We start from the raw sequence: 525,050 nt of genomic DNA on the forward strand, positions 1-525,050 counted from the left end.
CAGACATAGAAGAGAAGAGCCTCCAGATAAAGGGGACAGTTCACTAACCAATAGGTCTTTCGTGTAGCAGAAGCACTGCTAATTAGAGGTAGGCCCACATTTAGAGCCATGTTCGGTCTACAACGAAGACCTCAGTGCCCATCGGGAGCCTACCTGCAGCCACATAGTCAGTTCAGGCCTAAACGGCTGTAAGAACCACGGCGCACAGTGACTGACCCCGTAGGCCACTGTCCAGCACACGCAGGTTTCCGTGGAATGCTGTGCTACAAGGACTCACCGCTTGTTGCTTCCTCCGTGTTTACATCCGCCGCCACACAACAGATGTTAGCCAGGGTTTCAGGTGACCTCTGAGGAGATGGGTAATCCCGTGGGCATAAGCACACTTTGCCCTGTGCCTTCCCAGGGTTACAGCTGACATCCCTGAACAGAATGAAGCATTTTCCCAGCACTCTGAAAAGTAAATAGCAGCAGGCAGATCGGGACTGCGGGACTAAAACTGTAGAAGAACCAGTATGGTGATGATTTTCCCGTATTTTCCTCTCTCGTTATCTCCCGGGCAGCCTGAATACAGAACTGTACTTAGGAGCAAACACCACGGACCCGGGAGACACCTCCTCCCTCTCTACCTGGAGAGTGCTGGGAAGGGCCCGTGGACACCGGGGAGATCTGCTCGGACAGCTCTGGACACACTGAGGGCTCAGAGACGGGAGACTAGAAAAAGGGACACCTGTATACTCCAAAGAGGAGTGTGTCTGTGGGGGGGGTCCTTGTGAGATCTTTTTTCTCGCCACTTTGGCCCCAAGCTGGACCCAATCAGAGAGAGTACAACACCATAGGGAGGTGAAACCTAAAATTTTTTTAGCCAAAAACCAGGCAAAGGGGTATCTGGAAGATGGAAGTATAGAAGAGCTCCTCCCTCCTCCCATGTGATACCCTGAATTCACCCTAAGCTGTGTACACCTGGAGCTGTGGCGGCAGAGACTTCACGAACCGAGCTACCACGCAGACTGGCCCTGGTGCTGCACACAGACGTAGGCCCAGCTAGCACCGTGCGCTTGGAGAACAGCGGGCTCGAACCAAGGCCCATCCAGGGGAGGAAAGCGTGTGTGGTCGGAACCTAGTTAGACTGTTTGTCTGCTTCCAAAAACAAAAACCCAAAAACATACCAACGTTTTCTAGAGGATTTTAATACTCAGAGTCAACATACAAAGAGCCAGGAAAGTCTAAAAGGAAAAGAAAGTCAACAGATGTCAACTTAAATGTGTTGGTGGAATGCTCAGAAAAAGATATATTAGAGCCTTTGAAGACTCTAGTCATTATAACCATACTCCCATGAAAGAAGGGCAAATGCTGTCGAAATAAACCAGAAGTTACAAACTTTAAAGTGAAAATTTAGTGGATAAACATTTGGAAACAAACCAAGCCTTGGGGACTTGTGGGACAATATAAAAAGATCTGATGTGTGCATTAATGGATTCCCAGCAAAAAGAGACAGACATTGGTGTAAAAATACTGTTTTTTACCAAAATGGTTGGAAGTATCCCAAAACTGGCAAAAGACAAATTTAAGGATTCACAAAGCTCAGTACACCCCAAAAAGTTAAAACTATGTCAAAACACCACTGACTAATGAACCTGAAGACTTTTTATCTTGAAAGCAGCCCAAAAAAAGTGACTAATTTTATACAGAGTAACGACAATGTGAACAGATTTCTCATCAGAAACCAGAGCCCATGTGACTGGACAGTTTATTTAAAGACTGAAAGTAACCATCTAGAATACTGTACCCATAGAAATACCAGGAATACAGATGAAATAGATATCCCCACATGAAGGTGAACTAAGAGTCCTGAACCAGCAGAGCTGCTCAGAAAGCAATGCTAAGGGAAGTTCTTCAGGCAAAAAGTAAACGACAGAACGAAACTTGGAACTTCAGGAATGAGACCGGGGTGCCTGGGTGGCTCAGTTGGCTAAATGTCCGACTTCAGCTCAGGTCATCTCACGGTTTGTGGGGTTGAGCCCTGCATCAGGCCTGCTTCAGTTCTCTCTTCCCCTCTCTCTACCTCCCCCCTGCTCGTGTTGTCTCTCTCTCAAAAATCAATAAACATTGGTATGCCTGGGTGGCTCAGTTGGTTAAGCCTCCGACTCCGGCTCAGGTCATGATCTCACAATTCGTGAGTTCGAGCCCCATATCAGGCTCTGTGCTGACAACTGAGGGCCTGGAGCCTGCTTCAGATTCTGTGTCTCCCTCTTTCTTTGCACCCCCCCTGCTCATGGTCTCTCTCACTCAAAAATACGATAAAAAAATTTTTTTTTAATCAACAGAAATGGAAAGATCTGGGCAAATACACTAATGTTTCCTCTTAAATTCCTTTTAAAAAAAAATTTTTTTTTTAATGTTTATTTATTTTTGAGACAGGGGGAGACAGAGCATGAGTGGGGGAGGGGCAGAGACAGAGGGAGACACAGAATCTGAAACAGGCTCCAGGCTCCGAGCTGTCAGCACAGAGCCCGATGCAGGGCTCTAACCCACGAACCGTGAGATCACGACCTGAGCCAAAGTCTGATGCTTAACTGACTGAGCCACCCAGGCGCCCCTAAGAGTAAGTTTTTAATTTTTGTTAATGTTCATTCATTTTGAGAGAGCAAGCACGAGTGCATGTGCATGATCAGGGAAGGGCAGAGACAGGGAGACACAGAGTCCGACGCAGGCTCTAGGCTCTGGGCTGTCAGCACAGAGCCTGATACAGGGGTCGAACTCACGAACCGTGAGATCATGACCTGAGCAGAAACCAAGAGTCAGACTCTCAACCAACTGAGCCACCCAGGTACCCCTGAATCAATATTGTTAAAATGGCCCTACTACCAAAAGCAGTCTCCAGATTTAGTGTAATCCCCCTACAAAATACAAATTTTTCACAGAACTAGAACAAAACAAACTAAAATTTGTATTGTTCTACAGAAGACCACAAATAGCCAAAGCAATCTTGAGAAAACGACAAAGCTGAAGGTATCCCAATCCCAGATTTCAAGATACTCTACAAAGCTAAAATGAAATCGTACGGTACTGGCCCCAAAATAGACACGTAGATCAATGGAACAAAACAGAGTGCCCAGAAATAAACCCAAGTTAATTCTATCACAAAGGAGGCAAAAATACATAACGGGAAAGACAACAAATGGTGTTGGGAAAACTGGACCACTTTCTTGTACCACACAATAAAAAATAAATAAACTCGAAAGGGATTTAAGACCTGAATGTAAAATCTGGAACCATTAAACTCCTAGAAGAAAACAGGCAGTAAATATTTGTGAATATGTCTCCTCAGGCAAGAAAAACAAAAGCAAAAATAAACTACAACAAAATAAAAGTCTACACAGCCAAGGAAGCCAACAAAAGAAAGTGGCAGCCTACTGAGTGGGGGAAGTCCTTTTTTTTTTTTTTTTTAAGTTTTTTAACATTTATTTATTTTTGAGACAGAGAGAGACAGATCATGAACAGGGGAGGGGCAAAGAGAGAGGGAGACACAGAATCGGAAGCAGGCTCCAGGCTCTGAGCCGTCAGCCCAGAGCCCGATGCGGGGCTCGAACTCACGGACCGTGAGATCGTGACCTGAGCCGAAGTCGGACGCTTAACCGACTGAGCCACCCAGGCTCCCCGGGGGATGTCCTTTGTAAATGATATATCTACACGGGGTTAATATCCAAAATACACAAAGGACTTCTTTTGGACAAATGGACATTTCTCCAAAGAAGACCTACAGATGGCCAACAGAGATTCTCTCTCTCCCTCTGTCCTTCCCGCACTCGTGCGTGCACGGGCGCACTCTCTCACAAAATAATAAACTTAGAAGAAAAAACTACAAAGCGAGATCACCTGACATTTGTCAGAATAGCTATTCTCAAAAAGGCAAGTGGGGCACCTGGGGGGCTCAGTCAGGCATCCAACTTCAGCTCAGGTAATGATTCGAGTTTCATGGGTTCAGACCCCACGTCCTGCTCTGTGCTGACAGCTCAGAGCCTGGAGCCTGTTCACATTCTCCCACTCTTGCTCTGACTCTCTGCCCCTCCTCTGCTCACACTCTGCCTCTCAAAAATAAACATTTAAAAACATTTTTTAAAAGACAAGAAAGAAGTGTTGGTGAGGATGTGGAGAAAACTTTCATGCGCTACTGTGGGAGTGTACAGTGTGCAGCCGCTGTGGAAAACAGTATGAAGTTCCTCAAAAAATTAGAAGGATTTTACCATATGACCTCGTAAATTCCATTACGGTATCTGCCCAAAGAAGACAAAACTAACTTGAAAAAGTACACGCACCCTTATGTTTCCTGCAGCGTTATTTACCGTAGCTGAGGTGTGGGAGCAGCCCCAGTGCGCGGATAGATGAACGGATAAAGGAGATGTGGTACGTGTGCGACGGACTATGACTGTCGTGAAAAGGATTCGACTTTGCCATCTGCAACGACGTGGGTAGATCTAGAGAGCATTATGCTACACGAAACAAGACAGAAAGACAAACACCGTATGATTTCACTCGAGTGGAATCTACAAATAAAACAAGTGGACAAAGTAGAAACGAGCCCGTAAATACAGAAGACAGACTGGTGGTTGCCAGAGGGGTGGGGAAGTGGGTGAAACAGGTGAAGGGGGTTACAAGGTACAAACCTCCAGCTGTACACTAAAGTCACGCAGATGAAAACAGAGCATAGGGAATGTAGTCGACAGTACTGTAATAGTGACAGATGGCGTGACACACGGTGAGTGCTGAGTAACGTATAGAAGTGTTGAGTCCCTGTGTTGTGCACCTGCAGCTAACACTGTATGTCAACTCTAATAAATGTTCTAATTAAAAAAGATGGTCAGGTTGGATGGAAAACAAGGCCCAACTTTAAATGACACAGGTGGGCTAAAAGTAAAAGGATGGGAAGGAGACAGCACGGGAACACATCAAAAACAAGATCGGAGCGGCTATATTCACGTCAAAGCAGACCTCAGAACGAGGAAAGTTACCAGGCATAAACAAGGACGTGACATGATGATACAGGTCAACTCACCAAACACATAACATGCCTAAGGGTTTAAGCACCTAACAAGAGCCTCAAAATAAAGGAATCAAGGACTTTGGTTTTCCACATGTAAGGAGCCTAGAAGTTGCCACTAGCCCCAGCAAGTAAACCGCTGAACAGTCTGAAAAAGCAAGGGCACTTGCATCGGCAAGAGAGGGGCGGACCTGGGCCACACTGCTTCCCCAGGAACAGAGAGACACGGCAGGTGCAGGGACCGTCCCGTGGGGAGCCAGTGCTGGGCTAGGAAAACCTTACCGTGGGTTCACAAAGTGCTGGAGGCTCTGTGTGGACGGTTCCAAATTAAACGCTCTAGGGGACACAGAAGGGTTTGGGGGCTTTACCTGCAGGAGCTCATCCAGATTCTCCTAGGAAACACAGGACAAGCAGCAGGGGGAGGGAGGAAAGCTATTCTGGAATTCTCCAGAGGGCTCTTCTGAACAGGCCTTTGGGAGGAAACCAGCTACCCAGAGCCTAACCTGCTGGAGTATTAGCATATTATTATGATCAACAGCCCAACTGACCTGGGGGAAGGGAGACAGCCCCCTGTAGCTGTGAGTCCCACCCGAGGGGAGAGAAAACGGAGAAACAGAACCAGTGAGAAGTTACTAAAGACTGAGCCCTGACCCTGGGAGTGCAGACCACCGCCCTCCCCTACCCCCCACATCACTAAAGGCCTGTTGACAGCAGTTCCTTTACACAGTACAGCAGGACTAGCTGTCAAGAAAAAACTGCAAGTCAGAATAACTAAAAGGAAAAACACAATTTGAAGAGAGCGCCACATCGGAGCCCACAGGGTCAGGAGGTTGGTGTTACCGGACTGGGGACGTAGAACTGGATTACTACGCCAGGGGCTCTGATGCATAAAGGAGACCGCACACGAGGGTAGGTGGGCGATGTCGGCAGAGAGACGGGAACCCTAACAACTAAAAAGAAAGGTTGGTGATTAAAAACACAACACTGCCACAAATAAATGTCTTGAGGGGCTTATCAGTAGACTGGACATAGCTAAGGGAAGAGTCCCCTGGACTTCAGGAAATAGGAGTAGAAACTTCCAGTACCGAAAGGAGCAAAGACTGAAAAAATAAAGCCAGAGCAGAATGTCCAGAACTGCAGGACAAGTACACGAGGTGTGGATGCCTGTAATGTGAACACCGGAAGGAATTCTGGAGCTGTTTGAAGGGACGGGAAATATTGAAACAATCAGGACGGAGAGTTTCCCCAAGTTAATGTCAGACATGAAACCACAGACCCAGAAGCAGGAACAAGCAGGATAAATGCCAGAAAAACCCATACCTACGCATATAGTTTTCAAAGAATGAGGGCAACACATAGAAAACAGTGATGACTATGGTGGGTTTTAATCCAACTCTATCAGTAATCACTTTGAACACCAATGGTTTAAATGCACCAATTAAAACACATCAAAAAAAAAAATTGTCAAAGCAAATCAAAAATCATAACCCTACCTGTATGTATATTCTCTGCAAGAAACTCACTTTATTTCTTTTTATTTTTTTTTAATGTTTATTTTTGAGAGAGAGAACATGAGCAGGGGAGGGGCAGAAAGAAGGAGACACAGAATCCGAAGCAGGCTCCAGGCTCCAAGCTGTCAGCACAGGGCCCGACATGGGGCTTGAACTCACAGACTGTGAGATCATGACCTGAGCCAAAGTTGGACGCCCCAGAAACCCACTTTAAATATAAAGACACATACAGACTGGGGTGCCTGGGTGGCTCGTTTGAGCATCCAACTCTTGATTTCAGCTCAGGTTACGATCCCAGGGTCATGGGATCAAGCCCCATGTCCGGCTCTGTGCTGAGTGGGGCGTCTGCTTGGGATTCTCTTCCCCTCTCTCTGCCCCTCCCCTACTTGCTTGTGTGCACATGCACTCTCTCTCCCTCTCTCTCTCTAAAAATAAATAAATGAAACTTAAAAAACAATCTTATTAGGTCCAGGAATTTAAGGAAATCTCTGATGAAACATCAACGGAACACAAGCTAAAGGAACAAAGTCGAGTGACCGCACAGGACAAGACATACACTCAGCGACCGCACAGGACAAGATATACAGTCTTTACCAAATAGTTTGGAAAAGTTATCAAATAAATGGACAACTACAGCTTTTGTCAAGCAACAACAGTCCTTGGGGAAGGGGGAGAATCTGATTTCCAGAGTTACAGTGCTGTGGTATTCAAGTTGCGCGGTTGTCAACAAAAACATTACAAAACATAAAGGACCAGGAAACTATGGGCCATTCACAGGGGGAAAAATTGACAAGCCGTCTGTGAGGAAGTGCAGAAATTGCACTTACTGGACAAAAGACTTTAAATTAATTGTCTTAAATATGCACAAAGAGAGAAGGGAAGCCATGGACAAAAAACTAAAAGAAATCAGAGAAATCAAAAAAGAGAAATTATAAAAAGGAGCAAAATAGAAATTTTTGTGGAGCTGAAAAGTATAGTAGCTAAAATAAAAATTTCACGTTAGGTGTTCAAAAGCAGATTTGGGCAGGCATCAGAAAGAATCAGTGAACTTGAAGGTCGGGTAATGGACACAATCTAATCAGCAGGGGAAGAAAAACAAATGAGGAGCACCTGAGTAGCTGAGTCCGGCTCAGGCCGTGACCTCAGGGTTGTGGGATCGACTCAATGTGCCGAGTGTGGAGCCGAGTGTGGAGCCTGCTTAAGATTTTCTCTGTCTACCCCCTCCCCCGCTCACATGTGTGTGCACTCGCTCGCTCTCTCTCAAAAAAAGAAAAGATACCCTTGGGACACCATCAGGCACGCCGTCACGTGTACTGTTGGAACTCCAGCGGGAGAACAGAGAGAGGAAAGGACAGGAAAATATATGAAGATACTGTGGTTGAAAACTCCCCAAGTTTGATGTACGCAGCCAAGAAACTCAACAAAACTCAAGCGGGAAAAACTCAAGAGATCCACGGCTTCCATCATGCCCAGTGGTAACGGACTGAAAGCTTTTCTTCTACGTTCAAGACAAGAATGCCTGTTCTCACCACTGCTGCTCAACACCCCTGGAAGTCCTAGCCAGAGCAATTAGCCGAGCCAAAGGAAAGGCATCTAAATAGGAAAGGAGGAAGTAAAACTACCTCTGTTTGCAGATGACACGATTGTATCAATAGAAACTCACACAGAACCCACACACACAAACTACGAGAGCAAAGAGACAAATTCAAGGAGGATGCAGTGTACAAGGCCAACACACAGAAATCAGCTGTGTTTGTGCACCAGCGGTGAACAACACAAAAGGAAGTTAAGAAAACAATTCCATTTATCAGAGCACCAAAAGAATAAAATCCCCTAGGAGTAAATTTAACCAAAGAGGTGGAAGATTTGTAGATTCAAAACTACAAACCACTGCTGAAAGAAATTACAAAGACCTGAATAAATGAAATATCCTGTCCTCCCGTGTTCCCGAGGAGGAGCTTCTATTGTTAAGATGCCAGTGCTCCCCAATACAATCCCTATTATAAATCCAGGGGCCTTTTGCAGAACTAGAAAAGCCAATCCTCAAGTTCATAAGGATATAAGGGGTCCTAATAGTCACAACCATGTTGGAAAAGAACAAGAAAAACAAAGCTGGAGGACTCATACTTGCTAATTTCAAATTTTCCTACAAAGCTACAGTAATCAAAACAGTATGACTTGGGTGTAAGGGTAGACACGTGGGCCAACGGAATAGAACAGTCCAGAAATCTACCCAAGCATCTATGGCCAGTGGATTTTCAACAAGGGCTCCAAGAACATTCAAGAAGAGAGAACACCATCTTCAACAAATGAATAACCACATGCAAAAAGAACGGAACCTTACCCCATTTCATATACAAAAATTACTTCAAAATAGATCAGCGACCCAACTGTCAGAACTAAAACTATAAAACTCTTACAGGGGAAAACACAGGGATAAACATTCATGACCACAGATTTGGCAACAGATTCTCAGGGTTGACACCAGAAGTAAATGAGCAACCAAAGAAAAAATTTTTTAAAAAACCAGTTATGCTTCATAACAAATTAAAACTTAAAAATTTTTTTTTGAAGTTTATTTATTTTGAGAGACAGAACGAGCAGGGGAGGGGCAAAGAGACAGGGAGAGAGAGAGAATCCCAAGTACTGATAGTTCAATGCAGTTTGAACTCATGCACCATGAGACCATGACCTAAGTCAAAACCAAGAGTCGGATGCTTAACTGACTGAGCCACCCAGATGCCCCAGAAATTAAAACTTTTATACATCAAAGAATATTATCAAGAATGTGAAAAGACAACCTACAGAATGGGAGAAAATATTTGCATATCATGTATTCCAAGTATATTTACATATTCCTGCAACTCAACAAAAAGACAACCCAATTTAAAAATGAGCAAATGCAGTCCTGACACGTGCTATGGGTGAACCCTGAAGACCTACTAAGTGAATAAGCAGACACAGAAGGACAAATAGTGTGGAGTCGCTCCCATGAGCCACGAGGCCCCCGGAGCAGCGGACTCCCTGAGACAGTAGGTGACACAGAGGCTACCAAAGGCTGAGGGGACAGACAGGGGAAGATTCTGGTCAGTGGGAACACGTTTAGTTTGGGATAATTAACAGTTCTGGAGACGGAGGTGGTGGCCGCAGTGTCAATATACTCATTGTCACTGAACAGTGCGCAAAAAGGGTTAAAATTGTAAACTGTGTTACATACGTTTTAACTGTGGGGGCTTCTGGGTGGCTCAGTCGATGGTTGAGCATCGACTTTTGATTTTGGCTCAGATCATGATCTCACGGCGTGTGGGATCGAGCCCCAGGTCGGCCTCTGTGCTGAGCGTGACACCTGCTTAAGACTCTCTCTCCCTCTGCTTCTCTCCCCCACTCACGTGCATTCATGCTCTAAAAAAAAAAAAAAGAAGAAGAAGAAAAAATTGTGCCAAGGACTAGAACATTTTCCCAAAGATACACAAACAGTCAACAAGCACATGAAGAAGCTGGACGTAATGATCCTGACGGAAATGCAAACCATTTCACACCCACTAGCATGGCTCTCACATAGAAAATGGAAACATCAAATGCCAGCGAGTTTGTGTGGAGATACAGGAACCCTGGTGCGGTGCTGGTGGGGACGGGACACGGTGCAGCTGCCATGGAAAAGCGGCGGCTTCTCCAGTGAGTACAGAATCACCCTGCATACCAGCAATGCCACTCCTGGGTCTGTGCCTGAGAAAAATGAAAGCAGGTGCCCACACAGAAACTTGTAGAGGTACGTCACCAGCACGTGCTCCTACGAGCGAGAGGTGGAAATGACTCCAGTGCCCAACAACAGAGGAGGACAGGCCTGCGTGGCCGGCACACAACAGATGTCCTGCAGCCATACAGAGGACTGAGGTTCTGACGAAGGCTGCACCCTGGTAAAACGCTCAGACAACATGCAAAGTTTGAGGAGCGAGACACAAAAGGTCCCCTATGATGAGGTTCATAGGACAACAGGCAGACCAGAGGCATAAAACAGATTAGTGGCTCCCAAGAGACGTGGAGGTGGAGGAGACGGGAGGGAGTCCTTCGTGCGTGCAAGGTATTGTGGGTAAAGAAGGTAGAGACAGATGGCTGGCGGCCGCCTGGTGCTGCGAGGACATTGTGCCCGCTCGTCCGCCTTGTCGCGGCCACCTGTGCGCCACGGGGATTTTGCCTAACAATAAAGACAACGTGAGGACACATGACATCACTAACAAGCTCTGCCAAACGCAGAAGAAAAAAGCCTTAGGGAGGCCGGAGGAGAGCCCCTCCCAGCGGGAAGGCAGGGCACCCGCCCGGGACACCCCGCGATCTCGCCCTGGGCCATTGATCCGTCCACCCACAGCCTCCCTCTGGGTCTTTGCAGCAGCGCCTACGACCTTCCCAAGCCAGAAACGGGGGTCTAGTGGTCAGAAGGGCACACGACTGATACCTTCACAACCACCAACACACACAAGCCGACTCGAGGGCTGGGTGCACCGTGTGCCAGGTGAACCACGTCCCCTCACCCACGCCGAAGCCCTGCCCCCGGCGCCTGTGAACCTCTGCAGTTGGAGCCAATTTAAGATGAGGCCGTCGGGGGGCCCTGACCCAGCGGCAGGCATCGCGCTGAGAGGAGGGACAGACGCGCACAGGGGAGACAGTCGCGCGACAAGAGGCGGAGGCTGGCGGGACCCACCTCCCAGCCACGGGTGGCCGGCACCGCCAGCAGCTAGAGAGGGGCCCGGGGCAGCCTGCCCCGCTGACGCCCAGACTCGGACCCGCAGCCTCCCAAACCGCGAAAGGATAACCAGGCTGGCTGCACAGCCACGGGAATCACACACTGTAAGATGCCCCAAAAAAACCCAAAGTCGAGAGGGGAAGTCAGCGGGTACTGCAGCCAGGGGTGGAAACGGTGGGAAGCGGGGGTGCGTAGCGGGGCGCCCATGCGCGGACTGTGGCGGTGGCATCTGTCAAAACTCACAAAACCGTGCACGCCCTCAAAAGTGGGTGCGGGCAAATCTTTACACGATTTAAAAAGCTAAGATGATCCCTCTGCGCCACGAGTTACGGCTGGCGAGCAGGCGTGTGTCGGCGGCAGCGCCAGCCTGAGCTGCTCACGGCGGGGTGTCCTCCGGGCCCTCCTCTCCCTGGAGACCCTGCGCAAGAACAAAGAGCAGCGTTTACAACAGGCATAAACTTGGAAACACGAGAGCGAAAGCAGGGGTCACCGAGGTCACACATGGTGATCCCAGTTCTGAAACGTCCACGGGGACAAAGAGGCGGCCTGCGCTCGCCAGGGGCTGGGGAGGGAGCAGTGGGGACTGCCCGAGGGCACAAGGCCTCTGTTCTGGGGAGACGGGATGTTCTGGAATGGAGGTAGAGGTGATGACGGCCACAGGACAGTGGGAGTGCACTTAGAGCTGTGAATTGTATTCTAAAATGGTCAATTTTGTGTGTATTTTACCAGGAAAAAAAAGTTTCACCTGGAAGAAGGTGGGGGGAAACACGATTGACAGGGAGCTGGAGGCCTGCACGGATCTGACCCTGTGGACGAGTCCGAGCAGTGCTGGGGCTGGAGCGCGTGCTGCCGCCTTGGGTGGCTCCCTCCGTGTCCCATCAGGGGTGGAAGGCACGCGCACCCCACCCTTGTTTCCAGGGTTTAGACGCCTTGCTGTCCACCCCTCGGCCCAGGGGGAGCTTCCTCCCTTGGTTTCCTCTGCCAGGTGGGCCCCCCAAACACCAGGCACACCGAGACTGAGGCCGTCGCGAGAGAGTGGACCTCCAGGGGCTCTGTGTCTCAGTCCCTTCGCGGCCACGGCTGCGGCAACTTGTGGCAGAGTTTGAGCAGGGCTCTGGAACCTTGTTCTGTGGACGCCAACGACGGCGCTATATTCAAACACTAACATGGCTGAAATCTCACTGGAGCTTTCCCTGCATGCCACCACCCCCCAAAGCAGACTGTGGGGCTGTCTGATGTCCTCTCGAATCACGGTGTCCACCGTTTTGTGGGGTGTGACGAAGTGGTCTCCGTGAGGCGATAGCGCTTCCGGCTGACTCCGGCCAAAGGTGCCTGCGTCTCGGAGGGCCGCTTGCAGAGAACTTTGCATAGTGTCTCTGGGACACGTGCACTGACTTTCAAAAGACGGCATGATGTTCAATGAGAAAGTTATTTTAACATGGAGTAAAAGCAGACAATTCTGAGAATTAGACAAGCAACTCATTTCTGGTCTTAATTTTGAGAACAGAAGTCTTGTACTTTCTTATATTCAAATAAATGAGTCTCACTGGCACCTCGTTTCTGCTTACAGGATAAGATGGCCTTATACCATCTAATGGTAGCGAGCTCCCAGAACAGAGCAGTCTTCTGGGTGTATCCCAGCCACTGAAAGAACAGGCCATCATCAGCATCAAAGCTGACAGCTGGACGCACTGGCCCCTCTTGGAGGCATCTGGACAGGTAGGAAATGCTGTGGTTCTCTGTAGCCACTTGTCTGCTTTGAAGGTCACCAAGACACCATCTGCCATGGTATCTGGACTGTCATCATCTCCATCTGCCCTCGAGAGGCTCTGAGATAATCTGTCCTCATTGGCTCACACACCCCAGAGGACTGAAACTCACCACCATGAAGACCTCACACGGACGCTGGGCACTTCCGCGGCTGGCCGGGATCGACTTGTGAATATGGCGTGGCAGGTGTCTGGCAGGCTCTTGGACAGAGCTTTAAAATCATCCCACCTCAAGGCTATCGCCCCCGCCCCTCAGGACCGCTTTCGCTTTGGTTAGAATCCGGTGTATGTTTTGGTGGCTGTGGCATAAAGCAAACGGTTTTAAAATTAATGCCCAAACCACAAAATTACTAACCTGAAATCCACAATCCCAAAACATGGCAAGGACGGTGCGAGAAAATTAAGTTACAGCCAAGTATCTCCTACACAGACAACTAATCTTCAAATACAAACAAGCTGAATTCAGCAGTAACTACACAGTAACTAACAGTCACGTGCGGTTTATCTCAGGATCATGATCTTGAACATTCAGAGATCAATGAGATTCACGTTGATCACTGGAACAGATGCAGAAAACCACTTGACAAAACTGCACACCCACCCGAGGTGAGCGCCTCAGGGCCCTGCCACCTGCCCCCGGGGGCACTGAGCCTGCCGTACGGTTTCTGCATGATTAAGTGCTTAAAACGAAAAAAGGATCTGTGTTCCTCAGAGAAACCTAACAATACATAGTATCTACAGGGTACCAGTTGCAGTGCCTCAGACACAACCAAAAAGTGCTAGACACACATAAGACGTGTCAATGTGACTCCTACTCAGGATTAAAAAAAAAAAAAAAAAAAGCAGACGTTAGAATCACCAAAGATGTCAACATATGCACAATAAGTATGCACAAGGATGTAAAAAAATGCTCAAGGGGCGCCGGGGTGGCTCAGTTGGTTAAGCGTCTGTCTGACGCCTGGTTTCGGCTCAGTTCAACTCACGGTTTCTCGTGCTTCGTGAGATTGAGCCCCATCTCTGGGCTGACAGTGTGGGGCCTGCTTGGGAGTCCCTGTCTCCCTCTCTTTCTGCGCCTCCCCCGTCTGCTCTCTGTCAAAATAAATAAACTTTTAAAAAAATGCTCAGATGAGCAAACAAAGGTTTCCTATGAATCAGAAACTAATTTGAGAACTGACAAATACATCTGAAATGAAAAAGACACGGTGACAGGCTTGAAAGCGGGATGGGCAGTGATAGTGTCAATGATAAGTAAGAATTAATTTGAGGAAATAATGGCTGAAATTTTCACCAATTTGATGAAAGCCATAAATTTACAGTCAGAAAGTTCAACAGGCCCCATGCATGATAAATAGAAAAACCACAGTGTAGAAACATCAGTTTTCCAAGTTGTAATTTTGTAAAGAATTATTTTAAAACCAAACAGAACACAGGAAGGACACAAGAAAAACTCAGCTGCTTCCCACACAAGCTGAATAGCTTAACATCATCTGCAAATAAGCAAATATGAACGACTGCACATTCATGGTACCACTTGAGAGATACGAGCACACTGGGGTCGGGGAGAAAATGCCGATTAAATCCTGACAGGACACGTTCTGTCCCTTAGCCCTTGAGAATCATTTTTGTATCTTTGTAATTCCACAAAAATATTTTTATTTTAAGCTATTATTCCGGATACTTTAAAGCCCACTTGGAAGAAAAAAAGCTTAAGGTCAGCAGAGCCACATAACCAGACTTTGTTCTCCATAAAGTAGTATTCTAAGTCAGCGGATAAATAGATCAATTGATAAATGGCATTAAACAGGGCAACTGCATCATTTTTCTTTCGAACCGGAACACTTTGAAGAGTGCTAAAAGGCTAAGCCAAATGAGGTACCAGGGCAGTGGTGTCAGCCAGGACCAGGGTCGCCCTGTGGGTGTGGGCGACACCTAAGTGTCTGCGGTGCGGGAAGACCAGACCCTCACCTCATTACAAGCTTTGACGTCACTTTCAGTGAGCGTGAACTGCGAAAACAAAATCCGTGGAAGCGCCCAACGAAAAGCGCTTTGTTTTAATCACGAGCCAACGCCAGAAACCATAAAGCGAAAAGAGAGACCTACGTAAACATTCAAGATGTGGAGACAGCTAAGCAAAAACCCTCGAACTGAACACCAAGTAGAAAAAGCGACAAGCGGTAGTTACTGAAAAAGTCCTTACAAACAAAAAAGACAAAATACACCAGTGGAGAAACAGGCAAAGACACAAATAAGCAATTTACCAAAATACTCTCAGGTGGCCAGCAAGGTGTCCAAAACGTTCAGCCTGCCCGGAGACCGGAGACCTCTCTTCTCCACTGAAGATGAACAAGGTGGTGCCCGGAGCCCAGTCCTGGTGAAGGTGAGGCGGCCAGTGCCGGGCACAGCCAGCGACAAAAGCGCGGCAGGGACAGTGGCAAACGTAGGCGGAGAGGTGTGCAAACGTGTGCACGAGGATGTGTTTCCAGAACGTTTATAATCGCAAACAAGGCCGGTAAGCCTAAGTCTTCAGGCAAGCGAAGGACAGTCGTTTTGATGCTGACAACTATGAACTTCACCATAGAAGGTGGGCACTTTCCAAGAGCGGCCTCTGCAGCTGGCACCCCGGGGCACTCCCGCTTCAGTTTCAGGCTCCCCCGACCGTTCTCTCCTATTTTATCATTGGTTTGATCGTAAGCATTTTCTGATCCATTTTGAGGACCAAAATTTTGGCCCAAGTTCCCAAAGTCTGTCATCAATGCGATGCCCGTCACAGAAAGAACCGAGGAGAGGTCGGGGGCCAAATCTTGTGAAACCGTGTCTGGCACCTGAACGACGTCCGGTCACAGGAGCCACAGAGGGCTGGTGACATGTGGCGGCGAGAAGGGGAGGGGGCCCCAGGTATCCAGTGCCACCCTGCAGGCCCAGGGAACTCAAGGGCTCCTGAGGACGCCACACCCTAACACGATGGCCGAGCCTGCAGAGGGGGGCGGTCGCAGGGCGCTGAGGCGACTCTCCCCACCTGAGACGTTAGGAGCCCATGGCACGGAGGGAACGAACTGTCCCCTCGGTGTCGACCTGGACACTTGGTGACCAGCCAACCACTAGCTATCCAGCCTGGCCCCCCAGTGGGGGCTTCTGGAGGCCCCCGGAGGGAGGACTTTTGTGTGTGTGTCCCTCTGACACTCACGCTGAAGGGCCAACAGGACTCAGCCAAGGAAGGAGGTGGGGGTAGCCCCGGCCTACAGAATCCCGCTCTCTCTACGCAGAGCTTCACAGCGACGGCCGTTTGCTCTTCTTCGTGAGCCCACAGGTCCACCTGACCGCTCGCTTGTGCTGGGGACACTGCTCCTCCCAAGCCTCCACAGGGGGTGAATTGGCCACAAGCACGGGCCTGGGCGGGTGGACAGCACCTGGCTGCCTCGGCCTTCCAGGGCATTTCCCAGGTAAGTGGGGCCTTCACCCTCCCAAGGGGTAACTCCAGGAGGCACACCAGGGCCCCTTGCAGGATAGCCTGGCCCTGTGGCTGCAACTCCGGTGCCCCCTTGGCAAGGGCTCCCTCACACGTGGCCCAAACGTCCCTATCGTGTCACCGTATGGAGGAGGCAAGGTCATACCCGGAGTGGCAGAGCCAGGACTGTGATCTCACACTGGACCCTAACACGGCATGCCAGAACATTCCTGGGTTGTCTGGGGTACGGCCTCTACGCTGCCTCCCCCCAGCTCGGGAGCTGTCTCCGTGCACCGTGGCAGGTACAGTTGGATACACTGGAGTGACTGTGTCTAGGAAAAACGCAAACCAGTAATTGTGCTAGTGTGCAGGACGCGTCCCTCGCCCCCACGCAAGGTTCGGGCTCGAGCGTCAGATGAGTCAACACCACAGTGACCAGGCACCCGACGGGACGCGGGCGCCTCCCCGAGAGGAAGTCCTGCTCACCACCGCCACGGTGGGCTCAGCTTGCCTACCAGACGATAAAAACCGCTAATGAACACCTCCCTTCCCCTCTGCTCCCCAGGCGGGAACTCACACCCAGGGCCGCCCCGCGACAGGCAGCGGAGACCGATTCTAAAACTATGGTTCTGGGTTGGTAACATACAGTTCTTTTCCCTTGACGGATACAGAGTACGACAAAATTAGTCACTTTTATTTAAAAGAAACATTACAAATAAGTGCAAAATTAAATTTCATGATTAAATACACACAAAAGTATAACATGCATACTTTACACTGAAACCCACATACAAAGTTAGTTGATTACATGACAGTAAAAGAACAGGCAGAACAGAGAGCTGCTCCCGCAGACGTTTGCTACCTGAAATCAAAACCGTGAAGTTAGGTTTCTTGAAAGGGAATTTCAGCAAATTAAATACATACTTCTGGGAGTACTAACAACGTAGAGCCCGTAACCTGTGTTAGTTACCACGTTAGAAAACGGTACCGCGTGCCTTTCCTTCCCGTTAGTGTACTGCTACTCTCCCCAACGACCGACCGACCCGAGGCGACGGCCAGGGTCTCCTGCTCCTGCCCAGACGAGGCCTGCTTTGCCCAGATGCCCAACGCTTCCCTCCACCTCCTCCGGATTCCGTGACGCTTTTCTCGGGGACTGATTCTGAAAGTCTACACGTTACTGCTCCCGACACACAAGAGGGACACTCAGGAGACCGCAGGGCACACAGAGCGTGCTGCTCCTGCCTCCATCCCGAGAGAAAGACAGGGACGCGGGCACAAGCACGCGCACAGCCACGCCACAGGCTCACGACAGGCACGGAGACCAGGACGCGGGCTCACAGGGAGATGCCCACCCTGTGTTCTCCAACACGGCTGTGTCTCTTCGTGTTCAGACAGGAGAAGGAATGCCCTTCTCCTTTTCTAAGGCAAGCTGCTGGTATTATTATTCTATTGAAAAATCTGGTTGTAATGTAAGAACTAACATTTACACAGTTGCTCATTTCCCCACTACAGACTCAGTAAAAATGATGGAATCTGTTGCCAAAACAAATTTCGATTTGTCCACCGTTTTCTCAACCCAGTCCCTATGTGTGTATGGAGCCCCCAGGTGCACGGGGGGAAGAGGCGGGGGGCGCGGCGGAAGCACGAAAGCATCACAGCTGAACTAAAGGAAACAGGCCAGCAGCCGGGCCCGGGCTGCTCACAGCCACGTGAGTGTCTACGCTGCCTCGATGATTATTCCTTCTTTAATACTGGAAATGGGAAGCCCTGCTCAGGAAAACAGACAACCACAGAATGGCTTCAGGACCAAGGTCCCCGGGCAGTCCTGCCGCCGGCACCAGCCCCGGGAGTCTGAAGGGCACACTCAGCGCTTTGGCGGCGGTCGGCCGTGGCTGTTGATTGCACTCCTGACGGAGAGTCACAGCTTGTCATCGGTCATTTCTAGAAACTGCGCGTAGACGTCCCGGATGCACTCCCCCTTGGGGTTGAATAGGAATTTGTAGTAGCTGCCGTCTGCACAAATCGCTGAGACAGAAGGAGACCGTTTTACTCATGTGTTTCTTCCCTCAAAGTTCAAAGCAAACAGACCTCACTGAGAGGAACTGTGAACGGCCCTGCTCTGAGCAGCCGCTCAGGGTGACTGTGGGCGACAAGGGACCTCGTTCCTGGCTGAGCACACACGTGGCCAGGAACCCAACCTGCTCTAGGGTGCTTTGTGTTTCCCACTTACGTGCGGAGAGGGAAAACCTTGCCCCCACGTCTTCCTGGGAAACCCTAGAGGGCAGGGGGCTGGTGTCCCCCTACACAGCTGTGCAGACCCTGAGTGGGACCCCTGCGCCCCAGGAGAGCGAGCACGGGCCGGCCAGCGCCAAGGACCACTTACCGATGACAGCATTTGGCTCTGTTCCAAAGGCACAGATGCACGGAGAGCCTGAGGGAACCTGAAACTTGGAAAAACTCCACTTGGAACTGAAGTACTTTGGGAGGAAACTGGCTGAGGCCAGACTAGGAGGTGAGGGGACACAGAAAAGGGAGGAGAGAAAAGGCAGTTATGTTTCCATGACGAAGGTGAAACATGGCTCCCATACAGCCCGAACCCAGATACTTTAAATTCTACTTTTCCTTTTAGTTTTACTTCTCGCATGAAAAAGCTAAGCGCTTCCCAACGGCTTAAGATACACCCGGAAACCATCAGCACCAGAAGGTGCAGGTGTCTGCGGCCACTAAACGGATTTGCCGAACGTGACAATAGCCGCCAGGGCTCAGGTCCGAGTTCTAAACCACGGGAAAGGTGACTGGATCCTGGTCACACACTAAGCACCTAAAGACAAGCAAGCAGCGATGTCCCTTTTAGCATCAGGTACTGCGGACACTTGAACAGTGAGCGGGTTAGGGACACCAGCCCCCGGCAGTCAGAATCCCGGGTATAACTTCTGACTCCCACAAAACTTAACTCAGAGCCTACTGGCGACCAGAAGCCTTACCGATAACAAGTCAGTCAATTAACACGATTTGTACGTTGTGTGTATTACTGGATTCTCACAATAAAGTAAGCCAGAGAAAAGAAAATCCTCCAGAAAAACGCACTTACGGCCCTCTGCTGTACCCGTGTGCACGTGGCCCGCACCGACTCTCAGGGCGTCAGGTGGGTGGGTGGATCGGGGCTTCGTTCCGAATGTGCCTGAGGGAGGGACCAGTCCTTTCCGCTCTGGGAAACCTACCTGGACTGTTTATTCCTTTTTGGATCTTCGGCAGCAAAAATGTGCACTGTGCCGTGGTCACTGGACACGCAGATGAGGGACGCATCCGGATTGAAGTTGATGCTGCAGAGGAATCAGATGAAGCTCTGGTTTCGTGTGGATGCAGCAGAGCCCGGCCCCAACCACAGCGCCACAGCACGCGAGCCGGTGCCTTGAGCCTTCCGGAATGAATTCCGGAGAGCAATGTGAAGCACCAGCACCCCCACCCGCCACCCCCGCCCCGGTGCTGTCCGTGGGACCACCCAGCGTGCCACAGCAGGGCCCCTCTTTGGGTGCCAGGGAGGGGAAGGGGCTTCCCGTAAACCCACCCTGAGGCCCTGCCCTGCCGCCCCCCCCCCCCCCCCCCAGCCGGGCTGGAAGGGCCGTGAGAGCAGACAGGAGGGCCCGCCACTGCGGGGCTGCATGGACACACGCCCTGAGTTCATGTAAGAAGTCCATGTTTATCTCACAAACCCGAATGCTGCTCAGCACCTGCCAAGGCCACAAATGCAAAGAAAGAACCACCCACGTGGGGAACTGCCACCGCAGTGCCACCAACACCACAGGGCGCCCAAGTGACTACAGGGGAGCTAACAAGGGCTCCAGTGTTTGCCTTAAAAGACCACAGCTTATCCTAGAGAGAAGCCGGAGCAGTGATGGGCTTTAGTCCTGACTCCCTCAGCCACACAGGCCCCGTATCGATGAGGTCGACCCCGGGCAGTGATGGGCCTTCTTACCAATAAATATTAGCTGCTTGGGATCCTCTTCGCAGTTCCTGGATCAAATGCCCTGATGAAGTATCAAATATTCTTATAAGGGTCCCCTTTGAAAAACAGCGAAGCGTTTTATTGTCATTCACCACTTTTTAGTTTTTTGAGACGAGTATCATACTCACAAACCCATCAGCCCATACAAGCCCTTCCCAAACCCCCCCACATGTAAAACTCAACCGGCTCCCTCTGTCCTGCTGGAGAATTCGTTGATAGCTGTCCAGCCCGAGAGCACCGGGTAGGAGCCAGCCCCCTGGGCACCAGCCCTCCACTAACCCCCTGCATCTCCCGCCCTGGCAGATGCCTAAGCGACTGCCGCAGCCAGGCTAACCTGCTCCTGGAGCGGTCAGTTCTGTGCCTACAGGTGCCATTCTCACCAGGACGCCCGTGGCCAGCTGGAAAAACTAACGCTAACTGCTGCCAAACAGAGGAGGCTTCACCAAGTAAAAGGCTTTTCAACTGCAACGTGATTCCTGAGAGAAGGTGGCCGAGAACCCACAGGGAAGGGCCAGTTTTCTGCCGGGCCCCAAGTCAAGTCCCCGGAGTGCCAGGGCCGCTGCGGCAGGCACTCGGCTCCATCAAGGAAGGGACAGGACACACGCTTACTTTCTCAGATGCGGTTGCAATTCTTGTTCCCTGCAGGTTGAGAGCAATGCAGCTCAGGACGCCCTCGTGGGCAGGAATGTCCACGGGTGGCTTCTCGGTGCTGGCCAGATCCACGAGCTGCACGTGGCCCGTGTGGGTGCCCGGGAAGGCCAGGAGGGAGTTGTTACTGTTGGGGCACAGGACGCAGAGGCCTGATCGGAGATGGAGAAAACCCATCAGGGACTCATGACTCTAAAAGCCACCACTTTCCCCAAATAAAACTTGCTCTCTGCCCTGTAGCTCTCAAGAAAAAACAGTAAGACTTCTCTATGGGTTTCCATTTATATCAGAATCACGAAATCTTTTCACTGTAAAGAGTATCAGAAGACAAAGCTAACTCCTGTGAGGCCGCCTCTTAACTGGAAACATCTGCTGAACTTGTTCTTGAATAAACTCTGTCAAATGTCTGTCTTCCGTGGTGCCAGCTACTGACAATACAAAACTGTGAAATCTAAAAACTCCATTAACAATTGCGTAAAACAACCAAAAAACTTGGGGATAAGTTTAACAGTGCCTGTATGAGACACTGCAACACGTTGTAAAAGAAAACCAAAGGTCTGACAGACGGAGAGAGCCTGATCTGATCTACTGCGGTCACAGCCACAACCTACGTCCCCCTGCAGGGTCGCGTGGTCACAATTACAGCCTCTGCAGGCTTCCTGAAGAAAGGTGATACTGAAAGTTATAAGGAACAGCAAAGCCAAAGAGTAGCCAAATTTTCTTGTAAAACAAGAACAAAATCGGAAGACTTACACTACCTTATTTTAAGAATTATTTTAGAGCTGCAGAAATCAAAGCAGTATGGTACTGGCTTAAAGACATACCACTGGAACAGAATAAAGAATCCAGAAAAATCTTACACTTACGTGAGTAACAAAAAAAAAGTCTTCTTAACAAATGGCACTAGAAACTGGATATTCACATCGCAAAATACAAATCTGGGCCTGTGCCTCATGCCATACACAAAAAATGGATTAAAGATGTAACTTAAGATCTAAAGTTCCTAGAAGAACATGTAAATGAAAACCTTTGTTTTGCACAAAACCACAGACATACTGAAGTTATCTGCAGAAGTGGTAACAAAGAGCCTTATCTAGAACGTACAGAGAACTACAACTCAGAAGATGAGGAAAGGAAGTGAAGACCCCTCATAAAAGATACCAGAATGGCGATAAGCCACATCACCGTCCTCAGAGAAATGTAGAGGACACCGCGGGAGACACTATTACCAGCCCCAGGTTACAAAGAGGGACACAGACACGTGCCGAGGCAAGGCCTGCTCCAGCTGGAGCTCTCCTGGATCACCAATGGGGACACCAGAAGACACAGCCAGACCGTAACTACAGCGGGACCCCGCCACAGTGCTCTTCAGTATTTAGCCAAGAGAAATAAAACTCTACCTCCACGCAAAGACTCGTACGTGAATACTCACAGCAACTTCCGTCCGTAACAGCCAAGACACTGGTGTGGATAAACAATCTGGTATGTCCACACTATGGAATGTTACTTAGCAAGGAAAACAAGCATATCTACTGAACACATGGAGAAATCCAAAAAGTACCGTAAGACACCAAGCACATCTGAAAAGGCACAATTGGAAGGACAGGTGGGCAAGGGGACCGCCTGAAGAAAAGCTTTTGGGTGACGGTACCGGTTTGTCTGCACTCTGGTGGTAGTTACACAAGTGATTGCAATGACTAAATATTACCAAATAATAAACTTGAAATGAGTGAGCTTTAGGGGCGACCATGTGGTTCAGTCGGTTATGCACCTGACTCTTGATTTCGTCTCAGGTCATGATCCCCTGGTTTGTGAGATCGAACCCCATGTCAGGCTCTGTGCTGATGGCGCGGAGCCTGCTTGCAATTCTCTGTCTCCCTCCGCACCTTCCCCTCTCAAAAATAAATAAACGTTAAAAAAAATGAATGAGTTTTATGTGTATTAGACCTCAATAAAGCTAGAATTTAAAAAAACTAAAAACTTTAAAAAGAAATTAAGATGCTATAAGGAATAGCAAAGTCAGTCACCTGTAATCCCTGCTCCAAAACAAAGGAGGGAAGAAAGTCCCTCAGAACTCAGTAAAACCCCAAAACCGCGGCCCACCAAGGAGCTCCTGAATGGCTGACAAAGACCGTGAAAAAATCCCTCAACCTCCACTCCCCCCACTCCCCTGCCCCATGACTGTGATACAAGAGGGTCTCAGAGGCACTGCCTACCAAGCCAGTCTCTGGAGTGAGCACGTGGCCGGGAGAGCTCTCCCAGGAGGAGGTGGCGTGGACCGAGGGAAAGGGTGAAGAAGGAAAAAAAGAGGAGCCTGTGTCCGTCAGGGTTCGCCTGATGTGCCTCAGGACCCATCTCACCAGAGCAATGCCACTCAAATAAAGACCGGCCGGAGGACAGGGCACCAAGCACGGTCTGCGTCCACCTGGACGGAACGTGAAGAAGCCAATTCCCATCGCTGACTCTGAATTTCTTACCTTTAGGGTTATAGCAGGTTTCAAAGACATGCAACTGATGGGGATTATGTGTAAATGTAAACACCTTAATCATGGAGTCCAAGACAACCACAATTCTGGAAAGAAAAAAACAATCAAGATTCCTATTCCCCAAAGTGAAACTCAAGCATTCTGTGACTTCTGTTCTTATCATTTTGAAGCTTAGAACAAACACCACATACAAAAGTATCCCTCTTGAATCAGAACCCCTTGCAGGTGTGATCTTTGGAGGTCACCAGTGAGCACCGAGGGGTGTGGCAGGCGCTGACGAACGAGAACCTCCTACCTGGCTGCAGGCTGCCCAACGGACCTTTCTGAGATTTAAAGACATTTTTGCATAATATTTCACCCAGAGTAAGAACCAAGTAGCAATCACAGGGCAGAAATCATTTCTCTATACGCTCTTAGATATGTCTTGACAATTTAAAATGTTGGAAAGATCCCTATTTGGCTCCAGTATTTGCATTATTAAAGGGCCCTAGAGACCGACATTCCTGGAGGTCACAAACCTAAGAGTGCAGGTCTGACAGTCGCTATTGCATTCACTTTGTTCAGCACCTCTGCCCTCCCACACTGAGGATATGAATCATACCACATTAAGATCCAAATTAATGAAACTCCAGTAAGAACTTCTCTGTTCTCCTGAGGGCCACGAGGACAACAGCTCAGAGAAGCGACTTCCAACAGGTAAGATCAACGTCACCTTCTCACTGGGGAGTCTCCCAATTTTCCTTTACCTTCAAAGGGGACATTTACTGAGGCAGCCTTTGGAAAAGCTGGACTCAGAAGGGGGCAAGTCCAGGCTCCCCCTGGTTCCCAGTGGGAACATGCTGGACGGGGACAGGTCTCTGAAGGCCTGAGCGCCACCGGGGGCTGCCGGCCTTGTCCACTGACAAACCGCTTCTATGCCAGCCCTGGAAGCCCATAAAACTCACACCTTCTTCGCAGCAATACAAATAACCCTACGTCCTTTGGTCATGAACTACCATCATCACATCTGAAGACGACGTTTTCCTAAACACACTTTTTCCTTCAGTATGAAGCATTTTAGACGTTTCCAGAGAAAGCAACTAATCCACTTTTAAAACTTAGCAAACCTACCGATCTCGCCGCAGTTTGACTGCTTTGACTTCTGTAGAAAACTCTATTTCAATAACAGTCTTCTTTTTCAGGTCATCCCAGATCATCACTGAAATTTCAGAGAGAACTTATGGATACACCAATAAAGGAAGGGCACTCTGAAGGGGTCCTTCCCCCTCATTCATCTCCGAGCAGGTGGACGTGCCGCTCTCCTGGTGCCCGGTCACACACGGCCGGACGCCTGCGCTCCACCACTCGCCACGCTGTCTCTGGTAGCAGGGTGTTCACGCACCCCCCCCCCCCCCTTCCCTTCCAGTACCCGGCCGGCTCCACACCACCCCCTGCAGCCAATCTCCCTCCCCCGCCCTCGTGTACACGTACGCACACAGACACGCACGCACACACGCACGTGCACGCACAGACACGCACACACACCTCCTCTGCCAACCTCGCCTAGTTTTCAGGCGAACCTCCCCCACCCTCGGTTCCACTGGACTGAGCCAAAAGCAAGCCCACCCACAGTTACTGCTCACGTGCTAGACACACCTGAATCAAGAAAAGAAAGGCTTCAGTTTGAACGGATAAAAAAGCAGGGCCAGGGATTTCTCTCACCCCCACCCCACCGTGCCTGCTCTTCTCACACCGCGGTGCTTTATGATGTACTAGCCGTCTGCATCCCCAGGGCCAAGGACACGTCCAGACCTCTAAGGAGACAGAGAGCGGCCAGCCCTGTGCCGGGGAAGAGGTGGGGGTACACAGACAGTCTCCATCTCCTCCATCGGTCTCTTGCAAAGCTGTCTAGGAAGGGTGTGAGGTGAGGGAAAGTAAGCTTTCTCAGTAGGTCACGGGCCAGGTGGCCAAGAGTGGAAGGGAAGGAATGTCTCCCCCGAGGTCCTGACACCATGGCCAGCTCGAGTCCTGGAGGTGGAATTCACACGGAAGTTTTGCCAGAGGGACTCAGTAACCTCAATTTCAAATCAAGAGATAACACGTAGAACAACCAAACTTTCGTCAAATTATTCACTAATGAAGAGGTTAAAACTAACCCTTCAAAACTGAAGCAGATTTCTGTTCTTACTCCTTTCAAATACCATCTTGGATTGGTAAATCCCTTCATTTAACAAATCCTGACAGTGGGCTCCTCCTCAAAGGGCAACGAAGCACCAGCACGTTAAGTGGGACAGAAGCTCAGTCAATGGACTCACCTCACTGAAAGAACAGCCTTCTGGAAAAAGGGCACGTCTACTCTTGAACTCATAAAGCAGGTCAAAAGTAAACTTTCCCTGGTCTGCAACCTAACACCAAAAAGCCTCTGGCCCAAACCAGACAGAACCCAAAGATGAGCCACATCAAGGGTGTCACAAATCCACATGAACTCTATTTTCAGAAATTTCTCAGGGTGCCTCAGCGGCTTCATCAGTTGAGTGTTTGACTCTTGATTTCGGCTCAGGTCACGATCTCGAGGTTCGTGGGTTGAGCCCCACATTGGGCTCTGTGCTGACGGTGCAGAGCCTGCTTGGGGTTCTCTCTCTCTCTCTCTCTCTCTGCCCCTCCCCTGCTTGTGCTCTCTATCAAAAATAAATAAATAAAACAAAGTTAAAACAAAATTTCTGGAAACAGCATGAGAAAGGCCTAGGGCCAGCAGCTTGATTTCTCACTCACAAAAGGAAAGTGACCAGACCCAACGCCCTGAGCAGTGAGAAAAATCCAAAGACCTGAGTTGACGTTCAATTCCCCACGGCCTCCAAGGGTTGTGAGCTGCCTTCCTGGTGTGCCGGAAATCTGAAATGTTCTGTGCAGGATTTTGCATGTCTGTCTTTTAATATAGTTCCCAACAGCAAAAGGTACATCCACTAATTCTGAAGTTCTTCTTCTGTCCTCCAAGCTCCTGACTCAAAAAAGCAAAAAAAGCCTCCCTGATCTGCCTGAACAGCACCGTGCGGTCTCAGCTAGAACTCTCCCGGTCACATTGTGGCCACCAGTCTGCTCCAGTCCTGTCTTACTGTGTTTCACAAACATCCTTCACGTTTTTGTTTTGTTTTTTTTTTGTTTTTTTTTTTTGGGGGGACAGAGAGAGACAGAGCATGAACGGGGGAGGGGCAGAGAGAGAGGGAGACACACAGAATCGGAAACAGGCTCCAGGCTCCGAGCCATCAGCCCAGAGCCTGACGCGGGGCTCGAACTCACGGACCGCGAGATCCGCGAGATCGTGACCTGGCTGAAGTCGGATGCTTAACCGACTGCGCCACCCAGGCGCCCCAACATCCTTCACGTTTTAACACCATGTGTCTTAATGTGTAACTATGAAAGTATTAAGAGTAAATTCAGGAAGTAATTTTGACATTATTGACAAAAAATTCTTAATCTTACAAAAGCTTAAACAGACCAAGTTCTTTTTTTAAAAAATGCCTTCATGGGGCGCCTGGGTGGCTCAGTCGGTTGAGCGTCCGACTTCGGCTCAGGTCACGATCTCGCGGTCCGTGAGTTCGAGCCCCGCATCGGGCTCTGGGCTGATGGCTCAGAGCCTGGAGCCTGCTTCCGATTCTGTGTCTCCCTCTCTCTCTGCCCCTCCCCTGTTCATGTTCTGTCTCTCTCTGTCTCAAAAATAAATAAAATGTTAAAAAAAAAAAAAAAAAAAATGCCTTCAGCACTCTACAAAAAGCAAATTTAAATTTTACTCAAAATTTCACAGGGCGCCTGGGTGGCTCAGTCGGTTGGACGTCCGACTTCGGCTCAGGTCAGGTTCTCATCACCTATGCTGACTGCTCAGAGCCTGGAGGCTGCTTCGGATTCTGTGTCTCCCTCTCTCTCTGCCCCTCCCCCACTTGTGCTCTGTCTCTGTCTCTCTCTCTCAAAAATAAACTTTAAAGCCAGACTTTTACACTCCCATTTCTTTGCGCACACGTGCACACACACACAGGTTTACATACACACACAGACTTACATATACACACAGGTTTACACACACATCAAAACAACACCCTTCAACCTAGAGCCAAGGGCCAAGGTGGTTTTGGCAACAAAATCAATGTTTCTGTGACTCAATGGCTCTTTTAGGAAAAATAACCTTACTACACCTTGCTTTAAAAAGAACTCGTAACATTCAGGATACCAACCCACAGCTGAATGCTCTGAACAAAATGGGGTCCAGAGGCATAGCACGACCATACATATTTAGCCGACGTTAATCAACAAGCATGTGCTTTTTGTTGATAAGCACAAGTGACCCTTGTCACACACTTCTCCTGGGAGTGGCGGGAGACAAGACTCACTCTTTCTAGATGCTTCTTGTTAGCGACCAGTCCTTCCTACTTCATAGGCTACCAGGGAAGAGCAAACGTAGCCACAAACACAAAGACGTTCTAGACAGTTCCAGACATCACTACACGTGAGGCATGGTTAGGAAGCACACAACCACTTTACCTTTGTTAGGAGGGTATTTTGGCTTTTTCCCACCACCGACTAAGGCTAAATAGTTGCAGCGAAACAACATTTCAACATGGCCGACTCCTCCTTCTAGAAATTCTGAAATGATAGTAAAAACAAGTTAGTACGTGGATCTTACAATTTAAAAAGAGACAAGTAAACAGTGCAGATGTAGCAGTCGGCATTTACATATCTGACTGTATGTGTCTGTACAGAGATCTCTGACTGCTGTCAGCGACCAGACGGGTGGCTGGTGGGGACAGGGAGCGAGCCGGGGGCTTTGGACTCCTCTCCGCAGCCGGTCCCCATGAGCCATGCTTCTGCTCTAAGTGCGGAGCACACAGCACCCTAACAAGCCAATGCACCAAAATGTATGAAAGGTCTAAACTCGTATTTTAAGGGGCAGCAAGACGTCTAAGCTCTAAGAAAACACACTAATTGCTTTCATACAAAAGCAGTTTACCACTTTAAACACCTCTTCCACTGAAGTCTCAAATGCTCAAAAATGTCTGTGAATTACATGAAGAGGAAACTGCCAGCAGATTTTCAGAACTCCTCCACAACAGAAGAGGACGAACAACGCTCGCTCAGGGAAGGCGATGGGGACCTGCTGAGAGTCTGGGGCTCACAGAAGCAAACCCCACTCTGGACCATTTTTTTTTTTTTTTTTTTTTTTACATTTATTTATTTTTGATAAACAGAGATAGAGCACTAGTGGGGGAGGGACAGAGAGAGAGGGAGACATGGAATCCGAAGCAGGCTCCAGGTTCTGAGCTGTTAGCACAGAGCCCGACACGGGTCTGCACTCACAAACTGCGAGATCATGACCTGAGCTGAAGTCAGACGCTCAACCGACTGAGCCACCCAGGCGCCCCTGCACCGTTTCTATTACAGAACACAACCAGCCCATCCAGTTCTCTCCAGCTCTCCACTCTGGTCAGCAAGGACCGGAGCTCCTGGCACCGTGAGGGCACAGCAAAGGGCAAGTGAGGAATCAGAGCCTCTGAAAGTCAGAAGTTAACACAAGATCAACTTCTACCTGCTCAGTCATGGCTTTTCAAGATGATTCCTAAGCTCGTCAGCTCACTCTTGTAAAGTTCAAGGGCTCGTAGAAACCCTAGAAAGGACGAACTATCTACTTGATGCTGAGCAACATGGGATTGAACTGCATGGGTCCACTCATATGCAGATTTTTTTTTTTTTTTTATGCAGTCAGATACTGTAAATGTATTTTCTCTCATGATTTTCTTTTTTTAAGTTTTATTTATTTAAGTGATGTCTACAGCCAATGTGGGGATCAAACTCATGATCATGAGATCAAGAGTTGGGTGCTCTACTGACTGAGCCCTTCTTACGATTTTCTCAGTTAACGTTTTCTTTTCTCTAGCTTTACTGTATGAATACAGTACAGGATGCATATAATGTACAAAATATGTGTTAAATTGACTTTATGTTATCAGTAAGGCTCCTGGTCAACAGTAGACTATTATCAGTTAAGTTTTTTGGGGGGTCAAAAGTCACAAACAAATTTTCGATTATAGGGGGGAGTGGGGTGTGTGTGTGTCATCACCCCTAACCGTGTTGTTCAGGGTTAACTATACAAGCATCTGGTGTCTTTTTTCTAATTTTTCCCCTTCAGATAAAATCCTTTAGGTATCATTAATGAGTCAAATATGTGAAATGAACACATTTTGCTAAATTTCCCTACAAAAAGATCCTACCAACTTAAACTGTACCGTTAAGGTTATGAAGCAAGGTCATGGAAAGGTCTGCTTCTCCACGCCTTCAGCAAAGCTACACGCTAACTTGCTAACACCCCCTCATGGTAATCGGTTCACCCCCCTCCACTTCCCGTGCCTCCCGTTTCCCTCTAGGCCCTTCATCTCGGACGTGCTGGGGTGACCACATGAGCACGAAGTCCATGTGAACTTCTGTGACATTAGACAAAAGCAAGGATTAAGGCCCCAACCCACTGTCAGGTCAGGCAGGCTGCTGGACTGGGTAACGTCGGGAACTGTGCACAATAGGTCACCTCTTATTTCCAGATACTTGGTGGGTCACACTCCTATTCACGACTGTACCCCCAGCCCCAGCGTAGCACCAGACACTGGAAGGCATCTGACCACCACCCACGGGGCCCAAACACAAGCAGCCCTCACCTGCACTCCACCTCAGGCAGGTGGTGTTCTTTCTAGGTCTCTGTCTCCTCTCTACTTCCCCACTTATGGCTGCCAACATCACACGTGTGAACACTGGTCACAGGGAGGGAACAGCGGGTGGCACTGCAGACGGGAAATCCTCTGAGCCCTCTGCCCACCTTGCAGACTGTGCAAGCTCGCTAAGCATGAGCTGTACAGGTTCCAATCATTTCCACATTGCGGGACAGTTGTGTTTCCAAATGAATAGTGAAGGTAACTTTTCACTAGTACTCCGTGTCTCTATAAATCACTCACTGGGTACCATATTTTATCCAAATTTATCATTCTTGAACCTTCTTTCTAGCATACGCTCAGATGTGAATCCGAGTCCTACACTGGGACCCCACAGCATTATTATGAACACCCTCCCCGGGGCCCCACGGCCTTCGTGGAATGAAGCAGAGCCGCAAACCCGCCACTCCAGGTGTGAGACGCAGCACCTACAACACACGCCTGGGAGGGACGGAGGGAGGGGAAAGCTCCCAGGCCCTGCCAGCGGTGGGCACACCTGGAAGGGACAGGGCAGGGCCAGTCTCACCTAGTCAGTGCCAGTCACACTGGAGGTAAAGCTGACAGCCCCAATTGGGGGGGTGGGGGGGGTGTGACCACTAAAATGCAGGCACGCTTCCTTCCTCCTCACTGAGGAAAGGAAACCACCAAGATAAAACAGGAACAAGGTCCAGCCTGTCTTCTGTTGAGTTGTAAGTTGCCAGAAATGTAACAGCAGACCAACCGGCAAGTGCACAGGGGTGGGGTGGCTTCATTAAAATACACCTTGAAGGGGAGCCTGGGTGGCTCAGTTGGTGAAGCATCAGACTCTTGATTTCAGCTCAGGTCATAATCTCACAGTTCGTGAGTTCGAGCCCCACATCGGGCTCTGCATTGACAGCATGGAGTCTGCTTGGGTTTCTCTCTTCCTCTCCCTCATGCTTGCACTCTCTCTCTCAAAACAAACAAACATTAAAAATAAATAATAGGGGCACCTGGGTGGCTCAGTCAGTTAAGTGTCTGACTTTGGCTCAGGTCATGATCTCGCGGTTTATGGGTTCAAGCCCTGCATCGGGCTCTGTGCTGACAGCTCGGAATCTGGAGCCTGCTTCAGATTCTGTGTCTTCCCCTCTCTCTGCCCCTCCCATGCTCATGCTATCTCTCTTAATAAATAAACGCTAAAAAAGTTTTTTTTTTAATTTTTTTTTTATTAGCGTTTTATTTATTTTTGAGACAGAGAGAGACAAGAGCATGAACGGGGCAGGGTCAGAGAGAGAGGGAGACACAGAATCCGAAACAGGCTCCAGGCTCTGAGCTGTCAGCATGGAGCCCGACGCGGGGCTCAAACTCACAGACTGTGAGATCATGACCTGAGCCAAAGTCGGACGCTCAACCGACTGAGCCACCCAGGCGCCCCAAAAAAGTTTTTTAAATAAATAAATAAATAAATAAATAAAGATGCACCATCCAAAAGCTGTCCCATAGTTCAGCAGAGCAGCAAGAGGGAATGATACATGCCGTCAGCACGAACGACAACAGCAAACCCTTCTAGAACTCAGACTCTTAGATGGTTCCTGTCTACCTTTTTATAAGAAATCCTGAATTTGCTATAAAAGTTTCACCAATTAGGAGACAGCTGTCAATATACTGCTAATGATTCAACTTTGAAACTTTGAACTCCAAGTTTCTGGGTCACTCTAAGTAAAAAGTATCCTGAGATGTGCAAGTCAAACTGTTTCAAAGTACTTTGTAACTATTTATCCATACAAAGGAGAGTTGTCTTAATTCACTAAGCAACCAAAAGTAAGTAAAAGTCAGAGACTTAGAAGGCTGCCAGGAGACTCCCATCACCGGCCTGGACCTCTCGCGGATTCATTCTCTAAGAGCACAATACTGCTGGGCTGAGAAATTATGAGCACAAGCTTACACAGCAATAAATATGTGTGCGAGGCACTCCTCTGTGTATCTTAAGCATTCTAATTCAGTGATCTTCACAATAACCTTAGAAAGTAGGGGCGCCTGGGTGGCGCAGTCGGTTAAGCGTCCGACTTCAGCCAGGTCACGATCTCGCGGTCCGAGAGTTCGAGCCCCGCGTCAGGCTCTGGGCTGACGGCTCGGAGCCTGGAGCCTGTTTCCGATTCTGTGTCTCCCTCTCTCTCTGCCCCTCCCCCGTTCATGCTCTGTCTCTCTCTGTCCCAAAAATAAATAAAAAAACGTTGAAAAAAAAAAAAAAAAAAAAAAAAAGAAAGTAGACAGTTACCACCTTAATTTCACACAAAGAAAGTGAAGCCAGGAGAAGGTGAGGCACCTACCCAAGGCCACACAGCCGCCTAGTAAGGGGGGCAGAGCCAGATTCCACCTCAACAAGGAGGGTCCGGTATCTAAGCCCTTACCTACCAGCCACACTGTCTTTCTCTAATAAATTAAAGTCATAGACCTCCACTTATAAAATAAACTCCTAGATAATAAAGCACCACTTATTGTCTTACATGGCAGCGTAGTCGTACAAAGACTGTACTTGACAAAGGGATTCCACTGCCGGAAAGATTTCTGGAAATCCTTGATGTTGGGTTACTAGTTGTGAAAATGGAAGGGGGGCTATCTCGTGGAGCACCAGGATACAGGAACTTCCTCTTACAAATAAGAAACAGTTCTAGCGACAAAAAAATCTAGCATCTGCAATGAACGAAAACCAAAACCCGAACTGCAGGGAAAAAAAGGGATGTTTCTCATTTTCTATGATTTGTCCAAGATCTGTTCATCTGTCAGCAGTGTTTGATTCTCCCAGCAAGTAAAGACCAGGAGACACCAAAAGCTTAAGAAAAATACATTGGGGAAAGAAAAACTGAAAAAAAACTCTACCTGTAAAATTAACATTTTTTCCTGTCAAACAGTAAGACCATTATCTTAATATTACCAATAGAAGTCCTGATTCTATTTAAGTTCACTTGGAAGCTTCTGAAAACTTGTATTCCACAAAAACATAATTTAAGGCACTGAAATAAGTAAACAGAAGCAACTATAATTTATTGCTACAGATAATATTTCCTAAGTGGTCATTTAGCAAGAGTTAGGCATCGGGGCGCCTGGGTGGCTCAGTCGGTTAAGTGCCAGACTTCAGCTCAGGTCATGATCTCATGGTTCGTGGATTCCAGCCCCACATCGGGTTCTGTGCTAACAGCTCGGAGCCTGTAGCCTGCTTTGGACTCTGTGCCTCCCTCTCTCTCTGCCCCTCCTCTGCTCGCGCTCTGTCTCTCTCTCTCTCAAAAATAAACATTTTAAAAAATTAAAAAAAAAAATTTTAAAAACAAAGAGTTGGGCATCCCATGTGCTGAATTCAACCATCGTGTGAGCTGTCTGCAATTTCACGCTCAGCAGGACGAGTGAAGACAGCCTGCCTCAACCACACTGTGCTCTTCAGGACAGCCAGCAAGAACTGAAGACAGGGCAGACACATGTGAGTTTCAAAGTTCACATTCACCAGAGAAACCAGCGTCGGGCCACGCCCGGTGCATCACCGCTGGATCCTGGCCCCACAGAGCCGGGCACCAGTGGCAACTTGAAGAAAGAAGAGGACAGCCCCATCCAGGCTGACGCAGGGCCAAGAACCTCCTATCTACCTCCCAAACCAGCCCCTCCCCCATCGGTAAGGGAAAATGTCGATTCTTTGAAGGTTAGGAAACAGGAGAAACCAGGAAATGTCAGTCACTCCTTACCTTGCTTCTCTTTTTCCTTCAGTGGATCAGTGTTATAGACCCGGAATCCGTTTTCCATCCCACACGCAAAGCATCCTGAAGTGTGAGAAAGGCCGGTTAATCATCTCAAAGGGGTCCCAGCTAAGCGCCCTGGGACTGGGACCGAACTGGCACAAGCAAGGGGTCCAGAGAGAGCAGCCGTTCCTAAGAGCTCCCACAGATGCTCTGACCTCACGGGCGCAGTCTGCACACGCCACAACTATCTTCCTCAGGGCCGTGCGCACACGCGCGTGCGCACACACACGACGTGCACAACCTAGCACGTTTCCAGTCTCTCATCTCACACGGTAAAGAGCCTCCGGAATCCCTCCAACCTCCTGCTGCAGGGCTTTCTTCCCGAAGGCCAGCTCCGCCTGAACTCCTGGTTCCATGACAAGTCGGCCAGCTGCCGCCACGGCACATTTCCAACACCTGCCTCTCGCTAACACTCACCGCTGGCCTCCCCACCCTGCACACCCGTCTCCAGTGCTGTAGACCTGGAGAGGCGAGGACAGAACAATAAAGGCCACGCCTCCCGGAGGACAGCTGCAAGCGGGAATCCCAGCAAGCGTGGACACTCCAGACTGGAGCAGGGGCGCGGGCTTCCAGAAGGTGGCCTGAGGTCTCCCACGACCTCCTCCCACCTGTAGACAAGCTGAACCCTTAAAATCCTGTCAAGGTCACTGTGAGTCCAAATCACACACCAGGTTGTTAATGGTCCAATTAACCCCAATAAAACAGCCAACATGGTAGAAAACACCAAGTAGCAAGTGGGTGTAAGGGCATGGGAACTCTCAACCTGGTGGATGGCAAACCAGCAGAACCGCTCTGGAAAGCTGTTTGTGCCAGGTACTACAGTTGTCAACTCTGCTCCTTGGCGGATATACCTTGCAGAAATGACAACATATGCTCACCAAAGGCATGCATTCGACTGTTCACAGCAGTGCGATCATACACCATTAATAGCCAAAAACCGGGAACCTACCTAAATGCCCCCCTCAATGGTGGACTGAATTAATTGTGATATATTCACACACACAAAAACACTATGCATCAATGAGGATGATCTATAGCGATACTCAGCAATGTGGAAAATATCTCACAAACATCATGTTGAATAAAAAAAAGTCAGGAATAAGGGGAGTTTGGGTGGCTTAGTCGCTTAAGCATCCGACTTTGGCTCAGGTCATGATCTCCCGACTCATATGTTTGAGGCCTGCGTCGGGCTCTGTGCTGACAGCTCAGAGTCTGGAGCTGCTTCAGATTGTGTGTCTCCCTCTCTCTCTCTCTGCCCCTTCCCCGCTTGCACTGCCCCTCTCTCCCCCAAAAATAAACAAACGTTAAAAAAAGTGTTTTTAAACAAATCAGCAAGAATGATGTACAGAGACAAAACTAATCTAAGTGGCTGGAAGGATGGCCAGGCGTTAATGGTCCAATTATGTTCAGGTATGTTCAGTTTCTTAACCTGGGTGCTAGGTTCAGTTTGGAAAGTCATCAGGTGAAGACAGGGCACGTGCACTTTTCTGTCAGTACGGCATACTTCAGTAAAAAGTTAGAAGGAAAAGTATTACAAACACCAAAAGTTGGAAACCCTCTCGGAGAAGGCCAGGCATCATCCTTGCTGTCTTCATAGGCCTCTTTCCCAGAGAGGAACCATCAGCCCAACAGCTGGTGACCCCACACACCCTTGGGTTAGCTCTAGTGGTGCAGAAACAGGGCGTCGGGATCCCTGAAAGGCATTCTTCTATAGACAGGCGCGCCTTGTTTCATTTTGCTGCACAGACATTACGCTTCTCACAAATCCATGATCTGTGGTGACCGTGCCTCAAGCAAGTCTGTCAGCACCATTTTTCCACAACCTTTGCTGGCTCAGGTCTCGGTTTCACATTCTACTAATTCTAGCAATATTTTGAACTTCTCCATTATTATATTTGTGATGGTGACCTGTGACCAGTGATTGTAAATCACCAAAACTCAGATGATGGCTAGCATTTTTTAGCAGTGAAATACTTTTGAATTAAGGCATGTACGTTGGTTTTTTAAGACATAATGCTACTGCACGCTGAACAGTAAACATGTATATGGTGTAAACGTAACTTTTAGAAGCACTAGGAAATCAAATATTCATCTGACTCACTTTATTGTAACAGTCCCTCTACTGCGGTGGTCTGGGACCAAACCTGTAATGTCTCGGAGGTGTGTCTGCACAGGCTACTTACGTACAGCCCACATGCAAACACACCCCTATTTCCTGTAACCACAGTGAAGTAGCCCAAGGAAGTCAATCTGTGGCCTCAGGTCTAGGTCCAGGCAGGAGAAGCAAGTGCTATCTGTAGACAAGGGTACATACTCAAACATTTGTGTTTCCCAAAGGAATAGAGAGAAAAATAGCCAGCCAACTTAAAGAAATGTACATCTCGACACTTTAAGAGTCTTGAAGAACGCAGTGCAAATTATCTTTAGAAGTTCGAATATTTAAAATCATGAATGCCCTTTTAAAAATGTTTTCTGGTTCACCTGAAATGAATGTAACATTGTGTGTCAACTATATTTCACATAAGAAAATTAAACAAACAAACAATGATTTCTAAGCCAAAAGTTGCAATGAGAGTTTAAAATGCTTAATGAAAATTAGGGGTAACTGTACGGATCAGTCGGTTAAGCATCGGACTCTTAGTTTCGGCTAAGGTCACCACCCTGGGTTCCAGCCCTTATACGGCTCTGTGCTGACATCGGCTCTGTGCTGACATCGCAGAGCCTGCTTGGGATTCTCTCTCCTTCTGCCCCTCCCCCATTTGTATTTGAGCTCGCTCACTCTCTCTCTCTCTCCCTCCCTCAAAATGCATAAACTTTCAAAAAAATCGTGGGGGCGCCTGGGTGGCTCAACCAGTTGGATGACCCACTCTTGATTTTGGTTCAGGTCAAGATCTCGCAGTTCATGAGATCGAGCCCCACATCAAGCTCTGAACTGGCAGTACAGAGCCTGCTTGGTATTCTCGCTCTAAATAAATAAATAAACGTAGGGGCGCCTGGGTGGCTCAGTCAGTTGAGCGCCTGACTTCGGCTCAGGTCATGATCTCACAGTTCATGGGTTCGAGCCCCACACTGGGCTCTGTGCTGACAGCTCAGAGCCTGGAGCCTGCTTCGGATTCTGTGTCTGCTTCTCTCCTGCTTGCTCACTCTCTCTCTCTCTAAAATAAAATAAACATTAATAAATAAACATTAAAAAGATAGATATTGAAACAAAAATACTCAGGGGCACGGGGGGTGCTCAGTTGGTTAAACATCCAACTTCAGCTCAGGTCACGATCTCACAGTTTGTAGGTTCGAGCCCCCCATCGGGCTCTGTGATGACAGTTCGGAGCCTGTTTCGGATTCTGTGTCTCCCTCTCGCTCTGCCCCTCCCCTGTTCACATTCTGTCTCTCAAAAACAAACATAGATTAAAAAAATTTTTTTAAGCTATGCAAAAGTTAAAAACCAGCGTAAGTAAAAACAAAATGTAATAAACTCAATTATCTGGCATAAATTTATATCATAGAGAATTAATCCGAAGATAACCAGAAGTTTAAGTGTAAGGCTTTTATTTTTTTCAAAAACACTAACTTTACTTACAAACTGTTACAATGAAATGAGCTGGGTTTACGCAAGGGTATTTTTTAGGCAACTGAAATAGATCCTTTTAAGAGCCACAATTGTATTTTAAAAACAATCTTTGGGGCACTTGGGTGGCTGAGTTAGTTAAGTGACTTTTTTGGCTCCGGTTATGATCTCATGGTTGGTGAGCTCCAGCCCCACATCGGCTCTGCTCTCTCACTGCAGAGCCTGCTTAGGATCCTCGGTCTCCCTCTTTCTGCCTCTTGTGCGCGCGCGATCTCTCTCTCAAAAATAAATAAACGTTAAAAAAAACTTTGATGAAATCTTTATAAAAATACTATAAACTTCACTGGTTCCTTAAATAGTCAGTATCACGAGTCTCAATTACTATACTGAAACGTAACACACAAACTCCTCACCCCACAGCAAGGCAAGTGGGCAAGAACGATCCTCTTGCACTAAATGACCTCAAGTCACCCAGCCTTTTTGCTTCTGTAAACAGGAAAGGCGTGGCCCAAGTGTTTACAGTCACCTCTCCCCTCCCTCACTGCTGGAGGACCACTCTTTCCACTGAAGACGGTTTTGAAGAGTTGTTGTATCACTGTTGATTCCGTACAGAGCTCTCGGTGGTTATCCAAACCCATTAAAACCCTACTGGCCTCGTCTGGTAATCAAACCCCAAAGCGTCCGACACCTGACCATAACTCTGTCCAACGTCCGACACCTGACCACAAACTCACGCCTCGTTCCTCGGGAACACGTTCTTCCACAATCCGTGCAGTCCTGCCCGCTGGAAACCAGAACTCGGCCCACAGCACACACGCCCCCACCATCCACCTGCCACCTCCCCCAAGAACCCCTCCACGAGCTCAGAGCCAGCTCCCCCCTCAAGAACCCCTCCATGAGCTCAGAGGCTGGCTCCCCCCCCAAAAAAACCCCTCCACGAGCTCAGATACCAGCTCCCCCCCACCAAAGAACCCCTCCACAAGCTCAGAGGCCGGCTCCCCCCTCAAGAACCCCTCCACAAGCTCACAGGCCGGCCCCCCCCAAAAAAAACTCTCCATGAGCTCACAGGCCAGCTCCCCCCCCAAGAACCCCTCCACAAGCTCAGAGGCCAGCTCCCCCCTCAAGAACCCCTCCACAAGCTCACAGGCCGGCCCCCCCCCAAAAAAACCCTCCATGAGCTCACAGGCCAGCTCCCCCCCCCAAGAACCCCTCCACAAGCTCAGAGGCCGGCTCCCCCCTCAAGAACCCTTCCACAAGCTCACAGGCCGGCCCCCTCCAAAAAAAACCCTCCATGAGCTCACAGGCCAGCTCCCCCCCCCCCCAAGAACCCCTCCACAAGCTCAGAGGCCGGCTCCCCCCTCAAGAACCCCTCCACGAGCTCAAAGCCGGCTCCCCCCACCAAGAACCCCTCCACGAGCTCACAGGCCGGCCCCCCCCTCAAGAACCCCTCCACGAGCTCAAAGCCGGCTCCCCCCACCCAGAACCCCTCCACAAGCTCACAGGCCGGCCCCCCCCCCCAAAAAAAACCCTCCATGAGCTCACAGGCCAGCTCCCCCCCCAAGAACCCCTCCACAAGCTCAGAGGCCGGCTCCCTCCTCAAGAACCCCTCCACGAGCTCAAAGCCGGCTCCCCCCACCAAGAACCCCTCCACGAGCTCACAGGCCGGCCCCCCCCCTCAAGAACCCCTCCACGAGCTCAAAGCCGGCTCCCCCCACCCAGAACCCCTCCACAAGCTCACAGGCCGGCCCCCCCCCCAAAAAAAACCCTCCATGAGCTCACAGGCCAGCTCCCCCACCAAGAACCCCTCCACGAGCTCACAGGCCGGCCCCCCCCCCAAGAACCCCTCCACGAGCTCAAAGCCGGCTCCCCCCACCCAGAACCCCTCCACAAGCTCACAGGCCGGCCCCCCCCCCAAAAAAAACCCTCCATGAGCTCACAGGCCAGCTCCCCCCCCAAGAACCCCTCCACAAGCTCAGAGGCCGGCTCCCCCCTCAAGAACCCCTCCACGAGCTCAAAGCCGGCTCCCCCCAAGAACCCCTCCACGAGCTCACAGGCCGGCCCCCCCCTCAAGAACCCCTACACGAGCTCAAAGCCGGCTCCCCCCACCCAGAACCCCTCCACAAGCTCACAGGCCGGCCCCCCCCCCAAAAAAAAACCCTCCATGAGCTCACAGGCCAGCTCCCCCCCCCCAAGAACCCCTCCAGGAGCTCAGAGCCTGCTCCCCCCTCCCCACCAAGAACCCCTCCACGAGCTCAGAGACCGGCTCCCCCCCCCCCCACCAAGAACCCCTCCAGAGCTCACAGGCCGGATTCCCACCAACCCCCCCCCCCCCCCCGCCGCCAAGAACACCTCGACAAGCTCAGAGGCCGCAAGCAAGCTCGCCCTCCTCCCACACACATCTCGGGCCTACTTCCACCGCCCACCTGTGACACCACAGTCCACACCTGTGGACAGGTCGGACCTGACCCTCAGCGCCGGGCAGGGCGGGGGCGCAAGGTAAACACGCGCCGGCCGCAGCGAGGCAGCACCGACCACTTAAATCGAGTTTCGCAAAAACGGGGCCTAGGGCACTTTCTCGGGTTCCCCTCAGAGACAAAACTTGCGAAGCTGGCACGCAAAAGCCCTCAGGAGTGTGTCCCCGGGCGGCCGCTGTCACCCGGCTCCTCCCGGAGGCAAAACCCTGGCTCCGCAGCGGGGGCAGCTCCTCGGATCCGAGTTCCTCCCCGCCCCTCCCGCCCGCACCCTGCGGGCCTTCCCGGACGCGGCTGCAGGGCTGGCTTAAACCACCCAGGGGGCCTCAGCTGGAGTCAAAACCGGGAGGAAAGCGCGTTTCCCCCCCCCCCCCCCAAGGCTTCCCCGACAACCAAGTCCTTTGATTCCACTCGGCAAGACACGCCGGGGTAGCTCACGGGCACGCTCCCGGTAATCCGGCCGGAAAGGCGAGGGCGACCTCAGCCCGACCGGGTCGCTGGGCCGCGAGAATCGTCGAGAGGCCCAAGCCCGCAGCGGACAAGAAAGCAGGTGTTGTCAAGCCACCACCGCTTACGTGGAGACCCTAAACGAGGGCGGGAAAAAGCGCGGAGTTCCGAAGCAGACCCCAGTGTGCGCCGTGAGAAAAGCCCCGGGTAGCCGAAGCCGGTGGGAGCCCGCAGGGCCCTGAGCGAGTGGGTGCGGCCGCCGCCCGGAGCTCCACGGAAGTCCGGAGGGGAGCGACCCCCCCCCCCCCCCCGCCCGGGGTGCCGCCTCGGGGAGGGGGCCAGTGGGGACGGGGACTTCAGGGGAGGCCAGGTCAAGGAGGGGGGGGGGGCGGGGGACGTGAGGGAAGGGGACCGGCCGGGTCGGAGGGTGTCGGGGGAGGGGTCAGACCCGGTGAGGAGCGTCCGGGGTGGGAACGTGCCGAGCTGGCCGGTGTTCGGGGAGGGCCGGTTGGGCCTGGAGGGGGGGGCCTCGGGGGAGGGGCCCGGCTGAGTCGGGGGGGGGGGTCGTCGGGAAGGGACCTGGCCGGGTGAGGCGCGTGGGGGAGGGGCCGGCCCGATCCGGGGACTCCGGGAAGAGGCCGGGTTGGGGCCCGGACGCGCGCAGGGGCGCCCTCACCGTGGTCCTGGTTGAAGCCGGCGTAGAGCAGCCCGTTGCCGTGAGGGTTACACGGCAGGAGGTTCATGGCGCCGCCGCGAAGGGTCCGCCGCTCCTCAGCGCCGCATGTCCTCGGGGAGGCCGGGCGCTGGGGTCCGGTCTGTCCGGCGGAGGCCACCGCGCCGGAAGCGAGGGGCGGCCGTGCGTGCGTGCGCAGCCAGGGAGCCGCGGAGCGCCGAGCGCATCCACCTGGGCCGGGCCAGGGCGGTGAGGGAGCACCGAGTGCGTCACGTGCGAGGGGGCGGAGACCGCGTCGGGGGCGGGGCCTGAGCGGAGGGAGGCGGGCCGAGGCGGCGGAGAAACAGGTGCCGGCTTGGAGGAGATCCGAGGGCAACCCGCCTAGGAGGGAAGGGCGATTCACAGAGGCACCCGCGCCCCTCGCCGGCCTCGAGCAGGCGGGGCCCACCCCACAGGAATCATATAAATTAAGTGGAAGAGACTTTCTTTTAACTGAAAATATAAGTAAGTAAAAATAGTTAACAATGCATTGTAGCAGAGAAGGGAGGGCGAAAAGACCGAAGGATGGCCACTTGATGAGAAGGCTGAAATCAGAGCCATATGGCCACAAGCCAGCCGGTGCTGAGAACTGCCACCCACACCCAGGAGCCAGAAGAGTCCTGGAAAGGGTTCTCCCCAGACCCCCCAGATCACGAGAATGTGCCAGCTTCTTGCTGGAGCCATCTGTTTATGGCAGCCCTAGGGAATCAGCCCGTTGGTAGCTTACAAGTCTTCAGGCAGAAGATGGGAGATGTGGGCCAAAATGAGTGCCGGGACCCTCACTGACTCCCCCTCTTAAGTGGCGGCGGGGGTGGGGGGGCACGTTCTCACCTCTGGGGCACAGACTGGGGTTTGAACCAGGGATGGAGGGCCTAGGCATTACATGTGTTAAGGGGAAAATTACATTTAATGTTTTAACAACACAGGCCACAGAGAGAAATGCAAAGAACCTCGGAATACTCTGCGTGTCCCTGTGAGCCAGGGAGGGTCTCCACTGGGGATGGGGTACTCTGCGAGGGGTCTGGGTCTATTACGGGTTATTAAAGGGTTTTTTTTTTAAAAAGGTGGAAATACTGTGCGAGGCCAGGGGGTTAGACACCTGTGGAGAAACAAGCACAGGGCGTCGGCACGCAGGGACAGACGGCGGCGAGCACACCACGTGGCGGCACAGAGGCACGAAGGCGAGCAGACAGAGCCATTTGTGTTGAGCATGAAAAGCAAGTTGCAGAAGCACGCCTGTGGTGTGAAACAATTTACACAAAGCTTAAAATAGCAAGGTGATTAGCCCGTTGTTTAGGGGCAAGTACCTACGTGGGTGCTGGAGAATAGAGAAAACCAAGGGCATGGTTTACCCAGAACTGGAGGTACTGGTGGGCAACAGAGTGATCTGCAATGGGTCCGGGTGTGTGTGGCTGGCTGAGTAACGGCTCCTCACAATGACGATGCCCACACCCTGATCTCTGCAGCCCATGAATGTGTCGCCTTATATGGCAGAAGAGATTTTGCAGGACCTTCAGATGGATTGTCCAGGTGGGCCTCAAATGTAATCACATTTGAAGAGAGCACAGGAGTGTCGATGTCCCTGTGGAGACAGACATTGGAGTGGTGCAGCCAGGAGCCAAGGAATGTTGGCAGCTTCTAAAAGCTGGAAGAGTCGTGGAACTGATTCTCTCCTGGAGCTTCCAGAAGGAACTGGTCCTGGCTGGTTATGGCAGGCACAAGACACCCAAACACAACAGCAATAGGAAACTATTACAACATGCAGAGAGCTTTTGGGGTAAGGTTATTTCATGATAGGGGTGCCTGGGTGGCTCAGTCAGTTAAGTGTCCAACTTCGGCTCAGGTCATGATCTCATGGTTCAGAAGCTGGAGACCTATGTCAGGCTCTGTGCAGACAGCTCAGAGCCTGGAGCCTGCTTCAGATTCTGTCTCCTTCTGTCTCTGCCCCTCCCCCACTCACATTCTGTCTGTCTCTCTCTCAAAGATAAATAAACATTAAACGTTTTTTTAAAAAGGTTATTTCACGATATATTTCACAATAAAATGATTAGAGAGCCTTCAAAAAAAGTCACCACCCATCATCCCCATTTCTGAAGTGTAATATGAAGTAATGATGAAATTCCAGAATAAGAACTCAAGACCAGCAGACCATGCTGATGGGATTGGAGCTTTGAGGCACCCCCCCCCCCCAGCCCCCATGCAGAATCAGGAAGTGAGCCTCTACCAGGCAGAGACTGTGCCTCTCTTCCTGTCACTTCAAAGGGCACGGGGAAGAGTGCCAGAGACACTGGCACACACAGCGGGCACAGTGGGCTCCATGGGACACGACACCACTCTGGTTGATGGGGGCAGGATGGAAGTAAGGGCCACAGGAACAGAACAGACTGGAAAGGGGCAGTGTCTGAGGCACCCAGAGACCAGACAGCCCGTCCTGCTTGCCGATGACAGTGTTAACCTTGCCCTGTTTTCCCACCTTCTAGATGGAAATTACTAAAATAGGCCTCTCAGAATCACCCCTGCTCCCTGAGAACACCCAACACAGAACAAAGTGGGTTTCCTCCGATGCCCCCCAGTCACCTCACACAAGGGAGGATGTGAAGGGAAAAGACCCCCGTTTGGCCTGGTGTGGCCCTGCCACCAGGGAGCCCATTCCAGTGTCCCACCACCTTCCACTGCCTCAGGGACACACACCTTTCGTTCGCAAGCTCGCTCTTCAGAGGGGAGAGGGGCTTCATTCAGCCTGGACCTCTCCCTACACCCCTCCTGGCCGCCAGCATGGGGAGGAGATGCCCGCCTCAGTCCACCTGTGCTAGGACACTAAGTCCCCTCCGGCACTGCTTGTGAAGATGCCCGGCTCCCTCCTTGCAGAGTCAGTGCATTCCTGGCGGCCTTTGTCTTCCTCTCCACGAAGACTCGGACGCTTCCCCCAATTGTTATCATGGGGAAACAGAGGGAAAGAAGCAATATTTTACTCTTGAGTTCCAGACCGATGCAGGGAGGGGACAGTAGTATTAAAAGCCAAAACTTTATTGTCAGGAGCCAGCTTTTTTTGAGAAGAGAGGCGTGTGAGAACCCAAAGATTTAAAGAAAGCGGCACAGACCCAAATTTTCCATCAAAGCTAGAACGCATGGGGCCAGGCAGGTTGGGGAAAGAGAGTCCGAGGTGAGGGGAGGCAGGGCCAGCCCAGGATACAGTTCAACCTCTGCACAGGGGGCTCCAGACTCACACCAGGGTAGGGAACCTCGTCAGGCACCTGCCAGCCTGCTTACAGGAAGCTGCTCCGTTACCTACCACTGACCCGTCTGCCCACCGCCTGGTAGACGTGCCCCACGCCCCACAGCCATCCTGCTCTGAGAGCTTTGTCCAATTACTCTGGCCAACAGCCCTCAATAGCTCGACGGCCTCCCTCCACCACCACCACCACCACCCCTGCCCCGCTCCCCTAGCACAGGCAGCTTCAATGCTGCTTCTTGAATTCACACTTGTTTAATGAAGCGGTTCTCCAGCAAAGGGTGCTGTCTCCGTCTCCTCGGCAGACCCATGTGATCAGGCCTGTAATTGACATTTTTTCCACATTCAGTATTTGCTTGGATAGTTCCTCGTCAAAGCCGTGAGTTCTCGGTCTGGGAAATTAGTCTGCATTGCAATGGTTCTCACAGGGCAATTGAAGACATAATTGTGCATAATATATTTTGAATCTAGATGCTTAAAAAGAGAATTACAAACATCTGGGGCATCATTTGGCATTCCTGTTTATACTTTGGGTGGATTTTGCCAGCGATGGGGCCATGGGAGAAAATGACAATGTTTGAGAGCAGTTTTTCTAGGGTTCAGTTTACATTTGATTATGTTTTCGGCACATTCCCACCAAAACATGCATGTTTTACTTACATTCCATACTTCAGTTTATTTGTTTCTCTTTCATAGAAATGCCACTTCGATTTGCTATAGCACTTTCTGCAGTGAAGTATAACTTGTGTAAGTGTCCTGGGGCCACCATAACAAAGTGTCCCACAACGGGGGAGCTTCACACAGCAGAGATTTGTCCTCTCTCAGTTCTGGGGCCAGAGTCTGAGATCCAGGTGTGGGCGCTCCTGCAGGGGCTCTGGGGGCTCCTTCCTGCCTCTGCCAGCTTCTGGGAACTCCAGGCGTCCTTTGTCCCCCCCAGGAGGCCTGTGTGCTTTGGAAACCCCTTGGAAGAGCTCGGGGTCACCGAGGCTTCAGGACCTTCGTTATATTCCTTCTAGGACATTAGTGGTGGTCCTAAGGAGTGCTTCGATTGAATGGAGGAGAAAAGAGCCCTGTTTGGCCTGGTGTGGCCCTATCACCAGGGGACCCATTCCAGCATCCTACCACCTTCCACTGCCTCCAGGACATGCACATTTCGTTCTCAAGAAGCACTGTCTTCAGAAGGGAGAGGGGCTTCATTCAGCCTGGACCTCTCCCTACACCCCTCCTGGCTGCCAGCGTGGGGAGGAGATGCCCACCTTGGCCCACCACAGGTCAGATGACACCCACCCCGGACCGCCCAGCCATCCCTGCGCTCCTGGTCGGTGGGTCAGCCCTTCTGTCTCCATCCACTGCCTGGCAGAGAGAAGGTGTTGTGGCCCCAGCAGGATGTCCTCCCAGGCAGCCCCTGCGGGTTTACCAGCTGTCCACTAGACCACTCCCTGTGGACATGTGTCCCTGTCATGCTCTGGGGGCTGCACGACCCCCAGCCTGGCTCTGGGCCTTCAGTGACTGGAGGGGGCTGGGCTCATTTCTCCTCTCTGGGCCTCACTTGCACATCTCCGAATAGAGATGTTGCTTCTGATTCTAGGGTCACTTCAGTGTCTCAAAATCTGTAAATCATTAACAGAAACTGAGAACACCTGAGCGTTTTCTCATTTCTAGTTATTTTTTAAAAATTCCTCGTTGCGGGGGCCTGGGTGGCTCAGTCGGTTAAACATCTGACTCTTGATCTCAGCTCAGGTCATGATCTCAGGGTTTTGTGAGTTCAAGCCCCGCATCGGGCTAAACGGTCTACAGCCTGCTGGGATTTTCTTTCTCCCTCTCTCTGCTTCTCCACTCGCACTGTCCCTGTCAAAATAAATATATCAACAAAAGAATATCTTTTACAATAAAAAAATAAAAATTCCTCATTGTGGAAAGCCTGGGTGGCAGTCGGTTAAGTGTCCAACGTTTGATCTTGGTTCAGGTCATGATCTTATGGGTTTGTGAGTTCAAGCCCCACATGGGTCTGTGCACTGATGGCGTGGAGCCTGCTTAGGGTTGGGTCTCTCCTTCTCGCTGCCCCTCCCCTGCTTGTGTGCGCTAGCTCTCTAAACAAACAAACAAACAAACTTAAAATTTTAAAAAAATTTTACAAAGATTTTTATGTAAAAAAATAAAATACATAAAATAAAATAAAATAAAATAAAATAAAATAAAATAGGGGCCCCTAGGTGGCTCAGTCGGTTAAGTGTCTGACTCTTGGTTTCAGCTCAGGTCATGATCTCACAGGTTCATGAGTTCAAGCCCCACATCGGCTCTGTGCTGACTGTGCAGAGCCTGCTTGGGATTCTCTATCTCCCTCTGTCTCTGCTCCTCCCCCACTTGCACTCTCTCTTAAAATAAATTAAATAAACTTAAAAAATAAAATAAAATTAAATTAAATTAAAATTAAAAATTCCTCATTGTAACCTCCAGCTGCTGCAGAGAGATGTGAAGCAGGTACAGCCAGGAAGGCAAGACCCTGCCCAGGGCCTTTGCACAGTCCACATGTCCTGTATGAGTCACTTGTGATTGGTGGTTAGGACCTCATCCGTTGGGGGGGTGTGGGGAGACACGTCCCAGAGGGATTCAAGAGTACCTCTCTGCTTTTACCAGACAGGCACACACTTGAGGGCCTCTCATTAATACTTCCCACTTGTTTTGGGAATGCGAGCTGGTGCAGTCAGTCTGGAAAACAGTATGGAGGTTCCTCAAAAAACTAAAAATAGAACTACCCTATGACCCAGCAATTGCACTACTAGGTATTTATCCACGGGATACAGGTGTGCTGTTTCGAAGGGGCACATGCACCCCAATGTTTATAGCAGCCCTATCAACAATAGCCAAAGTATGGAAAGAGCCCAAATGTCCATCGATGGATGAATGGATAAAGAAGATGTGGTATATACATACAATGGAATATTACTCAGCAATCAAAAACAATGAAATCTTGCCATTTGCAACTACGCGGATGAAACTGGAGGGTATTATGCTAAGTGAAATTAGTCAGTCAGAGAAAGACAAAAATCATATGACTTCACTCATATGAGGACTTTAAGAGACAAAACAGATGAACATAAGGGAAGGAAACAAAAAGACCATAAAAACAGGGAGGGGGACAAAACAGAAGAGACTCATAAATATGGAGAGCAAACTGAGGGTTACAGGATGGGTTTGGGGGTGCTAAATGGGGAAGGGGCACTAAGGAATCTACTCCTGAAATCACCGTTGCACTAGATGCTAATTTGGATGTAAATTTTAAAAAATAAAAAATAAAAAATAAAAATATATACTTCCCACTTGTTTTTAGGGAGTGAGTGAGCATGACCGGGGGCGGGTACAGAGAGAGAGGGAGAGAGTCCCAAGCAGGTTCCATGCTCAGTGCAGAGGCCATGACCCTGGGATCGTGGCCTGAGCCAAAATCAACAGTTGGACACTTAACTCACTGAGCCACCCTGATGCCCCCAAGACTTCCCATTTTCTGCCTCTACATGTCTTTCTAGGGAAAGGAAGCTTTTTCAACACATGCCACGGTTCAGGAACAAAGCCTTGCTGCCAGCTCCATGTACTGGCACGAATTTGTGGCGCTTGAAACACTTGATAAAGCAAATGAAATGAAGGGCTATGTGAATACACAAAATCAGAAGGAACCAGCCGACGACCCTACCAAGAAACAAGTGTACATTTTATTGTCAGGAAACATTTTCTTAAATAATGGTGGCCACTTCATTCCTTACCGACACGGCTCTGAACGATATCTTCCTTGCCGATCTGGATCTGTTGTAACTATGTTGTGGCCTTTTGGCACAACTGGAGATATCTTTGGCATTTTCTTCCCTTAGCTTTGTAACTTGTGGAACATCTTGTACAAAAAAATGTAGATTTACAGAAAAATATGCATATAAATCACTTATTAATCCCAAAACATGGTAAATAACATAGCAAAAACTTTATCAAATCCGTGTCAGACCCGAGCCGGACAGAGCGGCCGTGCCAACTCGGATTCTCCACAGCACTTCATAAACTCGTGCTCCGATGTGACGAGGAGACTTACAAAAAGGCCCTCTTGTGAGGTCAAAGACTAATTTCTCTCCCCCGTTGCTTTCCAGGGTCCCTGGAATTTGCACTCACGACACACGTCACCGCTCTTATAAAAGCAGTCCTATTAAGCAAAGGCCGTGCTGCAGCCACGACGTAAGTGACGTCTGAAATCTCACGTTATCAGGAGCCGAGCAGAGTGCTGACCCCCTTTATAAACACACATCTAAAGCAAGAGCTTCATGCACATCCATGTAGAAACACCAACGTCGAGCTGTGCGGGGTGTTTTCAATGCGCGGGGCGGCACGATCACCACGAGAGACCGGCAGGTGCTTTCCCGCGCCTGGAACGGGCTCCCGCGTCCCACATGTGACGGCTCAGAGCCTCTCGCAGAGGGGCCAGTGTCTGTGTCCCGGCGCCTCCCTCAGGAGACTTTACAGCTGTTCCGGGGGCAGCGCTTGGGCGGGCTCTGGGGGGGGCGGGTGGCTTTCACTTTTCGGAGGCTGCTCCTCTTGTGGGTGGAGCTGGTGGTGAGAGAGTAGGAGCGGCCGTGCATCATCCTGGCATTGAGACCACTGGCCATCGAGAAGGATTTGAGGTGACTCCTCAAGGCCATCGGCAGCGGGAGCTTGTCCACCAGGTGCACGGGTGTGCAGGACACCACAGCCCGGCAGCAGAGGTCCTGCAGGGTCAGCACTGGGAGAGGAGAGGAAAGGAAACGGGTTTAGTGTAGGACACAGACTGACCACCTTCCTTCCCTGGGGTGTTGGGGCTGAGGGCTCCACCCGCCGGACCCACACGTGCCACTGAGCAGGGCTGGAGACCAGTCTGCCTGCTTTAGTGGCCTCGGACTGCAGACCCCTGCCGTCTTTCCCTCCAGGTCCAAGAGGTGGGCAGACCTGGAGGGGAGACAATGGCACTCACGCTCCCATGGTTGGGGTGAGAGACCAAGGGCATCAGGGATGACCTCCTTCCCGACTGCACAGCTGACCTTGGCAACACGTGTGACCAGCTGTATAATGACATGTCCAAGGGAGCACCTGAGGAGACAATGCTGTCTTCAATCTCCTCTACACTGCCCCTTATGCGAGTTGGGCTCCCTGCCCGGTGGGACGGGCTCTTGGGGACCTGCTGAGGAGGGGCATTCCCAGTGTGCCCCCTCCCCCACCGCAGCCCCCAAAGGGGTCAGGCCCAGGGTTGCTCAGCAAACAGCTCTTTCGGCTCAGTGGTTCGTAACTGGGGGTGATTTTGACTTCCCGGCACGCTTGTGGTTTCCACAGCTGGGGGAGAGGGGGTGTGGTGCACTGGAGGCCCCGCCCGAGTGGCAGCAGTGCTGAGGGGGAGGATCCCTGATTCAGAAGAACCCTATTTTGCTCTGTCAACCCTAGGCCACCCAGTTCAATGACTACAGATTTTGTCTTTTTGTCTTTAACAGGAATATGTGGACAGATTACTCAGTGGAAAATGGTGACAGCGACTATGTCACCACAAAGCAGATGAAATAAGAACACAGGTCTGGGGCGCCTGGGTGGCACAGTCGGTTAAGCGTCCGGCTCTTGATCTCGGCTCAGGTCACGATCGCACAATTCGTGGGATCGAGCCCCGCGTCGGGCTCTGCACTGATGGCTCAGAGCCTGCTTGGGATTCTGTCTCTCCTTCTCTCTGCTCCTCCCCTGCTTGTGCACAGTCTCTGTCTCTCTTGCTCTCTCTCAAAGTAAATAAATAAACAAACTAAAATTTAAAAAAAACAGCACGGGTCTTTGGACGAATTAACACGGAGGGATCTGGTGTTGACAACACTCTGTGCACTTCTCTGTCTCAAGCTCCCCTCGTTGAAAGCGGATCACTCCTAACATGATAAGCTCTTCCCAAAACCACCAGGGGTGAGGGGCCAGGGGGAAGGGTGTGGGCAAAGCCTGGCGTCTGAGCGCCTGGCAAACGTGGCCCTCGGGTGCTGCGTCCCTGCAGGCTCAGGGGCCCCGCTCCGCGTGGGGAGGTGCTGGCTCCTTCTCATCACACACGCCTCTGCCTACGCACACACTTCAGAAGTGCCTCTCATGAACTTTCCGACAAAACTGTTCACGGTGACTTCTAATTAACTGCATCCACTCCCTGGGAATGGATGCGGCCGCCTCGGGTGGGTCCTGGGAGGCGGGCCGGGGGCTGGAGGACGGCCTGGCGGGTGCCTACCCTTGCTGGGCCTCCAGAGTCGGTCCATCCCGTGCCGCAGCAGCACGGTCCTGGCCAGCTCCGTGAAGGACTCGGTGATGTTGAAGTTGCACAGAGGGCTGACCTCGAAGAAGGTGACACCCAGGCGCGCTGCGTAGGCCTGGGCCTGCTCCGTGGGGACTTGCCGCTTGAAGGCCAGATGCAGGCGGTTTCCCACCAGGATTTTAGGGACACCAGGGGCATGCTGAAGGGTGACAGAAAGGCAAGGAACAGGGGTTACTTGTGCTTCTGTTCCTGGCACCGCTGGTGTGCGGGGTACATGGCGTCCTCCCCAAATTCACGCCCACCCAGAACCTCAGAACGTGTCCTTATTGGAGAAGGACGCTTGCAGATGTATTTGGTTAAGATGAGGCCACTGGGAAGGGCCGTCAATCCAGGCACTGATGTCCTTGTGAGAAGAGGAGAGGACCCGGGACACACAGGGGAAAAGCCACGTGGGGGCAGAGTTACGGGACCACAGGCCAGGAGCTGTCGGCAGCCACCGGGAACTGGAAGAGGCAGGAAGGACCCTCCTCTGGAGGCTTCAGAGGGAGCCCAGCCCCGATGACCCTGGAGTTCAGGCTCCTGGCCTCCAAAGTGTGAAAGAACACATTTCTGTTGTTTATGGCGATGTGTTCCGGCAGCTGCAGGAAACAATATGACGAGTGCGGGGCTGCTCTGTACCCACATCGGCAGTTGGCCAGGTCAGCGTGCCAGCAGGCAGCTCGCGGCTCTGGCTCCTGGGCGTGGTGGGGCTCCAGATCAGGGCCCGGTCCTGTCCAGGGAGGGGATTGGTGTCCTTGCTGGTGAAGCCTCGTGCCCCGGCCCTCAAGCCCACTCGGATGGCGCTCTGGCACAGTGCTCATACCTCATCTATCTCCTTAATCCACCGGTCGATGCCATCAAAGGACCAGCGGTTTGCGATGTCATAGACCAGGATCACACCCTGCGGAGAGAGGCACCAGGCTTACCTTACAGGACAGAGGTGGGCGCAGCTCTGGGCCATGCTGGCCAGTGTGCAGGCTACTCAGTCACAGACTCACAGCCAGCTAAATGACCACTTTACTAATTTTAATGGAAGACACAGTATTTTTATTTGTCTACCAAAAGCAGTAGTTAAATATTTACTTCTAATGGTGCTTCATGAGCTCGTTAATCCACTCTCAAATGTCAAGGTAAGTTGGGGACTAGCATTCAAATCCCCCGATCCACATGCTGCTCTAGGGACATGGAAGGTGGAGGGACTGCAAGGGTGACCACCTTCCTAGGGGCAGAGCCCACCCACCTGGACAGAGTGCTCTCCTACATGCGCACAGACATACACACACAGTCACGCGAACACAGGTGCACACATACAGATGTGCACACACACACGCATACGTACACACACACACACACACACACACACACCCCTGCGGCCACACAGAGCTCGCGTGCACATGTGTGTGCAAACATAACACATGCACACATACATCCCTGATGCTGATGGTTTGCAAGCCACCAAACATTCCTTGCCACACTTTCAGACTCTTTTTTTTTTTAAACACTTTGAGATTCTTTCATCAAATCATATTAAACACTTTGAGATTCTTGCATCAACAAACATTCCAATGCCATTATTCAGTCAGTCTGACTTCCTGGCTCAGGGGACGTTACCTGTGCGCCCCGCGAGTAGGAGCGGAATATGGTACAAAATCTTCCCTGCCCGGATGTATCCCTGGAAAAGATGTTGGAGGCCAGTGAGAAGAAATCACTGCTTCTTCCTGACAATAAGGTTTTGAACTTGGGAGCCATAGCAAACATATTTTACAATGGTCAGTCAGTGGCCATCCCACTGCAGACACGTCCCTAAGTTTGTCAATACGAGGAATGGACGTGGGGGCCCCTGACACCTGGAATGGAGCTCCAGAAGCCATAAATCAGGACAAAGAGAAGTAACGTTCCCTGGGATAGATTCCAGCAGCCTGCTCTCATGGTTGTGGCTCTCGGGCCCAGCGGGTGGTGATTCCCCGCAGGTTACAGAAGGGCAACACTCATCTGCATGTGCAATCAACAGTCCCACATCAACACGCGATCCCCTAGAGATGAGGGTGGGAGGGCAGGCCTCCCCTGCACGCCAGGCGCGTCCTCATATACAAACAGCGAGACCCAGCATGGCTTTTCTTTGGTGACCCACCTCTGCCTTCTGAGTCCTAGATGAGGCTCAGCTGAGGAGAGCAGGGCCTGGGGTTCAGAAGTGTCAGAGGTGCTGACCGCGGCCAAAGACGTGGGAGGAACACCTCACGTGCTGGGAGCAAATGCACGGAGAACTCCCAGATCAGTCCCTACAGAGTTTAGGCTTTGCCCGCAGACGGGGTGGCTACAAGTCTAGGGGTGAGGAGACGCAGGAGGAGGGCAAACTTGGGAGGTAGCCACCGGCTCCGCATGGGAGATGGGTGGCTCTCGTGAAATGGGAATGCTCCCTGGTGTGGGGGTGCCGCGGAAAACCGTGGGGTCTGGCCAGAGCAACTGGGGGCGCAGGGACATGAAGGCATTTACTAAGACAGGCCACTCAGATGAAAAACAGAATCGGGAAATGTCGAGAGGGTGCCTAGGAGACGTGGAGCAGCCTTCGGCATCCAGGGCAAGTATGGGCTGAGGGTGGGGCCCTGGATGGTCCCTGGGGAGGAGAAAGATGAGGCAGGGTAAGCCCAGGGCCCTGCAGCTGCTCAGGCCTGTGCCAAGGGTGCGTGCAAGGTAGGAATGAGAACACTGCAGGTGAGAGCAGGGTGCCTGAGCCTCACTGACCCACAGGCTGCTGGTGGGGCAGGCCTTACCCACAACCCAAACGTCATGGGGTGGGTGGCGGGAAGGGACAGGTGCTGAGGGGACATTGCGGAGAGGCTCCCGGCTGGACTTTGGGGCTGACTGCTCCTGGGAAAGAGGGAGTGAGGGAGCAGGAGAGGCTTCCAGGGCTTGGAGGCTCAAGGGCATGTGTGGGGTTGGGGGGGCGGCGAAGAGGGCCAGCAGGTGGCCCAGGAGAAGGGGTGACACAGGCGGGGACAGAACTTGGGCAAGTCACACAGGGAGGCGGGCAACCCAGGGATTGGTCAAAGCAGGAACGCTCAGTTCTCCCACCCCCATCCCACCTGAAGCTGAGGGGCAGAGGCAGGGGTTTGTGACCCGAACCTCAGAGCCTGGGGGTGGGTGGGGGAGGGGGCACTGAAAAGACACCCAGTCCAGACCTGGGCAGGGGGGGGTCTCTTGCCTCCCAACCTCCCCACACCTGCCAGGGGTCTGTCTCCATTGCACTCACGGGCCCCTCCTGGCACTGGGGAGGCAGAAGCAGAGGCAGGTGTCAGCAAGGCCACATCCTGGACAGACTCCCAGGGACCCACAAAGGCCCTGCGGTTCCCTCCCGTGGATGAGGCCTCAGTGGACGCAGATCCCCACCTCCACGGGGTCTGCTCACGGGCGCACCGCTCCCCCCTCCCAGAGCTGGGGTTGGGACCCACTCACCAGAGTTGCAGCTTCACCCGCCGCCCGTCCAGCAGGATGGTGGTGGTCTTGTAGTCGATGCCTGTGGAAGGAGGTGGGGGCAGCTTGAATGCTGCTGGCCTCAAAGTCCTTCCTCACACTTCCTCCCCAACAAAAGGGCACCGGCGAAGAGAGCTCTCCGGGGGAGGGAAAGGACGTCTCACCAGGGCAGATTCACAGGGCAGGTGGACCGGACCCCGCTTTGGGTCTTGCCGGATTCGTTTGGCCCGTGTCCACCAGCCCCGTTGCTCACCCCACGGGGCCTCCAGTTCTCCCCTCCTCACCAGGCACCGCTGCCTCGGCCCCCCCGGCCACCCCAAGGCCGTCCCACTACACGAGGGGAAGGCGGCTGCAGCCAGCGGGCTCGGACTTGGATTCCAGCCCCCGAACCGTTTGGCAGCAGGGTGGCCTGTGGGGCTCGGGGCTCGCTGGCCCCCCGCTTTGCAAGCAGCTGGTTGCAGCCAGACTCTGCCCCTCATCTCTGGGCCCTCCCTCCCGCCCTGTCTCCTGTCCTGGGACCGTTCCTCCTAGGCTCCACTCCCAGGCAAAACACTGAGATCCCTTCCCCAAATTTTTAATTTAATTTAATTAATTTACTAAGAATGTAAAGTAAAAAAGTATCGCATGTGAAATGAAATACGAAGCATTATCTCAGCTGTGTAAAGAGAAAACGTGTGTGCGCGCGCGCGCACAGTGAGGCTACCGTGAGGGCCTGCCCCATGTTGTCCCTGGAAGTTTCTGGGTGGTGGAATCTGGGTCGTTTTTACCTTTTTTTTTTTTACCCCAGCCTTTCCCTACTTTCAAGTTTCTTCAATGGGCATGTATTTTTACCCCCTAAAATCAGGAAAAGCAATAAACATTTTTTAAAAAGAAAAATATTCCTTCCCATTCTACGAGAAACCAATTTTCTCCTTCATTGAGAAACCACTCTTGTGTTCACAGAGCAAGTCGCAGGAACGCTTCTGCCAGGCCTGTGGAGGAGAAGACACACTGGGCTGGACTGGAGGAGGGACAGCCCGGGAGAGACAGGGCTTGCATCAGGTACCAAAGAAAGCCAGAGAGCAGTTCTCCCTTCCAAAAAACAGACGCAACACAGTGTATGATCGCAAGAATCCAAACTGCTTAGTAACCCACCCACCAGGCTTTGCGTCGCTCCATTTGCTTCATTTTCCACTTCCTCAGGAATCTCTCTCACAACACACAAACCTAGAGAAGACCAGCCTTGAAAACGTTCCGGGATGTGGCCAGACTTCGGATGTCTTGACAAGGAAAGCTGGATTAAGAGTTATAAATCTAAAGGGGAATGTGCTCTTGGGGGATAGATAGGAGAGAGAGAAGCCCTACAAGACGGACTTGATGAGGCAACAGGAGGGGGCGCTGAGGGCAAAGTACAAGCTGCACCCCCCCCCCCCCCCTTTAAGACACTCTCTTGGGACACTTCAAAACAAAAACTGGAAGGGACAAAAAACAAAAAACAAAACAAAACAAAAAAAAAACCACACAAACAAATGGTTAAAATGATAAGAGTCTCCACCCTTTTATAAGAAAAAGGCAATCTCATCAATAGCCTGAAGTCCAGGAACTCCCTACTGTCTTGATGTTAATGCTTTGCTAGAGGGAAAAACCACCTTAGCTAGGTCTCCAGAAATAGCTAGGCCTCCAGCAATCTGTGAGTCTTTAGCACATGAAAATCCCTTTTAAAAACTTCCTCTTGGGGCCCCTGGGTGGCTCAGTCGGTTAAGCAGCAGATTTCGGCTCAGGTCATGATCTCGCGGTCCGTGAGTTCAAGCCCCGTGTCGGACTCTGTGCTGACAGCTCGGAGCCTGGAGCCTGTTTCAGATTCTGTGTCTCCCTCTCTCTGACCCTCCCCTGTTCATGCTCTCTCTCTGCCTGTCTCAAAAATAAATAAAACGTTAAAAAAAAAAAACTTCCTCTCGACTTTACCTCCCCCAGCCCCATAGTATATAAGGAGTCATTCTTCACAGCTCCAGTGCAGCTCTTTCTGACCCTGGGTCCTGTCCCCAGCTTTAATAAAATCAATCACCTTTTTGCACTAAAGGCGTCTTCAAAAATTCTTTCTTGGCCAGCAACTCTGAACCCCACCACCACCCCAAAACTTCATCAGGCCTCACCCTGAGAACGTCCTGGGATGGGTGTGAAATCTTAGCAGCTCTCCACCAAAAAACCCCAGCGCCCAAAGCTCAGAGAGCAAGGTCCTCAGACGCAGCTAGAGAAGTGTCAGGTGCAAGCAGCTTAGCTGTGGTCCCTGACAGACCTACAGACCTACCTTATACTTGGCTACCCCTCCCCCGCCAAAAAGCCCCAAGAGAAAGAGCATCACATTCATAAACCCTCCTGTCTTACAGCAGGATGAGGGCAATACAGTATGCATGGCATGGCAGAAGCGGAGGACAGATTGCTTCGCATTCTGTGGACACGTTGCCCGGGGTTTTAAGGCAGAGTGTAGATATTCCCGAAACTGCATAGGTCAGTAGCTTCAGGCTCTGTGAAATTACTCTTTGGAGTGACCCACCAAGGGCCTTTTCACAGCCCTTTAATTTTTTTTTTTTTTTAACGTTTATTTATTATTGAGAGACAGAGAGAGACCATGAGCAGGGGAGGGGCAGGGAGAGAGGGAGACACAGAATCCAAAGCAGGCTCCAGGCTCCAAGCTGTCGGCACAGAGCCCGCCGAGGGGCTCGAACCCACAAACCGAGAGATCATGACCTGAGCTGACGAAGGAGCTTAACTGACTGAGCCATCCAGGCGTCCCTCTTCACAACCCTTTAAAATCCCATTATCTCCCGAAGGCAATTTCAAATGCCTACACCCTTCCTTTTGCAGCAGTCAGCATTGGGTGTGTGTGGCGTGAAACACACACACGCACAATAAATACATTATATATATATATACATATACACACACACAAATAGATATATACAAATAGATATGTACAAATATATATACGTATATATACAAATAATAGAATATATACATACATATGTTAAATATAATATATACATATATAACAAATAGAATGGACAATCACATAATAAATAAGAATATATACATATATAATTAAATGTTTATAAACACAAACATATATACAGAGAGTAACTTCAAAGTTAATTTTGGAAATATTTAATTTTTCCCCTGGAATGTACCATTTACCATTTACATGAAGCAACAAATAAGTACTTTTCAGTTTAGAGAGAACCTTGGCTTTGGATGTCTGTTTCGAGACACTAAGAGAGAGCTCTCACCATTCACAGCCCAGAAAGGTAATTTCATTGTTAACCTTTAGGAGATTAACCCACCGCTTGAGCTGGGTTGGTTCCTTTGATTTACAAAGTGTCCTTATGTACTTATTTTTTTTGATGCACAATTAAAAAAGATTTCATAAATGTAAAAGAATTCATTCCTGATGGTCTTTTTAAGCACCCCAAATAAAACTATACTTGTTTTTTTTTTTTTTTCATCAGTCATAGATGTACGTAGTTTCAAGTGTCAGAGACTTAGTATGGACAGGCTATACTAAGTATGACAGGCCCTGATTCACACCCCACCACAGTGTTCTATTACCCATCTTTTTAATTTCCTTTGCTATGTATTTCCAAGTTTGTAAACACACTTGTATTCCTACTTCCTGTCTTTTCACACTTAGGCCTTAATAAACTTCCCACTGTGGAAGCTGAAAATGTAGTCCTCTCACTGACACACTCCACATGCCTCTCTCTCTCTCTCTCACACACACACACAGTATAGTTATCTGCCATTTAACTAGATCAATATCTAATTTTACATCAATGTGACCAAGTAAACACTATCCACAGCTGGATCATGTGGTATATACTGTGTTTGTTCTTCATGTATAACTTTTTGTTTTTACTGGAGTTAAAAATTGCTTTTTTGTTTAGTTTTCTCTGCATTTATCACTAACACATCCCTAAAATCTCCTCCAGTTATCTAGATCTCCTCTCAGTACTTCCAAACTTTCAGGTGTTTCACCTTCTTGGGGATATCTTTCCAGAGCTTCTGTCCAGCTCCCATGCGAACTGGGAGCATGGCTGTCTTCCTGGGCCCTCCTTTCTCCTACTGCGAAATCACATCTCCCTGTCTGTTGGTTTACTTCTCCCTTTTTCTTCCTGAGAAGGGTTGTGGAAGATAGTTTTCGAGACTTGGCATGTCTGTAGTCTGCATTCACTCTTCCTTGAGATTGGATGGGCACACAATTGAGGTAGGAAATAATTTTCATTCAGAAGTGTGCAGGTCTACTTTCTAGAGTTCTTGTTGAGAAGTCTGATGTCAAACTGATTGTTGACCCTTTGAAATGTATTTTGGTCTTTCTGCTTGTAAGGCCTTGCCCCAGCACTCTGCAATTTCATGCATTGTTATGGGGCATCTTCATTGTTATGCTGACCACTTGACATGCTCTTTCAATCTGGAGACGCAATCTTTAGATTCTGGAAAATGTTCTTGAATTATTCACTTGTTTCCTCCTGCTGGCATAGTTTACTAAGACATTGGGCCTCCTGAACCTACTCTCTGATTTTCTTATTGTGTCTTATTTTGCATCTCTTTTTCTCAACATTCTGGAAAATGGTCTCAATGTTATCTTTTATTCTTTCTTTGAAATTTTTATTTGTCATCACATTAAAAAATTATCTTTTAACATTTAACATTTATTTATTTTTGAGAGACAGAGAGAGACAGAGCATGAGCAGGGGTGGAGCAGAGAGAGAGAGAGACAGAGTCTGAAGCAGGCTCCAGGCTCTGAGCTGTCAGCACAGAGCGTGATGCGGAGTTCAAACTCACAGAACCACGAGATCATGACATGAGCTGAAGTCAGACGCTTAACTGACTGAGCTACCAGGCACCCCTGCCATCATATTTTAAATTTCCAGGATCTTTATTGTTTTTGGATTGCTCCCTTTTGAGTTTCTCCTTTGGCCATGGCTGCACGGCTCCTCCTGGGACAGTACTGCAGACAACTCTCAGGGATGGACAAAATATAAAAACCAGTGACCCCAAAGCATTGGAGAGTGACTCCAAGGGAGTCTTCACAAGGGAGGGACTCTTCACCACTTTCTCCACTTTGGCGTCAGACCTGGCAGTGATCACGTTGCCACGGTTCGGGGCTGCCCGTGGCCACCTTCCTCACCAGGTAGGAGAGGAGCTGGGAAGTCAGCTGGAAGTAAGCTACAGACAGAAGCGTAGATGGGGAGAAAGCAGTAGAGAATCCTGACAGGCTCAGGCATCAGGACCAGACAGTCCTCAAAGGAGGCCTGTCCTTCAACTTGTCAGTCATGTGAGCCTGTAAACTCTCTGCTTGAGCTGACTTTTTTATTTCCATCAAAAATGTCCAGTCAGGGAGGGGGGGGGGGGCACCTGGGTGGCTCAGGTGGTTAAGCATAGGACTCTTGGTTTCGGCTCAGGTCATGATCTCACAGTTTGTGGGTTCAAGTCCCACATCAGGCTCTGTGCTGACAGCACAGAGCCTGTTTGGGGTTCTCTCTCTCCCCCTCTCTTCCCTTCCCCTGCTTCCCCTCTCTCTTTCTCAAAGTAAATAACCTTTTTTTTTTTTTCTTAACGTCCAGTATGATAGAAAACATACAAAGCACAGTGACTGGAGAGAGGAACAGAGAATGTCTGACCTACAAATCCTAGAAAAACCTGCAAAAGATACATTTTAACATCTTCCCAAAAGAGAAGTACAATGACCTGTGTCTCAGAATTTCACTAACGGTAAATAGCACTTACGAGGGACTCTGGCTCAACAATAATGATTTAATCGTTAGCTGCCAGGCCCAAAATTGCACTCCATGACTATAGGTGGCGGTTCCCATTAGAACAGCCCTGCTGAATAAGCTGACCCCTGACCCTTGGGACCACGCAGCCCAGTGCTCCACCAGCACCTGCCCCTTCCGGGCTTGGGCTCCCAAACGTCTCTGGGTCCATGTGCTCAGCTGTGTGCCACTCACTCTGCCCCTGTAGTGGGGACTTGGGGACAGCGTGGAGCCAGCTGGGGTGGGGCCAGAGATAAAGCTTGAAAATGCGCTGCTTCCCCATGTGATAGTGCCTTGGTTTCTCCAGGTGGGGAAGGTGAGAGTGGAGATGGGCCAAACCCACTGGGGCCCCACAGGGAGGAGGTCTGTGTGGCCTGGGATCAAATCCCAGTCCTGACAACCAGCGATTTCCTCATGCTCCCCTGCCTCAGTTTCCCCTACCACTTGGTAGAACGCACTTGCCCCAGCTACTTACAGCCTAACCCTAACCTTAACCCTAACCCTAACCCAGCCTGTGTACCTACCGCCTGTAGGCACCTCGCCTCGGCAAAAGCTTTTTCCCCCGGACCCCTGGGCCCCCGAAGATACACCCCTAACACCGCTGTGCTGCCACAGACGCATCCCCAAATCACCTCTCTTCACGGCCTAACCCTCCTCTCCTCAACTTACTCACTGAACCGTTCTCTCACTCCCGCAATGTTTTCTTTTATCTCCTATTTACGTGTTTGCTCTTTTTATTATGTTTCCTCTTCCCTGACTCTGTGGCATGCTACCTTCAACGTCGGTCCAGGAGAACCCAGTATTCTGACATGAGTGGGGTCAAGCTGAGGACCAACAGGTATAATTCGTGTTTGCTGCACTTAACTAATTCTTCGAAAACTCTGTCCATCAAAATGAGATAAAAACACACAAAAACTTCTAGAACAAAGCCTGTGGGAATGCTCATTGAGTGAGTCAGAATAACAGAGAAGAGATATAATTTTAGCCTTCTTAAAAAAAAAAAGAAAAAGGAAGCGTCAAATGCCAAGCCATTCACTCCACTTTTAGCTCCGCAGGATGAATAAATAATTTAGCGATCTATTTCAGTTCGCGCACCACCTGCTTCTCTCTCTTCTAGTGAGCACGCAGGCATAGATGTGAGCCGTCAGGGAGGAGAATTCTCTGCTGGCGTAAATATCGGTTAAATATCACTTACAAACATATTCATCTCTGAGAGGATGACTTTTGAGAAATGTACCTAACGTTGAGGGAAAAGATCAGAAAGCAGCCCTGTGACCACCAGAGGCTGGGAGGAGGGGCTTCCTTTTGAGAGGCGAGGAAGATGTTCTGAAACTGGAAAGTGCTGGCAGTTGTATAAAATGTCACTTCATTGTTCACTTTAAAACGGTTTGTTTTAGGGGCGCCTGGGTGGCTTAGTTGGTAAGTGTCCGACTCTTGGTTTCGTATGGGATCATGATCTCATGGTCTGTGAGTTTGAGCCTCACATCAGGTTTGCTGCTGTCAGTGTGGAGCCTGCTTGGGATCTTCTGTCCCCCTCTCTCTGCCCCGCCCCTGTTTGTGTGCTCTCTCTCTCTCAAAAATAAACATTTAAAAATAAAATATAAAATAAAATATAAAATAAATAAAATAAAATAAAATAAAATAAAATAAAATAAAATAAAATAAAATAAAATAAAATGGTTTGTTTTACATTATGTGAACTTCACCTCAAAGAAAACGTATGCACATACGTCCTTCTCAGAGTTGGCTTGCATGGCTCTTTGGATCAGAAGGGCCCTCCGCTGGAAGATGCTGGGGTGCCTCACAGAACCAAGTGGTGGGAAGGACTCAGGGTGGTGACAAGTTTGACCCACAGCTAAGGCCAGTGCCAGCCCCTCAGTGGGCCCCCTTGCATTTCTAAACAGTTCTAAAAGCAAGTCACATTCAAGACAGGGACTTGATGTGTGCTCATCACGTTTACACAGAGGTCAGTGACTAAAATTAACATCAGTGATCTCTCTGCAGAACTCCTTTTTGAAAAGTATGTTCCTAGGGCGCCTGGGTGGCTCAGCTGGTTAAGCATCCGACTCTTGGTTTCAGCTCAGGTCATGATCTCACGGTTCATGGGATCGAGCCCTGTGTATTTTTTTAAATATATGTAAATATATATATATATATATATATATATAGAGAGAGAGAGAGAGAGAGAGAGAGAGAGAGAGAGAGGGAGAGAGAGGGGGAGAGAGAGAGATAGTGAGTGGGGGAGGGACAGAGAGAAAGAGAGAGAGAGAGAGGCAGGGCATGAGCAGGGGAGGGGCAGAGAGAGGGAGACACAGAATCCCAAGCAGGCTCCAGGTTCTGAGCTGTCAGCACAGAGCATAATACGGAGCTCGAACCCACAAGCCGTGAGATCATGACCTGAGCTAAAGTCGGACGCTCAACCGACTGAGCCCCCCAGGCGACCCTAAAGTGCTCAGTTCTTGATGATATTGGCACCCTTCCTGCAAAGCCCACTTTAGCCAGGGGCTGCCCACCTGGCCCCTGGGGCACTGTGGGCTCCAGGCCCCCTGATAACTCCTGGCTGGGACACTCTGCTCACTTAGATGGTCACTTCATCCAGCCAGCGGTGCTGTATTCTAGCAAGTTCCTATGTCAACTGAACCCACCCACTGAGGCTGCGTGTGTCTTCAGAAGGAGCTCCGAGCCTTCTGGTTCAGCCTCCCACTTCTGGAGTTGCAGGAGCTGAGACAGTATGATGTCTTGGGGGAAGGATATGCCCTCATCACTGGTCATGGCCATAACCAGCTAAGTGACCGTCCCAAAGCCGGAAAGTAAACCGAGCACCTGTCTGCGCCCCAGAAGACAGTTTGGGATGAACCACCCTGAACAAGGAGTCATCTCCACTCACCTGAAAGATGCCAGGGGCCTCATAAATAACCGTGGTCCCAGGCACTAAGTGTCAGAGAGGCGAGAGGCTGGACCCTGCTGGCAGCACGTGGATCACCTGTATGTCACTATGGACAGAGGGAGAGTAAGTGGGGGGCCAGCCGGGGATGTGCTAGGCACATGCGGGCCCCTGTGCTGAGCCGCTGTCACCATAGCACAACTGGGAAGCACAGTGGCTCCCTGAGAAGCCCACAGAAGTGGCAGGTACCCAGGCAGACGGTGGCAGCGGGGGCCTCATCTCTGGGAAGGGGGCTGGGGGCGGGAGGGCTGCCGGAGACAGAGTGCCCAGAGCTGCCTCCTAGGGTCATGCATGGCCAGGTCCTCACAGCCCGTGGGTGTGGTGGGGCCCTGAGGTGGGTCACCAAGCTGGACACCTTTGTGACCACAGTTTCCTGTCTGACAGAAGAGGGCGGACCATCCCTGATGCTGCTCCTGTTCAGACAGGAGGCACGGTGTGGGCTCAGTTCAGCCTCGGCCAATGTCACCACCAGCTGGGCCCTGAGCTCCAGACCCAGGCGGTTTTTCTCAGAGTCCGTGGCTGCCTCCAGACACCACAGCAGGGCCTGGTCTCTCCCAGGCTTCCCCACCCAGCGGCACATCCTTTGGGCCAAGTGTGATAACCCCAAGACAGAGTGGGAGGGAAGGATAGAGTCCCTGTGTCACCTGCAGCAGGACCAGGGGCCAGCTCCTGGCAGGCCCCTCCCCTCCCCTGACTGTCACCTGTCAGGAGAGAGCAGAGCCAGAGGGTGCTTGGCCACACAGGAGACAGAGGTCAATTGCAAAGTCCATTCCCTCCCACATTTAAACTGCACACAGAGATTCCAGGAAGGACTTTCTCCTGCAACCTTCCTGCGGAGTGGGGCCCTGCCCACACCTCAACTTCAGAGTCATGAGCAGATACATGTCCATTGTTGTAAGCCCCCCATCTGTGGTGGTTTGATACAGCAGCCCCAGGACATGGACACACTGTCCAACTGCACTCCCACACTGTGCCCCCACTGCCCACCCTGCCCAGTGCTCATGGAGAGGGCGCTCAGGGCCAAGGACAGGCTCCTGGCCTCGCAGGATGGACCCCTGGTCTCATGCCTCTGGCCTTCCCTCTCTGGACATCAAGCCGCCGTGACACTCTTTAAACCCACAAGGCAGTGGGTCTGCCTTCTGGAATGCGCACATCACTCTAAACTGAAATAGGTTTTACTTCCAAATGGGTTTTCTCAGTCTAAGAGAGAAGCTAATGTTCTACACATCTATCAATTTATTTTGCCCGTTAAGATACTTTCCAGCCTTCTGATTAGGGTCCGCTAGAATTTAATGCATGTATTTACTATTCTGCCTCCGTAAATTTCTTTTTCAACCAAACAAAATGCCATCTGTATCACAAGTGACAATATGGTTCAAATACATGAGCAAACTCAGCTGAGTCCCACTTGGGGTGGGCAATTCATTAATTATTGGCTACAGGGCGCCCGATGGCTCAGTCGGTTGAGCATTCAACTCTTGATTTCAGCTCAGGTCATGATCTCATGGTTGTTGTTTTTTTTTTTTTAATTTTTTTTTAATGTTTATTTTTGAGAGAGAGAGAGAGAGAGAGACAGAGCATGAACAGGAGTGGAGCAGAGAGACAGGCAGACACAGAATCAGAAGCAGGTTCCAGGCTCCAAGCACAGAGCCCAACGCGGGGCTCGAACTCACAAACCGCAAGATCGTGACCTGGGCTGAAGTCAGATGCTCGATCGACTGAGCCACCCAGGCGCCCCTATCATGGTTTGTGAGATTGAGCCCCGCGTCGGGCTCTCACGGAGCTTGCTTGGGCTTCTCTCTCTCCTTCTCCCTCTGACCCACCCTGTGTGCACGCACACACTCCCTCTCAGAATAAATACACATTTAAAATAAAGTGAAATAACCTGTAACTCTGTGTGCGCCTAATCTCAGTCGGTTGGCCAGAGAGAGACAAGCTGGGAGAAGCTGTTGCGAACCAGAAGAAATGCACTAAACCGCAGGCACTGTGCGCACTGGAGGGAGGGGGCTGCAGGCAGAGGAAGAAGGTGACTCTAGAACAGCATCTGCAGAGGGCAAAATCCTCAGTTCAGAGGAAGGGGCGGGCGGCATCACTGGAACCGAGGTGCCTTGTTTACAGACAAAGAGGCAGTGACCCGCTCACAGAACCCCAAAGTCCGGCATCTCTGGCAGCAGGCCACGCGAGGTGGGGGGAGCTGACCCACACACTGGCGGCCTCTGGGGCCAAAATGGTGCAGGCGTGGGGCCAGCTTCAGGAGGTGCGGGAGCTGCCCCACAACCTGGAGCCCAGGCAGAGGGCGGTCCAGGTCTAGTGGGGAGACTGGTCGAGACCTCCAAGGAGGAAAGCTGAAGAGAGGTACTTCTTTTTTTTCTTTTAAGTTTATTTATTTATTTTGAGAGCGGGAGCGAGAGAGAGAAAGAGAGAGAGTGTGCTTGTGTGTGCGTGAGTCGGGGAGGGGCAGAGAGAGAGGGAGAGAGAATCCCAAGCAGACTCTGCACTGTCAGCCAAGAGCCCGATGTGGGGCTCAATCTCATGAACTGTGAGATCGTGACCTGAGCCTAAATTGAGAGTCTGACAGTTGACCGACTGAACCGCCCTGAGAGGCACTTGCGAAGAAGGCAAACCCCGATGACATCATCGGGAGCCGCTATCTTCTGTGGTGACTGCCTTTTGCGTGGTTTTGTTTGTGGGTCTGATAAAGTCTACATCTGTGATGTTTTAAGCCCAACCCCTTGGACATTGCAGCTCTTTTCGGTTTTTGCTTATACATCATCCCTTCCTTGTAGCCAATTAAGCTGAAGCAGCCTGGGAAGAAAGCCCCAAACGTTTGAGTCTCTTAATGGGAAGTGAGCCGATAGCCTGCAAATTCAAGCAACAGGTTCCATTGCTTCCGATATACCTTGCCCCTTCTCTTCACCCCAGAAGGCCCAAGCGAGGAGTGAGCAGGTGCAGCCAGCAGGGCCAAGGCAGAGCCATGTGGCCGTCAGCTGGGAGCACCCAGTGCTAGTGGCAGAGGACACAGCAGGGGGTGGGTGGCTGGGGGGGGTCTCCGTCCAGAAGCTGACCCTCTGCACAGGAGGAACCTGGGCCAGCCGGTGGGATACGAGCCCCTCCTTGTCCATCACCCAAAGTCAGGGTTACCTGGGCTGGGGTTCAAGGCTAGACTAAAGGGGCAGTCCCCACTGTAGGAAGGAGGCGCCACAGGACATGGGGACGTGGGGCTGAATGACTGGCTTTGAGGAAGAGAAAATCTGATACAAATGCAGTTTTATTCTTCTCAAATGCATGGAAGCACTTACGACCTAATTTTAAAACAACAGCGTTGAAGAAACTCACCGTGTGCTCGTGGCGGCACCGCGGGAGGTAAGGAGGTGGGAGATCATCTCCTTCTCAAGGAAATAACTTGGGAGTCTCAGTTCAAACATGCACGAGATGGCTTTATAAACCGGGCTTCAAATCCTGCAGTGGTTGCCACGGGAAACCGGCAGAGTAGCTCTGACATCGGCAGACCCACCGGGGTCTGCAGCACTGCAGAAGGCAGCAGGGGTGTGTGACCACCTCCTGGTGCAACACTTGTCCAAGGCGAATAGAAAGGAGAAGAACCCCACAACAGGATCACTCAGCAAAAACGTTCTGATGGTCCTCCCAGGGAATAAAAGCCACTTCTCTGAGCCTCTTCTGAACCAGAGGGGCCACAGAGGGGCCCCGAGCCAGCCACCCCATCTACATTCCTGCTCTCACTCATGCTGTGTGACCTTGAGGGAGTACTCACCCTCTCTGGGCCTAATTTATCTCATGAGATGATTCTTCTACACTCTCAGTAAGGGGGGTTGTTATTACAGCTGCTGGCAAAAATGAAGCAGAAAAAGAAAGACAGGATTTTCCTGTGGGCAAAAGGAAGCTGGTGAAACAGCCAGGAGAAAGCAGTGAGAGAAAATAAGTCTCTTTGGGGAAAAAGCCGGGAGGCAAGAGATTGTAGAATTTCGTGTCAGTTTAATCTACTTGCCTCTCCCAACTAGAAACTCAGCAATCAGAGGAGGAAAGGTAACAGCTGGGGCCAAGGGGAGACACTGTCAGCAGGCAACAGGGGAAGAAGGGCCCAGCTGTGGCCTTGACTTCACTCCCCCAGCCAGGGCCAGGCTGTCCAGGTCTTTTCTCCCCACTTCTGCCTGGAAGAAGAGGCTGAACGAAGATCCCCCGGAGGCTCCAGGGTCAGCAGGCCCCAAAGTGAGAGGTGGGCCCCTTAGCTCTTCTACGTGTGTATCACACTTCAACAAAACATTATAAAAGGAGAGAGAGAGAGAGACAAAGAACCCAACCTAAAATGAAACCTGACCCAAGGAACAGAAGGACATTCATCCTAGTTACTTCATGCAAAAGAGCAATTTAACGAAAGCATTAAGTTGGAAAAAAAGAGATTTTTTAAATGAAATAAATTATTTAAGGAAAAAAGTTTAAATGTTTATTTATTTATTTAAAGTTTATTTGTCTTGGGAGAGAGAGACTGCAAGCAGGGGAGGGGCAGAGAGAAACAGAGAATCCCAACCAGGGTCCACGCTGCCAGTGCAAAGCCCAACGCAGGGCTCCATCTCATGAACTGTGAGATCATGACCCGGGCCGAAATCAATAGTCAGACACTCAACCCACAGCGCCACCCAGGCGCCCCTATTTAAAGAAAAATTTTTTTAAATTTTAAATTAAAGGGGTGCCTGGGTGGCTCAGTGGGTTGAGCGTCCAACTTCAGCTCAGGTCATGATCTCACGGCTCGTGAGTTCAAGCCCCGCATTGGGCTCTGTGCTGACAGCTGAGCCTGGAGCCTGCTTTGGATTCTGTGTCTCCCTCTTTCTCTGCCCCTAACTCACTCGCATTCTGTCTCTGTCTCTCCCAAAAATAAATAAACATTAAAAAAAATTTTTTTAATTTTAAATTAAAATTGTAAAAGAAAGAAAATGCAGATCAAAGCATTATCACTGAAATAATAAAAAAGAAACAGCCAGAAACAATTTTCTAAAGTAAAAATTACCGACAAATAGGAAAGGCTTGAGATGCTCACAGAAATTCAGAAGAGACAGAAAGATGAAAGCAATTAGAAGCGAATGGATGGGGAAGGCAAGAAAACACGACCCAACATCAGGATAATGGGTGCAGAAGGCAGAATCATCTCACCCACCCCCACAAGGTACCCACACTGTGATGTTCACAATACGTGACTCCATTAGGTTACATGGCAAAGGGGCATTAAGGCTGCCGAAGGAATTAGGTTTGCTGATCAGGTGACCTTAAAATACAGAGATTATCCTGGATTATCAAATGGGCCCCAGCACCATCATAAGGGCTCTTACAAGCAGAAGAGAGAGACTGAGTCAGGCTGCAGCGGTGCGGCTAGAGAAAGGAGGCAGTGCGGAAGGCGAGAATGGGGCTTGGAGCCAGGGAGTGCAGAAGGTTCTAGAAGCTGGAAAAGGCAAGCCAACAGACTCACCGCCAGCACCTCCAGAAAGGACGCAGCCCCTGTCGACACACCTTGACCTTAGCACAGGGACACTGGGCCCACCCAGGATTGTCAGGTAAGAAATCTGTGTTTTACCTAAGTTTGCGGCAATTTGCTCAGCAGCCATAGAAAACCAAAACAATTGGTGTCTCTGAAGCAGAAACACCAATCAATGTAACAGAAGATGTTTTAGGAACATAAAGTAAATTTCCCCGAAATTAAAAAAAAAAAAAAAAAAAAAAAGCCTGCAAATTCAAAGAGTACACAGTGTATCAGAAAGTTCAACACCAAGCATTCAACTTTGAGACACTCCAACTGAGAAGAAAAGGCTAATTTACCCCCACCCCACCCCCACCCCGGGGGGAAGGGAGGCAGGGGAGCCAGCTGACCTCAGGCTCCAGCACCCACATCCAACCCCAGGGCCATCCAACCCCAGGGCCATCCAACCCCGGGGCCCTGGAACAATGGCTACAAAGTGTGGCAGGAAAGAGAATACCACCTGAGAATCTATTGTAACCTGACGGAGATACTGTTCACAGATAAAGACAACAGACATCCTCAACCATGAAAGCTCTCAGGAAATACCAGCCCTTCCTAAAAAATGAAATGTGGCTAATTAGAGGGGCAGCAAAATAAAGAAGTCACACACACAGTGGTGGTGAAGACTCATGGTCAGCACCCAAGACACTTGAACATCTAACTAGTACCAAGCAGCTATGGACACGGCAGCCCAGGTTCAGAAACCCGGGCAAAGTAAGAGCCACACAGGCTGCAAGCACAGGTTGGGGGTGGGGTGGGGATGGAGAGACTTGCTGAAAAGCGCTGTCCTTCCAATGCCCAGAAGGGATGCAGAATGACCCATGGACACACAGCGTTAACAATAATAACATAATTGATGCCAACTTCTTGCAATTTTGTGGAAAGTGTCTTTTTCACCTAAATCCTCCCCTCTGTGTTGAGGAAAAACCTTTATTTTTTTATTAAAAGAATTTTTTCAATGTTTATTTTTTTATTTTTGAGAGAGAGAAAGAGAGAGAGAGAGAGAGAGTGCGAGCAGGGCAGGGGCAGAGAGAGAGGGAGACAGAATCTGAAGCAGGCTCCAGGCTCTGAGCTGTCTGTCAGCACAGAGCCCCATGCGGGGCTGGGACCCACAAACTGTGAGATCATGACCTGAGCTGAAGTCAGACCCTTAACCAACTGAGCCACCCAGGTGCCCCTGAGGAAAAACCTTTAGAATAAAGTGTTAACCAGTTGCTTCTACAAGTCCTTGGCTGGGCTTGTGACACAAAGTGGTGCGTCAGAGCAGCCCCAAGGCGCTGTTCAAACCAACCAGAAGGGAGCTCTGCCCACATTCCTGCTAAGTGCCCCACATCACTCACCCACTATAGAACTCAAAGCCACAGCTGCCCCCCCACCCCCAGGCACACAGATTTATAAGAACCGTGCATCTCTTCTGTGCTCATCCATCCATGGAGCCCCAGGCCCTGCGGACCCCCACCCTTTGCCGGCTTAAGCCCCAGAGCTGGGCTGTCCAGCAGGGCTCTACCACATCTGTCACAAGCCAAGCGTCGTGCTGAGCGTGTGAAATGTGGCTAATATGAACCTTTAATTGTATTTCATTTTAACTACCCTAAATTTAAAAAGTCACACGTGGCTGATGGCATCACCTTGGAGAACACAGTTCTGGAATCAGTGGCCAAATGTGCATTTTCACAAGGCCCTGGGGTGAAGAGTCCGTGGTTCTCCAAAACCATCCCAAGCTCTCCCCCACCCCTCCAACCTCCTAGGCCTGCCCCAGGCCACCCCAGCAGCTGCTCTGTTCCTTGCTCTGGAGCCACAGACTCCCTCCCTCAGCCAACCCTGCAGGCCACTTTTTCTCTTTACATCCCTCACCCCCACCTTGTGCCCTACCACAACCTTTGCCCTGTACTCCCTGCCCCTCTTGCCTCAAGTCAAGTTCATCTCGGGATCCAGGACTTCCTCTTGTGCACTGTCTTCTCAATTCTGCCCTGCCTGGTCAGGGCAGGAAGCAAACCTAGGCTGGCTTGAACATCAAGACTCCACTCCCTGGGCTGCCCTCCTCTGTTCCTGGAGAACAGACTGCAAGGCCAGGAGATGGGGGGGGGGGGGGGGGGATAGGACCCTGAGCAACCAGGTATGGCTGCAACTGTGCCTTCTGTCCCTGGAATGTCCTCCGAAAGTGATGGCAGGAGGTGCCCTTCACAGCCACCCAACCTGCGCCATCAGAGCAGACTGCTGGGTGAAGACCTTGGCTCTCCTGCCTCCCTGCCCAGGTTTCTGCCCACTTCACCTTCCTCTCCTCTCCCCTGCCCTGCTTTCCCGCCTAATGTCTACCCGGCCTTGGGGGCTGCGGCCCTCAAACCTCAAACTTTGGGAACCCTCCGCCCACTACGCTCAGCTCTGAGTCCTGCGCTTCCCTGGACCTGGAACCCACTCTCCTTCATTTCACACCAGTGTTTGCCTTCCTCGGCCCCGAGGGTCATTTGGGTTTCCTGCCCTCCTGGGCTTGTTCACCAGGGCGAGGAGCCCCTCAGACTCTCCAAGAGCCCTGGAGAAGCCTCCAGACTAGTTCTCCCGCTTCCTCCCCGCTTCCACCCCACCCACGCGCAGAGCCACCACCTGGGAGCCTCCGCCCCGCTGCGCTCTGATCCCGCTCCCAACCCCGCCCGCCTGTTCCATAACCCCCACGCATCCTTTCCAAACGCGTCTCACGCACTGGCGGTCTCCCGGATGGGCCCACTCACAGCAGCCCAGCCGACCTCCTCCCCAAACCCCACCTGCGAGATCCGCTCCCTTCCGCCTCGTAGACATCCCGGGCCGAAAGGACCCCAGCGTCCAGTGCAGCCGCTAGCTCCCGCCGGGAAGCAGACTTTGATGAGGCTATGGAGGACGCGCTGTGTTCCCCACGTGCGGAAACGGGGGTGTAGCCAGGGCAGCCCGAGTAGCGCGCGCCCGACCCAGGCAGAGAGGCGGGTGGGGAGCCCCGCGCTCCCCAATCGCCGGCCCCTCGCGCACTCCACACCCTCGGCCCCGCTCGCGGTCCCTGGCTCTGCGCCCCCGGTTCCTCGGTGCGCTACTCCGGTGCCTGGGCCCGGCTTCCCCCGTCCGCAGCGCGCTCTCCAGACCCGCTCCGCTCGGTCCCCTTGCGCTTCTTGGCCCGCCGCTCGTTCCCAGGCCCCCTGCGCACTCCCCGGGCCCCGCTCCTCCCGGCCGGCCCCCCGTTCGCTCCTCGGCCCCCCGTTGGCTCCCCTGGCCCCCGCGCGTTCTCCGGGTCTTGCTCCTCCCGGCACGCCGCGCGCTCCCCCGCTCTGCTCCCCTCCAACCTGGCCCCACGCTCACCCGCCGGGTGGCCGTAAGGGGACTCGGCCGCGCCATCCTGCAGGCTCGCCAGGATCTCGCCTTTGCCCACGTCGCTGTCGCCCACCAGCAAGAACTTGAGCAGGAAGTCGTAGGCGCGGACAGGGCTGCCCAGGGTGCTGCTCATCGTGCCGCCGCCGGCGCCGGCGCCCATGCCCGGGCCACGGGACGGCGCAGAGGCGGCGACCGGGCACCGAGGCGCTGAGCGGGCCCAGCCGTCCGCAGATCGCCGCGCGCCCCCGGCCCCCGCAGCTGACAGCGCGCGGCCCCGCCCCGCCACGCCACGCCATTGGCGAGACTCAGTTGCTAGGGGTGCTGCGCGCGCTCATTGGCTGGGATGCCCGTCCATCTCTCTTTCGTCTCCGCCTCCAGGCCGACGTCCACCCGCCCCTCCTGGGAGGATGAGGTCGTCGCTGCCAATGCAGGCTGATGGGCGGGGCGGGGGCGGGGCTGAGGACAAGGTTGTTACGGCCACAGCCAATGAGGTCCCGAGGCGGGGTGGGGCGGAGCCAGGGGCGGGGAGGCAGCGGGCGGAGCCGGGCCTCGCACTCCCAAGGAGCCGGGAGGGCGGTGCTGGGCCCGGGGCGGGGCGGGGCGGGGCAGCAGCGGAGGGCTACCCTGCTGCTGCGGCCTCCACGCCCTGTCACCCACCTGCAGACGTCGCCAGGCCGGGTGGGGGAGCCACAAGGGCGAGTTCTGTTTTCGGACGTGCGGTCGGGAGGCCAGGGCCAGGTCGCCTTGTGTCAAAGGTCCCTGTCCTGGTGACCCCGGGCTCGCCGTGGCCCCACCGCTCCTCCAGAGCCTCGTCTTTGTCCCGGAGTGCGTGGGTGCACGTGCCTATGTGCTTATCGATGTGCATCTATGTGCCTCCGCTTGTGTGCGTGTTTGTGTGCGCGCGCAAGTGTCTATGCACGTGCGTCTGTGTGCGTTTACAGGTGCTGTGTGAGTGTGTCTGTGCAGGTGCTGGGGGAGAGGACAAGGTAGGGACTCTGCAGTCCCCAGACTTCTCTCACCATCCAGGGCCCTGGGGAGAGATTGGCCTGAATTGCTCTCAGGCCCAATCCCAGAACTCCCATGTAGGGATTGGCGCTGGTGGGAATCAATCCATGCCTATCTTGGGATCAATCAACTGTAGTAGGGGGCTCTGGTCCGCAACCCACAGGAAAGGTCCTGTACGCTTGGCAACCCTGTATCCATTCATTAGAATGTATCTTAATATGCGTAACCAAGGTCCCCACCTGACGACCCCCAGGGTCCTACCTCGAGGTGTGGTTGGGTCTGGCGGTCCACCCTGTGCAGGGCAGAGGGGGGTCTGCATGCCATCTAATTAAAATGGCCCGCTTTCACGCCCTACATCTCCACATGCTGGGCTAACTATCTCCAGCGCCAGGAAGGGTGCAGTGACTCCCTTGGCGCAATGGACTCCCTTGGTGCAAGCAGCAGGTGCAGATTCACAAACACACACAAACGCTGAGAAGCCTCTATCTGGGCCAGTTGCAAGCAGAAGGGGCCTGTCTTCACCAGCTTGGGCTGCTGTGACAAAATGCCCTAGGTTAGGGGCTTAAACAAGCAGACATTTACTTCTCACCATTCTGCAGGTTAGAAGTCCTGACCAAGGTGCCAGCTGTTTTGGTTCCTGGTGAGACCCTCCTCCTGACTTGCAGACAGCTCTTTCCTACTATATGTCCTCACACAGTGGGGAGAGAGAGAGAGAGAGAGAGAGAGAGAGAGAGAGGGAGGGAGGGAAAGAGAGTGCAAGCTTTCTGGTTTCTCTCTTCTAAGGGCACTAATGCCATCACAAGGGCCCCACTCTGATGGTCTTATCTAGCTCTAATTACCTCCCAAAGGTCCCCATGTCCATGTATTATTACATTGGGATTTAGGGCTTCAATATATGGATTTTTGGCAGGGACATGTTCAGTCCACAACTGGGCCCATGGTGGTTAGGGGCCCTAGAACCACCCAGAGCAAGAATGAGTTCTGGAGTGTGGAGTTCTGCCCACTGGAGAGTTGTGCCCACCCATCCCTCAGCTAGCCTTTCCCTGAGTTGTTAGATGGTCTTGGGGTCTAGAGTAGGGTATCTGAACCAGCCTCCAGGGGCTGCTCTGTGGTGGGTAGTTCTGTGCATTGCTGGATGCTGATGACCCCTATCCATTAGATGCCAGTGAACTCCTCTCCCAGTTGTAACCACTAAAAATGTCTCCAGAATCGCACATGGCAATCCCTCACCCTGAGATGAGAACAGGTGGGGCTTCTACGGTAGCTCCCATGAGCACCTCCTGGCTGATCATGACTGATCTGTTTCCTCCAACTGTGACATTAAATGGTAAGTTAAGGTCAGGTGTGACTCCAGGGGAAAGGAGAGGAGAATCTTCCCAAGCTGCACCTGGGGCTAGGAGCAAACGGTCTATTTAGAGTGGTCCAGGCCTATAGTGAGAGTCCTGGGACACCTGTGGTGGCCCACTTTAACCTCATGGTGACCCTGACAGGTGGGGATTGTCATCCCCACTATACTAAGAAAAGGAGGGCTCGGAGAAACCATGAGGACCAGAGGCCCTGACTGTAGCTTCCACTGCTGGAGTCAGTACAGCAACACAGACCTGGTTTTGTGTTTATTTTTAAATTGTAGTAATATATACATACATATATGTATGTATATATATATATTACATATAATTTACCATTTCACCCATGTTTAAATGTACAGTTCAGTGGCACTAAGCACATTCACGTTGTACAATCATCTCCACCACCCATCTGCAGAGCATTTTCGTTGTCCTCAAGCTGAAACACTGTTCCCATTAAACACTAACTCCCTCCTGAGGGGCGCCTGTGTGGCTCAGTCTGTTGAACATCTGACTCTTGATTGATTTTGGCTCGGGTCATGATCCCAGAGTGGTGAGATTGAGCCCTGCGCTGACAATGTGGAAACTCCTTGGGATTCTCTCTCTCTCTCTCTCTCTCTCTCTCTCTCTCTCTGCCCCTCTCCCCTGCTCTCTTTCTCTCTCTAAAACAAAACAAAACAGGGGCGCCTGCGTGGCTCAGTCGGTTGAGCGGCCGACTTCGGCTCAGGTCATGATCTCACAGTTCGTGGGTTCGAGCCCCGCGTCGGGCTCTGTGCTGACAGCTCGGAGCCTGGAACCTATTTCAGATTCTGTGTCTCCCTCTCTCTGACCCTCCCCCGTTCATGCTCTGTCTCTCTGTCTCAAAAATAAATAAACGTTAAAAAAAAATAAAAAAAATAAAACAAAATAAAATAGGGGCACCTCAGTGGCTTAGTTAAGCGTCTGACTTCTGCGCAGGTCATGATCTCGCTGTTTGCGGGTTCGAGCCCCATGTCAGACTCTTTAATGACAGAGCCTGGAGAGACTGCTTTGGATTCTGTGTCTCCCTGTCTCTCTCTGCCCCTCCCTCACTCACACTCTGTCTCTCTCTCTAACATAAACATTTAATTTTTTTTTAATGCTTATTTATTTTTGACAGAGAGAGAGACAGAACATGAGCAGGGGAGGGGCAGAGAGAGAGAGAGAGAGAGAGAGAGAGAGAGGGAGGGAGACACAGAATCTGAAGCAGGCTCCAGGCTCCCGACTCCCAGCTGTCAGCACAGAACCCGACGCGGGGCTTGAACTCATGGACCGTGAGATCATGACCTGAGCTGAAGTTGGATGCTCAGCCGACTGAGCCACCCAGGCGCCCCTCTAACATAAACATTTAAAAATAAAATAAAATAATTAAACACTAACTCCCCATCCACCTCCCCCAGCCCCTGGTAACCACCATTCTACTTTCCGTCTATGAACATGACTTCTCTGGGGACTTCATATAAATAGAATCATATAATATTCACTCTTGTGACTGAATTATTTCACGAACATGTCTTCACTGTTCACCTATGTTGTAGCATCTGTCAGAATTCCCTTCCTTTTTAAAGCCTAATAATATTCCATTGTACGGATGGACCACATTTTGCTTATTAATCTGTTGATGAACATTTGGGTTGTTTACATCTTTTAGCTCTGAGAATAGAGCTGCTTTGAACATTTGTATCCAGTGTCTGTGTGGATGTATGTTTTCGTGTCCCTTGGGCACGTGTGTGGGCCTGGAATTGATGGATCGGGTAGTAACTGTTTAATCGTGGAACTGCCAGTCACCTGTTTGGAAGCACAGAGCTCATGGCACACGGTGTGTGTGCAGCACTGTGCAGTGGCTTCTGGCCTAGAGCACCATCGAGGGGTCCTTTATTACAGAAGGTGGGAGAGAAGGAATATCTGCCATCTCTGGATGGTATGAAAGGAATCTCTCTACATAATGTGAAATTTTTATCCCATTTGACTATGGAAAAGCATTTATTAAGTATCTTTCTCTGATGCTCAAACAAAAATAGACTGAAGAACTAAAAAGGGACTGACCATATTTTCTCCAGAGCCAGGCACTTGCACACTCCAATTAACTCTCCTTACTTCTCTCCCCTGCTGACAAGAAGTAAATAGCAACTAACAGCTGAGCGCAGTTTCACTCTGGGTGCCTGTTTGCTGATGACTCACCAAGAATTCACAGCCAAGGTGCCAGTTGTTCTTCCGCCACAGAAAGAAAACCTATTTTAGGCAAAACTGTAACCTCACGGATGCCCCAGAAAGTACAGACAGAAAGTACAGCCCCAGAGTCGCTAGACAGAATCCATTTACTGTAGGTTTCCTGTCTGACATTTGCTCCGCTCAGGCCCCGCCCTTTGCCCCGCCCATCCGCTGCGGCGCTCAGGTCCTGCCCCCACTGGCCAGCAGGCCCCGCCCTCTGCCCCGCCCCAACATGCCCCGCCCACCAACTGCTCCGCCCGGACCCGCCCACCCTGCCCGGCCTTCTGCTGCCCCGCCTGCTCCGACCCCTCCCACCCGCCCAGACCCCGCCCTCTCCCCGCCCACCCGCTTTCCCGCCCCTTGCTCCTCTCAGGCCTTGCCCCGCCCACCCACTGCCCAACAGGTCCCACCCACCCATTGCTCCGCCCAGACGCCCACCTGCCCCGCCCCCCGCTGTCGCGCCTAGGTCCCGCCCGCCCACCGCTCGGCCCCCCACGGCCAGGGAGGGACATGGGGTGGGAAGCCCCCCGGCCAGCCCGAAGCGCTGGGGACCGAAGGCTGAAGCCCCGCGATCCTCCATTCCCGGCCGCGCGCAGCCCCCCACCTGGCCCGACCCCTACCTGCCCGGGCGAGAGTGTCCCTGCGACGGGGGTCTGACGGAGGCCCGCAAGAAGGGCTGCGTGACGGGGCAGCCACTTGTCAGAGGTTGGCGGCCGTCGTCCCCGGGAATGCTCAGGCGGGACCCCACACGACGAGCGCGACCTTGATGACCAGCGAGGTAGCCGTGAGAGCCGCCCCGCTCTTGGGACGTTGGCAGGGGCGGACGCAGTTCTCCTCTGTGTCACCGTTAGAGTCGCGCGAATCCGTAGACCCAGCTGGGGAGTGCGGTGAGCTTGCTTTTGCAGACTTTGAGGTCAGAGGGAGTCAGAGATTTGCCCGAGGCAGGATCCTGACTCCAGTGTTCCCCACCTGGGTGACTTTGGGCAAGCAACCGCACTCCCTGGGCCTCGGTTTCCCCGTTTCTTAAGAGAGAAGGGTTCCTTGTGCGAAGTCCCGGAGTAGCACACGTCACAAGTGTTGGGGAAGCTGCTGGTACACAGTAAGTGCTCAGTTAGGCCATCTGCTGGTATCCCGGTGGAGACCCTAGGAGGCCTCCACTGGGCGCCCTTCACCCTTCCACACACCCTGTGGTCCAACAGGGATCTGTCCCCTCCTTTCAGTGTCATTAGTGCATCACGGGCTGTCGCAGGGAGAGGTGAGGCGCATGTTGGCTGTGCAACAGGAGTGGGCCTGGGGCTTGCCAACCAGGGTGGGGACAGTTGGGTGGAGGTACCAGTGTGCACACGTATGCAAGCACAAGGCAGGCCATGGACAAAGAATCAGACAGGAAGGAAAAGGAGGCTGCAGCCTTCCTCAGGAGGATGGCCTCAGGACACAGGAGAGCAAACCCTGCTGCAGAGAGGAAGAGGTCCGAGGGAAGGCCGACCTGAGAGGGGGCAACAGCAGATTGCTGAAAAGCAGGAGTTCTGCCCAAAGGCCACAGAGTATCTAGAGAGGTATGAAAGCATCCAGTTTGCAAAGCTGGAGCCCCATCTTCCTCTATGGAACCAACGGGGAACATTTTCTCATGGTTGAATAAACACACGTGATTGGTCTTTTCTCTAATACATAATTAATATCCCTGCTGCAAATAATCAACACAGATTTATAAAGATTGGCTAAAACAATGCCTGATGAAATTTAGATCTTTTTACTTGGTTCAGGAAAATTAGACCCAACAGAAATCCTGAGCTGGAGAGAGCATTTGTAAGGGCAGGTACAGAGTCTGCAAAATCTTGTGTGGATGAAACTGGTATTGACGTGGAAACAAAGGCAAAAGAAAAAATGACATTTCCTTACAACTTACAGCCCATTGACAAATCCTTGAGACTGGCAGAGTGACCTCCCTCTAGGAGCTCAGCTGCCTCCATGATGACACTTAGCTAAGGGCAAAAGGCAATCTTAGCCCAGCCCCCCAGGATCCTGTAAGTCTCCTTTAACATGTAAACATCCCTTTGGAAACTTCCTTTATCTCCACCCCCAAGATACATGTTAGCGATCATCCTCCAAGCATATGGTCCCTTGACATACATCGGAAGGGTCTCCCGCTGAGGTTTTATTCGATAGTAATAAATGACCTTTTCCTAACATAGGGCTTGAACTTGCAACCCTGAGATTGATAGTTGCACTCTCCACTGACCGAGCCAGCCAGGTGCCCCTCCTTTACCTTTACTCTTGAACAAACAACACGAACACCTTACAACAATTTACTCTTTTTTTTAATGTTTATTCATTTTTGACAGAGAGAGAGACACAGAGCACGAGCAGGAGAGGGGCAGAGAGAGAGGGAGACACAGAATCAGAAGCGGACTCCAGGCTCTGAGCTGTCAGCACAGACATGCTCAACCGCCTGAGCCACCCAGGTGCCCCGAACCTTTTAAATGAAAATGTAAAATTCAACTGTTTTAAAAATTCTCTCATTTTGTCATACAAGACTTACTGTTATTTTGTACAATTAGATTTTCTCACTTATGTACCACTTTATTTGCTCTGTGCTCCTTCTTAGATTTTGGCTTTACAACCTGTGATCACTTTTTTTTTGGCTGAAAAGCATCCTTTTGGCTTTCCTTTGGGAGGGTCCTCCTGGTAGAAAATTGCGTCACTAGAAATAAAAGCAAATGGTCTTCAGTCTGAGTAATGTCTTTTTCTTTGCTTTTATTGGGGGGGAGGGGCAGTAGGAGAGAGAGAGAGAGAGAGAGAGAGAGAGAGAGAGAGAATCCCAAGCAGGCTCCATGCTCAGCACAGAGCACAACGACCCTGAGATCATGACCTGAGCCGAAATCAAGAGTCGGAAGGTCAGCTGCCTGAGCCACCCAGGAGCCCCAGTCTGAATCATATCTTAAAGTTCTAAGTGTTAAGTCCCACAGGCTTGTAAGCTTGTGAAATTATGCCCCTCTGTTTTTCATGTGTGTTTCCCATGACTGCATGGCTGGTGTGAGAGTCTTGTCCTCTCCCCTTTCCATGCACCTGTGTCTCTCCCTCCTGAGGACAGTCCCTAGTTCCAAAGGGCTCCCAACTGTGTCTCCTTCCTTCCTACCCTCTTCCATGTGGCCTCTTCTCTACATTTAGCTATGGAGAGTCTGTTCTGCCATCTTCGGGTCATCTTCTGGGTTTTTTACACTGATGTGGGTGTTATTTAGCTGTCTCTGTGGGACAAGGTGAGTCTAACGTCTTCCTACTCTGCCATCTTCCCGAGCAATGTCTTTATTTCATTTTCATTCTTGAAAACTTATTTTCCCTGGGCAGTTATACTCTTTTGGTGACAACTATTCCACTACCTTTTTGGCTTCCAGTATTAGTGTTGGGAAACCAAACATTAATCATTTCATAGCAATCTGGGGGCACCTGGGTGGCTCAGTGCGTTAAGTGTCCGACTTCGGCTCAGGTCATAATCTCACAGCTTGTGAGTTCCAGCCCCCCACGTCCGGCTCTGTGCTGACAACTCAGAGCCTGGAGCCTGCTTCAGATTCTGTGTCTCCCTCTCTCTCTGCCCCTCCCCCGCTTGCACTCTCTGTCTCTGTCTCAAAAATAAATAAACATTAAAAATAAAAGCAATCTGACATTTCTTGCTGGCTACACTGGAGACTTCCCATGCCTTTGGTGGCCTGCAATTTCCCTGTTACTTGCCTATATGTGAACTTTTAGTTTATCCAGGTTAAGATTTGGGGGGAACTTGCATCTGAGGGTTGGTGTATTTTATCAGTTCTAGAAAATTCTCAGCCATTTTCTGTTCAGTTATAGCCTGTTTCTTTCCCTTTTTCTGGAACTCCAGTTAAATGTCTACCTTTTTCCATGTCTCTTATCTTGCCTGTAATTTCCCTGTTTGTCTCCTTGTGACACATTCTTCATGACTTCTGACATCTTCCAGTTTACCAATTCTCTCATCTAAGCTGCTAAATCGGCCCAGGAGCCTTTAACATTTTAATTTAATGTAGTTGATGTAATTAATAAATTGATAGGGGGGTGCGGGGGGGGGGGGTGCAGGGGAGCTGTGGCACCTGGCACTACTTATCAACTGCAGACCCAGCATGAGGAGAGGCAGGTGGACAGTACTTACCCAGCAACAAGAAGGTTTCCTGCTGCTCCAGCAACAGCCCAGCCAATGAGAGAGCATCACACTTCCCCCTTTCCTCTATTTATTTATATTTTACAAGACCAATGCTCTAACCCCTGAGCTATGGAGCCTCATCCTCTATTTATTTATATTTTAATAATAAAGCCTATAACATGGGCATAGAACATAAATACATACAAATTAAATGGATTATGTGCATCAGTTAAGTTGATTAGCATTTAGTTGACCAACAAATAAGAGACTAAACTGGACTAGTTCTTAGTTTGATAGCCTCAAGTAGAAAACTATTTAAGATACAAGGGAATACACACAGTAACGTACCCAGTCTTGTCGTTCCCGCAGAGGCATCACATGTTGACAAACTATTGTAGACTTTGGAGCCACTTCTACTGCAAATATATCAGGTCCTCTATTGTTTATGCAGTTTTTACTTAATTTATTGTTGCTGCGAATAATGACTTCACCGTCTGACTTGTGTCCAGCACGTGGTGTCACCAGCACCTGGTGTCACCCATGTGTCTCGCTTACAGCTCCCTCTCCTCTCCCCGTTCTCCAGACTTGCCCCTGGTTCTGGCAAGTCTACTTACCCTGCCAAGCAAGTCTCTGCTATTCCCAAATAATCCCATCTTTGCTGGTAAAATAACTGTTTTATTATTTTTTATTACTTTTAAGGTTAACAGAGCCCACCCTTAAAACTAACCTCTCTTTCCGGGTACATATCCTGTCCCCTCTCCTCTGGAGAACCTCAACTAACACAGGAAGCAGAGCTGACTGCGATCGCTCTTCTAGCTGGGTAGACCAACAATCACGTGTTTGAGCAGGAATAGAAGACAATCTCTCCTAAAATGGACACGGCGGCCGGAAGGGGGAGCTCTCTCGCCTACCACCAGTTATCAACTTCACAACCGCCGGAAGAGACCCGCTGCTCCTCAGCGTTCTAGAGGCCCGGTCCCGCCCCTCAGCGTCTCACCCAATTGCCGGGTGTCCTGGCGGCCCGGTCCCGCCCCTCAGCACTCACCCCGGTCCCGTGGTGTCTCACCCAATCCCTGGGAGCTCTTGCGGCTCGATCCCGCCCCTCCCACACCTCACCCAATCACTCTGCGTCTCCGCCGCTAGCTTTCCCCCAGCCTGAGGCAGTCCGCCACCGCGCTTCGTGGAACATGGAGGCTCTGCTGAGGCGGGAGCTGGGCTGCGACTTCGTCAAGGCTACGGGTCACTCGGGGGGCGGGTGCATTAGCCAGGGCCAGAGTTACGACACGGACAGAGGACGCGTGTTTGTGAAAGTGAACTCCAAGGCGGAGGTCAGGGCCGCCGTGGGCGGGGCCGGGGTGGGTGGGTGGTGGTCGGCGATTGGGGTCTGGGTGGGGCTGCAGGCCCGGGGCGGGATCTGGGGTCCTGGTCCCGAGTCTAGGGGGTCGGAGGTCCGCGATTCGGGGTCTGGCGTGGGGGTGGGGGCCGCACAGGAGGGCCACAGGGTGGTGGTCCTTGATGAAGCCCTTGCCCGTCATGGCTGCGTCTGGGCGATCCTGGGGTCGTGCACCCGGAATCCGTCCTGTCAGCCCTGGGCAGGTTAGCGGACCCTGTAGGCAGCCCTCTGGGGACCCCTGCGACCAGGTTTGCTCCCTGCTGTGGTGTGGGTGGTGGGTGCTGGGGATGGTTTTCCAGTGATGCCTGCGGCCGCTCCTTTGAGAAAGTCCCCTGTTTGGGGAGTTTTGAACAAGGGCTGGTAGTAGAAGCCTCTCTCGTCCTGGGACCTTTCCGAATTACCGAAGATAACGTAGCCACCGCCTCGGTCATTGGGGCGCGCGGGGTAACGGAGAGCACAGAGCGGACAGCTTGAGAGCAGACGGCTCTTCTCCCCTCTGGGCGCTGGAAGGTGTCTGGTGACAGCCCACTTCGTGATGGGGAAGGGGACTTCTCCCTGTGTCCGCACCTGTCACATGGGCAAGGGAGCCCTCTGGGGCCTCTTTCCTAAGAGCCCTGGTCCCAGTATGAGGGCTCCAGCCACATGGAGCCTGATCGCCTTCCAACACCGTCACATTGCGGGTGTCAACATAGGCCTGGGGGGACGGGCCACCCACTCCGAAAACTTCTGTTCCTGCAGAAACGTGGAGAGGGCCCTGTGGAAAGTAGGTGAACCTCACTGCTGCTGACCTTGTGCTTCCCCCTGGGTGTTGGTGTCACCTCGCTGCCCAGTCTGGGTGGGTCACCCCAGGACTCTCCTCTGGAAGGCCCAGGCTGGCTCCCCTAGGCAACGGGCGGGATCAGGCAATGCCTTGTTGCAAACAGGGCTGCGGGGACTGACCCCAGGACCAGGGCCGCGTATCGCACACCTGGCTTGCTTTCGTTCACTCCTGCAGGTGTTTTCATTTTCTTCCCGGGTGCGCGCCGCACCCTCCGTGGTTGGGGATGAGCTCTCTCTGACGCACTGCTCTCCTAGACCAGCCTTCAGCCCTGTGTTGTGGGGAGATCAGCTGCGCTCAGTGCTGCGTCCTTTCAGGGATTTGTCAGCATTTGTGTTTGGAGTGCCTTCACGCGGTCCTAGTGTGGGTGCTGTCCCTCCCCACGTCCTGCTGTGGGGGCTTCTCCGGTGTGTGTTCTTCCCGTTTATAAGGCATGTTTGTGTTTGGACCTTGCTGGCATTTGTTACAATTCAAGACTGTGTTTGTTAGAGGGGAAGCAAATACTTTCTGATGATGACAGTAGGTCCACTTAGTGACACTTTTCAAGCCTTGTTCTTCTGGTGCTATTTCTTCAGGTTCTTCTTTTGTCATCAAAGTCCATCTCCTTTCTTTTTTTATTTTTATATTAAGATTTTAGAAGTCCAAGGCGCTATCCATTGCGCGACGGAGCCACCTACATTAAGATTTTATATTTAAGTAATCTCTACGCCCAACGTGGGGCTCGAACTCACAACCCCAAGGTCGAGTCACACGCTCCACTGACCAAGCCAGCTGTGAGCACCCCAAGTCCGTTTTCTTTTTGCCAATCTTCCTCACATAAGTTCCTTCTTGTCCTTTGGTAGATAGTTCCAAATTTCTAGCTTGCTTTGAAAATACTATGTGAGTTATGCAGATGTGTTGGCCCTAGCATACACATCTGCCGGTCGTATGGGAAACAGGACTTTGTACTGCTTTACCTTGTAGGAGGTGAAAACACCTTCCAACCCTTCCGGGAGGAGACTGCACCATTGCTCTTCTCTTTTCCTTCTCACCCCGCTTGAATTGACCGCTCTAAATAAGATTATTCGTCTCTGTCTTGCCTAATTGCGTGCTGCTGGGTTCCTCCCCTCCTCCTAAGGAGCTCCAGATCTTTTGTGTAGGCCTACCCACACCTGCTGCCTACTTCTCCCTCCTCTCGAGGAGCAGCAGACACTTCTGTGAGGGAGGCTTCACCTCTGGCTATGTTCACAGATCCCCCTGCACCTCTCCCCAGGTGATTATTGTTTTTATTCTACGCCTTACTCTCCTTTTCACGACCAGTGCTCTAGTACGAAGTGCAGCCGGGACCCAGTCGTTTTCCCTTTATTTCCTAAAGAGAACGTTTGGAAAATTCTCAAGGCACAGCTCTTATCTTCCTCCTCGGTAGAAGGTAGTATGATAATAGCACCGTTTATAAAGTGTTTGGAATGGGCCTAGTAAGTGTTGGCTGCCAACTCAGTTACTTATGGCAGCGAGCCTGTGAGATTGGTACTGTTTTTGACCCCGTTTTTACACGTGCGGAAACAGGCACAGAGACTTTAAGTAACTTGCCTGAGGTCACAGAGTCAGTCCTGACAACGAGTAGCCCCATGCTGGAAGCCCAGCTGTCTGTCCCCAGTATGCTGGGTGAGCCCATTCCGGAATGTTCGCGCTGTGGAGCTCTGTGCGGCAGTGAGAATAACCTCTGTTGATGCAGCAGCATAACAAAGGCAGTGGGACATAGAAGCCAGACTGTCTGCCTCTGCATGTAGAAGGACAAAGCAGAGGAGGCAAATCTGTGTGGAGCAGGCGGCTGGGGGCTGTGGAGCCTCCGGGCCGCGGTCACACCATGTCTGGACTTACTGAGAATTGGAATCAGATGCTCCCGCTTGTGCCCTTTTCTGCTCCTGCTTGTGTACATTTTGACTTAAAATAAAGGCAACTTTAAGGGGAGTGGTGGGCGCCTAGGTGGCTCAGTCAGTCACACGTCCGACTCGACTTTGGCGCAGGTCATGATCTCACGGTTTGTGAGTTCGAGCCCCGCATCCGGCTCTGTGCTGATAGTGTGGAACCTGCTTGGGATTCTCTCTCTCCCTCTCTTTCTGCCCCTCCCCTACTTGTGCTCGCATGCTCTAGCAAAATAAATAAATTAAAAAAAAAAAACTTTTGAAGGGAATAGTTACCTAGTGTGGGAAGTTAGGGCAGATTTTTCTGAGAGGTCAGAACATGTTAAGATCTGAAGTGTGGTGATGAAGGGTCTGACCTGGCAAAAGGTGGGAGTGGTGTCCCAAGCAGACGTGCCCCTGCACATTGAAGCCTCGATCTTTGGGCAACTAAAAGAAGGCTGTAACCCAGGGCACAGGGATGTGTGTGCATGTGCGGTGTGTGCACAGCGGTACATGGAGGTATGGGGTGGGGCCTGGGGAAGGGGCCCCAAATGAGCATAGGAAAGCGGCCGGGGCCAGACCCCTGCTGCTGTGGCGCAAGTTGCTAGCTCAGAGTGTGTTCCAGGGTGGGATTTGCCTTCGGTAAGGGCCCCTGCCGTGGTCAGCAAGAAGAGGAAGTAAGGATGGTTGCTGCAGTCTGGGGGAGAGGATGGACGTGGTGCTCTAGTTGGGATGTCTTCCTGGGCGAGGTGGGAGGTGCCCTCAGACCCAGTGAGAGGTGGCCCCTGGTTCCTGGCCCGTGCAGGCGGAGGGTCTGGTGGGACAGAACTGCGGGTGAGGTGCTGTCTGACGATGGCCCACGTACACAGTCTGGCTCCACACTAGGCGCTCAGTGGAATGTGAGAGGCCTTTTACTTCCCTCCCAGGAGAGACTCACGAGAGTGCAGATGAGGGTCCAGAACGAGGAAGTATCGTCGCTCTTACCCCCGTGCAGCTTCAGAGCGTGTAATCCACTCTGCCGAAAAGCTAGAAAAGCTGCCTGTGTCTGCTGAGTCTGCAGTCAGGACAGCCTTGGACTGAAATTGTAATGCTCATGGGGTGCCGGCGCCAGTGGGGCTCGGTCGGTTAAGTGTCTGCCTTCCGCTCAGGTCATGATCTCACTGTTTGTGAGTTCAAGCCCTGCATGGGGCTCTGTACTGACAGCTTGGAGCCTGGAGCCTGCGTGGGATTCTGCGTCCCTCTCTCTCTGCCCCTCCCCTGCTCATACGTGCATGTGCACCAACGTGTTCTCTTGCTCGCCCGCTCTCAAAAATAAGTAAATGTTAAAAAAACGTTAAAAAGAAATTGTGATGCTCAAGAAAACATGTCCAAGTAGAACCTTTCCGGAAGTAATCTTGCTCTCCCTTCTCTTCTCCATCTCCGTTGTTTTTCGGAAAGGCCAAGAGAATGTTTGAAGGTGAGATGGCAAGTCTAATGGCCATCCTGAGAACGGGCACAGTGAAAGCGCCCAAGCCCATCAAGGTCCTCGACGCCCCGGGAGGCGGCAGCATGCTGGTGATGGAGCATTTGGACATGCGCTACCTGAGCAGGTCTGTCTCGGCACCTTCTCCTTTGGTTGTCTTTGTTTTCTTTCCGAGGGGTTCCTTACCTGAAAGCTTGCATCTGGGGGTGTAATTTTGAGGAACCCATGACCTCACACATCATGGGTTCTGCAGAGAGTGACACTACTCCGCACGCCAAAGGCAAACGGGAAAGGGATCTCCCCAGGTGAGACGCTGACAACCCAGCAGCCACGGAAAGGCTGGGAGAGACGATCAAACAGCCAGGGTCCTTCTTGTCCCCTTTGCTCCACCAAAGCAGACGTCCTGTCCCCTGACCTGCTTTATGTGGCCTGAGACCACGGGTGGCTGTGTCCCCGTGTTTTGTGTGCCACACACTTAGCTGATGCTGTTTGTTTCACAGTCATGCTGCAAAGCTTGGAGCCCAGCTCGCAGACCTGCATCTAGAGAACAAGAGGCTTGGGGAGACGCTCCAGAAGGAGGCCGGCACCGTGGGTATGGGGCTGTGCGAGTGCAAGGGCCCCTTGAGGACATTTGGCCAGCGTGGGTGCGTGGGTGGGGTCCTGCCACGGCTGAAGGAGGGTCAGGTCTGTGTTGATGGCACAGGAAAGGAGCGTCAACCCCAGGGCCACGTGTGTGGGGTGCCTGTCCTGTGTCACAGTGGATTTGGAAGGGAAGCATGTCCTGGACTTGAAACCCCGTCATGTTTGGTTCCTTTCACCCTCATTCCCCAGAAGAAAGCCCGTCAAGGTTGCCCTGGCTTTCTGTGTGGTGCCTCTTGTAAGAATAGCCACACGTGAGGCACAGCATGGCAGCCCTCACATCGACATTTCTACAGCTTAATGTTAGCACTGAGAGTGTCTTCCAGTATTTTTATCCTTTGGCACGTGATAATCCATGTGCAGCCCACGGGGTCACTGTGCTAACAGAGTGTCTGACACACCAGGGACAGGTGGCCGAGAATCTGCTGTGTTAGACAGACCCTGTCAGATTCCACCCACCCCTTCCAAGCCACACGTAGTTCAGGCCTTTGGGGTTTGCTCTGAGTTTGGGGGAGACGCAGAGGATGCAAAGGAGGCCAGTTCAGATCCCCGCAGTTTATTCTTCTCACGTGCAAGAGCTGGGCTGACCCCTGAGAGCCCTCCTCTCCTGCTGGGTCCAGGCGGGTGGTTTTCCTCCTTTTCAGGCAGGGTTGTGCCTGTGCTTAGCGCTCAGCGCCCTCTGGTGCCTCTCCTGGCCGTAGTTGAGTGTATTGGAGCAGGCTCTGTTCCTGGGTCCTGGGGGTCTGTGCAGACCCAGGCCCTGCTCTGTCTCTAGACGGGGCGTGGGGGAAGGGCACACCCAGGACAGGCCTCAATGCCCTGAGCCCCTCGAGCAGCCCGAGGGAGCGTGGGAACTATTCATCCTTCTTGTTTTCCTTTTGCAAGGGAAAGGAGGCGGGCGGGCAGAACGGCCCTTCGTGGACCAGTTCGGGTTTGACGTGGTGACATGCTGTGGGTACCTTCCCCAGGTGAGCGACACCGGCCCTTTGCTCCATGTGCCAGGCAGGTCAGCCGCTCAGGAAAAGAACACCCTCCCCCTTCCTTATGAAGTTTGGTTTAAAGTCTTTGCTCCCTTTTTTCTTTGCTAATTTTTAAGAGGCTGGCATGAGGTTTACACACCTCATGTGCTAGATAAGCTGAGAGAAACAGGACCAGCAAGTCAGGATGCTGGGTGTCAAGGTGGGTAAAACTTAGGAATTAAGGAAAATTTCCTTGATACTAAACCCTCAACGATAGCACGATGCACAGGGATTGTACCTTCCGGTTTTATGATTTTGTGGTTGACTCCCCGGGAATTTCAGTCCAGGGGCTCCACTTGATGCCCAGCACATGCTGGGTGCGGAGGACAGTGGCTGTGCTCTTGGAGGAAGCTGCGGCTTCTCTGAAGAGGAATACTGAGTGACCTGGAAGACTTTCAGGGGCTCCCTGGTGCGCGCGGGGGCACAGGAGACACTGTTCGGGTTTTGAAATGTCGTGAGAGGTTGTCCAGGAACCTGCTTGGGGTGGTGAGTGGCTGACAGCTGGGGTTCCCCGGTCCCACCTGCCCCATGGGGCTCCGGGGGTGTTTCAGCTGGCTCTGCCCCTTCCTCGCCTGCCTGTAGCTTGCCCTGTGTGCGTACGGACACGTACACGTGTGAGTGCTTTTCTGTGCTCTGCGCTCTCGTGTGCGTCTGTTGCTTCCCTTCTGATGGTCAGCGTTGGGAGGGGAGGAAGAGGGGTCCTTGGGGCCAAGTGGATGGTCAGCAATGAGCTATGGTCGGGGAAGGCTAGCCGGCTCTGGCTGCTGTGCTCCCACGTGAGTCCAGATGGAAAGAAAGCATCCTAGAGCTCCTTGGAGTGGCCTCTGTTGCTCTGCACTGGGAGAGTCCCCGCTTCTGGGACGGGGTCTGGGGTCCCAATCCCATCTGCGAGGCACCGTCTGCCGGTCGGCCGGCACGCCTTTCCACAGCCTGCCCTCGCACTGGTGCCTCTCCACTTTGGGCTTCCTCGTCCTGCTCTGGCATCTTCTTTGTCCACGCAGGTGAATGTCTGGCAGGAGGACTGGGTCACCTTCTACGCCCGGCAGCGCATTCAGCCCCAGATGGACATGGTGGAGAAGGGGTCTGGGGACAGGGAGGCCCTGGAGCTCTGGTCTGCCCTGCAGGTGAGGGGAGCCTTGCCCTGCAAACCCGACAGGGGTGGCCCTGAGGCAGGTGGGGTGAGGCTGGCCGGTGCCTGAGCTCTGTGTGTGTCCCTGTGCGTCTGGGCCGCGCTCTGCTTGGGCGGTTGAACCACACTCAGAAACGCATCTGCGTCCCTCCGACACGTGTTGGTCTCTTTGCTGAGGACGCATTTCCTCCGCAGCTGAAGATCCCTGACCTGTTTCGTGACCTGGACATCGTCCCAGCCCTGCTGCATGGAGATCTCTGGGGAGGAAACGTGGCGGAGGACTCCTCTGGGCCCATCATTTTTGATCCGGCTTCTTTCTATGGCCACTCAGAATACGAGCTGGCGATAGCTGGCATGTTTGGGGGCTTCAGCCGCTCCTTCTACTCTGCCTACCACAGTGCAATCCCCAAGGCCCCAGGGTTTGAGGCGCGCCTGCAGTTGTATCAACTCTTCCACTATTTGAACCACTGGAACCACTTCGGATCAGGGTATAGAGGGTCCTCCCTGAGTATCATGAGGAATCTCATCAAATGAGATTGATTCAGGTCCTAGCCACACACCTGTGGCCGGCGCCTCCTGTCCCCACAGCCCTCTTCCTCAGGCCTTCCTCCCCGAATCTTCAGACTAACTTCCCAAGCCTTGTAGAGTACGAGGGAGAAAGGTTTTGTCCTCTGGAGGTTGTACATTCCGTTAGACTTCATTGCTGGATGAAACCTCACCGGAGATTCGCTGTGACCAGAGGGACTCGTGGAGCATGGGCCGAGTTGAAAACACTGCTGTCCTGAAGGCCGAGAAAGGAAGCGGCCAGGCGTGCCAGGCGCTGCTGAGGACGCTTCCCCGGCTCCTTCTGTCTCAGCTCCAGGAATGACTCTGATGTTCTGAAAGATGCTTCTCGATGAGTTAGACTTGGGTGTAGACATGAAACCCTACTGAGGACGTCTTCTAACAACCAGTTTCAAAGCTAGCACATTCACTTTCTTTCTGTGCCACCTCTGCGCCCTGCCGCAGGCTGACAGGTCTGGAAGCTGATTCTGGGAGCGACCAAGCTGCTGGTCTTAGGTAATTTAGGAACCTTTGAATCGCCTGTGATAGCACCCCATCATGTCTGCGTTTTAAAGTGTGTAGGGTCGTTTGCATAAGAAAGTGCTAAACCAGTGGTTCTTCCTTCCTCAGTCTTTCAGTGATGGGAAATATTCATGAATGACATTGATGCCAATAAATCCTTTTGCATAAAAATTTGAATAAACTTTCAGTGGTTTCCTTTATTTGCATCGTAAGTCAGTGTTTGTCTTAGCTGTTTACCAAGAAACCTTTGTAATGTATTGTGATTATAAATAGGCACAACTGTTTTTGGTTTTTTTTAGTGTTTATTTTTAAGAGAGAGAAACAGAGCTTGAGCGAGGCAGGGCAAAGAGAGAGGGAGACACAAAATCAGAAGCAGGCTCCAGGCTCCGAGCTGTCAGTACAGAGCCCGATGCGGGGCTCGAACCCACGAACCGTGAGATCACGACCTGAGCCAAAGTTGGACACTCAACCGACTGAGCCACCCAGGCGCCCATATTTTGTTTTAAGGTTTATTTATTTATTTTTGAGAGAGAGAGAGAGCAGGGGAGGTGCAGAGAGGGAGAGAGAATCCCAAGCAGGCTCTGTGCTGTCAGGGCAGAGCCCGATGTGGGGCTCGAACTCACGAACCATGAGATCACAACCTGAACTGAAGTTAAAAGTTGGATGCTTAACTGACTGAGCCACCCAGGTGCCCCCAAATGTTGTTTCTTAAAAAAGCAGTTTTTTTTTTCTTGATTTTGTTCAATAGAGAATAGCACAGAGCTTCCAAATAAAGGCAGGAGTAGCTGGAGGTCCGCTTCTCTCTGACAGGTGCTGTGTGACAGCTGTTCTCAGTCTCTCCGCAAAGTCTGGTGGACAGTGACCACCAGAGCTGTCCTGAGAGGGTGGGGCAGCCTCCCTGGCTGCCGGTCACTGCAAGAGTCTCGGGGCAAGGAGGGTGGCCATCCCGAGAGGCTACTCCTGGGAGCGTGTGGCCAGGGCTGACCCGCAGGATGCATGTTGCAGAGGTGTGGTGGGTGCTTAGCGCACACACAGTATTTCAATGTCTCCTGGCTTTAGTGTAGGACTTGCAGCTTTTTAAACTCTGTTCCTGTTGCTTTCTATAATATCTGCTTTTCTGGGGTGCCTGGGGGGCTCAGTGAGCTGAGCGTCTAACTCTTGACTTCGGCTAAGGTCATGATCCCAGGGTTGTGGGATCGAGCCCTGTGTCGGGTTCTGTGCTGAGTAGGGCGTCTGCTTGGGATTCTCTCCCCCTCTCTCTGCCCCTCCCCTGTTTGCTCCTTCTCTCTCTCAAGATAAAAAAATAAATAAAATACCTACTTTTGTACTTAATTTTGTACTCATGTTTTTTCTTTTTTTTTAATGTTTACTTATTTTGAGAGAGAATGTGAGCAGGGGAGGGGCAGAGAGAAAGAGAATCCCAAGCAGGCTCTGCACTGTCAGTGAAGAGACTGACATGGGGCTCCATCTCACAAACTTCAAGGTCATGACCTGAGCCAAAACCAAGAGTCGGACGTTCAATTGACTGAGCCACCCAGATGCCCCTGTATTCATAATTTTTTATACATTTTTTTTTATAAAGAGTTGTCAAAATTGTATAAACATCAGACCCAAGGGCCTGTGAACCTCCTCAGAGCCATCCATGAAAGCCCCTGTCTACGTGTCATCTGAGGATGAATTGCCCAATATGGAAATCACACTGTTTTCTGGGTTCAGGGCAGGTCGAGCTGGCAGAAACAGGGGAGGAGTGCTAATTTCCAGGCATGCTTTCGGAGGGCAGCTGTGTGACAGTGTCCCAGCGGCAGCCTGCCTCCCACCCTTGTGGAGCAGCCTGCTGGCACCCGGATTATCGGGAAGATTCCACTAGACCCATAGGATGAGCTCTGGTCTGGGCTCCTGGACCCCTTGGCCGCAAGAGGTCTCTATCCTTCAGGGCGGGGCGGGGCGGACACCTCGAGGCAGCAGAGCAGAGGTCCGGCCTATCGGGCCACATCTCTGGGGGGGTTGGGTCCTGCTTCTTCCTCAGATGGGCTCTTGTGTCAGAATGCCTCACGGTCTGCCCTATGGGGCAGCACCCTGTCCGCCAAAGAGACCTCAGGGAGCTGATCTTTACCTCCTGCCCCAAAGCTTTTGTGCATCCTTTTGACGAGAGCGGGGCTGAGACCTTGGTGTCTAGATGAACCAGGATGCCAGTGCACAGCCAGAGTCCCCACAGCACCATCCGCGCCGACAAGGTTTCAGGCCGCGTTTCCACATCCAGGGGCCACAGCTGGCTGTGCCCTCCCAGGGTTCACCCTTCACAGGATCTTGAGTGCAGGGGCTGAGTGACCCCCTCCTCAGTTTATCATCACTACGATTTCATGTGCCTCAGGCATTCATCTCCCTTTGTCCCCACATCCTGTTCACTTTCCGTCTGTCAAGTCTAACTGAAGCGCCAGGAGATCCTATAACCAGTGGAATCAAGTGTGTGTCTCCAGGGCTTGGGTTTTGAGAGCTCTTTTAGGTTTATTCTTTTTTTTTGTCCAACACCCTGACAGTGTTTTATTTCAAATTCTGATCCCTGCCTTGTAATTAAAAAGAAAATTCTGCCAGTCTCTTCCTGATGGTCTCTGCTGCAGGAAAAACAGGTATCCAAACATACTCTCGTTGAGACTCAGCTGCTAGACACACAGTTTAAAAAGGAAGAAGAAGGTTCGTGGCTGTGCATATCAGCCACCCACCTGGGCCCAGCCATCAGCCGTGGTTGCCAAGGAGACAGCTGAAAACACCCAAGCAGGACAGCAGGGGACAAAGGTAGATCTTTCTACAGCATGATGAAGAGATGACTGACTGCACATTCCCAGACTCCACAGCTTCTGGCCGTGTCATCAGCCACGTTTCACCCCAGGAGTCATTTTTGCCATCAGGGTTGCTGAAGTTTTGGGCCTCTCCTTGTGGCTCCTCACGGTCTTCTCCGGGTTTCAGCTGGGGCCCCGGGATCATCACCATCTAAAGGATGGGCTGCTTAGGGGGTGCCCATGGGGGCACGACCTTGCCATGCATTCTCTAGCTCCCATAGGGATTTACCAGGTGCTTTTCAAACACAACATACTCCAGGACATCCCTGGGCACACCTTCCAGTCCATACATCAACCAGCCAAACTGGTCATAGATGGCCAGAGTCTGCTGGGTGTGCGTGCAGATGGTGAGCTGACCATATATGTTGCCCTGGTTCATCAGACTTGAACAGTGAACCTGAACCACCTGAGGTGGTTCTAAAGACTCCATGAAGCTCCGGTGGACGTTCTTATATCTGATGTGCCAGACCATGTCCAAGGTATGAAGTCAGTCATGGTCTGAGTTGTTTAGACAAAAGTGGGCTTCAATAAAAATATCCTTAGCTTTTTCAGGGAAGTCCTTTATTTTGAAATTCGGATCATGTTCTCTTATCTTCTGGACTGACAATTGTGATGTCACCTTCTTCTTCAACCACTCACTTCTCTGTGCCAGTCCTTCCTTCAAGAGAGAGGACAAGTGAGCATCACCCTCTAGAGGAACATAGGCATCAAAGATGCCAGCTGTACAGCCCAGGTGTAGGGGATGCTCCAAACGTTCCGGAGGAATGACCAGTCCTGCTTTCCAGGCATGTTCTATAAACTCCTTTTCTGATTTGTATTTGGGTTCATAAGTAGGTGGTGTGAAACGTTGTTTAGATCTCAGTGGAACTACAACTGTGGACTGAGTTACCAGGACTGGCTGCCCAGACCACCATCCTAAAGCTCTGGATAAACAAGACAAACCCCACAGCGTGGGGGCTGCCATTTTGTTCCCACACAGGCCGCTGGGATGGGGACCTCTTTTAGGTTTATTCTAGGCTCCAACTGCTGGTGGTGGCAGGGGGTGGGGGGCAGACGGGAGGGGACCGCTGTGGACAAGGGTCTGACCCTGGGCTGCCCCATGTCTGTGGGTCCAGGCGGCTGTGGGGGCTTCCTGTTTACTCTGCAGGGCGGTGCTGGAGGGACATCTGTAAACCGGAGGTATGTTATGGGGGGTATTTGGCTCACTCTGGGATTCAGAGGGAACCGGAATCACAGCCAAAATAAGGGCGGAAAAGGCAAGTTTGGAAAGAAGTTCAAGTTGCTGCAGAGCAGTGCACGCAGCCCTGGCAGAGGGTGGCACTTCGTTCCAGACTGACTCACGTGTCCCTGGACAGTTCTAGTGTAGGGTTGGGAACTGGAAAGGTCCTCTTGGAAGACTCTGGGCCCTCCACCTCTGGCATGACGGGAACCACACTGCACTTGGAGTTGAGGGCCAGCACGGGGGGCTCCTAGGTGAGTCACCCCTAGGGGCTCCTAGGTGAGTCACTCCTTCATAAAGGGGGCTGATAATGACACCCCCCCGGCCACCCAGCTGAGCTTCCCGGCCGGAGTGCCTGCCTGTACGCGGTGCATGTCTCCCCTCTTGCGGGGACACTTTCTCTGTCCTCCCTGTTCTCCCAGTGAAATTTGCTTCCAAAGACATATTGTGTGAGACTAGCCTCTCTGCCTGGGTTTCCTCCTGGGCAGAAGTATGTGGCTGTGCTGGAATATGTTTGGAAGCAGCAATCAGAGTGATTGCAGCTATCTGAGTTCTCAGGAGGTGGCAGAACCCCTTCCTTTCTGCAAACACTCCTCTTCCTGAGGGCATGGCCCCAGCCCAGTTCCTGGTGGAGGCCAGGGTGAGGGACTGGCAGTGACACCTCGACAGCGTCCCTGCTGGCTCAGGCTGCAGCCAGAGGCTTGGGACACCCCCCCCTGCTGCCTGCCTGGTGCCCCTTTTCTGAGCACCATTGCAAATGCCCCCACTCAGCTGTGGGCTGCATTTCCCTTCTTGGTACCACTGGACTCCATGTCAAGTGAGGGATCTGAACAAGCAGGGGAGTCCCTCCAGTGCACACGGCCCCATCATTACCTCAGTCTGTCCTCCCCCTAGATCCACACTCGTGACATGTCTGAGCCCCAAGAACTGTCACAGTTGTCTGTGTTTGTGTTCCAGTTGGGTGCCTTCCGCACCTTAGCAGCCATAATTCTGGTTCTTGGAGAGTCAGGAGAACCAGGAGACTGGCTGTAGGGAGAAAGGGGACTCAGCTCCTGGGGCTGTTTGCATGTACCCGAGTCACATCTCCCTACTGAGCTTCTGACCAAACCCAAAGTCAAATGCGGCTTTGAGAGGAGGGTGAGACCAGTTTGCAAAGTCAAAGTACTCTCCTTGGCATGTGTCTTCTCACTGAGGATTCGGTTGCTCAGACAGGAGCTGGGAGGTCTGGGGAGGGACCCCAAGTGCCTGGGTTTCGGGGCCAGTAAGATGTGTGCCGCTGCCACCTGCCACGTTCAGGCCCTGCTTGGGCAAACCATGCCTGTGGCGTGCAATGAGCATCTCCCCCAGGGTGCCTGGAGGCTCACGGGTGCCTAACCCTGGCAGTTTGGGGACCAACTTTAGAGCAAATATTTGTAATTCTGGAAAAGAGAACAGAGGAAACAGGGAGGGAATCATAAAGAGCTGAAGACAACCTCAGAGAGTGTCCATCCTGAAACAGCTCATGTGTCCTGCCTTGGGGATGGCAGGAAACTCACCCCAACCACCTCCCTGGGAAATTGTCAGATATTGGTGACACAGAGAAGACCCTAAAAGCCTCCAGAGAACAGTTTCCACACAAACAGAATCAAAATGGCTTTACAACAATCAAAATAGCTTCAAATTTCTCAACACCAAATGAGCTGGAAAGCGCTAGAGCAGGAGCTTCTCCGTTGTGAAAGAACAGGACCTCATATCCAGCCTGGAATTCCATACCCTGCCAAACTATCAGTCAAGAATAAAAGACATTTGCAGATAGATGTGCAAGTGCCCAAATCTACAGGAATCCTGCCTCAAGGTGCAATGGGAAGGGCTTCACCAACTCAGAGAAAAAAGCTAGGAGGAGGGAGACGTGGAGGGGCAGATGCTTCTCCCAAGATGGCCACACAATCTCTCCCACCCCCTGCTCTTCTTCAATGACCTTGTGCATGCGTGTGCATAGGTGTGTGTGTGTGTGCCTGTGTGCACATGGCCACGTGTGTTTTGAAGTTCCCTCTCCAGGGCAGCAGGTCTCTTAACAGGGCTCGGGTTCTGGGTGGGGTTGGCCACGTTATCAGAACCCCCAGAGCAGTCTCTATCTCTGATGGCCACCAGGTGCCCTGATGAACAAGCCCAACAGGAGCAACGAGTATCGCTGGGTAGTGCCTGGGGCTGGATAGGATGTGGTCAAGACCCCTAGCCTTGTTTGGACAGTGTGAGACCTAGCCAGGACTGTGACCTGTGACCTGGGTCCCAGGGACAGTGGGCTCTACCCTAGACTATGTCCTCTAAGTCTCCTGCTGGGGCCTGGGCAGAGGGCCAGCGAGGGCTCCTGGAACCTCTGGCCGGGGGTGGGGGGGGGGGGTGGTGTCAGGCTCTACAGGGTGGGCCGCACCCCGGATTGTCGGGGCACCCTGACTGTGTGGACACATGCAGAGGGGCACCGCCCCCACTTTAGTCCCCCTCGGGAAGCTCTCTGTCTGCCCTCGCCCTCGGGCTGGGTCCGTTCCCCAACCGCTCGCTCGCGCGGACCTGACCGCACCCGCCACCCGCGCGCAAGGGTTGGACAGCCCGGGGCCCCGCAGGCCGCGAGAACCCGGCGCCGCCCCCGCGGAGAGCGAGCTCCGCCCCGGCTGGCGTCTGCGCTGTCCCCGTGCCTCCCGGCCCGAGTCCCCCCGCCCCATGGAGCAGCTGCTGCGAGCCGAGCTGCGTACCGCGACCCTGCGGGCCTTCGGGAGCCCCGGGGCCGGCTGCATCAGTGAGGGACGAGCCTACGACACGGATGCGGGCCCCGTTTTCGTCAAGGTCAACCACCGGACGCAGGTGCGGCCCCCCAGAAACCCCCTCCCCCGCGGCCTGAGCTGGAGCCTGGAGAGGGGAAGGGGTGGGGGTGGAGGGGCGCAGGTGCGGCCTGGCGTCACTGCGGGGGTCAGGAGCTGGCACCTGCCGGCAAGGAGGACTCAAGCGTTTTCTGCGGGACCCAGGGTTTTGTCAGCTGCAGGATTAATAATCCTGCGCCTGGAGGCACAGGAGTGTTGGTTTTAATTTCTCTACCATCAAGAATGGGGGAGGTGAGGCTTGGAGTCCTGGGATGCTTCTGCCTCTACCCTGGGTCCCAGCGCTGGGTTCCCTCTTCCACAGCCCGTGGGTCCAGCTCAACAGGTGGGAGGAGGCAGAGAGGAGGAGGCCAAGACTCGGTGAGGGACCGAGCGAGAGGCTCATGCTGTCTGCTCAGGGGCCTGTGCTTGTGTTGGGCCTGGTTAGTGCCTGCTTAAAGTGTTGCTGTTAAATAGACCGTATATGGAAAATAGTGACACTTTACAAATGGAGAAAGTTGGCCGTAGTCAGTGCCCCCAGCTGCTAAGGATGGCACTCCCTTGGCCCTAGTGGGGGCCTTCACTGAGGCCCCCAGTGCTCTGTGGGCCAGGCCCCTTTGAGGTGCAGCAGTGGTGGTGGGGGTAGGGGCTGTGGGTGGAAGGAATCCTCCCAGCCCCCCTGCAGCAGGGCCCACCTGGGATGGGTGAGAGGTCGGGATTGGTCCAGCAGCCCGGCTCTGTTAGCACAGGGAATTGTTAGGGAATTTCGTTTCAGAACCAATCGCTCTCAGAATAAGCCCCATGTACCGGGAAGCAGTTTTGGGTTCAGGGTTCATGTGGGGTCTGGAACCCTCCTACTGAAAGCTTCCCCATTTGCCCTTGAAACCCTCGGTGCTGGCACACAGTAGGCGAGCAGGTGACAGGTGAGGCCCTCAGGACACGGGCAGAATGCAGCCCAGGTATTCCCTGCCCCTGTATGTTTGGGGACTGCTGGATGCCCCCTGCGGGGCGCTAGCAACCCCTGCTTCACAATTCCAGGGCTGGGCTGACAGTTTGGAGGATGCCTTGCCTCGTTTTCCCCTCAGAGACTTTGAATTGAAGGATGGGGTTCTTTTCCTGCGTGGCATTAGATGCTTTGGCCTCATGAGGAATAATTCTATAGGCAGAGGTGTTCAGAAGCATGCTTTCTGTCGCGTACCCGGGGTGAGTGTTCACCTCGTTTAAAATTGGGGCATTTGTGGGAAATATTTTAGAAGTAGGACAGCCCTTGGGTCCCAATGGAGGCTGTTCTGCTGCTCCTGGGGCGGCCTGTCTTCTTCCTCGGTGGGGTGTGAGCCTCCTTCCTGCCCCCCCAGGCCCCGCTGGGTGCTTATCTCTGGGGAGAGGCCCTGGACCCAAGCCAGGTCCAGCTGACCTCTCTGCCCCGAATTCTTGCCCAAAATGTGTGTCCCAGTCCCTTTGGCATGCCACCCCACCCTGCCCTTGCGGTTCCTCCTCTCCTGTGATCGCTGGAGGCAGTGAGGTGGGCAGGAAACTTGGAAGGGCACCCATGCCCAGCTCCAGACGCTCCACTGATCCACACTCCAAGGCACCCTACAGATAACCCCTAGCACCCCACTGCATCTCACAGCACCACCCAGACCCTCTGCAGCACCCCCACAGTCCCCTGAGGTACCTTACAACCTCTGTGGCACCTGGCAGCATCCTGCAGTACCCCACTGTGCCCCCAGGCACCCCCGACACTCCCACCGTGCCTCTACAGCCACCCCGACACTCCTACTGTACTCCCCAGGCACCCCCAACACTCCCACTGTACCCCCTGGCCCCCCGACACTCCCACCATGCCCCTACAGCCCCCCCAACACTCCTACTGTACTCCCCAGTCACCCCAACACTCCCACTGTACCCCGAGGCACCCCCGACACTCCCACTGTACTCCCCACGCACCCCCGACACTCCCATCGTGTCCCAAACACCCCTGACACCCCCACCGTGCCCCCAGGCACCCCGATACTCCCACCGTACCCCCAGGCACCCCCGACACTCCCACTGTACCTCCATAGCACCTCCAACACTCCCACTGTACCCCCCAGACACCCCCAGCATTCCTACTGTACCCTCACAGCACTCCTGTCACTCCCACTGTACCCCCAGGCACCTCTGACACTCCCAGCATGCCCCCCATACCCTGATACTCCCACCGTATCCCCAGGCACCCCAACATTCCCACCATGCTCTCACACACTCCCAACACTCCCAGCGTGCCCCCAGGTACCCCGACACTCACACTGTGCTCCCACAGCACCCCTGACACTCCCACTGTACTCCCCAGGCACCCCGACATTCCCATCGTACCCCGGGCATCCCTGACACTCCCACCATGACCCCGGGCACCCCCGACACTCCCACTGTACCTCCACAGCACCCCCGACACTCCCACTGTGACCCCACAGCACACCCTGGCCCCCAGTAGCACCCCCAGCACCTCCAGAACCTCCCCTGCACCTGTGCTTCCTCACCTCTGGGAGCAAGCACCCAGGGCAGGGGCACCAGCATCCTGTCCGCCCCAAGCCCCAGGCACAGCCTCACCCTTGGATCCCATTTCTATCTGAAGGGGGCCATGTTGCACCCCATTCTCTGAGGGGCTGATGTCTTGCTCTCCAGCTAGCTTTCAGTAACTGTAGGTCCTGGGTGCTTGTGACCCCACTTGGTGGCTTCTGTCCAGGGCTGCAGGGGCCCCTCGGAGCTCATGGCAGTGTTCTGGATGCAGGCCCGGCAGATGTTCCAGGGAGAGATGGCCAGCCTGGAGGCCCTCCAGGCCACAGGCCTGGTTCGGGTACCACGGCCAATCAAGGTGATTGACCTGCCGGGAGGAGGGGCTGCCTTTGTGATGGAGCATCTGAAGATGAGGAGCTTGAGCAGGTGAGTGTGCATGTGTGTGCGCGTGTGCATGTGTGCGTGTGCGTGTGTGAGTGCGTGAGATTGTGAGATCACGAGATGGAGGGAGAGGGAGTGAGGGAGAGAGGGAGGGGGAGGACAGAGGGATGGGGAGGGAGAGAGGGGGAGGACAGAGGGCAAGGGAGGGAGAGGGGGGAAGGGAGAGAAAGAGAAAAGGAGAGGGAGGGAAAGGGAAAGAGGGAGAGGGAGATGGAGAGAGGAAAAGAGGGAGGGAGAGAGTGAGACAGAGAGAGGGAGGAGGAGAAAGAGGGAGAGAGGAAAAGGGGGAGGGAGAGGGAGAGAGGGAGGGAGGGAGGGGGACGAGAGAGGGAAGGGGAACAGGCTCTTGCTGAGCTGCCAGTGTGGCTCATCAGAGGCAGGGCCAGGAATCCTACCCCTGCCCCCGGGTTCTTGACAGAGACAAGGAGTTCTTGCTTTCTGTGTGTTTTGGCTCCAATGAATCAGCATCAAATTAGCGTGTTGGAACCATCCCTGGCCTCATGCTTTAGAATGCACTCATGTTAGCTCAAACCGGGCCCAGTGAGGTTGATCTAGTAATTATCCGAAGTCCTGAAATTTTTTTCTAATTACTAGAGTTACGTGTATTTTGCGGTGCCTGGGTGGCTCAGTTGGTTAAGTGTCCAACTTTGGCTCAGGTCATGATCTCACTGTAAGTGGGTTTGAGCCCTATGTTGGGCTCTGTGCTGACAGCTCAGAGCTTGGAACCTGCTTCAGATTCTGTGTCTCCCCCTCTCTCTGCCCCTCCTCCCCCAAAATAAATAAACATAAAAAATAAAAGTTATGCAGAGGCGCCTGAGTGGCTCAGCCGGTTAAGTGTTCAACTTAGGCTCAGGTCACGATCTCACCATTCCCGAGTTTGAGCCCCGTGTCGGGCTCTGTGCTGACAGCTTGGAGCCTGGAGCCTGCTTCGGATTCTGTGTCTCCCCCTTTCTCTGCCCCTCCCCTGCTTGTGCTCTATCTCTGTCTCTTAAAAATAAATAAATGTTAAAAAAAAGTTGTGTGTATTTTGTTTAAAAAAGGTGGAAAACAAGAACTCACATAAAGAAGACATAAAACCACCTGCAGCTCCATCAGCAAAGAATGGCCCATGCCCATCATGGTGCATGAATAGCATCTCAGTCTGTTTTTTTTAAGTTTATTTATTTATTTTGAGAGAGAGATAGCTTGCACTTGAGTGAGGGAGGGGCAGAGAAAGAATCCCAAGCAGGCTCCACACTGTCAGTGCAGAGCCTGATGTGGGGCTCGATCCCATGAACTGTGAAATTATGACCTGAGCCAAAATCAAGAGTTGGACGTTTAATGGACTGAGCCACCCAGGTGCCCCTCAACCTGTCTTTTTTTTTTTTTTTTTTTTTTAACGTTTATTTATTTTTGAGACAGAGAGAGACACAGCATGAACGGGGGAGGGGCAGAGAGAGAGGGAGACACAGAATCGGAAGCAAGCTCCAGGCTCTGAGCCATCAGCCCAGAGCCCGACGCGGGGCCCGAACTCGCGGACCGCGAGATCGTGACCTGAGCTGAAGTCGGACGCTCAACCGCTCAACCGACTGAGCCACCCAGGCGCCCCTCAACCTGTCTTTTATATGTGATTTACGTTTGTTTTTTTACAAACCTTCCGAGCTGGTCTTTCCTTAATGTAAGTTTTTAAAAATTTTTTTTTTTCAACGTTTTTTATTTATTTTTGGGACAGAGAGAGACAGAGCATGAACGGGGGAGGGGCAGAGAGAGAGGGAGACACAGAATCAGAAACAGGCTCCAGGCTCCGAGCCATCAGCCCAGAGCCTGACGCGGGGCTCGAACTCACGGACCGCGAGATCGTGACCTGGCTGAAGTCGGACGCTTAACCGACTGCGCCACCCAGGCGCCCCTTTTTTTATTTTTTATTTTTTTTAAAATTTTTTTTTTTTTTTTTTTTTTTTTTTTAATGTAAGTTTTTAAACCTTTGCTCCTGTTCCCAGCGCCTCCTAAGGCTTCTGTTGACAGACAGACACACACACACACACACACACACACACACACACACGCCCCCTGCGCTTGTGATTTTATACTATCCTGTTTTTCAGAAAAGGTCATGGCCTACAGTTCATTTTTCCCTTTTTAAAGAATGGAGAGTAGTTTTTAAGGTATTTAAAACATTTCTCAGAGTGGAGCCTTCTAACTGGTTGTGGTTATTTCTTGTTTTAATTGCTTGCATTTCCTGTATCCTCAGTCAGGCATCAAAACTCGGAGACCAGATGGCAGATTTGCACCTTTACAACCAGAAGCTCAGGGATAAGTCGAAGGAGGAGGAGAACACAGTGGGTACGTTGTGGCCCCTGACGCAGGTGTATCTACCCCGGGGTGGCGCTTGTGGCGATGCGTACCGACTTCCCTTGTGCTGCGTGTGAAGATGAGATTGTTAAATGGGGACTCTGATGGCACTGACGAGTGGGTGGGGTTGGACCCCGGTTACTCCCAGCCCTGTTGTCCAGCACGCCTGAGGCAGGAGGGCCCTGGCGCTCCTCAGACTGTCCCCGTTTGAGCAGTGCAGCCCAGGCCTCTCCCTCTGCTGAGGGGGCTCTGCTGAGGTCTGGCATTGAAGGGGAGGACAACAGCTCTTTCTGTTGACAGGCCGGAGGACTGAGCGTGCTGAGCCCCAGTATGTGAGCAAGTTTGGCTTCCACACGGTGACATGCTGTGGCTTCATCCCTCAGGTGAGAGCCTGGGGGAGGACGTCCCTGCTTAGCTGATGACCATTCCCAGTGCCCCAGTGCTGGTTGCCTTGTCCCTTGTAGGTGACAGGGTGGAAGATGATTGTCTGATTTCTGAACGCGGGGTGTGAACTGGGGTGTCTGGGAGAGGAGGGCAGACCCCTGAGCTGAGCTTGGCGGAGGTGGGAAGCTGTGGGCTGGGTGGAAGAGCATCTAAGCAGAGGGAACAGCAGGTGCAAAGGCCTTTCTGCAGAGGGTTGTGTGATGAGTGTGGGGACTGGAGTGGGTGGCAGTGAGGCAGCAGGTGAGGTCAGGGATTAAGTCCTGGCCTTTGTAATTCTCATGACATAAACTCCATTATTTTAAAATGTACGATTTAGTGGTTGTTAGTATATTGACAATGTTGTGCAGCCATCACCACTGTCTCATTACAGAATATTTTCATCGCCCCCAAAATAAATCACATGCTAATTAGCAGTCACCCCCATTCCCCCTGCCCTTGGCCTCTGATAACCACTCACCTCCTTCTGTCTCAGTGGCTTTGCTCATTCTGGACATTTCATGTAGTGGAATCATCCAGTAGGTAGCCGTTTGTCCCTCTCTGTCTCTCCCGTGTGGGCAGACGGCGAGCCTCCCAGGTGGATGTCATGTGGGTAAGATCATTATGAAGCCTGAGCCAGATTTTGCGATCCCAGACAGGGGGAAGCCCTCACATCTGGGGTCCCTAGAACTCCACACACACAGTGCTTTACCAGGCTGGTTGGGACTCCCTGGATCTCTGGTGAAGCCAGCTCCCCTGGGGCCTACACATCTGCCTGGGGCTGGTGGCCCACACAGTTGTACTGGTCCCAGGCAGGTGTGGCTGAATGTGGTCTGGTGTCCTGCTTCAGATGCTGAGTTTAAGAGCTGTTGTGGGCTCTCCAAAGACTCAGTTGACCTTGCCCAGTGACTTTTCAAGAACCAAGGAGGGTCGCCTGGGTGGCTCAGTCGGTTAAGCGTCTGACTTAGGCTCAGGTCATGATCTCACCGCTCCTGAGTGAGTTCGAGCCCCACGTGGGGCTCTGTGCTGACAGCTCAGAGCTTGTTGCTGCTTCGGATTCTGTGACTCCCTCTCTCTCTCTCTGCCCTTCCCCTGCTCATGCTCTGTCTCTCAAAAAATGAATAAATGTTAAAAAAAATAAAAATTAAAAAAAAAAAAAGAACCAAGGAATGAAATCATACACAGAGCCCCAGTCTGTGAAGTCAATGAGAATGGGGCTGGTCTCTTAGGGACACACGCGGCCCCTATGTCCCCCTTTAGACTCCAGGATCAGTGAACCTATTTAGCTCAGCTGCTACTGGCCAGGAAGGGGCCAGGGGCCTGGGAGGGGCCAGGGAGGGGCCTGGGAGGGGGTAAGGGGTGGGCAACAGGCCAGGGAGGGGGAAGGGGCCTGTGAGGAGCAAGGGGCGGGAAAGGGGCGGGCAAGGAGCTAGGGAGGGGCAAGGGGACTGGGAGGGGGAAGGGGCCTGGGAGGGGCAAGGGGCCGGGGAGGGGCCGGGGAGGGGCTGGAGAGGGGCAAGGGGCCAGGGAGGGGGAAGAGGCCTGGGAGGGGCTGGGGAGGGGCCAGGGAGGGGCAAGGGGCCTGGGAAGGGCCAGGGAGCGTCAAGGGGTCAGGAGAACACTTAGTCCACCTCTTCCTTCTGTGACAGATGGTCCTGGATGGAGCATCTGTCCCAGCCCAGAAATTGCAGGAGGGTCCTACTCCTTGGGAGGATGAGTGGGCCCTTAACTGCCCTTAACCAGACGCTTAACCAACGGAGCCACCAAGGCGCCCCAATATTTACCTAGTTTTGAGAGAGAGAGAGAGAGAGAGAGAGAGAGAGAGAGAGACAGTGTGTGAACAGGGGAGAGAGGCAGAGAGAGGGAGACAGAATCAGAAGCAGGCTCCAGGCCCTGAGCTGTCAGAACAGAGATTGACATGGGGCTCGAACTCACCAACCGTGAGATCATGACCTGAGCCAAAGTTGGACGCTTAACCAACTGAGCCACCCAGGTGCCTCAAACCACACACTTAAAGTGTACAAAGTGATAAGTTTTGGCATGCAGAGGTACCTGTGAACCAGTTCCCATGGTTGGGGTGCGTATATGCATCACCTGAAGCGTCCTCCTACCCTTCCCTGACCCTGGGCGCCATGGATCTGCTTTCTGTCACTGTAGGTAAATTTGTATTTCATAGAACTTAGTATAAATGGAATCATACACTACGTGCCTTTTTCTGGCTTCTTTCACTCAGTTTAATCATTTCATGATATTCATCTATGGTGTTGCAAGTGTTCAGAGTCCGTTCCTTCCTACCATGAACCAGTCTGTTTACCCATTTACCTGCTGACGGGCATCTGAGTAGTTTCCAGGTTTCGCTTCCACAAATAAAGCTGCTGAACCTTTGTGTACAAGAGTTTGTGTAGACACATGCTTCCATTTATCCTAGGTAATTGCCTAGGAGGGAAATGGCCAGGTCATATAGTAGGTTCACATTTAACTTTTTAAGAAAAATACTGCAGAAATACTTTCCCAAGTGATTGTACCATGTTACATTCCCACCAGCAGGGGGTGAGGGTTCCAGTTCCTCCACATCCTTGCCACTCTTGGTGGTTTCTGTTTAAAATTCAAGCTCTCCTGGTGAGTGTGCAGTGGTGTCTCACTGACGTTTTATTTCCCCTGATGGTTAATGATGTGGAACATCTGTTCATGAGCCTATTTGCCATATATTAGGGGTACAGAAATTTAGGATTATTACGTCCTCTTTATCAGTTAACTTGCTTTCCATTGTGAAATGACCTCCTTTATATTCTTTCCTCTGAAATCTACTCTGATATTAACATAGCCATTCCGGCTTTTCTTTTGACTAGTGTTAGCATGTATAAAGTGCATTTCTTGTACACAGCTTGGAATCAAGTCTTGCTTTATTTTTCCAACCTGTCTCTGCCCTTTAACTAGGGTATTTAGACCCTTTGCATTTAATGTACTTATTGATGTGGCTAGGGGTGAATCTGTCATTTTGCTGTTTGTTTTCTATTTGTCCTATCTGTTCTATGTTTCCCCTTTTCCTGTTCATCTGCCTTCTTTTGGACTATTTTTTTTTTTTAAATTTTTTTTTTTTCAACGTTTTTTATTTTTATTTTTGGGACAGAGAGAGACAGAGCATGAACGGGGGAGGGGCAGAGAGAGAGGGAGACACAGAATCGGAAACAGGCTCCAGGCTCCGAGCCATCAGCCCAGAGCCCGACGCGGGGCTCGAACTCACGGACCGTGAGATCGTGACCTGGCTGAAGTCGGACGCCCAACCGACTGCGCCACCCAGGCGCCCCTTTTTGGACTATTTTTAATGACTCCATCCTATCTCCTCTGTTGGCTAGCTGTAATATTTGTTGTGTTCTGTTAGTGGTTGTCCCGGGGTTTGGGCAGTCTCCATGTATAGCTGTCCTGTGAGCACCAGCTGCAGCAGCATCAGCCTTGGCCCCTTGTCGCCCAGGTGAATGAGTGGCAGGATGACTGGTCGACCTTCTTTGCCCGGCACCGTCTCCAAGCACAGCTGGACCTCATTGAAAAGGACTATGCTGACCGAGAGGCACGAGAACTGTGGTCACAACTACAGGTGGGTGCAGAGGCTATTCTCTGGGACAGGGGCTGTTCTTTTATGGGCTATCCTCCATATTTGTGTGGAGCCCTCTGGTAGAATGGAGCCATGGAGCAGAGCTGGTCAAGTGTGGACACATAAGTGCCTGACTATTGGCCTGATGGGGAAACTGGGAAGGGGAAGGTACCTGAGGGCATACTTGGCCCCTGAGTACAACTTTCACTGGCTAGGTCACCAAATACTTAACCTCAAACATAGATGCCTGGCCCATAAATTGTGGCATTTACTATTGCTTTCTTATCCACTCTTACCCTGTCCTTTTCTTCTTTTCCAAAGCACGAATGTCTCACCTCTTGGAGATGTGGCCAGCAGATGCCCCAGAGTGACTAGTTTAAAATATAACTCTCAAAATGTTAAAAACAGAATTTGTGTGTCATTCCAGGGTGAAATTTAACTCATTAATGAAATAACCCATAGCACTCGTAGTATACAGAACAGGTGCAGACATATGTGTTCTGTGAAATTAAAGAATGGTGGAGAAAGTTTGCTAAATTACCCCCCCCCCCCCAAAAAAAAACCCCTCCATTCAGGTTATACGGTTCACAGTCTACACGACCACATCCACTGAGGTCGCTATTGTATGGAAGTCATTAGGGCTGTGGAATTTCCAAACCTAAATTAGTAAATAGTACAATGATGTTGCATTCTCTTGGACTCAGTCGATCCCCTCATCTCTGGGCTTGGTAGACTGGGCTATGGTTGGACCCTGAACAAACATGAGGTCATCTCTGCCTTATTTCCAAGTATTGGGTGAAGAGGCTGTGGCTCATAGGCCCATGATGACTCTGTGTGCAATAATTATTTTCTTAGGTGAAGATCCCGGATCTGTTTTGTGGTCTAGAGATCGTCCCTGCCCTTCTTCATGGGGATCTCTGGTCAGGAAACGTGGCTGAGGATGACTCAGGGCCTATTGTTTATGACCCAGCTTCCTTCTATGGACATTCTGAATTTGAACTGGCAATTGCTTTGATGTTCGGGGGGTTTCCCAGATCTTTCTTCACTGCCTACCACCGGAAGATTCCCAAGGCTCCGGGGTTTGACAGGCGGCTCCTGCTCTATCAGCTCTTTAACTACCTGAACCACTGGAACCACTTTGGGCGGCAGTACAGGAGCCCGTCCCTGGGCACCATGAGGAAGCTTCTCAAGTAGCAGCCAGCCTGCATCCCCTGCCTCCCTGCTTAGTGAGTAACTCTGGGTGGCAACACCAGAGGTGGTTTCCGGGACTAATAAAGTCTGGCTGGGCTTCAGGGATGGAAGTGTGTGTGTGTTTGTTCACCTGTGTCTCCATCCTCCATGCAGTTGGGCTAGTTTGCAGAGGACCCGGAGCACCTGACAGATTTCCAACAGCCTCGTTATGTGTCATGATCCAGGGGGAATTTGGGTATTTTCATGATGTTATAGAAACACATCTGGGATGCGTTTAGGTGGATTTGCTTAGGTGGAAGTTGGAGAGTCCACATCTCCCTGTGGACTCAGGGCTCCTGTTTGTGCCTTAGGCAGAGTTGGAGACCAGGAGATGGGTCTCACCTCTTGAGCAGCACCTCTGGGGCTGAGTGGGGCTCTGAGTGCCCTCCCTACTGAGGCGGGGCAGATGGAAGGAAAGGCCCTGGATATCGTGGGGACCAGGCATTTGGACCGCAGCCACTGCCCAGCGCTGCTCCCACACTCCATTTTCCAGCTGGAGTGTTTTCTGTTGGATAAAAAGGGGGCGAGGGCAGGGGGAGAGCCTTGGTCAGTGGGTGTCCACTGTGGTCAGGTGGCTGGGGTGGCCAGTTGGTTGGAGATGCCGGGGCTGTCATCCGTGAAGGGAGGGCCCAGGGCAAGCTACATCAGGGTAGGGTCTGCGGGGCACTGGCCATTCACAGTGCGGGGCTGGAGACGAGACCACGCCTTTATTACTCCTTGCAAAATTACCAATTTCCCAGTGATAAGGGCGCCCAAATTTCTCTTTTCTGAGACTGTTTGTCCAGCGGGCCTCGCGGTCAGGAGACTGGTCCCATTGACAGGTGTGAGCCTGTTAAGACTTTCTAGAAAGAACACCCCGGAGGCATCCTTCCAGACAATTGACATTTCAAAACAGAAACTGCCTTTGTCGCAAAACTCAGGTTTGTGGGATGTGACAGTGCGACGGGGGGAGAGGGGGAGCCGGGCCCCACGTGGGGGATGGGGCCTGGTTCTCCTCCGGCTACTGGGGCCGCGACACCGCCGCCAAGCGCAGGCCACTGCGCCCACCCCCACTGCCACGGGTAGAGATTTTCCCTAACCAACGAGCTCAGACCCCGCCTTTGCGTTCGGACTCACCCCCCCCCCCGCCCCCACCCCGACCACACCCACAGGCTCCGTCCCCACCCCACCCACGGGCTCAGAGGCTTTCCCCCGACCCCACCTCGATCCCACCCACAGGCCCAGTCCCCATTCCCCCCGAGCTCAGATTTCCACCCCCTCCGCCCAACCTCACGAGCGAGCTCAGGCCCGGTTCCCCGCCCCGACCCCACCCCGCCCCGAGCTCAGACTGCCCCCACACCTCCCACCCACCCCACCCCACACCTCCCACCCACCCCACCCCACACCTCCCACCCACCCCACCCCACCCCACCCCAATCGAAGCACCACCTCAGACCCCGCCCTGCCTTCTCTCTGGCCCCGCCCCCAGGCCGCGCATCAGGCTCCGGTCCCCGGACTTCCCGGCTTCGCGGGATCCAGGCTCTCTTTCACGCGGGCCCCGCCCCACAAGGCCCGGCCCCGCCTCCTTGCGCACTATTTTGGCGGCCGGCGCGTCCCGTAGCGGGTCCGAGGCGCGAGGTCGGAGGTCGTGGGGCGGGGCCAGCGTCGGTAGCCGCCCCCTCTGCCTCAGCAGTAGTACCTCCGTCTGCATCAGCCGGCATCCCCCGTCCCGGTGCTCGGGCGGGGCCGAGCTTCCAGTCCACAGGCGCGGTCCGGAACAGCGAGGATGGCTCTGGGCGAGGAGCCGGCCGCGGGCGCGCCGGAGGACGGGGCGGAGGACGAGGCGCTGGCCCGCGGCGGCTTCCTCGAGTCGTTCTGCGAGAGCGCGGAGACGCGCGCGCTGCTCGCCCGCCTGCCGGCGGTGCTCGGCGACCGTGCGGCCCGGGAGGGCGCCCTGGAGCGGTTCCGAGGTGCGCGTGCGGCCCGGGGCCGGTGGCCTTCTGTACGCGCTCTCGGGCCGCAGCTGCTGCTTTCCCCGTGCGATGGTTGCCCCCTGCCGCGCACCTGTGGGAGCCGGGCGTGTGTGCTAGGGCGGCCTCACCTGGAGGCGCCGGGGCCGCGGGCCCTGCCTTTCCCGCCTGTCATCGGAGGGCGGGGTTGTGCAGGGTCCCGCGTGAGGACACCGGCGTGGACCTCGCCAGGGCGGCCCCGGCTCTCGGGGACGGCCGTGCGGACCGGGAGGGAGGGACAGGAGAAGCAGACGGGGACCAGCGCGCCGCAGACCACGGGATCTCCGACCCCACCCGGCGGGGTAGCGGCGGGCGGCGCAGCCCAGGCTCGGGGCACGGTGGGCGGTGGGTCGCGCGCGCGGTAGTTCCCCTTAAGGTGTCAGCTCTCCCAGCTTGCACCTTTGCAGCCGTCTCTCGGGAGCAGCTCGTGAGGGCTCCCTGGGCCCCACCGCTGGGCGGTCAGGCTTTTGTCGTCCAGGAAACCCACCTTCGCGGGCCCTTCTTGCTCACGAAGTTTCGGCGTGGGTTTGTGCTCTTGCTTTGTCAGGACGGCCCTCTGACTTTGAGAGAGGGGCAGCGTGGCGGCTGCCCTGACAAAGCATATGCTCTGGTGACACACCCCAGGGTTTTTACGTCCCGCTTGCCGCTCGGGCGTCTTGCCTCCTTGCTCTGAGGCTGTTTCTTTGGCCGTGAACCGGGGGTTCAAAAACAAGACCTTGTGCACACGACTGCCGAGGGGGTGAGGGCACGTCGGGGGGCCAGCGAAGGCCCTTTTTCCCCTCCTGGGAAGTTGTCACAGGTGCAGGTGTGTGGCAGGTGGCCGCGGGATCTGACAGCTGTGCCAGAGGCCGCTGGGGTCTGCGGGGTCGGGCGGGGGGGGGAGAAGTGGGTGCGGGGAGGTGTCTTGTCTGGTGAAGGGGAGGACTTGTGACTCGAGGAGGGAGCAAAGAAAGGTTCAGAGGAGGTGGGGGAACGGGCTCCAGAGGAAGGCGCTCCGCGCACGCGGGGAGGAGGGGCCGGCGGGTGGTGGTGGGGAGCCACCTAGGTGGCCTGTGCCCCAGGGGCTGCGCCGCGCGAGGCGGCGAGGGAAAGCGGGCATGTCTGCCCCAGCGAAGCTAACCCCCGTGTTTTCCTTCCTAGTGATCATGGACAAGTACCAGGAGCAGCCTCACCTGCTGGACCCACACCTCGGTGAGAACAGAGGCCGCTCCTCCTGCGGTGGGTCCTTCGGTCACACGTGTGTGCCCGCCGCCGCGGCGCCAGGACGCATTGCCCCAGTCTTGTTTGTTCTTCTCGGGGTCTCTGCACCCCTTGCTCGTAGTGTGAATTTTAATGTCTTCCAGGCACATTTTGTTAGCGCCCAGCCCTCTACGGGGATCACCGTCGAAGGGTGATGAGTTATCTGTGTAGATGCAGACACGGAGGCTCCGGCTTCCTTAACTCAATTTAAGGGCACTGACTTTTGTGTTTCTTTTGTTTTTCATTGTTTGTTTATTGCCATTTTATGTTTGTTTATTTTTGAGAGAGAGAGAAGGAGAGAGAGCGGGCATGAGTGGGGGAGGGAGGGAGAAAGGGAGACAGAGGGTCCAGGCAGGCGGTGCACTGTCAGCACAGAGCCTGACCTGGGGCTCGAAGTCGAGAACTGTGAGATCGCTCAGAGCCTGACCTGGGGCTCCAAGTCGAGAACTGTGAGATCCTGACCTGAGCGGGTGCCCCTTATTTTTGACTTGTTTCATCCTGATAACACTTTTTTTTATATGCAAAAGTAACACTTCTGGTGGTGAACTTAGGAAGGAGGAAGGTAGGAAAGGCAGCACGGGGTGGGGGCTGGGTGCCGGAGCCCCAGGCCAGGCTGCCTGGGTGTGCATCTCAGTGCAGCCCCTCAGCGGCTGTGGCCTGAGTTTCCCCACCTGTGGAATGGGGATTATTAGCACTACCTGTCCCACAGGGCTGTTGAAACTTTACACGTTACCGTGGGAGGCCTTGAGCGTCAGCTTTAGTGTACACATACGTGCCTTTGAAAAAGTGGGCTGGTGGTGTGCGTGCTGCTTTCCTCTTCAGGTAACCTTGAAGGTTTTGTGCAAGGTAAGCTTTCTGAGCGGTCCCCTGTCTCAGGCAGAAGAAATACGTTTCATCCTGGCTCGGTGAAGACAGAAGGCACGGTTCCCTCACCCACTGTTACCAAGTCCAAGTTTCTTTTTCAGGAGTCGTTTTTGCTGCTGAAAGTTTCTAGAACTTGATATTTCAGAGGTGTGTGACGTGCTCTGGGTCTTTTCTCTCATGCTGGTCAGCCTTAGGCTGAAGACTTGCATCCTTTGGCACAGGGGACTTCTGGTGTGGCGCTGGTCATTTGTCCGCTTCCGCTTTCTCTTTCTGGGGAGCCTGTGGACTGCATGTTGAGTTTCCAGGAGTGACCTTCTGGCCCCTTAGCTTTTCCCACATAGTTTTGCTTTTTAATCTTTGTTTTGCACGTGAAGATGTTCTTGAATTTATTTTGTCCACAGTTTTTACCATCTAAGGGCTCTTGTCCTTGGTTTGGTATTTTTGACAGTTGTCTTCTGGGTCGTGTTTTCTCTCTGGGGACTACATGGCTGGCTGCTGGGTGCTGTCGCACTGTGGGGGAGGGTCCCACTGTGGGCCTCCTAGCCCAGAGTGCCAACTCCCAGTTGAGTCAGGCTCTGACTGGCTGTTGTCAGCTGCTTCCTGGCTTCCTCTCTGACCTACTCTCTTCAGAGCATCTCTGTCCAGTAGAGAATTGGGTGATGATGGAATGTTCTAGATCTGTGCTATCTGGTAAAGTCACCAGTAGCCAGATGTGATTGCTGAGCACTTGACTGACATATGACTGAAGAACGTAATTTTATTTTATTTTTTGTTTATTTAAAAAATGTTTGTTTATTTTGAGAGAGCACGCAAGCTGTGAGGCAGAGGGGCAGAGGAGGGAGGGAGAGAGAATCCCGGGCAGGCTCTGTCCCATCAGCTCAGGGTCTGATGCAGGGCTTGATCTCAGGAACTGAACTGTGAGATCATGACCTGAGCCAAAATCAAGAGTCAGACGCTTAACCAACTGAGCTACCCAAGCACACCCCCTGAAGAACTGAATTTTAAATTTTATTTGACTTAGGGGCGCCCGGGTGGCTCAGTCTGTTAAGCGTCCAACTTCTGCTCAGGTCATGATCTCATGGTTCGTGGGTTCGAGCCCTGTGTCGGGCTCTCTGCTGACAGCTCAGAGCCTGGAGCCTCCTTTGGATTCTGCGTGTCCCTCTCTCTTTGCCCCTCCCCTGCTTGTGCACGCAACGCATGCGCGTTCTCTCTCTCTCGCTCTCTCTCTCTAATATAAACATTAAGAAAAAGTTTTTAAAAATTTTATTTGACAAAAAAGCAAACCCAAATGTGGCTAAATGGCTGTGGGGCCCATCACTCTAGGGAGGTAGACCTCTGGTCTTCTGCCCACGAGGGCAAGGGCTGGGGGACCTTAGAGCACTCATCCTGTTTGCGACCCTTCCTGCGTCCTGCGCTGGCCGGTTCCCGGCACCTCGGCTCTGCCTGCCGGGCTGCTTCGGTTACCACAGGTTTCCCTGCCACCGTCCAGTTTCCAAGTCACAGCTGACATCTCTTGGCTGTTGTTTCTTTTTCTTTTTTTCTTTGTGGGCTTGTATCTCTTTATTTCGTTTTCCCGGGACTTTGGGGGTGAGGGTTGCTGAGATAAGCATGTGGAATAATCTGCTTTTCTGGTTTCTGTTCTTGTGGAATGGCTGTGCTGGCTTTCAGAATCTCTGCGAGTCCAGTTCTGACTGTTCTCTGCCATTCTCTCCAGTTCACCTCTTTCCTCAGGCGTCAGCTTTTGTGCGTATTTTGGTCTTTTCATGTTACTATTTCTGTCCGTATTTAAGACCAAACGGATGTAGATGAGGGCTCCTCTGCTTCTTTTTTGTAAGTTGGAGTGTTTCCGGCTAGACCCATCCTGAATGAATTCTGTCAGGCAGCCCCATTTGGGGCAGTGTGGTGAGTGAATGAGCAGATTTTTTGTGGGAGCAGGTGAGTTGGTTGAGTTTTCTACTAATTGGGGATGTTCCAGATGCTGGGATGAAGCCTTTCCTTTATCTGGGGTGCTCACGTTTCCTCCGGAGAACGCTTCACTTGCCCTAAGTGGGTTGTTGAGTTTTGCTCTGGGATGAAAGCTGCTTGTGCTCATGAGGTGTAGCTCACACGCCGTCGAGTTCAGCCTCGTGTGCGCATACTTTGTTGGTTTTATTTTTTTATTTTTATTTTTATTAAAAAAATTTTTAATGTTTATTTACTTTTGAGAGAGACAGAGACAGAATGCAAGTGGGTTAGGGGCAGAGAGAGAGGGAGACCCAGAATCCAAAGCAGCCTCCAGGCTCCGAGCTGTCAGCACAGAGGCCGACGTGGGGCTCGAACCCACGAACCATGAGATCATGACCTGAGCCGAAGTCAGACTCTCAACGGACTGAGCCACCCAGGCGCCCCTACTTCATTGGTTTTAGTACATCACAGAGTCATGTAGCCATCACTACTAACTCCCTAATGTTTCATCACCCCCAGGAGAAGCCCATATCCATCAACGGTCCCCCCCACCCTCACTCTCCTGCCAGCCCCTGGCAACTGCTAATCTGTTTTCTGTCTGAATTTCTTATAAATGTTCATTGTGAGCATTTCATATAATGGAGTCAGACAATATGTCTTTTGTTGTTTCTTTTTATTTATTTATTTATTTATATTTATTTATTTATTTATTATTATTTTTTTCAATATATGAATTTTGTTTCTTTTTAAAGATTTTATTTTTAATTTAAAAATTTTTAATTTTATTTTTTTAATATTTCTTTTTTTAAATGTATGTTTATTTTTGAGAGAATGAGTGTGTGAGCAGGGGAGGGAGACACAGAATCTGAAGCAGGATCCATGCTCCCAGCTATCAGAGCAGATCCTAAAGTGGGGCTTAAACTCACAAACCATGAGATCATGATCTGAACAGAAGTGGACGCTTGACCAACTGAGCCACCCAAGTGCCCCTGATTTTTTTTTTTTGAATGTTTATTTATTCTTGAGAGAGAGAGAAAGACACAGAGTGTGAGTGGGGGAGGGTCAGAGAGAGAGAGAGAGAGAGAGAGAGAGGGAGACACAATCCGAAGCAGGCTCCAGGCTCTGAGCTGTCAGCACAGAGCCTGATGTGGGGCTCGAACTCACGAACCGTGAGATCATGGCCTGAGCTGAAGTTGGACGCTTACCCAACTGAGCCACCCAGGCGCCCCTGATTTTTTTTTTTTTTTAATGTTTTTATTTTTGAGAGACAGAGAGTGCATAGGTGCGAGAGGAGGTGGGGCAGAGAGAGGGGGACAGACGATCTGAAGCGGGCTCTGTGCTGACAGCAGAGAGCCCCATGTGGGGCTTGAACTCACAAGCCATGAGATCATGACCTGAGCCAAAGTCAGATGCTTAACCTCTTAACCGACTGAGCCACCCAGGCACCCTAGACAATAGGTCTTATGTGACTGGCTTCTTTAACTGGGTGTAATGTTTAAAGTTCGCTGTGCAATGAAATACTTTACTAGTTTTTCAGTTTCTTTGGGTTTTCTAAGCAGGTAAATAATTATATAGTCTGTAAGTAATGCTAGCTTGATCTCTTTATCTGTCGATATACACTTTCATTCTTCCTTTAAAGTGTTCAAAGTTACCTTTGATGAGATATAATTTACATGCAATAAAATGCACCCATCCTGGGGCGCCTGGGTGGCGCAGTCGGTTAAGCGTCCGACTTCAGCCAGGTCATGATCTCGCGGTGCGTGAGTTCGAGCCCCGCGTCAGGCTCTGGGCTGATGGCTCGGAGCCTGGAGCCTGTTTCCGATTCTGTGTTTCCCTCTCTCTCTGCCCCTCCCCCGTTCATGCTCTGTCTCTCTCTGTCCCAAAAATAAATAAAAAACGTTGAAAAAAAAAAAAAATGCACCCATCCTAAGTATACAGTTTGAGTTTTGACAAACGTATGTATCTCCACCACCATCAAGGTGTAGAACATTTCTGTCCTCCCATGAGGTTAAGTGAACTGTGTCCCTTTGCAGTTAGTTGCCCTCATCTTGGCCCTGGGCAACCACTGACCTACTTTACTCTCTGGCTTCTTTATGTTAAAATAGTATTCTTAAGGCTTCTCCATATTACATGTTTTAGTACTTTGCTCATTTTCTGTTGAACCACAATTTGTTTATCCTTTCACCCTGTTGATGGACATTTGGGTTGTCTCCAGTTTGGGGCTGTTATTAATGCTACTGTGACATTTGCAGACAGTCCTTTGGGCTGACATGTGTTTCCATTTCTATTGGATAAATCTGTAAGAGTGGAATTGTTGGGTGGTATAGTAAATATGTGTTTTTTATGATAAACTTTTATGATGAATTGCCATACTGTTTTCATAAAGGTGGTGCCATTTTACATTTCAACCAACAACCTATGAGAATTTCAGTTGCCCTACATCCTCATCATCACTTAGTATTGCCAGTCTTTCTGATTGTACCCTACGTTTTTGTGGGAATGTGGTGGTATATCACTACAGTTTTACTCTGCATTCCCTAGATGTGAGTTGCAGTCTTTTTTTTTTTTTTTTTTTTTTTTTTTTTAATTTTTTTTTCCAACGTTTTTTATTTATTTTTGGGACAGAGAGAGACAGAGCATGAACGGGGGAGGGGCAGAGAGAGAGAGGGAGACACAGAATCGGAAACAGGCTCCAGGCTCCGAGCCATCAGCCCAGCGCCTGACGCGGGGCTCAGAGCCTGACGCGGGGCTCGAACTCACGGACCGTGAGATCGTGACCTGGCTGAAGTCGGATGCTTAACCGACTGCGCCACCCAGGCGCCCCGAGTTGCAGTCTTTTATGTTGAGTAAGACTCACAGCCCAGCACAGGGTCTGTTTTGTTGAAAGTTCTTTGTGCACTTGAGAGGAATGTCTATTCAGCTGATGTTGGGTAGAGTGCCCTATAAGTGTCATTTAGGTAGGGTGATTCATACTGTTATATAGGCCTTTTATGTCCATATTGATTTTTTTTCACTTGTTCTGTCAGTTCCTGAGAGTACCGAAATCTCTAACTACGATGATAAATTTGTCTTTTTCCTTTCCGCTCTCTCAATTTGGCTCTGTAATTTGGCGTATGTGGTTATAGGAGTCTTGAGTCTTCATGACTAATTGATCCTTACATCATTATGAAATGTTCTGTTTATCTCTGTAATATTACATGTTTCAAAATATGCTTTGTCTGATACTGATATGGCTGCTCTGGCTTTTTTTTTTTAAGTTGAAAGAGAGAGCGTGCGCGCACATGCCAGCAGGGGAAGACGCAGAGAGAGAGAGGGCAAGAGAGAATCCCAGGCAGGCTCTATGCTGTCAGTGCCGAGCCCGATGTGGGGCTCGAAGTCATGAACTGTGTGATCATGACCTGAGCCAAAATCCCTGAGCCGAAATCAAGAGTCGGATGCTTAACCGACTGAGCCACCCAGGCACCCCTGCTCGGGCTTTCTTATAATTCGTGATTGTTTGGCATGGCTTTTCTTCCTATTAACATTTAAAAAAAAAATTAAAAAATTTTTTTTTAGAGAGAAGTGGGGGAGAGAGGCAAAGGGGCAGGATGGGGGGTGGAGAGAGAAAGAGAATCTTTTTTTTTTTGAGAAAGAGAGAGCGAGTGAGCAGGCAGTGGGGAAGGACAGAGAGAGGAGACACAAAATTGGAAGCAGGCTCCAGGCTCTGAGCTGTCAGCACAGAGCTCTATGGGGGGCTCAAACTCACAAGCTGTGAGATCATGACCTGAGCTGAAGTCAGGCACTTAACCCACTGAGCCACCCAGGTGCCCTGGGAGAGAGAATCTTAAGCAGGCTCCATGCTCAGTGCAGAGCCTGACACAGGGCTCACTTCCACGACCCTGGGATCATGACCTGACCCAAAATCAAGAGTTGGACACTTAAACGACTGAGCTACCAGGCACCCCATCCCCCTTTAACTCAGTGCTTCTTGGTAGTTGTTCTTACCTGGCCTTGTGGAAGACTTGAGGGGACCTCTGTAGATGACTGGAGCTCATTCTCTGCATTCCTTTCTCTTCGTTACCCTGTCCTGTGGATGTTAGCGGGCTTAGCCTCCTTGAACCTCTGTCTCTGCTCTGCGTCCCCACTCCCTGTACTGAGTTCTGCATGTCACCTCCTGGCAGACAGCCTGGGCAGCTGTGGATCCCAGTCCGTTTGTTTCCTTGAACTGCCTGTTCCAGTATCGCTGAATGTATATTTGTCATATATTTGTCTAGTTTTCTAATTTTTGGTGGTAGAGCAATTCTGTATGAGTTATTCCTTTATAACTGGAAGCAGAAATCTTTTATTCTGCCTTATTACATTGGCTAGAATGTGATTATCACTAAATCATAGTAGTTGTAGGAGGTATCTTCTATAAAACACAATAGTAGATGTTGGTTTGACATAGAATAATTCTTAAATATAAGAATATTTCTCTTGCATTAAAATTCAGAAATTTTTAAAAATGTTTACTTAATTTACTTTTGAAAGAGAGCTTACGCGCATGCTTGTGTGTACTCGTACAAGTTGGGGAGGGGCAGGGAGGGAGACATAGAATCTGAATCAGGCTCCAGGCTCTCAGCTGTCAGCACATGGCCTGACATGGGGCCCAAACCCACTAATCGTGAGATCATGACCTGAGCTGAACTTGGATGCTTAACCAACTGAACCACCCAGGCACTCCTCTAATCTTATTTTAAGTAGACTTTACATCCAGTGTGGAGCCCTTCTGCATTTTAAAAGCAAGGATGAATGTTGTGAATATTGTATTCATTCTGTGCCCTTTTAGAAACTGTTAAGATAAAAATGTTTTTCAGGGCTCCTGGGTGGCTCAGTTGAGCATCTGACTCTTGATTTTGGCTCAGGTCATGATCCCAGGGTCATGGGATTGAGCCCCACGGCAGGCTCTGTGCTGATCCTGGAGTCTCCTTAAGATTCTCTCTCTTCCTCTCACTCCCTTTCTCCCTCACCGCCACCCATGCTTGCCTGTGTGCTGTCTCTCTAAAAAAAAAAATAAAAAATTAAAAAAAAATGTTTTTCTTCTTTTGCTCTATTGATACTCGGATTACACAAGTTTACTAATACTGAACCACTCTTACATTTGTAAATCTGTTTTTTCTTCTGGCATTTTATTTCAATATCATACTAATGTTTAATTTTGTGGTAAATATTTTACGTATATTTTTTTCCTAGAATGGATGATGAACTTGTTGTTGGATATAGTACAAGATAAGACATCTCCAGCTGACCTCATACATCTGGCTTTTAAATTTCTTTACATCATCACCAAGGTAACATTTACGTAGCACTTTATAGCGGACAGAATACTTATGTACTTGGTTCAGAAATTACCTTCCAAATGTTATTTTTCAGGAAAGATGGTTCTCACACATAAATTTTGGGTTTCATTTTTTTTTTTTTTTTACCACATCTGGGGAATCAGATGTTAGTGATAGTGGTTCTGGGGTCCTTTGGCTGAAACCACGTCTGAGATATTTAGCGTCTCGCAGTTGAATAGATCAAGCACTACCTAGGTAGAAAGGACATGGAGGGGCAGAGAGGAGGGGGAAGGGGAGAGAGAGCCAACTAATTCAGAAAGTTTCTTACAAGGAGAAAGCGGGCAAGCGTGGTGAAAATGGAAGTGCTTCTCAAACTTTAATGTGCAGATGAATTTCTGGGCATTTTGTTAAGAATGCAGATTCTGAGTAAGCAGGTCTGAGGTGGGGCCTGATCATCGGTATTCTTGCAGACTCCCAGGTGATGTGTGGGTGCTGGCCTACAGACTTAACCAGTTGCAGTTTTGACCACGGGAGTGACTCAGAGCCATCTGGGGGTGGGTTTTGGGGGGCCACTCGGTGGAGCAGTGCCCGCTGTGTGGTGGAAAGAGGCCCTTGGCCAGTGAGAGAGCTCCATGGGGGGGCTGCCCTGTGCGTACTCGTCTGTGGTCTGCCGGCCCAACGGGTAGAGTGCAGGGTCTCTCCTGAACGCGGAGCACCAGTGCATTTATGGAAGCCATAATGAACTTGGGGACCTTGGAGGTTTTCGAGGACTTATTCCTCATAAGTGTCACAGGGCGATTGTATAAACAATGTAGAGGGAAAACTTTTTAGTTTGTAGCCTATCTGTGTTTCTGGTGAAGCACATTTGATATTTGTTAGTCAAGGGGGACCAGAACATGTGAATGGATGATGTAAGAAGCAAAGATAGCCGTGTTTACTTACCAAGTTGTATCACTGTGATGTGACACAATTCTCTGATCACTGGGTGGAGTAGGTGGTGATCTTTGATGATAGAAGAAAAAGATAATTTTGTTACTTTCTGTGTTTTCTAATCATGTAGTAATTCAATGTCTTTTTATCTGGTAGGTTCGAGGATATAAAACATTTCTTCGTTTATTTCCTCATGAAGTGGCTGATGTACAACCTGTTTTAGATATGTTTACAAATCAAAATCCTAGAGACCATGAAGTGAGTGTCATTTTCTCCTCCTTTTCATTCCCACCCCTCTCCCTCCTCTCTTCCCTGTTTGCTCCACTCCTTACTGGCAGCTTTATCCTCCTGTTTCCTTCAGTTTTATGTTATGCTGTTTTGTGTCCCTCTCTCTCTTTTCTTTATTCTTTTGGCTTTCTCTTTTTTTATATGTTACTTTAAATTATTTCCTTAAAAAAAAAAAATGTTTATTTTGAGAGAGAGTGAGTAAGGGAGAGGGGAGAGAGAGAGAGGGTGAGAGAATCCAAAGCAGGTTCCACGCTCAGCAGGAAGCCAGACATGGGGCTCAATCCCATGACTGTGCGATCATGACCTGAGCCAGCGTCAAGAGTCAGATGCTTCACTGACTGAGCCACCCAGGTGCCCTCAATTATTTCCTTTTATTTTTTTATTTTACTATTTTATTTATTTATTTATTTTTAAAAAAGTTTTACTTATTTTTGAGAGATAGGGAAAGAGAGAATCCCAAGTAGGCTCCATGCTCACCATGGAGCCCGATGCGGGGCTCGATCTCACAACTGTGAGATCACGACCTGAGCCGATAGCAAGAATCGGACACTTAACCAACTGAGCCACTCAGGCACCCCAAATTATTTCCTTTTAAAATATGTCTTTATTGGGGCGCCTGGGTGGCGCAGTCGGTTAAGCGTCCGACTTCAGCCAGGTCACGATCTCACGGTCCGTGAGTTCGAGCCCCGCGTCAGGCTCTGGGCTGATGGCTCAGAGCCTGGAGCCTGTTTCCGATTCTGTGTCTCCCTCTCTCTCTGTCCCTCCCCCGTTCATGCTCTGTCTCTCTCTGTCCCAAAAATAAATAAACGTTGAAAAAAAAAAAAAAAAAAATAAAATATGTCTTTATAAAGAAAAAAAAATATGCTTATATTCAGTGTGGTGAAAAGTGTGTCAACCATCTAGATTTTTAAACTTGAAATATAATTATGTTGGGGGTCCCTAGAACCACCCTCAGGTTTGATGATTCCCTAAGACCACTGTAGGACTCCACAGGTAGTTGTTCGTATGGTTGTGACTGGTTCGTAGCAAACCCAGCAAAGGGAAAAGGCACATGGGGTGAAGTCTGGAGGAAACCAGGAGCAAGCTTCTAGAGTCTTCTCTCAGGTCACACAGGGCACTTGTCATTGCCCCAGCACTGAGTTGTGTGTTGCCCACGTGAATGTCATAGAGACCAGTGTGCAGGAATTTTCTTGGGGTTGGTTACGTGGGTACTCTGCCAAACATGGACTGAAATTCCAAACTCCCAAAAGGAAAGCGGGTTTCACCATAAACCACATGGTTTGTACAGATAGTCCAAGCACAGAGAGTCCCCCTTCTCTGGGAATGCTGGGAAGCCTCCTGAAGTTCAGCTTCCTAGCTGCCCAAGGATGGCCAGCCTTGTTCGCAGGTCCCTCCAGGGAATCAGGTTGCTGTGGGAGTGTCCTTACTCACGGAGCACACGTTCACAACTGCATCACCCAGGGAGCTGTTTCTGAACGTGCCCAATCTCAGCTTAGATGTAGGAGAGCATTTCCCCAGCTCCCCGAAGGGATTGTTCCAGGACCAAAGTGGAATCTTGTTTTATTGACTACCGAAAATAAGGGCACTCCTATTTATTTATTTATTTTAATTTAATTTTTTATTTTTTTAAATTTACATCCAAATTAGTTAGCACATAGTGCAACAATGATTTCAGGAGTAGATTCCTTAGTGCCCCTGACCCATTTATCCCATCCCCCCTCCCACAACCCCTCCTGTAACCCTCAGTTTGTTCTCCATATTTATGAGTCTCTTCTGTTTTGTCCCCTTCCCTGTTTTTATATTATTTTTGTTTCCCTTCCCTTATGTTCGTCTGTTTTGTCTCTTAAAGTCCTCATATGAGTGAAGTCATAAGATTTTTGTCTTTCTCTGACTGACTAATTTCACTTAGCATAATACCCTCCAGTTCCATCCACGTAGTTGCAAATGGCAAGATTTCATTGTTTTTGATTGCTGAGTAATATTCCATTGTATGTATATACCACATCTTCTTTATCCATTCATCCGTGGACGGACATTTGGGCTCTTTCCATACTTTGGCTATTGTCGATAGTGCTGCTATAAACATGGGGGTGCATGTGCCCCTTCGAAACAGCACACCTGTATCCCGTGGATAAATGCCTAGTAGTGCAATTGCTGGGTCGTAGGGTAGTTCTATTTTTAGATTTTTGAGGAACCTCCATACTGTTTTCCAGACTGGCTGCACCAGCTTGCATTTCCACCAACAATGCAAAAGAGATCCTTTTTCTCTGCATCCTCGCCAACGTCTGTTGTTGTCTGAGTTAATGTTAGCCATTCTGACAGGTGTAAGGTGGTATCTCATTGTGGTTTTGATTTGTATTTCCCTGATGATGAGTGATGTTGAGCATTTTTTTCAGGGGCACTCCTCTTTAAACTGGAATTTGAGAATAGTTTTCTTTATTCTTAAGTGTTTTGTTTTTTTATCTGTTTACACTTTCTCAAAAGGCTGAATGTGTGCTGAAGGGTGCCAGTGATGAGAAGCCATCGTACTGATGTATCATGATTTTTCTTTGTTCATTTTGCTATTTCTTTTGTCTGCTGAAGTAGCCAGCTAAGTTTGTATGACAGAGGGTGTGTGTGGTGGGGTGGGGTATGGGAGGGGCTCACGATGGGGTGCGCTCCAGGCTCTGGGGTGACAGCATCTGAAGGGACTGTGGTTGCATTGTGTGGGCAGGGAGGGCAGTAGGACTGTGAGTGGGGCATGCGGGTTACCTCTGTGCTTGAAACAGGAGTCATTTTACTTTGATTTAACTTCTTAGACTTGGGAGACTCGCTACATGCTTTTACTGTGGCTCTCCGTGACCTGCCTGATCCCTTTTGATTTTTCTCGCCTCGATGGGAACCTCGTCGCTCCACCTGGGCAGATTCGAATGTCCACAATGGACCGTATTCTCGAAGTAGCAGAGGTAAGCGTGATCCTGCAAATAGCTAGCTGCTAATTAGCATTCTTTTCCATTCTCATGCTGTCTTGATATTAGAGTTTAACTAGGTACACTTTTGACATTAATATTTCTTCAAGTGCTGTTACTCTTGCAGTGAGGTAAAATTCCATTTCGTAATTTATTTAGAAAGTATAATTCACATAGGAGTAAGGATGAATTAGAGCGAATTTCATTGTTTTGTAGGTAGTGCAAATACTACTCCGTTAAGCATAGTAATGACGTACAAGAGATTTCAGAGGGCAGTTGTAAGAAAATGAAGGTCAATTTTAGATATAATTTTTAATTTTTAACATTATATAAATAATACATGATCAATCTAGAAAAACTAGAAAATAAAGCAAAGCAAGAAAGGTGTTAAAGCAGAATCCCTCAAATTCTGGTACCAACAGATAATGACGCTTGTATATGTTTTCAGACTTTTTCTGAAACAAATGTTATGCGTATAGATAAATTATCGCATTACCCTGAATTTGAGTGGTTATAGACAAATTATTGCATTACCCTGAATTTGAGTGGTTTAGCACAACACACATTTGTCATCTCACAGTTTGTGTGGGTCAGGAATATGGACGTGACTATGCAGGGCAATCTGCGTCAGGGTTCAGCAAGGCTCACCTGAGCAGGGTCTGCGTCCGTGCTCTCGGGACTGTTGGCAGAAGCCAGACCATCGAGGGTGTTGGACCAAGGGCTTTAGTGCTTTGTTGGCTGTTTCTTGCCATGTGACATCACCCCCCCCCCCCCCCCCGCCCCCCAAAATGGCAAAAATGGCAGCATGTTCTCCAAGCTGGCAAGGGGCAGGGTCTGCTAGCGAGACGGAAGTCACGATAACGTGTCACCAAGTCACAAAAGTGACGTCCCACCCCTTTCCAACTTCTCTTGTTGGAGACATGTCAGTGTGTTACAGTTCACACAGGAAGGATTATACTGGGTGTGAGCACCAGCGGGCGAGCTTGTTGAGCACCTGCTGTGTGCCAGACACTGTTCTAATCATCTTTAGTATACTGATCCATGTAATCCTAGTTGATGAGATAGTTGACTCTTTTTTTTTAATTCTATTTTAAAGATTTAAAATTTTTTTTTTATTTTTAAGTAATCTTTACACCCAGCATGGGCTTGAACCCACAACCTTGAGATCCAGAGTCACACGCTACACTGACTGAGCCAGCCAGGCGCCCCAGCAGTTAACTCGTTTTATCCTCGTTTTATCCTCGTTTTACTGAGTGGGCATCAGTCGAGAAAAATAAGTAACTTAGCTGGTTCAATTTCTCATAAACGGTGGGTCCAAATGGGAAGTCAGGCAGTTTGGCTCCTCCCCGTGCTCCACGCCCCCACTCTGCAGAGTGCCCTTGCTGTCTGTGCTTAGCGAGCCGCTGCTTCCCTGGGAGTGTGTGCTCAGTGTCCCATCAGTGAGCAGACGTTTTCTCGTAACCTCTAAGGGGAAAGGTGCTCTGCCATGCCCTGGCTTTTAGCCTGTTCTCGTACAGACGGACATTTAGGTGGTCTCCAGCTGTGCTCTGTGAGAGGTGGGGTGATGAGGAGCCACTTCACACACCTCCGTGTACCCGTCTCGTATGTGGCGCTGCCGGGTGAGCAGCAGTCCACTTCTAGAGGTTTGGCCCTGGGTATGCGATTGTCCCCCAGAAAAAAGGTCTTTTGTGTATCATTTGGGACAAAGTTAGTTGAGATGAGAACTGGAAACTTTTTAAGGCAGGCCTCCAAAGAACAGGTCGTCGCTTGTTTTAACCCTGGGTGCTCTTCTGTCTGAGCGGGGCCTCCTGGTTCTGCATGTAACACACCTGCAGGTCCCGAGTGTGCTTCCTGGACTGTGTGATTCTTTGTTACAGTCGGGTGACACGTATGGGTTTCATTTTTGTGCTGTTTTTGCACGTGTGTGTTTGAAGGAGCGTGGCCACACGCCGTGTGCGTTTGAAGGAGCGTGGCCACACGCCGTGTGCAGTGGGGTGCCTGCCTGTTGGGCTCCTGGCAGCTGCTGGCAACTGTGGTTTGAGTTTAGGGGGGGCTTGTGCAGCTTCGGAATTTGGCCTCTGCCTAGAAGCTTCGCCAGCCTGGGTTCTCTGGAGGCTGCTGCGTGTGGGACTGGCTGGTGAGCGGGTCCCGGAGATTTGTATTTTGTGTGTAACGGTGCCCGTCCTTGATCCTTTCTTTAGACCTACTTGGTTGTCAGCGACAAGGCCCGAGATGCGGCTGCTGTCCTCGTGTCCAAGTAAGTACCTGTTGGCCCCTCCCAGCTGTGTTGTTGATGTGTGGCTGGTGTGTTCAGAGAGGTTTTGTCTTACGTACTCTTCTGTGTTCCCTGTGTGTCTGTGTTACCTGGGAGGAGGTCACTGGGCTGATGGGCCTGGGGAAGTCTTTCCTACTGCCCAATACTTGTCTCTTTCTTTGAGGGAGCATTGACACTGTTTGGGCGGAGGAGACCTCTGAACCTGATGGTGCTGGCTAGGGGCTCACGGAGGTCAGCTGATGGGCCCGTCCACAGAGCGCAGATTCACAACAGGTGGGGCAGGGCTCACCTTTGGGGTGGTGGCCGTTAGGTGAGTCTTTAAAGGTCACCCGGCAGTTAACAACGTTGTGGTTTATGGAGATCGTGATATTGATTGGATCATTGTGTCTTAGGGTAAAAATCCCCAAATGTTCTCTGTTGACTAAAAAAATCAGGCTGTGCCTGAGGCAGGTAAAGATGAGTTGTGATGAGCTGGGTGAGATGACCCTAACAACAGGCCTGGCTGCTCTGAAGATCCCCAGCGATGTGCATGAGGGCTGTGTAAACTTGTGTCACGAGATGTGAGAACCGAAGGAAGCAGTTTTTCTAAATTGATCTTTTGTGGCCTAAAATAAGTGCATGGAGTAAATAAATTAGAAAATTTGGCTTTCCCCTTTCTACATTTGTGAAAGTTGAAAATGGGTCTAAAACCTTCTGGCTGTTTTGATTGGGAAAACGGGCAACACCTCACTCAGGGTCCCCTTACGCTTAGGTGTATGCCATGACCTTCTTCCCCAAAGTGGGAGGAGAAACCCTTAGTCTTTAGGGCAGTGGGATGTGGGATGAGGGATTTGTGCAGGTGCCTGGCGCACTGTAGGGCAGGGCTTGAAGAGAACAGCTGACTGCAGGAGTGAGGGGCAAACATGTGAGCCCCCGGTGTCGCTTCACCTGGGGGAGGGTGATACTCACTGGACAGCGGTTTCTCGTTAAAAAACAGTTTCTTTTTAATTGTAAGAATAATCCTGTGTCTTGGAAAATAAAAGTATAAGGCATAAAATCCACATGTACCTTCATCTCCCAGAGATGTGACTGCTTTTGCCTGTTGTCCTGTCGTCTGTCTGTGTGTCCTGTCCAGGGGCATGTGGGCGCCCACGCTTGTTGTACCGGGTGCCAGCAGCTGGGCCTGGAGCTTCATCCCGTCTTCTTCCAAAACGCAATTATGATGTGAACACATTGCTGTTTCTGCAGTCCCCGGTTGGACACGTAGACTTACTATTTTTTATTACCAGCAATATTGAGGGTTTGGTAGAGATTTTTTTTAAAGTTTATTTATTTTGAGAGAGAGAGAGAGAGAGCGCACAGGAGCATCAGTGTGAGGGAGGTGGGGAGAACAGAGAGAGAGGATCCCACGCAGGCTCTGCACTGTCCGCACAGAGCCCGACGCGGGGCCCGAACCCACGAACCATGAGATTATAACTCCAGCCAAAATCAAAAGTCAGGTGCTCAACCAGCTGAGCTGCCCAGGTGCCCTGAGGGTCTGGTAGAGTTATGTTGCCCTTGACTCTGTGGAGCATTGTGTTTGTAGGGGCTGGGGAGGTGAAACCCTCAACCTTTGTTCCCTCCCTGATGTCCTCCAGAAAAGGTGACCTGGGGACAGATCCAACCACTTGGTGGGACTCTGCTGCACCATCTAGTGGTTAGGATGAGTACATGTTTCACCTAGTGGAGGCTGGTTTTCAGCACATTAAAAATGCTCTGGCCATTTTGCCAGGTGGTGGCTACATCCTGGTGCTGTGTAGCCAGCTTCTCAAGAGTGTTCTAGAATGGGCGGTGCTGTAACTGCATGGCTGAGCATCTTCTCATACACCCGGCAGTGGCTCTTCTGAGGGAAGAGAGGGCTCTGAGGCGGGAGGGCTTCTAGTTGGGACAGGAGCTTCCTGCAGGGATGCTGAGGTAGGTGCCGGGACCACACTGAGCGCTGCTCTGAGGTGAGCCGTGACCCGGTGTGACATGAGGAAGAAATGGGCCAGAACGTCGCAAAGCAGGTTTGCACAGCATAAGTGCAGAGCCCCCCTAGTGTGTTCTGCGGGGGGCATCTGGAGGGACTGTGAAGTCCTACCTCCTGATGCTTTCTGGTCCCTTGTCTCCTTGAGAGGCTGCTCATCTCCAGCTGTCTCTTCATGTTTTCTGCTTGTTTCCTGTGTTCTGCCCCCAGAGTGGAAGCTGCCCTCGCAGAGTGTGGGCTCAGCCTGAGCCCCTTTTCAGATAGCTGAGGGCCTGGCATGTGGACTGGCTAGAGAGGAGTAAAGGGGGCCCAGGCTTTGGTGTGGGGCTTGGGGCTGGCTGCCAGCTCAGACCAGGTGTGTTAGCGGCAGGTCCAGTATGTGCTGTCTGAGCAGATGTGGGCTCTGCATGGGGCTGTGCGGTATTGGGTGGAGGGGTGGGGAAGGAAGACCCGTGGCAGATGCAGGGAGAGAGGGCCTTGGGCCTGCTGCTGGGCCAGACCTCGCCGTATGGGAGTACTGTGTCCCGAGGTGAAGGGATGGAGTTGGGCCAAGGAAAGGGAAGGGCTGAGTAGTAGGTGTTGGGGGGGTTCCTGGGCAGTGATGGTGACAGGTCAAGGTGGTCCTGTAGTGTATGGGGCCTCAGGATGAGTGGGGACCCAGGAGGGACGAGATGGGGGTGGTAGGGCCTGTGTCTGACCTCAGAGAGGTCATGTTGGGGAATGACGTCCTAAGGGCCATGGTCTGGGAGGTGTCTTGGTGTTTTAGATTCGAGAGTGTCCTAGAGTGTGTGTCTTGAAAGGAGGACATAATGCACATTACAGATGACACATGTCCTGGCTTGGAGGGCCATCTCAGTGAGAGGATGTGGTGGGCCAGAAAGAGGTGAGCTCTCTTCAGTTGGGGCCTTGGTTGAACTGTCTGTTTCCTTCTGGCAGGTTCGTTACACGGCCTGATGTCAAGCAGAAGAAGATGGCAGGTTTCCTGGACTGGAGCCTGCACACTTTGACTCGCTCCTCCTTCCAGACCATCGAGGGGGTCATTGCCATGGATGGCACGCTGCAGGCCCTGGTAAACACTGCCCCAGGGGAGGGGACAAGTTCTCTTCACTTTTGATTCTGTTCTGAAGTAGCTTGAACATAGTAAGAGATAGTGAACCCCCATGGACAGTACTGCCCTTTATAACCTGGGGTTGTCCTTGCATTGTCAGCAAAGGGCTTTCTGTTCCAGTGAAGGAGATGGCCTGAGCCAGCCTGCTGCATCACCACCAGGGGGCAGCAGTGTCCACAGAGCTGGGCCAGGGAGGTGGGCAGGGAGGTGGGCAGGGCGTGCCCTCCTTGGGTTTCCTGCTGTGTAATTGTGTTGTGGAGTATAATTATCGAATCAGCTCTGATGAAATAAGGCAGGTGATTTCACGTTTGGTTTTGTTCAGATACTCAGGGTGTTTGTGACAAGCGTGTTATATACAAAACCTGGCCCCCACCCCCAGTGCCCTGGTTGGTGCCCTCCCTGCCACCCTTCTCCACTTCCTGCTTCACCTGTCTATAACGTTGCCTTTTCTAGTGCTAGTGAGGAGGACAGTCCCCAGAAAAGGGGAGGCCGCCCAGGCCCTGGAGCTATCCTCCTGTCCTCATGGTCCTTGGGCGTTGCTGGGCCCGTGCCCGCTCTCTGCTCTTTACCTGCCGTGGGTGAGACTTGGTTCTTGGCCTCGTTTCTGAAGCTGTAGAACCCTGTGGCCCACTTTCCCGAGAGCAGGGCATTTTGGATTGTGTTTAAATGGAGGTGTTTGGACCCATGACTCAGTGTGATGTCATTTTCTTGGGTGTTGTCCTGTGTGCTTTCCTTGGCTGTCTCAGGTTGGGACAAGGTGTAGGGAGCCATGAGGGCCGGTGGAAAGTGGGGCTGATGGTGTTATCACCCAAGGGCGTGGGCACAGGATGTTGGAGGAGAGGAGATAACAGTGGGGTCTGCCTCGGGGGCCCAGGGAAGGCCCTTTTCTCACTGCACACCCTGCCCTGGGCACACAGGGCATGGACTGCCTGGCCTCTCTCAGGAATTTCGTTGGCATCTGTTTCTGTCCACATTGCTGTTGTCTTCACGAAGGACAGCCTTTCAAATGATGAGACTATTTCAAGACATTTTATAAAGAAACCTGGAAAAAGAAAACATTTTCCAAATTCCTGTAGTCTGTTGAGGTGCTTTTTTTTTTTTTTTTTTTTTTTTTTTAATGTTTATTGGGACCCCTGGGTGAGTCAGTTAAGTGTCCCACTTTGGCTCAGGTCATGATCTCACAGTTTGTGAGTTTGAGCTCTACATTGGACACGCCCACATCTGGTCCCCCTTCCCCCCCCCCCACTCGTTTTTTCTCTCTCTCTCTCTCAAAAATAAACATTAAAAGTTTATTTATTTTGAGAGAGAGAGAGAAATGTGAGAAGGGCAGAGAGAGAGAGGGAGAGAGAGAATCCCAAGCAGGTTCCATGCTGTCAGCGCAGAGCGGGATGTGGGGCTCGAACCCACGAACTGTGAGATCATGACCTGAGCTGAAACCAAGAGTTGGACGCTCAATCAAGTGAGCCACCCAAGCGCCCCTACTTTTTTTTTTTTTTTTTTTTTTTTGAGTGACGTGTTGTTTTTTAAGTTTTCTTTCAGTCTATAAATGAATGTGATATGTTGTATGATACTTTTTAAAAAAAATATTGAGATATAAAGCACATAAGTACTTTGCTTTTTTAAAGTGTATATTCAGTGATTATTTTGTGTATGCACAAGGTCGGACACCCATCACAACTACCCAATTCCAGAATATTCTCATCACCCTTAAAGGAAAACTCACACCCATTAGCAGTCACTCCCCATTCATCTCTGCAACCATTAATCTAGTTTCTATTCCTGGATTTGCTCATTCTGGATATTTTATATAAGTGGAGTTGTACATGTGACCTTCTGTCACTGGCTTCTTTGATTTAGCATCATGTTTTCAAGGTTTACCCACGTTGTACCTGGTGTCACTAATTCATTCTCTTTATGGCCAGATAATACTCCATCGTATGGGTGTTCTTAGTTATTATGGATAATGCTAACCTGAACTTTTGTAAAAGTTTTTGTTTAAGCATGTGTTTTCAGTTCCCTTGGGTACATAGTTTTTTTTTTTTTTTTTTTTTTTTCTAGTTTAACAATTTTAGTATTTTTCTGTGTTTTTGAAGTCTTACTTTTTCTCATGGCCGTATACTTATGTTGCTGAGACATGGGGTATCAGCCTGTGCCCTCAGGTGGCACTCACTCCAGCTGTGTGTGGAGGTGGTACTTAAAAAGGGTTTTATTGGGATTTTCGGTGTAATTGCTATGAAGGGAGTCTGTGCAGGGAGAAGCTGGCCTGCAGGGTCCCGGGTGGGGAAGGGGATCGGAGGGGGAGGTGCAGGGCTCACTTGTGTGTCTGTGAGGCTTTTGTTGCCTGAATCCTGGGGTGGGGGGCAGTGTGCATTTATGTTTTAGGTAATTTTGGTGGAGGAGGAGTGATGGGGCAGAGATGGTTTATTTGAAGGTTTAGGTGTAAGTGGGTTCCTTAATTTTTTGCCGTGAGTCATGTTGAGAAGTCTTAGGCCACGAGAAACAATTGGAAGGTCTGACAGAATGTAGCTGGAACCTGTCAGTCCACTGTGGCCTGCAGGGCAAATGCTAGACCCGCCTGCGTGTGGGCGCTGGAGGGGCAGGCACATTCGACTTAGCTTGCTTTTGTGGTTACCGTCCTCTGTTAGATCTTCTTAGCCCAGAAAGGAATTTGCATTTGGGCTGGGCTCCCGGGGTCTCCTGTAGCCCTTGCCCAGCAGCTGCCCACCCCCCCCCCCCCCCCCCAGGAGCCACAGCTATGTTCACATGCATGGGGGCAGCTGGACCATCAGGATACCTAGGCTGTGGGCTGGAGCCTGCTGTGACCTCCCTAGGGACCTGCAGGCGGGTGAGGCCCAAGTGGCCCCTGTCTGGGCTGGCAGCCGGGAGGCAGGTCCCCCTTACGAGACCACGGTGGGTCTGTGCTTTCATGCCACCCTCGAGAGTTCCTGCTGGCTCCCTTGTCCCCAGACTAAAGTTCTTGGGGCTCTGTTGCTCTTCCTGGAGGCTTGAGAAGGGCATGGGGACCCCTTTACGTCCAGTTCTGCAGCTGCTTTGCCCATAAGACCTTTTATTTATTTTTTAAAATGTTTTTGATCATTTTGTTGCTTGTCTCTAGGCTGTCCCCAGGTTTTCTGTTTCTTCTTCCTAAGCGGGACTCATACGCCTTTAACAGCAAAACCTGGTGCTGGGTGGGAGAGGCTGTTGGTGTGTCCTCGCTGTGGGTCAGCGTCCCTCTCAGTGGAGAGGGCCAGCCGGGAGAAGGGTGGTGCTGTGGATTCTCTAGGCCACACTGGAAGTTCTCTTTCTCTCTTCTTCCTGAGGAACGAGGAGATTTTCTCAAAGGCTTTTCCTGCCCCGTCTCCTAGCTGGGCTCTGTGGCAGTGGCACGTCTGCTGTCTGGAGAGGCGCCCTCGGCGAGGTGGGCAGCTGCCTGATGGGGCAGCCCAAGTCCCTGGCAAGTGAGTAAATGGAGCTGCTGGGAAACAATGGCCTGCAGGGCCCAGCACACCCTTTTAGGAGCCTTCTGAAGCCCCTGTGTTTCTTCTGGAAAACCTAGGGTCTTTTTGGAATCTCATGTCTCGTTTCCTTTCTCTTTTTCCTTTTCAAAGCAGTGATTAGGTCTAATTGCTGCTGCTGCCTCCTGGGCAGGAGGAAGTGGTGTGGGGTGCTGGGCTCTCCCAAGCGGGGAGCGGGTTTCGCCATGAGCTCGTCAGACCTGAACAGCAGAGGCCGGGCGTCCGCGGTGCATGATGAAACTTGCAGGTGTATTGTGCTTTCGGATTTCGTCTGTCTCCTTTGATGCACTTGGCTTCATTTCTATCCACCTGTTCATTAGGGCGAGTTAGGCAAGACAGGTGAACTTGTAACGAGCACCATCGAAACTAGGGTTTGATTTTATTTTCCTGGAAGCATGTTCCTCTTGCAGTGACGAATTCTAACTCTTCTGTGGTGGGGAGTGGGAGGCTGGCAGCTTCTTCACATCACTGGAAGGCCCCTCTTGTTTAGTCCTGTTTTATAAATTTTTTTTTAATGTTTATTTTTGAGAGAGAGCGAGCGAGAAAGAGGCAGAGTGCTAGCTGAGGAGGGGCAGAGAGAGTGGGAGACACAGTCTGAAGCAGGCTCCAGGCTCTGAGCTGTCCGTGCAGAGCCCGATACGGGGCTCGAACTCACAAACTGTGAGATCATGCCCTGAGCCGAAGTCAGACGCTTAACCAGCTGCGCCATCCAGGTGCCCCGAGTCCAGCTTTAATAAGCATTAGGATTATTGCAAATTGAGGAAATTCAGAGAAGGAAAACGCAGTGTTAACAATTGAAAATGGTCATCATTTGTATATGCTGTACCTCTGCTTCCTTATTGGTGGTTGTGCCCTGCTGGCTTTCACTGCTCAGACTGAAGAGTGTAAGGACTGACTCATGATGTGGGGTTTCTCTTCATGCAGTCCCTGTGATGGCTGGGACGTGGGTGTGGACTTTTAGCGCTGAAGACAGAGTTCTTACATAAAAATATGGCTGGTGTGATGAGTCGTAACAAAACACTCTCCTCTGCCATTTGTTACGATTGCATCCTTCCTTCACAATGAGGGTTGTTTTACTTAGTTTATCATTGATGAAAGCATACCTCTCCTTAAAGGATAAAAGGTTTCATTGCTAACAGCCTTACAAACCAGGTAATCCCATCTGCAGCACCAGAGTGTGTGAGGAGAGATACTGAAGCCGCTCTGGTTTTGCATATAGTTTGAGTAAACAAGAGGAGTGTCTAGCCCAGAGTAGAGTGACTGTCGATCCAGCCAGGGCAGGATGTACCAGAAATGTACGTCCCGGGCTCCAGGGTGTGTTGGCTCTGCCCTTGGGTGCTTTTCTGCCCTGAGGGAGGCTGATCTGCTGTGGGCTGGTCCTGAGCCTCGGGACTCCCTGCAGCAACAGCCCTGACCCGCGGCAGAGGCAAAGTGCCTTGCTCCTTGCTCCCCACCTGCAGAAGGGAAATAACAACCCTCTACCTCAGAGGGTGGCGTGGAGGCTAATTAGTGCGTGTCACGCTCTTTGAAGAGGAAGAGAAGCCACTTGATTATCCAAGACACTTCTCACGTAGGCTTTGATTTCTTGTAGGCTTCTTTGGAGAGTAGTGCCCCGTGGTTTCATTTAGGGTTTAGTTTGGCCGGAGGACAAATGATCCAGATTGGGCTTTTTAGTCCTGGCCCTTGCTGGGGCAGGGCTTTGGGTGGAGGAAGATATGGGAAGAACCATCTGACTGTATGTTTTCCTGTGTTGTGTGTGTGCGTGCGCACGCATTTATGTCCTGTTCACGTGCCCCTGTGAATCTGAGTGAAACGGGTACCTGCACTTTCCTTGTGGGTTTAAATCCATGGAGCAGCCAACTCTGATACTGTTTTAATTTCACATGACTCAGCATTTCACGTGGGGCAGCCAGTATGGTGGCATGAGTCTTGTTGCAACATGCATGGTGTGTGGCGGGCCTGGTTTGTACACCTGTTGTGTGAGGAGGCGACGTGTCCTGCTGGACAGGTGCACGCTCCGAGGCAGCCCAGCAGAGCCCACGCTTGGAGGGGAGGGGCCTTGTCTGTCATAGGGTCTCCCTGCCTCTTAGGTGTGGAGCTGGCCGAGAGCTGCAGGTCTCCTGGCCAGTGCCCTCTGTCCAGCCTGGCCTGTGGCCTCCAGTGCAGGCTGTCCGAGGGCCTCACAGCTACCACTGCTGTGGTGGTTGGGTTCTCAGGTGAATGGGACTTGGCCACCCTCACCCTTCCTTCTAAGCAGGTGTTCCTCATTCTGTGTCCTTGCCGTCTGTGGATGGCTGGTGTTGCTCCCTGATTTACCCTTGACCTTCCTTTCCATGGTCCCAGAGCCCTAGTTCTGTGCACCTGCTGTGCTTCAGAAGCCATGAGTCCGAGATCGTGCCTGTTATTCTGTCTCTTTTCCTTCTTCCTGCCAGCCTGTGTCATGAGGCCCAGCAATGAACAAGAATTCGAGGGCAGGCCTGGGTCTCGTCTCATCTGGCCATGTGGCTGAGGCGCTTAGAAGTGTCCCTGACCTGGCCCTGCCTTCCTGGCACAGTGCTTGCCAGGTGTACTGGCTGCCCCTTCCGTGGCCCATCCTCCGTCCTGTGCCAACGGTCCGTCCTTGGCCTAGCGCGCGGCTCTCTGCTCCTGTGCGCTCTCTAGACGGGAGCTGGCCCGGTCTGTGGAGGCACCGGTTCCTGGGTCCTTGGCCATAGCTGTGCTTTGTCTCCACAACCTTCAGTGGTGCCATTCGGGAGAACCAGTGGCGAAAGGGCCCAGGTATGCGGTGGGGGAGCCAAAGCCAGAGAGTAGACAGCCTGTGGAGGTCTGTCCTCCAGGTCTCTCCAGTCAGAGGGCCGGGCACTGGGTAGAGTCAGGAGGAGGAGGCTGGTTGTGTGGGTTCCCCCAGGGTTTTGGGCTCTGGGCTGGCGCCTCCTCAGGGGTACCCTGGGTCAGGAGAGGGGCGGAGCATGGAGGTGCGGGCCAGAAACGCAGAGGCTCTTCTTAGTAGTTTCTGCCAGGGGCGTTGTTGCTCAAGTCTCTGGCCCTGTCGAAGCCCGTCTAGTTGTGCTTTTCATCCTCCTCTTTGGAACTCCTCTCCTCACTTCCCCTTGGAGGGGTGGGGGTCTCCTGTGGGCCTCCTGGCCGGGGAGCCCTCTCCTCCTGCTGGGCTCGGGGCTGGAGCGCAAGAGACCCAGGCCCCCTCCCTGCCTGGATGCCAGCACGACTGGGGACATCGCTCCTCTTCTGAGCCTGTGGCCACACTGCTCCGGCCCCACCGGTTTCTAAGTTCTCTGAGACAGCTGTGTCTTTGGCATGGTTTATACGTCCTGCCTTAGGCAGGTTAGGCGACGTGTGATCAGTATTCTTGGTACTTGTCAATTGAGGACCAGTTATTTTTATCTAAAATTATCAGCTGTTGAAGCCAGTGGGAATAACAAAGACCTGCTTGGGAGGGACTGAAGTCCTGATTCTGGGCCTGTCTCTAAGAGCCTCTTGTGGGTCTCTTGCCTCGTGAGGCTGCAGGATGGTGTCTGCTGCTGTTACGGGTGGATTCCAGCCCCTTAATGGACAGCGTTCAGAGCTTTCAGCTTTTGTGTTTGAACTTCTGTTAAGGGCGCTTGAAGGCCTTTGCGTGGCAGTTCAGGTTATGAAGTCTGACGAGGCTCCTGTGAGGTGGGCACAGGGGAGGTCCAAGGGGTGGTCACACTTGAGAGAAGAGAGAGATGTCATGCATCTTCCGGGGGCTGGAGGTGCCTCTGGTCTGGCTGGCTTGTCCCCTTTGCCCGGTGGGCCTCCCCCTGGCCAGGGCCTGCTCGTGGAGGTCGGCCCGGGTGGGCACTGCCCTCGGGACACTCTGCTTTTGTGTTTCGTAGTGCTCCTCCGACCGGTTCCATCAGCTTGCTGTTAATTTTGGGCGAGGTGGCAGGCCTCCTTCAAGTGCCACTCGCTTGTACTGTTGTAAGCCAGCAGGTGCAGGGGGCTCTAGTTGGTGGTGGTACGAGGGTATTTTCCTCCAAACTACTGCGTGTGTTAGGGTTCCTCTACGAAGGGCCTGTGGCTGTTAACTAAAGATATGGAGCCATTTTGACGTGGCCGCCTTCCATGAAAGATGTGGCCCTGGGTGGGCTTGCTGTGGCACAAGTGAGGATCGTGGGCTAAGCTCTGTCCGGTGACCCTCCTGGAACTGGTTGTGCCAGTTTTGATCGTGTTTACATTTTGTCCCAGTTGTGTGAGGCAGGACAGCTGTGAGGGGGCACGGTGCTTCTCCGTAGCACTGGGACAAGAGTCAGGCGCTCACAGAGGGATGGGCCCCTCCTGCCTGAGTTCTGGCCTGACTGCTTTTTGGTGTGTCTATGTTGTCACGCCTTCTGGGGGACTGGGGACAGGACCCCACATAGAGGTTCCCAGCAGGTGCCGGGCTTGTTGAGAGTGCGCCCACTCGTGCACAGGAGAACTCCCAGGTGCTTGTAAGCGGCACCCCTGAGCCGGTGTGGTGTGGGGGACTTTCCTCCCGGGTCCTGGGTGGAGCTGCTTTTCTTGGCCTTGACTCGGTGGTGGCTGCAGGGAGCCCTAGACCAGTGTGTCCTGCTTAGCAGCAGGGCGGACTGGCTCCCAAGCAGCTGACAGCCTGTGATTCACAGGCTTGGAGAACATGCCCCGCGGGGGGGAAGCTGGTTTGCAAGCTGGGGAAAAGCAGGCCTGGGTGGGTAGCAATCGAAAGGTGTGGTAGTTTAGAAGATTACTGAGAGACTCCTTTTGTTTGCACCTTGCCGCTGTGGTGGTTTCTAGAACAACAGAAACAGACCTGATGGTCATTGTTCCTGGGCTGCAAGGCTGCCTTCTCTCCAATCTTGAATGCAAAGTATGTGCTCTCACCGGGGGTTTCACCTGGCTCCTGTTTCCTGCCTCCATGAGCACAGGAGCGCACCTCCTGCTTGGTGGCCTGGCTGGCGAGTGCTCAAGCCCCTCCGGACGAGAGTGTTCTCCCGTGGCCGCTCCCTCCCGTCGTGGAGCCTCACTGTCTCCTGTGTCTTGCGTGGCTGCACGCCCCCCGAGTGAATGGTGGTGAAGATGCCCCATTTTTATGTGTAAAACAGGCCAATGAACAAAAACAAAGCCCTTTGTAGATTTTTTTCTGGTGCTCCCTTTCCACCCCTCTGCCCTCGAGTCTGTTCATGAGGGAGTCGGGACTCCATGACCGTTCATGTGTCCAGACTGCTCGCGTTATCCTGTGGGGTTCAGGGCTGGGAAGAGCAGAGGAATAGAGCTCCTTGCACCCATGACAGCTGGGGCGTGGCTTCCTCCTCGTCCAGACAGTGGCCGTGGCCTGCCTCGGTGCCGATCCCCTTCTGTGTGGGGCCGCGTGCCGGCACTCCTGGGAACTTGTCACCACTTTTATTCTGTTCTCTCGTTGAGACTGAGTAAGGAATTTGGCAAATAAAGAACGATGGGAGATACTTTTGGTATTTCATAATATTTTAAATTCTTATTAGTTTAGTTGGTGAGCCCAAAGGACACTTTAACCAACTGCTGAGTGTGTCAGCTGTGCTCCGGGCTGCTTACCGTGCATCCCAGCAGACCCTCTGCACAGACGGGTCCTCTTCATGGTCCTGCCGTGTGTCCCCGTCCCACCTCCAGTGTGGCATCTGCCGTCCAGGTTAGACAGGAGCACCCTTGCCTACAGGGTGAACTTCCTGAGCAGGGAGTTTGTTTTCTGTCGTGTAACAGCCCACCCCAAAGCCTGTGGCTTAAAACTGCAGCCGCTGTTGTGTGTGTGGATTCTGTGGGTTCTGACAGGCCGGGCACGGGGTACCTTGTCTGTCCCTTGGTGCTGACGGGGTGGGCGCAGTGCTCAGCTGGAAGCCCACACAGTGGGGGCACTCGAAGGGCTGAGCACTTCCTTGATGTCAGGACCTAGTGTTGGGGGGCCGGGGAGTCTAGTGTTCCTGGGTCCACATAGCAGTTCTCGTTTTGCTGGTTAAATACTGTTTCTGAAGGAGAAGAAACCCTAAGAAATTCTTAGACGTGCTCAGTGTAGGATTCTTTGTTTAAGGGGCTTGGATGCCTGTATGAATTACCATTTTTCTTTCAGACCCGAAAGTGGAGGGTAAAATTCTAGGTTGAGCATTCTGGAGGTTGTGAGGCCTGTGCACTTGGAGGTGGTCCCTGGTTATGGGAGATGGGATGGGGGACACCATGCCAGGGCCCCCCAGGACGAGGCTTCTCACGTATGTGAGAAGCATGGGGAACCTGTCTCACTTGCTGACTGAGAATGACAGACACTCTAGGAGTGAGCGTGTGGGCTCCTCACCTTCGTGAGGGCTGCTTGGGCCCGTAACTTCTACCCTCGGATGTCTTTTCGTATACACAAGTTAATTAGAAAAATACCCAGTGAGATTCTCCACTCTCCTGTTAAGGCTCATGCCCTTAATGGCAGCTGGGGCACATGTCAGAGGTGACACCTTGCCCTCCCTAAATGAAAGGCCTTCTCGTTGTTTCACTCCTTGGCAATGTCCTTTCAGAAGATTGCCTCTCCCGCCTCCCGTCACCCCTTTTCATGACAGAGACTGTTCTGTTCTTTTGTGATGTTTAAAATAAAACTATGGAAGATGCAGTGAACTATTCTGAAAATTTATGTTCTAAATTTGTATTTGCAACATTTAATATAATTTTTTTTTTTTTTTTAGGCGCAAATATTTAAGCATGGAAAACGTGAGGATTGTTTACCCTATGGTAAGGTTCACTTGTAACAAGGTGTGTTTGTGATGTGAGTCTCTGTACGTGATCAAGTGTGTCTCTTTCAAACTGTATTCATAGTTACAAAGTCTGTAACTTGCTGTATTTGGACGCTGTCATAGTTCTTTGGCTTTTTGTTTTAGGTGTGCATGTGTGCTTTAATTGGATTTTTTAGGCCTGGTGTGGGAGATCTGGGTTCTTTTTTTTTTTTTTTTTTTTTTTTTTTTTCAACGTTTTTTTATTTATTTTTGGGACAGAGAGAGACAGAGCATGAACGGGGGAGGGGCAGAGAGAGAGGGAGACACAGAATCGGAAACAGGCTCCAGGCTCCGAGCCGTCAGCACAGAGCCTGACGCGGGGCTCGAACTGGGAGATCTGGGTTCTTGATGCCCCGTCTGCCAGGTGTTGATTCTGGGAGACTTGGTGATGTGGAGACAGCCTGAGGTCACAGCTGAATTCTCCCTGTAGCCACGGTCACAGTCTCTGACCCTTTGCCCCCTTCTGTTAATTTTAGACAACCTCAATTTATGATAATAAGTTCTCTGATTCTTGCTGCAGAGAGGTTTACTACTTGGACCAAGAGAAATTTCTTGGAGTTATAGGTTTTAGAAGATGTGTGAACAACTTTTGAATAGTAACGCCTATTTTTTAAAAACATCTTCAGTATGGAAAATTTCATACATGCGTGAAGGGAGAGAGAGTGTGTAACGACCCCCACATTCTATCACAGGCTTCACAGTTTTTTTAAAAAAAAAATTTTTTTTTTTTTAACGTTTATTTATTTTTGAGACAGAGAGAGACAGAGCATGAACGGGGGAGGGTCAGAGAGAGAGGGAGACACAGAATCTGAAACAGGCTCCAGGCTCTGAGCTGTCAGCACAGAGCCCGACGCGGGGCTCGAACTCACGGACCGCGAGATCGTGACCTGAGCCGAAGTCGGATGCTCAACCGACTGAGCCACCCAGGCGCCCCAAGGCTTCACAGTTTTAATTCATGGGTACCTTGTTTCCCGTGCTCCTCCTCAGCCCATCCAGACCCCTGCTATTTTACCTGTTTCAGTGTGTATCCCCCAAAGATAGGACATTTTTGAAACATCCCTTGATGTTACTGTCACATCTGAAAAAATGAGCAGTAGTTGCCCGATGTCTTCACACACCCTCCTCAGCAGACTTGTACACACAGACCCGGGGTTTGCTCTGTGTTACCGTCATTCATGCCCAGGTCAGTCACTGCACGTCATTTGGGTCTTTGGGGAAATTTTTCAGATGCTGTAACAACTTGTCCTGAAACCCTGCCCTCCTTGTTTCTCACATGAAATGCCATCTTGTGTGCTCTCCTGGCCCTTGCTCCACCCCCCCCCCCCCCCCCCCCCCACCGGCGCCCACCTCATTCCCCCCAACAGCCTTGGCAGCGTAGGGGCCTGACCACCCATTTCCCTGTTTGTAGGGACCCTGCCCCATCAGGCCCGTCATGCCTGCACGTCTCCTGTAATCCATGGCGTGTTCTTTCGCCCGCCACGTTTTGCATAAGCTCTTGTTTGCTCGGCGTGGTCTCCCCTCTCTCTGGGGATCCTCTTCTGCCAGCCTACACGCTACTGCTCACAGCCAGAAAGTTGAGCAGGGTTGACTTGAGCTACACTCGATAAATGACGTGCGATCAGGTCGGGGTTCTTCATGGAACTCTGGTGTGGTCCAGCCCAGGCCATCACACTGAACCTGGGGGAACCTGAGGATCACCTGTGGTTTTCATGTCGTGGATGCCAAACACAGAGTATGTTTGGGAGACCGTGGGGGACCCTTCCCACCAAACTGAGCCACATGTGCTGTTGTTCGCAGCCGCAACGGTTCTCGAGCGCCTGGCGGGTTGCAGGCTCCCCTGCAGCAACCAGACCCTGCTCCGGAAACTTGGAGTGAAGCTCGTCCAGCGGCTGGGACTGACCTTCCTGAAGCCCCGGGTGGCAGAGTGGAGGTTGGTAGGCCAAGCCCGAGCGGCCCGAGCGGCCTGAGCGCCTGTGGGTGAGGCTCGTGTGGTGACTGCCTGGGTTTGGGCGGCCGGGGAAGGAAGACTGCGTCCCTTCTGCTTTCGTTTCATTGCTTCCATCACAACAGTGTTGCTGATTTTGAAAAGAAAAGTTTTTCCCTTTTTTTTCCTGTCCCTACATCTCCTTTTCTTTTTTTCTGTCCCTACATCTCGTGGTTAGAATAACTGAAGGTGGAGTGGTGACAAGAAAAGTTTGCTGCTGCATTTCATGTGACGTTCAGGTGCAAGATGACTACCGGTTTGGGCTCACTGTCGGGAAAGCTCCAGTAACGATAAGACTGAACACAAGGTTCTTTCACAGAGAGCAGGCTCTCTCTCAGGGCCGGTTCAGAAAACCACACTGCCTCTGCCTGGGGGTGGGAACTTCACAGTCTGAGGTGGCCTGCTTCAGTGGACAGATGGCTTGTGACAGTGCCTCCCGTGGAAGGAGGCCCTTCTGTGTTCCCCATACTGTGTGCTTCACGGTCTTCAGTTCCCTTGTTTTGTTTCGTTTTGTTTTTGAGTAACAAGAAGCAAGTTTTCTCTTTGTTCGTTTTTTGCATTTGAAGTATTGGTCAGTGACCTCCTTGCCTGAGGCTCGGCTGCAGGCCTCCACCACCATGCAGCTGCAGCCCGCTGCATCCGGGCCGTCCCCACTGTCGGGTTCGCAGAGGCCAACCCCTTCCCCTCGTCTCTGGTCGTCAGCCCTGATTAGGTTGACTGGGTGTTCCGCACACAGAGCTCCCACCAACTCCACGTTCCCAGGCTCTCACGGCTGATGCAGGCATGCAAAGGTGTGTGGCTCAGGGTGGGCGGCTTCATGAGTCCACCTGTTGGGCCCGTCACGCAGCCTCCTGGGAGGCTGGCAGCAGTGCCTTCCTTGGCCGGGGTGGTGGGGGACAGGTGGAGTGGGGTCTCCAGTGCACGTGAGCCTCTGTGCGACTCCACGGTGGCTGGAGAGAGCTAACAGTGTTCAGTTTATTTCAAGTATTGATATGACTGGTTTGGGAAGAATTGCTTGGCAAGGTTCAGCTCAGCCTTTGTCTCAGATTACAGTAAATTCCAGAGAACTGTGGTATGTCTTAGTGATGTTTTACTGAAATTAACTTTTGGGTCATAGAGCTTGTTCTGTGAGAAGTTGTTTGTGAGTCTAAATGTTGGTGGTTAGTTTCTGAAACTGTAGAGAAAACATTCAGTAATACGTTAGGGTTTTCCAGGGAGAGAGAACCAACAGGGTGAGAGGGTATGTGTGTGCATACACATAGACTTGTAAAGAATGGGCTCATGTGATTGTGGAGGCTGAAGTCCCAAGATCTGTAGGGTGAGTCAGAAAGCTGGAGGCCCAGGAGAGCTGATGGCATTTGAGTCTAAAGACAGGAAGAATTCCTTTTGACTAAGGGGAGGGTCGGCCTCTTTGCTCTGTTCGGGTCTTCAACTGATTTGGTGAGGCCCACCCACACTGGGGAGGGCAGTCTGTTTTATTCAGTTTACTAGTTTAAATGTGAACTCTCATCCAGACACACTGTCACAGGCATACACAGAATAATGGTTGACCGAGTAGCTGGGAACTCTGTATCCCACTTGAGTTGACACATAAAATTGACCATCACAGGTACGACAAATTTATTGATTTATTTTTTAAGAGAGACAAAGAGGGAGTGCAAGTGGGAGAGGAGCAGAGAGAAAGGGAAACCCAGAATCCACAGCAGGCTCTGTCCTGACAGCACAGAGCCTAATGTGGGGCTTGAATTCACTAACCATGAGATCATGACCTGAGCTGAAGCCTGCACCTAGCCGACTGACCCACCCAGGTGCCCCTTATTTATTTATTTCTGAAAACAAATTTTTTATTTATTTTTATTTTTTATTTTATTTATTAAAAAAAATTTTTTTTTAACGTTTATTTATTTTTGAGGCAGAGAGAGACAGAGCATGAACGGGGGAGGGTCAGAGAGCGAGGGAGACACAGAATCTGAAACAGGCTCCAGGCTCTGAGTGGTCAGCACAGAACCTGACGTGGGGCTCGAACTCACGGGCTGTGAGATCATGACCTGAGCCAAAGTCGGACGCCCAAAGACTGAGCCACCCAGGCGCACCAAAACAAATTTTTTAAACGTTTATTTATTTTTGAGAGAGAGAGAGAAAGAGACAGAGCATGAGCAGGGGAGGGGCAGAGAGAGAGGGAGACACAGAATCCGAAGCAGGTTCCGGGCTCCGAGCTGTCAGCACAGAGCCCGACGCAGGGCTCGAACTCATGAGCCGTGAGATCATGACCCGAGCCGAAGTCAGATGCTCAATTGACTGAGCCACCCAGTCACCCCTGTACTTTTTTTTTTTTTTCATTTCATTTTTTTTTTTTTTTTTTTAACCTTCAGTACACTTCTGCTGTTGGCTGTCTTCCCTTGATGAGGAGCAAGCCTGTTGGCAGGCTGGTAACTCACTGGTCCTGCACCCTCCTCCTGAGTCCTTGTTAGGTTGGACTTTTTTCCGTTCCTTCTCCCTGGAGCATAGCTCTTGCTCCTACAGTGTGCTCCTCACTTCCAGTGCACGGCTGTTTGGTCCCCCTTGCTGGGCCCACATCTCAGTGACTCCCCAGCATTATATGACCTCCGAACTCCGCTCAGCTCTCAGCCTCCCGGCTGTTCTCAGGTGGTGCTTCTGGGTCTTGCCGTGCTCTTGCACATCTTAGAGGTTGTCCAGGGATCCAAGGAGACTTCTGTGCAGAATTGTGTCTTCCTTCTCAGTAGCTACTTTTTCTCCAACATCTGTCCCCAAATACTAGCCATCTCTGTAGTCATGAATATTTTTTATTCAACCCAGCAAAACTGCTGCTCTCTGCTTGGACCCTCCTTTCTTGTGCTGGGGTTTAGAAAGTACCTTTGGGGGTGCCTGGGTGACTCAGTCAGTGCAGCGTCCAACTTCAGCTCAGGTCATGATCTCATGGTTTAGGAATTCGAGCCTCTTGTCAGGCTCTGTGCTGACAGCTCAGAGCCTGGAGCCTGCTTTCAGATTCTGTGTCTCCCTCTCTCTCTCTGCCCCTCCCCCACTCACTCTGTCTCCTTCTCTTAAAAATAAAGAAACGTTGGAAAAAAAAAAAGTACTTTTTGGGATGGGGGCATCTGGGTGGCTCAGTCTGTTGAGCATTATTTGACTTTTGATTTTGGTTCAGGTCATGAAACCAGGGTCAAGGGGTTGAGCCCCATGTTGGGCTCTGAACTGAGTGTGGAGCCCGCTTAGATCCTCTGTCTCTTCCTCTGTCCCTCTCCCCTGCTTGTGCATGTGTGTGCTCGCTCTCTCTCTCTCTCTCTCTCTCTCTCTCAGAAAACAAAGAAGTACTGCTGGGGACGAAGCAGGGGTGTGAAGGTGGGGTGCACCTGGGCACCTGCTTGCTGTGCACAATTGTAGCCTGTACTTGGTTGACTTCTCGTGGGTGCCAGTGGCTGACTTTTGTCCAGGTTTTGTAGTTGTTTGTGGCGGAAGGGTAGGTCCGATTGGCACCTGACGCGTCTGTCATCTTTAGAGTTTCTGGTTACTGAGGGTTAAGGTGAGTACTTTTCCTACCGAGTAATCGGCATGTGTACTCATTTGAGGAGAACAGGGACAAGGACAGCAGCCACTGTGTGTGATCTGTCACCGTGAGCGTGTTCTGTGGTGGCTGCTGGCTACTCTCCCTGGATTAGCTACCTGCCGCTCCTCTGGTTCTGACCCCCAACTCTGAGGTGTTTTTTTTCCCCACACTAGTCTGTTCTTGGACTCCAGCTGGGTGTCCCGCAGTTAAACTCCATTCTGACCCTGTCCACCTGGAAATCTTGTCTGATCCCTCAGGTTAAGAGGTCAGTCCTACAAAGTCTGCCCCCCTCCCCACTTCCTTCATTACTTCAGATTCCAGTAGTGGGTCCAGGTTGTCACCTGTGACTCAACTGACCCACATCTCCCTTCTCAGGCTTGATCAATGTGCCAGAGCAGCTCACAGAGCTCAGAGAAACGTTTTGTTTACCGCTCACCAGTTTATTATAAAAGGATATAACTCAGGACCAGCCAGATGGAAGAGGTGCAGAGGGTGAGGTGTTGGGGCACAGCCACCCTCCCTGGGTCTCCATGTGCTCACCAATCCAGAAGCTCTCCAAACCCCATCCTTTTGGGTTTTTATGGAGCCTTTGTCACAGAGGCACAATTGATTAAATCATTGGCCATGGGTGATTGACTCAGCCTTTGGCTCCCCTCCTTCCTTGTGGTGGTGGGACTGAGAGTTCCAACCCTCCAGTCGCGTGGTTGGTTCCCTCAGTTAGCAGTCCCCATCCTTAGGTGACCTAGGGGCTTTCTAGAAGTCACTTCATTGACATAACGGAAGACACCTTCATCCAAAAATGGTCAAAGATCAAATATATGTCTCTTATTATAAATGACAACATCACAGTTATGTGAAAGAATACTCCAAAGTTTAGTAGCTTAAAATGTATTTTTTAAAAAAAAACTTATTTGAGAGAGAGAGCAAGCGAGTAGATGAGGGGCAGAGAGAAGGAGAGAGAGAGAATCTTAAGCAGGCTCCACGCCAAGCACAGAGTCCAGTGCGGGGCTGGATCCCATGACCCTGCGTTCATGACCTGAGCCGAAATCAAGAGTTGGATGCTCAACCAACTGAGCCCTCCAGTCGCCCTGCGATGATGCATCTTTATCGTCACCATTTCTGTGGATTGGGAATCTGGGTGTAACTTAGCAGGGTCCTGTGGTCAGAGTCTGTCTGAGGCTTCACGAAGGTGTTGGCCAGGCCCGCTGCCATCTCCAGGCTTGACTTGGCGGGGGCCCTGCAGCCAGGCAGGCTCCTAGCGTTGCCGGTAAGACTCTGTTCCTCGTGGGCTATCTGCTGGCGACCTTCCAGAGCTCTTGGCGCCAGGCAGTGCACAGTGCAGTGGCCAGCTTCTGTCAGCGAGAGGGGGGGCGGCAAGACGGAAGCCACAGTCTCCCTGAGCCGCCTTGGGAAGGACGTCTCCTCACCGCTGCGCTCTCCCAGCAGGAGTCACTGGGTCTGGGCTGTACCCAGAGGAGAGGATTGCATGAACGTCAGAAGGTGGGCCGCCTGCCACTGTCCTCGTTCTCGGTTGGAAACCGGTCCAGAGAGTTAACCAGCTGCTCAGGGCCACAGTTATCAGTGCTCGAGCTGGTGTTCAGGTTTCGGGCTCTGCCTGTGAAGCTCTAGCTGTCTGCGCTCAGGAGTCCGCCTCAGGCTGCCGCCCCCAGATGCAGTCTGTGCCTTGACTCAGGCACCTTTTGTGCTCCAGGCTGTGTGCCGATCCAGGGCCACCCGCCAGGCTGGCCGTGTGTACTTACCTCAGCACCACGCACTGGTGCCCGCCTTCCAGGAGGAAGGGCAGCAGCGATGGCCTTTCGTGCACATCCTTGCATCTGACTTGTCACAGGCCTCTAGGTAAGGGCCTCCTCTGACAGATGGGGACACCGTGGCAGCCGGACGCTCAGGAGCTGTGCAGAGTTGGACGGTGGATCTGGCCTGTGCTGATGCCCTCGCAGCACACGGATGATGCCAGTGGCCTCGGCTGGGGGGAGGAGGGCTGTGGCTGGTGGGGCCTGAGAGGGAGGCTCCAGAGACAGCATCCGCAGGGGCTGGCCGTGTGAGCTGCAAGGTCCGGGGTCGCTGGGGGCCTGAGGGGCAGTAGGGGTAAGAGGCAGAGCGCCTTGTGAAGAAGGCCAACGCCCACGGGCTGGTGAGTGCCCTGGCGCCCTCCTGCAGTCCTGCTCTGTCCCCTGCCTTTCTGCCTGGACACCGCACAGTACTCGGGGGCTTCTGAGTAGTGCAGGATCCTGTGGCTGACCTTGCGGATGCCAGCCGCTAGCCGCTCCATTTGTTTTCTGTCCTGTCTCTGAAAAACACATGGAATTGTCACAGACATCCTTTAAGATTCTAGGGGACACCAGATTCTTGATTTCTGTCGAGATAATTTGTCCTCAAAGCTCCGGCAGGCATGGCCGCTGGTCTGAGGTCACGTGTGTTTGTGCAGGTACCAGCGCGGCTGCCGCTCGCTGGCCGCTAACCTGCAGCTCTGCACCCAGAGTCCGCGGGAGCCGACAGTGCATGCCGAGACTCCCGCTGGTGACGGAGACTGTGATGTCCCCGAGGAGGTGGAGAGCGTGATAGGTGGGTGCAGTCCCTGTGGGCTCTGGTCTCTGGGTGGCGGCGAGGCTCCTCCCAGGTACATTTATTGGCCATGCACCTTTGCCACCTCTGTGCTGGCAGCACGTGGCCTTCCGTGACCTTCCCCACCCTCACCTTTCATGGAGTTCGTGGCTGCTGGTCTGTAGTCTGGGGGCCCACGACCCTTTGGCTCCTGGACCCTGTCTTTCTGTTCGCTGTTTGCTCCCCTGTGTGAGCCCTCCTATTTCCACCTCACTCCCTAGGCACCTCAGGACAGCTCCATGCCTTCAGCCTTCCCCCAAGCCTGGCCTGGGTGTATTGCGCTGGTGGCCTCAGGCCTTCTCCTGAGGGGATGGAGGCGTGGCTGTCTTGGGCCCTGCCCCGCTCTCACTCTGTGACAGCTCCTGGCCCCGCACACCCTGCCTGCTCCCCGACTCCCGCCAGGTGTACCCGGCAGGGCCAGCCTCCCTGTCCATGAAGGACAGCCCTGTGCCTCCCCTGTTTTCCTCCCCTTCCCAGAGCTGTCTGCCCCCACGCCCTCAGGGGCCCTATACTGCCCTGGTCACAGTGGACTCGACCCATTCACAGGCTCCCATCTTTCCTCTGTGTCAGCCTTTCGCAGGCTGCCTGGTGCCCTTGGTCAAGGTTTCTGCTGACTGAGGATTGCCAGGCTCTTTTCTGAGCAGCCTCTGGGCTCTCCCGACTTCCTTCGGGCCCCTGTGTGGCTGTTCTGGAATTTGGCCTGTGCCCGAGACCCCAGCAGAGCCCCTTTCCTGCACCCTCTTGCAGAACTGGCCTCTGGGAAGTCTTCCTCACTTGGTGCTTTCTGCCCAGTGTCGGCTCTGGTGGGCGGATCTACTTTGTAGCAACGATGGCAGGAGTAGGTTTTTAAAAACGAAGAATTAGAATAATTAGAATTAACATTCTTGATGTGAGTCCCTTCACGGTGCTCGAGTGCTCTGCAGGGTGGGTTATGTTCAGGCTCGGAAATGAACTTCCCCAGCACTCGGGCGAGCGCGTAGAGCTCAGACCTGGCTTTCCCGTGTTCTTGCAGAGCAGCTGCTGATCGGGCTGAAGGACCAGGACACGATTGTGCGGTGGTCTGCGGCCAAAGGGTAGGTGCCTGCTGTCCCTCCGCAGGGGGGACATCCTGTCATTCAGCGCGTCTTGTGCAGTTGAAAGCTGGGAACAGCTTCGAGATTTTTATAAGGTGGAACAGTTTTTCTCATTTACATTTATTGTTTTATGTTCTCATTTTAAAGGTAATTACTGGGGAATGAGGGGGCTTCATTTCCTTGCCTGTCTGGCTAGAGTGGGCGGAGTTATGAGCATATCCGCTTGCCTTTCTTGCCTTTCAGAGGTTCCTTTTCTTTCAGTTCTCTGTCCTCAGCAGCACAGTACCTGTCCCTTTCACAGGCAGGCGCGGTCACTGTATAGCGAGCGGAGGCCGGCACGGCCTTATCTAATCCCAGAGCCCCTGAGAGGGAGACTGGTGTTGGTCCTCTGTTTGCCTGAGGAACGGCGTACAGAGAGGTGCCCTCATGGGGGAGGTGTTCGCTTCAGCAGCAGGCAGCCTCTGAGCCCCAAGTCATGTGTGGGTGGGGTGGGGTGGGCCGGGCCCGGAGGGATGCTGATCCATGTCAGGGGGTGTCTGGTGTGGATGTGCGGCAGCCTGCCATGCGGGGAGGTGGCCTGGAGGGGTCAGGCCGACAGGGGTGCCATTGACCATTGGTAGCATGGGGCTGTCCTGTGGGCACTCCCACCCCTTTGTCTCCCTCCCTCAGGAGATGCCTGTGTCTGTCTGTTTATGTCACCAGGATGGGGCTCCCTACCAGGCAGGTGGCCTTGTGTAGAGCAGAGTGTGTGTGAGGCTTGCCCTGGGTCTACCTGTCTTTCCTGCTCTCTGGGGGGAGGGCAAATTGCCGGGGACAGGTCCTGGTGGCTCGGGCCCCCTCACGACGGGCCCGTGATGCTGACAGAGTGCTGCTTCTCTCTTTCAGAATTGGTAGGATGGCTGCGAGGCTCCCCAAAGAGCTGGCGGATGATGTGGTTGGGTCCGTGTTGGATTGTTTCAGGTATGTGAGAAGATCAAAGGGAGACGTGTTTCTGGTTGAAAGCAGTGGCTTTTCTTCTATCCTTTTACATTTTCTTTCAATTGAGCTGTTTGTCAGAGCCTCCGCAGCCTTTTTTTCTTTTTTTTGAAGTTAAATTCGAGAACTCTAGTTATTTCTGTTATCTTTCTTTTTAGAACAGAATTTTTTTTAACGTTTATTTATTTTTGAGAGAGAGAGAGTGTGAGCAGGGGAGGGGCAGAGAGAGAGGGAGACACAGAATCTGAAGCAGGCTCCAGACTCTGAGCTGTCAGCACAGAGCCCGAAATGGGGCTCGAACCCACGAACTGTGAGATCATGACCTGAGCCGACATTGGACACCCAACCGACTGAGGCACCCAGACACCCCTAATTTTACTGGATTTGAATTTAAATAGCCACATGTGGTAATGGTCATGTTGTGTCTAGGTAGCCCGTGGTGCAGGTGTGGGCTGGGATGCACAAATGGCAGGTCCTTGGGGTCTGGGCCTGGGGCCTGCAGGCCAGGGGGCAGAGCAGAGACTCTGGCACCAAGGGTGCACTGTTAGGTGCACAGTCCCAGAGGACTGTTAACTTTGCTCGTGGAAACCTCTCTGGGGGTTTCAGAAGCAGGTGCTTCTACGAAGGGTGTTGGTTGGGCCCAGCCTCACTCCTGCCCTCGTTAGCCGGCTGCTGATCTTCTGGGGCTGTTGCTGTGGGTGTAGGAGAGGGTCTGTCTACCCTCCTGGGCTCAGCTATGCACACTAACTGCCGAGGGTGCTCTGTGAGCACCTGCAGGACGTGCCCTCCCCCCGGAGCAGCCTTCTTCTGGAGCTTGTCTCGAGCCTGCTCAGCCACAATTGGAGGAGTGCAGGGGAACAAGATGTCACATGGGGGTCACCTTTTGCAGAACAATGCTGTGTGTCTGGCCAGTGCGTCTTCCAGTGGAAACATTTCACCGTTGTCTGCCTAGCGGAAAACGTGCACTCCTTACTGTCACTCTGAAACGCCCGAGTTAGGGAAAAGAGAGTGCTCCCTGTCCATGTGATGATTCTGCTGGCTTGTTTATTTATTTTTATTTACTTTTTATTTATTAAAAAAAATGTTAATGTTTATTCTTGAGAGACAGCGCACACGCTTATGAGCAGGGGAGGGTCAGAGAGAGAGGGAGACAGAGTCTGAAGCAGGCTTCAGGTTCCGAGCTGTCAGCACAGGGCCCGACGCGGGGCTCAAACTCACCAACTGTGAGATCGTGACCTGAGCTGAAGTCGGCCGCTTAACCGACTGATCCACCCAGGTACCCTTCTGCTGGCTTGTTTTAGGGTGTCCTCTTGGGTTTCTTTTCTGGGGGTGTGGTGTTGGGTATGCTGATGACGCTGGATGTCGCTGGTCCAGGGCGGCTCTGAGAGGTGGCTCTTGTGTGACCACGGGGGAGCCTCCTGCTCTCCGGAGAGGGCAGCACTTTGAGCCAGAGCTCTGGAGCCTTTCCTCCCTGGCCCCTTTGCCCAGGGCACAGCAGGTCTATCTCAAGTCTTTTTCTCTATTTCCTTCTTAGCGCATTTCTGCACCTGCCCTCTGGGGGTAATGCTGTCTCTTTACCCAGCCCTCCCTCGGGCTCTTCCTTGCCCAGCCTCCTTCCTTCCCTTTGCACCAGTCCCCTCCTGCCCCTGCCGGTGGCGTCCCTGGTGCTGGCTTTTCCTGGCGGTGGCTGCTCCAGTGTTCCTGAGCCTCCCTCACTCCTCCGGGCCACTGTGTCTCTGCCTGGAAGCCTGGGGCCCTTCACCCTAGTGCATCTTGACCACACTCCTGGCATACATTTCCTCTTGGCCAGACATCTGGCCTTCTGGCCTGGACCCGTGGTCTCCTTTAGTCATCTTCATTGGTTTAATCCCCAGACACTTCTTTGCCGTTGTCTTGTCATTGCAGTAAGCTCCTCTGAGTTCTGTAGTGAGGTCGTGCAGGGTGGAAACTGTCTCACTGCTCTTGATTCCCAGAGCTGGCAGCCTGGAGCCGCAAGCAGGCCGTTGAGGGAAAGGGCCCGTGTGCAGAGGCATGAAATTACCTGACTGCAGAGCCTGGCTCACAGAGGGGTCCCCCCCAGCCCAGAATGCTTGAAGACCCTGAGAGGCAGGAGCTTGTTGGGTGGAAGATGTGTGTGGGGTGGGGGCCACAGGACTGGCTGGTCACCTGGCATAGCTGGGATCTTGTCCCTTGTTTTGTGGGACATACAGTGACATACGGTGAGCTGCCAGCTTTTTCTGAAAGGGTCAGAACAGGACATTAATGTCATTAACTGTGAGCATACGCCTCTCCTCTCCCTGCTCTGTTTCTAGGCCAGGTTATGTAGCACGAAGCCACACACGTCCCCAGGTGGCTTTACATTGAGCCCCATAGGACCAGTGTGAGCAACATGGCCATTGTCCCCTTCTCCGTGTCTTGTCCCCTGGATGTGCAGGTGTCCTTTGGTACCTGTGCACCTCCCCTCCCTGGCCCTGGCGGCGTTACCTCGGGGCAGGACTCCACAGACAGGCGCCACCCACTGCCCCAAAGCATCTCTTTCTAGTTAAAATTCTGAAGTACACAAAAGTGCCAATGTTAAAATTTGAAATGGTCGTAAAATCTTTGGGACAGGTATTTAATAAAACATCTGGAACTTGGGGCACCTGGGTGGCTCAGTCGGTTGAGCATCTGACTTCAGCTCAGGTCATGATCTCACAGTTGGTGAGTTCGAGCCCTGCCCTGCGTCAGACTCTGTGATGATAGCTCGGAGCCTGGAGCCTGCTTCAGATTCTGTGTCTCCCTCTCTTTCTGCCCCTCCTCCACTCACGCTCTGTCTCTGTCTCTCTCAAAAATAAAATGAAACATTAAAGAAATTTTTAAAAACATTTGGAACTTAAAAATTTGTAATTGGAATTGTAAGTTGGTGCTGGTTGATGGTGAGGTTCAAGGGAACTTGGTGAGTCTGCCTCCACAGGCCCTGACATGAGGGAGGGACCTGCCGAGTGAACGCATGAGACTCGCTCTCTCCTGTCTGAATGTTCTTGTGCTTGTTGCTTGTGAGGCATGCAATCTAGTTGGTTTTCCTGAACATTCCAACATCAAACTGTTGCGTTTAGGGTAGGAAAGAGCCCTGCAAAGTCTCTTGCTTTTTGGGGAAGCGTATTTCACTGTTTATGTTGGCCGCCAAATGTAGAAGCTCTCAGGACAGCCCTTGTGAGTCTAAGAAACCCCTCTCACTGGTCCTAATGTCAGAGGTGTACCTTAAACAAGAGGGCTTCCAGACCACTTCAGGGACAATTTTATTAGATATAAAATTTTACCTGTTGGTTCATTGGCATAATCATGTATTAAAAGCCTGTGTTTCAAATAGTGTGAAACAATTCTCTAGAAGACTTTCCATTCTAATTTTTTAATCTCTACTCTGAGCCAGGAAGGGAGATCTCCCCACCTCTTTCTGTGAACGCTTCAAGTTACCGGGGTTTTGGTGACTTGAACAGGCTGAGTCCTTGGCTGTGTAGTCAGCTGGCACACGCGGCCGTGGCAGGAATGGTGTGTAGAGCCTGGGCGTCCTGCTGACGCATATCTGCAGACTGCTTTCTCTGTGGTCCCATGTGGGGCCCTCAGGACCTCTCCTTGTCATCGGGAGATCTGAAGAAAAGTACTGAGCACAGCACTTACCTACCATTAAGTTGCAGGAGTTTCTTTTTTATTTTTAATGTTTATCTATTTTTGAGGGAGGAAGAGAGATAAAGCACAAATGGGGAAGGGGCAGAGAGAGAGGGAGACACAGAACCCAAAGCAGGTTCCAGGTTCTGAGTTAACAGCAGAGACCCTGACGCGGGGCTCACACTCACGAGCCCTGAAATTGTGACCTGAGCGGAAGTCAGATGCTTAACCAACTGGGCCACCCAGGTGCTTCACAATTTTATTTCTTTAGCCAGCAGATGCTTTAAAAACTCACTAACGGTGTGAGGGGTGGAGGGCGCCTGGTGGCTCAGTCGGTTAAGTGTCTGACTCTTGACTTCGGCTTAGGTCACGATCTCGCGGTTTGTGGGATTGAGCAGCATGTCGGGCTGTGTGCTGACAGTGTGGATCCTGCTTGGGGTGTTCTCTCTCTGTCTCTCTGTCTCTCCCCCCTCCCCCTCCCTCCCTCCCTCCCTCCCTCCCTCCCTTCCCCCCTTCCCCTCTCCCCCTCTGTCTCTGCCTTTTACCTGCTTGCATGCACTCTGTTCTCAAAAATAGTAACTGTTAAAAAAGTAAAAAGTTACAACTCACTGGTGGGTCTCCGCGAGGCTCCCAGGCACAGCGTGGACACCTGCAGCGTGTGCACGTCGGGGGATGAGCGGACGCGGGCAGCCCGGTCTCAGGCCTTGTGTGTGTGTCAGCTTTCAGGAGACGGACGGTGCCTGGCACGGTGGCTGTCTGGCGTTGGCAGAACTGGGCAGAAGAGGCCTGTTGCTCCCTTCACGGCTGGAAGACGGTGAGTTCCGCGCTCGCTTGCTCTGCGCTCTCAGTGCCGCGTGTAGCTCGTTGGGTGCTTCGTGTCACTCCGCGTCTCCGGCTGTGAGCGCGAGCACACCGGGCCTCTGCCCTCGCTGACAACATTGTTTGCAGGACAGAGCGGACTAGGCCTGTTTCTCTCAGCCTGCCTTCTGGTATCGACCGTTCTGATTTTCTGACTCCCCTTCTCCCTGCTGCAAAATGTTGGTACCACAGATACAATGTTGGTGTCTGGATTTGGAGGGCCAGGAACCATTGTGATGTCTGAGATCTTCTTGTCCCTCAGAACTGGTTTTCACCCCTGTGGGGGTGCTGTTCCCTGTTGAGAAGTTGTGTCCTGCCTCTGTTTATCACCTGGAGTGCATCATGGTCCCCTAGGAATCAGGCTCACACCAGCAAGGGGTGGGGGCGGAGGGCTGGAGGAAACTTGGCAGTGAGCCTGTGCAGGGGGACAGGGGCACAGTGCAGCAGACGCAGAGAGGACCGCCGAACTCTAAGCGAGTGTGTCCCAGCTGTCGGGTCTGGACGCGTGCAAGTGCGGCCCTGTCTGGTTGGTGGGAATCATCTCTGGGTGTGGCTGGTGGTGCCTCTGGGCAGAAGGGAAGGATGCCTGCAAAGGAGGGAGAAGGTCACATCCTGGGGTGTTCACCATAGGTGCTCTGTGCACTGGGGGGTTGACTTCCGTCCAGAATAAAGATGTCTGTGCACAGATGGCTGGGACCCTGCATCTTACTCCGCGGCACCTGAGCTGTGGGATGTCAGAAGTGATGGCTTTGCGTTTGGCATCGTGAAGCGGGAGGAGGGCTCTTAGACCCTCAGAATTCTATTTACTCTTACTATTTATTTTTGGGAGCTTTATTGAGATATAATTTATGTACCATGAAGTTCACCCACGTAGAGGGTACAGTTCAGTGGTTTATAGTATATTTTACAGAGCTGTGCGACCGTCATCATCATCTAATTTCAGAACATTTATGCTGCCCCCAAAGGAAACCCCTGTACTCAGGGGCAGTCACTCCCCATTTCCCCTCAACACACCCACCCCAGGCAACCAGTAATCTGCTTTCTGTTTCTTTAAATTTGCCTTTTCTGGTCATTTTTCATAAATGGAACCTATGATCGCGGTCTTGTGCCTGACTTCTTTCACTTAGAGTGATGTTTTCAAGGTTCATCCATGTTGTAGCATGTAACTCTGTTCCTTTTTATGGCCGAATAATATTCCGTTGTGTGGATATACCACATTCATCAGTTGATGGACATTTGGGTTTGTCACATTTTGGCTATTACGGAAAATGCTGCTGTGAACATTTGTGTGCAAAAACGTTTTTTAAATTTTATTTTGAGACAGAGCAAGAGCATGAGTGGGGGAGAGGGGCAGAGGGAGAGAGAGACAGAGAGAGAGAGAGAGAGAGAGAGAGAGAGAGAGAGAGAGAATCCCAAGCAGGCCCACATTCAGCATAGAGTCTGACGTGGGGCTCACTCTCACGACCGTGAGATCAACCGTGTTGTTACGTGTAGCATGTAGTCTCTGTTCTTTTTTTTTTTTCTGTTTTTAAAAAACTTTTTTTTTTTTTTTTTAAATGTTTACTCTTGAGAGAGACAGAGACAGAACGTGAGTGGGTTAGGGGCAGAGAGAGAGGGAGACACAGAATCCGAAGCAGGTTCCAGGCTCTGAGCTGTCAGCACAGAGCCCGATGCGGGGCTCGAACTCACGAGCTGTGAGATCATGACCTGAGCCGAAGTCAGACGGCCAACCGACTGAGCCACCCAGGCGCCCCATCTTTGTTCTTTTTTTATGGATGAATAATATTCCATTGTGGATACACCACACTGTTTATCCAGTCATCAGCTGATGGACATTTGGATTTTTTACCTCTTGGCTAGTATGAATAATGCTGCTGTGAACATTTGTGTGCAGGTTTTTTTTTTAAGTTAATTAAAAAAAAAATTTTTTTTTTATGTTTATTTATTATTGAAAGACAGAGAGACACAGAGCGTGAGCAGGGGAGGGTTAGACAGAGGGGAGAGACACAGAATCTGAAGCAGGCTCCAGGCTCTGAGCTGTCAGCACAGAGCCGGACGCGGGGCTTGAACTCACAAACTGCGAGATCGTGACCTGAGCCGAAGTCGATTGCCCAACCGACTGAGCCACCCAGGCGCCCCTTAAGTTAATTTTTTTTAACGTTTTTTATTTTTTTTTAATTTATTTTTTGAGACAGAGAGAGACAGAGCATGAACGGGGGAGGGGCAGAGAGAGAGGGAGACACAGAATCGGAAACAGGCTCCAGGCTCCGAGCCATCAGCCCAGAGCCTGACGCGGGGCTCGAACTCACGGACCGCAAGATCGTGACCTGGCTGAAGTCGGACGCTTAACCGACTGCGCCACCCAGGCGCCCCAGTTAATTTTTTTTATGTTTATTTGTGAGAGAGAGATAGAGCGTGAGGAGGGGAGGGGCAGAGAGAGAGGGAGACATAGAATCTGAAGCAGGCTCCAGGCTCTGAGCTGTCAGCACAGAGCCCCATGTGGGGCTCAAACTCACGAACCAGGAGATCATGACCTGAGCCAATTTAACCAACTGAGCCACCCAGGCACCCCCTTTTAAATTTTATTTGAGAGAGAGAGAGAGAGAGAGAGAATGAACGAATGAGGTGGGGAGAGGGGTAGAGAGAGAGAATTGCAAGCAGGCTGCATGTTCAGTGCAGGACCTGACCTGGGGCTTCCTCTCATGACTGAGATCATGACCTGAGCCGGAATCAAGAGTCGGACGCTTAACTGACTGAGGCACCCAGGCGCCCCGTGTACAAGTTTTTGTGTGGACATAAGATTCTAGTTCTCTTGGGTATGCATATAGGAGTGGGATTGCTGGGTCTTCTGGTAACTCCATTTTTAACTTTTTGAGGAAAAGTTTTTTTCTAAAATGGTAGTACCATTTTATATTTCCACCAGCATGAAGGTTCCAGTTTCTCCACACCCTCCCAAACGCTTGGTTTTGTCTTAGTGGATGTGGAGTGGTATCTCATTGTGGCTCACATTTGTGTTTCCGTGACTCATTAATGACGCTGAGCCGGCTTAATTAATGCCGACTGTGGATATCTTTGTTGGAGAAATGTCTGTTCAAATCCTTTGCTCATTTGAAAAATCAGGCTTTTTGTTGTTACCATGAGTTCTTTATGTATTCTGGGAGCCTCTCACCAGATAGAGGACCTGTGGTATTTTCCCCCATCCCATGGTTGTTTTCACTTTCTGGTTGGTGTCATTTGCGCCAAAGCCCTGCATTTTGGTTGATTTCAGCTCACAAGTCTTCTGTGTGCGAGTGTGCCACAGACAAGGTGAAATCCCTCCCTGGGTAGTTTCGACTCCAGTAGAGCCTTTTCTCTGCTTTTCGTGCCCGAGAGTGGCTGGCGTGTGCGTGCCCATCATATTTTACAATGTTGTGGTGCCCACTGGTCACTAGCCGCTGGAGTGAGAGACTATGAGCGTTGGTGTTACGAGTGAGGAGTGTCTCGCTGTTGCTTAAAATAGAGAAGATGTCCCGTGTGGTCTTTACTTGACTGGCCGGTCGCCTCTAGCCTGGCGGCCCCCCACAACGTGTGCTGAACCCTCCTGTGGGCCCTTGCCGTGCCTGGCGGGGCCTGAGGGAGCTGTGCTGTCTCCTGCCTGGGAAGGATGGTGCCAGGCCTGGCAGACAGAGGTCTTGTCGAGGCGTAGGCTCCACAGGCACCAGGCCCAACACTTGTTCATTTTTCTTCTTTTTCTCTTGCTCCTCAGACTGGATGATGCCACTTGCCTGCCCTGTCTTCAAGTTCATGGATTCTTGCTTGCACGTGTTCAGATCTGTTATTGTACAGCTCGACTGAAGTTTTCATTTCAGTGATGGTGTTTTTTCAGTTTCAGAATTTTTATATGGTCTCTTTTTACAGTTTCTATCTCTTTTTTGACATTCCATATTTTTTTCGATATTGTTCTCTTGGTTTCCTTTAGCTCTTTGAGCATATCTGAGGAATCTGTTTAACGTCTTTGTCTGGTTTTAGTACAGTGTCTGGGCTTCCTCAGGGATGACGATTTCTCTGCTTTTCTTTTTTCCTTTGAACAGGCTATTCATTTCTGTTTCTTTGTATGCTTTGTGCTTTTTTTTTTTTTTCTTTGAAACTGGACATTTTGAAAACTATAATACTGTAATATGGTAACTCTGGAAATCAGGTTCTCCCCCATCCCCAGGGGTTTGCAGCTGTTGCTTGTTGAAGGTGATTGTTGTCCATTTGTTGACCCCCCCCCCCCCCCCCCCCCCCGTCTGTTTGCAACAACTGTGTTCCTTGTTGTGTCTGGTCACTGAAGTCTTGGTTCTGTAATGTCTGCAGATAGCCAGTGACCTAACAGATTTCCTTAAATGCTGAAATTTTGTAGACTCTTTCTTCACAACATACCCTCCTGATTTCTGCAAATTTCTGATGAGATGTTTGAGTTCTGAACAAGTTGAGTCTGTCAGTTTTTGCTGGCTTAATGGTTGTTGTTGTGGTGGAGGGACTGATTTGTGATGTCATCCGAAAACTAGCATTTGACTGGGTCTTCTGAGTGGAAACAGATGTCAAGACAGTATAAAACGTGTAGAGATTCTATTGGGGAGATGCCCATGAGAGAAAGCAAGAAGGCTGGCGGAACTCCTGTCTGACCCCGAGGGCTGTGGGGGTGGGGTGGGGCTGGGGTCCTCGAGCCAAAGTCAGCCGTAGAGGCAGGCGGTCCCGTGTCCCCAGAAGGGGCCATGCTGGTATCGCTGCCACACTCTCTCCCTGGCAGAGGCACCTTGGGGCCTGGGGTGCAGCCTGTGGCGGATGGGGCCTGGCTGTTACCGCAGCTCTTCCGTTGCAGAGTGCTGACCTCTCCTGAGGTCCTGCTCCCCACAGGCCTGTGGTGTGTACCTCAGTTCCCAGGGGAGTGGCTGGGCCCTGGGTGGAGTTACACTCTCTGGTGCTCCTGACACAGTCCTGGCACCTTCCTGTTTGGAGGACCAAGTCCTTACTGATTTTTTTTTTTTAAAGTTTTATTTATTTTTGAGAGAGAGCACGAGCAGGAGTGGGGGAGGGACAAGGAGAGAGGGGGACAGAAGGTCTGAAGCAGGCTCCAAGCTCTTTGCTGACAGCAGCAAGTCTGATTTGGGGCTTGAACCCACAAACAGGGAGATCAGGACCTGAGCCAAAGTCGACACTCACCTGACTGAGTCACCCAGGCGCCCCAAGTCCTTACTGATTTTTAACCTTTTGTACATTTTGCACTGTTGGATGTTCCAGTTTTGTGAGAAAAGTGAATACCGTGACGAGATATCTTTGACTTCGCATGTGAAGTAATTGTTCTGTGCTACTGAATTAAAATGCTTTTCTCCTTGATGAGTGTGTGTGTGCTTCATTTCACGCCTACCGTGTCTTCCTGCCCCATGGAGTGTTGTGTCGTGCTGAAGACTGGAGCTGGTGATGGGGGCAGACTGCACGGGCCCCCGATAAGACTTCAGGAAGGTTGTGGTCAGCATTTTGTTCCCTCTTTGCTGTGAGTTCAAGGACCCCTTTAGAATCTTTTTTCAGCTTTGTTGAGATATAGTTCACCTAACCATACAGTTTTCCTATCAAATACCTGATTCAATGGTTTTGGTATATTATTTAAAAAAAAATTATAGAATATACGTAATATAAACATTTGCCATGCTGTTTTTAAGTGTGTAATTTGGTGGTATTTACAGTTTGTACAACCATTGTCACTATTGCTGAAAACTTTTCACCAGCCTGAACTGAGACTGTTTCCCCGCTAGACTCCCCTCTCCTATCCCCTGCAGCCCCTGGTAACCACTCCTCTGTCTGCCTCTGTGAACCTGCCTGTTGTCAGTGTTTCATCTATGTGCACTCGTGTAAGATTTGTGCTTTTCTGTCAGGCTCATTTCACTGAGCATAATGTCTTCAAGGTTAGTCCATGTGGTAGCAGGTGGCAGAGTTTCATCCCTTTTTATGGCTGAATGACACTCTGCTGTGTGGTTTTCCACATCTCATTTACCTGCTCCCCTGTCAGTGCAGGCTTGTGTCCTTTCATCTTTTTTTAAAAAATGTTTTTGTGTTTTGAGATAGAGTGCATGCGGGGGGAGGGGTGGTGGTGGGCAGAGAGAGAGCGGGAGAGAGAATCCCAAGCAGGCTCTGTGCTGTCAACGCAGAGCCCACCTTGATGTCGCGGATTGTGGTATGATGACCTGAGCCGAAATCAACAGTCAAACACTTAACCCACGAGCCACTCAGGCGCCCCTTGCTTTCATTTTTTGAGTGTTGTGAACAAAGTTTCTATGAACATTGGTGCACACTTAACCCGTTTGAGTCCTTGTTTTTACTTCTTTTAGGTGTATACCTAGGAGTAAAATTGATGGGCCACAGGGAAATAATTTTATATTTAACTTTTTTGGGGTTTATTGCTTTTTATATATAAAGGTTAAACCCTTACAGCTCTGAGGCTGGGTCACAGGTGACTATAGGCAGGTGGCATAGTCAAAACATCAGGAAGACCATTTTCTTGTTACAAAGATCTAGGACCGCATTGTGCTTTTAGAGACAGATACGAAGGGCCTGCTGGGGTCGCCGTGTCTGTCGCATGTGACCTTAGGGGGGGATTGCAGTAGGAGGGGTCAGTCGTCATGCTGCAGATGCACGCAGTTCCACGGCAAAATCTGCAGGTGGTGAGGGCCTCTGCCCTCCCTGAGAGCCCTGAGGCCTGCATCTGTGCCCACCCCGCACTGTCCCAGGAGGACTGGACAGTCTTAACTGTCCCTGGTTCCTCTTATCACTTAAGGTGAAGCCTGACACTTTTGGGTGAGCTGTAAAACATGGTGTTCTCAGAATCTTTGGGCCCTTGATATGCGAGGTCTGCGTTCTGTGTGTAAAGCGAGAGGCGAGAGCTTGTCTGTAGGGTGCTGGGCTCTGGGTCCTGAGTCTGGAACACAGCTTGTGACGTATGGTTTTGCTTCCTGCAGGCTGTTGACTTGCTGGAAAGCAGGGGCACCCTGTTTTGCTCTTTGCCAAAACGTTCTGGTATCTGGAGGCGAGAGAGCCCTGGCGCGCTGGTGAGCGGAGTGCATGTGTGCTCGGCCTCGAGTCCCAACAGCGTGCGTTTTGGGTTCACGGCATGGGGTCGTCTGAGGGCACACCTCAGCACCGCACTGCCATGTGCGGCTGCCCTTTGTTGATACCCCAGGAGGTGTGTCGGAGGACAGGGGCCCTCTTGAAAAGCGGGAGGAGGGGGTCCTGTGAAGGGCCGTGGGGTGGGGCCCGCGGGGGCAGACGGCCTTTCCTCAGGCGGCAGTCAGAGAGGCCGAGGCTCAGGGAGCCCGAGGTCTGGGGAGCCCCAGGGGGGTGTGCGTGCCCGGACTCAGTGGCCACCAGTCTCACAGCACGCACAGGTGCGCTCACACGCTCACGCAGGCAGGCGCTCTTTTTTCCGTTTAACAGCCGCCTCAGCTCATTCCCTTTTGCATTGAGTTTATTATGGCAGATTGAAGCATAACACAGAGTATGTATTCTTAAAGTCACCTATGAGTTTATTGGAAAATTAGCAATATGTACATCATTTTGGAAAATGGAAAAGGAGGCTGAACGAGTCAGGAAGTTCACTGTAACATCATACAGAAGTAGAGTACGTTAGCAATAGCTTCACCAGCAATACATTTTCCTACTGGAAATAAATTATTTGTATAAATAGCGTCTTGATGTTTGTGTATCTTCACTCATAACAAATCACATAATTTTTACATACAGCACTTTAATGACAGAACCGGAAATGTTTTTTTCATGGCACTTTTTCCCAGTAATTGGTATTTACTTCAAAACACACAGTAGATTTGATAGCAAAACAGTTAAAAGCAGTTTATTCTAGTGCTAAGATATTTATAAGAAGAGTATTTTTAATAGTTTTCCTGTAAGATGGATTACACTTAGAAGCTGTCTTTCCATTTGACATTTTACAAAAATGAAAGTCAATGTTGAACTCATCAGTCTTGAGTATGAGTCATTTAAATATTTTTACAACCAAAAGTAGAAGCACCTTTGAATATTCTTGCTCGATATTTTCAAAACCTGAATTGCAGCTTCTTTCTTTTCTCCTTTCTTCCTTCCTTCTCTCTCTCTCCCCCCTCTCTCCCCCCTCCCTCCCTCCCTTCTTCCTTTCTCTCTCCCCCTCTCCCCGTCCGTCCGTCCTTCCTTCCTTCCTTCCTTCCTTCCTTCCTTCCTTCCTTCCTTCCTTCCTCTCTGTCTCCCCCTCCCCACTCCCCCTTCCTTCCTGAGAAGCAGGAAGCTGTATTGTAAAAACTGACCAGGGAAAGCTGTGGTGCCAGTCAAGAGTTGCTGCCGTCGTAACCTACTTTGGAAGGTGTGTCTGCATCCGGCGAGAGCGGCACTAAGACACCCGTGTTCTCTTACGGAGGGTGAATACTCTGGCTGTGTCACTCGGCTTCGTCTTCTTTGTTCCTTGCTGGGACTTCCCTGCATCCCTGGGGCTTGTCCTCTTTTGCCCTCTGGGTCTGAGGTCACACTGAGCCTCCGGGTTTTCCGTGGCGCTGAGGGTGGGTGCGTCTTGTGGGCAGGCGGACTCCGGGGCCGTGGGCTCCCCATCGCCCATCCGGACGTTCCCTGGGCTGTAGGCCGCCAGCTGGCAGAGGGCCACGGCCGCTGTCTGCTTCTGCTCATCACTGCTGTCCAGCGCTCTCGCGTCCTGGGCCTTCACAGCGGGCGTTGTTGGTGGCGCCTCCACGGCATCAGGGCTGCTTTGGTTCGTCTGGGCGTGTTCTGGCCCATCTTTGGAAGTTTCCGTGTCAGTGTTTTGAGCAGCGGTGCTGGCAGGTTCTGCCTCTTGCGGTGGGCTGTGGAAGGGAGGTCTCGGCGTCAGGGCGTTACAGGGGTCCTTCACCGAGAGGTTGAGAGGCATGTCCTGCACCTCTGCAAAGTCCTTGTACACGGGGCTGTGAGTGGCTGGTCTGGCCTCTGGTTTCTTGGAGAGGTTCAGCGGGGCTGTCCTGGAGCCATCTTCTGGGCTGGAAGGTGTGGCCTCTGGGTCGTGAGATGCGCTTCTGGTCTCGCCTGGAGCATCGCCGTTCATGGCATCAAGGCTGAAAGAGGTAAAGAGAGGCCTTAATAGGACCCTTGCTTAAAAAAGCTACTGTCTAAAAAGCATTTTGAGCAAGCATGAGCTTGGCTAATGGAGCACAATCAGAGATATGTTTTGGAGATCTCGAAATGAAATTTTCTTACCTTTTTGGGGACTCTTCTCTGTTTTCCAGAGCCTGGGAATTTGGGTGCTCTGTGCTTTTCTTGACAGGCTTGAAGGCTGTGAGACTGTGTTCAGGCTGATGGAGCCTTCCCAGGGTGCTGGCAGCTGGCTTGTCCGAGAGGCCGCACAGCCCGGCACACGGCTGACTTGTCTGCGTGAAGTTGGTGGGACTTGGCCTTCCGGGGGAGCCTGTGGCTGCGCTGCCCGCGCGAGGGCTCATTTTGGTTCCCTCTGTGTCTCTCTGCCCATCTTGGGAGGGGTCTTTACTCTCGGGAGTTGGGCTCCCCTTCTCAAACTCTGTGTTTTTTCTGTGGGTGTTGGAAGGACTTGACTTGGACGGACTCAGGGCCGGGTAGAGCAGGGCGGTTTCTTCCAGTAGGTGAGAGCTGTGATCTCTGGAAATGCCCGTGACGGGTGGGAGTCTGAGCCCGTAGGAGGAGAATGCAGACTCTGGTCTGTAAAATCCATAAGGAATTGGCAGGTTGGAGTGATACTGCTGGAAGAACCTGTAATGGTCATATGCCGAGGGGGGGTTCAAGTGCTTGGGGACCGGCCCTGGGGGAGGCAGCAAGTGCCTCTGGTCTTGGGCCCCGTAGACGGACAGCAGGGGGGCATCACACTCAGGTGAGTTCCCAGCAAGTAGGTAGGGTGAGTAGATGGTGGCCAGTCCGTGCTCTGTGTAAAAGTGTGGCTGGTACTCTGGGATTGCGGGGTGCACGTAAGGGGAAATGGCACTAAACCCCTTTGTAGACGGGATTTTGTGTGGGAACTCTGGCGGGAGGAAAGGCGTGCCAGCTTTCCACGGATAGCCAGGAGCATGGAACGCAGACTTGGTGTGGAAGGAGGTGGCTTTGGCCGTGGGGCCGGGCAGGGCCAGCAGTTCAGGAGCCTCAGCGTGCTCTGGCCCTTTGAGTCTGTGCTCTCCCACTGGGACAAAGGCTGAAGGCCGCACAATGCCTTCCAGAACGGGCTGGGTGCCCCTGGTGGCTTCCGGAGCTGGACTCAGGGGTGCTGCTTCCTCGTGGAGAGCAGACTTCTGTCCTGGGCACCTGTGGGGCCCACGTGTGTGCAGTTCCACGTTTTCCTTGGCATCGTCCTTGGCGAGGCTTTGCTGAAGCTTGGTGTCAAAGTGTGGGAGCCCATTGACAACAGGCTTGGCAGAGGTGGGTTTTGCTGCCGTGTCTGGCTGATTTGTCTGCTTGGGGTCCAGAGAGTTGGATTTGGGGCACTTGGGGACGCGGTCCTGCTCTGACACTAAAGTGATGGAGTTTTTGCAGAGACCATACTTCATGTGGTTGAAAAGGTGTGACTTTTCATTGCAAGTGAAAGGGCACTGGAAACACTTATACTTGAAGGGTTTTCCTGGAGGTCTCGGGATGTAATGCGGCTTTTTTGGTTTTCGCTCTTTGAGAAGACTCATGTTCCTTCTTGTGGTGTGGGTGCTGGTCCCCTCGCTGGTCCGGTCGCTGCCGGCTCCTGTGCGATTATGATCTGGCGGCTGCTGCTGCTTCTCCTTGGCTTTCTTTCCAGGTGCTTCTATTTGCAGCCTCCTCCATGTGCTGTGGGTCTGATGGGGGAGGTCTCGCTCATTGGGGTGGGGGCTGCAACGGAGGAGCAGAGCCTTAGCCTCACAGTAGGTTACCTGAAGGTATGGAGGGGTCACCACCCTCGTCAGTGTGAGGACGAGATGAGCACCAGCTGCCCGCTACTTGTAACCTGGCCGCCAGCCCCCCACGCTGTTCCTGTTTGCTCAAGTCTAACCTGAAAGAGCTGGCCTGGGGCCAAGAGTGCGGTGTGTTAGTGTCGGCTCTGAGAACACCTGTAATTCTGTGAGTTTTGGGAATCTTTGTCCTGTGACCTGAGGCCTTGGATGCCAAGGAGGTTGTAGACCGAGGCCAAGTGACCGTTGGGACCCCCTCCCCCATCCACATTCGTGGCATCTGTGGTGCGCTGACCGAGACCACAGGGGCCTGGCCTGTGTGTGGCTCCTTGGCTGTTCTGTCCTGTTTAATCATGTAGTGTTCTATGTGTGGAACTTAGGAAGGAAGGAAAGAAGAATATTTAAATATGCAGTCCCACTCTACTGCTTCCAAAATCAAATGAACAAGTCTGCTTTATTGGTGAGTAGCATTTATGCTGTCTCACATACAAATGTAAATGCTGTCTTTATGCTGACTCAGATGGTTCTAAGATGCCATCAAGGTGAGTTTCTGAGCTGTGTGAGTGACCGAATGTTCTCCTTCACTGCCCTGTTATCACCGCCCACCTCGTGAGCAGCGTGGAGTAAGTTCTTGCCCCGTCCCTGCCTGCTGTGTGGACAGCTGAGAATACTTCCAGCCCAGGGCGCTTGCCTGCCTTTCCTGGCCTTACCTCCAAATGGCGGTGCCTATGTGAGAGGATTGTGGTAGCACACCATCCCAGCCTTTACCCTTTAGGAAGTGGGCCTTGGCCCATTCTTGGCAAAGTCTTTGGCATGTGATGGGCATGGATACGGTGGCCAGTGGGGGCCGTCACCTGCCTTAGGCCCTGGCGGGGGCTGCAGGTGTCCCTGGCTTTCCGTACCTTCCCTGAGTGCCCTCCTCTCCCTGACCCTTGCTCTCCCAGGCTTACCCAGAGGCCTCAGCCCGCCTTCCTTCACAGGCTGCTCCCCACACCCCTGGGGCCCTCTCGGCCTCAGAACCCGAAACTGAGGACAAAGACACGAGGTCTGGGGGGATCTTGCATGGCCCCAGTGGTGCAGCAAGGTGCCCCAGACCAGCCCATGGTGTGACTGTGTCTAGGAGCAAGCGTGTGGGTGGGGAGGCTGCAGGGCAGCGGGAGGGGTCAGGGCCCGCTGTTTCACATAAGACCTGCAGCTTCTAAATGTTTTCAGACAGCTTCAAAATAAAGTTAAAAAGGAAGGAAATGATTTGAGAAAACTGTTTTCAGGGGCAGTTTTGCTAATGAGCAGCTAAGGTCGGTCCTAAGCCTTGTGAGATTTCGTGGATAAAGCATCCCTTTCTAGACATTGGGGTGGCGAGAACATTCAGCTGGAAAGCAGCCTTTTAAAAGTAGAGAAATACATATGGGAAATTGAAGAGACTTGTTTTCACAAAATAAAATGTAGTTTCTCTGCAATGCCTTTCCTTGCCGTCCCACACACTGTGATGAGGTAATCGGCAGTGTCAGGATCGCGGAGGCAGGTGTAGTTGGGTTTTCACTTGGATACTGTACATTTCTGAGAAAGCTTGCTCTGATTTTATTCTCCGCAAACTGGTTTCGCTACTCATTTATTCCTATTCCTTAAAAACACAAAGAAGCACCCCCCCCCCCCCCCCGCCCCGAAACCGCCTCTGTTAACCTGCTTTGTCATCATTCAGTGCTTTCAAAGCTGTGTATTTACTAAGAAGTGGTTTCTGCCGATGCCTGTGGCCCTTCTCTTGTGAGGAGTTTCTGCAGAGCAAGAGTGGCGAGGCACGTGTATTTTGGGTGAGAAACGAGATTTTTGGCTGCCCCATGACCGTGACCGGGGAGAGGGAGGTCCCAGGGCCCTCCAGGGCATTCACTGGCTCACCCTGCCCCCGACCTCCCCTTCCACGGTGCGGCTGCAGGAGCTGCGGCTGCAGGAGCCGAGCCTGTTAAACATGTAAGCATAGCTTTATGTCTTTCTAACTTTCCCTCTTATTAAAGGGAAAAACGTGAAGTAACTCTTTATGAGTTCAGTCCATACCTTGGGGGGAAGGTACGCTCTGGGCTATAAAAGCACAATTTCCTTGCCGCCCGTCAGGAAGCGATTCCAGCCAACCCGGGCCAGCTAGATAAGTCAGCGGGCGTGTGCCGGCACGTCTCCCCGTGCTCCCTGGTTCTGAAGGCGTGAGAACCTCTGCAAGTCAGGTTCCCATGATTGTATAGGATGTGTTATGGCAAAGATCCGAAAAGTGATTTCATCACTAGCTGGAAGCATCATGATCAAAATGATGACAGTTGCAAAACTTTATCAAGTGTGAGCCCAGAGTCTAGTGATGCCCAGAGTGGACACACATACAGCCCCCTGGCATCCAGAACCCGGGAGCTCATATGAAGGAAAAATTCCCTCAGGATTTAAGAGAATGATTCAGATGCACTATATAACGATGTGTTAGTTTCAGAAGCAGTGTTATTTAACGCTGCTCATACTTTCAGGCAAACCTATAGATAAATCTGTGTTAAAGGTTATCAAACGTTTATAAGAGGCAAGTTATATTTCAGTTATCCTAGTGTTACCCAGAAGAATAATTTAGGTAATAATTCCTTTTATGTTAATATTAATTAGTATGTACTTGTTTCCGTCAAGTGATGTCATGTCTAAAGTTCTGGTCTGAATTTTTGTTCTTTGTTCAGTTAGCGTACAAGGACAGTAACCAGGTTCTCCGGGGATCATGCTGGTGCCCCGGGAAGTGAGGGTATTCCGGGGCTGGCCTGTGGGAACGGAAACCTGGGATGTCACAGGTGCAGTTGTGTCCCTCACTTTGGGTAAACTGACCTCTCAGTGTTGCACAATTTGCTAATTAAAACAAGGGCACACAGCTGCCTCCTAGGCTGACGGAGACGGGCGTATTCACTTGGCCATAAAAACGCGGTAACGTCAGAGAAATAAGTGGGTTAAAACTGAGGCTATTGAAAGCTTTCGAAGGGGACAGCCTGTAGAATGAGGTCGGTCTGAGAGTTCTGGCCGGGTGAGGTGCACCAAGGTGCAGCGACTCCACCTGACTGCCCGGGACCTCATTGGTCTTGCCCTCTGTAGGGACACCGTTTGTGACCGTCTCTGCCAGGCCAGTTTCTATCCGCTGGGCTTGGTGCTGCCAGCAGCTGCTGGTGTTAAATATTCCGAAAAAGGGTATTGTTGCCAAAACAACACAATCCAGAACTTTAACTGTTAGTAGTAAGTTTGGATTTGCATTGGGAGGTGAGGTTTTTCTGAATGTGCTGAGGGGTGTTTCCCATAGGCTTTTCCTGGGGATGGCTTGTGCCTTTCTCAGTTAACTCATAGCTGGGGAGCTGCTCATAATGCAAGACCCCTTGGATTTGATTTTCCTTAGCTGCAGTGTTAGCACCTTTTGAAGCCCAGATGTTAGCCTGGTCCTGAAAGGTCTATGTGTCACAATGCTGTTTACTCTCGACCAGCAGGAAGTGCCGGGAGCTGCCTCCTCACGCACCTTGCCTCCGGTCAGGGTCAGAGTGGCTGTCACTTAGATGTCGTCTGTCCTCTGCCACCTCCCTCTCCGAATCCTCTTGACCATGCGGCCCCTGCACACGGTGTCCACACTGAGGGGGAGAGACCATGGGGGTGGTGACATAAAGCCACACAAGGGGCCCGGCGTGAACATTGAGAGGTTTTCCCATTTAAAAATGTCCCTTTTGTAACCTCAAGTATTTTAAACATCTGCTTGTGTCTAGCTGATGTACTTCTTAGCCTGGAAGGTGCCGCAAGCTGGCTCTGGCCTCCACATCTCTCCTCCCGCAGGGCCCCTGCTCGCAGGCCCGCTGGGCGTCTGGGCCGAGCTGCCCACACAGCACTTTGAGCAGCCTGTGGTTTCGGTTGGCCACAGGGTTTTGTTTGCTTGTTTTTGAAGTACTAAATTGCCAGTGCCCCGTCTCTCCATAGGTTCCTAAGTGTGGACAGTTAATGTCCTTGCCAGTTGTTAGGATGATGGTGAGTGGCTGGCATGTTTGAGAAGTTTCTAAGGAGTTAGAAATCCAAAAAAGAGACAAGAGAAAAAGATTTTTTTTTGAACTTTGATAGGACACAGGAGAGGTAATTATAGCTCAGCTTTATAGGACATTGCTGTGATGGGCTGGGTAACTATGCTTGTCGCGCATGTTAACCTATGAACTGAAATAATGCTGTAATGGTCCCTTGGGTGCTGTCCGGCTGTCTGGCAGGGAGCCTCGTTAGGTAGAGCGTTTTGAAGGGCATGCTATAATTACAATATTGTGATGTGGCGTTATTGCATAACCCAAGGACACGCCATTGTCGCCTACCCACTGGGGTGTCGCAAGAACGAGATTTGTGAGTTTTACTCCAATTGAGCTTTTCCAGTGATTAACCGCCACTCCCTCCCAGTCTCTTGGTTCTTTAAAATGAAGGATAAACTTCAGGTTAACCATGACCTGGGAGAGAGACAGTTTTCTAGAATGTAGTCAGGAAGAATGATCTGGAAAACCAACCAGGGCTGTTTTGAGTTTCAGCCAGAGATCCTGACTTCACAGACGTCTGCCCTTACCAGTAACGTACACAGCTTTAACGCTGGACAACCTGTCACCAGAGCCGGTCCCCTCAACGTGCCCGCCTTCTTTATCCTTAAAAATACCAGGTTAAAGCTTTGGAAGGAGTTTGTTAATGCAAAATAAAGATCATAAATGTAGACAGACTTTGCTTACATGAAGTCTGACTTTGGTCAGACCTGGCCATTTGGTCAGTAATTGTTCTCATAGCTGGTTTATGAGAAACTTTATAAGGGGGAAAAAACTCCTTTTTGTATATTTAGGGATCCTCTTTGGTTAACTTTTGTTCTTTCAGCTTTGGTAAGCATATGTCAAAACAGTACTTATTTTAAACTTGAAAAGGTCTTAAAGTTAAACTGTAAGTTCAGCAGTTTTCTAAACATGTATATGTGTATGTTTACATTTGTATATATATGATGTTTTAATGTTGAAATTTATTGGTAGTTTATTTTTAAGGTGAGGAACAAAGAAGCACTTACTACATACATTTGAGTTTTAGTTTAAATTTTATGTAGAAATGAGGTCTTAATTTCTAAATAAACTTGTTTGTATTCTTAGAATAAAGTGTAAGCGTTATTAAAAGTTTTGTAATTATGGTCTCCTTTCCAGCGATGCACCTGCTGGGTCCTGAGTAATCCGCAGAGAATAGAGCAAGGCAGAGCCGGCACCGGGCAGGTGGTTCCCTGAGCCAGATGGTTAGTTCAAGATGCGTTCTGAGAGTAGTTTTGAAAGGAAAGTTGAATTTGAGAAGAAATGGGTACTTACCGGAGCCAGGCAGTGCTGGGAGCGGTCGGGTCAGGAGCCGTGGCTGACGGTGCCCGAGAGCAGGACCTGTTCTCACGCTCGCTCGCTGGCTGAAACTGGAGCCGGCTGTCCCAGTGGGAGGGGTTTAAGTGTAGGAGTCGAGCCCTCGGGGCGTAGAGATGCACCTGATATTCCTCCCGCCCGCAGCTACGATTCATGTGTTTGCACCCACCTAGCTGCTTAGGAGCAGCGTCACCAATGGGCTGGCACTCTGAGCGCCACTTCTGAGCCTCTTGGAAGCTCCCTGCTTCGGTCTTGAGAGTGCCCTTTTTGTGCTGCCCGGACGCTCCTGGGCTGCAGGGTTCTATGTGTTCGCAGTCAGGATAGACACTGGTGGCGTGTCGGTGGGGCTCTGACCAGTGTGTGATGGTGTAACAAAGACACCGTGTGGGGGACCTTCTTCCGTGCCCGGGTGTATGTAGTAGCAGCAGGCAGACCCCGAGAGTTAGTCATAAGTACGTCTCCCTGAGGAGGCCATGCTCGCAGGATCCTTGCTCCCAAAGGTCTGAGCGAGCTTTTTCCCCTGTTGCCGTTCTCTCTCCCTTGTGCCTGGGAGTCAGCCTGCTGCCCTCCCCGTTGGGCGGGGGGCGGGGGGACCTCGGCCGCCTCACCACAGGGGCCTGTCGCCGCATGCCCTGGACGGGCACCAGGCTCTGGGCTCGCTGCAGGGCTGCTGCCGGGACGGGCACCGGGCTCCGGGCTCGCTGCAGGGCTGCTGCCGGGACGTGGCTCTGCTCCTCTCGCCGCCCCCGTTCTGATAACTAACGCAGAGTCTGTGTCTCCCTCCCTGCTTAGGTTGCTTGCTGCTCAGTCTGTGGCTGTTAGTGAGGCGGGAACGAGGTGTTGGTTTGGGGACAGAAAAGGGAGGTGGTGCCAGCCGGGGTCACGCATGGCACGTCTGGCACCATGGTTGGGGTCAGGCTTGCCAGGCCTGATGCTGTGGTTTTTTGTTTTAATTTTATTTTAAGGCTTAAGATTTTACTTGGCTTTACCTTTGTATTGGGTTCTTTAAAAAAAAAAAAAAGTTTTTAGTTATTTTTGTCCAAATTAGACATCCATAAAACTTAAAGTTCTATAAAAAATAGTTCTATAGATGTCATCATGAAACAGTAATTCATTGCTGTTCCTCTTACCTGTGGCTGGGTGGCGAGGCACCCCAAAACTTGGAGGCATAAAGAACCGCCATTTTATTACGTCTCATGATGGTGGTTCAGGAGTGCGGGCCTGCCTCCGAGGGTATGGCAGGCCCCACTGGTGGGGCCCTGGTGGTATTGAGCTGGACTGGAGGGTCCACCTCATGTCCCCAAGGGCACGGCCGAGCTGTCTTCTCCGTGTGGTCTCACTTCGGAGGCCTCCCCAGGAGGGTGGTTGGTGAGGCACCTCCCATGTCCTGCTTCACCTGTCCAGACTTGAGGGGAGGGCAGCAAGCCCATGTCTCAGTGGGACACTGTCAGACGGCTGTCCCTCCCATCTCTGTCCAGGAGCAGCACTGGGACCTTTTCTTAGCTGAGTATTTTGGTGTTTACCTCCTTGATCCCAAATAACATTACTCTGTTGCTACTTGTGTTCCCTCCACCTACGTCTTACTCCCAGTTTTGGGTGTTGTCTGCTGACTTTCCTTTGTGGAAAGTGAGAGTTTTGCTGTCTGCTCTGCCCCCATGCTTGCCTCCCCGTCATCCCAAGGTCGCCTTTCCCTCTCTCCTGTATCGAAAGCCTGCTTCCTGGATCCCGTGTCTTCTCCCTTGGGTTGATCCTTTGTGTCGATAGGAAGCACATCCTGTCTGTAGGCTCCTGAGAAAGAGTGCAGGAGAGGTGGACTTGTGGAGACCTTGAATGGTTGATAGTGTCTTTATTCTTCATGGTTGATAGTCTGGCTGGGGATAGAACCCCGGGCCAGAGACGTTAACTCCCAGGTTAGAAAGGGCTCTCCTCTGCATGTAGCTTTCGGGACTGCTGTGCAGAAGTGCCTGCCCGTTCTGATTTCCTGATTCTTTCCTCCAGAGTTTGAACATGAACGATTTCAAACAAACAGGTGAGTCATAAGAACCTGACACCCGGGTCCTTGATGGATGTTCGACTATATTTGCTTCGTCACAGAGGTCTGCCCTCCCACCGTCCCCCCCCTCCCCCCCCGCCCACGTCCCAGCACCAGCCCTGCTGCACTGCAGAGTCCGCTGTGTTTGACCCCCAAACAAGTCAGCAAGCATGTCGTTAACTATTTGCCCACAGTTCCTCTTTTAAAGCCACTCCGCAGAGGGCACAGGTCTTCAGAGTTTTGAGAGGCATTTTCTCTGCCACGATCACCCCACCCAGACTGAGGCAGCACTGGTGGGATTCTTCTGTCCCAGCCGAGTGTATCCTATTGTAGAATTTCACAGAGGCGGTCACTCCTGACCCTCCTATTCTCATTTCCCTCAATGTTCTCTGCCAGCCCTCTGGTGAGCGCTCCTTCAGTCTCCAGCGCCTCTTGTGTTCTCTGGCACAACTTCCATAGTGTCTGGTGAGTAGTTGCAGTGGCTTCTCTTGTTTCTCTGAGGGTCTTAATGACGGTTTGGGCGGGCGGTGGGCGATTCCCGCCCTCTCTGCACACCAGCCCATCCTTTACCTCTCTCCATGCCCAGAGAATTAACTGTCTTCAGTGGCCCTCATAGCGCCCTGTGTTTTAGGCCCCCAGAGTTATCTCGGGCCTTTCAAGGATCCTGCGTGTAGACCAGACAGGTTCTGGGTTCCCCACTTGTGCTCAGGCTTGGTTTCCAGCCTGCTGAGTGCCATCTGCATTGTGGCTTCCCTGCCTTCCTTGACCCTGTCGCTTACACCTTGAAAAGGGAAAGCAGTCTCTGTAGTCGCTAGTGGGATTCCAGCTGTTGTGTGTGTTCAGTCTCCTCCGTTACCCAGAAATCTTGTGGCTACGTTTCTGACTGAGGTCAAATCTTTGGGAAGAGCATGGGGATGGTAGCTGGCAGGTACTGAGCATTCACTAGGTGTGAGGCCCTGCACTGGGCACTCTGCCTGCGTTAACGCCTTTAATCGCACCGACAACTCTGTGCAAGCAGTCAGCACAGAGAGGGTAAGTTATCCGGCTGAGGTCACCCAGCCTGAAGCGCGACAGAGCAGAGTCCTAGTGGACAGTGGAAGGGCTGTACAGGCAGGGGAGGAAATGCCTCCCTGTGAGGTGCTGTGGCTGGGAGCCGGCTCGGGGACCCACTCAGCACAGAAGTGCTTGGAACTTCAGTGGGGTGGCTGGCGGCCAGGCTCCCGGCCTCGCCGGGCCTTGATGGGTCTGAGCGTGGGGAGGGACGGGTGCCATGGCTGCGGCTGCTCTTATGGGGAGTGGGCATCATGGCTGGGCTCAGACAGGTGCTGCTGGGCCTCTGCTCAGCCACAGCATCAGGACTTCACCCTTGTGGGTGTGGGTCTCACTGTCCTGCTCGGAGGGTGAGGCGTGGTGAGGACGCAGCCGCTATGGCTCGGCTCCTGCTTGCTCCCCCGCCTCTCGGCTTCAGGCAGCACGTTTTAACCGGGCAACGTCCCTGTCCCTGTCCCGTGTCCCTCCCACTCCCCGTCCAGCAGCGCTCTCTGCACGTCTACACTCTGTCTGCGGGCAGTTATGTGACCTGGGCCTCAGTCCTCCCTTCTGTAGGAAGGCGTGCGGGAGGCTGCTGTTCGTGGGCTGCTGGGGGATCCCACGAGGTAGACAGGGCAGCCCACTGCCACTGCATGTGTCCTGCGGGAATGGCACGTGCCACAGGTAAAACCTCTCTGCTGGAGGAAACACATCACGTCTGTTTTTGACCTTGTGAGAAGTAGGAGATAGTTTTGATTTTTGCACTTCTCTCGGGGTGCTGTGTCTGGGGGAAAGGTAAAGGGAAAACACGAGCTCTGTGAAGGTGTGAGTCCGTTTCTCTAATTTGGGTTGTTGTTGGAGGAAGTAAGTCCTGACCTGCTGCCAAGATGACATTTGTTAGATCTCGAGCTTAGCAAATGCTTCCTAATGTCCTGTCCTCGTGGCCCATCTCTGGGGAGGTCCTATGACCTCTGGGGACTGGGGATGGTTCCTGGGCCGGAGCGCCTCACCGTGGGGGCTGCGTCTCAGGGCCTCAGGCTGGCAGGGCGGGATGCGGCCCCTCTGGGGGACCTGGTGGTGAGGCCGTGGGGGCCTTCCAGGCAGACTCCAGGCTCCTGAAGCCTTAGCTCTGCTGGCCCTGTGGGGCTGCCCATGGGCGCCCCTGTGGACAGGCACCTGCGGGACACTTGGGGGACCCTCTGCCCCTCCTTTCAGGTCTCCTCTCTATGGGACTGATGTCTCCTCCCTTGCCGCCAGAGTCTCGGTGCTGGGGAGACTCTTCCCCTGCGTGGCTGAGTTCTGCTGCCAGCATCCCACCCCCACTTCTAGGTCTGTAGACTGAGGGGCAGGTCTGGCATCTTTCCTAAGCTCTCGTGGGGTGGCGGGGGGGGGGGGTCTCTGAAAGTCTGTCAGCCTGGGGTAGGACTCTAGGCCCTGCTGTCCTGCTCGGAAGCCACTGGCTAGGCCTGGACCCTGTCTTCTAGGATCAGGAACCCGGGAGAACGTTGTTGCCATTCGCGGATGCTCCTGGCCTGGCACCCTGGCCCAGGCCTGTGCGTGCCAGGATACGCCCCTGTGAGCTGAGCAGGTAGTGGGTGCGGGACCTTGCCAGGAGCCCAGCAGCCCTGAGGGTCCTTGCCTGCCCCAGGCATGAAGACTTGGCTCCTCGAAGCTGAGTGCTGGGGAGCTCGGAGCGCACGCTGGCCGAGGCGAGGGCTCCTACTGTGATTGTCTTTTGCAGGCACTTGGTTTCTCCCTATAACAAATACTGACAATGTCAGTGCAGTTTTACTCTGTCAGACGGTTGGCTAATAGAGGAAACGAAAGTCAAGTTAGTTTGGCCATCTCATGACGTAGGCCAGGGCTTCTGGGAGTGTCGGGAAAGTTCTCTTGTCAGACTTCAATTTTCCTTTGATGAGTAAGTCTGAGATGTGTAATCTGCTCGAATTTTAATTTGCTGCTTATTCTGGTAACCCCACGTTGACTTTTATGGATCTGGGGCTACTTTGGCTTTGGAGGAGAGCACACAGGCCCCCTTTCCTGCCGGGCTGCCTGGCAAATGGTGGGCAGTGCCCTCTGCCTGGGGCAGGGCCAGGGCCTGCCCCAGAGAGACGCTCAGCAGAGACGGCTGCCCGGCCTCAGCTGCGGGGCACACAGCTCCCCAGGCTCCTCCCTTCCGGTGCCTTCCCCCTAGCAGTGTGGGAAGCGGGATAGAAACGGATGTGGAATGATCCTGAGCCAGGGTGGAGGTGGGAGACACTTGTGCTTCTTTGGTTGATGGGGTCTCGGAGCCAGCACTGCATGGCTCTGCCCTCTCCTCCTTCCTCCCCTGGTGTGACCCGTGCTGTGGCTTCCGTGTCTGCAGTGAAACTTGAAACCGTGGGCTGTGGGCTTGTTGTGTCTTGGGCTGGGAAACTGTGAACGTGGGCCAAGTTTTGAGGATCCACACGGTTTTCTTCACCTCCTGCCCTCTCCCCACCCCGGCAGTGAGCAGCGTTTCACCACTCTCTGTGAGGCTCGTACAGGTGGCCAGGAGCAGGCGTGAGGCTCTTTACTGCCGTTGTCCAGCTGGCGTTCCCAGGCTTGCTTTTTGTGTGCTGGTCTCTGGGTGTGTTGACAGCCACATACAAAGTCTCGTAGTTCAGCTGAGCAGGGATGAGTAGAAAGAAACGCACAGGTTTCCTTTCTCTTTTTTCTCTCCTGCTACAAACGGCGTCCGTGAACGACAGCGGACGAGTGAGGGAAGTGCTCCCAGGGTCTCGTGGTCTCTGCCTCTGTCCCACCCACATGTGCCCTGACTCCTGACCCTGTCACATGTGACTTCTCTGCCTGGGCTCGGCCCTCGTGGCCACGCCTCCTCTGGGCTGAGTCCTGAATCGGTCCGGTTTCAAACGCGGCAGTGAGTCTTTTTCTCTTTTATTTCCAGACGTTTGTTCGGGTTCTTTTTTTTTTTTTTTTTTTTATGAGCTTCCCGCTCCTTCTCTCCAGCTTACACTCCTGCTTTTATGTCACCAGTACAGCAAACCTGTGTTCCTGGTAGTGTCTGTCAGGACCTGTTGCCTCAGGTGCTTGGGCTTCTGGTGCTTTGTCGTATCTGCAGGCTTCCCTTGCGTGCTAGAGGATGAACATGAGGGTTTCTTCTTATTGGCTCGTTTTCAGCAGGCCAGCGCCGCTCCACACCCTGTGGGGTGTGGCACAGTTCCGTGCTGCTTCTCCAGGGCATCCTGGTGGACAGCCTGGATCGGGCTTTGTGCCTGCGCCTCAGCCTGGGCTTCCCCCACTCCAGGCAGTGTGCATGGACGGCCCAGGCTGGGGGCTTTGGTTTCTCATGGAGGCCTCCCCGCCTCTTCCAGACCCCCCGGAAGGAACAGGCCCCCCGTCAGCAGCCCGGCCAGTCCTTCCTTCCACCAGGAGTCCCCGTGTGAGAGGCCCTGGAGTTGCCAGGGTCTCCGCAGGCCCAAAGGCCCCCTGTCCCGAATCCACCAGTAGGGTTGGTACTATTCCCAGGCACTCTGTACGGTGTCCTTGCCAGCAGTAACCAAAATAATAACAATTACGGGAAGAATCAGTCTTCACTGGGCACTTGACTGTGTACTAGACATTGCTCTAAGTACTTAGCTGAGTTAAGGACCCCACATTCACCTTGGGGAACTGCAGTGTTTGGAGGACAAGATGTGACGTGAGCACTTCCTCTTGCAGGGCGCCACCGCCTGCTGCCGTGGTTTTGCATCGTGTTGGCTTAATGAAGCTGAGACCCTCTGCCAGAGTCCCCTTCCTGCTGGTTCTGTGAGAGGATGTGCGTGACTTGGAAAGCAGAGGCAAGGCAGTACCACGTGTGTGCCTGTGAGGCCGGTCCTGGGTGGTGCAGATAGCCACGTGGGTTAGGTGGTGGCCCTGCTCCCACAGGACCCTCTCCGTGGTCCTCTGGACCCAGGCTGGTTTGTGGGCAGCCTGCCCACACCCTCCAGGCTCCACCGCTCCTCACTTGTGTTCAGGCGTCCCTCCACCTTGCTGCCCCTCACTGTGCCCAGGTCCTGCTGACACACAGGCCCCACACAGAGGCAGAGGGAACAGGCGTGTGTAGACTGGTCACTCGGCCCCTGTAGCCACATCAGCTCTGATCGCTGCATGAATTTGTACGTAACTTGGTGTTATCCTTGGCTGACCTGAGTAAATTGTGCTTAAAACTATGAAAAGCAGAACTGAGACTACAGAAATAAATGGACAAATCTGGTATGTTTCTAAGAGCTGAAAATCCTCTCTCACTTATCGGCAGGTCAGTTAGGAACCACAATAGTTGGAAGCATGTCTGTGTGATTTGGACAACACAAATAACCAGCTTGATTCCCCGGATTTACACAGAGCTCTGCAGTCATGTCCCCCGGGGAGTACACAGCTCTTAGACACACAAGGAACACTTACCAATGTTGCACAGTTCCTGGGTCATAAAACGAGTCTCAGGAAATCTCAAAGAAACTCTAGTGCACAGACAGCATTCTTTGACCACAAAACAGTGAAGTTAAAATTCAGATACAGAAGATTAAGGTTAGATGTGAATGTTTAGTTTTTAGATTTCTAAATAACACACAAAGAAGAAATCTCAATAGTAATTTTACAGTAGAAACTTAAAGAGAGAAATGACAGTAAAGAAATTATTACATATCAAAACTTTCGAGATGCAGCTGCTGTGTGTTTGAAGGGGAGTTTAGAACCTTGGGCAGAGTTGTGAAAGTGTGGCCTGAGGCCTGGTCTGGCCTTGGCCTTGAGCCAAGAATAAGGTCTCCCCCCCCCCCCCCCCCTTTCTTTTTTGAAGGGGAAGCTTTTTGTTTGTTTTTTGAGCGAGAGAGTGCAAGTTGGGGAGAGGGGCAGAAAGGGAGAGAGAGAGAATCCCAAGTAGGCTCCATGCTCTGCACAGAGCCTGACGAAGGAGCTGAGATCATGACTTGAGCTGAAATCAGGAGTCAGACACTCAACTGACTGAGCCACCCAGACGCCCCCTGGGTTTTCCTTTTTAGAAGAAACAAAGAAAGAAAGAGACAGAGACAGAGATGGCCTGTGGCCCCAGAGCTGGAATAGCCACGCTCTGGCTGACCCTGCCTAAAGTGCTCTGGCCAAAGGACTGGACGGGAGCAGGCAGCCGGGCAGTGCTGGAGACGCAGAGAGAAGGCAGGACCTTGCCGCTTGCTGAGGGGTGAGAAGCAGAGTGACCGGACCCTGTGAGACAGTGAGGCAGAACCATGCTGTGTGCACCGTGGGGACTAGGAATGGTTGGTAAGAATACCTCTGCTGGTAAGTTTGGTAGACAGTCCTAGAGAAATACAGTTTATCAAAACTGACCCCAGTGGAGGTAGAAAGGTAACTTGTCTGTGCTTCACTACCCTTATTTAAAAATCTGGATGATGGGTACCCGCCTTTAGGGGGTCTTTTTAAATAGTTTTGTTGAGATATAACTTATCCATACTCTTCACCCATTCACAGCGTACACATGAGTGACATTTAGTCTGTCACCATCCATTGCCACCATCCATTCTAGAATTTTCATCGCCTCAGAAAGAAGCCTCACACAACACTGATCTATTTCCTGTCTTTCTGGACGTGCCTGCTCTAGGTTTTTCTTGTATGTAGAGTTGTACTGTGTGTGGCCCTTTTAGTGAAAGACTGGCTGCTTTCACTCAGTCTGATGTTTTTTAGTGCTGAATACCGTCCCCTCGTTTGGTGTGTTTGTTTGCTCAGGCGGCCACGGCAGAATACCCAGACTGGGGTATATCTCTCAAGTCCTGGAGGCTGGAAATCTGGGATCAGGATGCTGGTGGGGCTGGTTCCTCCTGAGGCCTCTCCTCAGCTGGCAGACGGCCACCTTCTCCCCCCGTTGTTCCATGGCCACCCTTCAGTCTGTGTGTCCCTGTCTTCATCTCTTCTTCTTGAGGACACCAGTCCTAATGGATTAGGTTCTGCTCATACAACCTAATCTAACCTTAATTACCTCTTTAAAGGCTTTGTCTCTAAATATGATCCCATCCTAAGATGCTGGGGGTGAGGACTTCAACTTACGAATTTTGGAGGGGACAGTTCACACAGCAGATGGATGGACCACATTTTGTTTATCTGCATATCAGCTGATGGACATTTGGGCTTTTCCACTGTTTGGCTATTGTGACTAGTGCTGCCGTGAATATTTGTGTGCAAATTTTTTTTTTAATTAAAAAAACCTTTTTTTAAACGTTCATTCATTTTTGAGAGATAGAGAGTGTGAGTGGGGGAGGGACAGAGAGAGAGGGAAACAAAGAATCCAAAGCAGGCTCCAGGCTCTGAGCTGTCAGCACAGAGCCCAACACAAGGCTTGAACTCAAGAGCCGTGAATCATGACTTGAGCCGATATTGGACGCTTAACCAACTGAGCCACACAGGCACCCCTTTAATTAAAAAAAAATAAAATAAAAAAAATTTTTTAAAACATTTATTTATTTTTGAGAGACACCGAGCACGTGGGGGAGGGGCAGAGAGAGAGGGAGACACAGACTGTGAAACAGGCTCCGGGCTCTGATCTGTCAGCACAGAGCCCGACACAGGGCTCGAACTTCCAGACTGGGAAATCATGACCTAAGCTGAAGTTGGACGCTTAACCGACTGAGCCCCCCAGGCCTTCTATTTTTTTTTTTTTTTAATTTTAAATGTTTATTTTTGAGAGACAGAGAGAGCGTGGGAGCAGGGGAGGGGCAGAGAGAGAGGGAGACACAGAATCCAAGGCAGGCTCCAGGCTCTGACCTGTCAGCACAGAGCCTGACGTGGGGCTTGAACCCACAAACTGTGAGATCATGACCTGAGTGAAAACAAGAGTCTGACATTTAACTGACTGAGCCACCCAGGTGCCCCTTGTGTACAAATTTTTGTGTGGACATAACTTTTCATCTCTCTCGGGTCTAGACCTGGGTATGGGACATAGGGCCATTTTAAAGATTAAAGAAATGAACTCATATCAAGAGTTGGAACAGTGTTTGGCATGTGATGAATTCTGTTTATTTGTTAGTGATGACGGTGGTGATGATGTGTGGCGCCTCTTTAAGACGAAAAGGATTATTGGGGTCCAGGCTATTTCTGCCTCATGCTAACATAGCTACCCCCGCTTTCTTTTGATGAACATTGTCTTGGTACGTTTTTTTCTTTCTTTTATTTAATCGTTTTATATTCCTACATTTTAGATCTGTGTCAGACCAAAAATCCACTCATTGATTTTTAACTGGTGAGTGTACTCTGCTGACATTTCATCTCAGTATCGACATGCTGGGATTTGGGTCTGCTGTCTTACTTTTTCCGTTGCTTGTTGTATATTTAAAAAGGTTGTGTCTTTGCTTTTTTCGGGATATGGTTTCTCTTACATCTTCCCCCCATCCTATCCCACATCTTCCTCCTCTGTTGATTTAGAAGTTATATATTGTATTTCCTTTCTTAAAAGATTCTTTAATAATCTTTAGACTTATATCATGAATATTTAAAATCAAAAATTAGTTTCTTAACCCACCGTAATACACAGCATACCCCAGTGTTGGTCACTTCTCACCTGATGTGTCGTAATTGTCAGGTTATCCATTCTGTCTTTTTGTTGAACTAACATTATACATTATTATCTTTCTTAAAAAAGTGTTTATTTATTTTGAGAGAGAGCACATGCGCGTGCAGGCACGAGCCAAAGTCAAGAGTTGGATGCTTAACCAACTGAGCCACCCAGGCGCCACTATACATTCTTATCTTAAAAAATGTTTGTTTAGATGTTCCTATATGTACATAGAATTTCTATAGTAATTTAATAGTAATTGCTAACTATTACTTTTTACATCTCAGATCCCTCCCCTTTGGGATAATTTTACTTCTTTTTTTTTTTTTTTTAATATTTTTTAAAATGTTTGTTTATTTTGGAGAGAGGGAGGGAGGGAGGGAGGGATACAGAATGCGAGCAGGGGAGGGGCAGAGAGAGAGAGGGAGACACAGAATCCGAAGCAGGCTCCAGGCTCTGAGCTGTCAGCACAGAGCCAGATGCGGGACTTAAACTCACAAACTGTGAGATCATGACCTGAGCCAAAGTTGGATGCTTAATTTACTGAGCCACCCAGGTGACCCTGGGATAATTTTATTTCTTTTGTTTTTGTTTGTTTTTAGAAGTTCCTTCCTAAGGGTTTCTTAGTAGTGATATATTTCAGTTATTATTTGCCTGAAATTTCTTTCTTTCTTTTTTTTTTTTAATTTACCATTTTTTAAGTTTGTTTTGAGAATGAGCACAAGTAGGGGAGGGGCAGAGAGAGAGAGGGAGGGAGAGAGAGCCAGCCAAGATGGCTCCACACTCCCAGTGAGGAGCCTGATGTGGGTCTTGAACTCACAAACCGCGAGACCGTGACCCAAGCTGAAGTTGGACACTTAACTGACTGAGTCACCCAGGTGCCCCTGAAATTTCTTTTTACCCCTCATTCTTGATGATGATGTAGTTGTATGCCATCCCAGACGGAGTGTAGCTTTGCCTTCTCTGGCCTCTGTGCTCTCAGTCGCCTGGGGCCAGTCAAGTGGTGGTTCCTTTAGGTAAGGTCCTTCTTTTCTGTGGCTACTTTTAGGATTTTTCTCTTTGTGGTTCTGGAAAGTTCTCAGTTCTTCCTTGGAATTCTCTTTTTCAATTTTTTCCTTCCAGACTCCAGTTAGACCTTTGTCAACCTCATTCTGTCTTTCTCTTTTATCTTACATATTTTCTATGTCTTTTTCTCTGGGTTGTGTTATTGGTTATGTCTTCAGATTTTTGCATCATCAGAGTCATCTCTGTCAGAGACAGACCTTGTGTCTTTCATTCCAGCAATCATCCATGTATTATGTACGTTAGATTTATAGATAGCACAGTATGCGTATGATGTATATTTAAACTATCTAAAATTGCCTCGTCGTTTCTGATAATATCTTATTTGTAACTCCCTTCTCATTTCATCTTTTATTTTGTTATTATTTTTTTAATGTTTATTTTTGAGAGAGACAGCATGAGCAGGGGAGGGGCAGAGAGAGAGGAGATACAGGATCCGAAGCAGGCTTCAGGCTCTAAGCTGTCAGCACAGAGCCCGATGCGGGGCTCGAACCCACAAACTGTGAGATCATGACCTGAGCCAAAGTTGGACACTTACCGACTGAACCACCCAGGCGCCTCTTGTTTCATCTTTTATTTAAAAGTTTATGTGGAATTTTATAAATTATTATGTGAAAGGTCCAAATGTCTAAGCTCCTTTTGATTTAAATCAGATGATTTTTTTTGTTTGTTTGTTTTTAACTGACACTGCCGGCTGGGCTGCTCATGTGTGGACACCGTCTGCCATGCTTGGCCCCTGACACCCCTGCCAGGCCGCCTTCTACTGCGTGCCCTTCCACTGGATGCCCTTCTGGCCTGCATGGGCAGTGACACCCGCTTCGGGGACCCCCCTCCCCCAGTTCCACTCAGGTTCCTAATTCTCACACTCAGCTCCCCCTCTGCAGGGGTGCCCTTCGTCCTGGCCCCTCTGTCAGGCTGCCTGCCTGCCTCATGGACCCCTCCTCGCCCCATGTGGGCTCTGACAGCGTCCCCGCCCGCAGGGGTTGCCCTTGCCTATTCTGCCTGATGGTTCAGGACTGAATTATCAGGGGAGGAAGGCAAAGGTGTTTGCTCTTAAAAAAACCTGTGTGTTTTAATTGAGGTAAAATTCAATTCATAAAATTAACCACTAACCGTTTTAAAGTGAACAATTCGGTAGCATTTGGGACATTCACAGTGTTGGACACCTGTCATTCTCTTTCCAAGATGTTTTCATCGCCCTGTGAAGAATCCTGCCCATTCCTCTCTCCTTGTGCCTCCCCAGCCCCTGGCAGCTGCTCATCTGCATTCCTCTTTGTGATTTGCCTATTCTGGAAATTTCATATCCTTGGGATCATACGATTTGTGGCCTTTTGTGTCTGCTGCTTTCACTGAGCGTATCTTTGAGGTTCATCCGTGATGGCGCATGTGTCAGAACGTCCTTCCTTTTTATGACTGAATAATATTCCGTGGTGTGGATCCATCACTTTTTGCTGGCTATTCAGGCATCCATAGGCATGGTTTGTTTCCACCTTCTGGCCGTCGTGAACAGAGCTGCTGTGAACAATCGTGTACAAGTAGTTGTTTGAACACACATTCTCCTGTGTTTAGGGTATATATCTTGGAGTGGAATTGTTGGATCATATGACAAGTCTATATATAACCTACCAGGGAGCCACCAAACTGTCTCCCCCGGCAGCTGCCCCATTGTACATTCCCGCCAGCCGTGCCGGTGTCCACGCCAACACCTGTTCTTTTCCATGTTCTTATAGCCAACTCAGTGGGTGTCTCTTTATGGCTTTGATTTATATTTCCCTAATGACGGACAAAACGGAGCGTCATTTCGTGTACTTATTGGCCATTCGTGTATCTTTGTTGGAGGAATGTCTATGTAAGTCTTTCACCCGTTTTAAAATTGGGTTGTCTTTTTATTGCTGAGTTATAAGAGTTCTTGGTATATTCTAGATTATAGACCCTTTAAAGATAAACAATTTTTACAAGTGTTTTCTCCCATTCTGTGGTTTGTCTTTTTATTCTCTTGATAGTGTTTTTGTATCCTATCATTTCTTTATTGTAAAAATGTCACCATTGTTTTCATTCTTTTTAGTTCTCTTTCTCTCCTATGTGTTCACAGTGTTTGGGGTGTGTGTGTGTGTGTCTGTGTACATGCACACACACACGTGCATTTATACAGATTTTTAAAAAGTATCTTTAATTTTTTTGTTTTTAAGCACTTAATATTTCTTTACTTAGAATTGGGATTCTTTATGAGAGAATTTATAGTTTAATGAAGGAAAGCAGAAAGCCCAGCAGAATAGACTGTGCTAGAATTTGTATGTGATACAGGTGCAGGAGCCATGCAGATTATGAAGTCTGCGTATCACCTAGTTGTACCTGTTACTTATAAGCATTGAAATTCAGGGGTGTCTGGGTGGCTCAGTCAGTTGAGTGTCCGACTTTGGCTCAGGTCACGATCTCACGGTTCATGTTCAAGCCCTGCATCGGGCTCTGTGCTGACAGCACAGGGCCCACTTCGGATTCTCTGTTCCTCTCTCTCTCTACCCCTCCCCTACTCACTCTCTTTCAAAAATGAATAAAGATTTTAAAAACATTGAAATTCGTGGTATAGGTCAGAACTAAGATCGTGACTTTTATGGACACGAAGTGGTGTGGGTGTGTGTCATTTATATACAGTGTACTCAGAAAGTCACGTCTGTGTAATTTATATTAGCCACTTCTATAACATTTGTGCTATTTTAACGGAAAATATTTTTATGAGTCTTCTAAGAAGAAGTTTTGCTATCTGAGGAAAAATCCTCACCTACTAAATCGATTTCCACATCTTCCAGATTTTGTTGTCTATTTCTGCTAGTTGTGGCCCATTTGATGTTTAAAATACAACACAGGCTGGCTGCTTTGATATGGGGCTGTACTGGTAAGGTGGCTGGACGGTCCCAGTTGACGGGAATTTCAGATTTGCTTGTGAGAGTAGTGCACCAGCCTTGTTCCCGTGACGCTGCCCTAATGACTGGTTAGTAAGGGCACCACGTGGGTGCAGGGCACGACCTAGGCTGTTTTTTTTTTTTAATGTTTATTTATTTTTGAGAGAGAGAGGGAGGGAAGGAGAGACAGACAGACAGACAGACAGACAACATGAGCAGGGGAGGGGCAGAGAGAGAGGGGGACACAGGATCTGAAGCAGGCTCCGGGCTCCAAGCTGTCAGCACAGAGCCCAAAGCGGGGCTCGAACTCAAGAATCACGAGATCATGACCTGAGCCGAAGTCGGACAGCCAACTGAGCCAGCCAGGCGCCCCTAGGGTGGTCTTTAACGTGCCTGGGCTGAGAGTACTGTGCTTTCTTTGTGCCTATTTTCACACTTCCTGTCCCCTCTGTGGATGGAGATTGTCCAGCATGTGATGCAATTGTGAGGCTCTTGCTCTCTCGGGAGCCTCCTTGGGCCTGGGCGGGCGGTGCGGTGCGATGCCCAGCTGCCCTGTGGCCACCCCGTGTTGCAGGCACTTCCCTGCCTCGGCCTCCCAGTGGGCTTGCGGGAATCCCTGCTTATGTCCTATGGAAGCCGCGGATGGCCGGAGGTCTCTTGGGGCCTTGGGACTGGTGGTGGCCATGCTGCCTTTTGCTTGTAGCAGGTGGGTGGCCTGCAGTCCCCCAGCACTGGCTCGCTGGCTCTCCCGGGAAGCGCATCTTGTGGTGGCGTCCTGAGAAGTGGCCCCAGTGGTCGTGCCACATAAGGAAATGCAAAGGCGAAGGCTTTGGTTTTTCTCTTGCAGGCACGGCTGCTGTTTCAGGGTTATGAGCTGGTCTGGGTGTGGAGTCCGTATGAGCCCTGAAGTGGGAGGGCACAACACAAATCCGAGGAGAGAGAGTCGGTAGCAACTAGTGTCTTGTCAGTGGCAGTGGGGAAGTGCTTTGGGGCTAATTTTGTGTTGTATTTTGTGGAGATGTAGTGAGTTTGCAGCCCTCCTCACCATACTTAACTGTCTCTGTGTTACCCTGGGGAGGTCACGGGAGCAGGGGCAGGTCACAGGGAGGGGAACTGGTGGGGTGGGGTCATGGGGAGGGGAGGTCACAGGGGAGGTGGCTGTTGACCTCCAGGCAGTGTCATTGGAAGGGTGCTGTCCACGTCCACCTGGCACTGCTGCCCATGGTGGGGATTGAGACAGAAAGAGAGAACGCTTCTGGCAGCTCAGTTCAAGACGGTGGCAGGCTTGCCGTTGACCAAAACTCTGATGGCCTTCACATTCGTCCTTCTCCCCAGTGCTGGCCATGTGACCTTGGGCAGTGTGCCTTCTTTCTGGCTGTGTACATCTGTGTGTCAGGGCAGAGGGCTCTCGGCCCGGTAGGTCCACCAGCTCAGAAATGCTGTGCCGTAGGCATCTTGGGGCCCTTGGAGGTCTGGGCTCTGTGGCTGGGAACCTCGGTCTGTGACTCAGCGGCAGAACTGGTCTCTGACTTCCGGGTTAAGCCTTTAATTCTCCTGAATGCTTGTTTTTGCTTCTTTCAAGTTGATGTACTAGGGCCACTGTGTCATCAGCTGTGGGCGTTTCATCTGCCAGTGCAGTGCTCATGTCCCCTCCCCCGTGCCCCCTGCGGCCTTTGGCAAAGGGACAGGTGGACAGATGGGCGGTTGTCCCTGTGCTGATAGCCAGGCAGCAGAGGGAGGAGGAGCCTTTTTTACCTCTCATTGAGAAGGAGGATTGTTAGTCGGTCATGACAGTATTGTTGCTTTTGGTCACGACAGTGTTTAATTTGCAGAGAACAATTACTTAGATTGCTTGAAAAGAAACAGCTTTTTAAAAAAATGTTTCAGGGGTGCCTGGGTGGCTCAGTCGGTTAAGCGGCCGACTTTGGCTCGGGTCATTATCTCGCGGTCCGTGAGTTCGAGCCCCGCGTTGGGCTCTGTGCTGACAGCTCAGAGCCTGGAGCCTGTTTCAGATTCTGTGTCTCCCTCTCTCTGACCCTCCCCCGTTCATGCTCTGTCTCTCTCTGTCTCAAAAATAAATAAACGTTAAAAAAAAAATTAAAAAAAAAAGTTTCATTTATTTTGAGAGAGAGAGAGTGAGTGGGGGAGGGGCAGAGGGAGAGAAAGAGAGAGAATCCCAAACAGGCTCCGCGATGTCAGCACAGAGCCCAATGTGGGGCTCGAATTTGTGAACCATGAGGTCATGACCTGAGCTGAAATCAAAAGTCTGACGTTCAACCGACTAAGCCACCCACGTGCCCCTGAAAAGAAATAGTTTTAACACAGAATCTGGGTTCAGGCTGGGCCGGTCTCATTGGGAAGCTAACACCCCAGTGTGGCAGCCCAGAGCTGGGAGATGCCACTGGCTTTGAAGGCCCTGACAGGTGCCTAGGCTCCCTCCTGAGGGTGCAGTCTGTCCACCTCAGGGACCTCCTTCTGCTGTGGCCTTCACACACTTGGGTGGTGCTGTGATAAGCACATCCCTTTGTCCGTTTCGTGGGGTCTGTGTGGTCGCTGAGTCCCTGGGCTCTGACACGAGAGGTGGGTGTGCCCCTGAACCTGGGTGCCAGGATGCGGTGTCGGTGACCTCGGTGGGGGAGCATCTCCCACCTAGGGGCTTCGTACCCGTGACTTCTTCCGTGTGACAGCTTCCCCTGGGTACTGTTGGCGTTCTGCTGTGTGAATTTAATAAACCAGGGCTGTGTGGGGACAGTGTGGCTGTTCGGTGGTGTCGCTCCAGGCACTGCGGCTCAGCTCATCACCTGCTGCTGACAAGGTGACAGCTACTCACGGACAGCCCTGACTCAGCGGAAATGTGTGCCGCGGGCCCCTGGCTGCTCTGTGGAGCAGGGCCACCTCTGGTCCGTCGGGGCTCCTGCTCTTTCCTTCTGGGAGGCTGGCCGCGGGTGCAGCTGTCACATCCCCCTGGCGGCCTGCATGAGGCCTTCGAGGACACTCTCAAGGAGCGGGGCATTTGATCTTACAGAAGACATCTGCAAGTATGGGTGTTCAGGGCTGAACACGTTAAAAGGAGTATGCAACTAGAAGGTTGTATTTTCTATTTGAGGATTGTTTCTAAGCAGACATTTCAGTTTTACTTTCAATGCGGCAAGGTGAGCCGAGAGTTAGATTAACTTCTACAAGTGCCATCTAAAACCAGCTGGTTCGCACTGTGGCAGAGGAACCAGTCACCTGTGGAGCTTTCTGAACGTCCAGGTGGCTGCTCCAGACCTGGGACCCTTATTCGGTGGGAGGGCTGGGGTGGCCCGGCCACTTGTGGAGGGACAGGCAGCTGGGAGTGTCTGGTGAGGCTCTTTCTGCTTCTCCGTGTGGCTGGGGGAGGGGAGGGTTACCCGGACGGAAAATAGCTGCCCACTTTATGTCCATCCCTCCTTGGGACACTTGTTAACGTGGCGACTTAAAGATTTGGGGACTAGATCTTAATTTCTTAAAAAGAATTTTTTTTTTTAATGTTTCTTTACTTTTGAGAGGGGCAGAGAGAGAGGGAGACACAGGATCCGAAGCAGGCTCCAGGCTCTGAGCTGTCAGCACAGAGCCCCACGCGGGGCTCGAACCCACGAGCTGTGAGATTGTGACCTGAGCCGAAGTCGGACACCCAACCAACTGAGCCACCCAGGCGCTCCAGATCTTCTTAATTTCCAGTAGCCCAGGGTCTAGTGGTGAGAGCCAGACTGAGGTCGTGTCCATCCCTTTCCTTCTTGTGGCATCCCCCAAGTAAGTATTCAGGGCACTGGCCTTGGTCCAGACCAAGTCCTAGGTCACATTTTCCTTCGGCTGGATGACCTGTAGGCAAGGGAGGAAGAAGGTTTGTCTTCACTGCTGTAGACTCTGTGTTATCTGTAAGGATAAATTTGGGGAGCTGAGGCATTGCAGACGTTAGGTGTGTTTTAAAGGGAGGTAAAGAGGTGCCTCTCTGTCGTCCTCAGTTACACGGAAATGTGCAAGGCAGTTAGGCTTGAGCGAAGCATTGGGGAAATCTTTCCAAGAGGAATGGCTTAAGCAGGTTTAGAAAATTGCAGAGGAGAATTTTGGGGGAAGAATGAGAGAGACACTCAAAGCAGTTTTGTACCTACTGTGTGCAAGGTGGTGTGCTTTGATGGTGTGGTGCATCCGTGAGCCAGCAGAAGGGAGCCCTCGCCCGTCACTGCCTGTCACGTGGTCGGGACGCTGCCTGTGGCTCGTCTCTGCTCCAGGAAACAACGCACGGCTGCCTGAGCACAGCCAACTCCAGGTCCTGTCTGGAGAGACGGTTGGCAAGGATCCGGGGGAGAGGTGCTTCCTGATGCCCGAGGTGGGGGATGCAGGGTGGAGGAGGGGCAGTAGGTCACTAGGGTCCCCCATCCACCTTTTCACGCCACTGCTCTTTCAGAGGTGCGGCTCTCAAGCCTTTTACTGCTTGACAAAGTGCCGCGTGCGGTGCGCATTCGGTGACGACTCCCAGGTGAGTTCACTGTCACACTGTCAGGATTCAACCTACAGACGTGTTCCTCACGCAGGGTTTTCACAGTTCCTCACGCTGACGGTTTCCCATGAATCTGTTCTTGAACATGAGGCCAGCGCCTCTTACCTGGGCGAGGGGCCTTCCACTGCCGCTGCCCCTCCCCCACCCTTCCAGGGTTCTGGAAGCCATCTGACGTCGTGGGTTCCCTACAGGGGAGGCTCATCCCTCGAGCACCCGCGTGAGATGCTGACACCTCTGCTGGCGTCTGTCACCCGGCCTGGCACTCAGCAGGCCTCGTGCTCTTACAGCAGGTACACTTCACACTCTCTTTTAAGAATTGTGCAAACGCCCAAGTACGGTGAGCGGGGCAGCCCGGCCCTGTGCTTCCGCATTGGCCTCCCCGCTGTGTGTGTGATGTGGCCCATGGCCCTCTTGACTCTTCCTGAGGGGGTCCAGTTAGTGGTTCCTGTTCTGGCCTGACTGAAGTCCCCTTAAGCAGGACTGCAGGCCGTGTGGCGGGTCTTCGGCTCCGGAACCCACTGGTCCTGGCTGGTCGCTACTGGGAAGTTTCGACCGTTCTTTGCTTATTCCTCAGCTGGTGGTGGTGTGGGGTTCAAGTCCTCCCGTTTCTGGGGCGGTTGGGCTGGTGCAGGGGGAGCAGGGCCTGGTGGAAGAGTATTTCCCTGCTCTTCCGGGAGGCCCTCCCGTCACCGGACTCGTCCCTGTAGTGCTCGTGTTCCCTGCGGCCGGACAGCCAGTACTGTGGAAGTAGTTTCTTTATTCTGAGCCGGCCTCACCACTTGGCCAAGAGGGCCAGCCCGTAGGTTACCCTGTTCATCTGCACGGCGTGCAAGTCTGTCGTGCTGTGCTTTGGCGATGACCACAGCCGGCTGTCAAGGGGGTGAGGCTCGGTGTGGGAGGTGGGAGCTCCTGCGGAGCCCTGGGGGGCTGGCGCACAGCCTGGGCTGGGAGGAAGGCCACTGCTAGGCCCCAGGGGGTGGTCAGAACGGGAGCCGGAGTCCTCAGTTATGGCAAATTGGGGATGTTAGCGCCTCTCAGCAGGGCGCTCTCAGCTTCTCTGAAGTAGAACACGGCGCCTCAGGCCAGTAGGATGTGGCGTCCTCTTCTTTGGATTTCCATCCTTTACACTGAACCCTTTTTCTGCCCATGGCCTTTGGACATGTGGGCCTTCAATGTTTAGACTCTAAGCTCTAAATGATGCACGGACATCTCCTCCTCATGACGGCCGCAGCCCCATCAACAGGGCAGTTGTGGACGTTCTTCTCATGGTTGTGGATGTGGCCGTGGTGGTCTTGGGCACCCTTACTTTTGCTCTCAGGTGTTGTGCTGTCTCACGTATTCTTGGCATTTAGAAATCGAAATCCTCAGGTCATCCAGTTGCTTTGTGAGAAATGCTTCCTTGGTAGAGCTCACAGTTCCCTAATTTGGAACTTGTGGAGCTGGGTGTGGTCCCTCCAGGACGGACATGATGGCGCACTGACAGCAGAGTGTGTGGGGAGAGGCCGGGCGTGTGCACATGCAGGGGCCTGGGATCAGAGAACGGGGCCCCAGGGCTGCAGACAGCTGTGGGATGGTCACCTGTCGTTCTTGAGACACCCGAGGATTGGGCTCTTGGGCAGGTGCTGGGTCTAAATGCTAACCAGAGACGTGAAGCCTTAAAAAGATGGCTACAAGTGGGCCCTGAGCAAAGAGGGACCTCTCTTGGTGGGGAGCTAGAAAACCCAGGGTGCCCGCACCGGTGTCGGGGTCCCAGCCACGGTTCTGTTGGACTGGAGGGTCTTGTTGCTTGTATGCACACTGGGCCCAGAGTGACATCGTGACTCAGAGATGGTATCACCTGTATTCACGTTTGTACGTGGATGTGTGCAGGTGTGAACACTGCAATTGGTACTAACACCTTTCCCAACTGCCAGGTTAGTCTTTGATGTATCTTTTTTTCTTAAAATTTTTTTAACGTTTATTTTTGAGGCAGGGAGACAGAGCATGAATGGGGGAGGGTCGGAGAGAGAGGGAGACACAGAATCCGAAACAGGCTCCGGGCTCCGAGCTGTCAGCACAGAGCCTGACGCGGGGCTCGAACTCACGGACCGCGAGATCGTGACCTGAGCCGAAGTCGGCCGCTCAACCGACTGAGCCACCCAGGCACCCCTCTTTGGTGTGTCTTAAAGGATCTCTGCATTATAAAGAATAAGGCTCGTTTCTGGTTCTTATTTATTTTACTGTTAATAATCTGAGTGCAGATTCCATATATGTGTTTTTGACTTTAGGTGGTTTAACTCAAAGTTATGGGTATTAAGGCTCTGGAAGGTTCTGCCAGTGGTGGATGTGAGCCACTAACATCCCAGACTGATGTTAGGAGGTGGAGGGCTACCTGGTGAGCCAGACTTCTTGCCACAGTGCGATCTGTCCTCCTAGACCAGTGTCTCCAGGAGGGGCCTGAGCAGCCGTGCTCTACATTCTGGAGCATCAGAGGTGGTTCTCGTCGCCAGAGCCAGGACTGCTGCCTGAGAACCTGCTGGTGGTGTGAAGTTGAAGAATGACACGTGGTCTTTGTAGGGAGAGAGGAGTGCAGGCAGCCCAGTCAGCATAGAAAGCTGTGCTCCTAAAGGTGATGTTTTCTGACCCTGAGGTTATAGGGTGCGCAGCGCCCTGCTCTGAAATCGCACCCAATCTGGGGAGAAGGCTGGGCCCGCCCGTGCGAGACCTCTGGACCCTACCGGGCTTGGATGGCACAGACTCACCCAGCCTGCAACTGGGGACCCCCTCAGCACGTGACACGTCCTTCTAGTGTGAACCTCAGAGGGCAAGTGGGAGGTGGCTGTGGTGGAGGGTGGGGCGGATGTGTGGGGAGGCGCAGCCTGGCACCAGAAGGCCACTGGGCACAGTTCTGCGTACTCTGGGCCCTGGGCACTAAAGCCTCTGTGTGTGTTGGCGGGCAGCCCTGGTCCCCTCTCTCACAACTCCCTGCCGGGGGAAGTGGCCAGGCTGTGCCACTGGTGGGGCCCGACTGGTGGGAACTCTCAGGGTCAGTGTGCAGAAGCAAAGAGGGGTTTTTGCTTATGTTCTGTCTGAATGTCTTGGTGTATTTCAGTTGAAGTTTTTAAAAAGAAAAACAAGGGATTATTTATTAAAATAGGAAAAAGACATTTAGGTTATTTTACAGTACAGTCCTTAAAAAGTGACATTTGAAAATTCTTTTTTTAAAAAAAAATTTTTTTTTTTTTAACGTTTATTTATTTTTGAGATAGAGAGAGAGACAGAGCATGAACGGGGGAGGAGCAGAGAGAGAGAGGGAGACACAGAATCGGAAGCAGGCTCCAGGCTCTGAGCCATCAGCCCAGAGCCCGACGCGGGGCTCGAACTCATGGACCGCGAGATCGTGACCTTAGCTGAAGTCGGACGCTCAACCGACTGAGCCACCCAGGCGCCCCTGAAAATTCTTTAAACAAACAAACAAAAAAAAGCACCCTTCTGGGGCGCCTGGGGGGCTCAGTCAGTTAAGCATCCAACTTCAGCTCAGGTCATGGTCTCACGGTTCGTGGGTTCGAGCCCTGTGTCGGGCTCTGTGCTGACAGCCCGGAGCCTGGAGCCTGTTTTGGATTCTGTGTCTCCCTCTCTCTCAGCCCCTCCCCTACTCGTGCTTTCAAAAAAAAAATAAACACTAAAAAAATTAACAAAACAAAACAAAACTACTCTTCTGATGTCTTCAGTTAAGTCTAGAAAGTTTGTATTTTCTTTTTTTAAAAATTTTTTTTTTTTTAACGTTTTATTTTATTTTTGAGACAGAGAGAGACAGAGCATGAACGGGGGAGGAGCAGAGAGAGAGGGAAACACAGAATCTGAAACAGGCTCCAGGCTCTGAGCTGTCAGCACAGAGCCCGACGCGGGGCTCGAACTCACAGACGGTGAGATCACGACCTGAGCTGAAGTCGGAAGCTTAACCGACCAAGCCACCCAGGCGCCCCTAGAAAGTTTGTATTTTCAACGTCACGATGGTAGAATCTAGGCCATGTTGAGCCCGGGGTTACTTGAGGAGTTCTTTGGAAGCAAGCAGATGTTCATGACAGTCTAGGTAGGTGTTCCCATGGAAGGTGCACCCTCTTGCCCTGCCTCATGGGAACCACCGCAGTGATCCAGGTGGCATTTACTCTGCAGCCACTTTGTCAAGCCTCCTGGCAACCAGGGGACCACAGGGGGAAGAAAGAGGTGCACAGGTGATGAGAGGCCCATGGCCCTAAAGGATGTCAGGGATCCAGTCTTCATGGTGTTTTCTCGGTCATGGCCATACCTCCCTAGTGCCTGCCTCTACCCCAAGGGCTAGAAGTCAGCACTGTTGGTATTTGGGCTCATAGGGGCCCTGAGCAAGCTGTGGTCCCTCAGTGTGATGCTTGCAGTCCAGTCACGGACTCACTAGGGGCTGTCACTCTGTGTCTTGTGGCGGATGCAGTGTCCTGACCTCCCATTAGGTGGAGAAGGGCCTGGCGCAGAGAGTCCCGATCGTCATCAGGATTGGAGTCACAGTACGGTGTTTGGCTGGGCTTCCAAGTGTTCTCCTGTGGCGACGGCATATTTTGGATGGCAGCGTGTTGTCTCCGTTGTGGTTCAACCCTCCATTCCCATCACCAGGGGTTTATTTCTGTTGTTACAAACAGTGGTTGCACCAGTGCAGGTGCTCAGGATACCTTGGGGACACCTGCCAGGAGGCACCAAGTGGGGGGCGGCCCCCACTACTTGGTCACATCCTGAGTCCACATGAAGGGCTTTGCACACAGAGTGGTGCCTGCATCATGTCCTCAGGGACAAAGGCCCCGCAGCCGACTTGCCAGTTCAAGGGTCAGCCTGTAGACGCTCTGCCTGCGACCCCCACCCGCTGTGTCAGTACGCGTGTTGGGATTCCTGTTGGTCATCGGGTGTGCTCACCGTGTTTTCTGCTGAGTTGGGGTGTTCCTAGTTTTGGGTGTGTGTGGGCTCTCCACGTGTAAGTGCCGTCGCAGCACACTCACTCACGTTTGCTACTTGCTTTGGTGTGTTGGTGTGCTGAGATCACGACACTTCACGACATCCTCCGTCACTCCCTTCGGATTTCTTGCACCGTTGGAAATTGGTTCCCTGGCCTGGGAGTAGGCCACATTTGCTGGCCTTTTCTTTCAGCCGTTTTATGGTTTCATCTTAGAAACATTTTGAGCTCTCTCACCCTTTGGGTTTCTTTGGTGACTTGTATTGGTTGGTGGGTCCTGTGTGTCGTGTGCGTGTCTTGAGGAACACAGGTCCACGCATGAAGAGCGTGGCTCCCTTTCGTGGCTCCCCATTCTTGCCTCCGCCCTCTCACCCCATGGTTCCCTTCCAGCTTGAACTTAGGCTAAAACACATGCCTGGGCCTGCCCCCTTGCTGCTGCCTTGTCGGGGCTCTCGTGATTTGTGGGGGATGGGCACCGAGGCCTTTCTGCTGGAAGGCGCCGTGCTGCTCTCAAGTCCCCTCAATTCTGTGCGTGAAATTCTGGCGTCGCCGTGTGTGGGCATTTCATACGTTCCCCAGGCATGTTTGGTGTCCCGGTGCCTCCCTGAGCCCGGCTGCGGCGTCACGGGCAGAACTGCCGTGCCCGCCGCCACCCCCGGAGCCGCCAGATGCCGCACTTCCATAGCGTGTCGGCTCGGCGGTGTCGCCCACAGGGAGCCTGCCGTCTGCCTCGTGTGAGGTTGGCTTTCTTAGGCAGGATTTCCTGAGGTGCATCAGGTGTGGCGAGTATCGCCGGTCTGTTCCTGTCCCCTGGTGCGTGGTAGTCCTCGGCAGGCTGTGCCCGGTGGTGAAACATTCACCTGCTGAAGGACACGAGCATGGTTTCCCGGGCTGGTATCGTGAGCAAGGTGCCGTGCGCGTCTGTGTGCAGGGAAGTCTTCACATCTCGGATAAATGCTGAAGAGTGCACTCGCTGGGTCATGGGGTACATCCACCTCTTGCAGTTTATTTATTTTTGTGATTATTGGAATATAGTTGACATACGGTGTTACATTATGCAACTTGATTCTGATGGAGCAGATAAAGAGGCATTCAGGGAGTTGAGAGAGTATTTTGTTTTAATGTTTTCAGATTTTGAGACAAGTCATTACCCCCACTTTCTGAGGAACGATTCTGCAGGTGGTTTGGATGGTTTGGGGACAGTACAGACCTGGGCTGTCAGTGTCCTGGAGAGCAGCCCCGGTACCGCCCCCCCCCCCCCCCCCCCCAGCCCAGATTCTTTATTACCTGCCACCTAGATTTAATCTGAATCTCTGGCTGTTTGATATGGTAAGTGGTTTTCACTGGCTTACTGTCCCTGTTCTCAGGGGAAGCCGCTGAATGAAGTGGAGGGTGAGCCCAGCTCTGCGAGTCGGGCAGGTGGTGTGGCGGGAGCTGCCCTCGACACCAAGGGGCCATGTCCAGTGGAAGGGTAGATGCCACTTGTCCTTTGCCTCAGTCTTGCTTTGTAGTCACATTAGGCGTTTCAGGAGTCCTTGCCCCCAGGTATGACCGTGGCTCCTTCCCTCTCTCCTGCGATCCATTTCTCTTGTGGCTGATGTGTGTTGTAGTAGTGGTGTCCACCCAGCCTGGACTGTGAACCTGCAGAGGTAGAAACATTAGTCCAAAAATAAACCATGATACAACCAGTGCAGAAGCTACCTCTTTTGGTAGTCACGAATTATTCTGATTTAAAAAACACGTATGGTGGGAACTCACACGCACCTTGGCTCTCGGCCACAGCACCGAGGGCAGTGGTAGGCGGGGTCTTGTCCATAGGGAAGGCGCTTGGGAGGGTTTTAAGGGCCTTCATGGCTGTGCGACTTCTCCGTGGAAAGGGAGTCCCCTGGGGCAGGGGACAGTGGGTCCAGGTGCTGCACGGGCCAGAGACCCACCCCAGCAGCTCGGGATGATACAGGTCTCCCAGTGTTGGTGGGGTCCCTCACCCTCTAAGGGAAGGCCAGCACAGAAGCCTGTACTTCTCCTCTGTCTGGAGTGGCCACTGCTGCCTGCAGGCCAGCTTTGGGACACTTTTCAAAATGTCCTATGGGAACTGGAAATGAAAATGTCTATAGAACTAGATATTCTGTCCATCATTTCCTCTTGCCCCCTAGCAAATTCAACACTGTTTTTTCTTTTTTTTTTTTTCCCTGAGCAAGTTGGGCCACATTTTTGAGGGAGGTATGATGGCTATTTGTACTGGTGACTGAAATGGCGGTTCTGTGGTGGTGGCCACACCCGCTCCTGGGAAGCCAGTGCTGTCCCTGGGTCTGAGTGTGGCTCCACGTGCAGCCCTGTTGTGTGCTCTGGGGCATCCTGGGTGACTCCGCCCCTGCGTCCCTGGAGGTGCAGCCCCACACCACCGGGCGGGGGCGGGGAGGGGGGTGTGTTGTCCCAGTGCCTCCTGGAGACTCCATCCATACCATGAATGCCTTCAGTGACAACTTTGTTCTTTAAATTAGAATAATTGGTGACTTACCAAAAGACATAGCTTCTATGCTGGCTGTATCATGGTTTCTTTTATGGACTAACTGTTTCTACCTCTGCAAAGAATGCCCGGGTCCCTCCCGCCCCTGGGTGCGCACCTCGCAAGCTGGGTGGCGGAGCTGTGGCACTCTGGGGGTTAAGTCATTTCTCTCACCTGGAGGCTGCTTTGTCCTTAGGCACTTGGCGTTAGACAAATGACATGCTGTCTAGAGAGAAGGGTATTTAAATTACATTTCTGGACTCTGGGTTGCCAAAAGGAAGCCCTCTGGGGAATCTTATATATTTGACATGCATTTGCAGTGTGTAATTGGAACCATGAGAAAGGTTTTTGTTCAAAGCTAGTGAAGAGTTTCCTTATTTTAAACCTGTTGAATCTGGAAAGAGTCGTTAGTTTTTGAACTGTTTCTCTGATAATGACTTCTTATACAGGTTTGGGGTTAACAGCTGTTTCTACTCCATAGGTACTACCCCCCACCCCAGGCTTTGTGGTCGTTCCCGGTGGCCTGCACGGCTGCTGTGTCTCGTCCTCCAGGCCCTCCTACAGCAGAGGCTGGAGAGGGCCAGGCCTGGTGGCCGCGGTGGTCCCGCCAGCCCCTTTCCCCCTCAGGTTGCTGTCGACATGGCGTGAATCAGAGCTGACAGGCCCAGGTTTCAGTTTTCTTGTTAAATCCACCGTGTCCCTTTTCCTCCTCTGAGCTGCTTTACTTTCTGTAAGTCGGATTCCCTTGTGGCGCCCGTGAGGGGAGCATCCCCACTGTCTTCTCTGGGACCCTGTCCAGTAGTGAGGCCTGTGTCGGTCCAGGCAGCCACTTCTTCACCTGCCCTGGAGGGTCAGCTGCTGATGTCTGTTGCCGGTGTCAGCGGAGGGGTCATCCGAGGCCTCCGAGGAAAATGACAGGTTTAAGACATCGAGGGCATTTGTGCCAAGGACTTGGGTGGAGCTTGGCCAGGCGGCCATGTGGGTGGGTGTGGCTGGTGGGCGGCGTGGGCCTCTCCTTCTCTGACCTGTTTCTGTGGGAGGACAAAGACTAGCGCCTGCCCGTTGTCAGACCCAGCACATGGGCATGCGTGGGTGCTGGGGATAAAGTCAGGGTGTGTGTCCGGGGGTCACCATGGCCCGTGTTCCCCACTGGTCTGGTGTCCTTGTCCTGAAGGGCTCAGCCTGCAGGCTAGTGCTCAGAGGCTGACCTTTTTTCCACTCCTGGAGACAGTGGGCCACATGGACAAAGGTTGGACCCACTAGGCTGTCAATTTGCCCAACAATAAATGTTGGTCAGACTGTGGCAAGGTCTGTGTGTGAGTGGTGGTGGAGGTCCGTTAGTGGAATACAAACCAGCAATTTGTGTGTCCTTTTCCTCATGGCTGACTGACTTCACTGGCCAACAAAGCAACACTTTGGAAAACCGTCTCCCTCTTGGGAACAGACCACTGGGTTCCCTGACCCGGAGTCCGGTTCTGCGGGTATGATGGGAGTGACCTCAAGGGCGAGTAGGCCTGGGGTGGGGGCTGTGTACATATGGAAGCAGGCCTCTCACCGGTTGCACTGAGCATTCTCAGTGTGGTTGGTGGTGGGTGTGATGCCTGCCTGAAGTCGACATCCGCAGCACTGGCCGCTGTCACTCATGGTTGTCTGTCTTGAAATTGATTTTGTCCAGTGGACCGATAAATTGGGACTCAGCAGTTAGCATCCAGATTCCCCTCAGGCTATAGAATTGCTGAACGATCTTACCCAGAGCTGTCTGGGCAGCTGAGTTACAGTAACGGTCTTAGGGGCCCTGGCGTAGCAGTGATACTGTGTTTATATGATGCTTTCCTCCTAAAGGTGCCATAGCCTATTAGTTGTGACATCCATTGGGCTGCGAATGGGCTGTCCTGTGAGTGTGGAAAGTGATATGAACGACACTGGAAGATGAGGAGTAGTTCCAGGTGGTGTGGAATTTCCAGTAGAACTGCTGATGACCAGTCTGAAGCATTGCAGAGTTGGTTTAGTTCAAGTTCAGACAAAAAGTAAAAAATCACCACTTAGATTTAACCCCTTCATGTACAGCAGCTATGATGGCGCCTTCTCGCTTGCTGTGGCATTTGTATCTGCCCTGTGAGTCTTACTGGAGGTCTCATTAGACATTCACGAGGACTGATAGGTGTTCTTCCGGAAAATGGAGCTTAGTTTCTGGTGTGCTGGATGACGAAGGCAGACCGTTGTCACCTTCAGAGGCTCCCGCCCAGCGAAGTTTGCCTGGCATGGAGAAGGCTCCAGGGCCGCTGCAGCACTGTGGTGTGGCCTGGAGAGATGCAACGTGTGGGGGTGCTGGGGCCTCTCGAGAGGGAACCCCAGGAGCCACTTGGGTGGGAGTCGTCGGACAGACCCGCCCTGAGAGCCAGGGGCGGTGCGGCAGTGACGGAGGGGCTGGGCGAGAAGAAGCTGGGGTGAGGGGTGGCAGTGGTGGGGAGAGCAGGCCTTAGCTCGATGGGGAGGCAAGGGTGGGTGACCCTGGGGTGACCACCGTGCTGTAAACTGTGCCCCAGAAAATGGTGTGTGTGGCCTCTGGCCCAGTTTCAGACGCTGTGGCATGTGGGGCATGTCCCAGGAAGGGTGTCCTGCTGCTGCTCAGTTGAGGAAACGAGAACTTGGCAAGAGGGTGGGCTCCAAGGTTTGGGGTCCTCGGCATGCACAGAGGAGGGGAGGCCCGTCCCAGCTGCGGTTTCCTCCGTGTGCTGGGCGTGGGTGCCCCGGAACACCCTGTGCTCCATGGGACGGTGGGTGGAGGCGCCTGGCTTGGTCCCATCCTGGGAGGAAATGTGTGACCTAGAGCACCGTGTCTTTGAGCTTTCTATGTTTTGATAACTTATTTTGGAGTCTGCTTACGTAACTTTAAGTAAATTTATCTTAACATTTTACAATCTGATTAAAAATAATCATATGTATATAAAAATTGTACAAAGGGGCACCTGGGTGGCTCAGTCGGTTAAGCGTCCGACTTCGGCTCAGGTCATGATCTCGTGGTCCGTGAGTTCGAGCCCTGCGTCGGGCTCTGTGCTGTCAGTTCAGAGCCTGGAGCTTGCTATGGGTTCTGTGTCTCCCTCTCTCTCTGACCCTCCCCCGTTCATGCTCTGTCTCTCTGTCTCAAAAATAAATAAAAAGTTAAACAAAAATTTTTTTAAAAATTGTACACAATCAAATCTACTTTTTGTTGCTATTTATATGGAATCAAAGTCCTTAGATGCAAAAAGGCAGAGGGGAGATTTGTGTTTGATATTCACAGTCCTTCTGTTGTTTCTTTTGATTTTTTTTTTTTTTTTTGCCCAAGGCTATTTCTAGGTATGTTTTCCTGGAAGATAATTTCTAGGATGATAGTTGCACATTTGGGTAATTGCTGCTTCATTTTTCTTGAATCCTACCTGGAATGTCTTCTCAGACCGCGTGCATGTAACGGTGCTCGTCTGGCTAAACAGACCAGAGGGTGTGAAGTGCACGGTGAGGTGCTCGTGACGGGCGCTCGCGTCCTGGGGCGGCCCTGGCACACACATGCACGGGGGGCTGAGGCTGGCCCCTCTTGTCCTGCCTTCCGGTCACTTGGTGTGCTGGCTTTTAGCTTTGTTCTTTGTTGTGTCAGTGGTTGATCGTCGTCGTCGTCCTGGTCGGCCGTTCCTGTGTTGGGCAAACGCGTGGTGCTTGTCTGCGGCAGACACCTGCCCGGTGTGGGAAGCTGCCGTGTCCGCGCCGTGCGGCCGGGGGTGTCAGGCTGCTGGAGCGCGGGAGGCCCTGGCCGCGGGCGCGCTCCCCACGGCAACCTGCAGCTGATGTGTCCCTCGAGGGTGTGGGCCGTGGCCTCTGGCCTTCCCCTGCCCGTCCTACGGCGTCAGGCGCTGGGAAGCGGTTCTGCCCGAGCGCCACCAGTGCTGGGGGCGGGGACACATGGTCACTCCGTCTTCTCTGAGAACAGATGTTCACTTGTTTCCACTTTTCATACTTTCTAAACACCAGGGTGAGCTGTCCGCGTGCTTTATGGCAGCATCGTTGTTGGTTTTAGATTAGTAAATTGGGACTTTCAGAGTATCTTTCGAAAATCGCATTTATAGCGACTTCTAAAAAAAACTTATATCGTCTGAATTGCAAATTAAACATTTTTTTAGTTTTTTTCTATCATATTTTCCTGTTTAAGAGTTTTGTTTTTGTTTTTGTTTTTTTAGTAGGGGGCATGAGAGTAGGGAGGGGGCAGAGGGAGGGAGAGAGAAGAGAATCCTAGGCAGGCTCCACGTTCAGCGTAGAGCCTGACGTGGGGCTCCATCCCACAACCCCGGGATCATGACCTGAACTGAAATCAAGAATCAGATGCTTAACCCACTGAGCCACCTAGGTGCCCCTAAGAGGCTTATAAAAAATTAGTTCATTTATAACAATCAGATTCTCATATTTTTTAAAGCCCTGTACATGACTATAACATATAGTACTTTATTTTCTGTTTAAATAGTTTACGTGTCTTAATAAGTGAACTCTTCCCCAAGTACTTGAAATACATGAATCTGGTAAATTTAACAGATAAAGATGCTAAAATTTTAGCTCCTTTAAACATTCTAATACTCTTACCATGTATCTTAAAATTCTCTCATATTTTACATCAAAAATCACATGAGCAGTATTATTAAATTACTCGTTTTCAAATGGAACCAGAAGGATAATCTGTTATGTACTTCAGATTACTTTGTACAGTGCAGATATTTTAGATAATTAAACGTATCTTGGTTATCCCTAAAATTAACACAGAAGTAACCCTGGGCTTGGTTTCCTTTGTCATCCTGGTTCTTGATTCTGAAACTGAGCGACTTAAGGCTCCCTGCGCCCCAGGTTCTCCTCCCTAGGGTGGGATGTCGGGCGCTACCTTCTGGCCCGAAGGTGAGGCGGTCTCATGTCTGTGGTCCCTGTGGCCAGCAGACCCCAGGCATCTCCATGCCTTCCGGTACCCACTTTCATCTCTTCCTGTCATTTGGGGGCAGCTTTTTAAAAAACGTGTCCACCGACTTCTATCTTCCTTCTAAACACGTGCTTTCTGCAAAAGTGAATTACTGGGACCTTATGAAGATAAAAAGCTTCTGCACAGCAAAGGAAACAACCAACAAAACTAAAAGGCAACCAACGGAATGGGAAAAGATATTTGCAAATGACACATCGGACAAAGGGCTAGTATCCAAAATCTATAAAGAGCTCATCAAACTCCACACCCGAAAAACAAATAACCCAGTGAAGAAATGGGCAGAAAACATGAATAGACACTTCTCTAAAGAAGACATCCGGATGGCCAACAGGCACATGAAAAGATGTTCAACGTCGCTCCTTATCAGGGAAATACAAATCAAAACCACACTCAGATACCACCTCACGCCAGTCAGAGTGGCCAAAATGAAGAAATCAGGAGACTATAGATGCTGGAGAGGATGTGGAGAAACAGGAACCCTCTTGCACTGTTGGTGGGAATGCAAATTGGTGCAGCCGCTCTGGAAAGCAGTGTGGAGGTTCCTCAGAAAATTAAAAATAGACCTACCCTATGACCCAGCAATAGCACTGCTAGGAATTTATCCAAGGGATACAGGAGTACTGATGCATAGGGGCACCTGTACCCCAATGTTTATAGCGGCACTCTCAACAATAGCCAAATTATGGAAAGAGCCTAAATGTCCATCAACTGATGAATGGATAAAGAAATTGTGATTTATATACACAATGGAATACTACGTGGCAATGAGAAAAAATGAAATATGGCCTTTTGTAGCAACGTGGATGGAACTGGAGAGTGTGATGCTAAGTGAAATAAGCCATACAGAGAAAGACAGATACCATATGGTTTCACTCTTATGTGGATCCTGAGAAACTTAACAGAAACCCATGGGGGAGGGGAAGGAAAAAAAAAAAAAAGAGGTTAGAGTGGGAGAGAGCCAAAGCATTAGAGACTGTTAAAAACTGAGAACAAACTGAGGGTTGATGGGGGGTGGGAGGGAGGGCAGGGTGGGAGGGAGGGCAGGGTGGGTGATGGGTATTGAGGAGGGCACCTTTTGGGATGAGCACTGGGTGTTGTATGGAAACCAATTTGACAGTAAATTTCATATATTAAAAAATAAAAAATAAAAAAAAAAAAAAAAAAAAAAAAAAACAAAAAAAAAAAAACACGTGCTTTCTGACCAGGTGGCTTTAGGTTGGGCTGGGGAGCCGGCAGGCGTGCTGCTGCCGAAAAGCCGCGCGTGCCGCCCCCTGGCCCCGTGCTCACAGTCTTTGTTTCCTGTGCCCAGTTGTTCCCGTGATCCTGAAGGCGCTGACCTATGAGGAGAAGCGGGGCTCCTGCAGTGTAGGTACCAACGTCAGGGACGCCGCCTGCTACGTGTGCTGGGCCTTCGCACGTGCCTATGAGCCCCGGGAGCTGCAGCCCTTCGTGGCCGCCATCTCCAGGTAAAGTCCGCAGCGGGGTCGGATGCGCCCTGAGGTTGTCCCCGGGATCACGTCCTCCCGACAGCAGTGTGCGTGGGAAGCAGCTGACATGGCCCCTTTCCCACAAGAAATAGGTATTAATGAGCAGATAATATGACTTTAAGGGTGGTCTGTAGAAAAGAAACAGCTAGAGTGGAATTCCTTTTTTGTGGGTAAACAGTTCAAGCCGGAAGTGTTTAGGAGGAATGTTCTAGAGGCTTTGGCCTCTGGCTAGCAGATCCTTAGATGAAGGGGATCGGTGTGAAAGAAGTGCAGGTGGGGAGCACGTGAGTCGGTCAGGCGGTTTGTCTGTCTGAGCGTCTGTGCTGTGAGAAATTCTGTCACCTTGGCCAGAGTTCCTGGAAATGCTCAGGAGAGCTGGAGAAGGAAGCTGCTTTTGTTGAGGAGGCTGTGTTTTGTACCGCCTTAAGTTTCTAGTTTTTATGGACTTGCGCTTGAAATTCACCTGAGGCAACACTTACCAGCATCCTCAGTACCTTTGAAACGAAAATCAACACTCTTCAGGACAGGTTTGTGAGGTAGAAAAATAGATTTCTCTGGTTTCCTAGTGAAAGAATGGAGGCCAGCAGGCTCGTGGCCCCACCAGAACGCTCCCTGGACTGTGGCACTTCCGGGCTATTGGCCCTCTGACTTGGCCGTGAGAGCCCAGCCGAGCCCACCCTGCCCCCACCCCCACCCCCTCCGCCCCCCAACCAGGCCATCTGGACACCTGTGACGTCATGCCCCACTTTTAGGCTCTGATATTTTGTTGCTTGGGAAAAGTGCAAAACAAGTGTTGTTCCCAGTAGAGTGAGTTTTTAATTTAATTTTTGTACTCTGATTTGTTACTCTGTTTTTTGGACTGAAATCAGTTCCTTTCATTTGAAGAATGTCTGGTCTCTACTTCTTGTGGCTTAAGTGGCCAGGGAGGGCCTCTGAGCTCGGTGGCAGCCTCAGTGTTAGTCATGCACAAAATCCTTACCTGACAGCTTTTACTAGCAAACAGATTTCAGGATGGTGCTCAGGTCACAGGTCGTGGCAGCTGCCTCGACCTGGGGAGGTGGGGGTGGGGGGCGTGCTACCCCCAAGGTCTGTGCGCGAGACCCTTCAGGGTCCTGGAGGCCAGGTCCTCCTCCTCAGGTGTCCCTGGGCGCCCGTGGGAGCTGCCAGTCCACTTGGCCCGCAGCATGCTCAGAGGGCAGCCAGGGCCTCGGCTCCTGTGGCTCCTCTGTGTGGGAGCAGAGGGCTTGGGGACTGGAGTGTCCCTCCCATCTTACTGGTGTCCCATGTCCCCAGGATTTGAGGGCTGAGAGAGGGACCTCAGGCCTGTTTACCACCGGAGACGCGTGGCTGAGGCCTCTATCACTCAATCTTGACTCTCACATCAAAGCAAAGCCTCCAGAGGAACCTGAGGATTGTGATCCTGGCTCAAGGAGATAAAGTGTTTCCGAGGAAGTCATAAAGAGGCCTGGCTCTCCCTAGCCGTGTCCACTTGGGGAGGTGTGGGGCGGAGCCAGAGGGCAGTGGTCTGGCGAGATGCTGTCCTGCAGAGGAGCTGGCCCAGGGGGGCAGAAGGCAGCGTGTGCCACGTCCCATACTCGTCCATGGCTGTGGCTGCTGGTTACCCTCGGGAGCAACGAGGGCCAGGCTGCCCCAGGGAGACTGCCAGATCCTGGGCCCTACCTGCGGCCCTTTCCCCCTCTCGCTGCCTCTGCACTTGCCCTCCACTGTGCTGTAAACCGGCTTGAGGGAAGTCCCTGCCTGCTTTCTTGTCCTGCCTCTCAACTCTTTGGAAGTTGCTTCTGTAACTAGAGAATGAAGGCAGAAAATGTGCTTACTGTTGACGTCAGTCACAGGACGATGCCGTGAGGTGTGGGTAGGGGCTATGGTTCTTCCCGTTCCATTGAGGATGAGCAAGGGACAGTGCTCAGGACACTCAGCCAGAGTCTCCCAGCAGACGGGTGCTGGGGCAGGCCCAGCTCTGCATGAGGGCACGGCCTGCCTCTGTGCTGAGAAGCCCGGACAGCCTGCTGTGCAGCAGACGCGACACGTGGCGGTTCAGGGGAATCCGGCTCTCACACGGTCGTTCCCATTGCACAGTGCAAATGACCCCAACACACTTGCTTTTCAGTTTGACATTTGTCTGAGAGCCTCAAGCTTCACAGGAATCTGTGCCCCTCCTTTCTCCAGGGACCCTCTTTGGTCCAGCCTGATAGGAGAAGTGGGGCCCGAGGATGAAAGGTCGCCAGAGGAAATGGGATCGGAGTGAGACTTCGCTCACCTGGACAGCAGGAGCCCTGCATGTGCAGAGCCTCACAGAAGGGAGAGCGGCCAGCATTCACACTGTTCTGTACTTTGAGGACAACTTCTTTCGGCACCTCAGGGTCGCAACCCTAATGTCCCCACTGATGTGTGCGGGCCCAGGGTTCCTCCCCAGACCTCTGGGCTTTCAGGAGGGAGGGTTTTAGGGAGGGAGGCTCTGGGCTTCCTGCATTTTCAGAGCTTACTGTCACACCCCGATCTCAGTGGTGACTATCAAAGTGAAGTATCAATGAATGGAGAGACTTGCTGGTAAATGTTAAGCCTGGCCTTAGCATGACATGGGTGTGGAAGTTGGGGGTTGGCTTGAGTGTGTGGGTCCCAGGCATAAGCAGGTCATAGACCCTTGGACTTTTGGACCAGCCTGCACAATAACCGGTAAGCTCCCTTCTCTGGAGCGTGCTTCCTGCACAACGTGGGGCTGAGTTTTTGGAGGCCGAGGGGCACCAGCACATCTTACTGCAGGGTCACCACCATTATCCAGAGAAGCAAAGACAGACTTGGGGCCCAGGGAGCTGGCTCTGTACTTTGAGAGGATCCTGACTTCTTGACTCACTTCTTGGTGTGTGGCACTTGGCAAGAGGTCTTCCAAGGGACCGGCGACCACCGGGTTAGTCCGCCTGGGTTGGTCTGCCCTCGGAGTGAGCATGCCTTTGCAGACTGCTTATGGCAGAGAGGGTGGGGCTGAGCCCGCTCCTTGGGGGTCTCAGGGAGTCTTTCAGGGCCCTACCGTGTTTCTGGAATGCACAGGGAGGGTGTGGAGGTGGGCGTTCAGAACACTGACCTTTCTGAGCCAGGACTCATTTTGAGCAACTCGCTGAGCATGAGGGAGCAGAGAGCATTGACTATGGGGGACGCCAGCGTCCTTCCACGGAGATCCCCTGGGTTCCAGTGGGTCCTTCGATCTCAGGGAGATTGGCTTTCCAGACTCCTGGGCATGCCCGAGTGATTGCTGGGATCACAGCACGGAGACCAGTAGTCGGCAGGGGAGTCTGGAGACTCCTGGTTCATTGCCTTCCTAATTTCACCTAACTTACCCAGGAGTTTCTGTGAAAAAGGCCCGTCTTGTCCCCTCTCCCTGTGCCCATCCCAGGATTGTATCAGCCAGTGCCCTTTGGAGCCACGCCCCGCAGGCTCTCGGGCCAGTTTAGCAGGTTCTGAGGGAGCCTGTGCCCCAGCTCTTCCCGTCCATCTGGACTGTGGGCATCCGGGGGCGGGAGGGCGGGTGGGAGGTGACTCATGGTGCCGGGGAGCCTGGCGGACGCTGCCCGCGCGCGCCTCCCTGCCCCAGGAGTATCGGTTGGGGTGTGGCCTTCGAGATCTGCCTCCGTTGGTTTGTAATAAGTGACCACATTTTAATTGTCAGCCTTTAAACCCATTCATCCTGGCTCATGATAAAACCATGATATCTTTAATTGTACTTTCACAAACTCTCCAGTGGATCCTGCAAAAGTAGGTAGTTGAGATCAGAACGAAATTCTGGAAATGAAATAGAAATATCTGATGAAAGGAACCGGGGTGGGAGTAACAGCAAGGAGGCAGGCCTGGGCTCGGTGCAGGTGCCCAGGGGGGTGTCACTCTGTGGCCTCACCTCCTCAGTTGGCCACGAGAGGTGGGGCTCAGCTCCGGGGTTAGCTGCTCACCTTCCTGCAGGAACATGGTTCTCTCCCTCCCGGTGAGTATACATGGACCTTCTTTGTCTTAGAAATGTCAGAGAAAGGAGGTTTTTAGGTAGATTCAATCACATTTTGAAATCGTGTCGGTCTGTTTTAAAAACTCATCTTCTTCCCTCCCTCCTTCCTCTATTTTGGGAGAGAGCGTGCAAGCACAAGCGATGGAGGGACAGAGAGAGAGGGAGAGAGAATACCAAGCAGGCTCCACAGTGTGAGTGTAGAGCCTGACTTGGGGCTCAATCCTATGACCTTGGGACATTGACCTGAGCCTAAATCAAGAGTTAGATGCTCAACTGACTGAGCCACCCGGGTGCCCCTAAAAACCTGTAAATCTTAAGCATTATATATAATAATTATTTTGTGGAAAAGTAAGTAGGCCTTCCTGAAAAGCCACACATAATTTAGGAACAATGAAACACAAAGTTAAAATCGTCCCAAATGGTTGTGCGTGCTCCACACCAGTAATCAGAAGCTAATTTGCAAGAAGAAGAAAAAAGGAGCCGGCTGTTGCCAGCATATGCGTTGGTTGTCACCTTCCAGTGATTTCCTCACCTGAAACTCTTTGGTAAGCCAAGCCCCTGTTGACATCAGCGCCGTAGGGCCCTCCCTCACCAGCGCAGCCCACTCAGCCTGTGGAGCAAGCCCGGCCAGCAGCGTGCAGCGTGGGCAGTGCCTGGGGATCGAGAGTCCCAGATCTCTTCCTCGAGGGCAAGATTGTCCTGAAAAATCAGGAAATGGCAAGCATTGCTCAAAGCTATGTCTTGTTCTCACTCAGCGTTTCTTAATGGCAGACTTCCAGAGGGAAGATAAACCTTTTGTTTTTCAAGAAAAGTTAAATGGCGGTTAGTGACCAGGGTGCCCTTACCTGTCCACGCGGTAAACACTCTGCCTCGCTCTGGCTCTGCTGGGACACAAAAGTGCTTTAAAAGTTTCTTGTGTTTTACCATAGTATTAACTGGTGTGAGCTTTGGTTCTCACGACTTAGAGAAGGAAGGTTCGGCCATGGGCAGGTCCTGTGTTTTACTCAGAAAGTGATGTGATTTGCGCTTTTCAGACAGTGTGGATGGATAATGAGTTATTATCCTGGTAGCTACTTGAAAAGTTCCTTTACTTGTGTTTTGCTATAAAATATTGTACAGGCTAACAGAAATTGAGTTTGGGGTGAGATCTGCTCTTTGCTGTTCCTCCTGAAAACCAGGTGCCTGGAGCTTGGGGCAGGTGGAGGCGTGCAGCTTCCCCCTGGCGCGGACAAGAAAGAAAGTCCCTTTCTGTTTAACATAGACCATTTCTGCATGTTGGGAAATCCTGGTAAAGTATCACTCAGACTTCTGCAGCGAAAGCAAACGGGAAGACACCAGAGACGCGTTCCAGCCCGACTGAGGCCTGGCAGGCAGTGTGCGGGGCTAGCCTGGGGCCATGCTTCATGTCCCCTTGCTGAGTGTGGAACGAGAGCTGGTGACTCACGCACTGGGCTCCGGCCCGCTGTGGAGAGGGGCCCTCAGGAGAGCACAAGGACCCCGGGCCTGTGGGAGCTTCCACATTTATAATATTCCTGGACCTGTGTTTGTTTGAAACATGCTAGTATTTCTAGATAAGTCAGTTTTGTTCTGAAAGTGTGAAATTAGAGTAGTTTAAAAGATTTAATCAGATCAAAAAATATTTGGGGCTTCTGGGTGGCTCAGTTCACGAGGAAATCACTGGAGTTTGAGCCCTGCGTCGGTTCTGTGCTGACAGCTTAGAGTCTGGAGCCTGTTTGGGAGTCTGTCTCCCTCTCTCTCTGCCCCTCCCCCACTCATGTTCTGTCTCTCTCAAAAATAAATAAGTAAACATTAAAAAAAAAAAAAAAAAAACACCCAGCAATTGCACTAGTAGGCATTTGTCCACTGGATACAGGTGTGCTGTTTCAAAGGGACACATGCACCCCAGTGTTTATAGCAGCACTATCAAAATAGCCAAAGTATGGAAGGAGCCCAAATGTCCATCGATGGATGAATGGATAAAGAAGATGTATATACATACAATGGAGTATTACTCGGCAATCAAAAAGAATGAAATCTTGCCATTTGGAGCTGTGTGGATGGAACTGGAGGGTATTATGCTAAGTGAAATTAGAGAAAGACAGAAATCATATGACTTCACTCATAGGACTTTAAGAGACAAAACAGATGAACATAAGGGAAGGGAAACAACAAGAATATAAAAACAGGGAGGGGGACAAAACAGAAGAGACTCATAAATATGGAGAATAAACTGAGGGTTATGGGAGGGGTTGTGGGAGGGGGGATGGGATAAATGAGTAAGGGGCACTAAGGAATCTACTCCTGAAATCATTGTTGCACTATATGCTAACTAATTTGGATGTAAATTAAAAAAATAATAAAAAAACCAAAATATTCAGTCAGAACAGTATTAAAAACCATATACAGGTACATGCACAGTTGATTTCTTGAACTAACCTCAGAGTCTGTGTTTAAAAAGTAAAACGGTGTTTGGCTAAACGCTAAAAACTGTGTTTTTAAGGGGCATTGCTATATTTGTCCTACTCTGTTTTGTGAAGTTTGGTTGAACGTCAATAAAGCAGGGAACATTTTCAGCCACTAACATGTGAGTACAGGAGCTAACCTGTCTGAGGGTGAGGCGGCCCAAGACCCTCGGTCAGGTTCCCCGGCCGCAGCTAATGTGGCCCCTCAGAGGCCCCTGTGTGGGAGGCCCGCTTCCTGTGACACTGCATGCTGCACTTGGTTCATTCTGCTCGGGGTTACGTAGACATAGAACCTTCTGGGGCTCCCGAGGTGTGTGGTCTTGACGAGCCGTAGCTCTGTGGCAAGTAAGTGCAGGAGCTGAGTGGTGTGCGCTGGGCCCTGTGTAGCTCGACTCCCAGCTAGAGCTGCTGGGGTCCCAGCGAGTCACCTGAAGCCAAGCACGGACGAGTGTGAGCACACATCTTGTTCCACAAGGCTCCCTCAGGTAACTGCGTGGCACCCCACCCTGCCGAGTGGCCGTAGTTGGCAGGGGAGCTGGAAGGAAGGGTGGCTAACACACAAGAACCGGAAGCTGCTTCCACGGTCATCCGGAATACTGTGCCTCCGTCGCAGAATGAGCCTGAAGGCAGGCCTGCAGTGAAGCCTGTCAGCTCTTAGCGGCCTTGGTCGCGTCAAGAAGAGCTTGGTAGGAAGTGGGCTCAGTCCGCCCCGAGTGGGGCCAGCACGTCCACGGACGGGCAGGCAGGGCCCGGTGCTGTGTAAATGCGTGGTCACTTAGCAGTCCCCGGGTCATGGCTGGCCTGTGGCGGCTGCCTCTCTGCACTCGCTCCTCTCTCCTCGGTGATCATTTAAAAGTTATAATGTAGGACAAATAGATTGTAGGACGTTTAAGAACTCAGTGTAAAATATTAATATTGAAGTATGAACTTTTGGCAGTATTGACTGGACCCAGAGTCAGGAAGTTATAAGTCTGCCTTTTTCTTGTGTCAGATGTTGGAGGAAAGCAGAAGTTCTTGGTGATTCTCTTCCTAGAAGGCGTGCCATCTTACGGATTATGAAGCAGCGGCTCTTATTAAATGTAAATGTAGTACTAAAATTTCCACTAATTCTCAGAATATTTGTGGGATGATATACCACACGTGTTTTTGTTGAGAACCGTAGTTAATGTAATTTTTAGTTATTGAAAGATCACACTAACGTGTCTCAATCGGTTTAACGATTTCTACGATTTTATTAACAAAACCCATTATGTTGACGTAGAATTAATTAATGTTCCTACTAAATCAGGTGACTTCTCCTTAGTTGTAAGCCCAGTTATTATTTAAAACTCATTTTGGCGATAGTTTATGGTGAAGAGAGTTTAGAGGAGAGAGGGAGTGAGCTCTGGTGATAGGATTTTGCTGAAGTGACTTTCAGCTTCACCTGTGAAAGGACCTCAGACACAAATCTTCAGATGCTTAATTGCTTTTCAGAATTTTAATTTTAAACCAACTTGAGACTTAGAGGAGAGTTCCCAGAAGAGTAGGAAGGGCTCCCATAGGCCCTGCACCACCTCCCCCCATGTTAACCCCGCTTGCGCCCACACAGGGAAATGAGTGTCATGCCGTTTCTCATCTGCAGCCAGTGCGTGGTGCTGGCGTCATGGCTGGGCCCACCCCAGACTCAGTGTGTGAGATGCTGGTTGGTCTCCTGGTTGAGGTGCGGTCTGTCAAGCTACTGGGATCGTCTTCCTTCGTGTGTGATGCATGTTGTCGGGGCTCCTGGAGATCGCGTCCTACCCCGTTTCTCCCCGCTCTGGCCACTAGTGTCTGCGCCCGTCTGTGGGTCTTGCCTGTGGCAGGTGCACAGTGACTCTTATAAAGAAAGGCATCCCCTGTCCCCTTTTTACCCACCATGTCATTTACCCTCAGACCTATGGTTGACCCTTGTCGAAGGGGCCGCTCACATGGCTCCACTTTTGGCCGTTGGAAGTGGTTCCATGTTGGCTGCTGTGTCCTTTCAGTAGGACTCAGACTTTTCTCATGTTTTGGAATACTTTCTCGCTTTCTAGCATTACAGTCTGGGCAAACTTTTGTTCCCTTGCCCCAGCCCTGGAATCAGCTGTGTCCCGGGGGTTGTGTTTAGATCCAAGACCTGGACTCTGCTCACACTCCCTGATACATGAGTACCAACCAAGTGCGCCTCCGCCCGGAGTCCCCTCCGTCTGTCCCTGTGGACCCTGCAAAGCCAGGCCATCACCCTGCCGTCGTAGCTTTCTCCTGTGCCCTTTCGCTTCCTCCTCCTGGCTCTCCTCGGCCTTGTGTTTTCTCGTCTGCGTGTGGTGGCTCCAGAGTCTCCCACAGCCTGTGAGAAGCACGTCTCCTCACCTGCCCTGTCAAGGGTCACACAGCTGGCCTGTATGATGCAGGCGCATTCCCTTGGCTATTGGTGTCCCCCACTTCCTGATGGTTTCTTTTACGTTTGGTGGCTTTTGACAGATTCAGAGTTGGGTACCACAACTATAGTCCCAAACAGTAGTTCTGTTTTTCCCAGGTCCCCCACTCTGCCCTCCGCACTCAGCCATCCGACCCCTGGCCACCACCAGACTGGGCTTTGGGCCTTTTAATATTGCCATTTCTAGAATGTGTTCTGTCTAGACACATACGCCACGTGGACTTTCTGCTTAGCAAAATGATGTAGCTTCATGAGTTGATGCCTCATTCATTCTTACTATGCGGGAGGATTTCATAGTTTGGGCGTGGAGGCAACTAGTCTGACTCGGGTCTCATTGGGCTTGGAAGCAAGGTGTCTTGGGGCGGGTTCCCTCTGGGGGTTCTGGGGGAGAATCCATTCCTCTCCCGGCTTCCAGAGGCTGCCGTGTTCCTTGGCTTGTGGCCCTTCCTCTACCTTCACTGTTGGTAGCTTTGGGCCACGTCCTTCTCGGGCTCTCTGCCTCCTGCTTCCATCCCCGAGGGCTTTGTGACTGCATGGGTCTGTCAGCGTGGCCTCCCTCACTAGCTTCTGTGACTGCACCTGCAGCCGTAAATGCCCCCTGCCGGCCAGCGTCACATGCTTACAGGTGCCGGGGCCAGTGCCTGGACATTTGTGCAAGGGGGCGTTAATCTGCTGTCATGCAGTATTGACAGACGTGGTGTAGCTGGAGGGGCTGGCTGGATTCAGGGGGTGGCTGTTTAGGCTGGGCTTGCTGGACGATGCGGATGTGCCAATGAAGGAGGAGGATTGAGGTACGGCAGTAGGAGCGGGGTTGGGGCAGACAGGTGGTGTGGCATTGAGGAGGCTTCCGTGTGTCCGAGATACCCCTTTTTAAAGGCGTTTTCTCCAGACTGACGTGAGATGGAAATTCTCGAGTCACCCTTAGAAACGGCACTGTTTCCAGTCCTGCCCCAGATCCTTTGTTTTCTGTTACTAAAGCCACACAAAGTCAGACAGGTGCTTTCTGCCTCATCAGTAACAGTTGAGTGTGGTGGCCTGAGAAAGAGGGGTTTAAATGGAGTCTGTCCAAGTGTGGTTGGGGGTGGCAGGGCCATCTGGAGGGTGCTGAGTGCTCCCAATAGCTGTTCTTGGCACTAGGTCACGTTTCTGACGAGGGGCAGGGCCCCTAGGCTCCCCTGGCTGCCCGTGCACGTCCCCATGGCACGTGCTCGCCGTCCATCGTGGGGAGCTCTGGCCGGGTGCTCCAGGCGCTCCTGGTTCTCGTCCTCTGGGTACCCCCGGAGCGGGCCGAGCGCATTCTGCCCCTGGGCCCCTGTGCATGGCAGCTCCTCTCCCTGGGAGTTTGCTGGCACTCGGATGTGTGCCCCTCATGTGGCTCTCAGGGACCCGGGGTCGGCCACCTGTGGTGCTGGGAACTCGCTGCATGCGGCACGCACTGAGCAAATGAAAGAGGCTCCTGAGTCCTGCCACAGGGTCTGTGTCCTTTCGCAGACTTCCTTCTAATTAGTCCTCTTCACTCTCTTTCACAGCGCTCTGGTGATTGCCACGGTGTTTGACCGAAACATCAACTGCAGGAGAGCAGCCTCTGTGAGTGGTCTCGTCTCGTTCCTCGTCCCGGTGGTGTGGGCGGGCTCTGCTACGCAGGCCGAGTGCTCCTGGACGCTGCCTGAGCGTGGTGTCCGGGAGGCCAGGCGGTGGCGAGCAGTTGGCATTTCCTCCCGGTTTCGGGAGGCCTTTATCCTGGGAAGGGGGGCCGGGATTAAGTGGCCACTCCCAGCCATGTCGACCCTCGTTGGGTGGATGGGATGGTGCCTGACGACCGGACACGGCTCAGGACGGCCTGTGCTCTGGAGAAGGAGGAGAAGGTGGGCTCTGTGGCTGTGACCTGGGTTTGATGGCAGAGCAGGTGGCTTTGAGCCTCACCAGGAGCTCCTTCAAGCAGGGGTCAGCTCAGCTTCACATGGTCACGCTGGGCCTGGGGCCTCGCTGGCCGTGCCTGGCGGCCCCAGCAGGGCTTCATGGGTTTGGGTGCTGGGCCCGGGCCCCCCAGAGCCACCTCACCTTTGGGTGGGCTTTGTGTGCAGGAACTTTGGGCAGGCTACACGGTTGCTTCTGAAGGGCACTGACCAGGAGCCTCTGCACAGACATCTCGTGCTCCCCCCGACAGCCGGGCTGTGGCCTTGAGCTCTGCGTTGGGGTTTCCATGGATGCTAGTAGAGGTGATGACTGCCAGGCCTGGTCCCGGGAACTCTCGCTGGCAGTGTCAGTGGCTGTGTCCTGGCTTTATACAGGGGTATCTAACTGGTGGCAAGTCCCTTAGGTCAGGCTCAGACATGGGCTGGTGGAGGTGCTGAGGGACCAGAAGCAGGGCCGAGAGTACCTGGTAGCTGAGGCGACAGACTTTCTGGAGATGAGAGCCTTAGCTTCAGCTACAGACCAGCAGCTGCCCAAGCTTTTAGAGGCGGAGAATGGACATAAAGGCAGTGCTTTGAGAAAGATGTGGGGTGCAGATGGCTGGGTGGGGGTGAAGCCAGGAGGGCCCTGGTGCTGGCCGAGGGTTGGTCTCCGTGTGGTTGGGGTTAGAGGGAGACCTGCAGGAGGAGTGGCCGAGCTGCGAGGCGCTGGGAGTTGGGAGGGTTTTCTGTGGGCCCTGGGTGTTGTCAGAAATGGGGGTTCTCCGCTGTGGGGACATGAATGTGTTTTGTGGATGGTTGGGCTGAGGGGTTGGATTGAGGGCCCCATGCTGGGGAGAGGAGAGAGCTGCCCACCTTACCCTGGGGCCCCCGCTGCATCATGGGAAGATAGGTCTTCCTGGCTCAGAAATGGGCATGCGCCAGTGGGACAGGTAGGCGAGTTGGGAGGGCCTTGCTCGGGAGCGCTCTGCCTCCAGACGCGGAGGCTGAAGCTGACTTCAGGTGTCCTGAGTGGAGTGAATGCGTGCTTTTGGGGGTGGGTGGTAGAGAGAGGATGGATGGAGCATCTGTGCCCTGTGGCCCGGTCCAGATGGAGGCCACACAGGCTTATGAGAACGAGGAGGATGCAGCGTCTGCTAGAAGAAACTGAGAGATCGTCACCGTGTGGCCGCTTGTCAAAATGCACGTTTGTGATTTGAGCACTCACTTCAGCAAGGTTATTACACATTGATGGAGAAAGATACTGTGGAGGAGCCTCTGACTAGTGACAGAAGACACAGGTTAGCAGGCAGGTTTGTTCGATGGCAGAACACACAGGTGCGCTCAGGCCACCTTCAGCAGGCGAGGCACTGCTGTAAACGTGGGGTTTGGGAGATCAGCACCTGCTGGGCTCGCTCTCATGTGCTCTGGGGACACGTTTTGGGATTGTTAGTGTATTACACTCAAGCTGGCATCATGCAGGCTAGAGTGGCTGGGACCCGGGGAAGTACCGGGCTTACGTGGGAGAGGACGGAGGTGGGCGGTGGCATGGCATGGCCACTCGGGTGAGGTGCCCACGTGCACGGTTCCTGAGAGGGGCGGGGCCTGCTGCTTCTTTCCCACGAGAGGAAAGCCCAGGCCGGGCAGCCCTCGGCCACATCTCTCTTTCTGCTCTGCCATTCCCCAGGGCCTGCTTTCCTGGGTCCCTGACACCACGTGCTGCCCCTGGGGTGTGGACCCAGTTCCTGGGTCTTTTCTCGGGGTTCCTGTAGGGCCGGCAGCTCCAAGGTGGGGATGGTCCGCGGGGCCTGCACCCGCGGCTGGCTCTGTGGGCGGAAGGCGTGGATGTGGTTGGACCTTCCCCTCACTCTGTGTGTGAGCTCACTTGTTGGGTCTGGGGAGCACGTGCTCCCCACGGCTCTGCACGCAAGATCTCCTCCTCTGTGAGGAAGAGAAAACCTTACTGTTTCCTTTCTGGTTTTGATGCCTTTTCTTTCTTTCTTTTGTCTAAGAGGCTGGTAGGAGGGGCTGCGGTTACCCTGCTGAGCAGTGGGGGCCAGAGGGGACAACCGCCTCACTCTCAGTCTTGGGGACGCGCCAGCTCTCACTGTTGAGTGCGCTGTTTGCTCTCAGGCTCTTGTGAATGCACGTCAACAGGGTGAGGAAGTCCTGCTAGTTTGTTGTGGGTTTTTTTTTTTTTTTTTTTTTTTTTTTTAAATCATGAAAGGATGTTGGATGGTGAGATGGTTGTGTGGTTTCTGTCCTTAGTTCTCTTAATGTGATGGGCCCTCTGAATTGATTTGCAGGTATTAAACCAACCTTGTATTTCTACTTCTCTTGGTATAATCCTTTTTTATTTGCTGAATCAGTGAACTGCTGAGATTTTTGAGTCGGTATTAGTAAGGGGTATTGGTCTGTAGTTCCCAGTTCTTGGGTATTTTTGTCTGGCTTTGGAATTAAGATGATCTGGCCCCGTGAAAGGAGTGGGGAGCATTTCTTCCTCTTGTGTTTTGTAGAAGAAATTGGAAAAGATTGATGTCGCTCTGTTTGTTTCTATTCTCAGTGTTTGGTAGAAATCACCAGTGAACCCATCTGAGCCTGTTTGGTCTTTGGTTTCTTTGCAAGTATTTTAAGTCATTAATTCAGTTTGTTTAGCATGTCTGTTTTTCCTAGTGAAGGAACTTGTCTGTCCATCTGTCAGGTACAGCGACATAGCATTGGGGACAGCCCGTCTGCCACTTGTCATGGCACTTGTCATGCCACTGTCACTGTGCTCTCTGTCTCGTGTCACCAGGAGGACGGTTGGTGCCTGGCCCTGGCTCGCACATGCCCACCTGCTGGCAACGTGTGGTGGGTGCTCCACAGACCTGTGTCTCATGAATAGGTGAGCATGGCCCGTGGCACCGCTCCCTTTGGTTGGGTGATGGAGGCAGAGCATGGGCCTCCTTCGCATGTGGGAGCTTGGCTGGTGGGTCTCCCATGACCCCTGACAGTGCCTGCCTGCGTACCCCGAAATAGGCCTGGTAGAAGAGGCAATTGGCTTCCAGCCCTTAAAACTTTGTTTCAAGAGAAAGTTCGCCAGCAAAGCTGGTCTCTTCTGTGTTCACACAGTTCTGTTTCTTCTGTCTGAGCATCAGGAAGCCTGTGATTCCCTGAGAAGCCTTCACATTCTGCCCTGATGTTCACCCACAGGCAGTAATCCTGACACTCTTTTAGACACAGTGATGACTCTTCGTTAAATGAAAGTAGCCTTTACATTTTCTGTTTATTGTGAAGTCAAACATTTTAATGGGGAGCAGTAGTAAAATCATAGCACTGATATCTTTATAAACCCGAGGAAGAGGTGAAACAAACCAGAAATCTTTTTTTTTTTTCTTTTTTGGTTTGTTTTTCAAGTTAGAATTAAAATCCTTTAATGTTTATTTATTTTTGAGAGACAGAGAGAGACAAAGCATGAGTAGGGAAGGGGCAGAGAGAGAGGGAGACACTGAATTCAAAGCAGGCTCCAGGCTCTGAGCTGTCAGCACAGAGCCCGTCGCGGGGCTTGAACCCACGAACCGTGAGATCATGACCTGGGCTGAAGTCAGACGCCCGACCGACTGAGCCACCAGGCGTCCCTGAATTACAGTCCTTTAAAGTGAGCAGGACATTCTTTGCATTGGACATCACCTGTGTACACCTGCCTACCTAGCAGATGCAAAGTTAGGGTGGTAGGGGTAAAAGACGCATTTGTGTGAAGCTTTTGCAACAGGGTTGATACTTGGTAACTGGGAGTAAGAGTTCTCCCACTGCAGAGCTGCTTCCTCAGGTGAAGGCGTGTCTTCCCCTTCCTGGCCTGTCTGTGCTCACGCTTCATGCTTTCTGTGCTGGGTCCCTCCTGCTCGTGGGCAATGTTTACCGCGGTTACAGGGGCTTGGGCCTGTGCGCTGGCCTGAGGACAAGTTCACCCTGCCCACCCAGGGACCACAGGGCATGGGCGCATGGAAGGTTTGAGTGCTGTGTCTCTTTGGACCCTTTCTCTCTCCCCCTGTGGTTCATGTACCATCGCTTCCCACCTGTGCTCCAGCGACATGCCTCCTGGTCAGTGATGGTGATGGTAGAAGGGCCATTGTGCCAGGCGCTGTGGGGCCTCGATGCCTGTTGTTTTCAGCCTTCATGCCGGGCCCGTGAGGATCTGGGTAGGGTGGCAGAATGGAGACCAGCCTGGTTAATTAGGGCAAACGCATTTGTGAATCTGTGAAACACTTACAGTCACATAGCGGTTCTGTTCAGTGTTAGTTGCTTTGCACGTTGGAAGGTGCTCAGCAGCCCCCAAACACGTCAGTGTTTTGAGAGAACTTGTCCCTCTGCCAGGAAGGAGGGAGCAGTGCAGACGGGCGGCCCAGTGTTTGCCCCTAGGAGGTTCAGGTGAGGAGAGAGAGGGGGCCTGGGAGCCTTGCTTCATCCATAGTTACACTGACTGTCCTGAAAGTCCACATGTAGCTAAAAGTTCTGCAGTCTTGGGTTCAACACTGTATCTGGTGTTTGGCCTCTTAAGTCCCTGTGTTGTGACTCTCCAACTTTTTGCTTCCATGTCGCATGGATGGAGTCACCCAGAGTGTGACCCCTGCAGGTCCCTCTGGGCTCCGGCTGGGCCGACAGCCCCCTCCTGCTCCTTGCTGGTCGGCCCTGGTGCCAGCAGAGCCACAGCTGTGCGAATCATTTGCATGTCGTAGGACTCTGGGTTGCATCTGGTTTTACATTGTTTCCAGAACTAAGCTGCTGTGAGCAGTGTTCAGCTTTTTGTGTGAACGTGACTTCTCTTTCTCCTGGATAAACACCAGGAGCACCACGGCAGGTTGATGGTAGTTGCATGTTTAGCCCTGTGTCCCCCAGGGGACGGGCTGTCTCACTTTCCCGCTGGCGATCTGTCGGGGATCCAGTTCTCCCACAGCCTCGCCGGCCTTCGGGGTTGCCGTCCGATGGCTGGTCCCATGGCGTGTGTGGTGATGCCGCACTGTGGTTTTATGTGCCCCCCGCCCCCGTTGTTTTTGCCCCTGTGTCTCTTCTGTGGTGAAACCATCTGGGCATCTTTCAGATTGTTTCCTCATTGGCTGGTGTGTGTCTTGTTGTGTGGACTTTGTTAAGCTCCAGATGCGAGGGCTGCCCTCGTTGGCTTGTGGCTCGTGGGCCTTCCTCCAGCTGGTGGCTTCTGTCCTCCTGACCACGCAGGGCATAGACCAGGAGTTTTAAAGTTTGATGCGATTAATTTGTCACTTTTTTTCTGTATGGAATGTGTTTTTGGTGTCCAGTCTCAGAATTCATGGCCTGGCCCCGGTCCTAACGGTGTTCTCTGTTTTTCTGTTCTGTTGCACCCTTCTGTGTGTCTGTCTGTGTCCACGTGCTCACTCAACCCTCAGGTTCCTCACCACTCTTGTTCAAGACTGCTTTACCTGTTCCAGGGCTGTGCTTTTCCACGCAAATCTTCTATGATTTTTTACCTTTTTGATGAAGTCATCAGAATGGTAAATGTGTTCCTAAATTCTGCATGTTATGTAAATTGATGTTATATCTTACTTCCATTGTTTTTTGTTTTTTTTTTTTTTTGGTTGATTTCATTTTTCTTATTTTCTTTTTTTTAATTTTTTTTAATGTTTATGTATTTTTGAGAGAGAGAGAATGAATGAATGCCCACACGAGTAGGGGAGGGACAGAGAGAGGGGGACAGAGGATCTGAAGCAGATTCTGCACTGATAGCACAGAGCCTGTTACAAGGCTAGAATTCACAAACTGTGAGATCATGACCTGAGCCGCAGTCGGATGCTCACCCAGGCGCCCCTCAAATATTTTCTTTAATAAATTTATTGCAAAAGTTTCAAAATAGTACATAGCAAACACCGAGTCTCCCTCCTCGCAGTGTAAAAGCTGCAGGAGGGCCTGGAGACGACCGGTTCTGGATTTCTGGGAGACCTGCCAGAGGTGCTGGTTTGGGGCAGACTTGGGTCTCTGTGCTGCGGTCTCTCGAGTTCCTTTCTGCACACCTGCATGTGTGCCCTCCCAGGGCCACCCTAACTTCTGTCCTCCGACCTGTCACGTGCTGACGGTTGCTCCCCACTTGAATCCTGCTCTGGCAGGGAACTCTGGGGAGAGCACAGTCGGGGGTACCCACTGGGTGGTGGACAGGGAGGCACAGGCCTTGCTGTTGTCACTACTCAGACGGCCTGGCTGTCACACCTCTGCAGAGCAGGTGGAGGTACGGGAGGGGGAGCCACCAGGGACGCGAACAGGCATTTTAAAGAAAGCACGTAAAGACACTTCATTCTGTTTAAGTATTTTGACCTCTGGGCCTGTGTTCGAGGCTGGGCTTATCTGTAGCAGGGGTGGTTGGGTGGGGTGCGGAGGGGGGAGGTGAGCCATTTCTGTTCACCATTGCCAGCTTCTGTCACAGAGTTCCCAGGAGGAGGATTGTGTGTTGGGCTTTGATTTAACCGACTGATTTGACTCTGTCCTCACACCCCTATCTAGGGCCTTGAAGTAGGCATCAGTGAGAAGCTGGCATTCACGCCTAAAAGACGTTTTTCAGGATGTGTCTGATTTTATAAGCTTGAATTCCTGAATGATGGTTTAAAAAAGCACTGGGACTTAGAGACAGAATGACAAGTACCCTTGAGGCTCTGATCCGCCAACAATGAGGACTTTTACTGAAAAAAAATAAAGCCATGGGTCATTTGTGCTGTACCGAGTTTGTTTTGAGTTTCTCTCCTGATAAACGCAAACTAACTCACCTGCTCTGTTTGTTCTTCTTTTCCTTAGGCCGCTTTCCAGGAGAATGTGGGAAGACAGGTATGGTTACTTTGTGAGGTCTTAATTCCTAAAACTGCCTGTAGATTTAGCAGTAGGAACATTGGAGCTGCAAACCAGGTAGCTTCTTGTGTTGCTGGATGTGGGTAAAGAATTTACCTAAAATAAGCTAATATTTAACTCAGTGATGTCTGGTCACAGACCCGCTCATGAGGTTATCCAGAGCAGAGTTGACGCAAGTTTTAAATAGTAGTGTGTCTTATGGGAACCTCGAATGTGTAAGTAATTTCACACATACACAGACATCAGTGATCAGAGATCAGTGCCTATGCACTGCCACCTGATTTCAGCAGTTGCCTGTGAATGTGAGAGGCATCTGGGTGGAGGAACCAGGCTTCTCAGGGACAGACATGTGATCACTGCCCATCCCGTGTGTGGTAGGAGCCAGCTTCTGGAAGCCATTGACCCTGTGGCCTCTCTCTGTGTAAACCAGCACCATTGTGCCCCCTGGTCCTGAACCTCTCGTGACTGGTCAGCCTCGGATGGGTGGTGTGGCCTTATCATTGAGTCATTCACGCTGCGTGTGCCAATGGCCACCCTGGGACGTGTGCTGGCCTGGGGGAGAATGGGCAGGAGGTGGGTCCTGTTGCAGGAGACACTGAACTGAACTCTGGTCAAAGCCCCAGGAGGGGGTCTGGGCTGAAGGAGGAATGTATTGTAGGTGAGGGCATCAGTGGATGGTGTTGGGGGGACAGACAGAGACAGACATCCGGGACTTGGGGGGGCGGGAGTCAGGCTGCAGGGCCTGAGGGGAGCCCCATGCAGAAGGCTCGCTCAGGAGCTGGAAAGGCAGTCCTTCCTCGGGGAGGGAAGCCTCAGGGAAAAGACAAGCATTCCAAGGCTCACTGTCAGATGTCTGAGAGGAAAGCGCCCTCACAGGTGCCCCCACGTCCATGAGGATCCTTGTTGCAGAACCAGGGGGGCCTGGGTTCTGCACCCTGGGTCCGCGGTATCTGGTTTAGTCAGTGTTCTCTGGGGCCGCCAGGGGACCAGGGTGGGGGCTGACCCTTCTGCTTCCACAGGGGAGGTGACGTTTGGTTCTAGGTGGGAAGTTCTCCTTGGAATCCATCCAGGGAGGCAGCGCGGTCTCGCTTTCGCAGCTGGTTTGTGCTTCACTCTCGAGCATCTCTGCCACCTCAGGGCCTCTCCCTTTCCTCCCCGGCTTGAAGGCGGCTGAGACCAGTGTGCTAGGGAGTCACTTAATGCACATCCACCTGGGGCCCTGGAAACTTAGAAGGAAGCGGTTCCCTAGGGAGAGCTGGCCGGCTGAGGGGTACGCTTTGGTGTGTTGGGGCAGCAGGTAGGGAGAGCTCCAGAAGGCTCTCTGCCTGGCGAAGTGTCAGGGGTGGGTGGGAGGACCGCTGTAGTCAAGGAGCCTGCTGGAAGCTGAACTGGGGGGGCTCTGGGCACCCCAATGTCAGCACCCAGGAGAGAGTGGCTTCTCCCTGCGCCTGGCTTCCAGCCTGCCGTGGGCAGAGCCCCGGCCCAGACACAGGGTGGTCTGGAGCATGGCCGTTGCCATGTCTTTTTCTGTGGGGACACTCGGGTTGGGTGGACCGTCAGGGAGAGGAAAGGCCTTAATCATGGTATAAGTTTAGGGGATCAGCCAGGAGCCAGTACTCCAGGGAGGGGGTTCCCTCTCCCTCTCCACGTCCACCGAGAAAGCAGCGTGCCCATAGCACAGGGGTGGGGGAGCCACAGACTTCAAAAGAAGCAGAGTCTGGTGTGGGCCCAGGGCGCCCCAGCTCTGCACACAGCAGTGTCCTGCTGTTTGGTGGGAACGTCGGAGAGAGAGGGTGTGGCCTTGCCGACATGGAAACTCCCCGAACTGGGATGAGGTTTTTAGTGATGTGTTTGTGAGAACTGCCAGAGTGTAACACACAGACCCAAAGTGAGCAGACGGTGCTGGCAGACCTTCGGCACAGGGTGGCCACACACCTTCCATTTGTAAAAAACGTGGTAGCCGTAAAGCGCATTAAATGAGGTGTGCCTGGACTGTTGAAACCTGATGATTTTTGTGGTGTGCGGTTCAGAGAAGGTCTTAAACATTTTAAAGTTGAAAATGTTTGAGTTGTTTGAGAAAAAATTAAATATTTTTGAGTGGTTCACAAAGCATTAGCACAGCGCCTAGCCCGAGACGGTTAGCTTTCTGCCGTCTGTCCCCAGTGTACCCTCTCTACCTAAGCATGAGTGTGTGTGAATATGACGGTTGGCCTCCTGGAAGAGCACCTCCTCACTCACGTCATTTCTGTCCCCTTCTCCCGCCTGATCTGTAGGGCACTTTCCCTCACGGGATCGATATTTTGACTGCAGCCGACTACTTTGCTGTTGGCAACAGAGCTAACTGCTTCCTGGTTATAAGGTAAGTTATTAATGTTCATCACAAATATAATACTCCCTTTGATTTAGACGTCACATTTTTCCTTCCCCATCCTGGAAGTTTCGCTAAGAGTGATGTAATTTGTGTATGGGTTGGAAGTGCTCCCAAAACTTTTGTTTCCCTGTTGATCGGACCGGGTGCCTGGGGTGGGATTCTATTTATGTAAAACTCTAGAAAGTGCAAACTAATCCAAAGGGACAGTGGCGGGCCTGGGTGGCCTGGGAGGGGTGCGGGATCTGCTTGTGAGAGGTTTTATTTGCTTTTTAAAGGGGTGCTAACAGTTTCAAGGATGACAGTTGGAGCGAGCCCTGTCCCTGGCCATTCTTTCCTCCTGGCTGCCCCATTGTGTGCGTGTGCTGCCTCTGTGTTGCCTTCGTGGAGCACGTTTTCTGCCGGCTGCCACAGACACACTGAGTTTCTCAGGATGAAATCTTGGGTTAGAAGGGACTGTTTCTCCTGAGACCTGTTGCTTAGTCTCAAATCCAGATTCCCAAGACTTGTCCTGATTGGTTTAGCCTGACTCTGCCCATCCCTAATCTAATTCACTTGGGGAGGGGGAGACTGGGGGAGGGTGGGATTATATAGTCCAGACACCCAAAAAGCGTTCACCTCTGTGAATATAGCTGGGGGAAATAAACTCACTTATACTAGATTTTGGCTTGGACCCAATTCAAAGAGAATAAATCAGGCTTGTTTCTTGTTTGTTTCTGTTTTTTCTTTCCAGCAAAATGTGTTTCCCAAGGTAAAGGTATATCTGGGTTGTTTATGAGATGTGAGTAGAAAGGTGTTTGAGAGATCAGGTCAAGGAGTGAATATTTAACATCCCCACGCAGACTTGCACCTGTGGTCTCTGTGCTGTGAGGCACCTCACTTGTCTTGGTTCCTCAATGCAGCGCCTGCACGGGAAGGGCCTGGCTTGTCAGTGGTTTGTTGCCTTGAACACGAGTTGGCCACTCTGCACCCTAAGGGTGGGCTCTTGAGCACCCTTGCTGTACAGACCATGCAGAAGTTCCATTTCTCCATGACCTGCATGCACAGATGTTCTTTTAAAAATGTAGCATTTGGCCTCTTTCTCAAAGAGAGTCTTTGACCAGGGGTGCCTGGTGGCGCAGTCCGTTGAGCATCTGACTTGGGCTCAGGTCATGATCTTGTGGTTTGGGAGTTTGAGCCCCGTGTTGGGCTCTGTGCTGACAGCTTGGAGCCTGGGGCCTCCTTCAGATTCTCTCTCTCTCTCTCTCTCTCCCTCTCTCTCTCTCTCTCTCTCTTAGAAATAAACATTTGAAAAAAATAAGTCTTTGAGCAAACACACTATATTTTTTAGCATCGTTTTCATCTTTTCTCAACATTTGATGGTCTTTGGCACCCTATCAATTCTTTCCTGCTTTTGTTCCGTTTTCCTTGTTAATATTTGAATATATATTTTATGTAGAGAATTTACCACTTTTCCCTGAGCTTCCTGGATAAAATAATCAGTTTTTAGCCTTGGCATATTTTTCTTGTTGTTAAGGTTTCTAAGCTGGTCTGAGACTTACATGTTTTAATTATAGTTGTCTGCATGTCATAGAGATGTTTGGCAAAACTTAATCCTGATCAGGGCGTGTTCTTTAATGGTGCGTCTGATACTCAAACGTGTGTTTGGATGAGAAGCAGTCAGTGAGGACAGCGTCCTGCTGTCGGCCTGGGTGGTGTCGGGGAGGGGTATGGGGTGTGTGGCAGAGGGCCTGGTGTCAGGGGGACAGCCCAGTAGGGATGGTGAGGGGTCAGTAGGGCCCAGCGTGGGTGTAGTGGGGGGCTTCGAGCCACAGGGAGGGTTCTCATCGTCTTGAGTCCTGGAGCGCAGTTTGACAGGTCACTCACAGGATGGGGTCAGTCAGGACCCCTCAGAAATTGATTCTCCTGGAGGTGAGGAATGGAAGGAAGTTGAAGGTGGCAGTGAAGATCGTCAGATGGGGCACAGCAGCAAGCACCACCCCCCCCTTTATTTTTACTTCGGCAGCTTTGTTAAAGTGTCGAGGCACAAGGACACTGCACGCCTCGCACGTACACTCTGACTCTGTCGCCACACCCAGAGTTTCCCTGGGCTCCTTCCCCACGTAGGTCTGCTCGTCACTGGGTTAGTTTGCATTTTCTTAAGTGATGGGGATGGAGTTTGTGCTGCCTCCTTTACTCGGGTACTGGCGACTCGGTCATTCCTTTGTTACCGACCCGTGTTCCGTCGCATGGACATACCACATCTGCTCCCGCTGAGGGACATCGCGGTGGGGGGGGGGGGGGGGTCTCCGGTTTGGGGCTGCTACAGATGAAGCAGCAGTGGACGCCCGTGTGCCCGCCTGTCTGTGGACGAGTGCTTTTGCTGCTTTGGGTTGAATGCCTAGGTGTGGAACAGCTGGACCCTAACTTTCTAAGAAACTGCCAGCTTTCTGAGGTGGTGGCCCCTTTTCACATGCCCCCCACCCTGCAGCCGCCCTCAGTGTGGCCCGGCTTCCTCATTGCAGCCGTCTTCGTGCATGTGCCAGAGCAACAGCTTATCAATCTGTGTTTTCCTGATGACTTTGAGGGTCTTTCAGGGGCTTATTTGACAAATCTTTTGCCTATTTATCGGGTTTCCTTCCTACTGAGAATTTGAGAATTCTTTGTATACCCTGGATACAAGTCCTTTTTCAGATAAATAATCTACAAATGATTTCCTACCTGTGACTTGTTCTTCTAGTATCCTGTGTATTCCTGAGATAAACCTTTTTTTTTTTTTTTTAAAGTCACATTTATTTTTGTACACCTATTTCATTACATACAATTTCCATATAGGAATACTCACCTCCATAAAATGTGGGTTTTGGCTGGTGATGGTCCCCTCTGCAGTCGACGCAGGGTGTGTCTCCATCACTCTAGGAAGTTGCTGGCGCCCCGGTCCTGGCAGCTCTGAGTTGCCTCCTGTGCCCACCCAGCCTGCCTTTTCTGGAATCGGTGCAAATGGAGTCATGTGGTGTGTTCACTTTTGCATCTGGCTTCACCATGTATGGAGTTCTGCTGTCCCTTGTCCCCTACTCACTGGCGGGTGGCCACTCGAGCCCCTTTGATGTTGATGTGTGAACACAGGGCTGTTTCTGTCGGGACACAACCAGCGGTTGCTAGCACTTCCTGTTGTGTGTGTTTTGCTGCTGGAAGTTTCCATAGCAGATTTCTGACATCTGTGGTTCTGTGCATCCTTCTTGAGATACATTTTGTCATATTTTGCTTTCCAGTAATTTGCACATTCCTGTCATACAAGTTCTTCACACTAAGGAGCCCTCAGAGCAAACCATCTCCTTCTCTGCTTCCTAGCTCAGTGGACGGCACGCCACCCACACAGCTGTGCTTCTCCTCCTGTGTCCTTCCCCGCATCCGCTTGGTGACCTACTTCTGTCACTTCTGTGTCCCTAATAGTCCTCAAATGCTCCTCGTCCTGCCGATCCCCTCAGCCACCCCTTTGGCCCAGCTCTTACTGTCCCGACACCGGCCAAGCCCCTGCTGTCCACCCTCTACCGATGCCCCCCCTGCAGACCCCGGGTGCTCAGGGAGTGCTGGGCACCGGGGGGTGGCTCCAGTCGTGTGTGCTCCCCACGCTCAGCCATTACCTGGTCCCGGGGCTCGGCCAGAACTTAGGTGGCCAGCCTCTGTCTGTTTCTTCCCGTGAGGCCACTGATCATGGATGTTGGCCTGTCTGGCAGTCCCAGGGGCCCCTTTGGTGATGGGGGTCCAGGGGTTGCATCTTGGCTCCTTTCTCTGACCGCTTTTCCACTGTCCTGATTTTTCTGTTTTTCCTCCTGACATTATCTGTTTTCTCACCGTTAGAGGGTCTCTCAATCCCTCTCACCTCTGGAGAAGCCCTCACTTTTCTTTCTTTCACATCCAGAGCAAACATGTTCCTGACCCCACCCTCTCCAGTCTGGCACCTTGTAGCACACACATGTCCACACGGCACCTGTGTTCACCTCGCACATGTGCACACACGTGCCTACACAGCTAACATCTACGTATTTCCCCCTCTAGGCCCGCTGTGCCATCCACTTTGTCTCTCAGCCACCATGTAGCACGTGGCCGATGGCTATGTCCATGGCGGGGTTGTGTGGATGGCGTGGCAGATTTAGACAGTATGCATAATTGATCGGGGGTCCCAGAGGCATGACGTGTAAAGTGCATTTTGGAGTAGGTGATGCAAGGGCGTGGCCTACAGTTCATAAGGTGCAGGTGACTGTTCTTGCGGCATCCTAGTTCCATCCCTGCGGCCCCATCAGTCTCTGGTGTCTCCTAGAGAGGTTCCGTTTGTGTCACACACGTGGGTGTGTGGACTTCCTTCTGTGCACGCTGAACAGCGGCACAGCTTTCGTGCTCGTCAGCGGAGCACTGGTCAGAAGGTGACGTGCGGCTGTGAGGAATCGGGCAGCGTCTGGGTTTACCGTCCCGCACAGCAGATTATGCACGCCCCGGGCCGACGTGCTGCACGTACACCACGCATCGTCTCCTCGTCCTGTGTCACGGGAGCGTCCCGTACGTGCACGTAGGGTGTAAACTGCATGCTGTCCCCTCCTGGCCACTGGCTTCTGTCTAGTCTTTCACTGTTAGAAACGATGTGAAGTGAGCATCTCTGTGCTCGGGATCTCTCACCTGTGTGATTATATCTGAATGAATTGACACAAGTGGAGTTGCTGGATCTTTATGTTTCAAGTTTCCTGGATGATGCCCGTCGTGGTCCATAGAAGCTGCATCAGAATGGTGCTCACAGCAATGTTTCTAGGTCCTTCTAGATCCTTCCAACAACAGCTACACTCCCCCACCCCCCTGCCCCTGACTTGGGCAGTCTGACAGATGGACGGAAGTTTTCTTTCTGTCTCCCATGGAAGGAGGCTGAACGTGGGCTGTGTCGATTTTCTTCTCTGTAAATGGTCTGAGGATTTTCCTACCAGGTGATGGTGTTTTCTTATGGATTTGAAAGAAGTTTATTTTAAAGAAGTCTCATGTTTGTGATAACAGTTGCTGGTATTTTTTCTGAGTCCATTTTTATCTTTTGACTTTGTTTATGGTATGTTTTTCTCGGCAGACACTTTTGCTTTTTGGTTTTGCTTTTGAATGTACCAGTCTTCATGGCTGCTGGGTTTTGAGTCAGAACTAGAGAGGCCTGTCCCACTTGGAGATTCTTGTTTTTAATTCTCCTACGGTGTTTTCACTAGATGTAACTTTTATTTGTGAGGCATAACTTACACCCCATCTGCTATCCATGGATGAAGTGTACTTCCCAGTGAGAGCTGACAGTGCAGGTGCCTGGGTGACTGGTGCCTCCGTCAAGTCGTGGAGGGTGAGCCGCCTCGGCCCAGTGCCCCTCTGCCTGTCACTGGGCTGCTGATGCCTTTTGTAGAAGGTCTCACGAGCGGGATCAGGAAGGACGGACGCTCACGTCTTTACGTGTGTGTGTGTGCCAGTAGCTTGCTCCTCTCTCTTGCTGGTGTCTTCTGTCTCGTGGTTCTTCTGCAGCTCACTATTAGCTCACCCGGTCTAGACATCTAGGCTGTTCTGAGGTGTTGGCTGTGATGACTACAGCTGCCGTGAACCTTTGTTTGGACATCTTCGTGTGGACGTGTAGCCTTGTTTCCCCTGGGCAAATACTTGGCAAGGGGATTTCTGTACATTTAACTTGAAAAGAAACTGCCAAATTGTTGAAGTGGCTGCACGGCTTCCCACACGCGTGCATGGGGGCTCCCACCCCTTCCCGCCTCACCCCTCTGATCTCTCTTTTCAGCACGTTTATTGCCGGCTTTCCTGAGTACACTCAGCCAATGATAGACCACCTGGTGACCATGAAGATCAACCACTGGGATGGGTAAGTTTTGTGTCTTTGTGTTTGTGTAATTTCGTGGTGCATTGTACCAGATCATCTGTCAAATAAGAACTATTTTCTTCCAGAGAGGAAGTTAAATTGAGGTAGGCCTTTAGTACATTTTCTCATTGTAGAGTTTGTATTTTAAGATAACTTCTGAGGAGTGATAGGAGTTCGGTCTTCATGCCTGACGTGTTGGTTAATGGTCTGTGTCCAGTTTTCCCTCCGGAGGCCTCCGTCACTTGTGTCAGGTGTGTCAAGGCCCCCGTGGGGACGCTGCCGTATTGCTGTGTGACGGAGGGCAGGCTGCCTCCTGCGGATGTGAGGAGCCCTTCCCCAAGCGCTCCCTGGACGGCCCCTCCTGCCTGATGCCGCTCCGTGTGGCCGTCTCGGCTGCCTCCTGGAGGCGAGCAGGCTTTTGCGGCTCTTTCCTGACTGCGTAGCCATTTCTAGGCATCTTAGCATTTCACAGGCAGTTAAGTGTCTCTTCGGAGGGAGGGCTCCCAGCGCAGTCCAGAAAACAAGAGAGCCCATGCTCCCCACAGCTGTTACTGCCCCTGGGAAGACGAGATTGATTTTGTCACGAGAAGGCTTGGTACGGCCGTACAGACCGTAGAGCTGAAGGATGGCAGGTGACCGTTGTATGTCTAGAACCCTCTTTTAGTGTGGGTGTTACTTGCAGAAAGCTCTTTCTGATCTGCTGGGGAATGTGGTCCAACCTCTGCCCCGAGGACCACGGCCACGTGCGGGGAAGCAGCCTTGGTGTCTGCCGCTTTCCTGGTGAGGTGGGGCCGTCCTCGGGAGATGGGAGATGGGTGCGTCTGTGTGCCGCTGGAGTAGGTGTGGCCTCTCTCCCGGGTCCCTTGCAGGCGATCTTCCTGAGTTGTGTGGGTTTCTGACACTTGAGGCCTAGCTGCAATACCTCTCACAGAGCACAAATCCTGTGCACTGAGCCTGGGGGAAATTGGTTAATTAACCTGTTAGTCCTCGGGTATTTAAAGCCAGAGTTGCAAATGTGTTACCTGTGGTTTCAGACTCAACTCCTGAGCTGTTGTCAGGACGCTCATTTCTTCTTTCAGTCCTGTTGGTGAAATGATGAAGTGGGGTTCGAGAGCGAATGGCTAAGAAAGAATTCTCGAGATGGTTTTAGTGCAAAAAGGTGGTTTTACTAAATAAAGCACGGGGACAGGGCCCGTAGACAGAGCTGCACTAGGTTGTAAAGAGTGACTGATTCTATACTTTTTCATCAGTGGGGGGTAGGGATAGCATCTGCCTCCAAAGAATTTGGAGCGAGGCTTTCAGGACCTTGCGGGGCTACTGTTAAGGTTACTTTTAGTGTTTGGGGCGCCTGGGTGGCTCAGTTGGTTAAGTGTCCGACTTCGGCTCAGGTCATGATCTCACAGTGCGTGGGTTCGAGCCCTGTGTCGGGCTCTGTGCTAACAGCTCAGATCCTGGAGCCTGCTTCGGATTCTGTGTCTCCCTCTCTCTCTCTGCTCCTTCCTCGCTCATGCTCTGTCTCTCTCTGTCTCAAAAATAAAATAGTGAAACGTTTTTAAAAAAATAAAAAAAAAAGGTTATTTTTGGTGTTTAATGGAACATGAATGTTAAGGTACTAGGGCAGCCACGAGCTGGGTGGCTGTGGCCCCATGCGGGCTTGGGTTCATTTGGTAAAGTCTCCAGTCCTCATTTGTTACAGTCAGGGGGTCTTTTTTGTTCATTTGTGTTTATTTTTATTGGTGGTTTTGACGAAATGGGTAGTTGACACTTCTGTATTGTCTGTCCCCTCTCCATGAGTTGGATAAAGCTGGAATCATCACAAGGAAGGAACTAACCGTTTTCTCCGTCGTGTCCCCCAGAGTCATCAGAGAGCTGTCTGCGAAAGCTCTGCACAACCTGGCCCAGCGAGCGCCTGAGTACAGCGCCACTCACGGTAGGTAGGCTCAGACCCCCCTGCTGGTGCCACACACGAACATGTGTGTGTGCGTGGCAGATGCGCAGGTGCACACAGCAGGCAGGAGCTGAGGACAGGCCACTGTAGGGTGTGGAGGGCTGAGAACGACGTTGCGTTTCTTTCTTGCTGAGAAGTGTGTGAGTGAGGAACTGGGCTGTGCTTAATCAGGGGACAGAACAGAACCAGCTGCCGTGGCCTCTCTGAGGACGGGTGCTGTGTGCACGGCAGTCTGTGTGCCCTGGGTGCAAGGCCCATTACCGCAGGGAACCGATGGATTGTGTTATATATCTTACGTATTTCGGATGGCAGCTCCTGGCTGTGGGAATAGCGTGCTGTGCTGTTTCCCGACCTCTGGGAGAGGCCTGAGCTTAGGCCCCCTGCGGGTGGTGTAGCTGCAGAGTAGAGCAGCCAGGTCCAAAGGGACTACACCCGTTACCATTAAGGAAAGAACCCATATTCCAGAATAAAAGTAACATTTGGTTTCAGTGTGGGGAGGCATGTGCAAATTTCTTTAAATCATGCTTCTTCCTGCTGACTTTTGTTGGGGTAACTAGTGGTTGAATTGTGGCTTTTCATTTGGAGTTAGCGACTTGACTTCTGCGTGCCTCTCACAGGCCCTGGGGCTTAAGATGGAGCTTTGGGGCTGTTAGTTCCTGAGGGGCTTTCAGCTTCACAGTCCGTGGGGTAAATGTGCTGTCAGGAGTCTGTTATTTACCTGTAATCGATAATCCTCATGGCCTGAATGAAGGGGTGCTCAGCCTTGTCCTTTCTTCCCAGTCAAAGAGCATTAACAGGGTGAGGGATTTCCCTGACTCTTGAACCCTGACTGCTGCCAGCTGCCTCGTCTGAGCGCCTATGTGGGATGCCTCTGGCTTGGATGCTGTTTGCTTTTCCAGCCTCCACAGCAGTGCGTTTGTGCGTCAGGGAAGCTGAGGCTCAGGGGCACGTGATTTCCCAGGCTGGTGTGGACGTGGCCCCTTGTCTGCACTCCACCAGGCTCTAGGGGTCTTGGGACACTGCTTTCTGTCCCCAGAGCACCAAAGGCATAGACGCTTCCTTTGCTCTGGGCAGGGGAGGCAGGGCTCCCGCCTGAGTGGGGTTGTGCACGACTGTAGGCTCCTGCCGCTTGGCCTCTGTCCTGCACTGTGCCCAGGCGGAGCCACTGCCGGCCACTTAGCCACGGGAGAGACCTGGTTCTCTCTTTTCACATGCGTCCCTGCTCTGTGTCTGGGGGACCCGGGGATTGGGAGGCCCCCCCGCCCCGTCCCTCCTCACTTCTCTGGGTGTCTAGGAGGGTTTGGCATATTGCTCCAGTGGCCCTTACAAAGGTAACTTTCCATGGGTACATCTCCCCCTTTGGATCCTGTCTGTGAGTTCAACATGTCCTCCTAATGCGCGCTCATTGACGTGTCCTCCTGCCCCTGTCCTTTGCAGTTCTCCCGCGTCTGCTGTCGATGACACAGAGTCTGGATCTGCATACACGGCACGGGGCTGTGCTCGCCTGTGCGGAGGTCACCCGTGGCCTGTACAGACTCGCGGTGCAGGAGGACAGGTAGGGGAAGCACTGCGGTCCCATGGAACCACTGTGGTCGCGAGCCTGGAACCCCATCCACCTCCACCTGTGTTTATTTGTGACAGTGTCACTGAATCTTTGGGTCCTCCCATGTTTTATCTGACGAAGTCTGTCGTGTCTTCTCTCTGATGAGCTGTGTCTGTCTCTAGTGGGAGCCGGCAAGCGCCTGGGTGTTCAGTAGCTGTTTTCTTTGTTTCCTCATTGCTCTGGGGGTCTTGAGGCGGTGACAGGAGCAGATGCGTTGTCAGAGACGGCGCCCAGTAGGCCATATGCTTAGTGGTCTTTGCTCACCTCACTTTTCATCGTTTAAAATATCAGAGAGTGTAGGGGCGCCTGGGTGGCTCAGTCGGTTAAGCGGCCGACTTCGGCTCAGGTCACGATCTCACGGTCCGTGAGTTCGAGCCCCGCGTCGGGCTCTGTGCTGACAGCTCGGAGCCTGGAGCCTGTTTCGGATTCTGTGTCTCCCTCTCTCTGACCCTCCCCCGTTCATGCTCTGTCTCTCTCTGTCTCAAAAATAAATAAACATTAAAAAAAAATTAAAAAAAAAAAAATCAGAGAGTGTAAATGTAGACGTTTCCCCCCGAGGACGTCTCCAGTTGGCCGGTTCTAACAGAACGGGAGAGCACGTGGAGTCGGGTCAGTGGGGGAGCTCCCCGCATGCCACGCTTTGTGAGTTGGCAGGGCCGCTACGTGGATTTCTGCTTTTCTTTCTTGCATACAAGTAAAAACTCCCAACAACTGCAGTGTCTGTGATCTGGTTCCTGGACACTGTTGTAATCCCATCGGCTCGCTCTGCGTGATCCCCTGGGGTCCGCCGGGGCAGGTGCTGGCGGCAAGCACCGGGGTTTGGGTCCTATTCGCCCCACTGTGCGCCATGGCTCAGATACACAATGTCACACAGCCTTCCTGACATCCACGTCGGGGTGAAATGGCACCTGTGGGCCAGGCCGAGGACTCGGTGTCTATGGCAGTGCTCTCTGTGGTCGAGCAGAGACCAGGTGCGAGCTGGAGCCCTGCCCCGTGCGGCCGCAGGGGATGCATGGGGTGTGACGGCGTGGTGAGGTGTCCACCAGGGCAGGTCAGGTCAGGGAGACCAGTGCGCGGGGTTTTCTTGGGGGTGGGATGTGGGTGGCCACTGCCTGGTGTGGACTAACGTCCCAGACTCGCGGAAGAGAGCAGGCTTCAGTGTTCAGCGCCTGTTCGTACAGTCGGTCTAGGCACAGAGTCCCCCTCGCGGTTAGGGAGTGGCGGGAAGCCCGCCTACAGTCGGGTTCTTGGATGCTGGCCGAGTGCCCGCAGTCCTTTCCAGGGCAGCAGTGAGCCTGCCGTGTGAGTTCTCGTCTGGCCACGGAGCCCTCACCTCAGCTTTGGTGGGCCGAGTCTCCGATGGGCGTCCTGGCTGCTCTGCGGCAGGCCTGGCTGCGTCCCCGTCCCAGGCCCACCTCCATCGTCGGCAAGCTGCTGCTCGGGAAGGTCCTGATGCCCGCCCTCCTTGAGGTGGACACTGCTGTAGGCGCGTAGCCCCTGCAGGTGTTCGGGGAGGGAGGCGCTGGGGCACCTGAACACGATGCAGGCCTTTCTGAGCCCTGGGCTGCCCTAGTGCTTGTTGTGCTCAGGATCTCAGCTGTTGTGTTTGAACCCACGCAGGCCCATCACAGACTACCTGGACGACGCGGCAGTGCGGGGCCTGAAGCACATTCACCAGCAGGTCTGTGGGCAGCCCATCGGAGCGTCCCTTTCTCCAGGTTTCCTGGCGCCCGCAAGCGTCTGCTGCCCTTTTGAGCTGTCTCCACCCTCCTCAGCCCTGTTTGAAGCCCAGAGTCTGATGACTAGGAAGATCAGTGCTGGGGCCCCTTGGTTGGAAGCAGCTCTCTTCCTTTGGCCTCCCTGGTGGCCAGCACCTGGGGGTTGGTCTGGGGTGGGAGGGGCCTGCTGGGGCTCATGCATGCGCTCTCCTCCTGCGTGGCCAGCACCTCAGGCGGCACAGGAGGCCGCTAATCAGGCCCGTGCAGGTGACATGGCCTCTCCTATCTGGGCCTCGTCCTCCTGTGCTGCCCAGCTGAACCTGTGCCTGGGTGTCTAGCCATTCAGGCGCGTTCCATGCCTTCCTGGACGTGGCCTGTGCTCACCGAGACGACACATAGAATAAGCACGAAGGCTTTGATTCCCAGCTGTGTCTCCACAGTGGGACTCGAGTCTGAAATGACACTCCTGTGTGTGACGTCTCTGGGGGAAGGTGTGTCTGTTTTTGTGGGGCTTTGAGATCTTCAAGGTCCTGTGATTCAAAAGAGGTAAAGTATGAACTAAGGCCTTAATGCTACTGGATAACATCAGAGTCACTCACGAGGACGTAGACAGGTTTAGCGTTTGTTGTTCAGAATAGAGTTTGGTATTCATTCTGGGTTCTCTCTTTATAGAACAATATACTGTCTTGGTATCAGACTCCCTCCCGGTGTAAGCCATTGACTATGATTTTGGCAAATCCCTTCAGTCTACTTGGGGTGGTGAAGCACCGCGAGGCGGTGCTGGGAGGGGTGCGGCGTGGAGACTCGGGGCCTCTGAGCCAGGGTCCTCTGCGAGTGCAGGAACCCGTAGTGTCTGCTCCCTCGAGTTTTTGTGGGAAACAGAGACGGCATTTGCCTAGCTCAGTGCCGTCTGGTGCAAGCGTGACAGTGTGAGGTGGGATGCCTCTCTCATAAGGGGGACATAGGAAAGCGGGCTGTCACCAGGTGCTCGCTGGGAGTAGAGTGGGCTCTGTGCTCAGGACCTGGGTCAGCTCTCCGGGGACACCAGCCTGAGAAATGCTTGCTGCGTGTCCTCGTCCTTCCCATCCGGTGCCCAGTAGCGTTGTACATCTGCTGCGTGATTTTAAAAATCAATTAATTTTAATACCTAACTTTTACTTCTTTTAGCTTTACGATCGTCAGTTGTACAGGTAAGTGTCACCTACCCTACGTTCTCCTGTCTTATAGAGAAGATTCCTTATCAGTAAAGGTTGGGGTGGCCTGTCGGGTCTTCTGCGAGTTGCCCCCTCAATGCCTGCCCTATGTTTACTTGATTTGAAGGGCGTCACAGTCACAGGACATGGCTGGTCCTGGTAAGCTTTGGTGAGGTTTTCGTGTCCTATAAAGAAATGTGTGGTCCTATGGGCGCTGGGCGCTGCAGACTGCCACGTGGCTGCAGCCACAATGCCGAGCAGCTGGCCGGTCTTGTCTGTCTCCCCACCTGCGCAGACGGGGTCTCACCATGATGTCCTTGCTTGAAGGTCTGGCTTCCTTCACTTAGTGTGAAGTTGCAGAGAGTTGTCTGTGTTGCAGTGTGTGCCGTGGTGTTGCCTTGTGTTACCGTGTGCGGCTCAGTGGTGCACACGTGCTTGCTGTGTTGATCTGCCCGTCCGGTGTGGGCATTTGGGCTCTTCCAGCTTTTCTACTCAGAGTAAACCTGCTGTGAACATTGGCGCTCAGGTCCTGGTGTAGCCGTGTGTTCCCACCTTTCTTGGGTACGCACCTGGGAGGCTGTTGCTGGGCAGGACAGCGCGGGTGTGTTTTTAAGGCCCGACAGACTCATCCCAAGGGCTGTGCCCCTTTGTCTCCAGCAGTAGCCGGTCGGGAGCTACCCCCGCGAGAGTTGCGTTTCCCTGTGGACTGGTGACTGTGGCACCTTCTCCTGTGCTGACTGGTTGTCTTTTGTCGTCTTCCGTAAACTGACCGTTCGAGTCTTTGGCTTGTTAAAAACATTCTGCGATGGGGCGCCTGGGTGGCGCAGTCGGTTAAGCGTCCGACTTCAGCCAGGTCACGATCTCGCGGTCCGTGAGTTCGAGCCCCGCGTCAGGCTCTGGGCTGATGGCTCGGAGCCTGGAGCCTGCTTCCGATTCTGTGTCTCCCTCTCTCTCTGCCCCTCCCCCGTTCATGCTCTGTCTCTCTCTGTCCCAAAAATAAATAAAAAAAAAAACGTTGAAAAAAAAAAAAAACAAAAACATTCTGCGATCTGTCTGCTCCCTGAGCTGTCAGCACTCTACTATTCTAGATGTGAGCTCTTTATACACCTGCTCTCCCAGAGTTTCCCCCGGACTGAGGCTTGTCTGCATTTTTCTTAGTGGCTTTTTAACATAACCGTGTGGAGTAGTGAGTATGGGCTGTTCTCCTTTGTCCTTGACATGTTTCCCTCTTCCTGAGAATGCGGGGCCTGCTCTGACCCCTGGCTGGGGGCCCCCCTTCCAGAGCTTCCTGTGCAGAGAAACTTCTTTCAGAACTACTCAGGTGACCTTCCCACAGTTGGCTGGCATTGCCCTCAGCTGATTTGGCAGCTGTCCTAAATTACTTTAAGGTTGATCTTCTGTGCCTCTTTCTTACTTCAGAATCCCCTTTTCTGGGCAGCTCTGTCCATGACAGTCCATGGACTGTTCCCATTAACAGACCCCTCTTCCCCCCACAGACAGCCCTGTGCTTGAGCCAGTGCATAAATGTGAGTGGGGCTCATCCGTGTCCCATGAGCGCCTGTGGGATGTGGCTGGGTCTGTGCCGGGACCTTCCTTGGCTCCGTGGGCCCCATGGTTGGTGGAGAGATGCATCTGCGGTCCCAGGACGGTTCCGTAGTGTTGTCCCCTGTAGGTGTCCTTCTACTCTGGTTGGGGCAGGATCTTTGTGTTGCCCTGCAGATGATGCGCCTCCTGAGTGACTCACGGGTTCTGCGCCCTTCCCCAGTACGGGTTAGTGGACATTTCACCAGCAGGACCTGGTGGAGCCTTGTGTATACCTTGATGGGCTGCAGCTGCACAGTGTGGCCTGATCCCAGGGAAGGGGGCAGCCTGGCCGTGTGTCCTGCTGTGGACATGACTGCTCCAGGTTCAGGCTTTCCATGATAACAGGCGCGTAGGGGTCAGCCCCTGGGCTGCTCCCCTTGGGCTCTCGACTGTTACACCTCCGCTGTCCACACCTGTCACAGCTGGCTTTCCACCTGTTCTCACAGCAAAGAGAACGCTGGCCCTCAAGCCTCGAGTAGAGAGCATGCCCAGTTCTTTCTGGTGAAATGCATGAGCCCCCAGAAGGCTAAGCCGCGGCGTTGAGGCCGACGCACGGCACAAGGGAGTGCCGCGCACAGCTCTGCCGGGTAGCCAGTGGCTGATGATGGTGTCCGTTCGCATCTTACAGGTTCTAAGCGTACACCTGTGCCTTGTTTTAAATTTTGCTTTTAGCGATGAGTCTCCAGAACAAATAGAAAATGACACCCTTCAGTGAGGTCAGTGCACAGAGAAAAAGCATGTGGCCTCCTACCGCCACGGCAGCCCCCTGGGTGGGAGAGGCCTGTGTGCCTGCAGTGTTTACTCACCATGTGTGACTCAAGTACACGCCTCAGCCAGAGGCCCTGGCCAGTGACCACAGCGGTGAGGTCACATTGCCCCGCGTCGCTCCTGGGCCTGAGGGTTCCCGCCGGGGCTTGAACCTGAGTGGGAAACGCGGTGGCCACCACCAGGGCCCTGCGCTGTGTTCTGATACTATCCGGCCTCTTCCCTTTTTGTTTGCATGACACCGCCCTTTGTTTTGTTTTGTTTTGTCGCGGGTAACGTTCCACATTGTGGGTTTACAGGCTGTTCCCTCGTGGCTGGGTCTGGCTCACTCACCGTGTGGCTGGTGTGGCTGGCCTAGACACTCGTGTTGCCCACAAAGGAGGCATGCCAGTGTGGTTGCCCACTAGCGGGAACACCAAGTTAACCTCTGGGTTCAGGGGAGACCTTCAGAAGGTCACATGTGCCGCACGCCCCTCACACGCCGCGGGTGAGTGACCTGGGGGCTGGCAGTTTCATGACGTGTGGACCCCCGTTTTCTAGCGCCTGCTCCCTTGCCCGAGTCAGTCACATGGTTGCCAAAGCATGCTGGTCTGATCCACTCTTGCTCCTATGCTTGCTGTCCAGGACTTGTGTGGAAAACCAGCTTTTCTTTTCATCCTCATGTTGCTGCTGCTGGCACCCACGCTCTCACCAGCGTGCCGAAACCCATGGGCATTGTTTTCATTCTCTGCTCAGATCGTCCCAGATTTGGCCCACGGGAGCTTGTTTGAGCGGACTGCTGTCATTTTTACAAGATTCCCTTAGTCTGAGCATTTCTTTGTAGCAGGAACTTTTTAAACCTTTCTCAAAAAAATTATTTTGGTTTTTGTTCCCACTGCCATCGATGGTGTTGAGTGCAGCTCTTCTCAGGTTGGGTATTTTACCTTTTAGGTTCCATTTGCGTCTTATGCCTTCAGTGTCCTCCTTGAGCTTATGTCTCCCTCTGCCTCCGTGGTGCATGTGACCCCAGTAGCCACCAAAACGGCCTCGTGCGCTGCCGAGTCCTTCTTGGTGTTTGTGGGTCGTGTTTTCCAGCTGATTCTTGTGTAGATGCCAGAGGTGTGAGATTTTGTCGCTGGGTACAGGGTGTGGCTGCTGGCCGCTCACTGCCTTCTGGTGGGTCTGTGACTGGTCACCATTAGTTGGCTCCTTTCTGGCCGACACTGAAGGGCCTGTGGTGGGTCCAGAACCAGCTCACGGATGGGCCTTGTGCACGACCAGGTTCTGCCACTCTTGCTGCCAAGGCCCCTCCTGCTGTGCAGGCTCCCGTGAGTATCTTGCCTTCTTGCAAGCATTTCTTTCCTCTTGGGCTCAGGTAGTTCCTTTTCTTGCACGTGTGGCTCATGACACCCCCTCCCCCCACCCCTCCCGTTTGAGGATGCCCCCTCAGGGCTCTGGGCCCCCACCCTCTGCCTCCACCTCCTTGACTCTGCTGACGGGAGGCTCCTCGGCTTGGCCGTCATCCTGAACCTGGGAGTGTCCTAGGCTTTGCCTGCTTCCCTCCCCCCACAGACTCTGTGCTCAGTGTCAGAGCTTTCCTTTCCTAGAGTTCATCCAGTTGCCTAATTGTTTAAGGCAAGAGGGCGAGTCTTGTTACTGTCTGGGCCAGAAGCAGGAGTCTCCTAAACTGCCCTGTAGTCTTCTCATGGAGTGCTCTTACGCTCACACCCACCTCTTTTCCCAAGGTCAGCGTCAGGCATTGGGTGTCCGGAACCGGCAGTGCTTCTTCCCCGAGGGAACATCAGCAGATGGCTTCCTTGGGCTGGATGCTGGTAGCTTCCTGGCATCCCTTGTTCTTATAGACTAAGAGCCGAGCAGTATTTGGAACTTGTTCTGTGTGACCGTATAGTGTGGTTAATGCTTGTGAGGATTATAGTGCCCGGTGGAGCCCAAGAATCAGAATGACCCCATCTGGAAGGCGGTGGTTATAGCACGTTTTCCATTTCTCACTGTAAGAGCCGTTTCCTGGCGGTAACAAATGTGGCTCAGCAGCCTCTTACTGGTGTTTGCAGCCTGAAGTTTCACGTGTTACTTAGGATATTTCGTGTTCTGTGTGGTAAAAGATGTTAACTCTGAATGTTTTCATTGATTTTCAGGGGTCTAGGAGGAGAACTCATGAGACAAGCAGGTAGGTCTGAGCCCCAGGCTTGTGTGAGACTAAGTCCTAAGGGCGTTTGCTTCGTTCTCCAGTGCTGCGTGTTCTTTGTACCCTCAAGCCCTTGCTTGCTTGCTTGCTTGCTGGCGTGGTGCACCCCAGAGTCCACGCCGTGTGGCATGCATGTCCTGGGCAGCGTGTGGTGCCAGGCCTGCCCCCCAGGTCGGCCTAGCCGTGATAGACGGGGGAGCAGGGAGTCCCCGCCTGGCTCACTTGTGTCCCGGTGGTGTTACTTGGAAAGACTTGAGGAGAGGTGGCCTTTCCCCGCATCCTCCTCCTCCTCCTTCAGCACCCATGGCTCCCCTGTGCCAGAGTAATTACCATGTAGAAAAACTGCTTTGTTTTGTCCAAAGATGAAAAAAAAGCAACTGCTATTTTAGTGTTTTCATAGCACCCCAGATTCTTGAGGGCTTTGCCCTGGGGGATAGCTGTGCTCTGTGGTTTGTTGCAGGGGTGCTGAGGGGGGGGGGGCCCTCCATCCTCCCCTCCCTGTCTCCCCCTGCTGTCTGTGCCGGGAGGCTGCCTAGAAGGGGCGCCTTGGGGGGTGTTGCTGCTCAGAGGGCCCCTGGCTTCCAGCCTGTTTGGTCAGTGGGTGCTGCTGCCAGGTCAGTACAGGACAGAGGATGGTGAGGCCAGCCAAGGCATATGGAAGATCGTCACTTAGTCACCAGGAGGAAGTGAGCCCTAGCATTTTCTCTTTTAAAAAAAACGTTTATTTTTGAGAGAGAGAGAGTGAGAGAGTCCTAAGCAGGCTCCATGCTGTCAGCACAGATCCTGACATGGGGCTCAAACTCACAGACTGTGAGATCGTTACCTGATCTGAAGCCGGATGCTTAACCAACTGAGCCCCCCAGGTGCCCCAGGCCCCAGCATTTTCTTGAACACATATTATTAATTTGCTTCCTAGTGTGGGAGGTGAGGACCCACATACTACTCTCCTAATGTCTCCCAATCTCTTGTGGATTTAAGTCACATAGAAGAGGACTGTTTTATCCAGTTAAAATTCATTTAAACATATCCTTGTACCTGCCTTAAAAAAAAAATCTCTTTATTCCTTTGCGTTTCTGAACTTCCAAGGGGATCCTTTCCTTTGCCTGAACACCAAATGCTCTTTAGTGTTTTCCGTGATGTGTGTCTGCTGGCAATAAACTCTGATTTGTCTGCAAGTGTCTTTCTACGTTTTCTATACCTTCATTCCTAAAGGGTATCTTTGCTGGGTATAGAACTGATGGTCCTCATTTATTTATGCACATATTTATCTGCACTTTAAAGACAACATTGTATTATTCTGTCAGCTTCTTTTCCTGTTTTGTGGAGAAGTTTCCTGGCAGTCTATTTTCTCTGGCCTCTTTGAGGTTGTGTCTTTGTGTCTGGTTTTCATGGCTCACACAGCAAACCTAGAGCGGGGGTAACAGGTTCCATAATCTATAGTGTCGGTGGCTTGTTTGGGGTCACTTTTGGAAAAACTCAGCCATCATGTCTTCAAATTTTGCTCTTCTACTCTTTCTCCCGCTGCTTCTGGGGCTCTAGACTCCGCAGGGTAGACCTACTTCTCCACTCTGCACGTCTTGTCCGTATCCTGCTTTTCTGTCCTTTTCAGTTTGGATATTTGCCCCATATTCCATGTCACAGATTCTCTCTTCAGTTTATTTATTATTAAACTCATCCGTTGGATTTTTAATTCTTGTGTTTTTGTGTTTCAGAGTTTATTTTTTAATAGTTTCTATATCATTGTCATAGTTTTTAATAATTTACCTTTTTGAACAAAATAAACATTTATTTTTTAAAGTTTATTTTACTTATTTTGAGAGAGAGAGAGAGAGCGTGCGCGTGTGTGTGTGCAGGGGAGGGGCAGGGAGAGGGAGAAAGAGAATCTCAAGCAGGCTCTATGCTGACAGCAGAGAGCCTGACATGGGGCTCGAACTCCAGAACCATGAGATTGTGACCTGAGCTGAAGTCGGAACCTTAACCGACTGAGCCACCCAGGTGCCCCTGAGCAAAATAAGCATTTAGAATCGATGTCTAATAACACCATTGTCCAGAGCTTGTGTAGGCCTGGATATTGGGTCTGAGAAGTTAGAGAGGTACTTTGTTTCCTACCCCAGAGGGTCTTTACATCAGCTTCTGGCTGGAGGCGAGGGGTGCGAGCAGTCTGGGGCACCTCCAACCCTTTCGGGCCTTGAGAGGTTCCGTGCTGGCTGAAGCCAGCATACCTGTGTTTTGTGTCTGGGGTGTGGTCCTTTGGATTCAAGGCCGTGTGAAGATTTCTCAGTTTCCCCTCAGTCGCTCTGGACTCAACACTCTGTCCCAGTGGCCCTTGGAGGCTCATGGATGCTTTGGCCATCTTCCTGGGCTTTGAGGGTGAGCCTCCTCTGGCAGAAGCCGCTCGGGCCAGGGGTGTGGCCCCCATCTGTGCTCCCCTGGAAGCTCCCCAGTGACTTCAAGCACGTAGAGTTTGTTTCTACTTTTGTCCAGCTTTTTAAAAATGTTGTCTTAGCTGGTGGGTTGGTCTGAGTGACCTGGCCTGTAACCTTTCTTTTAAAGTTTTATTTTGAAATAATTGTAGACTCACAGGAAATTATAAAGCTCTTTTCTGTTTTTGTTTTTAACTTAAAAGAATGCATTTAAAGTTCCCGTGTAGGGCAAATCTTTAAGAAAATTATTTTTTTAAATATTGAGGACTCGGATTTACTAGTCTGAAAACATACTATGTAAAACGATTCGAAGCAGAGTGGCATTTTCTCAGGAGCAGGCAGGCAGAATGGTAGAACAGAAGACAGGATCCAGAAACAGACTCTGATGTAATAACACCTATGGGATTTGACACATGACACACAGGTACCTCCAGCGTTGGTGGGGAAGGTGGCTTACTGAGGAGTGAGGAGGTCATGGATGGCCGTGTGGGAGAAATGAAAATCGTATCCCCACCTCATGCATATCCAAAACGAAATTTCTGATTAAAAACTTAAATACAAAAAACACAACTTAAAAAACTTCCAGGAAATTTTAGGAGACATTGTAGGGATAGCATCGGTCACTAAAAAACTTAACCTGGCAAATTTCAAAGCTACACAGAAGCACAGAGAAAGAGCTTGCAGAGCCTCACGTGTTGTGCTTCTGTTGCAACGAGCCTGGGAAGCAGACCCAGACATACTCCCTCAGGTGGTCCTCACTGGGGCACAGGTTTGTCCTGTGTTCTGATGTTGGCTTCTGGCACGTAGACGCCCCACAGGATGAGCAGTAGCTCCACAACTGGAAACAGTAGAAAATCATGCGCTTGTCTACGTAAGTTGTGAAAACCGTTGGACGGGCAACACAGAGAAAGTACCTGGACTACAGTGAAAGATCTCTTCAAAATTGCCGGAGCAGATACACGGACGCTCCCCGTGAGCGCACCTGTGGCGGCCCCCATGCTGCTGACAGGTGCCTAGAGGACAGCGGAATTCTTTTTCCAGGTGGCGCTAGCCCCTGGAGTGTGAGCTGTCACAGGCTTTCCACTCTGCCCTCGGGCGGTGTCTCTTGCCATTAGAAGTGTGTACGTTCCTGCGACCCGGGTGCCACCACGGGGGCTCCGCACGCAGAGCTGTGTAAGGGCAGGTGGGCAGTCCGTGTCCACAGGCGTGTGTGGCGACCTCGTGTGCAGTGGCCGAGAACCGGAGGGAGCACTCAGCCCGTCGGGAGAGATCCTGAACGACTAATTTCGTGTCCCGAGTACAGAGCACCACACGTCTGCTCACAGTGGTGTGAGGTCTCCGGCCGTTGGTTGCCTCGTTAGAGAGAAAAGCAGGGTGGTGGCTGGAGTCTGTGCTGGTGGCCAGGGAGCCCCCGTAGCTGGGTGGGACCTCGTTCCTGGTCACGGGTAGTGGGAGTCAGGAGCTGTGAGGAGGGGGACAGGCTCACCTTTGGTCTGGGGCACCCCGTGTGGCTGCTCTGGCTGGCGGTATGTGGCACGACCGTGTGGGCCTTGTGTCCCCGAGTGAGGGTGGCAGGCCCCCCCAGCACGCTGTGCACCGGGCGGGAGCCGTTGTCGTCAGCAGCAGGGTCAGGCGGCCCTGTCCCGAGTCCAGCCGGGCTGCCCGACTGCTGTCACATTCCAGTGCGGGCCGGGTGCCTGGGGTCAAGGTGGGAGGTGGGGTGGGGGATGTAGAGAGACCCCCGGAAAGGGAGTGTGTGTGTGGCAGCAGTGCTATTCCTTCCTGTGTCTGTAGAAGCGTGAGGGCGGCTGTGGTCCTGTCAGGCACCCAGGAGTGATGGCCGGAATGCCAGTGGCAGTGTCTTCTCTGACTTCTTTCTGTGGTGTTGGGATTTTTTAGCACCTACAGATTATTTATGCCATCGAGAAAAAAACCACTGGAGCTGGATCGAGTGAGGTGTGCCTGACATGGGGGGTGCAGGGTCACCCTCTCTCATGTGGGCCACTGAGGAGAGGAGTCAGGGTGCTCGTGTTGGGGGCGTGTGGCGTGCTGGGGTGCACGGCTTGCCAGGAGGTTGGGCCTGTCAGAAGTTGTGCAGTGGGAGAGGGCAGCCCGCAGGAGGGCTGCCAGGTGGACGCTCGTAGCTCATGGATTTGATCCCGTACTTCTGGTCGTTTTCTGTGCAGTGGGTGGTCTCTTTAACCTGTTGATTATATTGGACCAGATTTCTGCCCGTGGGTGTAGTCATCATTTCTTTATTTAAGAAACTGATGCTAATCATTCACAGAGGTTAGGGATTTACTCAAGCTTTTAACACCATGGTCTGTCTGGGAACTCACAGGCTCAGCTGTCCTCACCCCTCAGTGGACTCCCCCCCCCCCCCATATGCTGTCATGTCCTCACCCCTCAGTGGACCCCTGGTGCTCACGTGTCCTGCCCTAGGTGGACTGGGAGTGCTCACCTGTGACAGGAGTGCTTGCTCCGTCCTTGGGGCCCCCTTCCTCCTGTGGGAGCTGCGTCTCAGATGCCACAGCTCCTGGTAACTCGTAGGTTATCGATGGCCCCGTTAGCACATGCGTCCTCTGAACTGAGAGTTGGCCCTGGGGTTTTGGGTTGGGGTCAGGCCTGTAAGCTGTGGGCTTGTCGGCTGCAGTGCCTTGTGCAGGCCTGACCACGTCTGGAGCAGGTTCTCCGAGGCCGTACAGGTGAGGAGGCACCAGGCCCCCCCCCGGGCCAGCCGGACGCCAGCACTGATGTGTCCAGAGCGTCTGGGCATTCAGGGCCAGGCGGGCACTGCGATGGGCATTTCTGGAGAAATGACGTTGTATCTGTCCTTTTTCTTCCTAGTGTGCGTTCTGATTGAGAACTTGTCCCTTTCTAAGATGCCTTTTAGAGGTGACGCCATCATTGGTAAGTGCTTTTCTTCTTCATTGACTCACATGGTAGCACTTTCGGCCAGAACTATTCCACATTAAAAGGTAGAAGTGAGCCGGCTAGGATGTTTCATGATCTCAGAATGCCCATTTTCGAAATCGCTGTGAGGACCCATTGTAAGAAATGAGAACCCCCGCACGCTGTCCCCTCAGAAAGAGGGAGAATCTCTCCCTTGTCTTCTGAGAGATCAGTGGGCCTCCTTCCCCTGAGCCGGGACTCGGCAGTACCGGGCCTTCTCAGCTCCTCACCTTGACCGGGTGCGGGCAGGGGTGTTGGGGGCCAGCTGTGGTGGAGCAGTGGCCGGGCCGCTGTGCAGGCCTGGCGTCCTCCGTGTTCTGTGGCATCTGGCCACAGAGGGGCAGTAAGGAAGGGGCTTTGGGGTCACCTCCCAGGCTGCCTTTTTTCTTTGCAGTCTCACGGGTTCCTTGCCCTGTGCTGCCCCGCAAAGAAGGTTGGATAAATTTAGCATTCCTCGCTCAGTGTGGGGTCTAGTTGAGTTGAATGTTTAGGTAATTATCCGTGTGGGTTTGGGGGTTGCATTGCTTGAGAGAGAGGTGCTGGAAGCCACCACCTTGCAGTATTAAAAAAGCAAAAATTTCCCATGGTAACAGTTAACATTTCTGCAGCCAAAGGAAGGCTCTCTCCCTCTGAATGGAGAGGGCCCTTGGAATTTTGTGCAGCCTGGGTAATGTTTACCTCAGATTTTCTCCAGATTCATCTTGAAGGGTTACCATCCACTTTATGAGGTAGATCTGTTGTTTTTAATTTCATCTAAATGTTCCTAATTGGGTAAAATGATTGTCTTTGTTTGCCAGATGGTTGGCAGTGGCTGATAGATGACACTTTGAGAAATCTCCATCTTATTTCAACTCCTTCTAGACAACAGATCAAGGTATGGTAAGCAAGATTTCTGTGGCTGTTCCATTGTATGGAAAGTGACATTAATTTTTTTCCTAGTGTTTGTTTCAAAGGACGGTGTGGGTTGTGAGTCCCTTTTATACACTAACGTGATAATTGATAAATGCCATAGTTGTGTTTGGAATTCTAGATGGTATTGTCTGTATAATTTATAATCAGGAAAACTAACGTAGCCAGCGATGACCAGAATATTTAATTTTTTATTAGCATTTCTGGCTTAATTAGATTCACCTTCTGCACATTCCTTCTGTTTATGCGTACTAATTACTTGCTCAGTTGCGCGCTGTGTCCTGTTGGGTTGCGGGGTGGTAAGGTTAGACTCTGCTGGGACGCCCGGGTGCATGTGGGAAGCTCGGTCCAGGGTCCCTGCCTGCACGCATTGGTTGTCTTGAGTGAGGACAGGGTGTGTGTGTCCGGTGGCCCATGTGCTGCTGCCCTGTCCTGGGACAGGTGACTTTGGGCTGGCAGAACTGTCACAGAAGTTCTAGAGTGGGGTGTGGACGGACTTTGGTATTGAGGGTGGAGAAATGGAAGTCCGTATTGGTCTCCTGTACGATTAATGCTCTAGCCTCCTATGTATCCTTTTTTACTTTTTTATGTTTATTTTTGAGAGAGAGACAGAGCATGAGCGCGGGAGGGGCAGAGAGAGAGAGAGAGGGAGACACAGAATCCGAAGCAGGCTCCAGGCTCCGAGCTGTCAGCACTGAGCCCGACCGAGGGCTCGAACTCACGAGCTGTGAGATCATGACCTGAGCTGAAGTCGGATGCTCAACTTACTGAGTCACCCAGGAGCTCCTGACCCTTTTATTTTAAAGGAACTTTATCATTCTGTAGAATCCACATACAGTTTTACTAGCAGAATTCGAATGTTTCACAGTCAGGGCCTCAAAATTTCCTTTGAAGACTGTTCCCACAATGGAGTCACACCAGCGGTGATTGTGGCAGTTTGCACAGATGACCCCTCGGTGTGGTGCTGCCTTGTGTGGTCCATCCCTGTGCCAGTGGCCCTTCCTGTGTGGCCTCCGGCGTGTCTCTCCAGGGCTGCTCTGTTGGACTCAGCTCCCTGATGTGGGGGAGCAGCAGGAAAGAAAATAGGAATCCAGCATTCACCCTTTGCTGTCTGTCTGACCCTGAGAGGCTTACCTTGAGCTCAGGTTCCTCCTGTGGGGAGCGGAGGTGTGCCGGGGGTCCCGGGACCCATGGCTGCCGTTGACTCCCACTCACTCCCCCTCCACCCTGGCCCCACGGCGCCTCTCCAAACGATGCTTGTACACTACTCCTGTGTGTGTAACGCACGCTTTGCCCTTAATTCTGCTGGGAAAGAAAAAGTGCCCCATTTTATTATTAACTGTTTGTATCCGAAGACACTTGCGCTGTATGGAAGAAATCACGATCCCATTCGGGCTGTTAGTTGCAGGAAACATTTAAGTTCTAATTGTATCTGGCGACGACCAGCAGATGGGCTAGAAAGGGGTACTTGACTCAGTTTCTGATTGTTTCAGACTTACTGGGGGGCACTGGGGGAGGGGCGGGAGGTACGGGGGGCACTGGGTACTCACGTTCTGCTCTGTTTCAGGAAGCAGCCGTCTCGGCCCTGGCTGCACTCTGCTGCGAGTACTACGCCCGGGAGGCTGGGGAGGCAGATCCCGCTAGGCAGGGTGAGTGGGCCACAGGGGCTTCCAGCAGGAAGCGTGGGCATGCAGGGCGTGGAGTGCTGTCCCCTGCTGCAGGGTGGACGGGTTTGGGGAGCCGGGGTTGGGGCTGGAGCTGGGGAGGGCAGAGATGGTGATGGCCGCTGCCGCGGGGGGGGGGTCTCTCGTGGACCCATGGGGTTCATGGGGCATCTGGAGGCGTTGGTCTGGCTCTAGATGGGTGTGTGCCTGGCACGTGGGTATTCCCCCCACCCAGCACCAACGAGCGTGATGCTCACGCACAGAACCCACACTTAAGTCAGCAGCGTTTGCCTGAATGACATTTTAAAGCAAACTTTCCCCACTCTGGGCTTGGAGGTTCCCTTTGTGTGTGGATGGAGCGCCTTCTTGCTCTGTCCTCCCACGGGACCTCCCGTTTCGGTTCCATTTTGTTTGTTTTCCTTGGTGCCTGTTCCTCGGCCCCTTCCTCTCTTGTCTGGAGGGTTTCCCGGAACCCCCTCGTGGTGGTTTGTCTGTCACATCACGGGTGCCTTAGGGATCTGGGCTGCGTGGAGGCGTGGAGACGCTCACGTTGGCCTGCCGTGGTGCCCTGCGTGCGGCATTGCTTACACAGTTTTACCGAAGTGGCTGGACCGTCTCTTGAGCAGTACAGGAAGCACTCTTCTAAGTTACGTTAAATGGGTAAAAATCATGCGTGCGATAGTCTAAATCTACTTTCTGTGATTTTTTTCAAAAATAAGAAAATATTCTGTAATGGGATCTTCTGACTGGCTTTCCAAGTTTATGACATTTTTCCCTTGACCACAGTTTCACATAAAGAGTACCATTTTATATTTAGTCTAATTTAAAAAAATGGGACGATAATGTCACGATTCACGGTATGGCCTTGTTGTGCACACGGGAGGAGTGGGCGGTGCTCTGGAGTAACCTTCCGGGTGTGGAGATCCCAGCCGGCGCTGCCAGGCGGCCGTGGTCACGCCCTGGCGGTTCCGGTGGCACTCCTCCGTCCTGACGCAGGCCCTTGAGGTTTCCGTGCACGTGTCTCGATGGTCGTGTTTGTCGAAGTCTAAGCAGTGAGGACAGGAATCTGTCATGGTGGTCAGATGGATTGGGGTGTGCAGAGCTGTGTTGGTGCACGCCAGCCCGGCCCCCCCCCCCACTGTCACCCGAGTCTGCTTTGCGTCCTGTGTCCCTGTCCCCTCTTCTGTCCCTGACTGCGGCCCTCTTGTCTGAGGAGAGTCTGTCTGCTCACGCGGTGCTGTCACCCAGCCACACTGGTGGCTTCTGCCCCTACAAACTCACCGACCGCGGGGCCTGTCTCTCTCGTGAGGGGGGCATCACATCCACTGTGAGCATTCATTTTCAGAGTGAATAGGACTGTACTGGTTCTATTTTTTTTTTAAGATTTTATTTTATTTTTTTTAAAGATTTTGTTTTTATTTTGAGAGAGAGAGAAAGCATAAGCAGGGGAGGGGCAGAGTATCCAAAGCAGCACAGAGCCTGACATAGGGGTCGAACCCACAAACCATGAGATCATGACCTTACCCAAAGTCAGATGCTTAACTGCCTGAGCCACCCAGGCGCCATCATGCATCATGCATTCCTGACCCCTCCTGGATTTATTCCCCTAAGAGTGAAATCATGTATTAAAATCGCCTAATAAAAAGTCTCAAGTCTGTTTTGATCTGAGCTACTGCTAAGGTACATCTGCTCCAGAAGCTGGCGGGGCTCGTCCATTTTTCTCACTGCTGCCTCGCACATTTCTGAGGTCTTAAGCAGCACGTGTTGTGCAGGAAGGAAGGCAGCGGCCCTGTTGTCACTTTCTTTCAGAGGAGCTGACCCGGCAGTATCTCGCTGACCTGCAGAGCCCAGAGGAGCTGACCCGCTGCGGCTTCTCGCTGGCTCTGGGCGCCCTCCCGTGCTTCCTCCTGAGCGGCCGGCTGCAGCAGGTGAGGTGCCCCGAGCCCTGCGAGGTGGGCCCGCTGGGGGAGGGGCCAGGCAGGATCCCACCGCAAATCCACACCCGTCCAGGCGAGTGGCCGTGAGGACGGCAGCAGGGTGCTACTCTTCAGGGTGCCTGGTGGATGGTCTCACGTGACCGGAGGGACTTGGAGGGGCTGAGTGCTAGTCTGATGGAAGGAAGCTGTTGCTGTGTCTGTGGAAACACACTTGCCCTTAGACGTGTGCTGTGTCCCCTTCCTCCTATCCCAGATGCCTTGGGGTCGGAGGCACTGCACGGACCTCCTAAAACTCAGCTACCCGGCTCTCAGGACCTAACGGCCCTTGGAGAAGTAGTGGATCGAGATACTGAGAAAACTGATCATTGGTCACAATGTCCAGCCCTGGGCCATGGGATGGAAAGGTGGCACTGGGGGTGCCCCGCGGAGGTGGTCTGCCCGGGGCACATTCTGTCGGTAGCTGGTTACCATCTTTCAGGTGCTGGCAGGCCTGGGAGCTGTGACCCTCATTCGTCCCGAGGATGTGAGCTTTGCTGAATCCAGGCGGGATGCCTTGAAGGCGATCTCGAGGTGGGTCCCCGGGCTGGCCCCCAAGTCTCTGCTCTCCCCTGCGCCAGCTTCCAAACACTGAGGGCTCCAGAGAGCCCACTATCACCCGATGAATCTACTTTGAAGCAACGTTGTAACTTTTTATTTTCTCGCTGGTTGTCGCTTTGGTGAATGTTAACCTTCTGTGCTTTAGGAACACCAGGCCAGCTCGCAACTGGGGCGTGAGCCTTAGCTGGAGTCTGGAAGTGCTGTGTGGAGCGGTCTGTGGTGCCGGCCACATGTGCACACACGCCAGGACGTGCTCTCCTCTCTCTTCCAGATCCTCTCCTGCTCTGCGTGACGCTACTCCTTTCTACTTGTCAGGATGGAGGGTGGGGGGGGCCACGGGGCACAGGTGCAAACGTTAGGAAATGTGATTTTGGGGGAAATGTGTCATTCACCGTGTGCCAGCAAGGAAGAAGCTCTGGAATTCTGCATCTACGTCTGAGGTTGTCCTGTTCCGAGCATTTCCTGTTGGGAAAGATGGGGCCTCAGACACTTGCCATATTTCACACGTTTTTAATTTCAGGGTTTGCCAGACGGTTGGCGTGAGAGCAGGAGGGGCCCCAGACGAGGTTGTATGTGAAGCGAACGTCTCTCAGATTTACCGCACGCTGCTGGGCTGTCTGCGCGACTACACCACCGACAGCCGTGGGGACGTGGGCGCGTGGTAAGGTGGCAGGCGCGCCAGGCCCTCTGCTCGTCCTGGTGGGAGTAGCTTTGCGGGTGGACGGGGCTATGTCCAGCGTCTCCTGTTCACGGTCCTTGCCCGGTCGTGTGTTCCTGGGACAGCACAGCGTCCGCGGGCCCGGCTCTCAGCTGCGTTCCTCTCTTCTCTGAAAAACACTAAGTTGTAACACAGACGCTGATGTCGCTTCCTCGTCCTAGCCCCTGTGGTCGGCTTTCCAGTTCTCTCTTGAAAAAGTTCACACAAACAGAGCCCCCAGCGTAGCCATTTAGGGCAAGAAGGGGCCAGACTACTTTGGAGGAGGAAGGAGCTGGGCACTGTGGACCTCGGCTCCTTGTGACGGGAAACAGGAAACCAGGAGGAAACCGGTGCAGCTGTCCCCGCGAGGAAGCCCCCAACACCCTGTTGCAGCCCGAGCCATGAGAAGGCTGTGGCCGTGGTGCTCTGTGTCTTTGTGTCGTGTCTGTTCTTACGTCAGTAGCTGTCGCCTTTCCAGCATCTCAGGCTGCTTTTCTGTCTGCTGTGAAGACCAGACCGTGTTGCCCTTTGACCGGCAGAGCTGAGAGCTGCTTGCATGACTTCTGTCCCCCGTTCTGGACGCCCCGTGGTAGGGGCTGGCCGCGCTGGGGATGTCTCTGGCGTCCACGGAGTCACTTTTATTATGACGCAAACAGAAGTTGAGCTTTATGTCAAAGCTCAAAAGAAGAAAAAAGGAAATGAACATGTTTTCCGAAATCTGACAAGGTTTTGGCCACATTTTTTGAAATCTCCCCTGAGACCTTCCACTGCCCTACGAGCCCTGAAGCTCCACTCCTTTTTTTCAGTTTTTTCTTCTTAAGTTGTGTAAACTCTGCTAATTTATGTTCAGGTTCATTGGCTCTTTCTTGTGTCACGTCCATGCTGCCATCCGGCTCACCTGGTGACATTCGAATCTGTGTCGTCGTGTCATTACAGGTTCCTTTTGGTCTCTTCCCCACTTGCTGTGTCTGCTGACCTTTCCGCCTTTTCATTTGTCAGGATGTTCCCTCACCCCACGGGCTGCTTCCCTTCCCTCCTTCTCAGCCTCCGATGGTGTTAGGGACACGACTCGCGTGGGCTCCTGACAGCCTTGACATGTCCTCGTAGATGCAGGCACCTCCCTAATTCCTGTGTCCTTGGGAAGGCCAGACAGCTGCCTTGTGGCCCCCGCAACAGCATAGCCCCGACCCCTGTACTTCTCTGTCCCTGTGGGACGAGGGCCACGGGGCTGCACCCATCGGGGTCTGTGTCAGTGATGACGATCTGACCCCAGCCCGGGCTCACTTGTGCGCCTTGGAGAGCGGGTCCTTCCTCCTGCTCCTTTGTGGGGGGCGGGGGCGCGTGTGGTTTTGGAGCACATTCTGGCTCTGGGCGGTTTGCTGTGGGGACGGGTTCTTTCACCCCTCCCGAGGGTGCTGATGGCTTTTTTGTGGCCAGTGGGCCTGGACTGAGTACAGGACTGTGGTCTCCATCTCGCTCCTGCGTGGGCGTGGTGACCCCTGTGAGGGCCCATCTGTCCCCTCACGTGGCCCTGGTCATCCTGACTCCTCACAGTTCAAGCTAGAAGGATGGTGGGTTGTCATGGGCCCCTCAGGGGTACAGACGCTGACGTCTGTGAGGAGGAAGCTCGGGTGGGCTGTGCACACAGGTACTCGTGTCCTTCCCGAGGGCCCACCACTGGGGAGTGCGTGTCAGAGCCCAGTGACGTTTGGTCCTTTGTCAGAGATTCCCACTCTCAGCAGAAAGTCTCCAGTGTTCGTTTATTTTTTCTATCTCTGTTCCTTCAGCACGTCCCTCGTGGTGGTTCCTGCGGCAACCCTGCGTCTATTTCTTTTGTCGTCTTTTGCTATTTTAACACCTGGTCTTTTTTTGTTTTTCTGTCTATTCCTTGTGGCGTTAACTCTATCCAGAAATTGTACGTTCAGAATTGTGGAGGCTTTGGGAATGCACCTCCCTGCAGGGATCACGAAGGTTCCATCTGTCAGGCCTGCGGTGTGGGTGCAGATTGCCTGATGCCTTCAGCAAGCGGTCGGGTTGTGCCTGTGTGGCCTCCCAGCTGCCCAAGCCCGGCATTTGGGACGCTGGCCCGTGCTTGCCCTGCCAGGAGCTGGTGAGGCCGCGAGGGCGTGTGCAGCTTTGGGTTTGTCCTCTGTGCATCCCCACCACCTCTCCTGTGAGTGCTGTGCCCACAGACACTGGGGGTCCATGGGGACGCTCAGGCCTCCTGCCCCCATGCCCTGCCCACCCTTGGCGTCTGTGTATTGGGTCCTGAGCAGCATCTGGTTGGCAGCCTTGCCCCAGGGACAGTCTGCCCAGCTCCTGTGAGCCCCCTCAAGGCCAACTTGCGCCTTGAGCACCCCACACCTGCGCTCGGTTCGTCCGCCAGGCTCCCATGGGCCAGGACCTCCATCTGTCGGAGAGGGCAGGTTTGTGGTCCCTGCTGCTCAGCTGTGTCCCCAGTCTGAAGTGCCGCTTTCACCCTGGGTCGGTCAGTGACGCCACAGGCTCAGGTTTTCACGGCGTGGAAGCTTCGTTTTCTTCAGCGTGAGTGAATGTGGAGTGAGTCTGTGAGAGCAGAGAGTGACATTCCGGTCACCCGCTGCACATGTCTGTCCCGACATCTCTGTGCTGGTTTTGGGGTAGAGTCATGCTGTTTGTGCGCACACTGGGGACGTGGCATCTGCCTTCGGGCGTCAAATGCGCATCCTTGCTGGTGGAGCGTGGAGAAAGCGTGTTGTCGGCTGCCTGTACTGGGTTTGGTGGATGTTTCTCACTGAAGCGATGGTCAGTCTCTGAAACTCGCTCTGGTTGAGGCCGTGTGGCCGACAGGTCACATGGCGCCTGGGCTCTTCACCGCATCGTTGTCCCTGCAGGGTCCGTGAGGCCGCTATGACCAGTCTGTTGGACCTGATGCTCCTGGCGGCGAGGGAACAGCCAGAACTGATCGAGGCCACTGTGTGAGTGCCCCCCGTGCGGGGGTTGGGTCCGGCCTGTGGGTGGGTGCCTGCATCAGGGGTGCGGCCGGGGTCTCTTGGGCCTCCCTTCCCTCCCACCTGCCCCACCCCACCCCACCCCACCCCACCCCACCACTTCCACCCAAGACCTGGTGCTCAGGCCTCTGAGGTGTCAGGTCTGCTGCGGTGGCTGCCGTGCTTGTGGGGTAGCTCTGGGTGGTGCCCTGGGCTCACACGGGGCTGACGGCCTTGCTCTTGGTTTGCAGCTGTCAGCAGGTCATGTGTTGCGTGGCCCAGCAGGCAAGTGAGAAGATCGACCGGGTCCGCGCGCACGCCGCCCGCGTGTTCATGGCCCTGCTGCATTCTGGTGGCTCCCCTGTCCCCCACGTGCCCCATCGAGAAGAGCTGGAAAAGCTCTTCCCCAGGTACGGGAGGCCGGGATCCCCGACCCCCAGCGGGCACGGGCGACCCTCCAGCTTGTCGGCTCACTGTCTGCAGGTCCGACATGGCCTCTGTGAACTGGAATGCGCCGTCCCAGGCCTTCCCTCTCATCACCCAGCTTCTGGGGCTGCCTGCCTACCGCTACCACGTCCTGCTGGGGCTGGCCGTGTCTGTGGGCGGCTTGACAGAGTCCACGGTAAGGAGGCCTCTTCCCAGGTCCCACGGTTGTGGGAGGCGTCTGCCCGGGGGCTGGGGCAATGTGGGAGGTTCGAATGGGCACACACGGTGTCTGGCGCCTTTTCGGGTGGCAGCCAGAGGCTGAGAGGTGCATTCTGGGAGGCCTGCTGTCGCCTTGTGTGCTGTTTTTTTCCTGCTTTGGGGGTCAAAGTGGGGTCAAGGGTCCACCCCTTCCCCTGGCCTTGGGTTTCCAGGGCAGGACCCCCAAGGGTGGCATTAACCTCTCACAAGAGTGGGCTGGTGTTCCCGCTAGGAAGAGTACGGAATTACGAAGAACACTGCGGGGAGCTTCTGTGCGCCTGGCATCTCGCCACAGGCAACACAGAACAGTGTGGTTTTGTGTTCCCTGGGCTTGTTGGCACACGTGGACTTCACTTGCCAGCTGCTGCTTGACCCTCTTTGTCTTCGTCTATCTTCTTCGTGCTGTCTTTCCTGGATAGGTTTGGTCTGTTGGGTGCGTTTTCCGTCACCTGCTGTCCTTCCTGCTGGTGTAGCGGTCATGCGGTCCCTTAACACAGTCTCCACTGGACCCAGAAGCAGTGTCGGGGGGGGGGGGGGCATGTGTCCTCCCCTGCACGGTCACACGCAGGCTTCCACGGGGATGGCCGTGCATCTTCTGTCATCTGCCCTTGCCCTCGGGGGCTGCTGCCGCGGGAGCCCCGTCTGGTGGCGACGCCCGCCGCCCAGCCCCGCTTGGCGCTTGGCAGCTGCCCTCTGACGCTCCCACCTGTGATCTGTTGGAATTCCTTGTCCGCCCAGTGGTGTGTTCACGGTTCCCATCTCCTCTGGAACGTTCTCTGCCCTCCTCATTCTCGTTCAGGGTTTCCACGCCCCACATTTCCACCTATGCTCTGTCCTCCCTGGTTTTCAGACTTCTTTTCCAGGTGCTGTTGTGTTCTGCAGCTTTTTATTTTTTTAAGTTTACTTTTATGTATTTTGAGAGACAGCAAGCAGGGGGAGGGGCAGAGGGAGGGAGGGAGGGAGAGAGAGTCCTAAGCAGGCTCCATGCTGCCAGTGCAGAGCCCGATGCGGGGCTTGATCCCATGAACTGTGAGATTGTGTGTGACCTGAGCCGAAATTGAGAGTCGGAGGTTCCACCAACTGAGCTCCCTGGGCGCCCCCCTCTTGTGCTTTTGCACTATTGGCTTATCCCTGTAATTGTGTTTTCCCTGACAGGTAACCGAGAGCATCTCCATGTCCCTTGTCTCATAGTTATGGTACCTGCGCTCTTAGGTGGGGCCTGAGTCTGCTCGCTTCCTCTTGTTGACTCATTGCCAGTGACTCACTGTCTTGGGTCTGTGCGTGGAGGCGTGTGACGCCGGTCTGGGGGGGCGCTGCCTTTGCCGCTGTGGGCAGTGTCACAGGGCTTGGTAGGAGCAGGGTCTCCTGGGCGCCAGCCTCCAGCTGCCGGTTGGCTGCAGGGCGCCTGGATCCCTGCTGTGCCCGCTGCCGGCTGTGTCCGCATCCACGTTGGTCACCGTGCACGGGACCAGCTCTGTGTCAATTCCTTCTGCTAGTCCATTGGGGTCCGTGGGGAGGGTCTCTGAGTATCTGGTCCCCTGACCTGACCTGCTTCCTGGGAGACCCTCTGCAGCCTCCACTGAGGCCAACTTGGGGTCGTTGTGGCAGATTTAGCGCTCAGTCTGTGCTGCTGCCCCAGGGGAAGCATTTCCGTGTCAGTGCTCATTGCACGTCTCTGCTTGTGCCCCATCTGGCAGGACATTTCGAAGGCCCACATGCTCTGTGGCTCCGTCCCCTCAGCTCCCTAGTGGATGTTCCAGCGTGACCATCGAGGTCGACCCTGGGGCAGGTGGCGAGGGGGCGGTGGTTTTGTCACCGTCACGAGAGCGCTTTCCCCGTTGCAGGTCAGGTACTCCACGCAGAGCCTCTTTGAGTACATGGCGGGGATCCAGAAAGACCTGCGGGCCCTGGAGGGCTTCAGCGGGACCCTCCTGCAGGTCTTTGAGGACAACCTTCTGAACGACAGGTACGGGCCGGGGCCTTCGCGATGGTTCTCAGACCATCCAGGGTGTCGATTGTTCTCATTGGGATTTCACTTCAAGGGAGCGGTGAGGTAGATCCAGGTGGGACCCGGGGTGCCCCCAGCTCGCGGGACTCCACTGGCCACACCACCATCACCGCGCCAGTGGAACTAGCACGCCTGTATGCACTGGGCGTGAAGACGACCCAGGCTGTGAGCCTGGGAGGGTGAGTGTGGATTTTCCATGAGGTGACATCTCCCCGGTCTGTGCATGGACGCGTCCACTATGTAGACAGGGTCTCTGCACGCCAGGACCGAACATCACAGCAACAGCTGGGGGACGTGTTTTCTGAGCATCTTTGCCACGCTGTTTTGCTAACTGCTTTTGCACGAAGGCGATACCGACCCCACGGGCCCTGACCCTGGGATGGGGTGTTCCCTGAAGCCCTCTGACAGGGTTCAGACTCAGTTCAGGACTCAGTTCTCAACTGTGGGTTACAGCGGTGTGGCCGCAGGCCGTCACCAGGCCATCCTGTCTGTGAGAAACAAACGGGAGTTTAGCCATTGGGAGTGTGAGTGACGTCTCATGAAAAGCACACGGAGGGTGCAGTTCGATGGACTCTGTCAGCAGCCCCGAGACCATTCACGACACGACACGCTCATCCCCCAGAAGCGCCCTGTGCCCTCCCAGCCCCAAGGCAACTGCTCATCTGCTTTCTGTCACTGGAGCTTGTTTGGCATTTCCAAAACACATTTTTTTTTTTTTTTTAACGTTTATCCATTTTTGAGAGAGAGAGCATGAGTGGGGGAGGTAGAGAGAGGGAGACACAGAATCAGAAGCAGGCTCCAGGCTCCGAGCTGTCAGCACAGAGTCTGATGTGGGGCTCGAACTCACAGGCTGTGAGATCATGACCTGAGCCGAAGTCGGATGCTCAACCGACTGAGCCACCCAGGTGCCCCAAACCTTTTAAATGAAAATGTAAAATTCAATTGTTTTAAAAATGCTCACATTTTGTCATACAAGACTCACTGTAGTTTTGTACAATTAGATTTTCTCACTTATGTACCACTTTCTTTGCTCTGTGCTCCTTCTTAGTTTTTGGCTTTACAACCTGTGATCACTTTTCTTTTGGCTGAAAAGCATCCTTTTGGCTTTCCTTTGGAAGGGTCCTCCTGGTAGAAAACTGCATCACTAGAAATAAAAGCAAATGGTCTTCAGTCTGAATAATGTCTTTTTTTTTTCTTTTATTGGGGGGGAGGGGCAGTAGGAGAGAGAGAGACAGAGAGAGAGAGAGAGGGAGAGGGAGAGGGAGAGGGAGAGGGAGAGGGAGAGAGAGAGAATCCCAAGCAGGCTCCATGCTCAGCACAGAGCCCGACACGGGGCTCAAACCCATGAACCCTGAGATCGTGACCCGAGCCAAAGTTGGACGCTTACCCAACAGAGCCCTCCAGGCGCCCCTTGAGTTTTGAGATTTCTCACCTGCGCTGCACAAACCCTTCGTCAGACACCCTCTTCTGGAGCGGTGGCTTGTCCTTCATGCCCTTGGCCGACTCTTAGCAGGTGCCTGCATGCTCTCCAGCTTCTCCCCTGTGGTTTTGCAGGTGTGTTTGTTGTCAGGCAGAGTCCTAGCCTGACTCAAGGCCATGAAGGTTTTCTCTTATGTTTTCTAGAAGACTCCCAGTTTTGGGTTTTATGTTTAGACGTAAGGTCCATTTTGGGTTACTTTCTGTGTGTGACATGAGTGACGGATCCGGGTCCGTGTGTTGGTTCCGCCTGTGAGTGTCCAGTGTGTTGAAAGACTGTCCCTTCCACGATGTTGCTTTTCCACCTTTTCATAAATTGTGAACATGTAAGCTTATTTCTGGACTTCTCTGCTCTTTGGTTTATGCTGTCCCCAATCCCTCGAGCTTTGTGGCTGAAATTAAGTGGTGCCAGCCCTGCTGTCTCTTCCCTTAGTTGTTGGGGCTTTCCTTGATCTTAGCATTTCCATATGAATTCTTCAGTAGGTTTGTCATTTTCTACACCATGTTCTGCCCGGATTGGGATGGGGATGGGGTTGGCGCCTGGCCCTCAGCGCTTGCCTTCTCCTCTCAGGGTGTCTGTGCCGCTGCTGAAGACGCTGGACCAGATGCTGGCCAACGGCTGCTTTGACCTCTTCACCGCGGAGCAGAAGTAAGTGTGCCCCGCTCGGTCCCACTCTGTCGGGCAAGCCTCGGAACGCGCCTTGTAGAGATGAAGCGATGAGATGCCGGAGAGGAGAACCTAGAAGGTGATTTTCTGCGCGTTCAGGAACGGTCTGTGCCATCAAGAGGCTTCGGCTGCCCTCCGGTGAGGCTGGGGCTGTGCCTCGGCCGGGCTCCTATGGTAGCACTGGCGCCCAGGTGGGAAGAGACCTAATGAGGTGAGGCGTCTGTACTGTCGTGGTGGCAGGTCTGGTGCTGAGGCTGGAGAGCCCCGCACGGACGGAGGAGGACAGAGTGGGTCCGCGGGGGGCTGGCCAGGTGTGGGCACAGAGGACGGGTGCACAAGGGTTCTTCGGACACCCTAGTGCAGGGACACACAGCAGCCCTGGGTCAGCTCCTGGTCAGTGAGCTCTGGCGTCGAGGTCATGGTGGCTGGTTTATCTCATTAGGGCCTGATGATTTCCACTGGATCCCAGGCTTTGAGGGCTTTGCCTCTGGGCTGGGCCTTTTGTGCCCTGTGGGTCGCCTGGAGCCTCCTCCTCCTGGGCACGTTTCGGGGACGTGGGAAGAGCCATGCCAGGTGGGCCCTGAGTGGCGTTTTCTCACGTGCGCCATCTCCCACTCTGTTTGCTCCTGGTGACAGCCTTTGTGGGCTGTCAGCCCTGCTCCTCGGTGGCACTGCTGCCACCGTGTCCCCTCCGCACTCACCTTTGCCTCTTGGGCCTCGGTGATCGCTGTCCTCCCTCGGCAGTCTGCAGTCGTGTGAATTTTGTTGGGTTTTAGTGTCAGGTGGAGGGTGAGTCCGGTGCCTGTGCCTCCATCTTTGCCGCGTCACTGACTCCCTAGTGTCCAGGGCCATCTATCTGCACTCAGGACTCGCCAGCCTGGTTGTGGGATGGGGTCCTTGTACGGATTGCGTCGCTTGGCTTGCTGAACATTTTGTTTCGAGACCTAAACGCAGATTTTCCTGGCTTAAAATTTTTGAAAGAAACAGGAGAAAGTGTCTCGTTAACAAACACGGCTCATTTTATTTCTGGGCGGTTTTGTAGTTTTGTCAGTTCTTTCCTTTTTTTTTTTATTTTAAAAGTAGGTTTCAAGCTTGGCATGGAGCCCAATGTGGGGCTTGAACTTACGAACCGTGAGATCATGCCCTGAGTTGAGACCAAGAGTCAGACGCTCAAACAACCAAGCCACCCAGGCACCCTGGTGGTTTTGTCTGTTTCTGCTTTGGGTGTTTGGTCTTCTGTTCTGGTGCGTGCGGGTGTAGGTTCAGGCTTGTGTTTCAGTGGCCCGTTTCATTATTCTGGTGCTGCTTTGTTTTATACTCTGCCTGCTCTTGTGCTGATCAGGCTGCACCAGCTTCTTCTGACTTTGAACTTGTACCTTTCTCTGTTCTGTGACTCCTGTCTTCACGTACTTAAATTTGGTGCATCTCTTATGAGCAGCATGAAACTCAGTCTGACCTCCTCTGACTGTTAAACTGGGTCATTCGGCCTCGGAGCTGCTTCTATGGATGTTTTCCACTGGTCCTGCCTGCTGCGTGTCCCTCCTTCCGCCCTGTTTGATCAGTTAAATGATTTTTATCATTCAGCAGCACTGTTCACTTTCTGTGTTTTCAGTGGCCACTCTGTCAAAGTCTCACTTTCTCTGTTTTGCCCTCTTCCTGGACAAAACCGAGGACATTAACATGTTTATTTACTTCCCTTGGGTTATGTGAGCTCATCACGTGTTGTATCATAGGTACGTTGTCACTTGTGCGGTTGACAAGTTAACTGTGTTAAGTTACCCACATACTTGCTGCCGTCTGTGTCCTCACTGCCCCAGCCCCGCTCACCCTTTCCAGGTCCCTCTAGTGAGGTCCACTGGCAGTAAATCCTTTATGATTTTGTTTGCGAGTTACTTTCAGAGCATATAGGACTCTAGGCAGACGTTTTATTTCGGGACCGAAACCTCTTTCTTGTTCTGACTTCCATTGCTTTTGAGATGTTGCCTGTCATGTCTGACAGAGGCAGTCTGGGTTTTCTGCCTCCTTTGAAGTTTTCTCTCCAAGAAATCTCCACTGCCCGTTCAATGGGTCTAGTTGTTGATTACATACTTGTCTGTCCTGCCACAAATTTGTTAAACTTGAAAATGTGATTTTGTTTGTTTTCTGTGTTCTAGAAAAATCTGAGGATGCTCCGCCCCTCCCCCGCCCCAGCTCCCCCAAGGCCACGCTGCATCCCATGACCTGTCCTCCACTTATGATTCTTTCCTGACACATTTCCCCTCCTCCTCCTCCTCCTTCTTCTTCTTTTTTTTTTTTTTTTTTAACATTTATTCATCTTTGAGAGACAGAGAGGGAGAGAGAGTGTGATTGGGGGAGGAGCAGAGAGAGAGGGAGACGCAGAATCTGATGCAGGCTCTAGGCTCCGAGCTGTCAGCACAGAGCCTGATGCGGGACCCGAACTCACTGGCTGCGAGATCATGACCTGAGCCGAAGTCAGACGCTTAACTGACTGAGCCACCCAGGTGCCCCATCTCCTGACACATTTCTGACCCAAGTCAGAAAACGGCCAAGTTGAGGTGTGCGGTTCTTATTTTCGGTTTTTGTTTTCTTATTTTCAGATGCAGCTTTTTCTTTAGTTTGTTTCCCAGCCTGCCAGCTTGTTGCCCTCCTGGACATGGTGTTGGGGTCTTTCCGTGTGCTTCTGGTCTCCGTCCTCGTTGGGCTGTCTGGTTTCTACAGCCCATGGTGTTGGGGGTTGGGCTTTCTCATTTGTCTGCTTACTCGTCGTCTGGATGCCGCGCGTGTGCAGGTAACCTGAGGCCACGGCATCTTTGTTCGCCCTTTCTAGGCCTCGAGGGCAGCGGTAGCAATCCAGACCCTCCCAGCTCCACATCCCAGAGAGGTGCTCCCCCACCTGGGGGTCGCCTTCTAGGTCTGGCAGGTGCATACCTGTGTCGAGACCGAGCTCTGGGTCTCCTCTCAGCTGGAGGCTGGGGACAGCACACCGGGCTCCTCTGGCAGGTCGGTATGCCTTCATTGTGACGCACCAGTGGTGCCAGGCTCACCTCTTGGAGTGGAGGCAACGGAAACTCCAGCTGCTGCCTGTAGAATGGTCTCTGGGTCCAGGCAGGGAGGGGCTTCTGTGCAGGTGGCTGTAAGCCAGCAGGTTCTCTCGTGGCCCAGATGCGGGTGTGTGGGAAGAGACTGCAGCGGGACAGGAGAGCAGGTGGGGCCACAGAGCCACTTACACAGCAGATAGTCAGTCCGCATGGTTCTGAAGGCAGGAGGTCTGAGGTCAAGGTGCCAGCGATTCAGGTCCTGGTTTGCAGAGAGACCCTTCCTGCTATCTTCACGCGGCAGAGGGCGGTCATCTCGTGTGTCTGTTCTCATGAAGACACTCATGCCATCGGGGGACTCAGACTCGTGACCTAATTGTGTCCGAGGCCCCGGCTGGTAATACCCTCACAGTGGGGATCAGAGCTTCAACGTGTGAATTCGGGGGATGCAGACGTTCAGTCTAGGTCACAGATGTTTTGTCTGAGATGCTCATTACATCCCAGAGGGATGGCTCTTCAAGGCTGGAGCCCAGTGGAAAGAGGGTGGGTGGTGTGTGAACTGGGAGATCAGCAAGGGAGCGGGTGTAGACAGAGAAGGGACCGATGGCTCTGTGGGGTGTTGCATTTTTATGAGGAGGACGAGGAGCAGGAGACAGCAAAGCCCCTGGGAAGTAGGCAGAGTTGGAGCATGTCACAGCAGGGTCGTTGGTGATCACGTAGGTGGGGGACGGCGTGACTGTGGCCCCTACTGACACGGTGGTCACTTGGTCCCTGATGAGCATTTCGGTGAGCCGTGGGGAGAAGCCTGTGGAGGCGAGGGGCTGGAGGTGCACACTGACCACTCTGGGTGACAGGGACACGGAGGGGGCGGTCGGGGTGCCAGCTGATGGGGAGAGACTGAGGGCCACTGTCCCTGAGGACAGGACGTCTCCCCAGCAGCCGGGGAGGAGAGCACAGGGGCAGTGGAACCCCATCCCCCCCTCCCCGCACGGCTGCCACACTGGAGACAGAGGAGTGGATCTCTCTGGTAGGGACTTTGCTGTCCTGACCCCCCATATTGTCATCAGCTGTGCAGAGTGTAGGACACGTGTCCATGCTCTGGCCGCTGCCTGGTTCTCCTTGGCCCCGGGGCCAGGCCTGGTTATGAGATGGCCATCCCTCCCCTTGGTCCTGCGTTGAGGCCCCACTAGCTGGTGCTACCGTCTGGTGCACCTGGTTCCTTCCCTTGTGGCGCGCCTGGGATCCACCTGCCCCCCGACCCCCGCCCCCGTCGGCGAAGACGGGGAGGCGCGTGAAAGGGACAGGCGGCCATCTGTCCTGTGCTGGTAAAGGAGCCCATTGATGTAACCTGTTGTGGTACCCTGAGGGACACGGCCCTCTGGTCACCTGGGCAGCGCTGCACCAGATGCCGCAGTGGGTCCGTGCTCCGCGTGCTCTGAGAGCTCCTCTCTGGTGTCCCGTCCTTCCCTTGCAGCCACCCCTTCGGCGGGAAGCTGCTTGCGCTTTGCAAGGAGGAAATCAAGAAGTCTAAGGATGTGCAGAAACTGCGGTCGAGCGTCGCTGTGTAAGTCTCCAGTTCCTCGTTGTGACGGTAAAAGGAAGGGTCTGTCAGGCGGGAGATACTCACTCTGGAGTCGGTGTTCCGACTTCCGTGGACAGCCTGTCGGTCTCAGGGGTCAGCGCAGATGGCCTCCGGGGAGGGGCTGTGTCTCTTCGGGGGCGTCCTCACCGGAGGCAGGTTTCCCTAGAAACAGACCCGATTCACCCGGCACTGGAGAGGCGGACGTGTTGTTCCAGTGGATGCTGGACGTGGGGCCACGCTCGCCCGGGTTCTGTGGGGGTGGACGCAGGGCTGTGCTCACCTGGGCCGTCACTCCCGCAGGTTCTGCGGGATGGTGCGGTTCCCGGGCGACGTGAGGAGGAAGGTGCTCCTGCAGCTGTGCCTTCTGCTCTGCCACCCGTTCCCTGTGGTGAGTGTGCTTGCGGCTGCTCCCCGATCACGCGCTGGCACCTGGGGCCGTATCTGGGGGCAGCGCTGGGCTCACACCCCACAGGGTGCATGTGGGGGCCCCGTGAATGGCGGGTGCTGCAGCCTGACCCACCCGGGTCACGTGTCCCGGGAGTTCCATTTTCCACTGGCTGAAAAACCACTCTTCAAATAATGCAAACGTGCCACTTTGCTAGAAGGTAAAAGTGATGCTTGTATTGGACACACTGGTTCTCAAAGTGGGGATCACTGGGCCAGCTGCAGCAACCCCCCCATCAGAAATGCAGATTCTCAGGCTGCCCCACCTGCCGACTGAGGAACCCTGGGGGTGGGCCCGGGGTTCTGAGACCACCCGCCCCACAAGGTGTTTTGCAGGCAGGTAACTCGAGAAGAAAACAGGGGAGGTGGGTTCCTGGGTGAGGAGCAGGGTTTTTTTTTTTTTTTTTTTTTTTAATGTTTGAGAGAGTGCACATGCGAGAGGGGGAGGGGGAGAGAGAGAGAGAGAGAGAGAGAGAGAGAGAGAGAGAGACTGACCATCACAGAGCCCCATGTGGGGTTCGATCCCATGAATCGTAAGATCATGACCTGAGACAAAAACCAAGAGTCAGACCCTCAATCAACTGAGCCCCTGAGGTGCCCTGAGGAGGCGGGTTTTAGTGATGCATTTTAGTAAGAACAGTGTGGCCTCACTCCTCCCTGAGGGGCAGCAGGGAACAGAGAGCAGCCCACACCGCGGCTTGCTTGTCATGGGTCCAGCTGTGGCCAGGGCCCCAGGTCACTTTCTTCCTTTTAACAATCTATATGGGTCTCAGGTTCCAGTCCGACCTGGGGGCGTGCCTGGCCCCATGTCCCTGCTCCCCGAGCAGGGTTCTGTCACTCTGCTTGGGTTCTATGGGCCTTGTCTTCCTGCTGATGCGCTATGTCCTACCCAGATCCGGAAGACCACGGCCAGCCAGGTGTACGAGATGCTGCTCACCTACGGTGACATCATGCGTGAGGACGTCCTGGATGAGGTCATGGCTGTGCTGGGCACTACGGCCTGGTGAGTGCAAGGTCCCTTCCCATCTCCCCACCCGGCCCGGTGCGGCACTTTGGTGAATAGGGATGTCCAGAGCCTCCCTTTCTGTCCCCGAGGTGTCCCCCAGAAACCCTCTGAAGGGGTGAGGAGAGTGAGGCTCCCAGCCCTCGATGGCGTTACCATGAGGTGGTGGCCCTGTTTGTACCCAGGGGGCTGGGCAGTCCCTGAGGACACGGGGAGGGGAGGAGGTGCCTCTAGTTCAGTTGGGAAAATGTTCAAAGTGAAAAGGTGGGTGGTTCTGATCACTGATTGGTTAGAAGCTAATTGTTTATTTCTCTCTGGGCCGCTTTTGTTAAGTAATTGCGTCGTGGGCTCTGGGTGCTGATGGGGTCGGGGTCACTTTGGGAATGGCTCCTCCTGCCCCCGAACTGCAGCATCAGAAGTGCCAAGAGGGGAGCGGCAGGGGGCGGGGTTCACCCTTTGCGGGGACGTGCCAGCACTGTGGCCAGGGCCTCCAAGGGGACAGGTGCCGCCACGCCCAGCTCCCCACAGAGGAGGCTGTGGTGGCAAAGGCCACACGTGGATGTGTCCAAACATCAGAAAGGGTGGAAGGAGACCAGAGAGTAGGTGTTCCCCTGCCCTTGCCCCTCCCCCTCCCCAGCCCTCTTGTCCCAGATACCCGGTTCCTTCCCAGGGTGTCCAGGGCCTTTGGCTTCTCGCGGGTCCCTCAAGTCACAGCTGGGCCCCAGAGCTGGTTTTAGGTGCAGTGTCCTGAGGTGTCGTTTGCTTTTGGACTTGGTAAGTTGGGACAGCAGGTGTGTTACGTGGGGGCGGGGCTGATGGAGAAGGATGCGTGGACAGTGCCGAGAGCGGGAAAGGCACAGCCCGTGAGCGCAGGCTTGATCGGGTGCACCAGATAACAGGTCACAACAGCCGTGTGGGGGATGCTGCCATGTTCCAGGCACCCCGCGTGCTCATGTGCGCACATGCTCACCCACACGTGCATCTACAAGGTGACGGCTGTGCTCACTGCCCATCTTAGGCCAGGCGGTGGCCCATGGAGGCACCGGTGGTAAGGTTGGTGCGCTGGCATCAGCAGGTGAGAACACGCATAGCCAGCTTACGTGTGTTTTTCCCCTGAGATTGTGACCTTCCTAGGAGGGCTGAGCTGTCCAGAGCCCCAGAGGCCGGCTCCTGTGCTCGGGCGTGAAGGACAAAACAGGGCCTCTGGTTTCAGGGCTTCCTGGAGGTTTTCAGGGATACGTAGATCTTGGGGAGGAGGGAACTCCGGTGAACGTCTTTGCCAAGCCGCTCATGAGAGCTCCAGAACCGAAAATGTGGGCTCGGGAGGTGTGGGTGACCCACGTTTTGAACAGCCAGGCCGCTGACCTAACCCCGTCCCCAGGGCCCGCCCTGCAAACATCTGTGGGGAGCGTGTGAGTTCTCGCTGTGGAGGGTGCTGCCACGTGGTCAACTCCAGGTCACTTGTGCCCCATGGCTCCGGCCCTCCCCCCTCACCGTGTGGGGTGCACGGGGCCCTTTTCCCAGCACACTTGGTGTTGGAATAAATTCCAGAGAATTTTAAAGTAATTTTTTCTTGTTTCAGAAGAAAAATATAACTTAATCTTTATTTTTTTAATGTTTTTTATTTACTTTTGAGAGAGAGAGAGGGTGTGAGCAGGAAAGGAACAGAGAGAGAGGGAGACACAGAATCCGAAGCAGAGTCCAGGCTCCCAGCTGTCAGCACAGAGCCCGACGTGGGGCTTGAATTCATGAACCGCAAGATCATGACCTGAGCCGAAGTCGGACGCTCAACCGACTTGAGCTAGCCAGGCAGCCCTTTAATCTTTATTTTTAATTAAAGTGATAAGCAGCTTTTGAAGTCCAATAAAATTCAAAAAACCCACCTGCCCTACCTTCTCGGGCCTTAGCGTTTCTGTCCGTGTCGGGCCACCCGTCTGGGGCCACACCTCCCCCCCAGTTGCCCCCGCACCTGAGGGAGGGTTTGGCAGCTGCCGATTTCCCTGGTCTCCACCGAAGCAAAGGTGCTGGGGTCCTGTGCACCCGGCAGCAGCTCCTGAGAGCTTCAAACGTGAGGCAGGTCCCAGCTCGAGCACCGTGCCGTGGCTGACGCTGCTCCTGCCTCTTCTTCCCCAGGGATGCTGAGCTCCCGCTCGTCAGAGGCCAGCGGAACCGCCTGTGTGACCTCCTCGGTGTGCCCAGACCTCAGCTGGTCCCCAAGGTAGCCGCGCGGCCCTCAGCCACACTGGGAACCTGGGGCCCTTCCCACACGAGGCCTCTAAGTGCAGCTCCCAGGAGCCACTGTCCCGAGCTCCAGTCTGGGACGTTCTGGGTCACGTTGACTGCTTGGGCGCGTGCCCTCACCCCGCCTGCCCCGTGTACACTCTGCTGGCTCCTCCTCCCAAAGCCAGATGAGTCTCACAGGCTCCTGCGTGCACGTCCCCACCAGGCGTGTGTCAGGTGTGTCCTGTGGGCACTGCTCCCAGACACGTCCTCTGCGCCACCAGCCCTCAGCGGAGTTGTCAGTGACCTAGTTCACTCTCTCAGATGTGCTCCTCCGTCACGGCCGAAAGGGAGGCTGCCTCGGGCCGGTTTCCACCATCACTACCTCCCTGGATACTCGTCTGGTCCTGGGACTCTGTCACCCCAGGGTTTCCACGCCCCTGGCCTGTGCACTGTGGCTGCGGTGTCCTGAGGTTGCAGGGCCCTGAGCTGTCCCTCCAGGTTCTGCGGACCATCAGGTTTTAGGGTCTCGTGTGTGTGCTTGCAGGGAATCAGGACAGACTAATGGTCAGTGTCTCCTCAGGCCGTGGGCTCTGCCAGAGCGCAGCGGCACATTCTGTGACCGCTGGGGACAGGGCCGGTTCCTTGGCCCCTCGTTCCTGATCCTGCCCGTTGGCTGTATTCCCCCGGACCTGGGTTTGGACCCTGGCTGCTGCCGAGCTTTTATTGAGCAAGAACATCCACGCGGGAGCGCGTGCGGTCCGGCTCTGTGCACACACGCAACGGGCACCTGGCTCAAGGGTGGAGCCCCCGGGCGGGCTGCCGGGCTAGAGTGTTGCTGCACGAGATGCTGGTGAGCAGATTCCAGAAGGTGCTCGGGCTGCGTGTGCGGTGCAGGTGGTGGGCGCGGCCAGCACCCCGTCTGCGGTTGTTGGCCTGTGGGTCCCCTTCAGTGTTTTTGTCCCTGGGCTCTGTGGTGTGCATGGGCCCTGGAACTGTATCTGCAAATATCTGCTTGGGGGCAGGGGGCGCGGCTTAGGGTTCTGGGCTCCAGCCTTCACCTCGTCCCGCTCCGTTGTTCGAGGAGCTGTTGAAGGTCTTACCGGTTCTAAGGCCGTGTCTCCTCAGTGTTTCTTAAAAGCTTTATTGTTTTACCTCCTACATGTAGACGCGAGGCCACTCGGGACTGGCAGTTGTGTGTGGTGCCAGGGAAAGGCCAGCAGACGCTTCTTCCACATGCAGTCCATGCAGCCCCATTCTGGCCACGCTGTCACTGTGGTCAAAGTGGTCGAAGTGATGCATGACTGTCCTCTCGGGTCCTGTCCTCCACGATCTGTCTGTAATCCGCACCGGCCTGTCTTGCTGACACGGGCGTGGGTCTTGTGAGACGTCGTGGTGCTCGTGCATTTCCGTCTCGGGTTTTATTTTTCCAAGACCATCTTGACTCTTAGCCCCCTTGGGTTTCAGAAACCTGTGTGGAATCGTCATCAGTTTGCAGCAGGGAATCAGCCAGGTATTCGGCCGAGGTCACTTGGAGCCTCTGGGTCCACTTGGCGAGAATAGACGTCTGTGATAGAGTCTCGTGGCCTTGAGTATGCAGGACTCTGTTTTACAGCTTTGGAACTGCCCTGTGGTCTTGGATACTCTCTTCTGTTTTCCCACTTTTTTTTCTCAGCATTTCAGTTTGGGAAGTTTCTATCGACCAGTCTTCAGGTTCACGGATTCTTTCTCTGGCCGTGTCCCGTCTTCATTTCTGTAAGCATGTTCCTGATTTCTGGTGTCTCCTTTCATTCCTTGACTTTCCACCTCTACTCTCACTGCCCATCAGTCCTTGGTGGTGCCCACTTGCCCCAGCAGAGCCCTTGCCACAAGTCATCCTTGTTTTAAGCCCTGGTCTGATTATCCCAACTCTGCCATATCTGAGTCTGGTCTAGATGTTGGTGCCATCTCTCCCAGTTGCTTTTTCTCGCCTCTTGGTGTGTTTTGTAAGTTTTTGTTGGAAGCCAGACCCGTTGTGCTGGTAACAGGAACTCGGGCCTCAGGATCATGAGGTTTGTGTCTTCCCAACAGGGGCCCCTCTGTTCAGTATTGCCGCAGCTTCTCCGGCACGTCGTGCCCTGACCTGGGCGTCCCCGCACCGTCCCCCTTGGAGCATCCGAGTCTGAGAGAGGACCCACAGCCGTGGCCCTGGAGCCCTGCCGGGGAAGCGGTGGGCTGTGTGGCAGTCTGTGGTCATCTGAGCGGACCTCAGCCATGGGCTCCCGTGGGGCAGCTCTGTCCCCCTGTGCCCCTGCAGGTGCCAGGGGCTCTGGCAGTCCTCTTCCCTGGAGCGGAGATGCCCAGAGTGTGGGGGACTTTCCAGGATCATGACCAGTGAGCCTGGTGCTCCCAGGGTCCCCCCAAGATGGTGCCCACAGAGTCTGGCCGTCAGGTGTGCCTTCTGCCCGGTGGTCTCTGCTCCCGGCAGGGTCTGCCTGTGTCCGAGTCCAGCCCTCTTGTCTGGAAGAGAGAGAAGAGGGGCGGCCTCTCTTCTCTGACAGGCCGAGAACGCGCAGCATCTTGTTCTCGTCTTTGCGATGTTGCGACACGTTGGAAGTGACGTCACTCGGAATGTTCTTTACCTGTAAAAGTGCTTCCTGCCTTCAGGTCTACTTTAGGGGTAACCCAACTGCACTAGATTTTTGGATGTTTATACTATTTCCTTTCTTACATTTAAACGGGTCTCTTAAAAATGGTAGTTAGGTCTTCTCTGTATTTAATCCAGTTGAGTATCTTAATTGGAGTTTTGTCCCCTTGTATTTAACGTGTGGTTATGGGTTTGGGTTTACATCTATGATCTTTGGTTATGGCTTGATCTGTTTCTTTCTCTTGGCCTCACTTGGATTTGAAGGGTTTATCGCTTCACAGCCCCCACTTGTACGGCTGCTACTCTGCTGGCAGGGACCGCGAGAGCACGCAGTGAGCTGGAGGGCGGCACCAGGCGGGACCCCTCTCCTCGCCGTGTCCTGTCAGCTTTCCAGTCTCTTCTCCTTCAGGCTTGGAATCACGTTATTTCCTGCATCCGCTCCGGTGCCACACAGTGTGGTGGCCCTGCCCACTCTTCTGTTGGGCACCAGGGGGGCTCCGTGAGGGGTGCAATCAGCTGGCCAAGCACAGTGCCAGCTTCCCAAGTAAATATGCTTTTATCAGGAATATTTCACACACAGTGGATGACGTTTGTGGAAAAGTACCGGGAACCTCTGCCCGCTGCCTTGGGGTTATGTTGGCCTCAGGGTCCTGGGTGGCTGGGGAAATGGGGGCCCAGAGGGGGTGGTGCTGGTGGTCTGACCCTGTGCTGTGTCCCCAACAGTCTGGCACCCGCTGAGGCCCCCTGCCCGCCTGGCAGCGGGGAGGAGCCTGATGACAGCACGGGACAGCTGGACATGGCGCAAAGGGACTTGAAGTTCGTCACCACGGCGGCGGTGGCTTTTCCTCACATGTGCCCTGGGATGTTGGTGCTTTTGCCTTCACGTCCACGGGAACCCCGTCTATAAAATCATGTTCTGAGCAGTTCTGTGTCTCTGTGTGTGATGCTGATGCGGGGGCCTGGGGGGCGGAGGGTGGCCCCAAGCGACCCTAGACGGGCCAGAGAAACGGCCAAGGGGTGGGCTCCCAACCTTGCCTCTGCCTCACCCCATCGTGCCCGGTGCTTGTGGGCGTTGCATGTGGTCACCTACCCTCACATGGTTGTGGGCAACCCAAGCATCCTGCCTGAGCCTGGCTGCGCCCCCACAGCAGAGTCTCGAGTCAGGAGTCAGGAACCCAGCGAACAGCCCCGCGAGCGTGTGTCCTCGGATCTCGGGTTCTCCGGCGATGTGGGGAAGCACCACGGTGCACCCGCTCACCTTGGCGAGGTGTGTCAGTGGGGCTGCGCCTCGTCTGCGGGCTGGACGCAGGAGCTGCTGCCCGCACCGGAGGCGAAGGTGGTGGCCGCGCTGGGTTTGGGGCCCCGCGCCAAGGACCGACGGGGTCAGGGCCGGGGAGCCAGCTGCCCTCTCCGGCGTGCACGGGAACGGGGGCCGAGCGGCAGGTGCTTTTGCTGCGTCCTTCAGCGGGAGTGGTTTCCTTGCCTGGGCCGAGGCACCACGTGGGAACGTTCACCTTGTGTGCTCCCCTGACGGCGTCCTGTCAGACCCTCTGGAAGGGAAAGTCGTACGTTACTTTGTGAATTAACTTTCACTGTATCTCGAGGCTTAAGACGTGCTTCCCTCTCTGAAGTAAGTAGGGAGTTCCCATTTTACTCCATCATAGGTAGGGGACCAGCTAGAGAGGGATGAGCTAGAGGACCCCTTGCTGGCGGGGGCCGGAGGACGGCAGGTGGGGAGCCCGGCCCTGCAGAGCAGCGTCTGGACCTTGGCTGCAGAAAACCCAGCACGCGGCTTCTGAGAAACAAGAAGATGAACTGTTTCTTGTGTTTAAAAATCCACAAGATTCCAAAGAAGGGCCCTTTTGGACACACGGAGACCGGTCGCTGCACACAGACCCGCAGAGGCCCCGCATCTCAGAGCTCTTTGCCCGCCAGCGTGAGGAAAGCCGAACGGACCACGGGCCGCACACGGCCCAGCGCCCCTGCTCACCCTCGGCCACGTCGGACCCTGAGGGTCACCCTCGCTTAGACGCAGGTGACCGGGGTCACCCTCCCTGCAGCTGCAGGTTCTGGAGCCCCCCTGGGTCCGGGTGACGGATCCAGGACAGGGGCTCTGTGCACTCACAACTTGGGAGTGTGGCCAGGAGCAAACGTGGACTGTCCCGGTCAGCAGCTCCAGGGCCCGGAACCACACGCGACGGCCAGTGTGTGGGGCTGTCTTGGAGGGAAGCGGTCGGGAAACCCTCCAAAGGAGCAGCGAGCAGGTGGGCGCCCGACAGAGAGGAGCACCTGGTGAGCTTGGGGAGCAGGAAGCCAGTGTGCCTGGGGTGGAACGTGCAGGGGGGGCTGGTGGGGCCACGTGCACACACGGCCACGGCTCAGTCCCCGTGAGTAGCTGCTGCATCCTGAGTATCCGTGTCTGCCCAGCCCGACACTGGTGGCGAAGCTTCGCTGTGGTGGCCTCTTGGGGGTAGGACGTTATGCCAAGCTGGGACCCTGTGTGGTGGTGCCCTCCGCGGTGGCGTGAATGAGGACAAAAGGGGACGGCGGTGACACCCTGGGTAAAGTGTGGGCAGCCGAGCGTCTCTGTGCAGGGAGGCACGGTCAGCAGACAGTGACCCCGGGTACACAAAACGAATGATGGCTAATGTGGGGAGTAAGTAGAATTTGAAAACGGACAAGGGTAGCAAAAGGTAGGCAGTATAATGAGCAGACATGTTTCTGGAAGACACTGAGCACTGTGGCAGGATGCTGGTCCTCCCGAGCTTTGCACTCAGAACACAGACCCTGTGAGCCCGGGATCCCGGCCTTCCTCATATGAGCTCTTGGCACAGGCTCCTGCCAACCTCCGGCAGAAGTCGCCGACGAGGCAGCATGTCAACGGCCTTGAGTCCAGAGGCAAAGAGGAAGCTGGCTCCCTCACCTGCAGCGAAAGGCGACTTGGTCGCTCACGGCTGACGGGATTTGCTCTCGACCTGGGTTTGAGCACTGGGGTTCCCGGAGCTGAGAGACAAGGTGCGAGACCGCCCAGGGCCTGTGGCAGCCAGTTCAGGAAACCAAGCGAGAACCCCGAACCCCGTAGCCAGCTGCCCGAGGCTGCCAGGACGCGGTTGAGAACTGCCAGCCCCCCTAAGTGGCCCCTCCTGCGAGCAAGGACCAACCAGAGAAAGCCAGACGTGCTCCCCCAGCCAGCGGGCCACCTGAGCCCCCCTTTCCCACGCTGAGTCTCTGCCATCCTCATGGGACCGGAAGACACCGCCCCGCGAGCTCTGAGCCCACAGCCTGCGCTCTCAGTTGCTGGTCTGTGTTTCCACATCTCTAACCGAGTCACACGGGAACCGTGCCCCTGGGTTGGCCTGAGATCGACACAGACAGCCAGACTGCAGCCCCCAGCAGCGTTTGTCCTCGTGGCACAGGGTCCGTCAGGAGCGTGAGCTAACGAGCTCCTGGCGGGACAGACACGCTGGGTGACGGCGGTGCAGGGGCCCCAGCGGCAGAGGAGAGTATGCACTCCACAGACGGTCAGGGACACGCTTCTCAGGCCGTGTGTTCACGGCCCCTCATTTTACCGCGTGTCCACCACAGGCGCGTGCCCTCCAGGTGAAGGGCCAGCCCCACACGCATTCGGTGCCACCTCCCGCTTGGCGTGCTCCCTCTTGGGACCACCGGCCACCCTCCCTGGTGCCCTCGATCTCTCTCCTGGGCTGTGGCTGTTCGGGGCCTTTGGCGCACCTGGAGGCAGCTGTCCAGGCCCTCAGCTGAAGTGAAGGAAGTCCCGGCCCTCCTGCAGGTGTAGCGACCTCAGGTTGTCCTCAAATGCGCCCCCGGTGAGGTCCTGTGAGAGGAACAGCAAGTCTGGCTCAATCAAGGCTCCCCGGCCCACACTGTGGCCCCCACAGATCCCCCCCAAGGGGGCCTGCCTGCCAGGTGCTCTGCTGTGAACTTCTCTGTTAAGAGGGGAGGGGCGGACACGGGGTGGGGATGTTGCCAGAGTTGGCCACAAAGTCCTGCTGGCCACTGGTGGGAGGTGGGGGTGGGGATCCTTCCAGGCACACCCCCCCCCCCCAGCTGGAACCTGGCCCCTCCCTGCAGAAGGGAGCTGTCCCCTTCACCCCTTGGTCCAGGCCACCCAGCTTCCCTCTCCACGTATCCGCGTCCATGCCCTGCCCCTGCTGCAGAGGCCCCAGCCCGGACTCCAGGAGCTGTCAGCAGACCCCTCTGGCCTCTTGGCCCCAGCCCTGTACTGGGCATTTGGCCGGATGCAAGGGGCTCAGTGTTCACCCCGTTGGGTTCCTCTGTCCTTGGGCCCAGCATGGGGGTCAGCCTGGCTATGCACGCCCTTGACCACTGGGCACCGCTAGGAATGCTTAAATGGGAAAGACCCGAAATTCCTGCACTCTCCTCCACCTGCTGTCCATTCTCAGCTCCACCCCCTTCCCCGTTATCTCTGCGCCCGGAGCTTTCAAAGGAAACGCCTATATTCAGGCCAGCCAAGCTCCACTATGGCCCAGAGAGGAATGGAGGAGGGGGCTCCCTCTCAACAAGATGCCACTGAAGTTAGACGCTTCTGTAAATTAACGTAACCAACAAAGGATCAGGAACCAGAGGCATTAGAACTTCTACAAGTTGTCAGGGGAAGATTTGCCCCCACCAAGTGGGGGGAGCCCGATCAGAAGCGTCCCAGAGAAGGGAGGCACTCAGCCTCATCACTCAGACGCGCGTGCTAAAACCACAGCGAGAGCCACAGCCCCTCCTGAGCCCCAGCTTCGGGGAGCTGGCCCTGACAGGACACCTTGGGGGTGCAGTCCGGGACCCACACTTCCACTCCTGGATAAACCCAGAAACGGGCGTCAGTGTGACATTCACACGGCTGAATGCCGCAAGGCAACAAGAAAGGGCGCTCAGTCCGCCTCAGAGGTGATGTGGAGTGATAGCACAGACATTTAGTCTCCTTCGCACAAACTACAGAAACAGCATCAGACCGTATGGTTTGGGGTTGCGCGCGCGCACACACACACACACACACACACACACGGCAGAATAATTAGCAAAGAAATTATGTGCACCGGGGCAGCTCTGCAGGAAGGCTTTTTTCTGACGTGGGTTGGGCCACTTGTGTGGGCACAACATTAACCTGTGCAGCACGTTCTAGAGCAGATGTCTGCAGTGTTTCTTAAAGGGCCATACAGTAACATTGACCATTTGGTGGTCATAATATGCTGTGTTCTAATAAAACTTTATTCATAAAAGCAGGTGGTGGGCCATGTGTAGGCCATCGTCTCAATGTGTTAGTAGTTCACAGTAAAAAAGTTTATCCAGAAAAGAAAATTGTGAGGTAAATTGTAAAAAAAAGAGTGGAGGAAGGCTTGTCTTCCTAAACGGTAAATACCATAAAGCCCAGGAATTAACGGTGCTGGTGCACAGACAGTAGACCAAGAGTCCGGAAGTAGATCCAACATAAAAATACAGTGTCTCATTATTAGAAAGGATAGGAATTCCCCAAATAGTCCCAAATTATTTGGGGACAAGTGGGCATCCAAATGGGAAGAAAACTTTGAGTCCCTACTTTATTTATTTTTAAATTTGTATTTATTTTAAGAGTGTGTGTGTATTGGGGGTTAGGAAGGGCAGAGAGAGAGAGAATCCCGATGCAGGGCTCGAACTCCTGAACTGTGAGATCATGATCTGAGCTGAAATCAAGAGTCAGATACTTAACTGACGGAGCCACCCGGGTGCTCCTGAATCTCTAATCTTTTTTTTTTTTTTTTTTCCTGAATCTCTAATCTTTACAGCAAAATAAATCCTAGTGGTCAGAGATAAAGTAAAAAGCAGAAATCTCAGAAGCAAACCTGGAGAATGTGCTTTAAAATTTCACATTGAGGGGGGCGCCTGGGTGGCTCAGTCGGTTGAGCGCCGACTTCGCTCAGGTCACGATCTCGCGGTCCGTGAGTTCGAGCCCCGCATCGGGCCCCTGTGCTGACAGCTCAGAGCCCGGAGCCTGTTTCAATTCTGTGTCTCCCTCTCTCTGACCCTCCCCCATTCATGCTCTGTCTCTCTCTGTCTCAAAAATAAATAAACATTAAAAAAAAAAAATTTTTTTTTTAAATAAAATTTCACATTGAGGAATTAATGTCTTAGAACGAATAAACCTCCCAAAGCCATACAAAAATCAATTAATTTGATATCTAAACAAATTTTCCTAAAAGGCAAAAATAAAGTCAAATGACAGAAAAATTCACAAGACCTATCAAAGAGGCTTTTGTCATCATATAAAGAAAATACTAACAGACCAATAGAAGAATGGGCTGATGAATAGATAATTCACCAAAAGGGAAATAAAGATCCTTTTAAACTCGTGGAAAGACACCCTCCGTACTCATAACAAGGCCTTACAGACCTTCCCCCATGATGTGAAAACATGGCGGAATTTTGCCACGCTGCAGGGGGCGGGCAGGGAGGGTCACCGGCGGGGGCGAATGTTACCGCCCCCTCCTGGGACAGAGCAAAATTCCACGTATATATTCACTGCACCAGTATGTTTGATAGCAAATGATAAAAATGGTCTAAAGGTGTGTTGAGACTTAACCGGATGATAAGGGGTGAAACCTCCGTACAAGCGAATAGTGTGCGGGTACGCACACGAATCCCCAGGGGTTCCTCCTCCCGGAACTCGTCCAGCCCCCGACAGGAGCAGGGGTGGTGGGGGGCCCCTGAGGGGCAACCGCCCCTGGAGCCGCGCAGGCTGGAGCCGCGTCAGCCTCCCGCCTGTGCAGAGGGAGCGTGTGTGACCGCGGGGCCCCAGGCCGCACGGAGACACGCAGGTGCCCCCCGATGCGAGCGTGGGATCCGACAAGCCATGGAAGAGCAGAACACAGAAGGCCCCGGGGACCTCCGACCAGATGGGTGTGGGGAATTTTGGGTGTGACATCTCTGTCTCAGAGTAAATTTTGTAAGGTTTTTATCTTCTTGGGAAATAACGTTGGAATTTAGGATTTGCTTCCCAATGTCGGGGGCCGGGGGATTTGGGAGGATAGAACCCACAACGGCCATGGAGGCTGCACAGGGACATGGCACACAGACACATGCCACATGGGGGACAGCCACACGGGACACGCCGCACGGGGACACAAATGGGGGGATAGCCACATGAGGGACACACTGTGGGGGACACACCACACGGGAACAGTGGGGATGGCTGAATGAGGCTGGCTTCCTGCGGCTTTGGGGATAAGGCTGAGATGTGCTAGGAAGTTTGCTTGATTAAAAGACGACGACAGGGGAGCCTGGGATCCAGCCCCCACACTGGGCTCTGTGCTAACAACACGGAGCCTTCCTGGGACTCTCCCTCTCTCTCTGCCCCTCCCCTGCTCCCGTGTGTCACAAAATGAACATTATTTTGTGTCTCAAAATAAAGAAACATTAAAAAAAAGATAACAGATGGTACCAGCGGGTTCATATGGAATAACCTGCAAGATACATCATGTAAAACAAGCAAAATACAGAAAAAGTATGTATAACATGCTGCCATTTGCTTAGAGAAATCCCACACATTTGTGTCTGTGTTGGCTGACTCTGGCCGAAAATACAAGAAACTGGTGCCTGTGGGGGTCCCTCCAGGGACACAGAGTGAGGGATGGGAAAAGAGCTTCACCTCCCACCCAAAGCCTGCTTGCCAGGAGGGGTTTTCATTGTGGGGAGCGTTCTAATTGCCGGCAGGTTTTTGGTCCCAGAGAAGTAGACTCTTACCAGAGCTCGTCTCCTCTGAAAAATTACGTGTACATTTGTGCAGAATTGAAGTGTCTCTGTACAACCTTATAATTATCCATCCAGTCTCCCTGGCGACTTGGAACCTTGCTTACCTTGGCTTTAAACAGCCTCTTTCCTTTTAGGAAACTGCTTTCAAACCAGAAAACCCAAAGCCAGGTGGGCAGAGGTGGGTCTGTGTCACCCCTCCCCTGGAGCGCAGGCAGGACCGGCCATGGGACACAGCTAAGGGGTGGGACGTCACTTGTGTGACTTGGTCCGTCTTGCTAGCAGACCCTGCCCCTTGCCAGCTTGGAGAGAATATGCTGCCACGTTGCAGGAGGGGGTGGGGGTGGGGGTGGGGGCGGGGCACGTGGCAAGAAACAGCTAGCAAAGCACTAAAGCCCTTGGTCCAACATCCTCCAGGGTCTGGCTTCTGCCAACAGTTCTGACCCTGCTCCGGGCAAGCCTCCCCATGTGACCGCGTCTTGGCTGGCACCTCACCAGCAGCTTCGCCTCTGGGCCCCACCTCTGGTGCCTGATTTCTGAACCACAGACGCTGTGAGGTAAGAAGTGTGTGTTGTGTGGGGCTAGCTTGTGATTGTCACCACATAGCAGTAGTTAAATAAACAGGGCCAAGCTGGCAAACAGACAAGCAGGACAAAACCTCTGGGTGACAGCTGGGGACAGGAGCTTGCCGCAGCCGTGGTGCATGGAAAGCCAGACCGCCATGTGCCCAAGAACGGGGCCGGCCCACATCTGCACACCACACATGACACTCGTAGAAGGAAATGCAGGGGGAAAGCTGGCGGGCCTGGATTTGGCCGTGGTTTCTTAGCTGTGGCACCAAAAACATGAGCAACTAAGTTAAAAACAGATAAACTGGACTTTGTCAAAATGAAATACTTTTTGTACCAAAGGACCCCGTCAAGAGAGAAAAAGGAGAACCTGTAGAACAGGAGAGGGTGTCTGCATCTGGAACACACGAAGAACTCCGGCTCGACAAGATGAAACCCAGATAAAACGCGGGCAAAGGACACCAACAGACCTTTCTCCCAGGACGACACCCGCACGGCCAACAAGCAGCTGCAAAGACTTGGCATCATCAGTTGTCAGGAAGACGCACGATCAAAACCACACTTAGCAGCCACCCGGACGGCTGGAACACCACCGCCAGCGGACAGCGTGGAGACGCTGGTGCCCCTGCGCTGCAGTGGGAACGTGAAATGGTGCCACATTGAACACGGTGACCCCGTGACCCAAACACTGAACACGGTGACCCCGTGACCCCCCACTTCCGAGAGACGGACACGCTTCTGCACAAACCGCACAGGAAGGCTCACGGCCACGTGGTTCTAACCGCCACCTTGTGAGTCGTCTGTCGCTGAGGAACGGGTCAGCACTGGCACAGCAGCCTGGGACAACACGTGTCTGCTTCTGGCAGTTTCCACAGGCGGGGACTCGGGATGGCCCCTCCAGCAAGAGGCAGAGTCCAGCCCCTTGGAGCCGTGCTCCCAGCCCCACCTGGGGGCCCTTCCCCGGGCCACCGGCCCCGCCCGACCTGAGGTGTTGGCCGCACAGGGTCTTAAAGCAGCCAGCAGGGAAGAAGGGCGCCCCCTCCCTGAGCCCAAGGCTCAGAGCAGGACGGACTGCGCCTCCCGAAGGCTCCTGGTGCCCTGGTTACTGCGCCTCCAGCTCAGCCTCACGGGCTGGCAGCTGCTGGAAGAGGTGGCACGTGTCCCCGTCCATCCTGTGGTCCCCCCCCCCCCCCCCCCCGCAGCAAGCACTGGGCCCTGCATGCCCGTTCGGCCCACCTGAGCCCACTGGCCCCATAGCTGGGGTGCACTAGGCATCCAAATGTGAAAGATGACATGTGTATTTATACAAGTGAGAATGCAGCTCTCCGACCCCGGAGAAGGATTTCCTCCACGGAACACAGGTGTTCATCGTAAGAGAAAGGTTATGAATGTCCCCGTGTGGGAAGTAACCTTTCCTGGAAGGCTCCATGGAAAGGCAAGTCCCACGTGGGAGAAAATGTTTGCGGCTCTAACAGACGGAGGACGGGCACCAGAATCTGTGCAGAGTGCCTGGAGGTCAGCAAGGCAAGAGGCGGCCCTACGGGCACGTCCGGCGGGAGAGGCAGGCTGAGCCTGCTGGAGGTCTCACGAAGGTGGTGAGGGCTGGGGGTGGGGCCTCCCAAGACCCTTCAGGTCTCCAGGCGCGAGAACGTCCGGACTGTGCCCTTGCCGTTGCCAGGCTGGATGTGACCAGGGCTCACAGCCGGATTTCACCAAGTAGATTCACAGGCCAGCCTGACGTGGGCAAGCAGACCGGGGTCCCCAGGACCCCGCTGTGTGATCCCAACACAAAGCTGGAGCTGAGAAGCGGGCACCCGTGTCCCCGGGACCCTGCGGAGGGGGTGGGGAGGATGTGGTGGGGAGAGTTCTCGGGACGGCCCTGGGCACGGGGACCACGGTGCTGGGTCAGAGGGGTGTCTCAGGGACGCTTCCACCACCTTCCACCCTTCGTCTCTGCCACAGCATCCGATCAGCACCCGGAAGGTGCCTCAGGCCTGGCACCGAGCAGGTTTCCAAAAAATGTTGCTTTTATAGCAATGCAGCCCATTTTACACAGGCACCATGGCGGCCTCTCCCAACACCCCAGCGGACCCCTGAGAGCAGCGGTCACCACCCCCGGCCCGAGACCACGGCTCCAGACAGGTGGCCCAAGCCAAGGGCCTGGATGCCTGGCCACGTGTCAGACGTCTTGATCCCACAGCTGGGGCCTTGTTCCAGCCACGCCGTCATCAGTGGAGCCCAGCCACGGCTGACACTCACCAGCTTCACGCAGATGACGAAGGGCGGCCGTGCAGCTCGGAAGTGCAGGATCGGAACCCGAGGCTTCGGCCTTTCCTGAGGGAGGAGAGGCGTCGTGGGCTCGGCTCTGTGCTGGCCTTCGGGACGCCCGGATGCGCCAGACATGCGCACCTGTGGCTGCCCCGCAGCCTTCACCCCTGTCCGGCCCTGAGGTGCCCTCCAGTGGGAGGACGGGCCAGGCAGGGACACTGGTCACTCTGGGGCCCGAGTCGCCCAGGAAATGGGTTCACCTGTGCTGGGCCTGGCAGCTTTGTGGCTGCAGGCGGCCTTCCCCAGGGAGGAAGGTTCTGTGCACTGGCTGCTCTGTTTCCTGGCGGGGTAGGGGTGGTGACCCGTGTGTGACCCAGGCCCTCCTTGGAGGGGCTCCTGGGCCCCACGCACCTGAGAGTCTTCGTGGCAATAGAAGCCTTTCCTGATCTTGTTCTCGTCCACGTCACAGAAAGCAACCACCTGGGGGTGCAGGACACCAGCCTCAGGGACGGGGAGGGTGGGAGGCGTGGGGCAGAGGGGGAGGACGGGGAGGGGGACGGGGACCCACCTTGCGCCGCATCCCGGCTGTCAGGCTGCGATAGAGCCGGCGGCCTTGCCTGCCCGCGTTCCAGATGGTGAAGGTGGCCCAGTGTGGCAGCACCCGCTCTTCCAGAAAGCGCACGCGATGGGTCCAGATGGTGGTCCTGTGGGGGCACGGGGGGCGGGGGGGGTGAACCACGTGGGCGGGGCCCCCAGCTGTCCCCAGACCTTCCTCCCTACCCGGCATTGGCTGAAGGAATGAAGGGTGAACGAGGGCCACGCTGCCTCACCCACCCTCACACCCAGTGGCGCATGCCTTTCTCAGGGCCGTGTCCTCGCGGACCCAAGGGACACGAGGCACAGACCCTGGGGAGCCTGAGGGGACGTAGCCACCCCAATGTCAGGTGAGCTCAGGCAAGCACAAGAGCCTGCGCATGTCCCAAGAGCCGCCTGGAGGTGAAGGTTTCCTGCGGGAGCTTCCCGCCTGGCCCACGTGGGGACCCCTCCATAGGCGCCTTGCTACAAGCAGACTGGAGGCCCAGCCACTACCGGGGTGGGGGGCTGGCACACTCAGCTGTTTCCTGTTTAATGTGGTCACACGTGAAAAGGGCCTAAATCACAGGCGTGAAAGCATCGCTAAGAATTTGGAGGGCAGGGGCACCTGGGTGGCTCAGCTGGTTCAATGTCCGGCTCTAGATTTCAGCTCAGGTCATGATCCCAGGGTCATGAGATTGAGCCCCACGTTGGGCTCTGTGCTGACAGCTTGGAGCCTGCTTGGGATTCATTCTCTCTCACTCTCTCTGCCCCTTCCCCGACTTGCTCTCTAATAAATAAACTTATTATCGCCATGCCCCAGCGTGTTTGTGGACATTTGAAGACGTGCCCCAGCCCCGACCCAGGAGCTCAGGGATGAGGCAGCGCAAGGGGCCACGCAGAGGAGCCACCCGCACCTCCAGTCTGCTCAGGTGTCCGGGGCCCTGAGATGCCGGCACGTGATGATACAATTTAGAAACTGTCACAAACACACGTGCCTTATGGAAAACAGGACAGTTCCCGCAGCAGCATGGCCAGCGACCCGCAGACCAGAACGTGCCCACGCGCTACGGCCTTCCTGTCCCTGGGCAGCCGCTGGGTCAGAGAGGCCATAGGAGAAGGTGGTGCTCACGCGGGAAGGGCAGCGGGCAGCGCGTGCGGTCAGGGAGCCATTGCATGTGGTCCAAGTGGAAAGACGCGGGGGAAGGCGTGACCGCCGCGCACCCACCGTGCTGGCCTTGGCCGCGGGGCTGGGAAGGTGGCCGCGGGAAATAGGGTGAAAATTGCCCAATGAGGTAACCGCTGGCCATTCCCAGTTTAAAATACAAGGACAACCCGGGAGAGCTCTCACAGGGGGGCCTCTCGGCAGAGTCTGAGGAAACTCAACTCCCGACAAGCCCGAGGGTGTAATTAAAGCTCATTACTCTGAGGTTTTGCCACTCACAGCTCAAAGCATTTAATCCAACACAGAAACTAACATGAGATCACTTCTTTTGTGTTGTGGGTGGCAAAGCCTCACGCTGCAAAAAAGAGAGAAACCTCTCAACATAAAAGACAGTGATCCCATGCAAACAAGATGAGGGCGTGTGGGGACAAAGCCCAGTGGCCGGCAGCTGGTCCTTCCTGGACACGCGGGCTCCTGCCACACTGTGGGCCACCACTGAGTCCTACAGAGAGATCCCTTTCCGCTGTCTTCTGAGAATCTAAGGTGAGGACACATGGATGGGAACATTCACGATGATGACAGAGGAGAGCCCCGACGTCCCACCCCTGATGGCACATGGAGAAGGTCCCACCCCTGATGGCCGTGGGGGGGGGGTTCCCAATGTCCCAGCCCTGATGGCATGTGGTGGAGTCCCACCCCTGATGGCATGTGTGGGGGGGTTCCCAATGTCTCAGCTCTGATGGCATGTTGGGGGGGGTTCCCAATGTCCCACCCCTGACAGCACGTTGTGGGGGGTTCCCAATGTCCCAGCCCTGATGGCACGGGGGGGGGGGGGTTCCCAATGTCCCCTATGTCATGGATCTAATTTCTATCTAGTTCTAATTACTGTCACCAAACGCTGGATCCAGTCCCACGTGCACACGCCAGCGGCAATTCCCCCCCACTGTGGAGTAGTTGTGATGTCGAACAGCATGCTTTCTGCCTGGTGGGAGTGCTTCCAGGAAGCACCATCCCACAAAAGCATCTTTTGTGTCTGGCCTCTTTAGTGACCATATTGCTTTGACATTAACCCCGGTCCCTGTGTCTATCAGTGGTTATCTGTTCAATTATCGATGGCCATTTGGATTGTTCCCAGTTCTTGGCTGTATCAGCAGCGATATGTTGAACGATGCTTTCACGTCTCTTGCCTAAACACCCACACGTGGACTGCTGGGGCACCGGGGATATTAATTAATTTAAAGAATGCCAGGTTTCCAGAGAGGATGTACTTTTACACTCCTGAGAGCAGAGTATGACAGTTCTGGTAGAGCCACACTTTTTCACCCGTTAGAATTGGCAGACGTTACCTTTAGCCCTTCTGTTGGAGGTGTAGAGGGTTTACATTATTTACGTATTACACGGTATTGTTTTGTGAAATGTTGTGTTTGTTGAAGTATTCTGCCTTTCTTCGTGGGTGCTCGGGGTCCTGTACGCACCTCCCATTTGGTCCCTTCAGATACATGGATTGTGAACGTCTCCTCTCAGAATGCAGTCTGCCACTCAACCTCCGAACGGTGTCTCTTGATGAGCAAAGGTTTTTAATTTTTATCAAGTCCACTTTATGAAGTTTTAAATGGTGAATGCTTCTCACATCCTCACTGAGAAGTTTTTGTCTGCCCTGAAGTTGTGAAGACGTGCCCTAGTGTTTGCTCCAGATGCTTTCTACTTTAGCTGTTTCTGTATTTTTATCTAAGATCCACCTGGAATTAGTTTTTCTGTATGGTTTGTGATTTTCTTTCTTTTTTTTCTCATGTGAATATCTAGTTCCACTTGTTGAAAATACTTTCCATTTCCACTGAATGCCTTTGGAGACTTTGTTGAAAATCAATCTGTGATACAATTTTGAGCGTATTTCTGGATTGTTTCCCTGGTCTCTCTCAATGCTGTTGCTGTTTCCTGACCGCCGTGTAAGACTTCAGAGTAAGTCTTGAAATCTAGCGCGGGGAGTCCTCAAATTTTGCTCTTTTTAAGGCTGTTTTGGCCATTCTGGGTCCTTCAATTTTCCACGAGGATTTCAGAACCAAGATATCAATTTCCACAAAGAAGCCAGCAGGCTCCTGTCCTGGGACCGCGAGTTTGGGAAGAATGAGCACCAACGTTACTGAGTCTTCAGACCACGAAGGTGGCACCCCTGCGTCCGCCCTACAGGGTTTCCTGGATTTCCTGCAGCACTTTGCAGACATACACACACCTTGTGAAATTTACCCACAAGCATTTTATGTTTGGTGCCACCACACAGATGCCTTAACTGTGCTTTCAATCGTTCATGGCAAATGCGTGGATTGTGTGCTCCGGCTGAATTCTATAAATTGTGACCATTTTAGTTTCATCAAATTAAATTTTTTTCTAATTTCCTGTGTGATTTTTTTTTTCCCCTCGGTTGCCTAATTTCCAAGTATTTTGGACTTCTAGGATGTGTTAATGATTTCTAATTTAATTCTATGTGGTTATAAAACATACCTTGTATGACTGCAATCATTTGAAATTGATTCAGAGTTGTTTTCTGGTCCAAAGTATTGTCCATCTTGCATCTTAAAGGGACAACGTCTTCTGTGGTCGAGTGTATGTCCCGAGTCAGGTCACGGTTACCAGTGTGACTCCAGTACCCTGGCAGACTTCCCTGTTTCTCTCGGTTACTGGAACGTGGCACAAAACCTCCAACTGTAGCTGCGGACTGTTTCTGTTGGGGTTTTTCACGTGGAGACTGTGATTAGACACACAGACATCTGGTGCTTTGTCCTGTGACATGACCTCTTCCCCTTGGGTGTAAATCACACTGGCACAGAGTCAGCTTCATGACAATAAACCGAAAACAATGATGCCCCACCAAAGCTATTACATAAAAATTCAGATTTAACAGAGGACAACCAAAATTGAGCTCTTCTGCTGAAAGCCGGAAAATGGAAGTTTCAACATGCAACAATACGCCTGACCTCCCGAGTCAACATGGATACTGCAACCTGGGCCCCACACGTGACCGTCACACAGACTGGCACCACGCCTCCCGTGTAGGTGGATGGCAGCCCTCCCCAGACGAGGCCGCTCAGCTGAGAAGCTGCAGCCTTCTCACACCCTGCAGGGAAGCACAGTGAACCCTGCTTCCAAGACAGGAACGCGCCCCGGGGTCAAGCTCTTCGCATTCAGAGGGCCCAGTTCCCCCAACCCTGTTCCCAAAAGTGAGCAGTGTCACAACCCTGAGGCACCAAGGGGACACACACTTGTAATTGTGAGAAACGTGCCCACGCACGCACAGTTCAAACCGAAGAAACAGGAAGACGCCCCTTCCCTCGCTTCGCCTTCCTCCATGTTCCACCCCTCCTGCCCGGGCAGGACACGCCCGAGGACACGCCGGCCACTGGGGACATGGGGCCGAGCAGATGCCATCACAGCAGCCCCCTCGGTGGGGGCAGAGAGGGCACAATGAGCCCACCTGTAGCCAAGTTAGACGGGCACCGGGCTCACAGGGAGGCTGCCATCAGCTCACGGCAATTGAGACCAACACTTCAATGGGACACGTACGCAAGATTCTACCTCACTGTGAAAAAGGGGACAGACGTGGCCTTCATCCTGGGGAAACCGCAACCATAGACCCTGGGACGGCTTTCCCCCATGAAGGCCACAGACTCTGTGTACCCACACTGGCCATGCTCACCTGGGGTAGAGACCCACACCAGGTGACCTGTGTCTACCCCACTGATCCTGGCTTAGACTTTGGCCATCCCTGCACCCTCCACCCTGGCCCCCGGCCTCTCCCCCGACCCCAGCCCTTCACACTTGACCCTGGCCCCTCACCCTCAACCCCAGACCCTGACCCCTCACGCTCGACCCTGGCCCCTGGTCCTTCATGCTCAACCCTGGACCTCGACCTGGACCCTAATCCCTCACCTTTGACCCTGGACCTCAGCCCCTCATGCTCAACCCTGGCCCCTCGTGGCCCCCAGACCAGGTCTGGAACCCTGGGACGTACATACTCGAGGACAGAGTGTGTGGCCGCGTTGGGGTGGTAGCGGTAGAGGAGGAGGCTCTGGTCCACACGGATGACCCCGCCGCCCTTTCTGAGGTGGCTGTAGAAGAACAACAGGTCCTCCGGCTCACCCTGCGGGGGAAACAGAAGCATCGACGTTGCTGGTGTCTCGCTCACCGCAGAAGACACACCTGTGCCAGAGGCTTCCGTGTGAGCGCTAGTTCAGGTGACTGGAGGTGGGGAGTAACGCCCAGCCTCATCTGCAAGGCTCCAGTGTCACTGGCGTGCCCAGCACTCAAGTGTGGGGACGTCATCTCAGGATGAGGACGTGATGGCCAGGAAGAGCTAGGGCCACAGGGGTGGACGAAAGTCCCCAGAGTCACCCTCGCTTATGCTCCCCCCCCCACCCCCCACAAACGGGGTCTCTGTGCTGCACGGACCTGAGAGCTCTCCTGTCTTGAGAGAACTCAGCCTCCCACCATCCCCAGCCGGTCGGGCTGGCCGAGCTCAGCACTGAGCACCGAAGCTGGAAGCCAGACACTGGCTCAGCCCCCTTTTCATTCCCTAAACTCTAGAGTGACAGCGGGCGGAGAGGTCTGGGTCCTGCCTACCCTCCTGGCTGTAAGCAGTGCGTCACTGAAGGTGCGCCCCGGGGCCTGGTCTCTGACTGTACAGGTCTACAGCCTGAACCCCAGGCCGGCTCACAAGCCCAAGGCAGCGCGGGCGCCACAGCCAAGCCCGCGACTTGACTGCGGCCTCTCCAGGGCCTCCTGGCCGCTGCCTAGTTTGCCTCTCTCCCCAAGAGGAAGGTCGCATGGCTGCCCTCGGGGGCATGGAATCCCGAGGGAGACCCCATCTCCCACCGCTCCACGCGGCAAGCATGTCCCCAGACTGGCTCTTCGCCAGGTCTCGTCAGCGTTGGTGACACCCAGTACGCCTGGCTCCCCAGGAGCACTGCTGCTTCCGGCTCTGGGCCGGACGCTTCCGGGAAGGGCTGAGCCCCACCAGGAAGCGCTGCGCTGGGCGCAACTCCCGGCTCGGCTCTCGGTTCCCAGGCTCTTTCCAGGCTGCGTCACCGCTACCAACTCAGCCTCTGTACAGTTTTTGGCCATAGGAGTCTGAGCTCCTGGTGAGCAGGTGCCCAGGAGGGTGGACAGTGGCTCAGACTCTCTGCCTTGTGGGGAGCAGTGGTGCTCCAGGGCCACATCCAAGTAAATTCTCACGACTTTCCTTCTGGCCAGAAAGAAGGAAACCCTGAAGGTGAGTTCTTCCAGATCCCAAGAAGAAAGCCCACCTTTTCCTTCCTGTTCCTAAACCTGTAAAGTGCATGGTTACAGTTTGCTCTATAAAGGTTTGGAAAGACAGGAAATTAGAAAAAGGGACCTACGCAAATCACCTGTGACTCTGTCACCACAAAGCTGCTCTGAGCTTCCGTGTGTGGCCCACGTGTTTATTCTCCTGCGGACACACTTTCAGCAGAGCTGCAAAGAGTTTTGAAGCTTGGTTTTTACCTTAATGTTTTATTATAAATCTTTTCACGTCACCGTGGTCTTTGTAAAAACTAGTCCTTCAAGTCACGTGTGCTGACGCACTTGTCCACTCGCACGTTGGAAACGAGGGTGTTCACAGCTTTTCCCCACTGTTAGACTGCTGTGGATCGCCACAGGCTCTGTGCCCAAGTCACCCTGCCGTGAGCACGTGGCACCTTTCGACCGGCTCGGGGTCCGCCCATAATACAAGGAAGTGTGCACCAGACTCCTTGGCTTGGACTCCCGGGCCTGTCTGGCCTTACAGAGTCACCCAGGTGGACAGACACTCTGGAGCCGACCTTGGGAACCAAGGACTGTGCCAGGTCCCGCACGTGGGGGCGTGGCAGGTGGGGCGGGCACACTGAGGGTCCCGGAGGTGGGGGTGTGGCGGGCAGGGCAGCACACCCTGGTGATGGGGTGAGAGGGGATTGGGGTCCTGGGGCAGACGGGAGCACAGAGCAGGCGCCAGTCCCTGATACGCTCTGGAAGCTGCGTGTGACAGTGGCAGGAGAGCGGGTCGTGTGGATCCCTGAGAACAGGGCCACGCAAAGTCATCTACGCGGAGCCAGTGGGAGAGAGTGCAGAAAGTCAGACACTTCCCCAGATGAATAAAATTCAACCTGCTGATGTAACCACAACAAAGACGACCCCGAACCAGGAGTCAGATCAGCATCGAACCATCCCTGCACCTGAGAAGGCAAGGGGGACCCGGGCAGCGGTGTGTGGGGGGGTGTCAGGGGGTGGGGGGGTCGGGGGGAAGGGTGTGCCTCCCAAGCCTGGCCGCTCCTGGCAGCAGACTGGTGATGCTGTGTGCCTGAGGATTTGCTAGAAAACGTCCAACTGCACATTTAAACAGATGAATTGTATGGTACGTGAATTATTCCTCAATAAACCTCTAAAATAAGAGGGGATTGATTGAACTCAAAATAGAAATAGGAGGAAAAGATAAAATCATATGAGAAATGAAGCCTAGAAACGTAGGAGTGGGAGAGAAAGTTCCTGAGAGTAAAGCCAGGGACCATTCCACTGATGTGAAACCAGAGTCTGCAAAACAGAGGAAGAAAACGACAGAGCAGAGGGCACACTGAAAAGTACGTGCCAAGGCAACTCTGGGAAACACAGCAGACCTGTACCCACCTACCGGAAAGGCGCAGCAGTTAAGTCCCTGTGAAGCTATTAGTTTTTGACAAGGAAATAACCCTCAGAGCCTCCAGGCACGATCACGCGCTCACCAGGTAGAGAGACTTCGGTGAGCGTCAGACTCTGGAAAGCAACAAACCAAGGCAAGAGCAGAACAGAATTTTCACTCTCAAGGAAAGGAAATGAGCCAAGGGTGTTCTGTACGGCCATGTCCCTCAAGTAGCAGGACCAAGGACCACGTTCTGAGCGGGACGTGTATGGCTGTGGACGCAGGGTCGGGTGGGCGACGTATCCACGTGTGTATGTCTTCCAACATTACTGGAAATCACACAACAAAACGGGAGAAGGGAAGAGAGGGTCTCACTGCAGGTTGTACAGGAAGCAGATGAGCGTCAGAATACCTTTCGAAAATGGAAAATAGCAGACCAGAGAAGGTTTAAGAAGCATACACAGGACTAAGGGTATCTGAAAAGAGAGAAATACAGAAATAACCACTAGAACAAAATGCAAGCCTTCAACACCAGAGAAATTTAAACAGCCCAGAGTGGGTGATGGCTGCTGTCTCCGGATGGCTGAGTAGCCGCCCTCCTGCAGCAATGACGCGGTGCAGGCCGTGTGTGCAGTGTGCAGGCCGTGGTTGGGGCGGTGGGGGGGGGCGACGCAGACCCCCCAGGGATGGGAGCCACAGCCTTATGGCCCCGATGTCCTCAGGCTGTGGAAGTGAGGAAATCCCATAATGCAGAAGTCAAATAGAAGAAAACATCCACAAGCAAATACCCGGTAAAGAATGCCAACAATGTGGGCGCCTGGGGGGCTCATTAGGTCGAATGCGCAACTCTAGGTTTCCTCCGATCTCATGAGTCATGAGCTGGAACCCCACATCAGGCTCTGCTCTGACAGTGTGGGGCATGCTTGGGATTCTCTCCACCCCCTTCTCTGCCCCTCCCCTGCTCACCCTCATGTGTTCTCTCTCAAAATAAATAAACATTAAAAAAAAAAAAAAAAGAATGCCACCAGTTTGACAACCACAAAACAACCCACTTGAAAGTGGGCAAAAGATTTGGACATTTCATAAAATAACAAACGGCCAATGAACACATAAAAATTGTTTAACATCCTTAGTGGTCTCAGAAACGCAAATAAAAATGAAAAGCCGCCAAGACCAACCAGAATGGCTGACACTGAGAGCTCTGAGCTGCTGGCCGGGCGTTGGCGGGGGGGGGGGGGGGGGGTGCTGCATGGAAGGGCAAGACGTGGGGGGGCTGCACACGGTGTGGGGAGGGCAGGGCATGGGGGGGTGCTGCACGCGGCGGGGGGAGGGCAGGGTGGCCTCCCCCCTCACAAGCCAACTCCAGCCGGCTCTTTCCACCAGACGAAATGCACATCGGGAAAGTGCTGGCGGCCAGCCTTTCTGGGGCAGCCAGTTCTCCCCGGGCAGTGACGGGCCTTCTCCCGACCTTCCCACCCAGGCCAGCCTGCCCTCAGAAGGCATGTTCAGAACGAACAAAGGCCTTTTTGTTACTTTCCTTTTTGTGTAAGGGCCTGAACTGGTTGCCTCCTGGGGGCATTCAGATTCCCTAGCTTGGTAGCAGAGGCTGCTTACCACGGCTGGATGCCACCCTGTGCCAGCACGGTACCTACCTCCAAATCTCCCCTCCCCCTCCCAGCCTGCCTCTGCAAGTGCATTTCCCAGTTAAAACCTGTCCACCTTGTAGGTCCAGCTCACAACCACTATTTCCATCCCCCTGGAGCCCCGGCTTATTTGCTGACCCTTGGGCCACCCCAGTCCACACCTCTGGTCACCTGCTACATCATTTAGCACCTGGACTGTTTTCTGCTGCTTCGGCCACTTGCCCCTCTCTCCACAGAGTAGGAGCCACAGGCTCTTGGCCCTGGGTAGACTGTGGCTCTTCACTAAGGCCCATGGAAAATTACCTGAGGGCCAGTCCCCAAACCTGATTTCTGGTCCCTGATCCCTGGTGCCTGGCCTGTGATCTCTAATTTCTGATCCGTGGTCTCTGGGCTCTGATCTCCGGTACCTAAACTCTGGTCCCTGATCGCTGGTGCCTGGTCTGTGATCTCTAATTTCTGGCCTGTGGTCTCTGGGCCCCGACCTCCGGTCCCTAAACTCTGGTCCCTGATCCCTGATCTGTGATCTCTAATTTCTGGTCCGTGGTCTCTGGCCCCTGATCTCTGGTGCCTGGCCTGTGATCTCTAATTTCTGGTCCGTGGTCTCTGATCCCTGGTACCTGGTCTGTGATCTCTAATTTCTGGTCTATGGTCTCTGATCCCTGATTTGTAGTCTTTGGCCCCTGATCTGGTCCCTAAACTCTGGTCCCTGATCCCTGTTCTCTGATTTCTAGTCTCTAGTCCCCAATCTCAGGTGCCTCATCTCTGATCCTTGGTCCCTGAACTTTGATCAATGTTCCTGATCTCTGGTCCCCAGTCCTTCAACTTGGATCCCTGATCTCTGATCCCTGGTCTCTGGTCCATAGTCTCTGATCCCTGGTGCTTGAAATCTGACTTCTGGTCCCTGAAATAAATCTGGTCTCTGGTCTCTGCTCCCTGATATCTGATTCTTGGTCCCTGATCCCTGATTGCTGTCCCTAATATCTGATCCCTGGTCTTTGATATCTGGTGCCTGATCTCTGGTCCCTGATATGTGATCCTTGATCCCTTGTCTCTGGTCTCTGGTCCCTCAGCCCTGGTACAAAGGGACTGATGGCCTTTCTTTGCCCCCAGGAACTTCTACTCCAGGAAGAATTGCCTTGAGCTAAAAGGCTTGATGTACTTTGAATCCTGAGACCACTCATGGCTGTGAATTAGGGATTTGTCAGATCTTTCAGTCAGTGTTCCTCAGGGATCACCTCCCGATGACCATTTCTGGGCCATTTTCTGCAGAAGAATATGAAAGCGGGTGCTTGGATTCAGGTCCAAAGAGAACAGGGGCCTTTTGTAGCACCTGCTTAGGTGGGGAGATTTGCTGGAGTTTCCCTTTACCCACCCTGTTGTCTCACAGTCAGGGAGAACTTGTTGGCTGAGAGCCACCCCCCCCCCCCAAAAAAAAAGAAAAAGCTCTGCCTGCCTTGGCCCCTGCTGCTGCTGGTGAAGTTGAGACTGGGGCCCCTGGGCAGGGTGGTATCACACGTACATAGTTCTATCTGTATGAATTTGCGGGGAGAAACAAGAACACAGGGATGATACCAAATGCCCTAAAATCATGAATTAGCACACCTCCATGACAAAGTGACCTGGTCTCCCATCCCAGCAAGGTGGAGAGACGGGAAGGTCAGACAGTGCACGGCAGAGTAATTTACATGTCCACTAGCTGTGGCCCAGTCCATGGAGTGAACAGGAGGGTGACTCCATGGCCTGTGCTTTCCTACGAACAGCTGTTAAGCCAGGATGAGGTAGCCTGGGCCTGCACACAGAAATCCCAGGTGGTGCCAGGGCCTCAGATACTCTCTGGAACACTCAGCCGAGCTGGCAGGAGAAGTGCTGGGAAGGCCTTCATGGAAGGCATTTTCCTAATCCCTGGATCCCCAGAGAGGGCACAGCACCCTTGAAGTAGGTAGGGCTGGGATTCAGGGAATTCGCACCCCAGAGTGTTACCCCAGAGGAGGGGGCCCACAAGGGGCCCACACTTACCTGCCCGCCTTCGTCAAATGGGCCCACGTGGGAGAACCATGCTCGAGAGCAGAACCAGGTGGGCATGATCACAGTTGGGCCATTGGAGGTAAAGACCTAGAAGCAACGACACTGACATAATTATTGGAGAACACCTTATCACAAACAACTTACAACTTCTCTTCCACAAAGTGTAAGTCAGAAAGTGACAAATGAATTTGCCTTTCTTTGAGGTACAGCAGTTCAAGGGACTTTACAGCCACATCAACAGTATCTGGTGCCCAAGGCTAACAGATGGGGGAAGAGGGGCCCACAGAATGAGTGGCCCCACTGGGGTCCTGTTCCCAGGTTAACGCTCACTGATTGTGTTCAATAAGGAGGTCCCCCTGCTTTTGACTGGTGGTGAAGCTTCATGTGAAAACAAAACATAAATATGTTGCTTTTAATTAGGACAAGAAAAACTGAAACAGGATAAAAAGATAGTGTACATGAGACAGATAGACTCCTAGAAAGACATGAATCATCGAAATTGACTGAAAAAGAAATAGAAACTATGAATAGATCTATGACAGGTAAGAGACTGAAAAAGTAGTTTTAAAAAAAACCCCAACCACAACTTCCCACAAAGAAAAGCCCAGGTCCAGAGGGCTTCACCAGTAATTCTATCAGATATTTAACAAATTGATATCAATGCTTCACAAAGTCTTCCAAACAACAGAAAAGTATGGGAGACACTTCCTGAGTCATTCTGGAAGAGACCAGCATTATCCTGACACCAAATCCAGTCAAAAATATCACAAAACTACACACCAAGATCCCTTATGAATACAGTTGCAAAAATGTTCAACAAAACACTAGTGAATGGAGTCCCAACATCATAGAAAAAGGACCCTACACCATGACCAAGTGGACTTTATCCCAGGATTGCAAGGTTGGTTCAATATATGTAGCCACGCTGAAGAAAAAGTCTCCAGATGCTGAGACTGGGCGGACGTGCAGGGCTGCCTCTGCAGCGAAAACAGCGGCAGGAGCAAACTGCACATGGTCTTTATTTCACGTTCGCCAGGTAGAAACATCGAAGAATGTTAGAGCATGGGAGAAAAACACAAGGAGCCTCCAGACGTAGAGTAAACTGGTGTTTACAGAAAAGCAAGCAAGGCAGGGGCAGGTGTGCGGTTTCAAGGACTGTTAGGCAGGGACGGCAGATCGGTCTCCTAACTGGCTCCTGGGGCCCTGTTCTCATAGCGCCGTCACGTCCCACAGCCTTGAGCCCAGAGCATCGCTGACATTTCAGCAATTACCCCATTCGCTTTCCCAGGACTTACAAAACGCTCTCTAGAAATAACTCTCTTTTTTTTTTTTTTTTTTAATTTTTTTTTTCAACGTTTTTTATTTATTTTTGGGACAGAGAGAGACAGAGCATGAACAGGGGAGGGGCAGAGAGAGAGGGAGACACAGAATCGGAAACAGGCTCCAGGCTCCGAGCATCAGCCCAAGCCTGACGCGGGGCTCGAACTCACGGACCGCGAGATCGTGACCTGGCTGAAGTCGGACGCTTAACCGAGTGCGCCACCCAGGCGCCCCCTAGAAATAACTCTCTTGAAATAACCTATGACAGGAAAACCTCACCAGAATTACACAGAAGTCTGGAGAGTAAGGCGGGGAGGCTTTTATAGAGGAGGCGGGAGGTTGGGCGGGGCTGTTGTAAACAGAATGTCCATTGGACTATACTGGGAGCTGGAAGTATGGTGGCTTCTCATTGGCTGGGCTGTTGCCGGAGCAGCAGGAAACCTTCCTGTTGCCGAGTAAGTAGTGTCCACCTGCAAGGTGCCTCTCCTCCTGTTGGGTCTGCGATTGCTAACTAGTGCTGGGCCCACAGCCCGCCTCCCCTGCCCGCCTCTATCCCACCCTAAATGAGGTTTCCTTGATTCAGTTTCACACTTAAAAGCACAATACAATAAAGAACATTTGGAATGAGTCCATAAAATATATAAATGTATGGAAGGGAATGTACCTAAATAATAACAGCAGTTGCCAATGACTGCTGAGGTTACATAGGATTTGCTTTATTCTTTTCTGTATTTCCTGAATTTCTTTTTTTATATTTATTTACTTTTAGAGAGAGAGAGAAAGAGAGCGCGCGCATGTGAGCAGGGGAGAGGGGCAGAGGGAGAGAGAGAATCCCAAGCAGGCTCCACACTCAGTGCAGAGCCCAACTTGGGGATGATCTCAAGACTGTGAGATCATGACCTGAGCCGAAATCGAGTTGGTCACTTAACTGAACCACCCAGGTGTCCCTATATTTTTCTGAAAAAAAAAAAAAAAAAAAAAAAAAAAAATTTAGAGTTTATTTTTATTTATTTTGTGAGAGAGAGCAAGAGTGGGATAAGGATAGAAAGAGAGGAGACAGAGAATCCCAAGCAGACTCAACATTGTCAGCACAGAGCCTGAAGCAGGGCTCAAACTCACGAGCTGTAAGATCATGACCTGAACAAAAGGCAGACACTTAACTGACTGAGCCACCCAGGCACCCTTGAATTTCTTAAACATCAACAAAAAAGCAAGATTACAGTCACAGAAAAAGCTGGCTCCACCTTGAAAAAACATTTCCAGGAAAACATTTTTGAGAAAAAAGATACACATAACTATATAATTATACTTTTATATTGAATGCAATTTCTTTCATTTATAAAGAAAACACTCAAAAATTTTCTGAGTGGAATCATTAATTTTCTGTTCTGAAAATGCTTTCTGTGTACAAGATTAATACATGTTCATTGACACAAAATATAGAACATCATGCAGAAAAACTAAAACCATCCCTAATTGTACCACCCAGAGAAATAAAGTATTAAATTTACAGTGTGTTCCCTTCCAGACCTTTTACCTTAGGAGAAAAATTGCAAAATGCGTACCAAGTGTGTGCACACAAACCCTAACCCTATCACCTGCTGTCCTCATAGTTCTGTCTTAGGTTTTCTTCTGGAACACCATCTCTGTGCCGGGAAGTCACAGCTGCAGAACGTTGTCCCCGGATCTCTCCTGCCATCATCTTTCCTGACCTCCAGTTGCTCCTTCTTCAAGGACTTCTTTTACTTTGAGAGTCTGGAATTCTAACTTTCTAGAATGTTCCTGCCTCCTGCTTCCTGGGGTCCACCTGTTCCCACAGGACTCAGAAGGTCCTTTGTATGCAGTGATGGCACCCATAGCTTTTTGTCCCCACCAAACAGGGTCACTGCACCTGAGACACCCTGGCTGGTGGGAGCCCGGGGTCTGTCTGAGCAGCAGTGGCCCAGAGGGTGGAGAAGGAGCCCTGTTTCCCTAGTGAAAACAACCAGTGGTGACAAAAAGGTGTTACGTGTCAACGAGTCCCGCTGGTGGAGAGCTGGGCCCCGGGGCTCCACACCTGGGCATTTCTTTTCTGAGGTAATTCCTATTAACCCATAAAATCTGAACTCATGCCAGTGACAGGTCATGGGCAGGGCATGAGCATGTGACTTCTGTGAGAACATGCCAGACACTCGGTTCCAACTGGGACCAGAATCTCAGTTTCTCCCGCACTGGAAGCTCTGAGCACATCACAGAACCCTGAAAGCTGACTGATTAAATGCTGCAGCTCAGAGCAAAGGCAACGAGCCTCTCAGCCCTCTGGGCCTGGGAAGCACTTCTTCTGAGTTCTGAGAGCACAACTCACCCTTGAACAACACAGGAGTGAACGGTGTGGGTCCACTTACAACATGGATTTTTTTTTTTTATAAATACAGTGCAGCGCCATTATTGAGTTTCCCTAGTGGTCTTCTTAGTAATGTTTTCTCTTCTCTGGCTTACTTTATTGTAGGAATATGGTATAAAATACATGTGTTAATTGACTGTTCACGTCACTGGTGAGGCTTCTGGTCCTGTAGGCTATTAGCAGTTGTTTTTTGGGGTCAAAAGTCATACATGGATTTTGGCCTGTGCGGAGCTTCGGCACCCTGAAACCCCACTCTGTCCAAGTGTCAACTGTATTTCTATGCGTCAACTGTCCAGCGGCACCCTGCCCCTCAGGACAGGCCCGCCTCCTCACACACGGCTGCAGAGCAAAGTCCCTCTCTCCCTTGGCTGTCTGAGCCGGCTTACATGATGGTCAGTGAGGACGGCGTCACCCGTGTTTGCTGGGGGCCCCCACAGTTCTGGAACCCTCCACCATGTTTGCTGTGGGTCCCCACAGTTCCGGAGCCCTCCACTCAGCCCAACACTCGTCCACTCCACACCGGGGGCTGTTTGCAATTCTCAGAAGCTACCATCAGGTAGGTCGCTGGGCTTCCTGTGAGTGGCAACGTTAGTGGTGCCACTTTGCAGAGTGCTGGCCCAGTGAAGCACATCAAGATACTTATCAGCATTTTACACAAACGAGCCGGTTGGGGTGGTTACACACATACGCATGTGTGGTAAGACTCAGAACTGTATGCCAGAAAGGGAAAAACCAGTCCATTGTATGGTGTGTTAGTCTTTGGACAAGTAAATGTTTTCAACTTTAAATGGTTTTTCCAGGCTTCGTGGAGTCTAGGAGAGGGTGTCTGTTTACAAAACAAAACCAGAGGCACACATATTCCTACAAAGATACACATAGATGTGCTCCCACAGGCCGCCAGCTTCACTGCCCAATGTGAGGACTGAACAGGGGAGACAGGCCAACTGGCAGAGACTGGCTACATGGTTTTCTGTCCTGTCCCCGAGATGCCAGCTCCCAGCTGACGTGTCCCCTGCTCCCTCGGGAGCCTCATGTCTCTCCGTGGAAACGATGCTGGCCGCAGGTGACGGGAGAAACCTGCTGATGGAATTTTCTTCTTGGCAACTTGGGGAAGGAACAAGGCCAGAGCAGGGATGAGGACAGAAGCCGGGCACTGTTCCTGGTGTTGCTGACACTTCTGTGACCAGCGGGAGATCAGAGGTCCAGAAGGGGGCAGGCTGGCAGGACAGAGCCTCGGGGTTTGATGGCCTTTTGGAAATTTGCCAGTCTTCAGTTCTAGACACGCTTCAGGCTGTGAACGAATTCCGTGTTTGAATTTGATGCTGTGTGGAGTGTGTCCAGAAGGGCTCCCAGAGGGCAGTGAGCTGGGACTGTGGGGGCCGAGGAAGGCCAGTGACTACCCCTCAACACAGGGAGGAGGCGTCCTATGCTTTGTGAGCGTACCCTGCCTCTGAAGTTCCCCGAGACTCTTCATAGGAAGAAATGGTCTTGGAAGAAAACCAGCCTCTCCTTGAAGGATGGCTGGTCTGGGCCGCTCCCAGCACCACATCATGTGCCTGAGTGGCCAGGGCAGACCTCCCAGCCCTGACCCCTGATTCAGCCAGGCCAGGCTGTCAGCACATCAGGGGCTGGGTCCCGGGCTCAGTTGCTATTCTGGCAGCCCAGTGAAGGGCAGAAGGGCCTCCAGGCTTCTCTGGGAGCCATGCTGCCAGTGGCCCCGACGCCTGGTCTGGGCCAAAGAGGCTCTCGCTGCTGCCCAGCCACGGGTGGACACCAGGAAGCAGAATTCTTTGCGTTGATGTTCTAGGGGTGGGAGGGCCTGGGGAGAAGACATGTGGAGCCAGGACCCCTCACCTCAGCCACCAGGACTCCGGCCACCAGGACGCGCACAACAGAAGGGCCTCCCGGCTGACAAGGGCACCGGTCCCAGCCTCACGCTCAGGATCTCCTCTAACCCAATCACCTCCCAAAGGCCCCCCAACTCTGTCATGTTAGAGGCCAGGGTTTCGACACAGGAATCTGTGTGTAAGGTTCTCGAGTTCGGTTTTGTTGTGCGTGGAGGTGCGGATGTCCCAATGACATCTTTTGCACCAGGCCGTGCAGCCCTTCTATCTGATCAGGGATCTGTGGGTCCCTCCTTGTGCTGGCACCACACAGCCTTGGAGTCAGGTAGCGCTAGCCGACAACTCTGCTCTTGTCCACATATATTTTGACTATTCTAAATCTTTGCGTTTCCAACAAATTTTGGAACGAGCTGGCCAATTTCTTCTACAAAAACTGCTGTGGTGGTGACTCTGTTGTGTGAGTGTCCAGGTCAGTCGGGAGAGGACTGACCTCCTCACAACAGCCGCATGCCCCTTGGACCTCCGCTCTGGCCTGCCCCCTCTTCCTGGCACGGCCTGGTGACTCCCCTGCTTCCCTCTTATATGGACGCTCGTGGTGCACTTAGGGCCCACTTGCACCATCCAAGATGGTCTCCCATCTCAAAATCCTTAGTCACGTCTACAAAGACCCCCTTGCCATGTAAGGTAACACTTTCAGGGGGACATTTGGAAATGTTTGGAGGCGTTCTTAGTGGTCATACCTGGGGTGGGAGCTCCTGGCGTCTAGGTAACTGGATGCCAGGGGCAGGGAGATTTAACTGTAATGAAACACAATACAGCCTTGCGAATGCCAGAATTAAAGACTGACAATACCGAGTGAGATGTTACACTCCGAGGAGAGGACAGTGAACATAACCCGCCTTGCAAGCGGCCGAGCAGGTACTCAGACTTTCCACACAACCAGCCACTCCACTCCTGGGGGTCCCAGAAAAATAAAAACATATGTCCACACAAAACCTGTCCATTGAGTTCGTGGGTTCGAGCCCCACATGGGACTCCACTGACAGTGCAGCGCCTACTTGGGATTCTCTCTGTCTCTCTCTGTCTCTGTCTCTCTCTCTGTCTCTCTCTCTCTCACTTTCTCTCTCCCCCTCCCCCAGTCAGGCTTTGTCTCTCTCAAAAATAAATAACTAAAAAAACCAAACAAAAAAACCTGTCCGTGAATGTTCAAAGCAGCTTTACACACAACAGAAAAAACAGGAAGCAACCTAAACGCTCTGCAATGAGTGATAGGACACCGTGGAACAGCCACACAAAGGGACCGTCCCTGGCAGTTGGAGAACAGGCTGCAGGCACAGCAGCAACGTGGACAGACACCAACAGCTTTTGCCGAGCAAAGGCAGGCAGCCTCTAGAGGGCAAGTCTCCACGTCCACAAAATCCTAAGACAGCCGTTCTAACCTCCGGTGACAGAGATCGGATCAGTGGGGCCTGCAGCCGGCTAAGGAGCTGGGCCTGTGGCTGAGGCACAAACCTGAACCACCAAGGTATCTGCTGAGACCAAGGAAGCTGCACCCGAGGCAGCTTATGTGGCCTTTGGGACCCCGTGCCCTGCTTTCTGCACATCAGGCTTTTGGTGCTTTTGGAGGGGCTTCGAGGGTCCTGGAATCCAGGGGCTCCCCATTGCCAGACATCACCGAAGGGCTCCTGAATGCCAGCATTTTCTACCAGTCCCAACAAATGTGTCCCATAACTTCCTTGACTGTCAAAAAAACCGGTTTCATACTGCTAGTTGTGAACTTTGACAAAACAAAACCCCAGCTTCCTGTGTTCAGCTCCTACTTGCTACAAATCCAGAGGCATTTTCTGGCAGGTTGGCTGCAGCTGACGGGATGTTTCAACTTGGTAGTGGGGCTGAGCTGAGACAAGCAGCCTGGTCCCCAAGCACACGGGTTACGGGTGCGTGAATGAAGCTGGGCCTAGCGGATGTGCCGTGAGAGTAAAATACACTTAGTATGAAGAGTGTAAAGTATCTCATTGATATTTTTCTATCGATCACATGTTGAAATGATAGTATTTTGCATACATTAAATAAAATATATTACAATTAAATCCATCTACTTCTTTATACCTTCTTAATATGACGACTAAAAAATTTCAAACTCTATTTTGGCTTGCATTTATGGCTCACGTTATGTTTCTATCGGCTAGAACTTAGTATCTGTCTGCAAAGCTATCCAGTGCATTCTTTAGTGACGCAGGCCTGTGAAATAAGGAGAAAGAAACGCATGCCAAAGACTGAGTGGGGATGGTGGTCACTCTGAAGGGAGAGATGGGGCCCTCAGCAGAATGGGCTGAGCATCAGGCCAGGGAGAGGTGTGCCTGCTGTTCATGGGCTCCCAGGGTCAGGGAGGGGCACTGAGGTGCACCAGCAGGGACGGTGGTGGGGCGGGTGCCAAGGCAGGGGGCAGGAAGGGGCCTGCAGGCAGTTCTGGAAGCCCGGCCGGCGTGGCAGGCCTCCCCTGAAGGGGTGCAAGGGTCGTGCGCAAGGGGCCCACAGTGGGCGGCTGCCCAGAGGCTCTGACGCCCTCGAGGTGCTGTTGCAAAAGGCAGCCAGCCTGGCGGGGCCACAGGCAGGACTCCAGCTGTTTGGAAATTAAAACAACATACTTCTAAACTTCCCAGGGGTCCAAGAGAAGATATCACAATAAAATTAGAAAATATTTTGAACCAAATGAAAATGAAAAAGCAACACATCAAAACTGTGGGGTGTGGCCAGAACAGAGAAAATTTTGTAGTGTGAAATGCTTATACAAGAAAAAAGGTCTCAGATTGACGATTGAAGCTCCCACCTCAAGAAGACAGAAAAAGAGCAAAGTGAACTCAAACTAAATACAAGAAAGGACATAACAGACATAAGGGCAGAGATCAATGAAATAGAAAAGGGGCCATCAAGAACATCAACAGAAACATGGGGCGTCTGGGTGGCTCAGTCGGTTGGGCATCCGACTTTGGCTCAGGTCATGATCTCACAGTCCATGAGTTCGAGCCCTGCGTCGGGCTCTGTGCTGACAGCTCAGAGCCTGGAGCCTGTTTTGGATTCTGTCTCTTTCTCTCTCTGACCCTCCCCCGTTCATGTTCTGTCTCTGTCTCAAAAATAAACAAACGTTAAAAAAAAAAAAATTAAAGAACATCAACAGAAACAAAGCTTATACTTGAAGAAAGTCAACAATAGCGACACATCTCTAACTTCCATAACAAAAACAAAAGACAAAGGACACAAATCAATAGGAAGAAAAGAAAGCAAATCACATGACCTGCAGGCATTAATAAAGGAGTAAGGGAATTATTAACACATTTATGCCAATAAATTAAATGACTTAGATAAAATGAGCAAATCCCGCAGAAGATGATTAAGAAGAAACAGAAATCTAAACAGCCCTGTATCTATTAAAAACTGGAATTCATAATTCAAAACTATTGGTACCTTCCACCAAACAGTAAAGTAAGAAGAATATCAATCTCACAAAACCGCCTTCATAAAACAAAGGACGGGAACATATTTCAACCCATCTTAAAAGGTCAGCATTAACTTGATACACTGACACCAAAACCAGACAAATATACCACAAACCACAGAGCAAAGTCCCTTATGGACAGAGATGCACAAACCCTTAACAGATTATTACCAACCAGATACACACACATACACACCACATATCTTGAGCAAGCGGTATTTATCCTACATGTTTAAGTTTGGTTTAATATTTGAAAATCAGTGCAATTTACCCCATCATCACCAAAAAGGAAAAAAAATCATACAATCGTTTCAATAGATACTAAAAAAGTATTTGACAGAATTCAACACCCAGTCAAGGTACTGCTCAGAGTACTCATCCTGATCATGGCCAACATCTCACCTGTGGGTGGAATCCTGAGGGCTTGTCTCTGGGTCGGGATTATGGCCAGAAAGCCCGTTCCCATCGCGACTCAGCACTGTACCAGTTCTACCCAGGAAAACAGAAACAGAGAGAAAAGAGTATCCACAAAGGCTGGGACACAACACAAGAAGTTTAGCAAAAGGTCCCAGGATCTAAGACCAACAGACCAACCCCTATCTCACACCACACACAAAATCTACCTCAAAGTATATGACAGACCTAACTAAACACAGGTGCTAGAATCCTAAACCTAATCCTAAACGAGAACACACTTGTGGCCGGAGGATAGTCAAGTTTTATAAAATAGGGCACAATTTTGCAAAATAGAAAGGAGATATTAATAGGCCGGATTTCATCAAAACTGAAAACGTCACCTCTTTGAAAGATGTGATACGAAAACGAAGGGGCCACCAGGGACCAAGAGGAAACGCTCGTACGTGTCCATCAGGCACACGGATCCCATGAGGGACGTGTTTCCAGGGTCCGAAAGAAATCTCATAACTCCGTGAGACGGCAGAACCAGAGTGAGAAAGAGGCTTGCTCAGCTGCTTCAAGGAGGTGCGAGGGTAGCGGCTGAGACTGCCGCTGAAGAGGAACCCCAGGACATGGGCGCTGGTGCGGACACAGTGGGCTCACCATCGCCCAGGGGCGGGGCCGCTGGGGCACAGTGGTCCTTTCTGAGGGAACCTTCTGGAGTGTGCTAAGACGTCCGCAGCCTGCACCGAGGGTGCCTATGTGTGGACCACGTGATGGATCTACTGAAAAACGACACCTTGGACTCACGGCTCCTCGTGGGTCCCCTGGATGACCATGTAGGCCCCAGGCACCACAGCAGCTTCTCCCTCCTACCCCGTCCCTCCACCCACATGGCCATGGCCTTCCTGCCTGCACCCACCAGGCAGCCTCGAATGCCCCTGGAGCTGTGCTCTCACACCGGACATCCTCTACCTCTCCACATGACCCCCACCAGCCCTGTGAGCTGTCATGAGCACCGGAATTCCGGCCCCTGTGCCGGCTAGGTCCTGGCCTGCACACACGCCCTTCCCTCAGGATGCTTCCAGAACCCACTTCCCAAGCACAGCCCGGGTCTGAGACACCTACCACCAGCCACTGACAAAAACACTCCCACTTGGGTGTGTGATCTGCCTGCCAGCTTCTGGGCTCAGGCTGGGAGGACAGACCCGTCTCTACACCAGGAGGGCTCAGAGGCTGTCCCTGTGCTGTGTGGCCGTGCTGGGCCTGCCATGACAAGGCTCACAGGGACCGCGGGGAGCCCTTTGCACGGAGGGCAGGGCAGCCCCACGTGGGGACGTGGCTGCTGCAGGAAAGCTGTGCAGGGCGCTCAGCTCTGCCAGCTGGGACGCTAACACTCTTTTGTGCCTGTGGACTCAATGCCCCTGACCAGGCCCCTTGTGTTTATTCACCCTCCGGAACCACAGAAGGGGTGAAGGCCAGTGGCCCCCAGAGGCAGTTTGTGGGTGCGTGGAGGGGTGGGGTTCAGTGACCCCACTTGACTGACTTCCAGAAATGTCTGCAGCCAAACCATACTCCCCTGCTCCACCTGGAGGAAGTGAGTGGTTCAGAAAACGGTGGTTCAGACTTCAGAACATCTCTGCCAACCTGGCTATTTGAGCGGGGGTCACTTTGGCTGCAGGATGCACGTGACCCCTGGGGTGTGAGCCACGTGTGAAGGACAGCACGGACAGTGCGGGGCCCACGGAGAGACTGTGTGCACCTCACTGCCTCCCAGGCTGCGGGCGCAGGGCCCCCACTCCGCAACAGCTGCTTCTCATCAGAGCCCAAACTCCTCGTGTGGGCAAAGACCCCTTCTGGGTCGTGCCCTCTGGCGCAGCCTGCGGAGGTGACAGCTGCGGAAGGCACGTGTGCCACACGCACGGACCGGTGAGCCCGTCCGTGTGCGCAGTGAGCCAAGGTGGCCACGCCAGGCCGGCGCCAGGCGGTGGTCTGCCCTTCACAGGGCAGGGTGTGTGTGGCGGTGCGTGTGTGTCTGAGAGAGAGGGACAGAGACGTGAGTGCGAACGCTCTGGGGGGATGAGACCCAGCTAGTCTGCACGTACACAGTGGATCTGGAACCGTGTGGGCCAGGTGTGTGTCTGCACACGTGTGCACAGCCTTCCTGGGGGCCCGTATAAGAGAGAAGGGAGTCCTAGTAAAACCGCCTCCGAATGCTACCGATTCCATACATTTCAAGAGTTCTCAGGCCACCGCAGGGTGACCCAGGACCAGTTCCTCCCAGCTGCACACAGGGGTTTTTTCCCCAGTCTAGGGGCGGCTCCCGGACCTGCTGGCTCCCCCAGTCCTGCCGGCTCTGCAGCCCCACACTCTGAGGGACGAAGGTGTTGGCAGTCGCTTGTGCAGCTGGGCAACAAGAGTATCCTGGAAATTTCATTTTTCTTTTTGTAATGTTTATTTTTGAGAGGGACAGGGAGTGGGGGGGGGGTGCAGGGAGGGAGAGGGAGACGCAGAGTCCCAGGTTACCAGGTCATCTGTGACGTGGGCAGTGGGTCCTGCTCCTCATTCTCAGCCCCCCACCCTAGAGCATCCTGCGGCTTGCCTTCAGCCCTGGTGTGCACGCCCCCCCCCCCCCCCCCCCCCCCCCCCCCGCCAGCAAGGCGCACCTGTCCCGCACTGCCCTAACCAAGCATCCTGCGAATGTTCAGCAAGTATGTGCACAAGCCACAGGAACAGCCTATTGGCTGGGCAGGGGCAGAGGGACTGACCCAGAGGCACACGCAATGCCCCTGTGGTAGGAAAGCAATGGTCTGGAAGCGCTCTGGTCATTGCCACCCAAGGGAACCTGAGAGTGCAGGCAGAGGCATCCGTGTCCTCGTCCCACCAGGCTTGTGCTAAGAACAGGCCTTGTACTATCCTTCTCTGGGGTCTCTCACTGGGGTCACTGGGGTCCCCCCCCCCCCCCGCCCCGGTCACATGTGCCCGAGAACAAGGGGGAAGCCAGCAGGCTGGGCTCAGGAGTCCCGCTCTGCACTCTCCCTGGTGGCTCTGATTTACGCCTTATTTTCTCCTGGTGTTTTGCAGAATGGTTTTCTCTGTGCTTTGACCTCCAAATTCATCTTTCCAACCTCCCCTTGGGGGAGGGAAGAAAGGGTGTTTTCTCTGAATGCGCCCTAAAGCCCAGTGAGACAAACTTCCCGTGTCTCACACATCATAACCTCCAGAGACACAGAGAGATTTCCTTAACACCTAACAGATATGGATCATTTCAGGTTGTACGAATTGTCGAGGGCAGGACACCTGTAATTTTTCAGGGCTGCTTCTTTCCAGGCATTTCTTAAAGTGTCACACCTTCTCCGTCTCACTGACCCCTCCCACCCCCAATCCTATTGGAACAAGACAGTGGTCTCCCAAGCGTTTGGTGGTATTTCTCATCCTGCAAGGGACAAAGACAGAGATGCCTCCCATCCCACCCATCACTCCCAGGCCCTCCTCACCTATGACCTTTGTTTAGGGGCAGGGGTGCAGGCAGACTGAGGGGCTCCCGGGTCTGGGGCTACACTCCCCATCATCACCCCTCCCCGGAACTGGCATCCTGTCCCAAAACAACTCAGCCTGAGTTACATCTTCACCACATCCAGGGAGGTTTTGGGTGCCCCGTGGCTGGGCTGTGCCCTCCGGGGAAGGCGGCTCTGACTTGGAGCCTGAGCACAGGTTTGGGGACTGTGGAGGCCTCCTCCTAACAGTCCCTCCCAGTGAAGTGAATGCAACCCTGTACCAAGCACTTTTTCTGATGAACATCCCAGGATTGGAGATTTTTAAACAATCAAAGGCAGAATTAAAAACAAAGGCCAGATTAGAAGGCTTTCCCTAACACGACAGAGTCCAGACAACACAGCCTTGACTAAGTCACGATTGTTTTCATTTAATATATTTATCCTAAATCATTAAACGTTTTTCTCTTAAAGAGGTATCTGATTCGGGGCACCTGGGTGGCTCAGTCGGTTAAGCGTCCAACTTCAGCTCAGGTCATGATCTCCCCGTTCGTGAGTTCGAGTGTCGCATCAGGCTCTGTGCTGACAGCTCGGAGCCTGGAGCCTGCTTCGGATTCTGTGTCTTGCTCTCTCTCCTCCCCTCCCCTCTCCTGCCCACGCTCTCTCTCTCAAAAATAAACATTAAAGAAAAATTATAAAAAAAAGAAGTATCTGATTCAAGTAGTATAAAACATAATGACCCCCCGCCCACCCCGCCAAAGGTGGGGTTTTGCTCATCAGGGCTTGGAAGCAGTGGTGAATGGTCTGAAATCTACACCCGGCAGATGCCCCACCACCACAGCACAGCAGACTGTGCTCAGGAGGGGAGCCCTCGCCAGGCCCGGGGAAGAGTGGGGAGCAGGCGATGGTGAGGCCAGGTGTCCACCTGTGAGGGCAGGGACGAGGTGAGGCCTCCAGCCCAGGGCCCAGAGACATGTGGGGCCTGCCAACAAGCTTCATGTTCTCTGTGAGTTGTGAGCAGCTGGGCTGAACCAAAGAGGAGCCCTGACTGGGCACAAGGCCAGGAGGGATCTCACCCGCTTCTGCTGGTCTGACATGTCTACACCACTCCCAAACTGACCAGGCTAATCCCACACCAGCCCTTCAGTGAGGGTGAGAAGCCTTGGGCAGAAAGGTGGTGTAAGTATATAGCTTATTAGAAAGCATTACATATAATCATATTTTCTCAAAGAAAATATTTATTGTGGTGACTTTATTCCCTATACAGAAAAACTGTGATTCCAACAGGTTAAATAAAGAACTTCTTTAAAATCTTAACAAAGCTGTGCCCACAGTATGCCAGCCTCTACATTCCCAAGCGTCTATATGTGCAGGTTGGAGTCAGAGCCCTGAGGGGAGTGGGATCAGGCCTCTGGGGCAGTAACAACACTGCCCAAAGTGACCTAGAGAGTCAACACCCTCCTATGGAAATCCCTACAGGCTTTCTGTAGGAAAGAAAACCCCCATTGTAAAAATCATGGAATTTAAAGGGACCCAAAATAGAACAATCTTTATTATTACTTATTATTATTTAAATGTTCTCCCTGAGAGACAGGGAGAGACAGAGTGCAGCTAGGGAGGGGCAGTGAAAGAAGGAGACACGGAATCCGAAGCAGGCTCCAGGCTCTGAGGTGTCAGCACAGAACCCACTGCAGGGCTTGAACCCATGAACTGTGAGATCATGACCTGAGCCAAAGTCAGATGCTTAACCGACTAGGCCACCCAGGCACCCAGGCAGAACAGTCTTGAAAAGCAAAGACAGAGTTGGTGAACTCACACTTCCCATGAAAAAGCAAATTTCAGAATTTAGCACAAAGCTACAATGTGGTGTTGACACGCAGACAGAACAGAGTCCAGAAACAAACCCTGGAAAATGGTCCGATTTTCAGTGAGGCTGCCAAGACTGTTCAATGTTGAGAAAGCTGGGTGTCCACATGAAATGATGAAGTTGGACCTTTCCCCAATACCATCTACAAAAATGAACACAAAATGGATGAAAGATCCAAATGGAAGAGCCGAAACTGTAACACTCTTAGAAGGAAACATTTTGTGACCTTGGATTAAGCAAGGGTTTCCTGATGTGACACCAAAAGCATGTGCAACCTAAGAAAATATGTAAGTTGGACTTCATCAAAATTAAAAGCTTTTCTGCTTCAAAGGATCCTATGAAGAGAGTGAACAGATGCCTCACAGAATGAAAGGAAGTACCTGCAAATCACACACCTGATAAGGGTCTAGTGTCCAGAATATATAAAGAGCTCCTAGAATTCAACGAAAGACAAGTAACCCAATTTTAAAAATGATCAAAAGACTTGAAAACGTATTTCCCAAAAAAGACACATGATAGCCAACGAGGACTTGAGAGATGTTCCCATCACCAGTCGTAGACGCCATGAGATACCACTTCACGCTCATTAGACGGGAAACGAACCAGAACGTAGCAAGTGTTGACAGGAACTGGAACCCTTACACCCTGCTGGTGGGAATGTAAAATGGGGCAGCAGCTGTGGAAAAGTTGGGAAGTTCCTCAAAACATTACACGTGGAATTGTCATGAGAGCCCATGATTCCACTCCTGGGTCTGCCCAACAGAATCGAAACTGGGACTCAGACAACGTGGCACAATGTTCACAGCAGCCAAAGGGTGGAAATAACACAGTGTCTATCAGAATACAAATGGATAAACAGAATGTGGTATAGACACTACTTTCACACAATGGAATATTACTCAACTATAAAAAGGAAGAAAATTCAGACACTTTATAACATGGATAGACCTGAAAACATCGTTATGTGAATAACTCAAGCACAAAAGGACAAATATTGTATGACCCCCACTCACAGGAAATCTCTGGAAGAGGCAAATTCTTAGAGACAGAAAGCAGACGGAAGTTTCCGGGGGCTGGGAGAGTCCACGTTGGGCGGGGACAGTTTCTGGAAGGGTCTGAACTATGGCCTGTCTGAAGTGCCAAGCTGTGTGACATATGTTTGACCACAATTTAAAATGATTTCCTTAAAGAGAGGGAAGGAGAGGTGACCACGGAAACAGAGTCAAACGGCAGCCCCAGATCTGGAAACGGAAGGAAACAGCCCTGCCCACACCTTGACACTGGACCTCCGACCCCCAGAGCTGTACGCCATGAATAAATCTGTGTTGTTTAAAAAAACCAGCAACACTCAGCATGACCATCAGTGCGGTCGGAGCCAGGAAACATCCCTGTGCTGGGCTCACGTGAGCTCTGGACACTGGGCTGCTAGGGAGGGGGGTAGGGAAAACGCTAACAAAATGAGTCCTTGCCTTGTGTACTGCATCATTTCTTCGGTGTGATCTCTGCGAGGCCCATGGGGGGCTGTGGGCTGCAGACCCAGGGGGCGTACTGGGAGACCCGGGGGTCCAGGGGCAGGACTGACTCAAGGAAACCATCTTGTTCTCCTCAGGAGCCTGGGAGGGGGCCCTCGTGTGCACGGAGGGTGTCCAGGGCTCGGGGCCACACTAGGCAAGCCTGACAGGAACTCCTCTCCACAACCCTTCATTCTGCCTGAAAGGTGAGGGAACAGAAAGAACAAAGAAGGCACGAGTCTGGTGGCTATTTCTTTCGGTCCCATCAGAACAAGCCAATTGTTTTCAAAACTCAAAGGACAAATTGGCTCATCAAGCTCTTTGCTTTTGCATCCAACTGCCATTTGTTACTTGTCAAAGTAACATCTCCCACAACCCACCTCTGAGAGGCTGCATTTTGTCTTTTGCTTTCAGTCAACGCTCAGAAACACTTGAGAACACAGGACTCCAGCCTTCTACCCGGTTCGAGCGGTCTGACCATGCAAGAGCAGACTAACATCTACTGAGCACCTCCCATTTCTTTCAAGGGCCCCTGCCTGCCATAATTCTCCAGGTTGGACCACACCTGACTCAACGAAACAGTTTGTGGTTCATGCTTTACCTCCACTAAGCTGCAAACAGGAAAGGGCCATTTGAAAACACACAGGTGACACCCAAGGAAGTTTCCTTCTTCAGGAGAAGGCCCAAGATAAGAACAAACAGCACGAACCTGCAGGACGGGGAGAGGGGTGACTTCGACTGGCATGTTTCTCTTTCCTCCGGAGGGAAGGCTTTTACCTTGGTGGATTCATCTCCCTCTGGGCACCTCCATATTCGAGCCAGGAGGACACTGGCTCCCTGCAGGCTAGCTCCTCGAATCATTTAAAGGACTCACAACAGACCCCGCTATGGCTTTTCTTTTCCACTTTTTACGATTCTGTATTTACTACAGTACACATTGCCTTAGCTACAGTTACCATAGTGTCAGGGGCCAGAGAAGAGGATGGCAGGTGACCACATTTATCTGCTGACGCACAACGCTTGCTTGGCCATGTCATTAAAATTACATAAGTTAAAGCACATGGAGAGGAGAACCAGGTTTGCTGAGTAAACTTGTTGTTTTTAAAGGGCAGGTGAGGGGTGGGAGACAGTCATGAAATTTTAAAATTTCGAGGGAAAGCGTTTTCTTAGGAAATATTTCCAGCCATGCCACACAACTTGAATGCACATCACAGGTTACTGTAGCAGACGTTCAGAGCTCCCTGAGGCCAGCACCCAGGGGTGAGGGTGGCAGGAGGCCTCCACAGAGGGCAATGACCACTGCCCTGTCCTCTCTCTGTGGTTCTCAAGGTGCGGGCTCTGGGAACACGCGGATACGCACGCCCTCGGCCCCACCCGACTGCAGCCTGCGGGGCGGGAGCCACCGCTCCAGGGCAGCTGGGTACCACGCAGAGAGAGCAAGAAGACAGAATGAACCAGCCACCGAGCCGCTGGGCCTGTTTCTTGTGAAAGAGAGAGGATGCATCCCAAGAAGGGCACGCAGCTGAAACGTTCTCAAGGATTGTTGCTGTTCGCAGACAAGTGTCAGGGGTGGTTGCCAAGGTGGTGAAAACAAGCCAGCATGCCCGGCCCTGCCCACGCTGTCAGGCCTCAAGCCCCCTTGTGAGAAGTGGTGCTAACGCTACCACCTGCCCCAGGGCTGAGTCCCTGAGAGGTTCCTTAGCGTCTCAGGCCACTTGCCGGCACAGAGAAGGCTGACCAACGCCACGTTACAGCCAGGTGCTGGCAAATTAACCACACTGCCGCCGAACCCGAGGTAGGCAAGCCTTCCCTGTAAAGTGCCAGATACTAACTTCCAGGCTTCTCCGGCCTAGCTCTGTGTCACAGGTACTAAGCACTGCCGTTCATGAAACAGCCACAACCGTGGGCATGGTGGTGTGCCCACAAAACTTCACTTACAAAAAGGGGCAGCAGAACAGATCTGGCCCCCTGAGCCAGTCCCTGGTCTAACTGGTAATGAGTGGCGCGCTGGCTTCAATTTAAGTAACAATTGCTTCTTTGATTACTTACGCCTGGAACAGGCTGTGATTGAATGAGGTACAGAAAATTCCCGAGGCAGGCCCGCAACAAATTTAGAATTCTTGGAACCAAATGCAACAGATCCAAGAGGCCTAACATACTCTGCGGGTTAGGTCACTGCGCGCAGTTGAAGCTCAGGCACAGGCCCCGGCAGAGGGCGCGCGAGCTGCGCGCACCAGCGGGTGGCCGAGCGGACTGGACACCTGAGCCGCACAAGGCCCCGAGAGGCAGGTGTGCGGCCGCGGCCGGGCAGCGTCCCGCACCTGGCTGTCCACGCAGAGCCCCCGGCCCCCGCCCAGGCCCCCTTCCATCCGCGGAATCCCCGGCGGACAGAGAGCGCACCAGGACCGGTACCGAACGACCACAGGTGAGGGGGGCGGGGCGCACACAGGTAAGGCGAGGGGGAGGCGTGCACAGGTCACGGGACGAGGACGACAGGCAAGGGGAGGGGGCGGCGCCCGGGGAAGGCGCGCACTCAGGCAAGGGGAGGGGGCGGCATTCCGGGGAAGCGCAGCTGCAGTGAGGAGGTCCCAGGAGCTCCTGGCTCTCACTCTCGGATTCCTTTTCGATTATGTCTCCTTCACTGTCAAGCTGTCACCCTTTCTTCTGGTTCTGATGTGTCACCGACTGAAAAATCAGATAATCCAGTTTCTTAGAATTTTGTCAAAAGAAGGGGTTTCCAGGTGAGGCTCGGATGCTGCTATTCCGGGGACCTGGGGGTTTGCTTTTGGTTTCTTCCCTTGTTTTGCCACCAAAGCCAAGTGCACTTTGCAAAAATAAATCCCATGTAGGTCTTAAAAGGCAAAAACCTATTCCAGTGTGCCTCCGGGAGCATACACACGGAAACAAAACACCAAGGGCTCTGGCCATCCTTTGTCCTGAGTAGAGTCTAACCTCAAGAGAGGCCCACGAGGAACCTATATGTACAGACTGATCCTTTTAGATGCTGTTGGTACTCAAACGTTTAAGACAAAACTAAGGATTATAGACTTAAAACGAGATTAGTTTTTATTTAGAAAGGAAAAGCCTGTGAGTTAAAGAAAATGAACCATCTAATGAAATTCACAGACCTCATTAGTGGTATCTTACCAGGAAGTGATATGAATTCTTCTCAGAGAAACAGAGCAGAGTTTTGTGTGACTCATTTCCAGATTCCTGTGGTTTATTATCCTTATTTCTAATTTGTTGGAAGACTATCTTTACACAGATAACAAATGTTCCAGTATTCTGACACTGTAACACCCACATAGCAACAAGAATAAACTTTAATGTTAAATCCAAAATCTGTGGCTTCTGGGTTTAATAGAAACAGACATTAGTAAAAAGTTTCCTTTCACCCTAGCAGTATGTTTTAGAGAACTCCCTAACTTCTCTAACATGTTGAAAGTTGCCAGTTTACATGGATCTGTACTGCGGACACGGGTTGGTGATGCTCCTTTTAAATGAGAAAATGAAGAAAAACAGTACAGGTTAGTCTGTTTCAAATTATGTTTTTAAGTTTCGTGAATGCTAATTGATTAGAATTGGGTCAATTCATTGTGCCATGAAGGACAGACACGCTTTCACGGGAAAGACACACTGAGGTAGATGAGTAAGTGAAACGTGGTCTTTTTGCACAAGCCAAGTGAGTCTAACGGTCTTGCTGTCGATGCTGCTCACATGAAAAAGGAACAGCTGGGAACCAGCCGCCCCAGGACAGGAGAGCACCCCTAACCGCCCCCCCCCCCCCCATCTTCCAAATCGGCCCAAGGCTGCTGTCACTTAGCCTTGCCAGGTGGACTGGTGGGAGGCCTGGGCAGGACCAGGGCCCCGGGTATGGCCTCGGGGCACAGTGGGGTCTGGTCTGGCCCCCCCTTTGATCTCCCTGAGTCAGGAGAGGCAGGTCCCTTGGGAGCAGCACCTCGCCGAAGGCGTAAAGCGAGCACCAAATACCAAATCATGCGGCTCCCACCTCACACGTGGGTCAGTTTACATGATGAGCAGGATCTGAGAAACGGTTCAGAGAACACATAGCTACTTTCAGTTTGTCTTGAGAAACCTCAGACTTTAATTTCCCCTAACTTGGTAAAGAAAAACACTACTTAAGAGGACTCTTAGTTATTTCTATGATGTCTAATACTTAAGTCTTCTTAGCCCTCCAATCAGAACTCGAATTTCCGGCTGAAAATGTGCCCACTGCGTTTAAATCATACCCTCAGTGTTTAGCTACATAGTTCCTGCCTGACTCACATTCTACCAGAAAGTCACACACAGGCAGACGCAGGAGCGTCAGTAGTCTCTCCCACTGGGGTGACGGCACACTCAGCTGCCAGTGCACCAATATTCGGGAGTGAGGGGGGTACTTCCAGAGACCCCTTGCTGGTGCCAGGCCGAGCCTGGCCCTGTGCAAGGAGCCTCTGGGTGCCCCAAATTGGGGGGAGTTCTGGGTTGACTGGAGGCCAGAAGCTTTCACGTTGAATATGACATTTTAATCCCCAGTTAGGAACAGGAAAGCCCTTGCTAGCTCTTCAGAGTTAGTTGAGAAAAAAAAAAAAAAAAAAAGCAAACCCAAGTGGGTATCCTGACAACATGTCTGTAAAAAGGCAGCACCTCCCAGAATTGTGAGCCCTGCAGGCCCGGCCCCTCTCTGTGGAGGGCAGGACCAGGCCAAGCGTGGCAGCAGGGACCACAGACCTCCTGCTGCTTCTCCACACGTGTAGTGATGCTTACACACCCTGTAAGTCTGCAACCAGACCTCCATGGTTTCAGCGACTCTGCATCATGGACTTTTGCTGCTTCGAGCTGTGCCACGCCCTTAGGCCCTTACCAGCTGGAGGGGAGAAGGCCATGTGCACTGCCAGGCTCGGAACAGCAGTCCCTGCACACTCCACATGCGAGGGGACACTCTCCGTTCCAGCCAGGAAGCCTCCAGACACACAGTGTGGACTCCACTGCCCCCAGCCCACCGCCAAGCCTCTGCCGGCACCTAAACATCTGTGAGCTCCTGCTTCCAGGCCCCCGCATCACTTGAGTGGAGCATGCAGGCCACACAGGACCCAAACACTGGCTCCTTCTCCTGCCTGTTCAGCTTTAGGAGCAACTAAAACACAAATTAGCTTCTCTGGGCCTTTAACCACTGGTGTCTGTAAATATCCATTCATGGAATGTTCTCAAAATGTGACAAGAAAATCTAAAAGCAAAAGCACCTTCTGTGTGTGTGTGTGTGAGGAAACAGTATTTAAAAGCAAAACCCAGTGATTCCAGCATCTGGCAGACCCAAAGCTGGGACCGGAGTACCTGTTCCTGCCTCCTCTCTTTCTGGGCCACCCAGACACTCTCTCCCTCAGACTGCCCTGCTCCAGTGCACCCTGCCTTGGGGATGGCCTTTCCTGGATGCCTCTTCCCTCCCACAGCCTGGCCCCATCCCTGCCCCCCTCCCGCCCTGTCCACCTGGGCCTGTGTGGCTGGGCTGCACCTGCACCCTCCCCAGGCTCCAGCCAGGCCTTCAGACCTGCCAGCTGGCTCCAGCTCCCTCCCAGGCCAGGCTCCTCTGAATCACTGTCCCCCTCTCCAATGTCTCCAGTGTGTGTCTGCCAGGCCACACTCAGCAGGTGGGCAAACACGGGTGGGCTCCCAGACGAGGGCAGGAGTACCTGAGTGAGAAGCTGGTCTGGCGCTAGCTGGTTGATCCACCTTGTGTATCGCTCAGTGGAGTTGGGAGGGTCTCTCCTCACCTGGCAACCTACAATCTGTGAAACAAAACAGAACTTAACAAAGTCACTGTGAGCTCGCGTGCGCACACGCCTGTCTACATGTCTCACCTGGTGGAAGCGTGCACAGCCAGCAGGGAACTGAGACCCCACACTAGATCGGGGAAAACTTCTGGGAGTAAAGGGGAGAGGGAAGGCACCCACTCAGTGCAGAGTTCCGGGCGGACCCCACACCGGACAGTTCCAGCAGCACCCGATAAACTACTCTGGGTTAGAACTGTCACAGATAACCCTTCCCCCTTAATGCGTTCAAGTTGCAATGACCTGTACACAAGGTCGGACATCCAGGTGCTTCCAGTAACTTCTTCTTGAGCCAGAACTGCAGCAGACATGAGAAGGTTCTGCTGCAGCTTCCTGGGCAGGAAATCCAAACGGTCCCATTTCTCTATAATGTTCGGGACTTAGCCTCCCGAAGGCAGTAACCTCTCAATAAACAAGAGTCCAAGGGTACCAGCAGACAGGCCCTCCCCATCCCAGAAGGAATCCTCGTTCTGCAGTGCAACACCCTTCCCATAATGTACCATTTTCTTACCACTCCTCCTACCCTTGGTCCTCGAAGCCTGGCCCTGCCTCCTCTGGGGGACAACATGACTCCCTGTGCACATCCCTGCTTCTGCACCCCTGGCCCCCAGCAGCCCCGGTTCGCCCCTCCAACAGAGCTTGAAACCTAGGGACACCATCTGCACTTCTGTTTAAGTGTCTGCCTGCAGGATGTTGAAATAGGTCTATGACTGCTGTGTGAAGGGTCCAGTCCTCCAGAGTCAGAGTCAGTTGTGGGAAGAGGCTGGTCCCCCCTAAAGGCATCTGAGTCTGGCACTGCAGGAGGGAGCCCCCTTCAAGGGAGGACGTTGGGCAGCACAGGGCCCGCCCCTTGCTGAGGCTCAAAGAGCTCCTGTAAGGGTGCTAAAGGCTGGCCCCAGACTCTGCTCTCTCCACCTTACAGTGGTTGCTGAGACCCATATCAGCCTCCTTATTAAGAAATTAGCCAAAGTTCCACCACGATATTTGAATTTCTTACATCTTGCTCTCTATAGTACTTATGCAGAGTGATTAATTTATATTAATGCATAAGTGCTAATGAAGAGCTTTGAGAAAGTTTTTGCTTGCTTGCCATTTTTTGCTGATGGGCTTTTTAAAACTTTTTTTGAGAAAACAGTAGATTCACAGGTAGTAGCAATAATTGAGAGAGATCCTGTGTATCTTTTACACAGTGCCTCCAACAGTAACATCTTGAAAAACCACTGCAAGTTACCACCAGCAAAGGGAACGCTTGCAGCTTCACAGCCACACCCCCTCTCTGTGAGTGGCAGTGCTGATCTGTTATTCCAATGCTGTAATTCTGTCTTTCCAAGGACGTTTAATCAACAGAATCACACAGTGTGTAGCCTTTTGTGACTGGCTTATGTTCCGCTCCTTAATTTTCTGGAGACTCGTCCAGGCTCTTGTGTGCAACAACAGTTTTTCCTTGTTTGGCTGAAAAACACTGCACAGTACAGACACTACGGGACATGTGGGCTGTTACTAGCATTCTGCGACGAACATTCACGTACAGGTTTTTGTGCGAACATGTCCTCATTTCTCTGGGGTAAATGCCCATGAGTATGACTGCCAGGTTGTACGGTATTTGCATGTTTAATTTGCTAAGAAAGTGTCAAACTGTTTTCCACAATGGCTTCACCAGCTGTGTGTGAGTGACCAAGTGCTCTCACATCCTCACCGGCCTCTGGCGTGGCCGTGGCTTCGGTTTCAGCCCTTCCAACGGGTCTGCGGTGACCCTCATCACCGTTCTAACCTTGTTTCCTGATGGCTGACCCTCTTTCTGTGGCTTATGTGCTCCCGTCCATCCTCTTTGGTAAGATGTCTCTTGTCCATTTTCTAACGGGGATAAAACACCCTTGGCCACAGGTGCATGTGCTTTTCCCATACTTCCCACAGAGCCTGTCCCCTCCTTCTAGAACCATGCACTGAAGACAGGTGTGTTAGAACAGCTCCTGACTCCCCAGGGCCTGATCTGACCCAGATGTACTTCTGTGTCTATTGTATCTATTTTCTGGTCTTGTCAAGACTGGCTTTGCATCTGATTGTTGAGCAGAAAAGATTCTGGGAGAAAAAAGGGAAAATGATCCAAAGCTGTGAGGTAGAGAGGCACCTGGATGGCTCAGTCAGTTAAGCGTCTGGCTCCTGGTTTCAGCTCAGGTTCTGATCAGTTTGTGGGTTTGAGCCCCAAGTTGGGCCCCATGCTTACAGCACAGAGCCTGCTTGGGATTCTCTCTCTCCCTCTCTCCCTGCACTTCCCCCGATCATGTTCTCCCTCTTTCTCTCTCAAAATAGTAATTTAAATAAAGCTGTGAAGTAGAAATCTTGTTTCAGAGTTGTGCTCACACATGGATACAGGGGCTTAACTTCCACACACAGATGCCACAGACCCACGCCCCACGCCTGCTGCGTCCTGAGCAGCTGCTAGGGGTGACAAACGGGCCAGGTGCATAGCAGCCCGCTCCCAGTGCTTGTGTCCAGCCGGACGAGGCTCTTGTGGGCTCGCGGGTGCTCACGCTGCTTCCACGGTGAGCCCTTTGCCCAGATGCTGGCTTCTGATGAAGGCTAGAGCCAAGTGGGGTGGAGTCTCACATGGAGAAAGAGGGCGGGTGAGGTGACATCTACCTTCCGTGGTGAGAGCACCTATAGATGAAGAGGAGGGTACTTCTGTGTGCCTTAACACTTTCTGAAAACAAAGTGGCCTGGCCCACAGAGCAGAAACCACGGGAAACCTTTTCTTCCTGAAGACGTGTCTGTAGCGTGACACCAAGCTCTTCTCCTGAGCCACCCCCCGCCTCCAAAGCAGGAGGGCTGGCGCGAGACGTCTCCGGTGACCGAGTACAACATATGCTCAATGTTCCACGTGCCGCGAGACTCACATGCCCTGGGGCAGAGCCGCTGTGACAGGAGCCTAGCACAATGCCCTGTATGCAGGCGGTGCTCAGTAAGCACAGGCTGAATGAACCCAAGGGCGTGTGCTGGCTTTGGGGATGCACTGCCTCCTGCCACACACCTAAGAGTAGCCGCTAGAGTAAGGCTCTGGAGAGGTGTCGGCCGGTTCCTCTGAGAGCATGTGCTGCCAACGGGGCAGATGGCAGGGGATCCTGGAGTGTGGTCCCTACAAACGCTCTTGAAACTTTCTGAGCTTATATGGGGGTGTCTCAGATCCAGCAGTTTGGCTGGGAAAAAAGGTCAGAAAGTAAAGAAGGTTACTGGATGCAGAATGGAGGTAGCTGTCCAACCGCTCTGCCACATCAGGCTCCACACTGTCAGCAAGGAGCCTGCTTGGGATTCTCTCTCTCTCTCCCTCTCTGCCCCTCCCCCAGTCGCTCTTTCAAAATCAATAAACTTAAAAAAAAAAACACAAAAATCAGCCCCACAGCAACAACTCTGCTGATTTTGCTCTGGGGCAACAAGAGTATGGCATCCCGGTCTACACTCCACACAGGAGCAACCACTCCCGCCACTTAGCCTCTCCTTGTAGCTGGGATAGACACGCAGCAGGAGCAAGCAGCTTCTCCTGAACGTGGGAACACAACATCGAGTAAATTTATGAGGTTAACAAGGAAAACTCTAACCTAGAACTTTATAAAACCTATAAAAACGCAAACTAATGTTTTAATTAAGACAAAATGACAGTGTGCATTTTCCCCAAATTCCTTATGTGTCCCGAGACTTGGCAATCCATTTGCACCTATGCGTGAAGAACCACCCAAAACCATTCCATTAACGAAGCAAAATGTGTTTGATTTCTGCAGTATGGAGAACAAATCTCACTCTCTAAGTCATCAACACTGGTGACAAACTCTTCAGAAGTTTTAATGCAGAGCATATTTTAAACCCCTGCCACGTGAGCATCACTCTAAGAGATGTGGCATCTCAGGACGGCTGCCCGCCACGGCACAAGCACCTGCCATTAGCCTCACAGGATGCTTGCTGAGGGGCGAGGGATGAGTGCTGGGCCACCACCCCCAGGGGCTTTCAGAAGAAGCCGTAACCTGTCGACACTGTATGTCAGAGCATCTTTCTGACATCTGTTCATTTCCAGCTAGAAAGCATCAGAGATTCAAGAGTCTGTGTAAACTTTTAGCAAGCATCTCCTGGGGGCTGTGGTAGCTGATTGCTACGAAATCTGTATTTGTACATAGCCGTGGTTCTAACACTTGGCCGACCCCTGTCTCCTGTCAGGATCTGGTGAATGCTGCAGAGCCGTGTGCAAGCCCCACAGCACCTACGAAGGTGTGCCTTGCACACCCTGGCTTTCACGCCCTCAAACAATGCACTGTCTCCCACTTCCTTTGTGCTCTGGGGTCTGGCTCGGATGTAGGCAGCACTGGCCACAAGCAACCTCCCATCTGTCATGGTCCGTTTTGTGCCCACTTGGGAGCCTAACCCTACAGTTCCTCAAACATCACCTGTGTGCTGCCAGGAAGGGGTTTTGCAGCCGTGACTCAGACCTGCGAGCAGCTGACTTCCTGGAGGACATGGCTGGCCCCATTCAAGCAGGGAGCGGTCATGAGGAAGCTGTGGGTGCTGGCTCCCTGCCTGCCTGGTTTCACCAGCCAGTGACATCACACCCCTGCCGTCAGGACCCCAGGACGCACAGTGGCCCCCAAGACACTATGCCAGCCGAGAGGTCACTTCTCAATGAAGGAGTGCAACTGGGCACTTTCAAACCTCCCATGCATCCCACCTTCCGGAAGCTTCCAGCCTGAGGAGCACTGTAGTAGCTTCTCAAGATGCAGCTGAGGGGCCATTTTTTATCTTCTTCCAGGTATATTTCAAGGACATGTTTACATTAAAAATGTCATTTTAAGCAATGTAAGTGCAGTTACACTTCAGGGACTGAGGATCTTCAGCATCAAGCTGAGTGAGAGCCCCTTGAGGGGAGCATGCACACGTGTTTACAGGGCAGACCAGGTGCCTGCAGCCTAAGACCCTGAGTCACAGAGTCATGTGTGGGGCTGGGCAGCTAGAGACGGAAGCACAGGGTGCTGAATTTCTTTAGAAGCAGAAAGTCCGTGCACTGAATTCAAAGCTCCAAAACAAAGAACTGCTGGAAGAGAATTTATTCATCTGGATGCACAAAAGTTGTTCAAGCTCCTTGGAAAATTTTATCTTGTGCACTTTTGAGCCTCTCACAGTCCCTCACACTGTGCAGGTTTGCTGAGGATGGCTTGCTGAGCCCTGCCCTGCCCTACACACGGCCTGGGGATGGCCTGGGGACAGCCTGAGCCCTCCGGCACCCAGAGCCTATGAGAAATGCCGAGCTCAGGCCCCACGTGATGCCCAGAATCAGATCCCTGGGGGCTCGTCGTGTGCCCGTGATGCTGGAGAAGCTTCAGTGCAGGCGCCGATCCAGCACTGTGGCAGAGGGAGCAGAACCTGGAGTCGGGGGCAGGAGGGAGGCCGCCCACTGGGTAGACAGCACGGAAGCTGGTTTAAGCAGTCCTGCAGACCCTTCCGTTTGACGATTTCTAAAATCAGTGATCATCACAGTAATTCAGACATTTTCACTAAAACTTCGGCACAGACGTTTAAGCAGTGGGTGCTAGGGTCAGACGTAGGCTCTGGGATCAGCCACCAGGCTGGAGCTATACAGAGGCAAGTGCCCCTGGGTCTGTGATGCCCTTCAGGTCCACATGGGCAGGTGACACCTCCCCTACACGGGGCTTCCGGTCAGGAAATGAGGCCCTCACCCCACGAGTACCCAGGAAGACGGTCCTGGCTCATGGAGGACAACTGGGAAGCCCTTCTGAAGTTGAGAACTGTAGTCTGAGGACTTCTAGGTAGTAAGAATAACCCTGTAAGCTGCTGACACAGTGTGTGCTTTTACACATGGCGTCAGAAATGCTCATGAAAATAAAACCAAACCGAGAAGCCCTGTGTGCGCAGGAAAACAGCCTTGAGTGTCTAGAGATCTAAGAGCCACTGCTCATGCTCTGATGGGGCAGTCCTAGCCTAAAGAAGAGCCTTAATGCAAACAGCCGCGACATCACTTTCATCAGAGTGGACAACTCACAGACAGACGCAGGACTCACACTCGGGGACAAACACAGGGCTCACACATGTCGGAGACAGAGGTAGGACTCACACTCAGGGACAGGCAGAGGACTCACACTTAAGGACAGACACAAGACACACTCAGGGACAGACACCAGGTCTCACATTCAGGACAGATGCCAGGACTCACATTCAGGGACAGACGTCAGGATTCACACTCATCAGGGACAGATGCCAAGACTCATACACATCAGGGACACACGCCAGGACTCACCCGTGTTAGGGACAGACATCAGGACTCACACGTAAGGACAGATGCCAGGACTCACACGCACTGGGAACAGACACAGGACGCACATGCACCAGGGGCAGATGCCTAGACTTACACTTGTCGGGTGTTGGGCAGCAGCTTCCAGTTGCAGTCTCACCCTCTGAGGCATCATGACATCATCCTGAGGCAAAGAACACAGTTTAAACTCACATAACCCACAAACAAGAAAGAAACAGATAGAAAAGCCAACAGCAAAATGGGCAAGAGCCGGGAACAGGCAATGCAGATGCTACCCATGGGACCAGGAACCCTGTTAGTTGGCAGGGAGATGCTGGCAGTCCCCACGATGGCTCGCACACTGCCGTGTGCAAGTACTCCAGAGGGCACTTGGCCTCGTCCAGCAATCTGAGGATACACATCCCTAAGACACAGGCCCTGCACCACTGGGAAGGGGCATCTTGTATGCCTTTCTAGAAGTTGGACCAGCCCAACTTTCTAGAAGTTGGCCTAAAGAAATACTTGTAGAACAAATGAAATGTCTGCTCAAGACTGAATTATATTTTCGATTACTTCACTGGTTACAAAACGCTCACATATACTTTTTTTTTTTTTTTTTTAATTACAATCTTGTATAGTTGAAGGCAGGACAGCTAAAATTATCCCTGTTTTGTAGCCAACGAAAACAAGGCTTGGAAAGGCTATGTATTTCACCCAAGGTCTCACAGCAATTACATGCCAGGGTTAAAATTTGAACATGGGATTAACTGAGAAACCAATATTCACTAAAACCAAAACTGCCCAGAAATTCCTGTCTCTCAAGAACATTCTAAAGTAAGTTTCTACCACTTCCTGAACTAGAATCACCCCCAGGGTGTCTGAATAAAGTCAGCCCCTGCAAGTATACAGAATACTGAAGACAGCTAACACAACCACTGACAATTAGCTTAGAAATTCCAGGAGAAATGCAAGGAGCAAAGAAGTCCCAAAACCAAGCAACACGACAGGTACCCCATGATTTCAGAGCACACACTGGCCTGTAAGTCACAGAGAAGCTCCTTGTTCTCCCGAGACCATTTTGAAAGAAGAAAAACTTGCTGATGGGATGAATGAAAAGGTCTTTATTACACAAAAAAAGCCATGTGCTATTTTAATAAACAAGCTCAGATGTGTTTCTGCTGGTGGCCATGATCTGCACCACTTTTCATGTCCTGCAAAAGGCCCCGTTCTGGTCAAGGTCCACAGAGTTCACAGCTGGTGCCCAACACTAGGAGCTGGTTTTAACAAAAGTCAGCTGGTATTTGAGATGCAAAGGAGAGGAGCCTAAGGGGTGGATACACAGTCCTGACCCCACAGTGCACAGGAGGGAGGGCTCAGAAACCTCCACACATGTTTGCCTGAGAGTGTGCAAGGTCCCCAGACTGGCTGAAGTTCCACAATGATGCCCAGTTAAGAAACAACATTCTCAGCAGCCTAGGGCAAAGGATTTTGATGTATTATAAAAATAACATTAATTCAGAATGAAATGCTGTTTCCTTTCTGACCACAATAATATTAGGTAGAAACAAGCTCATCTAGTCAAAGAATTTTGTAGTTCAAAGAAACCTGGAGCTTCAAATTAAGTAGCTTCTGAGTGAGAATGGCCCCGGGAGAGTATGGCTATGGGCTCCTGGGGATGGCCAGGGCCATGGTCAGGCAAGAGATAGAGGCGGACAGAAGCCAAGGATGGGACGTGCTGCCTGCAAATCAAAGTTGCCACCAGCCACAAGAAGATCTCCCTCTACGGCAGAAAGCAAGGTCAATTTGTGTGTGTGTGTGTTTTTGTTAAGTGTCTTTATGCTTGGTTTTCAGACTCAAAGACAGAAGTTACGTGGTCATGTGCTCAGGAGGCTCCCCGAAGAAGGGGAGGAGACAGAGCAGACTGACTAACAGGTTGAAACCCTGCTTGCAAAGTACAGGGTCAAGGAATTATCAAATGTTAGCTACCTGTGTGTTTCTGCCAAACATTCTGACTTATGGAGAAATTTCCTGCTCATGGTTTGCAACTTGCTCATGTGTGCCAGGACAGGGTCCTGACCCCAGTCAAGAGGCCTCCAGGTTCCACCCGCAGAAATGACACACTAGCCTTTGGCACACAAATAATCCTGCTCTGTTCAGCTAAGAAAGCTGTGTAAATATCTTAAAAGTCTTAATAGCAATAGAGAGTTAACGAGAAGCACTCGGGGTACTGGGTCCAAATCCAGGCAGGGGTGTGAACAGGAAAACACCAGCATTTCTGCCCTGGAGGCATCAATGAGCCTAAGGAAAGTCTGAGAGGAGGGGAAAGTCTGAGAGGAGGGAACCGGGAGCCCAGGGCTGCTCAGTGTCAGGGAGGGAGTGGGTGCTGCTCACCCACAGCACTTGCCAGCTCAGGCCGCAGCTGCTGTCTCCCCAAGGCGACAGGGGCTCGAGGGACAATGGCCACAGGGCCCCAGGCACCCGGAGGAAGTGAGGGGGAGTCTCTGAGGGAGGACTCTCATCTGAGGCAAGGCCTCAGACTGCACAGGTGCTAAAACACAGCAGCCAGCACACGAGGGTCACCAGGCAGACAAAACAACACATGGTAAGACTCCCAGAAAGCAACCATTAAGAAAATAACTCAAAGAGTTAAAAATCAGTAATTTTAAGCAGTGCACTGGAAAATATCTGTTCAATAAAATAGGTGGAAGCAGCAAGGACAGAAGATGTGAACAAAAGAGACGTGAGGCCGAAAGTAAACGGGGAACGCATGAGCACACACAGCCAAATAAACAACAAATGTGAAAAAACTCAATTCTTTAACCAAAACTAAACACTGTCAGATTGGATTAAAACACACACACACACACACACACACACACACACACACACACAGAAAGAAGATCTACTGACGTGCTACTTGCAAGACACAGACATCAGGTTCCGACACAGAGCAACTAAACGTGGGAGGGCGGAAGATCCCACACAAACTGAAGCCAGAGAGACGGACAGACCTTCGGCGGATGCCTGGAGACGGGGAGGAGGCTACACGCGGACAGAGGGCCGCCATCAAAAAGAAGTAAAGGTCGTAAATGCACTTGCGTGCTGGCCACAGAGGAAGAAGAAATAAAAAGCACAGACCTGAAGAAAGAAAGGGACAACTCAACAGCAAAAGCTGGAAATTCAGACACTCACTGTGGGCACCGGACAGGACGGCTGGACAGGCCAGGCCACCCGCAGAGAGAAGGGAGGCAGTGCCATCAACCAGCACTCAACCCACCAGCGCAGGCTCGTCTACGCAGCAGGGACCACAAATGTGAAAGCATTAAGAGCATATGAAACCTGTTCTCTGACCACAGTGAAGTTAAGTCAGAAACCAAAAACAGGAGGGTATTTGGGAAATCTACTACCAATGTGTGGAAATGAACAATTTACTTCTGAACAGCCAACAGTTGCAGAAGAAATCACAATTAGAAAATATTCTGAGCTGAATGAAAACATGATATAGCAATACGGCAAAAGCCACACCTGTACCAACAAAGATTGATTTCTTAAGAAACAACAATAAAAAAGAGAAAACTAAACCAAAAGTAAGAAAAAAATAATAAAGATCAGAGCAGAAATAGAAGGAGACAGAGAAAAGAAAAGCAACAGAAACAATCAATTCAAACAATGATTGGTTCTTTGAAAACATCAAATTTAACAAACTTTTAGCTAGATTGGAGACCAACAAACTTTTTCTATAAAGGGCCAGAGAGTAAATATTCTAGTCTTTGTGGCCATATGTGGTTTCTGCCAATATTCTTGTTTTTTTTTGTTGTTGTTGTTTGTTATTTTGTTTTTATAACATTTTAAAAATAAAAAGACCATTTTTAGCTCAGAGACCATAAAAAACAGGCTGCCAGGGGTTTTGTCCTGTGAGCTGTCATCTGCTGACTCCTGAGCGAGACAGACCAAGAAAAAGAGAAGACACAAGTAAGTAAATTTAGGAATGAAAAGGAAGACAGCAAGGTTGGCCTCAGAGAAGTTAAGAGAACTACAGGAGAGTCCAAACCAACTGCTCACCAACAAAGCAGACAATTAGATGAAACGGATAATTCCCAGAAAGATATGGGTTTCTGAAACTGACTGAAGAAGAAAAATAAAATCTGAAGAGATCTATAAAAAGTAAAAAAAAAAAAAAAAAAAAAAAAAAAAAAAAAAAAAAAATTGGGCTAGTAGTTAAAAATCTCTCCCCACAAAAAATTAAAAATCTCATGGGGCACCTGGGTGGCTCAGTCGGTTAAGCATCCGACTTCGGCTCAGGTCATGGTCTCGCAGTCTGTGAGTTTGAGCCCCACGTTGGGCTCTGTGCTGACAGCTCAGAGCCTGGAGCCTGTTTTGGATTCTGTGTCTCCCTCTCTCTCTGACCCTCCCCCGTTCATGCTGTCTCTCCCTGTCTCAAAAATAAATATACGTTAAAAAAATAAATAAATAAATAAATAAATAAAAATCTCTCCCCACAACTCTCCAAGTTCAGATGGCATAAGCAGTAAATTCTACCAAACATTTAAAGAAGAAACAGGGGTGCCAGACTGGCTCAGTTGGTAAAGCACATGACTCTTGATCTCGGGATTGTGAGTTCAAGTCCCATGTTGGGTGCAGAGATTCCTTAAAAATAAAATCTTAGGGGCGCCTGGGTGGCTCAGTCGGTTGGGCATCCGACTTCAGCTCAGGTCACGATCTCGCGGTCCGTGAGTTCGAGCCCCGCGTCGGGCTCTGGGTTGATGGCTCAGAGCCTGGAGCCTACTTCGGATTCTGTGTCTCCCTCTCTCTCTGCCCCTCCCCCGTTCATGCTCTGTCTCTCTCTGTCTCAAAAATAAATAAACGTTTAAAAAAAAATAAAATCTTAAAAAAAAAAAAGAAGAAACAATATGTCACCTTCACCACAAAGCCTCCAGAAGTGGTAGAGGCAGGGATACATCTTACTCACTCCAAGTGGCTAAGTACTTCCCGGTACCAATGTTAGAGACAACTTAAGAAAACTACAGAGCAATATGACGCATGAACATAGATGAAAGAGTGCTTGACAAACTATTCGCAAACCAAATCGGCAACAAGTACAAAGGTTTATTCCAGACCAAATGGGATATCCCTGGGAATGCAAGGTCGCTTCACCATCTGAAAGTCAATTAATATCATACATTATGTTGACAAAAAAAGAACAATTGCTACCTGATGACCTCAATAAATGCAGAAAAAGGATTTCACAAAATCCAGTGGCCATTCAGGATAAAAATTCTCAACAACATAGGAATAGAAAGGAACTTCTTCATCTTGATAAAAGGCATCTACGAAAGCCCTACAGTTAATGTCTGTAAGGTGGGCAACGAAAGGTCTTCCCTGAGACTGGGAATGAGGGAAAACATCTGCCCTTGTGCCCAGAGCACCACATGAGCTTCTGGTCAGTGGGATCAGACAATAAAGGAAAGTAAAAGGCGCCCAGACTGGAAAGGAAGAGGTGAAATTGCCTCAGTTTGCAGACAGCATGAGTTTGTATTCAGAAAACCCTAAGGGATCCACAAAAAAACACTAAACTAACAAGTTCAGCAAGGTCACAGAATACAGGATCAGAACACAAAAATCAATTGTATTTCTGTTGACCACTTCCTTCACTGTGCAGAAACTTATTTTGATGAAGTCTCAAGAGTTTATTTTTGCTTTTGTTTCCCTTACCTCAGGAGACACGCCTAGAAAAATGTTGCTAGGGCTGAGGTCAAAGAGGTTGCTGCCTCTTTTCTCCTGGAGGATTTTTGTGAGTTCAGGTCTTACATTTAGGTCTTTAATCCACAAAACTAAAAGGCAACTGACTCAGAGGAGGAAGGTGGCAGCAGGGTAGGAGAACCCTGGGCACACCTCATCCCATGGACATAACTAGACCAAAATCACCCCAAATACCCCAGAAATCAACCTGAAGACTGACACAACCAAAGAGAGAAGAGACCACATCAGAGAAGGTTTACTGTGGGGAAATAAAGGCAAAAAAATATTTGCAAATGACACATCTGATAAAGGGTTAGTATGCAAAATCTATAAAGAACTTATAAAACTCAACACCCCCCATAATTAAAAATGGGCAGAAGACTGAATAGACCCTTTTCCAAGGAAGATGTCTAGATGGCAAACAGACACATGAAAAAAGATGGTCAACATCACTCATCATCAGAGAAATATAAATCCAAACCACACTGAGATACCACTCACACCTGTCAGAATGGCTAAAATTAACAACACAAGGAACAACAGGTGTTGGTGAGGATGTGGAGAAAGGGGAATCCTCTTACACTGTTGGTGGGAATGCAAACTGGTATAGCCACTGAGGAAAACAGTATGGAGATTCCTCAAAAAGTTAAAAATAGAACTACCCTACGATCCAGCAATTGCACTACTGGAAATTTACCTAAAGAATGCAAAAACACTATCAAAGGGATACATGCATCCTGATGTTTATATCAGCATTATTTACAATAGCCAAATTACAGAAGTAGCCCACGTGTCCATCATCTGATTAATGGATAAAGGTGTAAGACCTATATATATTACACAATATTACTTTGCTATAAAGAGGAATGAAATCTTTCAATTTGCAAGGACATGGATGGAGCTTGAGTATAGTATGCTAAGCAAAATAAGTCAGTCAGAGAAAGACACATACCAGATGGTTTCATTCACATGTGGAATTTAAGAAACAAATGAGAAAGGCAAAAAAAACAAAAAAAAAAAAAATAACAACAAAAAAAAACGAGAGAGAGAGAGAGAGAGAGAGAGAGAAACAAACCAAGAAACAGACTCTTCACTATAGAGAACACACTAATGGTCATCAGAAGGGAGGGGAGGCAGTGAAGTAGGTGATGGGGATTAAGGGGCACACTTGCTGTGATGAAACAACATAAAATGATAAAAAATAAATACAATTTACAGTTCAAAAATTCAATTGTATTTCTATACACTAGCATCAAATAATCTGAAATAAAATAATACATTCATAATCGCATCAAAGAATAAAACCATTAGACATACATTTAACAAAAGAAGTGCCAAGACTTGTACAGTGGAAATCAGAAAACATTGCTGAAACAAGTGAATGATCTAAATGAACAGAAGAGACATCATGCATTAGTGGATCAGAAGACTCAATATTACAAAACAGTTCTCCCCAAATTGACCTATGGATTCACTACAATACATACCAAAACCTCTACTTGTGTCTTTATGGAAACTGGCAGGCTGATCCTGAAATTCCCATGGAGAAGTAAAGACCCAGAATGGCGATGGCAGTCTTGACAAAAGAAGAAACATGATGGAGATCTTATGCTTTCTGATTCAAAACTCACAGCCACAGAGCTACCACCTGGCCCGGGGATGTGTGCAGACCCACACAGGCAGAGCCACAAGCAGAGGAATGGCCCAGGCAAGGCAAAGGCTGGGGCCCTGGTACTAGAAGGGAAAAATGAACATCAATCCCCACCATACACAAAAGGAATTCAAAGGAGACCACAGACCTAAATGTGAGAGCTAAAACTGGAAACTCAGAAAAATCTTGGTGACCCTGAGTTAAGCAAAGAATCCTTACATCTGACAACAAAGCACAAGTGATAGAAAGAAAACTCTGACCAACAGGCTTCATCAAAATTTCAAATTTGTGTGCAGAATAACCAGAAGGTGAAAAGACTTGGAGGAAATATCTGCGCTGATGCAGGGGGTCTTCCAGCCCAAGGGGCAGGCCCTGAGGGGTTGTTGGGGGATATAGTCCAGATGGAGGCACAGTGGCAGGAGCCCTTCCTCTGCCTGGGGCATCTACTCTTTCTTCAGCTTTGGAAGAGAACGTCCCTAGCTTTATTAAGGACAGGTATGACAACAATCTACAGCAAACAGCATACTTAACAGTGAAAGGGTTCAGTGCACTCTCTGAGATTGCAAAGGAGACGAAAACGCCATTGTCATGACTTCTAGTTAACAATTTACTAGACTAACAGTTGTAAACATTTATGCTCCAAGCGTGGAAGCACCCAAATATATGTCAATTAATCACAAACACAAAGAAACTCATTGAAAACAATACCATAACAGTAGGGGACTTCAACACCCCACTTACAGCAACGGACAGATCATCTAAACAGAAAATCAACAAGGAAACAATGGCTCTGAATGACAACTGGACTGGATGGACTTAACAGATACATATAGAACATTTCATTCTCAAGCAGCAGAGTACACATTCTTCTCGAGCGCACATGGAACATTCTCCATAACAGATCACAAACTGGGACATAAATCAGCCCTCAACAAGTAAAAAAAGATCAAGATCTTGCTATGCATATTTTCAGACCACAACGCTATGAAACTCGAAAGCAACCACAAGAAAAAATTTAGAAAGGTAACAAATACTTGGAGACTAAGAACATCCTACTAAAGAATGAATGGGCTAACCAAGAAGTTAAGGAGGAAATTAAAAACTACATGGAAGCCAATGAAAATGATAACACCACAACCCAAAACCTCTGGGATGCAGCAAAGGCAGTCATAAGAGGGAAGTATACAGCAATCCAGGCCTTCCTAAAGAAGGAAGAAAGGTCTCAGATGCACAACCTAACCTTACACCTTAAAGAGCTGGAAAAAGAACAGCAAATAAAACCCCAAACCAGCAGAAGACAGGAAATAATAAATATTAGAGCAGAAATCAATGGGATTGAAACAACAACAACAAAAAAACCCAGTAGAACAGATCAATGAAACCAGGAGCTGGTTCTTTGAAAGAATTAACAAAATCAATAAACCACTAGCCAGTTTTATCAAAAAGAAAAAGGAGGGGCGCCTGGGTGGCGCAGTCGGTTAAGCGTCCGACTTCAGCCAGGTCACGATCTCACGGTCCGTGAGTTCGAGCCCCGCGTCAGGCTCTGGGCCGATGGCTCAGAGCCTGGAGCCTGTTTCCGATTCTGTGTCTCCCTCTCTCTCTGTCCCTCCCCCGTTCATGCTCTGTCTCTCTCTGTCCCACAAATAAATAAAAAAACGTTGAAAAAAAAAAAAAAAAAAAAAAAAAAAAAGAAAAAGGAAAGGACCCAAATAAATAAAATCAAGAATGAAAGAGGAGAGATCAAAACGAACACAGCAGAAATAAACACAATAAGAGAATATTATGAGCAATTAATATGCCAATAAAATGGGCAATATGGAAAAAAAGGACAAATTCCTAGAAACATATAAACTACCGAAACTGAAACAGGAAGAAATAGAAAATTTGAACAGACCCATAACCAGTAAAGAAATTGAATCACTAATCAAAAATCTCCCAACAAACAAGAGTCCAGGGCCAGAAGGCTTTCCAGGAGAATTCTACCAAACATTTAAAGAAGAGTTAACACCTATTCTCTTGAAGCTGTTCCAAAAAATAGAAATGGAAAGAAAACTTCCAAACTCATTCTATGAAGTCAGCATTACCTTGATTCCAAAAGCAGACAAAGACCCCACTAAAAAGGAGAACTATAGACCAATTTCCCTGATGAACATGGATGCAAAAATCCTCAACAATATACTAGCCAACTGGATCCAACAATACATTAAAAGAATTATTCACTACAACCAAGTGAGATTATACCTAGATGCAGGACTGGTTCAATATCCACAAAACAATCAATGTGACTTATCACATCAATAAAATAAAGGACAAGAACCACATGATCCTCTCAATAGATGCAGAGAAAACATTTGACAAAATACAGCATCCTTTCTTGATAAAAATACTCATGAAAGTAGGGATAGAAGGATCATACCGCAAGATCATAAAAGCCATATATGAAAGACCCAATGCTAATATCATCCTCAATGGGGAAAAACTGAGAGCTTTCCCCCTAAGGTCAGGAACAAGACAGGGATGTGCACTCTCACCACTGTTAATCAACAACAGTACTGGAAGTCTTAGCCTCAGCAATCAGACAACACAAAGAAATAAAAGGCATCCAAATCGGCCAGGAGGAGGTCAAACTTTCACTCTTTGCAGACGACATGATACTCTATATGGAAAACCCAAAAGATTCCACCAAAAGACCACTAGAACTGATCCACGAATTCAGTAAAGTTGCAGGATATAAAATCAATGCACAAAAACCAGTTGCATTCCTTTACGTCAATAATTAAGCAGCAGAAAGAGAAATCAAGGAATCGATCCCATTTACAATTGCACCAAAAACCACAAAATACCTAGGAATAAACCTGACCGAAGAGGTGAAAAATCTGTACACTGAAAACTATAGAAAGCTTATGAAAGAAATTGAAGAAGACACAAAAAAATGGAAAATTATTCCATGCTCATGGATAGGAAGAACAAATATTGTTAAAATGTCGATACTCCCCAAAGCAATCTACATGTTCAATGCAATCCCTATCAAAATAATACCAGCATTCTTCACAGAGCTAGAACAAACAATCCCACACCACAATGTGTATGGAACCAGAAAAGACACTGAATAGCCAAAGCAATCCTGAAAAAGAAAACCAAAGCTGGAGGCATCACAATCCCGGACTTCAAGATATATTACAAAGCTATAATCATCAAGACAGCATGGTACTGGCACAAAAACAGACACTCAGATCAATGGAACAGAATAGACCAGAAATGGACCCACAAACGTATGGCCAACTAATCTTTGACAAGGCAGGAAAGAATATCCAATGGAATAAAGATAATCTCTTCAGCAAGTGGTGCTGGGAAAACTGGACAGCGACATGCAGAAGAATGAACCCGGACTACTTTCTTACACCATACTCAAAAATAAACTCAAAAGGGGTGAAAGACCTAAATGTAGGACAGGAAGCCATCAAAATCCTAGAGGAGAAAGCAGGCAAAAACCTCTTTGATCTCGGCCGCAGCAATTTCTTGCTCAACATGTCTCTGGAGACAAGGGAAACAAAAGCAAAAATGTGCTATTGGGACCTCATCAAAATAAAAAGCTTCTGCACAGCGAAGGAAACAATCAGCAAAACTAAAAGGCAACCAACAGGATGGGAGAAGATATTTGAAACAACATTATCAGATAAAGGGTTAATATCCAAAATCTATAAAGAACTTTATCACAAACCCAACACCCAAAAAACAAATATTCCAGGGAAGAAATGGGAAAAAGACAGGAATAGACACTTCTCCAAAGAAGACATCCAGATGGTTAACAGACACATGAAAAAATGTTCAACATCACTCATCATCAGGGAAATACAAACTAAAACCACAATGAGATACCACCTCACACCTGTCAGAATGGCTAAAATTAACAACTCAGGCAACAACAGATGTTGGTGAGGATGTGGAGAAAGAGGATCTCTTTTGCACTGCTGGTGGGATTGCAAACTGGTGCAGCCACTCTGGAAAACAGTACGGACGTTCCTCAAAAAATTAAAAATAGAACTACCCTATAACCCAGCAATTGCACTAGTAGGTATTTATCCAAGGGATACAGGTGTACTGTTTTGAAGGGGCACATGCACCCCAATGTTTATAATAGTGCTATCGACAATAACCAAAGTATAGAAAAAGCCCAAATATCCATCGATGGAGGAATGGATAAAGAAGATGTGGTACACACACACACACACACACACACACACACACACACACACAATGGAGTATTACTTGGGAATCAAAAAGAATGAAATCTTGCCATTTGCAACTATGTGGATGGAACTAGAGGGTATTATGCTAAGAGACATTAGTATGTGAGAGAAAGGCAAGTATCATATGACTTCACTCATGTGAGGAATTTAATATACAAAACAGATTAACATAAGGGAAGGGAAGCAAAAATAATATAAAAACAGGGAGGGGGACAAAACATAAACTCTTAAATATAGAGACCAGAGGATTGCTGGAGGGGTTGTGGGAGGGGGGATGGGCTAAATGGGGAAGGTAGATTAAGGAAGACACTTGTTGGGATGAGCACTGGGTGTTACACGTAAGGGATGAATCACTGGAATCTACTCCTGAAATCATTGTTGCACCATATGGTAACTAACTTGGATGTAAATTAAAAATTTACTAGAGACTCAAGTTAAGAAAAATAAATAAGGGGCGCCTGGGTGGCTCAGTCGGTTAAGTATCTGACTTTGGCTCAGGTCATGATCTCACAGTCCGTGAGTTTGAGCCCCGTGTTGGGCTCTGTGCTGGCAGCTCAGAGCCTGGAGCCTGCTTCAGATTCTGTGTCTCCCTCTCTCTCTGCCCCTCCCCCACTCACACTCTGTCTCTCAAAAATGAATAAACGTTAAAAAAAATTTTTTTTTAAAGAAAAGAAAGAAAAATAAATAAAAGGCACAAAGCTTAGAGGGGCGCCTGGGTGGCTCAGTCGGTTGAGTGACTCTTGATTTCGGCTCAGGTCATGGTCCCAGGGTCATGGGACTGAGCCCTGCATCAGGTTCTGCAGTGAGTGTGGAACCTGCTTGGGATTCTCTCACTCTCCCACTGCTCCTCTCCCCTGCTAGCACTCTGTCTTAAAAAGAAAAAAATAAGGGGCGCCTGGGTGGCTCAGTCAGTTAAGTGTCCGACTTCGGCTCAGGTCATGATCTCATGGTTTGTGAGTTTGAGCTCTGCATTGGGCCCTGTGCTGACAGCTCAGAGCTTAGAGCTTGCTTCAGATTCTGTGTCTTCCTCTCTCTCTGCCCCTCCTCTGCTCATGCTCTGTCTCTCTTTCTCTCAAAAATGAATAAACATTAATAAAATTAAAAATAAAATAAAATAAAAAGCACAAGGCTTAGAAAGAAGAAAAATGTATACATAAACAACCCAAATAATCAACAGAGAAACATTGGAATTAAAAGTAAATTTAGAAAGGTTTCGGAGTACAAGATTGATACGCAAAATTAAATTACTTTCTCTCTATATATAAAAATTAATTTCTCTAGATCTACAAAATGCTCTAAATGATGCCACTTACAATATCAGAAAACATTAAATTATTCTCCTATATTGTTGGTGAGAATGTAAGGTGGTGCAGCTCCTCTAAAAACCAGTCTGGCAATTCCTCAAAATGTTAAACATGGAGCAACACAGCACTCCTGGGTTTATACCCATGAGAACTGAACATATCTGTCCACACAGGAACTGGTACAGGAATGTTCATGACTGCGTTATGCATAATAGACAAAAGGTGGAAACAACCCAAATGCCATCAGAAGGTAAAGGTGGTCCATGCATACAGTGGACCATGACCCTATAACAGGAAGAAATGAAGCTCTGACTCTGGTTGCAATGTGATGGAAAAGCACAGGAAGCTGGTCACAGAGACCAAACTGTGTTCGTTCCACTTGTAGGAACTGTCCACAACAGGCAAGCCACAGAGATAGAAAGGGAGCCAGTGGTGCCCGGTTGGGAGCTGGGGGTGGGGAGCAGGAGCTAATGGGGGTGTGTGTCCCGTGGTGATGACCGCACAACACTGTGAACACACCAAACCCACCAAACTGTACACTTTAAGTGGGTGGATTTTATATGAATTATAGTTCAGTAAGCTGAAAAAAATGTTTTTAAAAAAGCAAATACCAAGCAATTAATTTAACAAAGGATTGAAGCCATGCACGGCTACTGAGGTAAGTAAAAGAATGGACATATGTTCACTGTTAGGAAACCGAAATACCATAAAGAAGTCGGTCCTCCCATAACTGATCTATGGATTCAACATAATTCCAATCAAAATCCTCACTGGAGATGCTTTGAAAATTAATAAATGACTCTAATATTTATATAAAAATGCAAAAAGATTTAGAAAAAAATAGCTAGAAGTACTGAAGTAGATGAATAAGGGGGCTTACAGAATCAAACCACACTGTGTTTGTTCTCTAAAGCTGCAATGTGGCAAAGGACAGACCAATAGCCTGACTGGACAGAACACAGAGGCCAGAAACAGGCCCTACACACGTCCACACTGGACAGCTGCTGAGCAAGGACCTTCCTTTCAATGAACAATGCTACACCCACTGGAAATCCCTACGAGAAAGAGTCATTCAGGACCTCTACCCACATGCAAACAGAAGTGATTTCTAGATCAGCTGTAGATCAGAATGGGAAAAGTAACAAATAAAATTTCTAGAGAATGATATAGAAAAATATCTTCATGAGTGAGGTAAACAAAAATTTCACAACTGGGGGGGAAAAGCACTAACAATAAGGAAAAAATTGGTGAACTGGACTGCAGTAAATTAGAAACTTCTATTCATCTAAAACTCTACTAAAAGAATAAAAGATAAAGCCACACAGTGGGGGGAGCTATTTGTAATTCATAAGTTCAACAAAGGACTTGTATCCGACACATCTGAATAACTCCTATTGAAGAAAAAAGAGGCAACATCATAAAAAATGGGCAAGAGACATGAGCAGGCTGTACACGAAGAAAATATCCAAATATCTACCTGCAACTTTGTCAGCCATCAGGGAAATGAATTTAAAACCACAAACAGGTACTGCCATGTGATGACCAGATGACTCAAGTGAAGAAGACAAGTCACAGGAATGGTTGGGAGGAGACAGGCCAGGTAGCACACCCTCATACCACTGGACAAGTGCCTGCTGCAGGTGAGCACAGCACTGCGGGCACGCCAGTCCCTCCCCACGTGTGTGACCAGCAGATGTACAGTGGCCATGTGCCAAAAGAGATGTACAAGCATTTCCTGGCAACATCACTCAAACACCCAAATGTCCAGCTAGCAGAAGGGTGGAGGTGGCCTCGCCATACATTGTACTATCACACAGCAATGAAAGGTAGTGAAATGCTGCTACACAAAAACCAGCATTAATCTCCAAAATGTAATGTTGGGCAAGATAAGCCAGACAAAAAGACGACATAAGGAATTACATAAAGGTCAAAATAAGACAAAACTAACTTTGGGTGTGGAGAAGAGGATGGGATTTCTGACAAGGAGCAAGAGGGCGTGTGGGACTTTGGCAATGCTCCAGCCCTGCACCTGCAGATGACTACGCAGGACGGCACAGTTTCCTATAACTCAGCGAGCTGCATACTTACGACCTGCGCCCTGAACTATGTATGTGTTGAACTTCAATAAAAATGAACAAGAGCAATTCCAAGTGAAGTTTAGATCAGAATATAAAAGGCAAAAAAGAAATAACGCATCTGGAACTAAGAGAATAACTTCAGCGCCTAAGAGTAGGAAAAAAATACCTCAAGAAGAAGGCATGAAGGACTGACTGTAAAGGAAAAGATTACTACATTGACCTGCCTTAAAATTAAGAACTCTATTCATCACTAGGTAGCTTTCAGAGAGCGAAAAGGCAAGCTATAGAGTGAGATAAGCTGGATCCAAAAAACTATAAATGACACCACTTATAAAAGTTCAGAAAAAGGCAGGACTATCACCTCAGAAAACAGGAGCGTATTTAACTTTGGGGGGAATAAGGAAGGTAATCAGGTAGAAGCAAGAAGGGGCTTCCAGCGTGGCTACACAAATACCTGCTGTATGAAACTCGCTGAGCTGTACATTCACATCTGGTGCTCTTCTCTGCATGCGTTTTTCTTCGTAGTGTAAGTGATGACACAAACACAAGAGTTTTGAGCAGAACCACTTCTGTAGGACTCTGCCCCAGAGTCCTAGCCATTACACCGAGCCAAGAACAGGGGATAAAGGCTCACAGTCAGACAGAAACACGTAAAAGTCTGTTCGTCACTTCACAGTGAATTCTTAATTAAAAAACAAACAAACAAAAAACGTACTATAACTAACAAGGTAATTTAGCACATTACAGCGATAAAACTGGGGGATTCACTTTTCATACTAATTTCTGATAGTACCAAAAGCCATAAAATACTTAGTGATGTATTTTGTTAAGATAAAAGACCTGTAACCTGAAAACTATAAAACATTTCTGAAAACTGTAAGAAGGCCTAAATAAATGGAGAGATGTACCATGCTTATGGATTAGAACATTCAGGATCAGTAAGACCCCAAAATGGATCTACAAATTCAATGCACTTCCAATAAAAGTCCAAGCAGACTTGACAGCAGATTCTAAATGTTTGCAGACATTCAAAAGACCTAAAAACAAACAAACAAACAACTTTGAAAAGGAAGAACACAGCTGGAAGATTTAACCATACCTGATTTTTTTCAGCATGACTATGCCACATGAACGAAGGCAGCGTGAAGGAGAACATGAGCACAGAGACACGGGACCCATGCTGTGTCTGCCACTCGGCCTTCAACAGAGATGCCAAGCCCAGGTGCTGGGACTGGGTTAGGGGAGGGAGACTGTCACCGCAATCCCTCCTTCACAACACACTGAGATTAACCCAAAATAGGTAACACACTTACGTGTAAAAGACAAAATAATAAAACCTCTAGGAAAAAACAGGGAGACAGTCTTGGTGTAGATAAAGGTTTCTTATTTTCTTAGAAGGGACACACAAACATAAATCTTGATGGGAAAAACTGATGAAATGGACTTAATCACAATGAACAACTTCTCTTCATTAAAACACTTTTAAGAAATGAAAACAAAGGCAAGCCATGTACTGGGAGAAAGAATCTGTATCTTAAAACTCAAGACCAAGACAAACGACTTAATAAAAAAGTCAAAAGACTTGGAAGACACTTCACACAGGAAGAGACATGTGTGATCAGTCAGCACCCAAATGAAGACTCAGTCAGCACCCAAATGAAGACACAGCAAGCACATTTAGTCACCAGGAAGATGCAATCTAAACCTACAAGGAGACATTCCCACAGGCATGCCACAGGGCTCAAATCACAAAGACAGACAACTCTAAGTGTTGGGTAAGAACTCGGGACAACTGGAGCTCTCTTAAATCGCCGGGACTGTAAAATGGTTCATCCTTCTGGAAAATAGTTCTAAAGTTTCTCACAAAGGCAAACGTGTGTGTTTACATCACCCACCAGCTCTGTCCCTAAACGTTGATCAGGAGAAACGACGTACGTGTCCACGGTAAGACCCGCACAAACTTCCATGGTGTCTGTACTCAAGGTAGGCAAACACTGTCCCCCGACGGGCACCTACAGGAGGTGCACCCTGGAACATGCAGCTTGGCAGCAAAAAAGCCTGACTCGCTGATGTCAGCAACAACACAGACGAATTTCAGCGTATGCTGAGCAAAAACGGCCAACCACAAGAGCACATTCTGTATGATTCCATTTCTATGAGGTTCTAGAACAGGAAAAAACCCTCAGGGGTGGAAAGAACAGATGACTCCATAGTTACATGACTAATCTAAAGAAATCCCATTGGTAGCTGCTTCCAGGGGCCGGGCACGAGTGTGAAGCAGCACAAGGAAATGGTAGCCTGGACTGAGGCGGTCCTCACACGGTGCAGACGTTTGTCAGACCCATTGAATGTGCACTTTAAATGGGTGTATTTTATTATATAGAAGGAATAATCCAGTCAGGTTGATTTTAAATATGTCTCTAATCAATCACACCCACTATTTAGGAAGAAAGTTTAAGCTGAGTTCACTCCATGGTGCTTTCTAAAATCATCATCATAGTTCTGGGTTTATTGCACAGGTGCCACGGCGACACCAGAAATGTTCCGGAGAACCACCATCTCCCCAATGCACGGATTTTACTGCTCTGAGTTTCCAGCCCCCACCCGTGTGCATACACAACTTTTCTATAGCCATAATTGTAGCAGAAGCACACACAAAAGACATTTAGGGTCACACATGCAGATTCACTGAATACACACATGTTCAAATTGTGTGGCCCCTCCACTGACAGAACCTGGACTGTGTGGCCAGTGCCCCAGCCCTGGCTCCCTGCTCCTCTGAGAAAGGAAACCCCTTTAACTGAGAGAGAAGAAAAGAATTCCTCCGATGAGCAAGAGACTCAGCGGGAGGGAGGAGGAGCACAGGGGAGTCCAGGCTGCAGGGGCAGGATGGGGGACTGCCCAGGGCTCACGCAGCTGAGAGCAGAGGCCCCTTGCCTTGCACCCCCTGCCCGCTGGTTCCCGAGCCAGCAGGTCTCCGGGGCAGAGTCCCCGCGTGCACCCCTGCCAGCTCCGTCACAGCGGCCCCTCTTGTCTGCCAGGCCAGCGTGACCGTAGGAACCAGCAGGGGTACGTGGCACAGAGGGACAGAGAGGGCAGGGAGCGGAGAAGTCACTGCCACTGGAGTGGGACAGGAGGTGCGCCACCTTCTCCTTCTCGGGTGGAGGCCACCGGGGCTGGCTGGCTGCGGAAGGAAGTGTCTGGAAGCCTGTGAGGGCAGACAGAGTCTGCCTGCGGGGCCTGGGGTCTTTTCGTTCGCAGCGGTCCCAACCCACGTTTGCAGCAAGCTCTCCCCCTGGCCGGCGGGGTTTCAGGACCGGCGCTCGAGGGAGCAGCTGGGCAAACACCCGGGTCCTCCCCCTTTCCTAAGCCTCACAACGAAAACACGCTACACAAACAGAAAATAGCTCAAAGGCTCACTGCTGTCCGGGGCCTGAGTCTCTGTAAGAAATCATGGTTAGTGGCGCTCGGCGAGAGCTGGAGCCTGTCAACCAGCACACAAACAGCTGCATGCGGCTCCCGTGTGGCAGTGTGAGCGGACACGTGCGCAGTGAGTGTGGCTCCCGTGAACAGTGTGAGCGGACACGTGCGGAGACTTCTGGGCTCACACGGCCCTTTCCTCAACTGTTGTCTGTTCCAGGGAGGCCTTTCATGAGTGCCGAGAAGGAATCTCTCTTCCTTCCAAGAGCACAAGTGGGCACCCCGCCCCCCAGAGCAGTACTGATTTGCAGCTGCCCATCAAACCAGGAGACAGACACTGTCCGCTTCTCAGAGGATCCAGGCGAGCCTTTTGGGGAAGAGTCACTGCTAAGATCACGTGGCCCAGCTCCTGACCCAGCTAACGCCCTCCCGGTCTCGGGTCTAAAACAGAGCCCATAATTTATTTCTCAGGAAAGAGGAGGAGAGGAAGCCCAGAAAGGAGAGGCTTTGGTGTGTCTGGAGAAGGAGAGGCGGGCGGGGGCGGGAGGTGGCCACCCTGACCGGCCCCCAGCGCTGCCCCTGCCCTGGCAGCACAACGTGGGCTGCAAGCCAGGTCCTAGCAAATACCCCCAGAGGCCGAGTACCACACAGGCATCAACACACTCCCATCAGTTGATAAAGTCCGTAAAACAACCTTTAAACAGAACTTTGAGTTTTCTGCCAATTGTTTATTTGAATGGAGGGGAGCGTGTATTTACCAGACACATTGTTTAAGACAGAATAAAAGGGATGACTTTATAAAACGGCAAAAGGACTTTGGCTTGCGAACTGCTGAAGCTCACCTCAGTTCTGAACCTATTCACACGAAACCCTGCATGCCAGTATCGGTGAGACCAGAGATGACTCAGAGGCCATGAGGCGCCAGTCCGGAGGCCCCGCACCTCTCTCTCCTGCTTTCTCCTGCTTCCTTCGGGCAGGAGTAGCTCACCACCCCGCCCACCCCCGCTCGCCTGTGGAGCCGAAATCTCTAGCTGACGCTCAGTCGGAAAAGCAAGCATCTGCAGGCCTGGCACCCAGCTGGCTCTGCTTGTCGCAGACCTGAGCCCGTGACGTTGCCTGTTTTCTAAAGTCGCAGCACATTCTACGGAGCGGACAACAATACTCTTTTCTGAATGACCCCGTAAGTGAGACATAAAAATCGGTGGGCACATGATGCAGAGAGGAGAAAAAACAAACCTTCTGACCTGCTGGCAACAGGCGTGTCTAACAAGTTACTGGCTGGTGGGCCACTCTAAATAGAGCAAACACCACCACCCAGCGGCCTCTCAGTGACAGCCACACCTGTGCTCAAATGCCTTGCTCTCCAAAGTCTCCGAGCAGAGCCAGGTCTCCAGTCCCAGCCCTGTAGGCACTCAGCCCCCTTCCGTCTGCCTCAACCTTCCACCCTCCCCAAACGCCCGGGACAGAACTAGAGGGAAACAGAAACATGAACCGCGAGCCTCTGAATCAGTCAGCATTGCTACTTCCTAGCAGTTTGGACAAAATGCTTCACGGCAAAAGTGGTTCAAAGCACTCTCTGGCATTCACAAATGAGTCACAGGACCTCCCGCTCTGCCTGACTGTGCGCGTCAAACCCTGGAGACACTGGGGCCACCTGACACAGGGCCCTGTTGGGTTCCACACGCCCATTTGGACTCAAAGGTGAAAGACGGTAAGCACAGAGCCAACAACTTGAGGGTCCAAGACTGCCCAGGATATGAGGGCTCCGATGTGTCCAGGAGGCAAAGCAGCCCTCCAGCTTGTAGGGAAAGAGGCTCCGAGGCCCACGTAGTCTCCGTATGCTGAGGCCTTCGTGGGGGCCCTGGGCAGGTGGCCTGCGGGCACTCCAGTGAGGGCCACGCTCTGTCCACACAGCCCTGTGCCCTCTGGGCACTATGACAGCACCAAGGTGGGTGTCCAAACACTTCTGCTCTCTTTCTTGGGAAACTCACTCAGAAAAGACCGAATCAAAGATCCCCTTAAGCACGTGGCACTGTATTTTGGAGGGACTACTCTGCACACCAATCCCGCCGTGGCCAACTCAGTAACAGCCACCGTCCCCGCTTCTAACTTAAGCACACAGCCCTGCTGGAGGAGGTGTGCAGTTTTCTGAACAGCAACAGGACCACAGAGAAAGGCTGGGTCATGCAGGAGGCCCGAGACGTGTCATGGGCATGGGCACAGGAGCCCCCACAGCCACCTTCCTCACATCTCTGAGACAGACAGGTTTCACGGGACGACAGACTTGCTTGGTACAAACGTCTGCTCAGTGGGTACAGGTGGGGCTACCTGTGTGGAAGGAATGGAAGGAAGGGGTGGGGACAGTCCAGGGAATGACCCCCATGAATGAGACCACTCTGGAGGATCTAACTGTGTTGACGGAAGGCCAGAGCCAGGCCTGACGGAAGCCTCTCGTCCTCAATGTGGATCCCCACTCTGGGTGAGGTGGGCAAGGCCCCGGGTTGCCCTCTGACGACCATAGCATGACCTAAGAGCTCCCACAGTGAGGGAAGCAGATTCCAGCATGCTAAAGGGAGCAGGCCCAAGGTCTGTGTCGTGCCACTTGTCCCCGCCAGCACCACCAACACCTCCACTGAACACGCTGGCCGCCCAGAGAGCAGCAAAAGGCCACGGTCATGCAGGGTCTCGAGGAGAGAGCAGCCAGTGGTCCCCAGGCCCAACTCCATGCTCCAGGAACTCGCCACAAGTGCACCAGGAAGATCCCCTGATCTGTCAGGAGGACTGAGGAAAGGGGGAGGCTGGGAGAGAAGGGACCAGAAACCAAGGACACCTGGATCACAGGCCTGCCGTGGGGCCCAGCAGAGGCCACCCGTGTGTGAACGGAAGGGCTGGGCCCCAGGACTACACACCTGACGCCTCGGCCCTGGGACAGTTCGGCCCAGCCTCCCAGGGGGCAGAAAGCAACGAACAAACAAAAAAGCCATGAACCCATCTCAGAGGGCCTGGGAAGCAGAGACAAGCGGCTGCCCCTGGAGCTGCTGGGGCAGCAGACAAAACAGGGGCACGCCAGGCACGGGACCTGGAAGCAAAAGATCCCACTCCTAAAAGCCACGGCGAGGATGGAGTCGGTGGTCATGGCTCACAGCTGGAAGGTCAAACTGTAAGATGCAAAATTAGAAGGAAATAGAAATGCCAAGGGGATGAGCAGACTGTAAGACCCAACATTCGAGCACAAGAGACCCAAAAGGGAAAAACAAGATAGAAAAAGAGGAAACCAGAAGCTAATACAGGAAAATTTATCTATTTGAAAAAAACCTTGAGGCTGTGCTTTGAAAGAGCTCACCAAATTCCAGGAACGATCAGAAAATCAGATCAGAACATTTCCAAATCAGAAAAATTCCAAATTCTAAAACTATGGAAAAAAATCTTACAAATCTTCAGTAACACACATATTTTAAAAACCAACAAATCGCAACTGACCCAGAAAAAACATGAGGCAAACCCCAACACCTATTCACGCGCAAAGCTCTCAGCCAGCACGTGGCCCGCAGTGCTCAGAGGGTTCCGCGCAGGATCCTGGAAAGCCAAGGGCGCTGCTGTCACCCAGCACAGCACAGGGTCTATTCGGTGCAGTGAGGCAAGAGCGGAGATGAGGGGCACAGAGACAGGAGAGGAAGAAATAAAACTGTCCTTATTTGCAGATGGCACGACTGTCTACCTAGGAAATCCTCAGGAATGTAGCCCCAAACCTAGAGCTAAAAGGGAGTTCTGCAGGATCAACACACAAAAATAATCACATTTGTTTATACTGACTAGCAAGTGAATGCAGAAAGCAAGACTGCAACATCTCTCTACAACTGCTTCAAAGAAAACGCCAACACAGCACAAACTTCACAAACCTGTAGGAAAGACACAAAGACCTAAGTACGTGGAAACAGTGCCCCTCAAGCTCACAGCGCACACAAGCCCCTTCTACAGAGTGTCCTGAACCGTGAGGGCCCAGGCCAAGGCACACCATGTCCATGGCAGGCGCCTGCAAGGTGGCGAGTGCTGTGAGCAGGGCATCCTGTGTGCAGGCAGGGGGTGGAGCTCCTCCTGGGCCTCGCTGAGAAGCTGGAGGGGACATGGGCCTGGCTTGTGCATGAGACAGTGCGCAAGGGTCCGTGGAGGCAGTAGGAGGCGAGAAGGCCACAGGGCCTGATGTCACAGTGGAGACGTTGGCTTCCGCTCTGGTCTGATTCGTTGACTGCTGTACCCCTTGTCCCCTGGCACATGAATGAATGAACTACCATCTGAGCAGCAGCCTGGGAGCTGCCACCAGACTGTGTCCCAGTGGCCAACGAGCCAAAATGCAACCCAGCAAAGGGGTCTTAGAAGCCCTCTTTGTGCTAAAGCATTTCATTTTTATGTACCACCTGTGGTCAAGTTCCACTCAGCTCCCTGCCTTCACTGCAGACCACAACCACCTTCTCCCGACCAAGGACCCGCTCCCCCATAGACCCTGGCGTGCCCACAGGAAAGGCTGGCTAAAGAGGCAATCCATGAGAGAGCTCATGAGGGCCTGCCAGAGCTCCCACTGTCCAGATGCCACCTTCGCCAAATGACCAGACACAGCACGGTCTGTGCTGTGGGGGGAGGGGTGGGGAGGGGGGGAGGGGTGGGGAGGGGGGGAGGGGAGGGGATGCTCCATCGGTGTGTGCAGTGCTGTGCGGGCTGCACACAAACAGGACGGGACAGGGGCTGAAATGAACCCGCACTGGTGTGCCGACTGCCTTTCGGCAGGAGCACTGGGGCAACTCCACGGAGAAAAGGCAGTGTCTTCTACGAAGCGTGCTGTGACCTAGTCCCCCCATAAACACCAACTAGCCTTGAGTCCTGCTGCACACAGAAATTAGTGTGAGATAGACAATGATCTGAATATAAAAGTAAAAACCATAAGCTACTAGAAAAAAATATGACAATAGTTTCTCCTCTGGGGCAAGCAGAGATTTCTTAGAAAAAAAATAAGTATAAAAGAAAAAAATCTCTAAACTGAAGTTCAATAAAATTTAGAAGTTCTGCTTGTCAAAAGACACCATTAAATATGAAGGCAAGTGACAGTGGGGAGAAAATATTTACAGTACAGGAATCTGACAAAGGACTTGCATCCAAAATATAGAACTTTCGTAACTAGTAACAAGATGAATGGCCCATTAAAAAAAAAAAAAGGCAAGAGATTTGGAGACATTTCACAAAAGAAATGAACGGCCAATAAACCCAAGAAGAGGTGCTCGACATCATCGGCAGCAGGAAAGCGCTAAGTACAGCGGCCACGAGACGCACGGCACGTCTGCTGAATAGTTGGCACTGAGGCCGACAGCGTCCGCGGCACCGCAAGGTGGAGAGCCGCCACGCGGGCGCAGGGCAGCCTCTGTGCTCGGCAGGTTCTCTGAAGGCGAAGCAAGTGTCACCCTATGACTTGTCAACTCCACCCCTTGGTATGTTCCCAGGCGCAGTGGAGACGCAGTCCACAAAAAGGCTTGGATGCGAATGTTCACGGTGCTTTCGCTAAAATAACCCAGACAGGAAACTGCCCAAATGTCAGTAAACAGTACAGCATAAAAACGAATTGTGGCACGTCCCCACAACAGATAATAAAAAGATAAGCTGCCGACATACAAAATGCCACGGAGAACCGTTATGGTGAGCGAAAAGCTACACACAAGGGGGCACGCTGTGTGATTCTTCCTGCAGATTCGAGCCCCACGCAGTGCTCTCTGGCCCACATTCTGGGTGGCGGAAACATTCTGTATTTTGACTGGGGTGTTAGGGGTACACAGTTGTCAAAACTCACCAAATTGTTCACCTTATACACAATTTTCACATTGAAATCCTGCATTTCACAGTATATAAATTTCACCTCACTTTTTAAAACCTGAATGAACTATAAAGATTGGCAACAACAGTATGGATGTATCTTAACAACGTTAAGTTTTAAAATATCACACACGGCCTGATACTCCTCGCATAAAAACAACTGAAATTTTTAACGAACTTTTCCAGATTGGTATAAATACCAGAGCTCCGCAGGGGTAGGGTCAGAGCGCGAGCTGGCTCTAGCTCTAGGCGACACAGTCAAGACAGCGACCAGACCACACACGCACGACACATGGTGAGAGCGTGTCCTGAACAAGGCTCGTGACTGACTCAGCTCTCTGCTCCTGAAATCCTGAGGTCTACACTTAAAAAGGAGAAGAAATCACAACGGAAGCTAAAAAGTGTACCATGCTATTCAGGACTGAGGGGCACCCACCACGGTCACCACAAGAAAATGAATCGTCTTAAACCTTACATGAGAAAGTGAAAAGAAAGGCTGAAATGTAATGAGCATTAGAAATGAAGCAAACCCAACAAGATCAGAAACTAAACAAATAAAACCAAGGTGCACAGAGAAAAGGCGCCAGGGGCAGCAAAGGCACATCCCCACACCGGAGGGCAGCACAGGCGCACGGCCTGTCTCTGTCCTTTACTAAGGATACCAACACACCTCCTGGAAGACAGAGCATCCCCTGAGCCATCCCCTCGGGCCTGCAGCCCCTGCTGGGGGCTGTGGCTATCCAGGACAGATTGTTCCCTGGTGGCTAACCACTGCCGGGGTCCCCTGGGAAGCAGGCGCAGACAGGTTCTCTGCGGTGGTGGAAAGTGGCGGGGTACCCCTGGGGAGGAAGCGCAGGGCCCCCCTGATGAAACCCTGTTACAAGCCCTTTTTTCCACAGACCGCTGACCTCCAGGGGCCAGGGACTCAAGCCCCAGGCCTAATGCACAATATGTGCCTAAGGCTACCTTCTTTAAAAGCCAGACTTTTTGTTTGCTAATCTTACTCCACCCTCAGCCAGGAACTGTGGGGCCCTTCTGTGCCTCCAGGCCCTTGGCTAGGACAGCAAGGTGGTCATGCAAATTCCACCACAAAGCTCACCGAAATTTACTGCCCTGATTTCTTCCAACTAAACCCTGAGAACAAGTCAAATCTCTGGAGTCAGGGCAAGTCTTCTTGGTGAGACTTCAGCATCACCATCTTCTCAGAAGCCCACGCCCAGAACGGAGACATTGTGATGCCCAATCTGGGGGCTTCCTGCTCCTGGAAGCAGGGACCTTGTGGCTCTGAGCCCTCACCCGCCTCCCTGCCTACAGTTTCTGGGAGTGATGGGGCCAGGCGTCCAACCTGCTCTTCCTCTCCCTGCCCACTGCGGAAGGGCACTTTCAGGGACCTGGTTCTCTGCCCTGCCCTCTGCCAGCTCAGTGGTGGCTATGCTGACTTCCATCAGCAAGTTTATTCAGTGCCTCCCTGGTCTGCAGTCCTCACTGTTCTAAATCGGGCTCCACCTTGTCCAACTTGGCCTTCCTACGTTTTCTTTCCTACTCTCCAGTGAACAGAGAGAAAGCTGCACAGGATATCAGAGAGGAGAGGGCATCTTCAGCCCTCCTCTCTCCTTCTCCCGAGTCCTGCTGGCCTTGTCCATGTGGAGCCTGCACACCGAGAGAGCTTCCAGAATCCTGCCAGTGATTCTGGAACACATACACAGCAACGCATCCATGGCCATTCGAGAGAACACGTTGTCACTGTCCAGTATTTCACAAAGAGCAGCCCTAAAGGAGAACAAGAAAATCACCACCTCCCTTCACCCAAAGGCCATAAGAAGCACACTGTGGACCATGGTGGGTGTGACTGTCTTTAGTGGAAACTGTCTTTGTTTAGGAAAATGTTGGACAGACCATCTGAGAGTGAAAACAGGTCCCAGGGCACGGTCTGGAAGGAGATGATGGAATGAAAGGGAGTTTTAGTCTAAGAAAAAGGAACCACAGCCCTGGGGCTTGTCTTCGAGAGCAGGGCTGTCTGTCAGGCAAACTTCTCCCCAAATCTCCCCCCACCCCACTCCCACCCCGTGTTCCTGGTAATGAAGGGAAAGGTTGAGCCAGTATGAGAAGAAAAGTAGGTTTGTAGGTGGATTAATTCAGCACGAGCAGAAATTCCCACACACAGCTGACCTTGCTCAACACAACCCCCTAAGGAATGCCCAGAGGAGGTGGGTACCCTGCGTCCTGAGACCCAGAGGGGCCCAAGGGGAGACTGCATGCAGACAGACATTCTAAAGGTGTGTTTTCAGGTAATTAAAGAGAGGGGCGTCTGGGTGGCTCAGTCAGTTGAGCGTCCGACTTGTGATCTCGGCTCAGGTCATGATCTCACCGTTTGTGGGATCAAGCCCCGCATCGGGTTCTGCGCTAACAGCCTGGAGCCTGCTCGGGATTTTCTCTCCTTCTCTGCCCCTCCCCTGCTTACATGTATGCTCTCTTGTTCTCTCTCTCTCTCTCTCTCTCTCTCTCTCAAAAAAAAAAAAAAAATTATAAAAAATAAGCTAATTAAAGAGAAAATCCATGGTTGAAATACACACTGTTCAGTGATGCTTCTTCACCTATTGTAATCATTTGTCATGTTACTGAAAATGCTTTTTAACGTAGTAATGCCCATGTACAGACTGCACACAAATCATTTTCAGAATTTCTGAGATCCCTACAAGTGAAATCTAGGAGTGGAGGGCATGAGCATTTTTTAAGTTCTTGATACAAAATGCAAAATTATGCTGCCGACGCCCCCAATTCACACTTTGCAAATACTGAATATATGCACCTCAGAAAACCCTGTTAACTTGGTTTTTAAAGCTCGTATCTCACAAATGTCACTTGTGTTTCCTTGGTCACAAGTGATAAAAAGGTTGTGAGAGTTCAGCTGCAGTCTGACTGCTCCCGTCCTTCCTGATGAACTTTTCCTCCTTATAACTTGTGTGACCTCTGTCTCCCTAAGGTTGTTCATCCTTTAAGTGTTTATCCACATTGTCCCAGTTTATCTTCAGTTTTATTTATGCGATTCTCTGCTGTGTAATTCTGTATTTTTATGCCATCCTATTTATCAAAAATTAATTAACTCATTATGTGCTCTTGCAATTTAACAGCAAGAGCCCATGAACCTTAACTTTTAAGTCTGATCATTATATATTAGAATAATGATTTTCAAGAACCACACTAAAATATAAGGTCATTTAATTATTCAACCACTACATATATACACATTTTAAGTAAAACAAAAGAGTTACTTACCGAATCCAAAAAGCAAAGGTAAGACCCCGAGCTCTGTGCTATTGCTTGATTTTTAGAATATCCGACTGTTTTAAAAAAGAAAAAGAAAAGGTCTTTTATAATTCAATTTCTGATGGTATTTTCTTTCCTGAACTTAGAGTAACACATACTACTAGGAAGCTCAAAACATGGTACCCCAGCAGGTAAAATCCAATCGTCTTTAGACAGAGTGAGAGGGAAGGGAAGGGAAAACCGTGTCCCATCTTTAGGGATGGAGACACAGTCAGTGTTACGTTGGGACGCAAAGAGCCCACCCAGACCCAGTGTGTTAAGGAGGGACTGCTCCCTGGAGGAAAACAAATTCAGCAACCATTCAGAGTATAACGAAGCTAACCCTGGGGAAGATTTCCAAAAAATCAAAACGTCACTGAATGGAAATGTCTGTGTAGGTGCGAAGCAGTGACACGCGTGTGATTGGCTGTTAAGCACTCGCCGAACGGGATGCTTTATCAGTACTTAGCTGAATGTATCTCTCAGTGATGGTTCCAGTCACTGCCAGCGTTTACTATGCCTGCACATGCACACACCTAGGGGCTTCCCTGCTAGGCGAAGACCCCATGTTCACAAGGTGTGACTGTCCTCAGATCCCTGACGTAGAACGGAAAAGCTGAGAGCACACCACGCTGAGAACGGACATCCCTGGGCTGCCCATGCACGCGGGTGATGTTCACACAGCGCACGAGGATGGCAAATTCATCCAGAATCGGGAGGTCACCTTGGGAAGAGGGCAGGACCAGAAGGGAGAAGGGGGTCTCTCAGGGTGGGTGATGTTGGCTCCTCCTCCAGGTGCCAGTGACATGGTGCTGGCAGTTTGTGAAAATTAACTGAACTGGACAATTACGATAAGTGCACTTTTCTTACGGGTGTTATGTTTTGTTTTGTTTTGTTTTAAGCTTGTTTTTTGAGAGAGAGAGAGAGAGAGAGAGAGAGACAGAGCATGAGCAGGGGAGTGACAGAGAAAGAGAGGGAGGCACAGAATCTGAAACAGGCTCCAGGCTCTGAGCTGTCAGCACAGAGCCCCACGTGGGGCTCGAAGTCACAGACCATAAGATCATGACCTGAGCTAAAGTCGGACGCTAAACTGAGCCACTCAGGGGCCCCCTCTTTTTTTTTTTTTTATAGCGTTTATTTTATTTTTGAGGAGGGGTGGGTAGGGACAGAGAGAGAGAATCCCAGGCAGGCTCCACGCTGTCACAGAGCTTGATGTGAACCCACGAACTGTGAGATCATAACCTGAGCTGAAGACAGATGCTGAACCGATTGAGCCCCGCAGCTGTCCCGGATGTTATGTTTTAATAGATGTTTTAAAAAGTCTTTGGCTTCAAAGTGATTACGACTTACAACTGGGTTGGAAAAAGTGGCTGCGTGCCCACTGAGCCATGCTGGGGTAGCGCCAGGAGAAAGAGCAGAAGCCACAGCCTGCCACGGTGTGGGGAGCACCGGGCTGTCCGCAGCAGGTTGGAAGGCAGGCCTGGCCAGTAAGGAGCGTCAGCAAATTGAGCTGAGACAGCTGAGTCCGGACGGAGGGCAGGGCAGGTTATGGGAGGATTTAGAGGGGCCGAAGGGGCCTCAGGGGCACAGATACACGCTCCACAGAAAAGAGGCTGCCAACACCTGAGTCGAGTTAACCATCCGGTTACAGATTTGGTGCCACGGAGGAAAGTCGCACGAAGTGAAACAGATGTGTGCGGAGGTAAAACAATAAATCCCTTCAAATAATCAGGCTCAGGCGACGTGACCAGGTTCCTTGGCACCAGGGACACAGCAGCGCACTTGCCTCAGGCCACATTAGAGCTCTGGGTTTTCTGTGCTGAGGACAGCACCTCTCCAAGGAGGGGGGGAGAAGGCAGCTGCTCAGTTGGGGGTTTGAGCAAATTCGAGCTCCAGGAAGTCTCCCTGCACTGGTGCCCTGGTGCAGGCTGTTTCCACGCAAGGTGGCAGCTCAATCTTAGCATGAATCCTAGAGCTTAGCCAACGCCAACCGGTTGGCAGACCGGTCCCAGATCTCAAAGAGCCACAGGTGTAATAAGCAGAGAAGGGCACAAGGGGGGCCCCTGGCAGCCGCACCGGCAGCTGCAGAAAGCGCCATCATCACCGTCAAGCACAGCAAACCCAGGGAAAGGCCTCACGCGGTCGAAACCCAAGAGCCGTATGAAGAAGATGAAAATGGGAAGAGACGGCCCACAGTCACATTTAAACTAGCAGGAGTTCTGTTTAAAAAGCTGCTCAGTAGAGTCAGGTTTCAGAAGGGGTACAAATCAAACCCCAGAATTTGGATAATGGAGGAAAATGTCTCACTAAGGAAGCTGGAAGTTCCTCACAATGAGTCCTATGTTTGGCAAAGACAAGGAATTTGCTTTAATATTACTGCCTTGAAGAATGTCAAATGTTTGTGCCAGGGCCTGCTGTCTGAGGGGCTGTCACAAAGGGACGCAGCTGGTTGTCATGGTCACAGCAGGAAAAAAACGCAGCCCTGGCGGGATTGGTGTCCTCACTCTTGGGGAGGGCGGAACTGTGCTGTACTTTCATTTGAGTAAGTGACCGCATTGTTAAGAAATGTTTTGCTCTGTTATGATATGAAATAATAAGTGAATCTTAATCCAAATTAAATAACTCAGCACTCCTGAAAAAAGAAACACTTTGGATTTATGCTCTCCAATAGTCAATGTAACTTTTCCTGCTTAAGAAAATACCATTATAGGAAGATCTGCCCTTTCAGATCTAATCAAATTAACTCCATCCCACACTCGTGTGTTACGGCCCCCATGACTCTGCCTTGCCCGTCTCCAAAGTGACAGCAGATTGCCTCCACTTCTTCACACTATTACAACTGATTTTTCTTAATTGACAAAATACATACAAATGTGACACGACTCAAGTTATATCTAATCTGTGGAAATATTTTATGAAAAACAAAACTTGTTTCTAAGATGGAGGTCAGAGAAGCAATCACACCAGCCACCAAAATGCCTTCAACTTATTTTATCAACTATGGAAGATACAAAACATCTTAGTAAAAGACGATTTGGAAAGGATGTTCAGACTAGTTTCAAAATCCACAATTCGTTTACACACATTTCAGATGCAAGTTGAAACAGATGTTCTACAGTAACTGATTTTTTAAAGTTTTCTATCTCAAACAAACTAAAGACAATGCGAGTAAGAAATCATTTGGGGAAAAAACCAGAACGTCTTCTGGAGGCATGAGATCATGGGGAGGATCAGGATGACAAGAATGGGGCAGGTCCTGGCCCCAGTCACTGAGCCCCACTGAGAACTCAGCAGCCTCCCCCTTGAGCCCCCTCGCTTCCCGACACTCCGTCCCCACTGCCCACCTTCTCCCGCTGCCGCCTTCTACAGGCCCTTTCCACCGAGGAAAAGGAATCGTATTTTATGTCCGCTATCCAGAACCTCCACTCTTTCGACCCCTCTGCTGATGCAAGTAAGGGTGATGATCTGCTTCCTGCTGGCACGAGGATTATATCCGTGTAAGAATTCAACAGAGAAATGGCAGGAAGGCCCTTCCTACTTCCCAAGGGAGCGCTAATGGTTATGATAAAAAGAACCTAGCGAAGGTGTTTAAGAAGAAATTTACCTGCAGTGGTACTGTAATTGAGCATCCAGAACATGGAGAAGTAATTCAGCTACAGGGTGACCAGTGTAAGAACATATGCCAGTTCCTTGTAGAGATTGGACTGGCTAAGGACGACCAGCTGAAGGTTCATGGGTTTTAAGTGCTTTTGGCTCACTGAAGCTGAAGTGAGGATTTCCTTGCAATGAGAAGTTCCCTTCTGTCCCTTGTTACAAGTTTAAAAACCTCACAGCTTGTATAATGTAACCATTTGGGGTCTGCTTTTAACTTGGACTAGTGTAACTCCTTCATGTAATAAACTGAAAAGAGGAAAAAAAAAAAAAAAAAAAAGAATGGGGCAGGTCCTGACACTCCTCTAGCACCTATGTCTTCTCAACAATGGGACAGGCACCTGCTGCCTGCAAAGGAAACTGAGGCACAGAGAGGTGAAGGGGGGGGGGGGGCACCTGGCTGCCTCCTGCCCAGTCTTCTGCCCCAGAAGGCAGGGCCACCTAGAGGCAGTGCCAAAGACTGGTCTTTCCATATGAACTTTATAAAATAGCAGGAGAAAAAGTTTTCTTTTAAGTGACCAATTTTAATGACCATTTGTGGTTTTAAATTTTTTCTAAAGTGTTTACACTTTCCTGCTCTCCAAAGTAGGGTATGGGATGCTGTTTGTGAGGGATGTGGTGCAGGGTCAGGGGCACTTTTTGGGAGAGAAGTATCTGTTTCATTCTGTGAACTCAACCTCTTAACTCACCTCTGTGAACATCCACCCTCTCCTTGGCCTGGAAACACAAAGACAAAGACACAGTGCAGGCAGGACGCTGCAGAAGGGGAAGGCAAGGGGATTCGGAGGCTATGCGTTGAAGCAGCACACTGTTTTGCAGACAGCCAGTGTTCAGAGAGGTTAGCTCTGTTCGAGGGTGGACCCTGCGAGCTCCGGGGGAGACAGCTTGGGTTCAGGGCCCCTCTGTGAACTTGGAGTAAACCAGCAAGTCCAGCAAGGATCAGCACACCTGCCCCAGAAGACCAGGAGAGCTCTGTGAGGTCATGCCAGGGGCACACACGTGAGGGTCAGGAGTGAGACCAGGGGAGACCAGGGCAGCCTCCTGACCACCAAAACTGGCAGACTGAGCAGAGAGAGGAAATAGGACAGGAAGGGGCTTCGAGGGCAAGAAGCATCTGGGAAGAGTGGACGTCCCTCCCACTCACACCTCTCCTGCTCACACCTTGCCACGCTGAAACACAAACCCTACCCTGCACCCTACCTGTCCACCCTGAAAGGAAAGTCACATGCCAGTCTGAACAGAACTAGTAACAGAGCCAACACTTCTCTGGCCCTACAGGAGGGGATCCAGAGGGATCCCAAACTTTCACCCTGCCCACCCCTGAAATATGAGGAGAGCTGCAAGGTTCCCTGAGGACCGCCCATGAGGGAGAGGGGCTGGCGCCACACTACTCCTGAGGTTAATTCTCAACTGTGGATGCACCCCAGCCTCTCTCAGGAAGTGTCCACAAGTGTCCACAATCCCAGTGCAGAGGCTGCACCCAAACCAATCACTTGAGAAGATCTTAGGGTAGGACTCAGGCATCAGGGCTCCCAAAACTCCGCAGGTGCTTCTCACATGTAACCAAAGCTGAGGCCCACTATTTAAAGAAGGACACACTCCTAAAACCTTCAGCGGCCTGTCCTCCAGCTTCAGCCTCATCATCTGGACCTCCTCTTCCAACCCAGCAGTGTATGCAGACATGCTATTTTCAAGTCTTACACAAAAACTTTAAAGTGAAGCTAAAGGAAGCCCAATATATTACAATTAAAGCTAAGAATGTAAAGCTAATCATTCAGTATAAAAGCAGAGGGTGAATGAAAAGCAATGATACCTTGACCCAGCATTATAAATTTCAAACTCAAAATGTAAAGACAAAAATCTTAAAAACTTTCAGAAAAGATACCTTTAAAGAGTCAGACTGTCATAAGATTTCTTATCAAAACCAGAGGACACCAGAAGATAATGAGGCAATCCTTCAAAATTCTAAGGGAAATTATTTTGTATGTAGAATTCTATACCCAGCCAAACTGTCAGTTGAGCCTAAGTACAAAATGAAGACATTTTCAGACATGTAAAAACTCTAAACATTTTACCATCTACACACCAGATATGGAAAATTTACTTTAAGGACTACTCTAGCAACACTAAATAACACTTATAAGACAAAAATTAAATAAAAGAAAAAGAGAAGCAAGGAAACCAAACAATGGCAAGTGTAGAAAGCAGAAGAGAACAAGACAGAATGTTTTTACAGGCTCCACAGACCCTAACACTTGGGAGCCCCCAGGGCCCGGCATGGAGTCAGCCGCAGAGGCACCCAGGTCTGAGTCTGAGCCAGCACAAGGTCTGCGGTGAACGATAGTCACTCACCTGTTATACTGCAAGTGCTGTCTTTACAAGGTCTAAAGTGTCGGCATCAACTTATTATTAAAGCACGTAAAATAAAAAGTTATAGAACAGAATGTGAAGATTACACACCCTGAAAATATGACTATATTATAACAAACAAACTCCCTGAGGGGGGAACACAGGAAGTGTGGTGAGGAGCACTTCAGCAGCTGAACGTTTCCTCTTTCACAGTGAGCACTAACTCACATATGTGGGTCAAACAAATCAAATAAGAACCAAAAAACACTGGTTACTTCCAGGGTGTGGGGCTTCTAGGTTTCACTGTAGACCTTTCTGTATGCCTGAATTTCTTTTTATCAATGCTAGTATTAAAAAAAATGTGTTATTCCTCAAAGCAGACATTTGTGAGAATGAATAAATGCTTTTTTTCTGTCATGTACATTCAGGCTGGAGGGCTAGTTCATATGGAAGGTTGAGACAAAGGTTGTTGTGCTATACATGATTACTGCTTGCACAAATGCTCTACCAGCAAGTCCAAGGCCTTCTGCTCTTATCCCTAAGCCAGTCACCAAACAAGCACCAAAGAGCTACAGACCAATTTTCCATATGTCTACAGATGCAAAAATCCTAAAGAAACCTGAATAATTATATTGTATAAAAACAGTATCATGTCATTGCAGGTTTGTTCTGGTACTGTTCATTATTAAGAGAAATACTAACACACTGTATTAAATATGTTAGGAGAAAAAAAAAAAGCAATCACCTTAACAGATACCAAAGGGACATTTAATAAAATTCTATACTGATCCCTCGTTTTCTGAATGCTTACTAAGTTAGGAATCACAAGTTAACTTGAGAAAGGTATCTGTCAGAAAGCAACAATAAATATGATACTTAACACGGAAACACTAACACTCCCACTAAGTCAGGAACAATACAAGGATTCAGTAATGTGGCCGCACATTGTTCTTCCTGACTTCTTATCCCAAGAGAAAAATATGAACAGTGAAGTATAAATTAGAACAACAAAACGAAAGAATAACATTTATTCAGGATTAGATCGCCTAAATGGAAAATCAGAGATATTGTAAAAAACTAAGTTGGATAAGATAGTGCACCAACAAACTGGTAGTCTACCCCACCCACCTAATCCCAGCACTAGAAGTGCCTTAGAAACAAAAGAAAATTGTAAGACTCCTTCCTCTACAGGAGACAGAAGGAGGCTGTACCCTGGCAGGGGAGGAAACCCAAATAACACAGTCCAGGGACTTAGTTAAGAAGAACTTCTGGGTTCTTCTGTTCAGGCGAAGCTGACCGCTTGGGTGAGCTGACTGGCCATCCCTCCCTCATCACCATGAAGCCAAAGAACAGCAGGCTCAGGAGGCACCAGCAGGGCAAGGAGAGGCTGTTCCCACTAATGCACAAGACCAGCAGTCTCAGGCCTTCCCCTTCCCTTCTCCCCATCCACTCTGCAAAGGGGAAGCAATTGCATGGGACAAAGGAAGACAGAAAGGTAGAAAGAAGGGAGCAAGGCAAGAGAGGGAGGAAGCAGATAGAAGCCGTACAGGATGGTTACCTGAGGGCAAGGTCACCTGTATGGGAGGCGAGCTGGGGGCAGCACACAAGGACTAAAGAAAGGTCCTGCATCTTGTGATGAGATGTCCTCATCACAGGGTCCACCAGCCCCCGCACAAGTGCCAGACGAGGACACACAAATGGTAAGGAACTCATCACCAGCAGACCGCCACTGCAAGAAGTGTAGTCTTTCGGGCAGAAGGAAAATGACAGCAAATGGAAATGTGGGTCTGGAAGTGAAAGAGCAGCGCAAATAGTGACTGTATGGGTAAAAACGTGATTCTCTTTCTTATTACGTATGTCTCATAACAGTTAACGCCAGTGTCCTGTGCGGTTTACAATACAGGCAAAGTAAAACGCAGGACAAGGTAGCATAAAGAGCAGAGAGGAGAAACGTGTGAATACTGTTGTAAGGTTCTTATGTTACACGTGTAGATGGACCTTTGAAAAGCTGATCTTGGTAAACTGAAGATGTATATATACTAAAACCCTAAATCAACCCCTAAAACAGCAAAACTAAATTATAGCTACTAAGCCAACAGAAGATAAAATAGAACCAAGGATTTTGATTGGAGTCCCGCTCCGGGCATGACAGCATGCAGAGCCCCATGGATTGCCTAAAATAGAAGCCTGTGAACATCACGAGGAACCAACTGCCATTCAGTCTCTGGAAGTGGGGATTGAAGAAATATTTACTGAAGAAGATGACCGAGACTCAGTAAGAACATTGAGGGTCTGTGGTACTTGAACCAAGACCTGCTCCACCCCGCCCTCCCCAAAGAGGAAATCCCACCTAGACAGACACTCAGGTTCCCCTTCCCCTTGCCAACATACAGAAATCCTGGGGGCTGCAGGACATCGGCACTCGTCACCCTAACTGCAGGCTCCTGTTGCTGTGGCTGAGTCCCCAACAGTGGAGAAGTAGGGCTCCTTCTCCCCCCACCCCCAACTCCCAACCTGGGACAGGTTGGCTCCTGCCCCTGCTCCATTTGCAACAGAGTGTGGAGAAACCCACTCTTGCACTGTGGTGAAAGACACCTGGTAGAGGGGGTAGGGGTCGGGTCTAAAGTGGCTTCTCAGGGCAGTCAAGGCACAAGGCAGGGGGTAACATACTCAAAGTACTCAAAAAGAAAAGCTGTTAACCAAGAATCCTATTCCGGAAAAGTTATCTTTCAAAAATCAAGGAGAATTAAGACATCTGCCTTATAAACAATACTAAAGGAAATTCTTCAGGCTAAAAAGACTGACCCAAGGGATTCCAGGGAGTACGTCAAATCCATTAAAAAACAACAACAACAACAACAAAGGTAATTGTTAATTATAAAAGACAATATAAATATATATTTTTCCTTTCCTCCTTTAATTGATTTAAAAAGCAATTGTATAACACAACATATAAATAATGTATTGTTAGGCCTATAACATATAGAAATTCTTCATCTGGCAAAATCATCCTCTAAAAATGGACAAATTAAGATATTCCCAGATCTAATAAGTGCTGAGGGAGCTCGTCACTAGTAAGCCTGCCCCACAAGAAATGCTAACGGAAGTCCTGCCGGCTGTCATGCAAGAGCACCAGGCAATAAGCTGAAACCATACGCGGGAGTGAAAAACACTAATAAAGGTTACTCATAGGTAAATATAAAATCCAGTATTGTTCTATTTTTACTCTGAATGTTTTCTTATCTAAAAGTCAAATACATCGAGCAATGATTATAAATCTACGTCAGTAGGTGCATGAAATCGATGTAAACTGTGACAACATAAAGTGGGAGGTACAGAACTGCATGGCGCAGAGCTTTAAACACTATTGAAGCTAAGCTGATGTTAATTTAAACTAGATTGTCATAAATTTACTACGTTAATTGTAATGTCCACAGTAAGCACTAAGAAAATAACTTTCAAATACACAGAATAGGAAATGAGAAGGGAGTCAAAATGGCATACTAGACATAAAGAATTATTACATATTTCAATAAATACATGAAATGCTCCAATTAAAGACAAAGATTGGGAGAATAGATTTAAAAAGTACATGACCCATTTATTTATTTTTTAAAAATATTTATTTATTTTTGAATGTTATGTTTATTTATTTATTTATTTATTTATTTATTTATTCGTGAACCGTGCGATCATGACCTGAACCAAAGTTGATCCATTTAAATGCTGTCTATAAGAGATTCACCTTAGATCTAAAGGCACAAAGGAGTTAAAAGTGAAAGGACAGAAAAATATATTCCATTCAACTAGAAACCAAAAGGGTTTCTAGGGGTGGTTGGTTATACTGATACCAGGCCGTAAGTCAAAAAATATTATTAGAAGCAAAGAATGTTCTATATTGATAAAAGGGTCAGTCAAAAGGACATAACAATTATAAAACCATATACACCTAACAGGAGAGTCCCAAAATAAGTGAAGCAAAAACTGACAGAATAGAAGTGAGAAATAGTTCTACTAGAATAGTTGAAGACTTCAAAACCCCACTTTCAATAATGGATAGACCATCTAGACAGATGATCAGTAAGGAAACAGAAGACTTGAACAACATTATAAACCAAAAGACCTAACAGACATATACAGATGCCCTACCCCAAAACAACAGAATATCCTTAGACATATCCCTAGAATATGCTTAGATACTCTTTGAGACACATTCCCAGAGATATGTGGAAATGGAAACACAACACACCAAAACCTGTGGGACACAACAAAAGCAGTGCTCAGAGAGAATTTGCAGCTATAGATGCCTATATAAAAGAGATCTCAAATCACTAACCTAATTTCACATGTTAAGAAGCTAAAAAACTAAACACACAACTAGCAGAGGAAGGAAGTAATAAAGATCAGACCAGAAATAAATGAAATTGAAAGGAGGGAGGGAGAGGGAGAGGGAGAGGGAGAGGGAGAGGGAGAGAGAGAGAGAGAGAGAAAATCAGTGAAAACAAACATTGGTTCTTTGAAAAGATCAACAAAATTGGCAAACCTTCAGCTGGACCAATAAAAGAACTCAAATTACCAAATCCAAAATGAAAGTGGGTACCTTAATACTGACCTTAACAAATGTAAAAGGAGTCTAAGAGAATACTACAAACAACTGTGTGCCAACCAATTAAACAACCTACATGAAAGGGACAAATTCCTAGAAACACACAAACTACCAAACCCAACTCAAGAAGAAATAAAAAAAATATGAATAGACCTATAACAACTAAATAGATTGAATCAGTAATCAAAACCTTCCAACAAAGAAAAGCTCAGGACCAGATGGCTTCACTGATGAATTCTACCATTTAGAGAATAACACCAATCCTTCCCACACTCTTCCAAAAAACAGAAAAAAAGGAAAACACTTAACTCATTCTATGAGGTCAGCTCCACTCTGATATCATAGCTAAAGACATCACAGGAAAGGAAAATCACACACCAACATCCCTTACAAACATATATACAGAAATCTCCACAACAGGTTAATCTATACACAATCTATACACAAAAGGTAAATTAGTGGTGGCGCAGGGCTGGGGGAAGCAGGGTGTGGAGGATGATGACTGAAGGGTACCGGGTTCCTATCTGAAGTGATGATAATGTCCTAAAACTGACTGTGGGGGTGGCTGCACAGATCTGTGAATATACCAGGAACCACTCGACCGTATACTTTGATGGGTGAATTGTGTGGCATATGAATACATTTGTTATAAAAAATATTTGATTAACCCAAAAGAAGGCAGAAAAGGAGGGAAAGGAGGGGGAAAAAACAGAAGCAACTAATATAAAACTAATAGCAAGAAGACAGACTAAAAGCTATCATTAATCACATTAAATGTAACTAATGCAAATATTCCAGTTAAAAGGTGAAGATGGTCAGATTGGATTTGCTGTCTGTAAGAATCTACAGGGAGGGGGTACTGTTTAAAGGAGGTACCCTTCAACAAATGGGTTAAAAGTTTAAAAAGATGGAAAAGATATACTATATTAACACTAGTCAAAATAAAGCCAGAGCAGTTAAATTAATATGAAACAATGTATATTTCAGAGCAAAGAATATTAGCCAGATAGAGAGGGTTATTTCATAATGATGAAGGGTCAATTCTTCATAACAACCCTAAACGTTAACCGAGTTTCAAAATATTGGAAGCCCAAACTGACAAAACTAGAGACGAACAGACAAATGTACAGAGTTGGGAGATTTCAATGCCCCCTCTCAATAATGGAAAGAACAAACAGACCCCAAATTGGCAAGAACACAGTAGATTTAAACAAGACTCCTCAGCTTGACCTGATTCACATTTATGGAGAACTCCATCCAACACCATCGGCTACACAACCTTCTCAAGTACACGTGGGACATTTGCCAAGACAGGCCACAACCTGGGCCATAAAATAAATTTTACTAAATTTAAAGATTCAAGTCAAAGCATGTTCTCTTACTACAGAGGAATTACATTAGAAATAATTAATAAAATATATATGGAAAATCCCTCAAATATTTGGAAACTAAATAACATACTTCTAAATAAGCCATGAGTCAGTAAGTCAAAATAAGAAGGTGTTTTGAAACTGAAGAAAAAGGAAAGGAACATATCAAAATTTGTGTGATGTTTCTAAAGCAATAGTAAGAGAAAAATTTCTATTACTAAATGCCTATATTAGAAAAGAAGAAAGGTCTCAAATCAGTGACCTCAGCTTCCACCTTAAGAATTACGTGGGGCACCTGGATGGCTCAATTGGTTAAGTGTATGACTTCAGCTCAGGTCATGATCTCGCAGTTTGTGAGTTCGAGCCCCACGTCCAGTTCCATGCTGACAGCCCAAAGCCTGGAGCCTGCTTCAGATTCTGTGTCTCCTCCTCTCTCTGCCCCTCCCCTGCTCATGCTCTGTCTCTCAATTATAATAAATAAACATTAAAAAAACACAACAACACAGAACTAGGAAATGAACTCAGGTGCCTGGGTGGCTCAGTTGGTTAGGTAACCGACTTCGGCTCAGGTTATGATCTCACGGTTTGTGAGTTCGAGCCCTGTGTAGGGCTCTGTGCTGACAGCTCAGAGCCTGGAGACCGTTTTGGATTCTGTGTCTTGCTCTCTGCCCCTCCCCTGCTTATGCTCTGTCTCTCTTTCCTTCAAAAGTAAATTAAAAAAAAAAAAAAAAAGAAAGAATTAGTAAGTGAACAAATTAAATCCGAAGTAAGCAGAAGAAAGAAAATAATACAGATCAGAGTGGAAACAGAAAACAGGCAAAATAGAAAAAAGAACTATATAGAAAATCAATGAAACCAAATGCTAGTTCTTTAAGATTAAAAAAAAAAATTGGACAAAAGTAAATCAAATGTCACAAGAAAAGAATTTTAAGAAGTAGAGGTGACCAATATTATGATCAATCACACTACAAATAAAAACACCCCAGTTTTTTGTTAGGCTGAATAAGTAAAGTATGCATGGTAGTCTCATACAAATCCTTACCAAAGAATAAGAAATTCAGGTGTACTGGGTTCTTAACAGGGATAAACTTTAGGGGTGCCTGGATGGCTCAGTCAGTTGAAAAACCAATTCGATTTCAGCTCAGGTCATGATCCTAGGGTCATAGGATTGAGCCCTGCATCAGGCTCTGTGCTAAGCACGGAGACTGCTTGGGATTCTCTCTTCTCTCTCTCTCTCTGGTTCTCCCCTGCGTGCGCTCTCTCTCAAAAAAAAAAAAAAAAAAAAAAAAAAAAAGAAAAGAAAAAAGAAAAAGTGATAAATTTCATTTTTTAGGATATTTTTCACCAGAATTTGAACATGAAACTATTTTTTTTTTTAATTTTTTTTAACGTTTATTTATTTTTGAGACAGAGAGAGACAGAGCATGAACGGGGGAGGGTCAGAGAGAGGGAGACACAGAGTCTGAATCAGGCTCCAGGCTCTGAGCTGTCAGCACAGAGCCCAACGCGGGGCTCGAACTCACGGACCGCGAGATAATGACCCGAGCCAAAGTCGGCCGCTTAACCGACTGAGCCACCCAGGCGCCCCGAACATGAAACTATTATGAAAGTTAATAAAAGGAAACTTTATTTAGTAGAGTGGAGTTAGGAGATGGGCAGGGGGAGCTGTGGGCCCAGCACTAGTTAGCAATCGCAGACCCAACAGGAGGAGAGGCACCTTGCAGGTGGACACTACTTACTCGGCAACAGGAAGGTTTCCTGCTGCTCCGGCAACAGCCCAGCCAATGAGAAGCCACCATACTTCCAGCTCCCAGTATAGTCCAATGGACATTCTGTTTACAACAGCCCCGCCCAACCTCCCGTCTCCTCTATAAAAGCCTCCCCGCCTTACTCTCCAGACTTGCCTGTAATTCTGGTGAGGTTTTCCTGTCCTAGGTTGGGATTCTCTGCTATTCTCAAATAACCCCATCTTTAACAGTAAAATAGTTGGCAGTGTTGTTTTAAAGTTACCAGTGTTTAAGTACACAAGTCATAAGAAACCATTCCTTACAGTTGAATAAACTAAACAGGGTCACTAACCTCCTCGGGGTGAAGGAGAATCATGTCCTCCAATGACCACGAGGACACCAGAGTTTTCCAGTTTCACTTTCCATTTCTCAATGATAGTCATAGACTTGTCCTGAAAGCACAAGGACATTGGCAGTTCAGGAAGCTTTCCTCAAAACAGATGTGACTGTTCATGCTAGGGCTAAATCACCAACAGGAAGTTCGTAAGTACCTTACTAGCATCATTAAAAACCGAGAGCTCCATGGAGCCTTCAAAGTCCTGTTGCAAAACAGACTCCAAGCACTCGTCCAGCCACAGTTCAGCGTTGTAGACCGGGAGGATAATAGACTGCAATTCAAAAGAAGTGGATTAACAAATGTAAGTGTGAGGGCTAATAATGCCTTTCCTCCATTCCGGTTTACTTTCCTGTTAACCCTGAGCATTAGCCCCATGCTCATTTCCAAAGGGCGAGGCCCGAGATACAGAATAATTGGGAATAAGGCTTCCAAAGACTGTGTCACCAAAACAGAAGGTGCCTGTTCCTTCTCTCCAAGCTCTAATGTTCTTTTGCTCCGTAAGATTTATTATGTCTTAGATTTCACTGAATTGTCTTTGGGATACTTTTGAAAAGGAAACAAAAATATTAAAGGCATAAAAAATTTTCACAGTTCAATGGCAAATTCATGTGTTCTCCAATCACTGGTCAGAAACATCATTTCGGCATCTGTGTATCTTCTAATTCACTCATAAAAATAATCTATTGGTCCTTTTCTTGGTGGAGTAAGCATTTTCAGTGAACCATGTCATTAGAGAAACTCCAGCAAAGAAACTCTTTTCAAGTGCCTGGACACAGGCTTTAACAAAGTATGGGGGTGGGTACTGGGAAAATGGGGGTGACCTCCATCTATCTCTCTCTCCTTTTGCTCTACTGAGTTTAGGACAGTTTGGTGCTGTCTTTCTCTCCTACAGCCCAAATCAAACAAAAAATCTCTAAAGTGTATGGAGTAAAACAAGTGAAACCTGACTGCCAACAAAACAGCTGATTACTGGAATTATCTTAATTTTGTACGTTACCACATTAAGCAATATGAAATACCCAAAGACAGAAATTACAGTCTACCCTAACCCTTGAGTTTATACCCTAATGAGGAGTGGACAAATTCCTACACAAGAAGACAGAACACGGTCATCCAGGTGTGTGTACACAGTGCATATGCATACACATACGCATGGGCACAAACGATATGCACATATGTGAGTATTCAGTATCTACCTGCAGTATAGACAGGATTATAAAAATACTAAATCTGAATACGGTTTTGAAAAACTCATAGATTGAAAATATAATTCAAATTCTTTACTCTGTGGATCTGATTCAACAGCGAGAACCTTGCCTGAATCTGTTAGCCAAAAAGTGGTTACCTAATTTACTCACATATTTACTTTCCTTTTAGTGTTTATTATTTTTGCGAGTGATAGAGAGAGAGACAGAGAGCAGGGTAGTGGCAGAGAGAGACACACACAGAATCGGAAGCAGGCTCCAGGCTCTGAGCTGTCAGCACAGAGCCCAACTAGGGGCTGGACTCACAAACCAGATCATGACCTGAGCCCAAGTCAGAAGCTTAATCGACTGACCCACCCAGGCACCCCACATATTTACTTTTAAAGTAAGCATTATTCTTTAATGGAAAAGAAAAAAGGAAAGCATGTTTTTAATGTCCCCAAGATCTACAATAGAAAACAATGTGGATTTCCGTCAAAGATGGGTCGTAATTAAGTTCTGTTGGCACTCTTCTGCTGGAGGTTGCTTTGGGTACAGACCCCCCTAGGAAAGCTCCTGGGAAGTGGTGACCCTCAGTAGGCGACGTGGGGGTGAGGAGAAGGGACAGGGAAGGAGGAAGAAAGAGAGCGGAGGCTGGAGGTAAGAGGAGACAAAGGGGAGTCGGGGAGGGAGGGGACGGGAGGAGACGAGGGGACGAGGGGAGGGGACGAGGGGAGAGGACGAGAGGAGGGGAGAGGACGAGAGGAGGGGAGGGGACGGAGAGAGGGGGGAGGGGACAGGAGGAGGGGCCGAGGTGGTCCCCGCGGCCCGGGCACCTACCACGTGGGGCGCCGCGGCGCGGTCCCCGTGGGCCTGCATGGCCGCGAGCTCCTTCAGCCGCCCCGCCCCTTGAGCCCGCAGCCACGCCCACGTTGGCCTACGGCGCGTGCGCGGGCGGCTCGCCCGGAATGCCCCCCCCCCCCCAGGCCTGCCGCCTCCGGTTGGCGTGGTAAGCCTGCGATCTAGCGGGGAGTGGAGAGGAGCGGCCTAGAGAGGCTGGAAGCACGGAGCGGGGGAGCAGCGCCCCCGCGCGCCCAGGGCGGGGAAGGGGGCGGGCCCGGGGAAGGGGAGGCCTGTGGGGAGGAGAGTGGGCGGGACGGTGGCGGGTCGGGGGGGCGGGCCCGTTGGGAGGAGGAGGGCTCGGGGGGCAGGGGCCGACCTGGGGAGGGGAAGAGCTCGGGCCCAAGTGGAGCGGGGAGCTGGGGGAGGGCGGGAGGAAGGCAGGGCAGGGGGCAGGCCGGGGCCGGGGGGGGGGGGGGCGGGGGGAAGAGGTGGACCCGTGGGGAGGAGAGGGGCAGGGGGTGGGCCCTGGGGGAGGGGGGGCGGGAGGGTTGGGGAAGGGGCGGGGCGGGCACGTGGGGAGGGGCAGGGGGCGGGGTCGACGAGCCCTGGGGAGGGGGAGGGGCGGGAGATGGGCTCCTGGGGAGGGGGCGGGGCCGGCCGGGCGGTGATGTGTGCGGGTTCCTGGAGGCCGGGGCCTTGTGCTTTGGAGCTTGGGCGGCTCTTGTGTCCCCGTGTGTCCTTTCTCTGCCCTGTCCTTGGGCCCCCCAGCCCTCCTGCTCTCACCTGCGGGAATTAATCAGCTCTGGAGTGCTCAGTGAAATAAAATGTTATAAACATCCTTTGGTTGTGGAGAAGGTGGGGTTTGTGAGAAATCACGCTGTGCTGTTGGTTACAACTTAAAATCCAAACCAGATGACCTTTAACATCACCTTTTTTTAAAAGAAAGGAAGCACGTGACAAGTCATCTGACCGACCCGACGCAGGACCAGGAGAAGGCTGAGAGGGAGACGAGGACACCCGAGCCTTCCCCCAGGAGGAAGGGGCGTAGGGGCGGGGCCTCGGTGTGCCGCGGGCCTCCACCCCTCATTTCTGTCTCCCCAGCCGGACAAGGGTTGTCTGGGCTCAGCGCTCCTGTCCTAGAGCCCCTAACCCACGTGTGTCTCCTTGCAGCTCTGTGCAGCAGAGTCCCCGAGACCCTTACCCCACTGTTTGGCACCGAGTAGTGGTGTCATGTCAGCGGTGTGACCCCTGGGAGCTTGCGCCCCTCCCGGTGGGACAGGCCCGTGAGGGCCCACTGAGTTCTGCCTGAAGCTCGTGGACCAGTGGCAGCACTCACTCACGTTAGGGTGATTATCCCCCACGTTGGTCCCAACCAACGTAAATTTATGACCGAGTTTATAGCTATCACTGCCGGCACAGATTTTCTCTTGCCCCAAACCAAGAATATTCCACAAACTAACAATTAAAACAAAGCCAAACTTATTCTTTAGATTTTTAAAGCATCACTTTAAATGTAATTTTTCCTTAACCTGTGTCAGTATTTGCAAAGCCCTTATATGGGTTGAAACTCTTAGGTAAGATGGGTAAAAATGCAACCTTATTTACAGTGGCATATTAGGACTAGCTTATTTTAAACAAGTTGGTAGAAAGCCTCAGAGTAGTGGGGCTCCTGGGTGGCTCAGTAGGTTGAGTGTCTGAGTCTTGATCTCAGGATCATGAGTTCAAGTTCAGCTGCTGGGCTCCACCCTGGATGTGAAGCCTACTTTAAAAAAACAAACAAGGGGCGCCTGGGTGGCGCAGTCGGTTAAGTGTCCGACTTCAGCCAGGTCACGATCTCGCGGTCTGTGAGTTCGAGCCCCGCGTCAGGCTCTGGGCTGATGGCTCGGAGCCTGGAGCCTGTTTCCGATTCTGTGTCTCCCTCTCTCTCTGCCCCTCCCCAATTCATGCTCTGTCTCTCTCTGTCCCAAAAATAAATAAAAAACGTTGAAAAAAAAAAAATTTAAAAAAACAAACAAACAAAGCCTCCTAGTAGCTCCCGGAATACCTGCAGGCTTTAGAGCCACAACCCTCAGCAAGCAATGGGAGGAAGAGGTAAGAGGTCATACATGGTGTCCCGTGCCTCCACAGCACATGACATCGGAACTGGGCTTGGTTGCCCTGTCTTGCTTCCTGCATATCTCTTGCTGCCAGAAATTTACTTTTCATTGCCTTTCCCCTAATAAAAATTTGGTGATAATCTGCTTTTTGTAAACATTCAGAAACGTCAGAACATTGCAAGCTTCAGAAATGCAGGGTTGAGGCTGGGTAAGGGCCTGAGATTAATCCCTTCCTGGATGGCAAGATTCTCAGCAGAGAGCATGCCCTGGGGACTGTCCCCTCTCCACACCAGAGGGACAGAGGGAGGACTTGGGGCAGATTGAAAAGATAAACAAAGTCACAGGACACCTGAGGGGAGGCAAACTTTTGGCTCACCAGCTGACCTTTTCCTCTACTTTAGTTGCTGTTTGTTCAGACTAATTGGTGGACGCTGGTTGTATCCAGAAGACTTGATGCCAGTTTCCAGGGCCTTCAAATATGGAAACTGCCCAATAGCCTCTACCATGCTGGTGTATGGGGCAGATAAGTGGCGAGGTCTGAGCCCCAGACTCAGGAGTCTGCCTGCAGAGTGTCAGGGGAGGGTGAGTTCAAGCTCCAACAGCAGCCAGACGTCCCCCACAACCCCGGCAGGATGAACCCCAACACAGCTCCAGCTGGACCTGCCAGGACCATGGGCCTGCTGGGAGGCAGGGACCCGCCGGGCACTGGGGAAGGAGACTGGCTGCCCTTGGTGGCCAGGGCCCCTGGATGGTAAACGTGTTCTCCAGGGAGCAGCCAGCTGCCTGAATGTTCGGCCTGCGCTGTTGCTGTGTTTTAAGTCTGCTTGGGACTTGTGTTGGTTTAATGGCTCATTAAGGGGTTGCAGCCCATACTTTTTAAACAAAGTAACTTACTAGACATGGCCTAGTGTGGATATGATCATGTCAGTTCCATTGTCAGCAGCCTGACTTCCTGGAGTTGAGACCTGTTGGGGTTCTATTGCCTCAGTAAGGATTCTGGCTTATGTTTTCATCCCCTCCACTGGGTAGGCCACTGGGTACAGGGTCAGGGTGCCCTAGACCCCATTGCTGTCCCCCACAGCCACAAGCAGGGGCTGGCCAGTGGGTGATGTGAAATCTGGAACGGCACCCTGTTAAGGGGAATCTTCTCCCCCAGCGGCTCTCAGCTTTCCCTTGGGGCGCTGCTCCCCGCCCCCCTCAGCCATGCTTTCTGGGAGTGACCCCACTCTTACTGGTGAAGGGGTGAAGGGGCAGAGTGCCCTCACAAGGAGGATAAGGGGTAGACTGGGCTAGACTCTGTCCCACAGAGTCAGAAAATCATATTACGTGGAGGAGGGGCTGAGCAGCCCTATATGACCCTGCAGGGAAAATCAAGACCCCACTCAACACCTTAGCCATAGAGCACACAATGAATGTTTTCTGAGGAATAACTAATGCGTGGAAGCCATTTTGTTGTACCAGTGTGCATTGTTCTGAAATGGACCAGGTTATCAGGAACTCTGGAGAGAGACCGAGAATCCCATCAACTAAACATTTTCTAATGCCAGGCACTTTACAAATATTGTCTCATGAAGGCCTAGCATACATGATTGACCTGAACCCAGAGTCTGGACTCATTCACCGGACTGGCCGCAGGAAGCAATGAGGTTCCCACTAGAAGCTGCATTCAATTAACAGCTGAGCACACATCTGGAGTGGATTTGATGCAAGCATTTGAGTATCACATAGAGTGTTTGTCTTGGCCTGGGTGCCCATCCCCTTAGCCCAGAAAGCAGAGCCCGAGTTGGGGCCTTTGCAGTGAGGGCTTTTGTTCCCAAGAGGCTGGGGGCAGGGGTGTGGGGCTGGGAAGGAGAGGGAGCCAGAACCAGTGTGCTCTGTTGATGGGGTCCCCATTGTGGGCAGCTGGAACTGGAACCCTGAACCTTCCCAGACCACTGGAGAATTATCCACCAGAGCTCGAAGGAGAGAAGCCTTCACCCTTGGTCCTGTCATCTGGGGTCGCCCCTTGGGGCATTCACTCCCCTGCACTTGTGGGTGGTAATGTGGGATCCCACAGGTATCCCCTAGGGCACGGCCAGGTGAGGCTTGTCCAGAACTGTGTGCCGTGGGCCTGGCTGGAACCAGAGTATGAGAAAGTCTGAGCAGGAGGCCAGAGGAGGCTGACATGAGATTGGAAAAGCAGAAGGAAACTTAATGTAGGGCCTCCAACTGCCACCATCAATGAGCACATGTGTATGATTCTGGAGTGATTTCAGCCATCTGCTCTCCAGGTTCTGGGTAACTCACAGGTGGGTGGCAGGTGCCTGTGGGAGGTGTGTGCACAGCACGGGTGTTAGTGCTTGAGCACCCTGAGTGTGCGAAAGGCCAGGAAAGGCCAGTTACACGTCCTCCTCCTAAGTTTTAGTAGGAAAATGTCATCTGTAGGAGAAACGGCTTGGTTAAGTTCATAGAACCTGGAGAACAGGAAAGCCAGAGGCTTCAGGATGACTTCAGCCTTTTGAGTGAGGCCTCACAAAAAGTGGCTAATGTCAATGACAAAGCCAGGGGGCTGCTGGGAGCCTGGCCAGGGTGTTAGCCAGGAGCCTCCCTCAGCCTGCCTCAGCACCTGTCCCCGGCAGCTCATGTAGGTGAGGGCCGCATGGGATCTGACACCCATTGCATCCTTTACAGCTAGAACAAAGCACGGGTGCTCTTGCAATGTTCTTTTATCCACTGCCATCCCGTCTTATGGGAAAGGCCATATTCACGGTGGCCAGGCATGTGGGGGCCACGCTGGGACTGTTTCTGGGCTGGGCCACTTCTCGGCCAAGTGGCCCTGGGCCATGGACACAGTCTGAGCCACTGTGCCTGTGTGAGCATCCATTTCTCATACAGCCCAGGCTGTAGCCTCAGGCTCGGAGTGCCCAACAGGGCCAATGCCTACCCCACACACCTGCTGTGCCTCCTGGGTGTCCCACACCAGGGTCCAGCCCCAGGAGCTGAAGACCCCACCCTGCACCTTCTCACCCACTATTTGCAGACCATTCCACCTGCACAAGCCCCCCCTGCAGAGCCTCTGAGCACCTCATCCTAACCCTCATCCTCAGTTCAGCTCGCGGCCTGTGGGCCATGGGGCACACCTTCCTCTGGGTCTCCTGCTTCCTGCCCTTGTGCCACGTGGCCCCTTCCCACCCTGAAGCTAATTCCTACTTGTCCTTCAAAGCTGAGAGTGCTGTCACCTCTCTGTGTCCTTCTTCAGTGCCCCGTGGCCCCTGAATAGATAGCACCATCGTAACACATCACAGAGCCCTCCTTTCATTTCTGGGGACTGTTGGCTCCTGGGGAAGGGGCATGTCTCTGGCTTCAAATCCCCAATGTGTCCTGTGCCAGCAGCTGGCCGATGCTGTCAAAGATTGAAGGACCAAATGTCATAACATCCACATGATCCACATCCTTGATTTATAACTTCTCTGTTCCATGGGTGAGAGTCTGCTCCATCACACAAAAAGTATTAAAAGATACTTTTCAAAAAAGTAAAATTATGAGTCATCCAAATACAAAATGAACACGTGTCAGGATTTTAACTCATCAATAAATGGGGAAACCAGTAAGATGTTAAGCCTGATCAAACGTAAAATCTGAATATGGACACATGTAGACACAGTCAGGAAGGGAGTGCACTCACATCACACTGGGGAGCACCCACTGGGCATTGACCCCAGTCAGTGCTTGGAATGATCTCTTCCACAGGGTGGAAATCAACTGCATCTCTGTGGACAAGATTCCTCTGCATCACATTGTTTTTTTCTAGGCTTAGGGAGTTGTTACATCACTCTATCAGAGATAATGCAAGGTGCTGACCACTGCAGAGCCAGGAGACCCAGCACTGACCAGGCTTTCCACTGGAAGGGTGCCCAGCCATCTGTTTGTCATTTTAATGCCATTTACACTTTTTCCTGGTAAAGGCGCCACACAAACGCCTACTATATCACTTGGTGGGACCGAGCCCTGCAGCAGAAGGAAAGCACACATCTTTCCTCCTGAGGAGAGGTGTGCTGGGACCCCAGGGGAAGCAGGGCACTGTGGGATTGGGACCCTGCGATGCTCTCCCCTGAGGAGAGTTTGGGGGAGGTGGGGAGGGAACCCCAGCCATCCCAGCTCACATCCAGGCCTCCTGCCGTGCAGGCCAGACAGGCACAGTGGTGCTGCTCACACACAGGTCACCAGCACTCGCTGGTAGGGGACAGCGTCCAGCAGCCAAGGAATAAGTGGCCTGTATTTGAATCCCTGATGGGGACAGCTGTCACCTGGTCCCCTAGTGCTGCCTCCCTGAATCATGAGATCTGACACTGGATCTCAAAGCTTCCTTAGCTGGATTTTGTTGAGAGACACTCCTACATGGATCCCTCGGGCTCGACCTCACCCAGCTGGGCATGCCAAGAATGTAAAGCTTGGCATGCTCCTTACCTGGGCCGATACACGAGCAGCCGGGAGGCGTGAGGGAATGTTGCCGTCCAGGAGGGAGGCCTGGCTTGCTTGCTGCCTGCTGTAAAGAGAGGCCCTCTCCTGGTGAGGACCCCTGCCCACACAGCGTCTCTTGGGTCTGGGAGAGGGGCTCGGGGAACCCATGCACACATGCTGACCCTCTAGCCACTGATTTTGCTGTGAGGAATAAACCTGTTTATCTCCTCCTGGGAGCCCCATATCTTCTGTGAGCATGTGAGTATGTGGCAGGCTATCTCGGCAGCCCCAAGTGGAGGAAGGCCTCCCATCTTGCTCAGTCCTGCGGCGTCTGGTGGACACTGTGGGGACTGGGGCCTTGTGCTCACACCTGCTGGGCTTGGCTGCTTTGACTGCCTCTCTCACTCCAGGTACCTGGCCTGGGGACCCATCTAGCTTGAGGAGGCCTAAGCTAGAAAAGCAACAAGGAAAATCAACATCCCAAACCCCAGCACGTGAAAGATGTGTCCAAACACCAACACATTTTTATACTTTCACGTTTCAGCCCCCCAGGCTCATGGCCCCAGAGACCCCACCGCTCTGCCCCCAGCACTGTCTCTCCTTTAAGTTGCTGCCTCCGTGGGGGCAGGGACAGGGTCTTTTTGTCCACTGCCAACTCCCTGCGGCTGGCAGAGTCCAGTGACCACGTGAGTCAGCTGCTGGTGCAGGGCCAGGGCGGGGAGGCTGGGAAGGGGCCTGGGGCTGGCTCTCCAAGCCTGCAGGGTGGACACAGATACCGCTCCAGGGCAGGCTTCGGGTCCGGGCCGTTCCAGCCCCTCAGCCCGTGACCCATGGTCAGACAGGAGAGTTCCCACTTGCAGGGGGCTCACATGTGTGAGCTACACATCTACATGTAGGTCTAGTTAGGGACTTAATATTATCAAAATGACTCAAGATGTTCAAAATACCTTTTACCTCAGTTTTACACGGTAGGTATAGAAATCACCAAACAGCAGGTGTATACTGTCTGAAATAGACTGCTGGTTTGGATTATGTGGTTATTTTGATGAATGTGGACAGTAAAGTCAGGTAATAATTCAGGCTTTCTCAGAATTACATTGTCTAGTTTGATGACCCACAGGAAGGGCTGTGCCCTGCCCCCCCCCCCCGCTCCCCCTCCCCCCGGGCCGGATTCAGCCTCTCACGTGTTTGTTGGGGGCTGCAGAGCATTTTGGACATCAGTGTATGGATTCTGGACCACATGGTAACCCTGAGCTCATGCCGTCTCCTCCTGGGGACCTCACTGGGGCCTGAGTGAGGGCTGTTCTCTCCTGCCAGGCTTCACAGTTCCCTGGGCAAATAAATGCCACAATATCGAAGCTGCACTTTGCCCTTTGCTCCTCAGTGGGTCCCCGAGAACCTGTGGCCTCATGCGGCCACTGTCACCATTGCCCATTCCGAGCTCAGGCCCAGTGTTCCTGGGTAGAGCCCTTCAGCTCTCTGTAAGAGAGCTTGGCTACACTTACGTACACATTTTAAAGTTTTAATGTTCTATGAAAATAGAGCTTTAAGCAAATAGGGACAAGTGTAATTTTTTTAAAGCAAACACTCAAATACAAGAGTCTTTTAGAACACATCTTCTGAGAATGAGCCTGGCATTTTTTCCATGGCTTACCACACCTGCGGCGTGGCTGCTGCGCTTTGTGAGCTAACGATACCGAAGAGTGAGAAATGATAACCGGCAACACGGGCATCCCCAGATGTGGGAGGAGAGGGTGCTTGCCCCTCAACACTGGCTCCACAGCCTGTCATAGCCTGAAGGCACAGGATAGCCATTCTACAGGTCCACCCAAGCAGACTGGCCAGGAGTGTGTAAACTTGGTCCATTAAATGAAATTAGAGGCACTGATGATGAACTTCCTGCTGGTGCTCCCTGCCTTTCAGGTTTCTTGGCACTGGCTTCTGGATTTGGTTGACGAGTCCCTGCCGTCTGCAGAGCCCCCAGTGCAGGAGGCAGCCCGGGGGCTCTGAGGAGCTGTGCAGGCACGAAACCAGGGCCACGAACAGGTGAAGAGTTCACCCATGCGGCCTCACTCTTGGCTCACAGGCCCTGTGTCCCCTGGAGCTGAGGGAAGTGCCGGTGGCCACTGGCCCTGGCTATGTCCAGGTGAACTGGGAGCTGCGCAGGGTGCCTTCTGGGTCCTCCCTTGTACCTGCTCCCTGGAATGGACTGGAGGGGCCGGGCCTCAGAGAGACATTCCCCAACCTCGGGGCACCAGCACAGTGGCCACAGGGCAGCAACATCTACAGCCAGGTCTGGCCCCCCACAGAGAGCCAGGCGGTGCCAAGGGGCACTGTGGTGAGGGGCTCTGGGTCAGCTCTAGGCCCCAGCCTGCTCATCACAATCTCCCTTTACCTTCATGTCCTTGCCTCCAAATTGGAAACAGTGATGTCTGCAACCCAAGTGGGTGTAGGGCTGGGAGATCATAGGGGAGCAGAGAAAAACTGCCAGACTGTAGCTCAGCTCTGCTGGAATCCATGTGAGGCCCTGTGGGAGCCATCAGGGAGGAAGGTCAGCTGGATGGAGAAGGTTTAATGTCTGGGACACCCAAGGTGACATTCTCATGCAGGGCCAAATCTGGTGGTCAGATTTGATGTTGACATCACTCTGTGGCTTTGCCCATATGTGAATCTGGAAAGCCAGGACTCCTGGCTGAAGTGTTTTGAACTGGCTTAAAAACATGGTATCGGCTGGTCGCTGGTGCCCATGGCCACTGATGTTATCAGGGAACAGAGCCCTGTGTCTGCTGGTGCCAGCCCCTGTGGGCAGGCGGGGGCCCCACTCTGCCCTGGAGGCCTTACTGTGGCCGGGGGTGGTAGAGCTTCCTGCCAGCATGGCCTCCCAGGGCCGGCGGCCTTCTTCCTCCAGCTTCAGTGGAACCTACCTTAACCAATTCATTGTGGCGCACCCACAACGTCCCAGTTTTAGCCCTCATAGTCTTGAGTCCCAAAGGCCTCTCTGTCTTGGAAAACTAGGATCGTTGGTCACAGAGCCCCAGCACGAACTGGTGGCCAGGGCTTGGGGGGACATGGGACTGTGTGATGTCCCCAGAGAGAGCAAGGGAACCCCTTGGAGAGGGAGGGTGCTGGGTGGACAGGACTACGCCTGCACAGGCCCCCGGCAGGAGGGAGTGAGGACTCTCTGACACCCCAGGGTGTGGAGGGTACGGCCTCTTCTGCTCAGCTCACCTGGGAGTTTCCTGGCTCCGGCAGCCTTGGCGACTGTGGGCAGTAGTAAGGCTCAGACTCCTGATTGGGGCTGTCATCACCTCCACGGGGCCTGCCTGCCTGGCTGTGCCCCAAACTGTAGATACCTTGCTTTACCAAGCACACCGTTGGAGGCAGATGTGATCCTCCCATCTGAGGATCTCAGCGACCCCCCACCCTGAAATGTCACCACACTGCTCCTTCCTGTGGTTGGGAGATTTCCTCCTCTGCATTATCTATAAATCTATCACGAGATGCATTCTTTCGTACTAAGAACGTCAGCAGTAGAGCTGGTGGGGGTTACTCGGTCTCAGCTTGGACGTCACTCTGTTGCCCTTCTGCTACCCTAGAGCCCTACACGCTCTGTGTGTCCAGGTCAGGGGGCCTCTGGAACTAGAACCGGCTTTCCCAGGGAGTGGCTCCTGAATCCTAACTGTGGAGGGGGGTGGTGGTGCGGGCCGACAAGAAGGGGTGGCATGGAGCTCTGGCGCGGTCACCCGCTGTCCCTCACCAGATTATGCGCTGGAGAAGTGTTAACAAAAAGTGGTAGAATGCCATGTCTACTGGGATGGGGTTGCAGGCATCTGATACTCCTGACATGGGACCCTTGGGACCCCCCCGCTGATACTCCCGACACAGGACCCTCTGGACGCCCCGCTGCCAGGGTGGCTATTTTCACCCTGTGGACACCATGAGCCCCACTGACAGCACCGGCCTCTCCTGGGGCCCTCGCACGTGCTGACCAGGCCTGATCCCCTACCTGGCCCCTTTGTTCTGCACATTTGAAGTTGCCCTGGAGGTATTTGCTGCACCATCCAAACCTCTTCTCAGTGAAAGAGGCACTGGGAAAGGCCTCAAGCCAGCTGCGAGCAGAACTTTGGTCCTTTTGGGAATGGGTGGGGTTAGGTTAGGCTGGCTCAGCTCAGATTTAAAATGACAAGAAACAGACCCACGACCTCGGAGTGCGGGCAAGGCAGACGGTGACCTGTAGCCTCCCCAGGGCCATCTGGGGGACAGTTATTTTTGCTGTTTGAGGTTTTGTACTTCCTGCTTGGACATTTTTGGAAGCACAGGAAACACATGGGGTTTAACTACAGAAAGGAAAGTGCCTCCAAATCTCCTTCCATGGGGAGTGTGCCCGTGGGGACCAGCCTTTCCACATGGGCGGTGGACAGCAAGGCCCCGGGGCACAGGGCCGTGTTCCCCGCAGTGGAGCTGGGAGCCAGGGCGTGAGCCGGGCTTGCCCGCCAAGCTGTCTGCAGCACGCCCTCGCAGTGGGAGCTGGTGATGGGGTCTTGCCTGGGCTCCCGTGAGAAGCAGAGAAGACCCTTCCCTGGAGGGTGCCGGAAGCAGTGTGTGGTGGCTGTGCTGCCTTTGCCTCCTGAAAAGCCTACGCGAGTGCCGGCTTGCGCCCTGGGGCGCTGACCATGAGCTGGGGCCCAGACGAGGGCCCGTCCCTCTCCCCACCTCCCAGCCCTGGCTTGCTGGAACACCAGTCAGCACGGTGGCTTCCCCCCTCCTGCCTGAGTCGGGGGAGGAGGTGCCCAAGGCCGGAGGTGGCCCTCGAGTTACACTGCAAGGTGGATTCGCACTTGTAGGAGACGGCACAGAATGTGGGGTCGGGTGATGTGGGGGACATGGCCCCACGTTGGCCATGAGAAGTAGGTACCCAATGGCCATGGGAATGCTGTGCAGGACACCCCCCCCCCCCAGTCCCCCAGTCCCCCAGGGGGACTTTCACGTGGCTGTCTGCTGGAGTTCCAAGTCCTGTTGAATGCCTCCTATGTGTAGATGTTGTAGCAGGTTTTTGGGGCCCACAGATGAGAAAGACACATCTGACTCCAGGAGCTGCAGCCTGGGCAGGGCTGATGCCACCCAGCCCAGCCCAGTCCAGCCGGTCAGCGCCTCCCTGACCACCACCCTGAGGATGGCAGTGTGGCCTCCCTCACGGGCAGGCTGGGCCAAGACAGAATCTTTGCAGGGAGGGGGTAGTGGGGGCTGGGGAGGGCCCAGTAGGTTCTGTGCCCCAAGGGCCTCCTCACGTCCCTGCCTGCACCCTGCCTGTGGTCGCAGGGCTCTGGGGGCCTGGAGACCCCAGGAGGGGTCAGGAAGGACTGTGGGTGGGCAGGCTGGGTGGTTGCCAGGACAGGAGACTGTGAATATTCAGAGCTGGTCACCCAGGGAGATGGCAGCCGCTCCGCCCGCCCTCAGCTGGGCTTGAAAAGAAGTGAGAACAGACGGAATTCAGAAGTGCCCACAAAAGGGCTTCCTGTCGACACCAACAGACTTCAACTCCTTTCTCCTCCACCCCCCTCCCCAGCCCCGCACTGGCGCCGTGGCCGTGCTGCATCCCCCAGGGTGACAACCAGGCCACGAAAAGAAAGTCGAACCCCTGGCCCCCAACCTTATGATTTGTTTTTTTTTTTTTAAACTGGGTTTGAAATCCAGATCCTGCCTCACAGGCACCAGCGCCGGCCTGGAGGGCCCTGCGAGCTCCCTGCAGACTTCCTGCTGCAGGTTCAGGGGGACACCGTGGACACCCCTCCATAGCTTCCTGAGTGCCACACGGACTACACACACACGTGCACAAATGCGCACACACACGCACTACCCACACGATCATCCATGCACACGCACGCACGTGACTACAAGCTCCTGCATGTACGCATGTGGATGCATATGTGCACACACAACACGTGTGCACACACACAGATACACGCACGCGCGCACACACACGCACAAGGCATGTACCCGCACACACGCACCACACTCACACGATCATCCACGCACACGCACACACATGAATATACGCTCCTGGACATGCACATGTGGATGCATACGTGCATACACACACGGCACGTGTGCACACACAGATACACACACACACGCACCACCCACACGATCATCCATGCACATGCACACACATAAACACCTGCCTGCACATGCACATGTGGATGCATACACACACACATGATGCATGTACACACACAGGTACACGCACACACATGCACAACACACATTCACTCACAAGGCATGTACACACACATGTTCACATGCCCAAGACGTGCACACACACACCTGCAACACGAAGGGGACGGAGACCCACCGTTGCAGGACAGGACCAGGATGAAGGGGAAATTGCTCTTTTTCCTCTCAGTTCCTCTGGCACAATGGATTTTTTCCCCAATAAGTTTATTTACCCTCCTGGTTAAGGAACATGACTGACAACATTTTCATGAGCTCTCTAGGCTTTTCTATGTCACTTCCTCATGACACAAAGCTGGCACACAGGTGGCTGCTCAGGGTCGAGGGGTTCGTGGGAAGGCAATGCACCCACAGGCATGAGCAGCAGGACTCAGGCATCCCCCCCCCCCCCCCCAACACACACACTCTCCACTAGAACAGATGCCAGCAGTTCCTGCGGCCACTGCTGCTCAGGGTTGAGCGGTCAGGACTGGACGGTGGAGGGGACAGAGGGAGGGAGCTGTCTGTGCTCCTGAATCACAAACAAAAATGGGAACTACACCCACCCTTTGGCCATGCATGCTCCACCCGGGCCACCCACAGCCCCTGTGGGGTCCATACTGTGCTTTCATCAAGTCCATTTACAGGTGGGGAACTGGTGGATTGAAGCAAGGATTGCCTTCCTCCAATAACACACACAGAATGTGCTGGAGGTTGTGGCGGACGCCACATCCCCATCTGCCCCTGATGCTTCAGGCACCATTGGATCTGCTGGATCACGCGGCCCAAGTGACAGAGCAGCTCAAACAGCAGCCTGGACCTGCCCCAGGGCCTTCTCGAAACGAGCAGACTTTTAGCCCTTCAGTAAATTGGCTGGAGTAACACACTCAAAGGAGGAATATGTTGCCTCCCAAAGCTAGAGACCTATTAGTGTTGTGCCTCTTTCTTGGTTGCAGGGGGTGCCAGCTAACCCTTTACCTCGGAAGAGATATCTCCACGTGCCCCACCCGTCTGGACTCCTAGAAATGTCACCGAGGAGGGAGGCCCCTGAATTACTGTTGGACTTATTTCCTGCCTCTGTCATGCAGATATCCTACCGGTAAGTCTAGAGTTGCTGCCAGTACGTTATCGGTATCATGGACAAGGGTGAGATCTTGTGGAAGGGAACAGCGATCGAGGTCCCTGGGAAATAAATTATGACATAGGGCTGGAGAGTTGAAGTTACCCCGAGGTTGCACAGTGAAGGTGCACGTCTGGCCTTGCAGCTGAGAGCAAGCTTCTCCTGGGGCCTTGCAGGCATGGGTGGACAGACAGGCATCTCCCCAGGGCAGTAGCTGTACTCCGGGTACCTGGGTTGTGTTAATTTGCTCAAGCGATGAAAGTGCAGCCAGGGCAGCAGCTGCCACTGGGGCAGCCACCACCCAGCTGAGCTGACGATGGCCCTCTGTCACTCTCCAGGACCCTCCTGCACAGGCCAAATAGGGGGAACCTGCACCATCCACATCCTCGATGGTGGCACTAATCTCGAAATCCTTCCAGGAGTATGGGCTGCTTTGGGCTTACTCTTTTCCCAGTAGAGATGATTCTAGTGGCCCTACTTGGCCTTTCCCTCCCAAATAGGCCTCACTACACAGGTCTGGGAACCGGCGTGGGGACGTGGACAGCTGCTGGGTGTGTTGATCCCAATCAAGCATTATGGAACTGGGGAAGTAAACACAGGGTGCATTCAGGGCCACACCAGACCCTCTGTGAGACAGACATGGGCTAAAACTCTGTGGACCACGTGGCCTCCATGAGCCCCCACTCTGGCTGGACCACTGTGATGGTCTGGGTCCCTTGGAGTCAGTGTCTGTTCAAAATCTGTAACTGGTGGTCCCAGAAAGCTCTGATTATTCCCTTTTCCCCAGAGCACAGTTTCCTGGATGAGAGGCCACAGAAGGTGAAGACCGGGGAAAGATTACAGTTCAGTGATGCTCCAGGACCTTCCTTGAGGGAACCCTGTCTCTCCCACTTCAAGGTGTTCTGTGTCTATAACTGGCTCAGGTCTGAGAATTGATGGAGGGGCCAGGACTCTGTTTTTTTATGATTAGTGTCAGACTTTCCCACATTTGACCCAGAACTTCTCTGCTTAAGTAGATCAAGTGAGAATTCGTCGGGCTTCCTGTGTGTTTGACATCTAGCCTTGCCATGACCAACCAGCCAACACCACAGGTCTCTGTGAGTCCTTGTGACTGCTGCTTCCACTCTGCTGTCCACCCGGGGAACCACGCCCACCTTGCCTTTGGCAGGTGAGTGTCCCTGCCACCCCAGGATCCAAGTACTCTGTCATATTCAGGTTCCTTGAGCTGGTGTGGTCCCCTCTGGAGGCTCTGACCTGCATGGAGGGACCACAGAGTTCTTCAGGGTGCTAGGGTCACCTCACACATTCACTTCTTACAGCCGTGGGGGAAGCTGCGTCTTCTGGAAGCTCCATGTAGGTGAACTGGTCTTAAATGACCGAGTCCCTCCAACATCCCTAACCCTTTGGGTCCCTTTCTCTACATTGGACCAGGGCAGCTCAGGCATTTCTAACCCACTCACTGTGGCCATCTTTTGGTCCACGTTTCAGCCACCCAGGCTGTCATTGCTAACCCTAACCCCAAACTGCAGTGTTAACAGAGTCTCTGCTTGGTGAGCCCATGTCAACTGTTTTGAATTTGGCCTGATCCAACATTACCTTCCTTCCGCTCTATCCATTCCCACACATTCTGTGCATAGATTAGACAACTCAGGTAGTTCTTTTGGAATGCAGCCCACTTCCTCACAAGGCACACTCTGAACCCCGTCTTCAGGGCCCGCTGAGACCTTGGTCACAGGTCTAGATGCAGAGGGACGTCCTGAACATTGTCATGCAGGTAGCTGCCTCAGAGGGGCCGTATGGCCCTTATGGTCCTCAGGCAGTGCAGGGACTGGGGTGTTCTGTGGGGTGCAACCCTAACCCTAACTGTGTGTGAGGGGCACAGGACTCTTCCCAACCCAGCACCTCATTTCTTGGGGCAAACTCACCACCCTGCCGTGCTCCCAGAGCCCATGCGGTAGAGGTTCTTGAAGAAGTGCTTCCTAGCTTCTGTAAGGGGTGTACAAATCAGGCCAGAAGAATGAGTCTGTAATGGAATCCAGTCACTGCCTGGTTGGCCTTGCCTATGGCATTTGGTGACCTTAGGTGCAAATGTCTGTAAGCCACGCCCATGATCTGACCCTCCCCCACATTCACCAAGCAAGGTTCCAGCACCTGACCTTCCCCCCAGGCCTGTCTGACTCCTCTCACCACTGTCTCTAAGGTTTGCCAAAGCACATGTGATTACACCCCTGGACCCTCCCCAGGCCCCCAGGACTCCCACTCCACATCCATCCCACATGGGCTCTGGGGGCCCTTCCTTGTCCAGCCTGAACCTCGGACCCAAGGAAGGTGAGGCCCACTTGGATTTCCCACCACCATGTCCGGACAGACTCAGCAAGCTGGCTGCCACCTGTCCTCCAAGGCTGGCTTTGGCTGCTTCTCCTGGTTCTGGGTGGGGCTGCCGATTCAAGTGGCACCCCTACTGCAAAGGGATGAAGGCCTGCGGCCCACACTCAGCCCCTCCTTCAGGCAGCAGCCTGCTATGGCCTCTCTGCAGAGCTGGGCGTGTGGAATGGAGACTGCATGGGTGGGAGCCAGCCCCCTCCCCACCCCCGGAGAGCCCCCAACGAGGGTATTCTATAGCAGTCCCTGCCTGCTCTCCTGGGCCGAGTCACTGTAGCGTGGCCCAGAGCTGACCCAGAGAGGGCTTATCCCCGGGGCTCCCAGCTGGGCCTGTGGAGGGCAAACCTCGTCCAGCTGGGCAGTTCCGGGCAGGGCCTCCACCGTGGCCGGTCCACTGCGTCTTCCACCCCCAACCCTGGCCTGTGCTGCTGGCACTGAGGGTGGGACTCACCCAGTCCCCCGAGGCCCAGCCGGAGGGCCTTCTCCTTTTATTGGGGATTTCACACCTCATTCGCTTGAAAGCCTGGAGTCCTCACCTCTGTTTCTGCTCCAGACACCCAGGTTCCTGGGCTCTCTGATGCTGACAGGCCATGGTGTGGGGGTGCAGAGGTCTGGGGCTGGATAGGATCCCCCCAGTCCCGCAGTATCACCGATACTGGCTGGGAATTCTGATACCAGTGGCATGGCTCAGCACCCTCCAGGGCCACCTGCCTGAGATGGTGGTCTCTGGCAACCCCAGGGAGCCCCCACAGGGCCGGGGCTCCCATGCCACCCAGACCCAGCTGTGTTCCTTACACTGCATGTTTTGGGGACAACAGAGAAAGTGCAAACTGGCACCTCAGTGGGCTTAGGGACCTTGTCTCCCTATGAAGCCCCGGGCGGTGCAACTTATGGTACCAGGACGGTGTCTTGCCTCACACGTTGTCCTGGCGGCTGGCGACTCCTCAAGGGTGTAGGGGCAGAGGGTCATGACCTTTGCAACTTTCAAATGGTCCTGTGGAACATGTACAAATGTATGCACACAGAACACATGGAGATGTGCCAATGCCAACAGCTGCTAAATCAGAGTCTGTAGTGCTGGGTGGACACTCACACAGCCTCAGATTTTCAGAGGCTCAGTTGAGATGTAAAATGGTAACTGCTGTGTCAGACACTCCCCTACCCGGAAGGCAGCCGAGTTCTTTCCTCAGAGGCTGGTTCAACCAAGACGTTGAGGTGGGAGCAGCCCCTGTGGAGCATGATGTGGAGGCAATGAGGAGCACCCGCTGGAGGCCATGGGGAGCATTCACTGGGAGGCAGGGGAGCACCTACTGGGAGGCATGGGGAGCACCTACTGGGAGGCATTGGGAACATCTACTGGAAGCCATGGGGAGCACCTCCTGGAGGGCATGGGGAGCATCTAGAGGAATCTTATGGGAGTACCTACTAGGAGCACATGGGACCGTTTAGTACAAGTGCCAAACTTGGTGCAGGGTGAGGATATGGAAGCTGAAGCTGGCATTTTTGTATAGAAGCTGGGTCTCTGGGTGAGGCCTTCGCCCTTGGCAACCAGGACCCTGCCCTCTGGTTGTCACCACCCTGGAGCCTGTGAGTCCAGGAACAATCCCAGCCCTGCTTAGGGAGCCTCCATGACAGGCTGTGTGGAGCTGCAGGGTAGTAGAAATGCACACGCTGGGAGTCCTGTGAAGCTTGGCCTGAAGCTGCCCAGACAGAAGTGTGGGAGAGAGCCCGGAAGCCTTCCTAGAGGGATAATGCGTGAGCGTCACCAGCCGGGGGTGGGGCGGAGGGGGGGGGTGCTAAGCTGTGACAGCAACACTCACCAAGTAGGTGGTGCTTGGGTTTTGTGTACTTGGGACTGTGATTACCTGTCTGAGGCCTGAACCCAGCCCAGGAGTCCAGGGATACCCTGTCTTCCTTACCTGAGATTGTGTTCATCTAGGAGGGTGGGACACTGGCACCCCGGGGAAAGGAGGTGGGATTGCCCTCCACATAGGGCTGGGAAGATCCCCCTGTGGTTCAGAAGATGTGGGCCAGGCCAGAGTATAGCAGGCAGGCTTGGAGTGGGGGTGGGGGGACCCTGAACAACACACTCCCTCAGGGCAGAGCCAGGAGCCATTGGACCAATGTTATTGCCCAGGTCCCTGCAGCACAGACTGGAGTGGACCGGGCTTGTCCAGGGCCTGGGGGCTCCTGCTAGCTGGGGCATGTCCTCCTTCCTCAATTCCAGCCCCCTGTATACCACCTCTCTATACCTTCTCCTAGACCAGCTCTAATGGTAGCCCTTCAGGTACGTAACTCCTTGAAGACAGAGGCTCAGACTCCCAGACCAGCCCAGGCCTGGCTCAGCACATGGTTGCTCAGAGTTCCAGCCTATGCGCACATGTGACCGGCCACACTAGGATCCACTGGGATGTCCAACCGTCATGTCCACATCTCATACAAATTCACCTTCTACTGTAATTGGTCCCTCCTGAGTCCACCCTGTGAAGGTCAGGGGGCCCTCCTTCCCTTGGGGTGCTGTGCTGAGGGAATCCAGATGGACAGGTATTGCCACTGGTGTGATGGCTGTGGACTCACCACCCTGGGGCCCGTGGTCTGTTCAGGGCCAGGCAGAGTGAGATGCTGTCGAGGCCCGATGGCCCAAAGTGGCTGTTGTCAACAACAGTAATGGTGGGGTGCAGGGATAATCATATCACTGCAGCTAGCTTTCACTGCTGAGTCCCAGACCAACTCTGGGCGGCACCAGCCAGAGTCACATGCTGGCCAGTCGGCCTGGACTCGAAGCCCACGGCCAGCGTGTGGCCCTGTGGGCGATGGGAGGAGTCCCTCAGATCCCAATCCAGCCAGCTGCCCACGTTCTCCCTCCTACCTTTCTCTGCACAGACAGCAAACCATGCCAGCAAATTAGGTTAGGGAGGCGTTTAGGTGAGGGTTATAGGGTTGAGGCCGGCTGGCCTCGTTTTATGTCTAATTATATGTTGCTTGCCGCAGTTGCTAAACATAAATCACAAGCGTTTGGCCACAATTATAGTAATTATGTCCCTATGAGAAGGTCAGCACAAATGACCTCAGAGGAGAAGTAGTGTGGCAGCAGTGAGTCGGGAGGCCGGGGGCTGTACGGGGAAGGCACTGGGTCTGTGCTCGAACCTCCCCGGGCAGTCGGGAGTCTGGGAGTTTTCACGCAGATGACCAAGGGGAAAGTGGACAGCGCCATCAGCAAAAGTTCTGAGGCATTTTTCAAATGTCAAAGGAGAAGTTTTCCTGGGCATGTTTGGGAAAACCTTCTAACATTTTTCTGTAAGTGTCCAGTTTCTAGGGGAAGCAGCCAACTCTCAGCAAGCAGATTCAGGTGACTGGCCATTTTGAATAACGGAAGGAGCATCCTGACACTTTAAAACCTCAAGACTGGACAGAAAATAAAACCGTTTACAGTGGTTGGGTTCTGTTAGTGGCTCAAAGATGTCGCACTGAGAGCCGGCTGGGTGGGGGGAGGTGGGGGCGCCCACGTGAGGGCCTGAGCTCCTAAGGCTTTGTGTGACGTCATGAAGCCGACAGCACCTGTGAATTAGCACAGCACTCACTTTGCAGGCAACCAGGACTCAGGAACAGACCCAAGCACACAGCCTGTGTGATCTGGACCAGGGAGAGGCCATGTCTGCGTCCAGTCCACCTGCCCTCACAGCACCTGCACGAGCCCCCACACTCACAGGCAAGGAGAGGGTGTCCCGCTCCTCAGATCCCACCTCCAGCAAGTCTCTACCCGTAGGTGACGAATCCCCACTAGAGGAGAGGACATGTGGGCACCTGTAGCCAAAGCCACAAAAACTCCCAGGCCAGGTACACACTGGGGAGCCCGCAGGTGTTGTCCGGTGGTAATCGTGGTCCTGGTCACACTGGAGGCCACTGCTGCTGCCATAGGGTGTGGGGGGCTTTGTCTGCCTGGCCACATCCTGCCTTCTGAGACCAGCCCTGGTCAGGGGCCACAGCCCTGGAGCTTATCATGCAAACATGCCCAGGAGGCATCTGGTAAATGTTTCTTGAGTGAATAGACAAGGTGATGAGTGAAGGTTGATAGTGACCTGAATTTGGGCCACAGACTCACCTCACACGCGATTTGGAGGGCAACCCACACCCCGCCCCCATCCAGAGTACTAACCTCACAGGGCACACTGAATTGTCCTGGGGGCTGCTGCCACCACTGAGTCCGTCACTGAGCCCAGCCCCATTCCTCTGGCCATGGAAGATTCTCAGGCAGGATGGTGGGAGCCGGTCCCCCTTGGCTGCTGTCACCTGGGTGGGTGGGGGGGCAGTGCCCCTTCATGAGCAGGTGTGCACTCTACCTTCCAACACTCCCTCTGGTGTTTGGAGGGTGGTGAACACAGGAAGTCCCCAAATGTTGCTTGGATGCCATGATGCCCAGCTCTTTCCCACTGTGGGTGCCACTGTGGCCCTGGCTGGATTGAACTGGAGAAATGCTCACTGGGAGGTACACCTAGCCATCCATGTGAGCACACTCCAGGATGCCCTTACTGCCAGGGAGAGCCCACATGCCTAGCCAGCAAGGACCCTTCTGGATCATAGTCAATCCCACGGGGTATCTTTATTCCCAACCAGGCCCTAGTGGGAGAAGTGGGGCAGGTGGTCCCCAGGCAGCCTCAGACAGCCATGACCCACCTCACTCTGCTGTCCCCAGGCCCAAACATACACCACCGGCACCAGGGACCCATTTATGAGGACATTTCATTGCAGGGTCAGGAGGGGTCAGCAGCCCCACTCTGCAAGGCACAGAGAAGCATCGCTAGAGCATATACCTCTCCAGGAGCTGAGTGAAGCCCCAGGAACCAGTTCTGCTACTATGGCCCCACCCCACAGCTGGCTGGCAGCTGTCAGCTTGTCAGGAGGAGGGAAATCTGGAAATTCCTGCTTCAGAGACCCTCAGGAATCCGGAGGTACCTGTGTCCCCAGAAGGGAGGGCCTGTCACAGAGCCATAGGTCTGAGAGTAGCAAGTCCAGGCCCTTCCTAAGAACACTGCCAGGTGGGCATGACTCCCTGAGCTCTTGTTTTTAATTCGTAGACTTCCTATTTTAGGGTTACAGAAAAATTGAGCAGACAGTACAGAGAGTTCCCACATAGTCCGCCCATTCCCCTATTATTAAATCTTGTTAACAATATTAACATGTGTGATTGTTACAACCAACGAGCTGATATTGATATATTGTTAACTAAAGGCTGTACTGTTCAGTCCTGCATGTTTTATATGTTCCTGTATGTTGACAACTGCAGGTCCATAGGCACCACTGTGTTGTCCTACTTTTAGGGAAGTGGTCCTGTGCACAGGTGGCTTGGCAGTTCTTCAGCTCACAGAGCCCTGAACCTTGCATAGGAACTGGCTCCACATTGCCCCAGGGGTGGCCTCTGCCCTTTGGTCCAGTGGTTTCCAGGGAGTTCTGAAGCCTTAGCACTGTCACTCATTTGTAATGGGGGGGCGGGCGGGTGTCCTAAGGCGGCCCTTGCCCCTTCCCCAGTGTGAGGCCCTGAGCCCTGACAAGCATACTGCCCTTCAGGGGCAGTTTCTTTACTATGGGGAGCGTCCTGGGTGCGAGGTGCTGCTGGGCTGCCTAGATATGGTTGTGGGTAAGAAGTGGTTGTAGTTTCCAGATTCACAACTGGCAGGTTCCTCCCCCAAGCGGCCTGGGTGGTGGTTTCACTTCGCCCATTGCTCCCCGCACTTCTGCACCCTGGTACCTGCAGCAATGCAGGGCACACACTCCAAGGTGGTGTGGGGAGGGGTGCAGGAGGCCCCTCAGCCTCAGAGCTGCCTGTGAGCCTTGGGGTGACATCCCTTCTTAAGACTGGGCAGGGCTCTCACCTTGTGCTGTAGCTGGTTGGGGCGGGGGCGGGGGGGGGGGGGCGGGGGGGGCGTGGTTGACCTGCCCAGACCAGGGCTTCTCCAAACAGATCCTTCAACTGTAGCCACCTTTAAGGGGTCTGACTCTCCCGCCCAGGGTTCCTGAGGCGGCTCTCAGTTCCAGCTGTTTGGGGCCCTGCAGACAAGGCCTCCCCAGAGGGTGACAATTCCATCCCTACAACCAATTACATTTCTAACCCTTTGACCAGATGAGAAAGGTAAAACATTCAAACCAACAGGTGCAGGAAGTCACCCTCCTCCTCACAGGTCACTTGAAATCCCTCCCGAAATGTATCGTGACGAAAACAAGGTCAGATTTCTCCACCACTTGAGGCTGTTTGAGGCTGTGGAGCTCAGACCAGTACCAGAAGTCACAAAGCAGAAAAGCCTGCTTTTGTGAGCACAGAGGTGGCTGCACGGAGCGCCATGGTTCCTTCCCTCTTCCTTCTTCTAGGGTGATGACCTGGTAGGACGGCAGACCCGTCTAAGCAGACCCCATCCACCCTCTAAGCAGACCCAGCTGTGGCTCCTGGCCTCATCACACTGTACTCACCAACTCACCACGCTGGGTCCTGCTAGGAGGGGGGTCTTAGTGACTGGGGGCCTCTGCCAATACCTGGAGCCAGTATGGGTTGCCAGGTCTGGTGGTGGTGGCACTCGCATCTAGAGCACAGGGGTCAGGACACCACTAAAACCTAACAAGGCATCAGACAGTCTCCAGGAAGAATCAAGCGGGAGGTTGGGGACACAGGTACCAGACCAACTCCGGGGTTGGGGGTGGTGGGGAGGAGCGGGCACAGGTCCGCAGCGATGCAGAGGAGCTGCGGCCCAGAGCCCTTCGGGGACGTGGGTGCTCTAGAGTGCACGGGGCGCTCAACAGTGGGTCAGTCTCATCTCCAACCACAGCTGGGCTCCTCCCCTCCCGCACGGGTTGCGGACCGGGGCAGAGTCCGGACCTCTGCAGAGCACAGGTTTGGAACCTGTGCATCAGGGACATCAGGAACGTCCCTGATGGAGTCTGGTCGCTCACACAGTAGTAGTGGCCCGGCCAGGAGCCCCCACCGCAGCCCAGCGGCCATTCCCGGCTCAGTCTCCGCGATGGGGCCACTGGCGCAGCCGCTGCGGACGCGCCCGCTGGCCCGGCGCCGGCTCAGGTCGCACAGACTTGCGGTCTCGGGTTTCTTCCGCGTCCCGCGGCGTACCGGCCGGGCGCGTGCTGCTGCCCCGTTCTCTCCCGGCTGGGGACTCTCTCTCGGACCCTCCTCCCGGTCCCTCAGGCGGCCCCCTCCTCTCCGCGGGGCCGCCCCAGGACTCCCGGCCAGGGCGCGCAGGGAGCGGGGCTCGCAGCACTCGCAGCGCGCGCACGGGGCGGAGTTCCGGCGGGGGCGGGGCGGCCGGCGGGGGCGGGACGGGGGCGGGACGGGTCCCCAGCTGAGCCGGGACGCGGACCGCTGACTCGTCTGCTTCAGAGGCTCGGGTGGCGGCGGCGGGCGCGGAGCTCCCTGCGCGGCTCCCGCGGCTCCAGCGGCTCCAGCGGCCCCGGCTGCGGCCGGGATGGGCGGGCAGCCGCGCCGGGTGCGCGGGGGGCGCACGACGTGACTCGCCTGGACCTGGAGCCCCGCCCGCCCGGCCGCGCCGGGTGGAGGGTCTGCTCGGCAGGCGCGGACGCGGGGTCGGCGGCCAGGCAGAGCCGGAGCATGCGGGGCGCGGCGCGGGCGGCCGGGGGGCGCGCGGGGCAGCTGTGGCCGCGGCCCCCCGCCCCGGGCCCTGGCCCGCCGCCGCCGCTGCTGCTGCTGCTGCTGGGCGCGCTGCTGGGCGGCGCGGGCGCGCAGTACTCGAGCGACCGGTGCAGCTGGAAGGGGAGGTGAGTCCGCCGGCGCGCCCCCAGCCCTCGGGGCCGCTGGCCTCCCTTCCCGTGCCCTCCCCGCTCCGGCCGGCCGAGCGTGCGGGGGCGCGGCCCCGGGCGGGGACTCTGGGGCCCGCTCTCCAGGCCGAGTCCTGTCCGCGTCGCCCCCGCCCCCGGTTCTAGAACAAAAGAGCCCGCGGCGGCCCGGTGCCCTGGCCCGGAGGACGCCCAGAGGGAGGTGCGCCCGCGGCGCGGCGGGGTCGGTCCCGGCCGGACAGCCCGCTCGCCCCGCGCGGACCCCGCATCGGAGGCGGGCGGGGTCGGTTCTCCGGCCCTCCCGGCTCTGCCCGCGGCGAGGACTTGCGCGCCCCGGGCGGGAGGAGCGGGGCCTGCGCTCAGGGCCGAGCGGGAAGGGAGGGCCGGCGGGTCCGCGGGAGGGAGCGGGGCTTCGGAGGACCGAGCGGGGGCCCTGGCGCGGGCCGGGGTGCCGACCGCTCCCGTGCGCGCGGAGACCCGCGGGCGGACACCTGTGCGCGGGCCGAGTGCAGGACCCGCCGCGTCCCGCATCCCCGCCCCGGCCCCGGTGAAGGTCAGGCCGCCCTTGGCAGCGCGCGCGCTGGGCTCGGGGAGCCCCCCTTCACGCCCCTCCGCCGTGGCAGCCGAGGACTTTTTTTTTTTTTTTTTTTTTTTTTTAAACTGAAGTGTGACAAGCAGAAAGGAGTTGCAAATCACAAGTATACGCGGGCGGGGCGCCTGAGGGCACAGCTACTTTGGTGAGAAACCGCCATCCGCCCAGGGCGCTGTCGCCCCGGGCAGGCGGCTCTGCTCGCAGTTGGAAAAGCCGGTTTTGTGCCGCGGAAGGTGCCAGTTCAGGAGTTTTCAGGGATGCGCATCTCCTTCTCTGGAACTCTGTGGGCAGGGGCTGCCCTCGGGTCGCGGGGTCGGGGTGCTCGGTGGAGCAGGGCCTCTACCCGAGCCCTTCGCCCTCACACCTGATGGGAAGACTCCTGCCAGCACACACCTCGTGCTGCTGCGGGAGGTGGGGGGGGGGGGGGGGAGGGTGTCACGGGTTTTTTTTTGAGTGAAGACAGTTTTTCCGGGAAGCTTGGGGGGTTGTGCCAGGGTGCTGGGCTCTGTGTGAGCAGGGCGGCCGCTGGTCATCTTGGATACTTACAGAGCCAGTTCTCTGTGGAGACTGGCAATCACCCTGCTCTCTGCTCCCCACTTCCCACCGCCGAAGCCGGGGTTCTGGGCTCCAGAGATCGGGCCTGTGGTGCCCTCCCTCCCTTGCACGCACACCAGAGCTGGGATGCAGGGCTGCTAAGATTGGGGCCACGAGCTTGGAGCTCTGGGGGAGGGCTGGCCTGCAGAATGCTGGCGCCAGCACAGGGCTGGCTGGGAGCCTCTGACTGACACACTCTTCCAGGGCTGCCCTTTCCCCCACGCTCCTAATTAAACTCCCTGCCTTGCAGCTTCTGCTGGATGAATCAGTGCACCCCTAAACTGAGGTCTAGGGTGTCCTGCTTCAGCAGATCAGAAACAGAAAGCCTGTCCCACCCTGGGAGCCTGAGTTTCCAGAGGAGGAGCTGACACCCTTTCAGGCTCTCTGAGGACGGTGTGCCTGGAAGGGGGCTGCCTCTCCTGGGGATCAGAGAGGGCTGTGAGTGAGTGCTGGTCATAGGGCCAACCAGCTCCTGGACCAAGCAGGGGTCTGCCTCCTCTTTTCTACCTGGAGAAGCAGGGACGCTTACCTGCTGCCCTCCTGTCTCCATCTTTGCTAACATACCCCGGGTCTTGGACTGCCTCCAGCTGCCCTCCACTCAGCGCAAAGGCAGAGTCTGCTGGCGGAGGGTGGCTGCAGGGGCTGTCCCAGTGGGATCTGGACGGAAGACAGGCCCAGGCCACATTCCTGGATTATAAGCTCCCCTTCCATTGTAATTGCTGCCCTAGCGATCAATATGCCTTGCAGATCAGCTGACAGATCCTTGCTGTGGAAACTTGGGTTTGCTGGTTTGCCTGCAGACTCCTGTAACATTTATGACTTTTTATGAGCTGTTCTAAAGACAGCACAGGGTGGTGTGAGCCCCAGTACCCTGGGTGCATTCCGATCCCCTGATAGGGAGGGAGTTGCTCTTTATGATACTGGCCACTCACACATTTGACAGGCTGAAATGCGTGTCTGGGTGTTTCCAAGCAATTAAGCAGGAGGTTTTGCAATCTCGGTCCCTTGTGCAGGGGCAGGACAGCGCCCTGATCTTTATTAGGCTGTGGTTGTAAAGGTGGACCACGAACCTTCCCACTGCCGTCGGCAGGGTTTGTGGGTCTGTCATACCTTGGCTAGCTCTCCTACTGGGTGGGGAGATGAAAGGTAACCCCAGTGATAACCTCTGGGTTTCGCCCTTGATCGAAGCTCTTCCTGACTTAAGTGAACAAGAGACCATAGTTTACTCCTGGTGACTCAGGTGAGCCAGGCTGTGGGTGTGAGTAGTAAGAACCCTGCTGCCACCACACTGACCCCTGCAGAAAGTCCCATGTCGGTTTGGAATTTGCTGTCCTTTGCCTGAAGGTGTGTCTACACTTCCCTGGGGAGTGACACTGGCAGACTCTTTTTTGTTGTTGTTGTTTTTTGAGAAATAAAGGAATCTAGTTTAAATAGCCCAAGATCAATCAGTGTTGTCAGCTCTGTAAGAGTGACTAGAACCAGAGTGTTTTCTGTCTAGCTTCATCACATCAGAAAGCAGGTACCTTATTTTTGCCTGATTAGTGTGTCACTTGCATGCCATGTGAAAATCATTAATGCCACCATCAGTGACATCACAGATGTGGCACATTTTTGCACCTCCAGCAATTTTGCATAAACAGAAGTTTTTTCAGGTTTGCTGTGGTGCTGGAAACCTAGAGGTGAGAGATTTAGCTAGATGTTCTGGTGAGCACCAGACAGGCTCGGAGTCCTTGATTTCTTTCATTAAAGGCTCAGTGGGGTCCCAGGCTGATCAGAGTCGGTGAGCATCTGAGTGGCGGTCTTGCACATCACATGCTACTGACCTTCATGTGAACACTCCTGTGTTGAGTGCCTGGCTCACATCTTGTTGATCTCAGTCCTTCAGGAGAACATGAGGGGGAGCAGAACGGAGGGGCGTGCTGGCTGTGGACCCTGGGATGGGCATAGACAGTTCTCTGGGTGGCAGTGAAGACGTCAGGTAAAGGGTGGGCATTTCTTCTAAGTCCACTTTTGTGTTGTTCCCGGTCCTCCTATAGTCGAGTGACTTATGAATAAATGGAGCCGGGTGTAGTGCACAAGATGTACAGGGTCATCTGTGCAGGCTGGGGACAGCCATGGGCTGGCCATCTGTCCCCCACAAGCGTTCCCTCTGCCCTTGCCTGAGATATGGGTGGGGTGTGGACCTCTCTGTTTCCCTGTCCACTGTTTGGATTAAAGTGACTTAGTGAGAAGTATCCGAAGACTTGGTATGGGCTTTCTTTTCCCTTGAGCCCCAGGGTCCCTCCCCGACGGAGAGGAAAGTGAAGCCTGGACAGGATGGTTTTTAGGGGAGAGAGCTTTGAGGATTGGTGTCTGGGCACAGGGCAAGTGTCCAGCTGCCCCTTGAGGCTGGAGACAGGAGAGGAGGGACACTGTGATAAAGTTTGTTTTGGCTGCCCGAGAGCAGAGGTGATTATAGTCATCTGTGTCAACCACTTACCATTTAGTCTAATTTTTTCACACAGCACTATAATTTTGCTCGTCCACACATATGTGTCAGAGGAGCTTATATGAGTTTTATTTGACTGTAATTTGTAAGTCTGTTTTGCGTGTGTGGCTCTGGTAGGCGTCTGAGGCCAGGCCGGCTGCTAGTGACCCAGGGCCTTGCGGGGGCGGGGAGCGGGGTTGGGGGGGGTCACCTCCTTGACACCTCCCTCTGATGTGGTCTGCAGGATGACTGTGCAGCCCCAGCCCACAGCTGGCCATCGAATGAAAAGTGAGGTTTTTTGGAGCCCAGAGCATGAGTCACCAACAGTAAATGCAAACCATATGTTACGTGTTTTCTCCTCTGTAGAAAGGGTTTCTGGTAACTCACCCAGGCCTGGGCTCTGAATATAGCATTGTTTATTACACATAAAAATCCTAAGAATGTGGGTGAACCTGTCTGAGATCCGATCAGAACCAAATTTCATGTAATAAAACACTTGGTTGAAGTCATTGGTTGAGTTCCAGGGCTGCTTGGTGGTTATGACGTAACCATCAGCACAAGCTGACATTCACATTAAAATTTTGAGTAGGGGAAACTTTAACGTTTTTGATGGTTTCAATTTCTTGAAAACATAACGTAATGACTTTACTCAAGACCTGTCTCACGAAGAGTGTACAGACTTCATTTTTTCCTATTTAGCATTTATTAGGAGTGAGATTAACTTGGCAGAAGCTTCCCCTTGGGAAGGTGAATGGTCTGCTCACTGTTTGCGTCTCTCTCCTGTGGCTTGTTCACGCATTCCCTCCCATGCCTCTCCCCCATGGAGGACCATTACCTTACTTTTGTAATTTGCTGTGATGATATTTGAGTTTATTTTTGAAGATCTGATTGGCAATGCAGGGTCTTCAGGTTTGCAAATGGAAACACTTGCCCCTATCTGTGAGGAGCTAAAGACAAAAGTCACCAACAACCTCCAGCCCCCCCCCCCCCCCCCCCCCCCACCGAGCTGCTAACATTCCTATTTGGTTTCAAAGCTACTCTCTGGACCAAGTGAACCGCTCCTTGTTTTCACACTCAGTGGGAATCTGCCATCGTTCCTGGCCCTCGGTTGGTCATCTGGAACTCGGGTTTGTGCCAGAGTCCTGTTGGTGTGTCCTTGAACGTGTTCCAGAAGGCCCCCCCTTCCGTGGTTCTTCCCCCATTGCATGCATCACCACCCTGACGCGGGGAGCCCCCAGGGCATGGGCGCCCAGTGCTGCAGCCTTGAAGGCCGGCAGATGGAGCGTCGAGGTGCTGGGAGGGTCTGAGACAAACATTGTCTACGCGCATCAGGGCGTGAGCCCGTCTCACCGTGACTCTCTGGGGCAGGCCTGCCGGAGGGGACTGTCCCTCTCTGGAAACGGCCCCTTGCAGCAGGGCAGAGGTGGGGGTGAGGGGCTGCTCATGCACCTGGGCAGGCGTCCCCCAGGCGGGTACATGTGGGGTGCCGGGCCCCGGCTGACGCGTGTCCCCTCTGCAGCGGGCTGACGCACGAGGCCCACAGGAAGGAGGTGGAGCAGGTGTACCTACGGTGCTCGGCGGGCTCTGTAGAGTGGATGTACCCGACTGGGGCTCTCATCGTCAACGTGCGGCCCAACACCTTCCCGCCCTCCCGACGACACCTGACTCTGTGCATCAAGCCCCTCAGGGACTCCTCGGGCGCCAATATTTATTTGGAAAAAACTGGAGAGCTGCAGCTGCTGGTGCGGGACGGGGACCGCGGGCCCCGCCAGGTGCACTGCTTTGGCTTCGAGCAGAGGGGCCTGTTCGTGGAGGCAACGCCCCAGCAGGACATCAGCCGGAGGACCACGGGTTTCCAGTACGAGCTGACCAGCCGGCATGCGGAGTCAGACCTGCGTGCCCAGTCAGGTGAGTGGCAACCTCCGGGGGGGGGGGGGGAGGGCAGTGGGGACGGGAGGTTCCCCTCCCATGGTCGCCGTGAGAACCCGCCTGCTGCTGGCAGATGGGCCCCCCGTGCGATGGGCATTGGACGTGTGTGGCCCCGTTAGTGTTGTGGGTGTTTTGCACGTGGGGAAACAACGCAGTCTCAGGAGGCGTGTTTGAGGAGGGTGAACACACGTGCCCTGAGAGCGGCCATAGGTTGGACCTGAGAGCCGTGATGGGGTGTGGTCCTGGCTCCCTGCTCCTCTTCTGTGCTCGGGACTGTAATCGGAAATGGGTGCTGTGGCTGTTCCCACCGCCCCTGTGTTTCTTCTGATATGTGGATTGGCTGCGTGTTTTTGACATCAGCTGCAGCCTCTGACATGTCGAGTTTTGGGTGGGAGCCAAGGGTGATTCACTCTCCAGAGAGGTGCAGAGCCTTGCTGACCTGAATTGTGGAGCTGGTACCAGCTTCCGGAGGCATTTTGTGGGTGGGTGTTACAAGGACCACCCCATGTGGAGTGGAGACAACGGCAGCGTGCCAGGAGAGGGGCTGTGTGTGTGTGGGGAAGGGGGGGCGAGTCAGGCAGCACAGGAGCTCACCCGGGTTAGTGAGGTGAGTGAGGACCTCTCTGGGGTTCCCGTGAGGCCGGCCCTCGAGGAGCCTTCTCCACTGCAGAGCCCTTCTCGTTGTGGTGCTGGCAGGAGTCCCCTCAGCAGCCAAGGGTGTGTGTGTGTGTGTGTGTGTGTGTGCGCGCACGTGGGGACTGTGAGTTGGCAGACAGCTTGGCAGGGCCCTGTGTGGAGGGTGGCGTTGGTCTCTGAAAAGTTCCAGAGACAGAGACTGAGGAGGAGTGAGGGGCCTCCAGAGCTCTCACGTGGGGTGGGTCTCGCCCCATGTGCCATGAAGAAGGACTGAAGTCCTCGTCTTATATAGACACCCATGCCAAGCGTGGCCCTTGCTCCAAGGCATAGATGACCTCCTGGGGTCCAAGTGTGTGGGGTGGGGGTCCTAGTGTCCCACTTGTGTCAGTCCCGAAGCTGGTTGTGGCGAGACGCCTACTGGTTGAGGGGGTGTGAGCTTGGATTGTCCTGTGAGTAGGTTCCAAGAAGGCCATTCTCCAGGTGACCAGCTGGCCCAGATGATGGGCAGGTAGGGGTGCCATGGCATTGAGTGGTGCAGGCCAGGGAGGAATGCTGCTACCACCCCCAGTACACGCGGCGGTCCCAGTACAAGGAGTGACCCGGGCCCAAGTGTCAGCAGTGCTAAGGCAGACACACCTGGTTTGAGGGGTGGGTCGTCTCCAAGAATAGTATAATCTCCACATTTTAGTAAATGAGATGTTTAATTCGAGTAAAACAGATCTGCTAGGATTTGAAATGTAGACTTTTCTCCTGTATGTGAATCTGCATTTTATTGTTCTGCATTCTTGGCTCAGATCAGTTTTCAAAACCTTCAGTCTCTCTCAAACTAAACCGGTGTGTTGGAGAACTTCAGTGTAGGATTGCCCGGGTAGGACCCCCGCCCCCTTCTGAGTGCCAGCCGCCCGGGTAGGACCCCCTTCCCCCTCCAAGTGCCAGCCGCCCGGGTAGGACCCCTGCTTCCCTCCCAGTGCCAGCTGCCCGGGTAGGACCCTGCCCCCCTCCAAGTGCCAACTGCCCGGGTAGGACCTCCACCCCCTCCCAGTGCCAGCTGCCCGGGTAAGACCCCCACTCGGAAAGGTAGCACTGGAAGCTGCTGTAAATCTCAGGACCTGAATGATATTTTAACCACAACAGCCTTTATCTTGATGACCAGCTATAGGAGGGTGGGTTAGAGAGCTAGAGGAGGGTACCCCAGTCTCGCTGTAGGGGACCTGGAGATAAACTAATAATAAAAACAAAATCTGGAAAAACCCAGTCACCGAATTTAATGCTTGTGGCTGAGTGAAGCAGATGTTAGAAACTTGTTAACAATTCCTTTTTTTTTTTTTTTTTTTTGAAACATTTTATTTTTAAGTAATCTCTACACCCAACGTGGGACTCAAACTCACAACCTCAAGATCAGGAGTCCCATGCTCCACTGACGCCTCTTACTGATTGAATGTTGATGGCCCTTTAAAGATATTTGCTGCTGGTCCCTGTTCTCTTGTGGCTTGAGCTTCCTTCCACCTGGTGGGTCATTCTTACCAGATGCTGGCGCTGCCTGTGTAGCCAGTTGTTTCTTTGTTGGGCACCTGAGCGCTTCCATTTGTCCAGAAGGAAAATGCACAAGGGTGGCCATGGGCTGGGATGACTCAGAGACCATGGCTCCGCCCTCGGGGACCAGAGACTTAGTCTCTCTCCCTCTCCTTGTGGGCAGGGTCTGTGCACCCCAGGTTCCCCTGGTCCCTGTTTTCAGGCCAGGACAGTGAGCAGATTTGGGAGAGGCCTGTGGGATCAGTGGTTGGGCTGCCCTAGGTTCCAATGGGGCTGCCAGGACAAGGTCCTGCATGATGGTGGGTTGTCTGGTCACAGCCTCTGCTTGCCCTCTGTGCATCTCTCGAGACCCCATGGAGGACGTTCAGCTGTGGCTGGGCATTGGGCAGTCTGGGTGGCCCAGGGGTTCCCTTCTTACCTCTCCCCCACCCCTGACATATGCCCACTGGGCCCTGGAGCGTCTATTTAAATCCGGGGCCTGCAGGGATCCAGGCACCCCGTGGATAGTGGGGTATGAACGTGCGTCTGTGCGTTGGCCAGGAATCAGGCCTGGGACAGCCCAGAAACTTAGCAACTGTCAGAACTGGGGGTGGGGACTCAGATGTGTGTGGGGTTCTAGGAGCTGGGATAGAAACAGGCACAGATTCTGGGCCCTTCCTGGGGGCTCAGCACTTTCTCAGCCTGAGGGAGATGAGGGGCAGTGAGGCTCTGGGGAGGCTCGTGCGTCCTTCTCCCCAGGGTATTTGCCTTTCATCAGGGGATGGGCTCCTAAGCCTTTAATGCCAAAGGAATGGGTATGTAATGTGGAATGTCGGTGCCAGCCATCTGGCAGCAATGATGTCTGCCGGGCCAGGCAGGCTCTCAGATGGTAGTGTGTGGCTCCCGGCTCTCTCCTGTTCTGGCCCTGGCCGCAGCTGCAGGAAACTTGGGTGAAGCTGGAGCCTGGGCACCTGTGACGTGGAGGTGTGCAGGTGCCTGTGGGCTGGGCGGTCAGTGATCCTGCCTGCTGCAGAGGTGGATGAGCCTTCTCCCTCACTGGTGACTCATAGTAGCTTCTAGTTTGTGCTGACTTGAAAACAGAGAGGCTCCTGGATGAGAGATGTGTGTGAGCCTCACGGCCCCGGATGGTCCCGCTTGGGAGTGTTTGCAGTGAGTGCGGTCGCCTGGTGTGCACTTGAATAACCAGCTTCCTGGTATGGTCTGAGATGCACTGACACCCAAGAAAAGGCCAGAATGGAGAGGCAGGCCACTCCTTACAGGCGCAGATTGAGGGGTGGGTGGTAGGAGGTGACCTGAGGGGTTGGGGGGGCCGTGCGGGATCGAGCCTCCTTTCCCCACCCTGCCCTCCTCCTCCCCCTCCTCCTCCTCCATGGGCTTCACCAGGGCATCTGAGTAACGCAGTTGCTGAAAAACTCTGGCAGGACACGAAAGGTGGGCAAGTGGCCAGATCCAGCTAACTAATGGATGAAACTCTAGGCCACTCCTGGAACCCGGCCGGGCTGTCTGGGGGCCGTCCTCCCCAGAGCCCTGGTGTACGTGGGGAAGCAGGCACACCAGGACCCTCTGTTGCCCAGTAGGGTTGGGGATGTGTGGTGGTGGCCAGTGAAGGATGGCAGGGGGTTGCTCTGTCTGGTTCTAGGGGGTGGAGACAAACCTTCTCCTTGGTTTGCCTGGGGCAGCCCAGGTGGACCCCTGATTCCAGTCTGTTCTTTCATTCCTCCGGGAGCTGAACAGCAGGGGCTTACCGGCTTGGCCACATCTACCTTCTGGGGCTAGGGGTTTGGGGTCCATGTGATGCCTACCCAGAGCAGGCTTCCTTGAGCAGATGAGGTGGGAAGACAGTGGCATTTTAGACCCACAGTGAGAGGGGACGGTGCTGGCCATTAATGCATGAAAGTTATTGGGATTGCTGGCCAGTAGCCCGAGTCACGCGGTTTCCAGTGTGCTCCATCCCCCTTCCCTGGTCAAACTTGCTGTGTTTGATGTGTTGAGGGGGGGTTGGTGAATGATGCCCGAGGGGTGGGCTGGGTGGGTACAGAGCCCCCCCACTGAGGAGCTCTCTCGGTTTGGTGGTGGCCCTGATGGGCTGTGGGGGATGAGTGGCAAAGGTCAGCAGAAGTCGAAAGAAGCCTCATTATGTCCTAGAAGCAGAAAAGGAGAGAAGAGATTTTTCCCCCAAAGGATCGTTTATTTTCTGTAATTATCTTTCATCTCGCCCATCTCTGCACTCCTGGGATGAAAGCGTGTGGCATCCACCTGCTTTCTCAGCAGGAACAGGGTGGGGTGGCAACAGGCCAGGAGGAGAGGTGGGGGAGATTGAGATATCCCCGCGGTGGCTGACCACCTCGGGGTGGCACCAGCCCGCAGCTGGCTGTGGTGAAAGAGGAGGAGGCTCCAGAACCTCATGTGGCAGCTGGGCCTCAGCTCACACCAGCCCCGTGCCGGCCGTGTCCCCTCCCTGTGCAGTGCTGCACCCACCAAACCTGCCACCTGTCACTGGCTGCAGTGACGACCCCAGCGGATGTCCTCATGCACAGTTTTCCCTTTGGAAGTTGTATGTGTCTGCCTGGTTGTCCTTCCTGCCAGACCAGCGTGCGGCCATCTGCAGACCTGTCCCAGGCCAGGGCCTAGCATGAAGCGTGCTGCCCTCCCCCCCCCCCCCCCCCCGCCGTCCTCCCGCCTGCACCTGCCGTCCTCACCTGGGTCCCTGCAGTAGCCCCAGCTGCTCTCCCTGACCCTGTGTTTTCCTTCTTCAGTTCATTTTGTGCACATTCCGGAAGACTCTCCCTAAGATGCCCACACCTCAGCCAACCCCTCTCAAAGAACCGTAAACCCAACTGGGCTCTTGGCTGCTCCCTCCTCACCTTCCCCTGCAAGGAAACGAGATTCAGTGTGTCCGAAACCAGCACATTCCACTGCCTTTATGAGCCCAACTCCGATTAATAATTGTTTCCAGATTGCTTCTCTTGGCATCCACAGACTGGATTTTCCAATGAGGTGACCTGTGCTTCGTAAAACTCAGAATTATGAGGGAAGTCTCCAGGGTGGCACTTTATTAGCTCAGCTGTGGTGGTATCGGCTCCCTGAGGCTTCTGGTGGGAGGATCTGCGGGCTGCTGACTGCCCTCCGCCGGTGCCCCAGGCACCCCCACACCTTCGGCAGTGCAGTGGGGGTGTGAGTAGGTGGCCGTCCCGGACAGGCTCCTTGCCGCCTTCCTCCTTAGCCCTCAGCGGGCGTCCCCGGGCCTGTGTCCACAGAGAGGGTCACGCTCTCGGGCTTGGTGAGTTGCGGGCCGCCAGGCCGGGTATCTGACTGCCAGGTGTGGCCTGGGCCTGTTGCTGTACCACTGCTGCCTTTGTGGGCACTGCCTGTGGTCTGTCTCGGCCGACTCAGAACCTGAGATGTGCCTCTAGAGAGCTTGTGTGGACCGAGCTTCCCACCCACCCTCACTTGGAGCGTCTAGAGGCCTGGCCCCCAGGGACTCTGCTGGGGCTCCTCTCTCCTGGGCAGATGCTTTATGAGGGGTGCCCAGGATGACGCCTCTGACCCCCTGGCACAGGCACTGAAATTAGACCTTGCCTTTGAGCAGAACTGGAGAGCCCGGCCTCGTCATGCCCTATGTGTGTGGGCAGCGGGCCGCTGGAGGGGCGTGCAGGGTAGGGGACCCCCAGTGGGCTGCCTTCTTTTTTAAGAGAGGCCTTGAGGCTGGGGGTCTATACATGGAAGCAAAGTGCCCCAGGTGGGCAGCAGTCTTTGGGATTTGGAGCTGGGTAGGACATCCTCTCGGCCAGGCTGGCCAGGCTTCAACACACCCAACCGGCTCTGCTAGTCCTGTAGCTTCACCAGGTTCCCGAGAACCTGATAGAAGCGGCAGGCAGTGTGTGGGCCAATGAGTCACGTCCCCCTGAGCTGGCCTGGGGCACACACATCCTCCCCTGCCCAGGGCAGGACCACCAGGGCCAGTGCTTGGAAACTCCTGTCCACCCCCTGGGGTCCGCAGAGACCCTGTGCTGCCTAGGGCAGCACAGACCCTGTGCCCTGCGCGCCAGAAGGCCTCTCTGAGCTCTAGCTGCTCGGTGCCTGGCCTTGCCCCCGAGGCCTCGAGTCTGCTGCCGCCAGGGTGCAGGTGACTGCTCGCCCAGTTCGCGTGTGAGGGCCAGCAAATGCCAAAGCCAGGACGTTCCGGGGCCTTGAGAAGGTGATCTTATTCCAGCAAGACTTCATACCTAACCTTTGCCTGAGCTGGGAGGATTTGTGCCAGACTCTAGAGGCTCAGCGGCCAGGGGGCAGAGGCCTTGAAAAGTGCAGTGTGACTGCCAATTCATGCTGTGTCCTCCCAAATCCAGTGCTGGGTTGGGAGTGCCGTGGTCTGGGGGGAGTTGCCAGAGGCTTGTGCCCCCCCGCCTTTCTTGAGGCCTCACCCAATCTGAGGAAGTTAGGGTGAGGACTGTGCTGGGGCAGAAGTTAGTGGGGTGGGGCCTGGCTTGGCTGGAGGAAGCCAGCCCCTACCCTTGCCCTGCCAGGCTGTGGGGGTTTGGGGATTCTGTGAACCAGGCTTGCCGTAGATGGTGTTTGCAGGCAGTGATCTGGTCTGAGGTCAGGGGTCTGGGGAAGGGGGCTGTGCTGATGGCTGGGACTTGTTTGGACGAGAGCCCCACGGCCTCGGCCTGCAGACGTGACCCTCGATGCTCACCGACACCTTCGGCAACCAGTGCCCTGACCTTCTGGTCTCGGCTACAGATGGGGACCTGGGGAACAGGTGTTGTGTGAGTGGCTGGTGTGGCTGTGGAGGCTGGGAAGGAGGCGACTCTCAGCCAGGCTGGTGTGGGGGACGTAGCTTCCGACCAGCTCAGGTTGGTTTCCCGTTGGTGATGGACCTGGGAGAGTGGTTTACCCCGGGGCCCAGCAGTTGCTGCACCAACAAGCTAGGTGGGGACCAGCACGGACGCCCACTGTCCCTCGGGGTGCGGTGCACGCCCTTCATAGCCACATCTTGCGCTTGGGGTTCCCTGGATTCATCAGCGCCCGCACCCGTGTGGTGGCCAAGGTTGGGTCCTCTGTCCTGTTCCCTGAGGTCAGAGCTCTTAAGGGACCTGGTGGGTGTGAGCGGGGTCTGTGTCCCGCAGACCCTACTCCTAACCCTGTTCTCTCCCCGCAGCCCCGTGCCGCCCCTGCAGCGACACAGAGGTGCTGTTGGCGGTCTGCACCAGCGACTTCGGTAAGTGTCCTCGTGCTCCTGCCACACGTCAAGAGCCCCGCTTGGGCCTGGGAGGGCCTTCCGGTGCTGGCACTCAGCTTGGGGAGGAGACGGCTGAGGGCATTGGGCTTGGAGGTGTAATAGGGGAGGGACGGATCTGTGCCGGATGAGAGGGGTGGGAGTCCTGTTTAAGGTGGTCACTGAGCATTTTCCTCCAAGGCATGGTCTAGCCTCACCTCAGAGTCCTGCTCTCCTCTGGGCCCCTGTGGACGCTCCAGCAGGAGTTCCTGGTCCTGGGGGTCCGAGGAGCCTGGGGCCCCCGGGGCTGAGATCAGGACTCAGCCGCGTGCTTTTGCTCTTGGGCAGCGGGGTGGGGGGGAAGCACTCTGGGCGGGGGGAAGGCAGCCCGGCTGGACCCTGCTCTGAGCGCCTCCAGCTCAGAGGGCAGTAGTGTGGTGGGAGTGCAGAGCTCCTTTCCACGTTTTGGTCCTGCATCTGGAGGATGGGGGACCTTGCGCTGGGCCTGCTCTGCCCAGCTCCCTCCCATCACCCCCTCCCCTCTGAGCTGCCCCGTTTCTGTCCCACCTGGATACAGGGCGGCAGTAGATGTTGTGTGTTAATTGCGGTTGTGTCTTGTTCTAACTTGAAACATTGATGCACACAATGTGACTTCTGTCTTCTGTTTCTCCCCACTTATATGGCTGTTATCCCTGACAGAGTCTGAGTGGCAGGGACAACCCCTAGAGGGCCTCAAATGTGTGAACTGTTCTTTCTAATGGGATTTCTGGAATGCAGAATTCAGGGTCAGCCCCCGCAGGGTCACCCCTGGTGACCCCACTGACTCCTGTGTTCTTGCCTCCGTAGTCGTCCGAGGCTCCATCCAGGACGTCACCCACGAACCAGAGCAGCAGGAGTCCGCCATCCACCTGCACGTGAGCCGGCTGTACCGGCAGAAGAGCACTGTCTTCCGGCCAGCCCCAGAGGGCGGTGGCTGGCGGGGGCACGTCACCACGCTGTTGGAGTGTGGTGTGAGGCCCGGACGTGGGGAGTTCCTCTTCACGGGCCACATACACTTTGGGGAGGCCCACCTTGGCTGCGCCCCGCGCTTCAAGGACTTCCAAAGGATGTACAGGGATGCTGAGGAGAAGGGCCTGAACCCCTGCGAGATGGGCACAGAGTGACTGTGGGTGGCCACCGCTGCTGCCACAGCGGGCGCTCGGACCTGTGCTCCCCGGCGCACAAGCCACGTCTGACCCCACGAGGTCCTGGCCAAGGACTCCCTGACTGATTGGAAATGTTGTAAGATGCAAACTAAGTTATTATATTTTTTTTAAAAAAGAAACGTCCATAGGAAATAAACTCCAGTGTCTTAAAATGCCTTGTGTACCATTTCATGCTGTGTTTCCAAAGCACCCGACGGGATTGTGTTGGGCTGGTGTGTTGGGTAGGGCTCTGGGGCCGGAGCCCCTGGAGGATGCCCAGCACCAGGCTTTGTACAAAGCTCGGGGACCATTTAGAGTGGTTTCTTGTGATGGAAATTTACAGAGCCAAATACTTATTTTTTGGTTGGTTTTGTTTTTCAAAGACTGTGTTTTGCTAGCCGTGGTCACTTTTGGGCCACTGGCAGCGGTGTGTCTGCAGCCCTGTGGGGTGTGCACGCGCTTCCCTGGTGTCCGCGTAGGGATTCTCCTGGGGCCAGCACACCCGAGGGAGCCCCGCAGCCCAGCCGCTCGGGGCCTTTCATTCTGGGCCCAACTGTAAGTACGGCTGTTACTCTCGGGCTTCGGGAAACACATGCACCTCCTCCTTCCTCCCCCGCCTCCCTCAGCCTCTGCCTTCCCTTTCCTGATAACCCAGATGCTGCCCCTTGACTCTAGCTCCCCCCAAATGCCTGAGTCCGCGGCAAGTCTCTGGCCCCCCCAGGGGCTGGTCTGCACTAGGCTGGTGACCTCCACGCTCTCAAGGGTGAGTTAGTACCCAGCGGCGGCTGTAATGACCACAGACTGGAGGCTTAAACAACATTCATTCTCCCCTTGTTCTGGAGGCCGGCCAGAAGTCCAAAATCAAGGTGTGGCAGGGCCAGGCGCCCTCCGAAGGCTCTAGGGGAGGAGGCTTTCTGTCTCTTCCAGCTTCTGCTGGGCGCTGCCGGTCCTTGGTGCCCCTGGGCCTGTAGATGCATAGTTCCAGGCTCTGTCCCCTTCTCCCCTCTGTGTGCCTGTGTCCAAATCCCTCCTCTCAGAAGGACACCAGTCACACAATTAGGTCCCACTCCCATCTAGTACAACCTCACCTTAGTTGATTAAGTCTGTGAAGACCCTGTTTCCAAATAAGTTCACAGTCACGTGTTCTGGGTAGATGGGAATTTGGGGGGACACTACTCATCCCAGTACTGGGGTCACTGGGGTGCCACATAATTAGATCTAAGCCTGCATCCGCGTGAGTGAGGTGATTTCTCCCAAACAGCTGCTGAGGCTGAGGGGGGACCCTGGAGAGGACACTGGTTAGTGAGCTCTGTGCCGGCTGCACCCAAGCCTCGGGCACACTGTGTGGCCACAGGGAGGTGCCGCGTGCTAGCCCAGGTGTTCCCTGCCTCAGGTGGGTGTGCCCTCACTCCTGAGCACCCTGCTTCGGGTGGTGGATGTGGCCTGGCCCGGGCATGCCCCAGCTCAGGTGTGTGCTCAGGTCTGTGGGCTGCAGCAGGTCACAACCTGAAGCAGCAGGGTTGGTGATGGGAACAGGTCCTACTGTGGCTAATAACTGTGATGTTCTATGCCAGGAGTATGTTGTGCAGCAGATAGCCAGGCCCACAGTGACCCTGCTGTTGGGTTCATGCTTTGGGCTTTTCTGGGTGTTAACTCTGACACTGGAGGAGGCCACAGGGCTTGCAGGTGCTGCAGAACCAGAATGTCGGGTTTGGGTTTCGGTTTCAGGGCTGGCTTTCTTCCTTATGTCAGTACGGGGGCCCGGGAGGAGCTGGGGACCTAACCCCACGTGCTGATGTCCAGGGTGGAGGCAGCTTCTGCTCTGGTGCATGGCAGCAGGTGAGAGCTGCTCTGGGTGGGGGCGGGGCAGGGTCTTCCAGCTGGACACCTGGAGGGAGAACAGGGCCTGTGTCCTCCCCCCAGAGTCTGGGGTGGGGGGCGGCTCTGGTGTTGGAGGTCTAGGGCTGCTTGGTGTTGGGAGGGGCTGGGTCACCGTTTCCGAGAGCCATGCCCTCCTGCTGTCCAGGGCCTCCGGCAGCCATCTGAGGTCCCTGTGTGCCTCAGCTTGCTCTGTGACACCAGATTTTCTGCTTTCCCATGTCTGTCCTCAGGGGAGCCTCCATACTGTGGAGCCCTGAGGGGCCAGGGTGAGGCACTTGGAGGGTCCTCTGGCTGACCAGTGGCTCTGCCCAGCGTCTTGGCCTAGTGTCCCTGTCTTGGCTCTGGTCAGCCCCAGTTACCGTGTGGAATGGAGCTGTGGGCACCCTTCTTTGTCCCTGTCCAAAGGTGAAGGGGAGGTGTGACCCAGGCCCTCCTTCCTGCCAAGCTGCACCCTCAGTGTCTCCCCTGCAGTCCTGTCCTCTTGCTCTAAGGAAGAAGCAGGCCCTCCCAGCAGGATGAAGGCTCTGCCTGGCCCCCTTTCCTTCCTTTCCCTGCTGGCCTTGTAGGGAGCCTTCACCTCCTCCTTGTATGTTTCCCCAGAGAGCTACATGTCCCAGACCCCCTGCACAGGTTGACCGGGACCCCAGCATGGCCCTGGACGTGCCTCCTCCTAGCAGACCGCAAGGGACATCCTTATTCTCTTGGCCCAGCTGCAGCGGACACCCTTTCTTAGCATGTTTCTCGAGCATGTCGGTTGCAGGACCCCAGGTCTGGGCCTGTCCGGTGACACTGGGATCAAGAAAAACAGAGGCTTTCCGCACTGCTGTGTCAACCATGACATCTGTGGGCAGTCTGCTTACAGACTGCCCTCCTGTGCCAGAGGCAACCTGAGCGCTTTCTCCTTCTTCACTCTGCCATCCCCGGCGGGACACACAGGGATGGCCTCACACCTCTCCTGCTGGTTTGGGCTCCCCAAGGGCTCAAGCCCCTGTACCCCAGTACTCAGGGGCCGCCCGCCTCTCTCCAGTCTTGGCTGTGGGGAGTCAGGCTGACCCTGTGGCCTCCACGGCCAGGCCCTGATTTTGTGCACGATGTCTGGTTTTGTGCAGCATGGTACCTGCTTGGAGGGGCTGGGCTGGGACAGGCTGCAGCTGTGGGGGCCACGTGCTCCATCGGGGTCTGACCACGGCCCACACTTGCACAGGTGGCCCACTGAGCCCCAGGGGAACTTCAAGACTGCTGTGTGTGGGCATCTTTGCTCTGGCCTCTGGTAGTGAGGTGGCCCCCAGGTGAGGGGCCCCAGCAGACATCCCAGGCCAGGTTGGCCGGCCTGACACACCCTGTTAGGTGTGGGTAAGGATGAGGCCTGGAGTCAGCTGTACCACAGGGCTGCCCCTCCAGCTCCAGCACTGGGACCCTGCCCTCCAGGGGAGCTGGGTTGCTGTGGATTATACTGTGTGAAGTGGCTGCTAGAGCCCAGGGGTGGAGAGCTGGGTAGGTGGGGAAGCTGCACTGCGGTTTCAGCTATGGTCATGGCGGGGCCCCGGGAAGGCAGGAGTCTGAGAGGGGCCAAGGTGCGTGCAAAGGCCCTGGGTGGGAGGGTTGTGTGGCCAGGGGAGGGGACAGAGCACCAGGTGACTTTTTAAAAGTTTTCTGCAAGTCCCTCTTGCTTTCTGTTTCCTATCACTTGGCCCATGAGACTGAGGCACAGGGTCTCAGGTTGATAATTTGCATTTCTTTGATCCTTTCTGGATGGGCCCCGTTTCCATGTATGTGCTCTTACCTTGTCTGTCATCTGATAACATCCTTTACCTGTGGTGGTCGGCAGATCGATGGCCCCAAAGATGTTCTCATCCCAGTCCCTGCAACCTGTAGCTATGTTCCCTCACATGGCAAAATCACGGGTGGAGTTACAATTGCTGATAAGATGGGGAGACTATTCTGAATCGTCTGCTGGCCCTAATGTCATCAGGGTTCCTTAAAAGTGGGAGAGGGAGGCAGAAGAGAGAGAACCAGGGGACACAGCTTGAGAAGGGCTCATCGGGAAGCTACCGGCTCTGAGGGATCTGCTTCCCCTCGGAGCCTCCAGAGGGAACCCACCCCTGGATCTCAGGCCAGCGTGACTCATGTGGGACTGAGGCCTGCAGAGCCGTGTGATAATAAACTTGGGTTGTTTTAAGCCACGATAAGATTGTGGAGTTTGTTACAGCAGCTGTGGGGGGAAAAGTACACCCAGGTACCTTCTTATCTGGGGTCACAGGGCCTCTGTGGCTCATGAATCCCCCTAAGTTGTGTAAGATGGTGGGTCATATATCTACTTACATTTTTAGAAAACAAGGTCATAACTTAAAAAAATTTTTTTTCTTTTTTTTTTTTCTGTTCTGTTTTGTTTTTTGGAGGGAGAGAGAGAGAGATAAAGTGCAAGCAGGGGAGGGGCAGAGAGAGAGGGAGACACAGAATCTGAAGCAGGCTCCAGGCTCTGACCTGTCAGCATAGAGCCCAACGTGGGGCTCGAACTCACGGACCGTGAGATCATGACCTGAGTCGAAGTCGGACGCTCAACCAACTGAGCCACCCCGGCGCCTTAATAAGCTCATAACTTTTATCAGAATCTCAAATTTAGGAACATAACTCCATATGGGTGGAGAGTACGGGGCAGGTGTGAGCTTTCTGATAGGTCTCTGGGGGATTGTGCCCATTCCCCACCCCTCCCATGGCCATCTCTCCTTCTCCCTGTCCCTCCCTCTGTCTCTGTCAGTCTCTGAGCCTCTCTCCTTATCTCAGGTGGTTTTTCCTCTTTGCCAACCAACCTGCTGCCTCCCTGCTTGGAGCTGCCCGCTTCCAGGTGTGGTGCCAGCTCAGAGGGGACGTGCCAGTCCACACCTGGGCTCACCTGTCTTAAGTCATCTTCTCCACCCAGACATGAGGGCGGAGTCCCCTGGCACCCACTGATCACCAGCCTCAGTGACACCCTCCAAGGCCCACCTGTGGTCATTTCTTCCAGTGCCCAAGACCCTCTTCCCGGTGGCCCCTCATGGCCCTTATAGGTACTGGAAGGCTCCTGGGCCTTCTGTTACTCTCTCTGGTCTTTAGGACACACTCCAGGTCTGTGGAACCCCCTTCCTCAGGCCCTCTTCTTCTGTGGCTGGATTTCAGGACCTTGCCTGTCACCCTGAGGTGCCCCACCTGCCCTGTGTTAAGGCCACGCCCAGACTGCCAGGGCTATGCTCATGGTCACGCCTGACACAGACATGTCAGAAGGTGCCCAGGGAAGAGGCCTCGCCAAAGCAGCTGTGCGGAGCCAGGCCTGGGTTCCCTGGGTCCTTGCTGGCCCATGAGGGACCGACTCAACAAAAGGTGGTGCCTGCTGCGGTCCCGTCTGGCTTTGCCGCTGAGGTGCTCTCTACCACAGTGAGACGGGACACTGGGGCTCAGGGTCATGGAGAACCCTAATCGGGAGGGCTGGTGGGGAGCCCTGCCCAGGACTTTCCCCAAACTTCGTCCTGCCTGAGTGGCTGGAGAGCATTTCTTAACCTTCTAAGACGACCCCCTCCCCAAAGTGCATCAAGTGCTGATTGAGACTTTTCCAGGACAGACCTCCCAACTCCCCGGTAGCCCCTCTGCCCTCATACCCACTGCCTCATCAGGGAAGGGGAGGAGGGTCCTTTCCCTGCCCCTTCTGTTGCTCAGGACCCAGGAGGTTGGACAAGAGCGCCACTGTGGTCTGCCCCCAGTGCCCAGGCAGGCTGAGGGCTCCCTGCACCCCTGGCCTCTGTGGCCCTCAGTGGTTTTGAGGACAAGGTAGACATGTCAGTGCCACGGTCTTGATTTCCTGGACCCCCAGTTGGGGCCACCATCCGCCTGAGCAGACAACCCTTCATGGATAAAGGGCTACGTATGAAGATGGGCGCATGCTGGAGAGTGTGGTCTACGGCTCACACATGTGAGTGCCTGAGCTCCTGGGCCTTCTACTGGCCTGCCTGCCCTGTTCAGTGGCCTTCTGAGCCCTGTCCTTCACATACCCTTGGGCCTGGGGGCTGGGGGCTGTGGTGTGGCATGGGTCTGCCCACTGGACCAGGGGACACAAGGCTCACAGTGTGAGCACGCTGCCTGGGCCCCCTTGGCAGGTTTTCATCCCAGAATATATGGCACCAAGAAGAGAAGATACACCAGATTACCACCGGGGTCAGTGTCTGAAGCCAGTGACCTGCAGCTCTGCCCTTTTTTAGAAAGAAAGTCAGAGGATATCAGGCCAGATTTGCCTTATTTCCTGCTGGCCTTTCCCACTCACCAAAGCCAGGCTTTGAAACATACAGCCTCTTGGCTGTCGATATTGAGCAACTTTCTGGTGTCCTCATGCTGCGAGGAAGGGTCTTTATTTCCAGGCAGGCTGGGAATTGTCAGGACACACGCAGCTGGTGTGGTTGTGCCTAAAGCCTCTGGTAAGGCGGTGGCAGAGAGGGAGTAGGTCACTCACACCTTAGACACCGGGGAGGGGTGGAAATGGAGGCAGAGACAGTGGAACACAGAGACATATGAACACATGGTCACATGCACACACGTGCTCTCACACACATGCACACACATAAATATGCTCACACAACGGTCTCATGTGTACATGTGCTTGCACACACGCCTGCATACGTGCTCACATGCACACTCACACATACACATGGGTAAATATGCTTGTACACATGCTTTCATGTCTATGTACATGTGCTTGCACACACATTCTTGCACATGTACTCACATGCACACTCACACATGCACACACGTAAATATGCTCACATGCTCTCAGGTGTACATATGCTTGGACACACATGCTTGCACAGTGCTCTCATGAACACCCTCACATGCTCTCACACATGCACACACATAAATATGCTCATACACACGGTATCACGTGTACATGTGCTTGCACACTCATGCTCACACGTCCTCACATGCACACTCTCACAATGTTCTCACACATGCACACGAGTAAATATGATTGCACACACACTCTCATGCCTATGTACATGTGCTTGCACACACATGCTCACACACATGCTTGCATGCACTCTCACTCATGCACATGTGCTTGCGCACGTGCACACACATACACACACATGCTTGAACACATGCACATGCACTCATATTGACCCTGACCCTGACCTCCACCTGGACACAGTAGGGGGAGGCTCCAGACCTGAGTCTCTGCAGGATGGGCTTCCCTGTGTCAAAGCTTTGAGAATGGACACTGCCCCCCCGCCCCAGGCAGAAATTGATGTGTGGAGTATGTATGTACATCTGTGGGTGTGTGGGTGCGTGCAAGGCTGAGGAAGCTGGTGGGGAGGGAATCTGGGCTCCCTGGATCAGGGTCCCTGTGACCTCACTCCTGTCGGGTCACATCCACTGTCCTTGTCCACAAGTAGAGTTGGTTGCATAAGTCTGTTGGCCCCTCCTGGCTCTACCACTTGGGTTCTGGAAGGAAAGCCGGCTGCAGGGAGGGCCTGGCACCACATGACTGAGCGTCCAGCTGGGGCTGAGGGCCAGGTTCCCAGACCCGCTCCCGGGGCTGCACCCTCTTGGGGAAGCCAGGGACCCAGGGAGAAGGCCAGTGTGTCCCACGGGTGGGGGCTGGGATCCCTTCACCAGGGCTGCAGCTGACACGAGGCGTCCGTCTCACTAATTGATTAAACTGTTCAGTCCAGGCCTGTGTGGTGGGAACTGGTACGGCTGGGCTGTCAGGGTAAAATTTGGGGCAGCTATCTGCGTAAGCACTGGTTCTAGGGATCATGTGACAGGGAACCGCGTTAATCAGTGAGATCTGTCACACTGCCCCTTCTCCAGCTGCTTTGTGTGGTCACAACTGGGGAGGCCCCAGGGGAGCTTTGAGACCCCAGAGTTGTGAACTGACATCCCTTCAGTGAATACTGGGTGTGGCCCTACTGTGTGTGGCACCCCAGAGGCCCTGCCAGCTTGCAGACTCCCTTCCAGAAGGCAGGTGGTGACGTGCCGTGAAGACAAATGAATGGGGAAGGCACAGGTGGGGCTGTCGCTCTGTGTGTGCCTGTGGGGTCAGCCTTGAGCAGAGGCCAAGGGCAGCAGGTCCAAAGGGTCCCAGAGAGCCCTCCCAGGGGAGGGACAGCGGCCAAAGCCCTGGCGCCACACCCCCTCCCTGTCTCTCCTCTCCCAGGTACCTTCCCACCAGGACAACCCTAGACGTGGGATATGGGGGCCTTGAGTCCTGGGAGTTGGGCAGGGGCCTCTGTTCCCAGTGCGGTGTGCAGGGCCTGGGGCACAGTAGAAGCTCCGGTCCTATTCCTCATGGAAGAACCCCCTGAGCCCCAGGCACCTGCCCTGGGGTGCAACACTCAGTCACAGGTGAGGGTCTACCCATGGGCCCAGGAGGGAGGGAGGAGGTCAGGTCTGGGGGTGGGGATGACATGTGACAACACAAGGGCTGCGACCAGGCTTCAAAGGGTGGAAACCAGACTGTTCAGGGAACGCAGCACCTCGTGCAGGAGCCACGTGGGGGTTGGGGCCGTTGAGAACGTGCGGAATCCAGTGTCAACACTGGCCATTGTGCGCTGCCCCCGGGCGGGTGGCAATTTATAAAAACAGCCGTGGTTTGGTGCATATCCGTGTGGTGAGGTCACGGCTGCCGGGGGCTTTGGAATTCTGTCTTCAGAAGCATTTTGCTTACCAAGCCACATACTTCCTAGTCATCAATTCGATCAGGGGCAACAAGAAAAAATGCTAAAAAAACAAAACCCAAAACCCCTCGAGGGCTGTGTGTGAGGGGGAGGGAGGGCACAGCAGAGAAATAGGACCTCTGTGCCAGAAAGGCGGCGGGCATCAAGGAGCCTGTGCGTCTGTGCGTCTGTGCGTCTGTGTGTATGCGAACGAACGCACAGGGGCCTCCAGGCTCCCAGCCAACTCCCCCTGTCCCCCCCCCCCCCCCCCCCCCGGCCGGAGTCCTTTGTGCTCCTGTGTGCCAAGGACCCGGGGGTGGGAGAGGAGGGTCCCTGCGGCCCCCAAGCCCCACCCCACCCTGGCACGGAGCATGAGGCCCTCCTCCCGGTTCTAGCCCAGAAAGAGCAAAGGCCCCTTGCGTTCTCTTTTCAGCATTGCTGAGTGGACTAAAATGTCCAGAAAGAAGTTCTATTGAAAACAGAGGGAAATAAAATACGGACAGTGTAAAATAGTCAAGAGACCCAGTACCTGGCCACAAGTCAGCGTGCCCAGCCACAGGCTATGTGGCTCCTCTGGTCCTGCAACCCCAGCCAGTCACCGTGACAGTGGCCGGGGTCCAAGGTGGCTGGGGGGGCTTGCAGAAGCCCATGAGAAGAGGCTCATGAAGTAGGAGAGAGTGTTCAGACAGGACCTGGCAGGCGGCCCCTTCCTACCCATGTCCAACAGCATCATCTCCGTCAACGGCAGGAACTCAGACACAGGTGGAAGGAAACGGTCCAGGCACCCTCTGTCCTGACCACAACCTAGCTTCCAGAGGCCACATGGGCACAGCCACCTGTGAACACCTGCAGGGGCTGAGCAGCAGGGACCCCACACTTGCCAGACTGCCTTCTCAGTGCCCACTCTGCCTGACTGCTACCTAGCGGAAGCCCAGTCTGCTTCTGCTCCCCCTGATCCCTGGCCATTCTCCTCCTACCTCCTGACTTCTGCAGGGGCTGGTGTTTCAGAGGCAGCCGTCGTTCTGACCCTGTGGGGTGAATGGTAGCTGGCAAGTGGCCCTGGTGCCAGCTGCCGCACTGCCTTGAACAGGACACGTGGCTTCTCCAGCTCTCTGTGGGTCTTGTCTGGACCTCAGTCCTGCTCCTTTGGCTTGCTGCTGGGCTGGGAGTCTGGGATTGCTGGCCTGAGCCCACACCTTGGAGGGGTCTCCAGTGGGGGCCCTTGAGGCCTGCCCTCTTGTGGTACCTGTCAGAGGTGAACCCACCTGACAAAAACCCTCTCTGTGGCTTGATCTAGGCTCAGGAGCTCCAGACGAGGGCACAGCTGGAAGGAGATGAGGCCGGCTGGGGTCACACCATGCTAACTCCTGGGACCCCACAGCCCTCCCTTGGGGGCCTGCTTCCCTCTTCCCTCTGCCTCCTTGGCTGGTTGCCCTACAGGTTCTGTGTGCCCATATCCCTCCAGTGCCTGGCAGTGTGATCACGTGAAGGCCGAGGGCAAAGGAGCAGGGCTGTGGTGGTGCAGCCGTGGGGGCAGGGTGGTCCGGGCCCTGGTGTTTCTGCCACACTCCAGTTAGGATGGACTAGTTCATGCCAGCAAAGGTGAGGGGTGGATGAAGCCATACTAGCCGCAGGACAGCGCCCGGAGGAGCCTGCTGACCAGTCTTGCCTGCAGTGTCTTCCTCAGGGTTCCCTGGGTTGGCCTCGAACCCAGGGAGGCCCTAAGAACCACCTGTGGTTTCCACTTTCATTAGGCACTTGCGCCTTTGTGTGGATAACAGAGGGTTGGAGAACAAACCCATGTGGGGAGCGGAGAGGTGTGGGGTGGGTGTCCTTCCCTCCTGCCCAGGGCCTGCCCTACAAATAAAAAACTACCATGAGGAAAAACCCCCGCGTCTGCTTTTCGATGGGGTTGCCATTTTTCTGCTACAACACTGCGTCCACATGTCTCCTCAGCTGGTGACATCTTGGGAGAAGTATTTTCTGCTGGGTTTCCGCTAAGGTTCCCATGTGATCCCATGTGATCAGCGATCAGCCCGGCCAGCTCGAGGGGCTCCAGCGGTGGGTGTTCACCCAGCCAGAGCAGCCAGAGCAGCCAGGGTGAGAGAAGGGGACTTCCAGGCTAAATGACTGCACCTGGCATGGCCCCAGAGCAGGTGGCCTGATAGGACCACTGTGTGATGTGGCCTTTCCTGTGATGCTGCAAGGTTGTGTGGACCAGGGTAGCGACACAAAAGGACAATCCTTGCTGGGGGCGGGGGCAGGCCCTGGCACTGGCTGTGGGAGAGTGGGGTGTGTCTCTGGCCTTCTGTCACCTATGTGCCACTCGAGCACCAGGGAGCCCCGGAGGCCCTCTAGGGGAGTATGTGGGCTGGTGGAGGTCCTGTGAAGTCCTACACCTGTGGCTCCCTGGGGTGGTGATGAACAGTCTCACCCTGAGAGCTGTGTGGTCCTCTTTCCAATGTGGTCACGTCCAGGTAGGCAGCACCCAGCTGTGGGGGAGTGCAGACACGTGCTGTACCTGCACCCTATCCGGGGATCTCTTGTGGGCTCGTCAACCATACACAGACGCCAAGTCAGGAGCCAGATTCAAGGCTCCACAGTCCTGCTGGGGCCAACTGTGGCTGGTCCTCCCTCAGGCAGTGGAGGGAGGAAATCCCCAGATCAGCTGCCTCCAGTGGGGTAGCCTCCTCTGGGCTGTGTCCTTCCAGGGGCTCCTCTCCTGAAGGACCCTAAGTACAGCCAAGCTGTGCCCACACCTGAGCGAGGCTGGTACCTGGGGAGGGTAGGCTCTGCCTTTGGTATTGTGTGTGGCCTGGGAAGCCCCGCCTGTCTGTGTCTCAGTCTCCTCACTTTCTGTGGGTGGGAGCTGAGATCAGCAGTGGGCACTTGGGTCCCAGGCAGTTGCTTCTGTTCACCGCCTGGCTCTCCCAGGAGGGCTGGTTTTTGGAGGTCTGGGGCTCGCCTCTCCGGCTCGGGACTGGTCCTACTCTCCAGCAGCTTCCCTTCAAGACTCTGCTGTCCTGAGGCACTGGGAAGGGGAAGGGCAGCCTTTGCAAAAGAGAACAGGGAAAGGTCCATGAGTTCCCTCCATCCGTCCTCAGGGCAGTGGACCCCTCTGTGGCCACATGAAGGAACCATCCTTAATGAAAACCATGTGACCTCTGACCCCTACCTCACCAGGTGTGCGGGAGGGGGACAGCTGTCCTGCCTAGCTCTCACTACCAAACACCCACCTATATTAGCATTTGACGTGGAGGAGGGAAAAAAGGCGGGACACAGGCTGACTGCACATGTGTGAGCCAGTAGCATCTTCGGGGTATGAGCTTACAAAACCCTGCACCATGTGGGGAGAGTTGGGACCACTCCTGAGCCAAGGGCTGGAGGACGAGTTGGGGGGGCCCTTGGCTGGCCCCCCCTCAGTCCCCAGGTGGAAGCACTGTGCCGGGGCCCCAGCTCCCAAGAGAGGCGTTTCTGACTCCACCCATTTGAAATCAAGGGTTTGGCTGGTGTTTCCTCATGAGGTGGCGTCCTGTGAGATGTGGGTGAACAGGTCCAGCTAGCAGGTGCATTGCTTCCTGTCTTACGTGTGCTTGGCCCTTTGGGGGAGGCTGGGGCAGCTGGGGAGGTGAACTCTGTTGTCTTGTTTTTCTTGGCGGCTGGACACTGGCAACTGCCCCCACCTCTGGAGGGGTATCCGTGTGTGCTGGTTGCAGATTGTAGGGGCTGTGGACTGGTCCAGGTGGGGCAGACTCGAAGGTCCAGGTGTGTGGGGGCACGGGAGATGGGATGAACCCTAGGTGCATGGGGGGCACAGGAGCTGAGACGACCCCCAGATGTGTGTGGGGGCACAGGAAAGGATATGACCCCAGATGTGTGGGGCACGGGACACAGGATGACCCCCAGATGCCCAGATGCTGCTCAGCAGGGAGGCACAGCCTCCTTCTCTCTCATCTGAGCAGTGATGCCTGAGGTCAACACACGGCACCTTGGGTCCAGGCATAAGACATGGACTGTGGGAGAACCCGGCAAACTGGACAGGGACGAAGCATGAGTGACCACTGGCCCAGGGAGAGGGGGCCCCACAGCCACAGGAACCTTGGCCTCAATGGAAACCAATGAAGGCCGAGTCTTACAGAAAGCCCAAAGGGGGCTGTGTGGCCACTTCCCCCTCCTCGAATGCTTGCTGCTTCTGGTCTCCTCTGCCATCTCACACTCTGCTCTCGGGAGCTCCTCCTGGGGCTTTTCCTAGGGGCTCCCCCTGGGGGCAGAGCTCGATGAGGGATCCTAAAGGATGTGCAGATCAGGAGGGAGGGGAGGCCTGGAGAATGTGGGACAAAAGTTCTCCCCCAGGCCCAGTTTTCCTCCTTTGCTGTCACCTGTGGCCCCTCCAGGGACCCCGGCAGAGAGTGAGGAATGCTCCAGGGGGGCTCAGCTGTGCGGGGAGAGGCCCCAGATGGAAGGTGGGATGGTGGGCAGCTGGAGCAGAGGTGGGGCACGGCCCGAGTGTGGGGGGCAGCGTCAGGCCAGGCTGAGCAGTGCAGACGAGAGGGATAGGGAGTTGCTGGGAGTTTTTAAATAGCACTTTTAAAATCTCAAACACACATGAAAACATGCTGTGAGAGAAAAGTTGGAAAGTCAGAAGCCTCGTCCTCTGAGATAAACCCAATGTTAAAGTGCTTCCTAGGTAAGCTCTGAACAGGGAATTTTGCGACAGAGCTAGTGGTTTGGAAGGAGGACAAGGCCAGCACCGGAGGCGTGTGTGTGTGTGTGTGTGGCGGGCGGGGGGGGGGGGGGTTGCTTGCTCCTGGAGCAGTGGTGACAGAGGGCTGTGAGGGTCATGGTTGAGGGGGGCAGCCCTTTTCTCCTCCAGCGTGACAGACCAGACCCCACAATTGCCTGAACTTCATTTGTGCCAAGGGTGTCTTGCTGGGCACACACCAGGGACCCTCATTCTGTTTGCAGCACAAGCACCCAAGGAGACATGTGCCACTGTCACCTTCGTTTATTGAAGGAAGAAGCCACCTATAGAGGGGTGTGCTGCCAGCCCAAGGCCACACAGCTGGTCCCAACAGCCTTCTGGCTCAGAGTCCCTGATCAATTGGCTATGACAGACCAAAGGGGGGTGCATTTTTACCCTTCTGGCTTCATGCACAGAGCCCCTGGATGGCCCCTTGCAATGGAGCTCAGAGCCAGGAGGAGGGGCCTTCCCCAGTCCTGCTGGCTGCCCTCAGACCCCAGGCCCAGTGGGGCCTCTCTTCTACAGAACAGGAAGCAGGGTGATCACCCCAGGGCCCTTGGGACAATGGCCACCACAGGGCCCGGTTCTGCCACAGGCGGGAAGGGCCAAGGCTGGGCTCTGGAGTCTCCAACCAGCGGTGCACCAGGCAGCCCCTTGCCCTTGTGGCTTCTGTCCCTGCCTGTGTGTACATCCTTCCCCAAGCCTGGCTGGGCACGGTGAGCGGCTCCGAGCACATCTGGCCAAGTGCAGCAGGCTGCGGTGTGGTGGTGTCACGGTCCAGGAATGCAGGAGGACGGTCTGGGGTTCTGGCACGAAGGCATGGCAAGACACCAAGAATGTGCCTTGTAGAAAGATAATTGTGCATTTGGGGAATATGCGTAATAAACCCAGTGAATGCCACTGATTCTGTTTGCCTTACCGAGAGCCGAGGCGACAGCAAAGGGCCACAGCTGTCCCTTCAGGAGATGAAACATGCAGGCTGGTCCCCAGGACCGCCTTGGTCACTGTCCTCCGGGGCTGGGTGGGCACGACATAGGCCTGCTGCAGCCCCAAGGGGTAGGAGGAAGGAGGCAGTGGCCGGGGTGGTGCTCAACCCCAGGCTGATTTAGGGCAGAGGGACCCAGGGCACTGCGGAGTGTGTGCGGGCCGCGGGCAGAGTGGCTGAATGACCCCATTGTGTGGAACAGGCAGAAAGGGCAGCGAGGCACGCCCAGTTGGGGAGAGATGTGCATTTTATAACTTCTGTTCCATTGTCAAAGCGCTGCCCGCCCCTTTTAGAGAACTTGGAAGTCACAGCAAAGCAGGGGGAGTAGCATTGTCTCAGCACCCAGAGCCGATGACCGCTAACCTCCGGGTGCACGTCTTTCAGAACTGCTTGAGCCACGAGTTTGTGTATGTTTGTGCACACACTCATATAGTTGGGGGCACATGTATAGTTTACGGTTTTTATGTGGAAAAATACACACAACGTAAAATTTTCCGTCCTAACCGCTTGAAGCCACAGTTCGCGGGCACGGAGCACACGCGCGTTCTTGTGTGCAGCCTCCACCGCCGTCCGTCTCCAGACTCTGTCTCGGAAAGTGGACGCTGTCCCCGCTAAACCCCAGCTCCCCCCTCCCCCCGCCCTGCCCCCCCACCCACTTTCTGTCGCTTCGGGTATGACTCCTCCAGGGGCCCCCCATGAGCGTAGTCACGCAGGGTGTGTCCCTTTGGTCCTCAATCCACATTGCAGTGTGTCAGAACTTACCCCTTTATATGGCTGAGTCATACTCCACTGAATTATGTTCCACATTTTGTTCATCCATCCAGACCTCGTTGGACACTCGGGCTGCTTCCACGTCGTGAATAATGTTGCTGTGAGCAAGGTTTTGTTCAAAACAAAACCTTCCAAACGTTCTCTTCCATTCTCTCCATGCAGGATCCATCATGTCTCGCATTTACTCTTCCAAATGTTCTCATTTTCCTGTTCTACAGACTCGGGATTGGGGAGAGCTAGCCGTGTGCAAGGTCCTCAAGCTTTCACCGTCGGGGGTCCACATCCCTCCAGCCGCGCCATCCTGAGTCCGGGCGTCTTTTCTCCAACAACAAGTGAGCAAGCAAATTGACACTGTCCGCCCAGGTGCTGCGGCTGGAGAGCACCCTCCTGGGTGGCACATGTCACCCCTGTGCACTTGTGCCCTGGGCCACAGCCCGCCTGACACAGAGGGGCGCTGGGGTTTGCCCTCTTCCCCCAATGGTTCCTCTACTGGCTGAGAGCGGGCGAGAGATGGCAAGGGCTCCATGGCCGAGCCGGGACTCTTGGAAGGAGGGGCCTCTTGCTGGGTCGGTCAAGGCCAAGGCTTCCCTTGTTTTCTAGAGCCATAGCCGGGGCCCGGGGCCTCTGGCCCCTGTGCGTGGTTTGACCACATGCACCATTTTTGTTTCTCTGGGTCTGCACACTTGGGGCAGTGAGTTCTCAAGGGGGATTAATTTCCCTTTTTTTCTTGTAACTGATGGAAGCGTGGCCCGCAGAACGTTGGAGTAGAGGTAGCCAGGCATTAGCAAAAGTTCCCAAAATCTGACCCAACAGAACAAGATGTGCTTCAAAGCTGGATAGGACAAGCAAGCGCCCTGGGGAGAAGCCATGGGGTCTGCACCTGGGCTGGTGTCCCGCAAGAGTGGGGATGGGGAGCCGGGGAGTCCAGACCTGGCCCTGAGAGCTGCCGGAGCAGCGGGTGCCCTGGAGGAGCCTGTGTGGCCCCTCTGAGGGCTCCTCTCCCCACTCCCGCGATGAACCTCCTGTGAGATGCTGAAACCTGACCTGTGAGTCTCTGGGAGGTGTGGCTTGGCCTGTCCTGGGTCAGAGGGTGTGGGACCCCTCCCTAAGCCACTTTTGAGTTGAGAAGCCTGGTTTTTAAAATCACAAAATGACTATTGTTCCCCTACTTATCAAAGTACCCATTGTTCGTGACCCAGGGATGATCTATTTTAATCTTTTGGTGTAGATAATTTTGTCTACTTGTATACACATACAGATACATTTTCAGGCTTTTCAAAGTTAGGGTCACAGTATATATCTGTTTTCTGGGTTGATTTTTAAAACTTAACGTCTTGCAAACATATTTTCATGACCATAGAATTTTATTTTGTGGATACAATCAAGGGATTTAGGGTTTAAACCTCCTCCTTTCCTTGAATTATGAATAACACCACCGTGAATGTCTTGCTCTTCTCATCCCTTTCTTCTCACGAACCCCAGAGTGTCAGCCCTTGGTGCCTGAGGAGGCAGGACGCGGCCCCCTCCGGGCCCCATCCTTCTGGTTTCCATGGATGGGGGGGCCAGTGGGGCCTAGTGCTCTGGATCCCTGAGGGGTCACGACTTGTAGCAACACATCTGAGATGCAAAACCTTTTCCTGGTCTACAGGAAGAGTCTAGAGAGGGAGGGTGAGAGCATGGGGTTTTGGGTCACATCTGCCCTCACCACACACTCACTGGAGTGTGGCCCGGGCCTCTCTTCTGCCAAAGCCTCTTCAACTTTATGAGCATGGCCTCTGCCTGAGAGGCGACACCAGCCTGTGCCCCCAATACTTCTACTGTAATAACAAGGAAGCTAGAACCAGAGGAACACATGCAGAGTCCCTCCCTTCCGGCCAGCCTGGGAGGACGAAGGGCTGTGGTTGGGGGTGCTGTGTGACAGGCCATGGAAAGCAGGTGACAGCTGGCATCATAACCAGGCTGAGGGCCCATGGGCATCACACTGGCCACTTCCAGACCCCAAGAGCCCTGTGGTGCCCCTTCAGCTTTGCCTGCCCCACACAAGGGCCTTCCTCTTCCCTCCTGGCGTCCCCAGCTCTGGGCAACCTGGGCCCCAGACTGTTCAAACCCCACCAGGCCCATCATGGAGGCCAATCTGCTGCCGTTTCATGTCGGCTGCTCACTTTGAAACCCAAGAAGCCTGATGATAATATCACTAGGGACAGAGCTGGGTCTGCTGCTAATTACCATTTGACATTCTGGCTGAGTCCAGCGTGGGGGGACCATAAAAAGCTATTCATGCAGCTCAGGGCAACATCAAATGCAGCCCCCCACCCGTGGGCAGCGTGTCCCCCGCGAAGGCTGCCTGCAGGGTGTCTGAGGTTATTGCAGAGGAAGAGGCTGGTGGGGGTTGGAACGGACGGTGGTTGGTTCTCCTGGAGAAGGAGCTGGTCTAGGCCAGCTCTCTGAGACCCAGGAGTGTGGCAGGGTTTTCGGGGAGGAGGTGAGGGCTCCAGAGCCCGAGGCACGTGGTCCCTGCATGAGGCTCTTGGGTGAGTGGCCAGGAAGGGTGTGTGACCCCAGTGTCTGCTCACACTCTTGGGGAGGAAACGCCTTCTCTGGCCCTTCGCCCTGGCTGCCAAGGAGAACCCAAGACGCACACGTATCACGTGAGTCACGCTTGGAAACCAGTGGTCTAGAAGAGCCTCCAAAGTTGTTTTCTCCTCAAGGTGTTAGTGTTTGTGCTCTTACTTTAGGAATATTTTACTCGATGTTTTCCCCACACAGACAAATTAAATGTACAGTTTTTGTCTTTGATTCATCGGCAGGGCAAGGGCACAACCTAGTGAGGACAGATTCTAGTTTATTCTGCTACTGAGAGCTGGCTGTCTCTGTAACATCATCGTGGGATCCAGACACCAGCAGTCCCCTCTCCAGATGGATTACAGGAAAATAATGAAGGTCCAACGCCCAGACGCTCATGGTCAGACCCTCCCTCACTGCTCCAGCTCCCACAGACCCTTCTCCCTACCTGGGACAGTCCACTGGTCCATGGGGCCAGGTGCTAAGGCAGAGCCGAGCAGGTGGGCCACGTCCCTCTCTGAGGGTGAAAGCAGCTGCTCCCAGGAACAAAACATGGGACTTACATACAACGGAGCATTGCTTGGCCCTAAGAGGGGTGGCTCACTGGTAGGCGTCATAGCATGGTGAACCCTGGAAATGTGCTGTAAGTGAAAAGGGCTAGACACAAAAGGCCACGCGTCATGTGATCCCATTAATATGAAGGGTCCAGAGTAGGGAAAGAAGAGATGGAAGCAGACTGGTGGCTGCCTGGGGCTGGGGAATGAGTGCTGATGGGCACAGGTTTTCTTTTATGTGATCACAATGTTTGGAACTAGAAAGAGGCGATGATTGCACAACATTGTGAACGCACCAAATGTCACTGAATTATACACTTTATTTTTTTATTTTTACTTCTTTAATTTGAGAGAGTGCGAGCATGAACGGGGAGGGGACGAAAGAGACAGAGAGAGAGACAGAATCCCAGGCAGGCTCTGCACTGCCAGTGCAGAGAGTCCGACAACGGTCTCGATCTCACAAACCATGAGATTATGACCTGAGTGGAAACCAAGAGTCGGACGCTTACCCCACTGAGCCACCCAGGCGCCCCTGAATTATACACTTCAAAATGCTTAAAACAGTTTATTTTAGATGTAGATTTTACCTCAGTTAAAAAGAAAAGCTGTTTGCAGAGTTCCCTGAGGCCAGAGCATCAAAGCCCCCGAGGGCTGCACACCTCCCTTTGTTTACCGGACACTGGAGAGAACCACAGGCTTACAGTGTGACACTGGAATACTCCCCTTCCCCTCTGGCATTGGCCCTCCCAAGAGGTGGGGCCAGGAGGGGAGGAGGATCGGAGACAGTGAGAAAGGAGCTATATAATTAGCTGTCACCTTGCAATATTTCCTAGGTTTAAGATGACTATTTCATTTTTAAAAGTTATGCTATGTTGTTTTCATAAACAGCTATATTTGAGTTGCAAAGTCACGTCCATTCATTTGCACTCACGATGGAGCACGCACCCTTGCAGGTGCCCTGTCTGGCGCCTGGAGCTGACCTGTGAGACGCACGGGCAGAACTAACAGTGCTCTGACTCGAACAACCATCCAGATGTCCCCTGATGGGGTGTAATCACACCCCTGAAGGGTGGGGTGGGGGGGTCACGGGAGGGCCAAGTGGTCAAGGTCTGCAGCCAAGGTCTTTGGAAGAGATAGGAATGTAGTCAGGCTTGCTAAGGGGAGGGGACCATATGGGTCAGAGCTGGGGGTGGGCCTGAGTCACTTCCAGACTCCAGGGGACAGCTCAGGGCCTGACAGCTCCCACTGCCCCACATCCCAGAGGCAATAGTTCTCCTTCAGGAGGTCATGTGAGGGGCTCGGTTTACCTTTTAGGGGATGGCCCCGACCTTTGGGAGCTCTGGTGGTTTGAGTCACAAAGTCAGTCCCAGCAGCCCCATTTGCCTGATGGCCACCTGTTCTGTTGCAGGCTAGGCACCCAGAAGGAATCAGGGCTTTTGATCTGAGCTCGAAAATTCAAAGAATAGCAAAAAACATTTCGCTGTCTCGCAACTGGCTTCGATGTGACAAGGACTTGCGCCCCTGTTGATAAGCGCAGGATGATATTTCAATGCCTGTTAGCACGGAGCCTTCTGTAGAGTTTTAGAAGAGTCTGGGAGTCCCAGTACCTTTCCCCCAGGGCAAAAATACTCCACCTGGAGAGCCAAATATCTCTCTAGCTCCCTCTTCTCCTTTGGATTTCACAGCCTTTGTGTGAGTGGGGTTTCACCTCTGAAAGAGGCAGCCAAACTGGAAACAGGTCAGTCACCAAACCATTGTGACATTTCCCTGAGGCCGGCTGGTGTGAGTCTAAACAGGTTAAGCACACAGGTCTTGGCTAAACTGGAGGTTAGACACTTAGGGCTAAGCTGGATTTCAACACCTGGCAGACTGCTTTTTAGACATTTAACAGCCACTTAATTATAAGCAACTGTGTTACTCACAAGACAGTGGTCCCGAAACTCCAAACAGTACTGGTAAGGAATGCCCCTCTCTCCAGGCAGTCCCGGAACTGAGGGTCCCACTGCTCAGCAAGCACATGAGACGTTTTCTCCTCCTCCTCTACAGATGTTGCCCATGAGGACCCAGGGCTCTCCATGACCCACCATGCAGGGGAGAGTCCCTTCAACTTGGAAAGGGGGAGGTGGTGAGTGTTGGGACGCTCAGTACCCTGGGGTTGCAGTGTCGAGTGACGAGCATGAGCAACAGCTGGAAGGCTACCAACAGCCGGTGGTTCCGTCTTGAAGGCTGAGCACTCAGCCTTGTGTTGCTTCAGAAACGTGCACACCAGCCCAAGGGCGGGCTTCAGCAGGACTCTGCAAAATGGCTTTAAAGGTGACACATGACACTATTGTGAATTCTTTTTTTTTTTTTTTTAATTTTTTTTAATGTTTTATTTAGTTTTGAGACAGGGAGAGACAGAGCATGAACAGGGGAGGGTCGGAGAGAGGGAGACACAGAATCTGAAACAGGCTCCGGGCTCTGAGCTGTCAGCACAGAGCCTGACGCGGGGCTCGAACTCACGGACGGCGAGATCATGACCTGCGCCGAAGTCGGCCGCTTAACCGACTGAGCCACCCAGGCACCCCTCTTCTTTTTTTTTCTTAAATTAAAAAAATGTTTATTTTATTTGTGTATGTGTGAGAGAGAAAGTGAACGGGGGAGAGGGGCAGGAGGAGAGAGAGAGAGAATCTTAAGCAGGCTCTAGGCTCAGCACGGAGCTTGACTCAGCGCTCGATCCCATGACCCTGGGATCATTACCTGAGCCGAAATCAAGAGTCCTATGCTCAACCGACTGAGCCACGGTGCCCCAACACTATTGTGAATTCTGACCTGGAAACTCACATTTCTTTTGTGTCATGACTCACAGAGGGGGTAAGAGGAAGGAAGAGATAGCAAAACAGAAGTGTCCCCTCCTCAATCAATGGCTTCCCTCTCTCAAACCAAAAGCCTTGCAGGAACTTTCTTCAGACCACCTTTACCTCCCTAAGGAACTTCAGGCCAGCAGTGAGTGTGGGGGGTACTGGCCTCCTACCCATACACTCAAGCCCTTCAATGCTGAATTTCTGTTTGAACATCTGAGCAGCTGAGGGCTGAGTACAGGTGGGATACTGGTGTCTTTTGTAGGAGCCCGAATGATTCAGGCCAACTCAAGGGTCTCTATTTCTGTGAGTTTGTCCAAGTCTCACTCAGGGCTGGGCTCTCCTGGACCTGAGGCCCCATTCAGTTTTTGCATGGTGACATTAAAAGTCACAGCATGTATGATAGTGAGGAAAATCTTTTCAGCTTTGGAAATTTGCTACTTCCCAATGGTGAAGACAGCTGGCAGGGTCATTAGTTGTGTTATGAACTTGCTAGAAGTTCAAGGGTGAAAAGGCCCTGGCAAGGCTCCTCTACTCTGCCCCTGCTCAGTGATACACTCCCAAAGTTCTAATGGGGACAGAGGCTGGACACAGCTCCAATGGGCCACAAAGGGGTCCTGGAGCCTCTGCACCCAAACGCTATTTTTCAACGGGATACCCCCTCAGCAACAGCTGTGACCAACCGAGCCAGCCAGGTTCCCCTCAGCAACAGCTTTGATTCTAAAAGGCACCCTGACCGGGGGAAGCAGTGGTAAGGGTTGCATCGCCCGAAGCTGCCGGCACCTGTCCCAGCACGTCTCAGAGAATCGAGGCCCCTCACGTGTAAGTATTGAGGACACCTGGCAGGTTTGTGTTCTCAGGGTGAGCGTCTGGCCTCCTTACACACTCTCCATGGGGACAGTAAATTGGAAAGGCTGGTTCCTAGCTTACCTCTGGGCTGCCATTCACAGGCTGTTCAACTTTGGACAAGTTGCCTGGCCTCTCTGGGCCTTAGTGAAGACACCTGTTCTTCAAGAAACTGAGGAGATCTGGTGTGCGGCAGACTTTCATCACATGACTCCCTTCCCTGTGCAGCCATACACCTTCCTTCTTCCCACTCTCCCTCCTCATTTGGAGGTGTCTTTGTGGGGGCCTGGCTGCTGTGAGGGCCGTAGCATACACAGGGTAGTGCCATCCTTGGGAGCCAGCCAGGGCGGGGGGGGGGGGGGTGCGGGTCACCGTGGCCAGAGAGGACACAGCAGGATCTTTTTCCACACTACCCTGAGCCTTCTTCTCCCCAGAGATCTGTGGTGGGATCATCGTGTTCAGGGGACATCTGGTAGGGCTGGACAGAGCCCGCGGAGCCAGCCAAGGGGCTCGGTGCACAACTCCTGTGCCAGTAAGACAGACAGTTTAGCAAGCAGGATATTTCCAGACGATGCAAACCTCCCGCGGCCGACCCCAGGACTCTGGCCGGTGCCGTGGTAACTGGGTGACCGTGGGCTGTCTCCACGGCAGCAGCCCCTCCTGATGCCACTCCAGAGTCCTCATTAGTTTGAGGGACCTGTTTGAGGTTGCCGTGGAGCTGGACCCACAGGGCGGCTGAGGCCAGAGACTCCAGACTCCTGGTGTCAGAAGTAAATTAAAGGCGGTGAAGAATGAGTGTGTGATCCAGGGGCCAGCCGGGACCCCTGGACGATTGTGGCTTCACAGGGCCAGGCGGCTTTGTTGGCCCTCGTCCAGCTGACAGCCAGCCCCAGTGGGCAAACACCAAGAAAATTGTGGTGGGGCAGAGGATTGTTGACCAAATGTGAAAAAAGAAGGTGACAAGCCTGAGAAAAGGCTACGAAGGGCAAACACAGCAGGACTGCTGACCCCGGAGACTTCCCACGCTGGCTGAAAACCTCAGCCGTCAACCTCCAGGGTGGGCATCGTGTCCTGTGTAAGCTAAAGTGTCCTACACAAGCCCCGTGGGGGTCTCGACTGGCCTTCCTCAGAGACCTGGGCGCCTTTCCACCAGCCTCAAACCCTAACTTGGCATGCCTCGGGAAGGGCAGCATCGAGTGGGCACTCTTTCCAGGAGACCACAGCCATCCCTGGGGGGTAATTCTGGGGTGCCAGATCTCATGGTGGTCACCCTGGGCAGGACTGAGGGCTTGGCCCAGAGAAGACAGGCTGTGAGGATGTCTATACAGATAAATGGTCAAAGCACTGTCAAGGCCCACACAGACACGTGGTACCGTCTGGAACAGGCTGGGTGCGGTGGGGAATGGGTCTTCTGGAATGATGACTTAGACTTGGAAGATGGGTACCAAAGCATCAGAAGGTCATGGGATGATGCCGAAGCAGTGACAAAGAAAACCTTAAGACTCACAGCCCAGAAATTAGCTCAGTAAGCAGAGAGGCCAACACTTGGTCCCACCCAGCAAGACAGTCCCACTTTTCCTAATGCCCAAGGTCGAGGGGCTGGTTTGAAGATCTACCCCATGAGCGGCAATGGTGAGTTGTCTCATAGCCTCACCCTGCACGGGGTCTCCTCCTGTGAGCCTGGCCCACAGACAACAGGGAAGAGGAGTCAGGAAGGGTCTGCATGTGGGTATTTCCTGCACTGAGCTGTGTCGTACGTTCTCAGGGAAGCCCCATGTGATGCCGGGGTCAAAGCTGGCGATGAAGTCCTGGCACTGTGACTGGGTGTAAGACAGGCCTGGAAATCTCTGCTACAAGACACTCCCTACTCAGGAATCTGATCTGGACACACGGAGGGAAGTAAGCATCTTATCGAGGAGGTGTTTACTCAGTCGGTATTTGTCAGGGGCATCTGTATGCACAGATCAGCTCTGCCCCGGAGCGCCTGTCTGCCTCTTCACTTGCCGTCTGCAGGAGCCTGGCCCTTGACATGTGACGCTGTGCCTTCTGTGCGCTCATAGGAATTGAACAAAACTGAACACTTTTCTTACCTGTGGGATTTGTTAGAAGCTCCAACATGCAGATGTTCCTTGCGAGTCTCCTTAAGCAACGGGGATGTGGTGAGGGCCTCGGGTGCCTGGCCTGATGGTTTTAGAACGTTTCTGCATATGGACACCACTCCCTCCAAAAAGTGGAGCCTAATTCCCTTCCCCTGGACATGGGCTAGGCCTAGTGATCCCAGAGTAGGGAGTGGGATGTGGCGCTCTGTGCCCGCTGGAACGAGGTCAGAGAAAGGGCAGCTTCCTCGTGGATCAGCTGCCATGTCGTAGGAGGCTCAAATAGCCTGTTCGAGGCTTGTATTGGGTGGGTCTGAGGCCTCCCACCAACACACGGCCCTGGCCCCTAGCCATGTGAAGAGCAGGGGAGACCTGGCCCGGGTCAAACCTCCAGACGAATGGGCAACCTGGACCCACAGCTTGACCCTATCCTCTCGAGAGCCTGGAGCTCCCAAATTCCTGACCCGTAGAAACTGCGAGGCTAGTAAATGGTCAATATTGTTACGTGTCTTGTTCTGCAGCAGCAGCAGCTAGTCAGCAGGCTTGGCACAGAGGTTTGGGTTTTGTTCTGGAGGAAATGGGGTAGGAGGTGGTCAGGTGTGGCACGGGTATGACAAAGAGCCAGTGAAGATTGGAAGATTGGGAGATGCCTCACAACAGCAGGGCTGGAGGCTGGAGTGTGTAAGCGGGTCGGACTGGAAGAATAACCCACATCCAGGGCTCTTCCTTGTGTCTACACCCCAGCCGTGTGGAGAGACAGTCCTCGTGAAGCAGGCAAACAGGGCTTGAGGGGAAGAAGCTGTGCTCACCTGTGCTGGTCTGTACAGATGACAGGAACCTTCGCTCACGCTTGCTTAGGCGACCCTTCATGGTGCTTTTGATATAAACGCAGGATCCTTTTTTAAAGTTTATTTATTTTGAGAGAGAGGAGGGGAGAGAGAGAGAGAGAGAGAGAGAGAGAGAGAGAGAGAGAGGGAGAGGGCATGCGTGTGGGCATGCGAGTGAGAGAGGGGCAGAGAAAGAGGGAGAGAGAGAATCCCAAGCAGGCTCCGCACTGTCAGCACAGAGCCCAACACGGGGCTCAAATTCACGAACGGTGAAATCATGACTCGAGCCGAAATCGAGTCGGATGATTAACCGACGAAGCCACGTGGGTGTCCCTGAAACCATGTTCTTAATATTCATGCCTAATTATTTTAATAAAGAAATAAGAATATGTTTGTGGTTGTGCGGAGGCCACAGGACTGGCAGACAGCTCCCAGAGGCCCCAGAGGACTAAGGGCAGAAAGAGGGCAGAGGAGCCCAGCAGAAAGTCAGAGAAGCAGGGATGCTCGGGTCCCCTGAGGGGGAGGCCCCTACTTGGGGGTTAGTCTGGGAGAAGGCAGGCCGCCGGGCAGAGCACATGTGGGAGCGGCAGGCTGCTGGCGGGCTGTGGGATGCTGCGTCGCTGTACAAAACTGGGAGCTCCTTGAAATATTAAATGCAGAGCTACACACGACGACCCAGCAATCCCAGTCATAGGCATAATCGTGAGAGAAATGAAGACGTATGTCCACACAAAAACTTGTATATGGCATTATTGATAATTGCTGAAAAGTAGGAACGACCCAAATGTTCGTCCGCAGATGGATAAACAAAACACGGTCCATCAACCCCATGGAAGATCATTCAGCAAAGAAATGAGACGCTGATGGGTGCGAGCACGCGGGCGAACCCTGATGTGTGTTCGGTGGGAGACGCCAGACACAAACCACATACTGTAGGGCTCTGTCCATGTGAAGGGCCCGGGAAGGGGTATCGCAGGGGGAGGGCAGGAGGGCTGTGGCCGGGGGCTGGGGGTGGCTGGGGAGCAGCGCTGGGGGTGCAGCGTCTCCCTTCTGTGTGATGACAATGCTCTAAAATTAGACAGGGGTGACGGGTGCACAACTCTGTGAACGTGCTGAAGACCACTGAGTTGTACACTTCAGACGAGTGGATTTTACGGTGCCTGAATTCTCTCAATGAAGCTGTTTGAAGAAGCAGAGAGAGGCAGATGTCAAAGGGGAAGGAAAAGAGGAAGAGGAAGCTTGCCGAGCCCAAGTCCAGGTAGAACCGCAACTGAAAACAGGAACACGGCACAGAGGAGGAGGCGTGTGGCCCTGCCCCAAGTCCGCAGCAGAGGAGGGATTCTGTGCTGGGGGCATCGTGTCCAACCAAAGTGATGGGGATGCTCGAAAGCTACGCCATAGAGCCTAGCTCTTAGACTGTTTTGGATTTAAAAGAGGAGGTGGAAAGTTCTCTTTCTGAGTGCTAGAGCCTTCCCACAAAGGAAGCAGGGGAAGCTGCAGGACGTGTGTCCCTGTCTACCATGGTGTGGCAGGGGACGGGAAGACGTTCTTTCGCTTTGTCTGGGGAGGCGGAAGGAGTAGGAGGGAGGATGATGCCTGTCACCGCCCCCCCCCCCCCCCCCCCCCCGGTGAAAGTGGCGGCCAAAGCGCTTTCAAATCTGCAACAGGGAATAAAAAAGAACAAGGGAAGAAGACATGGGCTGAAACGTGTTAAATAAGTGACATTTCAGGAGTTCTTAAATATCCAAAAAACAAAAAACAAAAAAAGGGAAAAAAAAGCTCCCAGTTGCCTTTGGAAGACGCTCACTGTTCTTGTTGTTCTAGAAATGCACAAATAAAGCAAAAAGCAGGTTTTTATCCTGCCTTTCCTGGATAAGCTGTAACCCAACAGTTGACAAGAAGGTGCTTCCTAGAGGAAGAGCCAGCAGCAGGCAGGGTGAGGGCAGTGAGGCCCTAAGCCCCGCAGAGGACATTCTTTTGCCAAAACACAAAGCTGACCAGGGTCTGTCAGGCAGCCAGCCAAAGCCAGATGCAGGAAAGTCTGGAGAGCCAACAGCCCAGCTCCGTCAGCAAGAAAAAGAAAAAGAGGGAGACAGTGTGGTTTGTATAGTTGAGACCTATTGACAAACTGCCGTTTACAGACCCTTCGAGGTGGAGACGACCAGGAGTACTGGACATTGACTATTTACTCAACTCCAAGGTTAGTAAATTTTTAGGTGATAATGGTATTGTGGTGAAAGTCTTGGAAAGCCCTTATTCCAGCAGCATTTACAGAAAAGTTAGGTGATATGTGGAATTTGCTTTGTAGTCCACGGAGGGAGTGGGGCAGAGATAAGAGACCAGCCACATGCTGGTAATTCCTGAAATTGGGTAATGGGGGTGCTGGGGTTCATGACACTGTTCTCAACTTCTGCATTTTTGGGGAAATTTTCCATAATAAATACATTCGAACATTGATGTCCCCCCCTGGAGCTCACATTCTAGGGTGCTGTGCATATTTGTGAGGCAGATAAATAAGAAAACTGTGTAGTCCATTAAAGCAGGGGAGGTGTGTGTGTGTGGGGACGTCTCACTGAGACATTCGGGGTGGGGGCAGAGAAACAGTCTGGCCAAGGAGCCTCACCTCTAGGGGCTGGGGCTGGGACTGGAGGGGTGTGCAGCTCCAGAGAGACCTCAGCCTTCAGGTGGGTGGGATGTGGAGCCCCTGGCAGGCTTGGGCAGACGCGACACCTCTGGGGGTTTTGATCAAGGCCGAAGGTGCAGGAAGACCAGCTGACTGGAGCTCCACCAATGAACCAGGCAGAGCTGATGGTGACAGGTGTGTGTTTGGAGCTAATCTGGGGAAGCCCAAGGAAGGTGGGCCTCATCCGGAAGCTGCCGGGGACCCTTGGGGTCAGACTCAGGAGAACAAGCCTGCAGAGTGCCCCTACCTGCCTCTATGGGCACCCCCTGCTCACCTCCACCATGGCAGTGCCCTCCTTCGGGCCTGTGGCCATCACACTCTCACCTCCTGCCATACCCAGAGCAGAATAAAACCAGCGTGGGACCTGTAGCTTCCCACCTGTGTGGGGACAGGGCTGAAGAAAGAGCGTCTAAGGAGAGCCAGCCACAGCCCTTTGGCTTCCTGAACAGGCCCAGGAATATTTCAGTGAAAAGGCAATTTCACATCTGAATGACTGCGGTCAGACCACTTGCTAGCAGATGACTCCCCTGGGCCCTCGATGCGTCACTCCCAGCCGCTTTTCCTGCCGCACCCCTGGGTTCCGGGCAGCCCAGGTCCTTGGAGAACTGAATCTAGCTCAGTCTCAGTGGCTCTGGAGGCCTTAGCTGGAAATTTGCTGAGAGAATAAATTGCAACACAGTGAGATACACGGGCTGTGTCGGCATAATTCTCAGCTTGTGCTCAGTGCCATGAAGGCAGTGCGTTAAAGCAGAAATGTGCAGGCATCAGCAGGAAACATCTGTGTGGGGCGGGCAGCACAGGTCACACCAGGAGAGCCAGATCCCTGCCTGTACCCTTGGATGGGGCTGCACCCCTCGCCCCTACGTGCAGCAGGTGGAGCCGGGGCTGAGCCCTGCTTGGGCAGAGCCCCTGCAGTGCAGCCTGAGAGGGGAGGGCCGGTGGGCACTGGGTGGGCTGCACAGGTCTGACCTTAGTCCTTTTAGTGGGGGGGGGGGGGTTGGGGCCCCTGCAGGAAGCTCTATTTCTCTAGGAGTTTGGGGCAGGGTTAGAAGTTGTCCACACCTCTACATGGGCTAGTAAGTAAAGGTTTCACTAGATTCTATGCAGTTTGAGAAGGGCTTCCTTAAGTGGTCTTCAAATGGATTCATTGTTCATGCAGAAAGGACCGCTTGGGCTCCCACTTTCCATCCCATGTTCCGCTGGACCCATTGCTGCAGGGGACAGTCAGGCCTGGGTAGTGTGCCAGGGAGGTCTTCTCCTTGAAACAACCCCTTGTCCCCATTTCACAGATCAGAAACTGAGGACAAGATGATGGAGTGACTGATGTGACTGGGGCCACTCAGGGCTGTGTGGTTCATCTGGACCCGCACCCACATCTGACCCCAGGTCTCCGAGCTAAGCTGATGGCATCAGACTCCATGTGCGTCCCCTGTATCTGCACCCTTTGGCATGACAGTCACTGGAAGCTCGTGTCACCTCCAGGAGCTCAGAGCAGATGGTGGAATATTTGGGTCAGGACCAGACATGACTGCAACCGGCCCCTACCAGCTGGCTTGGGTTTGGTCAATCACATAGGAGGAGGTTGTGGCTCATCCCACTTCGCATCTCAGTAGACAAAACAGCGAGGGTCACTGTTTGGGGTGTTTGTAAAGAAAGTGGAGTTCTAGCTTCGTGGAAGGTACGTAGCTTCCCAGAGCCTGTTGCCTTGCAAGTAACACTACCCTGGTTTAATGGGCACCTGGGCATCTATTCCTATGGGAGCAGCCTGGTTCTCAGACTTTTACGTTGTGTGGTTTATAACTGGCTCTTCCTCCCTCCCAGCTGCACAGGTGAGATCTGGTTCCTTGGGGGGAACAAGCTTCAACCAGGAATCCAGAAAACCAGCTCTTTGGCTTTGAATTTCATCAGCCAGTTAAGTATTCCTCCTACAATTTGAAGACTGATTGAAGCTAATGGCCTTTTGATTTTGCCAAAAAATTCAAAAAATAAAGCAAGCAACCAGAGACTACCACTCTCATTACTTAAGAGAAGTGAACTAAATGAGGGAGGAAGAAGTCTCAGAACAGAGCATGCTGCCCACCGAGGCTGCTCTTGCCCTCGCTGGTGCGGACATGCGGCCCTGCTCTGCTTCCCCGGACAGGAGTGGACGGTGGCCAGGCCCCGAGTGTGGCTGCTGGTCTGTGGCATGTTCAGACACGAGGCCTGGGGGCTCCTCGCAGACCCTGAGGGAAGGACGCTCAGCCAGTGATCGCATGTCTTTTGAGGAGCTGCCCGCGATAACGGGGCTGCTGGGTCTCTCCCGGGCAGGACCCTGTTACTCCTCTCGTTGCTTGCTCAGGGGCCTGCTCCCCAAAGCAGCTCCACGGTGGGTCCTGGCCTGCCCACCCTCCTCTGGGGTGGGTGGGGACTGGGCCTTTGTCCTGGTGGGGAAGCCCAAGTTCTTGCTGGGGGTGGTCACTGTGACTCCTCCTGTCAGCGAGATCGCCCCCTGTCTGGGGCAGGGGTCCATGCTCAGTCGGGCCTCCACATCCACCCCAGCTGCTTGGTAAGGGTGGGCTCCGGGGGTGACCCTCCTAAGGGTGGTCCCACACCTGACCACCAAGGCCCTGGAGGCCATCCAGGGTTCCAGAACAACTGTATGAAGTGTTTGTTCATTTGACCCATATCTGTTGAGTCTTACTATTATCACGAGACATCTTAGACAGAACTGCTGGCCATGTGCCGGTGGAACACGTGTTTCTGGGAAGTGGACACCCTAGCGACGAGCTTCAGTGTTGCTGTCCATTAACCCCCAGTTGTGATATGACTCTCTCGTAAGACTGACACCACCTCTGAGACTTTCTCTGATTTCCCAACAACCTTGCAAGCTGTGTCTTAGGCCACTTTAGGAGAGAGGAGCCACAGTGCGAAGGGGCAGATTCCGGACCTAAGGGGGGAGTCGAGAGAGGGTCCCTTCACCTCAGAACCTCATGGTGACCACATTTGCACTGGGATTTACCAATGGTTCCGAGAGTTTTCCGAGGACACTGTGCTGTGGTTTTCCTGACCCTAGCACAGAACGGTGAGAGGACCCAGGACGAGTACGTGTGGTGCCTGTGTGTTGGCCTGTGGCCGCTCGCTCTGCTCACCTCCTCTTGTCCAGCTTCCCGACCCCTTCCAGACTCTGGGTTCTCCGACTTGGATCGTTGCAGAGGGATGTGGGCAATGGCATAGGGTGGCCGAGCTTCAGATGGCCACCAGCCACTGAGGCCCCACAGCCAGCAAATTCCTGAGCAAGTGGAGGCCAGTTTCCTCCACTGCGGAGTTAGGTTTTCTCCCCTTTCTGCCCTGTTCTCTTTGGAAGGAAATCACTAACCACAGCTCACACTTAGGATGAATGTTTCTTGGGGCGCCTGGCTCAGTCAGAAGAGCATGTCACTCTTGATCTTGGGGTTGTGAGTTTGAACCCCATGTTGGGTGTAGAGATTTATTAAATAAACTTAAAAGAAAGGATGCATGTTTTTTTAGGTTAATGTTGTTTCTTGGTCATCTGTTCATGTTGGCACAAAAAACCCTCAGGATTCTTTTTTTTTTTTTTTTAATGTTTATTCATTTTTTTTTTTGAGAGAGAGAGACAGAACATGAGCAGGGGAAGGGGCAGAGAGAGAGGGAGACAGAATCTGAAGCAGGCTCCAGGCTCTGAGCTGTCAGCACAGAGCCCGACGCGGGGCTCAAACTCACAGACTGTGAGATCATGACCTGAGCTGAAGTCAGATGCTTAACCGACTGAGCCACCCAGGCACCCCTGTCATCTGTTTATAGTCCGGTTTTCCACGCGCTTTAGGTGCCACCTGTCCTGCGCACCAGCATCCCGCAGGTGTGTAGGCGGGTTCCAACCCGAGCGTCTGGTGAGGCATGTGCCAAGATGTAGGCCTGTCCTGACTGTCATGACCCCGCTCTGCAGAGAGCTGGTATCTCCCTGAGGTCCTGTGGCAGATGACTGCCCGCCACCCCTGCAGTGACAGTCAGTGTCCCCTTTTCCTCCCTGGGGCAGGTTGAGCAGGAACATTCAGAGGACAAGATGTCCAAGTTACTTATCTGTGTTTTGAAATCTCAAGAGCTACGTTATCTGGTGCTCACAGGGGCACCACGTGGCATCACTGGCGAGATGCTTATCTTGGTGAAAAACCAGGTTTTGGTCAGAGTTTTGCTGTGTCGGTCTTTGACTGGAGGTGAAGCTCCTGCTTCCTCCCCACTCTCTCTGGCTCCGATTACTTTGCAGAAATGAGGGTGCTCCCCGCCTCTTCCCGCCGGCAACGTTCTGCCGTTGCTCACCTGGGAACACATAGCACCTGCTCCGGAGTCCCTGCGTCTGACTTCCTGACTGCCAGGCAGAGTGACAGCTTCTTCAACTGGACCACTCTGCCTTCTCAAGTGTCTGTCACGAACTGCAATGAAGCATTTCATGGCCTTGTCTGCCCAGCCGAGCCCTGAACACCCGGAGGGTGGAGTTGGTGCTGCTCTCAGGGTCCCCACGGCTCTGCAGGTCAGTCGAGGGGCATCACGATCTTAGAAGAGCTCATAAATTACTAGTGTTCATTTAGGACGAGCTGCACACACACACAGTTTGTTTAGTTCCTAGATCAGGTTGCTTGTGGCATTTGTTCTGTCAGTGCCTGGTTTGCTTCTCTGTGAGTCTGCCGTGCGTGTAGCTGTGTCTCAGGGGTGCTAGTTACAGCCCTGCAGTCTGCAGGCCTGCGGGGGTCCGTGCGGCCCTCTGCAGTCCTTGCCCAATCTCCCCACACCTGCTGTGCCCCACACTCTGCTCACCAGGGCCTGTGCTGGGCAAATTGTGGAACAGGCGAGGGTGGTCATTCTCTCCAAAGTCCCTCTTTCTCCTCCGGGTGGCTCTCACAGTCTCTCTACCTTCCTTTCCCCAACCCATGGTCAACAAACCTCTTGGACGTGTTAGAGGCTAGAGCCACCAACATATCCAAGGGATTTGATCTTCTGCCAGGAGTCTCTAGAAAGTCAGCAAGAGCTCCCACCCAACACCGTTTCCCTAGCCAGCTTCTGACATTGGTGTGTGGCTCTCTAGCAGCTGTGGGGGGGGGCACGCAGCCCTCTGCACCCCCACCTCTACCCCAAAGGCACAGATCTGGGCAGGACAGAGCCAGCCCACATCCCCTGCTGGACTTGTTGTCGTGGTGACCAAAAAGCATCATGTCTTCACAGTGTAATCCAGGCAAACTGCCCACCCTGGTGGCCCTCAGTTGAGGCTGTGCCCACGGAGGGGACCAGGCATCTGGGTCACGTGGGGTCAGTGAGAGTAAGTCTGGATAGCAGAGGCCCTCGTCATTCAGCCCTCATGAGAAGCCCTGCTGTGCACAGGTCACTAGTGTAATAGAACAGGACATGCCCAACTGAAGTCTGTGGGCCACAGGCGCTTACACAGAGCCACGTCCAGGCACATGTGGCGTGGAGAGGGGTTCTCTGCAGAAACATGGTCACTCAGTGTTAGTTACATCCATAAAACGCAAGTTTAATGAACAGAGTCCTGTCTGTTCTACGTGTGCTGTGATTTCTGTCAGAACAGTGATGCCTGAACTGTTTCTTAGCTGTGTTAGAGCTTGTGCAAAATGTGAAGCAGCAGTGACCCAAATACAAGCCATGGTCCTTCTTGCTTCATTTAATCAGACAACTGATCTTATCTTATCAGGGAGTTAAACTCAGTCATACTCAAAATACCATGCTATGTGGTAATGGGTGACAACAATTCCTTCAAAAGGAAAAACACCAAGCTGAAGATCCAGAAGTTTCCATCTGTGGTGGTGGGGTTCTGGCCATGATGACAGAGTGGGGATTTGCCTGGACGGGGGAGGGTCCACTCCAGGCTGCTCAGATGGCAGGCAGGAAGCCCCACCCTCCCGTCCCTCACTAGCACTTCCCTTCTGTTACTTGTGTGGTTGAAGAGCTGGGGAGTCATGGGGGATTGGAGGGTAGTGGCAGTCACCCCAAGCAAGGCTGCACTTTTCCTGGCGAACGATGTTCTGTTAGATGACTTACCCCCTAAGAATGTCTGAGGCGGATCCAAACCAATGCAAGAGATTAGTCTGGGATGCTGAAGGGCCCTAATGCCTCACTCTTTGGAATCACATGGAGACTATTCTGGAATCACTCTCCCCTCCTCTGCTGTGACTGGAAAATTTCGCTCCCCTCCACCTGGAACTCACAGATCCTCCTGAGGATCCCAAGGTCTGGGCTGCCTGTGGTAGCCTTGTCCACTCAGTCAACTAACACTGTTATCCAAGACCTGGGCTCAAAATACCCCACCCCCCACCCCACAGAGAGAGGCCCAGGATGTTGTGTGCTAGAGGGGAGGGTCCCAAGCAGGGGTGAGTCCCTGGAAGAGTGGGAAGGTTCCAGGCAGTCGTGGGGCCCTGGGGTAGTGGGGAGGGTCTGGGCAGGGTTGGGGTCTTGGGGTAGTGGGGAAGGTCTAGACAGGGTTGGGGTTCTGGGGTAGTGGGGAGGGTCCGGGCAGTGGTGGGGCCCTGGGGTAGTGGTGAGGGTCTGGGCAGGGTGGGGGTTGGGACTAGCAGGCAGGGCAAAGAAGTGTGCCTGGAGCAGTGGTGGTCTGGAGGCTGGCTCTCCACATGTCTCAGGCTTGCATGTCAGCTGCCATGGGAGCACAGCCAAGGGTGTCATGCAACATGCAGCAAGGTTGGGTCCTCAAACAATCGTCCCAGATTCAGAGACTGGAGACTTTGAAGACTGGAGACCTCATCGAGATCCCTGGTCTCCACACTGCCGACTTAATGTTTCATACAGTGTTTTCTGTTAACTTTGTAAATTAATTGTAATGAACTATAATGAGTCAAAGTCCTTATAGTCTGCAGCCCTAAGGTCCCTGACCACTGGGTTCTGTGTCATTGCTGCTTGCACACATGTCTCATGGCTCCAGACCAAACCTCACAGGTAAGAATCACCATCGTCTGACGGCTAGACGAGGGAAGAGACAGAGGGAGGTGGGACCAGAGCTCTTAGTCACCCTGAGTTTTGAGAGCTGCTTGGGAATATTTGGGGGTCTCGTCTGGAGTCAGAGCTGCGTGAAGCCAAAGTGATGGTCCCCAGCTGTCCAGGTGCTGTCCTCCTGGAGTCCCACGGCAGCCCAGGTGGGGTCAGCAGCGAGTGAGGGTCAGTCTGGTTCCCTCACCCTCTGTGGGTCACACCTGCTCTGGGTTCCAGGACCCAGCAGGGTAGGAGTGCCCCATTTCCCTCACACCTTATGTGGCTTGACTCCCCCGCCTCTGTGGGGATGAAGCAGAGCTTCCCCTGTGTCCCTCACATGGTGACAGAAGTGATGGTCCCCTTGGCTGTCTGGCCACCATCAACTGGGTCCTTCCTCTCCAGGGTGGGGCACATTGTGCATCAGGACCCGTGGTCCCACCCCAGGGGCTCGCACAGGAAGTCATGCCTCTGCTCTGACCTGGGCCACTGCACAAAGCGCTGCCCAAAAGTGCCAGCCTGAGCAGTCAGATCCCTCCAGACACCGAATGGCCCCGAACCAGCGTCCCTAAAGGACAGGGAGGGGGTCCTCCTCAGCAGACAGAGAGGAAACTCAAATAGTCCTTCCCCTGGAGCCATGACCCTTGTTCTAGAACTCACTCTACTCCCTTTCTTCCCTCCAGTCAAACCCAACTCTGATTTAGGGCAGTTCCTCCTGTAAAGGGGCAGGTGGCTCCCCCGAGGACGCTGACACTGTCGAGGCCCCAACCACAGACCCTTCCACCTGGGGCGACAGAAGGGAGGGTTTTCCTGAGAAGGTGGGTGGGGACAGCTGCAGGGAGGAGGGGGTCTCCAGCTGGGGCCAGGGAGAAGGCATTCAGGGCAGCGTCAGGGCCTGCAGCCGGCACACGCCACAGCTTACACACGCCGCGGCTTACACACACAGAAGCCGGCACACGCCACAACTTACACACGCAGCAGCCGGCACACGCAGCAGCCAGCACACCCCGCAAGTTACACACGCAGCGGCTGGCACACCCTGCAGCTTACACACACAGCGGCCAGCACACCTCGCAGCTTACACACGCAGCGGCCGGCACAGGCCGCAGCTCACACACGCAGCAGCTTACACACGCAGCAACCGGCACACACATCAGCTTACACACACTGCAGTTGGCACACGCCTCAGCTTACACACGCAGCCGCCAGGCCTGGCATCGCTCCCTTCCTGCGTTAGCTTTTTAAATGAAGAACGGATAAGCACGCTCAAAAAATGGAAGCGGTCTGGAAGTCCGCAGTGGGCCAAAGTCCTGTTTTCCTTTGCCTCGCGCCCCATCCTCAGCGAACGTTCCGTGTGCCTTTATGTGTATATTTTTCTATCTGAGCTTCTGTTTCTCGTTCCAGATCTTGAATAACTTCCCTTTCTTCCTAGGGAATGCCTTTCTATGAAGCCCGCTCCTTTTCTGCTCGGACATGTGCAGGGTGCCTCTGGGCCGAGGCCGGGAGCACGGCCTCTCTGGGGTTAGGCGCTGCCTGCCCTGGCGCGTGGGCTGCTGTCCGGGGCCCAGAGGGAAGTCCCAGCAATGTCGTCGACCCTCGCCCCGCCAAGGCGATGTGGTCTGTGTCATCCAAGCTGCACTGATAAGAGGAGAAGAAACAAAATGAGAAAAATGATGCAAATAGGCAATTGTTCTGGAACTTGAAAGTTGTTGGCTTAAGACATGAACTTCACATTTATAAGAGCCAAGCTGTTATATTTTCATGAGACCAAAAAGACACACATGGTCGTCTGAGGCGTCAGGGACACGCTGCAGTTCACAGGGAGGTCACTGCCCTCACTGATTCTGTGACGAAGCGTTGTTTACATTCTGACCCTGGGCCTCCAGCATTCCTTAAATTGTTGGAAACTTGGAGCAGAGACCCACATGAAGTTCAAACACCCACCCCCACTGTCCACGCAGCCACCACCAGCCTTTGACTGGGACAGGAGGGTAGATAGAACAAAGGGATGCAGACAGATGTGGACTGGCCTTAGAGATGGGGGCCTCCTGCCTTCCTGTGCGCGGCTGGGAACCTGGGTCCTGGAGGGTCCAGGGGAGGTGTCTGCAGGGCTGACAGGCCTGGGGCATCCAGATGGTCAGCACACTTTCCCTGGACTTGTGGGTGAGAACTGGGGTGTGGGAGGCATGGGGCCTGATGTGGTCGGTCAGCTGGTTCCATTTCCCAGTCCTGGTCTCTCCGGGCACAGGGCTGGGGACACACTCTGTCCTGGCCCTGGATGTCTCCCTGTTGCCCACTCTGGGTGAAAGGGACTCAGAAGTGGAGGCTTGGGGGGCCCTGCTGGTAATACTCCTGAGAGTGCACTTGGCTGTTTAGCAAGGTCAGGGAACGTCTGGCTGAGAAAGGAAAAGGGGGAGCAGCCGGATGGGAAAGGGGTGAGAGAGAAGCCGCAGGTGAGGAGCCCGGGTGCTGCCAACACAGGGCGCAATCGTGGATGCTGTCTGGAGGGTGGGCAGGCCTGGGGTGAGCAGGAGGTGGTCCAGGCTCCCCAGGCCTTTAAAAACAGTGCTGGGTTTTCCCTATTTCCAGGCAAGTCAGACCTGATTTGTGTGCATGAGTTTTTACAGGGCATTGAGGGTCCAAGCAGGTCCCTCAAGAGGGCGCACAGCGGGAAGGGATAGTCAGGTGGTCCGCCAGGTGCTGGAAGGAGCTCCCTGACGTGTCGGGTGCAATTTGGGGCAAGCGGCTCAGAGCAAGAGGAGCTCGGAGGAAGACGACCTTGACATCAGCATGACTTCCTCACCCCACCCGCCGCCCCGCCGGGATGGTCAGAACGGTTGGGTTTGGCTCAGGAAGTGGACACAAGTTTGGGGCTGTGACTGGGGAGAGTGCCCGTGGGCCCAGCAAGGGGATCGGGCAAGGCTGAGGGAGGCACCCCTGGGCTGACAACACTGGCGGAAGCTGACGACCAAAGGAGGAGACACCCAGCATCTGGAAGGGGAAAGCCAGGGCTGGGCAGCCTTGTACCGAGGCGCAGGGACCAGGAGGCCAGCGTCCAGTCATCAGGGGGTTGGCCCAGAGCAAAGGGCTGTCAGGGGCTGCACGCCGGGGACCGGGACACACAAAGGCCACAGGACGTGGGAGAGCAGGCTCCATCTCAGGGTTGGGCTGAGGCCCAGCTGGGACCCTGCCCCACAGGCCTGGCCACTCTGAGTCAGGCCGAGGTCCAACTGGGAGAAAGGAGGCAGACACCCCCGACCCAGCGGTGGCCTTTCTGCACTCTGTCCTCACGCCCCCAATGCCTTCAAGTTGAGGACACTATCAAAACGGTTTTTCTCCATTGTGACCTAAAATGAGAGATCTTTTAAAATGTTAAACACAAATCATTATGTTTACAAGACACATTTTGCTCACTAACCCGTTGGCCCCTTTTCCAGCCACACTATGCTCACTGTCACTGTCACCTTCCCCCGAGTGCCACCACCAAAGGCTAATTGGAAAGTGTGATGCCTAGCCCCGCCCCCATTTCTCTGTTCCCTCTTTCCTTACCACTTGTTGTTAAGTCTGGGTTTGCTTCTTCCTCTTACCCCCTTCATGCCCTTGGTTCTGGCTGTGCACTCCTTCTTTTGTTATTAAATACCTCAGTTCCAAAGTGGCTCTGGTGCCTGCACTGTGTCTGCAACATGCACTCTTGTCCTCAGTCTTGGGGGCAGGAGGGGCAGGGTCCCCACACCTGCCTGAGTCGCTGCCCCAGGAGACTGTGGACATGGAGGGGTCATGCTGCTCGCATCTCTACCACTTGCCATGTCCCCATAGTGACTGCCCTGCCTGTGCTGCTTTCTCCCCTGGGTGTTGGGCCTGCATGGATGTGTGACCACGGGGGCCACTGCTGAGGCCCAGGAGAAGCAAGGCTGGGTGCCTGTCAGGTCACTGCCTACCTGCATCCATGGTCCTCCAGTGGGGAGTGGGGACATCAGTGGGCCTGGTAGGGACCTGACCTTCCTCCCACACCCACTCCAAGGCTTCCCCATTCCTGTGCCTGCAATAGGCCTGCTCTCCATTCAGCTCTCCAAAGTGTCGGGAGGGGTCCCCTGTTCCCCTGTGTCACTGGGAGCCCCAGGATTTACAATGTGTGAAGGAGCCTTCCAGGGCCTTTGGGACCCAGCCCGGAGACTTGTTCTCAGAGAATCATCCACCAGACCCCTGGGGGTTGTTTTCCTTCTCCCTAGGGGCAAGGGGAACCATGGGGTCCAGCTGACACCCTCTGCACTGGGAAGGGGGTGGGCAGGTTTTAATGTCACTTCCACCCTGTGTGCAAAGAGGAATCTTGGCTCCTTACCCTCCTTGCCCTATCCCCAAGGCTCCCTCCTGCTGCTTAAGGAAAAATGCCTTTTCACCCCAAAACCCCCAGAGCACCCTCAATCCCCAAGAGCCACTCATGTGCAAGGAATTTTGTAACCTTCATGTTAGAGGCCCCTTCAGGTGGTAATGGGGTCCCAGCCCCCTCTCCCCACAGACCCTCACCCCTCAGACACTGGGTGACAGTGGGATTCCAGCCCCCTCTTGGCCTTTTGAGGAGTTTGTTCTCCATTCTTTTCAGTGTCTCTATTGTGCACCAAGTATTGAGAATAAGTGTACAAATACATCACCCTTATCTTTAAGGAAAAGGAATCAAAATACCTAAAATCTACAGACTGGAGATCTGAATCCTATTTTTCAACTCATTTTTCTCTAATCAGAAGAGTGATATTTTCTATTTAGTTAAAAAACTGTCACATATGCAAGACTGCACTGCACCGTGTATGCAGCGTGTGAAGACCATGGAAGGAAGGCCCTGTGCGCCTAGCCGCTTGAAGGGTCAGGAGGCAGCGTGAACGGGCTCCGGGCGGCTTGCAGCGAGCTCTGTGCGGCCCTGGCCGTTCCTGTTTGGGAATATGGTGAGTATTACATGGTCTCTCACTGTGGTTTTGTTTCTAATTTCCCTGATTATTAATAAAATTGCCATCTTCTTGCACATTTCCTCGCCATACCAGCTACCTTCTGTGAACACCGGCCTCTGGCCACCTTGAGCGGGCATCCTGTTAGTGCCTGAGCCAGTTCCTGGGGATTTCTCTGCAGAGACCCCACCTGGCCTGTGTGTGCAGATATCTTCTCCTGGTTGAGGACTTGTCTTTGTCTCTGGATGAAGTTCTCAATTGGGATGCAGTGGAATTCGTGAGCCTTTCCTTTTATGATTTCCCTTTTTGTTCCCTGACCAACGCTTCTTGGGCTTGAATGCTTAAAGATATTCAAAGTCTTGCTTTTCACATACAAGTGCTTATCCATCTGGAAACAATCTTCCTTGTGTTTGGCTTAAGGTAGGGATCCAATTTCACTTTTTAAATGTGCATAACCAGCTCCCTGGCACTGTTCATCGATCTGCACTTTAGTCCGTCGTGCACCAGGTTTCCACCTGCTCACGGCAGCTTCTGGGCTCTCTGTCCCTCCAGTTGGCCAATGCTACACCATCCTGGTCTCTATAGCTTGATTATAGGTCTGATGTCCTACAGGCAAGCTTCCCTGCCTTGTTCTTCACTCACTTGGTAAGTATTTACTGAGTACCTACTCTATGTCAGGAAGTTTCTAGGTGCTGGGGAAATGTCGCTGAAAAACATCTGCTTTATTTAAGGCTACATTTGGATGGGTTGTGATCTGTGGGGAGAGGTGGGCTATAAGGTTAGTGACAGAAGGTCTTTGGGGGAAAGAACAAGGGGCCCTGAGAGTGATGGGGGTTGGGAGCTGCGGTTGGAAGGGATAGAGCCCAGCATTCCGGCTGACCCCTGCAGAGATGTTTGCCTCCCAGGCATGCGTCCCTTCTCCCTGTGCTGCCCTGGCTGGAGCACCACCACCCAGCTGGAGCCTCCCATCCTGGCCCTAGGGAGCCCAGCCCCCTCCTGCCAACGCTCAGTAAGCACCGCCACATGCTGGGGCTGCTTCTAGCTGCTCTCCTTTCTCAGGGCTCACTGTGCACTCACCCTGGTGTCTCCAGTCCCACCCCTGTCCCTGGTTTTGGCCTCTGTCAGAGGAGTTTGCCCAGACCCACACTGTTTGGGGGTGGATGGCAGCGGCAGTGCTCCCCTGTGCTCAGCGGTGGCCCTGGAGCCTGGGAACTGCTGCACAAGCAGGGTGTCCAATGTCCTGCGCCCGAGGGCGAGAATCAGGCCCAGCCTCAGCCTGCTGCCTCTGCCAACTCAGATCTAGGAGCGGCTCCCCCTTCTCTTCCTTTTCCCCTTCACATGCTGAGTCCTCATCTGTTTATTAAACACGTGGATTCTTTGATCTGCAGTTCTGTGGGCCCTGAGAGCCAGACCCTGCCAGCTGCTGACCGTCGGCCTCAAGAGCCTCCACATGGCTCTTATGCTTCCGTGACTGCAAACGAGGGTCTTGGTACCCAAAGGTTGGGCCTGCAGCTTAGTAAATCCATGCAGTTAGCATTCACATCGTCATATTGACAGCAGATCTGCACAATTCTCCTTGTTTGCTTTGCGCTCAAGGTCGCTACTGCAGTAAGAATGTTCTTAGTGGATGGCCCCTGGGAAACAGCCAGGAGCTGTTTCCCTGGCACGAAGCTGGGGTGGCCTGTCAGGAGTGCCTGGGGTTGAAGGAAACCCAGATCTAGGAGGCGACTGGCTTCGCCTGGGCCTTGGTCACACAGCCTGGAGACCTTCCCAGGGACTGAAATGACCCTCTCCTAGGGCACAGTCTTTTCCCAATAGATACATTGGCAAAGGTCATAAACGGGTAGTCCAGAGCTGCGAAAATCCAAACGGGTAACAAATGTATGGGAAAAAATGGTCTCACCAGTAATCAAAGAAACACAAAGCAAAACAATTAGGTCTTTACATTTTATACTCTATGCTGGAGGGTGTGGCCACTAAGAATCTGGTCTGGAGCCACTTTTGGGGAAGAAGTCTGCCAGTGTCCTTGAGAAAGTGCACACCTTTGGACCTGTTCATCCTACTCTTGGTAAGCCATCCTGAAGAAAACAGAAGTGCACAAAACCTATGGATTCTCACAGCATTGTTTATAACCAGAAAGAAAGACACGAGTTATTTGCCTAGCGCCAGAACCATGACTAAGTCAAGTCAGGTCCTGGTGACTTGGGCCATATTTTAAGCTCTAAGGGGGCACACATTGTGTCTATGTTTGTTACCCTTGAGCCCTGAATCGAGCATGGTGTCTGGCTCTTAGTTGGCACTCAACACGTAACTGTGGAGAGAACGAGTGATGGAAGACCTTGCAGCATGCAACAATCAGCGGGGTGGGCTCAGAATAACAATCGGTGTGGGGGGGGGGTCGGAAGAGAAGAGAAGTGGCCGTGATAATACTGAGGGAAGGGCATGGTGTTCTGGGGGATCTTTGCCAAGGGCAGGAAGAAAGCATCTGTACGTTGATGGGGTGGTGGGTAGCAGTGCATACATTTGTCAAAACCCATGAAACTGCCCTTAAAATCTGTGCATTGTGTTGTATGTAAATTATGCCTTGCCAAGGGCAATTCAAAATATGAAATGTAAAATTCTATATGGACCTTTCCCCCTATATTACAATGTGCTGGAAAAGGGCACAGGAAATATGCTTAAATACCACTACTGGCCTTTTGGGATAGTGGCGTCTGGGGAGGTGGATATTTTCTTCTTCATGCTTTAGTTTTCTACATTGTAGTGGGTTGGATAGTGCACCCCCCAGACATGTCCATGTCCTAATGCCTAGGCCTATGACCGACCTTATTTGCAAAAGGATCTTTGCAGATGGAATTACAATCTTCAGATGAGAACATCCTGGGTCACCTGGGTGGGCCCTAAATCCAATGACAGGTGTCCCTTTAAGGGAAAGAAGAGGAGACACAGACACAGAAGAGAAGTCATGTGACAATGAAGAAATGAAGACAGAGATGAGGTGATGTGGCCACAAGTCCAGGGACATCTGGAGCACCCCAGGAGCTGGAAAAATCAAAGAAAAATCCTGTTAGAGCCTCTGGAAGAAGTGGGGTCCTGCCAACACTTTCATATCAGGCTTCTGGTCTCCAGAACCGGGGGATGATGAATGTCAGTTGTTTTAAGCCTCTTCAGTTTGTGGCAATTTGTTACAGCAGCTTAACTTCTGTAGGTGTTAGTTAAATTATGAATATAAGCCTGTAAAACTTCTACACCCAGAAAAGAAATTAACTAACATCTACAGAAGATAAACCATGCCATGTTCCAGGGGTCGCAAGATCTGGGGCTGCAGCCTGGCTGAGTGGGCGGGCACTGTCCCCTCCCCAGCTGCCCCCACCTCCTGGGCTCCTGCCTGTGGGCCCTTCCTTGGTCACCTGCTCTCTTTCTAGCCCCTGTTGTCTTTCTCCCTGTCTTTCTTTTGTCTGCCTTCTCTTAACTGACTATGATATGGAATAAGATTAGTTTTAATGTAAAATTGTCCTGATTGTGTCCCTCGGTCTCCCTTTCCCTTGTCTGTGCTTCCGACCTTGGCCACATCTCTCCTCCTGGCCCCAACCCTCAGGCCTGGACCACTGCCCCCGACTATTACAGCCTCTGCCAGTGCAGCCTCCACCCTGCACTAAAGACTATCAGGCTTCAATGACCCTTTTCTTCCTGTAACTGCTCTTCCCAAGGATCTCTGACTGCTCCTATCTGTGGGATTAAAGCCCAGTTCTATATCCTGGTAACTGCCGATTCCAACACACGTCCCCAAGCTCCCTGAGCCCTCATTTACTACTCGCCTACGCAAACCACCAAAATCGATCTCCTCACCATTCCCTGAATGTCCCCACCCCTCGCTCCCCTCTAAAAGCCTCACTCCCTCATTTCTCAAGTCAGATGCTACCTGCTTTGACCCTGACCAGCATACCGGCTCCTGGGTCTGCTCTGTCCATCCAGTGCCCACCCACCTCCAGGCCAAAGCCAGACTGTGGTGCTCATGTGCTGACCTCTCCTACTCCCCCTGGGCCCCCCTCAAATCTTCCCTGTGGCTGCTTCAGTTCCCCAGTGCCCTGAGAAGTGCCCCTTGTACCTCCTGCAGCCCTGTTTGGGGTTGGGCAGATCTGGCTTCAGGTCCTTCCTCATGGTGCCCAGCTTGGCACACATTGGCTCTTACCACTGAGGGAGTTACTGTTTTGTTTTCTCACGTGCTAAGTATTTAAAGTTTTTTGAATAAATGTTTGCTCTTTGGCACTAAATAGAACAACACTGATTTCTTTGTGAACTCTGGGGAGGCTGTGAGGGAGGAGACATCAGAATGAGGGTTAGAAGGACTGGACCAAAGAGGTGGGGGGGGGGGTGGCCCACAGGCCATTTGCCTCTTCCCCCCAAAGCCACCCCATGGTCACCTCTTTGGCCTTCCTGCTGGAGCCTCGCTCCCCACCAGGCCCACCCAGGACACACTCAGGTGAGACAGTGTCTCTGCCTCAGTTCCTCTGGCCATGAGACTCAAGGGGAGAGGGTGCAGTCGGGAACCTGGACAGCAGGGAGCCAGAGAAGAAAGTGAACCTGGTCAAGTGCAGCTGATCTCGTTGCAGGTCCCTCCTGTGGTCCTCTGAGTGAGAAGCCGAGAAGGTACTGTTGGGTTCCTTTGTCTGCTGGGGACCTGGTTCCAGGCAGATGCCGTGCCTCCAAGAAGATGTGCCGGTCATCCTGTGGCCCTTGAGAGGTTATGCCAAGGGTGGAGGCTTTGATTCAAGGACGGCTTTGTAGTTCCAGCCTAGGGCACACCAGGAGCTCTCAGATAATACACTTATGCTGTCCAGAGACAGATGGACTGGGCTGGACAGTAGGCCAGGCTGGGGCTGGGGTGGGCATGTGTGCCCCAAACCACTGCCTTCTGGGTGGGATGGGCCCTTCCCCAAATACACTACCTGGCTGTGCTCCAGGCCTGCAGTGAGGAAGGTTGGGATATAGGGGTTAGCCCATCCCCCTGTGCCTCAACCTTATTAACCCTATAGGGCACAGCTTAATGCAGACACTGAGGGCATGCCTTAGCTTGGGGCTCAGGAAATACTTGCAGAAGAAACGAAGAAGGAAGAATTCAGTGAACACTGAGGGAGGAGAGACCAAACTCTCAGAGCTGAAGCCTCCTAGGTGGTGGGAAGGGTTGAGGCCCTCCCTGTTCAGTAAGAGCGGTGTGAGGGGCTGGGGGGGGGGGGGACCTGGGGGGCCTAGAAGTGCTTGGGGGGGGTCTGGAAGGACTGGAAGGGCTGGGGGACATCTTCCATCACACAGGTCTCCCTCTGCCAGACTGTGCCCACCTGGGGCTGAGGTGGACAGACCAGCTGAGTGGGAGCTGAGGTGGGAGCCCAGTCAGTGGAGCCCTTCTGGTTCCAGGACTGGTGCAGTCAGCGGGGAGTAGGAGGTGCAATGAAGAGGCAGGTAGGACCCTGAATGTTCCCTTGTGAGCCGGAAGTCCTATTCACCTGAACTGAAAAAATAGCTTTAGGGTGGTGGGTCAGGACCCAGCAGACCAGCTCTGGCTGGGTGTCACATTCTGTCTTGTCTCTTGGGCACATGTGCATGTGTGTGTGTGTGCACTCATGCTATGGGGTTGCCATCAGGTCTCACTCGGGTTTAGAAGAAGGTGAAGTGTGCAAGCTGGGACCCTGTCTCGGGCTTTGCCTGGTTAGCACGGGCTCAGGCCTTTCGGTGCTGGCCGCTCAGCCCTGCACTCAGGTACCCAACAACACCTCCCTCGCGAGCTCTCTCCTGGAGCATCATCAGCCTTTGCCCTCTCTAGATGTCCTTGAGCACCAGCAGCCACCGTGTCCTTGCACCAAACCCAGAGGAACACCCGACCATCCCACACAAGAGGGTCAGGAAGGACGACGCCTACCACCTTGCCCGCCGGGGAAGGTGACGGTACACACAGTGCCCAGGCTTGTCTCCCACTGTCCGGGAGGGAGGGCAATCAGGCTGGCTGAGCGGGTTATGTAACAGCACACATGTGGGTTTACTTTGGCTGCTTAAAACCCTGAACACTGTGCAAATGGCCTGCCCTCCTCTGGCCATTGGAAACCCTCCCTGTTGGCTCCACAGATGTGCTCATGGAGACGGTGCTGAAAGACACAGCTGTGGCTGGATGCCTCTGAGGCTGTGCCGCATGGGTTGTGACCTCTTGTCAGCTAAGTGAGGGTCCCTGGGGAGTCTTGGCAGCTTTGGGCCACACGGATGCCTCCAAGTGAAGGCTGGAGGACTGGGGTGCATGGGGTCTGTCAGCTCTGCCTGTCTTCCCTGCCTGGTGGGACCACAGCTCACTTGTGCCTCTCTCCTACCTGGTGGGAGACCCTCGATTGACCTTAAAGGTGTCTGCTACTGTCACTATTCTCTGCACTGTGTGTTTGGCTTCCTCCCATCCACTGGGCCACTCCATCTGACTCTGGCCTTGGCTGCCCTTGCCATGGCATGGTATCAGCCAAATGAAGCCCACAGAGGGGCTGGTGCTTGGTAACACACCGGTGCCCTCTACATCCAGATACCTGAATTTCATAGGAAACATTACTGACATAACTCAGACAAAGGAATCAATCTCTAATGATGAAATACCAGCTGGTGAGAGGGGACGTTTCTGAATGGAGACCCTTTAATTGAAGATATTAAATCTCACATAGGGTCAGGGATGGGGTCCACAGTGAGGGAGAATTAATTTACAGAGCAACCAGGGTCTGGTCTTTCCATGTACATGGCTCATGAATAGACTCCATTGGCTAGACAATGATGTGAAGGCCTCGGACACTTCAGGCAAGTGGCCTCTGTCCTCTGTGTTTAGGAGAGGTCTCACCTGTAATCATGCCCAGGGGGAATCTGCTCATGGCTCTAGGGTCTTACTCATGCTCCTTCTTGTGCAGCCTGCACCTCACTGTCAAGACTGGAAAACACGTAAAAGACTGGAACTGTCAAGACTGGAAACACCAAAGCAACACTTTGGTGAGGAGGCTGATTTAATAACCCGTGTTTATGACGATGGGCCACCCAACACCCCTGCCCAGGTTCATAGGAAAGCGTGGACAGATCTGAGTGGACATGGGGGGTCCTGTTCAGCTTCATCTGGGCCGGCAGTTGGGAGTCCCCTGCTGCTTCTCACTACCCAGGCAATAACTCCAAGAGTTCAGATGTATGGCAAAATCATAGGTCTTGATTTCTCTAAGTCACTCTGGACGTCAGCTCTCACCATGGTGCCTCCAGGAATCCCCAGAAGCATTGCCTTCCCCACCCTCCATGGCCCCTGGCCCTTTCATCCTATCTCATCCATCCTTTGGTGGACCCACTTTTGAGGACAAGGGTCTGTGTGCTGTGGTACAGGACAACCCAGACCTCCAGAACACACATGGGCACTTTGTGGTGGAAGAAGGGACTGTTTCCTTTGGGGCTCTGACTCTGAGTTCCCAGTGCTGAGATGTCTGTGAAGGACAGGTACCACATGGTCACTGTGCTCCAGGCTTCATGGCACAGACAGGAAAACTGGGGCTCCTCAGGCTTCTCCTCAAGTAGTGGGGGTGAAGGTGGGGGGAGGCAGGACCCAGGCTGGGTCCCCAGGGTGCAAGTGCAGCAGGGACCTGCAGAAAGCTGGGCACAGGAGTGACCTGGCAGGCACTGGACCTGGCTTATTTTCCTCTTGGCCACTGTTTTAATATAAGTAACTTATCTGTAATAACAGTATGCCTAATGCCAAATGCAGTGCATAGCCTGTAAACTCTGAGTGAAATAAAGATAAAATGTACTTTGTTCAAGCAGAAATGTTCTGTGGAGAGGGTGGGCTGAGAAGGAGCTCCATGGGTTCTGGACGCCCAGGTTCCATGACCTTCAAACTTAGGACCTTCATCATGTCCGCTCCACCTGGAGCTTTTATAGAAGCCAGCTGGAAGTCTCTTGGCCACCAGGACTTCCTGTGGCTGAGGGGCTGGACAGACTGGCAGGGACTCTCAGAAGACATCCCGGGATGAAGCCCGCTTCATGCTTTTCAGCCAGCAGACTTCAGTGTGGATGATTCAGAAACATGCGGATTTCATCTCTTGGAAGGATGTGGATTGACATGGGGGCTGGAGGAGGTGAGAAGGTTTTGGCTAAAAAAATCTGGATTTGGCTCAAGTCAAAAATGTGAGTGATAAATTGGGACAAGCTTTCCCAGCCATGCAGGTCTGTGCACAGCTCACAGAGCAGGACCACCCGGGGTAAAGAAGGGGATGAAGAGGGGCTCCAGCAAACAGCAGTCAGGGTGGATTTATGAAATGATTTTCTGGCATTGTCTCTTTCATCCCCAAACAGGTCTATGAGCTCAGCTTCAGAAACTGCTTCTGAAAGATGGGGACCCCTCCAAGGTCTCCAGGACCCTGGGGTAAAGTGGGGAAACGGGCCCAGGTCCGCTTTCCACACCCTCTCCAGGCTTCATCTCTGGGCTCTGGGCAGGAGCTCCAAGACACCGTCTGGGGATGATGGCTGGGTCCTTGGTAGGTGCTCAGATATGCGTCCAGCAGCCCCACGGGCCCTGAGAAAGCTGTTCTGCGCACATTAGCGTCTGTGGTGGGAGTTGGCCAGGTGAGGAGTCCTGGTGGGGCACCAGAGATGTTCAGAACCAGCTGGGATTGCTGATTCAGGAAAACAGGACCTCAGAGTCTGCACCCAAGGCGTCCCTGCGCTTGCCCCTCTGAGGTGTCCTCTCCTCTGGGCCCTCCGAAACCCTGTTCTGCACCCCTGCCAGACCCACCCCCCCAGCCTAGTTCTATCATAGGTGTTTCCCCAATTCCTTGCACGTGTCTCCTCGGCTTCTTCTCAGGGCAGCTGCCACCACATGCCCTCAGGAAGCATCACCTCAAGGCACGGGCCAGAGTGCTCCCTGGCCAGGCTACCTTTCTGGCAGTGCTGAGGCTTGGCGGCACAGGGCCTGTCCCTGTGGCCCTGGGCTCTAAGCTCCGGGGTCTGTCAACTTCCTGGCCTGGACAGCACCCGTGCAAGGGAGGGGTGCCCCCTCCCCAAGACCTTCCCTGCGGGCCCTGGAGCCTCTCAGGAGGGCCCACCACCCCATTTATTTCTCACTTCAGGACAAACTCTGTCAAACCACAGGCTTGAGGCAATGCTGTAGCTTTGCAACTCTGTTTGTGGGCCCCAGGGCCGAGCTGGGGTGCAGACCTTGGGTCCTCTGCTCAGCCTGGGCGTGCCTACTGGAGCTTCAGTGGGGATGAGGTGAGCAGACAAGCGTAAAGAGCTTAGAACAGCGCCTGGCTCATGGTAAGCAGCCTTATGTCAACATTTGCTGCTCTGGATCAGATTGTCTCTGGAGTGACCGACAGTCCCAGTGATGGCATAGGACCCGCGGGAGAGGAGACGTACATGGCTCGGGGAGGTGAAGCGTGGAGCCCCAGCTCCTCCCAGCTGCGGTTTACAATCACCTGCAACCTTGGATTACAGCCCCAGACAGGGAGGACTCAGCTGGGAACCCCTGCCGCCTCTCTGCTTATACCACCGCCTCTGGGCTGGATGGCCAGGAGTGCCTGCCCTCGGGGCCATGACAGGAAGGCTGAGCGGGGCTCAAATCCTGCAGGCTCCTTCTGTCTCCATGTGTGTATGCTTTTTTCTGACACAAGACTTTCAGAGCTTCTCTGGCAGAAACACTAACACAGCTATGCTGGCTCAGAAGTATTTCTACTGTTGGTCCCTTGGGTTTCTTCTTTCTTTTTCTCTAAATGGCTAAGGATGGACAAGGTTGAGTTTTTCCAGATTTCTCTTGGTACAGCTCTCTTCTCCTTCTTGGAAGGCTTTTTATTTTTATTATTATTTAAATATTTTTAACAACAGTCTGACAAGTGCCTCATGCATCTTTGCTTGGCTCTGCTTTCCACCCTGGTTCCCTGGCCCACCTTCAGCAACCAGGCCAGGAGCAGCACAGACTGGAGGGCCAGACTCATTATTTCATTTTGTCAGCATGGTGGAAAACACTTGCTTTCCGGAAGGTGACCCTGCTTTCAAGAGCCAACCTCTGGAGAAAACAGGACATGGAAGCTGGTTTTGGCTTTGAGGCCCAGAGAGGCCTACGTCTTCACTTGCAGACTGTGGCTCCATCTGGCTCAGGAGCCCCTTGGGGCTCAAGTTTGTCCAGAAGGTCTTCTTTCTCCTGTATGAGCCTTGCCCAGCTGGCCACTGCTGGTAAAAGTGATGAGTCTGAGGTGACTGCTCCCTGCATGCATTGTAGGCCATTGCCTGGCATGATTTCCTCCCTGGGCATGGGGTCAAGACCCACTCTGATGACAGGGCCGTGGGTGAGGGGACAGAGGGAACCATATTCCAATGCAGCTTGCTCAAGTGCCTTGCCTAAATGTCTAGAGGTCAGGCCTGGCATGACTCTCGTTCTGCCTGGGGAGGGCTCCTTGGCGCTCAGATCTGCCCAGACCCCCCTGGGTAGGGGCGGGCACACACCCTGGTGCCGTCCACAGGATGGCCTCAGTCTGCTTGGCAGGTCACTGGGGCTGCAAAGCAAGAATGGAAAATGAAACCCTTGGTTTAGCCAGTCCCATGACATCAGGTAGAACATTTTAAAGTGGTTTCACTGAATTTAATCTTTTTGGCATCTCAGTGAACACAAAGCCTCTTCCATAATGCCAAAAATTGGATTCAACAAACACTGACATGTCCTACAGACACCTCACACGAAGTGGCCAGAATGGCCCCGGAGCCCCAGGAACTCACTGTTTGGGAGACAGACATGTGGCCGAGTCCTGCGGAGACTGGGCAGAGCTAGGACCAGCAGAGTCGCAGGAGAAGACCTAAATCTGAACCCTGCCTCTCTCCCTGACAGGCCGGGAACCTCTTGGATCCTCAGCTTCTTCGTTTGCAAAGTGGACTTAGGGATGGTGTATGTGCTTCTCTTACTTATGGGGACCCAACAGGATCATTGTGGAAGTGCCGCCACAAAATTTAACTGAGCAAGACAGACCAGGACAAGGTGTCTACAGCTTCTAAAACTGGTCAGGGACTAACACAGTGAATGTACAAGAAATTCCTTCCTATCTATAAGCAAAAGACAGAAACCCCAATGGAAAATGGGCAAATGATAACATAGGTGATTTGCAGAAGGGTCAAATGCAATGAATGACCCTCAGACACAGAGGTTATCAGAGGGATTTAAGCTAGAGCAACACAGAGACCTCTTCACAGCCAGGGAGCCGGAGCCCCCATTTCTTTCCCAGGTGAGGAGCAGCACTGGATTTACTCCCTTCCTGAAGAAATGACAACAATGCAGATGAGTCCCAGATAAGACCAGGCCACAGTCTGCAGGACAGGACACATTGCAACAGCTGGGGTATGAGCATGACTGTGGCATCCCTGGAGGACACTTGGCGTCACCTGAAGGTGTGGAGAGCTGCTCTGACCTGCACATCTCCCAGTGCTGCGTCCCTGGGTGCCGTCATGGCCTTTTAGCCTTTCCTGCACTGGGACAATTTCAAGACGTGGGTCCCTCCAAGAAGTGGTTGTTGCCAGACAAACCACATCAGGAAGAAAGGCACAAGGCCTGTGTGGCCCAAGCAGGAGTCCAGTCAGTTTGAGGGGCTCAGTCCACCAGGCAGAGACAAGCCACCCCAAGCTGTGCCGGGAGTGTGAGCCCCATGGTAATGGTTTTGCTCTTTAGCTGGGAGAGTCTCATATCACAGCACTTGGTCTCCTCGCCTTCCAGCCCCGTGCGCACACACAGGAAGCAAGGAGACTAGCTCAGGACAGGATCCGGGCTGGCCTGTGTATCTGGTGAAACATCTATGCCCTCTGGGAAGGCCCCAGGCTGAGCCCTGAGGGAAGTACCATGGTAGTGAGGTGGGGGGTATTAATCCACCATTTGAGGATGAGAACTCCTGGAAAGGGAAATCCTATTAATCTAAACCCTATGTGCTTCCTCTTGAATTTATGGTAATTTGGACAAAAGTGGATTAGAGTTTATCTTTTGTGTCTGTGGCTGCTGCCGTGAGAAGCAGAGGGACCAACTTGCTCTGCAAAAACACGAATATTGAAACAACATTGTGTTGCCGATGTCAACACTGACTTAAAACTCGTCTTCCAAGCAGAGAAGGCCTCAGCTCGACTGTGAGCGTGGTAATGCTGGAGAAAAGCAGTTTCGCGTTTCTCCGGATGAAAATTGACAATCATCGCTGCTGTTGGTCGTTTGAGATTGGGGCGGGGGGGGGGGCTGGGTTTCCTCACATGCGTCCTGATACTTGGCCTGTTCAGGTTTTAGCCCCGTTGTCCTAGTGCAGTGCCTGGGTGAGCTGGTGCGCCTTGGTCGGGCCTGGGTGGCGCTGGTGTCTGGGGCCTCCGCTTCTTTCCACCAAAGTGTCACTGTGGCGACACAGGGCTGTGCCAGCACACTGGCCGGCTCTGGCCAGGATGGAGTGTGACGCGTGTCCTTGCACTCGGTCACACCTGCAGACTGAGCGCAGGCTCCTTGGGCGCCGGCCTCACTGCCCGCGGCCTCCTGCACCCTCTATCACCGCCCCACACGAGCTTCTCTGGAGCCACTGCTCTTGAGGCCGTCTGCGAGAGAACACGTGCATGTCCTCTCCCTGTCCGTGGCCTTCCCAGCCTGGCCATCCTAGCCACTCTTGTTCCCATACCTGATATCGGGGCTCCGAGTTAGGTAACTTGCCTGGTGCCACACGGCAATGAGGTGGCAGAGCCAGGATGTGAACCAGACCTGACTCCAATTCTTCCAACTCTCAGACTTTCTTTTGCTTGAATGCAGCCTTTCTCAGACTGAAGGTGGTGCTCCCCTTCCCAGGTTCACAGGGCAGCCAAGCAGGTGTGTGGGATGCCAGGCTCCTGGTGAGGTCCTGGGGGCTGAGGCCACAGAAGGTCTCCTGACAGGAGTACAGGGCAAAGGGCTCCAGGATCCCGGGTGCACACCCTCTGTCTCATCCTGCTTCCAGTGGCCTGGCAGGTGTGGCATGAGCCCTCGCTGGCAGAGATGCTGGTGGCTGTGGGTAGTGACTTTCCCCTCCCTGTGCTGCCCACTGCCCTCTTGGCACACCTCTGTTTATTGTCTCTGCATCAGCTCACACCCCTTCCCTGGGCGTATTTCCTTCATAACAGGATGGCGGACACGGCCGCTGCTCAGGGTTGCTTCAGTTATGGAAAACACAGAGAGAAGCCATGATGCCAGAATCCCCCAGGCTGCAGAGGCACCCACATGTCAGGGTGTCTCGGGGCTCAAGTGTGTCCCCCTGTCTTCAGGCGCCTCGGATGGCAGACCAGCAGCAGCCATTTGGAAACGTCGTCCTGAGCGCACTGGCCTGGAGGCCTGGGTGTGCTGGTTCCCCTGACCCCTGATGCTGGGTTTTCAGTCTCAATTTTATTCATTATTGGTTGAAAATGGTCTCAATGTTTAATCTTGCAAGTGCCAGAAATTCTGGGCTCTCTGTATTTCCTCTCAATTCTGCTATAAATTTGGCCATTCCTTTCCAAGCTCATTTTTCTCTTGAGATACTTTATCAAATGCAGTGGTAACAACTAATCTACCCTAGTGATATTTTGCTTGGAAAGCTCTTTGCCTGAAGCCACGATTGTGTTAGGTGTGTTTCCTGTTTTCCAGGTTATTGCAGGAACCAGTCTCAGAGATTTTTGTCCCGGTTACGTAACACAAAGTTGCCATTTTCCAGCTTTCTAAAACAGCTTCTCCAGCACCGAGCCAATCAGCCAGCACCATGGCCCCACTTTGGGCTCCCCATCCTCTATTGGTCAGCTGTTGCTGCAATAATACTTACAGCAAATTGTAGCAGGGTTCTCGCTCAGAGAGGCATGACAGGCTTTTCTTTCCAGGAGCAACTTTATTCCTGCACAGCTCAGCTGGGTTCGTACCTGAGTAACTGAGCCCCCAGGGCCACATGGCGTAGTTTTTTTTTTTATACATTTTCTACTTCTTTGTCTCCCATATATGGTAACACACAAACATGCAGTCTGACTAAGTGGTCTCATGCTACAAGGTCGTGAGGGATGTCACGTATGCATGTAGCCAGCTTGCCTTGAGGTGGTTTTTTTTTTTTTTTTTTCATTCCTTAAGGAGGGGACCACACTACAAAATGACCGCACCTGTCACAGCGGTTTAGAAGAAATATTTATTTCTCACCCACACGTTTGTGTGTCAACTTCAGGGTCTGCCTCAGGCCGCAGGTGGGGCTCAGAGTTGACTCTCGTCTCTCAGGACCCAGGAGGACAGGTGGCAGCTCCCCTCAGCACGTCGTTTTCCTGGAGCCGGCCAGGGGCATGAGAGGATGAGCAGAAGTATGTCTTGCCTCTGCAAGCTGTGCTCAGAACTGTCCCACCGTCCCTTCTGGCCACAGCAATCCCCGGCCAAGCCGTGGCGCTAGAGCAGGGAGGGGGGAGCCGGCTGCTGCAGGTCAACCTCAAGGTGGCTTCGTCCCTCTGCTCCAGAAGCCCTTGAATTTGCAGAGCAGAGGTGGAAGGGCAGAGCCCGGGGCTGGGCCAGACTGGTGCCGCCACGAACTTGCTCTCTCCGAGTGGCCCAGCAGCCTGCTCCCCAGAGGCCTAGAGATGCTGCTCCCTCTGCTGTGATATGGGATGAGGGATGTCGGGCACCCAGGATAAACAGGTATCTGTCTGCGAAGTGCCTACCTTGTGAAAGATTTGTGCCACTTCTTAAGCCTTCATTCTCCCTCCATCTGGGTGGGTGCAGGGGCACAAAATCTAGTGCAGTCTCCAGTCCTGAGCTCCCATCACAGGCCCATCTCATGTCCTCATATCTCAAGGGAGATGCTGGGTGTGGGCGGCAGAAGAGCAGGTGGAAGGCTGTGGCCTCTTAGAGACTCAGACTGAACGCCCCCGCCCCCACACCCCCCAAGAGCAGAGAAGCATCCATCTAGCCACACCCAGTCAGATTGGGGTCTGGGGTCTCAGTGATGGCAGGGGAGGACACATCCCTGCCCTGTGGAGCTTGCAGACTCTAGAAACAACCCCAACAACACTTGTTACAACACCCCCAGCCTCTTTCTCATGTCCTTGCTTTGTGCTGACATTTCCATATGAAACATTCACCACGCTGTCTGTAGGAGGCTGATTGTGGCCCCAGAAAGACGCGTCCCTTTCCTAATTCCGAGAACATGTGGATGGAACCTTATTCAAATTTTTTTTTTAACGTTTATTTATTTTTGAGACAGAGAGAGACAGAGCATGAACAGGGGAGGGTCAGAGAGAGGGAGACACAGAATCTGAAACAGGCTCCAGGCTCTGAGCTGTCAGCACAGAGCCCGACGCAGGGCTCAAACTCACGGACCGCGAGATCATGACCTGAGCCGAAGTCGGCTGCTTAACCGACTGAGCCACCCAGGTGCCCCTGGACCTTATTTAGAAAATGGGTCTTTGCAGGAGTAATGAAGTTAAGGGTCTCGAGATGAGATCATCCTGGATTATCTGAGTAGATCCTAAATCCAATGGCATGTGTTCTTATAAAAGAGAGGCAGGAGATTTTAGAAGAGGAAAAGCCACATGAAGACAGAGGCAGAGGTGGAGGGTTGCAGCCACACACCATGGGATGCAGTATTGTTTGGGCAACACGTGTGCTTGCCTGCCGTGTGTCCGCACGTGCTTTGAGGCTTGTGTGTGCACATGCAGTAGCATGGGTGTGAGTGTGCTTGCAGGCACCACGTACGTGCGTGCTGGGGTATATACGTGTCCGTGTATGTGCCATGGGTATGTGTGTGTGTATGCAGGATGTGTGTCTATGTGCTCTGGAAAGAAAGCCAAGGGTATGCCTGGACAACCTCTTGGTAGTATGTTGGAAGGACTGAACAGTCAGAGTATCCAACCACAGAGGCCTCTCTGGAAAGACTACACGTACATGACTCGAGGGCCCTCAGCAATCTTGGCAGAAACCAACAATGTAGATGGGATTGTTCAGGAAAGGCCCGTAGAGGATGCTTGTGTCAGATGGCATGGACCCCTGTGACATATACAGGAGACCCACAAAGTTCTTGAGAATGTGACATCAGCAGGAATACTGCAGCAGACTTTCGAACCTCTTGGAATTCTGCAGGCAGGAAACAGGGTGATACAACCACCTAGCTGTAAATATGTGTTCCTTCCTGTGGAAAGAAGAAGGGTGATCCGAGAGCGGGGACGTGAGCCCAGAGGGCAGACCAGGAACCACAGAGGAGTATGCTTAGGCCTGGAAATGTAATGTTGCTTGCCCTCTGGGTTTTGAAATTGCTTGGAACCGGTGACTCCTTTATTCTTTCCATTTCTCCCTTTTTGAATGAGAATGTCTATAACTGTCAACATATGCCTGTGCAACGTGCCAACATTGTATTTTGGGAGCAGATAACTTGTTCTTGAGTTGTACATGTTCACAGATGGAAAGGAAGTGCCTATCAGGAGGGATTGTTTATTTGGGATTCAGGCCCTTTGAATTGATTAGATTTAGATACGATTTTTGGATTTTGACTTGATACTGTAATGTGTAAGACTTCTAGGGATAGTGAGATGTGATGAATGTATTTTACATGTGGGAGTTTGCATGCGGATCTTTAGAGGCCAGAGGAAGGCTGTGGTCAGCAGAATAATGTCAACCAAAGATGTCCCCATCTTAACCCCTCAAACCTGTGAAATTGCCACCATAGTCTATGTCAAAGGGAATTGTGCAGGCATGATTAAATTAAAGCCTTTGAGATGGGGAGACTATGCTGGATTATCCAGTTGGGTCCAATGCAATCACAAGAGTCATTATAAGAGGGAAGTAGGAGGGTCAGAGTCAGGGAAGATGGGATGACACAAGCAAGGTCAGTAACAAGACGGCAGGTTTGAGGGTGGAGGAGGGGAGGTGAAGTGCATTTTCCCCATGGTCTCCAGAAGGAAAGCCATCTTGTTGACACCTGATTTATCCCAACGAAACCTGTTTTGGACTTCTGACCTCCAGATAATAAGTAAGATAATAAAATTGTGCTGTTTAACATTTTTAAAAATGTTTATTTATTTTTGAGAGAGAGAAAGAGAGCACAAGTGGGAGAGGGGCAGAGAGAGAGGGAGACACATAATTCGGAGCAGGCTCCAGGCTCTGAGCTGTCAGCACAGAGCCCAACACGGGGCTCGAACTCACGGACTGTGAGATCATAACCTGAACCGAAGCCGGACGCTTAACTGACGGAGCCATCAGGTGCTCCCCAAATTGTGTTGTTTTTAAAGCACTAACATTGTGGTAATTGATTACAGCAGCACCAGGAAACTAATGCAGGAGCCATGGTGACAGGCAGAACCAGCCAAGGTAGGTTGAGGCAGTGGGACACCCATCGGCAATGTGGGAGGGTGACCTGGAAGTGGGCGTCCCAGAAGCCTCAGTACAAGCACGGCTCCTGAATGGGGAGTAGCACTCTGTGCCCATGCTGTGGACCCTCCCAGACAAGGGCTGGGGATTGACCTCTGGATTTAGCAAAATGGCAGTCGTTGACTGAGCAAGAGTACTTTTGGTGGGCTGGGGGGATAAAAGCCTGACTGGAGAGGACTCAAGAGAGGCCAGGAGGAGAGGAAGTGGAGCTCGCAAGACTGCTCCAGGGGCTCACCGTAAAGGCTGAAAAGGTGGTGGCTGCTGGGCCATGGGGCCCTGGGGGTGGGCAAACGCTGTTGAGTGGCCTGGTCAAGGGGAGCAGGGGGAGAACTACTGGGGTCTTGTCCTCAAGAGATGGAGGGCTTCACATGCGCGGCAGAGTTGGCTGTGGGTGGAAGCTGGTGGGGGTGTTGTGTGGCAGACACCCACAGAAGTTCTCTTCTGATTGCTTCGGCGACATAGGTGGCAATCCTCTCTTTTTCACTTGTTAAATGTGCTGAGCAGGCTTGAGGAACGCATGCACTCTGCCCGGAGCCGCAGGGCTCGGCAGGAGGCAACAGTAATACATGGCACATGCAGCCTCCATATTGTTCGGTTGGAGAAATAATATACCGCCCAACTAGTTTGTTTTAAATTAGACAAACACCCTGGGCTGCCTGCTGCTGGAGGGCCGGCCGAGGGCTGTTTGGAATGGGGCTCTCTGCAGCGCTGAGGTCAGCTCTGTTTGACATTCCTGACGTGTGAAGGGCGCTCTTAGAACAACAGCTCAGGCCGATGGGCGTGAGCGCCCTGGAGCTGCTCCAGGGGCTCCGCTTGAGAAATGTCTCGGTCCTAGAGATTCCGCCCCAATTTTCAACATCTGTTGGTGCTTGTGGAAAATGAGGTTGGGATTGTTTTGGTCACAGCCCACGCAAGCTGCCATAGTGCTGTGTTTTTAAAGCATTGGTGATGGATATTTCACACTTTGACTCTAGCAGAGCAGCGCTGGCCCCGACTGCTGTAAACAGGGTCCCACCTGCCACTCTGATCCAGCGCTCCTCGGAAAAAAGTCCTGAGAACCAGTAGCTCCGTTCCATTCTGCCATGTGCTTGGTAAGTTGTGTAGGTATCTATGTCCTACATACATTTAGGTGTTTAGAGAACAGAGGCCCTGGACATTTCCTTTGTCCCTCTGTCCATCTGTGTTTGAGAGACTTTAGGGTGGGCCTTCTGGTTTCTCTCATTGCTTCTCATCAGAACAAACCCTTCTACCCACTGTGCATCCCACACCACGTCTCCAGCGGCTGAGTCCAACTTGGAGTCGCATTTCCCCTGAGATCGTAGAAATGTGAATTTCGTGCCCCTTCCTGGTCTTTGGGAAATTTTGAATTCTGTGCCTCCCTTACCCCAGCCTCCTTGCTTCTCCTCCTCTTGTTATGGCCAAAACCTGGAATTCTCTTCCCTGGTATCCATCTCACCGAGGCCATTTGGCACCTGCTGACCCTGGCCTGCCCTGGCCTGAGCTCAGCAGGTGTATCTATAAGCGGTCTATTGATTGTGTTGTCTCCCTGCTGGAAGGTACCCTTCTGGTCAGGGGCCTGTGTGTGTTCTATGGATCTGTCCCAAGCCCTAGAACAATGTGTGGCCCCTGGTCGGGTAAGAATAAGAGCCACATAGCAAACCTTGGCCCCTCACTGACAAATGGGTCATGGCATTATACAAATACACATTCACACTATACACATGGATCACTTGGGAAGTAGGGAAACTAAGTATGCATGAGCGCTTGTCGTCCTATGGACAGTAATCAGTTGGCTTGACACTTGGTCTGTCGGGTTTCAAAGCCCATGTTTTCAACCACTATGGAACACTGCTGCCTTTGAGCCTATGGAACATTAACACGCACACAACACAAACCCATACATATCTATCTTAACTCCTCTGTCCTTTTGTCTGTGTTTTTGTCCAGCCATCCACAATTTCTATACCTATACTTATACATTTATCTATCCATGTATCTAACCTATAATCTGTCCATCCATCTACCATACAGTGAGATAGATCACACACACACACACACACACACACACCTCAGTCCTTGAAGGTACTCACATCTGCCTGTCCTGAACCTCATGATGGCTGCCCCTGTCTGCCATGCCCTCCTGTTCCCCTCTTTGCTGGCCCTGCTCCCTTCCAGCAGGATTAGGGCCTTCCTCTCAAAGAACTCCACTTTTGTGTCCACTGCTGTCACCATTCCAGAGATGGTGAACCCTAAGCCATGTAAAATGCACCAGCCCGGGGGGGGGGGGGGCTTCACAGCCCTGCTGCGTGTGGCTCTTATCTGCAAGGAATGGCAGTAACTGAAGGGATGAGACCTTTCTCCTCATGACTTCATGTCCATGGCAAGGTTGAAGGTGGCAGTAAAGAAAGCAACGAGGCCAAGAGAAAATTTCCATCTTGGCCTCACCGTGTTGGGCACAGCCCTTTCTGGGGCTTCTGTTTGTGACTTTCGGGATGAGGGCAGGGCCCTGGTCCTGGAGCCCAGCCTGCTGGCATAGCACCAGCTGGTCACGAATCCTGAGAACAGCTAGATGACATGGTGGCTCCTGGAGGATGAGGGTCTTCCAAGGGTAGCCACAGGCTAGGGGCTCCTTTGGATGGATGAAAACATTGACACATGACTTCTGTCACATATTCAAGTTATAATAAACTTCTAAAGTCAACCTCAATCTTTTTCTGGGGCAGAAACTGCCTTTGTGGAAAGCAAAAATAAAGCCATTTTGTTTGTTTGATGCTAAGGCCTTTAGGTGAGTTTCTGGTTTAGGGGGAGCTCCTGTGCTCCTGACTCTAGCCGCCTTGACCAGGTGTCCCTGAAGCACTGTGCTCTCCACAGAGAGGTCCTCAACAGTGGGCTAGGAGGGCAGAGGGGAGCCGGATGGCCCAGGGATGTCCCCCCACCTCTGGTCATTTCCCTCCCTGTCCATCCTTCTTAAATCCCTCTTCCACTGGCAGAGGGCCATGGAGTTGCCAGATGCTGAGGCTTCAAGGAGGGAAAGCCAGGCCTTGGTAGGACAGGAGAAGGAGAGGACCAGAAATGGCTAGTCCTGGGGCCATAAGAAGCTGGGGCACTTCCATGTGGCAAGGGTGGTGGGGACATAAAACAGGGCAGTGCACAGCACTCCCCTGGTAGGGAGGTGGGTCCACAAAAGCCACCTACCAAAGGCCAACAGTGCCCAAGTGAAGGATGTTCCTGGGTAGCCTGACCTCAGTCAGAGGCTTAGAGCCTCCAGGACAACCTAGTTGGAATTGGAACAGGTAGTAAAAGCATGCTACATCCTGAGGCCTGCAAGACCCCAGCCCACCACACCAACCATTGGAGTGTCAGGGAGGGGCCGGGCCCTCTCTGGAATAGATGCTGTGGTTAGTGGGAGCTTTAGGAGCACGACCCCGGAAAGGCGCAAGTGGCACTTCCGACCGTGTTTCCCAAATAGAAGGTGAGGAGAGGCCAACAGTGTCAACTCCACAGAGGGATGATGACACAGACCCCCAACATTTGTGACCGACCTCAATTATAGAGTCACACCAGGACTGAATGGATTTAAGGAAGATAGAGCCTCCTAGACCACATTCTCCCCACCAGGCTGGTTCCAGGTGCCTGGCTCCAGAGTAAGACAGCCCTGCACTCACCAGCTGTGGGGCCCTGGGCAGACCTCCACCCCTCTGTGTATTGGGATGGGGCAGCTGTGGGCAGAGTCCTGGCCTTAGAAGGGTCATACACTGCACCTAAGCCCTGGTCAGAATTGCTCAAAACTGAACTCCAAACACAGCCCCCCCCCCTTTATCTCTGTGCCCCATGAGCCCACACAGAGCTGCTGCAGAGAGCCTTGGAGCCCAGCCCTGGTGCATGTGTGCCAACATGTATGTGCGTGCCCATGCGTGTGTGTGCATATGTGTATGCATGAGTGCATATGTGTGTGCATGTGCATGTGTTAAAATGCTTCAGAGAAAAAGCAGCCCAGGAATGCAAGGGGTTGGACGGGACATGGGCTATGCCTGGGGGTCCCTCCCCGGGGCTGTGTGGGGGCGGGTGGGGCTGAGGCCACAGGAAGAGCCTGCTGCCCGGGAGTGTGTGGGGGACGATGTTTCTCACATACTTTATTTCCGGTCTTTAACACATGTGAATATCCTGAAATAAAAAAAAAAATGTTAGGTCCCATGAGAATAAGCAGGATTGCTGGGATCGAAACCCTCCTCCACCGCCTATCCTGGAGATGTGAGGTGTTTCCCCAGCTGTGTGACTGTGTCCTTCCCTGTCTGCCCCACATGGCCCTGGACCAACACCCCATCCTTCGTCAGCCATGCCTTGTGGGATGGAGACTCTGATGAGGGTGGTCTTTTGCTCACGGCCCCCCAGTGAAGTGCCCAGACCCCAGGCCCACCTGGCCTCCTCACTCTCTGAGTTCCTGGAACTTCATCTCAGGACCTCTGGAGGAGCTGCCCTGGGAGCCCGGGACCAGGTTCCACCCAGGTCAGGGGGTGAAGCATGTCAACAGAGGTCCTCATGCTTTAGGATTCAATTTCTTAGTCCATGTGCTGCCGAAGGGAACACAGGATTGATTTTTTTTGGCCAACATCACCCCTAGGGGAGTCCTGAGGATGGACAGTCTCCTCAGAGGCTCCAAAGACAGCGCTAGCTCCCTAGGCTCCTTTGTTGTCAGCCAGGCCTTGCTCTGTGCCCTGGCAATTGGCATTCAGGCCCTGGCTCCTGCACAGATGGGAAGGACCCCAGGCCCCTGTGGGCTCCGCCTGTGCATATCCCCAAACCATCATGTAACCTTGGGAGGATCAGTTTCTGCCTGCAGCATGGCCTTGGCTGGAGCTAGGGGCTTCCCAGTTCAGGATGGAGCAGAGGCCAAGGAATGAGGAGGCCCAGGCTGCCTGGGGGAACTTGCTCTGAGGGGCCTCAGAGCAGGGGTGGCAGAGTATGGCCCACAGGTGCAGAGTGGCTGGGCAGGGCCGCAACCGCAAGGGTAGAAGTTAGAGCATGGGGCCCAGTTGTGCCTCACCCCTGGGAGCCCTCTGGAGTCAGCGCACGCTGGGTGGGCACTGCTGTGGTGATAGAGGGGCACCTTGTCAGGCACCATGCCCATCCCTGGGGCCTGGGTAGGCCTGGCAGTGTTCACAAACAGGGCCTGGGGGACCCGTGGCCTGGTGAGGCCCCAGTTGCTTTCCAACGTTGGCAGAGCCCAGTGTCTGCCCCACCCCACCTAGATCCAGCAGGCCCATGGATACACCCTTTTGGGATGAGCTCATAAACCACTTCCCAGAAAGCCTGTACCCCTCTCAGCCTGGGCACCTGTCGGGTGAGCTGAGCATGACCACCCCTCTACAGGGCAAGACCCGGTGATGATGAGCTAGTTGGGGATCTGCCCCTGGTGAGGCCGGAAGCCTCCTGGGAATGGGCAGGGCATGGGAGAGGAAGGGGGTTTTCTGGCTGGGGTGGGAGAAGATTTGAGATCAAGTCCAGGGCAAGGATCCAGAGAGACCTCCACAATTGCAAGGGGTCATTCACCTTGGGCGTGAGAAGCAAGGTCTGCAAGAATGGCTAGGCCAGTTACGGGAGCATCTGCTTCTTGTGCTGGGCAGGGTGGGGTTGGGAGACCCCAGCCCCACTGCAATTGTGTCTGGGCTGCTGGAAAAACTTGCCTGATTGTGGGTCAGGAGCCCGGGGAAGACGGTGAGGCTCATTCGAGGTGCAGGAGGAGGCTGGGTGCAGGTGGGGGCCAGGGTGGGGGCCAGGGTATGACCTCAGCGTGGAGACCCTGCTAGCCAGGGGTCTTTGTTTCTGCCTGGAGGCCAGCACCTTCCTCCTGGACAGGGAACCTGAGATGGGCTCCAGGGTGGGAATTTAGGCTGGTTTGGGTTTAGCTGGAATGTCTGTTTGTTGTTCTTTGATGGAATTCAGGACCACGGGCCAGTGTGGCCTGGCAGGGCGGGCTGCCATTGTGGGCTCCTTCCAAGGGCAGGGCTGGTCTGTGCCCAGTGGGGGGTGGGGGTGGGAGTGGGTTTGTGGGGACAGGACTGAACACTGTAGAGGCTCCAACAGCTCGTGAACGTGGAAGGATCCACGTGGCCTCAGGAAGGAATCTCAGCCTCCAGGCCCTCAGACACCCAGACCCCTCTGTGCTCCTAACAGGAAACCCAGGCCTGGGACACCACCGGTGCTCACCCCTTGGGGCTCTCCCAGTCCTCCCCACCCCTCCCCCAGGCCCTGTGGTCTCTGCCACTGGAGGAAACTGGGGCCTGTGTCTTTGGGACATGACCCCAGTTTGTGGTTATTCTTTGCAGACACACCCGTAGCTGGGGACAAGAGGTCACCCTCGACCCTGGTTGGGGTGGGAAATGGGCTCTGGCCCACGTTAACCTAAGTGGTATTTTACTGCTAAAATTCCAGGACCATGTTTGAGGCCCAGCCAAATCCTGCTTACCCTTGGTGGCTCTGAGACTTGTCTCATCTGAGAACACCAGGTGAGGTGGCCTGGGGTGCCCTGACTTGGGGGTGGACAGGAAGCCAGGCACCCCTTATCCACTGAAGCTGCTCGGCAGAGGGGTGGGGATCTGGGGTCACTCAGTGGGAAGGACTGTACCTTCTGCTGGGCAGGGACAGGGGGGGCATGTGGGGACGGTGAGTGCCCTACTCTATGCCCCCAACTGCAGGGCTGCCTCTCCTGACTCAGTGCCTCCCCTCAGGGATCCCCTCTGTCTTGGGTTAGGCTGTGTGTGCAGGCGCTCTTTGTCTGGCCAGGTATGGGCACACAGTAGGCTCTTCAGCGGCCCATCCAGAGATTCACCTCACAATTTTGTGATCAGGGCAGTGGTGGTGTCATTCAAGGACTGCCACAGGCTGTTTGTGAGGAGGGGACCGGTCTGATCTGCAGGGTGAGTGGAGCAGGCCAGACAGTGGAACCACAGAGAGAGGGATGTAGGGAGGAAGGGAGGCTTCCCAGGTGGGTGAGGCCTGGGTGAGTGAGGCCCAAGCAGTCAGTGCACTGGTATCCTTGGGGCCTTCACCCTCTAGCTGGCCAGTGTGTACAGGGGATGGGTCCCTAGCCCATCAAGTGGTGGTGCCCCCTTGGTGGTCCTGATCAGCTTCCAGGGCAGCCAGAGGGAAGTACCCTCAGCATGTCCTTCTCAAACCCAGCTGTGCCATGAAGACCAGGCCCAGTCAGTGCGGTGGGAGGGGGAGTCACACAGGCCCCTGAGCCACAGGGGGATGTATGGAGTGCTGTAGGTCCTTGGGTCATGGGGGATTTGTGGGGGTTCCTGTGGTTCCCTGGGTCATGGAGGATGTGTGAGGGGTTCCTGTGGGCCCCGGGTCATGGGGGATGTGTGGGGGTTCCTGTGAGTCCCTGGGTCATGGGGATGTGTGTGGGGGTTCCTGTGGGTCCCTGGGTCATGGGGGATGTTGGTGGTAGTGTAGGCCCATGGAGGATGTGTGTGGGGGTTCCTGTGGGCCCCTGGGTCGTAGGGGATGTTCGTTGTAATGTAGGCCCATGGGGGATTTGTGGGGGTTCCTGTGGATCCCTGGATCATGGGGGATGTGTGTGGGGTTCCTGTGGGCCCCTGGGTCATGGGGGATGTTGGTGGCAGTGTAGGCCCATGGGGGATGTGTGGGGTCCTGCGGGTCGCCAGGCTATAGGGGTGTGGCTTTGACTCTGACCTGGGGTCCTGGGGAGGCAGCCAGCACAGGAGATGCCGTTTGGCCTGGATGTTCATAGTGTCCCTGTGGTTTCCCTATGGAGAAAACTCCATGGAGGCCTCCAGGAGAGAGATGATAGGTAAGGGTGGAGGGAAGGGACAGCTTCTGGAAGTATCCTGAGGTCCAAGTTGGAAATAGAGGGAATAGGAGTACAGGGTGGTCCTGTAGTACCCGTCACGCCTCAGGGCCCCACAGATGGATGGACTCACCTTCTAAGGGGCAGGAGGGCCTGATGTGGCTGAGTGTTCCAAGGTTGCCCCCTCTGCACCTACCACTGAGGGTTTGGCCCATAGCCTCCTAGGCCCTTGGTGGGCAGAGGGTCCTTTCTGGGCTGATCAGGCCCCATGGTACTTGAGCAAATGAGGAGGGACAGGCAGTGTCCCACATGTAGGTCAGGAACCTGGGCTGGAGGAAGGCTGGACGGCAGCCCCTCCCTCATACCCTCAGGCCCCTCCACAGCCCACCACTTCCCCCACCAGTCTTCCCTGGGGCCGGTGGAACTGGGACTGGAAAAGCACCTGGAACAAGTCCCACGCTATTTCCCAGGGAGGGGGCCACGCCCCTCCTCAGACCCCGCTCCCTGATTCATGAGATGGGAACGCTGCCCAGGCCGCCCACCGCTGTGCAGGATGGTCTGAGTGCAAAGCACATTTTGCAGGCATCTGGATCAAATAACTGGCTGATAGCGTGTATAAATTAGAGATGGAACTCTCCAGAAGGCAGAACCACCGCAGTTCATTCCAGTGTGATGTATGCAGCAGGGGCCATGGCTCCCTGAGATTTAAAATCGACCCAGAGAGGGACGCCTGGGGGGCTCAGTCAGTTAAGCGTCCGACTTCGGCTCAGGTCATGATCTCACAGTTCATGAGCCCGCATAGGGCTCTGTGCTGACAGCTCGGAGCCTGGAGCCTGCTTTGGATTCTGTGTCTCCCTCTCTCTCTGCTCCTCCCCTGCTCACGTTCTCTCTCTCTCTCTCTCTCTCTCTCAAAAATAAATAAACATTAAAAAAATTTTTTTTTAATCAGCCCAGAGAGAAGGGTCATGAGCTGTCCATGCGAGCTTTGCCCCAGTGGCCACAGAGCCCTGACTGTAGAGGGAGGAGTAAGTGACAGACCTCACAGTGCCAGGGCCTGGGGGTGGGAGGGGGGTGGGGGACCTGCCTGCAGAACACAGCTGAGTCAGTGCCCTGAGCCCTCACTGCGGCCAGGCCCCAAGCCAACCCTTAAGTGTCTACTGGGCCCACGCGAGGCAGGTGTGGCTTTTCATCTGTCGCCTCCTTGCTGAGTGACTTCGCTGAGCCTCTTAACCCTCTCTGGGCCTTCATCTCCTCATCAGGTCCTTGTGAGAGGCTGCACAGAAGCCCTGGCTGGGGCAGTGAGGGGAGGGCAACTCACTGGAAAGGTCCAGGACATTAAGGACAAAGGACACACAGTGGTCTGGTGGGTGGCCATGGAAAGGCTTGAGGGAAGAGATAGTGGGGGGGCCCATCAGTGAAGGACTAGGATAGGAACCTGGCCTGGAGGCGCCAGGTGAGCTGGGGGATCCTGAAACAAAACAGGAAGGGGTAGGTGGGGTAACTGAATGCCTGCCCTGATAGTGGGGTGTTGCAGAAGGACACTTAGCTCCCAAGACCAGGAGGGTTAGGTCCTACTGCCCAGCATGTGTCTCCAGGTTTGACAGTGGCCCCTCAGAGTCGAGGGCAGGTTACCATGTCCCAGCCATGCCTCCACAGCCCCTCAGGGAAGCTGGACACAGGGTTTACAGGTGGGGACACTCTCTGCCAGGCATCCAGCCTGGGTGGACCTCCAGGGTGTCAGACAGGCTGTCTTACTCAGGGCTCTGAGCTCTCCATGATACCTGGTTTTCCCAGAAGGTGAAAGCTCAGGGCTTGTCCTGAAGGGGCTGTTCTCAGGGCTTCACTCTATCCAGAAGTGTTCCTTAAATATCCCAGCACAGACATCTTTCCCCAGGGCTGGGGTCTCAGATTACGTGCATTTAAATTTATGGTAGAGGCTCCAAATCACTGACTTACATCCTTGCATGTGGTTTGTGAATGTGCCCCTTCTCCTCACCTAACCAACACCGGGTCTTGCCATCAAATGTTTTTGAACTTCTCATTTCTGTGATTAATCTGGAGACGGAATAATCTGTTGTGTTCATTAAGATGTTTTGTAGGTTTTTTGTTCTCCTTTGCCACTTTTCTATTGGGTTTTCTATTGGGTTCTTACTGATTTGTGGGTGCTCTTTACATATGATAAATACCGGCACTCGTTCTTACCTTGCAGATATTTGTTCCCAGGCTGTTGCTTAACATTTTAGCTTTCTAATGGTATTTTCTCTTTCATGTACAAGTCCTCAAGTTTTTTGTAGTCAAAGCTGTCACTTGTTTCCTTGAGGCCTGGGTTTTGCATCTTGCCTGTTTTCCTGAGAGTGTGCACTTTTCTCTTGCATTCTCTTCCAGTTCTTTTATAATTATACTTTTTGCCTTTAATCTATCTGAGTTTATTTTGGGCATGGGGTGAGACAGAGTGGAACCATTTTTCCACATTAAATCTGAGATATCAGGAGCCCCAGAGGACACAAATTATAGCGTAGGGGCTTGGAGCTCAGGCTCTGGAGCCAGGCTTCCCGGCTGGAATCCATGCCTTGCCCCACACGGTGGGGTGCTGGCCATTTGCTGAGCCAATTCCAGCCTCAGTTTCCTCGTCTCCAAAAAGGTTCTTGTATAGGGTGAACAAGAACTTTGTGCCCCTCAGGTTCTGGGGTCCCCCCAGCCTCCAAGCAATTCCCAGACCCTGGGGTCTCCACCTCTTTCTGCTTCTTCCGGAAGACAGAAGGGTGGGGAAGGGCTGGGAAGGGAAGATCGCAGCCTCCAGGTAAGTGAGACCATCACCTGTGTGCACCCTGACGGCCTCAGGATAGAGATGTCCCCACCAGGCTGCTGGGGTCATCTGAGGAGAAAACAGTCACAATGCGGTCATGCCCAGCCAGAGTTTGATAAGCCCAGAGAGGTCCTGAGAACCGGAAATGGATATAAGGAGAGAGCATGGGGCTGGGGGCAGAAACAGGGCTGCTGCGGGTAGTCTTTGACTGGTACTCCAGGGTCAAGTCTTCTCACCTGTCAAAGCTGGATAATGGCACGAACCTTCCCTGCTCTGTGGGCAGGTAGCACCTGCATCTTCCCCACAGGCTGGCACAGCTAGCCACTGGCCCCTGGGGGCCAAGCTCTGGGGGCTGGAGGCATAATGTGGACACCCTCCCCTGGGGTCTGACTCCTGGGGGACACCCTCCTGCCTGAGGCCCCTCATGGTCTGGTCTGACCCCTGGCTACGCAGCAGCCTCTCGCCCAGGTGCATAAGGACTGCCTCGGGGCTGACCTCTGCAACCCTAACCCTAACCCTCACATTTTGCATCTTGCCTGCTTTCCTGAGAGTGTGCCCTGTTTCCTCAGAACAGCCTCTGGGACTGGCCCGTGAGCCTCTCTGCCTTCCTCTGGCTCCTCTTTCCCTGCTGCTCCGGCTGCCTGCTGTTTCCCCGCGCAGAGCTGCCCAGCAGCCTGGCATTTGCTGGTGGAGGACTGTGGCAGGGAGCCTGGGGCTAAGAAAGTGGGTGGCAAAAAACCCCCAAACAAACCAAAAGCGGTTGTTAATTTGGGCCAAAGTGAGTAAGGGGAGGGGTTAAGAAAAGTGAGAGAAGTAGGGCCCTGGCTGAGAGTGGGAGCTAAGGGCGTGTGAACTGGGGAGATGCAGTCAGGACCCTCCCGGGCCACCACTGCCTGGAGCACACCAGGTGGGCCTGGGCTGCTGAGGGACAGAACTCGACCAGAAGGTGGGAGCCACAGACCCAAACTGTCTGGTGGGAACCCTGCCCTGAGCCTCTCTCTGTCTGGAAGAGGAGGGGATGTGCTGAAGAGACCCTTGCCTCAAGGACAGGCACTGAAGGTGACCCTTGGCCCCTGGGTCACCCGCAGCCCTGCCAGTCACTGTGGCCTAAGTGCAGGAAGCAGCTGGATGTGGACGGTGCTGGAGGTCTGGAAGCAACAGCAGAGGGAACGCGCCCTCTCAAAACGGGCTTGCTGGGTCCCACAGAAGGAGTTAATGTTGAGTTTCCCTCGTGACAATGTGAGTGGTATCAAGCCTGCCTGACATTTCCAACTTCATTAATTTTTGCAAGACTTTGTTGCCGAGACGGGCTTCCCCTGCTGCTCCGTGGTGATTAATATTGCTGAGCTGAGCATGGTTGCAACACTTTCCTGTAAAATGGACTAAAACAGAAGTTGATGTCTTCCTCATATACGAAATACATAAATCAGTTAAAAATAGTTCCCTGAGCGGATGTGATGATGTCGTGGCTGTCACAGGAAGCACGTGAATCAGGCTCATCCCCACTGACAGGAAAGTGGAGGCAGAGTCCACGGTCTTCGGGCCCCTCCTCAGGGGGCTCAGGGAGGCAGGTCCCTGTGGCCCTACCGCATACCCGGCCCAGGCAGGGGCCCCCAGCAGGATGGCTAAAACTGAGCTGGCTGTGCGTCTGCCTATGTAGCTCATTGCTGGGTGTTTACTTCCTGGTTCAGACCTCCTTACTCCCTACAGAAGCATCCCAGAGACACACATACAAGCACCTCGCCAGGCTGCCCAGTCCAGGGACACTCTGGTGGATGTCCAGGCTGGTCTGCCTGGTGGGCTGTTAGCGGCCGCACGGAGCCCATGTCACCCTGGGCACCGCAAGGCCTCTGGCTTACTTGTGAAGATCAACACCTACGAGCACTGCACAGAAATTTCACACCCATCCTCTACAGTCACTGGAGACCCAGGGTGTCAGCACTGAGGGTGGTGAGGCAGGTACCCTCAGGGTCCCAACTGCTGTGACAGGAGCTGCAGGGCAACAGGTGTTGAGGATGTTATAGCCCTTGAAGGCTGTGCCACCTTAGTGTGACCCTGAATTACCAGGCAGATATCACCAAGGAAGGTTAGAAGGAGTGGCCAGGGGCTTTAGGTGATGCTTAGGTTGAGCTCTGGTGAGCATTGTCACAGCACGAGCCCAACTGGCCACAGGTTTCTCCCTTGCGGGGTGGAGGGTTAGGGCCACCCAACACCAGCCAGTTAGCTGCAGAGCAGGCAAATCACTACCATCAGTGTTGAATGTGAAGCTCAGAAAAACTCAGCTCAGAGTTGACTGAAAGGTCCCTAAGAGGACAAATAAACCAGGCCAGCAACAGCTGAGGAAGTCTGGAGTGTTTTCTACCCCCCGTTCCCTGGGGTAGGGGCACTTGCCTGGGGGACCTCTGCTGGGCTGGACCTCCTCCCAAGTCCCCGGGCCTGAACAGGAAGGATGAGGCTCCCCAGTGGCCTCTCAGCCTGAGGTACTTGGCTTGTGGAGGCTGGTGGGGGTCCAGCTCATCCCAGGCATCTCTCCCGGACATCCGGGTCAGCTCAGTGGGAAGGCAGCTAAGGGGGTAGGCCAGCCTACCCTGGGGGAGGGGGGCGACGAGAAGGAACCTCGCTGGGGCGGAAGCATATTTGGGAACACGCCCTTCCCAAGAAATCCCTAAAACAAACACCTGTGGGGTGTCCTTACAGAGTAGCCCAGAAACTCAAAAGCAATTTTCTTTTCGTGTTTTGGATCCAATAAAAGGTATTTCCCCCCAGTTGCAACATTTTCATAGGTCCTTAAAAGCTTAAGAACCTTGTGCTCTCAACTTTAGCATCTGATGGCTAAAGGAACAAGGAAGTTCCAGACCTGCCCTCAGAGAGAGGGGGGAGAGCCTGCCCTTGTTGCTTGGCATGGTCGGCATGGTCCAGGAGAAAGAGCAGCCTCTGTCGTCTCACACGTGAGCACACCCATGCCCACGTGTGTGTATGCGTTCACACACATTTGTGCTTGCATGCACATCCATGAGTGTGCACACGCACACCCCTGTCTGTGTGTACATGTGCACGCACACACACACACACAGGCATGCACACGTGCACATGGATGGCTAAGAGAGGCCAGGGAAGAGTCCTGTTCTCCTCTGAACCCCCAGCTCCTCTCACCTTGCCGGGGACTATTGACCACACAGATGAGTGAGGGTAGGACACGGAGGGTAGGCACCTAGCTCTGTGTACTACAGGCAGAGAGGGAGTGAAGCCACATAGCTGAGGCTGGAGGGCGTGAAGCCACATAGCTGAGGCTGGAGGGCTGGGCTCAGAGGGGCTCTGGCTTGTCCACAGCTCCTGAGTGCCTTCTCTGTTCAGGTCTACAGAAGGCATGTTACTATTTGCAGTGGGATTCTCCAGGATGTGGCAGCACAGCTGTGGTCTCCTGGGAGGGGCGACGTCTCCTCATGCTTTAGTGGCCCCCACCCCTTCCACTGCTGCTGTTCCCGGTGCTACCCAGAGTCCAGGCTGGCTTTGGTCTCCTGAGGTGAGGTGGGGTGTGCCCCTAAGCAGGCAGCTGGTCCCGAGAGTCAGACCCTTCTCCTCTGTCTCCACCTCCAGGTACAGACTTCTTTCTGGCCTTTTACCCTTGTGTCATGAGGCACCCTTCCCAGCACCCAGGCTTGTTGACTGTCTCCATCGGCTGGGATGCCGATGCCTAGTTTCTCACTCTTGACTTCCCCTCCTGCTCCTCCCCATGTCTGTGAGTGCAAACATCTTGAATGGCCTGAGCTCAGGGAAGGGCACCAGTGCTTGGCCCCTGGATATAGAGGGCATCTTCAGGGACATGGGATGTTACTGCTCTTAAACATTCCAAGCCCAGGTAACTGTATCCAGAGACCAGGCCAGAGATCCTGGCCACAGACCCTGGATGAGCAAGGGCTTTTAGGAGTACACATAGGGTTTGGCTGACTGGAGGCTATCCCTTGGTCTGCCGGTGTTTAGACGGTGCCAGGGTTCCCCCCCAGCATCTGTGACAGGCTGAGAACCATGGCCGGGGGTGGGGGGGCGGTCACCATCTCCCCAAGTCCCTCCTGTAGGACACTGTTGGGCAGAGCAGAGGCCAGGACCTGCTTCTGGTGAGCCGTCCCCATTCCATGCCTGTAATGGCCCCTCCTGGGCCTGGTCTCAGCAAAGAGCCTCGCTGACCTGGTGATGGAAAGATGTGTTTGAGCTTTGCAAAGTGGCTTGCTCTTTTCGAATCTTTGAGTAAACAGCGAGGGAACAGGAAGCTTCATGAAACGTGTAAGTGTCACCCCTGCTGCCCCATACCTCATAGTTCTGCCCAGTGTCTGCTTGTCCATGATGCCCGACTGGCTGCGGACTTTTCCATGTGGTAAGTATGTGGATGGATGGCTTTCCTTTAAAAAAGTTTAAATGGCACAGCATCTGAGACCAGTTCCCAAACACAGCGTGCTTCTCCAGGCTTTTAGCTCCCAGCTGGTAGGTCCCTGAGAGGCTTTACAGCCCAGAACCCTGTCCCTGGCACAGGCTGGAGAGGGATTTTTGAGCCGCACCAACTTTGACTGGTGACATGAGACTGTGGGCCGTGCAGCCATGGGAGAGTGAGCTGGGCCCCGTCTTCCTTGGAAACGATTCCTGCACTGTTTCTGGGTCACCGGACCCACACCTACCTATTCCTGGTGGACTGCTTCCTGAGGGACTACTGCTCTAACGTGCATAACTTGGGGTTCAGAACCCTCATCATGTGGATCCGCACACAGTGGCTATTTCTGTGCTGGCTAGCTAATGCACAAAAGGACAAAACTTCAGGGCACGAAGGGAGCTCTCCCCAAATACTTCCTCACCAGGGTGCACACCTGCTGCCACAGCCACCACCTCCTCATCTTCCTGGGCTCATGCAGCCTTGCCTGGCTCCAGGAAGGAAGAGTTCACACTGGGCCCTGTGCCAAGCATTTGATGGGTCCTGGGTCATCATGTCTGATCCTCTGAAGGTGCCCATCCTACAGATGAAGACATAGGCAGAGAAGTGGAGGAATTTTCCCAAGGACACACAGCAGGGAATGTGAGGACAGAGTCCTCAGAGTCAGGACAGGCCCAGCCAGGACAAGCTGGGCACTACTCATGCTGCTTGACCACCCTATAAGGGCAGGACCCGCCTGGCTCCTGGTTAGGGGCTGTGAGATAGCAGAACAGCAGCCCAGCTCACCCAGAATGGCCATGAGCATCACAGTAGGTGAAGTGGATGGGCAAGGTTGGGATGACCTTCGCCCTGACAGTAACTCCCCTACTGTTGCCTCCAGAAGCCACAACTCCACTGAGATGCCAGTTTTCCTGCTGGAGGAGACCCTCTATAGGTAACCTGGAGCCCCCCCCCCCACCCCAGCCTCTTAGGTGAGTGCAGAGGTGTCCCTTCTCCATCCCTCTGGCAGCACTCACTGCTTCCAGCATCTTCTCTCTGGCTGCGCAGGAGGGCAGTGCCTGAAGCCTGCAGAGGTGGCCTGCAGGCACTCTGGCTCTGTATGGAGTGGCTGCAACTCTCAAAGCCACATTTTGCAAATTGAGGAAGGGCTCCTGTGTGAGGTGGTGGCCAGCAAGTGAGCCTTTGGGCCCTGCTACCAACTGGGCCATTCAGTCAGAGTACATGTTCTCTCTCTAGTGGAGCTAGATCAGCGCTATGCACAGGAATGGCTGCTCACCAACAGAGAGGGCATAGAGTCAGGACGGTAGCAGGTCACAGCAGTGGGGGCCAGCCCCTGCCCTGCTGTCTCAGCTCTCGGGGACCTCACGGTCTGGAAGAAGCAGGGCTTGCTGTGCTGACCCCTGCGTCCTCTGTAGGGTCCTCGACACCTTGTGGGCTGAGCCCCTTCAGACATGCCAGGGACTCCAAAGCCAGAGCAGCCTGGCTGTGGGGGTGGTAACCTTCTTCCAGGGCAGGTGGATACAGGTTCTCGGTGTAAGGTGTGCAGAGTGCACCCGGACACCTCATTGTGTTTGCAACAGGCTGCATACAGCTTGTTCCTGGTTAGTTCATGTGGAGCAATGGCATTGAGTATCACCCAGAGGGTTCATTTCTCACCCATATCCCCAGCCATCCTCCTGCGAGAAGGGGTAGGCCAGGCAGCACTGACTTCTGTTAGCCTGATGGAGACAGTGTTGATGCTGAGCATCCTTTTGGGCTCCCCTGAACAGACATTGGCTCGGGGGGGGGGGGGGGGGAGGGGAAGGTAGATCTTCTCAGAGGCCAGGAGTGGCCCTGTCCTAATGGACAGCAGTTTTCTCATCCATGTAGAGCAGGGGTACACTTTGGGCTCAAATACCCCTTCCTGCATTCCCCAGAGAGCAGCACACCCAATGCCACGTGATTGAGGTACACCCAAGCTGGGCTAGAGTGTAGGACACGTAGCCAGAGCCACTGGGGAGAACCCCCCAGGAGGGTGTAGATGAGAGTCTTGGTAGGGTGAAGGTCTGGGCAGAGAGGTGTGAGTGAGGGGGTCTGGGCTGGGTGGAGGTCTGGGTGAGGCCCTGTTCTCCCACTCACTTGTTGTCCAGAGCTCTGGACCCTCTGGACCCTGAGATGACCAGACAGGCAGGTTTGGGTCAGTCCTATCCTGAGAGCGGATGAAGTCTGAGATCTGAGGAGGTAGTCCCATGGCAGGTATGCAGGGTGCCCACAGCCTGCTTGCTACCTACCCACCAGGCAAATTTCGGGGTAACCTGGGGCACGGCACCCTCAAGTTTCACTTTCTGGGTGTGCTGGCAGGGCCTGTAACTGTGTTCAGGTTTCTGCTCATGGCCTCCCATCCCCATCGAGCTTGGTTCCATGAACAAAACACACACATCTGGGGGCCTCTCTTATAGCAGGATCTTCCTGGAGTTTCTTTCTCATACCTTTCTTCTGGCGTGTATTTTAAAACATCTCTCATTACAGGCTGACCAAGGGCCTGCAGCTCAGATCTCCTGTTCCTACATAGGTAGGGATGCCATCTGTGTTAGGGTGTCAGGACCCCCAGGAGACCAGCCAGCTTGCCAGGTCCCATGGCCCCTTGGTCTTGGCTCAGTGACCCTCCAGCCCCTCCTCTCTCATCCCTTGAAATGCCAGCGCCCACCACCTTTGTGCTTCCCCTAGGGACATCCAGAATGTTTGATGTGTCAGAATACGGCATTGTCTGGCTCCTTGGAGAGGGTGGCTTGAGTCATCTACTGCCAGTGCCGAGTCCTAATCGCCTATGGGGGAGCTTTGCAGGCCACTTCCCCCATGCCCCGTGTTTCCTGAAGGCTATGAGGTGCTGGGGGCACCCTGGCAAGGGCAGCAGGTGGCAGGGTGTCCTGGGGATGTCAGGCGAGGCAGCTAGGGAACAGAATGTGTGTGCTGGGCCAGGCACACCCACAGTGTGCCTGGCCTCTGGGGGCTGTGGGTGGGTGGGGTATAGCTCAGAGCTTTCTGGAGCTGAGTCACCCTCTGGCTCCAGGAAGCCTGGCCACATGACATCCAAACCGAGACAGCTCGGGCTTTCTGCTGAATGTGAGCAAAGTTACTGCTGCTTCTGAAAGCAGAGGGGAGGTGACGAATTTCACCAAGCATCCCTCCCAAGAACCATCACCATGTCTGGGGCACCTCCAGTGTCAGCGAAGATGGCATTGAGGGTCTCTTACATGAAGAGCCACAACCTCGCTGTCAGTAGATGCTGGTGCTCCCCTCGTGCAGGAGACATGGTTAGAACCATCTTGTGGACATATTCGCGAGACAATTTGTCTGAATATCTTAGGGGCAGAGATGAAGTTTACAGGCTCAGATAGACACAGGAACCATACACACACACTCTGATACACAGACACACACACCTGGCACACACATACCCGGACACACTCACCACACACATACTTACACACACAGATAATTCACATACACACACGCACCCAGAACACACACACACACACACACACACACACACACACAGAACGTACCCCCATCTCTCACACATACAACACGTACACAGACACTCATGTGTCTGCATGACGCACACCCTGTGGACAGGCCCCTGGCCGACCTGAGACCACAGGACTTGGGGAAGGAAATGGTGAAACACCCCCAGTGCTGGTCTAGCACAGCACTGCATGCACCTGGGTCCTGCCCCTGACTGAGCCTCTACTTTCTCATGTGTGAAACAGGAGTCAAAGGCTGTCCATGCTGCTTAAATGGAACCACACCCAAAGCATTAGGCTTGGGATGTACACGGAGAAGACAAAATGGGAAAGTTGTGGATGGCTTCCCTGAGCTCCAGCCTCTGCCTGGGGATGGCTTCTGATGGCATAGCCCTCTCTGCATCACTGCCTGCCTCTCCCGCTGAACCCACACTCCCCAGCTTGCAAGGGTTTCCAGCGAGGGCTGTATGGGTGGGGGTCCCACTGGTTGAAAGCCCAGGCTGCTGCCTCTCAAGCACTCCTGCACTGCCGCCTGCTGGCCAGGCACCAGCCCTGGGTGGCTTCACAGAACCAGGGCTCACAGAGCCCCAGGACACCTTCAGACAATGGGTGGGGTGCAGGCTGCCAGGGCCAGGAACCTGGTCCCCAGTTTCTAGAGAGTCAGGAAGGACAGAAGCAAAGGTTTGGTGCCAGATACGAGGCTCTGTCCCAGACTTACTTTGGGGAGTGGACAGGTGCTGGAGGGCTGGAAGCTGAGCCATAGCGACCTGTCCAGCCCATCCCCTCCCCTCTCCTAGTCCCTTTGTAGACCCCATGAGTTGAGGCATCTCATGCGGGTAAGGCAAAGCACCATCCCATGTGTTGTGTGTGTGTGTGTGTGTGTGTGTGTGTTGTTTGTTGTTTGTTTTTTGTTTCTTTTTTAGAGAGAGAGAAAGAGAGCTTGAGCTGGGGAGGGGGTGCAGAGGGAGAGAAGAGAGAGAGAATCCCAAGTAGGCTCCACGCTGACCCTGGGTTCGTGACCTGAGCTGAAATCAAGGGTCAGACGCTCAACCGAGGACCCAGGCGCCCCTCTCATGGGTCTTGTAAACCATGGCACACAGGCTCCCATGGAGTGGGCCAGCTGATCCCACAGACACTCCAGGAGCTCAGAGGAAGGGGTGAGTGGCCTGAACTCCATTCCAAGGAGTGATCCTTGGTAGGATGCTCTGAGAGGGTGAGCAGGCTGTAGACCATGGAAAAGAGATACTTTGAGGAATCTGCTCCACATTTTGTGTGGATTGTAAGTATACTTCAACTACCGCTTAGTGTGTTTTTTACACCAAACTGCACATTCTCTCTGCCTCTGGTCTTTCCTGATCCCTCTGCCTGAAGCACCACCTGCTCAGCTCTACAAGCCCCCTCAGACCCAGGTGACAGTGGCCACTCCCTCCTCTGGGGACATTCCTGGGCCTTTTTCCTTCATCCCAGTCTTCAGGAACTTGGTGTAATTCTCTAGAAAAGCTAACTCTAACCGAAAACAACAGTGTGAATGTAACAGTTCACCTAAAAAAAACTACAAAAGTCTGAGCCTGATCTCCAGCCTCCAAGACTCAGCCACAACGGGCCACTCTGCGGAGTCTGTTTCCACCCCTCACTTCAGCCACCTACTTCTCAACCCAGCCCCAGCGAGAGAGTTTTATCCTTACCTGGAGTTCCTCTTGGAGTTGAAAAATCCCAGATTTCCCTCCCTGGTACAGACATGACTTTCCGGCAGCTTCTTTGCTCTAAGTGAGACTTGCCAGCTACTCAGGCTACACGTTAGTTCACAAGCCTCTCTTGCCAGCTGGTCCCAGGGAGACCCACCTCACCCACCTCGTGGAAGGCCAGGAGGTGCCTCCTACTCACACACATCTTGGAGCTGTTGGTGGCACTTTTGGAAACAACCTGCCACATAGGTGAGGGAGGCCCTTGGAGCAGGCAAGACAAAACCCCATTTTAACACAGTTTCTTTGTCTTTTCTCTTCCGGCTCCTCTCCTCTGTCTCACTTCCTCACGTGCACATGAGTAAAAAATATGCTATGTGACGATTTGACCTTAAAGCCTGTTGGTTAAGCCATGCTCATAGACACATGATAGATAGATAATAGATGGATAGATGGATGGAGAGATAAAAGATAGATAGATAGATAATAGATGATAGATAAATGGATAGATAAATGATACATAGATAGGTGGAAAGATAATAGATGATAGATGGATAAATAATAGAAGATAGATGGATAGATGATACATAGATAGATGATAGATAATAGAGAGATAATAGATGATAAATAGATGGATAGATAGATGACAGAAAGATAGGTAGATAGGTAGATAGATGATAACTGGATAGGTAGATACATGATAGATGATAGATAACAGATTGATGGATGGATAGATAGCTAATAGGTGATAAAGAGATGATAGATGGATACATAGATGATAGATGAATATATAGATAGATAGATAATAGATGGATAGATAGATGATGCAAGGATAGATAGATAATAGATAGATATAGATAGATAGATAGATAGATAGATAGATAGACAGATAGATAGATGGATAAATGGGTGCATAGAGATCATTGGCTGCGGAGCCAGGCCCAGGCCTGAACCAGCAGTGTGGGAATGGGGGGAGATATGAGGATCCCACAAGTCACTGTACTAACCCCCAATAACCAGGGAGCTGGGCCTGAGTGCTGACAGCACTCCTGTCCTTGAGATGGGGGCCCAGGAGGAGGAAGAGGAGGCCTCTTTTGTGGCTGACAACTTCTGGGACCTGAACAAAACAAACGTTGTTCTGATGGTTCTGTGGACGCCCCATGCTGCCCACAACACCCACCTGCAAGGAAGAGTGTCTTCCCCTGCCCCCTCCCTCCCTGCTCCCTCCTCTGTACAGAATTAAGTCCCTTTTGTGAGCATCTCTCTGCTTCACTCACCTACCTAGACTCTTCCCCATCCCTCGTCAGTCTGCAAGAGACACAAAATAAAGAACATGGTAAAGTAGAACTTGGACACCAGTACCAACACCACGTGCTTCTAGGAACTCCTGAGGATCTGGGTGTCCCTGGAATTAAGTGTTGGTGGAATTGTAGCAGGATTTCTCTGGTCCTGTGGTTCAAGTGATGCTGTCTCTGGTTTGGGTCACCTGCCTGGTGTGTGGACCCCATCCATGTGGCTTTCCCAGGGGCTCTGGTACAGGGGAGGGGGGAGCTTAGGCAGCCAGGTCCTCAGCTCTGTGGAGGCCTCATGGTCTCTGAGGGGGTGCAAGTCTCCCCGGGGCCCGCTCCTGGGGCTGGACATCTCTCTAGGGGGTCTGGAGCAGCTGATGCCTGAAGCAGACACAGGGGACCCCTCCTCATTCTCCCCTGCATTCACAAGAAGAGGGAGGCTCCCAAGATGCGAATGTTCTGTGCTTTTCCTTCTTTTTCCCAGGCCAGCATGTGAGGTCTCTGAAAAGCCCATTCCCCCTTTTCCTCTGATGTGAACCCTCTCCTCCCCCGACCCTGGACCCTGGCTGACTTTGTCCCTTCCAGGCTCCAATCCTTTGTCCTCCTGTGAATTCACCCAGGCCTCTCCTCCTTACCCTGCCTATCACCCATCACAGGCTTATGAAGATAGACCCTGCCAGAAGCTGGTCTTAAACCACAAGCTGCTTCCCCAATGCCCAGGGAAGTCTGACCCTGGGCAATGTGGCTCAGTTCTGCCTGCTTGGTGTGGAACAAGAAAACAAGCCTCCAGCTGACCCCTTTTCTGGGAATCACCGAGTCAGGGCCAGGATCTTCCAGAAACGGGCTGCGTGACCTGGGAGAGCCTTTCTGTCTCTGCAGGAGGAGGATGAGAATCCATAACACTCCCTCAGCCTCCGACCTAGGATTTTTCCATCCAAAGCCTTGAGCTTCTTTCCTTTTCCACAGGGTGTCCTGGAGGGAAGAGTTCCAGACACAACCCAAACCTACGCCAGGTGGGTCAGAGGAGGCTGCCCTCGGGGCCAACCCCGGGCACAGTGGTCTGAGTGGAACCTGCTGGGAGGGCGCCCTGGGATGTTGTGAGCACACTCCAGGTACCTCTGACCATGGACTCTGACCGTGGGGCAGCAGAACCAGGCTCACAGTGCCGTTCCATGGGAAACAGGTTGGGCTTTTCTTGTAAAGTTGCTCATTGTCATTTTAGAAATCAATTCTTTAACATTCAGTAAAATTACAGTTCTTTGGTGTAAAGTTCTGTGAATTCAACACAGTTGATGATCCATATAACATTTTGGGTTCAGAACAGCTATCACACATCCAAATTATTTTTATAGTCACACCATCCCCCACACAACCCTTGGCAACCATCCCCCCTCCCCCAATTTTTTTCTGCACGTGGGCTCATACAGCGTTGGACCCTTGAGACGGGCTCCATTCACTGGTCCTGACTCTGAGCCCCTCCAGGTCATTGGGGTTTCAGCAACTCATTCCTGGTTATTGGAGGTGAGCACCCCGCTGTGTGGAAGTGCCTCTGTTTGTCTGTTTTAATCACTTACCCGACTGAAGGAGGTTCCTGTTGTTTTTGGCTCTGGGTGATTATTCAATACACTTGCCATGTACGTTTGTGTACTGATTTTTGCGTGAATGTAAGTTTTCATTTCTCTTGGGCAAACACGCAGAAGTGTGATTGCTGAGTGACACGGTGAAATAGTGCCAAACTATTTGCGAAGGTGGCCATACCAAATTTAGTTCTCCTCAGCCTGGAGTGGGAGCCCCTGTGGGCACTCAGCTGTGGGCACTCGGTGCTTTCCCCATGTGGCCACTCATCGCTGTCCCCGCGGGCACTCGGCACTGTCTCCTCTGGGAACTCGGGAGTGTCCCCATGTGGCCACTCAGCGCTGTCCCCGCGGGCACTCGGCACTGTCCACTGGTTACTTGAAGCCGTGTGGGTGGGTGGGCAGTCCACCAAAGCATCTGCTCAAGGCTTTGCCCAGTTTGTAATTGGGTAATTCGTCTTTTTATTGTTTGATTCTGAGAGTCCCTTATGTGTTCTGGATACAATTCCTTTGTCAGATATGTGATTTGGAAATATTTTCTCCTAGTCTTCTGTTTCCATTCTCTTCACATTGTCTTTTGCTAAAGTTTGTAATTTTCATGAAATCCAATTTGTGACTTCCCTCTTTTATGGATTGTACTTTTGATGTCATATCTAGAACTCTGCCTAACCCGAGTTCATGAAGATTTTCTCTGTTGTCTTCTAAAAGTTTTATCATTTTATATTTAAATCTCTGATCCACTGTGTCTCAGTTATCATGTAAAGTGTGAGGTTCAAGTTAAGGTTCATTTTTTGCATGTTGACGTCTGATTTTTCTCGTATCATTGAGAAACGCAGACATTAGTCATAGCTTCCCCTTTTTAAAAACCTCTGGTGCCATTCCATATTCCCTGGACAAGGGTCCTCACTTGCAGGGTCCAGGTCCCCTCCTCCTTGAGCGCCCTTTCCTGCGCAGGGGGAGACCCCAACCTGTCTCCTGTGTGGGCCCACCCTCTGCAGACTGTGGTTTCCGCACACACTGGCCTCGCGCTTCTTCCCTGCTGCCCGCTGCCTGTCTCTCTAATGACTATCTGACCCTTGAGGCAGGGACACCTGCATTTTCTCTCACAGGTGCTGCTGGAGGAGGGTGAGTGAGCACTTCCAGCATCTGAGGTGAGGGGAGTGTGCAGGGTGGGCCGAGGGGGTCTGGGGCCCCTCCACCGGGCTGCAACCTGACTGTGAGGTGAAGGAACAAGTGGGCCGACCAGGGGCCGGGCTGGGATCCCATTCACACTTCTGGCAGGTTATTTTTACTAGAGGTGGTGTGGGATTGGAGGGGCAAGGTGAGAGGAAGGCGGTCAGTAGCGGGAGAACAGAGGATAAGGTCAAGGGAGGGAGAGAGGAGGGTGAGTTGGGGATGCCCTGAGGGGGTGGGCGGCTGATGAGCCTCTGTGGGGGCAGGGGGGGGGGACTGGGGTGAAGCATATGACCACAGTGGAGGCACAGAGAGTGACCGCGAGAGGCTCCCTCTCCTTTTCTGTGTCTCTGTCTCTGTCTCCTTCTCCGTATCTCGCACCCTCCCTTCTAGGTCCCCATCGCTCTGGTCTGCTCGGTTCTCCTCTCCAGGTCGGCTTCCAGGCTCTGTTTGGGGCAGCAAAAACCACTCTGTGTCTCTGTGTCTCCCTTGTGAACTGGGCCGATGGGCACCCTGAACCCCAAAACTCAGCAGCGGCTCTCACAAGACTGCAGGCTCTTGCCGTGAGGTGCTGGACAAGGGCAGGAGGGCAGAGGACTCAGGCCCAGAGCAGCTCCATCCACCTTGCTCAGCTGGAGCTCCCTGCTGGAGGGACAGTCAGTTCAGCTGCCGTGACCAATGGCTCCCTGACACCGTGTTTCAGAAGGATGTTGAGGGGTTGATGAGTGTGTGCTTCAGACCTTAAACACCTTTCCTGGGTCTGTGTGCCACAGAAACACATCAGAGGTCAGTCGGGTGGAGGGCTGGCTTTGTCTACAAAGTCCAGAAACCCAGCGGAAAACACCAGAGGCCACATCAGTGAAAAGTAACTTGTGTCAGTGACGTTTCTGAGTGACACAGCCACACATTTCCTGCATCTATTTTTTAAAGTCATGACCTGGGGCATTTGGGTGGCTCAGTCGGTTAAGCATCCGACTCTTGATTTTGGCTCAGGTCATGACCTCATGGTTTGTGGGATCAAGCCCCATGTCAGTTTCCATGGAGCCTACTGGGGATCTTCTGTGTCCCTCTCTCTCTGCCCCTCCCCCCATCTGTCTCTCAAAAATAAATAAAAATAAAAATAAACAAAGTCCAGAACCTGAAACTGGACAACCCCAGCAAACGAAAACTAGCCCTATTCTTGCTACAACAGTGAGAGGGGAAGCAAGGAAGAAGGGAGAGGTGGAGGGGAGAGAGGCCGAGAAAGCCCTTATGAGAATTGAGGCCAACGGTGGTTCCTAGGGGACCCCCGGCTTCACCCCATCAGCTACCCTGCCTGGGGCCCTGCTCTTATGCAGAGGGGCCTGTCTCCACCTGGCTTGGTGGTGCCTCTTGCTGCTTCCATGGCACCTGTTCAGCTCTAGTGTGGTGCCTAACTCGGGTTTACCTACTGGGTCTCAGCTGTGTGGGCGATGTGGATCTCTTACCACTGGGGACCCTAAGTTTCTGCCTCCCCAACTTGTGCCATTTCCCAGAGTCAATAGGGAAGAGTACCTCACTACCAGATGTTATTTTTAAAATTTATTTATTTTTTCTGGAATAGGCAAAATTATAAGGACAGAAAACAGAGAAGTGGTTGCCAGGGATTGAGTGAGGAGAGAAGGGTATGTCCCCAAAGGTTACACTAGGGAAGTTTTAGGGTGATGAAATTGTTCTGTGTGGTTCTAGGTGGAGGTATGTGACCCCATGAACTTAGGAAACCCCAAAGGACACCGCAAAGAGTGACCTTGGCTACATGAACAAGACCGAGAACAATTGAAATGTGGGGGTATCCCGGGCAGGTGTAGGCTAAATGGGACCTGGGGTATTAAGTGGAGGACACACCCTCAGTGAGAGAGTCAACATAAAGGAACTGACCTGGGCAACTTTGCAAAGCAGTACTCTGACTGAATACTGTGAAGGAAAACCTCCACACAAACGACACTGAGCTCTGGTTGGAAACTTATTTCCCACTAGTTAGCAGTTCTGAACCACTTCAGATGTATGTGAGGATCTCACAAGTAAACACATTGTAGAGACAGGAGCAGGCTTCTCACGGTTGGACAAAGAAGTTTTGGATGAGCCTGGGGACAAGGCTGGAAGGAACACTTGGGTACCGGGCGTAGTCGGTCATGTCAGTATGGACTCATGTTTCCGTCACAGATAGGTAGACAGGAGAAAAGTCAGTGTCCACATGTGTGTACGTGTGGGTTAGTCCACATGTCCATGCCTTCTAGTTTTGCTCTCTGAAAGGCCTGGAAGCAATAGCATACCTCATGCCCAGATCTTAGTTTCTAAACAGCACCTTCAGTGAAAGGAACCATGTTCCTTAGAGAAATGCCTGATACTAGGGCTGAGGCAGAGAATATGCAGGATGAGCCAGGACCATTTGCAGTCCTAGAAAATAAAGAAATGCTAAAAAATGATAATAAAAATTAAAAAGGACTGGACAATAACCCAAAGAATAAAGTAAATATCCATGAATTCGTACTGATACAAATAAATGATCAAAGAAATAGAAACTAGCAGAAAGGAAAAAATATTCCTTATAGACAAATTCCAAATAATAAATGTTGAAGGAAACAAAAAATGTAGAAGGGAAATAGAAAATCACCATCAGATTCCCACAGTAATAGTGCTATGGATCCACAGACCAATGCTAAAAATTAGCTTGCAGAACTTCAGGAGGAACAAGATATTTGCATAGTCTCAAAGCATTGCCCCAAAATATTGTTAATTTATGTAGAAGTTTTATTTTGAGAGAGAGAGAGAGAGAGAGAGAGAGAGAGAGAGAGAGAGAGAGAGAGAATGAGCACAAACATGCTAACAAGGGAGGGGCAGAGGGAGAGACAAAGAATCATAAGTAGGCTCCACACTCAGCAGCAAGCAGCACAGAGCCTGACATGGGCCTTGATCCCATGACCCTGGGATCATAACCTGAGCAGAAATCAAGAGTTGGACACTCAACCGACCAAGCCACCCAGGTGTACCATGTAGAGGTTTTAACACATGTGCACAAATTCCCTGATCCTTCTTTCTCTAGGGGACAGAACCCAGTCACCCTGTCCACTTGTGTGTGGGCTGCATTTAGTGACTCACTTCTAAACAGGCAGAATGTGAACAGAAGCGTGGCTTCACGGTGGGGAACCATGTGGTGAAGGTCAGCGTCCCTGTGTTAAGTTGTGACAATATCATATATCCTGATGTGATGTCAAGTGGTGTGATGAGAAGGGCACTTCACCTCTGTGGTATTCTTCCCCAAATCCACAATCCCAATCCAAACACGAGAAAACATCAGATGCAAAATGAAAGGCTTTCTACAAAACACCTGAGCAGTTCTCTTCAAAGGTGTCAAAGGTTGAAAAACCAAGAAGGAATCAGAAATGGTCACAGATCAAAAGAGGAGTGGACGTGAGGACTTCATGCAACTTTGTGTCCTGTGCTTATCAGCATCACTGTGCCCCTGTGTGTGAGGGTTTTGTGCACGTGTGTGTCTAAATGTGTGTAAGAGTTGGGCATGTGGGAGTGCACGAGTGTGCATATGAGTTGCGTGTGAATGTGTGTGTATGAGCACGTATGATTTGAGTGTGTGCATGTGTGTGTGGTTTGTGTGGGTGTGTACACGTGCAAGTGTGTGGATGTATGTGCATGAGTGTGTATATGATTTACGTATGCAAGTGCACTAGGAGATTTCCAATCATAGCATATATGGCAGCCAGATTTTTTAGGATAATATAGAACCAAAATCCTTAATAATTCCTATAATCCACCAATTTTAGTTTATGAATACTAAATCTTCCTCACCCTAATGACCAATTTAGCAGGTTAAAAAGTGCCTTAGTCGTGTTTTACTACAGAATTGTGTGCCACGGGCGTGGATTTTTTATCAGAATGCCTCCAGCTGCAATGACAAATTCCCAGCCCACACTGGGCACATGTGGGCCACCTCTGTGCTAGCGAGGAGACCCTGAGGGGCCTTGAGGATGCTGCCCCTGTTCTCTCCTGCTAAGCATCACCTCGGAACCATAACCCCTTCACTACCCAATGTGACTTAGGGCCACAACCCTTCCCACCACACCCTTGGGAAGAGATGCATTTTGGGATTCAGGATGTTTCTTGAGTTTGGAGGAGGGAGGAGAGGCTGGCTCTTGGGGCCCAGAGTCCTTCCCAATGTGTGGACACTGGAGGGTCAGTTCTTTATCCCCACACACCCCCAGGCCTCCTTTAGCACATACTCTGAAAACCATGTCTCATGGCCCCACAGGCACCCCGCTCTTCTCCAGAGTGCATCTGAGGCCCTGCAGAGGCCCAGATCTTAGTTTCTAAACAGTACCTTCAGTGAAAGGAACCAGGTTCCTTGGAGAAACACCTGATATTAGGGCTGCACCTGTGCAGCTGGCACGCCCCCCCCCCCCCACCCCGCCCTGCATCTCAGCACTAGTTATGCCCCTGCCCCACCCACTCCTGCCCGGCAGCACCTGATGGGGGAACAGCTTCCCACATAGGGCCCCCTGCCCCAGGGTGCAGGGAGCAACCCAGCAGTGACGTGGAGACACTCAAGCCCCCACGTGACAATAGCAACCCATCGATCTAAGAGTCGAAGGTGATTTTTTTTTTTTTTTTTTTTTTTTTTTTTTTTTTACCGATTTTGTTTTAACCAAGCCTCCTCCATGAGGTACTCTGGAGAGCACCAAGGCGTCTGGGTGGTGTCTGGCCTCCCAGGGCTCTCACCTGGTGGGCCTCAGCAGCAACAAGCCCAGCTGAGACATAGGGGGATCTGCAGAACAGCTCTGGCTGACATGAGTTCAGTGCTGTTGGGCTCCGAACCTCCACTTGTTTCCATATAAGAAAACTGAGGGGAAGGTCAGCCGGTGTGTGTCCCAGACATGCCTGACTCCAAGGCCCAGGCAAGGAAATATGCTTTGAGTGTGGGTTGAGCAGTGTCAGAGATGCGGAGGATGCCAGGACGTCGGGCTGCAAAGGTGGGTGGGATGGCCTCTCCCACCTGCCACCGGCAGGTAAATCGGCCGAGCTGTTCTGGGGAGCAAGTTGGCAATGCCCTGAAAGGGAGTTGGAAATGCCCACCCTTCAGTGGAGCCTCCCCATTTCTGGGACTTCATCTGAAGGATATTCCAACGTGTATGGAAAGATTTGGGCAGAAGTATTTCCTTTAGCATTATTTACAACAGAAGAAAAGTTGGGCACAATAGCTTTTGCTCATGTAAAGTGAAAGAGGTAAATAAGTCATGGCAGTCCCAGCACTGTGTCCTGCTCCAGGGCAATCTAGCACCGCACACAGAGACTCAGGAACATGGATGCAGCCAGAGCTGTCCATCGGAGCCTGGGCTTCGTGCTCTGTAACAGATCAGGTGAGATGACCTCAGTGAAGAGACCATCACTGGGCACAGGGTGGGTGCCAGTGAGAGAGCTGGCATCATTGACTCTCACTCTGGAGGCTCGTGGGAGGGCTGCACACACACGCACACGACACTGCTCTTCCCCAAACGCACAGAGCAATACAGAGGGGCAACCCCATCAGTAAACAGAGAGCAGCCACCTCCGGGAGCGAGTGGTGAGCAATTCTGTCACTTGAGCAGGCACATGTGTGCACCTGCATGTACTGTACGTGCATATGTGTGTGTGTACCTGTGAGAGTGTTGCATGCATGTGTACGTGTGCTTGTGTGTGCGTGGGCCTTCTTCCCTCGCGTACAATGTCTTTCTGACCAGGGTCATGGTCACAAGGTTTAGAAGCCACGGCTCTGTGCCCCCTGTCTCCCTCAGGCTTACTAGTTCCTGGTTCTTCTCAGCTCTTATTCCACCCCAAGGAGCAGTGGTGACACCAGCAGGGAGTCGTGCTGAGTGAAGTTTCTCCAGCCAGGGTCTCTGGAGCTCCCTGTTCCTGCAGCAGCTGAGCCTGGCCTTGCTTCAGACGGGGCTAAGGACAAACACATATCCACATCTTTAGATTTTCCCTCTAAAACAGTTTCATGGTAAGACACCACATCAGAGAACAACAGCTGCCGGTGGGAAGCGTTTGGAGGGAAGTGTCCTTCCACATGGCTCCACCTTGTTCCTGGGTACCACCCCACTGCTTCCTGGGGTCACTGTACCATGTCATCTATAGGGCATGGGGGGCTGAGGTCAGGTGAGCACAGGGTGCCATTGACAACAGGCCTCGTCCCCTGGTCCTTTCAAGGGCTCCTTGGTGTTTGGCCTCTTCTATGGGCTCTTATACCACATGCCACCCAAATAACCTCCCAAATTCTGGAAAGACACTGACTATCCTATTTTCAAACAATCTACATTACTGAACGCTTTGCATATGACCTACTTTTGAGTGTAGTAATGGCACAATCCAATGTAGAATTGTTTGGAATTGTTATCTTGATGGAAAAACAGATGTTGTACCATTTTCTTAACAGGCCAACTCACTACCACTTTGTCGACCTCAACCTTTCATTGGGATTTGTGCCCCGAGACATAGGAGTCAGGGGATGATCGAAACGCACCTTCCGCTCGGCCGCCAGCTGTGTCTCTGCATCTCTGGCTCCAGTGGAGTATGGTAGACACTGCTGCTCTCTGGCCCTCTTCTCTTCTGTTGGGCGATCAGCCGGCCAGGCGTTGACTCACCAGAGCCGCAGCCTTGTTACCTGCCGGGCCCTGTGGGGAGTAGCGTGTTGAGGGTGTGTTGGTGGCTGTGTGCATCTTTTTTTCCCTTTTGTCTTCTCTCCTTAAGCTGCTGTTTCTGTATCTCTGGGTTAAGTCGCACACAGAGTGGATCGATGGGCTTGTGTGGGTGTGTCTGCACATCGGAGAGCTTCCGACAGAGATGCGGAGAGCAGGAGAGGGTGGCCCTGTCTTTTCCTGCCCAAATGTTAACTGGATTCTGTTTTGCTTCTGTTCTTGGGAGGGCTTTTGCCTTTAGCCCACCTCACCACTTACCTGGGAGCGTGCAAATGATCCACGGGAGCATCTCTGTGGTCTCAGGTACCCTTTTCTGTTTGTGGCCCGCTGAGCTGTGGAATGTGGGAGGAGAGACCCGCTGCCCTGACCTGTGCCAGACCTGAGGTTGGTGTGGAAGCCCCTGGCCCCCCACGTGCATCTTTTCCACCCCCTTCCTCCAGGTGGTTTTCCTTTGAACGCTCCCCCTGAACAGTTAAACCACACTCTGAACAGAAAACTGTTTTGAAAGCTGCTTTGCACCTGCGTCTGACAAAGACCTTCTTGAGGGTAACCCTCCCGCCCCCCCCCCCCCCCCCCCCCCGCTTCCGAGCGGGCGAGGGATGTTCGGCCGCTGGCTGTGCAGCCCAACTGCAGCCTGTGGGCCCCTGGGAGGCACAGATATTCTGTTCATTATTTATCGAGCAAATGTTCCTATAGGGCACCCTAGGAGAGTGTTGACTCAAAAGTGTGAGTCCGTCCTTTCTTCAGGACATTTAGAGACTATTCTGCTGTCTTTTCATCGCTAAGTATCTCAGGGCTGTGCACCACTCAGCAACTTACTTATGAAACTTGTGTTTGTAAAAAGCACTTTTATTGGCACTTACTGTGGGCTCCTGTTAGACGTCCTCCTGGGCTTCTAACTGGGGCATGTGCCTGGCCTGGCATTTGCTGGGACCCGCACACTTTCCCGTCTCAGGGAGGAGCTTCCTCACCTCAGGGCTGTCAACCGCGATTCCTGCTTTGTAAGTACAATCAGTGTGGCCTCATCATCCTCAGCTGCAGGGCTTTCTTACTAACCTGCAATGTGAAGAACATGTCTTTCTACCATCTATTAGGCCTGGGTTTGTTGACAACTAGACTTTCGGTTTGAGTGTGTTACAGGTCCAACAGGTACCCAGACCCTTATTCTAAAAGTAGATGCATAGACAAGCCACCACTTGTTTGCTTACACAGTGATCCCTAACGATTAGCTTGCGTTCTCTTCTCGTGAGAGCAGGTTAGCTGGGTGGGCCAGGGTTTCGAATATGCTTGCGTCCCCCAGATAATTCCCCAATAAGCTGCTGAGGTTGGAGGCTTGGGGAATTCCCAAGACTGAACGTCGCCTGCGCTAACAGGCCTCAAGAGGAGGGCAGCCTTAGCACAACTCAGTGTCCACCGAGTTCCATGTTTCTGCACCAGAGGTGGGAGGTCTGACACTCCACTTACTTTTTCCTGACTTTACCACAGGACTTGTACTGAGAGATGATATTTATATATTTGCCTAAAGTTCAAAAAACACACCTGGCATCTAAGGATTTTGCCTGCTGCTGCGGAAGTCCCTAGGTGTGCCCCCTTGTCTGTGGGCGTCGCCGTTTGTTTCAAGGTCCGTGCATGTGTCTGTGGCCCTCTCCAGACCAGATGCCCAGCTGGAGTGGAAGTCACTGAGAGCGGCTAGCAGACAGCAGCGAGTGCCCAGGGGCCCGTGTGCTCTCGGGCACTGCCGGCCACTCGTGGCATTCTCCCTCACGGCCCTTGGTAAGGAAATTCCTCAGCAGACACTTTCTGGAAAGTGCAAGAGCGACTTCACTTAAGACCATGGCAAGAGTGGGGAGAGATTGAATTCAAGCTGTTAGGTGAGGCTGTAAATGGAGTAATAGGGGGAGGGGCTGGGTTAGGGTCAGGGTGGAGGAATCCTTGCCAACACGGCTCAGCAGACCACGGGTGAGGCCTAGGCAAGGAGAGAGGGTGAGGGGGCCTGACCAGAGTTTGGTCCAGGAGTGTGTCCTTGTCACCCTCACAGTGGCCTGTTTTATAGTTAGTTAAGTGAAGGTAATGAATTAAATAGGTAAGTAATGTTGTCCAAAACAGACCTCTGTGCTTTGGAGCCAAAATATAACATGAAAACAGAGTTTGGGATAAAAAGGGACAGTAGCTTTATTGCTTTGTCAGATGAAGGAGGTTACAGCTATGATCTTCAAGCCCCCGGGTTCCTGAAACAAAAGGCCAAGGAGGGAGGAGGGAGGTATGAGGAAGGGAGTGATGAAGGTTTGGGGTGATGGTGGGGTGGTCCGGAGCTGACGGCCAAGAAAGAATTCTTGAGATGTCTTTGGTGTAAAAAGGTGGGTTTATTAAAGCATGGGGACAGGACCCACAGGCAGGAGGAGCTGCACTGGGGTTGTGATGGGTAACTCATATACCCTCAGGTTGGGAGGGGGTCAGGGACAGAGTAAGTCTCGGAGGTATTTTGGAAACAACGTTCGGGACCTTGAGGACCCAGCTGTTGCTAGGGGGATGCCACTTATTACCGTTTAATAAAACCTCAGTCACGAGGCCCTTCAGATGTGTATTGGGGGCCATAAGCTTGGGGTATGATTGCCAACAGATACTTGGAGCAGCTGAGATAAAGGAAGTAGACTTATAGGGTCCTCAAGGTTGCGATTATGTTAAGATAAGGTTCTCTTTTGCCTCTAGCAAAGTGTCATCATCCTAGAGGGAGGTTTCAAGGACTTGTCAATGGGCTTTAGGCAGTAAGAGAATTTAATTTTTCATTTGCCTTAGTTTCCCACATAACCATAGCAAGTACTTAAATTCCTTTCCTATGTTCTTTGGTAGCCAGGAGTGTCCAAGGAATATCGCACATACTCCACTTGGGTTGGGGGGTGTGTCAGCCTGTATTTTGCCACAGCTTGCAACACGCTCCCTCGTCAGGGAGGAAAAAGCTTACTTTAAAATTGAGGTTCGCTGAAACATTAGTGCAGCCATTCTGATTTTTGTTCAACTTTATGCTTTTAAGAGGTTTCACTAAGACAGATCAAGGAACCTGCCACAGAGGATATGCCGTGGCTCATGGACCCCAAACCTCCAGTGTGTGGCTTGATGCCTCTGTCTCTCTGACCTCCTCCACCCCAGTCCCTGTCTCCCCCTCTCTGGCCTAGGCTACTTTGGGGCAGTGTGAGCTGTTGTCTCCCCTCCCCACCGTGGTGTTTCCATCTGCCCCCTTGCTGCTTCACAGAGCTCCTGCCCGTGTCCCTCTCTGCCCAGAACAGATCTGTCGGTTAGGCTATTTGGCCTTGTAGAACACACTCACGCCCCATGTGCCTGTTTGTAAGGGACATGAGTGCCATGCCTTATATCTTCTTCTTTCTTAGTGGAAAAATCCAAATAACAAGTTAATTTGCCCTCCATGGATTGTGTCCTGCTGGAGTCTTTCCACAGGAAAGGGTTCCTGAAGGAGGCTGAGGGCTGCCAGGCCATCTCTGCTGCTGACAGAGGCTCTCGGATCACGTGAGGGATGGTTTCCTGGATGCCAAGCCTGAAACTTACCCCCTCCTCAGAGGAAAGGCCCCCCAGAGTGATGGCCTGTGAAACCCCTCCTCAGGGCCCAGGGGCAAAGCTGGAGCTGCGGCTCCAAGGCCAAGCCAGTTTTTCCTGCTTGTCCTGTTTGGGTGGCCCAGGAGGCAGCCAGAAACTCAATATGCCAGAGCACAGCTTGGCTGTACCATTCTCAGAGGCCCCCTGGGAGTGGGGCGGGGTAGGAGGGCAGATACACAGCAGTGGGGAGCAGACAAGAGGAGGGAGGGCCACCCACAGCTCTGTGTCCTGAGCAGGACAGCCCAGCACTGAGCTCCCAATGCTTCCTCACAGGGTGCCAGGAGCACCTCTCCTGGCTCCTCCTCAGCCTCCTCTGCTGGAGGTACCTACTCCCCCACCTTCCAATGTTGGGGTGTCCCTGGGCTCACCACCTTGGGTAGTCTCCCCTACTCCTAGCTCCTCTCCCAGGACATTCAAAATAGAGCCCTCCAGCCACCCTGAATCTCTGTTTCCAGATGCTTAGGGCAAAATTCCAGCATCATCTCTTTTTCATGAACCCACATCCACCCTTGACTTCCTGGTGGCCCCACGTTTACAGCATATTCCAAATCCACCATGACTCAGTCACAGAGCACCACCACCTGTCCTCTGCTGGTTGAAGCCACTTCACCAGGATTCGGATTATGTAGCCTCTGCTAAAACTGTGTCTTGTTCCAGGCTCAGAGCACCTCACTGAAGCCAAGAGTTGGGGGTCCAAAGCCTTCCCAGACAAAGCTTCTAGGAGAAGAAACAGGACAGCACAAACCAAACACACCACAGCAACAGCCAAACGAAACTGAATTAATTTGCTATAACACAGAGGAGATATACAGCTTTGCTTATCTGCTGCCACCCAGTGCCCCATGGGGAGTCTGACCAGAAACCACATCAGTTTCCTTCAGCCTCAGCTCAACATTTTTGGGGTCAAGTAACCCTTTGAGAATCTGCTTATATGTGGCCCAAGTTTGTGAAAACACCCATGGGTACTCCAAGGCAAAGAACCAACCCCCCCCCGCCCCGCTTTCAGAAGAAGATCCAAGAATCTAAATTTTAGATTGGGAGGGTGTCTTCACTCCAAGCCTTGATTTCCTGAGGCTCAGGGATGAGTGCAAACACCTCCCAATTGCAACTGGGATGTGGCCAGAAGGTTATAAAGCTGCCTGGGCGGGACCACAACAGAACTCCAAGCGCAAATTCCTCATTTATAAAACATACTAGATGTAGCGGGGGTATTTCACATCCATAGGAGAAGGGGCAGAAGGCTCGATAAACAGCACTGGGATAAATGTTTGCTACTTCAGCTTCTGCTCCTTAACAAACCACCACAAAGCTTACCGGTTTAGCACAATCATTCATGTGCTCATGATTCTGTGGGTGAACAATTTGGCTTTTGCTCAATAGGACAGTGATTTTTACTGGTTTCACCTGTGCATCTGGTAGTTGGCTGCATGATAGAGGCAGCGTGACCACTTTCCCCCAGCATGCAGCAGGGTTATCCAAGTTTGGCAAGCATGCAGCAGTTTGGTTCTGGCTTCGTCAAATGGCAGCTGGTCTCCAAAGGCAGCCAGAGAGATCAAGTTCTAATACACAAACACTCTGTAGCCTCAGTCCATCACATTTGTAATATCTCATTGGCCAAAGCAAGTCACATGGCCAAGCCCAGATTCAGGGGTGGAAATATGAACCCCATCTCTTCAAGAGAGAGGAGGCAAAAGGTACATGAGAGGTTAGGGAGCAATTTGTGGGCACATGTTTTTTTTGCAACCTACCACATTTAGCCTTTTGATAAAGGAAGTAACTTAAAAGTTGCCTCAATTAGGGCATTCACCAAAATGTACTTCCAATTGGAGTAAAGTTTAAATGTAAAAAATAAAACTGTGGCTGTATTGGTGGATACTTCTATGCCATTGGAGGAGAAAAGGCTCTTATGGCACAAATTTAAAGTCAGAAACCATAAAGAAAAAGTTATTTTTGACATGCATTTGTAACAATTAAAATTATTCATTAAAAATCACGAACAAAAAAGATAAAATGTAAATTACAAAATCATTTGCAGTGTATGTTCCAGAATTACACATCTAAACCCTTTGTGAGGGTTTGTGCCCCAAAGAGATGGCAGACAACATGGTCCAAACTTGATGAAGGACCCAGAAAACAAGTCACTGGCACCCCAAATGTTTCTTAAATGAATGAACATGCAACAACACATGAAAATATCTTCAAAAAACTTGTAATTAAAGAAAGACAAATTATAACAAAAAGACTTCATTTTCACTTACTGAATTGGCAGAGTTTTGTTCTTGTTACTACTTGTGAATGGTGATGCCCAGTATTGTCGGGACTCCAAACCAAGTTCCTCTGGGGACAGAGGACTCCTTGATCCAACCCACACATTCACTCCTTCAACTAATGTTTGTTGAGCACCTACTATGTGTCAGACACAGCCTAGACTCTGGAGCCCCCACTGAAAAGAAGGCATTTGTGCAAAGGCCTGAAAGAGTGGAGCCAGCCAGGTGGCTATCTGTGAAGAGTGGCTCCCAGGCAGAGGGAACAGCCAGAGCCTGAGGGGGTCACCGGGGGAAGCTAAGCAGGTTAGGAGGAGGCCGGAGGAGATGGGGTGGTGAGGCCTCTGCAGTACTGGAGTACTTGTGGTTGGTGTCTGGAGTAGGGTGGGAGGAGTCCTGTAGGACTGAGCCCTTAACCTGTAGGAAGTGACACTACTTCTAGGGAGATTGTGTCAGAATTAAGTTGTGGGACACACAGCTGTTACTACGGAGAATTGCTTGGTGGAAATTGTGTGGGAGAAACTCTGCCCCCCTCCCCCCAACACTGTAATTGGGTCCAGAACCAATTCACCAGGAAAGTATGGAACAGTCTCCCCTGGGAGCCCTCTTTCCTGGGTTTGTGACTCTGCATGCTTACATTTCCCTCCCCAGGGCATCTGTGCCCCTGCTACAGCATACACCAAACTTTAACTGAAATTTGGGAGAATGGCAAGAAGTGTGTCCCCACCATGCAATTCAAGGTTCCTAGGACTGCTTTCTGGACCTGGAGGCTCCTGGTCCTTGCACCTGCTGACCTGTCACTGCCACAGTGCCCGCAGGGCAACTGTGTGCCCTCATGGTTGCAAGGTAATTGTTGTTCTGTCTGTTGTAGATGAGAAGGTCAAGGTTCAGAGAAGATTTCTGAGGAGAGAAGTGCAGAACCAACATTCAAATAGGATTTGGTCTCACTTCAAAATCTAAAGTCTTTTCTGAACCCTATCTGTCCTGTGCTGGGCAGAACCAGGGGCAGTGAATGGTAGTACAGAATATATTTCCATGGGGAGGGTGGAGGGTCGGTTCCCCATGCTGTGCCTCCTGGGTTGGAGGCCACCCATAGGTCAGAGGTTACAGAGGAAGGGCCCCATTGTGAGTGCACAATCAGCCTCAGCCTTGTGCCCCTGCCTGGGGAGCTGTGCTGAGGGAGCTCCTGACAGGAGCTGTCCCTGGAGAGGTGGGGTGAAGGCAATGACATCTATGTGGCTATTTGGAGGGAGGGGTGAGAACTGATGACCATGTCTGCTGGCAATCTTACCTGTTTTGGAGCTATGGGGACTCAAATTATGTGATTTTATGAGGCTGTTGAAGGAAAAAAATGGTCACAGAGGCCAAGAGGGCTTGGAGGGCCAATTAAACCAACCCCTCTCTTCATCAGTTTTTGCTTCTCCACTATCAGAGAGGGGAGGTATATGCCACACTGAGCATGGCTTGTGGTACACGAGAAAGGAACACTCCCACTGACAGTGCAGCTGACACCGTCCAGGGTCTCCCCCAACCCTGTAGCAAAGCAGACAGTGGCCTCTGTGTCATGCCCCTGTACACAGCCAGAATGTGTCTCTGCTCCCCCCATCCTTGGCCCCTTGTCCTCCTCTTAGCCTTAGAGTGAGCTCATCTCCAAAGGTCCAGGTGGTTTTTATATTTGACATAAGGTTTCGTAAGGAGATGATAAAATGGGATACATTGCACTGCATTCCCTTCTGAAAACTAGCTTTCAAGCAACTCGTTTCTCCTCAAGTTGCTCCTCCAACCCCTAGTTACCTCACTAAAACTATAGTAGGCTTTTTTGGAGGTGGAAATCAGCAAACTAATTCTAACATGCAATATGGAAAGGCAAAGGGCTATGAAAGGCCAAGATATGTTTTAAAAGAAAAATGGGAGAAATTACCCCATCAGATATCAAGACTTACAGTAAAGCCTGATTAGCATAGTATGTTATTGGTTCGTGGAGAAATAAAGAGACCAGGGGTCAGTAAACATTGGCCTGCCCATGGGCCGAGTCTGGCCTACTCTATGCTTTTGTGTGGACCACAAACTAAGAATGGTTTTTACATTTTTAAATGGTTGAAAATAATAAAAAGAAGAGTATTTCACGACACATGAAAATTATATGACATTCAAATGTCAGTGGCCATAAGTAAAGTCTTACTGGTTGTAACACAGCCATGTCCATTTGTTTATGTACTTTCTATGGCTGCTTTCATGCTACGACCGCAGAGTGGAATAGTTGTGATAGAGATCGTGTGGTCTGCAAAGTCTGAAGTAGTTCACACCTGGCCCTTTAAAAAAGTTTGCTGACTCCTAAAAGAGACCAATGTAACAGATGGAAGTCACCTGCTTTTTTTTTTTTTTTTTTTTTTAAATTTTTTTCAACGTTTTTTATTTATTTTTGGGACAGAGAGACACAGAGCATGAACGGGGGAGGGGCAGAGAGAGAGGGAGACACAGAATCGGAAACAGGCTCCAGGCTCTGAGCCATCAGCCCAGAGCCTGACGCGGGGCTCGAACTCACGGACCGCGAGATCGTGACCTGGCTGAAGTCGGACGCTTAACCGACTGCGCCACCCAGGCGCCCCGGAAGTCACCTGCTTTTGACAAAGATGGCATTGCACAGTCACGGTGGAAAGATTAATATTTTAACACACGGTCCCGGGTAAATTGTATTTCCCCAAAGAAACCTGATTTTTGCCTCACAACACATGCAAAAAAAAAAAAGTTTTTTTTAGCGGGATTTAAAATCTAAATGTAGAGGGTAAAATAAGGAAGATTCTAGTATCTATATGTAGTAAAATCTTCATCACCTTGGGTCAGAAAAATATTTCTTATATAGGGCACAGAAATCACCCCCCTAAAGTAAAATACTAATCAGTTAGATTCCATTAAAATTGAGAACCCTAACCCACCAAAACACACCATTAAGACAGTGAGAAGTCAAGTCATATCATGGGAAAAAATATTTGCAAGGCAAGTAAGTGATAATCAAAGGACTCATATCCAGAACATATAAAGAACTCCTGTAAATCAAGTAGGAAATCCTAATGGTCAATAAATATATGAAAAAGCTTTATTTGTTATCAGGGAAATGAACATAAAGACCCGAGTGAGATAGCATTACACACCTCTCAGAATGATTAATACTGGAAAGAGTGAGATGCCCGAGTGTTAGTGAGAAGGCACATCCTATCAGCTAGCAATTCCACTCCCAGATATATGCCCGGTGAAAATGCTTGCATATTTTTGCCCAAAAGTATGTTCAAAGCATTACCACTTGGAATAGTCAAAAATCTATCATCCAAACGTCCACCAACATAAAATGCTTAAAAATATTGTGGTATATTTTTACAATAGAACATGACTTTACCACACAAACGCCCAATTACTGATATATGCGACAACTCAGATGAGACCTAACAATTGTGTTGAGTGAAAGAAGTCAAATGCAAAACAAAACAAAACAAAACAAAACAAAAAACCCAAGACATATTGTGATGTCATCTCTACAAAGTTCAAAAGCAGACAAAATGAATCCATAGAGTTGGAAGGCAGACAGTGTTTACTTTTGATTGAGGTGGTAATTAGGAAGGGGTCTTTTGGAGTGATGGTAATATTCTTCGTTTTTTTTTTTTTTTTTTTGGATCCAGGTGGTAGTTAATATAGGTGTGTTCATTTTGACATAGTTCACCAAGCTGTACATTTAAGATACATGCACAGCCGACCTCTAGGTGGTTTTTTGCAGGGTCTGCTGAGAAATAGCACATGTGATGTTCACTCACAATAATTCCTTAATGTTATCTAATGTGCCTGATTGTCTCAAACTGTCTTTTTACCAAGGGACCAGAGTGCCCTAGTGTCTGTAATTTTCCTATACTGTCCTCCCGCGATGAGGCCGCTGTCTGAGCACAGTGTGGTTAGACCAGCAGTCGGAACTCAGGCCCGGCGCTTATTCAGCGACCCCAGACCGCGTGGGAGGGAGTTCTGGGCGGTTGGTGGTTACCATGGAGATTCCCCGTGAGCGTCTCTGATTGGCTGAGACACCTCGGGCCCCGCCTCCTCCGCTCAGCTCCGTGGGCGGGTTCCAGAGGGGCCGAGATTTCCAGCGGACGCTGTCCCAGGCCTTCTGGGAGTGGTAGTTCGCCGTCGCGCCGTTTTGGATGCAGCTGCCGAGCCGCCGGGGAGTTGCGGGCTGATCGCCGCTGTCCCGGGAGGTCTGGCTGGAACGTGGTTTCTCGTGGGGTCAGTGCGTCATGGGGGACGCGGCGCAGGGAGCCGGGCCCTGCTCTCGTATCTTCGCTCGGGCCAGGAGCCGCGGGCTCTCCGAGCTGTGGCCTGACGGGGAACCGGACCCCCGGATTCCGGAGGCCCAGAGCGCCCCCAGCGCAGAGGAAGAGGAGAGGCGGAAGGGGAAAGGAATTTCCAGGAGAGAATTGCTTAAAGGGAAACCTGAACGGAGCCTGAGTTTCTTACTGTTTGACAGCAGCTTTGGTGCAACGGGCCGAACTTCAATCTTGGGCCTGCACCCCGGACCCCGGATTGTGAGTCCGCTAAGATGTTTGCTTGGAGACCCCAGATTTAACCTGAAATAGTTGTTTCTTTGGAGGACTTGTGGAGTACTTACCTTTATCCTTACACTCAACCTACCTTTAACCTTACAGCTTTACGAGGTTTTCTTAACACTTGCTGAAAATTATTTGAGTAGGTAAATCGTTGTTTAATTAAGGAAGCAAAGTATGGGCTTCCACAATTTAAGTGAGCATTCATTTGGGATTCTCAGAGATTCCTTCTATTTGTTCAAAAGGAAAGAGGAACAGTTCTGTATTGCCTTACCTCAGCATTTCTCTTGTACCAGAACGCCTCCCTCTCGTTAGTATTTCTACCCAAACGTTGACCCTGACCTGAGGTCACCTTTATAATACAGACCTGCCTTTCCCAGCCACGCTGAAAACACCTCCGAGTCTCCGTGTCTTCTCTGGTATTTATTTTGTCTTTTCTGTTGACTGGAGGATTCAGTAAGTCTTTGTCCTCCAACATAAGGACTGTTGGGAGACTCCGCTTAAATGTTTTCAAAGTTGCTAGTACTAGTGTTCTAGAAATTTCAAAATATTACATTTAAGTAACCACAGCACTGACTTTGTTATATATTTTGCCCCACCCCCCACCATGAGCAGATTTCTCAGTTTCTAAAATCAATTTTTGCCCAAGAGAGAGTTTTGGAGATCCTGTGAGATCTGAGGTCTCTAGAGGCGCTCATTCGATGAAGGATAAATCTGTATGTGCAGTTCAGGAGTGATTGGGTACAAGAGTGGAATCTCTACAGTGTTGTCCAAGGAGCTCTCCCTAATGCCTTATGTTCCTCTGTTCCACTGTTCAGATTTTTGACCTATCATCGGTTACTCCTTTCTACGTTGCTTTTCCACATGCTGTTTTTACAGTCCTCGGTAGCTTCTCTCTATGGCCTGTCACTCTGCCATTTCTTCTTGTTCATTTTCTTTCTTTAAAAATTTTTTTTTTAAAAATGTCTATTTATTTTTGAAGGAGAGAGAGAGATGGGGAAGGACAGAGAGAGAAGGAGACACAGAATCCAAAGCAGGCTCCAGGCTCTGAGCTGTCAGCACAGAGCCTGACCCGGGGCTCGAGCCCATGAGCTGTGAGATCATGACCTGAGCTGAAGTCGGATGCTCAACCAGCTGAGCCACCCAGGCGCCCTTAGATTGCTCATTTTCTGATATTGCCACACATCACGTTCATTATTTGTGTTTTGACTAGGTCCTTGTCCATTCTGTCATTTAAGCTCTGTTTAGTCTTAGATTACTATGGTGTATAGTGGACAAAGCCTAAGTTCTGTTTGTCACCATTCCATTAATAACCTCTGTATCTTTAGGGTAATCACATAATCTCTCTAGTTCTAAACTTGTTCATCTTTAAAATCATCTTCTGTCTTTAAAGCCTTTTCCCCCCAGCTTCAAGAGTCTTTGTAAAATTTCCTATTGGGCCAGGCTCTTTCCTACCACTCCTACCTCTATTTATTTCTACTGCACTGACTCTTATTATTTTCCCAGATTATAAAACTGTGTATTCTAATGTGCATGAACTTTAACAGTTGTTTTCTTTCTCCAGAGTGCAGTTTCCCTTATCCCAACACAGATAAGGTGTTTTTATAATTTTTATTCTTTTCAGATTTGAAGACCAGAGAAGATACCAAAGAGAAGACCATTAGAATATGCTTTTGAGTGAGCAGCTCCATCACTGTCATCATGAAAAGGCTCAGAAGGGATGTGTCCCCATGATGTTTATTTGAAGAAGGCTGTGAATGTGAGGCTAAAGTAGAAAAGCAAAGGGAAGACACTATAGGCAAAATTTCAAAAAAATGTCTTGCTCAAACCACTGGTTTTCAGCAAGTAGTAGTTGCCCATGAAGAAATAGCCCTTCAGGAAAATAGGCATAATTTCAGTGAATTTGAGATTTGATCCATTTGGGTAAAGTGTCAAATGGAACTTATCTCCAATTAAAAGGCAAAGAAATTCTAAAAAGAAAACTTGTAGTGAATGTGGAAAACATTTTAGTGACCAAACTTTTTTTCGTCATCAGAGAATTCATACTGGTGAGAAACCTTATAAATGTGATGACTGTGGAAAAGCATTTCGCCAGAGTTCATCTCTTACTGAACATCAGCAAACTCATACTGGAGAAAAATCCTAGAAATGTAAAGTCTGTGGAAAAGCATTCACTGTAAATTCATATCTTACTCAGCATCAGAGAATTCATACTGGGAGAAACCTTATAAATGTGATGAATGTGGGAAAGTCTTCAGTGACTACTCATCATTTATTCAACATCAAAGAATTCATAGTGGAGAGAAACCCTATGAATGTATTATTTACGGGAAGTCCTTCACGGATATCTCATCACTTACACAACATCAGAGAATTCACACTGGAGTGAAACCCTATAAATGTAACGATTGTGAGAAGGAATTCAGACGAAGTACACACCTTATCCGGCATCAGAGAAATCATACTGGGGAAAAGCCTTATAAATGTAATGAATGTAGAAAAGCATTCACTGCCCAGTCAGCTTTTACACAACATCAAAGGATTCACAATGAAGAAAAACCCTATACGTGCTGTGAATGTGGGAAAGGAAAGGCTTCCCTGAAAACTCCTCTCTTACTAAACAGCGAATTCATACTGGAGAGAAGCCCTATGAATGTAATGAATGTGGTAAAGCTTTTAGCCAGAGCACTCACCTTATTCAACATCAGAGAATTCATACTGGAGAAAAGCCCTTTAAATGTGATAAATGTGGAAAAGCATTTGGTAATAGTTCAGTGCTGATCAGACATCAGCAGCTTCATACTTTAGAGTCATCCTAATGACTCTATAATTTTGTGGACCACTTCATCCTTTCATGACCTACTCTGACTTTTTGATCACAGGTCTCTTACCCATGTCACCCACTCCTCTGCCTAAAGTCATAATATCTAGGAATAGATATTATTTTATCCTGGGATAAAGTAGAACATAATATTTCTAATATAAGTTCCCCAAACCAAGGCTGTTGTAAGCAGCAATTTCAATAGATTATAGCAACCTTCCTACATCTGTCCTGGATTTTTGTGGTTGATACTCCATCTCCCTGGGAATCTCCTCCAGACCTTAATCCATGATAAAAGGCTGCTTTCTGCCACCAAAGGTTCCTGATTCAAATGTTCTCATCTTCCATTTCAGGGATTCCCCATTATTAAAAACAATTATAGGAATCAATATATTCAGCCATATTTCCCAGATATACCTGCCCAAAATGCCACTGGTTCATCAGTCTGAGATTAAATATGAATAACATAATATAATACAATGTCATGAGAATCATTCCACATTGGCAATTTGGTTTATGTATCCACCTGTTCTTTCAACCTGATCATCTAAAAGGTTGGGCCACTGAATGAAATGAAAAAGTTCATTGGTGTTTTGAGACTCCAAAGCAAGTCTTGTTACTGCCTGTATCTTCCAGTCTTCCAGAATCCACCATATTTTTCATATGTTTCTTTCCATTCCAGGTGACCTTAATCACTCATGTTCACCACCACCATTATGTGTTAGTCAAAGAGATGAAGAAGTTTAGTGTGCATACAAATTTTCAACTCACCATAAACATAGCTGACTTGTGTTCTTGTTAGACTGTGTCCAAAGATGAAACCTGGAATCTAGTTTCCCACTTCTATACTCTAGCTCAGAGTGGCTTTTTATCAGTGGTAATCAACCTACCCTCTGCCCTCGTCCATTCTTGGGACAGAATTCAGGTAGAAATTGCATCGAAAAGCACTATTCCTCAGCATGGACAGAGAAAGCCCAAGTGGGACTGGGAACTTAGCTAATTTCAAAACACTGTTAGGTCTTTAGACCCACTGTTAGGGCAGTTGCTACTTAAACTAGTTGTGCTGAACTGTTTTGCACTTTGGAAGCCTATTTTGCATGACTTTTTAATTTCTATTCTCATTTGGTATTTAGCAGTTTTACTTCAGTCTTACTTTCTGATCATTTTTGTGTCTGATTCCTCCTATCGATTTCCCATTCTTAGTTAATGGAAATTTCACTGGCACCTGGTCTTGATCTTAAGTGTGTTCCCACCAGATATTGCTATTAGATTTTGAGCTATTCTCTGGCCTCCAGGTGCTTATTAACACTTTCAACATGATTCTTCCTTAGTGTTTATTATTGCCCTAGTTTGCCCTTACAATTCCCCAGCACTACCTCTGTTATAGTACTTGGTACATTATATAGAGTTAGATGCATTTCTTACTAGACTGTAAGCTCCTTCAGGGAAGGGACCTTGTTTAATTAATCTTTGCTCCAACAGACTGATTGACCCAGAGTTGCTGCCCAACAAAACCCTTTTCGAATATATGATACACATGCACAGTCACTATTTCCACAACCCAACTGAACACATTTTTACCGGAAAGTCTTTGATGTAGAAACTCCTTGGGTTAGATATGTCTGTGCATACCTTGGCTGTTTGTGTCTGTCCTTTGGTGTAGTATGTATATGAGATGTCAGTGTAAAGTAATATAATACAGTGGTTAAGAGCTTGGGATTTGAAGACAAAATGACCAGGTCTGAGGCTCATCTCAGGCATTTACAGGTGGCTCATGTTACCTATTTTCTCTACACTTTGTTTGCCTGATTTATATAATGGGGATAACAGGATCTACCTCAGAGGGTTTGAGTATTACATAAAGTAATGCATTTAAATAACTCAGTACAGTGCCTGTTCCATACGAATTATTAGCTTGTTGTGTTTGGACCGTGTATACCTTCTTGGTGACCGATCTGTCTTCTAGTCTAGACCCAAAATATCAGCTAATCTCTTGCTTTCCCATTCTCGATATTCGGCCTTCTCTCTATGGTGTATTGCCATTACTAATTGTCTAACTGTGGCACAAATCCATACAAATTTCCTTTGAACTCTGTACCCCTTCTAGGCACCAATTTCATTTCTGTTTTCTGCTTAAATTCTTAAATGAGTCGTCTGCAGCTCATGATGTAGCTTATCTTGTTTTGTTTTTTTTTTTTTTTGGATGTTAACTTTAGCTTCAAAGGTATATTGTTTTGAGGAAATTGGCTATGATATTCTTTCTGTATCTTCTACAGTGTCCAGCATAGTACTTAATGCAAATAGGCTGCGAGTGAATACTTGGTTGCCATTTGATGAGCATAAGACCCCACACTTGACAAGAGACCATGTATAGCAGTTATTGGTATTTTAGAGGCAGTTTAGTCTAACAAAGCTCTTTGTTACAAGATTGCTAGGATGTCTTATGGCATCTAAAGACAAGAGTGTGTCTGAGTCCCTGGAGCAGGTGGAAACAGAACCCTAGCACATAGAGATATTCTCTTCCTCTTTCACCTCTGCCGTCTCTGTGTAATGATTTTTTCTCCTGCGTATTTAAGTTCCATGTAACAGGAAGTCTGGCTGCCAACAGTTCTTATGGTTTGTATCATCCAGTTTTAATCATCAAAAGATACTGCATTTCTCTGCCTGCCTGCATTATCTATCAGTTAATGAAAGGAATGTTGGTATCTCCAGCCATAATCATTGATTTGTATATTATTCCTCTCAGGTCTATGAGTTTTTGTCTCATACATTTTGACACTGGTTTGCTTGTACACATTTAGACTGTTATGCCTTCTTGGAAAATTGACCCTTTTATCATTACTTGTGTCCTGTCTTATCTCTTAATATCTTCCTTGTTCTGATTATCTGCTTTGTCTGAAATTAATAGATCTATGTCAGCTTATTTTTTTATTAGTGTTGGCATGGTAGAAATTTCCATCCCTGTACTTCTAGTCTATGAATTGTTATGTTTAAAGTGGATTTCTTGGGGCGCCTGGGTGGCTCAGTCGGTTGGGCGTCCAACTTCGGCTCAGGTCACGATCTCGTGGTCCGTGAGTTTGAGCCCCGCGTCGGGCTCTGGGCTGATGGCTCAGAGCCTGGAGCCTGCTTCCGATTCTGTGTCTCCCTCTCTCTCTCCCCCTCTCCCATTCATGCGCTGTCTCTCTCTGTCTCAAAAATAAATAAACGTTAAAAAAAAAATAAAGTGGATTTCTTGTAGATGACAAGGTTGGATCATGTTCCTTTATCCACTTTCACAATCTTTTTTAATTGGTATATTTAAAGCATTGATATTTAAAGGTATTAGTGATCTAATCAGACAAGTGCATGGGCCACTCGTCGGGTAGGCCTCAGGAATCCTCTCGGGCAGCTGCAGCCGGGCCTTGGAAAGGACATGGTGATGTTCCAGGTTCAATGCCGAGTGATTTTGCACTGTGTCTGAACCCCAGGGGTGTGGTGTTGTCAGAGTTTGGTATTGGGTCCTCATGGGAGAGAGCCTTAGCTAGGGTTAGTTTTCTGTCCAGGGATATCACCAGGGCTGAAGCGACTCCAGTCTCGTGATTTCCCTCGAGGGCTGAAGTTAGGGCCCATATGATGGTGTGGGTCAAGTGTAGGTTTAGGGTTCGAGATAGGGTTAGGTGTAGGTTGAAGGTTATGCTTAGGGTTAGGGTTAGGTCCCAAGAAGCTCTAGGCACTGACCTCACAGCAGAGCAGTTGTCTCCCCGAAGGGTTGAGTGGAGTGCAAAAGGGAGTGTGCTGGTCAGGATTAGTCTTTGGGTTCCAAGGCCAGACAAATGTATGGGACACCCTTTGGGTAGGCCTCAGGAATCCTCTCGGGCAGCTGCAGTGGGACTTGGAAATGACATTGTGATGTTTCAGGTCCTATGCCAAGTGATCTTGCACCGCTTCTGGACATTTGTGCGTGGTGTTATCAGACTCTGGTGTTGGGTCCCCATGGGGAGAGAGACTTAGCTAGGGTTAGGGTTCAGTCCAGGACGTCACCAGTGCCGAAGCGACTCCAGACTCCTGATCTCCCCCGAGGGCTGAAGTGCTGGCCCATGTGATGGCGCGGGTCAAATGTAGGGTTAGGTTTGGAGATAGGGTTAGGGTTTGGTTGTGGGTTATGGTTAGGGTTATGGTTAGGGTTAGGGTTAGGCCCCAGGAGGCTCCAGGCGCTGAACCCACAGCAGTGCAGTTGTCTCCCCGAAGGTCTGAGTTGAGGACACAAGGGAGGGTGCTGGTCAGGATTAGTCTTTGGCTTCCACGGCCAGTCTATAATATGGTGTACCCTTTGGGCAGGCCTCAGAAATCCTCTCGTGTAGCTGCAGACTCGCTTTGGTAGTGACATGGTGATGTTCCACGTTCAATGCCAATTATTTTCACAGCGATTCTCGAACCCGTGTGCGTGCTGTTGTCAGACTGTGGAATTGGGTCCCCATGGTTAGAGAGCCTTAGCTAGAGTTAGGGTTCAGTTCAGGGATGTCGCCAGGGCCGAACTGACTCCAATTTGGTGATCTCCCTCGAGGGCTGAATTGAGTGCCCATGTGAGGATGCGGGTCAAGTGTAGGGTTAAGGTTAGAGATAGTGGTAGGTGTAGGGCGAGGGTTATGGTTATGGTTACAGTTAGGGTTAGGGTTAGGTCCCAAGAGGCTCCAGGCTCTGACCTCAAAGCAGAGGAGTGTCTCCCTGAACGGCTGAGTGGAGGACACAAGGGAGGGTGCCAGTCTAGATTAGTCTTTGGGTTTCAAGGCCAGACAAATGTATGGGCCACCCTTCTGTAGGTCTTAGGAATCTTCTCGTGCAGGCGCAGTCGCGCTTTGGAAATAACCTGGTGATATTCTGTGTTCCATGCTGAGTATTTCTGCACCGATTCTTGAACCCGTGTGTGTGCTTTGTCAGACTTTGGAATTGGGTTCCCATGGGGGGAGAGCCTTAACTAGGGTTCGGGTTCAGTCCAGAGATGTCAACAGGGCCAAAGCGACACCAGTGTTGTGAATTCCATGAAGGGTTGTAGTGCAGGCACATCCGTGGCTGTGCATCTGGTGTAGATGTAGTGAGATAGATAGGGTTAGGTTTAGGGTGAGGGTTATGTTTAGGGTTAGGGTTAGGTCCCAGGAGGCTCCAGGCACTGACACCACAACAGAGAAATTGTCTCCCCTAAGGGCTAGTGGAGTACAAAAGGGAGGTTTCCAGTATGGATTTGTCTTTGGGTTCAAAGTACAGACAAGTGTATGGAATGCTCTTCGTGTAGGACTAAGAAATCCTCTGTTGTAGCTGTAGTTGCGCTTTGGAAATGACATGGTGATGTTCTATGTTCCATGCCAAGTATTTCTGCACTGATTCTCTAACCCGTGTGTATGCTGTTGTCAGACTTTGGAATTAGGTGCCCATGGGGAGTTTGCCTCAGGTAGGGTTAGGGTTCAGTCCAGGGACGTCGCCAGGGCTCAAGTGACACCAGTGTTGTGAATCCATGGAGGGCTGAAGTGAGGGCACATGCGTGGCTGTGGGTCTGGTTTAGAGTTAGTGTGATAGGGTTAGGTTTCGGTTGAGGGTTCTGGTCAGGGTTAGGGTTGGAGTTAGGGTTAGGTCCCAGGAGGCTCAAGGTACTGACCGCACAGCAGAGGCGTTATCTCCCCGAAGGTTTGAGTGGAGTACACAAGGGAGGGTGCCGGTCAGGATTAGTCTTTGGGTTCCAAGGCCAGACAAATGTATGGCCCATCCTTCGGGTAGGCCTCAGGAATCCTCTCGTGCAGCTGCAGTCGTGCTTTGAAAATGACATGGTAATGTTCCACGTTCCATGCTGAGTATTTCTGCAGCGATTCTCGAACCCGTGTGCGTGCTGTTGTCAGACGTTGGAATTGGGTCCCCATGGGGAGAGAGGCTTAGCTAGGGTTAGGGTTCGGTCCAGGGACGTCGCCAGTGCCGATGCGACACCATTCTCGTGAATTCCATGGAGGGCTGAAATGTGGGCACATGGGTGGGTGTGGGTCTGGTGTAGAGTTAGTTGAGAGATCGTGTTAGGTTTAGGTTTAGGATTAGTGTTACGGTTCTGTTTAGGGTTAAGATTAGTTCCCAGGAGTTTCCAGGCCCTGAACCTACAGCAGTGCAGTTGTCTCCCTGAAGGGCTGACTGGAGTGCAGAAGGGAGGGTACCGGTCAGCATTAGTCTTTGCACTCCAAGGCCCCACACCTATATCTGCACTCTTCAGTAGGCCTCAGGAATCCTCCTGTGCATCAGAAGCTGTGCTTTGGAAGTGACGTGGTGATGTTCCACGTTTCACACTGAATTATCCTGTACCGCTTCTCAACCCATTGTGCATGCTGTTGTCAGAGTGTGGAATTCGGTCCCCATGTGGAGAAAGCCTTAGCTACGGTTACGGTTTGGGCCAGGGAAAAATCCAGGCCTGAAGTGACACCAGTCCTGTGATCTCCCTGTATTGATGATGTGAAGCATGGTGCGAGTCAGGTATAGGGTGAATGTTAAAGATGAGGTGAGGTTTAGGTTCACGTGTATACTGTGGGTCACCGTTAAGATTAGGGCTCGGTCACAGGAGATTCCTGGCACTATACCCCCAGTAGGGCAGTTGTCTCCCCGCAGGGCTGAGTAGAGGGGTCTAAGGAGGGTCCCAGTCAGGCTGAGTTTTGGGTGCCACGGCCACTCCTCAGTTAGACCTCAAGAAGTCCCCTGTGGAGCTCCTTCTGGTCTTTGGAAATGACATGGTGATGTTCCAGGTTCCATGCCAAGTAATCCTCCTCCACTTCTGGGCCCCATGTCCATCATGTCCTCAGACTTAAGAATTGGGTCCCCATTAGGGGAAAGCTTTAGCCAAGGTTAAGGTTCGGTCCAGGGACATTGCCAGGGCCAAAGCAACACCAGTGCTGTGACCACCCTGGAGGGCTGAATGAGGGTCCATGCGTGGGTGCGGGTCATGTGTAGGGTTAGGTTTAGAGTTGGGGTGAGGTTTAGTTTGAGCGGTATGTGAGTGTCACAGTTAAGGTTAGGGTTAGGTCCCAGGAAGCTCCAAGCGCTGAAACTCCAGCAGGGTAGTGGTCTTCGCAGAGGATTGAGTGTAGGCCTCATCAGAGCAGGCTGTTCAGGCTGAGTCTTTGTGTGCCAGGGCCAGCCTTATGTGTGTGCCATCTTCAGTTGGGCCTCATCAACTGCCTTGTGCAGCTCCATGCAGGCATTGGAAATGTCATGATGATGTTCCATGTTCCATGCTGAGTAATCCTGCACCGCTCTGGGCCCTTTGTGGTGCTCTCAGAGATAGGAATTGGGTCCCCATCCAGAGAGATCCTTAACTAGGGTTAATGTTCTGTCCAGGGACTTCACCAATGCCGAGGTGACACCATTCCTGTGTGTCGTGTGCGTTGGGTTAGGGTTTGGGATTGGGTTTGGTGTTAGGGGTTAGGGTTAGGGTTAGGGTTGGTGTTAGGGGTTAGTGTTAGGGGTTAGAGTTAGGTTTATGCATTGGGGTTATGCATTAGGTTTAGGGATAAGGTAAGGTCTGGCTCTAGGACTTGGGTTAGGGTTATGGGTTAGGGGATTGTGTTAGGGGTTAGCGTTAGGGTTAGTGTTAGAATTTTAGGGTTAGGGTTAGGGTTAGTTTTAGGTTTTATAATTTAGGGTTAGCGGGTAGAGTTAGAGCATTAGGGTTAGAGTTTTAGGGTTAGAGGTATAGGGTTAGGGTTAGAGGTTTAGGGTCAAGGTTAGGGTTAGTCGGTTTATGTTTAATTTTACCGTTCGGTATGGTTAGGGTGGATTACGCCTAGGGATAGGGGCAGGGTTCAGTATTAGGGTTATGGTTATGGTTAGCTGTTAAGTTTAGGTGATGGGATTTGGGTTAGTGTTAGGGTTAGGGCTAGGGCAAGAAGTTGGTCATATTTGCACTCCCACTTGGAGCGGGAGGATGTTCATGCGTGTACATTGCCCACCATCTGGGAGGGATTTGGTTCATTTTTCGCCCCTGTCTCTCTGCACTGGAGGTTCTTCTCACCTCGCCCCATTCCAGCTTGGCTCTGGAGTATTTCACACCGTCACCCTGCCCTCTCTCGTTATGGTAGGATTTCACATACTGCCTCATCCGTTTTTGGTGCATGGGGTACATAGTTTTAATATCTATATCATTTATTTCTCCTCTGATGTTTCAAAAAAAATTGTTTTAGCATTTATTTATTTTTGAGACAGGGAGAGACAGAGCATGAATGGGTGAGGGTCAGAGAGAGAGGGAGACACTGAATCTGAAACAGGCTCCAGGCTCTGAGCTGTCAGCACAGAGCCCGGCGCGGGGCTCGAACTCACGGAACGCGAGATCATGACCTGAGCCGAAGTTGGATGCTTAACCGACTGAGACACCCAGGCGCCCCATATTTCTCCTCTGATATTAATTATTTTCTTCATTCTGCTGTTTGGGGGCTTTGTTTTTTGTCGTTCATCTTGCTTTTATAGTTATAATGTTATGGAGTTTACTTCAGGGTTTTTTTTTTTTTTTTCCTCAGACAGACCTGTATTGCTATTAACTTCCCTGTTAGAACCAGTTTTCCTGCTTTACAGAAGTTTGGATTGCTGTGTTTTCATTTTCATTTGTTTCCATGTCATTTTGGATTTTGTCTTTGATTTCTTGGTTGAGCCATTGACTGTTTAGTAGCATGTTACTTAACTTCCATGTTTTTGTGCCTTTTCCAGATTTTTTTTCTTGTAGACTTCTACTTTCATAGCATTGTGGTCTGAAAAGACACATGGCATGACATCAATCAGTTTGATTTTGTTTTGGGTTGTTTTATGATCTAATATTTTATCGAGTGTGGGGAATGTTCCATGTGCACGTGAAAAGAATGTGTATTGTGCTGTTTTAGGATGGAATGTCTAAAATATATCAGTTAAGTCCATCTGGTCTACTCTATCATTCAAAGTCACTACTTCCTTGTTGATTTTCTGATGGAATGATGTCTCCATTGATGTCATTGGGGTGTTAAAGTGCCCTACTATGATTGTATGACTATCAATTCTTTAGTTTTGGACTGTTTTGTGTATTTGGATGCTCTCAGGTTGAGCGCATATATGTTTACAATTGTTCTTTTTGTCGGATTGTACCTTTTATTAGTACAGTATCCTTCTTTGTCTCTTGTTATAGTTTTATTTTTAAATCGATTTTGTCTGATATAGGTATGGTTACTGCAGTTTTCTTTTGATACTTTAATTCTATAATTAGTCTTTGGTAGGTAGAAAATAGATGGGTCCTATATTTTATTCATTGTATCACCCAGTGCCTTTTATTATGAAGAGAGAGAGCACAGGCATGGGAGGGTGGGGTGGGGGAATGGGGAAAGAGAGAGACAAAGAGAGAGAGAGAGGGAGAGAGAGAATGAGAATTAGAATGAATCCTCACCAAGTTCCATGCTCAGTGCAGAGCCCAATTGGGGCTCAATCCCATGATCCTGGGATCATAGCCTGAGCCGAAATCAAGAGTCGAAATCTCAAGCGATCGAGCCATCCAGTTGCCCCTATCTGTCACCCAGTGCCTTTCATTTGAGCATTTATTCTGTTACCATTCAAAGTAATTGATAGACATATACTTGTCCTATTATTACTTGATGTTGATTGTTTCTGAATTTTTCTGATCCTTTCTTCTCTTTCTCTTTTTTTGGTTTGCTGGGTTTATTCACAATTTCACAGTTGAAATTTCTTGTCTTTATACTTTGCATATTTATTAGTGGTGTTTGGTTTGTAGTTATTATTAGGTTTGCACCTAACCACTTCTGCATATAGAAGCCTATATTAAGTTGATAATTGTTTAAGTTTGAACCAGTTCTTTACTCCTCTCCTCCCCGTGTTGTAGCTATGTAGTGTTCCTATTTTAAACCTTTCATATCGTTGAATACCTTGACTGATGTTTTACAGATGTACTCATTTTTATTGCTTTTGCGTTTCTCACTTTAATATTGTCACTTTAGGTGTTTCTTTTCCACTTAAAGAGTCCCCTTTAACATTTTTTGTAGGGGTGGTTTGTTGGTTGTGAACTCGCTTAGTATTTATTTGGGAACTTCTTGATCTCTCCTCCCATTTGAATGATAGTTTGCTGGATAGACTCTCTTTGGCTGCAGATGTTTTCCATTCAGCACCTTTACCATACCATGCTGGTCACTTACGATTTCAAAGTTTCTTCTGAAAAACATCCAGTGATAACCTTATGGGGTTTCCCTTGTAGGCAAATGTCGTCTTTTGTTTTCCTGCTGTGAAAATTTGTCTTGATCACGACATTTTGCGTTTTAATTACTATATGGCTTGGTGTGGATCTGCTTCTGTTGAATATATTGGGGGTTCTTTGTGCTTCCTGCTTGTGGATCTGTTTCCTTCCCCGCATTAGGGAAGTTTTCATCTATTGTGTCTTCAAATAAATTTTCTGGTTCTATTTCTCAGAGTTCTGAGAATGAGAAGTAGGACAGAAAAGACCTATTGAAGGCTCTCTGATGAGCCACTGGATTTGCATGCGTGGAGGATAGATTTGGGACTCAAATGAACAACCTACCTTTGACTTCAAAGAACTAGAAAAAAACAACAATCTATGTCCAATGTTCTCAAAAGGGAGAAAGTAATCCATATGAGAGTGCAAACCAATGAAACTGAGACCATGAAGTCAATAGAAAATATGAAGAAGACCAACAGTGGGCTTTCAGAAGAGTGAAACCAAATTGTCAAGACTATACATAAACTATGATAAGACAAAGAGAAGACCCAATTCAAAAGAATTATAAATAAAAGAGAAGACGTTACGCCTTATACCAGAGAAACATAAAGGAGACAAAGAGGCGACTATGGCCAAATTAGATGCTAGCAAACTGCCTGCCTAGAAGAAATGGATAGGTTCTTAGAAACACACAACCTACCAAGACTGTACCAGGAAGAAATAGAAGGTTTGCACAGACCCATTGAAGGAAGACTGTATCAATACAAGAAGATAACCAATGCAAGTAAATTGAATCAGTAATCGAAGTTCTCCCAGGGAAGAAAAGCCCAGGACAGGTGGATTCACTGGTGAAGTTGACCAAACGTTTGTAGAAGAACTAATAGCAGTCATCTCACTGATTCAAAAGGAATGAACACCACCAAACTCATTTCATCAGACTGGAATTACCCTGGTAGGAAGCCAGAAAAGGATACTACCTGAACAGAAATCTATAGGCCAGTATCCCCGTGGTGGAATTAGATGAATAATTCCCAATAATGTACAGGCAAACCAAATTCAGCAGCTCATTAAAGGGATCACTGACCATGATGAAGGGTTTTTTCCCTGTAAAGGAAGGATGTTTCAGAAATTCAAATCAATAAATGTGACCCCTCACATGACTGAATGAAAGAAAAATCAACCAGAAACAAGACTCTTAACTATAAATAGCAAACGGAGGGTTACTAGAAGGGAGGTGGGCAGGGGGATGGGTTAAATGGATGATGGGCTAAGGAGGGCGCTAGTAGTGAGGATCACTGAGTGTTGTATGTAAGTGATGGATGACTACATTCTATACCTGAAACTAACATTACACTGTATGTTAACCAACTGGAATTTAAATAAAAACTTGAAAAAATAAACACTAAAGAAATACATAAATAAATTTAAACTAAAATAAATAAATAACATTTAAAAAAATAAAAGGTTAACTCATGTGATGATGTCAATAGACACAGAAAAAAATGTTCTGAGAAAATTCGGTATCCATTTGTGCTAAAAAACTCTTTAAAATTCAGTGTAGCAGGAACATCTCAACATAAGAAAGGCCATGTATGTGAAGCCCACAGCTAATATCATACTCAATAGTGAAATTGTGAAAGATTTTCCACTAAAATCGGTTACAAGACAAGGATGCCCTAGATATGTGAAGGGGATTGGGTGATGCAGGCTTCTGGTTATGCAATGAATAAATCACAGATAGAAGATATAGCATAGGGGACATAGAGAATGGTACTGGAGTAGTGATGCATGGTGACAGATGATAGCTACACCTGTGTTAGCATAGCAGAATGTATACATTTGTCCAATCACTCTGTTGTTCATCTGAAACTAATGTAACATAGTGTGTCAGCTATTCCCAAATACCATGTTTTTTAAAAATAATGTAAAGGACTGAAATAAAAAGTTTAATGTAATAGAACCTGTTAATATCTAATCAAGAAATGCAGTAAAGTTCTGAAATAGAAAGTCACCATATCAAATTCTGTAGCATTCCTATACACTAACCCAATTATCTGAGAAGAAGTAAAGAAAACAATCCCATTTACAATAGCATCAAAAACAATAAAATTTATAGGAATAAATTTAGCCAAGGAAGTGAAAGATCTCTCTACAGAAAACTATAAAACCTGTGTGCAGGAATGGAAGAAATTCAATTTGGGTGAAAGAAACAGGAGAACACACAAGTCAGTGAAAAGCCATCCCATGTCCAACTTTTGGAGGAATTAATATAGATACAATGTCCATATTACCCAAAGCCATCTAGAGATTCAGTGCAATCTCTATCAAGACTCCGATGCAATTTTTATGCAATTAGAAAATCATATCCTAAAATGTATTTGGAACCACAAAAAGACCCCAAGTAGCCAACGCAAGAAAGAACAAAACAGGAGGCATCACACTTCTTGATTTCAGGCTTCATTCTAACACAAAGAAATCAGTTATGTCACTGGCATAAGCACACACACAAGACAATGGAACAGAAATTGAGAGCCCAAACTAAACCCATGCATGCACAGTCACCTCGTATTTGACAAGGGAGTCAAGAATACACAGTGGAGAAGAGTAGTCTCTTGAATAACTGGTGCTGGGAAAATTGGATATTCACATGTATAAGAATCAAGCTTAGCACTGTATGTTACACCACTCCCTAGAGAGTGAAAGGAAGAAACAGAGATGTGGTTAGAGAGAAACAGAGACAAAGAGGAAGTACAAGGAGGAAAGTAGAGACCTGGTCCAGGTATGTGGACGGCGTGAGATGCACCAGGGGAGAGGGGATGTATGAGGTGGCTCTGAGTGCTGGGGCAGAAAGGGCTTGTATCATGGGCAACAGAGTTCCATGACCCCAAGACTCCAACATCCCTGGCTCCAAGCTCTGCAGAGGCCATTGCAATTGAAAAGATGGGTATCCCTCATTTCTTCTGGAATTGTGAGGCTCAGCCTCATGTTCTGTCATGGGGAGGGATGTCTTGAGGGAGAGTGTGCTCCTCTTTGGCAGGTAAACTCCAGAGCCTGCCCTGTGGGGAGGTGTCCTGGGGCCATCTTCCTCACTGCCCCAGGCCCTGTTGGATTTCCCCCCCTCCCCCCACCAGCTGGCCTTCCTCATGTTCTGAACCCAGGCATCAGGCATTGTGTTGCCCCCAGGTGCTGCAGTCTGGACCTGGCAGAGGTGGACTGCTGATATTGATAAAAGAATATTTGACAATAAGGTCCATATCCTCCCTCTGGGACTAGCGGTGTGCATCCAAATCGTGGGTTGCCATCCTCCTGTCCACAACCAATCTGAGGATTCCAGAAGGTAGGTGAACCCTTTAAAACACCATAGTCTTCTCTTACATCAAATTCAAAGACATTTTCTTGTCGCAGCTTTCTTTTAATTCTGAAGAGATGGTAATTAGTAATTGAAGGCATAATGGTCCTATAGGAAATTGACCTATATGATTGATGGACATTATTTCACCCATCCTTATCCCTAAAGCACATTTCGTTGGAAATATTAGCCAAGGATACACACCGTAAATTCACAACAGATGTGTAGCTCCCTGTAAGTTGCATTCTGACCTTGTCACATATGTGTCATCAAAGATATTAGTGACTTTTCAGATAAGCTCTCCACATCAAGATGGTCATGTTAGAGAATCTGGTATAATTGGAATTTCACAGATTCTAAATGAGGAATGATTTTTCATTTTTAATGTTTCTTTTTTTCTTTTTTTGAGAGAGCCCGAGCTGGGGAGGGGGGAGAGAGTGGGAGACACTGAATCTGAGGCAGGCTCCAGGCTCTGAGCTCTCAGGACAGCCTGACACGGGGCTCAAACTCATGGACTGCAAGATCATGACTTGAGTTGAAGTCGAACGCTTAACCGACTAAGCCACCCACGCGCCCCAGGAATGATAGTTTATTGGCAAAGAAGGAGAAATTAAAGATAGTGTAAAGGATGTCTAATTAAAAAAAAATTTTTTTTAACATTTATTTATTTTTGAGACAGAGAGTGACAGAGCATGAACGGGGGAGGGGCAGAGAGAGAGAGAGACAGAATCAGAAGCAGGCTCCAGGCTCTGAGCCATCAGTCCAGAGCCCGACACGGGGCTTGAACTCACGGACCGTGAGATCGTGACCTGAGCTGAAGTCAGATGCTCAACCGACTGAGCCACCCAGGCGCCCCAAGGATGTCTATTTTTAATTGAAATATTGTTTACACATTTGTTGTATTAGTTTTAGGCATGCATTGCAGTCATTCCATATGTCTATAAATTATGTTGTACTTCAGCACAAGTGTAGCTATCATGTGAAAGCATGCAACAGTATTATTACAGGATTGACTCCATTCCATTGGCTGTCCCTTGTATCCCTAGGACTCATTCATTCCATAGCTGGACGCCGGTATCTCTCTCTCAGAGGTGTCCATTCTTTATCTAACCTAAGTATTTTGGTGGTAAACACAATTACCTCTTGTTCAGCATGTGTAAATTGGCAGTCTATTTTTCTGTGAACATTGCTTAAAACATTACAAATTATGTCATTACGTTAATAAATCCGGTTTCATTCTTCACTCACAAGAAGGGAGAAGGAAAAGATTTCTTTGTGTCCCAGGCCCTGTCACTAAAACCCTTCCCAATGTGGAGAACAGGCTTAGTTGCCCAGAGCACCTTCGGTCTCTCAGCTGAGCAACCAGGGCCTTCAACATTGAAGTAATTCCCATGGTGGCCAGCAGAGAGAGCTCGAGCACCACAGACCCGGAGGGGCGGGTTCCTCTGCCGGGCAGTGATGGCCAGCAGAGGGCGCACCATGGGCTTTTCTGACCCAGGGCACCTGAGAGCAGGAAGGGCTTCTGTTGCTCCCAGAGGACGCAGGGCTTCTGCCGCTGCCTCAGGACAGAGAGCAGAACTGCTTCTCCAGCGGGTTCTGCCGCCCGACCCAGGGGAGACCTTGGGACATTTGCAGCAACTTGGCGTCTGCTGAGTCGCCAGAGAGAAGCTGCCTTGTTGTACTGAGTGCTGAGGAGGGGGCGCTGGGTGGCTTCCCTGGGCAAGCTGGTTGCTGAGCAGCACAGGCCCTTGCATTTTCTGGGCTTTTCCTGTGTTTCATTCCTCCCCTTCCCGGACAGTATTTGAACACGACGCATGTTACTAAAGGACTCGTGGATTGCGGGGTCCCACGACATCACCTCATAGATGCAGTTGATGGTTTGTTCCAGATTCAGGCTTGTTTCCGGGAAGAAACCCTGACAGAAATTCAGAAGAACGGGAGCTGCATTCAGTTAGGACGTGAATACATGAAATGCTCATCTCAGGACCTTCTAGAAGAACGAGCTGGGACCCACGTTCCGAGTCCTGCTGGAACCAGAGACCGAGGTAAGGGCACAAACTGTCCCCCACATCATACATGCTTTTTTAAAATTTCATGGTTATTTTTCCAACCTAGTGAAGTGATTGAAAACTACAGAAAACCTGGTAGGTAAGTCTCGTTAACCTTATGTTATCTTTTAATTTAAATTTCAGTGAGTGAAGACACAGTGTAATATTACCTTCAGGTGTCTCATATAGAGCAACCCTTCCACACGTCACCCGGTGCTCATCCCAGGTGCACTTCTTAATCCCCAGCAGCTGTTTCACCCATTTCCCCCACCTCGCTGTGGAACCCTCAGTTTGTTGCCTAGTTAAGAGTCTGTTTGTTTGTCACTGTCTCCTCCCCCGCCCCCCTTTGTTTTGTTTCATTTCCATGTATTAGTGAAATCATCGGGTATTTGTCTTTCTCTGACAGGCTTATTTCACCCAGCATAACATTCTCTCTCTCCATGCGCCTCCTGGCAAATGACAAGATTTCATGTTTTTATGGGTAAATAATATTACACTCCATATACTACATCTCAGTTTATTCATCCGTTGATGGATGCTTGGGCAGTTTCCGTAATTTGGCTCTTGTAGAAAATGCTCCTGTAAACATCATGGTGCAGGTATCCCTTTGAAGAATTATTTTTGTATTCTTTGTGGAAATACCTCGTAGTGAAATTGCTGGATGGTAAGGTAGTTCTATTTCCAATTGTTTTTTTTTTCTTTTGACGAATCTCCATGATGTTTTTGAGAGTGGTTATACCAGTTTGCATTCCTACAAACAGTGCAAGAGGGTTCTTCTTTCCCCACATCCTTGGCAACACCTGCTGTTTCATCCTTCATTGATTTTAGTCATTCTGACAGATGTGATGTGTTATTGCATTGTACTTTTGAATTGTATTTCCCTGAAGATCAGTATCGTTGAGCATCTTTTCATGTGTCTCTTGGCCATGTGTATGTCTTCCTTGGGAAGATGTCTATTTGTGTCTTCTGCCCATTTTTAATCGGGTTTCTCCTGTTTTGGGTGCTGTATAACTGTATATATTTTGGACACTAACCCTTTATCAGATGTCATTTGCAAATATCATTCTGTAGGTGTTTTAGTTTTGTTGATTATTTCCTTGGTGATGGAAGCTTTTTATTTTTACAAAGTCCCATTATTTTTGCTTGTGTTTCCCTTACCTCAGGAGATACATCTACAAAGATGTTTGTACAGCCAATGTCAAAAAGATACTGCCTGTGTTAATTACCCTCTGGGATTTTTATGGTTTCAGGTTTCACACATAGGTCTTTATCCATGTTGGATTTATTTTTGTGTATGTTGTAAGAAAGTGGTCCGTTGTTGGTCTTGTTTTGTTTGGCAGGTTGCTGTCCAGTTTTTCCAAAACCATATATTGAGGAGACTTTTTTTTAAGTTTATGTATGTATTTTTGAGAGAGAGAGCAAGAGAGCATGCAAAAGAGGGGCAGAGAGAAATGGAGAGAATCCCACGCATGCTCTGCACTGCCCTGAGATCATGACCTGAGCTGAATCCACAATCACACGCTTTGGTGACTGAGTCACCCATGTGTCCCAAGACTATCTTTTTTTTTTTTCCATTGGATATTCTTTCCTGCTTTGTTGAGAATCAATTGACCATATAGGTGTGAGTTCATTTCTGGGTTTCCATTCTATTCATCTATGCCTTTGTGTGTTGTTGTTGTTGTTGTTGTTGTTGTTTTGCCAGTACCATACTGTTCTGATCAGTACAGCTTTGTAATATAACCTAAATTCTGGAATTGTGATGTCTCCAGCTTTGCTTCTCTTCTTCAAGTTTGTTTTGGCTGTTTGGGGACTTTTGTCATTCCATACAAATTTTGAGATTATTTGTTCTAGTTCTGTGACAAGTGTTTTTGTTAGTGTGATAGGGATTTCATTACATGTGTAGACTGTTTTGAGGAGTGTAGACATTTTAACAGTATTTTGTGCTTCCCATCCATGAACATGAAATGTATTTCCATTTCTTTGTGTCCTCTTTCATTTCTTTCGTCAGTGTTTCATAACCTTTAGAGTACAGGTCTTTCACCTCTTTGGTTAGGTTTATTCCTGGTATCTTGTGGTATTTGTGAAGCTGTCAATGGGATTGATCCCTTACTTCCTCTTTCTGTTAATTCATTATTCATCTATAGAAATGCAATACATTTATGTACATTGATTTCTGTATATTGTGATTTGTCGAATTCATATATCAATTCTAGCAAGTTTTATGGGAGTCTTTCATGTTTTTTATAGAGAGCATCATGTCAGTTCCAAATAGTGAAAGCTCTACTTCTTCCTTGCCGATTTGGATGCCTCTTATTTCTTTTTGTTGTCTGAGTGCTGTGGCTAGGGTTTCCCGTACTATGTGGAATAACAGTGGTGAGAGGGGTCATCCCTGTCTTGTCCCTGACCTTGGAGGAAAAACTTTCAATTTTTCCCCATTGAGGATGAGATTAGCTGTGGGTTTTTCCTAGATGACCTTTATTATGTGCAGGTAGGTTGAGTCTCAATGTACTTTGCTGAGGGTTTTTATCATGAGTGGATGTGACATTTTGTCAAATGGTTTTCCTGCATTTGTTGAAAGCATCATATTGTTCTTATCCTTTCTTCTATTACTGTGGTGCATCATGATGATTGATCTGTGAATGTGGAACCACCCTTGCAGCCCAGGAATATATCCCACTTGATTATGGTAAATGATTCTATTAATGTATTGTTGACTTTAATTTGAAGGTATTTTAATGATAATTTCGGCATACATAGTCATCAGGCTATTGGTCTGCAGTTTTATTTAAAAATTTTTAAACATTTTTTTAAATGTTTATTTCTTTCCTTAGAGTACATAAAAGTGAGGGAGGGGCAGAGAGACAGGGAGAGAGGGAATCCTGGCCATGCCCCACACTGTCATGGCAGGGTCCAACGTGGGACTCGAACCCATGCACTGCAGATAATGTCCTAATCCGAAATTAAGAGTTGGACAGTAAACCGACCGAGCCACACAGGCACCGCTGCAGTTTTCAGGTTTAGTGGAGGCTTTATCTGGTTTTGGTATCAGGGTAATGATGGCCTCGTAAGATGAATTTGTAAGTTTTCCTTCTTTTTCATTTTTTGTAATAATTCAAGGAGAATACATATTACCTCTTCCTTAAATGTATGGTAGAATTCATCAGTGAAGCCATTTGGCCCTGAACTCTTGTGTTGGCGGGAGATTTTTTAAATTACTGATTTGATTTCTTTCTGTTTTCAGAATTTATGTATCTTCCTGTTTCAGTTTTGGTAGTTTGTGTGTTTCTAGGAATTTGTCCATTTTTCTCAGAGTGTCCAATTTGTTGCATATAGTTTTTCATAATATTATCTTCTTATTGTATTTTTGTGGTGTTGACTGTAATTTCTCCTTTCTTATTTGTGATTTTATTTATTTGAGTCCTTTCTCTCTTCTTTGTGAAAAGTCTGCCTAGGAGGTTTTCAAGTTTATTACTGCTTTCAAAGAACCAGCCCCTGGTTTCACTGATTTGGTCTAGTGTCTTTTTGGTTTCTATATTCCTTGTTTCTGCCTTAATCTCTATTATTTCTTTCCTTCTGCTGTTCTTTTTCTCATTCCTTTAGTTGTAAGTTAGGATTGTTTGAGATGTTTCTTGCTCTTTAAGGTAGGTTTGTAATGCTATATACTTCCATCGTAGACTGCTTTTGCCGCATTCCAAAGGTTTTTACCAGTGTATTTTCATTTTCATTTGTTTCAGTGTATTTTCTCATTGATTTCTTGTTTGACCCATTCATTTAGTAGCATGTTATTTAACCTCCGTTTATTTGTGCCCCCCCCCCCCTTTTTTTGTGGTTGACTTCAAGTTTCCTAGCTTTGTGGTCAGAAAAGATACTTGGTCTGATCTCTGTCTTTGGATACCTCTTGAGGCCTGGTTTTGACCTAGAATGTGACCAATTCTGGAGAATGCCCCATGTGCGCTTGAAAAGAATGTGTACTCTGCCATTTTAGTATGGAGTGTTCTGAATATATCTGTTAAACACATCTGGTCCAGTGTGTCATTCAAAGCCATTGTTTCTTTGTTGATTTTCTGTTTACAGGTTCTGTCCATTGATGTGAGTGATGTGTTAAAGTCCTCTACTATCGTTATATTATTACAAATGAGTTTCTTTATGGTTGTTATTAAATGTTTTATATACTTGGTGATCGCATGTTGGGTGCATCAAAATTTACAATCATTGGATATTGTTTGGCTGTCCCCTTTAGTGTGAAATAGTGTCCGTCTTCATCTCTTGTTATAGCTTTATTATTTTTTTTTTAAATTTAAGTCTTAGTTGACATACAGTGCATTCTTGGATTCGGAAGTAGAATTCAGTGATTCATCCCTTACATACAACACCCAGTGCTCGTCACAAGTGCTCTCCGTGATACTCATTCCCCATCTAGCCCAGCGCTGACCCATCTTCCTCCATCAACCTTCAGTTTTTTTCTCTAACATTAAGAGACTCATGTGGTTTGTTAACACTCTTCTCTTTTCCTGCCCCCTTCCCATGTTTTCATCTATTTTGTTTCTTAAATTCCACATGAGTGAAATCATATATTTGTCTTTCTCTGATTGACATATTTCACTTAGCATAATACATTCTAGCTCCATCCACATCATTGAAATGGCAAGATTTCATTCTTCTTGAAGCTGAGTTATATTTCATTGTATATACATATGTATGTATATATGAACATACACATATGTACATATGCGTATACATACGTATACGTGCACACACACACACACACACACACACACACACACACACCCCACAACTTCTTTATACCTTCATCAGTTGATGGATACTTGGGCTTTCTCCATAGTTTGGCTACTGTTGATAATTCTGCTATAAATATTGGGTGCATGCAATGTCACTCTTAGGTATTTACCCAAAGCATACCAAAATAAAGTCTCAGTTTTAAAGTTTATTTTGCCTGATAGAAGTATTGTTACTGGCTTTCTTTTGACATTATTGGCATGATAAATGCTTCTTCATTCCCTCACTTTAAATCTGCAGGTGACTTAAGTCCAAATAAGGCTTTGTAGGCAGTGTCTAGATAGGTCTTGATTTTGTTTGTTTTCTCCATTCTGATGTCCTATCCAATGTCTTTTGATTGGAGCATTTAGTCCATTTACATTCAGAGTGATTATTGATAGGTATATATTTAGTCCCATTCTACTAGTTGTTTTGCCATTGTTTCTTGATGTTTTCTCTGATCCATTCTTGTCTGTAACACTTTTAGTCTTTCATTTCCACTCAAAGAGCCCAATTTAAATATTCTTTTCTTTTGACTGGTAGTACATTTCTGTACTTGTTTTTAATATTTCTTCTTTTTAAAATTTAAGCCCAAGTTAGTTACCTTATAGTGGAATACAGTTTCAGCAGTAGAATTTAGTGATCCATCAAGTACAAAATATACCCAATACTCATCCCAAGTGCTGCCCCTAATGCCCATCACCCATTTAGCCCATAGCCCTATTCAGTAACCCTCCTGGAACCCTGAGTTTCTTCTCTGTATTTAAGAGTCTCTTACCGTCTGATTCTCTGTTTGTATTTTATTTTTGCGTTCCTTTCACTATGTTCATCAGTTTTATTAAATTCCACAGATGAGAGAAATCATAGGATGTGTGTCTTTCTCTGACATATTTTGCTTAGCATAATAAAGTCCGGTTCCATCCACATTGTTGCAAATAGCAAGATTTAATTCTTTTTGACCGCCGAGTAATATTCCATTGTATGAATATACCACAACTTCTTTATCCATTCATCCGTCAATGGTCATTTGGGCTCTTTGCATAAGTTAGCTATTGTTGATAATTCTGCTTTAAACATTGGAGTGCATGTGCCACTTCGAGTCAGCGTGAGTGTATCCTTTGGATAAATACCTAGTAGTGCAATTGCTGGGTCCTAGTATAGTTCTATTTTTAGTTTTTGTGACGAATCTCCATACTATTTCCCAGAGTGGCTACACCAGTCTGC

At 52.0% G+C, this 525,050-nt stretch overlaps 8 protein-coding genes, 5 long non-coding RNA genes and 2 pseudogenes across 30 annotated transcripts in view; 8 read left to right on the forward strand and 7 right to left on the reverse strand.

The window, feature by feature from the left end:
* Positions 1-17,177: 17,177 nt before the first annotated feature.
* WDR45B (WD repeat domain 45B) lies at positions 17,178-41,470 on the reverse strand. Of its 4 annotated transcripts, none has more exons than XM_060645051.3 (10): positions 41,275-41,467; positions 34,062-34,136; positions 28,157-28,258; positions 24,755-24,842; positions 23,636-23,730; positions 21,120-21,310; positions 20,481-20,566; positions 19,726-19,827; positions 18,888-19,009; positions 17,178-18,529 (listed from the first exon to the last, which is right to left on the reverse strand). In XM_060645051.3, the coding sequence occupies exons 1-10, from the start codon at positions 41,339-41,341 to the stop codon at positions 18,423-18,425; spliced, it is 1,035 nt and encodes a 344-aa protein (XP_060501034.1). In that variant the 5' UTR covers positions 41,342-41,467; the 3' UTR covers positions 17,178-18,422. The 4 variants fall into 4 exon arrangements, with proteins under 4 accessions (XP_060501034.1, XP_081647265.1, XP_060501037.1 ...); XM_081791139.1 differs by lacking the exon at positions 41,275-41,467 and adding an exon at positions 40,727-40,934; XM_060645054.3 differs by lacking the exons at positions 23,636-23,730; positions 24,755-24,842 and having other exon boundaries at positions 41,275-41,469.
* Positions 41,471-48,229: 6,759 nt separating this feature from the next.
* RAB40B (RAB40B, member RAS oncogene family) lies at positions 48,230-72,255 on the reverse strand. 3 transcript variants are annotated; one of them, XM_060645048.3, is made up of 7 exons: positions 71,905-72,232; positions 54,309-54,369; positions 52,467-52,527; positions 51,679-51,756; positions 51,499-51,585; positions 50,793-51,015; positions 48,230-49,298 (listed from the first exon to the last, which is right to left on the reverse strand). In XM_060645048.3, exons 1-7 carry the CDS (start codon positions 72,074-72,076, stop codon positions 49,027-49,029), a joined length of 954 nt encoding a protein of 317 aa, XP_060501031.3. In that variant the 5' UTR covers positions 72,077-72,232; the 3' UTR covers positions 48,230-49,026. The 3 variants fall into 3 exon arrangements, with proteins under 3 accessions (XP_060501031.3, XP_060501029.1, XP_060501030.2); XM_060645046.3 differs by lacking the exon at positions 51,499-51,585 and having other exon boundaries at positions 71,905-72,215; XM_060645047.3 differs by lacking the exons at positions 48,230-49,298; positions 51,499-51,585 and adding an exon at positions 49,343-49,642 and having other exon boundaries at positions 71,905-72,255.
* A 3,978-nt stretch (positions 72,256-76,233) lies between these two features.
* Positions 76,234-77,223, reverse strand: LOC144614396 (uncharacterized). The gene is made up of 2 exons (XR_013552171.1): positions 77,117-77,223; positions 76,234-76,496 (listed from the first exon to the last, which is right to left on the reverse strand). It is a non-coding gene; the product is annotated as an uncharacterized LOC144614396 (long non-coding RNA).
* Positions 76,923-79,229, forward strand: LOC132687152 (uncharacterized). 2 transcript variants are annotated; one of them, XR_009613967.1, is made up of 2 exons: positions 76,923-77,383; positions 78,839-79,229. It is a non-coding gene; the product is annotated as an uncharacterized LOC132687152 (long non-coding RNA). The 2 variants fall into 2 exon arrangements; XR_009613966.1 differs by having other exon boundaries at positions 76,923-77,274.
* On the reverse strand, positions 78,838-81,639 carry LOC132687151 (uncharacterized). The gene is made up of 3 exons (XR_009613965.3): positions 80,992-81,639; positions 80,653-80,815; positions 78,838-79,197 (listed from the first exon to the last, which is right to left on the reverse strand). It is a non-coding gene; the product is annotated as an uncharacterized LOC132687151 (long non-coding RNA).
* Positions 81,640-81,781: 142 nt separating this feature from the next.
* Positions 81,782-90,231, forward strand: FN3KRP (fructosamine 3 kinase related protein). The gene is made up of 6 exons (XM_060645045.3): positions 81,782-81,971; positions 86,174-86,325; positions 86,699-86,790; positions 87,723-87,805; positions 88,858-88,980; positions 89,181-90,231. The coding sequence occupies exons 1-6, from the start codon at positions 81,831-81,833 to the stop codon at positions 89,517-89,519; spliced, it is 930 nt and encodes a 309-aa protein (XP_060501028.1). The 5' UTR covers positions 81,782-81,830; the 3' UTR covers positions 89,520-90,231.
* Positions 90,232-92,546: 2,315 nt separating this feature from the next.
* On the reverse strand, positions 92,547-93,870 carry LOC132687150 (large ribosomal subunit protein mL45 pseudogene; annotated as a pseudogene).
* A 2,891-nt stretch (positions 93,871-96,761) lies between these two features.
* FN3K (fructosamine 3 kinase) lies at positions 96,762-107,518 on the forward strand. The gene is made up of 6 exons (XM_060645044.3): positions 96,762-96,944; positions 99,708-99,859; positions 102,105-102,196; positions 102,506-102,588; positions 106,098-106,220; positions 107,073-107,518. The coding sequence occupies exons 1-6, from the start codon at positions 96,804-96,806 to the stop codon at positions 107,409-107,411; spliced, it is 930 nt and encodes a 309-aa protein (XP_060501027.1). The 5' UTR covers positions 96,762-96,803; the 3' UTR covers positions 107,412-107,518.
* A 1,550-nt stretch (positions 107,519-109,068) lies between these two features.
* On the forward strand, positions 109,069-270,357 carry TBCD (tubulin folding cofactor D). Its single transcript, XM_078437956.2, has 39 exons — positions 109,069-109,396; positions 110,576-110,626; positions 118,694-118,791; positions 119,866-119,967; positions 122,796-122,942; positions 125,147-125,202; positions 128,141-128,273; positions 138,517-138,562; positions 140,401-140,533; positions 146,599-146,735; positions 147,787-147,847; positions 148,733-148,807; positions 153,187-153,281; positions 202,500-202,656; positions 213,112-213,169; positions 220,267-220,296; positions 222,591-222,676; positions 228,468-228,548; positions 230,402-230,475; positions 231,931-232,048; positions 233,717-233,777; positions 234,982-235,004; positions 239,492-239,523; positions 244,812-244,874; positions 245,714-245,790; positions 247,393-247,474; positions 249,299-249,417; positions 249,905-249,996; positions 250,544-250,684; positions 253,594-253,677; positions 253,941-254,099; positions 254,173-254,311; positions 256,218-256,339; positions 258,429-258,506; positions 263,034-263,123; positions 263,442-263,529; positions 264,479-264,588; positions 266,722-266,806; positions 270,158-270,357. The coding sequence occupies exons 1-39, from the start codon at positions 109,213-109,215 to the stop codon at positions 270,170-270,172; spliced, it is 3,582 nt and encodes a 1,193-aa protein (XP_078294082.1). The 5' UTR covers positions 109,069-109,212; the 3' UTR covers positions 270,173-270,357.
* ZNF750 (zinc finger protein 750) lies at positions 161,543-164,007 on the reverse strand. The gene is made up of 2 exons (XM_060645041.3): positions 162,569-164,007; positions 161,543-162,426 (listed from the first exon to the last, which is right to left on the reverse strand). The coding sequence occupies exons 1-2, from the start codon at positions 164,005-164,007 to the stop codon at positions 161,718-161,720; spliced, it is 2,148 nt and encodes a 715-aa protein (XP_060501024.1). The 3' UTR covers positions 161,543-161,717.
* QTGAL (queuosine-tRNA galactosyltransferase) lies at positions 266,226-364,402 on the reverse strand. Of its 11 annotated transcripts, none has more exons than XR_013552170.2 (13): positions 364,244-364,399; positions 362,374-362,490; positions 362,175-362,274; positions 348,090-348,154; positions 320,634-320,699; positions 314,092-314,187; positions 292,082-292,177; positions 285,772-285,896; positions 280,592-280,727; positions 280,435-280,503; positions 280,015-280,089; positions 272,596-273,269; positions 266,226-272,357 (listed from the first exon to the last, which is right to left on the reverse strand). XR_013552170.2 is itself a non-coding variant. In XM_078437959.2 (13 exons), exons 1-12 carry the CDS (start codon positions 364,280-364,282, stop codon positions 273,189-273,191), a joined length of 1,065 nt encoding a protein of 354 aa, XP_078294085.1. In that variant the 5' UTR covers positions 364,283-364,399; the 3' UTR covers positions 266,226-272,357; positions 273,167-273,188. The 11 variants fall into 11 exon arrangements, 8 of the variants coding, with proteins under 8 accessions (XP_078294085.1, XP_078294086.1, XP_078294084.1 ...); XR_013552169.2 differs by having other exon boundaries at positions 266,226-270,984; positions 271,560-273,269; XM_078437959.2 differs by having other exon boundaries at positions 273,167-273,269.
* LOC132687146 (eukaryotic translation initiation factor 1 pseudogene) lies at positions 350,518-352,148 on the forward strand (annotated as a pseudogene).
* Positions 364,403-387,852: 23,450 nt separating the features above from the next.
* METRNL (meteorin like, glial cell differentiation regulator) lies at positions 387,853-402,608 on the forward strand. Of its 2 annotated transcripts, XM_078437954.2 has the most exons (4): positions 387,855-388,267; positions 393,458-393,846; positions 401,195-401,254; positions 402,098-402,608. In XM_078437954.2, exons 1-4 carry the CDS (start codon positions 388,101-388,103, stop codon positions 402,412-402,414), a joined length of 933 nt encoding a protein of 310 aa, XP_078294080.1. In that variant the 5' UTR covers positions 387,855-388,100; the 3' UTR covers positions 402,415-402,608. The 2 variants fall into 2 exon arrangements, with proteins under 2 accessions (XP_078294081.1, XP_078294080.1); XM_078437955.2 differs by lacking the exons at positions 401,195-401,254; positions 402,098-402,608 and adding an exon at positions 398,471-401,188 and having other exon boundaries at positions 387,853-388,267.
* Positions 402,609-500,189: 97,581 nt separating this feature from the next.
* Positions 500,190-503,945, forward strand: LOC132687143 (uncharacterized). Its single transcript, XR_009613964.3, has 2 exons — positions 500,190-500,610; positions 502,253-503,945. It is a non-coding gene; the product is annotated as an uncharacterized LOC132687143 (long non-coding RNA).
* Positions 503,946-518,660: 14,715 nt separating this feature from the next.
* LOC132688488 (uncharacterized) overlaps positions 518,661-525,050 on the forward strand; it is a 112,002-nt gene continuing 105,612 nt past the window's right edge. The window contains exon 1 of the long non-coding RNA XR_013552167.2: positions 518,661-519,047. This is a non-coding gene — a long non-coding RNA (uncharacterized LOC132688488). The remainder of the gene's footprint in view (positions 519,048-525,050) is intronic.

The sequence above is a fragment of the Panthera onca genome, chromosome E1 (assembly GCF_046562875.1).
Source record: "Panthera onca isolate mPanOnc1 chromosome E1, mPanOnc1 haplotype 2, whole genome shotgun sequence".
Taxonomy (NCBI): domain Eukaryota; kingdom Metazoa; phylum Chordata; class Mammalia; order Carnivora; family Felidae; genus Panthera; species Panthera onca.

Excerpts from the sequence above, each read along its gene's own strand:
- WDR45B (XM_060645051.3), bottom strand. The coding sequence starts at position 41,341 with ATGAACCTCCTGCCGTGTAACCCTCACGGCAACGGGCTGCTCTACGCC. Across the intron at positions 20,567-21,119 it reads TTGCAACCGCATCTGAGAAA|GGGACCCTTATAAGAATATT; the intron begins GTAAGCGTGTGT and ends TGTTTTTCAAAG. Across the intron at positions 19,828-20,480 it reads CAAGCAGCTAATATTTATTG|CATCAACTTCAATCCGGATG; the intron begins GTAAGAAGGCCC and ends ATTCCTCTGCAG.
- RAB40B (XM_060645048.3), bottom strand. The coding sequence starts at position 72,076 with ATGGGCGCCGGCGCCGGCGGCGGCACGATGAGCAGCACCCTGGGCAGC. Across the intron at positions 52,528-54,308 it reads CGGGTGAAGCTGCAACTCTG|GGATACATCCGGGCAGGGAA; the intron begins GTGAGTGGGTCC and ends CATCTTTTCCAG. Across the intron at positions 49,299-50,792 it reads ACTCTGGAGGCCCAGCAAGG|TGCTGACCCTGCAGGACCTC; the intron begins GTAGGCACCCGC and ends CTCCTCTCCCAG.
- FN3KRP (XM_060645045.3), top strand. The coding sequence starts at position 81,831 with ATGGAGGCTCTGCTGAGGCGGGAGCTGGGCTGCGACTTCGTCAAGGCT. Across the intron at positions 81,972-86,173 it reads AAGTGAACTCCAAGGCGGAG|GCCAAGAGAATGTTTGAAGG; the intron begins GTCAGGGCCGCC and ends TTTTTCGGAAAG. Across the intron at positions 86,791-87,722 it reads GAAGGAGGCCGGCACCGTGG|GGAAAGGAGGCGGGCGGGCA; the intron begins GTATGGGGCTGT and ends TCCTTTTGCAAG.
- FN3K (XM_060645044.3), top strand. The coding sequence starts at position 96,804 with ATGGAGCAGCTGCTGCGAGCCGAGCTGCGTACCGCGACCCTGCGGGCC. Across the intron at positions 99,860-102,104 it reads AAGATGAGGAGCTTGAGCAG|TCAGGCATCAAAACTCGGAG; the intron begins GTGAGTGTGCAT and ends CTGTATCCTCAG. Across the intron at positions 102,589-106,097 it reads GCTGTGGCTTCATCCCTCAG|GTGAATGAGTGGCAGGATGA; the intron begins GTGAGAGCCTGG and ends CTTGTCGCCCAG.
- TBCD (XM_078437956.2), top strand. The coding sequence starts at position 109,213 with ATGGCTCTGGGCGAGGAGCCGGCCGCGGGCGCGCCGGAGGACGGGGCG. Across the intron at positions 119,968-122,795 it reads AAAATCCTAGAGACCATGAA|ACTTGGGAGACTCGCTACAT; the intron begins GTGAGTGTCATT and ends TTAACTTCTTAG. Across the intron at positions 202,657-213,111 it reads TTCGTGGCCGCCATCTCCAG|CGCTCTGGTGATTGCCACGG; the intron begins GTAAAGTCCGCA and ends TCTCTTTCACAG.
- ZNF750 (XM_060645041.3), bottom strand. The coding sequence starts at position 164,007 with ATGAGTCTTCTCAAAGAGCGAAAACCAAAAAAGCCGCATTACATCCCG. Across the intron at positions 162,427-162,568 it reads AGAGAAGAGTCCCCAAAAAG|CCTTGATGCCATGAACGGCG; the intron begins GTAAGAAAATTT and ends TACCTCTTTCAG.
- QTGAL (XM_078437959.2), bottom strand. The coding sequence starts at position 364,282 with ATGCAGGCCCACGGGGACCGCGCCGCGGCGCCCCACGTG. Across the intron at positions 292,178-314,091 it reads CAGACCAGCTTCTCACTCAG|GTCTTTACCTCCAATGGCCC; the intron begins GTACTCCTGCCC and ends CGTTGCTTCTAG. Across the intron at positions 285,897-292,081 it reads CATTTGACGAAGGCGGGCAG|GGTGAGCCGGAGGACCTGTT; the intron begins GTAAGTGTGGGC and ends TTTCCCCCGCAG.
- METRNL (XM_078437954.2), top strand. The coding sequence starts at position 388,101 with ATGCGGGGCGCGGCGCGGGCGGCCGGGGGGCGCGCGGGGCAGCTGTGG. Across the intron at positions 393,847-401,194 it reads AGACCTGCGTGCCCAGTCAG|CCCCGTGCCGCCCCTGCAGC; the intron begins GTGAGTGGCAAC and ends CTCTCCCCGCAG. Across the intron at positions 401,255-402,097 it reads GGTCTGCACCAGCGACTTCG|TCGTCCGAGGCTCCATCCAG; the intron begins GTAAGTGTCCTC and ends TTGCCTCCGTAG.